Consider the following 576,716-nt stretch of genomic DNA (forward strand, 5'->3'; position numbering starts at 1 on the left):
GTCCTGATAGTCTGAAAGCATTGTTTCACACACATCAACGCGACGACTTTTTTCCAAGAAATTGAGAGTTTTCGGTACCAAACTAGATTTGACTTTCCGTAGGCCCAAAAGGTCTTTCAAAATGGTTTTCACAGATCCTTCTGATATTCCGATCATATCAGTAAGGTCTTTAACAGTCAACCGACGATTTTTGAGTACTAACTCCTTCACTTTATTGATGTGTTGGTCATCTGTTGACGTCGATGGTCGTCCGGAGCGCTCCAAGTCATCAACACGTTCTCGACCCTCTTTGAAGTCTTTATAACCCTTATAAACATTTTTCTGCGACATGGTCGAATCACCAAATGCCTTCTGCAACATGCTATTCTCTGCATGCTATACGCTTCCGCAGCCGAAATTTCATTCCGCAAACAAGATTGGATGGCACTTCTCTGCTCAATCAAATCAGACATTGTAAAAATCGAAAAATGCACTCTTGGTCGTTTGGTAAACACAAGCGTAAATGTATTACTGATAAAGACATTCACATGAAAGTTGGCCCAGATGTTTTTAACAGTGCTGCCAACTCATGAAAGGAATAACTAGAGCGAAATTTTAATCCCGCGAAGTTTGACAAATAAATTCACCTTACTTTTTGCCCACAGTAGTAAATAGTGATTTACCATGAAGAAGTAGAAAACAGCAATTAAATAGAATAGTCAAAATGCATCATTGTTCCACAAATTTGCATAGGGGCCTAGCCAGACCCGAGGTATCCAACCGAAGCTGTAACTTTTTAAATAGTTTGTTCGTCCTGTTCGAAGAGCTCCCTGGAAGTTCAAGTCGTTAGCTTTAATAGAAATATGACCCAGATCCGGTTGCCCAACGGATTAATTCGTAGCAATAAAATGTTTTCGATTATTTGGTTATTATTGACTTTTTAACTCATCCAAAACTGGTGATTCTCGCCACAAATGGGACCAGAATTGGTCATTAATTGGTATAAGGCTTACCAGTTCGTTAAATGGCAAAATGCAAGGTCATAAGCTTTAAATTAATATTTCGTAGGGCATCGTAATGCTAAAGATATCAATTTCCTGTATTAAAAAAGCAGACGAAATATTTCCGTTGCATAGTAAACTGGTATAAAGTAGTTCAGGAGTAGTAAGTTTGTATACTTACACACCTAGATGCATTAGTATGTGCCTGTGTATACAAATGAGCACACACATTTTTTCCCTCCTGGTTCACTCCTCTGGAGAGTGTAGAGCCATCGTACACGGTTCTGTGCTTTTGTTTTCGCACCGTCCAATGCGATGCCGGCATCTACTAGTTCGCGCAGCATAGACCTTTTCCAAGTGTTTTTTGGTCGATCGCGACCTCTGCTCCGTTGCGGGTTCCAGTCCCGCCACTCTCGTGATGCTATCTGGTGGTTTTCTCAAGGTGTGACCTATCCATTGCCACTTTCTGCGTTTGATTTGCTTAAGTATGGGTTCCTTATTCGTTAATCTCCACAGTGCGCCATTACTGATGGTGTTTGGCCAGAATATTCTGAACATGATGCATGAGCCGAATATTCGTAGTTTAGTGCGCCTAGAGATTTGCGAACTCCCCCATACTGTATGCATTGGCCCGAATGCCGCCCTTGTTTTGCTTAGCCTGCAGTTGACATCTTCATCTGCTCCACCATCTGCCGTGATGATGCAGCCGAGGTAGCAGAAGTTTTCGACGAACTCCACCGGGCATCCGTCAAGCAATATTTGCCTTGCGTTATTGTGGTTAACTCTCATAGCGTTGGTGTTGGCGAGGTTGACCTCCACTCCGACAGTGCGTGCCAGCGTGACTAGTTTGTCCACCTTCACTTGCATGTCAGAGAGCTTGTGAGAGGAGGCAGATGTCATCGGCGAAGTCCACGTCCTCAAGATGTCTGGTGAAACTTCATATGATGCCTTTTTTGTGCAGGTCAGTTGGCTCATGGCGTCATCAAGGATGGAGGCGAATAGAAGGAAGGGGTGACAGGGGCAACCTTGCCTTACGCCTGCGTTGGAAGTAAATGAATCGCTGATATCGCATTTGTAAAGCACTACCAGTTCGGAGTTCTCATAGAGGGCTTTGTTGAGGCGGATTATCTTGGCGGGAACTCCCTTTCTAGTCTGTTCCAGCCTTATTGCGTCTCGTTCGATAGTGTCGAATGCCTTCTTAAAGTCTACGAACAGCATGTAGAGCGGGGAGCGCCACTCAACTGATTGTTCTACTACTTCTACTAGTTCTACTTTGTATAATCCAAAGTGTGTTGTTTTGATCAGCACAGCTTAGATGTATGTGTATGTGACTGTGTATACAAATGAGTACACACTTACTTCTAACTTATTTCTAGCGCATAAAAATATGCAACCTTACATGAACTTCGCGTCATATGTGCATAGTTGGTAACTTCTTCAAGTCCTTGCAGCTGCTGCTTATTTAATCAATTTTTTACTGTCCGCTTATTGACTGCCCCATGCTCTGGCAGAAACGCCTCATACACCTTACCATTTATTGCTTTTGCCATTAATACAACCCCATGCGTCATCTGTTGTGAAAATATTGAATATCTACAAATAAAGAAAAAACTACATACACACACCTTCATACAACAAGCACACAGCGTGTGGCATGAGTAGCTATGTACAATACAGCTTTATTCTTATTTTCTCTCACCACTCCTTTCATCGACTGTTGTCACATTTCTGTATCGCCTTTGTGTTGCTGTTATGGAGACCCGTTTCATTTGACTATCTGACTTTGCATTTTTCATAGCTCCTTTGCCTCTTACATTGACCATTATTGGCATCTCTACTTGCTACCTTTGTATCGGAGCTATTACGAGTAAAGTGCAGCTTCCCCCTTCCAAGGTTTCAGTTTCAATGGAGTTCGAGTGGACAAATTGCATATTACGTACCTAACTACCAACTGCTTTGTCAGAGCCTTGTGAGGCACTGAAATCGAAGTAGGTCGATGTGCTTTCTGACGCGAGTAAATAAAGTTTTTACAGTCCACAGATTCAATGTACCGAGATAGGAAAAAGGCCTTGGCTACATATTCGATTAAACAAATGAAATGAAAAAAAAAAAAAATATTTAGATATGGATTGTGAAGTGAATGCGAGACGAATTTTATTCAAAAATAAAATTAAATTTCTTACAGTTTTAAAATCCTTATTTTTAATTAAAAACCGATTTTACAACCTTCAATTAACTTTCCGCCTGATGCAGTACAATTATGAAAATTTCTTCTTTTATTCCTAGAAACAACTTTTGAATTCGATCTCTGCAATAGTCTTCACAAGCCGCCACGTCTCGCCTTTTATCTCCGCAGTCATGTCGAAATAATGGCATCGTAGCGGCTTCTTTAGCGTATTTTAAATTTAAGATTTTACCCCCTGTGAAGATGTTAAGTATTTCAAAGCCACGCTTTTGTAGGGCAGCCATAGCTACTTATATGGGTCTTCTCACAACTCGAGTGGATTTCCGTTCTTTTTCTTTTAATAGCGCTTTTTAATTTTTTTAGAAAGACGTGGGTAATTTTCTTCAGTATTGACGCCCTCTTCTCCGTAATCAATCACTTGAAGCGATGGTCTTTGCATTCGTTTGTAATACTTGAAGTTTTTAGTCTTTCTACTTTACATAGAATCTGCGAAATCTGAAATATGAATTGCTACAACTCATATTACAGGGCAAGATCGAAGAAAGAAGAGGTTTCATGCGTAAGCAGTTTTCTTGGTTGAATAAGACAGTGGGTCGGTATACAATGTGTAGGTCACCTATTGGAAGCAACTAGAGACCACGAATTATTTTCAAATATACACTTAAAAAAATGTGTATAATCACTTACCTTTGAATACGAATTGCAAATACTAAAGATTATACTTCTTCTTCGATTCAAATTCATAGTGATTAGCCGAAGTTTTGTCTCGAATAACAATTCAGTCTATGAATTTCTGCTCTTGCTCATTCTCGGCCCGCATATCGTGCTGATATTAGGCTTATTGAGATGTTCGTGACATTTAAAATTGTTGCAGATGATACTCCAGTCATTTATATGATTTTTTTTCTTTTTCAAACATGCTTTCTTTCAGTAAAATATTTTCCACTTTTTCATTGAAGTCGCCTTAATCGGTTGGTCTGGGCACTGAACGGGTTTAATTGAAGATATATTTTGATTGAATATATTATTCTGATCGTAGGTTATTGATTTAGTTTGGCAAGAGCTCCCGTGATCATAAGATTTGTCTACTTTTTCCTTGCCTAGTGAGGACCTGAATTATGACATGAAATTCAATTTCCTCTATAGAAGATATTTTCTTCCTGATGGCTTTATTATCCAATCACTCGTATTTATCGTTGCATTAAGTCATTAAGTTCTAAATAAAAAAAACCGCATCTTCCGCCTTTAAACTCTCTTACTCCGGGAACTTTTTGACCTCCATTCGAAAATTGGTTTTAGTTTCGCTGCGAGAAGTCGTAGCCAGCTTTTGATAGTATCCTGATCTGAGCGATTACATGTCAAATGATCCAAGGATTTTAAACAATTGTCGTCGATTTTTCTGAAAATGCGTTTATTTGAATGCTAGAGAAGTAAACTATTATGTCCAGTAAACTATACTGTCAAATAATTTTGATTTTGGTATTAAACAAATAAGGGAGTTGTTAACGATTGTGCCCTGAACTGCACAATAAAATATGTAACTGTTGCCTTCAAGTTGGAGTCCCCTGGAGGTTGTCTATGTTTCTTAAAGCTCAACAGTAAGTACACTGATAGAAATATTTCATAGCACCATTATTGGCCTTCGAGACCACGGAGTGAAAGAAAAAGTCTGACATCGCCAACAAAAAAATTGTCAAAAATCAAAAGTATTTTGTAGACACTTGAAGCTTGCGCTTTCTTATTATAAAATTCATTGAGCTATAACACCGAATACCTGAAAACATTCTAAAACTTCTGATTAAACATTTGCATGTTTTAAGTTTTGAAAAATTGTTAAACAGTGTGGAATTCTGCGTTTTATGGTTTTGGTTGTAGTATGAAATATATTTTTGTAAAAAAATATTGGCGCGTATATATTTTTGCAACGGGGTATATATGAGAAGAAATTATACGGGTACGAATAAAAAGCGGTTACGACAGGCGCAATTCATAATTGGATTAATGTTCCAAGGTGGCGCAAAATTAATCATCCAATTTTGTTTTTGCATAACTTTTTTTGCTAAATCAAAATCAATCCGCGTGGGAAACTTGTGCTTATCTCTTTCAAACTGATGGCAACTTGAAAGTGATTTGCCCCCACCTATGTTGATTTTCAGAGCTGCAATCCAAGTGACTCAAACATTTGGAGAAAAGCTTCGGCAATAGCCCAGCTGATATATCGGAGGCTGTAGTAACTGATTCATTCTGTTTCATTTGCGATAGCAAGCGATTTAAAAAGAATAGTATGACACCTTGAGTACCTGACACTCACAGACGATGTAGGTAGGTAGGTAGGTGAAATGGTTGACGTGCAAGTCTGGCACTCCTCAAGCAGAGCTAAAGCGCCATTTTGATACCATTATAAGACCTCCAACAGGCAGATATCTACAGCTAGCCAGAGCTGTTGCTATAATGGAGGAGATTGATTGGATTTAGGTTGGCGCACTGGCCCAGGCCGTCGAAGAAAGGAGCGACTTCAGTCATCTAGCAGCCAAGCCCGGACATTTACAGAGAAAATTCTCTACAGTCTTTTTCTCTGAAAGGTCCCCATAGCTTTTGCAATGCGGGTTAAGTGGTAACCCTAGCTTTTCCGCGTGTGTGCCGTTCGTCCAGTGACCGGTAAACACAGCTACGAGTTGGGAAATTGAATGGTGAGGAGTCCAAAGGACTTTCTGAGTCCTTCGTATATCGTATTGGGGCCAAAGGGTTTTCAAAATAATACCTGAAGAAATGGAGCTCCATATTTTCTGCGCTTTCATGGGAAATAATTTGTGCAGTTCCCCTTTAACAACTGTCAGGGGGATGCCAATGACCGGGTAGGAGGTCTCTGAGGCTAATTTAGTTCGCTTCCTGGCAAGCTCAACAGCAACTTTATTTCTCTCTATGTTCCTATACCCTGGAACCCAGATTAGAGAAATGTTACCTGCACACCCAAGAGATTTGATCTCCTCTTTACAGGGGGATGATGTTCACAGAGCGCAAATTGTTCTCTTAGTGTGCCTATGAATTTCAGCGTACCCACCTTCACAGTCTTACTCTTACTAACCGGGTGGGTAGTGATTTGCCTCAGCTCCCGAATGTGCTTCAAGTGTACTCCTCTCTTATCTGTAAATACTGCATAGTTTCCTCAGCATTCACTTGTGGGTAGATAAATAAATTTAGGCATTGCCTACTTGCCTTTTATGTCATGACTATCAAAAAACGAAATGTGTTAACTCGCGTCAGTTTATAATTAAAAGTAAACTCATTTCCATGTCTGTGAAAATGTTCGTCATTAAGCATGCGTACATACAGACATATTTGTTGGTATTTATGTATGTATATAAACTTGTACATCCTTCATCTACTGCATATCTACTTGTCTACAGGTCACTTGAATCCTTTACTGACAACTCATTAATTACTTAAGCCTTTAAGTGGCTAATTTGAAATTTTAATAAACGACACACGGAGTGAATTTGCTCCGATGACCCTTTAACCCGTAACTTTTCAGCTAAGTTGTTGACCCGCATCTCCATTTGGGTTGCGTCGCGTGGATTTTTTGTTTTTGCTTTTTTACACTGCCTTTCATGTTTGTTCAACTACCCGCATATCCCGATGATGAGCATAGAACTGTTTGCACTGCCTATATGACGCTCAATATCCGCTTGTCCTGCCATTAGCAGCGAGTAACAAATCCTAGGTGAGTGTATCTGCAAACACAGTGAGCCAACAAAGCAACAAATTTGTGAATTGACATCGAAGGCGTGTGTTTGGCCAGCCGCCTCTGCTGATGGCGCACCGAATGCTATTGTGTGCGTGCATGTAGGGGTAAAGCGTAGGGGGACTGGGGGATGGCGCTTGTGGCTGTCGCCATCACTAATTAAGTTATACTATTAATTGTGCAAAATTGTAGGGCTGTCGAACAATTTGCGGATCACTTTGCAACAAAGCTAACACTGATTATCTATGTATGAGTGTATTTGTGCACGGATGGTTGAGTATACTTGTCCATGTGTTGGTATATATTTACTTAGGCTGAAGTATGGCAAGGTATTATTTATGCATGCATATCCCATGCAGCAACTGGCTATATACAGGGTGCTCTGAAAGCAGGTGTAATTTTGAATCATATATATTTTTAACACAGACAGCTTTTCTCCACCAAAAATCTCAACCTTCAGCGAGTCGCAAACTCCTGCGCAACAAAAAAAACTTCGAGAAGCATTATACATAAAATAACTTATTTTGTAGCGCATGGGTGTGCAGGTGAAGGAAGGAAAGGCATAACGTCTGATGACGGTAAACAGACGCAGCCCCGCAGCACCCACTTCTGCCGTTCGGCAATGCCAAGAAATTGTAGATCCCTCTATGTGTGGAACAATATCAAGACACACATTACAAAGAGGAGGAGGAGCTGGGTTAAGCACCAAACTAAAGCGCCACTTATTATTATTATTATTACTTTACAAATATCTCGACATTCCGGGATTCATGAACATAACATTTAAATTAAACATTCCCGGTATTTTTGATCACAGGGTACGTACACTTACGATAGCAGCAGACTTAGCTATAGAAAACAGTCCTCCGAGCTCTCAAATAAACTTCTACATTGATAGACAAGCAGCCATCAAAGCAATAGCAGCTGTAATGACAAACTCACACTGCGTAGGAGAATGCGAAGCAGGATGGATGAGCAAGGAACTAAGAAACCAGCCACTGGGTTCCAGCACACAAGGGAATTAAAGGCAACGAGAAAGTGCATATGCTAACCAAAGCAAGCGCTAATCTTTCTGTAGCTAGCACGGCCGGTAGACAACCACCCTCTGCAAACAACGACAATGAATCGAGAAGCGAATTCTATGTGTGAAAGAAACAGCTCACGCAGAATCATACTACGCAAGCCCAATGTCGGGTCTACAAACTATATTTATATAGTAACTTGTAGTCGGGAAACTGACGAACACTGTCTCACCCCATCGCATGCGGCCTAACTGAAGCTAGTTAAGAACCTTACATGCAAAATATGTACCGAAGTCAGCGCAGGAGGAACTCTGGAACACCTAGTCCGCCACAACTGTCGCGAGAATTTTTACTGCAGGCAACTTTCCTGGTGATTTGGATGCCTTCTTTTAACGTTTCTTCTACCCTGGACCCTACACTCCATGAGAGTATCTTCGAGCTTGCTTCACAAGAGAGTCTCTCCGATATTTAGGCCACTAATTTTTAAGGTTTTCCTACTAAAATAAAGCCAATGGCCGCTGACATCAAATTAATCACAAGTCTTTTCGGCTCGCTCAGATTAACAAATACGGAGCACGGAACTTAGGAACTGTATATCCTGTCGAATAGCTCTATTCCGGCTCTGGTTAAAAGTACAAATTGCCTAAAATTTGTATGTCCCGACATAAGTTGTTTTCAAAAAAGTAGAGCGAAATCAAAGATTCAGACATATGCGGTAGAATGTCTAGGAAATATTATTGCAGAACATTTGAACCAATCAGCTACTTGGTGCGGTTGGCTTTGCGCCGAACTCTAAAATATTGATATCAATGGGTGGTTATCTCACGACCTTTCAAGCGGAAATCCATGGCATGGAGTTCTCGACAGAGAATGCTGCAGCAAACTCGCTGAGGAATGCTTCACTGTTCGCGATACCCCGGGAACAAGAAACACTTTCTTGCTGAACTGGGTACTAAAACAAGAAGCTAATGACGGTAATGAACAGATGGACTGCCTAAGAATATTAGGCTCTACATCAAAATTCTATAAACCAAAACACTTCTGTAGTCTTATCAAAGTCCACATAAAAGAAATCGTCAGCCAATAGAAGAATACGGAATTCATACGACACTGGATAGAAAGTCCAGCACAGAGACACGCTGAACTATTTATTCTTCCTTCTTTAGGAGGATCAAGTAGGCTCTGAGATCTACATAGAGGGGGCAGTCCTTGGAAGGGGCCAGTCCATTTAAAGGGTTAGTCAAATTGAGCGTATATTCTTTTTGGCGAAAGGGCCACGAAATACCACAGCACATGCTTTGCGAATTTGAAGCTCTCGCAAGACGGAAACTCACTCAGGTAAGTGGTGAGATTTTGGGGATGTTGAAATGGCTCAAAAAGCCCTTAAAAGTGCTCGAGCTCATTGAAAGCCTTCAGCTCTAGCTTCGCGATCAAACACTATAGATTACATAAGAAGCCGCAGTGCAATATGGCTCTTCTTTTTCCTTATTATAGGATTAAATCCTATTCTTCAATAATTTTTGTACAAGAGATACAATTAGTTATCGATAGAGCTGGAAACTCAACAATCATTCTAGCGTTTGGGAGGTCGTCCAGGTGGCCTCGTAGTCATTAGCTTTCCCGTCATTTCTGATTAACCCAGCCTATTATCGGGCATGCGCAGCACGTGATCTTTCCTTTCCCTTCTTCGTTCTCAGCTCCACCTTACAATGTCTAGCTTATAGCATATCCCTCTAGTCTTGTTTTGCATACGATCTTTGCGAGTATGTTCTGTGATTGATCGCAATGTTGTCATCTCAACATTTTCCATTGTTGTGTTGATGTATGATAGTAGCTGCTCGGGTTTCAACTGCATAGGTGAGTACTGATTGAACGCATGTGTTATAAATTCGTGTTTTTAAGTTTAGATGCTTTTTTCACCATATTACATCGGGTAAGTATCCAGAGATTTGTGCTGCTTTATTTATGTGGTTTTTTACTTCGGCTGGTAGTTCTTATTGTGATTATGGTACCCAGGTAGCAGAATTCCCTAAGCTGCTCGATACTCTTTCCATATTCTGCTAGCTTACACCTGAGTGGCTATTTAGATATTGTCATGCTATTGATCGTGGCTACCAATATCTGCATAGTAAATGCAGGAGCAACTTTCTCGGAGGCATACCACATCCGGTGAAAGTCGTTTCGTTGTCCGACTGCGTATAACTTTTGCCCGTGTAGATTTTACAGCAGATATTATCTCGTCCATATTCAGCTTGAATAGGATAGGGCTGAAGCTGCCGCCTCGTCTTATTTCCGTTGCCACCGTTATTAGGGTTGATATTTCATTAATAGTCCTGACGGAAGTGGTGTTTTCGGTGTTGAGATTTCTAATTACTGCCAGAACATTGTGGTCAATATTGCGTTTTTCGCGAATTGTAATTAGAGGACGCATGCCCAGGTGGCGAATAGGGGAATGTCTTCAGTTTACGTGTGATAAGAGTGAAAAAATAGCTCTCGCGGACCAATAAGCCACACCAGAAAAGGCCGAAAAAAAATCTTCGGAAAGCAATCTACTATAGCTATATGCTATATGCTAATAGAGCAGCAATTACCTCGGGTTCAAATGACACTATGGCCCCGTAAAACTAACTAACTATTCTTCTAAATTAATTTCGAGGGAAAATACTTGCTTTTGTATCACCCTGTATAGTTGTATTTATGTATTTTGAAAATCGCTGCTTATTTAATAATTACAACAACAAAAACAAAACCAATAATAATGCCACAAATGTATGTCATATAACTGTATTTACGTATCAGCTATATAGAAATGCCAAAGGTAGTTAGGTCGGTGGTCTCACGGGAAACCAAAGCGGATATATTTAAAGGACGACCGCAGATATTCATATAAACTCGTAGTTGTTGTTGTTGTTCATATTAGTGTTATACTCGTTCATGTTGTTGGAGTTTGCATTTGATGCGATAAATTAACAACGCGTTGAAAACATACTTGCATACACGCATACACACATACAAATGCACGAGTACACGACAAGTGTTGACTTTGGTTCGTTGTGTCACAGCACTTCAATGTTTGCCTAACCAAGGAGTGTATGTGACTTGGAACCGAATCGGTTTGGCTTGACAGCGCCCAAGGCAAACAGACAATGAAAGCAAGGAACTACATAGCGACATACATAACACAACATGGCATAATAACATAAGCGTGCATCCACGCACCGCTGCATCGCTATGCCGACTTGCGCTAAACAAATACAATCAATTAAAGTACTACTCGCTACAGAATTCAGCGCACAGCAATTCAGCGTTTAATGCAAACTCAATTTGAGGTAATTTAAGTTATCCGCGACATGCTTTGTATGATTAATTTGTTGGCATCTTAGCTTCGAGATGCTTGGTCGGCGAGTTCATCCATTGCGACCTTAACTAGCACATCCACTATTCCTAAGCATCTAAAAAATTAGCCATTTTTGAACTCGTTTGCAACAGAAGCTAAAGAAGTAGTTACAACCCGGCAGTAAAAATGTGGCAGGCTAGGTTGTTCAATCAGTTTTTCGGCTCGATAAGAAACACACAATTTAGGGTTTGAAATTCACTTTATTATTCAGTACAGTCTCCCTAGACTAAACAACCAGTATCTTGCACTCTTGTCGGAAGTCAAGTAGCTTGGTGTAATACTTGACCCCAAGCTCCACTGGAAGCTGCACATAGAAAATTGACTTAAGAAGCCCAGCATAGCCTTCTACGCCTGAAAATCTATGTTCGGCAAAAAATGGGGTCTCAAGCCACGTGTCGTACTTTGGATGTACAACTTAGTGGTACCAATTTTAACATATGGTTGCATAGTTTGGTGAGTAGCTCTTCAGAAGGGCTACAATACCACTAAACTAGAGAAAGTGCAGAGAACTGCATATGTGGACATCACTGGTGCTTGTAGAACATGTCCCACTGCTGCGCTCAACGTTTTTCTGCACTTACTTCCTGTGGATCTGCAAGTTAAATCTAATGCTGCTCAGAGCGCTATTAGGTTGAAGGAGATTGGCCTCTTGAGACAATTTCCTATAGGACATAGTAACATCTTGAAGCAGATCTCGCCTTCCTTCTTTGTTCTTCGCACTGGTCTCTCCATCAGCAAACTGGGATTTAAGGGTTGTGCTAGGGGTCTGTTTCCGAACAGGCACGACTGGAAAGAGGGAAGAGTCGCCACGGACATAGGTACCTCTGTTTTCACTGACGGATCCAAGATGGAATCTAGAGTGGGAGCGGGATTGTTCTCTAAATCAGCCAACATTTCGGTCTCCTTTAAGCTGCTGGAAACGAGCAGCGTTTTTCAAGCAGAAATCTTCGCGATCCTGCAGGCATGCAAAATGCTTTTCTCCGATAGCCAAGCTGCGATCAAGACCCTGTCGTCGCCGTGTTGCAGCTCTCTTCTGGTGAACTCCTGTAAGGAGGAACTCAAACATCTCGAGCGAGCAGGAAACATTCCCTTTTCTGGGTTCCTGGGCACAGGAATATAGAGGGAAATGACATTGCTGATGAGCTTACCAGGAAGGGGTCGGCAGAACCGGTTTCAGTTGACTCCATCTCAGACATCGGTATCCCCTTGACAGTTGTTAAGAGAAGACTGCAAAATTTCTTTCCCAAAAAAGTGTAAGACAGATGGAGGACTGTATCATCATGTGCTATCTCAAAAACACTATGGCCTCAATACGACAAAAACACTTCGCTTAAGGTGTTGGGAATCCCCCGCCATTCAATTTCCAAACTCATTGCGGTGTTGACTGGTCACTGGGTGATCGGTACTCATGCGAAGAAGCTTGGACTTCCGTACAACCATTATTGCAGAAGCTGTGGGGATCCTGCAAAGAAAGATGCTGTTGAGCACTTTTTCTGCAAATATCTGGCTCTGGCGGCTAGGCGCTTGAGATTCCTTTGCGTGCCCTTTGGGGGTGACTTGAAGAAATTCTCCAGGCTAGATCAACTACATCAACAGAACTGGATGGGAGTAGAAGGTTTTCTCTTCCCAAAAATGTTTCTTTGCACAGGTAGTGAGATATCAAAACGGCACCTAAGTGCTACCTGAAGTGTGCCTGCGGTACTCTTGCCATTTTACCTACCTACCTACAGTCTCCCTGAACATCAGTAAACTTTTTCCAACTAGATTCAAATTTATGAATTCCATTCCTGAAGTGAGAATATGGATGGCTGCAAAATATGCTTCCATAACTGACCTTATCATTTCACGAAAAATGCTTTCCATGCAAGCATTTTTTTAAATCTGGAAACAGTGGCTAGAGGCCAAATCTGGTGAATTGTACGGTGGATGCTCCAACAATTCGAAATTTAATTCCCGGGCTTTACCCATTACAAAAATGCTCTTTTAGAACGGTGCAATGTTTGATGAAAAAGATTTTTTTCTTTTGCAAACTGGGTCTTTTTTGGAATGTTTTCCTTCAGCTGGTCTAAAAGGTTACAGTAAACAGTTTGCAAATAATCCACAAACAAAATTCCCTTCGCATCCCAAAAACTGAAGCTACCACGTTTTGGGTGCATGACGCAGAAGCTGGGAGGATGATAATATCACATAAAGCGTCGCTTGGAGTGTTTGAGAAAAATATTCTGCGGAAGAAATTTGGACTTTTAGCAATGGCGAATATCGCAGGCGATGGAACAATGAACTGTATGAGCTTTACGTGGATAAAGATCCAGCGGCTACTTGGCTGGGTCATGTCGTCCGAATGGATACAAACGCTGCGACTCTGAAAGTATTCGATGCGGTAACAGCTGGTGCTAGCTTGGTGTGTCCAACTGGCGCCGATAAGCACGAGAAAGAAACTTTGTTAAGCTCGACTAAAATCGAAGAAAAGAATTTAAGTTTTGTACTGCTTGGTAGGTAGTAAGAAGTATGTCATGGATTTTTTGAAATATAATATATTTTTGGATATGCTATAAATTATGTAGTCCAAGCAAATTAAACTCAAATTAATTTTAAATCCTAGGTTACTTACCACTTATTGAAATTTTATTTCCGTGCCTTACAGAATAATTGATGCCAAATCATTACGGTCGAACGCATTATGCAATGCAGATAATACCTGCTTTTGGTTTAAAGGAAGGATATTTGCTTTCGCCCAGATTGATATTATCTGAAAGGAAGCGGATAGAGCAAATTTTATTCGCTTTTTCATATATTTTGGAAAAGTTTTATTTAATTATGCTACAGCCAACAAATAAAAAAACTGGGTAAGCAGCTTTATAGTAAAATAAATTCAAGTTTAAAGTTGCTAGAAAATATCGTTGTTTTCTTATAACTTTGTTCCTCGACGGTATTGCGCATTTTCTCTGTAAAACGAATCCTTAATTTTCTTGTTTATTGCAGGAAACACCCCACACTGTCAAGAATATCGAAAATCAGCGGAATGATCTTTATTTCGTAAATTGTTATTAAAATTATCTGCATTTTGAGCCTCCTCAAATCAGCACTTATTAAGAGGGTTGCCTTTTATATTTGCGCCTTTGCTATACTGCGGGTGATGATCTGTAATTCGATATTTTTATGGCAAACTTTGTTATTTTTTAGCATAAGTTTACATTTAAAGTTTTCACTTACGAACTTTATTTGTTTTTTCGTTTTCAGTGAGTTGAAAAATTAATATCGCCCAAAAAGATGGAAATAAATCGTCACAATTTTCGTGCGAATTACGATTTTCGACGTGAATTATCGAGACAAGAATGCATTGGTCAACTCACTTCCACTTTTGGCGCTGAATCAGCACACTTATCTACTGTAGAATGCTAGTACAACGAGTTCGAACTTCGCCTTCGACCGTTTCAGAATGAATTTCGTAAAGGCCATCCCAAATCAATAGATGCTGTGGCTTAACTGATAACGCAAGATCGTTATGTCACATATCTCAAGATAGAGGTATACTTTTGCATTAGTAGGACCAGCCTACATTCAATATTCAGTGAACTTTGGGTCGTCAAGAAGATTTGTTCTCGGTGGATACCGCATAATTTGACAATTGCTAAAAAATGGACCCGTGGCGATCAGTGTAAAGAAATGTTGAAGAAATTCAACCGCTATGGCTCTCGTACCTCATATAGCATTGCAATGGTAGGTGACGAACCTTGGAGCTATGCATATGGTCCTGAAAGAAAACAACAATTGACTGTTCGGGAGTTTCAAAAATTGCCAACTCCAACAAATTTTGTTCGCTCCTCAGAGCAAATGGTCACCCATTTTTACGGAAAATTTAATCGTGACGCAACTATACCACCTGAGAAACTTACTTGTAAAACAGTCAATTCTGAGTGGTACACAACCATTTTTTTGCCAAAAGTTTTCGAAGAATTAACCAGCGAAGACGAATCGTCGTTCACCAAGCCAATGTATCACGTATCCTCTCACACAAGAGAGTGAGCACTCAAAATAATGCATCAATCGCCTTACAGCCCTGATTTCTAATTTACAGACCTAATGATTTCTCTTTGTTCCGAAACATCAAAAATAAAATGCGAGGTCAAAGTTTTTCAACGCTTGAAGAAGCTTTTGTAGCCTTTAAAAAAGCTCGTTTTGGAGGTATTCAATTCTCAGTGGCAAAAGTACTTTGAAAATTGGTTGAAGCAAATGCAGAAGTTTATTGACTTAGAGGGAGGATATTTAGAAATACAATATAGCCAATTTCTTTATTATTTTATTGTGGTTTCATTATGGAACGCAAAATGTAAAGGGCAACCCTAGTGGAAGCACAGCAAGTTTTTGTTGGTTAAAGGCTTTGAACTAATTTGAAAATTTTCAGAGAATATTGAAATTAATCTCATTAACTAGTTACCAATATTTTTTTTTTTTTTTTCAAATAAAACAGTTATTGGGTCCAACTTTTACGAACACAAATATGTATACCATAATTGGCATTTACACCCTTTTTTGGTACTTGGCCGACCTTCTCCTCTTATTTGTGGTATGTGTCTTAATGTTGTTCCACAAATGGAGGGATTTACAGCTTAAAGCCGACTCCGAACGGCAAATATTCTTTAAGAGCAACTTTTCCATGGCAGAAATATATTCGGAGGTTTGCCGTTACCTGCTGAGGGGCACCCGCTATTAGAAAAGCATTTTTCTATCATTTTGTACGGAGATTCGAACCAACGCACTTCCGAATAGTAGTCCCGCACCAACCGATTCGACTACGCCGGCTGCCGATCCTTTACGAACACAAAACCATATTTTCATAACTTATGAAGTGGTGTGCGCCCGCTTTGACTTCCTAATCTTTTTGATTACTTAAGTAGACGCACACGATACTAAATTGAGCGCTTAATAAGCGGCGCAAATATTTACGAAATTAATTTTCCAGCGATGCGTCAAAATGTCGCGCGCCATTGCAACTCAGAGAGTTCACTTTGGCTTTGTTTAATTTGATTTCACTTTTTATAATATAATATTTGCCACTCAAAGGAGTCTCTGTAGTTCGGTTGGCTTGAGCTGAGAACTTAAATTCAAATGAAATACAATACTTCTGTTTGCGCCCTCTCGCGTCCCACGCTGTCGCATTCTCGCCACACAAATATGGAGTATGTAACCCTAAACAAGAATTAGAGTGGCAAAAGTGGCGCTGGTGTACAAATATTTGTTTGACTGCGAGTGTAAATAGATGGAAGCATTGGAGCCATCGGAATGGAAAGTGGAGATGGGGGTAACAGCAGCATTGGTTGGCGGGAGAGACGCTAATTTGTTCGTACTCGTGCAAGTTAAAGCGAAATGAAATTGATATCTGCAAATATTTTGTAAAATGCCATTTGAAAAGTATGGTATGGTAAGTGTTTTGTAAACATACAAATAAACAAAACATGCACACATACAAACACACTTCATTAGTTAAATTAGTTAAAATATTAGCAAATATGTAGGTGAAATATTTTATTAGATGTTATTAAATAATTATTTTTTAGTAAAAGGTGCTTTTCACCAGCCATTGCTTTGTAATAAATGCACAGCCAAGCCCCCCAAAAGCATTAACTAATGCACTTGAATATGTAGATCGAGGGCTCTCGGCAAACACACACACACCACTTAATTCTACAGTTCTACACAAGAATGATAGAAAGAAGATTGCGCCCATCAGAGAGTGCGTGACGTCACGTTTTTCGAGTTGTGCAGTATTGCCAACCATTTGCTCTTCGCAATAAATTTGGTGCTTTTTTATACCGAAAATGCGAAGATTTTGAAGTTTCGTGTTTGTTTCTTTTTTTTAATTTAAAGATACCGAAACTTTAAGGGGGTTACATGGGTTTCGTCGGGTTAAAAACGGCCTATTTTCAATATTTCTTTTTCTATGTAAAAAATTAGTTATTTCAAACTTTCTTCTCTCTTATAGATACATATTTAAAGAATAATTTTTGAAATTTTCAGAAAAAAAAATTAAACTTCTCCATTGTGACGTCATTTCCGGTGACCCCTTCAAAAAAGGTGCGTCCGCGTTGTCAGAATAACTCCTGACAGGATCATCGAAAATGAAAAAACAAAAATAAGTGTTTTAGTTAAGACCATAAACTCGTGCTTGAACGAAGGAAAGAAAAAAAGTAAAAATTGGAATTTTGGCAGACATTTTTCCAAAAAACTGAAAATTTTGGTCAAATTTGCTTTAGATTTTGTTTTTTTTTTTTTTAAATAATATAGTTCTAATTGAAAAAAAACAATCCTTCGTTCAAGCACGAGTAAATTGTATCTCAAACACCTGTGTAAAATTTCATCAAGATCGGCTTAGTAGTTTTCGAGAACATTTGACAACCGACTTTGAAATCACGGTTCCGAGAAAAACGCGAAATTTTGAAAGTGAAAATTTAATTTTTTGCTCCTTTTAAGGTTATGCAAGAATATTAAATGTCCCTCCCTCAACTCTTCTTAATATTGAAAACCTTACTATACATTTTAAAAGGCCTTTGAATTTACTGAATGCGGATTAAAACCATAGAGGTGTAATCGTTTCTTCACGCCATCAATCCTTAGTGGGACATAGGGCATCAAGAAGTGTATTCATTGTAAAAATAACCAAAAAAAATACTAAAGAAACCATAGTGACATTTTTACAAAATGAGTACCTTATCTAGTTATGGTGCATAACCTCAAATGTAGCAAATAAGTCGTTCCCTTAACAAAAGAGTCTCGCTTTTATTAAAAAAACGCACATTCTAAAAACAATTTGTCACGCATACAAAGTTCTTTAAGTGATTCAATAAAAGATTGGTGTTTTATTTTCTTTAAATGGGCATTTTAGTGCGTTTTTATATCCAAAGCTGGGCAACACTGCAGTAGCGAGAGAGAGATTTGACTGCCGAAAGCAGAAGAACACCAACAACACCTGCAATCGTGGGCAATGCCACCAGATGTTAAAGAAAAGCAAAGCTAAATAAAACTGAGTGGATTATTTAACTAACTATTAAAAAATGTATATTTTATAAAATTATAAACATTACATTTTAATTAGAACAGGCTAGAAAAATGTCATGAAGAAAGAACTAAAACTCCGAGACAAAAAATAATAAAAATAACAAAAAAAATGATAAATCAAGTTACGAAAATGGTAATCTGGCCATACTGGAGCTAAAATCACCTAACTCGTTGTCAAATTCGCTCAGAGCAAAGTAACGGGACCACGACAGGCGCCATCTCAAAAATTGCAAAAACTTTTCAAAATTGCAAAAACTTTGAATATTGTATTTAAAACCATTTATTTGTAAAAATATTAAAAGCAACCGGAGATATTTCAATTTTAAAAATTGCAAAACACAAAGAACAAAAAATTTGGAACTACATTTTATTCTAAAAAAAAAAAAAATGAATTTATTTATAAAAATCCATACCATAATTTTTAATATGGAATGAATCTCAAAATTACTAAATTTAAAAAAATCCAGTTTTTTTGTTACTTCTGGGAAAATCTAGAAATAAGCTCTGAACGATCAAGATAAAAATTTTCAAATTAAAAAAAAAAATTCAAAAGCTTTTAATTTTGTTTTGCTCTGAGAAATTAAAATAATTTTTTTTATAAAAATATTTAAAACAATCGAAGAATTCTACACCATAATTTTAAACATTAAATAATATTGTAAATAAACCTGAAAATTATTATTTTTTTACATATTTTCAGTTTGTTTAGTATTGTAATCAAATTTAGAAACAAATGTGCTTAACCTCTTCAGGGACTAATATTTTAAAGTGAAAAAACGTTAATTTTATTTTTCATTTTATTACGAGTTATTCAACTAACATTTATAACATTTCAGTAGGATGAGAAAAAAATTGAAAATATTATTTCTAAATTAAAATTTTTTTTAATATTTTCAGTTTACTGTCTATTGCACTCAAGCCTAAAAATAAGCGCGCGATGGTCAAAACAAAACTTGAAATCGGAAAGGATGTATTTTTTCAAAAATTACAATCACAAAAAATCGCAAAAATTTTGAATTATGTTTTTAAGGCATATTATATTATATTAAAAAAAATATTATTTGTAAAAATGTTATGAAAAACCGAAGATATTTCACCTTCAAAAATTACAAAACAAACAGCAGGTATATTTTGTTCTAAAAAATTAAAAAAAAAAAAATATTTATACAAATTTTAAAGTGAACTGAAGATATTTCACATTAAAATAGTCCCTATCATCACTTTCAATATTCAATAAATCTGAGATTTTTTTTATTCAATTATTATCAATTTACTTCTTACTATACTTCAGCCTACAAATAATCCAATTCCCAAAAAACTTGAAAACGATGTTTAAACTTCAGCCTACAAATAATCCAATTTTTAAAATACTTGCATCACTTGACATGACATCGCTCATATGTTTTTCCTTTATACCCATAGAGATGTAAAATTGCATGAAAATTTAAACAAGACTGCTAAAATGTAGCTTTAAGTAAGACACCACCCCCCTGCCTCAGTTCCTACATGAAGATGCTTTTCTATGTTATTGATAGTCAAGTGTACGAAAAAAGAGATTTTTGATGTCATATTCAGCTCTTGTGTTCCTACTCTTACTTCCCACTTTCAACCGATATAATTAAAATTATATAAATCACACAAAAATGTAAATAAAATTTTTTGCATATTAACAAAATCCTCATGGCACAATAGCCCAAATAACCCAAAAATAAAATACTATCACATCAAAGTGTGCAACAAAGCGGCATCTGAAGGTAATATTAAACGAGGTGTGGTGAATACAGTTGCGATTGAAGAGCTATAAACAACTCTTTTCTAACTTTACAGTTTTCTCTTTTAATTCTAATTCACCAATTTTTATTGTACTCTATCGCTCTCGCATACACACCTACACTCACACTTGCTCTCACTCTCTTTCTCTTTCATTAGTTTGTCGTTAACTCTCGGCAGATTCGTTTTTTTCCTCTCAATACAAGGCACAGCTTCCTAAATGTATGCTGCTTCACTTGTTGTGATGGAAACAGCGCAGAGTTGCATGCAGTGTTGAATTCTCAGCAACTGTAGACGGCTATGAGTCAACTCGTCACTATAAAGGCTCTTCTAAAATTAGCATACTCATGCTCTTGGGCTGAACTGGAGAAGCGAAAGAATAGTGCCTTGTGCCGTGGTTGGTATTTCGGATATGTTGTGCCACATGGCAAACAATTGCTTCGCTGTGGAGCAAATGATTTACTGCTAAGTAGTTATTTATGTATTACCTCAATTTTAAAGAGTTTTTTTATAAAGCAGTTTAATTTAAACTTCAACGGAAATGAGGGTGCATCCTTTCATTTAATTTGATTCTTCCTGATGTTGCATTCTTTCTTTCTTTTTTTTTTTAAATGTTGCAAGCAAATACAAAACATGTCAACACAATACAAATGCACTTTACATGCGGCAGCTCAATTGCATAGAGTTAAGTTAAGTGAAGTTGAGTTAAATAAAAACATTGTAGGGAATGCAAAAAAGACGACAGCGGAAAATAGGTCAGTGGCACAGAATAATAATCGCATCGCAACGTTGGAAACAACCACAATTACATGCACACACACAACACATACAGCAGCATAGCTCTATACATACATATCCGCGTAACCTACGTTTGTGGGATTTTGTTGTTTATCTGCTGTTGACACTGACGACGGGGGCGAACAAACCGGTTGCACTGGCTCACAAGTGGTAGTAGCAGAGGCAGTAGCAGCCAAATTTGTTGTGCTGCTTGTGATGAATTGCTACATATTTTCAGGCATAAGAGCTCCTACGCTTCTCCGTATGACTTGTATGGCATGAAAGCGACTTTTTCACATCTCACTTGGCCGTTTTTTCATGTTTTCTTTTGTGCTTATACATTTTGTACACACAACAGGAATAGTATATTGAAATTTTTTATATCGTTTTCTCCATTTAGCTGCTGCGAAATAAGTAGATCTGCTACTGGGGGTGTAAGTATATTGCAAATTTCACATTCATATCTTTCATCGTACATACATACCGTCAGCGTCTAAATAAAGTGTGCGCCACATATTCATAATTTTTGACTATTTATTTACTTATTTTGTAATTTCAATAATTTTAAGGTCTAACAAAGAAATCACGATTTTTGTTTGTTCAAAATTAGCTTTATTCATGAACCTAATTTCCTTCAAGAACAACGCAATCATTCCAGTCTAGCTGTAACATTTCAATACCAATTTTGTAGAACGATTTATCCTTTGCCTCAAAATGGGTTCAGTTTCAGCGAAACATTTTTAGGTCTGCTAACAGCCAGTGGATGCTGGGAGTAGTGACAAGGGGCAGTTCAAAGTTGAATTCATGTAGTTTTGTCATTTTTCTGATTGGCTTGGGACACGGTGAGTTGATTTGATGAAATAAAATTTTTTGTATTTCCCATATGCGGACGTTTCTTGCAATTTCGGCCTTCAAACGCTTCAATATATATATATATATAATTGGCGCATACACCCTTTTTGGGTGTTTGTCCGAGCTCCTCCTATTTGTGGTGTGCATCTTGATGTTGTTCCACAAATGGAGGGACCTACAGTTTTAAGCCGACTCCGAACGGCAGATATTTTTTATGAAGAGCTTTTTTCATGGCAGAAATACACTCGGAGGTTTGCCATTGCCTAATAACGCTCCAAACGCTCCAATAGCGCCATATAATATTTAATTCTGATGGCATCTTCCTTCTCAAGAGTGTCGATGAATATTACACAATGCAAATCCCAAAATACCGAGGACATAACCTTTCCAGCCTATTGTTGTGATTTCGGGCGCTTTGGACGAGGTTCACCAGTTGCTAACCACTCAGATGACAATCTTTTTGTTTCCGGAGTGAAGTGATGGATCCACGCTTCATCCACGGTTACAAATCAATGGAAGAATCCCGGTTTATTATGTTAAAACATGGCCAAACACTGCTCAGAGTCATCAACACGTTGTTGTTTTTGGTCAACAGTGAGCAAACACGGTACACATTTTAAATAGAACTTTCTCATAGTAAATGCCCAAGCAATATAAAGCCAACATGCCCTTTTGATATATTTACGATGCCAGCTAACTCAAGCAACTTCACTTTTCGATCATTCAAAACAATTTTGTGGATTCCTTTGATATTTTCTGGTGTTGCCGCCTCATTTGGACGTCCACTGCGTTGTGCATCATCGGCGTCTCTACGACCACGTTTGAAGTGAGCAAACCATCGTCTTGGTGTTGTTTATGATGGAGCGGAGTCCTCTTAACACTTTCCAAGCTATTGCTTCCCTTGAACGTTATTTTTGCCCATCAAGAAGCAGTGTAAAGTAAAACAAGAAATTCTTTTTGATCCATTGCTTTGAAAGTAACAAAAGTAGCGTCACCCTTAGCACAAAAACTCATGAACTATTGAATATCATAAAATTTTATCAGCTATCTTTTTAAGGTTAGTACTAACTGAAAAAGAGGAGAACGCAATAAAACTGGTAGTATCTATGTATTATGCCCGGGACTTTATTTTTATTTATGTCGAGCCTAACACGAAAAGGTAAACCTAATAATAATTTCTGCTTTTACGTTGCACGAAATGGAGAAAAAAGGAATGCAGCTCAAAGTGAACCGTTGTTCGGATATTATCGAACACAATCCAAACAAAGCCAACGGCCATACCAAAGGAGATCAGGTAAGAGTTGGGCAGCAAAACCAAGAGAAAAAGGTAATATCAGGTCAGTCCATAAGTTCGTGCGTATTTTACCCATAATTTCACTTTTGTACGATTTTTGCATACAAAAAATTATTCACGAAATATAACGGAACTATGTACATTTTCTTTGATATGTTGTGTATTCAACAAGTGATTTTAATTGCGGATAGAAACACGTGTTGTTAATAAATAAAATGGAATCTTCGATCGTGTATAAGAGGCATATTTTGTATTTTTTTTATATCGTAAAAGTCGTAAAAATGCAACAACTGCTGCTGCAGAAATACACTACTCAGGAAGAGGACACTGTGAGTGTAAGGACTGCGAGAAAGTGGTTTTCAAAATTCCAAAGTGGTAACTGCGACGTGGAGGATGCCCCGCGCGCTGGTCGTCCTGAAGTCTTTAACTCCGACGCCTTGCTCGAACTTGTGGAAGCTGAGCCAAATTTGACAGTCGATATGATAGCTCGGAGGTTAAATTCATCGCATGGAACAGTTCACAGGCACCTGGTTCAGTAGGGAAAGGTTTCAAAGTTGGGAAAATGGGTTCCGCATAGACTTTTCCTCGCCAACCTTCAGCAAAGAGTGAATGTGTGTTCTCAGCTGTTGCAACGGCTTAAAAATGAAAGTTTTTTGAACTGCATCGTTACCGGTGATAAAAAATGGGTCCTTTACAATAATCCTGTTCGCAAACATTAATAGTTAGATAAAGATGAAACACCAGAACTGACCCCTAGAGGTGAAATTCACCCCAAGAAGATTCTCCTGTGTATTTGATGGGATATGACCGGTATTGTTTATTATGAACTTCTGGAACCAAACCAGACGATAACTGCTGATTATTTTTCCCATCAGATATCAAACCTGAATGAGGCACTTAAAAAAATCGACCGTCTTTAATGAATAGACGCAAAGTTTTGTTTCACCACGACAACGCAAGACCTCATACCACAAGGCATTAGGCAAGCTGCACGAGCTCGGATGGGAGCTAATGCCGCATCCACCATACTCTCCGCATATTGCACCTTGTGATTATCACCTTTTCCGTGGACTTCAATCCCATATGAGTAACAAGAACTACTCCTCAAAAGAAGCTATAAAACGGGATATCGAAGCGTATTTTGGCTGCAAGGACAAAACAATTTTTGAGTAGGGAATTAAAAATTTGGTTAAACGTTGGGAGGACATTGTTAATAATGAAGGAAAATATATTATTGATTAATAAATACTTTAAACATATTTTTTATAAATTTTAAAACCACCTTTAAAAAACGCACGAACTTATGGACTGACCTGATCTTTTGCAAAATGTTCCTGTTTATTTTTTTCCATTACAACTTTGCACTCTGATTTCGATGGCAATCGTTGTTACAAACAAGTTGCGCCTTTGGGGTACCCCAAGTTTATGTGCTTGGACCATTGCTCTGGAATATCGGGTACGAAGGTGTTCTACACCTTAATATACAATGGCGCCTTAACGGACCGCTGTCGATATCTCAGTAGTCATCACTGCTAAGAGACTAAGCATCTGCGAAAAATCTAATCAGTCTGTAGATACCGTTAACTCATGGCTGATGCAAAACGACCTTCAACTCGCCGAGCAAAAAACGGAGTCCGTTCTCATATCTAGCCGGAAAAGCTTAAAGGACGTAACTATGCAAGTTAGAAATTACACATCACAGCACTGCCAGTAGTAAAATTCCAGAAAACAATGGCAGACAGGAGGCTACCGTTCAAGATACACCTGGAGTATGCGACCGAAAATGCATCAGCGTCTGTTGCAGCATTACGCAGGTAATGCTAAACGCGCGCAGGGCAAAGCAATGGCGATGCCAACTTCTAGCAGGCGTGGTGAAGAACCAAATACAGCGCTCTTGTCTAGAATCTGGCTACACTATATTCCCGGTAAAAAGGAAGCATGTCGTTAATTTGCGCTTCGGTTATGCTTCGCCTTCAAAACTGCGTCGAAACAAGCCGCGCCAGTTATCGGTGGAGTGCATCCAGTGGACATATTGGCCAACGAAGCTGAATTGGTAGCTGGAAGCAAAACGCAAAACTAGTACCCAAACTTCAAGCAACACAAAGGGCCTGCTAGACAAATCGCTGCATTCCAAATTTGCCAAGTTGGCTAGAAAGAAAACACGGAGAAGTAGGTTTTTACCTGACTCAGCTTTTAACCGGGCGTGGATGCTTCACAGCGTACCTCCAACATGAATTGGACCTCACATATGAACACTGTGATGTCCACCACGTATTCTTCGAATGTGGGCGATTCAAGGGACCTAGATTGAAGCTTCGCAGCGTATTTGGCAAATTACGACCTTGAATCATTCGTGCAATCCATGCTACAAAACCAGGAGAAAATACAGCAGCATGCGGCGTCATAGCAGAGACAATGAAGAAACTCAGAGCTTTAGAAAGACTACTCCTTAATAGTAAAAAAGGTTAGTAGTTTTTTATATTTCTGTCCTTTACAACTAAGGGGCACAGCTAAGGGGCACACACTTTCAACAAGGCAGAGCCAAACCTTTCCCACTGCTCTTGTATAGTTACAATATTTTGTTCAACGACAACGACTTTAGAAATTGTTCAGCTGAAAACAATAATGAAAACACAGTAAAATAATAATGAGAATGATTTTATTGTTATTCAAAATATTCTCCTTCCAAGCCTGTACACTAGGCCGGGTCGATTTGTGGGGAGGCAAAAAAATCGGAATTCGTTTCAGAGGTATGGTTCCTTCGGCAAAGTTTCTTATTTTGATCCCTAGAATACAATTTTCACAGAGCAATGAGCGATTTTTTGCCTCCCCACAAAAGACACTAAAAGTTCGACCCAAATTGGGGAACATCAGAATTCGTTTTAGAGGTATGGTTCCTTCGGCAAAGTTTCGATTTTCACAGAGCAATGAGCGATTTTTAAATCGACCCGCCCTACAGCACACTTCTATATTCGCTTCAACCAATTTTCAAACCACTTTTGCCACTCAGAAGTAGATACCTCCGAAACTAGCTATTTCAAGGCTTCAATAGCTTCTTCAGGTTTTGAAACACGTTGACCTCGAATTTATTTTTGTTGTTCGGGAAGAAAATGAAATCATTAAATGCCAAATCAGGGCTGTAAGGAGGATGACCCATTATTCGATCTTTTAAGTGATCACAAACTGCCTTATGAAAATTATGATCCTCAATGATTTTTTCCCTAGTCAGTTGCTTTATTTTACAAAACTAGAAACATAGCATTAATACATCATGTTTCAACTTGACTTTAGCAAAATTTCAAGAAAAAAAATACTAATTAACTAACGCTGTTTGTGTGGAGCCCCTTCTCCAGAAGTCCCTTGCGGTGATCATCAAAAGTCCTTGGAGATTCATCTAAAATTAATCGGACAAGAAATGTTAGTTTTATTAATAGATAATCTTGTGCCTGATCGAAGCTTTCTTTTCATAATTAACAATACGGCAGCCTCAAGAAATATTTTTCAAATTTTCGAAAAAAAAGCGGCCATTAATTGTTTAAAAAAAATCGAAATTTTGAAAAAAAAAACTTCCAGTATAAAACCACCAGTTCAAAAACCATAGTTTTAAGAAAAACGCACTTAATGTTTTGATACGTGAGAGCTCGCAGTAGTTTAGTGAAAGATTATTCCTCTTCAGGAGTTGATTTTCCTTAATGCTCCGAAAACTTCTGGCAAACAAATGGTTGTCTGATACTCTGAATTGACTGTTTTATATTTCTCTATTGGAACAGATGCGACATGATTGGATTTTCTGAAAAAACAGGCGACCATTTGCTTTGAAATGCTTCTTTCGTGAACAACGGCACGGAATACATAGATTGTTTCTGGCACAACAACCGTCTTTGGACTGCCTTATCATGGTGCATGGACTGACTGATACGTTGGATCTCGTTGTATTAGCATTCTAATTCGATTTTTTACTCACTGAAAAAAGAACAATTAAATCTCGTTATTAAAAATATTATGTGTAAGTTTGTGCTAAAAATACTGAACTTTTCAATAAAAATATCAGCGCATCTCATGCAAAATGTGGAAGGCCAACCTCTTACTGATTTTCACTATTAGATTTGGCCAAAGACTTGACAAAAATAAGAACTAAACTTTTAAGAACAATGAAATAATATTCCCTTATCAAGCAGCGTATGGGATAGAATAAGGATTTTCTGTTTAAAAAGTGTACCACAGCCACACAAGGCAGCAAATAAAGGGTGTTTTTTTTAGAGGTTAGGTTTTCAAGTTGGCACTACTTTTTTCGTAGATGGTCTTTTTGACAGCTGTCACTTGATTTATGCTCAGTTTGGTTTGCCATTTCATAATGAATAGACTTACACCTGAACAACGTTTGCAAATCGTGCAAATTTATTACGAAAATAATGGTTCCGTTCGCGCGGTTCGAAAATAATGGTTTTTGTTCAGCGATGAAGCTCACTTTTGGTTGAATGGGTATGTCAATAAGCAAAATTGTCGCATTTGGAGGGAACATAATCCACAAGCCATTGCTGAGACGCCGTTACATCCTCAAAAAGTCACTGTTTGGTGTGCTCTATGGGCAGAGGGAATCATTGGTCCATATTTATTTAAAAATGAAACCGGCCATAATGTTACAGTCAATGGAAAGCGCTATAGAGCCATGATTAATGACTTTTTCGTGCCTGAATTGGACGATGTTGATGTGGACGACCTTTGGTTCCAACAAGACGGCGCTACATGCCATACAGCCAACGCAACAATCGATTTATTGAAGGAAACTTTTGGTGAGCACATTATCTCGCGCCGTGGACCTGTGGCGTGGCCTCCAAGATCGTGTGATATAACACCGCTGGACTATTTCTTGTGGGGCTATGTGAAGTCGCTTGTCTACGCAGATAAGCCCGAGACGATTGACGTCTTGGAAGAGAATATTCGGCGCGTTATTGCTGACATACGGCCCCAATTGCTGCAAAAAGTGGTCGAAAATTGGGTCTCCCGGCTGGAATTTATTCGAGCAAGCCGCGGCGGCCACTTGCCCGAAATCATTTTTAAAACATAATGGCAAACCCTTATCTTTATAATAAAGCTAAATTCTTGGCCATAACATTAAATTAATATATATACGTTTTATTTCATCTTGAAAACCTAACCTCTAAAAAAAACATCCTTTATGTGGTTCAAATTGTAAACCATACCAGATGAAAGAGTTTAAATTTAACAAAAATAATTTTAATTTAAATTTTTTTAATTATTTTTTTTTTGTTTTGGCACTTAGTGAACGATATTTTTACTTGGAAAACCCAATTGGGATCAATTAGTGCAGATATTTTCGTATTGAAAAGTAGGCGATTACCAAAATTTTAAAAATTTAAAACTGTAGAGAAAAGCTTCAAATCAAAAATTATCAAAGTAAATTCAAGTTTTTTCATTTAACATTTTTCCAATATTTTATGTCCTCACATCTACATGTGTATATATGTTTGTATGCATGTTAGTGATAAAATTCGCACAAGCCAGCTGTTCATGCTCAGCGCGGCCCCACTCATTCTGCGTTACGTATACGCACTGGCGCCTAAATCAGCACGCAGCAGTTGAATTCATGAAGGGGTTTATTTAATTCACTCAAACGCCCTCAGCGAAAGGGATAAAACTTTATACAAATATGTATATGTATGTACTTATGTGCATAAAACTACGCATGAAAAAATAGAAAACTAGTGTTGTTTGTGGTTTGAAAATTGAGAACATCAATGCTTCGCTCGCTTTTTACTGAGGCTGTGTCCAGTTGAAGCGTTAGCTAATTTGTTGCTTTAGTACCGAAAAAAAACTACACACATATTCTTTATTGTTTTTTTTTTCTGTTCATTTCCACCATTTTGTTACTATTGTTTTTGTTGCTATTTTTTTTTTTTTTTTGCGGGCGCTTTGTTATTTTTGGTTCCTGTTGATTTAACAGCACAAATGAACCGCAAACACAAAATAAGCGGCAACCAACAGTCGCACAAAAACAAAAACCAGACAAACAATAACAACAGCAACTGCAAATTTTGTTTGCAAAGTTGAACGAGCACGAGTATAAAAAAAGAAATGCAACCAATAGAAAACAATAACAATGTTGGTCGAATTGAATGCAAAAAGAACCGAATGAAAAAAGCAACAAAAAACATGAAAAATTCAGTAAACTACCAATGCAGACACAACATCAAATTCAGCATAGAGCCGAACAAACAGAAGTGCCTAAAAGGCGGCAATGCGTTTTCCACTCATTTCGGCCATTTCATTCGTTATTATTTTAGGCGGTTTCTGATGTTTCGCCATTGCCATATATTTTTTTTGTTGTTGTTGTGTGTGGGCTTAAAATACTTTAGTCTATTTTTGTTTTGGTGTTTTTTTTTGTTGCTTTGTCTGTTGTGACTCTTGTATCTGTTGTGTTGCAATATGCTCTTGTGGATTTCTGCTCTGTTTGTGTTTTGTCCATTATTATTATGTTATTGTTGGTACGTTTTTTCACCACAGTTAACATAACAATTTGTTTCTTCTTTTTTCCTCGTAACATTTTCTGAGTGCTAACCATTTGCTCTTTTACTTCCGCTTGCAACTGCAACATTTTGCTGGTCGAGTTCCCGGCGTAATTATTTTTGCATGAAATGTAAATTTTTTACGTTTGAACCCATAAATTAACATGGTTGCATGCATTCCTATGTGTGTATGTTTGTGCTCTGCATAAAAATATACAGTTTACAATATTTATTTTATTTTTATTATTTTATTTTATTTATTTTATTATTTTATTTTAATATTTACTATTTCATTTTGAAACATATGAATCAGCCTATTGCGTTGCCATAAATTTTTGGCGAACGTCGCTGAAGTGAGAGTCCATGGCCAGATACAAATTCGTATCCTTCATTTAAAGTTTGTAGAATCGACTACACTCAAATGAATGATGAATCTATTATACTTCCTCTTGATTTCATCACAATCAACTGATTGAAGGTCAAATATGTATTATTAATAATGAAATTAATTACATATTTTCCATTTTTAATACATTTGAAGTTCAGTTAAAAGCGGAAGTACTCACATTCTGTCAAAATAATTTCGTAAGGTAATGTTGACTATTGCTTTTTTTCGTTTTTTCTTATCATGCGTGCACCAAGCAACCCTCTGGCGCATAACAGATATTATAATCCGAATGTGAAAGCAAATTCGTTGGAAACAGCTCGATTTGTGGAAAAAAGGCTCATAGAATTTGTCCACGACAACGACAAAGGGCTATGAATAGCTATGTTCCAATGGTCAATGAAAGTGTTGTAGATACAAAATTTGCACGCACATGCAGCAACAACAATGTAATCCTGTAGAGATCTGGTTTAATTTATGATCAGTTTTCCTGATTTTTATTATTTTTGTTATTTACAGGTCTTACATCTTCTCTTAATGCTTCATGTTTTATGTGCCAAACAGCAAATGTTGTGCAGAATACATTCCCATTAAATTATTTCAAGGATTAAGTCCAACTTTGTAATCACCTTTAAATGAAGTAATCCTCTTAATTTGTTTTAAGTATCCCGAAAGCATTTCCGAAAACAATTCTTACGGAAATATGTGGAAAATTGTTTTTATTTCTTCTTCTTCGTACTGTCAAAAGTGAAGTTTTATATCAATGCTGCCAACACCCATAAAAATGAGCCAGATCGTTCCAGTGTGAATTGGCCGTGATACTGAGCTGATTGAACTAGCACGCGCATTGTGAAAGAATTTGTGACCCATATCTCTGCAATTCTACACCGTACACCAAAAATCAACTGTCTTGTTATCCTGAATATAATAATTTTATATGCTCGTGAAATCACAAGTTTGAGATAGCAATGCTGCTTACTTAGTTTTTAATTTTCTCATCAATTTAATTGTTTACGGAATTTTAACGCTTCAAAGTATTTTCAAAAAATAGTTTTAAATATTTATAATCACTATATTAATATTAAAATCCTAAAAAAATGTGTTGTTTACTTTTTGCCAGGATAAATATAGTACAATAATGTCTTTTGAAAAATGTAGCCTTAAAAGTTCTATCCTCGAAAGCTCTAAAGAATAGTTTAAAAAATATATATGTTAATATATGTGCATGTGTGGTGTATACATATGTAGAAGTGTGCTAATACATACTTTATCCTCTTCTTGCAGCTTTATAAAAGAGTAAAAAAAATAGTTAAACTTTCTCACTGAAATATAAAGTATACGCCGTGGATACTTCTGTTCATGTTTCACCTTTGAAACTTTAAAGTCCTTTAAAAAAATTTAATTGGTGAATAAATTAAAAATTGTCTATGCAACTTTACTACATTAAATCGCTCACTTTTACCGTCGCACGGTGTTATCCCACAACCACCGTTTTCACCTAATATGGATTTGGTAGTGTGTTTTTTTGTTTGTTTTAGAACTTACATCACCTCTTCGAGATGCCAGTTCTTGGCAGATAGAAAACATAAAAGAGAATTCGGCGGAATTCCTGAAAATGCATTTCAGAAATATTTTGATAACTAAATAAGTTAAGTTAAAGGCGCTGCAATATATTTCAAATAAACAGAAATATTTTCTACTTTATTGGCCAATTTCCATCTTCAAGATGGAGGCAGAGAAAGTCAGGGTACCCGTCCACACAACTGAGGACTTATGCACATCGAAGATGAGTTGCCCAATAACGGAAGATGTCGACATGTGAGCTTTTATTTCATGACATTATTGAAGGGGCGAAACGAATAGTAGTATTTTATATGACTCTGACATATAATGGGGTACATTAAGGGAGAGCGGAGACTGGTATTTAAAACTTCTTTTTATTTTTTTTTTATTTTTTAATAATTTTTTCAATGATTGTTTAATGTCTCATATTGTGTAAAAATTTCAAGTCAATCGGAGGAAAATCATAACTACGCCTCCGCAGTTCCAGGCAAGGTTTCTTCACTTGCTCGTTGCTCTGAAAGTAGTTATTTTTGAAATATACGCAGTAGTTCAAAGTCCAATACCAATAATTTGGAAGCTTTCGACAATTGAGCAAGTCCATAGACTTGTCGAAAAAATACAAACAGCGCTCGACCGAAAACAAATCTGTTCAGCAGTTTTCCTGGACATATCACAAGCCTTCGACCGAGTGTGGCACCAAGACCTACTCTTTAAAATAAAAAAGAAATTACCACTAAATGCCTATTTGCTCCTTAAATCATATCTAAACCAACGAATGTTCTACGTAAATTACGAAAATGAAATTTCCAATTTCCAACAAATTAAAGCTGGGGTCCCACAAGGCAGTATATTAGGTCCAATCCTATACTTAATTTTTACACACGATCTGCCAACCACAAAAGGTGTACTAACTGGCACTTTTGCCGATGACACCGCTATTATGACGACAGCAGTGGATCTCGTAGAAGCCTCTTATATGCTCCAAATAAGCATAAATAAAATCTCCAAATGGCTCCGGAGCTGGCGGTTGAAAGTAAACGAACATAAATCTCAACACGTGACCTTTACCACAAAAAGAACCACCTGCCCACAAATCAACTTAAACCGAATTCCAATTCCGCAATGTGATAGTGCTATATTAAATATCTAGGCATTCATTTGGATAAACGGCTTACGTGGAAAGCGCATATCTTTACAAAAAGGAAAGCTCTAGGTTTAATATTTCGTAATATGTACTGCCTGCTAAGCCGCAAATCCACCCTCTCAATGGACAGCAAACTTATCTTCTAGAAATCTGTGATAAAACCAGTCTGGACTTACGGAATCCAACTGTGGGGTACTGCGTCAAATTCAAACTTGGAAATCCTGCAGCGTTTCCAGTCCATGACTCTACGCACCCTAGTCAACGCTCCGTGGCACGTGACAAATGCCCAAATTCATCGGGACTTAGACATCCCTTCAATAAAAGAGGAAATACAAAATGTAACCAGTAAATACCGAAATCGACTTCAATTGCACCCAAATGAACTGGCCTCTACCCTCATGTCACCATCATGTGTCTTTTTAAGGTTGAAAAGAAAAACACCAATTCAGCTCGTCCAAGAGTCATCTATAAAATATTGAATATATTTATTAGAAAGGATATTTCACTGGAAATATTCCTTTAATACTAAAATCAAAGCCACTCTTAACCCGGCGAGCGTAAGGTTGGGTGAAATTCACCCAGCCTGTAATAAACCGTTTGATATTTTCTATTCCGTACGTCAAAATAAGTTGTGCGTCTGAGTAGCTGCGCGGGGGGAGGTAGGCATTCGTTGTGTTTCATGCCGCAGTTGACCGCCGACTGGCGAGGTGTTTAGATGTTGTCAAAGTTGCGGCCGGGTAAGTTTCACCCACCTTACGCTTCGTGTTACAAATTCGAGTAAATACTTTTTGTTTTATATTCGTTATATTTTAGTTTTTATTTTTTTTTTTCAGCTAAATAATTAATATGTCATACGAAGAAACCCAAAGAAGATTATTGAGGGTTTTCGAAGCAGCTGATCAGGATGATTCTTGTGATGATTCTGGTAGTGACTTCGAAATTGATAATGTTGGCCAAAGAAGCTCTGAAAGTGATTCGGAACAAGAGGTAGGATTACCGAATGAGGAAGAAAACGAAGCTGAGGGATCTGAAGAACGTGAAAGCAATGATAACAGACCATATTTTACTGGAAAGAATGGTACAAAGTGGTTTAGTGTACCAGAAAGGTCTAACGTGCGTACGAGATCAGAAAACATTATAAGGGAAAGGCAGGGCGTAAAAGATATTGGCAAAAATGCAAAGACAGCTGTTGAATGTTGGAAACTCTTTCTTACTGATGAGATTTTGCAAGAAATATTGTTACATACAAATAGTCAAATAAATCTGAAGAGAACTGCTTGTGAAAATAGTCACGTAAAGAAATATATCATGGCAGACTTGTCATCGTCAGAATTAAAGGCTTTTATCGGTCTCTTGTATCTTGCAGGACAGTTCAAAGCAAATAAGCTGAATTTGAAGGATCTGTGGATAAGTGATGGATCAGGGGTTGAGATTTTTAGGACAACGATGACTTTGAAGAGATTTCAATTTATTCAAAACTGTTTACGGTTTGATGATAAGAATACTCGGAGCGAAAAAAAAGCTACTGATAATTTGGCTGCCATTCGTTCTTTTTTCGAGAAGTTCGTAGCAAATTGCCAAATTGTTTATACACCATCTGAGTATACAACTATAGATGAACAACTTCCATCGTTTCGAGGCCGTTGCAGTTTTCGCCAGTATATGCCCAATAAGCCAAACAAATATGGCTTGAAAATATATGCCTTGGTTGATGCAAAGTCGTTTTACGTCATCAATCTTGAAATTTACCCAGGAAAACAACCAACAGGCCCTTACGCTCTCAGTAACAAAGCTTATGATGTTGTGGACAGACTTGTGGCTCCAATTTCCAAAACCAATCGCAATGTCACCTTTGATAACTGGTTTACCAGTTATCCGTTGATGTTACACTTATTGAAAGAACATCGTTTGACAAGCACAGGCACTGTTCGAAAAAATAAGCCCGAGATTCCAAGTCAGATGCTCCAAACGCGTAACCGAGAGATCCCCAGCACAGTGTTTGGATTTCAAAAGGATATATCTTTATTGTCCCATGTGCCAAAAAAAAACAAGGTTGTTTTGTTGATGTCAACATTACATCACGATGATAGCGTTGTTGCTGATACTAATGGCACACAAAAACCAGAAATGATTATTTTTTATAATTAGACCAAGGGAGGCGTTGATGTTGTAGATGAGCTGTGCACCAACTACGATGTTTCGCGAAATACAAAGCGCTGGCCAATGGTGATTTTCTATGCAGTTTTGAACATGGCTGGTATAAATAGCATAATAGTTTACAAGTCCAATAATAGTAGCAATTTGTCACGCCGAAATTTTCTTAGAGACCTGGGTATTGGATTGGTTTCAGAACATTTACAAAACAGAAAGGAAAATCAGCATTTACCCCGAGAGCTTCGCAAACGAATTCTGGACCAAGTGGATGAACCCTCACACTCACAACGACCTCCAAATAAAGTTCCTAAGCCTATCAGGAGATGTCAAATATGCCCTACTAAAAAAGATCGCAAGACTAAACACACTTGTTATAAATGCAATCGCTATTTATGTATGGAACATGCTGTTTTCACGTGTCAAGATTGCGCTCAAACTGAAGATGATTACGAGAACTCTGAATAACTATATAGTAAAAGTTTTGATCTCATATGTTTCCTAATTTTATAAGCTAGAAGTAAAAGCTATTCGTTTTGTTTTTTTTTAGTTTCTTTTTTTTATAAAATTATAATACTAAGTGTTACACTTTGTTTAAATGAAAGAAAATATTTTTGTTAATTTCATAAATAAAGATTTAAAAATATTTGTTTGCTTTATTTTTCCTTCCCAATCAGTTCTTGGGTTATTACATAATTGTACTAGTAAATAAAAACATATAAAAATATTATGAACACATTAAAATATCTAGCTCAATATATGGGTTTGTTACACCCAGCTTACGCTCAATGTAATAAATATTAACCTTACGCTCGCCGGGTTAAATGTAACCAAATATTTGTAAAATGTCTTCTAAGAATTGTAAGTATAAACAGAATACAAAATAAAGTTTTTAAATAAAAAAAAAAAATAATAATAATTTGGAATAAAGATTTGCACAATACTTCTTCATATAATTCAACTGGAATTTTTCGGTGCTATTTTTAATAATTTTTTATATTTATTGCAATAACAAACAAGCTGATTTTTTACCAAAAATTGGTTTCTTGGTCTCCAGTACTATGAAAATTTAAAAATCAAAAAAATTCTTAAGATATTTTCAGAGAAATATCGTCCTGAACAAATGTACTTCATGTGTTGTCTATTTGTTTCAGCTCATTCTGTTGCGAGTTATAGTGTACAACTATATTTTTTTTTTATGCCGCCGACAGCGTCCGATACTATTGTTGCATTAGTTCGCATGTTAAAATATATTGTTATGTGAACTTTTAAAAATAAAATAAAACACATTTTTTTGTCGTAACGCCTTCGTAGATGCCACACCACCAAATAGTATAACGATAATGACACTGGACTGAAACCCGCAAGGGAGCAGTGGTCGCGGCCGGCCAAAGAATACTTGGAGAAGGTCGATGCTGTGCGAGCTAGCAGATGCCGACATCATATGGGACAGCGCAAAAACCAACAGACCAGAACCGTATACGATGGAAGAGTCTTGTCGAGGCTCTATGCTCCCGAGCAGAGTGATCAAGAAAAAAACGAACTAAAAAAAGAGAAAACGTTGTGTGTACCGCTGAAAGTACCGAACTTTTCGATATGAAATATAGAATTACAACTCATTAGACACAGTGTTGCCAAGGCGAAACTGTTAAAAGGCAACCTTCATATTTACAAAAATATTTTTTTCGAATTCCTTTCACTTTGAATACGGAGTTTTTTCCCCCTACTCGCTATTTTTGTATTAATAAAAGATTACTGCTTTTAAAGTTTGGGGGCGAATGGCTCGAAATTAAATTAAGACCTATGCTTGGACTGTGACTATGGACTTTTTTATAATTTCACTTAGAATTCAAATCTGCTGTATACGATATCAAAAAACAAAACTTTCCACACAAATTAAGTGAAAATTTGGCAAATATTGCATTATTGCGCGCAATTTGACTACATTGAACTAATTCCCTCTTTGTCGCCGGGAAAATTCCCAAATACATGCCTTTATTTCACCGATTTAACATTACCCCCTTTAATGTATTGATCATTTGGGTGACAGCCTTTTATTTATATTCCTTATTTCATCCATTAACTCGGAAATTGCGTGCGATTTATCCTGCAACAACCATAGAATGCTCTCCAAGCATATCAACAATGCGCTACAGCCAACAAATTGATGGCGGCTTTAAGCTCACTGCCATGTAGAGCTTACCTAAAATGTTTACAATTTTTATAATGCTAATGGGCGAAAAGCATTTGTGTTCGCTTTCAACACCGCCCCACCACATGTAAAGTTCACATTGCTTTAGCAAAACTTTGCCGCCGCAAGCAGAGGTCTCAAGAGGTGGCACAATGTTGGTTGGCTTCATTCAACTAAATTCCCACAAAGGGATGCCGCTGTTGCAATTGCAAATCACACGGTCAACGCCTTCGGCAGAACAATCACAACAAAAGTAACTTCACATACTCGAATGCCTCGCAACGGCATTGCAATGGTGCAATACTGCGCAACATCGTAATTAACGATACTCCCACTAACCACTGCCGGCTCGTGTAATGGCAGCGTCATCATCATCATCATCCGCTGTGCTCATTAAAGTAATGGTAATGTTAATCATTACCAAATGGTGCACCGCTTTTTATTTCAGTTGTTTATTTGTAATGTGAAAAAATCCATATGGAACCACGTGTGATGCCCGACGTATACTCCTAATTAAAAATGCATACAAATGTGTACTGGTACATATCGTTTTCGGCCCACTACTCTCAAAAGTAGTCAGTCGGTTTTTTTAATCGTTCAGTTTCCTCGTAGTTGCCGGCGCAACAAAATTTTTATAAATACATGCAAAAGTAAGTGGGTACATTAGGGCGTGTCAATTTGAATGGAACCATTTTTCGATATCGTTTCTAGCAGATTTGGGTTTTACATAAAATTATAGGGATAAGGGCTTTTCCCTTTTAAAGTCGATTTCGAGCCATCGAAACTTTAAAGTCAGCTCTCTTTTATTAATTCAAAAGCAGAGAGAAAATTATGGCTATAAATATAGAAAGCGAAAAAACAACTTTTGTTGAAAGTAAAAAGGACCCAAAACCAAAATAATTGTAATACGAGATCTGTATACCTCAGTACTTTCGGTCTCCCACAGGTCCTACACTACGTGCATAATTGTCACGGATCGCTCCTTTCTACCAAAATCAAAAGTCAATCAAATTGAGACCTGTAAGAACTTCAATCAGAGTAGGATACCGAGTATATTACGTCTCGGTAACTTGTCTACTCTAGGCTTTGACAATTAAGCCAGCTCGTATTTAGACTCACATTCCTATCACATCTAATATCGATAGAAGCTGCAGTGTTGAAACATTTGCAGTTCAGTTTAGTGGACTATCTTTCAAACTGAATAAAGCGTGGTGCCCTTTTCATTGAACCTACTTTTGTACACATATGAGCATTTGATATGAATAAGAGGCCAACAATTCTTATCTTTTTTCAAGATGGTGAACATCATTACTTTAATTAAAGTTCTGAGGAATCCAAGTTTTGAGTAAAAGCTAAGAATTCCACTTCACATGAGAAGTCTAGGCACTAAAGATTCCAGTCCTGTATATATGTGAAAAAGTGCTCAACAGTCTCCTTGTCTGAAAGGTCCCCACAGCTTCTGCAATGGGGGTTAAATGGTAACCTTTGCTTTTCCGCGTGTGTACCGATCGTCCAGTGATCGTTAAATACAGCTACGAGTTTGGAAATTGAATGGCGAGGTGTCCAAAGGACTTTCTGAGTCCTTCGTATATCTTATTGGGGCCAAAGGGTTTTCCAAATAGCACATGAAGAGATGGAGCTCCATCTTTTTTGCGCTTTTCTGAGAAATTATTTGTGCAGTTCCCCTTAACAACAATCAGACGTATGCCGATGCCCGAGTAGGAGGTCTCTGAAGAAAATTCAGTACCCTTCCTGGCAAGCTCATCAGGAATTTCATTTCCCTCTATGTTTCTATGTCTTGGAACCCAGATCAGAGAAATGTTACTTGCACACCCAAGAGATTTGATCTCCTCCTTACAGGAGCTTACTAGTTCGTTCTGCACCATGGCATCGTCAGAGCCTTGATCGCGGCTTGACTATCGGAGAAAATGTAAATATATCCCTCGCTTCAGCGTTCCCTATACCTGCAGGATCACAAAAAATACTGCTTGAAAACCACCATCAGTATTCGGCAGTTTAAAGGAGTTAGATAAATTGGCTGATTTAGAGAAAACCCCTGCCCCGACTCCCGATTCCATCTTGGAACCGTCAGTGAAGACAGAGGTGCAAGCTTCGGTGTAGATTTTCCCCGCGATCCAATCCTGACTAGTTGGAAAGATTGCCCCAGCACAACCCTCAAACTCTAGTTTGCGGATAGAGAGATATTTTCGAAGTTCAGAGAAATACGGTGTTAACTGCCGAAAATGCTACCACTGTCCCTTGCGAGATTGCCTCCAGAGGCCAACCTCCTTTAATTTGATTGCACTTTGAACTGCGATGAAATTAAAATAAAAGTCGATGGGAATTAGGTGCAAAATGGCACTCAGGACAGCACTGGGGCAAGTTTACATGCTGCCCTGATGTCAATGCATGCAGCCCTTCGCACCCTCCCTAGTTTAGTGATATTATAGCCTTTCCTCAGAGCTTCCCACCAAACCAGGCATCCATACGTTAAAATTGGCAAAATCACTGCGTTGTAATTCCACGGCACGACCTGTGGCATGAGCCCCCATTTTTTACCGAACATAGATTTGCAGGAGTAGAAGGTTATACTGGCCATCTTTACTCAACTTTCAATGTGTAGCTTCCAATGGGGCTTGGGGCCAAGTATCACTCCAAGATATCTTACTTCCGATGAGAGCGGGAGAACGTGGTTGTTTCGGAATTCGAAAGGGTGGAGGTTTATATTTTTTGGTACTCGTAAATAGCACCAGCTCCGTTTTGTCAGAGTTGACTTGGAGGCCGTAAGTGGCAGCCCAGCCTACGAATAACACAATTTTCAAACAACTGTACGAACAGGCGTAAAATACTTGGATAGCTTGACATGGGATCGCTGCCATTTATAGTAGTTTCTCAAAGGCTTCGAATTGCGACTCTAGCTAAGGTGATGCCCAACCAATCAGCTTTACACAATTTCTACTTCACAACCTCGATCATGGCTTCGTCTTATGGCAAACATCTTATGGCCTCTCTTAGGATTAACCAACTGCCCAAAAATGAAAACTCATGAAACTGACTAGATGGAGAGTTTGGCACAAATAGTTGGGATTGAAAACATGGTATCTAGGGCCTAATTTTCAGAATTTCATACAGACTCGCTACAGTTATAGATTTAATACCAGCTAAAAAATTTTCAAACTGCGTTTATCAGGCCTTGTAGGTAAGAAAGTGAACTAGCCGTAGCGTGGATTATTTCCTTTTTTAGATTATACGAACTCGCTTATGATCATTTCATAGACTACAGCTTAATTGCAAAAAATTAATGTGTTTTCATACATATGTATGTATATGTGTTGGTGTTAAATAAACACCAATTAAAAATCTAAGCATATTGGCCAGCATTAGTATAAAAATTATGTACTTCTGGGTTCCCTTTTAACAGAGTTGCCTTTGCTATGCCACGTGAGATGATCTGTAATTCGATACTTATTTCACAATCTATGTTATTTTTTAGCATTAACTTACATATAACGGTTTCACTTATGAGCCTTATTTCTTATTTTTCCAGTGAGTTGAAAAATTCATCCCAAAATTCATTCAAAAGGTGGAATTAAATCGTCAAGATTTTCGTCCGATGATTTATTACGATTTTCGACGTGGATAATCAAGACAAAAGTGCATTGATCAACTTACTTTGACTTTTGGCGTTGAAGCACTGCACTTAGTCACTGTGAAATGCTGGTACAATGAGTTCCAACGTGGCCTTCGATACTTGCACGATGTACTTGGTGAAGGCCGTCCAAAAACTGTTGCTATGACAGAAACAATCCATGCTGTTCGTCAACTAAATATAGGGTGGGCCATGTAAAATTTGCTAAAAAAAAAACTAATCAATATTTTTTCAAACTTTTTATTTTATTTTGAAGATTGAGTATTGTCATTTATGAATAAAAAATAACATCGTTCAAATAACTGCCACGACTGGCTTTACAGTAGGCCATTCGATCAACCCAATTTTTAAGCACATTTTCGATTGTTTGGGCTCCAATTTCATGAATGGCAACTTCGATTTCGTGTTTTAAAGCATCAATCGTCTCTGAATGGTTCGTATATCATTTGTCTCTAACGGCTCCCCACAAAAAATAGTCCAACGGGCTTAAATCACAGCTCCGAGGCAGCCAATTGATATCGGAATTTCGCCTGATTATTCGGTTTTCAAAAACGTTAGCCAAAAGTTCGAGTGTAACTTTGGCAGTGTGACAAGTTGCACCGTCCTGTTGAAACCAAATGTCGTCCATGTCATCCTCTTCAATTTGGGGAAACAAAAACTCGTTCAGCATGTCACGGTAACGCTCGCCACTTACTGTAACCGCGGCTCCTCGCTTATTTTCGAAAAAAAATTGCCCGATGATGCCGCCAGACCAAACACCGCACCAAACAGTGACTCGTTGTGGATGCATTTGCTTCTCTACAGTAACGTGTGTATTTTCTGAGCCCCAAATCTGACAATTTTGCTTATTGACGTAGCCACCGATGTGAAAATGAGCTTAATCAGAAAAGATGATTTTTCGGTAAAAATGCTCATCTTCGGTCAAACGATTTTCTGCACATTGAGCGAACCGAAAACGCATTGGATGGTCAATAGGCTTCAGTTCTTGCACCAATTGAACTTTGTAAGCCTTCATAGCGAGGTCTTTATGCAAAATTACCCTCAAAGAAGTGCGAGAGCTCACTTTCAAAAAAAAAAAAACAAAATGAAATAGAAGAAAAAAATCAGAAAAGAAATAATTGAAGATAAAAGATGAATAGTCAACACTTTTCAATATGTGGAGCCTTTAAAATCATTTGGGCGGTGTATGTCTTTATATTTTGAGCCAATTTGCAACACCGGCAAACAAGAATGTTACTTCAACCTTTACCGATTTGCCTTGTGCCCATGCCTTTCTATTCTCTTGCTTACTGCTCTGAAGATCTAATGAACATTTGGATGTAAACCTACAACAATGCACTTTAGGGAGGTGATGCTGGAGAGATTGTTTGATGGGAATTCGAAACACGTCAGCTGTGGTCTAAGGCACTCTTGGCAAATTATGCCATTCCTTGTAGCGAGTAACTGTAATGCAAGTAACACTTAGCCAGACACGCCTGATTTCATACTTATGTATGAATGTACGTTTGTAGGCACATGTGTATGTGTAAAACGCAGGGGCAGTGCCTGCAAAATGGTCATCAGATTTTCTTTTTTTCTTATACTAATAGCAAAAAAACAAATATTATTACATGATAATACTCAGTCTAACAAATGTGGCGCAAGAGCATCAATTTTAGTATTCCTTTTTTCACTTTTTTGATGTTTTTGATCCTAATATCACTTATTTGTTGGAAAGACCTAATTCGATTTGACTGTCACACTAACAAATATTTTCTATATTTTCATCAAATCACTTTAGGTTTCCTCACTAATTTCAGCTGGCATAATTAACAGAGATGAGAAGTTGACCAAAATGTGTTCAAGATCAGGCTGTCCTGTTCTCATCCAGGATTCGATTTGCGGTCAGTGACTTCTAACGCTAAACCAAATCATCCTAAAATAATGATAGATTTTTTTTTTTCAGAAAAAATTTTTTTAATTGCTTAATATCGAATATGTATACATTAGGGTGCCGCACCAAAAAAAAAATACAACATACGAGGGGGTTCAATAAGTACCACTGTTAGAAATGAAGAAACAATTTTTCCCCCCTTTAGAAAGATATCCCCTTTTAGAAAGATACACTTCTCCCAACGCTCCGTCTATTTTTTTAACTCCTCCAAAAAATAAGATTTGCCGAACTCTCCAAAATGCGCCCCTGTCTCGGCAATGACTTCCTCGTTTGAACTAAATGGAATGGTAAAACAGCACCTTCTTTTTCGCCAAATGCGGTCGTGTCTTCTTCAATTTTTTGTGAAAGCGGTCCAATAATCACTGAAGTGGTCCAATAAACCCATGAAACCCAACCCGCTCCCATCCCATGATCTTTCCATCCGATGGGACTGCTTTCACCTTCTTTGGAGCAGATTCACCGGGATGAATCCATTGTATTGATTGTTGCTTAGTTTTTGGTGTGATGATGAGTCCAGGTTTTATCAACGGTGACAACTCGACGCAGAAATTCCTTCGGATCTCGCTTAAATTGCTCCAAACATTGCTTCGAAGTTATGAGCCGCATTCCCTTGTTGTTGCTTGTGAGCAATCTCGGCACCCATCGGGCCAATAATTTTTTCATCGCCAGCTTATCATGTAAAATATGAATTGCCGTTCCGATCGACACACCTATGACCTCTGTTATTTCGCGCACTTTCGTTCGTCGACCAGCGAGAATCATGTCGTGGACATTTTGAATGATTTCCTCGGTAACCACGTCTGCAAGGCGCCCTCGTCGCTTCTCATCCAAAACGGATGTTCACCCACATTTAAATTCGTTGAAGCAATTCTAACTGTGGTCATAGATGGCGAGCGACCCCATAGACATGATCCAACTTTGCTTTTACCTGCTCGCATTTTTTCTCATCCAAAAACAAAAAGCGAATTGCCGAGCGATACTGCTCTTTTTCCATCTTAGCGAAAATCCCGAAATTCGTTTTACTGGAATAGCTGCCAAATCCAAACTAACCCATAAATTAGTCTGAAATTTGTTTTGCCGTCGTTTGATAGATGGCAGCACACGATACTAACTCCAACTTCTCTCGGGAACGCCATCTGTCATCAAACACGGGTACTTATTGAACCGCCCTCATATTATATTATATATTAAGATTTTCGAAATAATATTTAGCAAAAATATTAAGAACTATGCGAGCTGAACCAAAAATCGATTTTTTTCTACATAAAACTAATTTTAAAAACAGATGAAAGAATTTTTTTTTCATTTGATGACATTTTTAAGAAGAACTTAAGAGCTACTATAAACAAAAACATCTTTCTGCACGTATTATTACTCCTAGTCGGAGGACGGAAACAAAGGGTCTTCAACAATTTCTGTCAGCCATTATTTGACTAATTTCGTTCCATGTGATTGTGGCAGAGCTCTCAATTTGGGTTGTACGCATCCAAGTTTGTCGTAGGCGTCCTCTGCGCCGGCTTCCTTATGGGTTCCATTGAAAAGCCATTTTGGCAACATTGTTGTGTACTCGACGGAGAGTATGTCCAATCCAGTTCCATTTTTGTCTTTTAATTTTAAGGTTGATTGGGCAGCTATCAGTGAGCGACAGAAGGTCGGCATTGCAGACTCTTCTTATGCAAAAAAAAGCGGCATGTACTTAATCCTGCTATAAGTTCTGTTACAAATTAAATCCGTTATAGATATCAAATTATAATACTTCCTTTTAATGAAGTTGGTTTTATTTAATCACGTAAGTATTAAGAAACTATATTTTAAATTTTAATTCGAAATGCATTTGCTTTTACACAAGCCTTCAAACGATTAAGCCATTAGCTATTGCAGCACGCACGGTTCCCATGGAGATTGACGTCGCTGCTCGAACCAAAGATTGTTTGAGACTCTCCCAATTTCTGTGAGATCCTCGACAGATAATGTTATCCAATTCTGACTGCAAACTATAGTCCAATGGATTCAGATCTGGACTTCTAGCCGGCCAATCTTCTGTGGCTATGGACCCAGGAATATTGTTTTTTAGCCACTGCTGGATCGGAATCTTGCTGGAAGATTCAACGCTCTCCATGGAAGAGAATACTACTCAACAACTTCACCACGCCTTCTAAGACAATCTACCTGGTACACTTTTGCCCCGGTCTTAACCCCTGAAATGAAGAGATGTATAGCCTTTAAAAGACACTCCTCACCAAACCATTACAAAGGCTGGATGGTGACCACGCTGAACCTTTGGTAAAAGATCTTTAGAAGTTTTAGCACAGATTTTTTTCTTCCTTATTAAAAAATTCTTCAACAGTGAAAATTTCTCGTCCGTGAAGAGAATAATTTCATGCCCGTTGACCGCGTGCGACCGAAGAGGCTGCTTGCAGCTGTCGAGTCTAATTTTCTTCCAGCGTGTCGAAAGAAGACCAGTTTAGCGACGGCAGGCTTTCATGTGGATCAGAATCAGATCATCTCTCAGATCAGCTCTAATTAGCCTTGATATGAATCTCGTCGATACATTCATTTCCCTGGACATGATTTTCTCCTTTCTAAAGGGATTTCTGCGAATTATTTCTCGCACGGCTTTTATGGCTGCACTGGGTCGAACCACGCGAGGAAGACCACTTCTTTTTCTGTCTGTTACTTCAGACGTTTGGGAAAACGATTGGTCGTGTGGTATACAAACATTCCCGAAATATTAAGTTTTTTCAGCAATTTGTAAATCTCAGTTGCACTTTTACCTCACTTTTGTAATGCCATCACTGCAATGCGATTTTTCTTAGCTCCCAACTCCACTGTTAACAAGCGAAACTTGCCACAAAACTGAGTATAGTTTTTTAATAAAAGCAAAAATAACGAAAATTTTTTCTGCGAATTTGTCACAGAATTTATGGTAGTACTAACTTTTAATAAAGAAATAGTTTAAGTTTAAAAGGCCTGTACAAAAATTAAAAAAATTTACGCTATTTTTGATTTTTTCTGGAAGATGGGTTTGAGCAAACTTGAATAACTTCGCCAAACCTTAGCCGATTTAAGATGTCATTGGAAAGGAATTTTCTCACCCTTTTTTAAGAAAATGAATCCATTCACGCCTACATTTTTTTAACTATCATTATTTTCATTTTGTTGAACATTTTTTTAAACATTTTTGTGCAGATCAAAGATAACACTTTTATCATCAGAGGTGATAATTTCATTTATAAAAATATATATGGTTTTGCAACACCATGCGCTTAGTTCTCTTTCGATGCCTAGTTCTCATCCATGTCTAGTTCTCAAGTTCGTACTTGTCCTAAACACTATTAATTCGATCCTGCACGATTCCTTCTCATATACACCCTGTTACAAAATTATAAGCATGTCTCTACTTTTTTTTATATATTTCGTACTATAACTAAAACCATATAATGCAAAGTTTCAAACTTTGTACAAAATTGAAGGTTTCCCTCCCAGTCATCGACATCCCCTGACTATTGTAAAGGGGAATTGCACCACTTATTTCTCGCAGGCACTGCTCCAACGTAAATTCCATCAACCTTCTCCGTTATAGTCTGGTACTTCAACCATTTCACCTACCTAACTACCAACAAAACAAAAAATTTCTTTTAAAATTTCACGCACTAAGCAAGATTTTTAAAGCTTTCAAATTTAATTTCCAAATTTAATTTTTTCAAATTTTTTTTGTCGGAGTAAAGATTTTCCCACCTGCTAGTTGGCTTGCTTTAAAATAGTGATTCTGATTATTTTATATCGAATCTAAAGATGTTACATCGAGAGAGTCGAGACCTGAGGCGCCTTCATGCACGAGCTAACTCTCATATGCCCATTGTAGTGATCACCTCCATAAATGGTGGTATCCTTAGTTTTCTTAGTTTTATGAGACTTAGCGTTAACTTTAACTTCAACTAAACACCAAACGTAATAATCAAGGCGTTTGCAATCCAAGTGTTCACAAATTCGATGAGCAGTGGCAGTGGGTGTAGAGCTAAGCCTGAATTTTCCTTGCGTTGTGAGCAAGAGGTGCGGCGTTCTGCTGAAATACTTTAGTATCATTAAAAGTACTATCTTTCACTGACTGAAAGATCGTTCTAAAGGTGAAGAACTGTTACCAAAATATAAATTGTACACTTTAGCGATACTTTGGAGGCCATGCTCAAAGACCCATCGACGAATTCAACAGATCGTTTTCGATCACGTCTCTTGTTATGACTTGCCCAATCAAAAGATACATCTTCTTATGGTGACCGATTACCGAAAAGCTTTGGCAAAATCATAAACTTATATTTTGTTTTATTTCCTTATCGCAGCACTTCTACTCTCTAGGTCAAATCACGACAAGGATGGAAGTCATGGGAAAAAATGTTTAATGTTGTGGCCAATATCAGACCGTTAGACGGTTATCAGCGAATTTGACAGAATCAACGGATGGGCTGATGTAGCAGGTGTTATGACCCGGTTTGTTTGCGAAAAAACTAAAAATGTGTTAGTGATATACGAAAAAAATTAACAAAATGTCACTTCGTTGCCACGACATATATATTTGACGAGTGTGTGAAAATGAGTGAAATTATCGTGCAGATAGACTATATTAGTGGTATATGAAAGAAAATCACCACAGTTCATCACTCATGTTGCGTTGTTGCTATCTGAAAAACGACTGATTAGAGAAATGTGCGAGAATACATGTGAAATGATCATGCAGAATACGGCTGTCGAATCCCTAAGTGACGTGGCAGCCGAAGTTCCCCCCACAATTTTCTTTTTCGCCAGAGCCAACCTTGAAATCATCCACTATGGTATAAATCAAATTGTAAGAGTAACTTCGGCTACCGCATCCAATGGAACTCGCGAGCAGAATTTCGTTCGCTCATTTCACACGTATTCCCACACTCGTTGATCAGACAGCAACGAAGAAACATGAGTAAAGGCTGCGTTAATTTTTTTTAGTATATCACCAACACAAGTTGAGTTTTTACGAACACAAGTTGAGTTTTTTCAGGGCCCATATGTCATCAGGCAATCAGCTGATTCTTTCAAAGTCGCTGACAGCGGATTAACGATGTGAGTTTGGTAAACCTCTATAAATCTCCCAATCCTATCTTTTATTTTGCGGACTAACTAAGCCATTCCTGTATTATCTGGGCCTTATAGCTGTTTTTTTTTCGTTGTTTTAAATAAGATCATGCGACGATGTGTGACTAAAACCTCGACTCATATAGTACCAAAATTAATGTATTTCGTGGAAATTCTCGTCATTCAAAGAACTAAAAGGAAAGAATAAATATATCGTAAATCGATATACGAAGACAATTTCCGAAGTCGAATTTAATGAAATGCTATTTCTAAAATTCGAACTAAAAAGACTTTGAAGGAAAATTAATTTTGTAAAATTTCTAAGCAAAGTCACCTTTGAATTTGTACACAGAGTATATTTAGTTATTTGCGAACCAGAGGACAGAGTTTGAAAAAATACCCCAGCATATAAGCGCCCACTTGCGAGTAAATTTGTTGCATTGTACTCATGTATGTGTGTATGTGAGAGTGCCCGTATGTCGTACGTACAGTGCGTTGAGCAAATACTAATTTTAATAAGTATGCCCACTCCAAAGCACTCAGTACCCAGTATGAGGCTGGAAAGTGCCAGCCGTCAGCGGCAAGAGGAAATTCTCTGTTTTGCTGATGTTTCACACGCTATTGTTGTTGTTGTTTCCTTTCTACTTGCAACTTATGTGTGTAGATATATGTACGTGTACATGTGTTGATTTTAAATGAGACAGAATATGTGTTGTTGTTGCGGTTGTTATTGTTGTTATGTTTGCTGTACAGATTGGTTGCTTGCACCTTTGGCATTCGCTCGTAATAAACATGCCACACGCTTGCCAACCGCCAAGTGCCACTGGAACGTTCAAAGACCGGCACAGCAACAGCAGCAACAACACCCACAATACCGATGGCTGAAGCAACATGGAGCACGCGAGCAAAGCATAAGCAGGCGACGTCGAAACTTACAACTACGGAGATGAACATAACCAACTACAAATGCCGTTGCGAGCAGAAAAATAGCAGTACCATAAAAATATTCGATTTCTTCAAAAAATTATAATCTATGATATGATTGGAGTGTTTTTTATTATTATTTTGAATTATTATTCTGCTCTTTAACTGAACGCATATTTAAATGAATTCTATAAAGAAATGTATAACACAAAATAGAAATTCAGGATTAACATTAAAATAGCAGTTAAGAAAAAAAATTAACGAAAAGCTGCTTTGATAAAGTTGCAAATACAAAGTTGCAACTAATATCTAGTTGGATTTCCAACGGCGGGAGATTGAGTCCCCTAATTGCTTACATCACTGCTTCGGAATATTCAGTCACGAATTTCTAACAAATTCGCAAAGTTGCTGGTTCTTACGCGGTTTTGCATCATGTACAGGTCCTTTTAAGACCGCCCCACAGATTTTCAATAGGATTGAGCTCGGGATAGTGGGTTTGCGATTCCATAAAATTAACTTTATTTGCGCGAAACCAATCCGTGACCTGCCCACTTGTGTGTTTAGGTTAATTATATTGTTGGTAGACCCATTTTATTGCCATTTCTTCCACGTAATACGGCAATATAGCGTTCTGTATTATTTCCACATAAATATGGGAGACCATTATAGGTATGATCAATTTTATGTATGGGGCTTGAGCCATAACATGAGAAACATTCCCTTAGCAATATTTTTGAGCCCCAGGTTTGATGGTTCTTAGAGCGCATTATGGCTTATTTTGGATACCAGGGAGGCGTCTAGCATATTTCGTGAGCCCGTGTTGCCGTAAAAAACTATTTTAGACTCTTCAGTCCATAAAATATTAACCCTTATGTCAGGTGTCCAGCTGGTAAGATTTTTTGCAAATACCAAACGTTTTGCCTTATATTTTGGTGTCAGGCTAGGTTAGGTATATTTTGCCTATCTGAATAGATCTCTCATAGACCACAAGCGTTCGTGTTACCAGTGTTGTTGGAGTTGTATTAAACATAGTTCATGATACATGTCATGGCGAGTTTTAATAGGCAGTTTAAACTTCTGTCAGCAATATCCTTCAGAGATGAAAAGTGTACCGATCTCAGTCAGTTGTAACGACTTCCGCTTAAAGCAGGGCAGTGGTACCCCTTTGTTGTTCGCCTAAATTACACGCGTCCTTCTGGACAATCCCATTTTAGCTGCGTGATATGTAGTGACACAATGACCCGTCAGTACTCCAAACAATATTTAACCTTCCTTCCTTGGAAGTGATCAAATAAAGTTTAAGTTCATAAAACTATTTTGACAATCCTGTGGGTGCAAGCTCGTCAACTCTCTAATCTCCCTCTTTTCCCTTGATCCCTGGTACCCATTAAGTTGTGACCTTTCTATTCATCCATTTTGGATCTCGTCTTTGGAGCTAGTCGATACAGTCATTTCTTTAATAGCACCTCTAATATCGCTGAAGATATTTGTGGGAGTGACGAAAAAAGTAAAATCCAACGCTAATTCAGCTGTTTTAGTTATAGCATAAATCTCAGCTTGAAATATGCTACAGTGATTAGGAAGTCTGAAAGACTTTTGCATGGTAATCAGATTCCAAACCATTCTGCCAGCCATTCTCTTCTATAACAAAACCAAGGTTTACTTGTGGAATAACGTAATCAGACCTTCCGTTTATGTTCTGTATATTGTTGTTCAGTCATCCTCAGTCTTAGTGCAGATCTTTTGGTTGAGTTCCTTACTACTAATTTGATTGGATGACAGTCGAGAAGTAACGAGTGATCAATTAAGAGGAGTTTTTTTCATTTGCGTTTTTTTTACAGATCGCGCGCGAGTTGTGGCAAACTGTCATCGTGGATTTGTTGAACAGCGTTTGGCATTTCATCATGGAAAGACTCACACCGCAACAACTTCTACAAATTGTTGAACTGTATTATGAAAATCAGCGTTCTGTGACAAATGTTTTTCGTGTGCTTAGACCGCATTATGGTCAACATAATCGGCCTGCCTTAAACACTATTCGACATACCATCAACAAATTTGAATCCGAATATTCATTGGTGGATAATTCTCGACCGAATAGACCACGTCAAGCAAGAAGCATTGAGAATATAGCGGCAGTAGCAGAGAGTGTACGTGAAACCGCGATGAATCGATTCGGCACCGTTCTCAGCAACTTGGACTGTCGTATGGAACAACTTGGTCAATTTTACGGAAGGATTTTCATTTAAAAGCATACAAAATACAGCTCATACAAGAACTAAAGCCAAATGACCTTCCTGCTCGTCACCGTTTTGCTGATTGGGCTCTTGAAAAGATTGAAGAAGATCCGCTGTTTTCGAGCAAAATTTTGTTCAGCGATGAGGCGCATTTCTGGCTCAATGGTTACGTCAATAAGCAAAATTGCCGTATTTGGGATGAAGAGCAACCAGAACAGGTTCAAGAGCTACCTTTACACCCAGAGAAAACAACGGTCTGGTGGAATCATCGGTCCATATTTTTTCAAAAATGATGATGGCCGCAACGTAACTGTGAATGGTGCTCGCTACCGTACCATGATATCGGACTTTTTGCTACCTGAAATTGAATCTAATGATCTCTACGACATTTGGTTTCAACAAGACGGAGCCACTTGCCATACAGCTCGTGAAACAATGACTTTATTGAGAAGTCATTTCGGAGAGCAGCTGATTTCACGTTTAGGACCTGTGAGTTGGCCACCAAGATCTTGTGATATCACACCTTTGGACTTTTTTCTTTGGGGATTCGTGAAGTCCAAGGTCTATGCTGATAAACCAGCTACGATTGAAGCTCTGGAAGCCAACATTACGCGTGTTATTCACGACATACCAATCGAAATGCTCGAACGAGTGATTGAAAATTGGACCTTCAGAATAGACCACCTTAAGCGTAGTTGCGGCCAACATTTGAATGAAGTCATATTCAAAAAGTAAATGTCAAAGAATGTCCTTTCAAATGATAAATAAAGGTTTTGAACATAATTTACATTTTTGTTTTTTTTTTAACTATTGAAAAAAGCACCTCATGATTGATCACCCGTTGTTTCTATTACTGCTGTTGTGCGAGTTCTGCTCATAGCGCCGGTTACACATATCGCTGCAATCCTTCGCACGCTTTCTAATCGATTAACGTTCATCATTTTATCAAACGTCGTCCACCATACTAGCAAACCATAGAGCATTATAGACCTAATGACCGCCAGCAATGTGTGAGTGGAGAAGATAAGCTCCAAGTCTTAACGAGTCCTTTTCCGTATGCATATAAGGCAATAGAAGCTTTTTTGCTCTTTCTTCTAAATTAAATCTTCATGAGAGTTTACTACGAGGGGTGGCTTTTATATGTCGGGATTTGGCAACCCTGGTGTTGTAATCTGGCAACTGACAGCTGTATCACGAAGTTTGACATTTTTTGGCTTTTACGCACTCAGAACGTTTTGAAATACCAGCGCTATTTGTGTTGTTTACAGTAACTTAAAATATTTATCTCGGTCCAAAAATGGAATTAAATCGTGAACATTTTCGTCCGATTATTTGTTACAACTTTCGACGTGGATTAACTCAGCAACATTGCATGGATGAACCTAATTCATTTTTTGGCGATGAAGCTCCATCAAGGATCAGTGTTTATCGATGGTATGGTGAATTCACTCCAAGACGAATTTCGTGAAGGTCGTCCAAAATCAGCTGTTGTTCCGAAAACCATTGATGCTGTGCGCGAACTGATATTGCAAGATCGTCATGTGACCTATCGTGAGATTGAGACAATCTTAGGCATTAGTGGGACCAGCATACATTCAATATTGCATAAACATTTGACTGTTAAAAAAATTTGTTCGCATTGGATCCCACACAATTTGTCAGTCGCTCAAAAAAAGGCTCGTGTCGATTGGTCGAAGGAAATGCTCAAAAAATACGATCGCGGGGCTTCGAAACACGTCTATGACATCGTGACAGGTGATGAATCATGGATTTATGCGTATGAGCCCGAAAGTAAACAGCAGTCGACTGTATGGGTGTTTCAAGATGAGCCAAATCCAACAAAAGTTGTTCGCGCACGAAGCACTTCCAAGCAAATGGTCGCCTGTTTTTGCGGAAAAACTGGACATATCGCAACCGTACCACTAGAACAAGGCAGAACAGTAAATTCTGAGTGGTACACAACCATTTGTTTGCCAGTTGTCTTCCAAGAAATTAGGAAAACCAATCGCCAAAGACGGATCACTCTTCACCAGGACAATGCGAGCTCTCACACATCGGCTCAAACAACTGCATTTTTGAGCACCCAAAACATCCGCCGTATAGTCCTGACTTTGCACCGAATGACTTCTTTTTATTCCCGTACGTAAAAAATAAACTGAGAGGTCAGCGTTTTTCGACACCTGAAGAAGTGGTTGCGGTATTCAGAATGCATGTTTTGGAGGTACCTCATTCAGAGTGGCAAAAGTGCTTCGAAAATTGGTTCAAACGAATGCAAAAGTGTATAGATCTTCATGGAGAATATTTTGAAAAACAATAAAGTGATTTTCGATGATTAAAATTTGTTTTTGTTCTCTAATTCCGATATACAATAACACCTTTCGTACAATAACACCTAGATATTTAGTCGATATTTTAACTTTATTTAATATTTCAACTTCCCCAAGTAACTTGTGTTTTCTTGTGAATAGTGCGAAGTCCGTCTTACCTGGATTTACTTCCAGTCCAACCAATTCCGTCCACTTGTAGATTTCTTTGGACGTCCTTGTGAGTATTTCACTCATCGTCTGAGGACACCTACCCGAGCTGATAACAGCCAAGTTGTCAGCATATGCCGTCACTTTTGGGCCGCTATACTCAAGTTTGATGAGAATCAGATTCATCACTAGATTGCACAGAAGTCGGCAGAGCACTACTCCCTGTGGAGTTCCTCTGTTTCCCCTTTTTAAAATTGTACTAGACCCCCATTCGGGCATCACTATCTGACAGTTAGTAGGTTACCGATCCAGTGTTGAATAGTAGGTTCTACACCAAGTGCTTTCTCTATCAATAGCACCCTATGAAAATCTGTTTCAGTGGATTTTCCCTTCGTATAAGCTTTCTGATTTGGCGACGGTAGGTTGGCTTCGGTACTTTCCTTAATGCACGAATCAATCTCTCGAGCTTCGTCAATGCGAATGATCTGAGACTAATTGGCCTTTAGTCCTTGGAATACAACTGACTGCTTTTACCCATTTTAGGTATACAATCAAGCTAACCTTCAGCTTCTAGGGGCGCAATTTAGGCTCAGCCAGTTTAGAAATATATCATTCCACCGCGACATTAGCACAGAGCTTCCTTTCTGCAAAAACGCTGGGAGGATTCCATGCTGACCTGGGGATTGAAAGGGATCAAATGGCTTCAGTGCCCAATCAAACTTAGTTGTTGATACCAGACTCTCGAAATTCTCACACCCCTTTATGTTGTGCATAGCTATGTAATTCATTACTAGCATCGCTGTAATCGGGAAAGTTAGATACCCACTTGGTGCTTCCAGTCTTTCCCTACAATCGTGTGTCCATTCCTTTATATTTTTGCAGATTATAGTTGGAGCAGCGGGAGATTTGGCAAGAATCTTCCTGAGTCTTGATGCTTCCGAAGTCTTGTCTATACTGCCACAAAAACTCTGCCAGCAGCTTATTGTGGCTCTCCCTATTTGCTTCTTGTAAAGAGGCAGTAAGTATTATATTCCCTCCAGCATTCAACACAGTCGGCGATTTTGGCTAGCGCAAAAAACTCATTAACCTCTCTTCTCCTCTTACCAACGGCCTCGTACTACCATGGAGGTTTGAGCCCAAGTTTGTTGAAAGTAGACAAGATCCATTATGACTTAAGTTCACCTCTTTTTTAATTTGTAGGGCTAACTTCATGCAATTCTGCGATTCTTTTGCAGAGAATTTTTTTCTCCTCTTTTTTCCGATTTTACTACAAATTTGATTGCATCTGAAATCATTTTTGCTGAACATAAAGTAATGTTTTGTGTTTCTATGTAAGATCCTCCATCAGCTCTGCATTTCAAAGGAGGTATTTGGTATTAAAGTTTTCTATTGTATGATTTTTAGGAAAAAAATGATTTCAAAATAATAATAATTTTTTAAGAGTACTGTTATTTTCCTGTTCACAGCTGTACAAATACAAGTATGCTACATAACGGTAAATATAAACATCTCGGCACACTCACTGGCAGACACAAATGCAGGCACAGCATATATGTAAAGAGACTGTTCCAGAACTGACGCCAGATACCTGCCGTACGCCATTCTGATGGCAAAGGTGCCTCAGCTTTCGCATTATTGTTGATGTTTCTTCGTTTTTTTTTTCTCCTGCACCAGCAATGGTAAAAAAATTGCCTAGGCACGTTTTCATTTTCATTTTCCTTGCACTCGTAATACCAATAGAATGGAACGTTGAACGCTGAACGCTGAAAGCCACACTGCCGCTGCTTTGCTCTTTCGCTTCAGTTGTTGTGGTGGCAAAGCAGATTACTTTGAAGTGCTCACACGTACCTACTCCTACTACTGCTGCTACTAAATACTATACGACATGTCTGTCAGTTTATCACCACACAACTTGCAACTCCTTTCCTCCGATGATAATGCATACAAGTACAAGTAAATACAAGTGTAAATACATGTGAGGACTCATTAAAAATATTCCATACAGAATTAAAATATTTACACTTTTTTCCACTTACCTACCTACCTGGAGGAGAAGAATGAAAAGCTTGGAAAAAAAATAAAACCAACATGGCAGGTGAGCTCAACGCACACATACACACACACTTAAGTATGAAGCGTTCACGGAAGTTGTATTTTATAAATAAAAACGCAGAGGTGCCGATGTCAGTTTCTGTTCCGTCATTGCATTGTGAGCTTAGAGATAAACCAATATATTTACACACATACTGCATACTTATTTTAATTTAAGTTTATGTACGCACATATATTAATAAGTATTTTTCAATGCATGTCTCTTATTACTTCAGTAATTTATTTAAATGCAATTAGTTTTTCATTTCTGTTTTGATGCAAACATTTCTTATTTTCTGCATGTATTGGTAATATAGTAGAGCGGTACTAATGACAACTATTTTTGTGACTACCCTGCAGAGAAAAGATAGACTAGTTAAAAAAAGTTCTGCTTCAAAACTAGTACGAATTCGGCCAATTGCGAGGCACAGCGGCGCGTATGATATTTGGTTGGAAAAAATAAAACTTTCAACCATTGAGTTTCATAAATCTGGTATCTTTCGATTAAATAAAAACATCTAACTAAAATAAAAATTGTCTGACTAAGTAAAATCCAAAATTTCTTTCCAGAAAAGTAATATTTTGTCATTATTAAAAGATAGAATTTCACATTTACATTTACATTTCAACGTCGTATATAAGCAAGACATTTTTCTTTTATTAAAATAAAGCTGTTTCTTAAAAATTTGAAAAAATATTTTTTATTTTATTTATTTATTTATTTATTAGAAATATAATTATAAATAACTATATTACATTACAAAAGGCACTAGTAGCTAGGACTATCGGCCTGAAATAATACTAATAGAGTTTTTACTTATTTATAAAAAAAAATATTAGAATAAAAATTATTATGTGTAGGGAGTTAATAAACAAAATTATAAAAGATAAATTAGTCCAATTTGATATATAAAATCATAAATATTCGACATATTTTCTCTTTCAGTAAATCGGAAGGTTTCCTGCCGTTAAAGATATTGTTTCTGCCATTGTTATACTTGGTGCAGTAGTCTATTATATGAATAATGGACAGTGGACAGTCACATGCTGAGCAAATCGGGGCAGGCATTCCTTTTAGAAGGTGTTGGTGAGTAATATTTGTATGTCCTAGCCGGAGTCGGGTAAAGATTTTTGTCTGCTGCAGTGTCGCTCCTGTTGGAATAATTGCTTTTAATCGTTCTGAAAAAATATATAATTTGTGTTTGTAAGTATCAGGACAGTCCATAAGTTCGTGCGTATTTTACCCATAACTTCACTTTTGTACGATTTTTGCATACACAAAATTATTTGGGGAATATAGCGGAACTATTTATATTTTCTTTGATATCTCGTGCATTCAAAAAGTGATTTTAATAGCGGATAGAAGCACGTGTTGTTAAAAAATAAAATGGAATCTTCGAACGCCCATAAGAGGCATATTTTGTATTTTTTTTATAAAAGTGGTAAAAATGCAACAACTGCTGCTGCAGAAATAAAAAGTGTTCACGGAGAGGATACGGTGAGTGTAAGGACTGCGGAAAAGTGGTTTTCAAAATTCCGAAGGGGTAACTGCGACGTGGAGGATGCCCCGCGCGCTGGTCGTCCTAAAGTCTTTAACTCCGACGCCTTGCTCGAACTCGTGGAAGCTGAGCCAAATTTGTCAGTCGATATGAAAGCTCAGAAGTTAAATTCATCGCATGGAATAGTTCGCAAGCACTTGGTGCAGTTGGGAAAGGTTTCAAAGCTGGGAAAATGGGTTCCGCATAGACTTTCCATCGCCAACCTTCAGCAGAGAGTGAATGTGTGTTCTCAGCTGCTGCAACGGCTTGAAAATGAAAGTTTTTTGAACCGTATCGTTACTGGTGATGAAAAATGGATCCTTTACAATAACCCTGTTCGCAAAGACCATTGGTTAGATAAAGATGAAACACCAGAACCGACCTAGAGATGACCTTCACCCCAAGAAGATTATCCTGTCTATTTGATGGGATATGGCCGGTATTGTTTATTACGAACTTCTGGAACCAAACCAGACGATAACTGCTGATTATTAGTCCCATCAGCTATCAAACCTGAATGAGGCACTGCACTATTGTTTAGTGAATAGACGCAAAGTTTTGTTTCACCACGACAACGCAAGAACTCATACCGCAAGGCAAATATTAAGCAAGCTGAACGAGGATATTGCACCTTGTGATTATCACCTTTTCCGTGGACTTCAATCCCATATGAGTAACAAGAACTACTCCTCAAAAGCAGCTATAAAAAGGGATATCGAAGCGTATTTTGGCTCCTAGGACAACAAATTTTTTGAGCAGGGAATTAAAAATTTGCCTAAACGTTGGGAAGACATTGTAAATAATGAAGAAAAATATATTAATAATTAGTAAACACTTTAAACATCTTTTTTATTAATTTTAAAACCACCTTAAAAAACACAGAGCTTATGGACTGACCTGATATTAAAATGTCCTTATAAAATAATATAAAGGTTTGCAATTTTTCTTGAAAAAAAAAGATAATTTGTCTTGGTCTTCCTTTGTCTTCCCACTACAAATAAATGTGAGGTACGAGTCTCTTGTTTCGATTTTCGTGAAAAAATTCACTGTTTATCACCGATCACCAAGGTAGGTAGGTAGCTACAGTGGCCGCCAATTGGCGCATCTAGGCCTGCTGTTGGCCCATTGTGAGACCACCACGGATGTTCCCCATATCATTCTATAAATTTCTCATTGAACCAACCTGTGGACTTAACAATCTTTGTTAGTTTGAAACTGTCTACTTATGCCAAATTATTCAAACAACTTTTTCTTAGAATATTGAACCTTCTTCAACCCAGAGCCATGTGCCCGCATAGAAAGTAATCTACAGTCTCTTCTACTTCAATGACGTTACAGCTTCCGCAATAGTCGTTGTGGAGCCCTGCCGGTGTGCTGGGATGCCTGCCTACAGGACAATGCCTTGTGGGAACCCCAAAAAGATATCTCACGCCCTCCTGTTAATTTATTATTATTAGTAGCATGCAAGTTGCTAGAGGTAAAGATATGTTAGTTTTAACTGATTGGATCGGCAATGTATATTAGTACCCAATTTCGCTAGTTCATCCGCTTTGCAGTTACCTTCTGTGTGTCTGTAACCCGGTAACCAGAGCAGATTTATGTTAAAGTATTGTGTTCGCTTGTTCTTCTTAATTGGCGCGATAACCGCTTAAGCGATTGTGGCCGAGTTTAACAAAGCGCGCCAGTCGTTTCTTTCTCATGCTAACCGACGCCAGTTGGACACACCAAGTAAAGCCACGTCCTTCCCCACCTGAACTTTCCACCGCAGAGGAGGCCTTCCTCTTCCTCTGCTATCACCAGCTGGTACCGCATCGAATACTTTCAAAACCGGAGCGTTTGTATCCGTTCGGACGACATGACCCAGCCAACGTAGTCGCTGGATTTTTATTCGCTGCGCTATGTCTGTGTCGTCGTAAAGCTCACACAGCTCATAAAGAGTGATTTTTTAAGAGCTATAGGAAAGTTTTTCAAAAAAACACTCGTAAAGTTCAGAAAATTTTTATTTAAAGCGTCCATAGTCCACATAGTCCAAAGTCCATATAATTTAATGTTTGAAGATTATGCGACTGCGGTTCAAATGGTTCATCCGCTTAGTCCAATTTTGACATACTCTTTCCAATATTTCGGCCGGTATCTCACATATAAATGCTTTAATGTTGTCTTCCAATGCGTTAACTGAAGCAGGCTTGTCTGAATAGACATGAGCTTTAACATAGCCCCACAAAAAATAATATAAAGGCGTTATATCGCACGATCTAGGTGGCCAATTGACAGGTCAGGAACGTGAAATAAAATGTTCACCGAACTCGCCTCTCAACAAGTCCATTGTTACGCGTGCTGTGTGGCATGTGGCACCGTCTTGCTGAAACCACATGTCATGCAAGTCAAGCTCTTACATTTTGGGCAAAAAAAAGTCGGATATCATTCACAGTTACGTTACAACCATCTCATTAAGAGATGTGCGGCATTTCATGGCTACCTTGGAGGTTGTCCACTGTTGGGATTTTATTACCGCCTGTCTATCAGTGATAATATAGAAGTCATTTCCTGATATCGAATCATGCTTTCATTATTGCCATCAGTTCGGCCTGAAAGATACTACTGTAGTCGGGGAGCCGAAAACTGAAGGAGATCCTCTGATGCTCGGAGTATACACCTCGGCCCACCCTGCCCTCGAGCTTTGAGCCATCTGTGTACACATGGATGGACTCGCCCTGTCTTATATCGTCCCGGTCCCACTCTTCCCTTGAGGATAGGAGGGTCGTGGTAAATGTGGACGGGAGTGCATAGTCCACCAATTCAGATCTACCAGCAGGAAGTTTAATGTCGCATATAATGCTTCTGATGGTGTGGTTGACATCGCGCCAGTTATGAGAGCAGATGCTAGTCTTTGAACCTTGACAAGTTTTTTGATGTTCACCCCTTCTCAAGGGCATTCCATCATATTACAATACAATAGTAGAGAATAGGCCTAACCACTGCTGTGTATCTTTCTGGGTTCTAATCCCCATTTCTTTCCAATTAGCCTTCGGTCAGGAGTACAATGCCATCATAGATTTGCATACTCTATCTGTGACTGTGAGCCTCCGATTTAGCTTCCTATCCAGTACAAGTCCTAGATAGTTCGCCTTTTCTGTTACTCTAACTGGTTTCCCTCCTAGGAATATGTGTTTAAGAGCAGGTGTTTTATGTTTTCTGCTAAATAGTATCAGATCCGTTTTTTCCGGATTTTCTTCAAGTCCTCGACGTTTACACCAAAGTGATAGTCTGTTGAGGGATCTTTTTTGAAGATCGCATAATGTTAGAAGGTGTTTCCCCGAGATTGCTATAACAATATCATTGGCATATGAGATTATTTTCCCTCCCATTTTTTCAAGTTCTTGAAGAGGGTTATTGACAGTTAAATTCCGCAGAAGTGGAGAGATTACCCCACCTTGGGGTGTTCCACTTATCTGGAATTTCTTGGTGGATGTGTCACCCAGATTTGCGTTTATCGTTCGCCCAGTTAGCATTCATTCTATAAACGAGACTATTTAGCGAAATAGCCTCCGGTTATAGTATATTATTGAAGGCACCCTCAATGTCTAGAAAGGCAATGGAGTGATCACTCAACCGTGTCAACTAGCGCGTGGAGCGCGCACTAATTTTTTTATATTAAAAATGAATTGTTTTTGTTTTATAAATACCTACATGTGTATGTATATGTAATATGGACTTCATTACTAATTATTTTTCACGGTTCTTTCTTTAGAGATTTTTTCATTTTACACGATTTTTTACAGTTCAGAAATCTATCCCCAAATTGACCATATGTCGCATGTATTTTTTTACATGATTTTTTTCACGCATTTCTAAGGAACATACGTATCTACTGTGTAAAAACAGAGTTGGGTGTACTCACATTCTTTCGGCGTACATGCACACCATCCAAAATGTACAAAGTTTCCAAACAAGATTGAATAAGTCCAATGCACAAATTACCATGGCATTAAAGATAGCATCAAAGCACCCACAAGCCGTAACTCAAAACTTGGCAACATTGCAATAACTGGAAATTGACAACATCTATTGAATTCACACCATATTATTATGTAATTAACAAAAGGCATCGATCAAACTAACGCCAAAAGCATTGCCACAACTTCTTCTGAGTATGGAAAGCCCAAGAGCGAGCTACACAGGGTGGTTAGGATACAAGTGTTTTTTTTGCAAAAATGAGAACTTAATAGAAAAAATCTCGAATTATTTTTTGACAGTTCTAAATTTTCAAATATAGAATGGAGTGCAAAATAGAACTATAAAGAAACTCCAGCAAATAATCGTACGCGTCAAAGAAATTCAAAATGATACCTTGGAGCCGTTATGTAAATTCTATCATAAAAATATGGGGAATTATATCAGTCAGATGTGCTCTGCAATTTTTACTATGGATAAAAATATCAAACAAAGAATATGTCTTAAATTTTTTTATTTTGAATGGAATTTCGTGTGTCGAGTCATTGAAAATATTGCAGAAAGCCTACGGCGAATGTGCTTTATCAAGAACAAGGGTTTACGAGTGGTATACGGCTTTTGCTGAGGACCGAGAAGTCGTGGAAGATTTACCCCGACCTGATCACCCATCAACGTCTTCAACGGGTGAAAACGTAGACAAAGTCAAGGACATGGTGCTGGAAAACCATCAAGCCATCACTTAAGTTTGAGGGAGGTAGGTCGTGCCTTAACGTGCAATATGCAACATTTTACACCATCAATTGGACATGAGACGTGTGGCTGCTCGAATCGTTCCAACAAATTTGAATTTCTGTAAAACAACTCATCGGAAGAAAGTGGCTAAAGACATGCTTGAGCAAGTGAATTCGGACCCAACAACGTTTATCCACCGCATCATAACAGGTGATGAGACGTGGGTATACGAGTTTGACATGCAAACCAGTCAACAGTCAACAGGCGGCTGAATGGCGTTATCCACATGAGCCGAAACCCAAAAAACCACGTCAAAGTTGGTCAAAAGTGAAAGTCATGCTACTCGTTTTCTTTGATTAGTGTTGTGAACTCAGAATTCATTCCAAAGGGTTCTACGCTAAATAAAGAATATTATGCGACGTTTTAGAGAGAATGTGCGTAGGGAACGGCACAATTTGTGGAAAGAAAACTCATAGATCTTCCATCATGGTGACGCACCGTCTCACAAGGCTTATATTGTGAACTCTTTTTTTACCAAAAACTCGACAAATATCATCGAACAACCTCCGAATTCACCGGATTTAGCCCGACGTGACGTTTTTTCTTTTCCCAAAACTTAAATTGCCACGCCAGCGCCACTTTGTGTCGAAAGAGACCATTAAGGAGAATTCGCTGACGGAGCTGATGAATATCTCTTCAAACGCGTTTGAAATGTGCTTTAATGACTGGACTAATCGTTGGCATATGTGTATTGCTTCGAATGGAGCCTATTTTGAAGGCGGCAAAATAAATTTTGATGACTAAACAGTTATTTTGCGTTTTATTGAGTTTCCCGGTACTTTTTTGACAGAATTTATACTGTAAGTGTCTGATCAAAGTGTAAGCCACATATTAAAAAAATTTGTTTATTTACTTATTTTTATTTTTGCAAATTATGATCAAGACTTTAACTTTTTTGGGTACTCAATTTTATAGTCCATTCAAGTAACTCAAAATTCGCGTTGATTTTTGTGAGTTTTTATTCGCTAAGATGTTGCGCATTTTCTCATTATAAGGAGAATCATGGCACTAGGGATGAGATATTTAGAGAAACTTTATTTGTATATAGTTAGATTTCATTCTCATCATCATCATTATTTGCTTGAATCCCTTGCAGGACATAAACATGAATAACATCTGCGCCCCATCTCGTCCGATTACTGGATAACGCTTCCAGCTTAACCCGAGATGAGCCGTCTCGCGATTCACAGTTCTTTTCCCGGTTTCCTTTGGCCTAACAGGCTTCCTCTCGCTGTGAGTGGGTTCCACTCCATTGCCTTCTTTGTTACGTTACCATTTTCCTTGCGTAAAGTGTCCATTTCTGTCCTCTAATCCAAATATATAGCGGCTCTACGTTTGCCTTTTCGAGCAATTCCATGTTTGGCATAATTCTTGTCCAGAAAATTCGGAATACATATAATCCGTAGGTAGCGGTTGACAAAAACTTGTAAGCGAGTGGTTATAGTGATGGTAATTTTCTTGTACAGCAGAATCAATAGCACATTCGACTTGAAGAGCCTAATCTTTAAACTGGAACTCAGATTGCTGTTTCGCCATACAGAGTCCCGAATGTTCCTTAAGCTTTTTCGATTCGAGAGCGTATGTCTACATCCGTGCCACCGCCCATGGCAACTTTGCTGTAGAGGTAAGTAAATTCCTCCACTATTTCGCCACCGAATATAGATAACGCGGAGCAAAATTAATCACCTATCGGAAGATTTAACATTTTTGCAAATGGCATCGTACATCAATCGTATTTAACACCTGTGAAGTAGACAGTAGCAGGTTCCAAATAGGCCAGCAATGGAGCGCGCAAAGATCAAAATAAGATCCATCAAAAAAAACCATTTTTTTTTATTTAGTAAAAAAAGTAGAAAAGTAGTAGAAAAAGTAATTCAAAAACCAAATTGGATGATTACTTTTGCGCCACCTTGTATTAGCTAACCTTCCAGATATCATTGGAGTAGATTTGTAAGAAAGCAATTGTATTGATAGTGGGGATAAATATTAACTATCTAAGAAGAAATGAAAAAATGAGCTTGGCAAATGGCACAGGTATCAAAATACTCCTAAAAAATGCTGCCTTTTCATTGCCTTTTGTTGTTTTTGGGCCACCTTCTTCGTATTTTCTGAAGTTAGTTGAGTCAATTTTATTTTTTAACACCTTGTTAAAAACTAATTTTTCAATAAATCCGCTCTCTTCGGAAATAAGTGAAATCATTCACTCCCATTTCAGCTGCATTCCAATATTTTGATGTGAAGCTGAACTGGACACTTGGTCGCAGGGGCATTGCTGCGAAATGCTTGGCTCGTGGAATTAGGCTCCTTTAGGACCTTACGGATTCAACAAAAGTTTTCCAAGTTTTTTTCTTACTTCTAGCCATAAGTCTCAGTTCATTAAACGGTTTGCCAGTTTAATTGCGAATAATCCTTTGCGAAGTCTTCAGTGGTCTGTTTTTTTTCTCGTTCCTTGCGGATTCCAAGTCAATGCGGCATGTGCTATTTTATCATAAGACTTTTGCAGAGCCCAGTCCATCCATATTTTATCTTCTTTATTTCGTTGGTGATGGCGTTTTTTGGCGTGTAAATTTCCAGAGCTCCTCGTTTGTTGTTACTCTTGGCCGTACGGATACAAAGCACGGAAGTCGCACGCGTTACAAATTTAAAGGTTTGGAGTGGGGAATACGTTCATACCGTTTTTATATTTTATTTTGTTTTATTTTACAAGGATCTGTTTGCTGTTTGGCAAAGGGTGAGTATTCATTCGACAGAACTCTTTAGGGTTTCTGAGTTATTCTTTTTTTATTAATTGTAAGGCTTAGAAATGGAATACGCAGGTGCCAAAAATCAATATTTTCGACACCTGCTCTTCTTTGCTTTTCATCGAGATCTATCATCGAGAAGCTACCGAAGCAGCCCGGGGCATTTGCAACGTATATGGAAAAAGTTTCATAGGCGATCTTACAGCATGGAAGTGGTTTGCAAAGCTCAAAAATGGCGACTTTGACGTGGATGATACGCCCGGCAGCGGAAGGCCTTCTGAATTCAAATCATTTTTGAAGGAGAACGATCGTTAAACCAGTCGTGAATTGGCGGAAGTGAACTACGATCGGAAAACGATTCTCAATCACCTTCATTCAATGAAATAACCGGAAATTGGGAACCTGAATGCCTCACGAGCTCAACGAAACAATCAAAGAAAGTCGCCTTCAAATTGCTTGTCAGCATTTCGCGCGCCATCGAGCAGCACGCGGTCTTTAACAGCGTTTTTTGTACCGTGACGGGGATGAGAAGTGGTGCGTAAACATCAATATGAAACAAAGAAAGGAGTGAGTGGCTCCAGGAGATACGCCAAAGCCGAGAGCCAAGCCGGATCTTCAGCCAAAGAAGATATGTGATATATATTTGGTGAGACTGGCAGGGCATGGCGCACTGAAAGGATTCCACGGTCAACAAGGTGCTCTACATTTCCCAGCTACGTCGCGTGAATGAGGCTATTCGACTGAAAAGACCTGATCGACATGGTCAAACCATACTCCTTCACGACGACGCCTGGCCTCGTGTCGCACAAGTCGTAAGAGCCGCATTCCAGGAGCTTGAATGGGAGATCCTTCAGCATCCACCGTATTTTCCGGACCTTGCACCAACTGACTACCATCTTTTCCGTTCCCTGTAAAGCCATATGAAGGGTGTTACCTTCAATAACAAAGAAGTCCTTAAAAACTGGTTCAACAACTTATTTGACACCAGACCAGGCGATTTTTGGCGGAACGGCATCAATAAATTGGTCGAGAGGTGGGAAGAGGTTATAAACAGCAACGGCGAATATAGTATTGATTAACTTTTTGATATAATTATTGTTTTTTATTTAAATAAACGTCTTCGGTAAAAACGCTACGAACTTATTCCCCAACCTAATAATTTAAAATAGTAATTATTCGGTTGAAAACACCACTTTTTGCGCCACCGTCTATGGAGATGATACTTCCGAAATAAGAAAAATTGTCAATGTTCTTTTAGCAATGCGCGGGTCAGAGGTGCTCGAATGAGCTTTTAAATCTCGAGAGCGGTAATTTCCTTTGTTGGCACCTAGTTACTTTTTTTTTTAAAAGAAACCCTCACTTTTTAAATAAATTTACGATACTCCCCATAGGAATTGAGGCGGATTTCATTCCATGGATATTCGTTACTGTTATACGGTATAGGTTTTTAGTAATAAAAAACTGTCAGTGCCAAAATAACCTATAATTCAAAGTAATATCGGTGCTTGGAGCACCCTGTACATATAACTGAAATGTATTTCCTTTGCCTTTTGTCGAAGCGAAATATTTTATTCGTTGGCGAATACAAAAAACAAAAATAAAAGAGCATTTACATACACACATTCATACACACAAGTGTTGCAATTTGTTTGTCTGCCCGAAAACTCGATAAAAGCAAAGAAATACTGGGTTTCTTTAAATACTGCGGGCGGATGAAATACGGAATTCCAACTGATTATTTATGATTAAAAATTAATCAGCAATTTACACTTAGCACTCGACAAACGCATTGATACTCAAAGCTGTACTATTTTGCCTCTTTTTCTTAGAAACGCTTCGCCGCCCTTAACTCCACCCGCAGGGCAAATAACATTTTATTAATAGCGCAAATATTTAAGTGCTCTGTCGTCTCCTTCCTCACTTTCCTAGCATCGGTATGTGGCAACGCTTTCTAAAGATTCTGCCCAATTGTAAAATTGTTTGCGTGCCCCACTTTTCATTTCACTGGATGGGCGGATGTGCGGAATTCTTTTGTTGTCAGAACCGGCGTCAGGCCTCGTTTGTACGTCAACATCCGCTCAATCGTACTCGTAAATTATAATTGAAATAAATAAGGAGACCAACTGATATAAAGTACACAGTACAATGTAACCAGCTTAATCTGCATAGAGCGCAATTGCACTCACACAGTCTTTGATCCTTTTTTTTTTTTTGATGAATTACATTTACACATAAAAGAAGGTACCCACCCAATCTTTAACATTTACGGTTTCAAACAATCCTTACGCACCAAAAAATATATTTTCCTTAAAAGGATGTTCAACCTTTTCTATTCCTTTTGCAAGAAAATTCGAACCGCTGCTTATTGGCATTGGCCTATTCGGGCACACGAATTCCACTACGCATAGCCATTTATACTTACTTGTTGTTGTTTGTGCTATTGTTGAGCCTTACTCAATTGCCCTAGGCGGGTATGTTGAAAAGAAAATGCCGAAGGTGTTGAGCCGTGCATTCGATAAATGGTCGTTTTTTTGAAATACAAATAACTCAATATTCGCAGTGAAGAAAAGGGCCTCTGCGTGCGTTTGGGTATGTGTGTGTGTGAAAGGGTTCCGCCAAGGAAAGGTGGCGCGAATTGTGGCATTACTGAAATGTTCATGGGGTAGCATTTTAGAGCTTCATTTGAGTAGCTGAGTGAAGACGATGTTGGAATGAAAATGACGGTAATAAAAAAAATTAGAAACAAAAATTCGAATAGAATACTAAATTTAAAATTTTTAAAATTTAAAATTTGAAGTAAGTACGCAACACAGTGTAACAAATGCGAAAAAAATTAAACACTCAAGTTGGTAAATTTAATAATACTATGATACAAGTATATACAAAATAGTCACCTATAAGGAAACAAATACATTTTCAGCAATTGCTTTCTTCCAATATCAGAAATCGCTATTGAAAACAAGACAAACAAAAACGTCCAGAAACAAAAATTTTCCATAATATATTTCAATTTCCTTTAATTTTCCTCACTTCATTATTCATTCAGCTAATCTGTATTTTTTGGTTTTTTAATTTCCTAATAGTTGCCAGTTGCGAATACCTCAGAACTCCCATTGCACACAGTCGCTGGGTCCAAATGATCCCTTCTTCATTTTCATCCCCTCAAGGGAGAAATAGGTGCGGTGCAGCACTTGGAGGCTTACCTTGGAGACCCGCTTACGGATAGCTCGAAATTAAGCGCTAAGGTTGGTAAAGGAGTTCGCTGTATGGAGCTCTCTATCAAGGTCGACTTCAGGCTGAGGTAGCTGGTATCAAAGGAGCAGTTAATTGACCGCTCACTAGTGTAACAACTGTCAGAGAAGTTCTTATTTATTCTGAGATGCAAGTGGAAATCGAAGGTTTGGGTTCACTGATGATGCTTTAGAGACTAGACGTGAATCTCTCGCTTCACTTTAAACCGCTCCGATGGCATCGATATCCAGTTCATATGGGCTCAGAGACATTGCAGGAAACTGCTGTGCTGATAAGCTTGCTAGGCAGCGAAACCAGAAGTGGAAAGAATTTGCGTTCACTAAACCACATGTGGTATTTTCCTCGAAAAGTGGGCAGGGGTTTCTATGTAGTACCTGTTTAATGTACCAGATTATGTTTTTCCAACAAAAGTCCTACCGATCCGACACGCATGTAAAATACTTGGGGATCGCTATTGGAAGAGAGACACCCACATGCTTTCCGATAGGCAAGCTGCGATCAAGGCCCTGTCATCGGCATGTTGCAGATCTCTTCTGGGCAACTCATTTAAGGAGGAGATCAAACGTCTCGAACGAAACATTTCTTTCATCTGGGTTCCAGGTCTTAGGAGCATAGAAGCAAACAAAATGTCGGTGAGTTTGCAAGGAAAAGGTTGCCAAAACCGGTTGCAGTTGTTCCCATCTCAGACATTAGTGTCTCCTTGTCCGTTGCCAAAGGGAAACTGCAAAACTGCTTTGTTACAAAAGCGCAATTTAGATGGAATACTATCTTATCGTGTGCTATCTCAAAAGCACTTTGGCTTCAGTACGACAAAAGCAGGACGCTTAAAGTGCTGCGGATCCCCCGCCATTCAAATCCACACTCAAACCGATGGTGACCGGTCATTGCGTAATCGGAACTCATGCAGAGAAACTTGGACTTCCGTAAAACCCACATTGCATTAGCTGTAGGAATCCTGCAGTGAAAGAGACTGTTGAACCCTATCTTTGCAAATGTCCGGGTCCAGCGGTTAGATGCTTCAGGTTCCTTAGTGTGTCTTTCGGGGATAGCCTGAGGCAGTTCTCCAGCCTAGATCCCGTTTCTCTCCTCCAATACATCAACATCACTGGATGGCTGTATGTTTTTCTTCATTTAAGTTTTGAAATTTTTAGCAGGTAGTGGTCTACATTAGGGTATCAAGCCGGCACTCTATTGCTATTTGTAGAGTACCCGTGGTACTCTTGCCATCTAACCTACCAGACTAACCATGTCGGACCCTATGGCACTTTTCTACACATATATATTATGCATATGTTTAATAGCCGAGCTCATTCTCCAACTGGTGTTGTCTTAATGTTGTTCCACAAATGGAGAGACCTACAGTTTTACGGCACCTCCGAATGGCAGATGGTTTTTTATGGGAAGCTTTTTCTATTCGCAGGTTTAATATTGCCTATTGAGGGGCGACCGTACAAATCTACTAATTAAATTTCCATTCAATAAAACATTTTCGATTTTTTTTTTGGTGCTCTATCCTATGTGGGTTCGTTAGACAGTTACCTATACTGCCTTGTGGATAATCCAGCAGTGTTTCTAAGTCCAAAAAAGACTAAACTCTCGTTTATGAGGATGTCATGGAGCATTGTCCGTTAGGCACTACTACCTTGAACAAAAAGGTCCCGACAAAATCTACCTCTTCAAATGAGATTGAAGTTGCAGCAACGAATTTGTATTCAATTTTGCGTTAAAAGTGGACTCAATTGTGCGAAAATGGATAGACTTAGAAATATTGGGAAACTGTTTCGGTAATAATACCTTAAAGAAAATAGTAATTTGCGAGATCCTGAGTCAATCGAGCATGACGAACGCAGTGGCAGGTCGTCGGCGTCGAATACTGATGAAAACTTCAATAAATTGAAAGAAAAGTTGATCAGTAACCGCAAACTAACCATCAAAGAGTTGGCATAGGACTGAAACATTTCTTATGGATCCATTCAGGACAATGTAGTCAATGATTTGGGCTTGCGCCTTTATGCTGCAAAGTAAGTCCCATGGGCCGACGTAGCCGAAAGGGTTGGTGCGTGTCTACTATTCAGAATTCGGAGAACGTAGGTTCGAATCTCCGTGGAAGGCCAAAATAAAAAAAGTTCTTTTTATTAGCGGTCACCCCTCGGCAGGCAATGGCAAACCTCCGGATGCATTTCTGCCATGAAAAGGCTTCTAAAAAAAATATCTGCCTTTCGGAGTCGGCTTAAAAGGTCCCTTTAATTCGTGGAACAACATCAAGACGCAGGCCACAAATAAGAGAAGGAGCACGGCCAATCACGCAGAAAGGGTGTACGCGTCAATTATATAAATATAAGTTCCAAAGGACCTGAATTTCATGCGAAAAAGAGAGTGGGTTGATATCGCCAAAGACATGATTTCCCAGGCTGAAGCCGCCCCAACATTCATCAAATGTAACATTACTGGAGACGAGTCGTAAGTTTATGAGTACTACACACGTACATCCAAGCGTGCTCGCAAGATATCGGACGAGTGAGTGAAGAGCTCCGAGTGAACCAAGACCAAAAAACCACGTCGTTTTCATGGGTACATCGGTATAGTACACTATAAATTTTTGCCAGAAGATCAGATCAGGTCAGTTAATAAGGACTATTATTTCGTTTTCGTGAAGCAGCTCGTCACAAAAAAAAAGGATTTATGGGAAAATAACTCGTGAATTTTGCACAACGATAACGCACCGCTGCACAGTACCATCATTATCCGCGAATTTTAGACCAAAAACGAAACGAATCGAATTCTCCTGATATGGCTCCCTACATTTTTTTTCAATTTCATTTCATATTTTTTCGATTCAAAGAACCACTTCGGAGAACTGATTTTAACAATCGAAAGGACGTAATGGAAAAATCGAAGACCGAATATAGAGCTCCAGAAATGTTTCGAGAGGTGGATCAAATGCTGGCATAAGTGCGTTGCAGTTGATGGGGGGTTCTTTGAATATCACTTTCTACGAATAAAATTTTATTTTGAATTTTTTGAATACATTCCGGGTATTTGATCAAGGTAGTATACGGTGAGAATGGCCAATAATTCATATCACTTTTGTGGCCGCTCTTTGGAAGATAAGGTGGAATTATGTCAGCATATTCTGCTGTACTATGCTGCTTCTGCAAGACTAAGATTTAGGCATCTGGTATCTTACAGTTTTGCTGCGCCTGGGGAAGTTTTGCTAAAGATTCGTCAGTCATTCGTTATTCGTGAATTTAGTCATCGATTTTTTTTTTTTTGTTTTTGTTATAGCGATTTTGGCAAACACGGTGCATTTAACACAAAAATAAAATTTTCAAACAAATTGTCCGAAAATTTTTGATAAAAAAACTTGTTTATACACAAATTCTAATAGATTTGAGCTCCTCGTTACAAGAGTTGACTAGTTTGGATCTGCACCATGGCGTCGTCGGAGCCTTGATCGCCGTTCGACTATCCGAAAAAACGCGTTCCCCTACCATTTTGCATGTCTGCAGGATCGTAAAGACTTCTGTCTGAAAAACACCAGCAGTATTTGGCAATTAAAAGTAGGAGACAAATTAGCTGATTTTGAGAAAATCTCTACTCCGAATCCCTATTCCATCTTGGAGCCGTCAGTGAAAACGCGCTTGAAGTCTGTCGGTAAAGATTTGAACTGAGAGGTCCTTAAATCGTTGTGTACAAGATTTTTAAGGCATTACGGTATATTTGAAGCAAAAACAATTAGCTAATTTTAGCTACATTCTGCCCTGCTCCGGGCTAAGATTCAGATATCTGGGCTCTCACTTTGGATAAAGGAGATTTAAATGTCAGACGCCTGGTTGATTTAATCAGTGGGTTGAAGCGGTTAATACAATTTTAATTACTCACCGTTGGGCGTCACCCTCCAATCCACAGCCACATCTTCCTTTTCCCCCCTGTTTGGTTATTTTCCATCTTTTTTTCTTGTACACGGCATTACAATGGACGAATTTTGTTCTTTTTTTATTATTTGTTCAAGTGGGCTCCTCGCGTGGGCTGCTATTTATCCTGTCCTGTTAAAGTGAGCAACCTCTTAACGTATTTCAAATCTACTAAAACAAATATTACCTTGAAAAATAGAAAATATGAAAACATTTCGTTGAAGTCAAAAAAGATCAAAGTGGGTTCATCCATTTCTGGTTATGTTTGCAACCAATTAGTGTAGAAGGCGAATGTATATATGTAACCCAGAACACTGCACACATGCATTCGTGGAATTTAAACATTTTTTGAAAAGGTGACCAATTACAAAACCAAAGGCCCAAGGTAACCAACCGTGACAAGCAAAAACTAGAAACGGAAAACCCTCAAACATTTTTTTTACATGCTTCGACATAAGAAAGCTTTTACAGCAGCAAAAACCGAATACGGATGCACTCACATACAAACATATGAAAAAAACACCGTTAATCCCTTTAGCTAATACAAAACAGCATGCTTGCGCCTAAAAGAGTGCCACACAAAAAACGCCGAGCAAAAGCCATTCCTACCATTGAAACCGCTGCCACCTTTGTTTGTGTGTGTTTTGTATGCATTAATGTATACATGTGTGTGTGCGCTATGTTTTGTTATTTTTCTTTTTGTATATTCCCCAATCCGCTAACTGACCCTTACGAGCGAGAATTTGTTTTGTAAACCGCACCCATACTTTGGTTTATTGAATGTGGCAAGAGCGAAAACTAGCAGCCAGCACTGAGGACAACAATAAATACATACCTTTGTACAATGAAAGGCGAGGAGGGCAAGGAGGATGGGCGGCAGCCTAAACCGCACTCATTCATTCACTCAATCTGGCGTGTGTATTTCAACACATCCTGTATGCATATCCTACATTTCCTGCCACCAATGGAAACACTGGCAATAACGCTGGCCTCACTACTGATTGCTATTTCATTTAGTGGCGCTGCTTTTTCACTACCTTTCCCTTCTTCTCAATACGCATCAGTCAGTGCGACAGCGCCACATCGGCACTCGTTCACATCAACCGAAACAGGAAACAAGACGTGTCGATTTACTGGCGAGCCACCCGTCGCTAAAACAAACCGTTTTTGTAGTACTATACATACTTGCTTTCACACTTGTACATATATATGTATGTATGTAGCCCCCTTTGTCCAGGCGTCGGACCGATTTCATTTTCTGCCATAACCCTCGAAATTGGTCATGGCCGGGAGGCAAGCTGTGAGCATTCACACAGATTTATTGAGTTAAATGGCAAAAAAGGAGCTGAGGCTCGCGATATTGCCCTAATAACTAACTGTAAGGCACTGCGCCTCTAAGTATACCTATATCTATTACATTTATTTACTAGGTGACGTTTGTGTGTGTGTAGGTGTTATTGCGTATTGCAGGGGTCTCACCGCAAATTGTTTTTTCTGTTTTTTGTTTTTGCTTTTTGAGTTACAAATGGATCCAAAAAGACCCTCAACGCCTAGACATTTTTGTAAGAAAATATTTAATAGAGGCTTATAGGTATTCAATAACAACATTTTACTGATCCAGTTATCCAGAAGTCGCACGAAGATATCTAAAAATATTAAAAATTTCAGTTTAATACCAAACTGAATGTTGCTGAAAGGAATATCAATAACAAGAAGAGAGTTTAAGGGGTCCCGGGGGCCTAGGGCTCGAAAATAAGTATATTTAGGAAAATAAGTATTCTTAAAATAAAAAATATGAAAAACGATATTTAAATTTTTTTGGCTTATTATTTAACTTATTTTACATACCAAAATGAATTTTTTTTTTTTTTTTAATTTTAATATTTTTAAAAATGGCGCTAAAGTTGATCCTCCCGAAAAATTTGACTTGGACGGTGTTCTCCATTTTGGCTCTTCTATTTATCTGAAACACAAAAATCAAAAAATGGTTAATCAGAATGACTGTAGCTACGTCTTGCAGAAGAATTAAAAAAAAAAACAAAAAAGATTTCACAAAATGGCACGGTTTTGAATTTGGCACTCTAAAAATCGGGGTTTCTTCACTTTTTAATCCAAAAAATACGAAATAATTGGCCGATAGCCATTGATGTTGTGAACAACATATTAAAATTTCAGATGATTCGGTTGAATAGTTTTTTTGACAACACCAGGGCGAAAAAAGTCGTTTCGAGATAAGTGGACCGCTCTCTACTTAGTTAATGGGCTGTAGAAGCTATAATATTGGTAATTTGCACATGAAAATTTCAGGACATATTCTTAAGATACTAAATTTCGAAATATCGGAAAACCAAAAATTAATTTTTTGAAATTTCTAAACCACCGGGTCCCCTTAATAGAGATGTTAAACCACAACCAATCCTGAGCTATGTCAAAAACTGGATCCCATACTAAGTATTATTATCTCCGCTAAGTATACTCGTATATGTATAGGCTGCATACGGTATTTGAGGACAACTTGAGAGTAAAACTAATTAGCTTTTATTTTTAACGAAACTTTACGAATTTTATTCCCAATACTAACTTATTATATTTTTATAAAATCATTCAATAAAATTTCCATTAGCCCCAATAACCTCATCAATGCGAATGTGGAAACGACTGCATGCCCGAATCAAATGTTCTTTATTCATATTTATTGTCGTTTATTATATTTTCTTTTCGCCGTCACTTAAAATGAGCTCAGCTCTTTGGGCGTCATTGAAGAAATAAAAATCTACACTAACAGTGTTTTTTTTATGATCATCACCTGATGAACATCCTGTACTTTTATCGCTCCAAATCAAGCAATACTGATTATTTACCCATCCACTTAACCAAATATGGTACCCACCACTGAAATTAATTTTCTTCACGCACGTTTGAATCGTGTATCGCCCCATGATGAAATGTAAGAATTGACTAACTGTAATTGACTGACTGTAATTATTGAAAATTATAAAATAATATTCAACATTTAAAATTTATTTACTGATCTTCCCTTGTTTGATTAAAAGTAATAATTATTTATTATTTAAAACTAACGGACCCGACAGACTTCGTTCTGTCAAATAGATTTTAAATGTGGCAGTTTATATCTCGACCTTAGGACGTTTTTACTCTGCTGACCCTCACACACCGCCCTATCATCATGGGGACGGTTCTGTTCAGGAGAATTAAAGAAAACGGCCAGCTCGGGCGACCTAAGTATCTTCGCTTCCACAAATTTGGCCACCCTTTGGGGACCCACTAAAATCCCCGAGTGGGATGTCTACCAGAGGGCTTCAAACTAAGAGGGGGACTTAAGGTTCAAACTGGATTGAAAAATAATCTAAAGGGATAGTGGGGACCTAAAGGTGACAAATATTTATAAAGTGGGTGCTTCAATGACAAAACATAGAGATAATTAATTACTTATTATTATTGTTATTAACATAGGGTTCATAACAGATTGATCATTCCGACGATGTAAAACAATATCGCGAAATTCCAAGTTTTCCCCAACTACAATGATGGAAACTTCATCAATAGGTGGTGCATTAAAACGTCTTGCATGTTGGCCAACAAGTGTTTTATCAGCTCTGTTTACAATTTTGTGATTATCAGATGGCAGCAGATCCAGTGTAGTTTTAAACAACATAATCAATTGAACGTGCTCGTGAAATAAAGTTTGTAATTGTTCTACAATAGACCTCTTTAGTGAATTCTTATGTGAACAACGCATATCAATTTCTGGTGGTGAATTGTCCATGAAATAAATTTGCAGGAATTTGTAATTGCTATCTGACACTGGTATCAGTGAATCTGGTCTATGATACTCTACATTTAGTTAGAAAATATTTGAACATTTTACAAAAAGAATTGTCAAGATTGGTTAATGCGTTGTTAAGTTATGCGCTTACCAACACATTTTGCGATTCACTTTTATATTATAGATTTTTTCTATGAATAATGATTCTGTCTTAATAATAATATTAGGAGGTTGAATTAGTTTTAAAGGTGACACACAGATGGCGCTATTTATCACTTTATCGCGTTGGCAATACTGAATATATATTCATGATAAAGCCTCATCCCTAGGCTTTGTTTATCAGTATCTGTCATTTCGCTGAAGTATAAACAACGCAGTGTTTTCGTGCTCCGAGTATGTCAACTTTCGTGCCGTCGAAACGCAATTTGCGGGAAGCTTTGCTTTTCTGCTTCAATTTGAAAAAAAATACAGCCCAAGCCCGTGAATTGCTGCAGGAGGCCTACCCAGACCATACTCCGTCGATTTCAACATGTGAGTACTGGTTTCGACGATTCAAAAGTGGTGATTTCCACACCGAAGACAAGGAGCGTCTTGGCCAGCCCAAAAAGTTCGAGGACGCGGAATTGGGGGAATTGGTAAACGAGGACTCGTGCCAAACCCAAAAAGAGCTTGCTGAATCATTGGGCGTTGATAAATCAACCGTTTGCAAGCGTCTAAAAGCGATGGGAATGATCCAAAAGCAAGGACATTGGGTCCCGTACGAGTTGAAGCTGCGCGACGTCGAACGGCGATTTTTTACGTGCGAATTGCTGATCGAGCGACAAAATCGGAAGGGTTTTTTGCATCGGGTGGTGACTGGCGACGAAAAATGGATCCACTACGATAACCCAAAACGCAAAAAATCATGGGGTTTGCCCGGCCACGCATCAACGTCGACGGCCAAGCAGAATATTCACGGCAAGAAAATCATACTCTGCATTTGGTGGGATCAAGTCGGCGTCGTATATTTTGAGCTGCTCCGACCGGGCGAAACAATCACGGGGGATCGTTACCGACTGCAATTGATGCGTTTAAGCCGGGCATTGAAAGAAAAACGGCCGGAAACGGTAAAAAGGCACGACAAGGTTATTTTGCAACATGACAACGCTCGGCCGCATGTTGCTCAACCTGTCAAAAAATACCTTGGAACGCTTGGCTGGGAAGTGTTACCCCACCCGCCGTATAGTCCAGACATAGCTCCCTCCGATTATCATTTGTTCCGGCATATGAGTCTCGATTTGGCGGACCAGCGGTTCTCCTCGTACGAGGCTACCAAAATATGGGTTGAGTCATGGATAGCCAAGCAGCGGCCAGAATTTTGGAGAAACGGCATCCGGAAATTGCCCGAAAGATGGGCGAAAGTTGTAGCTAGCGATGGCCAATGCTTCGAATAAAATATTTTGTACCGTTTTTTCACAATAAAGCCCAAAATCTTCGAAAAAAACCTTTAAAACTAATTCAACCTCCTAATATTTTTGATCCAGAGTAATGATTATGATTCGTTTTTTATATTTTCGCTCTGAAGGAATAATGATCATGTAATTCTTTTAATAAACATTTTTAGTTTTCATTTTAAAACTTAATTTTTATGTTTTCGCTCAGCAACAATAATTATCATGCGATTTTTATTTTTTATTTTTTCACTTAAAAGTAGTTTTTGCCACCTGATTTTTAATTTTTCTTTCACAACTTGAAACCCAAGATCTCATATAACTGAACTGAACTGAAATAATGTTAATATAATAATAATACACTTTGTTCCAAAAAACAAAAACAAAAAAAATATTGGCGATTAATTACACTGTGGTACAAAAAAAAAAGTTGCAAAAAAACTTTGGATCGGACATGGTGAGGGTTGTAGCTTATGAAAAACTGAAAATAATGGTATAGTTGAAATTTCCAATACACCCCCAAAATCTCATTTTATGGCCATAAAACCGTTTTTCAGTAGGTTGATATGAACAATCACTCCTAACTTCGCCAATTTCCATCCGATTTCGAATTTGCTTTTTTAGTTCGAAAGAACAAAAACAAGCCTTTTTGACAGTGTGTTAACATTTTTTCTGAAATGACAACTGACGAGACTGTAGACGGAAGTATTTGGAATTTTTTTATTTTTTCTCTATTTTTTCGACTTTGACATAATTTTTACGATATTATCCGATATTGAGGATTTTTTTTAGTGCACTACTGTTATAGTAAATTTAATTTTGCGTCAAATGAGCTATATTTGACTGTAATTGAATTAAAATTAGTAGAGTTATGCGAGTTTTAAGATTTTTTGTTTTTTTTTTTTACTAATTTGGAATGTTGGTATAGCTTACGCTAAATGGGAATAAGGACGTGTTTTGATGCGTTATTATAGATACGTAATATTTATTGGAGTATATATGTATACATAAGAGTACCTTGTACTGCATACAACAGAACTGGTTAGAACTTACGAAAATATCTGACATATTATAGCACATTTTTTTCAATAGAAATATGGAAAAGCTCCCAAGTGTGCCAAAGTTCACACTGTACATTGATTAACAAAAGAAGTTTGTTATTATAATTTAACCTTATTAAAACGTCAAAGTTTTATTGTTTGTTTCATTGAAATTCAAAAGATATAAATCAAAACGTTGCCAGAAAAGTAAAATTTCTCAATATTCTCCGATGATATGGCATCATCAGCCTTATCATAAACCAGATGATTGTTATTTTTGTAAAACGGACGTAAACGGTCATCATTATAAAACTCGAAAGCACATAAAGTATGCTGATGTTGCAACTGTTAAGAACCCCGTAGTCTTGGACGATATGATTGACTCAACTGCAGGTCATGAACTGAAGGAAGTTCAACTCATTGCTGATGATGATCAAACTGATAACAATAAACCTGATGAAGAAGAGTACTTTCCGTCTGGTTCTAAGTTTTCAGAACGAGACATTGTATCAAATTCAGATTTTCAGGATCTTTCTCGTGATTTACATACTTCTATCGGGAAGACAATCTGAAACGCTCGCTTCTCGATTTAAACAATGGAATTTAGTTGATGACGACTTCAGATGAATGATGATGATCGAATTTCTTACAGAGAAGTATTCAAAACTGATGAAGAAATGACAAATGTACCGTACCATACTAAACTCCAAAGGGCCATTTCCAATGCATTTTTAAGTTTGGAACCAGTGCCGTTGTGTACTGCACCGTACCATACCGTACAGTGCTGCACTACACAATACTCCAATAAATATTATGCGTTTATAATGACACTTGTTATTATTTTCATGCTTCGAAACGCATACCAAATCTCGTAGTAAAAAAAGAAAAAATCTTAAAACCCACACAACTCTATTAATTTTAATTCAATTACAGTCAAATATAGCTCATTCGACGCAAAATTAAATTTACTATAACAGTAGTGCACTAAAAAAAATCCTCAATATCGGATAATATCGTAAAAATTATGTCAAAGTCGAAAAAATAGAGAAAAAATAAAAAAATTCCAAATACTTCCGTCTACAGTCTCGTCAGTTGTCATTTCAGAAAAAATGTTAACACACTGTCAAAAAGGCTTGTTTTTGTTCTTTCGAACTAAAAAAGCAAATTCGAAATCGGATGGAAATTGGCGAAGTTAGGAGTGATTGTTCATATCAACCTACTGAAAAACGGTTTTATGGCCATAAAATGAGATTTTGGGGGTGTATTGGAAATTTCAACTATACCATTATTTTCAGTTTTTCATAAGCTACAACCCTCACCATGTCCGATCCAAAGTTTTTTTGCAACTTTTTTTTTTGTACCACAGTGTTATTGTATTAATTGTAAAATTAAAAATAAGGCTCAAAATCCATTTTAGAGCTATATTTCCAGGGGCTTTTTCGTTCAGAATTCTGTGGCTGCAATGACCGGAACAATGTAGAAAGAAAATTTAACGGGCCCTAATGCACATTCATAAGTAGAAACACACTGTTTTGACCCGCTTTGCCTACTTTTGTTTCGTTGAATTATTATAAATTTTTTATAAAAAATTTTTTTTTTTCATTCTACAATAAATACCATATAAATCAAGACTCCGAACTTTGCATAAGATTTATAAAAATGTGCTAAATTTAAAGCGAGATTCCCAAATTTTCAATTAGAATTTAAAAAATAGTTAATTTGGGTACATAGTTTTATGGGCCATTAAGAATAATCTAGAATAATCAAATTCAAGTTTGACGTAGTTCAAAACTCTCATTGACTTTAATCGGTGGTTTTCTGATGGTATTTTGCGTTTACTCCATACACTATCATGCATTCTTCATACCTTCAAGGTAGCCATGATATGCCGCACATCTCTTAACGAGATGTCTGAGTCATTTCACCTAATGATAACATGGGTTCCTGGCCATTGTGACTTTGAGGGGAACTGCGGAGCCGCTGAACCAGAGAAATTGGCACCAAACTAACCTTACACAATGGCATAGGCATACCCATGTACCCATGTAAACTACTTATCTTTTAAGAAATTGTAGGAGTATCGAATTAAAGATGGCGTAATGAAGCCATTTACAAAATCGCTCGACAGCTGTAGCCGACTCTCAATGCTAAACGCACGGAACTTCTACTAAGAAGCGATAAGCACAGTCTTAACACACTGACTTCAGTTATAACGGGGTACTGCCTAATCGGTAGGGACGCCCAGAGAATGGGTGTGCAAACACATGACTTCGGCTGAAGTTGTCTAGACGAGGAAAAGACGAACTCGCACCTTATGTGTCACTGTCCTGCTCTATCCAGACGTAGTGTGTTGAGAAAGAATAGTTATAATGGAAGAGTTGCACGAAAAAACCTTTTGTCAACGAGATTAACCGACACAAGAGAATAAAATTCGCAAAGCGTCATGGGGATACGGATTTCGAGTTCTGGAGGCACGTTTCATTTGCAGATGAAAGCAAGTTTAACATAAACATTTAGGTCAGATGGACAATCATACATATGTATGTGTGGAGAAAGCCTAAAGAAGAGTTACTGGAAAAAAATTTATTTAAACATGGGGGTGGGTCGGTAATGGTATGGGATTGTATGTGCGCTGCTGGTACTAGCAATTTGTGCTTCATTAACGGCAATATGGATAACAAACAATAGCTAGGTAGGTAGGTAAGTAGGTAGGTAGGGTGGCTGTCGCATTGACCTACTTAGACCTTTCGTAGGTCCATACAACTGGAGCTTATCCTTGCCCTATGGGTTCCTTTTCAAACCATCCGGTAGCTTTAATAAACGAGCAAAGCTTCGTTAGTTTTAGATGCGCTATGTCCGCTACATCAATTAAAAATGCCGTATCAAGAGTGCGGATCCTCCTTGTAGCTAAGATTTCAAACTCACATAAAAGGTGTCTGACTGTTTCCTCCTCTTCTGTATTAAGACAGCTTCTACAGAAATCGAAGTACGGGAGTCCTAACCTTCTAGCGTGGCTGCCTATTGAACAATGACCAGTTAATACCCGTTTCTTATAGCTCCTCTGTTAAATCTTAACAAGCTTTTTGATCGACCGCTGTTCCATTTCGACCACGTTTGTCTGCTTAGTTCGCATGTTGTGAGGTTTTTCCAACTTGTATTTACCTTGTTGATGGTTTCCCTATCTACAAGTAATTTACAAGTGGTTATAGGCATAGGTGTCAGCGTCTTATTCACTTCGAGGTCAAGCGTTGTACCGAGCAAGTTCATCTTCATAACAGGTGTTAACGGTGAATGAATTGCGCTATCGAGAGATGATTAACAATTTTTTATGGCCGGAATTGCATGGTATTGATCTGCATAACGTTTATTTTCAACACGACGGCGCTACGAGCCACACAAGCATCGAAACCATTGATCTTTTACTGGAAAAGTTTCCGGACCGGACGGTAAAAGTTATCTCTCGAAGAGGTGATCACAATTGGCCACCGAGATCTTGTGATTTAACACCTTGTGACTTTCTTCTTTAGAACCACGTGAAAGAGAAGGTCTACGCCAACAGCCCAGGATCGATTCAAGACCTCAAAGATGGAATTCATGAGGCTATCGAGGACATAGGGCAGCCACTTTGTAATTCGGTTATGGAAAATTTCATGAAAAGGATATTGTCCTGTAAGCGTGGTCGTGGTGCTCATTTGCCTGATGTTATTTCCCGCTATTAACGGCTTACCTTCCTCCTTATAATAAAATAAACATCCGATCATTTATATTAAAAAATAGCATTTTTCTTTGAATATCAAAATAACACCTCTTATTGGAAAACCCTGTGGCCAGGCACGCAAATAATGTGTACTTTGTATATTAGTATTTGGTCATTTAGAAGTGTAAAACTTTGTATGACTGTTTTTGATGACTGTGCTTTAGATGCTAGCGCTTTTATTGCTGCTTGACTGTCCGAGTATATGACGACTTCATTTGTGGATAATACTCTCGTTTTTATTACCGTAAGTCCCTCTTTTATGGCAGGGACTTTCGCCTGAAATGCATTGCAATGATCAGGTAGGCGAAATGATTGGCTAACTCCGAGTCTACTTTTGAGCCATCTGATGATAGAATGATAGATGTTTCTATCATTTTTCCTAACAATAAGCCCGTTATCCCATTCCTCTTTAGAAGGAAATACTGTGACGAAGGATTTATATAAGTTGATATCCTTGGTCCTACACAAATCCGTTGTACCAGGAATGTAGGGGAATTTTTCTAAAATTGAAGAGTGCCTTGGCAGCTGTTTGCTTACCGAATTGCTCTATTTGTGATAGGTTAAGTATAATATTTAGTGCCTTTGCGGGTGTAGTCCTAAGGGCCCCACAGATGCAAAGACTGGCCATTATTTGTACATGTACCATGGTATTTTTAAAACATAACTTATCTAAAGCCGGCCACCACACTAGTATACCGTATGTTAGGATTGGTCTGAGAATTGCTGTGTAAAGCCAATATACGATAGATGGGGAAAGACGCCTACTTAGTCCTATTAACTGTTTACAAGAGTAGAGTGCTATTGTCGCTCTTTTTACTCTAACTTCGACATTTGACTTCCATCTTAGTTTTCTGTCTAGTATTAGGGCGCACTGAATGACAGTGCCGTTCCACCTAGAGTCGGAGGACAATACCTAACAATTACGAAAGAATTGCTGTGTGCAAAGTGCTGAAAAGTCGGGAATTAAGGACAGCTTCCAGTACTATTAAGCCAACGATCCCAAGCATAAGACACTTTAAGTCCGTCTATGCCTTATGTACAACTATCCTAAAGTACTTGAAACACCTCCTAAATCTCAAGACATCAATGTAATTGAACATCTGTAGGCTCATTTGGAAAACCAACTTAATAAGCATGTTCTCAGGTACAAGAAAGGTCTAGAAGATAATATTAAAGTAGAGTGTTGAAAATAGACCCTTTAACATTCAAGAAGCTGGTCGAATCCATGCGAAGAAGACTGGATGCTGCGAGAAAAAATAAAGGCTTGCCGACTAAATATTAATTATATTGTTTTTGTTTTTTAATATTATTTGCCTAACTCTACTTTATTTAAATGTCCGAGCTCTTTTTTGTCATGCATTTTGTTAAGTTTTTATATTTGTATTTTCTATGTACGAATGAGTATGTTTTTTGTGTTTTTAGTTAAAAAAAAATACGCTTGAAGAACACAAATAATATAATAATAAAAATAAATATGCCTCTTATGCAAGATTTGCATTTTAACACATATTTTTTTATTCAAAACCATATCACTTGGGTGTCCGAGTTCTTCATTGAGCCACTGTAAGTAAATATTATTGTTTAAACCGTTTTTACATTCACTTAAAGATGAATAATTCGAGCAAATTTGGAGATTTTGTATGCGATTACTTTACTTTTATTCGAATTATTAACAGGAATCGATTAATGAGGAATACCACGATACAATTAAATCGCAAAATGGACGAAATAATCGGCTAATTAAAGCAAATGCTTCATCATTGCTATCCCTACTCATGGAGTACTGTCAGGATTATACCTGTATGGGTGCTTTGCAGTTTCAAAAACACTGTTGGACAATGTAATAACAAAAGTAATTTTTACAAAAATAATTATAATCAGTTTATCCCATTACATCGAAAATTTCGTTGAAATGCGTACATTAAATTTCCCTACCATTGCGCATTTGCCATTGCAGATCATTAATTTAATATTCCTTTGAGAATTATCAACATAAAAAAAAGTGTATGAATATTTTAGTGTGAATTATGCGAGCCAATCAAATTTAAATATTTTTCATTTATTTCTCCATTTGCTTTAATATTAATGGAATTCATCCCCCTCATCATTCGAAGCACTTTTAAAAGCAAATTTTCTATGAAACCCATTAAATTAAAAGCTTGAGCGTAGCCAAGCGTTAGAATAGCATATGCGATTAATTTTTTACTTGGTTATACATATATAGGTACAAACATATATACAAACTTGCGTATGTAAATGCCCAACTGGTACGAGAGTATTCCAGTTCAGATACTGGTATTTAATAGAAGAAATCATACTAGTTCCTCATTGACTAGAATAGCACAGGTAGTAAAATGATGAATTTGGCAGCGAATGAGTTAAAGTGTTCTTTTAGATAAGAAAGATTAGGAGTCATCTATGAGTACATCAGTGCATCGCGATGATTACTGGATATTGGTTTTAAAAAATTCTATGACTGGTTCGAACATGCCGGAAAACCATACTATAAAGTGTGTATTGTCATCGAGCACAAAAAAATACAGAGTTTAAAGTACTAAGTTTACCTCTGCTATAAAGAGTCTGCTTTTGCATTCTAACAGCAAAAATCTTAAAAATGTGGTGAACACCGATATAATATACAAGTGTTATATTGTGCAATACGGGAGTGCAATAAAGACAAGACCCACGGAAAAAAGCGTGCAAGGCACATTTTTGATTGGCTTGCGAAATTCACACTAAAATATTCATACACGTTTTTTTTTTGTTGATAATCCTCAAAGGAATATTAAATTAATGCTTTGCAATGGCCAATACGCAATAGTAGGGAAGTTTAATTAACGCATTTCAACGAAAATATGTTGTAATGTGATATAGCTGATTATAATTATTATATTTTTGTAAAAATTACAGCGTTTTAGGAACTGCAAAGCATTCATACACTTACAATCCTGACAGTACCCCATGAGTGGGGATGGATTTTACTTTTACATAATAAATAAGTAATTATTTTAATTAGTGAAATTTAATTCAGAGTCCAATGAACTAGAAATGCAATTAAAGAAAGCTCATTCATTAAATAAAAAAGTCCTTCAAGCTACCACAGATAAATCAACGCAGAAGCCAGACACATAAAATATGCATTCGAAATTTAACTAGCATTAACTTTATTTAAGTTCTTAAAGTGAATACCTCACTTTTTTTCTTTATTATTGGGTTTCATTCAATAGAACTCATTCTGCTCGACAAAACTACATATGTTCTTTGATTTTCATCGGGGTCAAAAAGGTGCGGAAGCAGCCCGTGACATTTGCGACGTGTATGGAGAAGGTGTCATAGGCGAGTCTATAGCACAGTAACGATTTGCAAAAATGGCGACTTTGACGTCGTTGACGCGTCTCACAGCGGAAGGCCTTCTGAATGCAATGAAGAACGTCTCAAATCACTTTTGAAGGAGAACGGTCGGTAAACCAGTCGTGAATTAGCGGAAAATGAACCGCGATCATTAAACGGCTCTCGTCACCTTCATTCAATAGGATTTACCGAAAAATTGGGAACCTTGGAGCCTTGGAGCCTAGGTGCCTCATGAGCTCAACGAAAACAATCAAGAAATCGACTTCACATTGCTTCTCAGCATTTCGCGCGCCGTCGAGCAGCACGCAGTCATTAAGTGCGTTTTTTGTACCGAATCGTCAAAGGAGATGAGAAATGGAGCCTATACATCAATATGAAGAAAAGAAAGATACGCCAAGGCCAAGAGTCAAGTCGGATGTTCAGCCAAAGAAGATCATTATATGTATATGGTGGAACTGCGAAGGCATATTGCACTGAGAAATGCTCGAAAAGAATTCCACGGTCAACGAGCAGCTCTACATTGTCCAGCGACACCGCGTCAATGTGGCTATTCGACTGAAAAGACCTGATCGCCATGGTCAAACCATACACCTTCACGATGAAGTCTGGCCTCATATTACACAAGTCGTTAAAGCCGCACTTCAAGAGCTCAAATAGAAGGTCCTTCAGCATCTGCCGTATTCTTCATCGGTGCAAGACCGATTACCATCTTTTTCGCTCCCTATCAAACCATATGTAGGGTATTACCTTCACTAACAAAGAGGTCCTTGAAAACTGGCTCAACAAATTCTTTGAACCCAGGCCAGGCAATTTTCGGCCGGCCTTGGGGCCACGTGAAAGGGAAGGTCTACGCCAACAGCCCAGGGTGGATTCAAGACCTCAAAGATGGAATCCGTGAGGCTATCGAGGGCATAGGGCAGCCACTTTGCAATTCGGTTATGGAAAGTTTTATGAAAAGAATATTGTCCTGTATGCGTGGTCGTGGTGGTCATTTGCCTGATATTATTTTCCACTTTAACGACATACAGTTTGTCAAGAATATCTTTGCATAGTGAAGAAAAATTAAATTTTTTTTTTTTGATCGAGAATTTCAACATCAAATAAAAAAGCAAAAAAAAATGTATGCACTCATTCCATTACTGTACTTGTCTACGACTATTATGTGCCAACAGTTATTAAATAAACACACACATTACAAAAATAACAAGAAAAAAGGATGTTTACTCTATTTAAAAAGTGTCAAAAAAAATATTTGCATAACTGTTGCAAACAACAAAAAATGCAGTTATTTTCCGCGAATTTCATTCATTTGTGTTTTTTTGCAAATGGTATGGAATATGAAAGGGGTAAGAAATTATTTAGTTATACATTTAGTTGTCTATCACTACAAAGGCAAATCAGCCAGAGAAATCGCCGATATGTTCTTCCTCAAAATTAGAACTGTATATAATATTGTATAATAAACCGTGGTGAAAATGAAGAAAACCTCGAGTTGAAAGGGTCTACAGGCAGACCAAAAAAAGTGACGCAGCGAATTGAACGTAAAATTATTAAAACTATTTATAATAGCCCGCAAAGCAGTACAAGAGGATTAGCTCTTCAGGTGGAGAAAGACTACGTGCTCAGAGTTTCTCATGAAACTGTTCGAAAAGTGTTGCAAAAACACAGATATTCTTCAAGAGTGGTTAGGAAAAAACCCCTGATATCAGCACAAAACACTGATAAACGATTTCGATTTGCCACCGAGCACATATCACTTCCCACAGAGTACTGGGATGCCGTAATTTTCTCAGATGAGACGAAAATGATGCTCTACTACCATCATAGACCCCTGAGAGTTTGGCGTAAGCCTCGCACAGCACTACAAAACAAAAATAGTATCTCTACCATAAAGTTTGGAAAACTGTCAGTAATGGTTTGGGGTTGTATATCTACAATTTTGGACGAAATAATGACCAAGCAAGTACATATGTATATCTTGATATTTAAAAAAAACGAATTGACTTCCAGTATTAAAAAATTCGCCTTTGTTGACCCGGAAAATTCGAACAAATTTAAATACAAATACTATCAAGATAATGAACCCAAATATAAATCTTATTTATGCAGGTCCTGGTTACTCTACAACTGCACCAAAGTTATTGATACTGCCGCCCAAAATCCCGACATTAACCCAATCGAAAATTTGTGGGTTCATTTAAAAAGAAAGGTAGGAAAAAGATCGCCAACTAATAAAACTGAATTAATAAGATTCATCAGAAAAGAGTGGGGGAAAATACCATTGGAATATGATATTCCGAAACTAATTAAATCAACTAAATAATTTCTTGCCCCTTTCACATTCCATACCATTTACAAAAAATCCCAAATGAATGAAATTCGCGGAAAATAACTGCATTTTTTGTTGTTTTCATCAGTTATGCAAATATTTTTTTGACACTTTTTAAATAGAGTAAACATCTTTTTTTGTTGTTGTTTTTGTAATGTGTGTGTTTATTTAATAACTGTTGACGCCTAATAGTAGTAGACAAGTACAGTAATGGAATGTGTGTATACATATTTTGTTTGCTTTTTTATTTGTTGTTGGAATTCTCGATCAAAGCCAAAATTTTATATTTTTCTTCACTATGCAAAGATATTCTTGACAAACTGTATCTATCTCTTTATAATGAAATAAACATCCGATCATTTATATTAAAAAATAGCATTTTTCTTTGAATATCAAAATAACACCTCTTATTAAAAAACCTCTTTCGATAAAAATAGTTTTTTAATTTTTAAACGGAGATATAAAATAGCAGCCCACTTTTATTTTAGCGCAGATTTTCCATAAATCGTAAAGCTTTTTACGGTCTTAGAAACGATATTAAAGTGAATACCCGCACATTCGTTCCATAATTCGAAGTCTCCAGTAAAGTTAAAAGCTTTCAATATAAAACAGGCTAATTCAAGATTCGTTCGAACTTGCAGAGAAAAGCTCAAATATATAAAAAGCTTTCCAAATAAAAATTATTGGTTCACAATAGACTGGAATTTTTATATATTAATATACGAATTTGAATTTAAATTTGAATTTGCTTCGGACTTTAATCATACTTAGAAGGTGGTGCAAAATTAATCACCCTATCGGAAGATTTATTTATAATTTTTCAAATGACTTCGTTCGTCAATAATATTTGACACTTGTGAACTAGACAGCTACAGACAAGCAATACAGACTTTTTTATTTTGTAAAAAAGTTATTTAAAAAATATTCAGATGATCAATTTTGCGCCCCCTAGTATTTATTTTTTCTTTAAATTTATTTCAACCATTTTTCTTTATAAAAATATGTTTTATTAATATATTTTTATGAGGAGCGTTTTCGTGGCAGTAATACACTCAAAATCTAAGTTTTTGTTTCTTTTTTTCTATCCCGTAAATAAGTTATTCAAAAACAAAAATAGATGACTAATTTATCGCCACCTTGCACAACTTCATAAATATCGTGCAGCTCAAATATGTATATACTATATTGTACTTTCCTAACAAAATGCATGCCCGAATTTATTTACATGGAAAAAGAGGCCTAGCACCATTACCAAAAAAAAAAAATATTGGTAAAAATCAAAGTCTTTTTGCACCTACATATGTACTTGAAACGTCCACTTTGTTATACGAAAATTCTGTGAGCTATAAAACTGGATATACATATGTAAGTATATACATGGCAGCCGCCGTCACCGAATGGGTTGGTGCGTGAGTACCATTCGGAATTCAAAGAGAAAACGTAGGTTCAAATATCTCTAAAACACCAAAATGAAGAAAAACATTTTTTTAATAGCGGTCGGCCTTCGGCAAGCAATAGCAAACCTCCAAGTGTATATCTGCCATGAAATGTTTCCTCATCTGGCGTTCGGAGTCGGTTTAAAACTGTAGGTCCCTCCATTTGTGGAACAACATCAAGACGCACACCACAAATAGGACGCACACCAAAACTGCATACGCAGAAAAATTCTAAAAATTCTGGTTAAAAAGAAGAAAGTTTAAGTGAAATTTTGAGATTTTTTTTTTTATTTTGTAAAAATTTTGAAGCATTAATTTGTATTCAACCATACCTACAACCTATACTACGAATTTTTCGGTTATATTTTATATGTAGCACCGCAAAAACGCTAAACAAATGCATCCAACAAAACAAAAACAGTGTCCAAATAGCAGCTATGGGAGTAGTAGCAGAGCAACAGTAGCGAAAGAAGTAGCGGTAGCTGGAGCACATATGTATGTATAATTACGCAAGTATCACTTTGGCCGATTCCAAGTTTTTTGCTACACCAACTACAAAGAGCACGAAAAAGTTTTTTTGACTATTTCTCTGAGCTACAAGCAGTAACAAAACATAACTTGAAGTGCAGCAGAATAGTTCAGCCCGCATTTTGCGCAAACTACACTACTACTCATCTGATCATGCACGAGCAAAAATGAAAACAACGAAAAAGCTGAGCAATTTCACTCCCTGTTATTTACTGACACGCAACTGTGGTCTGAATGGCCTTTTCTTTTTTTAGTCTGAATGGCCTTTTCTTTTTCTTACTTCGTCGAAGCATCCGCTGCACCGTCGCGATATTAAAATTGTTTTAAAAATTTCAAACTGGTGTGGTCCAAAAGTGCTTAACTTTATTGCGCATGACTAAATATAATGTCTGGTTTACTAGATGAACCAATGCCACACACTCAAAGCAAAGTCGATGTGCCGTGATGTAAGGTTGAAAATCCTAGTTGAACACTTTGTGATAGAGCGAAGGTATGCTCTGATCGAGACCAATTCATTGCAACGCGAGTTCCAATTGGTGTAAGAATATTACATTTACACCCTGTTTGGTGTAAGGGTGTTTGGCCGAGCTCCTCCTCCTATTTGTGGTGTGCTTCTTAATGATGTTCCACAAATGGAGGGACTTACAGTTTTAAGCCGACTCCGAACGACAGATATTTTTTGTGAGAAGCTTTTTCACGGCAGAAATACACTCGGAGATTTGCCATTACTTGCTTTTAGAAAACACTTTTTCTATTAATACTTCTGTGTGGTAGTCATGTATCAACCCGCCGTGCTTCTAGAAAACTCGCTCCAACTGAAGCTGAATGAAAAATAATTTTGCGTATGCATAATGAGGGCAAATCATGTGCAGAAATCGGTCTAACGATGAATCGAAGTCGTTTTACTATTTAAGACATAATAAAACGTTTTAAAGGGGAAACAAATCTTAAGAGTCGACCTCATACTGGAACACCTCGCAAATTTACCCTCAGTGATGAACACCAAATAATAAGAAAAATGAAAAATAATCTAAAAATTACATCAACGCAGAAGTCTTTAAGAGATTAATAAAGAAGTCCATCTGAAAACAGTTCACAGGGATTTAAAACGTGCTGGGTATAGCTCGTGAATGGCTCGAAAAAAACCACTCATCAACAAAGTCAATAAAAATAAAAGTATAGAGTCCGCAAAGGAATACATGAATAAGCCACTTGATTTCCGAAGCAACGTCATTTTTAGCGACGAGAGTGAGTTCAACATTTTTCAATCGGATGGAAAGATTGGAGTCTGGAGTAAGCTTAATATTGAATACAATAAAGCAATACAGCAAGTACAAAGGAAGCATGGTGGTAGGGGTGTAATGGTGTGGGATGTAATATATGTAAACGGCAGGCGTGGGTAATCTTGTATTTATTGATGGTATTATAGATATCTCACTTTACCTTAATATTTTAAAAGAAAACTTGCGTGAAAACGCGCAAAAACTGTGCGTTGGAAATAACTTTTATTTTCAACAAGATAATGATCTCAAGCAAACCGCCCGCGGTGTGCGTATGCGGATCATACATCACGTGCCTCACATTCTACCAACACCTCCACAGTCTGTAGACTTGAATCCCATCGAATATTTGTGGGATGAACTCGGTAGGCATGTCACTAAAATTAACATCATAACTAACAAAACCCAACATGAATGGCGAAATTTGAGTCCAAATGTGACTAAAAAATTAGTTAACTCTATGCCAAATAGACCCAGTGAAGTCATCAGGCAAAAAGGAATGACTACTAATTATTAAAATTTCATTGAACTTAATATTTTATTTGTGAAAATGAATTGTGAGAATAATTTTGTCCCTTAAAAATATGAAGAATTCTGTGATTTTTGTTAATTTTTCATTCATGGAGTAAAGTTTTGTTAAGTTTATGTTAGTTTTAAATAAACAATAAATTTGTGTATTTTTTCTGGAACAACATTTTTAATTACATTAATTTTATCTCAAGATACAGCTTATCGAATGAAAAATTGGTGGTAGTGTGAATAATTTTGTCCGTGTGTGTATGAAATTTTTAATAAAAATGTAATATATCATATATTTTTTATACTTTTTGAAAGCAATTCATTTACATATAAGAAGAACAAATATCAATCAGTGATATATTTTACGTTGTGTATGTAATATTTAAAATTATAAAATTACCCTTTATAAACTTTTGGGAAGTCCCATAATCTCCCATTCGTAGAAGAAACGGCCTTTATTAATGAAAGCAAGAACAAAGTGTTGATTTATATATTTTCTCATCTAAATGCAAAGACTTTTGAAGAGAGCGAATGATGTGGAAGTCTGGCAATGCAAGGTTAGGCTGAGTGAATTACAGCTCCAGTAGATTAGGACTTTTATAGATTAGAAATTCGTTCATCCTATACAATGGCCGACAATACGAGTACTACTTAGAATTGTTGGTTAGGTTCCTTTGTAAGAGCACAAATCCCTCCCCAACCTCAACAAACTGAGTGCTTAACCTTCCTTTGATGAAGCTTTACGTTTGAAATTGTTTAAGGCGAAACATTACGTCGGGAGTGCTTGGTTCTTTCTAGTTCTACATTGGTGTTGGTACCCCTTTTCTCATCACCAGTTATCATAATTTTGAAAAAAATTATAATTTGCCTTATACGGAAATGTCTCTACAATTAATCAGTGCTCTTGAGGAATCCAAATATCAAGCATTTAATTGTAAATCCACTGACAATTTAAATTTCCGCCCCTAAAATAAATTGTATGTGATTTAAATTATTCGCTCCACAGACGCTCTTCATTGCCAAAGGAGCTGTAAGAATAAGTGTATATGTATGCATGTTTGATTGTATGTATGTATGCTTGTGTGCATGTATGTTGAGATGTAGCTCCGCGGATTGTAAAACTTTCTTGCTCTTTGAAGGAAAATATGAAAAAAGTTACAGAATATTCTCATCTCTTGCAACAAAGTTGCTGGTACTTTCCGTTTCCTTTGCAAGCAACTTTTGTGTGGAGACCGACTACTGTTTTTTACTTCCCGCAACGCTATGACTACCGGTTTCACTGCTTCATGGTGACCAAATGCACTAAATAAATGGAAAATCTTACCATATGTATGTATGTACTCGTATAGGAGAAAATGCAAAGAGAATGGGCATGTGTATGTATGAATGTATGTATGCGCCTATTTATCCATTAGGGCGACTCAATTTGTATGAAACGATTTTTACGACATCGTTGGTATACAAAGATCATTTGAAAAAAAAAACATAAAAAAATATTCCCGTCCGACATTTTATTACTGAAAAGTCAATGTTTTTATTCACAACGAGTTTTGTGGGAGTTTTTCAAAAATCCTGCTAAAGACGTCCTTGCAGCTACTGAGCTATAGTAAGCAAACTTTTCTGAATTTAAATGAAAAGCATGAACTTGCACGATCTATGGCTTTAGTACATTAGCACTCCACGGCACATAAGCCATCAAAGAGTTAAGACACTGTAGCGCCGGAAAAGGAATATATTTTTAGAATTTTTTTTGCGGGCAATGAAATAAATAAAAATTCTGAAAACGATTCTTTATTGTACTTTACATGTACTTTTATATACATTTTTGCTGTTTTTTTAAGGCAAAAAAATTAAAAAGTAGATCCTTTAAAAAAGTATTTTGTTGGAAAACTCATAAACATAATCAAATAGAAATTCTTTCTGACTTTGAATCTTTTCCAGGATACCCTATCTATGCGGTTAGGGGTAGTCAGAATTTTCAAAAAATTTAATTTTTGTTTTGCATTTTTTTAAAGGATAATATATTAAAAATATTGGGTGAAAATTTGAAGTTAATCCGACAAATACTTTTTGAGTTATTCAACAATCAACAAAGGACGCTCGGGCGCTCCGGAGCGTAGATAGCAAAACTTTAAATGCATTTTTCTCAAAAACTATGTTTTTTTAACTGGTAATCTCTGTAACTTAAAAACCGCATGGTACATTTCAATAAAATTTATACTGCTTTTGAAAAACATAAAAAACTCGTGCCTGATCGAAGGATTTTTTTTTGTAATTTTGATTTTTTTTAAACAATTAATTGTCGGTTTTTCCTCGAAAATCTGAAAAATATTTTCTGAGGCCGCCATATTGTTAATTTTGAAAAAAGCTGCGATCAGGCATAAGATGATCTATTAATAAACCGAATTTCTCTTGTCCGATTGATTTTAGATGAATCTCCAAGGACTTGTGATGATCTCCGCAAGGGACTTCTGGAGAAACAGGCTCCACACAAACAGCGATAACTTTTACAATTATTAATTTTTTTTTGTTGAAATTTTGCTAAAGTCAAGTCAGAACATGATGTTTTAATCCTATATTTTTATTTTTGTAAAATAAAGCAATTGACTGGGGAAAAAATTATTGAAAACATAATTTTTTCGGGTCTCTGACTACCCCTAACCCCTTATGCAAATCGCATCACAAAATTTTTACTTTTTCAAACTCTTGTTTTTATTTGCCACATTCTTCTTCGAAAAAAATTGTGTGAAAAAATTTTAATATATTTTTAAGTCCATTTCCGCCAGTTTGAGTTTGACGGAGAAAAGCTCATGTACTAAATGTAATCGAAATCGAGGGTCATGTGAGAAAGCAGGATTAATTGGTTTAGAGAAAAACCTTTATTAATTTATAGAATGTAATTGTGAATATAAGAAACAAAATTCAAAATTTCAAGTCAAGTAGTCAAGATTTGTTATAATTAAAAAATAAAGGTACGGAAAAAACGAATTTCAAATTTTTAGGCGATTTAAAATACACGTTTTTTTTTTAACCCTTTATTATTGTTTCTATCTCAACTTAAAATATTTACAATTTTTCATTCTTTTTGGGTTTCAACATTATTTAGAAGCCAATACCACTATATACATTTATTTAAAAAAAAAAATTAACTCGTTATTTAATTATATATTTATTCATAAAATTGTGACACCATTTACATCTGCAGGTTAGTTGGTCGTTTGCGCTTAAGCCTCCTCGTCTCGGTTTCCTCTTTTAATACAAGTTGTCGAATTTCCCCGTTAGAATGTTCTAGTAGTCGATTTGTGTGTCTTAGGCTGTTGTTGCGTATTTCTTCATGAACTGTTTTTACTTTAAGTTCTCGATGAATATTATCATTTAGTATATACCACTCTGCCTTTGATATTATACGGAGTATCTTATTTTGCGTTTGTTGTATAATTTTTATATTTGTACTGCTCGCAGTTCCCCAAAGCTCTGAGCCATATTTCCATATTGGTGTTATAAATACTTTGTATATTAGTATCTTATTTTCTAATGAGAGCGTTGAATTTTTTCCCAAAAGCCAATGAAGTTGTTTAAACCTAGTCTTGATTTCGCGTCGTTTTTGTCCAATGTGTAACTTCCAGTTAAGTTTATTGTCTATAATCATACCCAAGTATTTTGCCCTTGTGTCGTGGTGGATTTGTTTATTCTTTATGAATATTGGATTGTATTGTTTTTTTCTCTTGTTAGTGTATGTGACGTGGGCGGTTTTATCTTCGTTTATTTTGATTCCCCATTTCTCGAGCCATTTAGTGGTGTTGTCGAGAAATTCCTGAAGTTTATAAGCAGCCGTTCTTGGATCTTTGTCTGATGCTAGCAAGACAGTGTCATCTGCAAATGTTGCTATTACAGAATTCTTAGTTGAAGGTGTAGGGATATCAGCTGTGTAAAGAAGGTAAAGAAGCGGCCCAAGGACACTAGCTTGCGGTACACCGGCTTCCATTGTTAGTGTATCAGAATACTTATCTTCGAATTTTACATAAAATTGTCTTCCAGTTATATAACTTTTCTTTAATTCGTAGTAGTCTGTTGGTAAATAAGTCAAGAGTTTTTGTAGAAGTCCTGCGTTCCATACTGTGTCAAAAGCTTTGGCTACGTCGAGATATACTGCTTCACACGTTCGTTTTTTATCGATGTCTTCAAAAATTTTGTTTGTAACTCTGTGAACTTGTTGAAAAAATAACTCCTCGTAGTTAGCCCACATTGTGGATGCTTGCATATAAGTGGGAATATACCGCAGTATTTCCTTTTGTAAATATGAAGAAAATTATCATTCATGCGCAATTCCTTTTAACTGCAATCATCAATCAACATAACAACATCAACTCGGAAATGTAAATGCGCCTTGGGGGGTAGTCCACTCGGCTGATAATAAAAATTTAAGGCCAATTATTGCATTGATTTCAAATAAGTAAGAATTATCTGATAAATAATGGATATTATTTTTTATGGTATTTACTGTACCCATTGTTGTTGTAACATTTGTTGGTTTTTCAGCTACTGTTAGCTACACTGTAATTGTTATTTTGTAATTCAAAGCAAGATTAATGATTATTTTTATATGCAAAAGTGTAACTGAATCCGAGTTATATTACAGCGATTAATGTATTTTTACCAAAGCAACCGCGAATACTTTCCTTTTCTTATTTTTCGGCTGTCATCTGGTTTATGTTCTACACAAATGCATGTATGCATACAAATATGTATGTGTTTGTATGTTAACACATACTTATAATTTTAATTTAATTTGGCTTTGGCTTTGGCGGCAGGAGATTATTTGTTTTGTACGCTTGCACTTCCCTCTTTCGAACTCATTCACTTAGTTATTGGCGGCTTATTTTGTCATTCAGCCACGACAGTGAAGCTTAGTCAAGTCACAGCTGTAAACAACGCAGAAGCCAATCAAATTTAAAAGTCATCAAGTTCGTTCACACTTGTAATTTTTTTTCTTCGAAAGAAAAAATCATTAAAACAATGCAAGTTTGTATGAATTCATTAATTGGCTGAATAAATAACAAATCGTGAAATTTTGCGAAAGGGAGTGTAAACTACACACATGCATATTTTGTGCGGATGTATGTATTTATAAGGTGTTAATGATGCTGTACGCTGATTATTTTTATTGTTTACCTCATTTGTACTTTACACCAAGTTGCATTCATTGTCATGTTAGTGGGAAAGCACGCAATGGATAGCTGAAATTCCAATACAAACATTTTGCAATCCACAAAATTAGGCAAAATAATCAAACCACAATGAAATGTAAAATAATCACACCCACTAATCCAAAAAGGATGTCCAAGTTGCGACTGAAGGCAACGTTGATCGTTTTCGTGTTTTTTTTTTCGTTACATCCGGTGTTAAACGATTGACTGGTGTTCTTCCAACCGCTCTCTCGATTTCCAGTATGCAATTGCATTGCTCTGACTCTTTATTATATGCAGCCACACTGCAGTTCTGTTGCTTTGAACTGCAGCCGTTAGTTGTTTGTCTTGTTTAGGCTTGTTGTCAAGCGATTGAGCATTTTAGTTTTAGTTCACTTTGTGAATTTAGAAGGTGAGCGTAAGCTATCCAGAGAAAGAGCACAAATGTAAGCATATTTCGATATTTCTTCACCGCAATCACTAAGCATCAGTTGATTTATTTGGAAGACGGCGCTTGATTTTCCTGCCTTCCTGATTTTCCTTATGCCCGGCATCATTCATCGTGAATATGTTCCTGCTGGACAAACAGTGACTAGATCGCCCGCGGGTAGTCGTTTTTCGTATGCGACCCGACTTCGCCGAGAACAGTCAAGATATTGTACTACGGCAGGTAAGGTACGAAGATAACGTGTAAATGATTTGGTAGAAGAAGTCAAACATCTGCTTTGTGTTTGATTAATTATTATTGAAAAAAGTATAAACTAATAGGAAATTGAGGCGGCCACCGTAGCGCAATATTCACAGATAAATCTTCTTTTTCTACGAATAATTGCATACATCGGTCCTAGTGCTCAGCTGATAATCGAATCGATAAACGAATCCTTATAGATCCAGTTAAGGTGCATGTTTGAGGACGTTTCTCCAAAAAAGAATTTGGCCGCTGATGTATTTTCATTTACGCCCAATTTGAATGCAGTTTTGAGGAATAAAATTAACCAAAAAGCATTATTACCATCAGCTCTGAAGATACTTGGAAGAACTAGCTAACGTTGGATTTTACAAGAAGGCAAGGATTCCAAGCATGGAAGCCGAAAGTATGTAGAGTGGGAACAGCAAAATGGGATTGAAATGTTGGGTTGGCCTATTCGAAATCTTTTCGCAATAACTCAAAGGAAAAGGTAAAAGTTAAGCAAAAGCTCAAAGGAAAACAAATATGAACGCAGAGTTATATAGGCAGAGCCGGTTGATTTGGAGCCGATTGCATCGAAAATAACACAAAATCTCTTCATCTCCATTTACCTATTTCAGAATAATTCCTTGACGGTACCCTTTTTATTTTATCTTTAGCATTGGCCAAGTAGACAGATGCACAATTTTACAGGACCGGAAAATGCGTATAAATGATTCAAACTTATTATGAAAATGGTTGATCTTTAAGAGCAGCATATCGCAAAATTCGTGACTTTTTTGGTAGAAATAATAGTCCGAAAGATTCGGCAATTCAAAGGTTGGCGAAAAAACTTGAAGAAACTGGTTCTGCCGAGGATAGAAAAAGGACTGGCAAACCAAAAACTGGACGTTCTGTTCAGAATATTGCTGCCGTAGCGCAAAGTGTTACTGAACAACCTTCAACATCGATATCGCGACATTCTCAACAATTAGATCGACTGCATCGTGCATCGACTGTTTGGCGGATTTTATTTAAATGAAGCTATTTTTCACATTATTTGTTAAGAGCCGTATTTTGAATAAAAACAGTGAAACCTGAAAGAATCTAAATTTGTACATCTGCGTTTTTGAAAGACCCTTTACTTGAATTCTCGTTTTTCGGAAATTATATAGGTTCTTCGCAGTCAGTAGTTCCGCTTTTTGATAGTCTTTTTCGTGTAGTGATACTTCAAAAAATAGATGGACGTACTATATATTTTAAGGAAATTTTCATACCTGTTGAATTAAAAAGTAACTCACAATGTCATTTAGAAAATACTTCTTAACCGAAATATACGCACTCATAATACCGATTGCCCCTCTATTATTTGAAAAGAGAAACAAAATACTTATACATATTTTTACGCGTAATTATATGAAAGTGTACACACACATGCATGTGTGTCCAAATGTGAGTACTTTCAGCAGTAAACGAGTCTCTTGCGGTAAAATAAACGACTCAACATAATTCCCTTATATTTATTTACCAATACTCTGATATGTATACGTATGTACAAATGTACTTTCAGATTTGTGTACATTAGCAGCAGTAGGGCACGCTCTTTTGTTATTTGCAAGTGACCAGCCCTGTTATGTGGGCGTACATGTTAATTTCTATAGGATTTTCAAAGATCTAGAGTTAAATTTTTCAGACACGTTTGAATAGCGTTTTTTTTTTTTCTTAAGACAATGAGAAGCACATTAGGAGTCTATAGATTAGATAAGATTCTTTATAAGGCTTGCACTTCGACTTCAAGGTCTTTTGTGGTCATTCAGAGTCTATAACTAAAAATTAAAAAAAGTGGTGTAGCCGTTCTCGGGCTTTGCGAACTGAAAAAACCGGGTTTCGAAATACTAGGTATGCTAGTATAGATTAACTCTAGCAACAAGCTTGAAGTTGAAAATCAATTTTATCTATAGTATTATTTTAAAACATGGCGCTTATTCTGACTAAACTACAATATGTACAGATATGAAATATATATCAAAAGAAAGGTTTTGATGAGCATATTTCCGGAAAATTATAAAAACTAAAATTGATTAATTTGTTCATGAAATATTATATTTGCGTGTAAAGTTATCAACATTTTCATATTGATAACAGCGATGTCTATGCAAAGCGGGATGACACACAAATATACGCATATATATGAGTACGTTTGCTTTGTTTAGCTCTCTTTCTAATGAGCACAGCATTATATGGGCAAAGAACTCTTTAATCTTTTGCGCGAGATTCACCAAAATGAGACGCCTTTTGGTGGGAAAATTATTATTCTGGGTGGAAAGTTTTGCCTGTGGTACCGAGAAGTACGCGAACTGGCATAGTTGGTAATTGTTTAAAGCGTTGCTCTTTGTGCAAATTTTTTAAATCATTTAAGCTCACAATCAATATGCGTAGTCAAGAACCCGACTACTGTAATTTTCTTTTGCGCATAGGACACAGCGAAGGGCAAGACAATGCATCAAGAGTAAAAATTCCTGATCAAATTCTTTTAAAAAACGGAAACCTCATTGACTGGGTTTTCCAACCAAATAATGGAATAATAGAAATCGATAATTTAAAAGACCGAGCCATATTATGTCCAAAAAATGATCAATGTGCCATCATAAACTCGAGTATAGTCGATATGCTACCTGGTCAAGAGCGCACATATCTCAGCGCAGATACGAGTGTTTCACAAGATTCACAAGATCAGGTAAGATTCCCTGTGGAATTTTTACACTCCCTCAATTTTAGTGGAATTCCGCCGCATAAGCTTCAATTGAAAATTGGGACAGTGATAATGTTGATTCGAAATTTAAGCCTAGCAGAAGGATTGGTGAATGGCACACGACTTTTCATAAAACAAATGCATCCGAATTGTTTGCACGCGGAAGTGTTATGCGGAGAGGCTCAGGGAAGGGAAGGCGATTTCTATTGCCTCGTATAAATTTGCAGCCGAGCGAAACCACACTTCCTTTTACGTTGAAGCGTAATATATAATAGCCTTCGCCATAACAATAAACAAGGCCCAGTGGCAAACATTATCAAGGGTGGGGTTTCATTTAAAGGAGGACTGCTTTGCTCACGGCCAACTTTATGTTGCGTTAAGCCGGTTTAGATCCTGGGAAAATATACGAGTTCAAATGGGCAATAACGAAAACTTAACGTGGAATGTAGTTTACAATGAAGTAGTTAAAAAAAAAAAATTACTGATTTAACTGAAAAAAATTTTAAAAATGTTATATGCATAAGTTCTTACATATTACATATGAATAAAAATATACACTTTTCTAATGATCATAACTTTTAATATATAAAAGTGTCACATATGCTGTTTACTTTCCGTGAGAAAAAAGCCCACCCGATTTTCGGGGGTTACATACTAGTATTATGTAATTTGTATTCAATTCATAATAAAATAAGTTTGAAACTATAATTTATCAATTTTTATAATATAATATTTATTTTTCAGCTCATCCCGAACTGGTTATTTTCGTCACAAATAGGACTAGCTTTTTTTTATCTTTTATAAAGTAGTTTACTAATTAATGCCGGCCTGAGTAGTTAATTATCTGGTAAAGGCACAGATGTAGAGATTGAAAAGTGACATTTCGGGAGGCATCTTGCTGTAAAAAATATCACTGAAAAAAGCAAATTTTTAGAATTCAAACTACTTCAGCTGCTAAGCAAACTAGTGTCAAAGTAGTCCATAAGTAGTAGAACTGACTGCAGGCAATAATAAAATTCACCCCAGTTATTTCTTGCACACATACATACAAAAACGCAAGTGCATACGTATGCGTACAGAGCCAAGCATGCCAGGATAAAGTCAGTGGACACAACCGCCAGTCAACCAGTGACACATTGACGCGGTCGAAAGCAAATGCATGAGCCCGGTTGGCTATTTATGTGCTCGTTTTTTTGTTTCTGTGAAAGTGAGTGCTTGCTCACCGCACATTTAACCCAAAATGATGATTCATAAGTAGGCCACGGCCACTAATACTCCACTCAAGCAAATCCTTAGGAAAACGCGCATAAAGCAAAACCAAGCTGATTTGTGTGTGGCAATTGCACAGTTGCAGAGTTGACAGTTGGCGCAGGAAGAATAAATATGCCAACAACAATGCAACAACAAAACTAACATTATTCGTGTAAGCAGCATTCAGCGGCAGCGTTGCAAAATGATAACAACATGAATGCTGGCAATTTAGTGGCAAAAACATAACAAAACTAACAATGAGAACAACAACAGTAAAGTAGAGCAACAACAGTGTTAGCGACAGTGCGCGCAATTTCAGAAGTCATCGCACAATAACGGGTAAGGATACGGTACAATGGCTGTGCGGTGGCGTGTAGCGAAATTCGCAAAGTGCCCATTGCAGCGTGTGCCACCCGGCGAGGTTAACTCTCATTCCCATTGCTAAAGTTATTACCACAGAAGCAACTATTTTATGCTTCTGGCAGCTCACACACTCGTCCTCTGTCTCCGACTCATTTTTGCCGTCTGTGGTTGTCATTGCTGTGATTGCTGTTACGTCTGTTGTTGTGGCTGTTGCAGAAATTTGTTGCTGTTCGGAGGTTGCGCATGATCGCCCACAAAAATGTTTACGCAGCTATATCGCCTAAAATTATGCAACCTCGCTTATTCATTTGCTCATAACGTGCGCCAGTGCAACGCTTGACTTGAGTAATTTGCATGTGTGTGTATACTTATATACATATGTGCGTGTGTGTATGCGAGCAGCCAAAGCTGATTATCACCACTGTGACATGTAACAATAACAATTATTTCGAATGCTTTTCACACACCCATACATACTTGCATACAATGCAAATCCCCTAACCACCTACTGAGGGTTTTGCTGTTGGTTGATGCAATTTTTCCCTCATATTCTCCTATTTCCATTTGTCATTCTTTATGTGATTGCTGTTGCAATTTTTCATCTGACATTTTTGCTCGTTTTCGCTGTTAACACAACGTTGACGTTGATGATCCTTGCCAATGCAAACTGGCATGCAAAATGAAGTGCTTTTTTCACCTTTTTTCTTCTTCTGTCACATTTGCAATTAAATTGCTGGGAAAATGTGTAAATTAGTGTTAAGCGTATAAACTGCGGCATTTAAAGTGAAAATGTTGCAATTGTGTTGAGATAATAAATACAAATTGTAAATTACCTTGTCCCGCTGTCTTTGATAAGAGCATCAATTTTAAATGGTTGAATCCCCAGTTCGTGTTTTAAATAATTGTTCACTATTATTTGAAAAGGAAATTTTTGGTTGGAAAATAGGCGTTAAATGCTTCTTTCCCCGAAGCAGCCTTAATTTAAAGAAAAATCCTTACTTTTTAGAAATAAAAATAACCAGTCAGTAGTTTCTACCAAAAGTTTTTTATGAATCAGTACAATCTCCATCTGCCTCGATATACAAATTTGCACGTCCTATTACTTCTCAGGAAAGCGCAGAAAATATGGAGCTCCATTTCTTCATGTGCTATTTCGAAAATCCTTTGGCCCCAATACGATATACGAAGGACTCAGAAAGTTCTTTGGACTCCCCGCCATTCAAATGACTAAATCTCTATTCTTCTTCACTTGTTTTCTTCCTCTTGAATACTAATAAAGGATAACACATTGAATTAAGGCTCTGGATTTCAATGCGTACTTTGAACAGATAGCCAAACGCGATTTTTTGGGTGGTGGCTCGTCTGGGGCCTTCCATTTGGCACTTTGACACTTAGTTTCAGGATCAGGTTGGTAACACCACGTTTCATCACCAGTTACAATACAATGTTGTAAAGGAAGCTTTACTCTTTTCTCGCTTCTTTAATTAGGTTTTTCGAATGTTGAATTCTAAGAGATTTTTGGTCCTCAGTTTACTTGGGCGGAATGAAACGTGCACAGTCCTTTCGTAAGCCCAAATGATCAGTTAAAATGCAATAAATCGATGTTGTGGAGATATTCAACTCCGATTCCATGAATTTGATAAATTTACGAACAATTTCGATGGAGTTTTCGGTGATTACTGATTTTGGGCGGGCCGTATGTTTATTGCCATTTATGTCCTCACAACCATCTCTAAACCACTCATTACCTCTGACACTCATCGCCATAAACTTTTTTATCAATTGAAATCGTGCGGTAAACATTTTACCGATTTTAAGTAAAATTTTATATTAGCTCTTTGTTCGAAACTCATTTTTGTACCGATAACACAAACATATTGACACTTTAGATGCAATAACTTTGCTTCCACTGAGACGAAGTCACCACGCTTTCACTCGAAGTCAGCCAGGGATCTAACTTCAAACGCATTAACTCAATAAAACGTTGGCGTCATCAAAAACATTTTTGTGACGCCAGTCTTGTTTATTTTGGACTTCACCTTATATTTCTTGTAAATAAATAATTAATTTTTGTTAGTAAGCCGATAGCCCTGGTAACTAGAGCTTCTATATTAGGTTAATCTATAATCTTAATTATATTTTAATAAATAATAATAATAATAAATAATTAAATTATTAAATTATTAAAATACTCTTTCTGATAAAAAACGTCAACTGCAAAGTATTCACACGTCTTTTATTTATAGCCGAATGAACTTCCAAATGCTGGACGGGCAAATTTACTTATAAAAGAAGGTGTGAAAACTCACACACACATTATTCTTCCCGCATTATTCTTCTGGCTTTAACAGTTAAGCATTCCAGCAGGGATGTAGATCGCCAGCAGTGCAGTGAAGTGCCACTCCACCATGGGCACTCGTTTGATTTTTGCTGCGATTTACGATTTTCATCGCCGCTATGCAGAGAATCTATTGCTTTGCACTCTTCTATGCTTCCTGAGCAGAATTCGAATATCAAATTTTAGTCTGGTAGAACTTTTCACAGCCGTCACTTTTAAGCCTTAAATTGATTTTTTAGCTATTATCTTTTTAAACAGTTGGTTTAAACAGCTGACGCACGTTTCGTGTTTTGTTTCACTGTCAAACATATTCAGTTTAGTCTATAATTTAACCACCATTTAACCAATCGTCTTACAAACGAACAACGCTTGCAAATCATTCAATTTTATTATAAGAATGCGTGTTCTGTTAAGAAAGTTTAAGATCCACTTTTTTATCGAAAAATTGTGTTCAGCGACGAAGTTCATTTTTGGATCAATGGGTATCTAAATAAGCAGAATTGTCGATTTTGAAGTGAAGATCAGCCAGAAGAATTGCAAGAGCTACCATTGTATCCAGAAAAGGTCACAGTTTGGTGCACTTTATGGGCTGGAGGTATCATTGGGCCGTACTTCTTCAAAGATGCTGCGAATCGTAACGAACTGTGAATGGGGAACGCTACCGTGAAATGATATCAAACTTTTTTTTGCCCAAAATGCAAGAGCTTGACTTGCATGACATGTGGTTTCAGCAAGACGGTGCCATATGCCACACAGCACGCGCAACGCGTAACAATGGACTTGTTGAGAGGCGAGTTCGGTGAACATTTTATTTCACGTTCGGGACCTGTCAATTGGCCACCCAGATCGTGCGATATAACGCCTTTAGATTATTTTTTGTGGGGCTATGTTAAAGCTCATGTCTATTAAGACAAGCCTGCTTCAGTTAACGCATTGGAAAACAACATTAAAGCATTTATATGTGAGATATCGGACTAAGCGGATGGACCATTTGATTATATGGACTGTACTATCGATTTAAATAAAAATTTCATGCATTTTTCTGAATTTTACGTGTGTTTTTTTAACTTTCCTATAGCTCTTAAAAATCACCCTTTATTACCACTTGCGGTAATTAGTAGATATATTTATCATCTAATTTTTAGTAGGCAAAAAAAGTATTCTAAATTCACAATTGTGTGAACACTTTGAATTCATAATATTTCTGGTTTGAAAATAGCCACTTGCAAAAATATTTGTAACCATCAACTACTACTTGAGAAATTGTTTTGGTTCATCGAACCTTATTGACGTAAAATGCCTTATGAGATTGCGAAATTGTGCGCCAAACCACTTTCGTGAAGCACTTCCCCTCGCCGCTAATCCATTTAATCAGCTTTCAACTAATCCTCCAGTCACGACATTTATTTGCAAAAGTCTATTCGTACTCCAGCCATTGACGAAAAATCAACTATCTAAGCTTTCTCCAACTGTTCTCGCACTCTGCAATGACTACTTAAAATTCTTATCTTTTAAACGCAAATATATCACCAACAATACACGACTGTCAACCAAACAAGAAGCGGTAATCCAGTTTCACAAGTTGGTTGAGCGACGAGCGGCACGACCGATAATTTTCGGAAATTAGTGTGACACATGCAATCCAAACGGCATTAGCAACAGGACCTATTATGTAGCTAAATGCCGAAAACGTCACAACCAACATTTGTCATTTTGCGCCGAGCTGTCATTCATTCATTCTACATATTACGACAGTCCAATCAACTCTGTTGACAAAACTATTTAACCCGCTGAACCGTTGGCTCAAATGCCTTCATTAAAAATCTTTCAACGCTGTCACCTACGAGCATTTCAGGCCCTTCTACCGCACGCATTGTACTCGCATTGACTGGACGCAGCATGTTTGCCAATACCAATTCTACATATCTACATACATACATACACACATACATATTTACGCACGCACGCGCCCACATAAATTCATAGACATATTCATATTCGCTTATTTACATATTCGTGTGTGCGGTGTATGGCCAAATGTGCGATGTGTGGACACTTTTTTCTTTTGTATTGAAATGTCTGCTTTGACACTTGAAATGTCACACCGGCCATGATTTGACAGCTGGCATGAGTTAGATGATGGAACGATGCGCACTTGAATTGGCTTATTTATGTGTGTGTATAGGTGTACGCGTGGATGTGTGTATTTTATTGACATTGAAATTAAAGCGAAATTAGCGCGCACTTACATGCATTTTTATTTATGTACATACACAAGTCAAAAGTAACGGCTATAGAAAAATGTAGAATAAAGCAAGAGCTGCCAACTTGCGAAAAGCATACAATTGTCTAATTATTTGTTATTATTATTGTATTTGTATGATGACTTTTTTTAAAGATTTTCCTATCATATAAAGCAATGTTCCGAAATCTTTTATACGAAAGAAAATTCTCAAAATCTTATGCAAAAAAAAAAATTGAAAAATAAACACGATTTTCTACAAACTTCAAACTTACATTTTATTGTACTTAAGCTGAGCGGCCCATAAAACGGCATGCCCGGTAGTTTTCTAAGACCGCAGATTAAAAAACTTAAAACTTTGTTAACAATTTTTTGAAATTTGTTAAATTTTTGTCAGTTTTGTACAAACTTTGGAACTTTGAATTATAAGGCTTTTGCTGCTTCAGAATTATGGATACCGATAACTATGGTTACATAGCTGAGAATGACAAACTATGTTGACATTTCTGTTCAATAAATTTTGGGCAAGTCAACATGAGTCGTTTAACGCCAGAGAAACGCTTCCAAATTGAGGAAAATTACTTTATAAAAAAAAGTAAATCTGTTAGCCAAGTTCGCACTGACGGCGTCATCGGTTCTAATTTCTTCCAAAATAAGGCAGAAGCTGCGTTACGATGGGTGGGGAGCGCTATCGAGATATGCTGACGGAATTTTTGTTTCCAAAAATTACTCAGCCAAACATCGACGAAATTTCTTTCCGACAAGACGGTGCAACTTGCCATACAGCGCGCTTAGCAATCGATTTATTTCAAAATCAGATTGAAGACAACATTATTTCCAGAAGTGGTTCTCTCTTGGCTCACTCGTTAGTGCGATTTAACGCCTCTATACTTCTTTTTATGGGGCTATGTTATTAGGTGCACCCTGTTTGACAATAGATGCCGCCAGCACTGTGTGCTAGTCAATTCTAACATAACCTAAACGTCATAAACCAAGCTTAGACATATGGAAAACAAACTGCTTCGACGCATTACTGATCTTGTTTTGGTATCATATATTTTTGGTTTTGTGAAAATGTCTGATTTTGTGTCGAATAATCGTTATTTGCGGGAAGTGTTGATTTTCTTCTTTCGTTCGAAAAAAAGACGCCGGCTGAAGCGCATCGAGAGCTACAAAAAGTTTATGGAGATGCTGCTTTAAGTGAAACAACGTGCCGAGATTGGTTCCGTCGCTTCAAAGACGGTGATTTCAATGTTGACGACCGTGAGGACGTCGTGAAAGATTTGGCCTTCTTCGAAGATGCTGAATTGGAGGCATTGCTCAATGAGGATCCGTGTCGAACGCAAGAAGAGCTTACTTCAGTATTAGGAGTTACCCGCCAATCCATTTCCAAGCGGCTTATGAGTTAAAACCAAGGGATATTGAACGTCATTGTTTCGCCTGTGAACAACTGATCCAGCGGTAAAAAAGCAATGGCTTTATTCATCGCATCGTGACGGGCGATGAAAAATAGATTCATTACAGCAATCCAAAGCAACCCGGTCATGCTTCTAAGTCGTCGCCTCAGCCGAATATTCACGCTGCGAAGGTTATGCTATGTATTTGGTGGGACCAAGTTGGTGTTATTTATTATAAACTGTTAAAACCAAGCGAAACCATCACTGGGGATCGATATGGACTTCAATTGATGCGAATGAGCCGAGCACTGCACGAGAAACGGCCGCAATACACGAAGAGGCATGAAAAACTGATTCTACAGCATGACACATTGCCTAACCCGTTAAAACCTACCTGGAAATGCTGAAATGGGAAATCCTACCCTACCCGCCATATTCTCCAGATATTGTGCTGTCCGATTATCACCTGTTCCGATCGATAGCACATGGTCTAGCTGAGCAGCAGTTCCATTCATATGAACACATCAAAATATGGTTTGATCCGTGAATAGCCTCAAAAGATGAACAGTTTTACCACGACGGTATACGAGATCTAATAGAAAGATGGGAAAAAGTAGTAGCCAGCGATGGGCAATGCTTTTAATGATTCACTTGTAACCATTTTTTCAGTATAAAGTTGTATTTTCATCAAAAAAACAGCGAAAACTTAATAAGTCATAGGTTTAAGCCGGCAAACCAGCAACTCTTGAAGCATTGCAAGCCAGTACGGCGAGATTTATGGAAAAGGTAGTAAAAAATTGGACTGATTGAATGGGCCATCTAACTCGTGGCTGCAGCCGACATATGCCAAATATCATATCCAAAAAATACATGTCATGAACCTACGTACCAAATTATATGCCAACGATTAGTCCAGTCATCAATGCACCTTTTAACCGCGTTCGAAGAGATCTTCTTCAGCTCCTTTAGCGAGTTCTACTTAATGGCCTCTGTCGACTCAAAGCTGCGCCCGCGGAGCGGCAATTTAAGTTTTGTGAAAAGGAAAAAGTTACAGTGGGCTAAATCCGGTGAATACGGTGGTTGTTCGATCCGGTTCGCGACCGGAACCGGGCAAATCTTCCACGACTCCTCGGCCCTCTGCAAAAGTGTTATACCACTCGTAGACTCGTGTTTTTGATAAAGCACACTCGCCATAGGCATTGTGCAACATTTTAAACTATTCGGCATACGAAATCCTGTTCAAAACACAAAATTTAGGACAAATTCTTTGTTCGATATTTTTATCCATAGTGAAAACGGCAGAGCACACCTACGGTTGACTGCTATAATTAAATGCCAAAAACAAGCTAATTGTGAGGTCACTCTGCGACACTATAGAGGACAGTTGTGCTAACATTTCAACAAAAAAAAAATTGATATATTTTTGTAACGCACGCTTTTTAAATGAACAATTCCCGATATTTTTTTTACAGAATGTATATTGAGTTTCATTTCAAAATCCACATTAATTTACTTTTGCTTTCTTACTTTTAAATTAAGCACTATTTCAACATATGTATTTCTTTTTCAGAAAATACCCTGTGAAAGCTCCAACAAGTCATACTCTTCTTTTGTATTTCATCAGCTTAACTGATCATAAATGTTCTGAAAAGCGTTAGCAAGTCGCATAAGGCATCTAATGCATTTTTTTCCTGAAATAAAGTATTTGTTAAAAGTTTATTTGACATGGATTTTCCTCCGATTTCTCTGTGCTTTTATTCGCGGGCGTTAGAGGCATCTTTAGACATTAATGTGACCACTAACCATTCAATATCGCAGGAAAATTTGGTCGTCATGCAGACTTGTTCTCCTTGGATACCGCATAATTTGACAATTTCTCAAAAGAAGAACTCGTATCGATTGGTGCAAAGAAATGTATGAGAAATTCCTGCACGTGGACTTAAAACACGTCTACTCGTATGACATCGCAACAGGTGACGAATCTTTGATTTACGGATATAAAAGAGCAACAAGGTAACATCTACAGTACAGATGTTCCAAGACCAGCTTGGTCCAGCAAAAGTTATTCGAGGAAGAAACATCTCAAAGCAAATGGATGCCTTTTTCAGAAGAGTTCAGAATATCGCCACTGCACCATTAGAGAAACACAAAAAAGTCAATTCTGAGTGCTACACAACCATTTTTTTGTCGGAAGTATTATGAAAAGTCAACAAATTATCCTTCGCCAAGACAGTGCGAGCTCTCACCTATCGGGTCGCAGAGGAAAGTTCTTGAGCACTCAACAGATGAAATTAAAAGTGCGTCATCAGTCTTACCTAGCGATTTCTTTTTGTTTGCATCGAAAAAAATGCGAGGTGAACGGGTTTCAATGTCTGAAGTAGCTTTTGAAGCCTTTAAATGCACGTTTTGGAGGTAGTCACTTCTGGAGGTAGTCACAGTGGAAAAAGTGTTTTGAAAGTTAGTTAAGGGGTAACACCACTGTAGAAATTTCAAAAAATTGATTTTTTTTTATAAGCTTAAAAAATTCTTTGAACCTTTTAAAATACAGAACAAAAAGTTTTATACGTTACCGAAGTCTATTTCATAAACATTTTAAGCTTTTAACCAAGCGTTAGTGACTGCTACCTAACGACTTCTCCAAATTTCCAAACTTTAAACGCGTTTTTCTCAAAATACGTTTTCTGAAATTGGCACGCAGCATAACTCAAACAATTTTAAATATTTTTAATCAGGTTTTTCACTACGTCTGTATAATAACCTTCTTAAGGGAAGAGCGTAGGGGATTTTCGATAGATTAATTTAAACGATTGTTATAATTATTTAAGTGCCGTTTTTTTAGTCCAAAATAGAGTTTTTTCCTTCAAATGCTTGCTAATTCCACAAAAATAAATATTTTTTAAATCCCCTACGTGTTTCTCTAGCTATTCTTATCTAGATTAAGAAAAAAAATGTTTCTTTGTTCCAGATCAAAATTTGCACCCTCTGTGCTGCGTGCCGCGGAGCTCCTTCAAGAGAAACCACATTACAAAAATGTCTCCAATGCCGCCATTTTGTAAAATTTTTCGATCAAACTTTGTAGTTTTGTATTTTAGTATATAAGTAATAACTTCCCAAATCAGAGTGATTGTTTCCCCTTTCCTTCTATACAAAAAAATTCTTTAAAAATCGTGTTTATTTTACGCGTGTACAGTGGTGTTACCCCTTAAAGCGAATGTAGAAGTGTATTAACTTTGGAGGAGAATATTTTGAAAAACAGTAAAGCCATTTTTATTATTATTTTACTGTTTTTCAATATTAAATGCAAACCAGAAAATACGACTCTCGTACAAGGTGGAAAGAGATCATTTTCCCTCCAATCTTTTCTGCTTTGAAAATTATTGATTTAAAGTTACTTTTTTGATTATATTTGGACCAATAGATTTTTAGCATGGCTAATATCGGCACGACTTCTTGTATCTTGTCTGTTTTAGATGCCCTCTGTTTGCTAGATTTCAGGCCGTTAGTATCTCTCTCAATCCAAAGACCACTAGCGTTGCAAAGTCCAACAAATCGAAAAATCTCACGAACGCAGTAAGTGACTATTAGCAATCCACAGAAATTTATTTACCATTTAAGAAATTTTTGATCTACTTATAAGATTTCATAAAGTGATTACTCCGAAGTTGTATTATGAGGTTTTTAATACTAAAGTGGATCAACGAAAAGACGATTGTGCTGGGATAAGAACTAAACAAGCGGAACAAAATTCTGATATTAACAGCCACTTACCAAAACCATCGTCTTTTATAAACCCAACGAACTTCGCCGAGGCAGCTAAAGAAAAAATGCAACAGCGGAATAAGAGGTTACAGGGATACAATAGAAAATAAGTTAAGGACAGTACCGATTTCTTAACGGTGAAAAGCAAGACCAACATATTAAAAGTAATGGAATGAGAGTTGAAAATCTTGGCGAGAGGACTAGAGGCTAGAAGACTGATGGACATTAGGCGACAGGAGGATCATATGCGAGTGCCGTCGAAAATCTCTTAAGGCAAAAAGTAAAAGCAAAATAGATTTCAGTTAATTTAAGAAAGTAAATTTGGTAAGACATTATTTACAATACAGGGTCCGGCACTCGAAGTGCACCCAAATAAAAAGGCCATACATTTAGTTAGGAAAATTACTTTTATTCAATTCAAAGTGAAAAATGTGAGAATATAATACAAAATTAAGAATCAATTTTCTTATGCCTTAACTCTGGCTCTGAGACGGTCTACAAACGAATCGCAAGCTGCCCGAATATAACTTGCAGACATTTTGGCCCACTCACGCTCAATGGCTTCTTTCAGCGCCTCGAGACTGGTGAATCCTTTAGTTCGGACCTTACACTCCAAAATGGCCCAAGGAAAATAATCCATCGGACTCACGTCTGGTGCATTTGAGAGCCATTGTGTGGACGTTATGAAGTTCGGAACGTTGGGTTTTAGCCATTCTGGGTTCATTTGAGCTTTGTGAGACGATGCCTAGTCCTGTTAAAAGGTCAATAGTCTGCCACAGAAATGTTTGTCTGCCCACGGCTTCAAAACAACCTCCAGAATAATTTCCCGATAATATTTCGCATTTAACTTGACGCCAGGCTCGATCAAAATGATTGGAGAGCGCCCATCTGCGGTCACAACGGCCCAAACCGTTACTGTGACAGGTGTAGGGCTTGACTTTGAGATCATGTTTCAGTATGCGGCCATTGAACCATTTCACGTGACGTTGTAGCCTTTTGATGACCACCTCCGTGACGTTTCGCGATGCTACCAGTATCATTGTAACGAGAAATGGTGCAATAAACAAAAACTGTATTTACATTAAAGTGATTGAGCTCACGAACAATTGTGATTTTCCAGCCAAATATAATGCAATCACACTATTGCGTTTGAAATCCATTACTGATTTTCTTTTTTCGCGCTTACTCTCGGCGAAATGATTCTGCGCGCTTGCAAACAATACTCTGGACTGTCATTCAGTCAACTAACAGACAGCTGATGCTCGCACGAGTGGTCCGAAGTTGGTTACACTTCAAGAGCCGCACCCTGTATATATACTTATAATTAGAACTAGCACCTATTTTGGGAGTTTGGCCGAGCTCCTCCTACCATTTGAGGCGTGCGTCTTGATGTTGTTCCACAATGGAGGGATCTACAGTTTTAAGCCGACTTTAACGGCAAATGGTTTTTTATGAGGAGCTTTTTCATGGCAGACTCAGAGATTTGCCATTGCCTGCCGAGGGGCGACCGATAATAGAAAACAGCTTCTCTTAAAATTGTATGTGTCATGCACGTTGATTTGAACCTACGCACTTCTGAATGGTAGTCATGCACCAACCCATTCGGCTACGGCGACCGACTACAGCGGAGGAATAGGACATTAGCTACGTATTATTTTTAATAAACTGTGATCTTGCTCAATAGAACTACCCTGGCGATCGTTAGTGCTGCCACACTTCTATTTGAATTGATGTCTCGCTTCATAAAGTCTAAGCCACTGAAGCCAAAAACAAGTTTTACGAACTGCATAACAATTCTTATCATTGAAGCTCTTGGAATGAGTTCAGTAAAAGCGAAGAAAAGTCACGACAGTTAAGTGTAAACAAGAAAAACTACAACAACAAAACAAAAAAATTTAAGGTACAATAAAACTACCTTTCTAAAACACTAAACATCCACTACACTTTTCCTACTACTCGCACTCCCAGACTCTCCTTTAAACTCATTCGCGGCCCAGTCAATTGATTTTGCGCGTAACGCGTCAACTTTGCCGCACGTTTTGCGCATGCGTAATTTCCCGCTATCACAAGCGTCCACAGCGAATGGCTTCTACGGTTTACAATAAGCCAATATCAAAGGTTTTAAATGTTAAAACAAAAAGTGAAAAAAAAGAAAACAAAACTGAGTGCGATGATTCCTTTGCATGCGAACAATAAGAATGACAATACCAAAACAACAATAACAATAAAAATAATAATAATATTAATAATATGCATACAACAACCAACAAAGGGGCGAACACAAAAGAGTGGGCGACAGCCAACGGGTGGCAGTTGTGGCGACACATTGTTGTACTCCCTGACCGCTGCGCCAGTCAGGTCCGATTTATACTTTATGCAACTCCAATCAGTTGAGCAAAAACACTCGAACGTTGTGCATCGGGCGCAAATTAAATACCGGAACGACAGGCTGACAACCGAACGCAACTGTTCACACAGCCGACTACTAAGAGCGCAATAAGAAGAAGAAGCATAAGTGAGTTAAGCGCAGGCGCAACGGCGCAAGTTATAGGCAACGAGATACAGCAACAAATCAGAGTGTGAACTTGAAATCGGAGTGCCTGAAGCGCCGCGCCTCGCTACAGTCAAAGCTCGTGGGCTGGCGGTTTGAGGTTCTTTTATGCTGTTGCTGTTGTTTTTCTTTTCTTTTGTTTGTTTTTTGTACTCTTGGCTTGTGCGATGATTAGAATGCGAGCAGAATTTTGTTGTTAAAGACGACGACAAGGCAATGATTTTAGCAACCAGCACGCAGAACTCGGCGATTCCGCAAGCGTGAAGCACGGCTGCGCGGAAAATTTCGTTCTTAAAATATTCTGATTCGAAAAAGGTGTAAACTCGCTAAAAATAAAGTACGTTCGGTGTGTGGTTATTTTAAGTGGTTGTACTGTGGTTGATAAAACTAATAAGTTTTTATAAAAAGAATTAATCAGATAACTAAAAAAAAATATTTTTTGTATTGTAAAAAAGGACGACAAGTTTTAATCAAAGTGCACACACATGAAAGCAAAAATTAAGAAAAACAATAACAAAAACTAAACGTTCGTTTAAGTTTAAGTCTCATCTCTCAAATAAAGTGAGCTCTACTAGGCAAGCCGACAAATTAACTCTAACTTTAAAGTGACCTTTAGTAACTTTTAGTTTTCTCAACTGCCTGCAAAAACTAAATAAATAGATTTGCGTGTGCCGTAACGAAAGCAATGCTGGAAATAAAATAATCAATTAGTTTAAGGGATAACGCCGGTGAATAAAGCCATGTATTCTCCAGCTGCATCGCCTGAATGGCCTAGGCCACTCTACTATCTGAAAATTTAAGCGTATTTTGGATATTTTTTTCAGCGAGACAATGAAATAAACAAATATTCTGAAAGAGGTCCTTTATTGCACCTGTCAGGAACTGTGGGTTAAGTTAGGTTGAAGCAGTTATCCACATTCAGGCGCAAAGCCCATTATTATGTTGCGTGGGGAACTTATCCTTATCTATCCTAAAACCAGTGGGTTTTTTCAAACATTTTTTATGATCTCTGAGATCTTCCAATTCTGTTCAAAATTACCCACTAAAAATGCTAAATCTACCTCTGAATAGAGAAGGACACTATCACAGGAGGTGCGATATCCTCGGGCATATCTACTTAGTAGAAAGTGTCTCGTTATAACGTAAATCAATGTGGTAAAACTATGCTTATTTTGGCTTAGCAGAGATTCTGTGCGTTTAGTATTGAGATTCGACGGCAATTGCCGGGCGATTCTGCATGTAGTTTCATTACACCATCTTTCGTTCGCTGCCTTAGAATTTCCCCAAAAATATGGATGTAGGTTATAAGTCTGTAAGGGTATACCTATGTCATTGTCAATGTACTCATCAGTCAACTTGGTGCCGAGCCTCGGTAGTTCATTGGCCCTACCTTTGGGTGAAATGACTTCGTCATCTCGTTAAGAGATGTGTGGCATTTCATGGCTACCTTGGGCTGCTTTGTGTGGAATTTTATCGCTGTGTGGCTATCAAATTTATGGCTATGGAAATGTAGATATGATCTTCTGGCATCGCATCACATTGTACCAGTGTCGCGGCTTTTATTTTTCCAGTTCAACTTGAAAGACACTGCAGAAAACTATAGAAGATCCCTAGATATTCGGAATATACACCTCCGCCCACACTGCCTATGAGCTTTGAACCATCTGTATATACACGATGGACTGGTCCTGTCTTACATCGTCCCGTTAACACTCTTCCACTCACTCCCTTGATGGTTGGAGGGTCGTGAACATTGTAATGGTAATAGTAGGCAGCTGTGCATAGTCCCCCAGTCTGGGAAGCTCCGAAGTGCCAGATTTTACCGTGGCCATATCCCGTGTTTGACCACTTACTTAAAGTATACAACTTTAATACCGCATTGCTAGTGATATCTTGCCTGCAGATTAATTGTAAAGAGGTTTAATGACGCATCTTATGCTTTTGGTGTCCGATCGACTGTCGCAAACCCTTCTGTCATTAGGCAGAGGGGAGTGCAGACGGCTGGTTGGACTAATGACGGGCCACTTTCTGTGGGCAAAGCACATGGAAAGGTTGGGCATCTCAGACAGTGTACTCTGCCCAGCTTGTGAAGAGGAGGATGAGACGGCGGATCACTTCCTGTGTGTCTGCCCCGCCTTCGCCCGAATCAGGTTTGAGGTCTTTGGCACTGATGTGTTAAGAAGCGACCATCTTGGCTCCTTGGCACCACAAGATCTACTCAGATTTCTTCGGAGATCGGGTAGATTTAAAGAAAATTAAAAGGGAATCCAAGTGTAGTACAATGGACTCAATTAATGTCTGAGTGCTGCACTTGCTAGTTGTCCCGAAAAAAAAAAAAAAAAAATGCTTTTGGTGGTGTGGTTGGCATTACACCGGTTATGAGAACAGATGCGAGTCTTTGAATCATGTCAACTCGTTTAATGCTCACTCCCTTGAATGAGTTGTATAAATCATTTATATTTTAAAATAAAAAAAATGGCGGCTTTACTGCTTTCACTGCTTCTTCGACGAAGTCTGTACCTGCAGTTTGTTTGGAGTTTAAGATAATTAGCGAACTTGATTAACCTTTTGATGTTCTGTGTTTTACCAAAACCCAGAATACCATGCGCGTAAGGAAACTACAAATAATTTTGCGAATCCTAGGCTAAACCTTCTAATTTTACGAGAGAAATAAATTTTGAAACTTTATAGCCGAACATTTCCATTCATGTTTTTAGCATAAGAGGGGCAATATTATATCTAGGGATAATATCTTATATATATGGACAAGATTTGACCATTTTTTTATTTTTTGGAAATTAATTTCATTATGCTGTTTTTTTTAAATCGCTCATACTGTAACAAAAACCACAAAAATCCAAGTTTTTAATTTTCAAAATGTGTAAATATTCATCGGACTTCAATAAAAATTGTACACTTTTAAATTTTTTGCTTGTTTTAGAACTAATAGAAAATTTTCATTTACTCAGTGTATTGCTTTTTTACTAAATAAAAATAAAATATTTTGAGTGGTGGAAATCCTTATTTTGACCTTTACTTGTCCGTTTGTACACTTAGTTCACAAGTGTCAAATATGATTGACGCACGACGCCATTTACAAAAATTATAAATCTTTCGATGGGATGATTAATTTTGCGCCATATTGTATATATAGTATATCGTCCCGAACTTCTAAGATTAAAGTTTAAAGTCAATCGCAGAAGATATCTTGGAGTTATGATTCCGTCCGAATTAAACGAGTTTTCCCGTACCGTATCATCGAACTAAGCAGAGCTTCGAAAAAATTAAAAAAATTTCCCCCACATAATATTGTCAGTGCGTCAATTTTAAGGTATTAGAGCAGCTTTTAAGCAAAAACTAAAAAGAAAAAACGTTTTTCGAAATACGAACAACGTCCTAACCCTTAAACTATTTTATTCAATTTAATTCTAAACACAAATCGTTAAGAAAAGTTGCAAGAATTAATGAACCAAAATGAGGTTTGCATGCAAATGTGTTAAAAAAGTATTTAATACCCGGCGTGTCTTGCTTCGCTTCATAAGCAAAGGGATTTAATGAATTTAATTTAATTTTATGAGTAAACAAACAAAGGGATTAACAAGACGAGATCATAATCTTGTCATATGGGTGCTACATTTTAAACAAATAAAGTCTAACTGGTCTAAGATGTGGCATCTTGTCATACGTGCCGTAATACTTTTTCATCTATGCCCTAGGTACTAAAAGCAGTGTCACTTTCCATTAGATTCAACTGGGCATAATTCCAACAGAATCATTTGCTTAAGGATAAAGCCGATGAGGGTTCACTCATTAAGATCATGCACTTCGAGCTCATGGCCATTTATACCCTCGACTCGACACAGCACCTCATCCAAACTCAGTTAACTTAATGAGACTAAGATAGAGCTGGGTTGGGCTGAGCGCAATAAATTATCCTTCCTCGCGCTAAAGCAAATTTACAACAACCATTTAGTTAACAACTAATACACAGTAATAGTATTGGCAGGCTTTTGAGGGAGCGAAGCTGTCGGTATGATAAATGGAGCTGTAGTCTTAGAGGTGAATTATGCAAACGACTCTTAGTGTTTCTTACCGAAGAGTAAGAGTTAAGTTAGGTTAAGGCTTTGGAGCTCTTGAAGAGCTCAAGATTAGAGCAAAACTACCAGGGTGTCTCGCAGCTGGAAATTAGGATTTTTCCACAGACACTAATAAGCAATCCAGATTGATAGTAAAGTTTTTAGTAAACCGACAAACTCATAACTTACAAACGCTTATTCCGAGCTGTAATCAAAAACTGCGTATCTTTCAAAAAACTATAAAATATTTTATGAGTTTACACCCGCCTGGTTTACGAACATATTTTGATTTTTTATACTTTTCGAAACCATTCAACATTAATTTGTTGACAATAAGTCAAAAACCTTATAAACTGTTTTATTAATAAACTCACACACACACATACACATACCCTCGATTCTGCCAAAAGCATTTGCACATGTGCACTCACTCATGTTCGGCGGCCTCCCAACCACCCCACACATCCTCAACATAAATATTTTCAAAGTCAAATACGCGCGCACTGCAACGTCAATTTCTGCTAACACGACGGCGCAGCTACGAGTACTTCCTGCGCGGAATACCAAGCAACTTCGACGTTTTGCATTGGCAACGCTGCTCTGTAACACTTTTGTATGCATGCATGTGTATGTGTGTATGTATGTATATATATGTAAGTGTATTGTGCGCGTTTATTAGAGTTATATTGCATAGCTTAGCTGACTCTTGAGTTCGAATTGCGAGCCAATGGACAGCGCGGGTGTAAAATTGTATCTACCAAGCAAAGCTTATTAAATAACAGAGGAACCAGAAAAAAATAATAATAATATTCTATAATTATTTGTGATACATGAAAAATTGTTAAGGAGTTCAAGTGCTTCTCTCCCTCTCTTGTATTTCGAAAAATTTTAGCTGAACTTTTGTACAAAAGATATAACGAAAATATTACAAAGACATACGAAATCCGAATTTTTCGAAGCAGTGATTGGTGAAAAGCAAATATTTTTGTGTGGCGATCGCGTCGGTTTGAAGGTTAAGGTGAGTAAGAACATTTTTGTATTCAAATGTAATAAAAAATGTGTTAAAAAAGTAGTTAATACCCGGCGTGCTTTGCTTCGTCTCAGAAGGAAATGAATTTAATTATTTTATGAGTAACCAAACAAAAAGATTAACAAAACGAGATCTTGATCATGTCATATGGGTGCTACACTTTAAGCACCAGTAAGACTTTAGTCTAAGATATGGCATCTTGTCATACGTGCCGTAATACTTTTTCATCTATGCCCTAGTCACAAAAAGCAGTGTCGCTTTCCATTAGATTCGACTGGGCATAATTCCAATAGAATCATTTGCCGATGAGGGTTCACTCATTAAGATCTTTTGGTTCACGCTGTGGTACCGGTATGCTCAAAATAAATATTGTATACGTACATACAAATAGTGCACGTAAACCAGATTTTTGTTGTTGCTGAGTTAAATAACTACAGTTGCGAGCCCGAAAATTGCAGTACTAAAAAGTATTCAATTTTTCAAAACATTTTAATCTATGATGTCTTTAGAAAGTTTTTATTATTATTTCGAAATATTATTCTATTCTTCAACTGAACACCTAAAAATTTATACCAATTTTATAACGAAAAACAACAATTTTTATAAAAAAAAAACGAGGTTGTCTGTAAAGTCGGTTTACTGACGATAGTTTAGCGTGACAACGTCATAAGAAAATATTGATGGAATGGTTGCATTTTTCAAAAGAAAATTTTAATTTTATATTATTTGTTTGATAGATATTTTGTATGGATATAGAGAAGGAGGTAAATGGAATCGCAATGGAATTGATCAAGTTACGTGAAAAATGACGAAACATTTTTCAAATGAAAGATATGTTCAATTTCGATTGTGCATCAGACGTTAATAAGTCAACAACACTAAGAGGCATCATCATCGATTTGACTTTTTCAAGACACATTACACTCGAAACACTCCCTTTCATTTCCTACTTTTCCTATCATCGTCCTATTCTCAACAGAGAAATGGTTCATTACCATGCACACAGGAAGAAGGCATTTGCAAATACAAATATGTGAATGTATATACACATGCATATATATACTCACTCAAGTAGGAGAGCGCCAGATGTCGAACGTTGCCGAACGCGGGAGCCGATTGTGCCTCCTTGTCGTTGCTTCCGTGCTCTCGCTTGCAGTGCAAGCAAGGTAACGGCGCATGAGCAAGATAGCGCCGCATGAGTAAGATAACGCCGCATTTTTTGGTGCGTGCAGCCGGCTACATCGAATTATAAGACGTTATCACATCAAAAATAGAAATACGAGGTTAACACAAAATAGCAGTGAGTGAAGCACTCTGACCAAGTTTATAAAACAATTTTAGAAAAACTGCATTGCCAAAGTTTGCGGATACAATACTGAAATTAATATTTAGTTGAATTTCCCAAATCTTTCATTACGGCAGCGGAACAGTGGGGCATTTAGTCCCCCGATTGCTCACATCGCTGCTTCGGAATATTCAGCAGCGCATCTTTAACAATTTTCCAAAGTTATTGATTGTTACCCGGTTTGGAAACGAAATTCCTGATGAATTGGCCAACCGTGCATTATTTCCACATAAATTTTTGTGTCCATTGGCCATCAATTTTATGTATGTGGCCGGCGTCCGTATCATTATTGTTGAGCTCCCATATTTAATAGTTTTTGCGATTTTGCGACCGTCTTGTAGGGAAATTTTTAGATATTCTTTTTTTGGTTTTTTTCACAAATTTGATTGCACTTATAATAATTTTTGCTGGAAATGAAAGAATATTTGGTATTTCTGTGTAGAATCTTCCATCTGCTCTCAATTTCGGAATCTGCTTTACTTGTTCTGTGGTGAAGTATTTTGCTCGGTCCACTACAGTCAAAACATAAAAAAATTTATGCATGGCACCAAAACAAAACTTATAAAGTAAATAAAAAAAGGCCTATTTTCATCTAAATCTGTCCCAAATTTTATTAACATTTTTTGTGAAAATTATTAAACAGAATTTCTATAAAACTTTTGTGTACGCAGTTTTATAGCCCAATAAATGTTGCTATAATAAAGTAAAAGTTTCAAGTGGCTCAAAAACCGCGCTGATTTTTGATAATTTTTCAAGCTTTCGGTGTTGGGTAGTTTTTTCCATATCAAAAAAAAATGTCGAGTATTCTATAGATTTTGATTAAAAACCCGACTCAGCTGTTATGGAGATTAGCCTGAACAAACTCACGCACAAAAAATGTAAGCCGCTTACTTAGGCTTTGGTTTGTGTAAACATGAAAGAGCATTTATTTCAACATCAAAGAGAGAAGCTCCAATACTATTTATATCTAACACAACTGGAATTTCAGAAAATATTTTCACCTTGATATACAAATATTTTTTTACTTTTATTAACAAACTGCATTGATTCAGACGCTGCGTTGTAAAAATGTAACGGGTGTGACTTTATTCGTATGCAACTTTTGGTAGGCTTTCTGATATGCGCGAAAAAGTGACAGTGAAAGCGTTTAACACTCTTCACATTGACAGCTACGCAGAAGTCTTTAGAGGGTTTTGCCATAAGGCAACTCCAGGTGATGGCATGAACTACACACAGATCCTGGGCTCGTACCTACTACCCTCCTAAAAAGCGGGTTCGATTCCTCGGTAAACTAAATAATCATAATTAAGTAATTAAGGGCGCACAATAGATCAATCTGGTCGCAGTGCATAAAGGCCTAACCCGTGCAACCATTACAACTACTGAAGCGACGGCGGTGAATCTATTGTTAACTTTGCATTATATAGGCCGCGGTTAATCTATTATTATGTATGCATTATGTAGGCCGACCTCATACAAAGTTTGCTTGAGGATAAAAGGATGCCCACATACTGGGCTGAATTGATTGATTTAAGATCAGTTCCGCTCCTGGCCAGCTCATCCGCGATGATATTTACAGGAATGTCTTTGTGTCCTGGGACTCCTTTAGCCTGCTAATTTAGAAAAGTGCTACATTCAATCGTTCCTTTGGAGGAAGTTTGTTTGCACTGTAGAGATTTTATGGTAGCTTGACTGTCAAAGTAGACAATGGTCGGTTGTGCTATTCCGGGCAAGTTCTTCTTTTGTCGTTATTAGTTCTGCTTGAAAAACACTGCAGTTGTCAGGTAGCCGCAGTACCTCCAGCACTTTTAAATTAATGCTGCTTCTGACTCTATTATTTAACCGCGTGCCATCGATAAAAATAGCCGCTGACCATTGGTCAAGGTACTTAACTTTGTCCCATTCAAATCTTTTTGGGATTCTTGTAGAAAAATTAAGGATTAGTGTAATCTAGCCCCATGTGTATTCTCGAAATTCTATAATTGTGGTAAAATGGTCGTAGCTCCTCCTGCATAAACCAAACACCGTCACAAAATGCAATACTTATCTATGTGTACTTACAGTTAAATGACTACCAAGGCATTATGATTTCGAGAATACTACATAAGCTGATCGAAGACTCACAAGTATCGTTAATACAATCTGAACGCCTACAGAATAACTAAGTTCTTCATGAAAATATCGGACAGGGGCATATCAAAATTTCTCTTTCAAACAAAAACGAAAAACTAAAAGGAACCTACGACCCCGTTGGGACTAAGCACGAAGCACAATCCATGGCATAGACACCTTATGTGTCATCGACAATCCCATATGTGTGTCACCTGCCTGAAATAGAAATACTTTTTTGTATTCGTTTGACTTTTGCTAGGCTAGGACTAGTCATTCTTGGTTCTCCTCAGGTTTATTAAAATGCCAGGAAGGGTTGGAGAAGTTTAATCAAATACAACTTCTTTCTCTCCGTTTCCACAATATTTCTTTCCTTTTCGAGGTCTTAAGTATTATATAATATGAAAACAAGCATGATAGAATAGAAATTTACAGAAAATAAAAAAAAGAAGGGTAAGAATGAGCGGAAGGGATTGGGAAGCCATAAATATATAATAAATCGTGCATACAAACATTTTGTATAATACTAATGTCATTAAATTGTCAAATTCGCCAAAAACAAAGTAGCGGTTTTCGGAAGGCGCCACCTACGATGTTCTCACTTCATGCATCCTTCTATTCATCCACATAAACTCGTATTCGCTCTAGGAAATTCACGTTGTGTAAACATACTCCAGAATAATGTTAATGAACCGCAAAATTTATTTCCAAACTCATTTTCTGGGTACCAGACTCACAGAGCTCCTTGTATCGGATGACAGCAGATCTTACATGAAATACGTCACAGAACTCTCAAGACACAAAAAGTGAGTTTTTAGAGAGTTTTACATCATTTGCTCACCATTTGTCAAAACTGAGGATGGAGGCAGCGTACTGTAAACACTACAAGCAAAAAATTTGAGGCATTTTGGTATCCATCATGTTCTGAACCATTGTTTAAGTGCTAATGGTTCCAGCAAAGCTTTGCGAAATGCCGTATAAGACAGGAAATCTTTTCGTGTAGGTACATCCAGTCACTTTTATAGGCTGATAAATGAGCTACGATTGAAGACTTGTAAGAAAACATTCTGCCTGTTTTGCTTGGAAAAATCATATGTGTGTAACCTGGAGCGGGGTGAAAGAAAGTATTTTCCACTATTTATGCGAATGTCCAGGTCTAGCTAGAGCAAGACTTTGCTCTTTCGGTAAACCTTTCTTGCGGCAAATTAATAAAATCTCAGATATAGAGATAAAAAGTTTGCTGCTATACGTGGATCTCATGAAGTGGTAGTAAAACAGCGCTAGTCGCTAGTCAGGATTATTTCAATAGAAATACTCAACCTAGTTAATGGGCTGATAGAGACCGCGCGCTCCTATACCTCAAACTCAAAATTCAAAAAAATCGAAACGACTCATCTCGAAACGACTTTTTTCGGTCTGGTGTTAACAAAAAAAAAAAAAATTATTCAACCGAAGCGTCTGAAATTTTAATATGTTCCTCACAACATCAATGGCTATCGCCCGTACTAGAATCATATTATTATTTCAATTATTTCGTTTTTTTTTTATCAAAAAACTAAAAAAAAATACCGAATTTTATAGTGTCAATTTCAAAACCGTGACATTGTGTGAAATATTTTTTTATTCTAGTAGCGGGACATAGCTACAGCCATATTGATTAATATTTTTTTGGGCTTGGTGTTTCAGATAAATAGAAGAGCCAAAATGGACAACACTCCCTAGGTCCAATTTTTCGGGAGGGTCAACTTCAGCGCCATTTATAAAATTATTAAAATTCAAAAAAAAAATTTTCCATTTTTGTATATTATGTAAAAGAGTTTAATAAAAATTCTAAAAAAATGAAATATCCGCTTTCATTTTTTATGAGAAAAAAAATTCCTGAAAATACCTCTAATTTTCGAGCTTTAGACCACCGGGACCCCTTAAGTGCTTCGAAACTAATGTAATTTTTGGTGGCTCTTTCCCAGTGCTACAAACATATACTTATTTATACGAGTTACTTCATCAATTCGCCACTCACTAACACTAGGCGAATTAAAAAAAAAATATCATATATTTGCATATATTTCACTATCTTTTATTTGATATATAACTTGTTTTGAGAGATTAATTGATTCTTCAGATAATAGAAACTATTTTGACTCACCTTTTTTCCTTCACCTCAAAACCATTATTTGTCGATATCTCGGCATGCCAGAAAAACTCAGAGACCTATTTTACATAAGAATTGGATGATCTGATTCTCTAGTTTTTTTTGTTTTTGCTGTTTACTTATATGTTACTAATGTTCTTGTTGTTGTGCCAGTGGCCATTCCACCAATTTGTTTTTTAGTATGTTATTTGACAAATACTCTTTCTATACTTGTAAAAAACACCCTTTACATGTTACTGCATGAAATTATGTTTGTATCAATGCTCTTTGCTTATTTCTCTAATTTGTATTCTTTCGTCACATTTCTTACCTACTTTGGTCTGGGCCTTTTTTGCATCGAGTGACACTTCGGCCAAAATGCATTTTCTATTCCGATTTTCTGATATGGAATGCGCACGTAGCGAAGAAAGTGTTTATAGCCAAGTAGGTAAAAGTTTTTATTCGCCGTACTACTTTTGTGGTCATAGATAAGTAGTAGCCACTTTGTGTATTGACACCAAAAAATTGCTCAACACAAAACCAAATGTCAATTATAATTAAAAACGGACGTGTTCATTATATTTTCTTTAAGAAAGCGAAAGTTATTTTTACGGAAATTCGTGTACGTAATTACATCATTTACAACTATTATGAAATTTTCCTTTTTTACGGAAATTAGAAATAAGGAATGGTTTTTAAAATATCGAAAAAAAACGTGTTCTTCGGATGCTCTAAGAATAATAATTATGTTAGATAGAGGCCTTCTCCGTGAACTTGTGGTGCGCGTGATAATTTTTTCTAGAAATCCAGTAGTGACTTATGTACTTTCCGAATTCCAGTCAATTTTTCTGTCTTTGATTTTACATCCTCCAGATTTGGTAAGCATACACAAACAACATCAGCATGAGTGAACTAACAACCGAGCAGACTCTGCTCTGGAGATCACAAATGAGCAGCATTGGTGCAAATCCGGTGTGAGAAAATTTTATCTATTTTTGGTATTAAGGGCCTTAGTATATTTAGTCACAGATCAATGATTTTCAGAAGGTAGTTCAATTTTTATATATCCCACGCTACCCTATAAAATTTTTTTTTGATAAACTCTGAAAGAGCGCGAGTAGAGCTTTAATTTTCTACCTGAACTCCTCTCCTTTAGCTGCTAGAGCTGCATGTTCGAAGTTTTGAGCTATATAAGTTTGATTTCTCGAGCTTGAACTTTTTAGCATTCAAACTGATTTCTATCCCAAACAATTTCAATTTAGATATATATATTTTTTTATTTAACTTTAATTTCATGCTTCATTCATAAAACTAAGCAAACAACAACCATTTGTTCACAAACAAACCGGGAAAGTCGACCTAGATACTAGTTTTTAAAATAATTTTCAGTATAGTCTCCTTACGGAAAGACTCAGATGGAAGAGTCCATCAGATGGCTTAAAGCTCGAGCACACAGATAGCTCAAAGCTCGAGGGCAGAGTGGACAGAGGTGTATATTCCGATCATCTGGGGATCTCCTTCAGTTTTTGGCTTCCCGACTAATGTAGTGCCTTTCAGGCTGAACTGATGAGAATAATAAAAGTCGCGACGCTGGTATAGTGTGAAGTGATACCTGGAGAGGATATATACATTTTCACTGATAGCCAAGCGGCAATAAAACCCTCACAAAACAGTCGACGGCCTCTAAGATAACCATGAAATGCCGCACACCTCTTACCGAGATGGCTGAGTCATTTCACTCAAAGGTAGGGCCGCCGAGACTCGACATCAAGTTGACTGATGAGTATACATGCAATGGCATAGGCATACCCTTCCAGACATGTAAGTTACTTATCTTTGAGGAAATCGTAAGAGCAGCGAATGACAGATGGCGTAATGAAATCACCTGCCGCATTTCTCGACAATTGTGGCTGATGCTCAATGCTAAACGCGCAAAATTTCTGCTAAGCCAAAATAAGTTCAATTTAAGCACACTGATTCCTGTTATAACGGCATACTTTCTAATAGGTAGACATGCTCAGAGGATGGGTGTGGGCATACCCTACCTCTGCAGAGGCTCTCTAGATGAGGAAGAGCCAATCTCACACCTCCTGTGCAATTCTCCTTCTCTATCCAGACGTAGGCTTACCATTTTAGGTAGACAATTTTTTCAGAATTGAAAGTTCTCAGTACTGTGAAAATCTGAGATTTTCTAAAATTTTTGAAAAGTACACACTGGTTTTAAGAGAGATAAGGACAAGTACCCCACGCGTCTTCACAATGAGTTATGAGCCCGATTGTGTCTCACAATCGTTTCAACCTAACTTAACCATAGTCTCCATTCCATTTTATTTTAATGATGCGAGATGGGAAATTCTTAGTGAAAAATCACAAATGCAAAGCTTAATCAAGCAGCCCAAAATGGGCATCCCTCACAACACGTACTGTCGCAGGTGCAAACAACCTAAGAAAAATAAACAATCTTCCACTTCCTCTGTGAATGCCCTGCCCTATGGAGGGACAGAATGTTAACCCTGGGCAAACCGCTGTTCGAGAGTTTCGAACAACTGTCTGTCTTCGATGTTTACAACCCGATACGGTTCCTGAACCACACAGACTGTATATACTCGTGCTGTAAATAACCTTTAAACAATTTGATAACGAGGATGTGGCAACAAAATGGTGCGGAAGCGCTAGTTGGATGCAGGATTCATCACCACTTAAACCAACCAACCTGCCCTTTTAAGGGTGCGTTTTTTAAAGGTGGTTTTAAAATTAATAAAAAAGATGTTTAAAGTATTTATTAATCAATAATATATTTTCCTTCATTATTTACAATGTCTTCCCAACGTAAAGGACCCATTTTTCATCACCAGTAACGATACGGCTCAAAAAACTTTCATTTTCAAGCCGTTGCAGCAGCTGAGAACACACATTCACTCTCTGCTGAAGGTTGGTGACGGAAAGTCTATGCAGAACCCATTTTTCCAGCTTTGAAACCTTTCCCGACTGAACCAGGTGCCTGTGAACTGTTTCATGCGATGAATTTAACCTTTGAGCTATCATATCGACTGTCAAATTTGGCTCAGCTTCCACGAGTTCGAGCAAGGCGTCGGAGTTAAAGACTTCAGGACGACCAGCACGCGGGGCATCCTCCACGTCGCAGTTACCACTTCGGAATTTTGAAAACCAAAACCACAAACCACGCAGTCCTTACACCAGCGATATCTTCTCCGTGAACGGTGTTTATTTCTGCAGCAGCAGTTGTTGCATTTTTACGACTTTTACGATATAAAAAAAATACAAAATATGCCTCTTATACACGATCGAAGATTCCAATTTATTTATTAACAACACGTGTTTCTATCCGCAATTAAAATCACTTGTTGAATGCACAATATATCAAAGAAAATGTACATAGTTCCGTTATATTTCGTGAATAATTTTTTGTATGCAAAAATCGTACAAAAGTGAAATTATGGGTAAAATACGCATGATCTTATGGACTGACCTGATATATAAAAAAATTACTTTATGTAAAAAGTACTTTAAAATAAAGTTGTAGCTATAGTCTGTCGAGTCTGTCGAAATTTTGCAATTTACGACATTTAAAAAAAAGTATACTTTTTACGTCATAAATGTCACACTTTAAATATGTTTGTAAATTTTTTATTAAAAATATGAAAAATTAAAACTATAGAGAAAATATTTTCGAATAATAAAAAAACAACCGCATCAAGAAATATTAAAAACTGTAGGAGTTATCATGAAGACCGTGCCAGAAAAAGTAGTTTCGAGAAAAACGAGTTTAAACTTTCAAGTGCATTTCGCTCGAGGCCGCGCGCATTCAAAGCAAGAACTTAAAACTAATTTATTAATTTATTTTTTTAACTTATGTCTAATCTCTCATTCCAGCTTCATATTGTATGCCTTCCTGATCGGTAAGCAATTGTTGTTGTTTACTTTTTAAAGTCGGCGAAATGTTCTGGCCTCCTTTTTCGCTTTCATAATCTTGATTCGTTTTCTCCGAGACAATAGAGGTACCCCTAATATCCAATTGTTATTCCAAGTAATATTTCCATTTTTAACAAACTTTCTGCTTCCTCATTAAAATTAGATGCTTTAGAATAACAGAAGAACCAACAGGCTGAAAGGCTCCGAAAGTAACGGTCAGCTGCCTCAAACGAAGGACAGCTTCCTGTGCTTCCTGTAAAATTATAAAGACTAATAATCTGTAAAAATAAAATCGTTTTGTTTTTAATTCTGGACGCATGTAACCGCTTAAAGGGGGGTCTTTAACTAAAGGCAGAAAAAAGTCGGGCCCTTGAACTAACATTTGAAGAAAAGTGCCATTTTTAAAATTAATGTCGTAGTAAAGCACTTAAAAATCTAGGACTACTTTCCAAGTAACTCTCAATAACAAAAAGATACATTCCTAAAAAATTTCAAAATGGTCAGAGGAATAGAGTCTTGGAGGAAAGGAATATCTCTGAAGTCATGATAATTTGGTCCAAAAACCTAATTGGAGAGGAAGCTCTTGTGAGACAAATACCCATTGGAGAATGAAACTTTTCCAAGTGGACTTAAAACCGAGACCATCTTTCTTAGTTAACAACTGATTGGATCCGGTTGGTTTCAACAAAAGTTAACATGAGAAAGCCAAACATGAAATGAAACCTAATAATAAGTACTTAAATAGTTATTTGCCTACTTATATTGAACGAAAATGTGGAAAAATGTGTTTTTACCTGCCCAGCTGGCTTGGCTGATCTTTCTATAGAAAATTGTAATCGTTTAAAAACACACCCCTTACTAAAGGAAAATGAAAACAGGCAGAGCTGACCAATCAGTAAAGAACAAAAGGAATGAAATGGCACTCGTTCACTTGAGTCGTAATTATTTTTAAAATAATTGCCGAAGAAGATAAGCTAATAAGCAAAAGTAATGAGGAAAGCAACAACACCAAAATGAGTAAAAGTCCTTGCAGTGCAACGACCTTGAATGAAGTCATTTTATTTGACTCGATAATAAGTGGCAATCCAAAAATATTAGCAAGGCTTCAATAACGTCAATATTTTGCAGCTAAAAAAATGTTACTCATTCAAGAGCTTATATCTGTATATATACATACATACATGCATACATACATACATACATACATACGTGCATATGTGCCATTTATATTATATTAGCTGATTAAAAAATCGTAGTCGCATTGCTGCCGAAAAAACGTTTGCCAAATTTCTTGACCGGTTAAGCAGCTTTCGATTCCCACGGATTGACTGCTATGCCAACTTAATTATTTATTTTTTAGAATTTACTTACCATAAATTCTTAATTAATTGTTTGTAATGACAATTGACCAAATTTATAAACGGATTTCGATTGCCATTACCGCAACTGTTAATGTTATATAATAAATAAGCAAATGCATTCATTCGAATTAAGCAAAAACGGGTATTTGACACACCATTTAGATTTTCTGGATAACTCCCCATCTCAACACCCAATCAATTTCAAGTGGTTCAATAGAAATGTGCTGCAAATTAGATCATTGAAAAACAGTTATAGTTTAATTATATCAAATGGAGTTCAAATGTATTGTTTTCTAGGTACACGCGATGCAAATTCTAACAACGGTTTATGTGTCAGCTCTCGAGTCTTTGTGCGTGTGCGAGTATGTCTTGTGCCGAGACTTGCATACAGAGAGCCAAAACCATTAATCACTACAGTCAATCGAATTGTTCAATTGACAATTTCTTTTGATCCAAGGCACCTCGGCAAAGCAATGAAGATTGACACATTTTTCGTGCTTTCGACTTTTTTCTTTGTTTCGCTTTATTTTTTTCTCGCTACTTCTTTTTTTTAATTCGGTTATACCCATAAAATCAATTCAATTCATTTTCGTGAATTTCGATGTGTACGTGTTGTGACCCGTTCGATTTATATATTTCGGAAATCGATTCTTATCGCTTGTCATTGGTTGCCACCAAACAATTACCCAACTATTTGTGTGTGTTGGGAATTTTTAATTGGATGGAGATGTGGTTTATTTTTTGGTATTTTTTTTACCTTTGGTTTGCAAATTGATTAAGGCCTTGAAACTGCTTCTTCTTGATTGGGGCGATAATCGCTCAAGCGAGTTGGGCCGAGTTTCACAAAGCGCGCCAGTTGTTTCTTTCTCCGACGCCAGCTGGATACACCAAATGAAGCCAAGTCCTTCTCTACTTGATCTTTACGACGCAGAAGAGACCTTCCTCTTCCTCTGCTACCACCAGCTGGTACCGCATCAAATAGTTCGAAGCCAAAGCATTTGTATCCATTCGGACTACATGACCTAGCCAACAGAGCCGCTGATCGATTCCTTGCACTGAGTCCATGTCGCCGTAAAGCTCATATAGATTATTGTTCTAGCCGTCCACGACGTGCAAGGTCGAAAAATCTTAAGCAGCCATGATGAAAAAGTCTTATAAGGTATTTGCCTTGTTCGTTGAGAGAACACTTAACTACTCAATTGCCTACTTATTCCAAAGTAAGACTTGTTGACAAAAAAACACCACGGATGGATTTCAAAGCTGACATGTTCATGTTCACTACTAAATCTATTCGCTTCGCTTATTTATCCAGCTTACAAAAGGAGAGTACTAACAGCGCGGTTGTTAAGGCCGATTATGCTTTGGTATCAAACGGCTCGGAGAGGTCCTTCCCAATTCGGACGGCGCTGCTGGTATTGAGCAACCGTATTAGTTTTGTGGGGAAACCAAATTTAAACATCGCGGCATATAGGCAACACCTTTTCGTAATGTCGAATGCAGCTTTGCTTTAAAATTAACAAAAATATTGGGTGTGTCGACTCTTTTTTTGCAAAAGAGAATAGAACAATCACAGTAAATCAAGAGCTAGTATTTACATCAAGAATATTAGAATTTTTCAAATCAATGTAACAGTTTTCAGCATAAGTACAAGGTGGTAGCAATCAAGCGGAAAGTTGTTAGTTTTCAGATCTGTGAACTAGAAAGCTGTTGTATGGCTTTTCCTGTATCAAATATTATTATTATTTTTTTTTTGTTTTGGTCAGTAAAAGAGTTATTCAAAAACAAAATTTGATGATTCATTTTGCCCCACCTTGTATTTTATATATGTTTACTAAATAATATTTCCAAACAAATTTTGCATTATTGCTTTATACGAAATTTCTAAGTAAACGACTAATTTTACATTCTATAAGCAACAAATTCTTTATACTAGTGGGCGCATCTTTTGACGAATGATGAGTCCTCAACCACGTGTGGTATTTAAAAACTGAAAATATTTTCACACCTCATACATATTTGCCTTTACGAACTCACACACGAGTGGTTTTTGGCACCTTTGTTGTACCAACTTTCATAGCCCAACTCTTCATCATTAGCAAAATTCGGTCAATTATCCAAATGACTAGAAATATTAGCACCTTTGTTCTTGCGTGCTCTTTGTGCCCATCTACTTACACTGGCGATCACATTCTCGAGACTCAGCCAAGCAGACACGGAAAATAACTTTTTTCATCACTTCTTAAATAGAATAATAAAAATATCAGAATCAAATGTAGTAGATCAAAAACAGCAAGAACAATGTATTTTATTTTTTCTTTTGCTTTTGGTCTCTACAATGTCAAGATCTATAAAGGAGATTTGATAATTTAAAGACCAAACAAATTGAAAAATAAATCAACCGTATTGCTGGCACCGGTTTAATGTGCCTTAAATATACTCCCTAAGATGACTGCCGCGAAGGCAGTGAGTGTTTTTTATAACTCTTGTGTTTTGTGGTAAAGTAAAAAGCTCACAAGGTTTTTTTTTCGAATACGATGGAATTAATATGGGGAAGAAGAAGCCTTGTGCACCAGTCCTCTGAGTAAATTTCCTGGGCAGAGGTTGTACGACTTCCATTATTTTATCAACATCTTCAACGATTAGTTTACCAGAGCGTAATCTTTGTAACCACCGCTTTATTCGATACAGTATTGGTCCACAAACATCAAACATTTTTTTCGTAGTGATAGCAAAGAGTACATCGAGGCTTCTCTTTTGTTACCTTCATTTTGGGGCCGCTAAAAACACAATTAACTTCACTAAATATATCATAAAACTGTGGAAGAAAATTTTGGAAGCATAATGTCAACTTTAAATGTGGCTCACTAAAGACCTTTTGCAAAAACCTTCAAAATTTTTTGGTTATCCTATTATTAGTATTCGCTCGGAAAGCGTTTTTTCAATAGGTACGCTCGAATTTTCACAGAAGAAAATCATCTTCAATGGCCTTGTTCACTTAGAAAAATTGGTGACAAATGCGTTAAGTACCTCTACACTACGAAAAGGTGTATGTTTGGTTTTCTTGAAGATGCACGAAGAGCTTAGAGACCAGTATTGAACGAAGATAACAAAGTTTTTGTAGCCTAGAATCGATGGTATAGATCTCCAAGACATAGGGTTTCTATAAAATAGGGCCACTTGCTATGTTGCACTGGAAACACCGAATGTATTGGGTTAGAAGTTCGAGTCTTTGGTGATCTCGTGTGACGACTGGCTACCGAGATCATGTGGCTTTATGCTTTCCGCCTATTTTCTGTGCTGCTACTTGAAATTTTAGATCCATGCTGATAAAGCACAGACGATTACCGCCCTGAAGGCCAACATAACTCGCGTTTTTAATGAGATTGAGTCCCATGCAAACGAAAATGGCATACAAGAGTGATCCACAGCAAAATTATGTTCCATCATCACCATCGTCATTAGCATTACAGTCTTGTGCCGACCATTGTTTCTACAACTACATATATAATTTACGCTCTTCCTCCTATTTGTGACGAGCGTCTTGATGTTGTGCCACAAATGGAGGGACCTATAGTTTTCAGCCGACACTGAACGCCAGATATTTTTTAAGAGCAGCTTTTTTTCTGCAACTACAGCTCTCCACTTCTATCGATCCTCCACTACGTTTAGGATTCGCAATTTCCGCAGATCAGCTGTGACCTCATCAATCCGGCGTGTACATGACCTCAGCCGTTCTCTGCGCCCAATCGGCAGTCTATGGAACGCTGTACTGGCAGCTCTGTTTGTCTGCATTCTGTACCTATGGCCTTACCATCTTATTCTTTCACTTTTAATAAAACCTATCGCATTTTCATGATGTATCAATGCATCGAACTCGTCATCATATCTGATTCGATATGTTCCGTCATCCATTCGCAAGGGACCATAGATTTTTCGTAGTGCCTTTTTTTCAAAACTCAGTGTATGGGCAGTATCTGCTAAGTTAAGTATTCAACCCTCTCTGCTGTATATTTGTTTGGGCCTCACTAGTGTTTTATCCATTTCCACCTTTTGAGCTCCTGATAGTAGTCGAGATTTGAATAGCTTTAAGTGAGCGAAGAAGGCTTTATTTACCTCATTTAATTCATTAAAAATAAATAAGTAGTTGGCGCGTACACTTCTGTTAGTTGATTTGCCGAGCTGCTCCTCCTATTTATGACGTGCGTCTTGATGTTGTTCCACAAATGGAGTGACCTACAGTTTTAAGCCACTCCGAATGGCTATTAGAAAAACTTTTTCTATCATTTTGCTATTTCATGCACGGAGACTCGATCCTAGGCACTCCCGAATGGTAGTCAAGCAACAACCCATTCGGCTACTGCTACTGCATTATGTTCTGTCAAATACATTTAAGAATATAAAAGAAAGTACGGCAACAACAATTAAGCTGTTTACTGTAAATTTTATTTTACTTCAAGCTAAACCTTATTGGTGGGGGTTCCCTGTCACTTCACTTATAACTCTAATTATTCCTGTATATCGGCTTTGAGTTCCCCATATCGCACAGTGTCCCACTGGAATCGCACAACTGAAATATTAGCTACAAATCTTTATTATGTGACACAAATTACCCACTTATTTAGGATTATATTAAATTTTTAATTTAATTCTTTACTAATTTCCAGTTTTTAAGAAGAAATATAATCGGTTGTGCTACAAACATGTGAATTAGCACCACCGTTTTGGCATTAACACAATATGTTTTAATCGCCTTAACCGTCTAGCTGTCACAAATTCTTGTCACCGTCACTGCACCTACCCCTTGCTGCCTTAATTAGGAGTCACATTTTTTATCGGTTTAAGCATTTCAGATTATTCTAATAGACGCTAATTAGAAACGAGTATCTGATTGTTTTCGGCCCTCAAGGCAGAGGTTTTATTTCGCACTTTTACAAGCATCTTCCTCACAACCGCAACTCCAGGTAATTGAGCCGTCTTGAGCTTGTCAGCAATTCGCCTATCAAGAACTCATTGGTTAAGAAGAAGACTGGCTTTGCGCTTCATTTGGCGCCGATTTCCGGTTGTAATTAGGAGAAAACTATAAGCAGCAGTACTAATAAAAACAAATGAAACAGCAAAAGCGGCCAGAGCACAATGCGGCATCAGCAAATCCCTGAAGTAGTTAGCGAAAGGCCCTCCATCTCTTTATTGCCACTTCCCTGTTTACAATGAATATCCTAGCAATCCGAGGCAAACTACAGCATAGCGGCGGTGGCAATGGTATCGATTGATGGTGGCAGATATTCCAATTACGTACGAATTTATTGTTTACCAGGTGCTTTCAAAATGCTTGTAATAGTAAGAGAAGAAGTGATAAAGTGAGAAAAGAACCATAGAAATGGAGGATAGGAGTGGAGGTGGGATGGTGGGTTAGAGAACGTGGGCGATGGGAGAGTACATAAGTCTGAAAGGAAATGCTGTGGTAGCGCTAATTTTAATTGAAATCGAAATGAATTCAAAAGCATGCAATCGTACAAAGTTACATACATACATATTAAACATACATACATAGATGTAGGCATATATGAGCAAGCAGCAGAGGATACGCGACGCTTCACCGCAGCCCACGCAGAGTAGGGAATAAAAAATGAATTGGCGCGCTTTACTCGATCACTTCAAGCAAACAAATAAATATATATGTCCTACCTATATATATATACACATCTACTTATAAATACATATAGTAGATACAGTGCATTTAAGGGGTAACACCACTGTAGAAATTTCAAAAAATTGATTTTTTTTTTATAAGCTTAAAAAATTCTTTGAACCTTTTAAAATACAGAACAAAAAGTTTTATACGTTACCGAAGTCTATTTCATAAATATTTTAAGCTTTTAACCAAGCGTTAGTGACTGCTACCTAACGACTTCTCCAAATTTCCAAACTTTAAACGCGTTTTTCTCAAAACACGTTTTCTGAAATTGGCACGCAGCATAACTCAACCAATTTTAAATATTTTTAATCAGGTTTTTCACTACGTCTGTATAATAACCTTCTTAAGAGAAGAGCGTAGGGGATTTTCGATAGATTAATTTAAACGATTGTTATAATTATTTAAGTGCCGTTTTTTTAGTCCAAAATAAAGTTTTTTCCTTCAAATGCTTGCTAATTCCACAAAAATAAATATTTTTTAAGTCCCCAACGTGTTTCTCTAGCTATTCTTATCTAGATTAAGAAAAAAAATGTTTCTTTGTTCCAGATTAAAATTTGCACCCTCTGTGCTGCGTGCCGCGGAGCTCCTTCAAGAGAAACCACATTACAAAAATGTCTCCAATGCCGCCATTTTGTAAAATTTTTCGATCAAACTTTGTAGTTTTGTATTTTAGTATATAAGTAATAACTTCCCAAATCAGAGTGATTGTTTCCCCTTTCCTTCTATACAAAAAAATTCTTTAAAAATCGTGTTTATTTTACGCGTGTACAGTGGTGTTACCCCTTAATAAATATATCACAGGGACCTATTCGGAAGTTTTGATGATTTATTTATTTCTTATTTTACATAGTATAACAATTTTTTATGAAAATAAAAAACAAATTTCCAAACTTTTTAATCAGACTTTTCGGAAAAGTTTCGTATATGCAGCCCTTTGAATTTTGATACAACGCCTTTTTCTTTGTTTTCTGCTGACTTTGTTAGGTGTTTTCTTCCACGAGCGATTTTGGAAAAAAAATTGATATGAAGTTTTTTAAAGTTTAGAATTTTTCTTTTTTATTTTCGTTTTAGGTTGAAAAAAATTTGCTTAGAGAAATTATATTCTTTTTTTTTTTAAATTTTGACAAGCATTTATTTTTTTGGTACTTTTGAGAAACACCCTTAAAACTTCTTAGAGGGACTTCCGTAGCTTTTCAAGTTATATTCAAACACGCACAGCGAACCAGTGAAAAATAAAGGCAAAGTATTGGTCCAGCGAGGAGCTAGCATGCGCAACCGTATACGAGGCGTGTTCAAAAAGTATCGCGAATTTTGAGTTTTTTTCAATATTTTTTATTAATTCATTAATATCTATTTTGACCCCTTCAAAGTAATCTCCATGAGATATAATGCACTTGTGCCAGCGTTTTTTCCAATCTTCCTTTCATGGGCCTCTTCAGTTTCGGGAACAAGAAAAAGTCACAGGGGGCCACATCTGTGTGTGTGTTGTTTTTGGCCAAAAAGTCGCGCACAAGCAACGATGTGTGAGCAGGAGCGTTATCGTGATGCAAGAGCCAATTTTTGTTCTGCTACAAATGCGGGTGTCTCTAGCGGATTGCTTTGCGCAAATTGCGCATAACTTGCAGGCCGTTGACCGTTTTAACCTGTGGCAAGAACTCATGGTGCACAACGCCCCTGCAATCGAAGAAAACGGTAAGCAAAACTTTTACATTCGACCGAACTTGGTTCGTGCGGCAGCTTCCATTGAGGTGATTGAGCTTTGGTTTCCACGTCATAACCATAAACCCATGATTCGTCACTATGACTCTCTGGAGCAAATTTGGGTAATCGCGGACAGAGTCCAACATCTGATTAGCAATATTCATGCGATGCTGCTTTTGGTCGAAATTGAGCAGTTTTGGTAGGAATTTTCCGGCGACTCATCTCATGCCCAAATCACTGAAAAAAAAACGAATGGCACGAGCCAATCGATATGTCTAGGTCATCAGCAACTTCTCCAACGGTGATTCGACCATGGTGATTGGCCAAATGGCCATTTTCTTCACTTCATCAATTTTTTCGTCTGTTATTGAAGTCCTTGGGCGTCCGGCACGCTTTTCGTCGTTCACATCTTCTCGGCCTTCTGAGAACATTTTGTACCACCGATAAGCGTTGCTTTGGTTCAAAGTAGTTTCTGCGGATGACACAATGAATATTCGAAATGCATCCGCGCACTTAATTTCGTTTTTCACACAAAATTTGATCAGGTTCCTTAATACATCTTTTTGAATAGGTAAAAATCGAAGACGAGGAGTAATCAATTAACTGAACATTCAAAATAGCCGAACTCGTCGGCATGAGTGAGAGACAGATCCCAACATATCGCCATAAAAAATCGATTTTGAATACGTAACCTGCGAAAATTCAAAATTCGCGATATTTTTTGAACACACCACGTATTGCTAACATTTGTAAATTTCCAGACCCTCTGCTTATTATAAAACTATTATTGAGTACAGTCTCAGCTATTAATGACAAAAATAAAAATGAAAAAAAAAATCTTAGGCAGGGTGTTTTTTCTCAAATGACAAAAAAAGTTCCCAAAAATATTGAAGAAAAAATTTAAAATTTTTACAAAAATCTTGTGAAGAGGGTGTTTTCTTAAAAGAATACAAAGTTCTCAACAATTTTGAACAACAAAAAAAATGTTTAAAAACATTTTTTTCTTTAAAGTCTCTCGAAAAAATAAAATAAAAAAGTTAAAACAAACCGAAGTGATTTTATATTAAAAACCTTCACACCAAAATTTTTCCCACTGAACTAATGTCAAAATTATTAATTTTTTTCAAAATTTTTGCAGTTTACTTTACACAAGCTTAGAAAAAAAACAGTTTAAAAAAAATTTAAGACCATATCCAAAATGTTGGATCACTTAACATCGGCTCCTTCCCATACAAAAGAGCTGTCGAGCTTTCGTGCCAGTAAAACAAAATTTCAAAATTCAATGGGCTCTAAAACTGCATGCTCGTTTTTTTTTTAATTTATGAAAAAACAGTTTGATATTTTGAAAAAAATGTATTAACCTTTTTTTTTGTAATTTCCACTAAGTTTAAAACTTCTTTTTCTAGGATCATGAATTCTATTTGCATAAAAAATTATTAGAGTTAAATAAGAATCAAATAAATTGTGAAAAGATGTCGTAAGCGCAGGGAATAGTTATTAAACGCAATGTACTTATACATACATACATACATACATACATACATACATACATACATACATACTTAGCTGCCACCAACAGAATGAGAAATTTTGCAATTAATTGCATTGCGTCGGCTGTATTGCGCCACGCGGCACAGTACGTCGCAGCCAAGGCGCTTGACATAATGGAGACCGCCATGGGCCAGGCAACAGCCAAATGCTGTAACGCTGTAAATGAAAATTTAATCAAGCACGCAAAATCGCAAAAACGCAAAATTTTGCAAGAAATGCAAAATTTACAATGCCGTCTTGCATTATTTTGGGTTTCATTTTATACAAAATAAGTCACAACTGAAATAAAAATAAATCGCACCACTATTTTCAGTTCATAAACTGCGTCGCGGTCGTCATTCAGTTGATAAGCGTTTCGTAGACTTCCAGCCGTCGTCTGCTCGATATGCATTTGCTATTGTTGTTGTTTTTAATGCCATTACATTCGTTGTTGACTTAACGCCTTGAATGTCCTTGTAATAATAAATGTTCCACCGCCAGCTTAACTGCAGGTCACACAAAACAAAAAGAGCCACATAAGAAGCCACACAACAACAGAACAGCAGCCACTAAAGGCGGAGGCGAAACTCGATAAACTGTGCATAAAAATTATTGCAAATCTTGAATATTACGACGCTGGCATTTAAATCGGACAGGCCTCCGTCCTCCGTTAAACTTGAACTATATAAAATACAACAGCAACAGCAACAGCAAATGAAGCAGCTATCGAAAGTAGAAGGTTTGACAAGCTGATGTGAACAAGACTACGCAAAGGTGCAAATGTACTAGTACGAGGCGTATGTAAGTTGCGCTGTGCCGCCACAGCAATAAGGAAGAGCCGATAATGTGGAAGTAGCAAAAGGGGGCTGGTATTGCGTAGCAATGGCAATACATTTAATTTAGTGCTTGCTGATATAGCGCACTCATGCAACAAGCCTCACCAAGTATCAGGCGGCGACAACTTGCTACAATTGTTGCAATAAATTGCCGCGTCGTGTAGGGCTCCATGCCTGGGCGATGTGTGTGTTAAGCCTCGCTCTTCGCATATCTGGATAACCTGACTGGTTGTCTGGTTTGTCAGCTGTGTGATTCAGTGAATGCTATCGGGCATGAAGCGAGAATGCAGCATCAACAGCGCAAACGCATAACTCGTGCATTTTACACATAGTCGCGTGCATTCCGAAAAATAATTAATCAACTAGAAATATGAGTGTAATGCCAGTAAGTGAACCACTTACAGACATTGTGGAACTCTTTCTTTTACTTTATTTAAAAATGTAGGAGAGTATGCACATTAGGTTGGGTCGGACCCAATAAAATTTTTTTTAACCACGCGAAAAAAAAAGAAATTAAAAAATATATATAAATATAAAATAAATATATATATAGACGCATGTAAAGGGTGGTAAATTTTGAGATATCGGATTTTAAATTGAAACGAAACAGCGAAAACAGAACAATTCATTACATTTATTTTTTAAATAATCCCTTTCAAATGTTGACCACAAAGCGCCATAATTTGGCCATCCGTAAGCATCAATATTGAATGACTCGCTGGAGGACCTCGGTCGGTATCTCGTGAATAACTTTAATAATGTCCAATACCTTAATCGAAGCTGGTTTATCTACAAAGCATTTAGACTTTACATACCCGAGATGTCACACGGTCTTAGTAGCCAAGAGATAAGAGATAAATTGCTTACAAAAACATTAAATGCATGGTTTCACGGGCTTTATGGCAAGTAGCGACATCTTGTTAGAACCAAATGTTGTGCAGATTACGGGCTTCAATTTCCGGTATCAAAAAGTCGTGTATCATGGCACGATAGCGTTCGGCATTCACAGTTGCGAAGAAATATGGGCTTATAATTCTACCATCCCATAAGTCATACCAACGGTAGTTTTCAATAGATGTAATGGCTGTTCTTGAATGGCGTCGGGTTGATCTTCAGCCAAAATATAGCAATTTTACTTTTTGCCGTAGCCATTAAGCTAAAAATGGGTCTCATCCCTGAACACCATAAGTTAGCCTGAGCTCGAGATGAACACTTATCACAGAGTGTCCGTTCCCGTAATGCAGTTGTGCCATGTGTTGGGGAGGCGATTGTCTTTCCATCACGAAAGGTCAATGAATAATAAAAAAATATGTATTTAATTTAACAGTAGTCACGCGTGATTTGTCCAAACAAAATCTATTGGGGAATAAGTTTCCGTCCTCACAAAAGAGGTGTCGCTGCTGATACTATTTTTGTGTTCGCTCTAGTATTATACTGATGATTTAAAGGTATGTGTATATATGTGAGGTGTCGATCGCAGTAGTTGACATTCGTTTGAAGCGTAAAGATCATTTTTTATCTGACATCAAAAATGTATTATCTATTATGAACTCCTTAAACCATCTGAAACCACCATTGGCGATCGTTACCGACTGCAGCTAATGTGTTTGAATCGAGCTCTCAAAGAAACGAGGCCGGAATTGGACGGTAGGCTTGACAAATAGATTTTGCTGCATGACAACGCCAGGCCACACGTTGCTAAATCGGCCCCGAAATATTTAGAGGGACTGAATTATGAAATCTTGCCCCACCCGACGTAATCCCCAGATATTGCACCTTCGGATTACCATCTGTTCCGATCAATGGAGTGAGCCCTTGTTGAACGGTTCACTTCTTACGAGAGCATCGAAAACTGGCTCAATGAAGGGATTAAGTCAAAAGAACTCGAATTTTTCGTCAGAGGAATCCGTATGCTGCCTGAAAGATGGAGTCAAGTTGTAGCTTCCATTGGGACACACTTCACATAATATCATGTATTATAAAGGGTCCGCCATATAACTTTACGGAATTAAAAATGCTATAAAAAAGAAACTACTCGATATTTTTCCTAACTGTTTTTTTTATTTGGAGAACAATCCTTCCGGTTAATGATGGAACACAACTTCATTCATATGGCTGCCTCGGCTAGCCATGCACCATCCCATACGATCGGTCGAATTTTTCAACACATTTTCGATTGTATGCGGCTGTATTTCAGCTATGACATCGCGTATGTTGGTCTTTCAGTGCATCAATTGTTGCTGGTTTGTTGGCATAACACTGGTCTTTGACGGCACCCCAAAGATAATAATCCAACGGCGTCAAATCGCAGCTCCGAGGCAGCCAAACGATATCAGAATTTCGGCTGATAATGCGATCTTCGAAGACAGTGCGCAAAAGATTGATCGTAGCATTCGCTGTGTGGCAAGTAGCGCCATCTTGTTGGAACCAAATGCCACCAATATCCTCCTCTTCAATTTCTCGGAACAAAAATTCGTTCAACATGGCCCGGCTCGAAGAAAAATGGACCAATGATGCCTCTCGACCAAAATCCGCACCAAACAGTGACTCGTTGTGGGTTTTCTGAGCCCCAAATGCGGCAATTTTGCTTGTTAACATACCCGCCGAGATGGAAATGAGCTTCATCCGAAAAGATGATTTTTCGGTAAAAGTCTTCATCTTCTTCAAGTCGATCCCAAGCCCATGAAGCGAAGCGAAAACGCATTGGGTGGTCGGTCTTTTGAGCGTATACACAACCATTTTCGTTCAGCGGAAGAATAAAACTAATTTTCTGTCAAATCAGATGACAGCTAAGTGTTACCATTCTTCAAATAATACCTAGTTCAAATCCGTAACGATATATGGCGGGCCCTGTATATGTATATATATATTAGGGTGCATCAATCTCCAAACAAAAGCAAATCTGTACTGTTCTCCATAGGAAATTTAAAATCTATTGCATTTGAAGACGTACGCCAACAAATTCCGGATGGATATAAACTTAATAGCTCCCATTTGAAAATACTTCGAAAAAATAGGGTTTTTTTACAAATATAATTAGTTTTTACATTTTTTCGCCCAAAAATTAATTCTGATAATTGAGATTAAGCTCCAAAGATTTGACTGACTTGATTTTATTGACTGACTTGAATTTATCAATACAATCAAAATAATGATATGCGAAAAAAAAATTGGAACTGAATGGGTTAATATTAGCAAAAATGATAAGTGTACAAATATACTTCTCCAATGATACCTTATTAATCGTAATTGAAGCTTTCCTTAAACCTTTCTTCCAAAAAAGGTTGAAAAATAACATCGAAAATTTCATTATATTGATTGCCGTGTTATCAGCTTTCAAAGAGGAGGTGTATTTTAATTTTTTTCTTTCGACCTGCTCTAATGTATTTTTACAAACATATGTATGTACTTAAAAAGCAAATTAATTGAACATGTGGCAGAAGCGCACAGATATAAATATTTACTATATCTGTAAGGAATTTAGAAACCATCTGATAAAGCAAGCTTATCGTGTGCCGCATAAGATCTTTATCTTGAAGGCGGATACCACAAATTAATACAATAACATAATAAACGAAGAGCTGAAAGCAAAGCCCGCAAAAGCACCTGCCCAATGCGAGTTAACTGAGAGAATAAATAATACTTTATAAATAATACCCTCGCGGCCGCCGTAGCCGAATGGGTTGGTGCGTGATCACCATTCGGAATTCACTGAGAGGTCGTTGGTTCGAATCTCGGTGAAAGCAAAATTAATAAAAACATTTTTCTAATAGCGGTCGCCCTCGGCAGGCAATGGCAAACCTCCGAGTGTATTTCTGCCATGAAAAAGCTCCTCATAAAAATATCTGCCGTTCGGAGTCGGCTTGAAACTGTAGGTCCCTCCATTTGTGGAACAACACCAAGACGCACACCACAAATAGGAGGAGGAGCTCGGCCAAACACCTAACAGAAGTGTACGCGCCAATTATTTATTTATTTATTTTTTTTTTTTTTTTCATATTCAGCCTACTACTACTAAATTAATCATCCAATTAGGTTTTTGAATAACTTTTTTACTAAATGAAAAAACAAATGATTTTGAGTAATGGGAATCTTTATTTTTACCTTTACGAGATCTACAAACAGACAAGCGTTTGTGTACTGCATAGGCCAAATGTGATTGACGTACGACACCATTTGCAAAAATTATAAATTTTCCGATAGGGTGATTAACTTTGCACCACCTTGTAGTTTCGGTTTCCTCTACTACTCTTTAAAATATGCCTGGTTTAGAAATAAATCTAAGTAGACAGCTCAAACGTTTATTACTCAACACACCTTGGCAATAGTATCACACTTATTGTCTTACAAATAAATACAGGTTTTTTTAATAATGTCAAGTGGATGTAGAAATAGAATAAAAAGAACTGTGCGTGAGATATTATGATTTTTTTAAATTGAAAGCCTCATATATATCATTATGTAGGGAATATGCCATCGTACGTGGCATGAATCAGATAGGTATAACCCTTTGCACTCGAGGCCGTTTACGCGCGGGCTAACCAGCAACTCGAAGCGGTTTTAGCGAATTTCTTACTTCTAAATTAAAATGAACGCTGCGATCGGGCGCAACGCGAGCCATGTGGGATCGCTACAGAGAGCTAAAAAAGGAAGAGAGACGTATTATACGAAAGAAGAAACGAGAGGCTGAAATACGAGAGTGCGAAGAGCTTGAGATGCTAGCCAAGGGGAACAACGCCCGAAAATTCTACCAGAAAGTTCGGCGGCTTACAGAAGGTTTTAAGACCGGGGCGTTTTCCTGTAAAAACAAAGACGCCGCATTGGTGACTGACATCCAGAGGAATCTTAAATTATGGAGGGAACACTTCTCGAACCTGTTAAACAGTGATGGCTGCGCATGTCACAGAGAATGTGAAGATCCCGATACCCCAATCGTTGACGACGGAATTGTCATTCCGCTACCCGATCATGACGAGGTGAGAATAGCGATAACGCGGCTAAAGAACAACAAAGCCGCGGGCGCATACCCACTGCCGGCTGAGCTATTGAAACATGGCGGTGAAGAGCTGGTAAGGATTCGATTTTAAGTGTGCTCTGCCCAATCCATAAGAAGGGCGATCCTGCAATCTGTGCCAATTACCGCGGGATTAGTCTTCTAAATATCGCCTATAAGGTTCTAGCGAGCGTATTGTGGGAAAGGCTGAAGCCCACCGTCAACCAACTGATTGGACCTTATCAGTGTGGCTTTAGAATAGACACACACCATCTTTTCGTCGATTTCAAAGATGCATTCGTCAGTACGAAGAGGAGTTATCTGTATGCCGCGATGTCTGAATTTGGTATCCCCACAAAACTAATACGGCTTTGCAAGATGACGTTGCTCAACAACAGCAGCGCCGTCAGAATTGGGAAGGACCTCTCCGAGCCGTTTGATACCAAACGAGGTTTCAGATAAGGTGACTCGCTGTCGTCTGACTTCTTTAACCTGATGTTGGAGAGCATCGTACGAGCCGCAGAACTTAATCGCTCAGGCACAACTTTTTATAAGAGCGTCCAATTGCTGGCGTATGACGATGATATTGACATCATCGGCCTTAACATCCGCGCTGTTAGTTCTGCCGATGAAGCGACGCTTGGAGTGTTTGAGAGAAAGATTCTGCGAAAGATTTTTGGACCTTTGCACGTTGGCAACGGCAAATATCGCAGACGATGGAACGATGAGCTGTATGAGCTTTACGACGACATAGACATAGCGCAGCGAATAATGATCCAGCGGCTACGTTGGCTGGGTCATGACGTCCGAATGGATACAAACGCTCCGGCTTTGAAAGTATTCGATGCGGTACCAGCTGGTGGTAGTAGAGAAAGAGGAAGGCGTTGGAAAGATCAGGTGGAGAAGGACTTGGCTTCAGTTGGTGTGTCCAAATGGCGCCGGTTAGCTCGAGAAAGAAACGACTGACGGGCTTTGTTAAACTCGGCCAAAATCGCATAAGCGGTTATCGCGCCATTTAAGAAGAAAAAATTAAAATGAATACACGCATAAAGAAGCTCATAAAATATTTATATTTTAATATTTAATGTATCTTTACGTCTTAATAACTTCTTATACATCAGTCTTTGTAATTTTCCTTTGTATGATAGTTGTATGAACATAATTAGTTTACAAAGCGCATCGAATTTGCACACCAAACAAAGTAGTGAGCGAGAGTCACCTCTCGAATGCTAAGGTATAATTTTTAATGATGCCGACGGGCCAAACCGTCAATGCATTCGTCGAATTCGCCCTGACTACCGCGAAAGAGGGAGTTGGCGTTTATTGCATGACAATGCACCATCTCATCAATCCACTTTTGTGACTGATTTTTTGACTAAAAATCGCATTTTAACCATCAATCACTCAGTGTATTTGCCTGATATGGCTCCCTGTGACTTTGACCTATTCGGAAAATTTCATTTGGCCATGAAAGAAAAACGTTTTGCGCCCGTAAACGCCATCCAAAAGGCTTGTAACGACATCCTGAAAGACATTCCGGCCAATTTTTAGCTTCGCTTAGCGCAATAATAACATTTTTACTACTGAAGTACCTTTGAAAGTGTCTTGGCAGATCTTATTAGACTGAACAAGAATTCTGTATCTCATTTAAGTTTCTGCAGAATATTCAGTTTTTCCAATTTTTTTTTAAATTCAGCTGTTAGTTTTTCTATACCCTATTTCGCTAGTAAATTAACATAAGTGGTATTGTAATTGTGGTCAAAAAAAGCTACGTGCAAACAAACTTAAAAATGGAGGGGTAGTCTTCTCACTAAAATGATAATCAGAACTTTTTTTATTTTATTTTAGAAAAGTTAGATGATAATAAATATTAGTTAAGCTGAAACAAACGCAGCGCCAACATCAGAAGCTTTCGGCTGTAATCAGAACTTAATTTTATTATTTAGATAGATGGGCATGGTCATTCTCTCATATAATTAGGACTATGAATAAGTTCGTGCGGTTTTACAACAGATGGCGTAACTTGATTATTATTCCATCGATCCACATTTCCAAACATTCATTGGAGAGCTACTGTCGTAAGCCACAAACGTCAGTATAAGTTTTTTATTTGAAGCGTAAACAACAATATTTTTACCACACTTGAAAATGTCGAATTTCGTGCCAAATAATGTGTTTTTGCGGGGAATTCTTCTTCATTATTTTAATATGAAGAAAAAAGCAGCCGAAAGTCATCGTATCTTGGTGGAAGTTTATGGTGAGCATGCTCTAGCTGAAAAGTGGTGATTTTGGCTTGGAAGACGAAGAACGCGAGGGTGCGCCGCCAAAGTTCATGGATACCGAATTGGAGGAATTGCTCGATCAAGATCCGGCTCAAACGCAAGAAGAGGTTGCAAAAACTTTGGGAGTTGATCAATCAACCATTTCCAAACGTTTAAAAGCCATGGGAATGATCCGAAAGGTAGGCCATTGGGTGCCGTATGAATTGAAGCCAAGAGACGTTGAACGCCGTTTTATGGCATGCGAACAACTGCTTCAACGGCACAAAAGAAAGGGTTTTTTGCATCGAATTGTGACTGGCGATGAAAAGTGGGTCCATTACGACAATCCAAAACGTCGGGCAACGTATGGATACCCTGGCCATGCTTCAACATCGACGTCGGCGCAGAATATTCATGGCCTGAAGGTTATGCTGTGTATCTGGTGGGACCAGCTGGGTGTTGTGTATTATGAGCTACTGAAACCGAATGAAACGATTACGGGGGATGTCTACCGACGACAATTGATGCGTTTGAGCCGAGCACTGCGAGAAAAACGGCCGCAATACGCCGATAGACACGACAAAGTTATTTTGCAACATGACAATGCTCGGCCACATGTTGCACAAGTGGTCAAAACATACTTAGAAACGCTCAAATGGGATGTCCTACCCCACCCGCCGTATAGTCCAGACCTTGCGCCATCCGATTACTATCTCTTCCGATCGATGCAACATGGCCTGGCTGACCAACACTTCCGTAATTACGATGAAGTCAAAAAATGGATCGATTCGTGGATTGCGGCAAAACCGACCGAATTTTTCACAAAGGGAATCCGTGAATTGCCAGAAAGATGGGAAAAAGTAGTAGTAAGCGATGGACAATACTTTGAATATTAAATTTGTAACCATTTTACGTCAATAAAATTTCAAAAAACCGCACGAACTTATTCATAGTCCTATTACTTTAAGATTATTTAATACAACACAAATATTAATATTTCAGTCATTTGAAGAGTTGATCATGGAACACAAAAAACTCAGTGTTCTAGTGTTGTAAACCCAAAGTGCTCTTCAGTGGTACTTTTTTGCTATATACACAAAATTAATCACCTATTGGAAAGGAAAAGTTTTTGCAAATGGTATTATACGTCCGGCATATTTGGAATTTGTGAACTAGATAGCTGCAGTATAAAAACACCCACCCAATGTAGCCCTCCAATGGTCAAAATAAATATTTTCATTACTCAAAATCATTGGTTTTTTATTTACTATACTAAGTAAGAAATTAAAATTCCCGAAATTGCTGAAAACTTTCGGGACTTAAAAAATAGTGGGTCCCGGGATTGACATCACTAATATATAGTATTTGGAATATACTCGTTTGTAGTCACTGTAGTTGTTATGCTTTCAAGAGACAAATTCAAGTCATGCCTATCATTGAAGCAGGGGCCACAATGTCGTTGCTTAAAAAGAAATTCAGAATTTAGTGAACGAGTGAAGATGGCACGAGCTTTTGAAGGGTGGAATTGTTTCTAAAACGTACGATGGAGCACGTGATATGATTAGGTGTTTTTTATGCTGATTGGGTGTCATAAAATGCATTACCGAAATTTACAGTAAATCCATCAGAATTCAAGTAGTGTACAAATGTACGAGCTTTAAAATTACAAGCCTGAACACAATCACGCCACATACATACCTGCATGCGCACATAGATACATTCACACATGCATCTAAACTCCAAATATTTCGCTCATGTCAGAATATGTCTTATCATATTTGTTTCAGCGGATTAAAGTACATTGAAAGTGCTGAATTGTTTAGGTTCATTTCATACATACATATATATAATCCCAGAGATTTTTACAATACAGTATCGACCACAATTACCTAGAACAATTAACGGTAAATAGCAATCGTATCACTTTGTCATATGCCTGCGGTATGAAATGTCTTACGCTGGTATTTCCGCCTGCCATTCACTCTTCTCTGACAAACTTCTTGCGGTTACTCAAGTTTTATGGTTATTTTATTATGCCTAAAGACAAATTCGCAATGCAAAGAAGTCAATAAAAACCGCAAACGCATTTTTGATCGATAAGATTCTAGTAACTTACGCCGTTTATGCTTAGTATCCCTAAGGAATTTCAATGACTGAATGAATAATTGTTGTATTGCGTACAGAGAAAGCGGGAACTATCAAGTATATTTACTACGCCAACTGAAATGAGTGTCAAACAGTGGCGACTACAAGGGGGGTTTCGCGTGCATGACTATTCTTCAAGGTGAAACGATAGAATTAGTAAAGTCCATTATATGGCAGGAGATATTGGAATTCAATACCTGTCAATGTCAACTAAATAAGGAGAAAGCTTTTGTGAAGTATCAGCAAAGAAGCGATTCCATGTCAAGTTATCTAAGTAGCGGAGAAATGAGAATCAAGAATCCGCGAAAGCAGGACAATTAAGAAGAAGGTGTTGAAATGATTCCACCTCATCCTCCATACAGGACTCGAAGTATTGTCGAGTCTGTCAGCATGCACAGCACAGAGAGTGTCCAGTAAGGACATCCGGAAATTCAAGAGTCAAAGCTTTGTTAACCTTAGGAAGTACCAGGAGTACCTCCGATCCACACGTGGCCAAAAGGATCACACGATCTTACAAACTTGTGTACTTGCCCGTCTCTGAGTTGATTTGATGCGAAGCCCATCTTTCCAGGAGCATACCGCATGTCTCCATAGACCAGGGATTCTCAATACCCTCATTTCGCGGGAAACTACCTCACTGGACCCCCGTCTAGCCAGCTCATCGGCCCCGCAGTTTTCTACAAGTTCACTATGACGAAGTAGCCAGATGAGCCTTATATCAAATAACTCGAATGCGATCCTAAATAAAGTCAGGTATTAATTAAGGTTAGATTAAAGTGGTTATCCACTATGAGACATCACAAAGGGCTGTGAGCCTGCGCCATTATGTTGCCGCATAGGGAAGTTATCCTTTTCCCTCCTAAAACCAGGGTGTGCCTTTCAAAAATGTTAGAAGATCCCTGATTTCCACAGTACTGAGAATTTCGCTCACAATTGTCGGGCGATTCTGCATGTGGTGTCAGGTATTCCCCGACCAGTTTCAAGTGCACCATCATCGATCTCAAAGGTCTAATTACTGCTTGTCTGACGGGATAGATATTTCCGTGACAGTTATTATACAAGCAATCAATTGGCTGCTTCTCTTATCTATATGGAACACACTTCAATGGTTTGTTAGCCAGAACCTTAGTCTAATGGAGAGTTTCTCACAAAATACTCCGCCGTCAAACCGTCTATCCAACTTTAAGCCCCCCGTGTATAGTTTCACCAGGCCCTGTCTTCAAATGCTGTGCCCCAGCCATTCCTAACTTGATGGAATGCGAGAGAAAATGTCCTTCATGGACTAAGCGAACTCAAAGATTGCGAGGATCATTGAATGTCCGTAAGTGAGGTCAAGCCTGTAGCCAAAGACTCTCAATCTGATTGCGGCACTTGCAGCGACAGTGCGCGACATTAGGAGTGGCTCGAAGCGCTCACTGAGCAGACTTTTGAACTCTCTCCAACTTCTTCACCGACGTCGTCCTCTTCAGTGAATTCCACCAGACAAGGACTACATACAACAGAATTGGCTTCTCAATAATATTATAAAGTAGTAATATAAACCAAAATGCAACTCTCCCGGAATGCCAACTGAGTCATCATTCACATTCAGCCAGTTTTGAGAAAATGTCGACAACTCCTATTTAGGTCAGAATTTACTTTGATATTTCAAGTCGTTTTATACATAATATTTTCGATGAACTATTTGCGCTTTCGCCCAAAATTTTAAAACTTTAAGCCTCCGTAAAAATCTCTGACCCTTTGGACTTTTGCTGGCTTGGTTAAGATTTTTGTTAAATTGTTGGACTGTGTTATTTTTTACCTTTTTCTATGGACTTACAGTCATTCAAATCATCAAAAAATGTGGGCATATTCAGAAGTCTTTGATATGGAAAAAATTATCATCATCGTAAGCAAGCAAAGATTATTATTAAAAAGTTGAAAATCATGGTGAAAATGCTAAATTTTTGTGCATTTTTTACTAAGTTTGGAGCTTGGATTTATAAGCTTTTTGTTATACAATGAACTATACTTGACTAACGAAAAAAATTTAGGTTGAAAAAAATCTCGAGCATTGATAAAAAGAGTAATAAGTGAGTACAACTAGACGACAAATTCAAGGCATTCTCACTCGCTCAAATCGGAATGAAAATCCGGCTCTTATACAAGTCTAATGATATTATTATACGAATCATTGCTTACAAAGCTTTCGTCTGGTATTGGAAAGGCCAACCTAGAAATAAATGCCACCAGATTATACACAAATGCTGCTGTATAAATTTCAAATCATAATCACAATAACAAAAGACGCAACAGCCGCAAAAAGCATCGTGCTCAACTAAACGGTCGATATACATGCATAAGTATGTATCATAGATATTATTCATTCTAATTTTTGGTGATCAAGATTTTAAAAATATTTACGTTTGTAGTCCGTTGAACTTTCGACGCATAAATTATTTATTTCTAATAGCAAATAAATGTCAACGAAGAGAATAATTTGCATTCGACCCATTTTATTAGAATTTCGGAATTTTTTTCTAGTTTCCCATTTGTAGCAAAAATATTTATTAAAAAATTTATTATAATTAGCCGCGTAAACAATTTGACATAAAACAAGTTAAGAAGCGTCTAAATTTGGGCGGTGACGATCCTTATACCCAGTGTATGTTTTTAGTGAACTGTTAATAGGAGAAAATTTAGAATTTGGGTTTATTTTTTTCCCCTATTTCAGGTGTGTAACGACATGAAAGTTAGACGATAGCAAGTAATTGTTTTTTCACATGTGCGAGGGTAGCTATTTATAGTTCTGCCCTAACAAGAGGAAGATGAACCTGCTGGTTGAAAACGCTTTTTATGTCTTTCAAAATATTATCCATGATTCTACAGTGAATTGATCACTTCTGCAGTCGTTTGAGCCAATTTTCGAAGCGTTTTGGTCAGTCGCGGTCCAACCGCGTTTTTAAATTTGTTTCACATCCATTGCGAACAAACCTTTTTAGCACAAAGTGATCAAGCAAAATATGATTAATGCTCGTCATACTAATGCCAAAGATGCCTCAATCTCACAGTACGTGACGTGACAACCTTGCTCGATTATTTGGCGCACAGCATTGATAGTTTCTAGCGCAACAACTGGGTTTGGCTGAACTTCCTAGAATTCGTCGGTGAACGAACAGCGACTATAAAAAAATTACCGTTTTTTACGGTACTAAAAGACGGTTCTCGCTCGCCATATAGTACAATGATTTTAGTTCATTGATGTATTTTCATTTGAAGAATTCAGAAAAATAATCGCACGAAAATGTTCACCGTTTAATTTCATTTCTTGCCGATATGAATTTTTATTTTTATCGCCACTGTAAACCTTACAAATATGGCTCACACATCAATACGCTCTGCGAGCATTTATGGAAAAAAATATCAAACTTTCCAATGGAAACGTCCGATGCGTCTACCAACACTAGAAGCTCCAAAGGCTAGAAATATAAGAGAACACCCTAGTATTACAAAATACGCAAATGTTTAAATGACGGAGATACTTGGCTTCACTTTTATGTTTGATAAATTACAAAAGTGAACAATAAATTTTTTTTTTTTTTTTTTTTTTTGAGTCTATTATTTAATATTTTCTCTATGCCTGCATCGCAAAGTAAGCAGAAACTCCATTCATAAAAAATAAATTTTGCTTTTGTACATTTTACAATAAAACATAAATATCTGAATACATATGACAACACTAGAAGGGCCAAAGGCCAGAAATACAAGGTGAAGTCCAAAATAAACAAGACTGGCGTCATACAAATTTTTTTTGATGGCGCCCTGGCTGACTTTCAGTGAAAGCTTGGTGACATTCGGTTCAGTGAGAGCAAAGTTATTTCATCTAAAGTGTCAGTATGTTTGTGTCATCGATACAAAAATGAGTTTCGAACAAAGAGCTAATATCAAATTTTGTTTTAAAATCGGTAAAACATTTGAATTGATGAAAAAGTTTATAGCGATGATTGTCTATCTCGTGCCAGAGTTCATGAGTGGTTTACACGTTTCAGAGATGGTTGTCAGGACATAAATGATAATGAAGATACGGGCCGCCCAAAGTCAGTAATCACCGAAAATTCCATTGGAATTGTTCGTAAATTTATCAAAAATTAACCGAAATCATAGTTGAAATGCATGGAATCGGAGTTTAATATTTCCAAATCATCGATTTATCGCATTCTAACTGAGCATATGGGCTTACGAAAGGTCTGTGCACGTTTCATTCCACACAAGTTAATTGAGGATCAAAAATTGCTCAGAATTCAACATTCGAAAGACCTCATTAAAGACGCGAGACGAGAACTTCCTTTACAACATTGTCACTGGGAATAAAACGTAGTGTTTCCAACATGAACCTGAAACTAAGCGTCAGAGTTCCGAATGGAAGGCCCCAGACGAGCCAAGGGAATTATCCACAAGGAGTTCGTGCCAACGGGCCAAACCGTCAATGCATTCGTCAAATTTGCCCTGACTACCGCGAAGGAGGGAGCTGGCGCTTATTGCATGATAATGCACTATCTCATCATTCTACTCTTGTGACTAATTTTTTTTACTAGAAATCGCATTTTAACCATCAATCACTCACCATATTCGGCTGATATGGCTCCCTGTGGCTTCTACCTATTCGGAAAATTGCATTTGGCCATGAAAGTAAAACCTTTTACGTCCGTTGAGGCCATTCAAAAGGTTTGTACCGACATCCTGAAGGACATTCCGATCAATGACCTGAAGCACTCTTTCGAATAGCTTTTAGATCACACAAAACAGTGTATCGAGGCCAGAGGGGACTATTTTGAATAAATGAACTCGTAGTTATCAGAACAAAGCTCCTGTCGTTTCACTTTTAGCTCAGTCTTGTTTATTTTGGACTACACCTTGTATAAGGAACTACCATAGTATTGAAAAAATGAGATTTTTTAAATAACGGTGATATTCGGAAGTTTATCCACGGAACTCTCTCCAGATTTATCAGAAACTAATGATGTATTTTTTTAAGTTTGATAAATTTTTTACAGAGTAAAGCAGCCGTTTTAACAGCAATTTAAAAATGTCTCATATTTAAAAAAAATGGGTTAAATGGCATTTATAAAATTTTTGTAAGTTAACAAATCGAAAAAAGCCTGCGTCAGGCTATGTAGAATACTTATACATTTAAGAAGATGTGTACCAATTTTTAGGAGTCAAACAGTTGAAAACTTTTAGGAAACTATTAGAAAAACTGCCTCACTGTATCTCCGGTATTTACTTTTTTTAATTTTGGTATTTTAAAGTTCATTACTTGCACTAAAAGCAAATAAATGTGAAAAAGCTATTCTACTTAGAGTTTCTTAAAAACAAAAAACTTATTTGTAATTATTTTAATTTCCTTGCCGTCAGGGTGATCTGTGCCCCTGAAGTAAGCTAACATCCAAAGTGCATTAATTCGGTTTAGTGTAATAAAGAAGTTTTTGAAAATAATTGCACTGTTAGAAAAAACTTCTTCTATCATTTTGCTGTTTCATGCACGGTTCGAACCTGAGTACTTCCGAATGGTAGTCACATACCAACGCATTAGGCTACGATAGCCGGCTATGTCTATATCTATCTCAATAATACTCCTTCCGAAGTAACATTTGAATGTAGAGCCATGAGCTAGCTAAGCAGTGCACTACGAATGTTGTCTTAATTCAGTCAATTCTGCCCAATTAGGGGGTATTCATTTATCTCAAGCAAGATAGACCAGGGAGCCCACTTGTGAGATATTTAGAGTGGTCAGACCTAGAATGAATGGAAACATAAATCAGTTTCGATCGACCTTCCATTACTATGGTGGTTGGTAACTTCATCGAGCACTGCCTAATGGGATCACATGGGAATTGTATGGTGATTCCCTTAAACTACTTCTGTCGCAGATGCAAGAACGAGAAGGAAGTGGAGGCTTGGAATCGGCAAGCCTCTGTATTTTATCGTTTATCCTAGAGACGAAATGGTCTTACCACATTGGGAATTAGAGGAAGAACTTCAGATTAAACTCGTGCTATCATTATGATCTTCCAAACCTAAGTGGCCCCTCTATATACTTTTGAAGAGTAGCTACTACCGTAACCTAGCCCAACCGGCCTATCTCAAACGGGCATCAGCTGTCTGTGAGTTAGCTAAATAACAGTCTAGAGTATTGTTTTCAAGCGCGCAGAAGCATTTCGCCGAGGGTAAAATACTGCATCGCTTTCTGACGAGAAAATTTTTCAAATTGAGCAATTCGTGAACTCCCAAAACGGTAGGGTTTATTTGACCGACCGTTCATACGAGAATTTGAGCCATCGATTGGCCACCAAAAGGCAGCACCCGCCATATGTAATATTTTGGGCCGCTGCAACCGCAGATGGGCGCTCTCTAATCGTTTTCATCGAGCCTAGCGTCAAAGTAAATGCGAAATATTATCGGGAAAGTATTCTGGAGGTTGCTTTGAATTCGTGGGCAGACAAACATTTCGATGGCAGACAATGGACGTTTCGGCAAAGTCTCACAAAGCTCGAGTGAACCAAGAATGGCTAAAAACCAACGTTCTGACCTTCATAACGTCCACACAATGGCTCTCAAATTCACCAGACGCGAACCCTATAAATTATTCTCTTTGGGCCATTTTGGAGAGCAAGGTCCAAACTAAACGATTCACCAGTCTCGGGGCGCTGAAAACCCCCATTATCCGCGAGTGGACCAAAATACCTGCAAGTCACATTCGGGCAGCTTGTGATTCGTTTCTGGGCCGTCTCAAGGCCACAGTCAAAGCAAAAGATGGTTATATCGAGCAAAAGTAAATTGATTCTTAATTTTGTATTATTTTCACATATTTTTTACTTTGAATTAAATAAAAGTAATTTTCCAAACTAAATGTATGGCCTTTTTAATTGGTTCCATTTCGAGTTAAACTAGTTTGTTAGAGTTTAACTAAACCCGAAAACCCTAAATAGTGCGCATGGCTATAACTCAAAATTTTATGGTCGACTGAATATTTTAAGGTGCAAAATGTAATTTATCGCTTTCAATATTTTTATGTTATAAACCTTTATATCTTATTTAGCACTGGTATGCGAAAATTTTCTATGACGTCAGAATGAGATTAAACAATAACCAATCAGCAATAAAAAGTTTACTACTTACGATTTACTTTATAAGATCAGTAGGATATTAAAGTGAGTATTTAAGTAATCTGCATATGCAAAAATGGGACCGCCTTCGCATGCTGAGAATCTGATATGAAACTTTAGCTATATGAAAAAATGCTTGTTTAACTAAATTAAAATGAAAAAAACTCCATCGTTTTTGATATAAAGTGGCGGACATTGAAATCCGCACGATTGTGACAAATTTATATTTAATTTTTTTTTTGTGCCACTTAGTTCACTTACTTGTTTTTTGTCATTATTTGAGTCGTGGAACGGTGGCAAAATGTCAAACCATAAAAAATAAAGCTAAAATTTTAACTTTAGATCTTTAGATCTGGTAATTTTTTCTGAAACTAATTTCGACTTCCAAGAAGCAAAAATACTCTAGGTTAGGTTAGGTTGTAATGGTTGCCCAGAGTGTGGGCCCACATGGACGAAAGAAGTTTGGTTCATCCTCTGTGATAACATTGCAAGAGGGAAAAAGAGTGAAAGAAAAAACAATAGGACGAAAAGGAGAAAGGTGGGGAGGGTTGAGTATTTGTGGACTATTAACGGTGACTAATTTGCGATTACACTAATTGAATTCTATTAAAAACTCGTTTAATAAATGAACAGAATTTCCACCAAGCCCTCTATATTTTTTGGAATTTTATATTAAAATAGCTAAGGCATTTGCATATACGTTTCCACTGTAATCGGTTCTACGTTACCGGAACGACCCCTTATATGCTTATACATATATCCGGCCAGGGAATGTCACTCCAGCAGCAATCCTTGTAATTGTATAGGGAATGTTTATGCTGCTACAAAAACAGTAACAACAAGGTGGCTCAGGAATTAATCATCCAATTTTGGTTATGAATAACTTTGTTGCTAAATAAAAACATATTTTGAGTGATGTAAATATTTATTTTGATAAAGGTCAAAAATTGCCAGTTTTCCGATAGGGTGATTAACTGTGTGCTATCTTGTATATCCATTCTTAAAATTAATTTCGACATAGGCGTGCAAAAATATACTAAGAATCATAGTCCGGGAACCAGGGGTCATTTTGACCTCATCATTTCATGCCAATGGAAACGAAACCAACCGTCAGCTGGTCCAGTAGCGGTGGGTACGTGCGTGGGATGCGAAACGTGTCGAAAAAAAATTTTTAACAACTCATTTAATACCGGCTGAAATTTTTTTTGTGTATTGTTGACATTTAGTAGAATAAAAAAAATAGTCAGCTGCGCCGTAGAGGGGGGAAAATACGTCAGCGTGAAAATACGACTTTATTCTGAAAAAAATGGTTACAAGTGAATCATTGAAAGTATTGCCCATCGCTGGGTACTACTTTTTCCCTCATCTTTCTAGTAGATCTCGTGTACCGTCGCGGTAAAACTGCCCATCTTTTGAGGCTATCCACGGATCAAACTTTTTTGATGTCTTCATATGAATGGAACTACTGGTCAACTAGACCATGTGCCATCGATCGAAACAGGTTATAATCGGACGGCGCAATGTCTGGAGAATATGGCGAGTGGGGTAGGATTTCCAATTTCAGAGTCTCCAGGTAGGTTTTAACGGGTTTGGCAGCGTGAGGCTGAGCGTTGTCATGCTGTAGAATCACTTTTTCATGCCTCTCCGCATGAATCGCATCAATTGAAGTCGATACCGATCCCCAGTGATGGTTTCGCTTGGCATAACCTCCGCAGCGTAAATATTCGGCCGAGGCGACGACGCAGAAGCATGACCGGGCGTCCCCATGACTTTCTTTTCTTTCGATTGCTGTAATTAATCCATTTTTCATCACCCGTCACGATGCGATGAAGAAAACCCTTCCTTTTTTGCCGATGGAGCAGTTGGAAGGAACCCAAGTCCCCTGTTTCTGAATCATTCTCAAAGCTTGCAATCGCTTGAAAATGGATTGGCGGATAACTCCTAATACTGAAGCAAGCTCTTCTTGCGTTTGACATGGATCCTCAATGAGCAATGCCTCCAATTCACCGTCTTTGAAGGTTTTTGGGCTTCCTTGACATGAATGGTCGTCAACATTAAAATCACCGTCTTTGAAGCGACGGAAGCAATCCCGGTACGTTGTTTCACTTAAAGCAGCATCTCCATAAACTTTTTGTAGCTCTCGATGCGCTTCAGCCGTCGTTTTCTTCGAATGAAAGAGGAAAATCAACACTTCCCGCAAATGACGATTATTCGGATCAAAATCAGGCATTTTCACATAACCAAAAATATATGATACCAAAACAAGATCACTAATGTGTCGAAGCAGTTTGTTTTCCATATGTCTAAGCTTGGTTTATGACGTTGAGGTTATGTTAGAATCGATTAGCACACATTGCTGGTGGCATCTATGGACAAACAGCGGGAACTTAGTTGCGCACCAATAATTTTTATGCATACTGAAGTTTTTAGTTATTGCTCTCATTTTATAATAATACACTTGAACCAGAATCCTTTGAATTAAAAATGCAGAAAATGTGCCATCATATACATACTTTAAATTATTCCGACTGACAACATATCAATGTTATAGTCGTACGTTCCACTACTTATAAGTCCCCATGATATATAAATATGTATACATTTATCTTTTGATTTAAGTATATTCCTTAAAAAAACACGTCAACACGATGCATTTTTCATTTTAAAATGGTTCTGAAAAAAACTATATGTTACATAATAAAAAAAAAATTTATTTAAAAAAATTTCACGTTGCATTTTTCATCTTAAAATGGTTTTAAAATGAAAAAAAAAAAAAAATATTTTATATGAAAAAAATGGATTTATTTTTTATTTCCTGTTGGGGACAACAAACCTAGTAAACATATTTATTACTTCGCACCTTTAACGCGAATCGTAAAATAACAAATCATAAGCGCAGACCCCTGCTATGCTATGAAATAGTCGTATGCAAATATATCTCTGATTAATTTATGTATTCATATTTTTTTAATTAATAATTCATAGTACAGAAAAAGCCCAACTCCGAGATAATCGGCTAGATCTGATCTTTAATATGGGCCAAAAAGAATGGTGAACCGGTTTAGTCTTAATGGAGCTGATATGCCTTTGACTTTAATAGTTAATAAAAACTAATCAATTTTTGTAGGGTTAATAATCTTTGATTTTGGATTTAAAAAAAATTGATCATTAGATATTCCTTTTATAGTTTCTGACGTATATGTATGTATGCATACTAATATACTGTCTTACTCAGTCTACATACGTGTACGCATACAAATTGATCCTTGTTGATTCCTCTGCCAATGGGAAATTGGTTAATTGACACTCATTACTACCTACTTACGTGACTACAGCAATTAGTTTATAAACAACAGATTATTATTTCACACATACATCTGCACATGCATGCACATATACAGGCATTGTATTCCTACAAAGTCGACGTCCTTCTGGCCGGCCATTTGTGCGATAATTGCCAGTACTCGCTTTACAACGACTTCTGGTCTTAATTTAACTACCTACGGTGTTTTTTATATCGAACTGCTTGGCTCTGTCGATGAGTTGAAGAGCAATGACTTGCTTTTTTTCCTTATACACTCAAAAGCACTACGCTGAAGTTTATTTAAAAAAAGAATTTAAATATATTTATAAGATTTTTAATCGACAATTTTTATGTAAATGAATTAATTTTTTCTTCTAGGCCAAACAGCTACAACACCCATAAAATAGAATGAAGTATCTTCTAGTCGCATTGGTAAGTTTTGAAAAGTTTTGTAATTTTTACATGCAATACTTTTAGCTGTGGTAATCTATTATTTGCACAACTAATTAAGACTTTGTCAATCTTAATTCGTTTTCTTATGAAAAATAGCAAAATAGTTCAAATAGACGTCGACGCGTGCAATAGAAGGATTCTCTATAATATTTTCAAAAGTTGCTACCCCTATGCCCATGTACAGGGTGTCCAGTGGCAGAATTATGTTTTAAATTTAAAGTTTCTCCCTAATCACTGAGCGTAGGAACAGAGAGAGAACCGCGTTAGCCTCGCTATTTGTCAAGGTAATCTATCAAACTCAGTTTGGCCAATCCACAATGGTGAAAAACAAAATTGTCTGAGGAATACGAGTATCACCGAGTACTCGGCAAACGAATTCTGCCCTCTCATTTCACACGCATTCACACACTTGTCCACTCCAAGGATGATAGATTTACAAGGTTTGCTCTTTAACTACGGTGATAAACAGAATTGTGTGGGAAACTTCGGCTGGCACGTCACTTGAGAGATTCGGCAGGCGAATTCTGCACGATCATTTCACATACAATCAATCACTCGTCCAATAAGCTGTTGCTCAGTTGGCAATGAAGTGTCATTGGTTGAGTTTTTTCGTATACAAGATCCCAAGTGAAGTCAGCCAATCAGCTGATTCTGTCAAATTCGCTCAGAGCGGAATAACGGATTGTTAAAGTGTACACCTCTAAAATCAGTTATGGTTCAGAAGGCAACGAAGCAACATGAGTGAACACTGTGTTGCTTTTTTTTCGTATATCACCAAAACATTCTCAGATTTTTTGTCATGACTCCGGTGAAGTCAGCCAATCAGCTGATTCTTTCAAATTCGCTGAGAACCGGTTAACGGTCTGATCTTGGCCACACCATCTGAATACTTTGCACCATAGATATTCGTGCTTGTAATGGACTTCACGGTCGAATTTTATTTCATGGCCAATGATGCGTGGGTAACTTTTCGTTATAAATTTTGTTCACGTTACAGTATTCGATGTTTACGTGCTGCCCCACTTAAAGAATTGATTCGTCATGGGTGAAGCAACACGTTCGGTGGTAAACAGCACACGGTCCGGGGCCTAGCCGGACATCGATGACAAATGAAAATATTGAAATCGTCGCTAAAAGTTTGAACGATAGTCCACGTTAGTACGCACACAAGGGAGGGGCTGCCCTTGGACTTCCAATATCTTCCAAAATTGTGCATCTTGAGGAAACAGCTTGGACTTTAGCGCTTCAAAATACAAATTGGGCAAGCTCTTAAGCCTGACGCTTACAATTAGCGTAAAAATGCGGCAAATACTCGTACTATTTTTTGAATGATGAAGCCGATTTTCATTTAAATAGAAGTTCAAATAATCTATTGGCACATTACTGACCACTAGTGACTCTACCATATGTAAGATCGCTGTTGATTGGAGTACGATTGGAAGTACATTTCTTAAAGCTTTGTATACCAGCTCTTCGCAAGAAACTTTGCCGATTTTTATCTCAAACCTACCGTTGATGATAACTGAATAATTTTGGGGTACTTTTTTCACTCGCTAAAACGATAAATTAATAGCTCTTCTGGCTTAGAGCTGTGCAGACGATCTCACTGTTGTGGAGTGTTCATGAACTAAATTTCTCAAAAGTACCATAAATCGGGTGTTTTTTAGCTGCATGAGAACTATCTATATCAAAAACTATGGTTTGATAGCTAAGAAAGAATGGCAAACTGTTTATTTCCATTCAGTAAGGCTTGGCAAGGCATCGTGAACCGTTTGACGCCTGAACAACGCTCAACAAATTGTGGAAATTTATTTCTAAATTTACTAACTAAAAATAAATCTGTTAGCGAAGTTCATAGAACACTGGCCGCATTTATCGGTTCTCATGAGGAAGGAGCCACCGTTACGGTGAATGGCGAGCACTATCGCGTATTTTTGTTTCCAAAAATTATTCAGCTACACATCGACGACATTTGGTTACAACAAGACACCGCAACTTGCCCCATAGCTCGCTTAACAATCGATTTATTACAATATCCAACCACCATTGACGGCATACAACGCCAAATTTATTGGAATAAGTTGTCAACAATTGGACTGATCGATTGGACCATGTAACTCGTAGCGGCGGCGGACATATACCGAATATCTTACCAAAAAATAAATGCCATGAAATCATCTACCAGTTTATAAAAAGAAAAAGAAAAAACAGTTTATACCAACAATGTCTTTGTTTTGTATTACCATTTCAAGTTCTCAAGCTTTTAAAAAACACCCGATACATATACCTATACATACAATATGACGTCTAAATAGCACATTGACACTTAAATAAAATAATTTCTGCTTGTCTTAGGCTGCAATTTGCAGTTTGAAGCTACATTCCGTGCACGGCCATGGACGCCTTATGGACCCGCCCGCACGAAATGCAATGTGGCGTTTCGGATTTCCAAATGCTGTGAATTACAATGACAATGAACTCTTTTGTGGTGGATATGCAGTGCAATGGGAACAGAATTCGGGCAAATGTGGAGTGTGTGGTGATGCGTATCATGTGAAGACGCCACGGCCGCATGAGGCTGGTGGTGAATTTGCGAAAGGTATCATTTCGCGGTACTATACGGCGGGGCAGGTGAGTTAATACATTTTTACTTTTATTTGTAAATTATTTCATTCAAAAGAGTAGTTAAAGCTTACAATATTTTTCCATTATATTAAGTTTTTTTATACATAATTAACATTTAATTTATATTACACTATGCAACCAGAGCCAACTTTTTTGAAATAACAACACTAGACCAATGGAATATAGGAAAGGAGTCTAAGAAATAATATCTACTATACAGTCTGTGTGAGAAGAAAATAACCATTTTTTTCTTGTAACTTCAATATACCATATATTTCGTTCTGCTTTCTGCTACGTAATAGTCCCACTCAAGGACTACGACGCCAGTGCTAACTGAGGTTAGCGTCGTTCGAAACGTTCCCGTAAACGCAATCAAACAAACATGAGTCAGAAGTACGCGAAGCGTTTTGAGGCGGTATTTTTATACACGCATTCGAAAGGGCCGAAATTATCTTACGCCGCGGCTGCAATAATGATTAAAAATCAAAAAAGTTCGTTGTGACGTGGAATCAGCGGTATAAAGTGTACAAAACTGTTCCGAGTGCAGCTTGAAGCGAGTGACGAAAAAAAGTAAGGTAAAGTGATCATCCGACTTTTTAAGCGGGACCCTTTTTTGTGACTACGCCAAGCACAGTCAGTTCTTGCTAAAAAGGGAATAGATCTGAGTATCAACACCTTCGAACGTCGACTGAAGGAGGCGAAGATCCTATCGTCCCACATGGTCAAAACCACACTGAAAATGTGTGGGGAACTATGAAAACGCATCTTGCCGGAAGGTCAGTCCATGATTTAAAGCAACTCGTACGTCAAATTCGCTAGTCCTGCCTAGCTGGTTTAAGGCATGAAGAAGATGCCAGGCAACGATGAAGACTACACGGCTTATGGAGGAATTGGGACTCGTAGTTTTGTACATACTTCCATGTAAAAAAAATATTAAATATATATCTTTTATACTTCATGAATAATCGCGATTCCTTTTTTCTGACACAGACTGTATGTCGTTTTAAAAATTCAATTTTTTTTTTGGAATGATCAAAATTTGCACCTTCTCAGTTGAAAGGGCGCTTCCTTCACATATGGGTATTTTCGTCCCTTTCAGAGAAAGATGTATAGCGAAAAAAGCTAAAGAGGTTTTTCATGAAACTTCGGCGCATAAGTCACGTAAAATACATGAAATCTGAGTTTAAAGCTTAATTGAAAACATGGATTTTTATTTTTATAAGCAATAAGTAGGTAGGTGCAGTTTAGTAGGTAGTAAATGGGTTAAGTACCACTCTGGCACTCCCCAAGAGATGTTCATGTAACAGAGAAGATTGATGCGATTTAGGTCGGTTCACTACCCCAGGCTGTCAAAGAAAGGAGCACCCAGTCAGCTTACTAGTTTAGCTGCCAAACCTGGACATTTACAGAGCAAGTGCTCAACAGCCTTATTCTCTGAAAGGTTCCCACATCTTGTGCAAAGGGGATTTCTGAGTCCTGTATATATTGTACTGGGGCAACAGGGTTTTCGAAATAGCACATGAAGAAACGGAGCTCCATCTTTTCTGCGCTTCCCTGTGAAATAAGTTATGCAATTCACCGTTAACAACAGTCCAGGGATGCCGATAACCGGATAAATGGTCTCTGAGACAAATTTAGTCCCCTTCCTGGGAAGCTCATCATCCATTTCATTTCTCTCTATGTTCCTATGTCCTGGAACCCAGATCAGAGAAATGTTACCTGCACACCCAAGAGATTTGATCTCTTCCTTACGGCTTGACTATTGACGAAATATTGATATCTCCTTTAGTCCTACATTCCCTAAGCATTCCCTGCAGGAGTGCAAGGACTTCTGCCTGAAGAGAGACTTCTGTCCGAAGTTCAGAGAATTACGGTGTTAACTGCCTAAATATACTACCATGTCCCTTGAGAGATTGTCTCCAGAGGCCAGACTCCTTTAACCTGGTTGCACTTTGAGCAGCGAGGGAAGTAATGTAAAGTCGATGGGAAGTAAGTGCAAAACGGCATTCAGGGCAGCACTGGGCAGGTTCTACAAGCTCTGCTGATACCAAGCAATGAAACTACAGAAAACTCAGGCGTAACCTTTCCGATCGATGTATTATCTATTTGACAGCTATTATTCCCTAGTCCCTTTTCCACAAATCGTGGTCGAAGCCTTGTTATATTTATTGCTTTTATTGTTGATGTTGTGCAGTACTTTATTTTTATTTATTTTTTTATTTTTTTGCTTGTTTTTTTTTACGTTGTATCCTCTATGCTTCTAGGAAATCGAAGTTGAAGTTGAGCTCACTGCCAATCATTACGGTCGTTTCGAGATGTTCCTTTGCCCCAATAACAATCCTCGTCGTGAGGCTACTCAAGCTTGTTTCGATCGTTATCCGCTCTACATTTCCGGTAGTCGGGAGCATCGTTTCCTAATACCACGCGATGCACCCAAGAAGGAGATCTTCCGCTATCGTGTACGCCTGCCACCTTACGTTACGTGTACGCAATGTGTGCTGCAATGGACCTACTATACGGCCAACATGTGGGGCACTTGCAACAATGGCACCGAGGCGGTGGGATGTGGCAAGGCAGGTAAGTGAAATTTCATTCCTCATTTTCAACAGGTCCATTTATGAGTTGAGAATCAAAAATACATTTTTTTGTTCTTTTTTTTTTGCACAGAAACTTTCCGCAATTGTGCTGATATTGCGATTGTATCCAACACGGGCGGCGGCGTACCACCGATCTTCATTAATAACAAATCTCCATATCTACTCTATTATAGAGATTATCGTGCGCCAGATGACAATAATGTGTTCCCGCTAATTGTGCGGTAAGTATTGAAGAGAAGGGGTGTGTGGATGGAAAGGTTTAAACTTTAATGATTAAAAATTGATTTTGTAGTAAGAATACGTCCAAAGTATCGCTCATAGGCGAAAAATGAAATAACTAAAGAACTGTTAAAAGGTCCATTAATTATTATTACTAATTATATTTTTTTTTTTTTTTTGTAATGCACGGTGAAATTTTAACGGCATCGTTGTATAGAGAAAATTTTGGAAATCGGTTTAACGTAACTAAAAATTATATAAGAATTTTTATTTAAATTTTTTTAATGAAAGTTTTGAAGTATTTAATAATCTGAGAAAGCCTTATTTGCTCTATAAGATATTAAAATTTTGTTAAAATATGACCAAGGACTTAAAAAATATTATATTCAAAAAAATGAGGGCAAATATTTATGTTTAAAATAATGATTATTAAAAATTTTAATGATTGACTTCAAAAAGATTATTGTTTAAAAAAAAGATTAGTATAACGTTGCACGTTGTGTGCAGCACACACAATTTTCAAACTTTGTTCAAGTTCTTTGGGAACTAAAAATCTATTATCCTGTCCTACAATTTTACCATATTACAGAAAATTCTAAAGACCTTAAGGGGTTAGGGGTAGTTAGAGACCCAAAAAAATTATGATTTTCAATATATTTTTTCCCACAGTCAATTGCTTTATTTTACAAAAATAAAAACATAGCATTAATAAATTTAAAAAAAAATTAAAAATTGTAAAAGTTATCGTTGTTTGTGTGGAACTCGTTTCTACAGAAGTCCCTTGCGGTGATCATCACAAGTCCATCTAAAGTCAATCGGACAAGAGAAATTAATTTTATTAATAGACAATATTGTGCCTGTCCGAAGCTTTTTTTTCAAAATTAACAATATGGCGGCCTCAGGAAATATTTTTCAGATTTTTGAGAAAAAAACCGACAATAAATTGTTTAAGAACAGGCATAAGTTATAAATTTTAATATATTTATTAGTATAAATTTCAAAATTTCATAATATTTCAGTACGAATTCTATTGAAATCTACCAAGCGCTACAGTGATCACCAGTTCAAAAAATATAGTTTTGAGAAAAACGCATTTAAAGTTTTGCTATCGAGCGCCCGAGCGCCCTTTGTTAATTGTTAAATAACTCGGAAAGTATTTATCGCATTCACTTCAAATTTTCACACAATAATTTTAAGATATCATACTTTAAAAAAACACAAAAAAAATTAAAATGTATGAAAATTCTTTCTACCCTTAACCACTTAAACAAATTTTAATATTTTTGACGTATTCTCACCCTCAACTGATTTTGGTTTTGCTTTCAACTGAATATTTTTATTTGCTTCGCTTTTCTAGCAACTCTACACGGCATTAAGCTGAGAGCAATAGGAACCGCACTTATTATACCTATACATACATATCTACATATGTATATTTGCTTCTAGTATGTTTGGTTGCTTTTTACTGCTTAATTTTTATTTTTATATATTTTTTTTATCACAGTGAGGTTTTAAAAACGAAATTGACAAATCCTTAGCTAGCATTCTGAGCTGTTTGCTTATCCGCTTTATTTCATTTTTTTATTTCATTTCTTTATTTTGCTTACTTTTGCAATTCTAGTACATAACTAAGAAGGCGCAGAGCAGCTAATCACTTTTAGATTTATTTTCTTTCAATTGGTTTTGGTATTACCTGGTGTGCAATATGTAAATAGATAAATTGAAAAATTGGTATAAATTAAGAAAAAGAAAATAGTACTGCACCCTACGCTTTGTATACTAAAAAGAATATAAAGCAGGAAAACTTAATTATGCAGCTAATCTAAATAACTGTTAATACTATTTGCGAAAATACAAGTAATTTACTTACACATACATAACTAGTATATTAATACACTATAATAAATTCATTGTTAAAAATATAAAAATCAATTGGCTGAGTTGTTTTATTTTAGTACTGATGATATGATAATCCTTTGGTGTTGGCTTCTATTAAAATATCGATATTTCAAAAATGAAATCGATCACCGGCAACAATTACCGACGTGAAGTAAGCGGGCACAATTGTACTGCTAAACAGTCTAATGTAGCAACCAAAATTCCTCTCACAATTTTGCTTCGGGCGGCCAAATATTGTATTTTATCATTCTTGATAGATATCGAAAATGAGGCACACTCTGGTGGCCGTCAAAATCATGGAAGACATGAAGTTTGACAGGCATGTGAGCACTTATTTCCATACGTTCAAGAATTGACAATTTATCAGAAGGCCATTTCGTACCATCTGCTTATGGTATTTCGATTCAAGGAGGGCCTCTTATCAGTGGCTTCAAAAAAAGGTGTTTTTTCTCAATTTTTTTTCGAGGCGAAAAAAGCGACACACAGGAATACTCTTTTGCATTTATTTGAAGGCATGATTGAAGAGTAATAAACAATTTTTTAACATAAATAAAAAAAAAAAATGGCGGACATATGAGGCATCTCGCACAGCTTCTCGTTGCGCGCTAGTAAAACGGCGTGTAAGATTGCGCTCGTAGTTTTCACCTGAGACACAAAAGAATACTCGTATTGTCTTATTCAGAAGGCTTTATCGCATATAATAGACTACTCTTGTATAAAAATTTAAAAAAATGAAAACAAAATTAATTATTGGAAAAAAGTGTTTTTTTTCGCATTTTTTTAGAAAATGTGTTAAATAACATTAAAAAATTATTATTTTTGTTTATTTTGTTAATTAATTAGTTGCGCATTTTAATTATCTTTATATAGATTATCGGTTTGAAACGATAACTTTCGTCGTTTTTTTTTTTTTAATCTTACACGCCTATTTCAAAAACATGGTTTTGAGAAAACGTGTTTCAAAGTTTTCAGAAGGTAGAGAGTATACTCACACGAGGGACGGTACACAGGCCTGTAACTCCGAAATCACTTTGGATTCCGTTATACAATTTTTAGGGCATATTCTCCTACAATATTTCTATCGATTGCAGTAAACAAAAATATCGATTTTTTTGAAGCCGTCTGATAACAGGCCCCCTTAATCCTCAATATAAAGCGGAAAAACGTTGAGAGCTGTTTACTTCACCAATTTTTTTTATTTCTCTGCAGAACAACTTATTTGACGTTAGCAGTTTTTATCATTAGATTCAAAGTCCGGACTCTCTATAAAAAACGGTATACATATTTCAACTCAACTGTCATTTACATAAGATCTTAAATTATAACTGTGATTGATATTTACTGCCCCTTGATTGGAATAGTCACCCTCCGAAGCTAGAACTTCACATCAAATTATTCAAGCTTTGCGGCAAAGCCGTGCCAAGAGGCGCTAATTCAAAACACCATGTTCTTTTCAACTTGCTCTTTGTAACTCAGGGAAGGGCTGAATTCAACATCTGCTTTCACCCTCAGGTGCCGCATCGAATACTTTCGAAACCGACTCGACTTAGCCAATGAAGTCGCTGGATGTTTATACGCTGCACTACGTCTATGTCGCTGTAGAACTGATAAATCTACTACTCCATCAGAATTTTTTTTTCGAACACTCCAAGAGGCACTCAGTACTCAAAATACTAGTTAAAAACTTTGGCCCTCCTTCGGATTTTCAGAATGGTTCCGAGTGTGGAAGTGGAGAAAGTTTCTGACTAGCAGGCGCTGGTTCCGAACCAGTGGATTGCACTAAGGAAGCTGACTAGTAGTGAATTCATATGCGACTCTTTTGCTCACAAGTAACTCGGTCGTGTGATGGTGGGTGTATATGGCCCTTCTACATCACAGTATTAAATAGGATCGATGAGTTCTTGGTGAGACACTTCGAATTCCTTTTTCGATAGTTCCAAACCAGTATTAAATTTTAACGATTATACGCGCAAACTTAATTATTCCATTTGGTTTTTGAGTAACTTTTTCACTAAATAAAAAAATAATTTTGAGTGATAAAAAACTTTAGTTTGCCCTTTACGCAGTCCACTGTTTGGCTGTTTGTTGTTGCGTCAAACTTGTCACAAAAAACAAATTATAAATCTTCCGATAGGGTGATTAATTTTGCGCCACCTTGTACTTATACTGGCTTAAATAACCATAGCACAACTTACTAACCAGTTTTGCAGTCGGATTCAATCCGGTAACGGGTTGTCATCCTTGATCAGATCACATAAATGTAAGTAAGTTTTGGCAGTTTATTTATTTCTAATTTAATTTTGTTAATTTTTTCGAAAATATAGTTGATTATTACACAAAAACCATATAAATATAAGTTTCAAACTTTGTGCAAATAAAAAAACTCTATAAATTTCCGGAATGCTTAGAAAAATTTTGAATATGCAGTTTAATAGCCAATTGAATTTAGGTTGTAGGAGAATGAACTATATTTGAATCATAAAAAAATATTGAAATTAAGTAGGAAACAAACACATTGTGTGATAGTTTTTTAACGCAGTATATAGAGAGTTAGCGAAAAAGTCGTCTGTACAAAATTTACCCATTTTCGAGGTATTGGGCTTATAAGATTAGGTTAGGTTATGGTGGTAGTCGGTCTGCACGACCAACTCACTTAGACCTTACAGGTCCGTTGTGATACCACTGTGCTACACGGGAACCACATTTATCTTCCTTCGTGGAACCATTTTGTGGCTCTTATGAAACGTAGTATTGATGCCAACCCCATGCCAGACAGTTCTGTAAGAGAATTAAAATATAATAGTATTTACCGAGACAACCTGCTCTGATTTTAGCTAGGGCTGGACAATTGCAAAGGAAGTGCTCGACTGTTTCTTCCTCTTCCTCATCTCTGCAACTTCTGCAATATTCATGGGAGAAAACTCCTAGTCTCGAGGAATGTCTGCCAAATAGCCAGTGACCGGTTAAACAAGCCACGACCTTCGAGATATTGTCTCTTGAGAGACTAAGCAATTCCTTTGTTCTTTTCTTGTTTATTTGCGGCCATAGTAGCCTAGCTGTTAGACACATATCTTCATTTCTCCATGACCTATTGGCCTCTTAAATAATGTGGTTTTTTATTATTAGTTTACTCGTGGCCACGGGTATGCCAATGGTACTTTTATCACTGACCAGTTGGAGCCTTTCTGGCTAGCTCATCAGCTTTATAGTTTCCCTCAATATCTTTATGTCCCAGAACCCAAATAAGGCTGGCCTTGAATACGTCACTAATATCATTTAGAGCCGCCCGGCATTCCTGTGCAACCTTCGATCTTAGTAAAGCCGCATTCATTGATTTGATGGCCGCCTGGCTATCCGAGAATATAAATATTTATAGTCGTTTTTATTACGGCGTGCGTATTTAGATATGTAGCCACTTCTTTTACAGCCTCTGCCTGATAGGCGCTGGAGTAGTCTGGTAGTCGAACGAATAGTTCCAGTCCTAATTCCTGCGAGAAAACTCCATAGCCAACTTTATTATCTAGTTTGGAACCATCTGTATAAAAATTTAATTCTCCCCTTCTCCATGGTCTTGGTGTCTGCCATTCCCTTCTTGACGGTATACTCGTCTTGAAGAGCCTTTCAAAGGTGAGTCTAGGGATAGAGTAGTCTATTTCTTGTTTGTGACTATTCAGAGAGTGCAAAATAGAAGCGTGGCGAAGCCACCGGTCTTTCTATAGCGCCATACTTTTGAGTCTAAGCGTCGAGACGGCGGTCACGTGTTTCCCTACCAGATTTAGAGCAGGTAAATTGATTAGCACTTCCAGCGAGTTGTTTGGGGTAGTCCTTAAAGCGCCAAAGATGCATAAAAAAGCTCTTCTTTGGACCTTATTCATGGTTTAAGCGCAAGTCGCCTCTTTAGCAAATGGCCACCATACAAGTATTCCATGCATTAAGATTGGCCTAACTACAGAAGTATAGAGCCAGTGCGTAATACGAGGTATTAGTCCCCATTTGATGCCGACCGCTTTTTTGCAAGTATATAATGCAACGTTGGCTTATAAAGATTATTTAAAATTTTCCCCGAAGGAGTTGGTAGAGCTAGAATAGACCACCGCACTGATGTTGTGCATACATACACACGAATTAAAAATATTCATCTCAAATCGTTTTTCAGGAATTTGCTTCATGAAATTCAAGCTAGAAGTCATTCCATTTCATCGCACAACACTGCATACTAATAACTGGTTAACTTAAAATGAATTATTATTATTTCAAGAAACGCCTTCAACGTTTTTCCATTTCCTTTGTTCCAACAATTCTTGTGAAGAAGCGTTCATAGCGATTTTCATGCAATTTATCAAACGATGTTAAAAGTATTAATTCCGCTCGTTATTTTTTGCACTGTACGTGAGCCTACAGCTATGCAATGAAAAAAATTATTAAGTAGCGACATCTTTTAGCTCAGTTAGCTATTGGTGTTCAGCAAAACTTGGGTTGTAGACTTCGCTAAAAGCAATGGCTGGAATGAACGTGAACCGGCAAAAGCACTTTACAGATGTACACATATAAAAACGTGTCAAATGCTGAATGTGTAAATGGATATTAGGGTGGACCGATTTTGAACAACTAATTTATTTATTTTTAATTTTAAATAATTGTAATAAAAATTATTGATGATAATATAATAAAAGACTTATAATAAAAATAATAAAATAATATAAGGTAGTAGTAGAAAATTATAATAACATCAATGATAATAGTATTAATTGATATAATAGAGTAAAAATAATATATCAATACATAATAATGCTTGTAATACAGTGTCTAAGCCGTGCAAGCCGAATGAAATGAGCTTGATCATCCTTTAGTGGCTCGGAGTCGATACCCACTGTGGGCATTAAAAAGTAAAAGATAGAGCAACTTTTTTCTAATAGCGGTCGCCCCTTGGCTAGCAGGGGCAAGTCTCCAAGTGCATTTCTGTTATGAAAAATCCACTTGTAAAATCATCTGTCGGCGGCCGCCGTAGCCGAATGGATTGGTGCGTGATTACCATTCGGAATTCAGATAGAACGAAGCGTCGAAACTCGGTGAAACACCAAAAATGAAGAAAAAGTTTTTTCTAATAGCGGTCGCCCCTCGGCAGGTAATGGCAAACCTCCTAGTGTATTTCTGCCATGAAAAATCTCTTCATAAAAAACTATCTACCAATCGGCTTGAAACTGTACGTCCCTCCATTTGTGGAACAACATCAAGACGCACTCAACAAATAGGAGGAGGAGCTCGGCCAAACACCCAAAAAGGTTTTTGGCCTTCTTTCACGCGGACGATCGTCAACATTAAAATCATCGTCTTTGAAATGACGGAACCAATCTCGGAACGTTGTTTCACTTAAAGCAGCATCTCCATGAACTTTTTGTAGCTTTCGATGCGAATGAAAGAGGAAAATCAACACTTCCCGCAAATGACGATTATTCGGCACAAAATCAGACATTTTCACAAAACCAAAAGTATATGATACCAAAACAAAATAACTAATGTGTCGAAGCAGTTTGTTTACCATATCGATGGTTTTCGAGAAAAGCGACACAACTCAAAATTAACTCAAATTCGGAGTTTTGCCGTTAAAAGCAAAAATCAACTACAGAGTATATATATTTTTATCTGGAAAAGCGTCATAAGCGAATCTTGAAGCAATTCTGAGAGATGGCGTTAGTGTCGTTTTGTCAGGTGATCGAATTGGCGTTTCAATTATCTAGAAAACTGACCCACCTCAGTATTTTGTATTTTTGAATTATGTCACTTTTCTCGAAAACCATGGATATGTCTAAGCTTGATTTATAACGTTTAGGTTATGTTAGAATCCTCTAGAACACACTGCTGGCGGCATCTATTGACAAACAGTGAGAACTTAGTTGCGCACCTAATATATATGTATATGATATATATAATTTCATCTGCCCCTCGATCGAGGCATAGAATCTTCTATTTACAGAACAACTTCAAAATTTTTCCTGCAAATAAATTACCACCTGATTATTAATAGTTCACAGAGCTTTACCGATCAAATGAAACAAATTATCCAAGAAAATTAGGAACTAATTGAAAATTGGACTTTTCATTAACCAATTGTTTTTTTTTTTTAATTCTTGGTTATTAAAGCAGCCAAAATATTTAGCAGCAGTAAAATTTCAGCAGTTGTAAAACTATGCTTGATTTATTGGTTGACTTGAATAGAAGCACTAACCAACTAAAAAAAAAATAATAACAAATATATGAAACTCGTTTTTTTTTACATTTATTATTCAAAGCTTAAAAAAGCGAGCACTTGTTTATAAATTATTTCACTAATATGTTGAGGATTTGTACAAATTCTCCTGATAGCCTAATGAAATTTCAGACCAGGCTGTTTTAATGACCCGAATTAAAGCACTTTTGTCTTCAAATGTTTGCCCATTCTCTTAAACCTTACGAGCAAGCCATCCCCATAGATTTTCATTAATGTTCAGATCTGGGAAATCCGGTGGACATACTAAAGTTTCAACGTTTTGGGACGCTATCCAAGGTTTGACCCCACTTTCTATGTGACCCTTTGCAAAATCGAGGCGGCGTTCTTAACAAAATTTATTCAAATGTGTTTTTATTTTGGAATTTTTTAGGTTCCAGAAGTGGGGCTTTTAGAATAGCCGTTGGATTTTCTGGCTGCAACATTTGTCATTTCCTTAATTTTTGTTGTTGGAAAAGCGGAATTTGATGCAATCACAAGGATTTTGCGGAGTTCCTTCGCTGTCAAAGCCATTGCAGTTCTGTTTTTGTAGTTCTTACCTTAGGAGGCACATTTTTTTAGGCAAAGATCCACTACGTTTGACCTACGACCAATCTTTTTGACAATTTGGCGATTCGAAAGTGTCTCTGGGATATCAATTTGTCCTTTTTCGCAATCTGTTAAACTGTTCTACTTTCCCATTTTATTAGAATAAAGAAGTTTTCGACCAAAAACAATGAATGCTTAAAAACGATACCTTTTCACAGCTTTAATGCGCCAATGATGTAGGCAAATTGAGTGAACCAATAAATCAAGTATAGTATTACAGCTGCTGAAGTTTTACTTCTGCAAAATACCGTTTGACGCAGTAATATTTCGATGCATTTTTTTTTCGAGCAAAGTACAGTCTTCACTTGAATTATCCGATACCCTTGCTTTACTCGGTAAAATACGATTGATTTAATAACCATTCCTTTAATCTTCGTCTTCCTTCAATCGAGTGAACCGGACTGTATGTATAACAGAGGGTCTACAATTTATGAATAAAAAATGATATTTTCCAATTATCTCGGGTTCACAGATGTCTATTTTTTTACAGGGTCCGGCACTCAAAGTGTAACCAATTAAAAAGGCCACAAATTTAGTTTGGAAAATTACTTTTTATTCAATTCAAAGGAAAACATGTATGAAAATAATACAAAATTAAGAATCAATTTACTTTTGCCCGATATGACCGCCTTTTGCCTTGACTATGGCCTTGAGACGACCCAGAAACGAATCGCAAGCTGCCCGAATGTGACTTGCAGGTATTTTGGACCACTCGCGTACTGGCTTGTTTCAGCGCCTCGAGACTGGTGAATCTTTCAGTTCGGACCAAAATGGCCCAAAGAAAATAATCCATCGGATTCGCGTCTGGTGAATTTGAGAGCCATTGTGTGGATGTTATGAAGTTCGGAACGTTGTTTTTTAGCCATTCTTGGATCACTCGAGCTTTGTGAGACGGTACCGAGTCTTGTTGACACGTCCAGGGTCTGCCACCAAAATGTTTGTCTGCCCACGAATTCAAAGCAACCTCCAGAATACTTTCCCGATAATATTTCGCATTTACCTTGACGCCAAGCTCGATGAAAACAATTGGAGAGCGCCCAATTGCGGTTACAGTGGCCCAAACCACTACCTGTGGCGAGTGCTGCCTCCTGGTGGCCAATCGATGACTCAAATTCTCGTATGAACGATCGGTCCCTACCATTTTGGGAGTTTACAAATTGCTCAATTTGAAAAATGTTCTCGTCAGAAAACACAATGTTCGGAAATCGGCCGCTTTCGGCTTTGGCCAAGCGAAGCAAGTCATTCGCACTCTCAAGACTGACTTGTTGCTGCTTTTGTGTGACATCATGCACCTGCTATAGTGACAGTCGTTGGCCGGGTCGCTAATGGCCGTAAGCAAACTGCCAGTCGACTCAAATATTTCGGCTATTTTTTTCGTTAAACGATTTTTGACGACTCTCTTGGACGATTTTAATGGCCGAAAATATGCAAATTTTAAGTATACCATACTTAGGAAAAAGTGCATTTTTTGCACGAAAGTTCATTCGAAATTTTCAAAGCGCTGGCGGCATTTGATAAAATACTATATGTTAGAAAAAAATATACAAGGTGAAGCCCAAAATTAACAAGACTGAGCTAAAATAGAAACTACAGGAGCTTTGTTCTGATAACTTTATTCAAAAAAGTCCTCTCTGGCGCGATCTAAAAACTTTTCGAAAGAGCATTTTAGGTCATTGACCGGAATTTTCTTCAGGATGTCGGTACAAGCCTACTGATGACAAACATACTGACACTTTAGACGCAATATCTTCGCTTCCACTGAACCGAATGTCACCAAACTTTCACTGGAAGTCAGCTAGGGATGTAAGTTCCAACGCACTAACTCACTAAAAAGATGGCGCCATTAAAAATATTTTTATGACGTCAGTCTTGTTTGTTTTGGACTTCACCTTGTATGCATACCATACTTAGGACAAAGTGCATTTTTTGCATGAAAGTTCATTAGTAATTTTAAAGCCCTAGCTGCATTTAATAAAATATTATATATTAAAAAAATTTAGGTATAGGTGTTAAATTTTTTTGGTCATAGAACAAATTCAGGGGGTAATCAAAAAAATATGTTTGGCCATCGTAATGCCCATATTTTCTAGTAACTGAAACACAGCTAAGTTGAAATCTTCACGATGTTGCTATTTATATGCTTGAAATCGCAAGCCAGTTTATATTTCATTTATAAGTTACAATTTTTTTTTATAAAAGCTCGTATCTTTAACTTCGCTAATTTCGAAAATTAAATCTATTATTTTTACAAATAGCAATGTTACACACCAGAAAATCGATGTATAAGAAGTTACAGAAATCTAAATTCTCTTTATTTACGTTATAAAAATTCCCACTTCTGTAATTTCTTGTTCAGTCAAAATTTTGAATTATTGGCCAAACCGAACCATTTGGAAGAGATAAGAATTCATTAAAGTTGCGAGTAAGTATGTGAACTTATTTGAAAAGCGAACGAATTGTCCCACTGTGACAATGCAAAAGAAGTAACAAATCACCGGGACGGCGGGAATAATAAAAAGCAAATGATAGGAACACTTAACTGATCGAATACTGACGTACACTTCAGCACCTTATGTCCGGATATGTGATGGCCATGATGAGTAGGAGAAACACAGATATTTGCACGCTACCCACTAGTATGGTCTTAAACAAATTAGTCTTTGGATCATAGTTATTATCAGGTGACAAAGGGGTATTGTGTTTTCGTATACGACGTCGCCTACGCCCACGCACCGGTGCCTCGCACAGCCGCGCTTGCTCGCTGTCCTTTGCGTCATTCGGCTTCGGCAAGTTCTTGTCCGGACTTTGCACGACAGCTTGCTCATTAAAGAGAGCATCGTTTAGCGTACTTTGTATCTCCTCGATCTTCAACGGCTCTTTCACATACTTATAAGGCACACGTGCACTCCTTGCGCTATCGCTAGCATCCTTCACGGGAATCTTCGTGGCACCCGCCTCCTCGCGGCACGAATCCTTTGACACTGATGCAGAACTCTCCATATTTCCTATCACACAGGGACTGTAGAGAAAACTATTGAAAAAACAGGGATCTTGCTCGAGCACATTGAATGGCACAAGTGTGTTCTTTGGTTTGAGGTAACGCATCAACAAGTCGGGATTCTCCTTTAAACGCTTGAACGAAGTACGCTTAAGCTCAGTCTTATCTTTGCTCGATGGCAGATAAAAGTGATGATTAATTTGTTCCTTTAGTTCAACAATGGTCTTATGTTCCATGCGGAATTCCTGTACGATATCCATACATCTGCGTACACCCTTAGGCGCAGACTCAATACTTGCATATTGCACATTGTCCGGATAGGCGTAGTACCACTTGTTGGCAAGGGGTGTGACAAATTTGGTGAGTTCGAGTAGCTGGAGATCGGCATGCGAAACGGTACGCTTTAGTGTTGCCTCTAATTTTTCACCCAAAGCTTTCAAGATGATAATCTCTTTTTCCAGTGTGGGTACATTTTTGAAAATCACATCCACTTGTTGTTTCTTACAGCCAGATTCGGGTGTGATAGGCTCATGTATTGTCAAAGTAGGGGGATGGTAGTCAGCCTCTGGTTGTTCGTTTAGATTATGCAATGCCGATTTGATAACCGTTTCCTGACGTACTATCTCTTTCAGCTGCGTTTTTAGTATCTCTTTGAACAGTACAGAGTCATTTGGCTGCAGCTGTCGATGTCGTTCGTCAGTTTTCACCACATTTTTAATCACCGATATCTCATCAGGTGCCATATTCTTCTTCCTATAATCTAATAGACAGCGAAAATTCGATGCTATATTGGCACTCATATTCAATGACTCCGTGGTAGGTACCGGCATAAGTGGTGCTATCACAAAATCATCCAATGAATCCGGCGACTCTATTTGATTATCTAATTCGAAATCATCCGACTCATAATCTTCGATACGTGGCACTAAAAATTCTTGGTTGATATTTTCGGACCTAGCCGAGGCTTTCTTCGATGCGGATTCATCTGAAGATGTCTTAGAATTGCAAATACTGCGCGCCGTCATTATCTCCTTTACAGATGTCATACGTTTGCAACCAATTGTACGCGCATCCTCCTCCAGCTCTTGCACGTGCGTTGGTTTGCACTTCATTTTGCGTACAGATTTCTTCTCTGCAACTCGCTTGTTGAGATTAGTGTTCGGTGTGAGCGGTCTTTTGACCGTTCGTTGGAGTGACGAACGTGCTAGTGATAGGCGTAGCGAACTCTTCGCCGGTATAAGCGTACGACTTTTTGAGCCAGTCAAAAAATTCCCTTCATTACTGGCGCTCTTCTTCACTCTGCTCAATCGATCCCAAACGGTTTCCTTGTTGCTGTTCAGCCCTGGTGACCGCTCTGAGAGCGAACGAAAGGTTACTGCAGTCATTTGTAATCACACTGATTTTGTTGTGCAGACGTGTTAACTCACCTTTGTGGAGGCTTTTCAACTTTCGACGCAAGTCCTTATTCTCATTTTCCTTTTCCATTTTCATCAATGGATTCGGTTTATATCTATTCACGACGTTCGGCATTGTCCATGCGTGTGGATGCTCTGCTGTTTATATATTTATATTGGAAATATTTTAATAAATAGTTATTTTTTAATAATTTTTTTTATATTTTAATTAGTTTATCCTGTTTTTGTGGCACGCGTTTTAAAAATTTTGAAATATTTTTCTTTTTTATATTATCATTCAAAATTTTTAAATAATGAGCATTTTACGAATGTCTACTTTCTTAGACAAAAATATTTGAACATGAATTTTGGAACGCATTCTGTTGCGAAACATGTTGACAAAAACGATTAATAGCCAGGAGACAAGGCGAATATTTTCAAGGTGATAGCAGTAATACAAAAACAAAATATATTACATGTAATTTGTTTTTGCTTTTGGCTTGCAGATTGTCAAAGCACGCTGAATAATTCTAGGGCATATGAATTCGCTTTCACCAAAATTATTTTTATTCCGAGCATTGTTTATTTTTTTCATAAACGCAAGTGAACATGATTCGATAATAAAAGGCTTGCTTAGTAAGCAGCTTTCTCGTTTCCTCTTTGCAAATCGGCTCTCTTAGCAGGTCACTGGGTTGCTAGCTCTAGAAATTTTGACTGAAAGTGGAGGAAAAGTTTGACACTCATCCCTCGAATGACAACTTCGACTTCATGTTTAATTGTTGAATTTTTTCTATTTACTAAAAGAATAACCTTCCAAAAGATTTTAATTGATGCAATCAATAAGATGTATGACCTTAAAGAGAGGCGTGTAGCGATGTAGCTGAAGACTTGCTCATTTCTCAAAATGCTACCTTTTACAAGGTGGCGCAAAAGTTACCTTGCGATGTTTTTTGGCTGTAATTAAAAAAAAAATGAAAAACTTTGATTCTTCTTCAAAAAAGGCGGACCAACAACTGACATACGGAACCGTATTGTATCACAATCATTGCAATCCTATACCGTTGCCTACGAAAGATAATGCGGATAATCTGGCCTGATATTATAAGCAACTATGATCTTTCGGTGACTACCGAGTAAACACCAGCTCGCATAGAAATTATGCATCGCAAGTGGAAATGGATCGAACACACATTGTGCAAACCACGGCATGACATCGCAAGGACAGCGCTAGACTGGAATCCCTAAGGAAGCCTTATGTGCGGGAGACCAACCAACACATGGATTGTCACTGGCAGCAGAGGGGGACAGCGGCGGACAGAGCAGGCCGTTCCTGGAGTCAAATTAAACATCTAGTTCTAAACAAACAAATTATAACTTATTTATTTAGGTCCTATGTTTCATCTAAGAACTATAAGAAAATATATACATATATTAGATAAGTACAATTTTTGACTACTTTTTCCAATAAACCTAAATAAGCCCAATCAGCAAAACTGCGACGCAAACGATAATCATTTGGCTTCAACTATTGCACGGGCTGTATTTTATAGACACGTAAGCCAATGTTATTTCGTACAATTTTCCACAAAGTCGAAGGATAAAGGACAATATGTTGAGAATGACGACGAATCTACATTTCGCCGCCTTCTTCATTACTTCGCTTTATGAACTTCGCGAACAGATTTATGCTTTTCAGGAAAATTTTCACAATTCCGAAGCGTTGTTCTGGCGTTAAACGATGAATGCTAATGATGAATTGCCAAACTTTACTGAACAGAAATGTTAAATGGAACTATAGCTATCGATACCGATAGTTCTCACGCAGCTAAAAAAACACCCTTTAAATGCAAAGCAATTTCATGAATTATCGGTACAAGCTTTTTTCTGAAAAAGTCCATGAATTTATTTATCCCATTAAATATTATATATTTGAGTAACTCTATTGATGCTTTTAAATTTACAATACAATTTATGCGTATATTTTATGTAAATTCATACACCACACGATCGTGTAAATATTTATGTAATAATTCATAAATCTTTCTGGCTGCTTTTTTGCTTAAAATTGAATCCACTCGCAACAAACTTTTTCCTCTTACTATTTGATAATATAAAAACCTACTTTAACTATAATCTCAATTTTTTATATTTTTGTTTTGCCTTTTATATTTACAGTGACCAAAAATGTATTGCGGCTCCAGCGTTCCGCACCATTCCCGGTATGGATAATTGGTGTGAAACGAATTGCTTGCGTTATCCACCCAACTGTCCGGAATCTGCATGTCATTGTCCGTAAGTACAGAACTGTAATTTGTGGTAAAATTAATTTAATATTTTAATTTTTTTTTTTTTTTTAATTTTTTGTTATTTCTTTTTTAGTTTTTTAAGGATATTTCAAAAGACTCGCCTAGTTTTAGTTTTTAAATAAAACATATAAAAATTTAGATGCTTCCAGGTTTCAGTATTTTTGTGCAAAATATGGCTCCTACTATTATATGTGGAAAATTACACGATTTAAATGTCCACCATAAGCACGTAAAATCCGCCAAACAGTCAATGCATGAATGCCTAATTGTTGAGAACCTCGAGATATCGATGTTGAAAGTTGTTCAGCAGCACTTTGCGCTACGGCAGCAATTCTGTGAACAGAACGTCCAGTTTTTTGTCTGCGAGTCCTTTTTCTATTCTCGACAGAACTATTTTCTTGAAATTTCACCTAACTTTTGAATTGTTGACGTATTCGGCCGATCATTTCCACCAAAAAAATCACGAATTTCGCGTTTTTGGTTCTTAAAGAACGACCATTTTCATAATAGATTTCAGTAATTTTGACGTATTGTTCTTTCTTGTAAAATAATATATCTGACTACTTGATAAATGCTAAAAATTACGTAAAAAAAGTTGCCGTGTAGGAGTTTTGCACAACTGACATTTAGGCATCACTTTTGAAATACCCTTTGTTTTCTTTTATATTTTATTATCTTTCCATTTAATTTAGTTTTATTTTTTTTTTTAAATAAATCGAATTAAATGTAATTTTTCCTTACTCCATTTTTTTCATTATATTTCACTTCGTTTTTGCTGTATATTTTTATATTTATTTTAAAAGAATTATATTTCGTAGTTTTTCCTTTTATGATATTTTATTTTCTTCCATTTTATTTTATGTTATTTTGATTACATTTTTCAACTTAATTTGTTATAGATATTTTTTATTTAACTTTTATATTTTATTTTATTTACTTTTATACTTTTTAGTTTAATTTAGTGAGTTCAATTTTTATATTGAATTTGATTTAATTTTAATTAAACTGATTTTTATTCGATTTTATTTTAATTTATCTAGAATTTATTTTATTTTATTTTATTTTATTTGAAAATAAACATTTTATATTATCTTAGTTTAATTTTTTAACTAAAGTTCTCATAGATATTTTTATTTTACCTTCGTTTTATTTTTATTTTTTTTTTTTGCTTGTATTCTTATTTTAGTTTATTTAATTTCATAAATTTTTGGTTTACCTTATTTTATTTTAGTTTATTTTATCTTATTTAATAAATTTTTTTTTACTTTTTTCATTTTATGCTATTTTAAGTTTTTTTTATCTTACTTTTAAGTTTTTCCTAGTTTAATTTAATTTTATTCCATTTTAATTTAATTTATTTAATTTTATTTTCTTTTTCACAATTTAATTTTAATAAACAATTTTTTAATTTAATTTTATTTCATTGCCTTGCAGTAAGGATTGTGTGGCAATTGGTGAATTGGAGGGACGTGAAGGTGCGGACACGTATTGTATGGATGAATGCCTGAATTACGGTTCGATATGTCCAGTGGATAGGTGCCGTTGTTTCTAAATCGACAAGTGTACGAAGACTTGGCTGTAAGGGTACCACCAGTACCAACAGCTCAGACTGCATGAACCTGGAGGCCACAAGCAGTAATGCTTACGAAAGACGGATCAAAGCTGTGCTACGAATTCTGTGCCTTTTTAATTTGATTTTATCACTTTTTTGTACGAAATAATAAAATATATACATATATGGAAGATTTTTTTTGTATTTGTTTACTTCTGAAATAATTTGGAGGCAGCTTATTTTCTTAATTGCTTTAAATCCAATTTTTTTTTTGTTTGTCTAAATTGCGAAAAATTTATAATAATTTTTTTTCTTGTGAAATGCCAAAAATATTCGTTACGACCATTTATGTATTTTGATTAAGAGAAGAACAACACGAAATATTAATCCGGAACACCTTCGTAAGGATCCATGGTTTCATAATCATCTTGAGATTGAACGCCGTTAACCACGAAATTAAAAAACCCAAGCGCTTTTTTAAATTAGATTAAGTATCGATGTCTGGAGATAGGTACCAGTGAACTAGCAGGGCGTACGTCGGTTCTAATTCTTTCCGTGCAACTTGCCGTGTGGTGTGACAATGGGTTTTTCTTTTATGAAAGGCTGGAACTCCGATGCCCATTATCTTGAAGTCTACCAGCAATTTAAACAAATATTTACCTGGATGAAACGAGGCAGAGATAGTGTAATTACCCCTGAGGCGACAGTACGTAGAAAATGCTTTTTGAATAATGTCACGTTCCCACGATAGACGGTTAGAAAAGTACCCGTGTTAGAAATGAAGACACGATTTTTTCCAAAAATTTTTTGTTTTTGTTTTTCAACATAGTCCCCTTTTAGAAAGATACACTTCTTCCACGCTCCGGCCATTTCTTTAACCCCTGCAAAAAATGGGATTTGAACGAACTCTTCCTAATACGACTCCGTCTCGGCGATGACTTCCTAGTTAGAACTAAATTTTTTTCCAGCGAGTCATTTCTTCATGTTAGAGAACATAAAAAAGTCGCAAGGAGCCAGATCGTGTGAATACGGGGTGTGCGGCAGCAATTCATAACGCAATTTATGCAGTTTGGCGGCAACAAATTCGGATAAATGTGCTGGTGCGTTATCGTGGTGAAACAGCACCTTTTTTCGCCAAATGCGGCCGTGTCTCCTCCAATTTTTTGTGAAAGTGGTCCAGTAACTCACTACAGTATTGCCGAGTGTTCACGTTTCATTAAGGGTGACAACTCGACGCAAAAATCCCTTCTGATCCCGCTCCAAACACTGCTTCGAAGTTAACAGCCGCATCTTTTTGATGCTTGTGAGCAATAGCGGCACCCATCGGGCCAACAATTTTTACATCGCCAACTTATCGTTTAAAATTTTAATTGCCGTTCCGGTGGACACATCTATGACCTCTGTTACTTCGCGCACTTTCGTTCGTCGACCAGCGAGAATCATGTCGTGGACTTTTTCAATGATTTCCTCAGTAACCACGTCTGCCGGGCGTTCTGGTCGCTCCTCATCAAAAACGGATTCTCGCCCACGATTAAATTCGTTGAACCAATATATCTAACTGTGGGCATAGATGGCGAAGCGTCCCCGTAGACAGCATCCAACTTTGCTCTTATCTCCTCGCATTTTCATCTTAGCGAAAATCACAAAAGACGTCCTAATCGAATAGCTGCCAAATCCAAATCAAACTATCAATCAGTCTGAAATTTGTTGTGCCACGATGCTAACACCAACTTCCCTCTCGAACGCCTTCTGTCATCAAACACGGGTACTTATTGAACCGCCCTCGTATATCGGGCTAACGACTGTCACAACAAAGGCATTTTCCAAACATTTATAGGAAATATTTACCTAATTCTTCGAATAAATTTTTTGAAGAAAATAAAAAAATCAATATATTTAGTCCACTTTTTATAAATTTTTATTCCAAACTAAAATTTTAGCTAACTATGCTGTGCTACAATGGATGCTAATTGGACTAAGTCTATTTGCAAAGACTAACTGCGGGTTTTTGCGCAGACTTCTTTAATATATAAATGCAAATAGCAGCAAATTCAAATAAACAAACATAGTAACTTAGCAAAACTTACTCTAAATAACTCTTCCAAACTTGAAAATGCCAGAATTATTCTTTAAAAAAATTTAAATTTTCCGTTCCTTTCACTTAGTTGAATAAACTGAATTTTGGCGTTTTCCCTAAAAAATGTGCACTGCTCATATAAATATGCACTTTAGCATTTGTTAATCAGAATAGAGACATAATTGTGAAGCGCACATCTACTCGTGGTTTTCATCAAATGAACTCGCATGAAGTATTTCATTTCCACTGCAACTCTTCTACTACTTTTACTGCTCAACACTCTGATGTTCGAAAATGCTGCGCAACTTCTCAATACCAAACTCTAAAACCTCTTTTCGCGCCACGTCGCGCACTATGGGCTCAAACATTTTCACATATTGCTGCACCTTGCGTAGCGGGTCTATTGGACTGCCACCCTTGTCGGCTCTTGGCTTTTCCGCGGCGGTGGTTTTGAGAGCCGGCAAAGATTGCATCTCCAGCGGATGGAGTGACTCGACGCTCAACAGCACCTCGCCGGGTAGTAGATCATTTTCCGAATTCGATGGTGAAGTTTTGTTTTTCAGCTGGCGCAATGTCAAATCCGTAGTATTGGAAATTTCACGCAACGTGTATTCTTCAGAGCTATCTTCTTGGTTATCTACTAATGGGTGCACATTGCGTTGACGCACAATAAGTGCGAGTTTGCGCCAATGTTGTTTCGCGCGTATTTGTGGATCTTCTTCAGTTTTCACCAACGTTTTCGATGAGTTGGATTGCGACTTTCTACGACACATATCCTCAAAGTCCTTCTGGCGCGGAACAAACATCATGACCGGCAAATCAACAGCCTCAGCATCATGCGCAAATTTGTATTGCGAGTCCTGATCGTACACTTTTGTAATTTCTGAGTCATTCAATGAGCTTATCGACGTCCCATTTGATGATTTTTGGAGATTATTTTTCTTGACTTTCTTCAGAAGATTGCGACTGGAACACGAGTTGCCAAACGAAAGTCGATTGTTTCGTTTCTCTTTTAATTCTTTGAGTTCCCTTTCTGTGGCGAGTTCCGGCTTACCAACCGGTTTGCGTGGGCTGGTCGTAAGCTTTTGTATATTCATGCGTGACCGATTGTTGCCGTAATTGATACGCTTATCGGAACGCTGTTTACGTTCCAATTCCATGCGCGAAAACATACCCCCCACGGCAGCTCCCGATGATGCAGCTTCCATACGCGATGCACAACGTTCGACTAGCGCATTCATTTTCGAATATTGTTTGCCAAGCTCTTTGGACTTGACCAGCGTCTGCGCGCGTTTCTCTTCGTTCGTTTTGGAACGCTCGGTGGCTATGCGTCGGCGTTTCCACTGCGATGATGACTCCTTGATTTCTTCTATCTCGCGAAATAGACGCTTCAAGCGCACCTGACGCATTTTCATTTCGATGGTGCGATCGTTGAACTCCTTGATGCGTTCATATTCCTCCTTCAAACGCTGCAGCTGGCCATTTTTTTTGCTGGCACTAACCATGCGTCGAAAAAACGGTGTCGATTTGATTTGATAGGACATCTTGTGCTTGCCTTCGATTGCTATCTCTTCTCGTTTCGACTCTTAGTTGAGCTTTTCTTGCTTTTTTTAGCTGCTTGCAAATATCTATGCAAACAGTTCTAAACTGATTGTTATGCTAATTTACACCTTCTTCGGAATAATTAATTTAGATTTGCAAAAATTTTAAATAAACAATGAATTTGGCGAATACTCATGAATTTAAGGCCGCTTCGGTTAGATCGTCGCTTCGTAAGAAGTTTCGGTTTCACGAAAATTTGCGCACTTTTGACACTTTTTCGTATGTTTTTCTGGTTTAAAATTATAGAGATTCTTTCCAAAATGATAAGAAAATCTATTGAAAATAAATTAATTGTCGTATTGTCAAGGCAACAATGAATTATTCGGGGTAAAGTTGAGCAGCAACAACAAGTATGGGTCTCAAAGAGTACTCCCTTGAAATTTGGCAACATTGAATGGCGAAGCACCAATGCAGAGTAATAGTACTTTTACGAGTACTAGATGGATGTACACTGATTAAATATTTTTTGGAAGTATTTTTCGTAATTAACATATTTAAAAAAAAATCGGTGTAGCTTAAATTTTGCTAAAGGTCGAGCACGGTCAAGTCTATCAAGCTCAAAAGACACTAAAACTAGATATTTATTCCTCAACCCTCCATATCTGAACAAAGAATTTTGAATATGAGAGTTGAATACAGGGTGCTCAAAATACGCATCTGTGCTCAAATTATTGCATTTCGATCACTGAAAACTATTTGCCGCTACTAAAACTAGATAAAGGGTGTTTTTTTTAGAGGTTAGGTTTTCAAGTTGGTACTACTTTTTTCGTAGATGGTCTTTTTGACAGCTGTCACTTGATTTATGCTCAGTTTGGTTTGCCATTTCATAATGAATAGACTTACACCTGAACAACGTTTGCAAATCGTGCAAATTTATTACGAAAATAATGGTTCGGTTCGCGCGACGCATCGCCCGCTGCGTCCAATATTCGGTCGACATAATCGTCCATCAGAGTCACTAATTCGATTAACCATGGATCGGTTTCGCACCACGTTTGCTCTAGTGGATAATACGCATCCTCAGAGACGTCGTACAGTGCGCACCGAAGACGCTATTGCTGCTGTGGAGCAAAGTATCGAAGAAGACCCGAATGAGTCCATCCGCCATCGCGCGCAGCAATTGGAGATGTGCCCATCCACTTTATGGAAGATTTTGCGGTGCATGAGACGCCTATACTGCAACTTCAATTCAGTCATCGTTTCAAAGCTATTCGAAAAATCGTCTGACTGGGATTGTGACGATATCATTCCACTTTCGGCGTTGCTATTACAGATAGCTGAGAATGCATTCAATATTGAATTCGTTGAAATTTTACTTTGGGGAGAAGAGCCATTAGAGCCAGTCTCCCAAATCGAGCAATGGATTGTTGAACCTCATTCGGGACCCACAGCTTTAAGTGAAGAATACAGTCGGTGAAGGGACTAACTGCTTAATACTAAATACAAATAAAATTACATCGGAGGAGGCAGTATCAGAATTTAATATATGCCTGAAATGGGCAGAGCAAAATAATGCTTGCTTAAAGGTCAGTGTGGTACTGAACAAGCGAATGCGTAGAAAACAAACCAAAATCGAACATTTCTTTAATTCAAAAAGAAACTTATCGCTTTAAAGAGTGTTTAATAAATATAATAAAAACTAATAAGCTTGAATTGCTATCAGTAAAAATCTATTTTACTTTGTATGGGGGAAAAAACCGCAGTACTTGCGACAGATTTTCATTACGTGCATGAATCGAGTTTCTATTGTATATACATAAATATATAGGTAAATACATATATTTCCCGTGGTTCCTAGAAGAAACAAAGGGTCTGACGACCAAGCATAACCTTTGACAGCTTGCCCTCCTTCTCAGCGCATGCAGCCGCTGCTATTGCAACTAAAGTACAGAATCGTACAAAGTACAAGGAAATGTTGCTGTCGACTTTTAAAGCAATAGGCCGACCGGTTCTAAACTATGCTGCGCCGGTCTAGACACCTGGAACCAGTAATTCGCAGTGGACGAAGCTTCAGACCTACCAAAACACTGCTTTAAGGACCGTGACAGGATGGCTTCTGATGTCACCTATACAACATCTGCATAATTTCTTTTTTTTTTTTAATTTCCCTTTTTAAATTATTATTGTTTAATTTTTTTTCTTTATTGTTTTGTTAAATTGTGAGTTCTGTTGGAGTTAATCGTTTTAATCTACGTTTTCCCGCTTTCTCCGATTTTGATAGTTAGCGCATTTGTTCACTTTGATGATTTGTTAGTCGTTGTATATGCTTGACGCTGTATTTTCTAATTATGTCGATATTGAGGTCGCTGTGGATCACGTCGTTTAGTATATACCAGACTGCTTTTGTTATTGTTCGAAGTATTTTAGATTGGGTCCTTTGAATTATTTTGATATTGGACTGTTTTGCTGTGCCCCAGATTTCTATCCCATATTTCCAAATGGGTGAGATTATAGATTTATATATCACTACTTTGTTGTTAAGGCTTAGTTTTGAATTTTTAGCCAACAGCCAGTATAGTTGTCTGAACTTGTTTTTGATTTCATTGCGCTTGTTTTCTATATGTCGTTTCCAATGTAGTTTTTCATCTATAGTTATGCCAAGGTACTTTGCACTAGGGTGGATTTTTATTTCATTGCTTTTTATTGTTAGTTTGTGTTTCTTAGGCATTCTATTTGTATAAATTACTTGTACCGTTTTATCTTTGTTGACCTCTATTCCCCATTTATCGAGCCATGATACAGTGTCATTTATTGTTTGTTGAAGAATGTCAGTAGCTTTTTTTCTATTTTGTCTGATGCCATTAAAACCGTGTCATCCGCGAATGTGGCTATCATGCAATTTTTCGTTGTTGGAATCGGTATATCTGCTGTAAATATCAGGTACAATAGAGGGCCTAGGACACTACCTTGGGGTACACCTGCTGTCATGTACATCATGCTTGAGGATTCGTCTTCAAACTTTATAAAAAAATGTCGGTTTTCCAGATAACTTTTGAGAGTGGTGAAGTGATTCCGTGACAATATTTCGCTTAGCTTGTGCAGTAGTCCTTTATGCCACACCCTGTCAAAAGCTTTTGCAATATCTAGGTCGACGGCTATGCAGAATCTTTTATTATCCATATCATCTTGTATTTTGTTTATAACTCTGTGGACTTGTTGCACAGTTGAATGCTGTCTTCTAAATCCAAATTGATAGCTTAGTATTCTATTTTTTTCTATCAGAATTTCGTCTAATCTGGCAAAGAATATTTTTTCAAATACTTTTGCAAGAATGGGCAAGAGACTGATGGGGCGATATGATGTCGTTTCTGATGCACTTTTCTCTGGTTTGGGGATTGCCGTTATTTGTGCAACTTTCCAGAGGCGTGGGAAGCATTGTGCCCTTAATATGCTGTTGAATTTTTGTCGTATATACCTATGTGATTGCTACATCAGGTAGTTCTTTTAGTATTTTACCATTTATTAGATCGTAGCCCGGTGCTTTTTTACTGTTCAGATTTTTCAAATGATATTTGATTTCTGCTGAGGTTGTCATTTTCATTTTCTCTTCTGGGTTACTCGTATTTACATTTTGTTCAATGTGCTGATTGTCTTTTTCGTTTGTTTTAAACTGTTCATCTACATAATGAGGCCCAAATGCTGCCTGTTAAGGGGGGAAGCTGGTCTAGAGCGCAAAAAATGGGCATATTTTATGAATTTATTTTGACTCAACAAAGGAATCAATCGAAAATCTGTGAAATAGGTTTAATAATATAGCTTTCATGGTACAAATACAAAATTTGTCGTCTGAATTAATTTCAAAATGGCCGCTGTCCAGCAGTTCTCCTAAGGCGCCTTTTTTTCTAGTGGGTCCATTGCCGAAGACGTAAACTCCTTAATTTTTGTCCTGGATCAAAAAATAAAATTTTTTTAGTTTCTATATAACAACAGAAAGAGACGTACGTAGGATTTTTTCGATATTTTGTTTTTTCGCGAAATGGTGCACGTTTGAACAAAAAGTTACAATTTTCACTATAAAGAACGACATAAAATTGTTGATTAAAAAAAAAACTATGTAATATAAATAAAAAATCCTACGTACGTCTCCGGAGAAAGGTATTTCGAATGTATTGTCAAAATTTCGTAAGAATCGGTAAAGATTTGTTCGAGTTATGTCTTCGGCCAGTTTAAAAAAAGTGATTTCGAGAAAAACGCGTTTAAAGTTGTAAATAGCGTTCGGGGCATACCTGCGAGGCACTGCCGTCGAATGAAAAATTTGGGCATTTAGACATTTTTGCTGGCATCCCTCATTTGGTATATTATTTCTAAGACCCTAAAGCACCTTTTAAGACAAAAAAAAATTTTTCGATTTTTTCAAAATTCTGGACCAGCTTCCCCCCTTAAGGAGCATAACAAACTGCTCAGTAAACAGTTTCTGCTAGGGTGTTAGCGCAGGCCCATGCAGACACTGGCTTGAGCCAGAGCCACGTCCCAGGCACATCAGGAGGCATTTCCTCAACTACGCGGACGAGATCTCAGACAAAATAAACAGACTGTTACTGGATCGGACAGTGTACAGACAGGCCGTAAACGACATTCATCGGGAGACTCTCACCACCTTCTTAACCTCCCGACCCCCGAATGCCGAAGAGCTCCAACTTCCCCGAGAGACTTAAGATTCCTTTAATTTTTTTTTTGTTTTTTGTTTTTTGTTTTTTGTTTTGTGACAGAAATTAAATTCTAATTAAAGTGCCTTTAAATTCCTGTTATTTTTTAATTTTAGAGAGTCCCGCGTAACCTTGGCACAATTACGTTCTGGGCATTGTAGCAGGTTAAACTCCTACTTATCCAGAATTGACCCCGACATACTAAACATATGTCCAGCATGTGAAGGCACCTTGCACGACACTAACCACCTTTTCACATACCCTATTAAACCCACTCATCTAACACCCCTCTCCCCCTGGACCCAACCCGTCGAAACAGCTAGTTTCCTGGACCTACCGTTGGATGAGCTAGACGAAGACGTCCGGTGATTACGCTACACTGGCAGGACAAAGGTACTGCTACAACAACAACAACAGCAACGGCCGAGCATAAGCGGTATAACCTTACGAACTGCGAGGAAGAAATGCTCTCGCCCCACATGCCAACCTGAAGGCAAAGCCGGCAACTCTAGAATTAGGCTCGCATGCGGAAGGCCCATCTTAAAATTCGTAGATTATCGACCGAAATAAGTTTATAGTTATGTGTACTTTCTCTAAATGAACTTCATCATACAGCATACCTACCACAGCACGTAGATACTAATGCAGGAAAAAACCATTTTTTTTTTATTCAGTAACATAAAATATATTGATTGGTATATTTTTACTCACGTGTAGATACATATATATATGTATGTATGTATTTCATGTAACATTGTATGTGTGTAAGTCTCCTTTGTTAAACTTTGTGTTTCTTTCTAAAAGAGTTCAACACACAAATATGCGCATATACTCTTATGTATGTACCTCCCCTAGATATCTGTAATTGACACTTCTATATGCATATACATATGTATGCGTGTATGTATGTACAAACATGTACATTGAAATTTGTTGAATGCCACCAATTCTCCATTGACGATATTACCTTAAATGCTATGAATTCGGTTTAAATTATTTGGACATCCTTTAGCGCGGCAGGGCCTTTAGAAAGCCAAGCCAAAATTGTAAAACTAATATAAAGAAAATGCAAGTAAGTGTACGTATGTATGTTTGTATGTATGTATGGTTTAATTTAACAGTATAATACATGCAAAAAATATATTTTTCGTTTACATATGCTTACATTTAACTAACATTATGCCAGTAACACTGTGTGTATATAAGTTTAAAAGTAATTTTGTTTAGTAATTCGCGTTTTTTTTTTCTTTTTGTTATTATTTTTGTTCTTTTCCTCTTTCTTTCTTTCTTTAATAACAATCAATAAAATATTATAAAGGCAGGTATGCTTAATTAACTAAATTGAAAATGCTGAGATTTCAATAGAGGAATAAAAGAAGAAAAATAACATAAAAAGCAACTTTTTTTCAACTAGATTTCTATTTTACATTTAAAGCCAATGAAATTGAAGATAAAATTAAAAAAAAAAAAACTTTTTTCCAACTAGATTTCTATTTTACATTTAAAGCCAATGAAAGTGAAATAATTTGAGAAGTTAAAGTAAAAGAAATAAAACGAGCATGGAATTATTTGATTAGACTGTATTGCAAGTCTCCACTAAGCATGCGAAATTAATGAGGAAGTGAAGAGGACGTCACATTTCGTATGCAAGCAGTTTGCAACGATCGTTTTTCAGCATGCATGCAAATTTATTTGTTTTTGTTTTTTGTTTGTCAGGAATTTTGTCATAGGATTATCACAAGACGGCTGCTGTAAGACGTCTTCTCTTCTACCACTACCAAACTACCCCGTCCGACGCCTAGAAATGCATCTCAGTCTGTTTTCTTAAAAGAGAAATTTCTTCTTTTTCTTTTTCAATTTCTGCTTGTCCATACCCAACTCGGATTCGTCAGCATCCTGTAATAGTTAAAAGACAAATATCATTAGAAACTTTCTGTAAAAACATTATTACAAGCTAACTAACCTTGTCCGCATCGATTTTCTTGCTTTTGCTCAGCTTTTTTGATTCCTTCTGTTTCTTTTTCTCCTTTTTGGAGAGCTTCGCTGTGATTTTTCTCGAATCGGTATCCTCTTCACGCTGCGCTGTATGCATTTCTAAGCGTTGTTTAATACTCTGTATAAAAAAATGTTAAATCAATTTATTCCAATTTTCACCACAAAGCATAATATTTACGAATCAAAACAAAATGGGAATTCTACATTAGCCCAAACTTACCAAATCTTCTTCGGCTTCACGCAATCGATCCATTTCTAGACACTCCACCACCTCATTCCGCAATTGTACCACCTCCACCAGACGAGCAATGAGCGTCTCTTCGCGCGCTTTATCGGAATCGGTTTTATTGCGTTCCGGCTGTGCCATTAGCACTCGTATTTCGTACTCCAAATCGGCCTGTTCTTGCTCCAAGCGATGCTGGCGACGACTGTTGGAGGGCAGATAGAGATGGTGATTTCAATTAAAACTTAATTAATTTATGCTTCTATGTGAAGGTAAGTGAAGATGCTCTACACCACTTGCCGATCTGAGAGTACAAAAAGGAAGGCCGCCTTTACCTGCATCACAAATGATTTTTTGCTAGATTGGGCAGCACGCTTGCATTTACATAAATGAATTAATATATGGCCATGGTTGAATCGGCCTGAATCAAATTTAGGCTCATTCAATATAATACAAGGTGGCGCAAAATTAATCACCCGTCACGTCAATCACATTTGACAACTATGAACTAGACAGCTGCTGTATACAAACATGCAAGCAATGGGACCTCGTAAAAGATTTCCATCACTCAAAATATTTTTTTTATTTACGAAAAAGTTATTTGAAAACTGAAATGGATGATTCATTTTGCGCCACCTTATACGAGGTGCGTTCTAAAGTAATAAAACGTAAACATATTTAGTACGGTTGTCTGTTTGGTCTGTGCCTATCCTCACTGAGGCTCAAGAGAATTGGATTTGGAAATTTCTCCTGAAAATGTTCATTTATTCCGCGACAGAACGCATGAGTGGTATAGGACTTTTAGATATGGTAATGAGATGATAGATCATCAATAACACTGTATACAATGTTACAGACAAGCCTGCTACAATTAACGCATTGGAAGACAACATTAAAGCATTTATATGTGAGATACCGGCCGAAACATTGGAAAGAGTATGCCAAAATTGGACTATTTGAAGCGCAGTCGCGGTCAACATTTGCATGAAATAATCTTCAAACATTAAATTATATAGATTTCATGCATTTTTCTGAATTACCCGTGTGTTTTTTTGAAAAACTTTCCTATAGCTCTTAAAAAATAACCCTTTATATATATAATTGGCGTTTACACCCTTTTTTGTGTGTTTGGCCGAGCTCCTTCTCCTATTGGTGGCGTGCATCTTGTTGTTGTTTCACAAATGGAGGGACCAACAGTTTTAAGCTGACTCCGAATGGCAAATATCTTTTTATGAGGAGCTTTTTCATGGCAGAAATACACTCGGAGGTTTGCCATTGCCTGCCGAGGGGAGACCGCTATTAGAAAAAACTTTTTTTTTATTTTGGTGTTTTAGTGAGATTCGAACCTACGTTCACCGAATTCCGACGATTCTGAACTATGCAGCGTTTATTTGGTTGCCGAGTAGTAGTAGCAGCACGCATTAAATGAATCTATTGGCCAGTCAGAATAGGGCACTAAGGTACACCGCAATGGGATGCGTTCTGTTGTAAAACAGTGAAGTTACTCAAGAAACAACATCGCAGAAAATTCACTGTTGCACCCGCCGGTATATCGACGAGCTTTGAGCGACATTTATCGTGAGACCATTACCATCTTCACCAAGGTTCCTCTCGTTAATCAGTCGCTATCATTAACCATTGCAGACAAAGAACTTCAGCTTATACGTTGTTGTTCTGTGTGGATTAGTTTAGAGATATTGCTGAGGCTCAAACTTCCTACCTACCAAGAATTTACCCCGATTTCACCAATATATTAGGTGCTTAAGAAAGAAATGCGCGTGACACTAATCATTTAACAAGTTGCCCCCTCAAACAAACTCATCAGAACATCCCTTTGACTTTGGTCCGCCATCATCGAAACAGCTCTTTTATTGGCCCTGCCGTAAGTAAGTTAGCACCGACATGGACGCTGAAGGCTAACATGCGTAGGGTTTGGTAATCTGGTAAAATAAATTGTTACTATTTTGATGTTTTGGCATTCATTTGGAATACCGAACGTGTCGACTTCGCGAACTCGTCGAAGTATTTATTCACAAAGTCTCGCATTTGCGCTGTCCTCATTCTTCGTTTGCGGCGGTTTTTGGATCGTATGCCTTTTGATATTCTCGTTAAAATGCGTTTATCAATGAATGTCAGGAAGGGTTTTGTGGACGTAGAACCCATTTAACAGGTTTGTACCGACCCCCGATTCCGGCTAACGATCTAAGGGAAGTGGACATAAAATAATACAACTGGTATCGCGTTATTGAGTTAAAATCGGAGATTTTTTGAATAAAATCGATTCGGTTTTTGTGTTTCTCCTTTAACAAAAAAGAGTACTGTTTACTTAGGAACGCACCTCGTTAGTTTTTTGTTAAAAAAAAAGCTATTCCATGTACTCTACGCAGTTATATATATCTACGGATGCTTTTCTCTCTATCATCGGACGCAAGGCAAAGGATCTCGTGGTGTAGGGCACAGGCATTCTATTCACTAAACAGTTAATTGATAGGAGCCAAATTTTACCAGCATTCTGAATGACTTGTTTGCACTCGTAATTTGTTTAACTCTTTTGATTGCTTGACTGATTTAATTTCATTTTGATCAAATTAACTATGGCTCTATTGATAAAAATATTGTTGGATTAGTTAATTTCAAGCATACTGATTGAAAAGTATAAAATACTTACAGATACATTAGCTCGGCTTGTCGGCGAAACAGTTCGTTCTTCTCGTTGACCAGCTCGAACAATTGCAGTATTAGATCTTCCACCTCTTTCGAATTCTGCACATTTTCCCCTCCACTAGTTGATGCTTTCCGGCCGTCCGGCGTATCCTCTGTCGAGTTATTTGCACCCAACAGCTCACCATTTTGCCCCTCGCAACGATCGCGTATCATTTTCTCCAATATAACACCCTGCTTTTCGAGACCCTGCTGTTGCACTTCAATGATCTCCAGCTCATGGCGAATCTCTTGCAATGGCAACATCTGCAACACTTTGCGCGGTGGTATCGGCAATGCCGGTGCCGGTCCTTTGCGCCGTTTCCACTTGCCGTGCGCAGATTTGTTATATGGCGTTGACGAGATGTCGCAATCTTCTGTACCGGACGATGCTGATATTTGTGATTGTCGATTGCGATTTTGCGCTTCTTTGTTGTCCTTTAACTTCTCGAGCTGCCGATCGTGTAGACTATCGAACAGTGGATTCGATTCGCGCGTCGGTGTCTCCATGCTGGGTGGCACGATGACACGCCGATACACGACATTCGACTCTTCCTGTTCACTGTAACGCAACAACTGCTGCTTTTGCTTGGCGTCATCGCACGTTCCGCTGCCGCCACCATTGGCATCAGCGCTGCCTGCATCAGCGTCATGTTCGTCTTCCAGCAGGCTAGCATCGAGCGGTATAATGCGACGTGAACTACGACGACTCGACGTTAAGTCTTCATCGTCGAAACTTGTCAACTTTATGCTGTCTACTGACAACTGCTTACCCTCCAACAAAGCTTTCTCTTCGTCGGATAACTTCGAGTCGGATGTATCGCCTTGCAGAGGGTAATTAAATGAGTTTTTTGGCGCCGTGTCATTTGTGTGATGTTGTTGTTGCTGTTGTTCCAATGCTAACAAACTAGGATCGAGTCGTGCAGGTTTTGGTGGCGCCGGTGCGGGACGTTTTTTCCGACTTAACTTTGGTGTGCCTACCGTACTCGAACTGGGTGTAGAGGCTTTCGAGCTGTCGGTTTGCCGATCAGAGTTCGCAGGTGGCGGTGTGGATGCAGGGAATAGCTCCTTGGCGAGCAGTGTAGGTGGTTGAGGTGCTTTGCGCGTTTTGCGAGAACGTATGGTGCCACCGGCAGACGAGGAAAAAGAGTTGTTGGAGCCGCGTGCATCTGTGTTGCGTTGCAGACTTTGTGGTGTGTTGTTGTAGCTGGTGTTGGTACTGCCGAGCGAATTGGCGCTGCCATAGAAATCGCTAGAATTTTGCAGAATGTACGATGAGGCGGATTTTTCAGATTTACTGCTGAGGCGAGGCGTGGGTTCCGGTGTGGGATTTTGTGATAGTGATCTAAGTTTGTGCGGTGGTATATATTTGTATTTTAGCATTTTATTTAATTGATTATTTAATTGGTGGTGCGAGAGTGCTGTGTCTATATTGCTGTCGACATTTTAAATGGATTTAAGTGTAAAAAATTATGGCTTGTATTTTGTATGAGCAGCTTTTTCCAACAACTTAATTCAATTCTTTGTTTGACAAAACTTATTTGATTTTTTCACAGTTCTTGCTTGGACTAGCCACAACGCCCTACTGACTCTTTATTGGCGCTAACGACTAAATCTAACTTTCATTCGGTTGGTCTGTGGCCAAACTTCAATGCCAATTTAATTGTACGACAAGTGAATACCAACTGCTCTCAACCCATGGCAAAAATATAAAAGAAATATAAGCGAAAGCTGAACGGGCACACATTTTTTGTTATTATCGGACTAGACTCGGTAGCTAAACTGGCTTTTGAGAGTATTGTTTTGCAAGAATCTTTTTTAAAGGAAATTTTAGTAAAGTGCTCATCGCTCAATTCTTTAGTGGCGAGCTATGCACACTTGTGTTCAAAATATTAGCAGCGCTACCAGCTGCAAAGTTTTGACTATTTGTTTATTTTCCGTTTAATTTTCTTGTTTTTAAAAAAGTTCATTTTCATCAAAACTTCAAACTTTTTAGTCAGAATTTTTAGAAGAATTTCGGATGTGTAGGTTTGTGTGTAAAAAAATTCAACAAATTTTCAGAAAAGTCTCATTTCTTTTTACTCACATTTTTTAGCGCAGTATGCAGTTGTATATCCAATTCAATTTTAGTACAATAATGTCAGTTTAAAGTGACTAATTGCAATTTTTTTTATGAACGGTATTATGAATTTTTTCCATGCACGAAAATTTGTATATGGAGAAAAAGCACAAAACCGCCAGTAAAAAAAGTTGTCAAAAATCAACGCGATTTTTGAGCCAATTTAAACTGCACTTTATTATACCGAAATTGAATTGGCTATACAACTGCATACTACGCTAAAAAATGTGAGTAAAAAGAAATGAGACTTTTCTGAAAATTTGTTGAATTTTTTTACACACAAACCTACACATCCGAAAGAAAGGAAATTTTTCTAAATATTTGTTGATTTTTTTAATTATTGTACAAAGCTTGAAACTTTGAGTCATATGGATTTTGTTGTAGTTTGAAATATCATTTAAAAAAAATTAAAATATGATATAAAAATAAATAAATATTCATTTATTTCCTCTACATCACGCTGCTATTATTGTGAGCGCAGACATATGTTTGTAATATATGTAAACAAAAAAGTAAAAAAAAAAAACTTTATGGTGGATCAAAATCAAACAGCTCTCGAACAAGAAAAGCGCGGAACTCAAAAAAGTCTACAAGTGTCTTTATTGTAACCACGGTTCGTTGACCACACGCATGCAAAAAAGAAAACAAAGCACACATATACATACATATGTGTGCACCCTGTAGGAAAAACCTGAAAAAAGTATTGAGTATTGCTGGCACAATTTCACCAATTGTGAACCAGTTATTTAATTGCTCACGTCGAAAGTGGCGACATCTGTCCTCAGAGAACAAAACCAGGCAGAAAATTACACGAAAAGAATCGACCTACTGCTTACTTATGCGAGAGTTGCAACATCTGCTTTCAGAGAGCGAGAGCGTCAAAGCAGAAAGTAGACGCAAAGAGTTGGCCAATAGGTTCGAACTATTCCAGCTGGTTCGAATCCCGTTGGAAGCTGATGCAATTTTTTCAAATTAAATAAAGTGCAAATTGGGAGTATTCGATTTTTACATTGAAGTTTACTTGGCCAATCAATAGGACTTAAGATAGAACCTCAAGAATTTTGCGTCAATGCTCTCATACTGACTTTTGTGACTAATGGGGCAGACTGCGTAAGCAATGGGCGACAAATTTATTTCTCGCAGATAGGCGTAATTTGTTGAAATTAACATTGGTTGGAGACTTAACGAAATGTATAGCGTTTCAATTAATGTTTTTGGTGTTTGACAGCTCGCACAGCTCGGTTTTGCTTCACAAATTTAGCTCATGGCTAAACAAAAATGTCAACAAATGACAAAATATCATAATACAAAATGGGCGTTTTTCCCTTAAACAAACTGACTGAAGCATACTTAATACTCGATGCGCATTTTTACGGAGAAATCATATTTTCATGTGAATCACATTTTCACTTCGACGGTTATGTCAACAAACAGAATTGTAATAATAACACTTGAAGGTTGAAAAATTCACCATGTTTTTATAGAGAGGCCGAAGTATACACGAGTGATTTCTTGGTGTTGGTTTTGAAGTAAAATTTTTTGTTTAGAAAATTGATAAGAAGGTTTAGTTACGCTCAAAACTGACCGATTTATGTTTCCCAAAAAGCAGGATGACCTAGGCGACATTTGGTTTCACACAGCTGACCTCACATTTGATCTTTTACGCACTGCCTTCGAAAAGCGAATAATCTGATGTAAGGATGATATCAATTAGCCTTCTAGAAGCTGCGATTTGACTCTATTAGACTATTTTTTGTGATCTTCTTCAGCTTCGGGCTTCCCGACTACTGTAATGTTTCTCCGGCTGAAATGACGGCAAAAATAAAAGCCGCTACACCGGGTGAAGTGTGAAGCGATACCGGGAGATGATATCTACATTTAGACTGATAGCCAGACGGCGTTAAAGTCCCTCACAAAGCAATCGACAACCACCAAGATTGCCATAAAATCCCTCACTCCTCTTAACGAGACGGCTGAGTCATTTCACTTAAACGTAACATGGGTTCCTGGCCATTGTGACAGGTAGCGCTGCTGAACTAGCGAGACTCAGCTCCAAGTTGACTGACGAGTGCGCAGACAATCACATAGACATGCCCTTACACACTTGTAAGCTACTTATTTTTGAGAAAATTGTAAGAGCAGCAAATGAAATATGGCGTAACGAAACCACTTACAGAATCGCCCGACAATTGTGGCCGACTCTCAATGCTAAACGGACAGAATCTCTGCTAAGCCAAAATAAACACAGTCTTAGCACATCGATATCCGTTATAACGGGGCACTGCCTAATAGGTAGACACGCCCAAAGAATGAGCGTGCAACCACATGACTTCAGCAGAAGTTGTCTAAATGAGGAAGAGGCGATCTCACACCTCCTGTGCCATTGACCTGCTCTATCCTGATGAATATTCCTATTATCAGGTAGGTAGATCATTTTTAATGAGTACTGTCTCAGTACTGTAGAAATCATGGATATTCTAAAAATTTTCACAGGAGCATATTGGTTTGTGCGTTCCATAGTGGACCACAGCTTCGACCTAACCCAACCTAAGTTCACTAATTAATGTTACGGCAACTATTTTAAATACAATTGAAGAGTTGCAGCACTTGAAGTAGAAGTTGCTATTCAAGAAGTCGAAGTTGCTATTCGTGAAATAAGTGCCGAAACTAGCGAAAATGTGCTGAGAAATAGAGCTGACATAATTGCCTACAGTAAAGCCAGCGATGGAAGTCATTTGAATGAAGTGGTGTACCCAATTTAATGACAAAAATTAGTCCCTTGAATAAAAAATAAAAATTTACTGAGAAATATTCCAGCTTCAGCGGCGGACAATAAAGCGTTCACGTAAAAGTCACCTGCTACTTACATATTTTTATAGATAAAAATAATGAAAGCGGTTTAATCATTTCACTAGAAGCGGCGGACAATAAAGCGTTCACGTAAAAGTCACCTGCTACTTACATATTTTTATAGATAAAAATAATGAAAGCGGCTTAATCATTTCACTAGAAGCGAACTAGTTCGACACCTCTGCATTTTCCTGCAGGGTAGATACACCCAAACAAATACTTGCACACGCATACGCATATGTAAAGTGCTGGATATGTTTTTATTTTATTTTTTATTTTTATTTTTTTTATATTAAATTCCCCATTCAATGCAGTAAAACTCACTGAATTTACTCAAACAACTCACTCATTCCTTTATGAATTCATTTGCATACAGAGTATGCATAAAAAAAGTAGACCTGCTTCAGCCAAGCCAAGTAGCAATAAATGCAACGCAAAACACGTCCATCGTCCAACGTTCAACGTCCAAGCCATCGAGGTCTCCGAGTTACATAAATGGAAAAACGTGAATAATAGCGGCACATTTCTACAGTTAGATTATGACACACATCAAGTAAAAATGGGTAAATTAAATGGCACAAAAGCTGCGCATGCGTGCTAACTACAACAAACACCATTTGATAAGTACAAAGAATATGAAAATTCATATGAGTCCATAGGAAGCAGTAGTGTGGATCACTTCTCCAGCATATGTCACTGTGAACTAATTGGGCAATTGAAGTGTTGAGTTTTTGTTTTCTTTTTTTTTGTGTTCGGTAAAAAAGTGCGAGCGCGATATTTCGACAGTGCGCGCTTAGAAGTTTGGACAGTGACAAAAACTTTTTAATTTCAACGAAAGCCAGGTGTGTGGCACAGAAAAAAATTCCCATATACTAATGTTTCATATGCATGCATATATAGATTAGGGTGAATCTTAGCTTTCAACTGGCGTAAAGTAGCCGCGTCCACTTGCCATTCGCTTCTATTACATAAATAATGAACTTGAGATTTTTTTTTTAAGATTGAGTTTAGCGACGCCACCTGTCAAAGTTTGAGAAACTAATATTAGGGGTCTTCACATCGAGTTTATGAACTGGAAACTGCAAAACAGCATTAACTAATACTAGTAATATTACGAGTAATACTACGATATCACCGCCTAATATTGGCCACCGACTAATGACCACCTAGAAATTAGTACTCTCCCATAAAAAGATAGGAATATAAAGAGCTAGGGGGTAGTATAAAATACTATCATATACAAGTTTAGTATTTTCTAACATAATCTTACATACACCGTTTTCACTTATGAACTTTATTTGTTCCTTTTTCAGTGAGTTTAAAGATTCAACTCTCTCAGTAGATGAAATTTATTCTCGTTGGGTACTCCATAAATTTACCCAATTGCCCAAAAAGGGACTGCTATCGATTGGTGTGAAGAAATATTGAAGACATTCGGCACGTTTACTCGTATGCCATCGTAATAGGTCACGAATCTTGCATCTATGCATGTGAGCCCGAAACAAAACAAAAATCGACAGTGTGGGTCTTCTAAGACGAGATTGATCCAACAAAAGTTGTTCACGGAAGAAACACTTCAAAGCAAATGGTTGCCTGTTTCAGAAGTATTCGGAAAATCTGGTCATGTCGACACTGTACCATTAGAGAAACTTACGAGTAAAACAGTCAATTGTGAGTGGTACACAACCAACAATTTGGTTGCCGGAAGTTTTCGGAGAATTAAGGGGAATCAACCGTTGAAGACGAGTTATCTCTCCACAAAACTATGCGAGCTTTCAAATCAAAAATAAAATGGAAGGTCAACGTTTTTCAATGACTGAAGCAACGACTTGAAGCCTTTATGAACAGCTCGTTTTGGAGTTATCCCCTTCTGAGTGGCAAAAGAGTTTTGAAAATTGGTTCAAGCGAATGCAGAAGTGTATTGACTTCCAAGGAAAATATTTTGAAAAACAATGAAGCCGTGTTCATTACTATTTTATTGTGTTTTCATTATTGGGTGCAAGGTTGCCTTTTATACGTTCATATTCAGATACATAACTACATATATGCACATAAAAAGAAGCAATACTCTAAAAACACTTAATAATAAAAATTAAAAAAAAAGTGAAAACCAAAAAAAAAACCCATGTTTTTAATGAACACAAATCAAATCCAAATCACAATGTAAGAAATAAAAACAAACTAAATATGATTTGGACCCGTCGCCTGTTTTCAGCAAAATTTTCTAAAATTTTTTGCATCGTGGGAACCAAGCTTCCATAGATATAAACGACGAATTAGTGTTAGCGAGTTGTACAATTAACTGCAATTTATCAAAAGTTGATCGAGCCTGGAGCAAACCTCGACGAAATTGTTTTTCAATTGGTTACTGAACTTGAACTTTAATATTGAACTTGTTTTTTTACGGCTTTAGAAAAATTAGTGATTTATTAACGTTTTGCAGTCTTAGGTCCAATTGAACTTTTGGGGTTTCTCTTTGGGAGTTTTCTAAATTTGGTACTATAAATGCGTTTAGTATTTTCAAATCATTTCAAAAATCGTAAAAATAAATGCCACAAAAAGTTTAAAGCTATCAAACTCTTGTTTTATTAGTACGGAAAAGAAACGACTTTGTTTAACTCGGCCAAAATCGCCTAAGCGGTTATCGCGCCAATCAAGAATAAGAATATCAACTATACCTATCCTGATTTCTTCTGGATCGCTCCATTACTAAAAAATCGAGCGGTAATGCAGATATGGGTTTGTATGGCCCGGTATATCTTGAGCGTACAGCTTTCTCAGAGATGTAATTTCCATAGTTCAATTACGCGTTTGTGAATTGCAAACCGCCCATTATAATGACAATGAAACCCGTACTTAGTTCGAGTAATAAATGAACTGAACTCATACGCAGTTGATGAGTTGTGGTTTGAACAACGAACTGATGCTGAATTTTGTCGATCTTCATGCGAGGATCAACAGTATATCCACTTTTATGGGCAACTGTATATGTAGGTAGGTAGGTATTCTGAATTGCCTGCTGTGTAATGAGCAGGTTACCTTTTCGAGTACTCTTTGAGTAAACTATCTTATAAGCTCTTCGTCAGAAAGTATCATACGAACCGGCTTAAGCGTCTGCTCACTATGCAAAAGTGAAGCTCACACTGACTGCTTTTGAGAATTTGAATATCGAGAATGTGACCAAGAAGCAGAAAAATCATTCAAGCGTAACTCAATTGAGACTAATCTAAACATTTTGGCCTAATTTATAGAGAAAGATATATGAGCACGGATAAAAAATTAAAAAAAATGGTTCTGTAATTCTAAACATTAAAAGGGAGTAGACGAAAAAAAAAAACAGCGGATAGGAAAGGCGCGCAAGATTGCCCAAAGTATAAAGCAAACTAGTTGATATGAGATACTTGAACTACATATTATATAAATAATCAAATAAAAAATAAAATAAAATATGTAAGATAATATTCAGTTTTCTGAAAATTTGGTGGACATTTTTTTTTTTCAAGTGTATACAAAAAGCCGTCAATGGTCGGTTGAATCATTACCTATAATCATTGCGATAATTGCTTTGTTGTGATTTTTGAATGTGAATATACATAGGAATAGACTTGCATATGTACATACATACATATGTACGGATATTGAAAATTTTTTAAAAAATTTTCGAAGCGATTAATTTGACAAGCAAAACAATTACCATTAAAGTACCAAACAATAGATGGAGGTAGCAGTAATCACCAAGCCAAACTCAGAACTGCCGGTCATGGCAAGAATGCATGTACATACATACAATATATGTATAATACAAGGTGGCATAAAATTAATAATCCAATTTTTTTTAAATAACTTTTTTAATAAAAAAAAATATTTTGAGTGATGTAAAACTTTTACGAGCTCCATTGCTTGTCTGTTATACACTGCAGTTCTCTAGTTCACAAGTGTCAAATATGATTGATGTACAAGGACATTTACAAAAATGTTAAATCTCTCGATAGGGTGATTAATTTTGGGCCACCTTGTATCATATGCACATATGAGTATGTGCACGCCCACTAAAATTCAAAAATAAACAAGTGTGTGGGTGCATATGCACACCTATTTTTATATATGTTTGAATGTGTGTATGGAATAAGTTATATTACTAAATATGCACGCCCGCAGTGATTGTTTAGAATTACATTAAATTTGTTTAAAAAAATCACAAAATTAAGTAGAAAATGCGATTTGGCTGCGGAAGCCAAGCCAATGCTTGGAAAATCGATTAAGAACATCACTTTGGCAGCCAGCTGAGTTTGACAACTGAAATGGGTGACAAGTAAAAATAACATGCACACACATATACATACATACCTACACATACATAAAGTCATGAGTTCATATAAAGTTTTGAGTGCGCCAGACAAAAAAAAGACAAAAACAAGTGTGTAAGATTGCGAAAGTGTAGTGGGCTTTCGAAAAGGTGCGAGTAAAAAACAAAACAAAACTATTACAAACGCCAAAACATCTTTACTTGCTGCGCTTAGCGGCTTAGTAGACATGTATGTATGTATGTAAGTATGTAAAAACAGAAGCAGTCTCAATGTCCGTCCACTGGTGTGTGTGTCTGTGTATGCGTGTGAAACATTGATAGCAATGAGCACAAATTGCAAGTAAGAAGCGCCTAACAGGCTTGTGCGCATGCGTTAAATACGTTGACACACTTTTGAAGTTGTCAATTCACGCGCTGGATTGACATTTTCTAGAATCACTAATTCAGTCGAAAGCGAAAAACAGAAAATGTTCAAAATCATGAAAACACACATTTATATGGGGCAATCGGAAAACTGGTCAAGTATTTTTGCCTCATTTTCACTGCTACAAACAAGTACATCTGAATGTTGTGTGTTCTTTGTTGCAAAGCCGCAAATATCAACAGGCTAAATGTACGCATATCGCATTAGGGTGTGTCACATTTCTAGATTTACGTATTTTCCTTGATAGAAATTTTGTGCTTAGATGAGAAAATGCTTTTGTTAAAATTTTGAGTGTGTGGCACATCTAGTGCAAGGGCGGCACAAACAAAAACTGGCGATTCATACAGAGGAACAAAAAAAAAACAAATTAACAGTTACATACTGTGAGCCTCAAATGAAAGTGTGCACCACATATTGATAAGTTTTGAATATTTTTTTTTGTTATTTCAGTTATTTTTTTATAAAATTAAAAAAAAAAAACATTCAAACTTCTTTTCCAGAATTTTTGGAAAAATTTCTGGTATGCAGTTTTATAGACCATTTTTGGGTATATGCTGAGCTGCTCCTCCAATTTGTGCTGTGTGCCTTCATATTTTCCCACAAATGGAGGGACTTACAGTTTTTGTTTTTTTAAATATATTCACCTTCAAACAAAAAAATGCAACATTTAAAAGGACTAAAAAATTAAAGAAATTAAAAAAAGTTAAGAAATTAAAAGTTTTGTATTTTAAATTTAAAAAATTTTTTTGAGAAATTAAAATTTTTTTTAAGAAATTAAAATTTTTTTTAAGAAATTTGAAATATTATTTTAAAATTTTGTATTTTAAATTTTACAATTTTTTTTTTTAAATATATAGTTTTTGTGGCTCATTAAATTTTAATATCATTAAATATATGGTGCAAATATTAATAGTAGAATTTTGTCTATATTGCGTCGAAATGTATTAAATTTTTTTTTTACCAAATTTTATCAATATGTAAAAATTTGAATAAGATTTTTCAGATTTATGTTTGGAAATGCAGTTTACGTACCCATGCACTTGTAATATAAGGAGTATATTTCGAAAATATCTATCAAGACTTTTAAGAGTTTTCAAAACAACAACAATTTAAAGGAAATTTTCAAAATGTTCCTTCAGTGAGACCAAAATTTAAACACAAAATTTATTTTTATTTTTTTCTGAGAAAAAAACTTTGCTGCTTGGTTTTTTCTGCTACCAATAGAAAAAAATTGAACAAATCACTGAAAATAATATTTTAAAATTATATGCATATCAGCTTCGTGTACTGAAATTATCTCCATTGAAGCACATTAATACTCGTATAGTTCATTCTAAACAAAAAATCCAAACTTTCAAAAAAAAAAAAAAATCAAAATTCAACTAATTTTCATCACAATTAAAAACTTTTCGATCAGAATTTTTTAGAAAAATTTCATGTATGTAGTTTTATAGCCCATTGAATTTTAGTATAACAAAGTGCAAGTTTGAAGTGACTATACGTTTTTTGAATTTTTTGGTGTTTCGATTTATATTGTATTTTTTAGAAGATTAATCACACAGAATTGATTTATTTTGCCAAATATTTTTTATCCACTTTATAGTAATCTCTAGAGAAAACGCATTTATGTCAATGTTCTTTCCAACTCTCGAAATTTGGTACTGGTTTGTGTAAAAACAAAACTTGGCAAAAAATTATAACCAGAAATTGAGAGCCAAATGCTTTTTGAAGGCCTTTCAAAACTCCGATAAATCTCAGAATTAACTAAAGAATAATAACAACGCGAAAAAACCACTTTTTTTTACCTTTCCAGATAGACTCGAAACAACCCCACGAACTTTTCCCAAAAAATCTATTAAATCTATTGAAACTTAAAAACGCCTCATTTTAGCAGCGCGATATTCGAATTTTCGATCTGGAAAACGATGCGCTACCCTAATGTGCACATGCTTGTATGATATGTATGCATGTTATGCGAAGTACGATTGTAAACTCTGTGCTATAAAAAGTTCTAAGCTAAACAATCTACGAACAAATGTGTGATATTTTTTAAATACACGTACACACATATTATCTACATATGTACAGGGTTTGATTGAAAAGTAATAAGCCTTATTTTTTTAAGCAGTTTTATTAAACCTTTTGGCTTATACAACTAATATTCTTCGAAATAGGACCCTTGAGCGTCAATATACCGCTGGTAGCGGTTCTTCCACTGCAGGAAACATTTTTTAAACTCATCCGCCGGAATCGCGTTCAATTCGGCTGTCACAGTTTTTTGGATCGCCTCGATGGAGTCGAAACGCCTCCCCTTCAGCTTCCTTTTCAGGCGCGGGAACAAGAAGAAGTCCGGAGGGGACCGGTCTGGGCTGTAAAGAGGGTGGGGAAGCACCGGAACCCTCATCTTGGCCAATGCAGAGGTGCAGAGGAAGGCGGTGTGCGCCGGCGCATTGTCGGGATGAAGGGTCCACCCGACTAGAATTACAGTGAGGCATGCCGAAGAATCAGTTAGGGCCGAATTAGGCAGGCCTTACTGAGGCACGCCTCACTATTACCTTACCAGGCCCACGTTAGGCAAGGCAAAGATTGGCATGCCAGAACAATACAAAATTTGGTTGTGGTCACGAAAATCTGTGGCAGTGTCTCACTTAGGCATAATTTGGAATCCCTAACTGATTTGTGGAAGGGCATCCGAAGTATTACCGAAGTTACCGAAGTTCGGTTTTTCGAACCTGCGCCTAATGAGGCAGATGTGTGGCGATACCTTTCGGGGCTTGGGCCTAGTTTGGCTGCCATATGAGGCGCAAATTTGGAATGCGGTCTGCCTTATTTGCGCCTAATCACCACCTTACCGAAATTTCTAGTCGGGCAATTGTTGACTCCTTGAGTAGCCCAATGGTTTCGGTACTCGTTTTGTTTAGCTTTACGCAAAATTTGATCGAGTAACGTTGCTCCAACGATCGCTGCATTTTCGCCACTGCAAAATCCTAACACACTTTTAAAACAGCTTTCACGCGCGGAGCGATGTTGACTGCACCGCTGCACCAGCGAACTGGGACCGGTTTCTAGTGGAAGGAGAAGGTTCAACGATCATTTTCCCCCACCAGCCGATTCGGTTGATCGCTTGGCAGACGCTTCGCGCGGGAAGGCTCATTACTTTTCAATCAAACCCTGTATGTGTGATTATAAAGGTTGTCTTTAAATTTGGTTAATATAGTTCTATAAATTTTCAATAAAAATGTAGTACATTTTTTAACAAAAGCCATATGAATTAAAGTTCTAAGTCTTGCACGAAATTCAGGAAAATTCATCGAAATTGCTTTAAAATTTCCAAATTTTGAATAAGAATTTTTAGAGCAATTTTGAGTGTGTAGTATTATAGCCCATTAAATTGTCCATTGGTTTTTCACAAAGTTTTATTGATACTATTGTGCATTTTCTTCCATATACTTTTCTTCCACACTTTTTATATGGAGGAAAAGCTCTTCATCGTAGGCAAAGAAAATTGTTCAAAATCAACGCGATTCTTAGACATTTGAAACCCTTACTTTATGATACTAAAATTGAAAGGGCATACTCAAACGTTTCCTAAAAATGTTTATTAAAAAGTTGGAGAAAACTTGATACATTTTTCTGAATTTTGTGCAAAGTTTGGCACTCGGACTCATGGCTTTTGTTAAAGAATGAACTATACTTTTATTGCAAATTAGAAAAAAAATGTTTGAAGTAATTGCCAGAACTACCAGAAGTGATCCTCATGTAACCTAAATCAATTTAAAAAAAAATTGATTTTTTCGAGCTGTCTCATAGAACACCCTATATCACATGCGTATGTTGAAAATTCTACATAGTCACACTAAAATGTTTTTAAGGTAATTGTGCCACTGCCAACAATAGCAGCAATTCCAAAAGCAAATAAAACACCAAACGTGCGTGCATACAGAAAGAAATTTTTCCAACCGTAAGTGGACAGTGACAATGAAAATATAAGACCGTTTGATGCTAAGGAAAAAAAGCAAGACCAAAAAGGAAACAGAAAACAAGGCATGACTTTGCTTTACTCCAATTGTAGGCTTGTCTCGCGAGTATACCTGTATGGATTTATCTGCGTGCGCATGAATGTAAGTATTTTTTATTGTAGGCATAATTTTTTACAGAATCATTCAAAACTGAATAGGAAGTAAATGCGGGCAATAACAAATCGCCAAACAAGTGGGTTGGTTGTTCAACGAAGTCAAGTGAATAATAGGAAAATGCTAATTAGCGGGGATAGTATGACAATAGAAAAGGTTTCGTAGGTACAACAAACTTTGAATTACGACATACTTTGGGTGGTCCTAGTCGAAGATACAAAATTTGTTCATTCAGAATATAAAAAATATGATACTTGAGCTACCAATGAGAAAGACACAGGTAAGTATTGATTTCGAGAGCCTTGCTATCAGCAGTCTCGAATAATAAATAACCAAAAAATATGCCCGCGATCAAACGATAGCGCGTTAACATTTTGAGCTGAGCTGTTTTGATTATTCTTAATTTTCTTTTTTTGAATTTTCATAATTTTTCTATAAAAATATAGCTTATTGTCTAGCAAAAAACACATAACATACCATAAATTCAATTTTGCAATTTTGTGCAAAAACTAGAAAAATTACGCACATTTTTCATACTAATTCCACGGTTTTTGACAAGAATTTCTAGAAACATTCTTGGTATGAAGTTTTATTTAAATTTTAGTGCAAGTTTGAAGTTGCTGAAAAATCTCGTTGATTTTTTATAATTTTTTTAAATGAATTTTCTCTCTCGAGCAGTATAAAAACATTTGTTATAAAATTTGGCTGAATTTATTTAAATTTCGAAACTTTCAGTTTTCTTGGAAAAATCATATATTCAGCGAGTCTTGACGAATATGAACTCTTCAATTTATGAGAGGAAAAATTATTAACTGTGCCACAAAATGTGTTCAAAAACAAAAGCAGATGATTAATTTTGTGCCACCTTATATGTTATGCACGGAGTCAATTTGCATCATATGTCATATGTAATTTATTATATGCCAATTTAAAAATGATATTACGCTTTTAAAAAAGTTCTTAACGAGTTTTGAGTTTGTTGAAGTCAGTTGTGGGTTTCAGTGTTTCCAAAGCAAAGGTAATATAAAAAAGAGGAAAATCTATCAATTCTTTGGTAGTACTACGACAAAAATGAAATATTTGTTAACAGGGTTTTCCTCGATAATTCGGGTGTTAGCTATTAGAAGCAGCCATTTTGTTAGTTTTCAATAAGCACCTTCGATTTGATATTCAGTTTAATTAGTACTGTAGCTACTAATAAACTAAAGCATTTCGTTTTGTTGATTTATTTTAGATGAACGAATCACTCAAAAGGTTTTATGGTCACCCCGAAAAGCTACTTGGAAGAGAGGCTTAAAAGAAGATTACTATAATTTCGTGCAAAATAACACTATTTTTGTTGTTTTCTTGAAAATTATTTATCTTTTATCAAAAAACAAAAACAAATTTGTTTGTTTTTTATATCAATAATAGGAACTTTCTGTTATGTGCTTAACAAAAATAATTACGTTTCGAGCAAGAGAAGTAGCAGCAGCCTCTCGAATGAGGAAAAACGATAATACTGGTGCTAACAAAACAAATTAAAATGTTTTAGAACAAAGTGGGAATACAGAAGGCGTATAAACTAAGCATATTTTCTTAAACAAATGAAACGATATTTTTTTCTTGTCATTCTTGTTTTGATATCAGGAAACAAAATGTTTAAAGCTAATATTTTTTGATAATTATTGAAACGAAATGGTTAAATTTTTTTATTTTTGACTATCAACAAAGCAGAATCTATTATCAAATTATTTCATTCGTGTAATTATTGAATTTTTTTTTTTTTTCGTTGTGCACCCCTGGTTAAAATACTACATAATAACTCCGTATTATTAGCTTATAAAATAAAATTACAGTAGAAAAAAAATTTATTAAAAATACTAGTTTTGCTATTTTTCTGGCTGCCTACAGATGTTAGTAAAAGCAACATATTCGGCTGAATGAATTCAATGAAATCATTTTGGGATTTTTTTTTTTTTTGAAAGAACGGATTTTTTTGGAATAAGAATTGAACTAAAGCATTAGTAAACCCGCCTGCTGCGACCTTAAGAAAATTATTTTGCATGTGCGGTACTTCCGCATCAAATTGTAGCACAAAAACTTGAGGTAATAAGCATTTAAAACACTCAGTTAAAAAATGTTACATTTTTTAGAAAAACTTATGATGTGAAGAGCGAAGTTGAAAAGCGAGTTGTTACAGGTATAATCAAGCGAGTTCGGGTATGGCGATCCAGAGAGTTGCAGGAGATATACCACCTTGATCAAAAAGATCCCGGAAGTTAACTGATTTCAGTTCTGTTTTTCATAAGTGCGTTGCAGTTGATGGAGAGTTCTTTGAAGGCGATAATATCACTTTTGAGGAATAAACCTGTATTTTGAATTTTCTGAATATATTCCAGGAACTTTTTGATCAAGTTGGTATGACATTTTTTTGTCAAATAAACGAGAAAAATCATTGAAATGTTTAATATTTTAGTTTGTAAATAATTTCAGCCATGTTGCTACCTCGGCAGCGTTTTATGAAAGCCACTCAGACGGCGTTCTCACGACAATCGGTTCTACGCTACGTGAACAACCCGGATTTATATACGGCCAAGGAATGTCACTTCAGCAGCACTTCCCACAATGTATGGGGGGGAAGGTTTTATTACCACAACAATCGATTTGTTTAAATTTTGTACCAATTTTTTAGTGAGGATTTCCTAGTGCACATATGAAGACGAGTCCCTTGACTTACACTTTGCAGAAGTGCCATACGTTTAAAATAAACACCCTTTATCTGATTAAAAAGAGTACTCAGTGTAGCTAAAAAAAATCTAATAAAATAATTTTATTACTAAACAAAGAAGACAAAATCAACGCAGAAATTGCTAGAAGTTCAGAGCAGACAAATGATAGCCACAACTTCTAATAATGCTGCATGAGCGAGCAGAAGCGGCCTCTTGCCCAACAAATTATCTCCACCACGCGGAATGGCCAGTTGATTTACACATGGCTGCAATTGGCACAAAAACAAACAGGTAATCGGTGTGCGCTCCATAAAACACGCGCATACTTCCGCTAACAATCATTCACATTTCTGACACTCATAACCAAGAAGTCTTCAACAATACTTTCGGCGTACTTTTGATGCTCTCAGTTATTTTATTTTCTTCTACGACTATATCTGCTTTGTTACTTCACTTAAAGCAGATGCTCACTGGAACACTATGCGCGTATTGTTGGCACTACACAAACACACAGGTGCACAAGGTACGAGTATTGCATGCACTGCTTTGGTAATGAACAACTCGCAAGACGCACGTGCACCTAAAGATGAATCACTTTGAGTCTTTGTACGAGTATTCCGTAATAAACTTAATTGTTTTGTCTTTTATTGCGTTGGTTAAAACCACTTGGACTGACTCGCATGTGTTGACTAGAATGACTGATGTACACATATCTGTGCACACCAACTGCAACCGAAATGCTTGACTCTACGTCAATTAAAAATTTGTTTACATTGAGTTGAGTGGGAATCTGTAAGGCGTTGAGTGAAGTTGGAGTTCTATGTTCAATGAATTGCTGAGTGGAGTCATTTTGCGAGTGCAGTGGGCGGTGAATTTTGAATTTTAAATATGTAGGTGTGCGTACGTACAGTAACGCACACTGAAATCCGGAAACTCAAAAATCCACTCAATTTTTATTGTATTTTTGTACAAGTGAAATCTATGTTGAAACGAATTTTATTATTAAGAATGGATATACGATATGAACATATGTACCAACTTTTTTTTTTCAATAAATTTTTTGCTAATTAAAAAAAAAATTTTTGAGTGATGGAAATTTTTGTTTTGAGGAATAGTAAGGTAAGTCTGCACATTCGAAAAATGCAAAAAAGGGTATGTGAACTAAGACGCACAATAAATTTCAAGTTTACTATGTAGATTGCATTCAAATTCAACTGTAGTTGGCCGCTGCGGTGGCTGAATGGATTGGCGTCGCGTAGCTACCATTCGGTAGTTCCCAGGTTCGAAACCGCGGGTATGAAACACCAATTGATAAAAAAAGTATTTTCTACTCAGCAGAGAATCGCAAATCCGAGTGCAATCTGTCGTAAAAAATCTCGTCATAAAAAACCATCTGCCGTTCGGAGGTAGCGTAAAACTGACGCATCAAGACGCACAACACAAATAAGAGGAAAACATCAGCCAAACACCAAAAAAGGGTGTAAGCGCCAATTATTATTATTAGTAATAACTGACCGCTTCACAAGTGGCCGGACTTCAATGTCCGCTACTATACTTAATACCAAATATGGAAAGTACTATAATTGATCGCATTAGTTATTAAATAATTTATTTCTATTTTAGCTATTAAACAAATATATAGTAAATACGAAGTGTCAGCTGCCGACCCTAATGCATTTTCAGTGCGTTCGCTTTAAAAAATTCACACAATGTAGTTGAAGTATTAATCAAGTTTCCTTATTTGGTGGATTTGAATATTAAAATGAGTAAACAAAATGTGTTAACCCTTTCAAGGACAGTGGGACGTATGCGTTCCACAGATTAAACTGGCAGAACGATATAGTTTCTGTAGAAACCAGACATCTTTATACGATTTTATGAGTCAACAGTGGAATTCAACATGGCGGATGAAAAATTAAAAAAAAAAGTAATAATAATAATAAAGAAAATAATCCTCCAGCGGATTAGGGGGCTAGAATTCGCCCACTGTAACGGATGCCTGTCGTGACAGACGAGTAAAATCCACATCTCAGCCTGTTACTTATGTGAATTAACTTAACGCTAATAGGCTGAGCGAAGCAGGTACAGAAACGGCTTGATGATTATAGGAACAGTGTCATCATAATACTAAAAAATTTATGGAGGAAGAAATACTCTGAGTCCATGAAGAGAATCGCACATTATAATAACAATTATTATAATAAAAATACAATAATAATTATAATAATAAAAATAATAATAAGAAAGGAATTAGGTTTATTCCTGTCACGTTCACGTCAGCCCTCTATGTATGTAAGATTCGTCATTTACAATTACATAGAGTGACGTAAAAAGTTCTTAATGTCCTTAGAGTCTCACGCTGTTTATACAAGGTGGCGCAAAATTAGTCACCCTTTCGGCAAATTTATAATTCTTGCAAATGGCATCGTAATCATATTTGACACTTGTGAACTCGACAGCCGATGTATACAAACAGTATACAAACAATGGAACGCGTAAAGGTTTATTTAGTAAAAAAGTTTTTTAAAAGCTAAATTGGATAATTAACTTTGCGCCACCTTGTGTATTAAGTATCGAGTCGTACTATATGGTGATTTAGAGATAATATCACGTTTTTAAAAAAGTTCTTTAACAGTTCTGTGTTTGGTGAACTCAGTTGCCCCGCAAGTGTTCCAAACTGAAATTAAAAAAAAGAGGAAAGTCGATAAATTCTTTGACACCACTACGACGAAAATGAAAAAAATTGGAGTAAGCGCCTAGAAAAATTTTCGGTGTTTATGGACCCAGTACAGTGTCGAATGCAACAGCAACGCAGAGATTCTACCGACTTCGTTATGAAAGGCGTGCATCGAAAATATTGATAAAATCATGGAAATCGCCGAGCTGGACCGGAATGTGAGCACTTATTCCATTGCCTAGTAAGTTAAGATTAGACAGAAACCTTTTTGAAGTCATTTCCATAACGAAAATTGTAACAATAGGCGCTTTCGAAATTATAAAAATACAATACCAAATATTGATAAATTTTGACTATTTATTATGAATCTTTTAAATTTCATTTTTTTTTTATAAAAATAAAAATAGTTCATTACATAAAAAATAAAATTAATGAAAGTTTCAAACAAATTTTGTAAAACTTCGACAAATTTTGTAAAAATTTGACAAATTTTCATCAAAATTACAGTTTTATAGCCCATTAAATTGTATACCAAAATTTTCTAAAAAAATGTATACTAAAATTTTCTAAAAAAATGTATACTAAAATTTTCTAAAAAAATGTATACTAAAATTTTCTAAAAAAATGTATACTACAATTTTCTAAAAAAATACTAAAATTTAATTAAAAAATAGTAATTTTGTATAATTAAATTAAAAATAATAATTTAGTATAATTTAATTAAAAATAATAATAGTTTAGTATAATAAAAAATAATAAATAAAAATTCGGGTATTCGTTATTTGGAGAAAATTAGCAACATCGTCAATGAAAAAAATTATAAAAAATCAACTCGAATTTTAAACGACTTCAAAAGTGTTCTTTAATATATTAGAATTGTATATAGACTATAAAAGCGAAGTCCCAAAAATTTTCTAAAAAATATGAATAAAAATCTTTTGAAAATTTTATAAGTTAAATTTTCATGGAAATTGGATGAATATTTAAAAATTTGTCCAAAGTTTGAAACTTGGATTTACGTGGTTTTTTGTATATAGAATGAAATAAATTTTTATAAAAAAAATAATTACACTTTTTGTTAAAGAATGAAATATGTTTTTATGTAAAAAAATTATTAAAGTTAATTTGAAAGAAGAAAAGTTATCAAAATAATTAATATGTGGTGTCAATATCACTCAGTTTATGCTCATTTTACTGTTGGTGCTTGACTTACACTCGGTAACGGTAGAAACAGCTTTTTTCTATTAGCGATCGCTTTCTGACATGCTCATGACAAGCTGCTCATAAAAAACCAACTGCCGTTCGGAGGCGACATAAAAGCTATAGGTCCGGTCTCTCCATCTGTGGAAGAACATTAACTTGCATACCACAAATCGGAGGAGGAGTTCAGCCAAACACCGAATAAAGAATGTTCAGCATTTTTTTACGTTTTAGAGATTGATATATTAAAGAAATCTTAAGTGATTGCAATATGATGATTATGGGTTAACAAGTAAGCAATTTTCGTTTTCATAAACACCAGCTGTATACCTATGAAACCGGAATGAAAATATAATAGCTGGTGCTAGCTACAAAAGGAATTTTTTATGATTTTAACCTCTGATATAAACAATCAGTTCAAAAATTTACAAGAGTCTACCAACAACTCACTTCTACTCTTCTACTCTTCTACTACAATTAATTTCAAGTGTGTTTTGTTACAAGTAAAAAAAGGGACAAAGTGATTTTCCGTCAAGGCAGATAGTGTGTCCTCTACAACCTGAAACTGTGTTATTGTTGTTGTTGTTGCAGCAGCATAAACATTCCCCAAACATGTATGAGGATGCTGCTGGAATGATAGTCCTTGGCCGAATATAAATCTGATTCGTTGCGTTAACGTAGAACCGACTGTCGTAGTAATGAACTTTTATATGTTTTGGTATCCGAAAACCTCACTTATTCGAGTAAAACAGATTTCAAAATAGAAATACAAAATGGACATCCATGACTTTTTCGCTCAGAAAATTCAAAATTTCTGCACTGATGGCATAATGGCACTACCCGAAAGATGGCAAAACATACAGCGTTTGATGGAAAAGTAATGAGCCTTCCCGCGGGGAGCATCTGCCAAGCGATCAACCGAATCGGCTGGTGGGGGGAAATTATCGTTGGACCTTCCCCTTCCACTAGAAACCGGTCCCAGTTCGCTGGCAACAACGGTGCAGTCAACATCGCTCCGCGCGTGAAAGCTGTTTTAAAAAGTGTGTTAGGATTTTGCAGTGGCGAAAATGCAGCTGAACATCTTTTTCGTCTCTCGAGGCATCGTAGACAAGGAGTTTGTACCTCCAGGAAGCACTGTAAACGCGGCATTTTACAAAGAAATGCTCCTTCGGCTGAAAAACCGCTCGCCCGGGTTCGGCCCGACCTCGTCAACAATTGGACCCTTCATCACGACAATGCGCCGGCGCACACCGCCTTCCTCTGCACCTCTGCATTGGCCAAGATGGGGGTTCCGGTGCTTCCCCACCCTCCCTACAGCCCAGACCTGTCCCCTTCGGCCTTCTTCTTGTTCCCGCGCCTGAAATGAAAGCTGAAGGGGAGGCGTTTCGACTCCATCGAGGCGATGCGAAAAACTGTGACAGCCGAATTGAACGCGATTTCGGCGGATGAGTTTAAAAAATGTTTCCTGCAGTGGAAGAACCGCTACCAGCGGTGTATTGACGCTCAAGGGCCCTATTTTGAAGAATATTAGTTGTATACGCCAAAAGGTCTAATAAAACTGCTTAAAAAAATAAGGCTCATTCCTTTACTATGACCCTGTACATAGACCATGGGTCAAAATGACGCGTACATAACATATGTATATATGATTTAATAAATTTCATTAAAAGACATGAAACAAATGAAAATTAAAAAAAAAATTCTACAAAATATTAAAATCTCAAACTTATTAGTCAGATTTTTTAGAAAAATTCTGGGTGCATATCCCATATAATTTTATCATGGTACTCTGCAACTTTGAAGTGGCTCAAAAATAGTTTTGATTTTTACAATTTTTTGGTTTTTTTTGTTAATATTATTGTGCATTTTCTCCATATAAAAAAAAACAACGCCGTCAAAAAAAAAGTATCAGAAATCTATGCGTATTTCAAGCCACTTTAAAACTCAATTTGCTACAGAACTGCATGCCCAGAATTCTTCTAATAATTCTACCTAAAAAGTAGAAATTTTGAGTTATATGATTTTTGTTCAAGTATAAACAAACCAAAGTTGTAGTAGCTTTACAGAAAAAAAAACAAAATGTATAAAAAATAAATAAAGTCAAAACTTCGCAATATGTCGCGCTGCTATTACTAATACAGGTGCAAAATATTTGCCTGCCCTTTGTATAGTACAAGAATAAAAAAAGTTATATCGCATACTATAAACAAGAATCTGCTCTCTTGCCAACCAATATTTTACATAAATATTGTGCAATGAAATATAGGAGCAATTCAAATTGCAGTCCATTCTACACCGCAATCTGGGTCATTATGCAGCCCACCAGCTGGTGCAATTGCTTAGCTGTCTCCTCTACTGTCTCTTCCACTACCTCCGCTACCAAATAAAGGTCAGACTCATCATTTCTTATAAAAGTCGTAGCTTCTAAGCAGTCGGTGGAAACTATGGAATAATTTCGCAAAACAAGTAGTAGGTTGACAGCAAAAATGGAAGTAATTTGCATATGCACGTCGTCACACAATTTAGCATTTAATTATCGACTTGCCGCTGTCGTACTATATATCGTATGTGCAACAAATTGCGGCATAGTGGGCGGCTACAATATCTAACTATGAATGAATAGCAATGTCGTTGCGGAAATGTGTAATAAAGCCGATGGAGGAGTAACACATGAACGTAGTATTTCATAACAGCGAGGAAAACGTGGTAATAACCTGTGAATGGCAAATGGAAACAACCGCAGATTCCTAATCACTTAAAATGTCGACAGCATTATAAAAACTATTGGAAATGAAAAATTTAATGATTAAAACTTATTTAAAGAGATAAATCAGCTGTACTTACATATTTGTTCTGGGTGTGGGCACTGGCGTCTTCTTTGTCAATGATGATGACAAACTGGAGCGACGTGAAAAATTTGCCACATCTTCAGCGGTCTCCTCACCAAATGGATTACGCGAGATGCGCGGTGGTGGTGGACGTGGTGGCGGCACTTTGCCACTCGAGGGCGTAGAAGCTGCCGTGGAGCTGCGCGATGTCTTCTCCAGCTCGACCTCATCATCGGAACTATCGAAAGGATTGAGATTTTGTGCTTTTACTGCAGCTTTTGCGATTGAAGTGTTGCTTGCACGCGATTGTGGTGTCCGGGATTCGGCTTGTGCTGGTTTATGGTTATTTTCTTTGTTCGAAGTTAACTCCTCATCTTCTTCATCTTCTGATTTGAAGGGATTTAAATCTTCGGGATATTCAGCGGGACTAATTATAATGGGTGTACTTGCTACCTTTTCTGGTGTTGCGTTCACGGAGGTGACGACGTCGTCGTCGTTTGTTTCGACCTCACTTATTTCTATTTTTGCTGTTTCCTTGAGCGTGCTCGACTCTTGTTCGAGTTTACTCTCTTCTACATTTAATTCTACTTTATTGTCTTTTACTATTTCCATTTCTAAAGGCACCTCACTTACGTTTTCCTTGTTTCCCTGTGTTTTAGCTTCAACTTGTTCAGACTTCTCAATTCCCATTGCTCGTAATTTTGCTTCATCTTCGAGATTTGCTTTAGTTACACTCTTAGTTACATTAGTTGCATTACTTTTTAGTGGGGATAATGACGTTAACCCGACTTCATCCCCTACATTCGCTTTTGTGGCCACTTTATGACCAGTATTCAGTACCTTCTTATCGCTAGAAGTGTTAGTTCTATCAACTTCAGAGTCACTTAACTTATTATCAATAGACGTATCATTATCGCTGCTTTTCTCATCGTCAGCATTATTATTACGTTTGTTTGAAATTACAATTACGTCGAATTGTTGCAGTCGCGCACGCACCACATTCAGTCGATCATCGACCGACAAATGTTCCAGCGACTCGAGTGCCTTTATGCCCTTGTGAGCAGGATTCTCCACGGCCGTGTCCGTATTTTCAGTCCGACTTTCCGTATCCAACTCACTGAGATTGGCTCGCAATGTTTCGAGCTTCTCAATGTTTGTAGTCTTCGGTTGCACCTGCATCTGCGGTTGTGCTGTTACTGCGTCAATTACATTTGTATCTGCAATTTGGTCTTTGGTAACATCTTCATTAGAATTAGGTTCACTTAAATCTAAATTAATTGCTGTTGTTAGGCTTGTTTGCGCTTTTTCCTCTGCTGCTTTTGTTGAGACACTCTTTAAATCAACATCCTGATGGTCATTGTTGTTGGCGTTATCTGCAGGTTGCTCGGTGTGGGTTGAAGATTCGGCTATATTTGCTGTAGCTGTATGTGATTTTGTTGCTGTTAGCGCTGTGGTCAAATTTAATTGCAACTCACTTTTATTTTTCTCATTCGATTTTTCAGTGCTGTTGCCGTTTGTCTCCTTAGCTTGATCATCCACCTGTAGTCGGTCACCAACTGCTGCTACCTTTGCTTTTTCCGTTTCCTCTAATGCTCCGGATAGCTGCAATTGTGCAGTGGTTGTAAATCTTTCCACAGGGACTTTCTCTACTTTCTTCTTCTCTATTTCGCTTGCTAACTCTTCCTTCTCTTCGTTCTTCTCCTTTATCACCGATGGTGGCTGGGTTTTGGGCAATGCAGGCGCCACGTCTTCCAAGCTTGTCTCCGTTTCTGTGTCGTTTTCCGTATCCGATGTTTCCATTTGTGTATCTGCGTCCGATTTACTCTCAACGGTCAGGCTGGTCAAACTATCCGTATCCTCGCCCGGACGATCGATGGTATTACTGAGAAAATTGCTAAGCGCGCTGTTCATCTTGTATGCCGACGTTGTGGTTGGCGCTTCCATGCGTTGCAGACTCTTGCTCTTCTCCTCATCGGAAACACTTTTCTGCAACAAAAATTTACCAGCAGACGATACTTCGCCGCTTTTTCTAGCTCCAGTGCTATTGGATTGCTCAAAGAATGCTAGTCGTTCGGCTATGGAGCTGCGCGCGGCTTTTGGCATGACAAAACTGCTGGAGGAAGGCGTTTGCTCTTCACTTGCATGACGCAATTCCACACCACCTGCTGCCAATTCAACACCAGTGGCTGAGTTCAGTAGCGTCTCCTCATCAGGACATGTTTCACAACAGTATTCGCCGTCCACTTCGGTCTCATAGAAGCTACCTGGTGTGAGTTGGGAACCACAACGTGCACATTTCAGACAAGTGCGATGATAAACTTTCTTGCCGACCAATAGGCGTTCAGCGAGAAACACCGGCAATTGACACTTCTGGCAAGGGTCGCGTTTCGGTACGCCGACAACATGGGCCATCTGCAAACAAAAAGGAGCACGATATAGTTTCGGTAAACAGTTTTTGATTCATTTAATGTGCTTCCTAATATGTTAGTGGATAATTAAGTTAGGGTTTGGATTTGCGAAGCCGAAAAGTACGCAACAGAGTTAGACTATGGCTGACTAAATCGGAGTTGGTCTGCCTGAATTCAGTTGGCCTCGTACAAATGGTTGAGGGTTTTAGTTATTGTTTTTTTTTAATATTGTATTAGGTATATAAATTAAGTGTTTAGTTCTTCACTTTTTTAATTATTTTAATTTCATTAGTGTCCAAAATCAAGATAATTAAAAAAAAAGATTTTAAATTAAAAATTAGACATCCTTAAATTGGTTCCATACTCCACATCAATAGATACAAATCCGACATGCTTCACGAGTGAAAGTTTTTAGCTGAACATAATGCCGAGTCATTCAGCTCGAATAGACTAAAACTTCGTAAGAAATATAATATAGCAGACAATTCTGGGCGGGATACAAATTCGATTCGTTTGTGTGACTGAATTTGTAAAATAAAGATTAATTCACTTAGGATAATATGGAGAAACAACAAACGCAATTTTGTGAAGATCGCAAGTGAAATCAATAGGCCACAATGTGTTGGGAAAAACTTCTTGATACTGGGTTATGAAAATTATGAGAAGGTAAACTCGTAGAATACGCTTCCCGTCATAAAACTAGCCGAACTGAGTAAAAAGTCAATTCCTGGAACCTCCTCATCAAAAGTTGTTAGTAGATTAAACTTAAGTTGCCATTCAAGTATCATAAGGCAGTAGATGAACTAAACTTAAATACGCAAAATACATTGCGAAACCGCCCCTAAGTCCACCGAAATTGCTGTCAGAAAATAGGCTACCTTCAAATATGATAAAAATGTAATCCATAATGTAATGGTCCAGCTGAGTTTCGTTACTGCTGGCAGAAAGGAAAGGCGGATCTATTATTAACAATTCCGATTTGGGTCAATTTCTAAATGCAAACTCTACAAAGAAATAATTCAATAATTTTGATATCAAAATTTTACTATAACCAGCTTTAAGCCTGGATTTGAAACCTATTGAAAGCATACGGGAAATTTTCATCAGGAAATTAGAGAATTCGGAAAAGCAGTCAATTGTCTAGTGGAAAGGGATCTCTTAAACTCTTAAAAGTCTAGTTGGCAGTTTTCCTCGGCGCTCGATTACTGCGGTCAAAAATAATAACGAACCTAGTAACCGGATTTTACAGACGCGTGCACGAAACACCAATTTACACAAAAAGTTTTTTTCAAATAAAGGTCACCCCTCGGCAGGCAATGGCAAACTTCGTTATAAAAAACCATCTGCCATTCGAAGGCGCCTAAAACTGAGGGTCCTTCCTTTTGTGGAAAAACATCAAGACACACACCACAGATTGAAGGAGGAGCTCGGTCCAACAACCAACGAAGGATTTAAGAGCCGTGTTCTTGCTTCTCGGAAGGTCTACATAGTGGTCCACATGCTATTTTGGCACCTCCTCCCCTTTGGAAATCTCAACAATTAAATATCTATGTTAACAAACCAAACTACCGCATCTGGCGATCGGAAAACGCGTACGTGATCGTCGAGGCGCCAATGCCTCCTCAAAGAGTGACAGATTGGGTCCGGCGTCACCGGTCCGGTTTGGAGCGGTGTCATCAATGATCCATTTTTCTTTAAAGATACTGCTGCAAACGCCATTTCGGTCAACAGTGAGTGCTACAGAGGGTTCTTAAACGATGTTTTGGCTGGTGCGCCACCATTTTTTTTGGCAATATAACCTTTTTCTTTTTGGGCGCCTCGAAGAATCGATGTTACGTAAATAATTCATTAACGATTCAGGCTCTTAAGGCAAATATCAAAGAAGTCATTTGTGATATAGAGCCAGACACCAGCATTAAGGTCTTGGAAAACTGCGTTAACAAAAAGCGCTACTGCGAGGCCAGCCGAAATAACCAAAATATACCGAAAAAAATTGATGCTAGTTAATTTTATTAAATTTTTACTAAAAAACCACTATATGCTACTTTTTTGTACACTTCTACGCGTTCTATCTTGGAGGAATATTTGCGAAGTTTTGGTGTTATTCCAATAATTTTCAGGTGCAACCCTTACTCTCCACCTTAAAATGATTTGAGATCTAACCAACTTTCTAATAGGATGGAGTTTATGTTCAAAATAAATTTACTTGCCAGTTTTGATGGTTTTAATCAAATTTGTTTGGAGCTCAGAGCGATTTCAATGCTTTACAGTTACAGCCTTCGTACTGAACTTACCCTCGAATGTGGTCCAATTGGACGCACATTAAAAATTTATCTGACAAATGCTGCGAAATTATTTGCGTTAAATTTAATTTCGGGTATTTCATCTTACATTACTTTAGTAGGTGGGTAATGATACTATTAGGTATTTGGAGGTTTGAAGGCTCATTCTAACTAATGTAATTGAAAATAACCTGCTTGGCTTCTAAAATAATTTGACTCTACTTAAGGCTTCTAAAATAATCTGACTCTAGGAATCCTGAATCTTCCTTAAAGGTAGTAGGACTTAAAATCAACGAGGACCATTCCAGCAAATTTTGGGGTACCTTCATTTTTGATGTTAGGGTGAAACCTAGGCCCTTAGATCTAAATTTGGGTACTTGGCGCTAATTCTGTTGGAAAATGCAGACTCAGCGCATCAAAATACTTAGGAATATCGGGTGATTTTGTTTAGCTGCATGATAACTATCGATTTTCCTAACTATGGCTTGACAGCTGAGAATAGCAAATTGTGTTGACATTTATGTTCAGTAGGGTATGCCAAGTTATCATGAATCTTCTGACGCCAGATCTACGCTTTCAAATTGTGGAAATTTACATGAAAAAATTAAATCTGTCCGCAAAGTTCATAGTGCACTGGCGGCATCATCGGCCCTTATTTTTTTCGAAAGGCGGAAGGACCTGCCGTTACGGTGAATGGCGAGCGCTATCGAGTCATGCTGACTGAATTTTTGTTGCCAAAAATTAGTCAGCTAAATATTGAGACCATTTGATTCCAAGAAGGCGACGCAACTTACCATACAGCGCGTTTAACAATCGATTTATTGCAAAATGAATTTGAAGACAACTTTCTTTCCAGAAGTGGTCCCTGGCTGCCTCGTTCGTGCGACTTAACGCCTCTGAACTAATTTTTATAGGGCTATGTTAAGTCATTGGTTTATGCCGGCTAACTAGCAACTTTTGCAGAATAGGAAGCTAGTATTCAAGCCACCATTGCATATGACCAAATTTATTGGAAAAAGTAGTCAAAAATTGGATTGATTAATATTATATTAAAAAAACTCCTTGAAATTATCTATCAGATTATAATAAACAAATTCCTTCCAATAATATTTCTGTTTTGTATTATCATCTTAAGTTTTTCTCAAGCTCTTTTTCAAACTCTTAAAAAACACCCGATATTTGGGCATTGTACCGAAATTCAAGTACTTTTTAGTATGAGGCAGCATAATTAATTGCAGATGGCAATCACCGAATTTATGCTATTTTTTAGGTGTACTCAAATTTATAAGAAATCCTTGACGTTTGGCTTCGAAAGCTACTTTTTTTCTTTTTGGTTCGGATTTGAAAGCTACTAAGGTTTTTTAAAGTAATTTTTTGTAAGCATTTCGAACAATTTTTCATTTAAATGAATTTTCTACTGAAACTATTTCAAGCATATAACTATTCACCCGCACTGTACACTTCGATTTAGTTCACCTTTTTTAACGAATAAATACAAAAAGCGGGTTATGTTTATTATAATTTACTTTTAGTGACATATCTACGTAGCTTTAGACGCCTTATCAGCACAAATGTAGTAAGTTAAGTAAATATTTTCTAGAAGAGACAGCAAAAAGTGAATTTTGAAAAGCAACAATGAGCTACAGAGATGCGTCGGCACTAATAAAAGCAGCAGCAACAGCAGCAGGAGCAAGCGGCAGCAGGAGCAAGCGGCAGCGGTAGAAGAGGCAAAAGTATATCGGATGTGAGTTTGTATGTATGTAAGAATAGGTAAGGCGCATGTAGAATGAGTACAAATGGCGACAATGACGACGCTGGTTACAGACTAGTTAGCTTAAGGTTAGTTAGTCAGATGTTAGTGAACTTATGATTTAAAACGAGAAGCACAAAGAATAGCTTAGCCTTAGAACATAAGGTGTTAAAAGCAGTTAGGCTACACTCAATTGCTCTTACCTGTAACGCAGTTGTGCGCTATTGCGCAAGCGTCTTTATGAATGGATGTGTATGTTTGTTCTTTCACAATCCGCTCTATTCCGTATTCGTACGACTGATATGCAATTGATAATGGGAATTGTTGCGCATGCGCTCACTTGCCTAACAGGTGCGTGGTGGTGTAAGTTGTTGTTATCGTGTGAGTGTTTCGTGTACGTGTGTCTGCAGTGTAGAATTTTGCTTTTCGTTCTTTAATATTAAATTATTTCTTATATTCGATTAAAATACTTTTTGAACGTCTGTTCTATATATTAGAGAATTATAGTACCATCAAGCACGAAAGATCTCTTTCTTAGTAATTAATTTAGTTTAATTTAATCTCGTATTTGCGGCGCTTCAATTAAAGAAAGCATATTTTCTCAACGACGAACGACACAACAAAAACACGAAAAAACAGCTTAAACGAATTTACAAAACCAATTTGCAAAAGCAAAAATTAAAAAAAAGAAATGATTCAATTAAATTTAAGCTTAAATGCTACTTAAATATTGCTTTATATAATATAATATTTGTTGTTGTTGTGATTTGTTTTGTATGCCACAAAACCTTGCTCGTTCATTGACGTGATGTACATACATTTATATATTACATAACACTCATCTGTTTGCTTGTATTAGTGTTTCATTGTGATTAATGTGGGTTGATGCATTTGCGTGTGTGTGTGTGTGTGAGATACTTTTATTTGCGTGCAATTATTTTCGCCGCTTAATTGCTGGTTTTTCTAATTCATAGATTAGCTTGAGCTTCTTTTTTGCAGCTTCCTTTGAAATACTTTTTTTGTCTTGCAATTTGGTACACTTTTGTTCTTTTTCTCTATATTTTTGTTGTACGTTTAGTTTTTTATTTTTGTTAAAAATTTGTTCGTGTAGAGTTTTTTATTTGTTTGTTAATTAGTGCTTCTGTTGCTCATTTCCCTTTTTTGTTTGGTGTTGTTAACTGTATATTATTTGTTCGTTAATGTGTGCACTCTTGCAATGTTGAAACTCAAAATAACAACTGAACGCTTGTTTTTTGTTTTTGGTCCTATTTGTATTTAGCAGAATATTTCAGGTTTATATTGTCCAATAATGTCCAGAGTTTTCTCGTCCTGTATAGAAAGAAATAAGTAAAAAAGAAAAAAGTCGAATATTTATAGAGATAATGTTTTAAATGATATGAGAGACCCGAAACAAGAATTTTGAAATAGAGAAACCAGCGAACCAACATACATATAACAAGAGGAAGAAGGGTAGGAAATTTGCTATTCTAAAAATTAAAAAGAAAAATTACTAATAATTTAGAGAAATAAATATTGTGCCACTGCAACTTTAGCTACTTTAAATATTTATTTAAGGGGACAGATACCTGTAAAATTTCGAAATTTTTTTTTCATAAAATGTTAATATAATCCTTTAAGAATATGTCAAAAATTTTTTAGAACGTAAATTTAAGTATTTCTTATATGATAGATCGTCAACCGTGACGACTCTATTTTTTGCGTTCGAGCGCTGGGAGAGGTATACTATAATTACGTTATATTCAAGCTTTAGACGCGTTTTTCTCAAAACTATATTTTTCAAATTGGCGTACACGATATCTCGAAAAGTTATTGACCGATCTCCCTGAAATTTTGCACATATCTTTTTTATTGCTTTCTATGTGAATTTAAAATTTTCGAGAATTTTTTGAAAAAATAATTTTTTCGAAGCAAAAAGTAGTAGGAAAATTCGCCCCAAAATTCATATTTTTTTTTTTTTGAAGCATTTTATTCCGCGAATTTTTTTTCCAATTTTGTTGAATTCATATAGAAACTATGACATTAATAAACAAAAAAAGTTTTGGGTTTTTGTATTCAGGTCACTGAGGCCGATGGTACAATGCCCGCGGATTGAGAAGCCCCGCTGCGACCTTCCTGGAAGAATTGAGTGTACATCCGCCATTTTAAATGATTAGAGTAAAAAAAAAATTGTATATTATTTTATTGTATAAATAAACTGTATGCCAATTTTGAAAAAAAAAATACTGACTTATTCATTTTAAATAATTTTAATGAAAATCAGGGAAAATATGGCCAGGTATCTGTCACCTTAAGAACATTACATAAAAAATTATGTGGCAACCCTATTTAAAAATATTTTATATATATATGCATATTGTGATGTTTTTTGCACTTTTCGAATACTTATTCGAGATAAAGATTGTGACCTTATGTAACCATATTATAATTAGCGATAACACCTGCATAGAAAACAACCTTTTTTCAACCATCCATTTCCCTGTGTTAATATTAATCACTTTTCATATTAAATAATTCACTAAACGTTGAATACTAATTAACTATAAGCTTTATAATCCAATTAGGTGGCAACTCTATTTGAGTTCAAACTCTTCATACTACTTTTCATATTACGAAACTTCTTTTTGCTTATTAAAATAGCAGCAAGACAAATGACAACCTTATGCGAATAATATCAGAGATACCAACTGCCTAGATAAAACTGTTTTTTATAATTTTCCTTTGTTTGCTGCATATATTAGTATATAAAATATACATAAATTTATTAATAAAATAAATAAACGCTCTGAATCGAAAATCAGATGGCAACCCTATTTGAAAATATTTTTGAGTTTAAGATATCTAACTACCCTTCATTTGACACCCATATTACGAAATTTATGTTTGCTCTTGAAATAATCAAAAAAAATGGCAACCTCATGCGAATAAAATAAAGGAAGGCAGCTGCATAAATAAAGCTTTACCAAAATATTACGCCACTTGTATATACTAATTAATCAAATAAATATTTTATATTGGAAATCAGGTGGCAACCCTAGTAAAAAAACTGAATTAAAGCTCTTAAATTTTACTTAATTTGATACCCGTATCACAATATTTTTTTTTATTTCCTTTTCTATAATTTGTCCAATGCGGCAACCTCATTCAAATAACCTTAGGTAGGAGACGTACTCAAAATTAACATAATTTCACATAACATCTTTTGTTCCCACATATCGTTTTATTGTATTTTAACTTATACATTTTTTTTTTGAAAATTAAATGGGAACCCTCTTCAAAAAGATATCTGAATTAACGCCAATATTGTAACTTGGATTTACTTTTTAAAAAATATAAATAAGATGGCAACATTATACAAATAATCTAAAAGATATTATCTGTTTAAATACAAAGTTGTGAGAGCCATTTTCAAGAAAGCAATGCAAATACGTTTATAAAGGGCGACCCATCCATCAAATCAATTATTGGCTCTTTGCTCTTCGAAAATAAAGACGACAATAACGTTACAGGATTATGGTAAGCAATGTTTTTGACGACACATCGAAGGTTTCAGCAAAATGGCCATACAAGTTGGCCAATGATAGATTTTTCGCTCACTGAATTCAATATCTGTGTAAGCAGCCTTTGTTAAAGTTGTTTTGGCAAGTATTTAACCGGCAGTTTTTTTTTTTTGTGAGATGCCATTTGATAGATTTTATGCCACAATGCAGAAGTAATCACGAAATTTAAACGCAATATTGCTCCTCCTCATGTTGCCTTCTCGACTCGCATTAGCAAATTACGAGTGTAGTTTTGCCATGAAAAAGCTCCTCATAAAAAACTATCTGCGGAGGCGGCATAAAAGTGTAAGTCCAAACACATTTTGGGTTATCAACGCCAATGATATTATATACGTACACTCTCTCTTAAGTGGGCACCTAAGGGACTGAAAAATGTATCCGCTTATGGGAGGTGCCCGCTTATAAGAAAATTCTAAAAAAGTAAATATGTCCGATCAAAAGAAAAAAATTAGGCGAAATTCTTAAGGGGTTGTGGTATGCACTGAAAAAAGTTTTCGCTTATGACAGATAGGTACACTGCCATACACTCTGAGATAGCGCATAAGCCATCAGAAATGCGCTACAAAAATTTAGTTGACAGAGTCAGTCAAAGTAGAGATTTGGAATAATTTTTATTCTTTTAAGAGGGTAAATCTTCCGTAGTAAAATTCCAAACTTTTTTTGTTAAAGTAAAAATCATTTAAACATATTGAACAAGATTTATCATATACAGGAATCGCTCATTCAAAGCAATAAAGGATATAATATTGAGACACATACAATCTGCACATGTTTAGACGGGGTTCCCATCCGATTTGTGACGAATTTCTCAACTTTAAACACTCATTACGAAAAATAAAATTGTGTTTTTCGAGAATTTTTTCATAGCGAAAGTGCTTGCGAGAGTTGATTATTAACTGCCGAGAAAGAACTTTTTTATCATTTTGAATTTGCATTCCTAAAATAGGGTTTATAATACGTGAATTTAGGCTGCAGCGAGTGGCAGTATCATGTAATAATTTTATTTTCGAGCCTAATATTTATTTCTACTTCAGAGACTTTGCAACAACAAGGCACAACTTTCTTTATCGGTGCCTTAGAATAAAAGAAAATGTTCATATTTTGCGAGAAATATGAAAATGAGAATATAACTGACTAAAAATTTATTTCATTCTACTGTACAACTAAGTTCTCCCTGTTTTTTGATGAAAATACAACTTTATTTTGAAAAACTGGTTACAAATGAATCATTGAAAGTATTGCCCATCGCTGGCTACTACTTTTTCCTATCTTTCTAGTAGATCTCGTATACCGTCGCGGTAAAACTGTTCATCTTTTGAGGCTATCCACCGATCAAGCCATTTTTTGATGTCTTCATATGAATGGAACTGCTGGTCAGCTAGACCATGTGCCATCGATCGGAACAGGTGATAATCGGACGGCGCAATATCTGGAGAATATGGCCGCATGAATCGCATCAATTGAAGTCGATACCGATCCCCAGTGATGGTTTCGCTTGGCATAACCTACGCAGCGTGAATATTCGGCCGAGGCGACGACGCAGAAGCATGACCGGGCAGTCCCCATGACTTTCTTTTCTTCCGATTGCTGTAATTAATCCATTTTTCATCACCCGTCACGATGCGATAAAGAAAGCCCTTGCTTTTTTACCAATGGAGCAGTTGGAAGGAACCCAAGTCCCCTGTTTCTGAATCCTTCTCAAAGCTTGCAATCGCTTGAAAATGGATTGGTGGATAACTCCTAATACTGAAGCAAGCTCTTCTTGCGTTTGACACGGATCCTCATTGACCAATGCCTCCAATTCACCGTCTTCGAAGGTTTTTGGCCTTCTTTCACGCGGACGGCCGTCAACATTAAAATCACCGTCTTTGAAGCGATGGAACCAATGTCGGCACGTTGTTTCACTTAAAGCAGCATCTCCATAAACTTTTTGTAGCTTTCGATGCGCTTCAGCCGCCGTTTTTTTCGAATGAAAGAGGAAAATCAACACTTCCCGCAAATGACGATTATTCGGCACAAAATCAGACATTTTCACAAAATCAAAAGTATATGATACCAAAACAAAATCACTAATGTGTCGAAGCAGTTTGCTTGCCATATGTCTAAGCTTGATTTATGATGTTTAGGCTATGTTAGAATCGACTAGCACACACTGCTGGCGGCATCTATTGACAAACAGCGGGAACTTAGTTGCGCATCTAATAAATGTTATAAAAATTTCCGAAATTTCGCAAAAAAAGGTACAAAAAAGGTAGTAAAAAAATGCTACATTTTAAAGAGTTTCAGTGCCCACAAAATATTTTAGTTCAAAATTATTATTTTTTAACTTTATTTTTTATTTTTTTTTATATGAAATCTTTCGATTTTGATGTAATTTGTACCCACACATCTGAAACGTTATATTACTAACATAAAACCAAAAAAAAATTACTTTCAACAATTCAGGCGCAATTTTCATTAAAGAAACTAGGTTTTTTTCTACCAACCCTTACAACTTAATTGATTTATTTATAATCTATGCGGTTCGCTGGATATAAAATTTTAACAATATGGGTTAGAAAACAAACATATTTTTCTACATTACAATGGTTATTTATGTACAAGTAATTAGAAAATATTATGACAGTCTACATGAATTATATGTTAGTGAGGTGTATGCATTTAGCTAATTGCTGTTGTTAAATATATGAAATGTGTATATGCTACATATATCCAAACATATCTAAAACTTACATACATTTAAAAATCACGTCAACACAAATTCGGCTGTTAAATAAAAAAAGCGTAAAACGATAATCGCTACAGTGCCAACCAAAAGTATACTTCAGATTCTAGATAAATTGTCAATATACACAACTGCAACTACTTATGTATGTTGGAATCACTTCGTTTATATGTGCATTAGGGTGACCGACAAAGTTAAAACACCAGCAAAGTAATAGAGAATTTGATGGAAAAAAATTGTATTATAAGACTAGCTCTTCATTGAAACTAGAGTGTTCCGTGAATTAGTTCCCATTTGGCGTAATATCAGGTGTTTCACTCACTCACACTTTCCCTGGAGGTCAAGGTGCAAGATTTGTAGTGATCTCGCAGACAATGAATATTCAACAAATGTTTTTGTTTTTTCGGCGTTTTTTGACTTATAATTTAGGTCCTCTATGTTTAAAAGAAATTTTCTTTAGCAGTGAAAAATATATAATAATAAAATTGCTGCATTGGTTTTTGGAGATTGGTTATTTCACCGAAGCTGTAATGAACAAAACATTAAGTTGGTTCAAAAAATGAATCAAACAAACCAACTGTGAAAAAATGATGCAAGTTAGCTACACCAACGGAAAACTAAGCATTGAATAAGGATTGGAAACACTGACGCACATATTGACATAAAAGGTAAATATTTAGGCGCTACAATTGAATTGAAATAGGAGGAAACGTGTTGAAATTAAAAAATCGTTGAAAAACTGACTATTAGTCAAACTCATTCAAACCAGTCACTGCAAAACAGAGTATTAGTCTAAAAAACGACAATTTCACTGATTTGGACGCATGGAATAAAAATATGGGGTACAGCATTCAAACCAAACTTAACTATGCTGCAACGAGTCCAGTCCAAAATACTTAGGACAATAAAAAAGGCCCCTTGGTATATACCAAACGCCTATATCAACAATTCTATTGACGAGGCAAGCCAAAGGCACATAGATTAACTACTAATATACCCAAATCCATCGATGAGGGATCTCCCTAATTTAGAAGACGGTCCAAGAAGGCTGAAGTAATTGCTTACCTATTAACTTAATTAAAAATGATGGAAAAATCTAGCAAATTACACTTTTGCAACACACCTTGAGAGGCACTTCCCTATTACGTGTCCATATATTTTGAGTTCTTATTAGTCAAATTACTTATTGTCTTATCGTCAGGTGTAATATGTGAAAAGATAAATATTTCACACCGACATAAATCCCAAACTGATGAATGTTTTTTTATACTAAGTAAGAAGAAAATTTAGTGCAACACTTTGGGATACCCTATACTTTTTTGTTTTACTATTTCTTCTATAAATAAAGTACTCGGTTGTACCACTTGAACTGTCTAAACGAATAAGACGATATCGCACCTTCTGTGCATCTGTCCTGCTCCATTCAGAAGAAGGTGACTTCAAATAGGCAATTTCTTAATAAGTTGGAGAATCTCAGCGCTGTAGAAATCAAGCATCTTCCAAATTTTTGAAAAATTTAAATTGGTTTTAGGGAGACCACCTTCATTTCCCCATGTGGTATCACAATGGGTTATGAGCCTGAGTCTGTCTCATAGTGGAGAGCTGTTACAACTAAACTTAACCAAGTGATAGGTTAACTTGTCATCGAACTTTGGATACCTATTCAGGATAGATGACAGCAGAATTACGAAAAAGCCATTAAACACTCTTAGTATGGGCAGTAAAAAGCGTGGAGGACCGTCAAGAAGATGAGCAGACTATGCTAATGGAGATTTACGCCTTATAAATACTAGGAGAGGTGACGCAATGAACCGAGCCGTGAGGAGCACGATTGTGCAGGAAGCAGTGGGTAATCTCGAGCTGTAAATGCTATAGGATGATGAAGATGATGTGATCGTATTTTAAGTGATGGATCTTAAGCTTTATTTATAGACATTTAGAAAGGTATACCGCATTTTAGCGCAGATCATAGGCATAGGGATGTACAATCTCCTCGATTTAGTCTTAATAAAGGCGCTTTGATGAGGTTGGGTATCAGTTTCTCCATAACACAAACAGGATGCAATGGCTGACGTTATTTTATGATAGACGTAATATATGATCCGGCATATCTTACAACAAAAAAAAGCGTATCTTGGCATGAAAGCAACGAATAAATTTGATTTTTACTCTGGGCATTCAATATACTTGCTGGAAGATATGATGTTACCTAATTACCTCAATCGATTTGACTCAAGAAAATAATTTTCATGTTGCCTATTATTATTATTATTATAAAGGAATTTAACACTGCGACTTGAAAGATCGACTGTAACTCCTTTATGTGGTCAGAATATTTCTCTGAGCCCATTTTCCTCAATAAATTTTAGTATTTGCCCCATTTTATTGAGTTTTATTTCCTCCTCTGGTAAAATATGTTTATCCAGATGTTTGTGCCGCTTATGCATTAGTGTTGGGCACGTTGTCAGCAAATAATTGCCGGTTCATCTTGGGAGTTGCCTCAACGCCTCAAGCTCGCTTTCAACAACGCCGACACAATTCAAGTGGCAGCAGTCCGACAATTACAGTGACCTCACATTCGACCACTTCATGTTACCTAAATATATCTCTTTTTAAATACATTTGCCTTAGTGCATAGAAGAGAACGCATTTTCCTCTAAATGATTCATCTCCATGCAACTAATATCAATAATGATAGGTCTATTGTTTGTATGCGAGCCTAATCGGTCTTCAAGTACGATTTTTGTACATATCTCGACTTCAGCACCACCCAGTCTTCTTTTGAAATAGAGGCATGTTTTTCTTTTATATAAGTGGTAAGACAGCCGCAGTAGCCGTATGTGTTGGCGCCTGACTGCCATTCGGTAGTGCCCGGGCTTGAAACCCCAAGCGAAAAACACCAAATAATAGAAAGGTTGTTGCTCGCAGCATTCACCCCTTGACAGGCAAATCTCCGAGTGTATTTCTCCTGTGAAAAAGCTCCTCATTAAGAACCATCTACTCTTCGGAGGCGTAGGCCCCTCCATTTGTGGAACAACATGAAGATGCGCACCACTAATTGTAGCGGAAGCTCAGCCAATCAGCCAACAAAAGGTATAAGCGCCAATTATTAATATATTATAAGTAGCACAAATCGCAGCGCCCTAGTAAACACAGCAGGTATACATTTAGGCATGCATTAATTGCTATTGACATTGGATGTCGACTTCAAAATTCAGTGGAGCGAGAAATGAGATAAATTAGTCAGCACATTTATTTTTTTAATTGGCTCAACAACTGTAATCTCTTTAGCTATCTCTTTCTCACTCTGAAGGCACTGTGTACCTATGTTCTTTCTTTGACTGGTATTCATAATAATAGGAGTTTAAAAATGGAAAAGTAAGTCCTTGTATGCTTCTTGTCATTATTAGATTGAGAATAAAGGTGTCCAGGACAGTTAAGCTCCCTAGCTATAAGATTTGCCGGCTGAATAAAGCGTTGAAAGCCATAGCGCCATGAATGCGAATCATAGAGTGATTGTTTACCTTGTAAATCATCTGACAACACCAGGAATGTTTCCCCAACATTCGGTGATATGGTACCGTTTACACTCAGCCAAGGACTGTAACTCCAGCAGCACTCCCCAAAGCTTTATGGCAAATGTTTAAGTTTTTACAATAATAACAACTAGAAGTGCCCAAGGCCAAAAATCTAAATAGCAACCTTCGTATTTCGTTACTAGTAAAGCACGAGAGAGAGGAGGAAAAAGCATAGAGGGAGATATTCGTATGGCTCCAATGGTAGGCACACACATTTAAATTAAAAAATCAACTTAATCTCAAAACATTGGCACCACAAGTACATAAATATACAAATCATTCAAAAGAGTAATGTGTGCGAGTGTGTGCATTGTATTTGTTGAGTCATACCCGTAGCTTTTGCAATAATCTTATCTTGCTCTGATTTTCAGTTTGAATTTAATTGCAGACACAAAGAGAGAAAAACAATTTTTTATAATTTTATAGGTGTGGGTGCACATTTTACACGTTAGATATTCCTCTTCATTGTACAAAACAATTTAATACCAATTAAGCATCCAGTATACAATCATATTGTACCGTGATTATCGGATGTTGAGTTGGCGTGAAGCTTCACTAACATAGATGGAAGGCCGCATTCAAATGATTGTATTCTTGATTGCAAAGTTGATTGGATTTTTTCTGGGTTATGCAAATACGCGATTTTATTTTGCAAAACAAAAAAAAATAAATAAATAAACAAAAAAAACAAAAAAATAAATAAACATAAAAAAACCAAAAAAAAATTAATAAAGATAAAAAAAAACCAAAATCAATAAAAAGCAAAACAAAAATTAAAATTAAAATTAAAAAAAAAAATGAATATACAAAAAAAATTAAAATTAAAAATAAAAAAATAAAAATAGAATTAAAAAAAAATTATAATAAAACAACAAAAAACAAAAAATAAAGAAAAAAACAAAAAATACTAATACAATAATACTAAGTAATACTAACTACTTAAAATCAACGAAAGAAAAAAACGTGAAATTCTTATACGAGGTGTGTTCAAAAAGTAAGGTAACTCTTTACTTTTCTCGAAAAATATGTAATTACTTATTCATCAATATCTGTTTTGACGCCTTTCCGTCTTTTCATTTCTCTTCAATTCTGGAATCCCCTCCGACCCAAAGGCGCTTAGGTATGTCTGTCATACACTCTTCCACCAATGCAGACCTTATCTACACAATTGCGGTAAATTGACGCCTTCTCATGGGTATTCCCTGTTTAGGGAACAAGAAAAAGTTGCAAGAGAGAGAGAGAGTGAGAGAAGAGAGAGAGGGCAGGAGTCTTGAATGTGAAGAGAGCAACCACAAGTCATGCAACCTAAACCCCAGTGGCGAGCACAACCGAATGCACGATAATTTTTTCTATATTTACAAAGGTTTTCGAGCTACATATATTTTTTGTATTTTTATTTTTTTTATTTATATTTTTATTCTTTGAACAAGATCCTATAAATCAAACTTTTAACAAATTTAAAAAAATCCAGTAGACTTCCACCTAAATTTTGAGCTTTTTAATTTGAATCTTTAGAAAATGTTCGGGTACGCAGTAACATGGCGCATGAAATTTTGCTAAATTAGTTTTAATCGGCTAAAAAATTGGCTGGATTTAAAATTTTTTTTTTGCCTGCTTTTCCCCCTTTTTTCCATATAAAAATGAATTTCTCGTGGAAAAAAATGTGGAAGACCGTTTGCAATAAAAAAAAATTAAATTAATAATTAAAATGAAATAGAATCAATTTTAGTTTTTAAGAATTGCATTTGTTATTGAAAAAAAAAAAAAACACAAGAGCCGACAATTTTTTTTTAATCAAGGTGATTTTTTAGCCGCTTAAAACATGGACTATAAGGGCTATAAAAATTAGGTGAGGTTGGCTTGGTTGACTTGCAGTCACCTATTTGGTCCATAGCAATACCAGATGGAGTTCATTAATTATGCGTTTTGAAATAGTCCACCTAATGGCTATAAAACTGCATACCTGACATTTTTCTAAAAATACAGATTAAAAAGTTGAAAATTTAAATTAAAATTTTTTGGTTTTTTTCTTAACTTTATATAAAGTTTGAAAGTTGGATTTTTGTGGTTTTGGCTAAAGAATGAAAAATATAAAAATAAAATTAAAAAAAAAAAACAAAAAAATAATAAATAAATATAAATGTACAAAAAAAAATTTAATTAAAAAAACGTATAAATACAAACTTTTGGTTTTTTTTCTAAATTTTGTAAATTTTTGAAAGTTGTAATTATACGGTTTTGGTTAAAAAATGAAAAATATTAAAAAAAAATTTCAAAAAAAAACAAATATATTAAAAAAAAGTTGAAAATATGGATAAAAATTTTTTTGGTTTTTTTTTTTTTTTAATTTGTAAAAAGTTTGTAATTTGGAATTATACGGTTTTGGTTAAAAATGAAAAATATTAAAAGAAAAATATGTCAACAAAAAAAATTTAAATATTAAAAATATTAAAGATATTAAAAAACTAAAATTAAAAAATACAATATGTAAATGAAAATTTTTTAGTTTTTTTTTTAGTTTTATAAAAAAGTTTAAATGTGGGATTTATACGGTTTTAGTTAAAAAATGAAAAATTCTAAATTTTGTAAAACAGTTTGAATGTGAGATTTATACGGTTTTGTTTAAAGAATGAGCATTATTAAAAACAAAAAAGCAATAACATTGTAACTATTCAAAAATAAAAAAAAAATCATCATGCACTCAGTTATGCTCGTCACTGTACATACATATAAGCTGAGTTTTTAAAAGTAATCAACTTTCGTTATTGTTTCCTCACTTATGAATTATAATATAAAAATATCGAAAATAATTAACAAATGAGTGCAGAGATTTTTTAGAATAATTTAAATATTTGCACGTATTTTTATGCATCATACAAAGTGAAAATCAAATTGAAGCGGCCGGCAGCTGTTGGCGAAACAAACAACAGAAACAATGAAGTCAGAGCAGCATTTTTTGCGTGTGCAAAATTTTGAATATTTCTCTCTTTCCTGTATTTGATTGCCTGATAATGCTTACTGAAATTTAAAAGTCTTAACGCGCTGTTGTTGCGAAATTTAAAAATAAAAACAGCTTCAAATTACACAGCTCGGCCTTGTTGAGTATTTCAGCAAAATGGAATTGCACGCATTTTTTCAATTTCCAATCACTTGCATTTCGATTTGCATATAGATAGACATAACAAAATTTACACTGTGCCCATAAAATGTACACAGCATTTTACGCACGCAAAAATTACTATATTTAGCTGTTGTGAAGTGCCTGTGCAATTAAATTAGCGCAGCTAAAAATGTGTAGAAAATATTTAATCGAAAGTCCTATATATGCATATGTATGTATGTATATATGTACATACATAGATATGCAGAAAATCGCATGATTTTAAGCATATAATTGGTCACATATAGGCAAGTGCATATACCAAGTCATCCACACACATACAAACATTTGTACTCAGCTGACCGCAACAATTTGTAGACTTGAATTGTTTTTAGAGTAGTGTCGCAATTATACAGCGAGTTAATCAAGCACTTACATACATATGAATGACTGTATGATAATTAGCAGCCCTGCAGAAAAACCAACTCCTCTCTTAGTGTATTAATACTATCCGATTCGGCCAATGGCGAACCACTTCGTTTCCCCTGCAGAGAGTAGCCAGAGCTGTCTACAGAGTGCAACAGTAGGTATTACAGCATAAAGTTCCACTCTCTACAACAGTGGCGCCATGTGTTAACTTGTGATACAGTAAGTTGCTGGTTCAAGTAGGGCTGGAAGGTTATGCAGTCTCATTTCCAGTTTCCATTTGAGGTTTTATAAAATTGCAAGTCAATTTTTAATATTTCCCAACGTTGTTCAAGCGTAAATCGGCTCATTTAGTAAACCGCGGATATTAATTTAACATTTTACCTTAACAATAATGTATTTTAGTTCGCAGTGAGCAATAAATTAAAAACAATCAGTAATTCAAGATTCAAACTCTATGCTTTGCGTGGGTATCTGCGGACTCCATGATGCTGTAAGAGCGAATCAATTCAATGCGTTTTCTAAAATGCATTCTCTCTAAAAATTAACAGTGCGAAATGGACACTCTAACCTCTAACTTGGTAAGGTTTGAGGCTCATCTAAAACCACTGGCTACCATGTAAATGCTTTAAGCTCTATTCACATTTAGTTCTTGAGCCACAATCACCATGAAACTTTCCGAAGAACCATTGTCAAGAACAGGTTGGAGAGCGAACTCCAAGGGCTCTTGTTCCCAGTGGCACCAAAATGAAATCTCCGATCAGAGCTCGTAGTCGTAGCTAATATCAACTGATTTGCACTATACAGCTATACGTGCTGAATTCTAACTTTTCGACTTTTCGAATGGTGGATGCCCCTCAACTCACAACATATAAGTACCATCCGTCAGTGCAACTAATTTCCATACTCCCGAGTACATTTGGCATTTACGTAAGGTCTAGTTCATCTAGTATCATCATCGGATATACGAACATCTGGAAGCAATGCCACAGAAATCTCCTTTCAAACCTGAATCCAACAGCGTTCCCGCTTAATACATAATTTTTTTTGCAATCCAAGAATCGAGCCTAATGGTGCGTTAAAGCTATACCCTAACGACTATTGCGACATCGACGACAGCAGCTTAAGATAAATTACACTATACTTGGTTTATTAATTAATTTTAATAATTTTTTTATGAAAATATATTCTTAAAAAAAAATGCATATGAATCCAAGATTCAAACTTTAATTTGAAAAATAATCATGATTTTTTTTAAAACTTGAAATTTTTTAATAGGATTTAAAAAAAAAATTTAGTCTAGAGTATGCCGTCTAAGTTTTATGATGCTAAAAAATTACGTTGATTTTTTTTTTTTTTTGTTTGCTGATCTTGTACATTTTCTCCGTATAACGAATGCTCGAAATTATTTTCATATCGAAGAAAACCTCTAACACTGTCAAAGAAAAAATTATCAAAAATCAACGCGATTTTTAAGCTACTTGAAATTTGCACTTTATTGACCTGAATGGGCTATAAAAATGCATATTTGAGATTTTTCTAAAAAAATTGATTAGAAGCGTGATACTTTGCTGAAAATTTGTGGAATTTTTTTGAATTTACACACAGTGTGAAGTTTGCTTGGATGTACTACTGTGTCCAAAAAATAAGGTGACATTTGATTTTAAACTGCGCGCTTTGAAGGATTAGGAGAATTCTTTTTTTTTTTAGGTTGGTAGTACTGTGAGTGACATCTATGTCAAATTTCATGTGAAATATTCATTTACTGTTTGAGATACGCGTCGTTTTGTGAGCTGCTAAAAGTGAGTTTCTCGTTTTTTGCAATGTCGAAATTTGTTGAGCAAAGAATTTGCATTAAATTTTGTTTGCGGAATCAATTTTCGGATACGTTGAGGATGGTGCAGAAAGCCTTTGGTGATGAGGCTATGTCTAAAAAAAATGTTTACAAGTGGTATAGTGAGTTCCAAGCCGGTCGTGAACGTGTCGAAGACGAAGAGCGTCCTGGGCGACCATCAACCTCAACTGACGAAGCTCACGTCCAACAAATCAAAGATTTGGTGTTGAAAAACCGTCGATTAACGATTAGAGACCTTGCTGATGATGTTGGCATATCGAAAAGCTCAGTCAATACCATTTTGAAGGATGTTTTGGGCCTCAAGCGCGTCAAATCTCGACTGGTACCGAAAACATTGAATTTTTTGGACTCGTAATTCGTGATCATTTCATCAAAAACTCAACCCATATCGTTCCGCAACCACCGTATTCACCTGATCTGGCACCGTGCGACTTCTGGCTGTTCAGCAGGCTCAAAAGACCGCTCCGGGGACACCGTTTTGACACGATAGAGGAGATTCAAGCCGCAACGAAGACGGAACTGAAGGCCATCCCGGAAAGTGACTATAACCAGTGTTTCGAAAATTGGAAAAAACGTTGGCATAAGTGCATTGTGTCGGGAGGGGATTACTTTGAAGGGGATGAAATTGATTTGGAAGAATAAATAAAGAATTTTCAAAATAAATACAATGTCACCTTATTTTTTGGACACAGTAGTATGTGCTTTTTGTAGTAGAATGCATTATATTTTCATTAAAAATGACTAAACGTAGAAGAAAAAAAAATTATAAAAAAAATAAAATTGCCACTGACACGGAACTAGGAAAAAAAATGGGCGGAGTGTACTAGTATTCATCTGCCGAATTTGGTACTAGTTACGAACTATCCAAAAATGCATGCAGCAGGGGTGAATTGATATTTCCTAGGATATTTCCGCATAAAATTCACCAATTGCTTATTTGGAATAGAGAGGTATCGCAAACTAGTGATGATTCACCAGTTCGAAAGTAGTGAACTTCCCTGCAGGGTAAATGCTTCCATGCATTCCATATATACATACATATTATACATACATACGTACACTTCATGCAAATATACGTGCGTTTGAAACAGAGTCCAAAGGACGTCTAGTGCACTCTTTAATTGCTTTGTTTTACTTTTGATATTTTTATTTTCGCAAAATATTGCATTTGTATTTATGTGCGTACATACATAAGCGTGACTGTGTTTGTCACTATAATTTTAAATTTTCTTGACTTATTGACTCATGCGCAGCCTACAACGTCTCAATGCAAATTCAATACAGTAGGTTCTGTTTTTATGCGGTAGATACGTTCCGCAAGAAACAGCATAAAAAAAAAACAGCATAAAAAAAGCTACTAGTTCTATAGTAAAACTATAGATACGTTTCAAATGCTAAAACCGCATAAATCTGAAATAATGTAATAAAATCGCATAAAAAAGGGCACTAGTCCCATATTATAACTATAGATACGTTCCATAGACCGCATGAATCTGAAATAATTAAATAAAATCGCATAAACAAAATATTGTATTTTTGAAAATTATATCTTTATTTAAGAAACGTCAGAATCGAAAAATAAATTTAAGTCAGAAATAGAATCAGACAATACCCACATGTTGCGTGTTCGTTTAGGATTTGGCGTAAAATCACTTTCGTCACTTTATGTACACGTCTGATCTAGATAGTTATGCAAGAGGTTCCATACTTGTAGAGTTAGCATTTCTGATGTAATCTGTGATGAGTTTTTGCTTAGCTGGTTTAGAATCTTGTTTATATGTACAATTCCCAATAGGTCGACATGCATTTTGTAATTAAAAAAAAAACCGCACTATTTCAAAACCGCATAAAAAAAAGCCGCATAAAAACAGAACCTACTGTATTTGTTTTTGTAGTACACTCCATTTGCTCAGCTCAGCCGCCTAGCAGCGGATGCGACACTTGTAATTGACGAGCTACGATGCAAAGTAATTTGCATGCATACCTACATGCATATGTGTGTGTATATTCTTATATGTACACTTATTACTACAGTATTGCGCGAAACTCTAGCAACCGTCGACTGCGACTGTAGCTCGGTTGTGGGCTATGGTGGTTGCTACTCTCCATGAGGTTGTAGAGGGACCCACTTAGGCGTGGTGGCCCATTCTGATAAAGAGCTCAATTGAAATTTAATAGATATATTAATAAATATAAAAACGCGTATATGTATAAAATAATAACTCTTTTTTTATACTAAATTATGTATACTGTTTTTTATTTTACCAATCTGAGTGTGAGCCATATTTGCCATCACTTATTTGTTGTAACCTTTTAAAAATATAACTTTTTTGTGAAAATGTAAAAAAGAAGTTTTTTGTGCGGTAATTAAACATTTTTCTATAAAAGAGAGAAAGCCACAAAGTCTCAAAAAGGAGTTAGATGGAGTTCATGGCATATTTAAAATATTATTTGCCACCGTTATATTTTTTGGAGAATGAATTTGAAGGTGGAATAATGAAGGCACGAAGAGCGAAAATGGGCAGGATGGCTGACGTCATTCAAGAGGACTTGTGGGACTTTGCATCACATCACTACATCAAAACAAACAGCCGCTGAATGAAAATTGTTCTTATAAAATTTCTCTAAATTCAAAATACATCAAGCGGATATTAAATATAAAAGAAAAGTATTTTTCTAACATCGGTCGCCCCGCCACAGAAAATGACAATCATAACAAATGCATGCTCCAACTTTTTTTATGGAATAGCCAACAAAAAAATCAAAAAAAATTGCCAAAATCAACGGTTTTTGTCACTTGAAACTTGCAGTTTGCTGAAATTCAAAATGCTATAAAAGAGATTACCCAGAATAATCATAAAAATTATGTATAAAGAGTTGAATCTTTTAATAAATATTTGGAAAATTTTGTTTGAAACTTTGCGTTATATGGTTTTTGTTGCAGTATGAACTATACTTTTATAAAAAAAATAGTGGTGTGCGTACAATTTTGCAAAATTTTTGCAGATTTTGCTTCCCAGTACCTCTGATTTTTTTTGCTATTAAAATTTTAGTTCTATCTGGGTCGATAGTCAACGCTCCTTTTTTATTTATACGTTCCTTTTTTTTGCTCAAAAATGAGCTCCCAGACATCGGAAATACAATAGTTGGGAAGCTTAAAGTTTTAGCGATATTTTCAGCTCATGTATAAAGTCATTTAGACTTTCTTACTAAAACACACTGAATTTTCTAAGCATGTAACAACAGAAATTTTATTCAAACAAATCAATTAAATTGAATAGATATTTACTTGTTGAACTTTTTGGAGGAAAACATCTTGAATAGGTTACAAGGTATACTCACGGTGAAAAGATGTTCAGAGGTGTGCTATTTAGCAGACCGTTATTGGGCTCTAGACGAATTTGACAGAATCAACTGATAGGCTGACGTCACTCGAGATGTGTTTGACGAAATTCAGCTTGACTTATTGATTTACGAAAAAAATTAACCAATGACACTTCGCTGCCATCTCAACGTCTGATTGGACGAGTATGTGAAAGCATGTGAAATGATCGTGCATAGTTCGGCTGGCGAATCTCTCATGTGACGTGGTAGTCAAAATTCTCCTCAAAATTTTATTCTTCATCATAGCTAAATAGCACCAAAAGTTGCTTATATTTTGCACAATACTGTAAAAATGAAGATTTTTACATACGTGAGTATGTATGTTTGTATATATTTATACATTTTACTTTTATTTAGTACCGACTTGAAGTCACTTTGATTTTCTATCCATATAAATGTGCATATGTAAGAGCTTGACTTGCGTCATTTCAGCGCTGATTCTGCTTCTGCCAACAATAGAAAAATATTATTGACAATAAAGCAATAAATTGAATTTTGCGAAAACATGTAGAGATGATAACAAAGTTGCAATTTGCCATTTGTAGCATATGCAGCAGCCATGAGAAATTGCATTAACTGAAGTGGAACCCTTTTAGCGGCAGTTGCAAGTGGCAAGCAAAGCAGATGCAAGCAAAGCAGACGCAAGCAAGGCGAAAAAGCCCTGCAGGGAAGAACTGACACTATTATTCGGTCAATGTGCTATTAAAGGTGAGTAGGCCGCTGGTTCAATATATATCCAGAGTAAAAATTTTAACATCGAAAATGAAGCCAGACGCCTTACTACAAATATACAACGGTTTTCACCGGTTTCGTAATGAATTATACTCTTTATAACAACCTTATCTAACACTGTATCCACTGTAGGACTACCTTTTTTTCGAGGTGTAAAAGCAATCGTAAGCCTTAGTCAGTGTGAGACTTTGACGCCACTAAAAACACTCAAGTCCGACGGTTCATCCTACAGGGATACCGATTTGATCTGGAGGCTGTCGAGAGCAATAAGCTCAATTGACAGTTACATTCGTCTGCTGTTCAACTTACTGCATTTTATTTTTCCTATAGACAACACGGTAGTTGTTCTTGCTGCTGCGTTCGTCCAGCATCAATAATTCGCCTCCAATCAATGTTGCGAAGTTCCACGATAATTCGTGCTACAAAAGCTTAAACCGCCTTCCATTTTTCATCCGACTCGAGCATTTGTGGGACTAGATTATTGGGCGTTAGAAGCACACCAGTTTTGTTTGGTAGGTCGTCGCGTTCCTGATCGAACTTGCTGTAATAAAAGACCACATGTTCGGCAGTCTCTCTTCATCCAAGCATTCTGGGAAATAAGGACTACCAGCCAAGTCTAGGCCATGCAGATATTTTTGGAAGCATCCGTGTCCGCTTAAAAGCTGCGTCAGGAAAAAATCAACGCCTCCGTGTTTTCGACGGCTGCACTCGTTAATTCATGGGATCAATCTATGCGTCCACCGGCCCTTTGGTGACTGGTCCCATTTTGAATGTCATTCAGCTAGCGAGGTAGAACTTTCTGCTTGCTTGAATTGATCTGTAGGCTTGGGACTTTTCGAGCAGTATAACCTATGACGCAGATTGCATCGTCCGACATCCTCCTATAGACAAATACGGTCCTCAGCGCACTTATTCTACTGAACTACAGTACTTCTTGCAGTGGGAGCATTTTAAATGTCATGTAAGAAAAAGTGTCGGTTTCTGCTTAGTGTGCTAGCGAAGGAGTTTTGCTTTAGGTGCTAGTAACATTCGATTGGTCCTTGCTTTGACGCACACTTTGAAAAAAATTGACAACAGTGCACGAAAAATTACTGCTCACATACGACCAGCGACCAGCGATATGTGAATAGAAATGCCGCAATTATGCTTCACGACAATCCAGACCACTTGTTTCTCTTGTTGATAGTTAAAAAATTAACTGAACTTGGGTATACATTTTTGTAGCTTGTTCATCGTGTTTCCAAAGAGCTATCACTATTAGATGCTATTGCTAGAAAATTTCAATGAAATTCACTCAGAAGTTAATTACAGATGCTGGCCGTATAACATTTTCAGTAACTTCGACAACACCATCCGTAACCAGTGCTTCCGAAGTAGCATCAATATGCCAAAATTCTTTCAAGGAGCTGTGGGTGAATCAATTTTTTTTTAATGTAAGTCGAAAATTTTCGGTATCGTCTAATTTTCGGGACTTTTTTAATTTTTATATATATATGTATAATTGGCGCGTACACCCTTTTTGGTTATTTGGCCGAGCTCCTCCTCCTATTTGTGGTGTGCGTCTTGATGTTGTTCCACAAATGGAGGGACCTACAGTTTCAAGCCGACTCCGAACGGCAGTTTTTTTTATGATGATCTTTTTCATGGCAGAAATACACTCGGAGGTTTGCTATTGCCTGCCGAGGGACGACTGCTATTAGAAAAATGTTTTTCTTAATTTTGGTGTTTCACCGAGATTCGAACCAAGGTTCTCTCTGTGAATTCCGAATGGTAATCACGCACCAAACCATTCGGCTACGGTGGCCGCCGCTTTTTAATTTTTGGAATTTTTGAATTTTCGTTTTTTTTTTTTAATTTTCCGGATTGACCAAGCTTTACAGTTTTCTGGAGTTTAGGGAGGTTTTTTTTCAATTTTAAGAAAAATTACCATGATAATTTCTAATTTTTTTTTTAATTGTAAGGAAATAACTGTAATCATTTGTATTTACTGTTTTTATTATAATTCAGAAGTGGCACAGTAACTTATATTTATTGAATAGAAAACAAAAGACATCTTCTCAAAATCCGGATAAGAAGCAACGCCTTAGCTCTTCAGAAGTCGCAGTCAACACACGAGAACTTGCAGTCGTGGCTAGTGAAGTTGGCTAGCAAAGTGTTTCACAATTTACGAAATCGTACTAGTAATAGTTTGGCTACATAGCGCACGTTTTTCCTACATGCAATTTACACATGCATGTATGTATGTATGTAAGCGTATTTACAAGTGGTTAGAACACCCCCTATGCCTTCTATGAACAATAGCAGATGCACTGCATAACAAGAAGACGCTTACTTAATGAACTTACGATTTATGTGAAACCACAAGAATAATAAAAAGGCTAGTCTTATGATACCGCCGACACTTCAAAGCGAGCACAGCCACAAATCACGAACTGTCAGTCACTCTATCCCAGTGCAGAAAATCACAAAATCGAATAGTGATTTTAACAGGCAAAGCAAAAAAAAAAAAACAAAAAACAAAGCTAACATAAAACTTGAAAGCAACGAACTGAACGGCACAAACAACCAATTTCCACTGTTGGCTAGTTAGTTGGGTTAGTAGCTGGCAGTTTCTGGATGGGAAAACGCAATCAAAATACTTTAATAACACACAACGTTGAACGATGCAAAACAGCTTTTATCCAAATGTGTTAACTATGCATATTTACTAGGGAAAGAATGAAATAAAGAAAACTGATAATAGTGAGAATTTAAAACTTTCTCAAAGCGCAAAAAAAAACAACAATTTGAGAACCTAAGAAACAGAATGTAAGTAAGCAAACTTCAAAATAAACATTTAAAACCGGTTATAAGCAAAGCTGTGCGGAGAGTAACCCATTAAATTTGTAAATTTTCCTCATCATAGATTTTCAGCCATTCACATTTCTCTTGCAGGCAATCAACATCCGCTGCTGCATCTTTTGCACAAGCATTCACACATACATACATGCATTTAAGTAGTAATCCATGTATTTATGGCACAGCTAACCTTTGGCAGTAAAGCTATGGGAAAGTAAGCACAAAAGAAACGCGGTAGTGTCTATTAGGCCCACTAACACTTACTAACTTCAATGTTGAATCAAGCCATTATCGGCAATGCCTGCCAGCTCATAAACCAGCAAAGCAGTTAACCTAAAAATGTAAGTATTTCATCCGGCAATAGAAAATGTTGATTTGCTAATAAAATCTTACTAACTCCGCGTTATACAAACGTCTCTCATACAATGAAACGCCACCCCACCAATGAGAAGAGCACAAACAATTCACTTGATTCACACATTACTTATACAAGAACAAAGGGTTAGCTGACCTGCCGTGCCTACCTGTGCGTGCAGAGAAACAATTACACACACGCTGACCCATCGCCACTCATTGAGCGACCGGCTGTTGAGACCTATGCATGTAGTGATGCTCGTGTCGTATTCACAACAACGACGCGATTTTATACATGGATGGGCAAATTAAACCACAGCCACAAACAACTTGAAGTTTAATGTGTAAATAGCGGGTGTTTTTATTTGAGAGGTACAGAACTTTCTTTCAATTAATTTCGAACTTAAGGCTACTTCGAATGCGACCTAATTTTGCACCACCTTTTCTAGTATATTAGCACTTAACGTACACCCACAAAGCAGTACAAAGGAGTCAAATCGCGTGTTGCAGGCAATCGACACATTTCTTGAGTTGAATTACTTTTGAATCAGCAAAAGCTATTATCCCAGTAGAGTGAAGGTTTCGAGCGCTGTATGGCGTATTCACTTAAGGACAAACAAATAATTTTTCTTGTTTTTTAATTTTCATTTTTTTATAAAAGTTCATAGTTCATTCTCAAATTGATTGATTTATATGGTATCAAAGTTTCAAATCTGTACAAAATTTATAAAAATTCGAGAAATGTTCATCAAAATTTCAAACTTTTTCAGATTTTCAAATTTTCATTTTTTCGCTTTGGTACGCCATTTCTTAGCCTATTCAATTTTAGTATAATCTATACTATAAAGGTGAATGTCTGTACGTTGTCCGCGCATCACTACGAAGCGACAACACCAAATGACGTAAAAATTTTTATACATTTATATGTTCACCCAATGAAGGTTATAGGCATGTTTTTATGAGAGAACTCCTTCCCACAGCCCCCAGGCCGCGTCACCACTCTCATTCGTCACTAATAATCGAATACTGGCTTAAATTTAATCTAAAAAATCTTAGTTTTTCCTATTTCCCACTATTTATAGCACACTCTAGACTTCATAATCCGCATAAGCTGTTCAACTATGACCCAAATGCAAAGTTCAAAAACGGTTTGAGATAGAAAATTAATAAAAATAATTTTGCTTGATATTTTTCTGATTGGTTGTTTTGATTTTATTCAACGAGGCATAGCAACGGATGCCGGGTATTGTAATGTTATGGTTATTAATAAAAAAATATTTCCTATGAAATTATTGTTTGTAATTCTTTTATATACATATCCTAAATCCCTCAAAACTACTACTACGCGAGCGGGGCCGCGGGTTAAAGCTAGTAAAGTATAAATTTGAAAGGGTTCTATTTCGTTTTTTTTTTTTTTTTGATAAATGTTTTCCCTGACGGAGAAGAGAAAAGTTGTCAAAACTGGTGAAAATATCGCGGTTCAATTAAATTTCGCTATTACAGTATGGCGATTCTCTTAGATTAAATTCTCTCATAGAATAATTTTTTTCTTTTTTGCGACTCTCCTCTCTCATAATTTACCACGTATACCAGGGTTTCTAGCTTTTTCTGCACTGCCACTCCTTGTACAGACTTAATTTTTTTGAGTTGCCCTTCACAATGATGCCGGATGGTGCCAATAAAGTGATGATTACAGGCGCTATATGGCGTATTACATAATTCAACACTTAAACAGGTGATGTCGTCTCTTTTCGCCCTTCTAAGAAAAATACGAATACTTGCGATCTTCTGTAGCAGACATTAAGAAGACTTGATTTATTATTTAAACAGAGTTCTCGGGACTAAAGTTAGTATAGAAACAACAACAATAGCAATAGAAACAACAGAAAGGAAGAATTTGGTTTTCTGAGCATAATTTATCTAATTATGGCTGAAGTTTTGAAATAGAAAATATTTACCAAATCTTGAAACAGATTTTTATTTATATTTTTCATCATAACAAGCCCCAATTTCAGATTGCGCCACACACGTTTGCAGGACCTCTAACCAACCGGGTCCTTCCGGTAGCGTTGAGCCGACTGTCGTGAGAACTCACCACTGCCTGATGTAAAAAAAAGTCATCAATAATTCGTCTGTTTTTTTGTTGTTGTTGAGCGCATAACGATTCTGGAGTGACAGTCCATGGTCGGATATACATATAGTCGGGTCGCTACGGTAATGCAAAACCGACTGTCATGGAAATTCATCACTGTTTGCAGCAGTCACCACTGATGGGCGTTTGTTTCATCTTCAGTTTGGAAAAAGTGTAAAACTATGAAGCCACCGGTATACAAACCATATCGAACAGTAGCTTTTTCGGATAGAAAATCTGTTTGAAAAGCATAATTTTGCTCACTCATCAAACCAGAAAGTTGCCTCACAGCTAAAGAGGACTTTGCACCAAATATCCGGTTCACCTTCCTATGGTCTCAATTTTTGCGCCAGTTGGTTTTCATGCTGTTTTAGGCTAAGCTCATTTCTCAAATTTACAATTATTATTCGAGAGTTCGGTCATATTTATTGCTTTTCTTTACTTTGCATGCCAGATTTGTCAGATTTTTCAGAAGAAAGACTCAAAGCTAAGTATGACTTTACTTAGACCTCTGGTTTAACAGCTAATCCTACCGACAATTCTACTACATATATCTAAAAAAACACCCCTTATGTCGTACTTTTAATTCGCTTGCTAAGCATTCTCTCACTGCATTCAAGTCAGAAAGGCAAGCTATTTTCACCATCTTTGCTGCCCCTATTCCGAAGCTAATAAATCATAAATATTAATTAAAGACCTTCTTAGGTCAAAAAGTAGATAACTATCTAGGCACCGCGCATAAACATTTTTTAATTTAAATTTAAAATAACAGCAAGCCACACACACATGACTATGCTCTTAATTACAAATTTCCGTCTGTAAAATGTGTCGAAATCAGTGGTATTCGCTGCAGCAAAAGTAAAAGTTGCCGTCACTGATTTTCTTTTTATATCGTTTACCACTATTATTTTTGGACTCGTTTTTTTTTGCTTTGATTTTTTTGCTTTTGCAAAAAGTAAAAGTCTGAAATGTAGCTGCTGTTGGTAAAAGTTGTCATTCATCACTTTGTGCAACAAAGGCGTTTTGTACTCATTCTCTTTTTTTCCTCCATACAGGGTCTTTCAATAGGTGAATCGCTTCGACAGCTGTGTAGTAAGTGGAATTGCCCCGATGAACTTGATTTGGCAAAAATAAAAACCCACTTTGTATAGTCATACTGAGCGAATTGAATAGCAAGCAACTTGTGGGATGGATGTTACCAGAAAATGATGAGCCTGACATAGTCTTAGCCTTTCTTGGCGAAGCCTACACGACGAAGCAGTTTTTGTGAGTTTATCTCGCCCTCGCTAAGGAAACATATGTGAGGCCTTTGGCGAATGTGCGTTACGGAGATGAGATTATAACTATTCGCATAAAGTTCGAGGTTAGGGTCGGAAGCTAAATACGTCTATCACTTGTTGAAGTGATATGTTTTAAAACAAGAGATCAAGGCGGGTTAATTGTTGTTGTTATTGTTGTAGCAGCAAAAGCATTCCCCGGGGAATACTGTTGGAGTGACAGTCCTTGGCCGGATATAAGTCCGAGTCGTTCCGGTAATATAGAATCGATTGTGCGTTCGCCGTTGGAGCTAGAAAAATTTGTTCCAACGAATATTTTTTTTAACGGCAAATCTACTATTTATTTCCAACCCACAACTCACAGGACAAAGCAAGGTCAGGTCAACGAACTAAGAGATCTGTTCCCAAATGCCGTTATCGAAGTTCAACCACCATCCATTGTATATTAGGTGAAGAGTTTCAGCTGTATTGCGAAACCCGGGCTGCTCTGGCTCAATTACGTTCTGGATATTGTAGCAGGTGAAACTCCTACTCATCGAGAATCGACCCAGACATACTCAACATATGTTCGGCATGTAAAGGTACCGCTCATGACAGTAACCACCTCTTCCCATGCGGTGGGAAACATCTAACAACTCTTTCTCGCTAGACTCCGCCCACGGAAACTGCCTGTTTACTGGTCCTACGTTAGATGTGATGCGATGAAATGAGAAGACGTCAACGGCTGATGACTTCCTTGCGCTAAACGGAGTTCGTGTGAATTCCTACAACAGCAACTAAGAGGTCTGTAGTCTATACTGGACCACAAGATTAATGAGCATTAGCCAAGGTTGATGGACTACGGTTTTTAGTCTCCACTAGAAATTACTATTCTCAGGTTTCATCGTTAAAAAACTTCAATTATGTTACGGTTTTGCCACCAAATCGATAAATCGAAAGCTTTTTAATAGGCGGCAGTCCATAATTCTAGTGATTCAGATGGTTCTGTCAGCATCCAGATTACAAATAAGCGACTCAGAAAGCCGTCGAGCCAGGAAATGCTAAATGGAAGTATTCTCTATAACTAGATAAATAAGCCTTCTCCAAAGGTTTTGAAAATAATGCAGAGAGATGTGAAAGAGAAGAGCTTACGAAGTAAAATGAAGGCCAGTTCTGATATTTTTATTAGCGCTATTTTAAGTTTCACCATCAAAAGATAAAAAATAAAATGTATAGAAAACAGTTTCATAAAAACTTAAACTAGAAGTAAACTAACCTGAACCTAAAAACATTTACCGATTTACCGTGTAAGCTTATTTTGTTTTATTTCCTCATCATAGAGAGTTGAGGCATTAAGCTTGGATACTCGTACAAGTAAGTAATTTAATTTAATTTGCATAATATATTTTTACACAAGGAAAACTTAAGAACAAAGCTCTTAATTTCGTGGAAAAATCTTGCTTCACTTATTGCTTAACCCAGTTGCTTAATTCTGAAACTACAGAAACAACGAACGACTAGACTGTGCATTAATTACTTTTGTATATGCATTAGGGTGTCGCACCAAAAAAATTGTGGTATTTCCACCAGAATTAAAAAAATTATAATTTAAGACTTCCGCCAAAATATTTCGGAAAAATATTAAAATTTGAAAATACATGCGAAAAACGATTATTTTTGGCCCAAGCCAAACCGATACCGAACTGAACATTTTGAACGAATATGGCCGAAGCTGAAGCCGAGGTTCGGTGGTTCACTACTTTTAAGCTTAAACTTTGTTATATTCTGAGGTGGTTAAACTTTTTTATATCCTGAAGTTCAAGACCGCAGCAACGGCACAATTACCGCAAGGCAATACCAATAAATCCGACGCCGGAATGGATAGCACTTTATAGTACGCACAAGCACTAGCCAGGAAACGGAAATAAGCGTCAAAAAAGTAGGCACCAAAAACAAAAAAAACGCCAAAAAAATTGGGACTAAAAATGCCCTAAACAGTAGGCATCAAGGAAATATAATGCCAAAAAGTAGGCACCAAAAATATATTTCCTACAAGTTTCGACCAACAAACAAGCGCCAAAAAGTAGGCAGTATTATTCCTCACTAGAAATTAGCAACCACAAGGAAAAACTCAGGAAATATAGCCTAAAGTGTATCTAAGATTACATAAAATATAGCTCTCTCTCCTTTTCCTCTACGTTATATCTTTTTTCTCTCTCGCGGAACGAAAATGCCCAAAACGTTGCATGGTCTTGAAATTTTACTCTCCATTCTCGCTCGTCCATCGACGCCTAAGAAGTTTCACTTTTATAAATATTTTATTTAAGAAAAAAATCGAGTTTTGGAGATTTTTTACATCGGTCCAACTGAAGTAAATTTTTCGGTGGTTCACTACTTTTCTATATTCTGAGGTGGTATTTTGAAAAAAAAATCAATTTTCGTAGATTTTTTCACATCGATCGATTCTAGTAAATCTTTTAATTTTTTCTATGGTTCACTACTTTTAAGCTGAAACTCTTTTATAATCTGAGGTGATTTTTTGGAAAAAATATTAAAAAAAAACAATTTTATATAAAAAAAATCGATTTTTGGAGATTTTTTCACAGCTCAAGTAAATCTTATAATTTTTTCTTTTTATAATCTGAAGTGATTTGTTGGAAAAAATATTTTAATAAGCTAATTTTATTAAAAAAAAAAATCGATTTTCGGAGATTTTTTTACATCGTAAATCTTAATTTTTTTCGAAATATTTTGGTGGAAGCTACCTTGAAACTTTTTCTTTATTATACAGACAAAAATAAGGAACGTTTACACCCATGTGAGTTTTTTACTGGTTTTTTTGTTTGCTGATGACCGAAGATTTCGGATATGAAGCCGCTTAAGGCCAATGTAGCTCTATAAATGAAGCGACCTACGGTTTCTTGTCGGCTTTGAGTCGCAATTAGAAAAAATGTATCATTTGATGCTTCATGCCCACATTGGGCTCCCTACGGTGGGCACACGGCTCTGGCCACATTTTCTCGACTTTGGACGTGAATTAAACATATTTCCATTATAGCTAACTTGAGTTTCCAGGTAGCTTCCCAAGATTTAATTTTCTGTCGATTTGTGGATATAACCTTTTAAAACGGACAAAACAATACCAGATCCGGGTGCCCAAAAAGATGTCCAACGGAGGGTTAATAACATTATATTTTAATATTTGACTAAAGTCCGCACCTTAGCCTGTTTATTGTGAGCATTAACTCATCGCCAATAGGCTGGGCGAAACAGTTACAGAAACGGCTTAGTGACGATTGTCGTCATTGTACCAAAATTTATTGAGGAAGTTGTTTTCAGAGAAATACTTTGAGGAATCCATGCAGGCCCAATTGTCACAGTGCTAAATCTATTCATAATAAAAATCAAAAATTTTTTTCGGGCTTTTCCAAGTATGACCGAGTGGATGAGCGGACATACAGGCACAGACATAAAAAAATGTATAGATCGTTCACCCGACAGTTGGTTCCACATTACCGGGAGGACCCGGATTTTTATCCGGCCAAAGACTATTACTCCAGAAACATTCGCAGTACATTTATGGGAAAAGTTTATGCTGCTACAACAACAACAACAAATTAATTGACATAATTTTAAATTTGGGTTTCACAGTCTCGTGAAGCTGCTACCAACACAAAACATCTTATGACCAAAATTTTATTCCAACAATAGGCCTCAATATGGGAAAAATATTTTCTCACGCCCCGCTTACCTAGAAAAACTTTTAATAATGGCCGTAATCTCATAACATCCTGAAGGAAATATTTAGGTCACGCCACCGTCTTTCAATGAGCCTTGAAACTCAAAAACACAACGAAATATTCAAAATTATAACTAAGTATGTATGTATATGTGTATGTAAGTATATATGCATGTAAGTATGTACGTACTTATGTGCATACTAATGAACAAGTTTTCGTAATTGAAGTACACGAAATTGCGTGCCGCATGGAGCCATAACAAAAGAAACGCGTTACTGGTGACCCAATGACTTCATTTGTATGCAAAAGAAAACAAAAACTAAAAAACAATAACAAAAAACCAAAAGCAAAACCAAAAACATAACATAAACCACCAAAACAAGAAAAAATTTGTGAGAAGTACACACGAAATGAAGTATGCAAAAGCTAACCGTTAGTACTTTTGATAAGCCCGCTATGAAAAATCGAAAGTTAAAATGCGGATAAACGAATCAGTAAAAGAGAAAGAAAAAAATTAAAACGCAATGCAATTTCTAGTGCTTTGGACTCAAAACCAGAACTTTTGCTGGTACACACGTACATACAATACTCACACATGAGAGCGCAGTAATAGCAGCGCGACGTATTTCAAAGTTTTGACTATTTATTTTTTATTTTATTTTATTTTTTTTTTTTCACTTTTCATTAAATTTTTTTTTTATTTAAATTTTTCATTCAATTTTTTCTTATTTTTTTTATTTGATTTTTTATTTATTTATTTTTTTTTTATTTTTTTTCCATTTTTTTTTATTTTTTATTTAATTGTTTTATTTTTTATTTAATTTTTGTTTTACTTTTATTTAATTTTTTTCGTTTATTATTTAATTTTTATTTGATTTTTTACTTATTTCTTTTTATATTTTTTATTTAATGTATATTTTATTTTTTATTTAATGTTTTATTATTTTTTTTTAATTTAATTTTTTATTTTTTTTAATTTAGTTTTTTTATTTAATTTTTTTTATTTAATAATTTCTTTTTTATTTAATTTTTTATTTTATATTTAATTTTTTTATTTTTACCTTTTTTTTTTATTTTTACAAACTATATCTGATACTACTGCGAAAACCTTATAACTTAAAGTTTCAAACTTTCTACAAAATTAAAAAAAAAATCAACAAATTATTATCAAAAACCCAAACTTTTAAAAAGAATTTCTAGAAAATTTTCGAGTATGCAGTTTTATAGCCCATTAAAATATGCTATAACAAAGTGCAAATTTGAGGAGACTCGAAAATTGTGTTAATTTTCAAAAAAATATTTTGTTTTTGCGGCGGTCATATAAAAAAATTTCGAGTATGTGGAAAAACAAGCATGACACCGATGAATAATTAGCCATTTTGAATTGGCACATTTTAATCCCAAACAGAATAAGTTGTAACTTAGAATTTTAGAATTTTTGAAAAATTCTGACTAAAAAGTTTGCATTTTTTTTTTTTGAATTTTGTACAATGTTTGATTATATTATATAGTTTTTATTGTAGTATGAACTATATTTTAATAAGAAAAAATAATCAAAAATAAATAAAAAGTTAAAGCTTTGAAATATGTAGAGCTGCTATTATTAAGAACACAGGTATACATACATATAACTCGTTTGCTGGAAGAACGGCAAAACTCAAGAAACTAAATTGCATTTACCTTTTCAGGATCATTTACAGTGTCTCTATAGCGCTTTGGCGAAAACTGATTTTTTAAAGGACAAAATGTCTGCTTGGATTTAACTTATCGACTCTACCAGGGTCCTCAAAGGGGTTATAACGACTGACCTGTTGCACTATTGGCACCCTAGCCAATAGAATAGGTGTACCTCACAATGACTACTGCAGGAGTTGTGGAGATGAAGAAGAAATTGAGTCGGTACAACACCTCCTCTGTGAAAGCCCTGCACTTCAAAGAAGCCTTGCCAAATATCTTGTCGATTATTTCTTTGAAGACCAGGGAAATTAGCAAAATGTCTCACTGGAGGGGACTAGTTGCCTTCTAAAAAAGATCTAAGTGGTTTAAGCAACTTAGTTAGAGGATGGAAATCAAATGCAGGTATCACCATGGGGCTTAGGACCACCGAGTGTCTTGCCTTGGACAAGCAACCTGGCTAACCTAACCTAACCTGTTACTCTTAGAAGCTTCCTGAAACATTTATGGAAAGTAATAATACAATTGGCGGCCGTCGAGCCGAATGTGTTGGTGCGTGTCTACCTTTCGGAAGACGTAGGTTCGAATTTTCATGACACACCGAAATGAATAACATTTTTTTTCTAATAGCGGTCGCCTCTCGGCAGGCAATGGCAAACCTTCGAGTGTATTTCTGCCATGAAAGAAATTCTCAAAAAAAATATCTGCCGTTCAAAGTCGGCTTAAAACTGTAGGGCCCACCATTTGTGGAACAATATCAAGACACGCGCCATAAATAGCATAATAATACATCTACAACAACAAGAATTAATACTAATTTCTTGTGACGTTATTTCAGAGAGAGAGAGCGATACACAAGGTGGCGCAAAATTAATCATCCAATTTTGTTTGATAGGAAAATTTTTAATGGTAGGAAGCTGTCTAGTTCCCAACTGTAAAATATGATTGATGGGTACGTCGAAATTTGCAAAAATTATAAATCTTCCGAAAAGGTAATTAATTGTGCGCCACCTTGTTTATTTGTACCGCATAAAATTAAGGGCATACAAATTTCAGTTTTACTGTAAAGTATAAATGCTAAGCCATTCCTTTTACTAACCAAACAAATATTAATCGCATTACCAAAAGATTGCCACAGCCAATGAAAAATGTCAAAGCAAAATTTTTGTGGTGAGTCATGCCACGAGAGTGCCCCTACAGCGTAAAAAAATCCTACACCGGCGTCATTACACCGCAGCTTAGCGCCAACAGCAGTTTGCCAGTACAAGTATACGCTTTCAGGCAACTGAGCAGTAAATTAAAAAAAAAAAAAACAAAAAAAAAAAAGAATTGCATCGATTGGTACAAAAGCAGGCCAACAGGGCAACAAACCGACGGACGGCAAAGCTATCGAAAGAGGCAGAGCGTAAGATTGGCATGTTTGTGGTACATTAACGAAATAGAATTTATAGCCACATGCCGAAGCACACCTTCGCTGCAGCGCTCATACATACACATTTATACGTATGTATGTATGTTTGTATGGATATAATCACTTCCCCACCACCCACACTCCAGAGTTACGGGTTGCGTTATGAGCAGCTCAACACGCAATACTTTTAATAAAATGGTAATGCGCCACATTTATGCAAAAATTTAATTCCAATCAAAAATAACTACACATTTTATCACTGAAAAGCCGAAACTAGCGCCACAAGCCACTCCCCAATTGCGGCCTAGACACGACGAGTATGGCGGTCATGCGTGTCGAGGTGGCCAACAAACAGCTAATGAGCGAGTCAACGAATCCATACAAATAAAATGGTACTTTTTATATTTTTCATTTTCTTTGCTTTTAATTCATCTGGCTTTACTATTTTTTTTTTTTTTTGCAAATGTTCAGCAAAAATGAAGAACTAGAAAATGCCACAAAGTCAAACTTCAGTGAGCAGCGAGTTTGCGGAAATTTTTAGAGCGATGAAATGTGAAAAATGTGCACGGCACTTTTAAGTGCGAATGCTAATTGTGAAACTGCTATAAGAAATTATATCTATAGTAGCAGTTTGCGGAATGAAAAGGGGAATAGTAATTAAGAAAAACTTCCTTTCTACGAGAGGCGGTTTTACGTTAGCCGAACTGCAAGGATATAACCACTTAAGGAGTGTCACTTCAGCAGCATTCGCCAAAAATTTTGGAGAATGCTTTATGATGCCACAATAATAACTACTATCAAATAGTTTACAATTAATGAAGTGAGCTTGGCGATGAAATATTTTTAACATTTCTCAAGGTCGAGGTTAGTTAACCGTCGGTTAGCTTGTAATGACAATTAGGTTTTCACCAAGGCCTGGGTAGCTGACGACGGACCACTTCGAAAATATAAATTCAGATGCTAGAAGAGTTACACTACAGTTTTATTTAGAATTATTTTATGTAATTTATCCTTGGTTGCAACACACTTCGTTTATTTAGGAACCCGCACTAACACCGATAACAATGCCAGCCTGGAAATCCAACGCAGAATCTCTCTTGCCAACAAGTGCTACTTTGGATTAAGTAGGCAAATGAGTAGTAAAGTCTTCTCTTGACGAACAAAACTAACACTCTATAAGGCTCTCATCATGCCCGTCTTAACGTATGGCGCAGAAGCGTGGGCGATGACAACATCCGATGAAGCGACGCTTGGAGTGTTTGAGAGAAAGATTCTGCACAAGATTTTTGGACCTTTGCACGTTGGCAATGGCGAATATCTCAGGCGATCGATGCGGTACCAGCTGGTGGTAGCACAGGAAGAGGAAGGCCTTGACGTCACTGTCGCCGGTTAGCACGAGAAAGAAACGACTGGCGCGTTTTGTTAAACTTGGTCAAAATCGCTGAAGCAGTTATCGCGCCAATTAAGAAGAAGAAGAGAATTCATCCGTTCCTGTCGTTTTGCATGTGCCATCTGTGTTTTGTTTATTTTCTCGAGCCCCGAAGGGGTTTAATTATTAGCATTGGCCAAATGACACGCCAGTGTTAGCGAAAATAAAAGGATGGTCTCAGTTTCCTGGGTAGAGAAGCAAACACATTTGTTGTTGTTGTTTTGTACCATTATAAAATATTCTCAATACATTTTATGTGAATACTATTGAAGGGACGGTCCTTGACCAGATATAAATCAGAGTCTTTCCGATAGCGTATAACCCACTGTCACCTCTCTTTTTTGGCATTTTCTTAAAGTATAATATCTTAAAAATATTGTGTGCAAATTTTAAGTGAATCCAACAAATACTTTTGGAGTTATTCAGGGCGCTCGGGCGTTCGATAGCAAAACTTTAAATGCATTTTCCTCAAAACTATGTTTTTTGAACTGGTGATCACTGTAACTTAAAAACCGCTTCGTAGATTTCAATAAAATGTACACTGCTTTTGAAAAACATAAAAAACTCGTGCCTCATCGAAGAATTTTTTTTTTAATTTCGATTATTTGTCGGTTTTTTCTCGAAAATATTGTTAATTTTGAAAAAAAGCTTCGATAAGGCACAAGATTATCTATTAATAAAACTAATTTCTCTTGTCCGATTGATTTCAGATGAATCTCCAAGGACTTGTGATGATTACCGCAAGTGACTTCTTGAGAAACGGGCTCCACACAATCTGCGATAACTTTTAAAATTATTATTATTATTTTTTTTTTTTAATTTTGCTAAAGTCAAGTCGAAATAAGATTTATTAATGCTATGTTTTTATTTTTCTGAAATAAAGTACATAATTGACTAGCAGAAACAAATTACAGTAGGTTCTGTTTTTATGCGGCTTTTTTTTATGCGGTTTTGAAATAGTGCGGTTTTTTTTTAAATTACAAAATGCATGTCGACCTATGGGGAATTGTACATATAAACAAGATTCTAAACCAGCTAAGCAAAAACTCATCACAGATTTCATCAGAAATGCTAACCCTACAAGTATGGAAGATATATAAAGATATAATTTTCAAAGATACAATATTTTGTTTATGCGATTTTATTTAATTATTTCAGATTCATGCGGTCTATGGAACGTATCTATAGTAATAATATGGGACTAGTGCCCTTTTTTATGCGATTATTTCAGATTTATGCGGTTTTAGCATTTGAAACGTATCTATAGTTTTACTATAGAACTAGTAGCTTTTTTTATGCTGTTTTTTCTTTATGCTGTTTCTTGCGGAACGTATCTACCGCATAAAAACAGAACCTACTGTATTTAAAATCATCATTTTTTCGGGCCTCTGATCACCTCTAACCAGAGTTGTTGTTGTGGTAGCAGCATAAACATTTCCCATACTTATGTACTCACGGGGAATGCTGCTGGAGTGACAGTCCTTGGCTGGATATAAATCCGGATCGTTTCGGTAACGTAAAACCAACTTTCGGCGAAACACATAAATCAGAGTCTTTCCGGTAGCATAGAGCTGCCTGTAGCCTCTGACGTAACCTCGATAGAAGATGTATTCGGTGAAATGTTGAAAAAAAATTGTTACAAATTTTCAAAATGTTAGTTTTGTTGTTGTTGTTGTAAACCATAAACATTCCCACAAATGTTTGGGCAATGCTGCTAAAGTGGCAGTCCTTGGCCACATGTAAATCCTAGCCGTTCCAACTGTCGTGAGAACACAGGCTGATTTTAAACTAGGCGGTTTCGATCGCCGAAAACTAGTGGCAGGTAGTGTATGGCCTGGCCTTTCAAAGCACAATGCATATGACACCATTTCTGAGTTAATCATTTAAAAGTTAATTGTTTAAAGTTTATTGAAACTTAGTAAGTTATATTCTTCTAACGAGGATAAGAAACATTATTTAACCGAATTTTATTAATTTTTTTCTGCATGCAATATAATTAAAAACTCAGCGAATTTAAACAGGAATAAAAATTAAAAAAACTAACCCTCTGTTGGACACCTTTTTTAAAATCTGCGGTTAGGCACCCGGGTTTGGCCTTTTTTCGTGTTGTTTGAGGATTCTTTTTAAAAGGTTATATCCATAAATCGATAGAAAATTAAGTTTTAGGAAGCTATCTGGAAGCTCAAGTCGTTAGCTATAATAGGTTAGGTTAGGTTTGGCAGCCGCATCGCACATAGAGACAACGATGCCACTTAGACCACGAAATAGGTCCGTTATGAGCCGCGGTGGCTGGGCCACATTACCCTCTTCATATTAAACCAACCTGAGCTTTTGACAAAGCGTAAAAGGTTGTTGATACCTAAAGTGTATAGATTATCTATATTCGTTAAGAAGTAGGATTTTAAAAATTTGGTTCCTACTTCTGGCTAGAGCTGGGCATGTGGAAAAAAGGTGCTGAACTGTTTCCAACTCCTCCTCATTTCTGCAGCTACGACATGCGTGTAAACGCCTAATCTCTTTGCATGATTTCCTATGAGACAATGTCCTGTGAGGGCCCCTACTAAGGTCCTGATTTGAAGTCTATTCAGTTTTGTAATACTCTTGGACATACGTAAATTTAGCCTTGGCCATGTTTGCCTAGCAATTTCACAGGTGTTAACGCCAATCCATCTTTGATTTGCAGAACTGATTAATGCCTGCTTAATGAGAAGCTTACAAGTTGCGAGAGGTATCTACATAAAATTACTTATGTCTGGCATACAGGTACCTTCTCTTGCAAGTTGGTCTGCCCTGCAGTTCCCTGGTATATCTCTGTGGCCTGGTATATCTCTGTAACCCAGCATAAGATTATACGATATTGTTTGGCTATCTCATTTAGAGATTGGCGACAACGCAAGACACGCCTTGATGTTGTTTGGAATGCATGCAGGGCTCGTAGGGCAGCTTAGCTGTTTGATAGAATGCAGATATCCGTTGATGATATTCTGTTTATCTTTAACCATTTGAAGGCTTCATGAATAGCGTTTATTTTCGCTTGAAAAACACTACAGTGATCCGGTAGTTTAAAGGATTCACTAATAGAAAGCTCTTCGCAAAATAACTCTGATCCTATACAGGTGTCCATTTAGCTATAATAGAAATATGCTATAATAGGAATATGTTAAATTCATATCTGGCCAGACCCGGCAGCCCAACCGAGGTTTAAAATTATCTTATTTATTTGGACAAGTCTACAAATTATTTTAGGTTCTTGTTATGCGAGGTGTAAAATTTCATGTCGAGGTGAGTTGTTTGTTGTTTTTAAGTCTCAAGTGAAATCCATTCCATTCTAATCACAACTTGGCATACTCACTTAAGGGGTTATATACCTTGTGTTTTTCAAAAAAATCAAAATAAATTTTATTTCTTTATCGTAAAGTACAATCCCTTGAGAACATTTTCCAAAAATTTCATAGAGATCTGAGCAATAGATCGAAAGTTACAGCGTTTTAAATTGTGCGTCGTCACGTCCTGAGCGTACGGCCTCATGCAGCGCTTGAAACTTTAAACGCGATTATCTCAAAAACGTGTTTTTCCAAAAATGCTTTTGCGGTGGACGCGATTGCAAAAAAAGTATTCAACCGATTTTTATACTTTTTTTTTTAAATTGTTCGTAATTGATGTCGCCTCTTAGTGAACGATCAACTTTTTATGTGTAAATTTTTATTTTGCAGATATGAATTTTTTAATGCCAATTTTAGGACTGTAGAAGTGGAGTTTTTTAAAAACATGTTCCTATTTTCACAAAAATCAAAATATTTAATATGTTGATCGTTCACTAAGAAGATATAACCCTATACTAATGAAATCTTTTCGATTTTTTGATTTCGGTTGACTTGGTGGACTTGAATCGCGTCCACCGCAAGCCTCTTCCAAAAAAAGGGTCTTGGGGGAAAACGCCATAACTCCGCCATTTTTAAATATTTTTACACAAACAAAGCCTTTTTTTTCTTTAAACATTGTAATATCCAATAATAAAAACTTTTATACAATAAAATTATTGCTACATATCTTTAAAAAAAACCCAACTTTCGCTAATTTCACCGGACCACAAGGTATATAACCCCTTAAATCAACTAAAATAACACTACTTTTCTGACACCATCAAGGCAGCTCAATTCCCACCGTTACATGACTGCGATGACAGCATAAATCCGTCTCAGGTAGCGCTTAAAATTGGTGCTGCTGTAGTGAAAACAACACCGACAATAATAAAACGTAATATTTTTTTCTGGTATTCCATACTTAATAGCCTATTTTGCTAAAATACGCACTGAAGCACCAAAATTAGCATACGAACATAACAAATATGATCCGCGAAAAGTTCTTAATAATAACTGCTTTGTTTTATAAGCACAAAAACACCTGAGAAACTAGCACTGAACACACAAACGCACACTTCTTTTACATATGTATGTATGTATGTACATGGGCAAACCTGCTTTCATAGCATCCTTTTTCAAGATAAACTAAGTATATGATTAAAATTTTTCTAAACTTCAGCTTATTAACAAACAGCATCAACTATGAATACTGGCTGTCGTCACCTTTAGCGCAGAAATATTAAAAATATATGAAAAAACAAGAAATCATTAAGTGTTTAACTGTTTTAGCCGCTTTGAACAGTTACGTGCATTAGCATAATCATACAAATTCAGCATTCCGACAAACAACAGTAAAAACACATCACTTTGGAGAATTGGCAAAAGTAAATAAATAATTTTCATATTCGCTTTTGACATTCTTATGCGGTTTTACGTTCTCTGGTTTTACATTAACACCTCTCAACCCTGTCGCGCTGCTTGACCACAAGCGAGCACAATGACTAAGCTGAGAAAATGTTCATGTGTAATGCAACCGACAGTTGGAAAAGACGACTTAGCTGCACACTCAACGTATTGAGATTTTATTAAATTATAGTTAAAATTTGTCAACTCGTTCCAAAGCACATTATGTTTCATATCAAATCATGAATGTCCCAGCTTTTTAACAACTTGGGGAAAACGGCCTTGTCATAGCTTATTCGCTATGAGCGCCAGCTGAGCACATACATACATACATACTTTTCCAATCAGTCACCATGGCTGGTGGTGGCGTCATTTCTTATCACTAGTAAACAACCATGATTGCTGTTTGTTGCGATAGGCGTTTATTGCCATTGCCATTGCGACATGTACGTACATATGTACTAACACATGCACAAACATACATATGTAAATTTCTGTTGCTTTGAGAAATTAGCAACCTTTCCATATGCATACCTGCTTTTATGATAATTACGAAATGAATCTTCCATTTGAAATATTTGCATGTATTTTTTGATTGTTTTCAAGTGAAGAGAATGTGCCGATAAATGTCTTGCTAATGAGTCACTACTGTTGGCGATCACATTCGAAACAGTCACAAAAGCTGCTCACCCCGCAGCGGAATGAACATAATTTCATATTTTTATTCCACATGCACATAAATTTAACAGAATAATTAGAAACGTCGATGAATAAGATGATTTCAACGTTGTTTACCTTCTTCAAGTTTTGTTGCCATGCAAAGCCGGCTAGTCGATTTGCACCAACTCCACCAATGCCACGTACCAATTAAATGTGAAAGGCTTCCAAGCGCAAGCAATAAAGCAATCTACTGTTACAGTTTTATCGAATTTTCATGTGCACTAAAATATATTACACTTTGTTTACCTACACTTCAGGCTGTTCCACCGCAGCCGACGCAGCTAGCGGATGCACTTTTTTAGGCAAGCCCAATTCGTTTAGCTTTTCCGTTTTTCTGCACAACCCTCCGATCGATCTTTCTTTCTTATTTTGCTCACTAACAAATTGCAATTGAGTTTTAGAATTTTCACTTTTTTTGTGCTTTTATATTTTTTTCACACTTTTTCTAAAAAATTATGATTTTTCTTCATTTAATTGTACTTTTTGCACTAAAATTTTTGTTTTGTATAAAATCAAAATAAGGAATGTCAGTGCGAAGAAGGTGGCAAATGCACCCACCCAGCAAATCACTTTCAAATGGACTGCTGGACAGATTGGAAATGAGAAAAGAGAATCAAAATTGAGAGTGCCATTTTGGCAAACGTATTTGACAGCTTCACATTACAGTTGTTGCTCGACTGAAGGTGACGCTGCCAGCTGGCTGTCAGTTAAGAAAGGTAGCTGCGACATCTACGGTGTATTGGGGTAACTTGTTTTCTTTATGTGGTGTGAAACTATGCTAAACTAGTTGTACTAACGCTCACCAGGTGGCGCATGTACATGTTTTATACATTGAAAGAGAGTCACTATCCACAGAGCGTTATTGAAAAAGAGATAATTAAAGCACTGTCAATGAAAAGAACTCTCTTGTTTTTAATGCGAAATTTACAAACCATTTTGTTGGTGTTTAGTAAGGCAATTAAATACCCCATTTACATTCATAGGTAATGATGCAGTGGAGCAAATGTGTAATCGGATAGCTGAAATTGGATTCCTTAGTGCTTAACTGAAGAAATCTGCATAAAAACTATATTTTCATGAGGTGAGGACAAAAAATCGCTTACCCCAAGCATTTAAGAATTAAAAAAAAAGTAGGAAGCGTTTCAATAATTTTCCAGCTAGTAAACTTTTGCAAACCCATACATGCACATGCATGCAGGAACATGTATGTATGTGTTATATGTACAACTGTATGTACACAAATCAGTTCAAATGAAATGCAATAACAACAAAAGCGGAAACTCTACTCAACTGCACGGCGGACGAAGGCCTCGTTCAAATGATGCCTTAAAAGGTCTTATGCCATAAAAACCAAACGCTGGAAAACTAGCACAGAAACTATGCAGGAAGAATAATATGAGAAAAATAACCATATCCAGCAAAGCGACAACAACAACAAAAATGTGCAACATGCGTGCGCAAGCACAGCAGAGATGCACGAGCCGATCGACAATGCAGCCGGCCGAAATATTTATGTGTGTTTGTATGTATGTATGTATGTATGTATGTATGTATGTATGTATGTATGTATGTATGTATGTATGTGTACATATCTACATCTATGTGACTTCTTGGCACGATCGCTAACAACAACAATCACTTGCATACCTACTTAGTTGCCGCCAGCAATGCACATGTTCTAGCCATTCGCCGCTGCTGCAGCCAACAACAGTTCGATGAGTTCTTGAGACTTTGGTTAAAATTCTGCGCATTTTATGGGGTTTATTGGCAAGAAGTTACAAGTATTTTGTTGCAACTAAACAGCTGAGAGGTAGGTTTTTGTGGTTGTTGTTGTTGTTGCTATTATTGTTGTTGAAGTTGCTTAAATGTTGTTATTGTACAAATTGTAGTGTGTGCTTGTATTGTGATTTCCTTTCGCTATGCAGTCAAGCGCTTCATTGAAACGCTTTGCCTACATTTTCTATGGCCTTAGCAATTTTTGTTGTTGCGTGTTTTTCTACACGCTGCTTTCTCAAAGAACTTTTTCAGCATTTTTTTGTTTGCGATTTTTTTTTGTGTTTGTTGGGATTGCAAACTGGGGAATTGTGCCAATGTGTTAGCAGGAATTGACTGCAGAACGCACAAGTCAAGGTAAGTCTAGATAAGGTATGGATGGATGCAGTGAATATATGCACTAATACATACATACATACATACACACACTTATTGCCACATATAAGCAATATATAGAGCGAGCAAGCCTTTAGATGGGTGAATTAGAATCTGGCCAAGTGTTCTATGATTTACAAAATTTTCAGCAGATAGTTAATTGGTTGCATAAAATACTAATAATAATACTTGCAAATAAATGTATGAGCTAAACTGAAAGAGAGTGGTTGCTCCCAACTACCGAATGCCGTAATTGGAGTCCAACCACGACCTACAGCAGATGAAGATCACCAGCATCCCCGTGAGACCCGCATAACACTGACACAATTACGTTCTGGATATTGTAGCAAGTTAAATTCACACTTATCCAAAATTGACCCCGACATTCTAAACATATGCCCTGCATGAGAAGGCAGCCCGCAAGACACTAGCCACCTTTTCACATGCCTTACTAAACCTACTCATTTAACACCCTTCTCCCTCTGGACCCAACCTGACAAAACAGCAACTTTCCTGCGTCTACCTTTCGATGAGTTCGACGAAGACGACCGGTGACCAGAAGGCACGGTGACGTAGGTCACTATTTAACCAAAATATTGAGCGGTCACGGATGTTTCTCGTTTTCACACGGAGCACACTTCGTTTTGTCCAAGCTGCAACAATGCAATAGAAAGCGTGGAGCACGTGTTCTCCTACTGTGATCGTTTCAACGAAGAACGCCGAACGGTTGAGTTAGTCTTTGCTGAAGAACTGAGCCCAGACAGGTTAATCGATAAAATGTGTGCATCACATGACTGTTGAAACGCAGTTAAAAGTTTTGCAAAGAGGATAATGCTACACGTACAATGCGCGGACTGGCAGCGCAAAACGCAGAGCAAAAAACAAATCAACCCTCGATAGGAGGTGGACTGTTTACGAACTGACAGCATAAGACGGTATAATATTACCGCAACATCTTCTTTGCTGCAGATGCAAAAGAAACCTCGATAGCGTATAACATCCATACGCCCACGCGAGAGGAAGCTGAGAGCATGCCACACATACCACTGGTATGACGGCACTGAGTCATTAGAAGTCGAGCCTATAGCATGAAGCTGGCTACAAATATGGTGGACCCAGACGTGGGTGAATAGTACTGGTCCATTTAATGGACACCGTTCTGGGAGATTTCCAAACCGCTTTCATAATACTGACTTTGGAGTTTTGGAAAATTATGGGCTACAGTGGTTCACTTGGCCAAAAAATAATTAAATAAGCTTAATACAGGGTTGCCCATATTCGACGGACCCATGTGTTTTTTTGGCTCTTTCCAATCGACGAGGCTTGTCCGCAGGCTTTACGTCAATTGAATCTTATACGGGAATAAATGCAAATCAATGCGGATAATTAGTTGTAAAGTGGTCCGAGCAATGCCCAACTGCTGAGAACGGCGATTTTGGGATGTCCTTGGCGACGCCTTGGTCGGTTTTGATTTGGCCTCTTTGGATTAGAAAGAGCATCACCAGTCGAAAACCTTTCGTGCAAACGTTTAATGGTGTTCTTAGAAGGCACACTTGTCACATTATTTAATTTTTTATACGCACGTTGAGTTTTCACAATTGACTTCTTTTGTTGAATGTAAATTTCAACAATTTGGGAGCGCTCGCGTGGCGTGTACTGCTCCATGGTAAAAATCTGCTTGGACTGACGCTTCCAACACGGTATGTCATTAAACGATCTGACTTCTCTGTCAAAAGATACAGGGTTCCCAGATGGGTCCGTCGAATATTGGCTACCCTGTATATGGGCTAAAGTAAAGCTTCTAGGCATGGAGTTTATAAATATTTAGAAAATTAAAGAGGAATTAAGAGAATGCCTGCTCTGCACCCTACAGATCTTTTGTGCTAACCTTTAAAAATACGTAAGATCACTCAAAAATCTTGGGCTATCAGACAAATAAGCAGGTTGGTTATCGTTGTTGTTGTAACAGCATAAACCTTCCCCATAAATATTTGAGGAATGCTGCTGAAGTGACAGTCCTTGGCGGGATAAACATCGGGGTTGTTCCGCTGATGTAGAACAGACTGTCGAGGGAACGACAGCGCTTTGGAGGGAGTCATGTTTCAAAAATCCTAGAGAATTTATTGAAACTAAATTTAAATTTAGCGTTCAAGCGTAGATAATATTACGTCAGTTTGGCTTTTTTCGGCTAGGGAAGATTGCTTACTAAACACAGCGAATTCTCGAAGATATAGGATTGAAACTGGCATGCCTCTACTCAAGGGTAGATTATTTGTGCGAGAACTCGAGCGCCTTCCAGGCAGGATTTCTGCAACAGAGAAGGCAGCAGTTTTTCTATATCCTGCATCTGGCTGTCATGCTTCACTGAAGGTCAAATGTTTCAGATTAGTGAAATGAAAAATTGTTAGAAATAACGTAAGACTCTGGGTCAACTCAACTGGATAGAATTTTAAGGAAATTAAATAGCGACTGTTATGGCGAAGCAGGACTTGGTATAACGAATCAGCGATATCTCTTTACACATATTTTTTGGTGATCTACTGAGGAAAATCAATGAATACTCGTATATCAGTGCCGTATTAAATGCCATAGATCAAACTAGGAATTTTTGCAGGGAATTGTATAGTCAGATGGCTAAGAAAGGTATTCCGCAAATCAGCGAAGCAGATGTGTCTACACAATCACTTTTTTGTGATACCTTAAACTTAACAAAAGATCGATATTTTCAAAATCGTTTAAAGGCTTGGCACTGGATGAACTCTGCGGAAATGGGCAGGCCACTTTTTACTGCGTAGAAGGAATCGAGAGGGGACCGATGACCTCGCTAATGCAGGTATTCATACGGTTTCTTCTTTCTGTAAACGGAACTGAATGCGGAACTAGCTCTGGAAACGTAGTCGATAGGGAAACACTCCACCTCTTACAAAACTGCCAAAGCTCTGCTAAGAACTTGGAATGCGAAAACTACTTTATTACTTATTTTGTCACTCTCTAGAAAAGACTGCAAAATATTGGTTGGAGTACTAACGAGTACAACGACATCACCGGAAATGCAATTGAGTGGAACGCGCAGGGCATCCGTCGCAGAGAAAGACCGTCAACACATGGAGACAGATGATAGAGATGGAGATGGCGAAGACGAATACACGAAATTAAATTACTGGCGCAAAATCGGGACCAGTGGAAAAATTTTGTTGAGGCCTATAAAAGGATAAAATATATACTGACGGGGGACACTGTCTTACCCCACATCACGCAGCCAAATTGGGGTTAGTGCAGATGCGTGCAACCCATGGAACGAAGCGAATGCTACTTTGGAACACATCGACAAATGTGCTGAGGATCAAGATATTTCTCATGCTTGAAGGATATTGCTGACCAAAGGCTGAAAAGCTTAATAAAACTCGCGAAGACATGCATTAAGAATTACATAAAATAATAATTGGCAACACAATTTTTTATAGATCATATTTTTACAGATCATCCAGCACTACCTAACCTAACCTGGCACTGAGTTATTAGACCAATTTTTGAAAATAATGGTTTATTTCACCTAAAATTTCTCCCTATAGAATTTATTAAGATGTAGAAGAGATGGAATGGATTCATTACCGGCTATGGTGATGTTACAAAGTGCACTACAGCTGACTTAGAATAATTTTGGTGCAGAAGTGTGGTCTGATAGAGTGAGCGTAGAAGGAATTAATGAATGTTAGAAAGCGAACTTAAAAAATTAAAAAACAAAATTCTCAAATAATATTTTCAAAAATAAAATTAAAAAAAAAACAAAAATAAAAAAATTAAAATTATAAAAAAAAATTAAAAAACTTAAATTTTTTTATAAATAAAATAAAAAAAGTTATGACAATAAAAATATTATTTTTGAAGCACATAGCCTCTTGCTTGCCAAAAAATAATTAAAACAATCACGAACGCGACTACTTCTAAAATTAAAAAGACTAAAATTTTTTAATAAAATTTTTTTTTTATAAAATTTTGAAAACGCACTTCATATTTTTATTGAAGGATATATTTTTTTTGAGGGGTATGATGATCTTTTTCTTTCAAAATTACATTTTAAAGCTGTTTATATATTTTGTTTGTTTATAATTTGAGTTTGGAGGATAAAAAGCTTCTTATTACGGATGATTTTCTTAAAATGTGAACAAAATTAATTTAATTTAAATATTTTTTTAACCTTTGTTGAATAATTTTTTTTATTTATAGTTAAAACTTTTCTTTGTAATTTGTTTTGTGTATTTTTTTTTTTGTTTTTTGTTGTTATTTATTTATTTATTGTATATTTTTTTTTGTTTTTTGGTTTTCAAAATAGCCCTATATAAATTTCTTAGGAGGATAAAAGCCTTCTTATATCCGGTGATTTTCTTAAAATGTGAACAAAATTAAATTAAATTAAAATATTTTTTTAACCTTTGCTCTAATATTTTTTTTATTTGTACTTAAAAATTTTCTTTATAATTTGTTTTTTGCCATTTTTTTTTGTAACTTTTTGTTTTTTTTTTTGGTTTTCAAAAAAGCCCTTTTAATAAAAATTTTTTTTATAAAATTTTGCAAATGCACTTCATATTTTTATTAAAGGATATATTTTTTTTTGAGGGGTATGATGATCTTTTTCTTTCAAAATTACATTTTAAAGCTGTTTATATATTTTGTTTGTTTATAATTTGAGTTTGGAGGATAAAAAGCTTCTTCGGATGGTTTTCTTAAAATGTGAACAAAATTAATTTAATTTAAATATTTTTTTAACCTTTGTTTAATAATTTTTTTTATTTATAGTTAAAGCTTTTCTTTGTAATTTGTTTTGTGTATTTTTTTTTTTGTTATTTATTTATTTCTTATTTTTTTATTTGTAGTTAAACATTTTCTTTGTAATTTGTTTTTTATAATTTTTTTTTTTTTATTTGATTTTGAATTTTCTTTTTTAAGAGTTTTATTAAGCTGCAATCACAAAATCGTTATTCAGTTGCAAATTGCGACCTTTAAAATGTTTGAGCTTTAATTATCAGATTTGTCTCACTGTGTTTAGTCCACATTTTGAATTATTATGTAATTTTAAATCTGAAAAACCTTGGAAAATAATGAGTAAACCGCTTCACTTCTTGAAAATTTAGTCACTCGACTCTAATGAAAATTCAAATAAATTTATAATGGTGGTGTGAAAACTCTATAAATTGTTTTATGCGATCTACTCAGCAAAGTGTTTGACCAATTAGTTGACTGTTAAAAAATCATTTTATTTCATAAAAAAAATCAGCTGCAATTGCGTCTAACCTAACCCCGAAAAAACGTTTTCTGCATATGCACATCCAAGCCCTTTATAAAGAGTTTTAATAAGCAGAATTTAGTTCCGCAGCTAACTTTCACAAATAATAACTGATTATAAAAAGAAAATGCAGTATGAACTTTTGGTGGTGGCCCTTAGCTATTAGCTATTATAAGAAAACATATATTTGAAACTTTCCAAAATTTTAAAAACTATTTACATACATACATATAAGATGGCACAAAATTAATCAACCTATCGGAACATTAACAATTTTTGCAAATGGCGTCGTACATCAGTCATTATTTGATATTTCTGAACTAGACAACTGCAGTATACAAACATACCTAAAATGAAGCGCGTAAAGGTCAACATAAAGATTTTCATCACTCAATATATATATTATTTTAATTTTTTTTTTTTTATTTAATAAAAAAGTTATTCAAAAACAAAATTGGATGATTAATTTTGCGCCACCTAAACAAATATTTTATTAAAGTCATTAAAATAATGTGAACTTTAAATTATGTAAACCAAGCAAAAATATGATACTTATAATACTGACATGAGACAGTTAACAAAAACAAATATATATGTATACATAAAAAATAGAAATATTAATGAAAACAGTGAATTGTTAGTGCGCGGAATGCATAAAAAATTTTCAAAACTAAAAATCGACTACATGAAAAACATACACAAATTGTTACAATGAGCAAATAACGAAAGCAGTAACTACTACAGGCACACAGCTATTAGTTATAAGTTTCTCATACGAGGTTATTTGTGCAACAAGTCGCAATTAAAAAATAAAATTAAATATTATTTTATACCTACAAATGTGCGATTATTCCTAATTTTGCTTTAAATGAAATTAAAATTTCTATGCTCAGTGCATTAAAGGAGTTCACACACACACCAAAAGAATGTGTATGCGGAGAGATTCTTGCATTATAGTAAATGGAGAGTTAGAAAGAAATCAAAATAGTGACAAAAGAGAAACTCACCTTCGGTGGTGGTCCGGCTGCTTTCGTGATTTGCGTCTTTTCCGCGGACGCTGTGGGTGAGGGGCGTTTCAGTCTGTTGGGTGAATCTGTAACGAAAAGAAAGAAGTAATAATTAGTAACAAGTCAGGGAATTAGTATTTAAATTTGACATATTTATAAAAGTAATTGAGATAACCAAAAGAATAACACAAATTCACACCTAATTGACAAACTCGTAAATTAATAAATTTTTTGTTGTTAAATTTTTAAGCATATCAGGATCAGGAAGAACCTCCACGGCCACCTCGAAATCAAAAGAGGCAACGCCAGTCTTGAAAGCAGATGAGAAATAGCTCTTGAAGACAGATGTTATTACAAAAGCATCTCGATAAGCCTCTCTCATATATAGCATATTGACACACATCTGGTCTCATTCGACGAGAAAGGGCTTTTCTTTACATAATAACTTATTTGGTGTGCGCCTTGAGTTTGTCCCAATTAAAGTAGGATATACACAAGTACATACATACACATAGAATGCATTATTGCTGGAAATTTGCCGAACAAAGTTTCGTATGTGCAACCAACTCAGTCACTTATACTCTCTACCTATTCTCCTACATGCCGAAGTAGAAATTACCCCATCTTAAAGTTGTGCAAATACGAATAATCCGCATACGCACCTGAACTCTAACTTCTCCTAACTCCATACATTCAATCGAGCGATTCATTCATTTCATTAATCAACTTTCCAAAACACGCACACAGCCACATACACACTCAGAAACAATTTCGCTACTTGTTAAATGAAATTTAATTCATTTGGCTACTTGCAATCAAAGCGAATATGCCAGGCATATGTGTAGGTATGTTTGTATGTGTTTATGTGCATGTCATATGATAGGATGATCGGTTATTCTTCATTTCTCATGGCACGAGCAATGGAGTGCTCAAAAAAATTATTTTTTGGAAAAAAAAGATGGGAGAGATCTGTTTTCCCCGGAGATATGCAGTGACTCACAGCTTATTTGATGCATGTACCTAGTACTTTTTTAGAAAAAAGAAAATGACTCGGTGTTTATTAAATTTAATAAAAAACAAAGTAGACGACTTGTAATGAGATATGTATGTACTGTTTACCTCTGCAGAAAGAACAATAACCAATAACAAAAACAAAGCCTGCTGAAAAAATTTAGGAACAAATAGTTTTCTCATCAAAATATGCTCACAGCTTAAATGATGCAGTGTATTTTATATTTTCTCTGAGAATGCAATAACGGTGAAATGTATTTTTATCAGTTTAGATTAGCGTCTTAAGTCATTCTTAAAAAATTGTTGTACAGAAAAGTTGAAAAAATTAAAATTTTTTAAAATGGGAAAACGGACCTCATTGGAAAGGGAAGACGATATTCGTCAGTATAAAGAGGGCAAAAGCCAACGAAAAATTGCAGAAATTGTTGCTATTAGTTCCTCAACTGTCGAGCACATTATAGAAAAGATTCGCCACGAAAACAGGATAGAAAATAAGGGCAGAACTGCACCAAATAAAACATTTAATGATGCAGATAAGAGGTGGATTGTTCGCAAAGTTAAAGAAAAATTCGATTTAAGTGCTCCAAAATTAACGAACGTAGTCGAAAAATACTTAGGCAAGATCTGTAACCCTGAAACTGTTCGTAGAGTTCTGCGCGAAGAAAATTTTCATTCAAGGACTGCCCGAAATAAGCCGCTGAGTCATGTTCGTAATAGAAAAGAAAGAATAGAGTTTTGCAGACAACATTTGAACACAGACATATTTCGTTCTGGGAGTACGTTGTTTTTGCGGATGAAAGCAAATTTTACCTCTTCAGGTCTGATTGGAAACCCTGCGCTTGGAGAAAACCAAACACCGCGCTTCAACCATGTAATTTATGCTCTACAGTTAAACACAGCGGGGGCAGTGTGATGGTATGGGATTGCATGTCCTATTCAGGCGTCGGAAATTTAACATTTATCGAAGGAAGCATGAATAAAGGATCTGCTGAAAGATACTTTAGTACAAAGTGCGGCTAAAATGGGCATTAGGGATTCGTTTAGGTTCTACCAAGACAACGATCCCAAGCAAACGTCTGGTATTGTAAAAACTTGGCTTATCTGGAACTGCCCACATGTAGTACAAACACCTGCACAGAGTCCAAATCTCAACGTTATTGAGAATTTGTGGTCACTGCTGGAAAATAAAATAAGAAACCACAATATTTGTAATGCTTCTGATCTGAAACGGGCACTACAGAAAGAATGGGATAAAATTAGTACCGATTAAAACTTATAGAATATATGAAAAGCTGTTCTGAATCAAAAAGGATACCTCACTAAGTATTAGAAAGTATTGAAATAGAAATTTTAATGTGTTTATGTTTTTTGAATACTTTTAATTTAGTGCATCATTTAAGCTGTGACCTCAAAACTGTAACTGAATTATTATAATTTGCCATATCTTTCTTGTGAAGAAACATTTTTTGTTATTAAATAAAACATGATATTTAAAAATAAAAATATATAGGATTCTTTTCTGTAATGGAAATACCATAAAATATATTTGATATTTTAATATTTTGCAGTACACATTTTCGGTTTCTACCTATTTCTGGCGATTAATTTGAGTTTTAAACCTTGGTGTATTAAGAAACTTACAGTAGAATTTTATTAAAAATGTTTTTGTGATACATTTGAAATCGTTATATCCCTCGATTACGAGTATTTTCTGGTCTTCCCTTGAAAAGAGGCGAAAAGACACATTTACTGAGGAGTGAGGGGGTTAAAATGCTCATCGAAAATGTTCCTCTTTGTTCTTTACATAGAACTGCTAAACACAATATATATCTAAAATCGAAAAAGGATCGCATAGTTACCGATGCCGAGGAGAATGCGAAAAAGTGTGACAACTTTAATCTCACCTATACATGTACTATATATTTTTATTTGCCCTCTCTAGCAAAATCAACTGTTCAAATCTTGTTATTTTAGTTGTTGTATAAAAGTGCTAGTATTTTTTGAAGTCAATTTTATACACAAACAAAAAAATGATTGATCTTAAGAACCATAGCGGAAAGAGTTGCGAAAATGTGGCCAACATCAGACCATTAATCGACTCTTAGCTACTTTGAAGGCATCAAATGGTTTGCTTATTTAACGGGGTTATGACGCCCGGGTTTGTTTACAACAGAGGCTTGCTTGCAACAGTCTTCACTTATAGTGCTGCGCTGCTATTTGAACAACGATTGATTGGACGAGTGTTTGAATATGAGTACATATGAAATGATCGTGCAGATGATCGTGCTTTGTTTCCCAAGTTGGAGATACCACTTCGTGGAAGGAGATTTCAGTCGCTAGAGGATATCAAAGAGAATGCGACGAAGCAGCTGAAGGCTGGAGGGTCTTAGCCACGTTGTTTGGCTAACCTAACCTAACCTAAGTGCACAATTAAATATACGTTTTTTCATAATCTGCTTGAGTGACATTTATTTGTAACAACAATAAGTTTTCAATATCATCATAAAAGCGCTACTAATCAAAAGTATAAGAAACGAATTCGATTAACTAAGTCGATCACCCTAAGCGCTCACTGTAGTCGCCTCGTCAGGTGCCATTTTCTTATGATCGCTGCAGTGGAGCAACTATTCATATATTTTTTTTTCCAACGAATATACTTCTACACACATTCATACACATAACTGTACATATATAAAAATATTGAAAAGTGTATAATTATTTTATTACGCTTCGCTTTGTGCAGCTATTTGCTTTTGTTGTGTGCGTACAACTGAACGATCCGTCAATTTATGTTAGCATGAAAAACAAAAAGAAATTGAAGTTTGAATGGGAAGTGTCAATTGGCTTTCCTCTTCCCCTGCAGGCTCATCTCTTTGAAGTAATATGTATTTTGTTTACATATATTATTAAAATCAAATTAATATCCAAATTACATCCGTTGATGGCGGCTTGATATGACTTTCACATAGAAAGATTAGCATGCAATGCTCGAAGTATAAAGGGTGATCCATGTACGACTATACGACCCAAACTAATATAAGTAAATTAAAAAGTTTTTTGGAAATTTAAATGTTTTTATTGTAATAAAATCTTGTTATAAACAATTTTTTACATTTGAGTTTTAAAACTTTTCGGAATCGCGTAATTTTCGAGACCTAAAAAATATAGGAAATTTGTATTCCCCGGAATTAGTACCCCCAGTACACACTACATAGCAACGGCGAACGTGAACGTGGTCTCCTAGTAGGCTATGAGGCCTCATCAACTCTTTGCAAAATAACCGATAATTCCAAAATTAACTGTCAAAATAACCGATAATTCAAAAATTAACTTGAGTTTGGCGCACCCTGTATAATTATCAATGCGTTTTTGGCCGTATGCATGTAACATCCATGAATTATGTGTGTATGTATGTATGCAAATGTATTCATATGCATATGATATGCTCACACTCATATCGAACTACACGTATTTGAAGCTTTTCACTCGGTTTCAAAGTTTGTAATTATAGTAATTTTTCAAAATATTTTTTATACTACTTTATGATGCTAACATTTTTACACTGTCATTTGTTGTATCTGGCCTGTTGTGTGTATGCGCATGTAAATTAATTTGCCTCGCTTCATTCTATACCCTCAACAACGCACCATCGCCTCATCTACTACGTAGGTATATGTGTGTGCGTGTGTGTATGCATGCATACCTGCCCCTAACGCCCTTTCAGTTTAACCTTCCCAATCGTATTATCGCTACCAATTCGTTATACACACACATACTCCTTTGTATATTTATGTCTGTCTGTATGTAGTCAAATGCATTTTTAATTTTTTTCCACTGTCGGTCTCAATTTTACATACTTTGCTGGTTTATTTTTTTGCTTTTATTCTATTATACTTTTTTAGGTTTGTTCGTTATTTTCGGCTTGGCTTATTATCTTTTGCTTTTGTGCCTGTTGTACGATTTATAGGCGTTTATTAGTGATTTGATTATCGCTCATTCATTACTCGCTGCGGGCTCATGAATACATACATACTCGTATATTTGTAGCTGTTGATGTTACTTGTATGTATTGTACTTCTTTTTTTCTTTTACGTAATTTTTATTATTAGAAATTAAATTGCATTCGTTATACCATTCATTATTATTAATCAAGCTCACCGAACCTACATAAGCATTCATGTATGCCTGAGTGTTTGTGCGCAAGCTGTCATAACAGCAACAAATCTGGGAAGGCGTACCCAAAATTAGCTTCTTTGATTTGGGGTTTCGAAAGCCGACCGTGATTGAAAATGAAAGTATTTTTCGTAGTTTGTATATACCTACTTTAGTTTTTGCATTCGCTGTTTTTTATTTTGTTAATCTAATTTTGAAATTTACCAAATTTATAATTTTTTTTAATTTCCAGTGCTTTTCGCTGGACGTTTCGCGTACAATAGACCACTAAAAAAATTCAAGAAAATTTCATTTTTTATTACAAAGTTTAATGACGCCTCAGGTGGCTTTGGAAATGCTTTGCGACGTTCAATTTATATCTACACATACGAGTACATACATACTGGCATATTGATAACTCAGAGCTGCGAACAGACTGCGGGTAAAGAATGAATGCCGTCTCTCTGTATTGAACATAATGGAGTTCGCACAACGGATAGCGGCTCTCAGATCGCCTCCTCTCATGGAAGGATCAGAGAGGAGTAGAAATGAAGATCCGGTATATTATTTTCATTAACTCTCAAAGAGAGTCAGTCAAGAGATAACTGTCAAGCTGTAATCAAAGCTGTTTGATGGACTGCTATGACTAACTTTCTTCTTTTAACAAATGCAAAGGTTCTGCAACAACAAAATGAAATGTGTGTTATGGGGGAGACATTGCGGCATTGCGGTAAACGAAGAGCTTACAAATGTGCCAAATAAAATACCTGCGACTGCACAAGTCTTGTTTATTAGAACAGATTCAAGCGTTTGTCGAAAAAGCCTTTACCACTGCAAAAAGTCTCTCCTGCCAGATTTTACAGTTTATGTGTAATTTTTCAGGCAGCTATGGGCATGTTAGCTTTATTTAATTTATTGTTTAAGATATTTGTTTAAGCGAGTTGCGTTTAATATTCTAATTTTTCACTTCATTCGTCTAGTAAATCTCTGTACTTCTCCGATGTTTTATGAGATGAAATTTACTACCGTCATGTATTATGTTACGCTCTTCTTCATAAGAGCAAGACCATTTCCGAGAGTCACCTTAGCCGCAAGGCTGACAAAAAATTTTTTAAACACTCATACCCAAATTCAAGACTTGATTAGTATTCTGTTGGGGACTAAGAGCTTAACACGTTCCCTGTCCCAATCAGTGATGGTAAATGTAGGGAAAATACCCTACATGTAGGGATTTTTGTCGAAAAATGTGGGTGTAGGGAAAAGAAGGACAGATGTTTTTAAATTCTGTAAATGTAGGGAATTTTCAAGAAGGATAGAAAAAAATTTAAAACAGCGGGGTAAAATTAAAAAAGTTCATCGAAAATAAAAATCCGCAGTAAGATTTCATGCCAGACTTCTTTTCCTTATGGCAGCATACTTTTAAAAGCGTTAATACGGCAACATTGCCCTTTTTTGTCTTCGTTAACGCTAGCACGATTTTTTCTGTGCGCGAAAATTGTTAGTTGTCCCACGTTTTCTGGTGCTTTTCACTTTTGAAGTAAGTTTGCAATTATTTTAGTTTTAGCTTTTTTTATATTTAAAATGCATATATTTTACAGAAATGAGCTCCTCCTCTTCAATTGACTCTTTGGAGGAACACCAGGAAAAACAATGTAGGTATCGGAAACAAAAGTTCGATAACAAGTGGCTTGACGACGACAATTTTAGTGACTAGTTTGAAGCTGTGGCTAACGATCCATTCAAATGCAGATGCACTGCCGAAACAAAAATGCACCAAAAAATATGAAGGCAATTAAAAAAACATCTAAAATAAACAGCTTTTTTTAGAAAAAGCGAGTAAACCAAATGGTTCCAGAAATTTCGAAATAAGACGTAGCTTGTTCTTCGCTGAGCATAATGTTGCGCTGCAAGTGGTGGACCATTTAATCCCACTCTTAAAAGAAATCGTATTCGATTCTGAAATAATAAAAGACTCTGAGCTCGGAAGAAAGAAGTGCACCAGCATAATAAAAAATGAATTGGCAAAAGAGGAAAAAGACAATTTAGTTAAAAAATTAAAAGTAAACAAATTTTCCATAATGATCGATGAGAGCACAGTCATCGGACTCAATAAGCATATGTGTCTCATGGTGAGATTTTTCCACGAGGCAAGCGAGCGGCTTGTGGTTAAGCTGCTGAATCTAATTCCAATAAGAACTGATTGCACTGCAGAAGCTCTGTACCGAAAATCTTAAGCAAATAATTCAATTTTGACGTGGTAATTGCCTCATTATAGTGTAAACACAGGAGAAACATATGTAGGGAATTTCGTAGGGAAAATTTGTTGTAAGCGTAGGGAAAAGTAGGGAATTTTTTTGGGCTGTGTAGGGATTTTTCAAAAAACCATTTACCATCACTGGTCCCAATACAAAAATGCAAAATTGACCGACAAGTCCAACAGGGTTTTTTTAATAATTTGTTTTTCTGTAGTCGAGTATCCTATAGCTTTAGTAATAATAATAATATCCTATAGCTTTAGTAATAATTGCTTCTGCACGTTCATGAAACACATGTGGTTCATATACCCCCTGACGCACATATGGTTCAGGAACGTATCAGTGCTTATCAGGCGCACGTTTACTGAACCATATGTGGCTCAGCGGACAGGGAACGTGTTAAAATAATATTATATAAATTACTTTAAGTTAAGCTAATAAAAACAAAAAATATATATATATTTTTTTCAAATTTTTTTATATTGACATAAGTCAGCTTTCCTAGCCGTGTAACTAGTAAACTCAAGCAGCCACTTCCCGAATTTCCAATTCACCACCTAGGTGTGCTATACATTCACAGAAGCAAAGCGGCCAGCTCTAGTTTCCTGAAATAACTGCGAAGGCGACAGTAAGTTAAGTATGCAGGTTTAGTAGCCTACTAAGCGTGTCTGTGTTTCTCAGTTGCTAATAAATTTTTTTTTGGGATGTTGGCGCAGCCCTAATTTCGTAAGGCAGTTCGCCTATACTCAGTTATGATTTCGAGATTTTAACAGACTTCGCTTATCTAGGAACTGTTAATGCTGGTTCCTAGATAAGCGAAGTCTGTTAAAAGCTGGAAATCATAACTGAGTATAGGCGATAACAATTTCAGCCTGGAAATAAAACGTAGAATCTCTTTTGCCAACGAGTGTAACTTTGGACTACGTAGGCAACAAAACTAGCACTTTATAAGGCTCTCATCATGCCCGTCATTCCTCAAACTCAAAAAACTTATCCTTTCCATCCTTACTCCCGCACAATAGTCAGTGCATTATTTGCATTGTGGCTGCTAAAACAAGCAACAACAAAGAAAAACACACAGTTACACATTGCATCAGTGGCGCCAGCAAGAAGAAGTGGGCAGCCGCGGTAACAGCGCAGACACACCACTTCAGCGAAGTCCTCAATCATCTGTGCGATCCTTCTGCTAGAAAAATGTGGCACACAGATGGCGCTCCAAGCAGTAAAAAGGCATTGTTCCTAAGCAAAGGCAGGTGGGCATTCCCACTACTAAGGACTGATAGCGGCAGGCTCATCACCTACCCTGCCAGAAATCAAATAGATTAACGACACCAATGCAAGACAAGTCTTGTCGAGGCCCTATGCTCCCGAATGGAGTGAACAAGGACAAAAAAAATATTATTTTTTTAAATCAGCCGCACTACCATGAAGCGGATTGAATCAGCTGTTGTAATGCAAGCTAACATTGACTGAGCCCAGAAACCAGAAGCGATATAAGTGAATCGTTAAACAATGAAAAGTTAATGTTGAGACCCCGCTTTCTTGGAAAAATTACCATTTTTGGTTTACTTGCTTCTATAGCAAACGTTTGCTGCCCCCATTATCAATCCAAAGTTATGAGTGCGTTACTCATTGCACCCAAACTTCCATCAAATGACAAAAGCAAGCACCTACTAAATATAAAAGTCACATCATCGATACAGCCAGAAAGTAAACATTAACATCAAAAACTTACATACATACACACACACCTATGGAGGAAACTTAGATGGCTGAGAAATTACAGAAATATTATAAACAAATATACATAAATGTAAATAGGCGACGAAAGCCACATAAATGCTCTATAAAAAACAGGCGCATATCGTCTAAAATTTCAAAACTTTTTCGTTGGCGCAAAAACTGGGGCAAAACATTGTATACAAATATGAGTATGTGCCAATGGCTGAGCTGATATACACATGCTTGTGTGTGTAATTGCGTATGTGTATGAGTGCTCATTGATTAATATGCTGATCGATCAATTCATTTGTGCTTCAACGCTGATGAAAGCTGATTGCAGTGAAATGCAACAAAAGTTCATACGGATGTGCGGAGGTATGTATTTAAGTCTATATATGCGCATGTATGCAGTTATATGGATACGAGTAGGTATGGTTTCCCATTGACAACATATCCATTGAAATCGTATACAGCACAGTAACCACAGCTCAGTTACGGAAAAGCTAAATATGGGCGTTGAGTAGAAATCGAAATGCATTGAAATTGAAATTGTCCACCATGAAAAATTTATTGACAGCATAGACAAGTATGAAATCTTCAATTCACTGGAAATCTATTATGCCCAGAAGAGGCGTGCAGAGGGTGCAAATCATATAATAAGTGGAATTGGGGAATATACCTACAGATATTTAGATATTTAGACATAAAAAAGGCGCTGCATCATCATTAAGATCAGATTGGGAAAATGTGTGTATGAGTGTGCGTGTGTGTTTAATTCAGCTAACAACAATTGGATTGCAGGAGCAGCGAACGCAGCTATCATATATGTATGTACGAAGGATGTTAGTCCCGCGATCCCGATCTGTTTTAAGTCACAAAAACACGGGATTTGTAATTTTTTTACGAAGCATAAGAAATGGGGACCGAAAAATCACCTTCAATAGAGAATGAGCAACACTGACTTTAACATTTTACCAAATATGGATATGTTTTAACGATTTTTTTAATAGTTTAATATAAAAGTAATTGCAAAAACACCAATGCGCCAGCTGCTAGTCACCTTATTCCCGTTATGCAGTTATTTGTAATTATAGTTCATATAAATGAATAAAACCCGCAGCGACTTAATTGAATTTTTGATGTTTGCTCGGAGTTGTACAACGATCAGCGGGGAGACCCGGGAACGAGTCTACCTCATGATCTGGGAATGAGTGAATACGTGGGATTCCAGGAAAAAATAGGCCACCACAAACGCCGCGGAACGCAGATGCTAAACCATACTGCGTTGGCAAAGCTGATGGGACGCTGAATCGAGTGGCAGATGGACGGCTATGCTGATTCCTGCAATAGGCAAACGGGTTCAACAGAACTTCGGAAATACTTCCTGAAATACCTATACCACATGGTAAGCGACTCCAGGTGCCTACACTGTGAAGCACCGAGCGATGACACCGAACACATGTTCTTTAGTTGCGACAGATGGCTCGTAGAAAGAGATGCTCTGAGGGAGCAGATTGACGACATCGCGCCTACGAAGGTGATCGGCAAGTTGTTCGAACGCGTGGGTAACTGGAGTGCGGTTAAAAGATACGTTGAAGGCGTATTACGAAGAAAAGTGTAGACCTCGACAACAGAGCGGAGCCTCACAGACAGAGACTTAAGAAGACGAGGAAGACGAGGAAGACAAGCCTATAGCATGAAGCTGGCTACTAGCATGGTGGACATGGTGGACATCATAGAACTTTTAATGGATGTTGTTCTGGACCTTCCCGAAATAATGCAGAAAGTAGTCCCGGGAAGGGAATCTCCTTAGAAGAGAAGAAGGTATTGTTTAGGTGGTCACACCACTCGACGCAGTAGATGACGGTCGCTGTAGGTGCAAAGGCATTCCGAACTCTACCTGATCCACATAACAAAAACGGCTTATTCCGCTTAAATTGTACGAAATTAAAAAATAAATTGTTCAATATGTTTTCCGTTTCGATAAGAAAGGGCATTGCTACTAGCCTACATTTTGTGTATTATGTTGGCACACTCTCCATACGCACGTATGTGAAGTTTCACGCCAATCTGTCAATTCATTCTTTGCTTACAAGCCATTTAGTATCGGCGTGCAATAGAATTTTCTGCAACTAACTATGAAACGAAAACACATTCGCATGCGACTTCTCAGCAATATTTTTAGCATTTTCGACAGAATAAAGTAGATTTGGTGCTTCAATTCATTACTATGGCGGATACTTGGGTCTAGGACGATATCTTTAAGTCAAAACAAGAGGCTAAAGAGTGGTGTGAAACTGGTTTTTCGGCTACAAAACGAGTTCGTGCCTAGAAATCGCCCAAGAAGTTTTTATAATCAGTTTTTTGGGATTCTAAAGGATTTTTGTTTGTGGATTACTTGCAAACTGGTAAAATAACCATTTCTAAATATTATTTTAACCTTTTACACCAGCTGAAGGTAAAAATTCGTGAAAAAAGACCCAGTTTGCAACAACAAAAAAACTCTTTTCCATCAGGACAGTCCGCCGAGTCACATGAGCATTTTGACAATAGCTAAAATCCATGAATTAAAGTTCGAATTGTTGCAGCATCCACCGTATTCAGCAGATTTGGCTTCTGGCGACTTCCATTTGTTTCCAGACCTGAAAAAAATCATGCATGGAAAGCGTTTTTCATCAAATGATGAGGTCATAACAGCTGTGGAAGCGTGTTTTGCAGCCCGTCCAGATTCTCACTTCAGGAAGGGAATTCATAAATTGGAATCTCGTTGGAACAAGTGTATTGATGCTCAGGGAGACTGAATAATAAAGTTTATGTCAAACCACAAAATTGTGATTTTCTTATCGAACCGCAAAACTTAGTGAACAACCTAGTATATGAACCTTCAGTCACAAAATACATTTGATTACTTTTTAAGTGTATTTGCTTTTTTCCGATGTACACACGCTTAAGTATTATTAAACGCGTACAAAATTTAAAATTTCGCTTGTGTTTTGTTGATAATGAAATAATTTTCGCTTTAAATAAAAAAGTGTATTTAAAACCCATTTATTTATTATTTATTCATATGCTAGGCGGGGTTCTTAAACATTATTGGAGTAATTTTTGACGTGATAACGTCTTATAATTCAATTTAGCCGGCTGCACGCACGAAAAAATGTGTCGTTATCTTGCTCAATGGTGGTTTTCTTGCTCATTCGTCGTTATCTTGCTCATTGGTCGTTACTTTGCTTGAACTGCAAGCGAAACGAACGACAAAGAGCACACTCGGCCCCGCAATCGGCAACGTTCGACATCTGGCTCTCTCCTACTTGTATGTATATGTATGTATATGCGCATATGTATATAAATTCACATATTTGTATTTGCATATGCCTTCTTCCTGTGTGCATGGTAATGAACCATTTCTCTGTTGAGAATAGGACGATGATAGGAAAAGTAGGAAATGAAAGCGAGTGTTTCGAGTGTAATGTGTCTTGAAAAAGGCAAATCGATGATGTTGCCTCTTAGTGTTGTTGACTTATTAACGTCCGAATCGAAATTGAACATATCTTTAATGAATTTGATAAATGTTTCGTCATTTTTAACGTTTGTGTAAATGTAACTTGACCTATTCCATTGCGATTCCATTTACCTCCTTCTCTATATCCATACAAAATATCTATCAAACAAATAACATTAAAATTCAGTATTTTCTTATGACGTTGTCACGTTAAACTATCGTCAGTAAACCGACTTTACAGACAACCTCTTTTTCAAGTTAAAGGGTTGCAAAATAATGGATATCTAAACCCCGAGTACAGTCCCGACAATTTTGGGATCGTAAAAATCGAAGTAAGTTACATACCGCGTATGTATAAGTAAATATCATCTCTGTGTCGCCACAATGCAACATTACAAAAATTACACATAAAAGATCACTTAAGTGGATCGTCAACATGGTTTTTGTTGCAAATGGCTATATGCAGAGGCACCATATGGGTGTGCGTTGTTAAGTGAGCAGATCAATTTCACTTTTGAAGTTGTAATGATACACATACACGCACATATACGTAGGTATGTATGTGTGTGATTGCTAGTAGAAAAATCAATTGAAAACATTTCATTCATATCCCATCGATTTATGTGGAATTGTGTTGATTGAAATGTAGGTACTTACTCACTTACACAATATAGACACACACACACACACTTGACAAAACAAAAGCATTGGAAGAAAGCTTCATTGTGCGAACAAGGCAGTCGGTGAGAGCGGGCGCGTCATTGATGCCAGTATTGATAGGCCATATCAAGTGCGCGCCGATCACCCATTAAGGCACAGACGCCGATTATTTTCGATTTTATTTATTTTCTTTGCTGTCTCTTTTTTTACTTTGGAAGTTTCATGTTTATTGTGAGCATTAAGTTACAAGTGGCAAGTGGCAAGTGGTAAGTGGGAAGTGGTAGGTGGGAGGTAAAATAAATTTGACGAATGTGCAGTATCACTGAGAGTTTCTATGTGTGTGTATGTATGTATGTTACCATTTTTATTTGCTTCTTTGCTTTTTATTTTTAATACAATTTTCTCAGCACTGCTGACCGAGTTTCGTTTGGAGAATAGTGAAATTATTGAATAGTGACGTCTCAAAGTATTTAATGCGATCAATTTTCAATTTTTCAAATCAAAAACAGAAAAGCTTTAATGCAATAAAAGTAAAAGCGGAAAGTTTGGAGAAAGTCATGCAAGAGGGATCTTAAAAAAGCATGGAAGATTCAAGAGAAACAAAGGCAAATGGAGCAGAGGGGGAAGAAAGCTAAATAGAAAAGTGAAGTTGAGTGAACAAATGTTGTGTTTTTTTGATCGCGCATTTATTTGTGTCATAGGTATATACCTATGAAATGAGACTTTCAGCTATTAGTCCCTAGATGTCGCTAGGAGTATTTTTATACCTTCTTAAATGTCTTATTTTTTTTCGTCTGTCATCTGTCAACAATATTCAGTTCATTGTTTGTTACATTTCATACAACAATGCATTTTTGTCGCTCTTAAAATTGTCGAATCTCGTGCCTTCAAACTACGATTTGCGGACATAGTTGATTTTCTGTTATCAATTGAAGAAAAACGCTTCTCAAGCTAATCAAATGCTTAAAGAAGCTTATGGTGGATATGCTCTAAGTACTATAGAGCACAGTGCTTCAGGTGGTTTGAAAAATTCCGAAGTGTTGATTTTAGCGTGGAGAACGAGGACCGTAGCCGGCCACCGAAAAAGTTTGAGGACGCTGAATTGCAAGCATTGTCGGATGAAGATGATGGTCAAACGCAAGAAATGATGGCAGAGAAGTTGGGAGTGACCCAACCATTTCCCAACGTTTTAAAGACATTGGCATGATTTTAAGGGTCACAAGATGGGTCCCGCATGAACTGAGAATGTGACAATGCACCGCCACATCGAAAAAGAGCGACCCGGGAATTGGTGGAGACGTACAATTGGAAACCGCTGGTGCATGCGGCTTATTCACCAGACTTGGCGCCTTCCGATTATCATTTGTTTGCATCGATGGGCCACGCACTTTCCGAGCAGCGCTTCAATTCTCACGACGAAGCCAAAAAATGGCTCGATGATTGGTTTGCGGCCAAAGACGGCCAATTTTTTTGGCACGACATCCGCAAATTGCCTGAGAGATAGAAAAAATGTCTCGTCAGCGATGGCTATTATTTTGAAGATTAAATTTGTAACCATTTTTTATGAATAAACGTTTGAAATTGAAAAAAGTCTCGTTTCATAGGTATATATCATATGATACAATAGGTAAGGCTAGGCTACAATCACAAGGGACCTCCAGACCTAAGTGGGCTCCTCTACACTCTCATCGAGAGTTGCAACCACCGTTACTTAATCTTGGGAATTAAAAAAGTTCACTCGCTGCCGACAAGGGACCAACGCTGCCACCCTTTGGGGGCGGAGCCGCTCGACGGGCGAGCGTCGCTGAGAACGAGAGGTATTCGAATGCGCAGTAAAGAAAATAAATACGTTGAACTTTATAAAAACTAAGGCTTTATTTAACACAAGAAAATATTTTCATAAAATTAAAAAATAATTATAAACAAACTGCAATCACTGCTAATGTTCAAACGCCTGATTGGATTCCTTATTGCACGGATTTCACTTCCACTTGACGATGTAATACCGTCATCTTTCGTTCGATCAGATTGAAAGTAATATTCGTCAGAACTGTCGCGCTTAGGATAAAATATAAAATATATAAAAAGCCTGCGGGTTCCTCTGACAGTAGCACTGAGAGACTGGCACTCGAAGAACTGAAATTCGTGCTGACTTTACCGCCGTCTCACATCGTAAGTTTACATTATAAGGAATATAAGACTTCATCGCTAATGGCCCCTAATGTCTTTGAATGGCCCCTAATGTCTTTTACTATACCTATGCGTATCTCATCGCTCAAAACGACAGACAGGCTCACGACAGCCTTGTAGCTATGAACTAATTTCGGCGGCTATATGCCGACACGCGTCTGGAACGTTAAATCGGCTTGGGTGGATATATGCCGACACTCGTCCCCAAAGGGTTAACCCAACTCGATTTTATATTCTTGAACTATTTTTGTCACTGAACTGTTGGAAAAGCATCTCCAGAGGTTTTCATGATACTATTCCAAAAAAAAATGTATATATGGTACCAAAGAAATTCATTTCACTTTCAAATTTGTACCTCGAACCATGGCGCCAACTTTCCTTTGGAGTCACTAAAAGCTCCGCCTGGTAAGGAGTTTACACTAACCAGCAGTGACAGATGGAACAATTCTCAACTACCCTACTCTAGCTACCAAGATCACACTGGAGTAGATGATCCACTTATAGATATTAGGTTAGGTTAGGTAGTGATGGTCGCCCAGAGAGTGGGCCCACTTGGACGAAAGAAGTTTGGTTCATCCTTTGTGATACCATTGCAAGAGGGGAAAAAGAGGTGAAGGAAAAAAGGACGAAAGGGAAAGGGATGGGGAGGGTTGAGTATTTGTGGACTATGAACTGCGGTTGTGTTAACCTCTTTATGCTGCTGATGAAGTTCATCAGATTTTTGTTATCAAGATCTGCTATATCAGTAGGCGCAAAAAAAAATTGGGAACCAAGATGCTTGAATATTAGTCCTGCGAGAGCTGGGCAGCTGAGGAGCAGGTGCTGAGATGAGTCCACCTCATCCTCCATACAACTGACGCAAAACGGACGTAATTCCGAGTCTCACGGCATGTATACCCCGCGGACAGTGCCTCGTGAAGATGCCCACGAAATTTGAGAGATGAGATTTTGTCATCCTCAAAATATCCCTTAAACGCCTAATATCCAAACGTGACCAGAAGGACTTCGCGACCTTACACGTTCGTGTGCTTGCCCAGCCCTCGCTGAGTTGGTGTAAAGCCCATCCTTTTCTGATTCAATCGAGAGAGAGACCAGGCATTCCCTGACCAGTTTCGAATGCACCATAACAGAGGCCCTAGGGCCCTAATTGCCGCTTGGCTATCGGAGTAAATATTTACCTTCTTAACAGTTATTACGCAAGTAAGTAGCCAGTCAGCTGCTTCTTTAATTGCGGCCTCCCCTGCTTGGAACGCACTGCAGTGATCCAGTAGCCTGAATTTTAGTTTGATGGGAAGCTCTTTGCAGAATACTCCTCTTCCAATCCTACCGTCCAGCATCGAGCCATCCGTGAGAAGGTTAACTGTCCCCAAGTGCTGCCCCCAGTCCACTCCTCCCTTGGTGGAATATGGGTGGAGAAAGTTCCGCTTGGCCTAAGCGAGGACACACACTGATCCGTCGACGATGGGATGAACTCAAAGTTTCTGCGGATGCTTGAGTGCCCATATGTGAGATTGAGCTTATAGCCCAAGCCCCTCAGTCTGATTGCGGTACGTACAGCGGCAATTCTGCCTCCGATGTCTATTGGTACCACATTAAACATTACATTAAGCGCCAGAGTAGGAGTAGTTCGAAGCGCCCCACTGATTCCAATGAGTGCAGACCTCTGAACTCTCTCTAGCTTTTAACGCATGTCGTCCTCTCCAGTGAGTTCTACCAGACAACGACTCCATATAACAAGATTGGCTTTATTATGGTATTATAGAGCCAAAATACAACTCTAGCGATAGATATTACTCTAATATCACTCCAACATTCTTCTTTAAGCCAAAATATTCATGAACCAACCAGTACCGCTTTCTTGTTCAGACTTAAAATACGTACGTTTATAGTTTTAAGGTTTCTAATACCCCACAGAGGAAAAAGAAATCCATTACTTTCTCGGTGATCGATATGTCGTAAAGTGTCGATCAAACAATTTAAAGTTTATGCTCGTTGCCAAGATGATATTTCACACTAAAACAGTTCGTCTGCTGTTTTTTGGTTGTTTCATTTAGTTGTGAGTTACTGGGTGTTAACAATGGAAGTCAAGAAATAGAAAATTCGCAATTTGGATTTTACAGTTTTTCTTTGATAAAGGCGAATATTCAAGGCAGGCCGCTGAAATTGTGAATGGTGTTTATGGTGCCGATACTGTAACAGACAATTACATGCAATTTTGGTTTCATCGATACCGTTCATGTATTTTTGATATTAAGGAAAATGTCGATAAAATCACAGAAATAATCAAGTTTACCGGCATTTTAGTAGTTGTAGCATCGCACAGGAGTTCAAGATCAACCATGAAACAGTTATAAGCCATTTGCGCAAAAAATAGTGAATTTCTTTTTCCCCAAACTAATATTATCAAAGAAAAAAAAAATTGATAGTGCAGTAGCACTCAATTCATAGTTAGTCAATCGAACTTTTCGCTAAGAAGAGAAAATATTAATACCTCACCACTATTGAGTTCAAGTGGGCAGACGCTGCAACACTCGGAAATTCAATACTCATCCCATACTCGGTTATGTAAAATAACCTAAATTGTTGACAAATATCACACTTTCCTCACCACAAATGAACAAAGCAACATAAAACACGGCGCAGCTTCCTCGAACAGGTTAATATTGACTGTTAATTTTGAACAATAAAAAATAGTAATAAATAATTGTCTAAACTTCTAAAATGCCTGCTTGCCTATATACTCGTACATACATACTTACAAATATACTTATTAGGCATTCAAATGGTAGTCAACCGTCAGCTGACGTATATGCAGTTAATGCTTTCATACTTAGTTCCAACAAAAAAACAAAAAAAAACGCACACCAACCAATAAAAATCTTGAAAAATGACAGTGCAATTACATTAGTGCACAAGCTTCCTATTACTTGCCTAGTGTGTAAGCGCATATATGGTAAGTGGCATATGGTTAGTATTTTTGTTGTTGGCTAGTAATAATGGCAAAAGACTAGGCGGCTTTATAAGCCATAAAAGTCGCATAACAGCAGCTATGACCTACAATTTATGAACATTTAAGTAATTGTAAAAGATTTGCTTTAATTAGGCACGAGTAGGTATGAGTATATGTACATATGTATAAGTGACCATGTAGCATCCATGTATGTATGTAGGTATGTTTGGGTTAATAAATAAGCATTTATGATGGTGCGAGTGGTACTGGTAACTGAAGTTGACTGACGTTTGACTAATGGAAATCAAAATGTGTCATAAGAAAATTGTTATACTCCACTACATGTACAGGTTAGGGTTATGTTATGTACTCACATATACACATACTAATATTCTCTGCAATGGCATTTATGGTACTGCTATTGTAATTTTTTAATATAAAACAAATGTCATGTACTTTTCTAATGCCAGCTAGTAAATGTATTGAACACACACAGGACTTTAGTGTTAATATGTATGCATTAGGAAAATTATAAGAAAAAAAAAAACACTGGGCTGGAAATGATTCGAAACAAATAATATTTAAGGTTATTTTTTATGTAAGTAGCAAAACTGGGGTTAAGAGGATACAGAAGTTGGGTGTTCTTACTATTGTTGTACAACTCCTTGATTAGTGCGTTAGAACCACCAGTTTACCCCCCTATATCCGTTCTCTCTCTTCATTTATGAGTACTTTTGACCCCGTTCTAACTTAATACAACAGCCACCAGCCAGCTACAAAATACCCTTACTGTTCAACTTCTATATATCGAAGATCCCTCAGTCACCAGAGAGAGTCTTCCGGTTCTCAAACGCTGACGATTGACGGATAATGGCGTCGGGCAATGACATTGATGGCCTATGCACCAAAGTGCACCCCCTACATCCTTAATCTCTCTGCGTTTATGAGTATTTTTCAGGCCATCCTAACTTCCTACAAAAACCACAAAAAGTACCCTTGCTGTTCAACTTCTATATATCGAAGATACCCCAGCCACCAGAGGGAGTCTTCCGGTTCTCAAACGCTGACGATTGCACGATAATGGTGACGGGCAATGACATAGATGGCCTATGCGCCAAAGTGAACGTCTACCTCACCGATCTTTCTCGCCTTTTCACTGCGAGGAATCTCCAACTTTCCCCCACAAAGTCCACGGCGACCCTCTTTAGATAAAAGTCGACACACCAATTCTGACTGTTAAAAATCACAAAATTTTGGGTGTAACCTTTGAAAGTTTTCTCTCCTTCTAAGTTTTCTCTCCACTAAAGTGCAAAAGTAGGTCTTCAAATCGCTTGCCGGCAGCACTTGGGGCAAAGGCAAAGAAATCTTGCTATCGACCTTTAAAGCAATTGGCCGGCCGGTTCTAATTACACGTCGCCTGTCTGGTCGTCTGGAACTAGTGACACGCAGTGGATGAAGCTCCACACTTGTCAAAAGACTGATATTCGGACAAAAAAATATAAGGTTTTTACGCCGATTTATCAAAAGAAAGTGCAAAAGAGGGAACACTTCATGGCCAATTTTGAACAAGAAAAAAGGACATAGAAGTCGGGAATAAGTACGAAAAATCATAATCAGCAGAGAACTACCTTGATACAAGACTCCTTGATGACCGCGCATAGGGTTCTATTAATCAAGTTACGCGGGTCTCACGAGGCTGGTGAAGCCCTTCGTCTGCAGTAGGTGATAGTTGGACTCCCTTAACGACATTTGGGAGTTAGGAATTTAGGAAGGTCTCCCTAAGAGTCTCCCTATAAATGTCGTTTAGTGTTTGTCTATTTACGGTATCTCATCGATGTAGTCGAAAATATGTCTTCTGACTCGTCTGGGAGGTAACTCAGCCCCCAGAAAATGCCTGCAGTGGTGATTTCTCGGACGTACCAGAGCAGAAACTGCTTGCTGATCATTTTGTTGTGCTCCTCAACCGGGAGCATGGAAGCCTCATTATGACGGTGTTGTAGAGGAGACATCACGAGGCACTCTGTGGCTGTCCTAATAGAAGTATTTTGGCAGGTCTGGAACTTTGTCTAAAGCGAACCACTAGTGCCAGGCGTCCAGATGCAGGGCGCAGCGTAAGGCAGAGATTTAAGTTTTGGATAGCAGAAGCAGCAGATAATATTAACGAAATTAGTCTCAAAAACGCACACTAAGAGAATAATTCAGCTGGTTGTGAATGAAGTTAGGATGAAATACCTATAAAAGTGCAGCTTCGTGATTGTTTGTGTGGTCGAAATTTGCCCGATTCGCCCGAATTTGCCCGAATTATATGCTGAGTTCTTTTTAAAAATTCCCTATAGTCTTAAATAGTATTTACAATACATCAAAGACTCTTTAAGAGCATTAAAAGTAATATCAGAAGTCGAGAACCATTCAAAAATTGCTCTTATCAATAAGCGTCAAAAACCAAAAATTTGGACTGAGTATAACCCTCTTTCGACGAAAAAAACATGTTGATATCTCTCCTATTTTATCCAGCAAGGTCATGCTCGAAGAAATCATAGATAATGAATCCAAAACTTAAGGCTATGCCTACATATACTTCATACATACAAGGTGGCGCAAAATTATTCATCCAATTTTGATTTAGAATAACTTTTTTACTCAATAAAAAAGTGTTTTGTATTTGTAAAAATTATAAATTATGCGATAGGGTGATTAGTTGCCCTAATTTGTATAATTGTCGCATACGAGGATGGCTCAAAAAAAGAGGCTTTTTAATAACAGGAACTCACTTGGAGGCTTATTATTGCCTACCAAGGGACGACAGCTATTAGAAAAAGCATTCCCTCTCATTTTTATGCCTCGTGCCTACTGTGGGTTTCACTGCCTGAGCTACAGCGACCTTCTGAGTATAGTCTTAAATACTAATAAAAGAAATAAGAAAAAATCGTTTTTCCTATATAACAAAAAAAAAAAAAAATTCCCAAATACTTTGACCAAAAATATATAATTTTTACCCCAAAACAAAAAAATTTTTTTTTTAATTATCCTAAAAAATTAAAGTTTATCCTAAAAAATCTAATTTTTTTTCGAAAATGTTCAAAGAGCCTACCTATTTCAATAAAAAAAATTCTATACCAAAATTTCAACATTGCATACATCTCAAATTATTCAATTTTTTTCAGCTTACTTCTTAATATACTCAAAATTACAAATAAATCCATTTTTATAAGAATCGACCAAATACCCAAAATAAGTGGATCACTGAGCATGGAATCACTCAGCTCTCACAGGATTAGGATTACAAGGGGGTGCAAAATTAATCAACCAATTTTGTTTTTGACCAACTTTTTTACTATATAAAAAAATTAATGTGAGTGAAATCTTTATTTTGACCTACACACACTCCATTGCTTATCCGTTTCTATACTGCAGCTGTCTTGTTCACAAGTGTCATATATGATTGAATTTATAAATTGAATTATAAATCTTTCAATAAGGTGATTAATTTTGCGCCACCTTATATATTCTTGACAATACCTGAAAGCACAGCCGAGAAAATTACTTGAACCATCATATCGAACGAATAAACTTAAATGGCTTCTGTCCTGAAGGATGCCAAAAGGATAAGCGCTGATTGTGGCAGAGATAAGAGAACTAATCAGATTTAAAGATAATTCAATTTTGGTATAATAAAGTGAAAGTTTCAAGTAGATCAAACATCATATTGATTTTTGAGAGTTTTTCGCGCACGCAATCTTGTGCATTTTCTCCATTTAACACCCACTGCATATTTTTTTTTTACATGAAAGAAAACACCCAACATCGTCAGCAGAAAAAATTGTCAAAAATCAACGCGATTTTTTAACTATTTCAAACTTGCACTTTATTGACTAAAATTTAATGGTCGATAAAACTGCATACCCGAAATTTTTCTAGAAATTCTGAGTAAAAGGTTTGAAAATTGGATAAAAATTTCCCAGCTTTTTACAAATTTTATACAAAGTTCAAAACTTTGCACTAGATGGTTTTTGTTGAAATATGAACTATATTTTTCTAAACAAATAATAGAAATTATAAAATAAATAAATAAAAGGTTAAAACTTATCAATATGTTTGGGTGCACTTTATTTGACTGACTGTATATAAAACAATTTAACATGAAATACGTGTAGCAGTTAGGGCAACACTAATAACGAAAGAAAAAAATGTATGTACGTATGGAAGCTCCTTGAAGACTCAAATAATAATGATGTTAAACAACCGAAAATGAAATCATCAAAATAGAGCAAAATAAGATTTTAAATGTGGCAAGCAGAATACAACATAAAACTCGCACATTTTGAGGGGAACCGCGAAGCGTGACATGGTGATGATTAGACGTTGAGTTGGTGAAGGCGATTATGTCATATGGTAGGTTTTAGATTTTCTGAGCCAAAATACTTTTTGTATCGTTCACACTTTTTTTGTTATTTTTTTGCATTTGCTCTCATGCGTGAATTAATGCGGAAAAAGAGTAAAATATGTTCGTACGCATGAAAAAATGTCGATAAAATATTACGTGCAGTAAAAGCTCCAGCTGCGCGCGGCAATGACAAAACCTACACATGAGTTTGTTTATCTGCATATGGGCTTGTATAAAAGTGTATGTGTGTATGCAAGTGGACGACTTGAATGCCAAGTCACATACGAATGTTCGAGCTGATAAAATGTTCTGATCTGGGAGCAGCAGCAGCAGCAGCAACAGAAACAGAGACAGTAACAACAATCAACCCAAATACGATGAAATATTACTCACCAAATGGGGGACTAAAGAGATGCCTGAGAAAAGGGTGTGTGAGTAAAAAAAAGAAAAAAAGGCAGCAAAATTAAAAGTAAAAAAAAATGATAAAAAAACATATTTTAATGGAATACAAAACTTTAAAGCGTAAAAATAATCACAATTTTTTGAAACACAACTTACGCACACCCCGTTTTTCGGTTTTTAAGAGCTGGCAGCAAACAACCAAGTCACTTTGTCTCGAAAGGTCAATCACATTGGTGGCCAGACTGGCCGCCGCGTACCAACGACAAGGCAGACAAGATTGAATCTTCGTAATGGTAAGCGCAAAAGATCAAAAACCCTAAATTTATGCGCAAACCAAAAATTGAACTACAAAAACAAAAAACCTAAAATTTGAGACAGAAACAGGAAACATGCGAGAAGTGTAGACGAGTTATTGTGGAAAAAACAGCGCCGAAAGAGCACAGACATCCATGTAGCAAAGTGAAGGTAACGTTTGTGAGCTGCAACATCAAGCAGCATCGATGATTGCATCAATTTTATGCTCAAATTACGCAATAAATACAATGAAAATATCCGAAGGAAAAAATAAATAAATAACCAAAAAGAACGGAAAGCCTGACTGGCTGAAAGCAAACGATGACGCCGCCGCCGCCGCCAAAACGCAATCGATACATTCGAGTAGGGTCCTCAACTGACCGAAAATAAGTTTTAAAACAACAAAACAATGCTAAAATGGCCTACAATAAAAATAAAAAAAAATAAAAATCGCACACACCGCAGACAGACAAACAGACAGACGGATTTGCGAGAAATGAAAGGAAGGAGGTCCCAAGCCTGTAAGTACCTGTGGAATATAAAACAAAAAAAAAGAAAAAAATATCCACATTATTGCTCAGAAACATCTTCCGAAAAAAGGAATTATAAAATGCGCCGAAATTCGTGGAAGTCTACCTACCACTGGGCAGTGATTTTTAATTTGCCGAAAGTCGCGAAAAAAATTGTATCAACTTTTTTCGTTGCACAAATTGCCCTGCAATATCCCTGTAAACCGGATTTTTGTTTTTGCGCATTACGACTGCTTCAGCTTAAACTGCATTCATTAAGGCTACTCAACCAAAGCCGCTTCGCTTTATTTGTTAAACGCATTGCTGCTTATTTTTGAGGCTGCAGCTAAGAAGTTCTGGTGCAGACCGATTGAACTATGCGAAGCATGATTGTGCCACACTGTTATCCTTGACGCAGGAATTAAGCAATTTCGACTCTTCAAAAGAAAATAAAGACTTTTTGAAAGAAAAAAATTGGGATTGTGTGCTTAAAGGTATGAAAAAAGTGCGATGCAGAACTTGGCTTAAGAAATATTTATGTTGACGGACGATAATGAATTGACAGGACAATAATGAATTGTGCATGCCCTAGTAAAAGAAGTAGTCGGAAAGAGATGAAGTTCCTCGGGGATATATATATATGTATATCGCACGCCTAATAGAAGAACGTCAGAAGCCCAAAAGGGATGCATGGCGACGTCTACTAACAGCATCTCATTGGCTAAAAAATTGTATTTAATTTTACTTAGCATAAAGTGGGCAGAATAAAATAGATACTCACTTTCAGCTACAACTACACGTGCAAGAAAATCATCACGAAAACAAGTTAGAAGAAGACCGCTGCAGAACTGCAAAGTGTTTTGAGGCAGGCCCGAACAGAAAACTGTCGAACTTTCTTCCAGAACTTGGTACAAAAGACGTTCGGTTGTATTATAACAGGACATGGGGTCAACAGAGGATATTTTTAAATTTGGCAAGGAACTTGGACAAGCTATCTCTGCCTTCGTCTCTATTCTATTCAATCTCTTTCTTTCTGTTACTTCTCTCTTACTCTTCTTGACTATCTATCCTTTTACTTGCCAGAACTTTGAATACAATGGGCTCTTTAGCTGAGTGTTTTGGGAGTTACCCATCTCTGGGTGCTTCTTGGCTTGCCCTTTTCAAATTTCAAATTTTAAAGGTTATCATTCAATCGAAGTTTGTTTTACTTGGTACTGAGACAATTGAAAGAAATTAGCGCCAAAATTGTGCAATCCTAGCATCCATCACTATAACATATGGTGCTTCTACCCCTCTCGAGCTAAACATGGCATTCCCTCATACTACCCAAAACCCATCAATTATCATCGAACAGGCTGAGTTAAGTGAGCTACTTTTTGCTCCATCTCTGGCAGCCAAATTAGAACTGGCGCAAAAAAAATCTTTACTGCTTTGGGCACGCGAGACTCCATTCTGCGAACAGTGCACACCAGCAGTTGAAGAAGATGCAAAACATGTGCTTTTTGTGTGTCACCGCTTAGGAAGTCTAACGGCAAAACTGGAAGATAGCCTTGGCTGCAGCGGCGCGCCCGAGAATCTAGTACCACTTTGATGAGTCAGGATACATGGAACAAAGTACAACACATGGCTGCCGATATTATGAAGCAACTTCAGTACAGCGAGCAGGCAAGGCGGATGCGCGAACGCCAAGTTAGTACATAAACCAGCAAACCTACTCAGAGGTTAAAATGCAGGTAAACCGACGATACCACTCTTAGATGACATGGGCGGAGACATGGTGGTAGGCGGCGTACAGGTCCGACAAGGGTGGCTCTCTCCACAAATCACTTTACGGTGAGTCGTAACAGGTAGATAGTAACTGACATCGGGGGTAATGCTCAACTTAACGTATGAGAAATCATTGTTAGGTACTAGATTTATAAATTTTTTAAGTTATGATAATAAATAAAATGTATATAAGCCCACTGAGAGGGGATCAAAAAAATTCGCAAACATGATACAAAAGTTTAGACTCCCAATATCATTGCATAATAGTAATAATCTAGTAATTTTAAGGATATCTCAATAGGTTTCTGTTATAGTTCACTCATATACTATTCACACGGTTAGTTCTATCATTACTAAATTTTACAAGATGGCATACGAAAAAGTTCAGCGCAGTCGCATTTTGTCATCCGCTGTGCGTTATTGGAAGTTATAATTTCGATGAAGTGCTGTGCTTTGCTTACTTCAGAATCAAGCGTTAACCTCAATCATCAGTAAGCCGTGAAATACAACCTAGTATCAATATTACTTAAGGGGTTAGGGGTAGTCAGAATTTTCAAAAAATCGATTTTTTTTTTGCATTTTCTTAAAGTGTAATGTTTTAAAAATATTGTGTAAAAATTTGAAGTGAATCCGACAAATACTTTTCAAGTTATTCAACAATTAACAAAGGGCGCTCGGCCGCTCCGGAGCCGATAGCAAAACTTTAAATGCGTTTTTCTCAAAACTATGTTTTTCAAACTGGTGAACACTGTAACTTAAAAACCGCTACGTAGATTTCAATAAAATTTATACAGCTTTTGAAAAACATAAAAAACTTGTGCCTGACCGAAGGATTTTTTTTTTTCAAAAATTTCGATTTTTTTTAACAATTAACTGTTGGTTTTTTTTTCTAAAATCTGGAAAAAATTTTCTGAGGCCGCCATTTTGTTCATTTTGAAAAAAAAAGCTTCGATCAGGCACAAGATTATCTATTAATAAAACTAATTTTTCTTGTCCGATTGGTTTTAGATGAATCTGCAAGGACTTGTGATGTTCACCGCAAGGGACTTCTGGAGAAACGGGCTTCACACAAACAGCGATAACTTTTGCAATTATTAATTTTTTTTTTTTTGAAATTTTGGTGAAGTCAAGCTAAAACATGATGTTTTTATGCTATGTTTTTATTTTTGTTAAATAAATTAATTAAGTAGCAAAAAAAAATTCGTGAAAATCATAATTTTTTCGGGCCTCTGACTACCCCTAACCCCTTAAGAATAAAGAAGAGTGAACAACCCCTTTCCACGCACAAAATCCGCACCTTAAAATTTTCTCATTTTTCACGTCGAACCAGGGGAACGAAATAGTAGATGAGATAGCAAAAAGTGCTGTATATGAGCAAGAGAATGACATACCAAAACCGCTAAACACAATATACAACGAAATGGACGTCCACATGAAAAGGCAAGTGGAAGCTAGGTGGACTAACCTGACCACATGCAAAACAGCAAAACTCATGTGTAGAGCTAACGACAAAAAACTGACTCAATTCGTACTTACACTCTCGCGAAAGGAATGCACAACTATCATAGGTATGCTAACAGGTCATAATCTATTGGCTGCACATGCGTACAAGATAGGGATTGCTAACACGGACAAATGCAGAGAGGATGTTGAGGAAACTTTAGAACTCCTTCTGTGCGTCGGACCAATGGGGCAACTTTTGGAGTGTTCGAGAGAAAGACTCTGCTGAATATTTATAAACCTTTGCGGGTAAGCGACGATGAATGACGCAGGCAGTAGAATTATTAAATATGTGAGTCCACTTCTTGAATATATGTACATAGGTATGAAAAATTAGTTTTATTAGACAACTCAGGCGTTGTTTTACGTCTCTGAAACACCATAAGAAACAGATCGGCAATTACTTCTTCGTATGCACAAATACTGCTAACATCGAGCAAAAGCTCATAGAAACACAGTTAGGTGGAAAAATTGAGTAGTTACCAAAGAGATTCTGATACTTTCTGATGAATTTTGTAAGGATCCTTTATATAGACAAATTTTTAATATTTACGTGTTCGACTATAAAGCTGTCAATATGTCTCAATAACAGATCAAACCGGTATACCGGGAATGTTTAATTTAAACCAACCGGTTCATATTTTTTTTTTTTTGTTGATAGGACTGTAAGACACACATCAGTCATTTTTTAGCGCCAACGGATCGTTTGAGAGATACTGTACGTCGCAAACGGCCACAAGTCTGGGCAAACAATTCTTGGATTTTGCATGATGGTAACGCGCCATCGCACCGAGCCCAAATTGTGCTGGATTATTTGAACACACACCAAGTAAATACCATCGTGCAAGCACCGTATTCACCTGATATGGCCCCGTGCGACTTCTTTTTGTCTCCCAAGTTGAAGTTACCACTTCGTAGAAGGAGATTTCAATCGATAGAGGAGATCAAAGAGAATGCGATGAAGGAGCTGAAGGCCATACCTTTGTCGGCCTACCAGGGGTGCATGAAGGACTGGGTTAAACGTTGGCACATGTGTGTTGCTTCAGACGGGTCATATTTCGAAGGAGATAAAATAAATTTACCTGAAATTTAACTCAGTTTTGTTTTATTTAAACATTCTCGGTACTCTCTGATCATAGGGTATGAAAAAACGCAGCACTACCTGACGACTTAATGTCTGTCCGCCCTTCGGGTAACCGATTGGTATGGGAGTATAACTAAGCTAGACATACGCAGCAGGCTATGTGAGAATATGTATTTTAAAAAGGGCCTTGGTGCCGAATTTCAATATATGAGACTTATGTTTTCAAAATTATGGCTCAATAAAAATTTCACGTGCATAGGCGCTCCTTACCTAAGGATACTTTTGATTACTTTACTGTGGAATTGGTTGCCATGACAGTATCGTCTATCAGTATATTTAACTGATGAATTAAGACTAAGGCCTCAGTGCCTTATATTTTGTATTTTATAGGTAAACAAATCTATTGCGAGATTAACTAGAATAAGCCTACGTTGTCAATTTTCAACTCTTGAGTTTCGGATCAGCATACAATGTTTTGAAGGCACATTTTTTCACCTGGTCACTCTAAAGTACAACTTGGTCTCGGTTTTATAAGCCAATAACACACACCTTCCATATTAGAACTAATGTTTGAAAAAAGTGATATTTTAATTACTCAAAAAAACAAAAAAAAACAAATAATTTAAATATTTTCTATAAAAGAAAAGAATAGTATAGGTTCACTCATTGATCAATCCAATTCCGTACCGTTATTGTAAGAAAAAAATTTGATCATCACTGATCAATTCACTTAAGTTTCGTTATATTGCGTAGTCGAAAAAGTCTTTTCGTATTTCTAATCAAACTTCAACTCATTTTTTTTTATATTTATAATGAACTTTATTAAACCAAATATGACCATTTTGGTCGACCACCTTTTGCTATTTTTCTTTTAGAGACATTATTCCATTCCATTCACAGGCTTCTCTTGAAACCAACTTTACTCCATTAAGGGAGTTCTGCATTGACCGGTCAATCTTTTCCATAATTTCATCGACTTTTTCAACGATAGGTCGACCGGAGCGAGGTGCATCTTTCACATCGAAATTTCCAGAACGGAAGCGAGCGAACCATTGTTGTGCTACACGAACGGATACAGCATCGTCTCCGTAAACTTCACAAATTTCATTGGTGGCTTGCGTGGCATTCTTCCCTTTTTTATACAAAAATTTGAAAGTATAGCGAATTTCTTCATTATTTTCACTCATTTTTGAACAGCTATAACTTTTTTTCAACTTCTCCGAATTTTATTTTGGTTAAATGAAGCTTAAAATGTCACCTTTCTAACACCATATGATATGATACAATGTGATTGGTAGCACTGGAGATAGATGACTCCAACGACATCTATTGACAAAATACGAAACGACTTTTTCGACTACCAATAATTACAAAAATCAAAAACTAGGAATAATAATAAACTGATAGTTACGCCCTTTCTAAGTAATCAAATTAAAAAATTCATACAATTAATTATCTGATTTTTCCATCGGATTCGCAAGCATCGATTTCGTGAAATTAAAAAAAATTCAATATTTGCTACAATGTTATTTATTTTCAAATATTTAATAATATTTTTAATTAATTATTTTTCTTTTTATTTTGGCTTTAAAATTTTAGCTGCTGTCAGCGCGCAAAATGCATTTCATATCTTATATTCGTATATTTTTTAATATTTGCATTTTTATTTTTCCTTTTCTTTTTATTTGTGTATTTCATAAGAATTGCTGTTGGTCTCATGTTGTTACTGGCATAATTGTGTTGAGAGTTTGTTATCGCCTTTTCGGTAATAAATCGATGTGTCAATTTCAAAATTTATGTCTGCATGAAATTGATTTATTGGTGCGCTTTGCTTTGTCGCTTTTTTATTGCAAGCTCTATACACTAGCACTTTAGCAGCCAACAGATTTTCCACATAAGAGATTAAACATTTCAGATTTACTATTTACACCGTACAGTCTACATAATTTTAAAATTTCAATCAGGTCGTCTGGTACTGGCGATTTGCATTTACCCTGACTAATTTTGTACGGCATGCAATTTGCAAACAGTTTTAAAATAATTAAAAAAAACAATATTCAAGTACTTAGTTATCAGGAATGTTGTGCGGTATCAGTGTCTGTCAAGTTCGTGGTATTTCTTTAGCAGCTGTGGTCAAATAAGCAGTGCAAAAAAATAGTCAAACACCTTTATTTAGTGATAGTTTAAGCCAACGGTTGACTCATCATGGTGTTTAGTACCATAATACTTATCGAACCCCTACAATTTTTCCTTCTTGTTATTAGCTTCACAGTCTGTGGTGGGCCATAGCTTAATCAACAATCATCCTCCAGTTCACTCTCCCTCTCTCTCTCTTTCTCTTGCTACATTTTTCCAATTATGAATATTCATCACTTTCAAGTCTGCTTCGCGTCATCAAGCCATCTCTTTCTTGGCCTTAAAGCAAGAGCCCTTAAACTACCATGATCTTTTGGCGGTTGCAAACTGCTTTTCGAGCACTATTTTGTATTTTCAAAGAAATCGTAAAATTTTTCATTTTTCTCTTGTAAGGGAAAATTAGACAGGTGAACGAAGAGATTCCCAAAGATTAACCATAGCCTTTTTTGAACTGCGCATTACAAAATAAAAAAAGTTCTGTTAAAAAAATTGTATATAGGGGTTTTTAATAGGTGCGTTCAAACTTTGATAGTGTTTAGCACCCATCGTGGAAAAGTTATAACTGTAAAATTTTTAGTATATTTATTTCAACATTTAACCATAGAAGACTGCATCCTTCGCATATAACTGGCGCTTACCCCCTTTATTGGGTGTTTCGCCGAGCTCTTCTTCCAGTTTGTGGCGTACGTCTTGAGGTTGTGCCACAAATCGAGTGACCTACAGTTTTAAGTTGAAGCCGAACGGCAAATGGTTTTTTGTGAGGAACTTTTTCATGGCAGAAATAAACTCGACCGCTTTGGAAAAAACTTCTATCATTTTGTGTTTCATGCGCAGAGACTCGAATCTGTGCACTTCCGAATGGGAGTCATACCAAACCATTCGGCAACGCAGTTCTATAATTCGTGAAAATTTATAAAATTTGCTATCGATCTCAATACCTATTTGCGTTCAATGAAAAAATAATATCCAATGATAAGTAGGATTTCTCGTAAAAAGAACTCGTAAACCAGCAAAATTGCTGGATTTAGCGCACCGAAAATGTACAGGAGACTCTACAGATGACTAGAAGCTGCGCTCACAGTCAATGGCGACCGATATCGGGCAAGGATAATAAACTTTTTGTGACCTAAAATGGATGATAGGGACCTCAAAATGATGTAGTTTCAATAGCATGTCCCCCATTTACAATACTGGGCGGGAAATATTGAAATAATTCGAGGAAAAATTCGAAGACGTCGTCGCGGTGACATTCGCTGGTGAATATTTCAGATCCTCCTCGAAACATTTTAAAGTTTGCTATTTAAATAACCTGCTTAATGCACTACTTTTTCTTTCAAGCCTATTTCCTATTGCCTTCTTTGGCATTGTTAACTTAACCTAACTTTTCATATGGGCTTACAAAATCTGACTATTTGGAGACTCTCTTTCTAGTTGTCTCATATGTCTCATCTAAATTTCTTTCACTTCAAACTCTATCCCACAACTTTTGGGTTTTCACAACCCCACGTGCAGCTTCGATGCGTAGGGCTCCCCTCATCGCGTGCCATGTCATTTTCTACTATATAACAAAGGATGGAATTTTCTTATATAAGAAAAGTAATTATCAAAAATCAAAAAGAATTCTGAGTCACTTCAAACTAGCACTTTTTTGTACTAGAATTTAATGGGCTATAATAAATAATAAATGAACAAAAGAAATATGGTCAAAATAGGTCAAAATATTCTGGCTTAAATAGTGGACACGACGTATATGACGGGCACCTTCATAAATATTTTACTAAAATAATAATTAAAAGCAATTAATGCCATTTGCTTTCTTCAAAATTAAATCGCCTTTTTTTTTATAAGCATCCACAACTTTCTATGTTTCTTGCTGCATGAATCATAACTACTCCACTTCCCAGTTCGCTTTCGAAAAATCAAAATTTCATACAGAAAAATAGGTGCAATGAGAAATCGAATGAATAAATTCTCTCTTATAATTTGCGAATTTCAATCACGTTTTCCCCTATCATTTATTACAAAATTACACACAATTTGAAATCACCTTCCATTAACTGCAACTTGAATAACACGGCGAACAGTTCAATGCCTTCTCGCTACCTTTTTAAACAGCCTTGCCAAAAGCAGCCAATAATCGTGCCGATCCTATACAATCGACAAGAATTTCAGTTGTAATTTAGCTGATTGTAGATCTGCAAAGCAAACGGAAGAAAAAACTTGTAGAAAGCAACCCCACCAAGCAAAACCAAAAAAAAAAAAAACCAAGTGAACTGTGAAATCTCACAACGATTCCAAATCAGTTACTATTATTACTATAGCCAAGCAAGAAGTGAAAGTAAAATTGTAACTTCTGCCAGCCGATCGTGTCGCCTCACTTTAGTAAGTAAAGTATTACAGCATCACGATCGCATTTGAGACGAATGGCGGATGGCGGGATGCTCACTTGTTGCATTTATGTTGAGTTCATAGCGTTTCTGTTGTTGTATTCGTAGCTTTTCATTTTTATTTGGCAATCATTTCTGACTAAGGCCGACGACATCGGCAAAAGCGCGCCTGAACGGCCACCAACCCTAGTGCACTACAAAAACAATAAACAATTGCGCTTTATAGAAGGCAAGAGGTGAGCGAATTTCTAGGAATTTTTTTTATGTCTGTGGTCGTAAACAGACATTTTACTTTCTTTGCTTTTTTCACTCATTTGGCTGTGAGTCTAGAGAGAGAGTAGATGTGAGACTGTGAGCGCTTTGCAAGAGCCCAAAGGTCTTCAATAATTATTATTGTAAATTTAAAGTACGATCGCTTTCGTTTTCCAACATTCAATAAATATTTCTAGGTAAGCGAATAAGTTAAGGAATAAGGTTTATTAGTAGTATAAGTATTTAATAAATCCTGAATATTCAGCTCCGTACTCTCAAGTGCATTTATATTCCGCGCAAGCAATTTTTTGCTCGACCACTGATAGGCTGTGAGCTTCTGCGAAAGTCGACTACTAGGCACGCAAATAAGCATAAGAAATATTTTGAGCGACTTTAAGCAACTATTCAAGATACATTCCATGTCATTTTTATGAAAAAGGGTTTATTTCAAGTCAAATTAAAGGTGGTGCCGGCAAATCAGCTGATTTGTTTTTTTCTTTCGCCGTGCCCATGTGAATGTCAGCCCAGAATGAAACAAAGCTAATTAATTTTTTGTTTTTTACTTTGCCAATACTGCCAATACTTTGACAATCAAACGTACAAAACACAGTTGTTGGTCTAGTGCCACCACCTTTAATGAATACACCTTGGTTTATTTATACATATAATAAGGAGACGGAAATAAGTTAATAATTTTGAGATTTAAGCAATATTGCAAAATTTGGGGTACAATTTTTTAAAGTGTCTTCTGTATATTTTGTTTTGTTTATTTTTTTTTGGAATTTTTTATGACAAATCATGCTTTAAAAAAATTTTTTTTTTGGGAAAATAAAATATAAATCGAATAAAAGATGTACAGCGTGCCAGTGAAAGTTTTGGAAAAAGATAAAGATTTGTAGAAAAAATTTTGAAAAGCTACACTCATATTTGTTTCATATTTTTGTCATTACGATAATAGCTAAGACTATGCTTAGTAATCCCTGAAAGTTTCATAGCAGTGTTCCCAAGTTATACACATAGAAAAGCGTAATAATAACGAGCCAGTGAATAATCAGTGCAAACTAACACTAATTTGGTTGCCGGGACATGTCAACATGACCAGAAATGAATTAGGTGGCGAATTACTTATACTTATACCGTTAAACAAGCACCTCACGCATCAGTACTAAAGACAGAACGCTTCAAAAAAAGCTGACATATAAGAAAATATTTCTACACCAAACTACACCTTCATGGAGCTCAACTAATGACTGCTACCAACAAATAAACCCTACAAAAACCAGATTTTATAAAAGAAAATAAAAATAAAGAGACGTAGAAGACAAACCTTCAACTCAGCTTCAAATCTTCAAGAGGAAACCCAATGGTCCACTTACCCCGACGACAAATACCGCTGGCCCTAACCATAGAAAAAGAGATCTATGCAGTAGAGTAGCCAGTTTCGTCCTCTTGTTTGTCGCACCGATTTGGGCTGATGCATTGAATGTAAATATCTGTCTAACGGCTAAGCGCTCTTTAGGACTATCTGCGGTTTCAGTACAATTTCTGATGACGATTCCTTCGTTAGTGCTGGACTAATACCGATAGATATTTTCGCTAATAAAATGGAAAGATTATTTTCAGTAGTGAATAATTCCTAGACGTTACCTTTTTTATGTCATCTTTGACATTTGCCAAGTAGACAGATGTACAATTTTACATAATTTAACAACGCGTTAAAATTATTGAAACTTATAAACTGGTCGTCCTGAAGTCTTTAACTCCGACGCCTTGCTCGAACTCGTGGAAGCTGAGCCAAATTTGACAGTCGATATGATAGCTCAGAGGTTAAATTCATCGCATGGAACAGTTCACAGGCACCTGGTTCAGTTGGGAAAGGTTTCAAAGCTGAGAAAATGGCTTCCGCATAGACTTTCCGTCGCCAACCTTCAACAGAGAGTGAATGTGTGTTCTGAGCTGCTGCAACGGCTTGAAAATGAAAGTTTTTTAAACCGTATCCTTACTGGTGATGAAAAATGGGTCCTTTACAATAATCCTGTTCGCAAACGCCAATGGTTAGATAAAGATGAAATACCAGAACCGACCCCTAGAGATGGCCTTCACCCCAAGAAGATTCTCCTGTCTATTTGATGGGATATGGCCATTATTGTGAATTTATGAACTTCTGAAACCAAACCAGATGATAACTGCTGATTATTATTCCCATCAGCTATCAAACCTGAATGAGGCACTTAAAAAAATCGACCGTCTTTAATGAATAGACGCAAAGTTTTGTTTCACCACGACAACGCAAGACCTCATACTGCAAGGCAAATATTATATTAGACAAGCTGAACGAGCTCGGATGAGAGCTAATGCATCCACCATACTCTCAGGATATTGCACCTTGTGATTATCCCCTTTTCCGTGGACTTCAATCCCATATTAGTAACAAGGACTACTCCTCAAAAAAAGCTATAAAAAGGGATATCTAAGCGTATTTTGGCTCAACGGACAAAAACAAAACAACAACAGGGATTTAAAAATTTGCCTAAACCTTGGAAAGACATTGTAAATAATGAAGGAAAATATATTATTGATTAATAAATACTTTAAATATCTTTTTTATTAATTTTAAAACCACCTTTAAAAAACGAACGAAATTATGGACTGCCCTCATACAAATTTTCGATCTTTAAGAAGAACATATCGCAAAATTATTGATTTTTGTGGTAGAAATAATCATCGGTTTGAGTCGACAATTCAAAGGTTAGTGAAAAAAAGTTCTGTCGAGTATAGGAAAAGAGTGGCAGACCAAATACTGAACATTTTTTGCGAATATTTCTGCTGTAGCGCTAAGTGTTGCTGAACGGCCTTGAACATCAAAAATTTGACGTTCTCAACAATTAGGCATTAACGAATCGAATTAAAGATTTAGAAAATAAAGATTTCCATCACTCAAAATAATTTTTGTTTAATAAAAAATAAAAAAATTATAAATTAAATTAGATTAAGGCGAAGGAAGAATTTAAAAATAACATCCATTTGTCAATTTTTATTTCAATTTTGAACTCATTTTATACGGGTGATTTTGGTCATATATTACATTATGTAGCGCTCTTTTGTCCATTATGGAGTAGTTCTTGACTGGTATAAGGCTGCTGTAGAGGCTGACAACTGACATTTCGCTAGCATGGAGGAACTAAAGCAAAAGAACTACTTCAACTGCAAAGCAAAATGATGATATTTAGTACAGTTCAGAACCAATAGGTTTGACTACAGGGCAATTGGAAGTTTTTAGGTCAACTAAAGAAGTGCAAGAAGACTAAAGAGTTGTTTAAGAATAAAAATAATTTTCATAGTATTTCGATAAATTGTAAACGAATGCAGCAACTATTGTTTTATTAATGCATGTATGTATGTGTGTGTGCAATATTTAATTTTTTTGAGAAACAGCATTTTCTGCATTACAATTTTCTGTAAGCATTGCATAATTCTAATTTTTTTCGATTACAATCAGCAGAAGCTGCAGTTGAAATGCTAGCAGCGAAGCCAAGGTGCAAAATTGCAACATCTCATGTTGCAAGCGTTGCAAACTAAGTGTAGTCACAAGTCAAACGAAATCGTGATATATCAAAAGTCGCGTTTAATCAATTGTTAAATGCCAAAATCGATGGCTGTTTTGAATGCGAAGCGCGGAGATGGGACAACCAGTGGCAAACTATTGTTAAAAGTATGGCAAAAATAAACAAGAAAAAACACAATATACGAACAGTTCTTCATTGTAGGTATGTATGTATGTGCATATGCATAGGTACATATGTACCACTACGTACATATTTTTTTCTTCTTTGACTACTCAGTCCCCAAATCAAAAGTGTGTCATCTTCGGCTGCGAGGCGCGCAAAGCATGGAACGTCTCCATTGACACTGTGTGTGTTGTTGTTTCTTTTTGTTGACTTCTTATTTATTTATTAACATCTTAAAAATAAAAATACATAAAACCACCAGCATTGCCAACGTGTAAGTTGGTGGCGGCAAACAGCAGTTTGCGCAGCTGGAAAATCTTAAAACAATAAGCAAACTAGCAAAAGTTTTAGTTTTTCTGCGTCTTTTGCAACGAACAACATGGAACTGTCCGTATGTGTGCATGTATGTAGGTGGATTGTGTGCTCTTCTTGTCGTATTTTTTCATTTCTTTTCTTCATCTACATCATTGTTTTGGTGATATGTGTGTTTTTTTCTCATTTCTGGCGCTGCCATTGCATAATCGCTAAAATGACATTGTTCCCACAGCGCTTAGCTGCACTGGTCGCTACTGTGTCTGTGAGGAAGATTGCAATATTTACAACTTAACACAACTGCTGCACCCTTTATTCCAAAAAAACCCTACTGTTTTTTTATCAGTAATAAAATGTATGGCGCCATTGCTCAGTCGTACGAACAGTGCCCAGAAGCTGGACAAAGGTCGTCGGTGAATTTCGGAAGTTTTTATTATTGAAACTGACAAACGAATATAATAATTTGTTTGCCTTAATCCTTCTGGGAAAGTGCGTTAAAAATTTCATATTGTGGTCTTGTTGCGATCTTAGACACCATTGCATTTAGTAATATTACCATTAGTTTATATTAGTCATATACCTGCAAGCCCAAGATAAGTACCATTTATTTTCTATGTGATCTGGTATTTACCAATTATTATTATTCTGGAGGTAATGTCAAAATCTTGAACTTCCAAGTTTAGCTTTTGTAGCAACTTAGATTTATTAGTGTAAAAGTTGTACCGCCCCATCTTCCCACAGTCTAATTTTTAAATTTTTTTTAGATTATTTTTACTCAACATCGGAAGGAGTATTCTTTGAAGAATAACTGAAATATGGAGAGAATTACAAATCTTAGTTTTTATCTTCCAAATATGTTTTTTCAGGGATGAACGAAGAACCAGTGAAAGGATCAAAACATGCTTTCAAAAAGATTTAGTTAAAAATTTCGTGGAAAACGGAAGAAAAGCGGCAAAACAAGAAGCAATTATTTAAAATAATAAGTAATAAATGGCAGAGATTTAGTTTGCAATGTCTTCCTTCATCAAGTTCAGTCTCGAAAGAAGCTCGATCACTCGAGTGAAATTCAGGCCATTCAAGCGGCTGTAATCACTACACTCAACAACATTTTCGAGGGTGCTAACAAAAGATCCGTAACTTGCGAGGAAAAAAACGTAAAAAAATGTTTAATATTTTTATACTCGAATATTTTATAAAAAAATTTCATATTTTTAGGCTTTATCATTTCTTATTTTTTCCCACAAAATGATTATTATTAGAATACATTTTTATAATTTGTAGATCAATTGTGGAAAACAGTCCGCAACATCACGCATACCACGCAGAGGAGCCGGATCTCGGCCAATTAAGGCTGTAAGAACCAATTTATTGCTACCGACAACTTTTCCCCTCAAATTTATCTTTATTTTTGCAAATACCCAGAAATCACACGGTGCCAGATCTGACGAATATGGTGACGGGCGAATTTCTTAGATGTCAGAAAATCCAATAAAGTTACTAGTCATCTGAGCAGTGTGTGCTGGCGGCGCAGTTCCTCTTTTTTTCTATTTCCCAATAAAATTTCAAACACTTTTGGTAGGCAGTTTTCAATATACCATTTGACAGATACTAATTGAAAAATATCGAAAGGAAGAACAGCTATAATTTTTGCTCTGATGAAGTAAACCAAGATCATCATCACTTTCTTTACTAGCCTTTGTTGTCTTAACAGGTGGATTTGCCCCTAGTGGGCTTCATACCATTGACAGCTCCTTGGTTTTCGGCTCGTACTTATAAAAACAAGTTAAGTCATCTGTTATGATTATATTAAAGTTGATAGACCCTCCGTTAGTGAACATTTTTAGGAAATATTGTAAAAAACTAACTCAAGCTTCTTTAAGATTCTCATTAAAAATTCGTGGAAACCATTGAGCAAATTTCTTCGTGTAATTATCATTTCTTTTATCGCTTGTCGAAGACCCTTTAGAAAATGCATGCCTTTTCCCATGGCCACACTTATCTCGTCGGTCGAAGATGTCAGCCGTTCTTCACGAGGCTAGTCTTCCACGAAAAAATGTTTGGTCTGAAATCTTTGGCACCACTTATAAATGACCTTAAGAGATACCGCGTTGGTTTTATGTACAGTTTGTAGCTCATTGGAAATTTCTACGGACTTGAATTAACGTCGAGAGCCGGAAAGAGTCTCGTGCGGAACTTCTTACTGCGTTGTTAGCGGAATTTCGACCAGCCATTCATCAATAAGCTTATGTTTTGTCGTCTTCATTCTTACTGATTTTTTTTTTAGATTTAGATTGAAACGTCATCAGATTACTACAAAATTAATACCATTGCTGGATTTTGCAAAAACATATAAAATATCACAAATTTAGCAAACTTTTCTTAATTCCCTCGTATTTGTTTTTTATTATGGCGCAGTGCAAATGAACATTTTACATTACGAGGAATGATTAAAACCAAAATAAATGAAATCAAATACATTATGACGACGAGGTAGTAGATCAAAAGAAATTTACAAGTACGTATTAAAATATATAAAAACTTATAAAACCATAAAACTGATATCAATAAATAACATTTACCAAATATCTAGATTTTTAAAATTAAAGAACAGCTTTCTTTTAAAAAGTCCTATCCTTGAAGATCGTTGTTTTGAAGCATTTTTTTTTTTAATATTTTTCGCAAAATATATAAAGAAATCGCTAATATTTGCAAAAAGTTCGGCATTTTTTTAAATAGAGGGTATATAAATCAAACATTGCTGTGGAGGGCTGCCGCGCTCCGTTGGTGGCATTGTGTGGTATGTTGCAAGCAACCGATCATAAGACAAGCAAGTTTTGCTGCCGACGTTGACGTTAATAAGCGCAGTGGCGTTAATGAGTTTTTCTTGGTACTTAATTGGCGCTTCAATTGTTGCTGGCACTTCTCCTATAGATGCTCATGTAGGTGTGTATGTGTATGAGTGCACTTTTGCACGAAAAGAATTAATTAGCTCAGCGCACATCCGAGTCCATTTGACGGCAATTCCTCTAAGGCTGTGGCATATTAACGCAATTATTGCACAACTCTCTTTAAAGTTTATTTGTGGTTGATTTTCCCAGCACAAAAAATGCTTAAAGTTCACTAATCAACGGCAATCGTGCATTATTTAATAATAACTATAATAAAGCATAAGGCCAAATTTACAAATGGAAAAGTTAAATGTGGGAAATGGAACTCATACATATATGTGTATGCGTGGCAAGTTTATCGAAAGTGACATTGGATTATCACACCGACAGTACGGCTTCAGAAAGCAAAGTTCGACCACAGCGCCGATGGATGGGTGGTGAAAGACTATATTGAGCAATGGTAAGTTTGGATGTGAAAAACCGTGGGGAAAAGATTTTAAAGGTGAGCCTGCTTAAGACCGTTATTTGGCTCCAAGCGAATTTTACAAAATCAGCTGATGGATTGACGTCACTTCGGGCGTGTTTACAAAAAACTGAGAGTGTGCTAGTGATATAGTTAAGAGCGATAGTTAAAGAGCAAACCTCGTAAATCAATCATCCTTGGCGAAGAGCAATGGTGAGTTTGGATGTGGTAAACGTCTTCAGTTCAGCAGATTGGTATATTTTAAGTATAATGGGTAAGAAATTACTTGCTTAACAGAGTCGTGGATTATTATACAGAGGAAGGAGTAAAAAATTATCCTATAACAGCAGGAGTGCTACAGAGTTCAAAGTGTGGTGGAGAGAATTCAGAAACTGTGTCCAACACTAGGCTTTTAACCGGAATCAGCTGATTTGCTGATGTATAAGCAGTTGTGACAGCGATTTGTTTACAATAGAGTTCAGCAGAAACTGGGATTTCGTTGGTAATATAAGAAAAATCAACGCCGCCAATGCTACCGTGTTTTACTCGTTGTCGCCTGATCAACTATTGATTGGAAAAGCATGAGAATACATGTGAAATGAGCGGGTAGAATTCTGCTGCCGTGTTACGTATGACGTAGCTGACGAAGTTACTCTCACAAGTTCGCTTCGGATGGTCAAAACTTATTATCTATTATCCATGGGCTCAGAGCTGAACCGAAAGACGTTAAATATCAGGTATGGTGATGTGGTTCGATTACCCCTGTCTGCAGTAGTAGGAATTATAGGATTTGCAAGTGATTTTGCGCTGATACTGGTGGCTGGATTATTAACAGACAAAATATAGATAAAAGTAAACTTCCCAATCGAAACAGCAACAAACTAGCAGAGAAAAGATGGGCGGTTCAAGTCAGCACTGGTAAGAAATCAGAGGTAGCCTCCTTTAAAATAGGCAATCACACAGTTAAAACCTTCCGTCAGCTTCAATATCTGGCAGTGATACTTGACGAAAAACTCAGTTTTGGCGCATTTCTTAAATATATATATATATATTAGGCCGGGTCGATTTGTGGGGAGGCAAAAAAATCGCCCATTGCTCTGTGAAAATCATATTCTAGGGATCAAAATAAGAAACTTTGCCGAAGGAACCATACCTCTAAAACGAATTCTGATGTCCCCCAACTTTTTAGTTTCTTTTCTCATGTAAATGCCAAAAATGGTGATATTTTGAAATTATTGTATGGGGAACGCTGGAGGAGTTCAAAGGGATGTGCCACTGGCATGGGTGGATCGGCCGTCCAAAGTTAGTGGGGGTCGGTCATACATTTGGACTCGATTGGAGCACTCTAAATGGGTCAAAGTGGGATTTTTCGTTCGACCCAAATTGGGGGACCTCAGAATTCGTTTTAGAGGTATGGTTCCTTCGGCAAAGTTTCTTATTTTGATCCCTAGAATACGATTTTCACAGAGCAATGAGCGATTTTAAAATCGACCCGCCCTAATATATATATATTTTTTTTCACAAATGACAAAAAAATGCTTTCCAAAATAGTTGAATAAAAATAAAAATGTAAGAAAATTCAAATATAAAATTTTCCACATTGAATAAATCTCGTTTGTTTTTATTGCTCCACAAATGGATAGACCTACAGTTTTAGGATGGCTTTGAAAGATAGGTGATTTGGGATGATATAAGGAGCTTTTTCGTGGCAGAAATATACTCATGGGTTTACCATTACCTGCCGAGGGGCGACTGCTATTCGAAAAACTATTTTCTATTCTTTTGGTGTTTCGTGACCACAGCTACTTCCAAACCTGTGCATTTCCGAATGGTAGTCACGCATCAACTCATTTGGCTACGGTGGCCACCTATTCTGAATATGCACCCGAAAAGCGTCTAAAAAGTACGATGCGCTCATATGATGCCAACCCCAGTTATGATCTCAAACATTACTCTTCCCAGAAGTGGCGGAAATCTGAGCGAAATTAATGAAGGTAAAATATTATAAAAAGAATAAATATAAAATATATACTATAAAATACCATATGAGATACTTTTTCACTGAGAATGATACCATTCGCATACAAAACCACTTCGGAGTCGGAGCAACGGTTGTAGCAGGCATGATGCCCCTCGATATCTTGGCCCTAGAAAAGAGCGATTTGATAGTCTGTTAAATGTTTCCGAAAATTGGTAGGTTTATTTTGAAAATAAAATAATAATCTTGAGATTTATTTCATGTTTGAAATTTTGGTATTTAAATTTTTAAAGCCAAATATCTTCGGTTCTTTTTAACATTTTCATAAATTGTATTTTTTTATGTTTTCAGCATAAACCAATTTTTAGCAAAAACAAATTTTACAATATTTTTATTTAAAATTTTTGGAAATCATTTTTTGTCATTTGTGTCACATTTTTTTCTTCTATAGTTTTTATTTTGAGCTGAGGCTGTGCTGAGTATTCACTAAAAATTTCATAGTGGAATTCCACTAACTTTTCAAGTTTTAGTCAAATACGTACAGGGAACCAAATGGGTACGGTTGCTACCGTAGCCAAGTAAATGCAACCTCCCTCTGGTGGACAGTATTTGAATGGTAAATGGCAACGGTAGTACCGGGAAGGGATCGGCATTCGCAAGGTGTAGGAGGTAGGAGGTTTAGTTAGGTGAAAGCCTCACACGGACGGGGTACCAGGGAAGATTTAATGGCATGATTTGTATTATTATGGGAGTCATGACCTAAAAGTGGGAATAAGAGACATATGCGCTAGGTGCGGCAAATTTCAAACCAAATTTTCATCAAAACTTCATAACTTTTAATCCGAATTTTTCAGAAAAATTTTGGATATGCAGACTTATAGCCCATTGAATTTTTAGATTTATAATGAAGTGTATGGAATTTAGTGCTTCTAAAATCGTGTTGATTTAAGACAATTTTTTTTCTAACTTTGTTGGGTATTTTCTTCCATATGCAAAGAAATGTTGAGCATTCGAGAATGTTGAGCATTTGAGAAAACTACAAGCTTGCCAGCAAAAAAAGTTTTGTACCTCTTGAGAGCTGCCCTTTAAGGGGCTACATGGGTTTCGTTGATCAAAAAATCGATTTATTTTTTTTTTCTTATTAATTTCTACAACTTCTCAGGAATATTATCCAACATTTTCAAGTCGATCCGAATAATAAATTCGGAGATACAGCCTTTGGAATGTGTGCGGTCCAAGCCACTTTTATTGTTACTCAAAACTTTAAACGCGTTTTTCTCGGAACCGTGTTTTCAAAGTCGGTTGTCAAATGTTCTCGAAAACTATTCAACCGATTTTGATGAAATTTTACACAGTTGTTCGAAATACAATTTACTCGTGCTTGAACGAAGGATTTTTTTTTTTTTTTCAATTACAACTATTTAAAAAAACAAAATGTCAAGAAAATTTGACCGAAATTTTCATTTTTTTGCAAAAATGTCTGCCAAAATTCCAATTTTTACTTTTTTTCTATCCTGCGTTCAAGCTCTTTTTCATTTTGGATGAGCCTGTCAGGAGTTATGCTGACAACGCGGACGCACCTTTTTTTCGAGGGGTCACCGGAAATGACGTCAAAATGGAGGAGTTTTAATTTTTTTTTTTTTTAATTTCAGAAATTATTCTTTAAATATGTATCTATAAGAAAGAAAAAAGTTTGAATTAAATAAATAATGTTTTACATAGAAAAAAAATATTGAAAATAGGCCTTTTTTTACCCGACGAAACCCATGTAACCCCTTAATGCACCAAAATTCAGTAGCCTATAAAACTGCAAGACCAAACTTTTTTATAAACTCTGATAAAATGGTTTAAAAATTTGTAGACTTTTTTTTAATTTTTCACAATATTTTTAACTTTAAGTTATATGGTTTCTGTGTAGTATGTCACAAAAAAACAATAAAAAATAAATAAGACATCAAAATTTCGGAATGCACACCAGTGCTGTAAAATATTTTCTTACACGGTGCGTAAAGCACTGATTTTTAAACGAAATTTGTTTACGAGCTTTAGTACTTGAATTTACAAAATTTCATGTCAAGGGAATCGAACTAAGCTTAGTGATTCGAACTTGTTCTAAATCTAGAAGCATTTACATGTGTGCGAATGTATGTATGTGCACATAACAGCAAAAGCATTGCTTACAAGTTTAACAGTTTGCATGCCTCTATGTATGTAGTAGGTTTTTATGTATGGCTGCTTGTTTTCCATCCCCTTCGTTGTTCAATTAAAAACTTCTCACTTTACCCCACTAACCACGAATGTTCCATTTGCCATACAGGCTTGCCTAGGCCAACGACCATTAGCCATCAAAGCCAACTCTTTTCTGTACAAATGTTTGTGCACGTATGTATGGATGTATGCGTGTATGTATGTATGTATAAAATTTGTGTGAAAAAAACAACTTTATAGAAATAAAATTAATCAAACGCTTCAGCGCATGCGCAGGCAGCGTAACTGACTGCAACTGTAAATCGTTAATTGCTTGCACCAGTAGAAACAACAGCACCAACAAGAAGAAAAATCATCAAACCACGAAAACAAAAACAAAAAAAAAACACAAAAAGCAAAGAGGCAGCAAAGGCAAACTCTTCGCGTTACAATAAAAGTGGATTAGCACAAAATCATAATAAAAGTGCCTGCGTTACACTTTCCCCACCTTCGCCGTCAGCCTTATTTGATTGGCCCCTTTTGTAGTGGCTGAAAAATGCATTTTCTCTGCACACAATATTTGCTGCCTTTGTGCCATTATTCGCCTTTTTTGTTTTATTTTATTGCATTTCCTTTACCCATTCAGCGCACGGTTACTCCGTATCGAAATCGTGTGGAGCGAAAGGGGTGCGGAGTTAAGTGCTGGCAAATGGGCTCTGTGAGGTACTCGAGCGGAACTTTAACTTTTAACCAACCAACAATTTATATTTAGTTCAAAATTAACAATTTAAATAAATATTGTACGAAAAATAGGGTGGCGTTGCTTTGCGACTGCAGCAGATTATTTGTGAATAACAGTATTTTAGCGTAAAGCGGAAACGAAGCATTGTTATTAATGATGGGCATATTTGTTTTTCCTTTTTTCTTTTGGTTTTTTTTATTGTGTTTTACTGAAGTCAACTGACGGTGGGATGTGGATGGTTGGTTTTGAAATAAGTGCCACGTTTAGAAAATTTTCGCACATTGAAATTTATTCACTTAAAAATTTTTTCATAAAATACCAAATGTCACTTGCTAGTGTATTGTAATACTAGGGTATTTAATGTTGTAATTGCGTACATATTTGCCTCATTGGATTTATTATTTCGCAACAATATAATTTTCGAGAATCTATTTTATTAAAAATTAAGGCTGCGTACAAACAATTAAAGTAAGTTGTTAGGCGACGTTCAAAATTTATGAAATGTGCTTTTATCTTTTTACTCAAAAGATACCTTAATATCATGAAAATTATATGCTCCAAAAATTTGAGTTGAGAAAGTTTCTAAATATTGCGTGAAATATACAGTTATCAGAGTTTATCAAACAATTATCAAATTCGCTTTATCTCAATTATCATAGTAAAAAGCAGCCTCAGAGCAAATTTCTTAGATTCCAAATACTTTTCTGACTAATCTCCAAGCCTTAAGTAAAATAATAGAAGTTCAGATACAGGTCTGGCTGGTAGATTTCCATGAGTTTTTCAACATCTTCAATGATTAGCTTACAAGGGCGTGTCTCATATTACAAATTGTAATCGTTGGATTTATCGTTTTGCTATGCCATTCAATACTGTATTGCGTCCTTAGACAGCAAACATTTTTCTAGCCACCTGCTCCACTTTTTCTGCTTGGTAGTGGTGGCAACGAAAAATTGATCGAATTTTCTCATTTCTAACCTTAAGTCCTGATGCCATGTATGCCTCGAAAGATATGGCTCACTAAAGATATCTCCTTCATATTTTAATCAAGATTTATAAAATTAGACAAATGATTTATAATAGTAAAATGTGATCTTTTTTTTTGATACAATTCCATTTTCCTAGCGACCCCCAAATTTAATTTAAACAATTTTATAAACATCAAAATAATTTCTCAGGGTAAAAAACCGAATGGAAATTTGTAGATTTTTAATAAGCAATTCTCTAATGATTTTTTTTTTTAATTTTGAGTTTTTTAATTGCCAAAAATCAAAAAACAAAAAAAAAACCAAAAATCTACGAACTGTTTATTATAAAATTTTTTGGTTTTGTTTCACCATACATTGAAAAATTGAAAGCGCAGTTGGCGCAATACCGTGCATACCCTCAATAAAATTTGCTGCGTAGAAGAAAAGCTGTGCAGCCCCCATTTACTTGTATGTATATTAATTAAGAAATATTAACTTATACAGTCTACAATAAAAGACTTTTTTCAAAATTTTGATTTAACTATTACTTCATTGACCCATTGAAAAAATTTCGAAAATATGCTTATTTTTTCCGCCGCTCCAATTGCGTAACCTTTTAAGCGGTTAACTTTTATGTGGAGGCTTATTGTTATTCCACTTTATTTGAATGCTTTGCATTCCGACTTCTGTCATTTTTTTGATTGTAATTATAATTTTCCACTTACCTTGTGCGGCAAATACTTGGTAGAATTGTGATAGATAAGTGAGTATTGATAATCTGTCTGGTACTTCGTAGGTGGCCATATCGACTGCATCCAATAAAGCGGGTATTCCCAGATATTTCTCAGCGGTGGTGAATGCCAACTCATTATTGTAGTACACATCGGCTTTGTTTAGTTTATCGAACTCACTGGAAATGTATGAGAAAAAAAGTATGTTGTTAATGAAAAAGTAGAAAAACAAAAAATATTTCATAATACATTTCTTGTATTTGACTTTATTTTTCTAGGAATGTAATAACCTGTTTCCACCAAAGACTTCACCCGTATCAATTTCACAATATTTGCCAAATAGGTAGTAGAGGAAATTTGTTAAGGTTAAGCGAAGTCTCATAAAATTTGCTCTTATTTATAGTTTAAATTCAAAAAGCATCGTTAGATCTAAATTGTTCAAAATCACTTAGAAGTAAAAATGCACACATTTACAATTCAATAATAGCGAAAGATATGCCTGGATATGAATTTCTTGACGCTCAGAAATCAAGCTTTTTAATATGAATAAAAATAAAAATTGTACTAAAATTACTTCACTATCCATTGGCGTAATTTTTCGCTTTCACAACTTTAATATTTTTTGCAGCAGATAAATAAAAAATAGGCATGAGGCTTTCAAAGAGGGGGCACTGAAAATGACGCAAATAAAAGATGTAGGCTGCATTCTTTTGGATTCTAGCACGACGTTCGGAATTGTGGGCACAGGAAGTTGTTTTGGCACCTTGTGACGTACTAATACCTGGAGTATCCTTTGGAAGAAATGATGTGTTTAGCTTTCCCACAAGAGAGTAGTGAAGAGATCCAGAAATGCTATTGGGAAGCTTACAAATAGCACTGAAACGTGATGGTATTTGGACAGTAACTTCATATGCCTTACTGCTTTAATTATATGGCAACAGTCTCTCAAACGAAAGTCTTCGAAGTACTTAAAGCAGTGTACTGAATAATTGGCTAAAGGTGGCGATGACAAAAAATCAAAGTCTGCAGTGACAGCCAAGCTGCTCTTAAGACTTAAAAAGATACTCGCATCTCTTCAAAAATAGTCCAGGAATGTAAGATGGGACTGAACTCAGTTGCAAGATGAAATGAGCTTGACATTATGATACTCAGGGCAAAGAACTACCCACTGAATTTTTTGGAGTGTCCAATTGAGCAGTACCCAACTTTACGGTCAAGTATTGAGAAAATAGTCAATTAGTCATGAGCGCCGTTGGTGCAATACTGACAACCGCAAAATAACCAAATGACCAAATATTTAATCAACTGACATGTTGGTAGCAAAATTTGTTCTCAGACAGAGAAAAAGAGAGAGAGAAAGAGAGCTACGAGCACCGATACGATTAATTACTGGGAACAACATATGGTCGGCATCATCGACAATCCACTGTGTACATATTTTTCGGAGAATGAGAATGATACCCGATATTTTCTCTGCTGTCGTCCGGCTTTCGCCAGACTTAAATGGGTCATTTACGTGACATTATTGGGACCATTTGGGTGTACTGAGATTGTACGAGCATCATTTTCTTTGTTTCTACAAACTGTCAAGATTCTTGAAAAAATCTGAGAGCTTTGCAGGGGAGTAATTAGTTCACACCTCTCCATGCTCTCTCCGTATCTTTTAAATTCCCTCTCTAGGCCTTAAGTACAGTCGGAAACATTATTTGGATGTTGGAGAAAAGTTCCGTCCTTCCACATTTCCATTTCAAGCATTAGCCAAAGTCTCTATGATTATCTTAGCAACGAAAATAATTTATATATTATACTTTGCAAACAAAAACAAAATATTTGTATGTTTTCGTTCCCCTTCAAGTTAAAGCTTCACATGCAGTTTTATAGCCCATTTAATTTGATTAATTTTTCGTTGATTTTTGAGCAGAAGTTTTCTACAAATTATTATTAAAAATTCTCAGTTCAAAGCTTTGATTATAAGTTTGTGAAATTTGCGAAAAAGTTTTGACCCTCAACTTATACGGTTCCTGTTATACAATGAACTATAATTTTATAGAAAATTAAAAAAAAATGTTTGCATGACAAATATTCCGAATATTGTAAAAAAATTAAGTGACTTCATTACGTGGCCACAAGCGTACTTATATTTATTTTCATCCACTTAATTAAGCGTCTGCAACTTTTTTTGCCAGAAATAAGTGTTCGGCTGCTTTGAAGCTTATTTAATTATATATTAATTTTTGTTTTTTGCTTTGAGAATAAATGTCGGGCAATAAATTTTGGACCATGAAATATAAAATTCGCAAAAAAAATATGGGCATTGAAAACAAATTATTTCGGCGCGAAGTGGATGCCATTGCTAGTTGTTAATTATGAGCAGAGGTACCTATCCCACTGTCTGTAAACACATTTTGTCATAAGTCAAGAAAAATATATGTAAATTTAATGCAAAATACCAATGCACACATGTTCACTAGTACATACACACATCAATGGTATTTAGCTGCAATTTTCGGCACCTTTCAAATTAATAATTTTTCTGTTTGTTTTTGCCACCGAATGCAATTCATTTCAATTGACAACTTAAAATTTGTAGCAAATTTAATTTGTTTGTAAAAAATTTATCGTCACCTGCGGGACGCACAAAATTTCAACAAATTACCCGCGTTTCTAATATATATGTGTGTGTATGCATGTAGGTATGTTCATTTAAAAGCCGCGCCAAAGTATCAAATCGATTGCAGCTGCCAGCCAAATACCCAAACGATCGACTAACCGGTAAAAGCTAGAACCGTAAAATACGCCAACTCGCAGGCGCAGCTGGTCGAACTGCTTTTTGATTAATCAAATAAAAAATGTGAATTCAATATGGAAATATTAGCAAAAAGAAAAATTACCTCAGCTAAATCAAAAATGTCAGAGATCAGCGATTTGCTTGTACACGCACACACACATACACACACGTGCGTACCTACATAGGCATAGCTGAATTCAAAAAGACCTTGACAAGGCTGTTTGCTATACGAATTTGTGGCTTTAACTTTTGGAATAACACTCGTAAATACCAGTACAGCCGACGTCTAACCATTACTGATCAGCGCTGCTAGTCATCAATTGGAGTGGTGGTTGCCGAAAATGGATATTCGGGCATAAAATTAAATTTTTATTTGAGAGTTGCTGTGCTTTTGAAGTTTAAAACAAATCAGCGAACTATGCGGGGAATATGAATGGGCAAGCAGTTTTTCAGTAGTAAGTCAATTGATTAGTATAGGCAAACTCTAATCTGTTTGATACATTTTAAGTAGTCGAAGTGTTGTAACCCTCCACAATAGGCGTTATCCGCAAATGAAATGATTAATTTCCTCTCGATTTAAAGTTGCACCGTTTCGATTATTATATTTTGTTTTTCTTTGTTTTACTTGCAGTGCTTTATAATTACAACTAACCGGAAATAATAACTCAAACACAATAGAGTTCGCTGGCGAATGAGAGAAATAAACACCCGAAATGGTGAAGCCGGTTGTACGTTCGATGAAACTCACACAAATTACAAGGTGATTTTGGAGTGCTTACATACCAAATGTACCTTGTGTGCAAAAAGTAACCGATCTGAATTCTACTAATACAACCACGACGATGCGATTGTACCGACAACACGAGGGGCGCAGAGAGTTCAAAGCGGGCCGCACTCGGGTTGATGATTTGTCTGGTTTCGTTCATCAAGACACAATCCTGGGACTAACGAAAGCGTGGAGAATGCTGAGGATGCTGAGGAAATTCTACATGAAGAACGTATGGGTAGGAGAGAGATAGCATGCAATATTGCTAGCTCGCTCGCACCATTGATAAGCGTTTTGTGTTACGTTTTGGGAATGAGCTGGATGAAGGAATGAACAGAATTCGATCTCTTAAGTTTATCGCTGAAATAGGATCACTTAAAGCCTAGGCTAGCAGACAACTGAGCATTTGGGCCAGCGTCGTGCTCCAAAAAGAATCGTGGAGGGACACTAAAGCTTTAAATTTTTTGGAAAATTAAGCACTTTGGATGGGTGTCAGTTTCAAATTTTGTATGGAGTCGTTAGCTGCTTTTTTTGCTTATGATTTTTTGACTTAGTATAGGTGGGCAATCATATACGATATGTTTTGGTTCATTCTCAGCCGAACCTCAAAATTTGCCGTTGCTTCCCTAGTTCCGCCTTACCAATATAGTGTAATATCTTAACCAGGACTAACTTGTCAGGCAGCTCAATCGGTTGGTTGTAGAAGTCGTCCAATAGATTTTCGAGTAGAGTTGACAGCACCCTTTTGCATGCCTCTTTCGCTTGACTTGCACCAGAGGGAGAGCCAAACAGAGATTTCTCCCCTCTTCTTAATGGTTCTGAAGTATAAATCCCAGTTAAGCTATAGAAGTTACTTACATTACCATCGCCCACGAGCCATGAATTCATCTGCTTGCATTTTTCCCGGTGGCATTCGCCAGTGTGTGACAAACTGAGATTCCTATTAGTCCCATCTTCTTAATAATTCTGAAGTATAACTCTTGAGTGCTCGTTCGAAGGGCTCTGGACTACATAAGCACCATTGGGACTCACGTTTTGTAATACTGTCAGCTCTTTCGCTGCTGTCAATTCCTTCTTGTCTCGTGTTATGCCGAAAATGTGCATTAATGTTGATAAAAAAAATATTTCTTTGGTCCAAAATGTTGTCGAAGGTATTATTGTCGGTAGATAGTCATTTATGATTATATAAATATGTATATAATTGGCACGTACACCCTATTTGTGGTGTGCGTCTTGACGTTGTTCCACAAATGGAGGGACCTACAGTTTGAAGCCGACTCCGAGCGGCAGATATTTTTTATGAGGAGCTTTTTCATGGCAGAAATACACTCGGAGGTTTGCCATTGCTTGCCGAGGGGCGACCGCTATTAGAAAAAACTTTTATCTTAATTTTGGTCTTTCACCGAGATTCGAACCTACGTTCTCTCTGTGAACTCCGAATGGTAGTCACTCACCAACCCATTCGGCTACAACAATCATTTGAATAGTGTTTCTCAAATGAGCCAAAATCATAAACCAAAAAACCTATGAAAAAGTCCATCAAAAATCAAGGGTCGGTCGACATTTTTTTTGCGTTTTTTTGTAGTCAACTCTGAAGTACTTACACTAAGGTAAACAATAAATTATACGCACTCAATAAGCATTGTTTTTATTGCTGCAGAAGAATGTATGAGTACATAGGAAGTGGCCGGGTTTGGAGAACCAGCGCTTACACAGTCAATGCACCGACTCACAAATCTGGTCTTGGAAGTGACTATTTGACCCCGTGTGGCTTTCTTTTGTTCCCACAACTCCTCGTTTCTCCTTTTGGTAAAACGTTTTGATATTGGTTTGTTTGAAGCTATAAAGGGGAAAAACTCGGAAAAGCAGCTAAAGTTCAAAGATAAACTCCAAAATCGATTTTTGGGAAATGTTCTGAAGATTAGAAGAAGTTTAGAATAAAATTACTGGCCACAATGGAGATTACTTTAAAGGCAGTAAAATAAATTTCCATGAATAATTGAATCATTTCCGTTTTATAGGCAAATCCGTGGTACTTTTTAAACATACGCTTCGTATGGCATATATGTAAAAATAATCAGCGCCAAGCGAACGTAATGACTATAATAGTAAACAGCAGCTAAAACAATACTTATAAGTAAAATAACGAAAAATTAATTCGAAATTTTATGACAGATAATGACAAGCAATGCGAACAAAGGTAAATTATTCTTAATTGCAGTATAAAATGACGCAATGGAGAATATTTTGTCACACGATTTGGTTTAGTGTCAGCAGGTTTTGTATTCTCAAATAGCACACCGGAGTTTGGCGATTAGTGTGGGAGAATTGCTTATGATTATTTCGAAAGTCAAGTAAAGATAGTCATAAGCAACAAAAAAGTTGTTACACTGAAGGAAAACAAATTTTTAATAAATATACAAAAAGTAGGCTTATTTTTTAGATCTTAATAGAGGCCCCAGCTACAAAGTGATTTTAGTTAACATAAAACAAACGAACCTAAAGCATTTTTTGTCTTACAAAAACGTTTCTCTTATTCCTAAACAAAATGGATTCAAACCGTACTTGGTCTTCGTCAATAATCTGATCTGTGTCAATAATTTTCTTGCTAAACTTTGTATAAGTGAGGTATTTTTATCTGGTTTGATTATTTAAAATTTATTAAAACTATTTTTTGAATACAATATACATCAAGTGGCCACCTTTATTAGCAATCACAAACTACGATCTTTTTTCTGCGTTTGTCATCACCTTGTCAAGCATTTCGGGTTTTATAGCGTCGATTTCGCACGAATGTTTGCCTTAAGCTGGTCAATAGTCTGCGGCTTGTTGGCGTAAACCTTACTTTTCAGATAATCCCACAAAAAGAGGCCTGAGGGGGTTAAGTCAGGTGATCTGGGGGCCAGTCGATGTTGCCTCTTTTTGACACTAGACGTCCTGAGAATTTTCGTTGCAGAAATTCAATTTTTGGCTCCTGGGCGACGCTATGCCTCACTGCTCAACAAGTTCATTGGAACGTCTTGGTCGTTGATGAACGACATGTTGGCGTTCTCTTACTGTCCCGTGCTCAAAAAAACTCGACACCAAACGACGAATAGTATTGTCAGACGGTGTCTGTTTGCCGCGATACTTTTTGCGATATAGTTCGAACAATAGAACGACTATTTTCGATGCATAGCGTCACTATTACAGCGCGTTGTTTCGGTGTACAGCGATCCATGGTTGAAATTGTACTGAATTGACGTATCGAAAACATGCATCGTTTGGTAAATGAAAAAGTTATTCAGCGTTTACATACCGACATAAAAGATGGCGCACCCTTCAAATATTTTAAAAGCTTAAATTTTTTTTTATATACTTGCACCAATTGCAATTTTTTTATAAGTTTTTCAATATTTAAAATGTCCATTTTGTGCTATATTTATTCCTTTTTCAAATTTTTAAAACATTTTTTTAGAAAAAATTTGTTTTAATTTAAACGCATTTCTTTACAAACTCTTTTTTCAGTGTTTTTAAATAAAAAAAAAATGTTTCATAGAAGTTTTCAATGTTTAATGTTCTTAAGAATATTTTTTTCATAGAATGTTTGTAAATAAATGGTTTTGGAGAAAAAGAGCATTTAATAATCATAGTTTTGAATATTTGAATTTTTTTATATGAATGATCCTTTTGGTATTACCATTTATTTTTTATTTCAATTTTTAAAAATATTTCTAAATTTCGTAGTAATTTTGTTTTAGAATTTTGCAATATTCAAAGCATTCTTTATCTATATTGCACTATAAATGTCGGTGTATACATCTCTTTTTTAATTTTTTAAATGTTTTTTTTCATCAAATTTTTCTACTCTGTTTTTTAAGAAAAGGAGCATTTAAAAATTAAATTTTCAATATTAAAATTTTTTTAAGAATGGGCCTTTTGGCAATATAGTTATTTCTTATTTAAATTTTTTAAAATTTTTCTATAAATTTTGTAAAATTTATTTTTCAGAAATTTTCAATATTCAAAAGATTCTTTATCTATATTGCACTATACTATATATGCATATATATATATACCTTCTTTTTTTTAATTGTTTTAAATATTAAAAAGAGCATTTAAAAGTCGAATTTTTTAATATTTAATTTTTTATACAGTTTTTCTAAATTTTGTACTGATTTATTTAAGAATTTTTTAATTTTTAAAATGTACTTTATCTATATTGCCCTATACGAGTATACATCTCTATATCCCTTGTTTTAGAATTTTAAAATCGTGGAGGTACCCATTTTATAGTTGAGCCAATGGGTACTGAATATTCGGGCACACACTTCATAGGCATTTAAATTCCCAAAAGACAGCAAAGACAGTTTCCTACTTTTTTGTTTGTTTTGTATGCAATTTGTATGATGTGACCTAGAGAAGAACATGTTCTTGAGCTATAATCCTAAGCAGTAAAACAAAAACGTTCAAAAAGTTACACCCGACTTTCAACTCGTATGTACGTACGTACGTGTGTGTGTATGCCGTACAAAAACCCAAACAAAACTCGACTTTTTGTATTTTTATGACAGTTGGAAAATGCCGCTACAAAACAAAAAAACGGCAAAATAAGGAGTCTTTGTAATAAAAACTGGTACCAGTGTTGTTATTATAATTATTATTGTTTTGGATATAGCTGCCGGCAACTCGTCTACCGGCTTTTGTTGTCAAATCACATACAAATAGACAAATAGTGGAATTAAACAACTAAAGCTTCTGCTACTCCTATCTTGATGCGACACTCATAAGGCCGCTCGTACGGCTATTAAAAAAAAAGCAAAAAAAAAACAAACACTACTACTTTTTCCCCACATGTGGGCTCACACATAGTGATTTTTATTTCAAAAGCCTTTCTAACCACTAATTTCGTATGCATTGCGTGCTGTCAACTCGGTTGTGATTGCGTGAGTGCATGTTTATGCGCGTGTTTGTTCTTTAGCGAACAGGGGTTCTTTGACCTTTAGACAAATTTTGTCACTGCTGGAAGTAGGTTTATATTTTTTTACAATTTTATGCATGCAAATAGAGGTACCCTGCAGACAAAATCTGATCTTTTCAGAAATAAAACTTATTTCCGCTATTTGGAACATTTTTTATTGTGAAGTGAATTTGGAGAGAGACTAGAATCCATTTGTCAATCCAACAACTGTACCTTGTGAAAAGTGTTGAGATGATACAATAATAGATGATATCTTGAATACTAACTCCTCACTCAGTAGAAGCTATGAGCTGGTGCTGTGGAAACGCAATAAGAACTAGCAATTCAATAATCGAAGTGAAACGAAGTGTGCAACTGAATATAGAAAAGCTTTGAACGAGCTGGCCACGCTTATACCATAAGCGATCTATAGGCTACTGGTTACAGGAGTTTACAAGAGCGCAAGAGTTTGCAAGGAAAGGGACCGAAAAATACCCGATAAACTCAGCTCGGCTGAGTTCCACATTCCTCTCGCAAGTACTGGTTTGGACTGACTCTCATTAAAAGGGCGAATTAAAGTTGAGTCATGAAACCTGCTTGTAAAGTATCTAAGCAAATCAAAATATATTTAAGTCGCTAATACTCCTCGATAGTTTTTCCATATCGCCAATGCTTGGAGTTAGAAGTGAATACTGTGTAATAAGGATGTACAAAAATAAAATGGGATTGCCCTTAAACAATTTTTATCCTAACTGCAGTGAGGAGGTGGAAATAGAAATTGTATGCGCTGTCTAACTCTTCCCTGTTTCTATTTTTGACGTAACTACTACTTATTTCTTCATATACTTGACGAATTTGAACTCGGCAAACATAAGGCGCTTCATTGAGTGCTTTCGGGGACATTAACCTGCACGAGAAGCTAAGAAAAAGGCGAAGTTAAGGAAAGTACGAAGTTAAGCAACATACCAAAAGTGAGTCTCTACAACATTGTGGCGTACGGCAGCCACCTTAATTTGACCTATAATTAGTTAACCTAACCAGCTGGGTATAGAAGATTTTAATCTATACAGGTACAATCACACTTTCCTCCGGATACCTCAAAGTACGTGAGATAGCTCGCAAAGCTACATCACCGTATTTTTCCTCCGCTCTCTGCAGCTTACGCCAATGGGTAGCTCCTTAAATAAGAGCCGGCAGAGACTATTAACAAGATGTAAGAACATTATTTTTTTTATTTTTTCTTAAGCCTTCCAAAAGCAAGAAAAAATAGCTTAGAAGGAAATTCGGTAGCGAGACGACATCGGGACACAATAAGCAGCTTATTAAAGCCACATTGTTGCAAACGCAATTGTGCTAGAGAGAATGCAAGAGATCGCTCTTAGGAACTAGTTTTCCAGTTGCCGTAACACGTTCCCGCCGGCATGTACCACTTGTGGCACATTGAGGCCTGTCCCATTGGACGGCTTGTACCATTGTGGTACATACGCAATTGTCTCATCGGACGGTTTTCTGAGAGTGTTGGTAACTGTTTTCTGAGCAAAAAGGAGAGAAATAGTTTACATCTAACGCAGGCATAGTCGGCATCTCTCACTGAGCGTCCGATAAAACAATCTTGGAGTTACAGAGCCGCCAGTTGCCGAGAACAATAAATTCGGTCGCCGGCGGGAACGGGGTAAACCGGTAGTCGAAGAGTCGATAATAATCCGATAATTCAACATTAATCTAAGAAAACTATCACATTTGGATCCGATCCGATGTGCAGGCAATTTTAACAAGGGAATTGAGCTCAGAGTTGTGTTATTGAACTGTATAAGTAGATGCAGCTCATTTTGCGGAGACTATTTTAGAGAGCAACTCGGACAATCTGCAGCTCGAGCATCTGCAATACGCGGTAATTATGAGCATAGAAAACTACAAGAGTGTATTGGCATATTCTATAATACCGCAGAGCATCTAAGATTTATGAAACGAATTCATGGAAGGAATTAAAAGTTCGAAATTTTTAGTAAAGATTTCAAGTCCATTAGTAGTCTGTCACATCGTCTTTAGGCGATTTCTTGCTGGGTAAATATTTGTAGTTCGCTTGTATAGTTTATTGTCTGCTGATGTGTTTAAGTATACTAATATATGCTAAATATTATATACGAGGGTTGCCCTTTATATTTTGAGCCTCAGCAACACTACGTGTGTTGAGCTGTAGTTCGGTATTTTTATCGAAAAGTTTGGTATTTTTTAGCATAAATTTACATATAAGGATTTTATTTTTTCGTTTTATTATTGCAGTGAGTTGAAAAATTCACCTCGCCCAAAAATTGGAATTAACTCGCAGGAATTTTCGTGCGATGAATTATTACGATTTTCGAGGCGAAATATGGAGAGAGAAGCTCATCGTTCATCTTACTTCGACTTGGCGTTGAAGCACGACACCTATCTTTTGATATCGAGGTGTGTCCTCAAAGAAGGACTCGTGTCAATTGGCGTTAAGAAGTTTTGAGGAAATTGAGCCGCGATGGTTCAAAGCACGTCGTTACAGGTGATGAATCTTGGATCTATGCATAACAGCCGTGCATAAAACAGCAATTTACATTATAGGTTTTTCAAGACGAGCTTCATCCAACAAAAATTGTTTGCGGAAGAAGCACCTCAAAGCAAATGACAGCAATTTTTTCGGTAAATCTGCTCATATTTCTATCATATCAACTCTAAGACTAGAGAAACTTAAAACTTAATTATGTGTGGTACACAACCTAAACCCACCGCCGAAGAGGAATCATCTTTCACCAATACAATTAGAACTCTCACGTATCGGCTCACACAAGAGAGACTATTTGAGCACTCAAAAGATCGAATTAATGGGTCATCTGCCTTACAGTCCTCATTTAACGCCTAAATAAAATGCGAGGCCAACGTTACTCAACACCTGAAGAAGCTGTTTGTTTTGGGGTTACTGTGTTTTCATTATCGGGCGCAAACATAAAAGACAACCCACGTGTTTGCTATACTATTGTAAACTACTGACTGCCCGTTATTATTTTGTCAATACCTAATCTTATTAAGCCAATTCAAACCGGGACAAAGTTTGTATCTTTGATACCTTTCTAACTTCAATACTCTAATCGTTCAGTCGTTAAATTGGAGCTGACATGAGTTTTAAATTATAGATTTTATGTATTTTAAACGCAATTTGTTTAACTATTTATAAGCTGAAACTCTTTAATAACTTACTCTAGTTTCAAAGGAACTGCTCAAAATAAAAATAAAAATCAATAATTCTTCTCTTTGTAAGAATACAGGTTTTCGTATTTATTTTTCCATGTATTTTTATTCAGAAAATGTAAAGCAAGTTGCTTTGTTGCTATGAAAAAAAATCACAAAATCTCAGAAGCTTGAAGCGAATTGCTAAACTACGATGTCTGCGTACGAGGATGGGTCTAAACATACTCCCCTACAAAATTATGGAACCAGCACATATTAGGCCTCTTTTTTTCGCCAAGCGTTAACTAGCGGCGAATAGATGAATCAACTGGTATTAAGAAACATATCTTGGCAGCGCCAGAATTACATTTGTTTGTACGACAGTGAGTTATACGAGTTGAATGAGGTATAACCATGCTCGCGAGCGGCGAATTTTGCTCGATAATTTTGTTGTTGCTTTCACATGCAAATTTTTCGTGATATAATGGCAGATATTTGACTGTTCAATCAAGCGCTAAACCATAAAATTTTGTGTTTTATTTATTATATTAAAATGTGTTTGCATTAAACTTACATTAGATCTGGGCGGAAATGATGTATCATAGCGCAAAATGCCAAACCATCTCGCCATGATGTGGTCATATTATCGATTTTGACACCCGGGTAACCCTCCGTCATACGTCGGCACCATAACTCCAAAGCTTTTGTACCACGTCGTTCGGCCATTTCCGCTGTGTTTTTACAGAAGTTTTTTATATGAGTTTATATTGGTTTTAAAGTTAATTTTTTTTTTAATTCAGTTAAAGATTTTGCGCACCGTGTCAGCACTTTCGGAGAAACTGCAATTAAAGATAAAATATGGAAATTGATATTTAGTGCGGTTGTAATAATTCTCTACTATTTTAATAGATAGGTATTTAAGGTATACACAAATTGCCAGGGGGAAGTACAAAATAAAAATACATACATATTATATTATAAGTACTCAACTGCAAATGCAAATATCATAAATATTGATGAAATAGAGAGTTAGTTATTGTATGCAAAACCTTTTAGGTTGCTCAATATGAAATGCCCATTTTTCACATCATTTAATAGCGATGCCTAAACTTAACTCCGTATTTGTCTTTTGTACTATTAACCCTTTGGGGTTGAGTGCCGGCACTTAGCCGCCCAAATTAGTTCGTAGTTGTAAGGCTCGCGACGCCTGTCGTTCTGAGCGATAAGATATGCATAGGGATAGTAAAGGAGTCACGTTTTCATTCAAAGACATTAGGGGCCATTAGCGATGAAGTCCTATCTTCCTTATAATGTGAGACGACGGTAGAGTAATTTCTTCGATTCAGTCTCTCAGGGTCTCTGCCAGAGGAACCAGCAGGCTTTTTATATATTATACATATATTATATTTTATCCTACGCACGATGGCTAAGCGATCTTGAGATGATACGTTAGATAGTGACAGTTCTGACGAATATTGCTTTGAATCTGATAAGACGGAAGATGGCGACATTACTTTGTCAATTTGAACGATACCACATAATGCCGGAATATAAAACGTTTACATAAATCCAAAACCAAACTTCTTTTTTTTCAATTTGTCTGTTTATAATTAATGTTTAATTTTATGAAAAATGTTCCTTGTATTAAATAAAGCCTTAGGTTTTATAACATTCAACGTATTTATTTTCATTACGCACACTCCAATACCCCTAGTCCTCCGCGACGCTTGCCCGTCGACCGGCTCCGTCCTCAAAGGGTTCAAATTTGTGGGTACTTCCCTTGTTTCAATTTAAAAAAAATGTTTTCGTAACAGAAGCAAGTAGAGAAATTATGGGTTCTTTGGATTATGAAAGGGCAGATTACGCTGTTGGTTAAATAAGATTCAGAGCTAATTTCGGAAATTATAATCTTCAAAAGGAGCCTGGACAACGAAGCGTGAACTTCAGATTCATAGAAAAATGTTCGACAGTTTAAGGGAAATTACCGTACCATCCGATGGTACGACAAAGCCAAATCGATTCACCATTTCAAAGTTAATTGAACTTGACGGTGAATATTTCGCAAAATCGACCCGAAGTACTTAATTCAGTTCCACCTTTTCAAGACTTTCGGCAACACCATCCAGCAACAAGTGCTTTCGAAATGGAGAGAATATGGCCTCAATGCATGATCGAAGATTTGTAGTGAAATACTTGAAAAAGTTTGTTCACTGGTGGCATTCGACTTTTGACACTCCCTTACAAAAGGTTGTATGTAAGAAGGTGAATAAAGTGGAACAAATTAAATCTTTTTTTGGTAAAAATGGAAGCAAATAAGTATTTTCTTGCTTAAATGGAAACAAACTGCGAACGGCTTAAAAAATAAATTTTAAATAATATTTTAATGTGAATAATGATACAAAAGAAGTTATTAGCGGAAATTGCCAAGTCTAATATTAAAACAAGACAATATTTCACCTAATCGCAGATTTTATTTTGTGAATTAATTATTAAATTTAAAACCGATCGCGAAGTTGCGAAGCTTCGCCAATATGAAAGTATTTTGTTAAGAAGAAATAAATAATTGGCACGTACAATTCTGTTAGGTGTTTGGCCGAGATCCTCCTCCTATTTTTAGCACGCGTCTTGTTATTGTTCCACAAATGGAAGTACTCAAAGTTTTAAGCCGTTTTCGGCAGATGGTTTTTTATGAGGAGCTTTTTCATGCTGGTACTGCGTTTTGCTAAACCTCCTCTGGACACTTCATCCATCCAAGGGAAGGTGGGCTCATTGGAAACAAGTTCCGTCAACCCCAACTTTTTTATAATGAAGTATGCAATGTTACCGATCACGTCGCGACTCCTTAATTAGTCCCCTTGTTGTAACTCTTTGGGAAATGCTAGCGCTTTGCAAAATATGAATTCCGTCTAAATCACCACATCATAAGAAATAAAGCTTTGTAAATTCTCTACTCATCGCTCTCGAATCGCGTCAAGTACTCTATTATGTTCTCACTTAAGCGGTATGTATTTTATGTCATACCGTTGAAAACTCCTTAGCGAGTTGTTGCTCGTATAATGGTCTGATTCTAAAACTGAAATGTTTTTTCAACAAATTTTACTTTTCCTCCACTTTTACTCAAAATTTCTAGAGCTAGCAACCCAGTGCCTTGCTAAGGGAGCCGATTTGTCAAGAAAGAACGAGAAAGCTGCTTACTGAGCAAACGTTCTATCATTGAATCATGATGGATATGGAAGTACATTTTTTTTTTAAATAAATATTTCTTCATATCATTCCTTAGCATTTTACTTCGGAACGGGCAAATCAACCATTTCATATTGAACGGCTAGAATATGATAGAATTGAACAAACAATTGAACCAAATACTTGTCTTGAACTTGTCCAACCCCCCACTAATCTAATATAATCAGGGTTTGCATTAACTACTTCGTAGAAGCAATGCCAATGAAATCTTTACCCTACTCTCGCTACTACTCCGAACTTGAACAGATGAGTAGTGGAGCAGGTAGCGCAAAATGCGGAATCAGCTGTTTCGCCCCGCTACAAGCTACGTTTCGTTACTGATAGTAGCTCAGAGGAGTAGTAAAAAATGTTCAGTGCTCTCTGTAGTTTTAGTAGTAGCAAAACACTTGGAGTCGGTCAGAGCGCTACTTGAAAAATTATTCATCCGCACTCCAGCTACCGCTACTATTCTCATTTCTGTTGCGCTACCACTACTCCCATAGGTGCTATATACTTGAGCAGTGTTCGTTTTTGTTTTGTTAGATGCATTTTGTATGCGAATAAAATTTGAAATTATATTTTTTTATAGCTCCTGAACCCAAAGATTTGCTTCAGAGTTTTATCTGAATATTGTTTTTTAATATTGAGCTAGTAGCTCTAGCATTATACATATCGGAAGATTTATAATTTTTGCAAATGGCGTCGTACGTCAGTCATATTTGACGCTTATGAACTAGACAGCTGTAGTATAGAAACGAATAAGCAATGGAGGGTGGCCAAGTCAAAATAAAGAATTCCGTCAACCAAATTCTTTTTTTTTTCTTTATTTATTTATTTAGTAAAGAGTTATTTGAAAACAAAATTGAATATGATTGATGATTAATTTTGCGCCATAATGATAGAGCACGTGACAGACGAAATGACTGTATATCTAAACCCGAAACTCAGCGGATACTCTTATTTGAAGAAATGACCAAAGAGGAATTTGCCAGGATTGAGTACCTACGAATGCGAATATGGATACTGGTTTAAATCTAGTTGATACTATAATTAACTTAAATAATCTTTTTCAAAAGTTATATTTAACTGATACTCGTATCGAATATTCAAGGGCGAAGGTTACGGTTAAGGAGATGTAGACATGACACAAAGTCGCAGCTACTAAGTGCGGCTGTTTTGACGTTCAGCCGCGATTTTGCATATTGCGGGAACTCTGTATTTGCCTTGAGATGTGAGAAAGGTTCGCGGAATATCGTACGCTGAGAGGCTTCTCCATAAGAAACTGTTCGCAAAGTGTTACATATTCGTATGAAAATATACTCGAGCCAAACAACAGTCGGAGTTATCAGAATGGCGATCCCTTATATCTGTCCAATTGGCTGCCACAAAAATTTACGGGATTCTTTTATGCATTACAATGAAAATAACAACAATAACAAGGCGAAGGTGTCGGTAAACGATCGTCTACGGTGAAGCCAGACGACAGGCGACAAGGCAGTTAACTGGAAAGCGATTAATGCAGATGAGCATTTTTACAACTTGAATTTTTATTTAAGTACTTAAAGTAAATGAAAATGACAAGTATGTAACTAAATACACACACATGCATACATACATAAGTGCCAATATAGGTGTTAGCTACAGAGGTAAAATCGGTATTTACTTAAGTGCTTATGTAAGTGTGTATTAAGTGCCTATGGAAAGCTATGTACGCGAAGCTGTCTTCAATAAATTTATGCATTCACCAAAGAAATCGTATAAATGCCAATGCGGTGGAATGAGTCAATGATCTCATCTCAGCGCATCATTATTCTCGAAAAAAGAACAATTTTCTATGGTAACCTTTTGCAGTTAAACTATTTTCATCACAGAGGTATTGAATTGCAAAAGTACTTTTTTCTATTTTATATTTATTGTAATTAACACTGTAAAAATAAGGGATTTGAAGAGCGGATTTCATTATAAAAAATACTTTTAAGCTAAAGTTAAGATCATTTCACATTCACTCAAGGCATGGCGAAGGGTCGAAACTTATAAGAGCAGTCCGTTTCATTGCTAAGGTGGATCTAGAGAAAATTGCTAGGTAGATTTAGAGAAAAAAATTCGAGGCTACAGGCCATGAAATGCCGCACATCTCTCAACGAGATGGCTGAGTCATTTCGTCTAATGGTAACATGGGTTCCTGGCCATTGCGACATTGAGGGTAACTGCATAGCCGATGAACTATCGAGACCCAGCACCAAATTGGCCGATGAGTACACAGGCAATGCCATATACATATCCTTACAAACATGTAAACTACTTACCTTTGAGGAAATCGTAAGAGCAGCGAATGCAAGATGGCATAGCAAACCCACCTGCAGAATCTCCCGACAATTGTGGTCGATTCTCAAGGATAAACGCACAGAATCTTTGCTAAGGCAAAATAAGCAAAGTTTGAGAACATTGATTTCAGTTAGAAAGTGGTCACTGCCTAATGGGCAGACACGCTCAGAGGATGGGCGTGCAAACACATGACTTTTGCAGAAGCTGTCTAGATGAGGAAGAGGAAGCGACGATCACGCAGCTTCTGCGCCCATGTCCTACTCTATCCAGACGTAGGTTTACTATTTTAGGTAGACACTTTTTTCATGAATGGAAGATCTCTGTTCTACAAAAATTTGGGATATTCAGGAATTTGTGAAAAGCACACAATGGTTTTGGGGAGAGATAAGGAGAAGTTCCCCACGCGGCATCACAATGGGCTATGAGCTTTAGTGTGTCCCTCAAGATAGCCGCTTCAATCTAACCTAGACTTGCGTAACCTTATAGGATCAAGGATCAAATCTTTCACGGTAGAAATACACTCGAAGGTTTGTCATTTACTGCCGCCCCGCTATTAAAAAAAACTTTTTCTATCATTTATTATTTCGAATGGTAATGGCGCAATATCTAATTTCGATGCGGCGGCCGAATAAGATGTTAAAATAGTTAAGTTAGTTCAAACCTCCTCATTTAATAGAGTTCTTAATAAGACTTTTCATTTTTTTAATATTTTTCATTTGGAAAGCACCCTGAAGCCGTTAGCTATATTTGCTAACTTAAATTATTATCAAAATTTTTTCACAGTGTATTGAGAATTGAACTTGACAATAAAGCAACCGCAATATAGCAGCCATACGCATAATCATATTTGCATACACACACACACACCCAGCCACACATACACTCATACATACATATACAAGGGCAATCAAACGAGGCAAGTATTACTCATAAAATATTGCCATTCTAGGGAATGACCCTTGAAATTAAACTGAAAGCAATTTACAATTGAAAATGTGGGTAAGTGACACTCTTTTTACGTATTACTAATGACAACAACAAACATGCAACAAATTCAAATCATTTTTGATAAAAAATAAGACCGACTGTGAAGTGGGTTTACATATAATTGAAAAAATAAACTTTATCTTTCCGAGCAATAAAACTACGGAGCAGTTTACAAAAAATCGTATCTGTATCAAATATGCTGTGAGTGACTGTATGCAGAAGTAGTGCGCCAAATTTCGAAACGAATCGTCAAGCTCTTGAGTAGAGGCGTACACGGACTTCAAAAATAAAAGGTTTTAGAAAAACGCCTTAAAGTTTTGAACACTAAAAAATTCAAAGGAGCAATAGACGCTGAAGTACTTCGCGGGTCGACTTAACATTTTGCCAAAATTTTCTTGATATATTAAGCAAAATCAAAATAGAAAAATGTAAGAAAAAAGTTCAAATACCTATCGTATACACCGGACGAAAAAATTATGAGACCAAGACGATTAGGAAAATATCTACTAAAGCAATAATAGAAAGATGTCCCACGTTTCGTTCTTTGTATGGCATGGATTGTTCGGCATCTCATGGGGGAAATTATTCCCCTTTTATCGCTGGTATTTTAGTTACACGCAAATTCTGGTTATGTGCAAAACGAAATAAAATATAATATAAAAGCAAAAGCGTTTCCCTTTAATTTAAATGTGTGCAATGTACTTATAAGTTATTACGTTAAAATTATTACATTATACGAGTTTTTGATCGGTTCATCTCGTTCTCATATTTATGTAGTTGTTTTGGTATAGAAATAAAAATAAGCCGCGCGGGAAAGATTTGTCTCAATTTGAGCAGGGACAAATTTTAGCATGGGGAGGAGGAGACCTTAATATGCGAGAGAAAACTTCAAAATTAAAAAGAGGCAAAGCTGTGGTTTTGCCTTACTTTCATACGAAAGAAAAAAGACGGATGCACCAAGAGAAGTGGCAGAAAACCAAAACTGCGCTAGAGATATTCGAGAAATGAAACGTTTAGCTGTAAATAAATCAAGTAGCCCTGCTGATATTAAACACATTCTTGAGCAACAAATTTTACAATCGGTTTCAAGTCTGGAATGTGTAAAACGAGTATCTAAACCTAAGTTAGCCACACGACTAAGTGTCAATTCTGCATCGCTTCAACTATAGATTGACGACTTCATGAAGTCTACCCATAGAGGACGTTGGTTTGGGTTGAACTCGTGCAGAGTAGCCAAATGCTTTATGACAAACAGGAAAATAGTGATCGTTCCCCTAAAACTCAGCAGAAAGGACCTGAGACTACTGGTGGGTGTAATCATGCATATAGCTACCATGGGGGTCGTCGACAGCCCGATATGAATATCCTGTCTTGAGGATGACGCCACTGCAGAGCTCTTTCTCTGTAGCTGTCGGGCGTTTTCCAGAATCAGACTTAGGATATTGGGTTGCGATATACTGAGTATGGATAAAGTTCATACTCTTCCTCTTCCGGATCTATTAAGCTTCATCAATGAATGCGAGAGATATGTGGAAGAGTGACGGCAAAATATTTTTTCCGTCTTACCACCCACATTTTATCTTTCCTATTCTTTCTACTGAATTCTATCCGGGTGTATTACTACATTTGTACTAATGGTCTCCTGACTGAGTGCTTGGGCTTGTCCAACCCCCCACAAATCTAATCTAATCCAACCACACGTACAAACAGGCCAGAAAAATACCGATTTTGGGAAGATAATCAATCTGGACGAACCAGATGATTCCCATATGTATTGGCATGATAAACGGAAGAAAAAGTAGAAGTGAAATGCTCGTCATTTCGGAGTGGGTTCTGTCATGGCTTGTGAAGCCATTAGCGTCAAAGGCCAAACGCCTATACGTTTCATATCCACAAAAATGAATAGTGTCAAGTATATAGAATTTCTCATTACTTTGTTTGAAGATAGTCTCGATGAGGAGTGGATTTTCTAGCATGACAGCGCAGTCGTTCATGTTTCCAGAACAACAAAAGAGTTTTCCACAGCAGAAAAATACCAATTTCAGTTTGGCCTGGATGCAGCCTTGACCTCAGCACAATCGAAAATATATGGGCTTGATAGTGCTAAAATCCCTAGAAAAGCGATGTCGAATTCTCAAAAATTCATCAAAAATTAAAAAAAAAAAACTTAGTCAAATCGATGTCATATCAACAAGTTACAATGAAAGGAGGATCCAACACAAATTACAAATTTTATTTTAAATATAACAACATTGGTCTTATATCTTTTTCGTTCAATTTTTCTTTTCTTAATAATTAACTTAAGTTTCATGAAAATCAGGAAATTTTTAAACCATTTATCATGAAGTGTTTAATTACTAAAAATATAAATTGTTAGGCCTAAACTGAATATAAAAATATAAGAAATTTAGCTGATCTTATAATTTTTTCCTGTGGTGTATATTTTGTTTTGTGTGCATACTCGTAAGGTTCTAGTTGCGTTTCAAATCACTTGCAAAAAATATTTACATATGTAGACGGCTATTACTGCTAAAATAACATTGATTTTAGGCTAACATAGACTGTTTGACTGCTTTTAAAATATATTATAAAGCGTTTTTCAGTAAGAGCGCTTCAACTTTTTTTTTTTGAATGAAACACAAACGGTTTGACTTTTTTAACTAACTTTTTTTTATTATCGAGTTTGAACATATACATTTAAGTATGAAATTCGATTTCTTTTGCATGACCACCGCGTGCACGTTTTACGAAGTCCAATCGTTGAATCCAATTTTCGATCACTCTTTTGCATAAATCGGCCGAAATTCCAGCAATTTCGCGTTCAATATTGGATCTGAGCTCACAAATCGTCCCCGGTTTGTTACTGTAGACCAATGACTTCACATAACCCCAAAGAAAATAGTCTAGAGGCGTCAAATCACACGAGCGCGGCGGCCATTCGACCGGTCCATTTCTGGAAATAATGCGCTCATCGAACTTACTCTTCAACAAATCAATTGTAGCGTGTGCTGTGTGGCTTGTGGCCCGTCTTGTTGAAACCACTTGTCGTCTAAGTCCATACCATTCAATTGTGGCCAAAAATAATCGTTTATCGTGTCGCGGTATCGATTTCCATTCACAGTAACGTGGCGATCGTTCTCGTCAACGAAAAAATATTGGCCAATTACGCCGCCGGCTTGTAAACCGCACCAAACAGTGATTTTTTCGGGATGCAACGGTGCCTCATGAATCACGTGTGGATTGCTTTCTGCCCAGGAACGCATATTTTGCTTGTTGACAAAGCCATTGAGCCAAAAGAGAGCTTCATCACTGAAGATGATTTTTCGACTTTAAACTTTCTTAACAGAACACGCATTTTTGTAATAAAATTCAATGATTTGCAAACGTTGCTCAAGTGTGTAGGGTTCCATGATGAAATGTATACTAATGAAGTTTACAAATGACAAGCGAAAAATAAAAAATATTGCGTCGTTCGCCCTCCCTATTGGAAAAAAGTTGAAGCGCACCTATTGAAATATGGCGCACCATTTGTAATATGTCTACCACTGTTCACTTAACATTTCTGTTAGGCCAGCAGTAGATGAGTTAACATAAATCTGAATGCGAGTTAACGCACTTTGAGGGCACAACGATTTCATGCATGTACATGTATATTAGGTCGGGTCGATTTGTGGGGAGGCAAAAAATCGCCCATTGCTCTGTGAAAATCATATTCTAGGGATCAAAATAAGAAACTTTGCCGAAGGAACCATACCTCTAAAACGAATTCTGATGTCCCCCAATTTGGGTCGAACTTTTTAGTTTGTTTTCTCATGTAAAGGCCAAAAATGGTGATATTTTGAAATGATTGTATGGGGAACCCCCCAGGGGAGTTCCAGGGGGTGTGCCACTGGCATGGGGGATCGGGCGTCCAAAGTTAGTGGGGGTCGGTCATACATTTGGACTCGATTGGAGCACTCTAAATGGGTCAAAGTGGGATTTTTCGTTTGACCCAAATTGGGGCAAAGTTCTTATTTTGATCCCTAGAATACGATTTTCACAGAGCAATGAGCTATTTTTAGATCGACCCGCCCTAATGTACATATATGTATATCTGCGCATTTAAATGTGCTGCATTACGGTAGTCAAATGTGAACTGCAAATGCTAGATGAAAATAGACTATTACTCATTATCGCTAATATTTTTTCTATGCCAAGTCATTTCAATTACCCTAAGCTGTTGTAACGATTGCTAAAATCAAATAAAATTTCAACCGGTCAGTTACTTATTTATTTAGCGTAAAAAAATTGTTTCCACTTATAAAAGCACTTTCTTGATAAACTGTATGCCGAAATGATAACCCTCAGCTTTTGAAGTGAGTACAAAATTAACAAGCATGCAATTAAGTATAATTTGTAGTATTCATATGCGCATATACACATACACACGTACGTGGTTACATACACAAGTATGTGCAAACAATTATTACATATTGTGCAAAAAAGTATACGAATAAACACAAAACAGATTAGTAGTTGAGGTTCGAGATAACGAGATTTAAAGGGGCAAACAAAAAAACTGCCTGGGAAGATTACTGACGGTTGAGGTCAAAATGAAATATAAACCTTTTGCATGAAGCAACTATGATTATGATGGCTTTAATGATTATGGGAATTCGCAGTTGTTAAATGCCATGCTATTTATGCATGCATTCGTAATTATGATTTATCAATATTCACCACTTTGTTGCAACATGAGCTTTTTTTTCAGCATACTTACATACATGCATGTATTGTTCATGTACATACATACATACATGTACATATGTATACTTGTACGAATATCTCCTCTTTGCGGTAAAAACTTGTCAATAAGCACACATTGGCCTGCCCTCCCATAACCTTGACTAAAGGCTTTAAATTTCACAGTGGATTAATTTTACAAACATCCACACATATTTGGGTACTTTTTTTGTTTGTGCAAACATATAAATACATATGTATGTAAGTAGTCATCTGCACTCTTAGATGATATTGTTATGTTGCCACAACGGTGCCATGGCAAACATGAAGTGCTTACCGCAGTCAAGTTCAGGCTCTTAAGCAAATGCACGCCTGTTGCAGGTGTCTGCCACAGATAATTTGGCATTGATTGTGATAATGACATTCAAATGCTGCTGTGACGTATTTATGTGTATATTTATGTATGTGTGTGCCTGTACATACATACATATGTATATCGGCATCAAACACAATTGCTGATTACAAACAAAAGGATAGCAAACAGACTCAATGTCAATGCCAATGGATTAGCAACATGACTGAAGGCAGCACTTAGCGACTCACACATGCATACATACATGTAGAAGTATATATATCTTTTTTTATGTTTTTGTATTTTTTTGTTGTTGCATATATGTGTATTTGTATGTAAATATCTGCCAGAAGAAACTTTCTTTTCCAAAAAAATGTATGAAACTAAGTAGCTTACGAGCGTGCACGAGACAAGTTTCACAGTGTGGCAGCATTGCCACTTTTACTTGTCACTTGTAATTGCATATTTACTTCTGAAAGCCTTATATTTGCATATGCGCTTACATATGCGTATCTATATAAGCTTGTAATCGCTTTGTCGACTATCAGCAATATGTTAAAAATTAGTTAAACGAATATTTGTACAAGCTAAAATAACCAGTGACAAAAATCACAACAACAAAAGCATATGCCATGCCACTTTACGCAAACATACAGGGTTTTTCAAGTTCGCGTTTGATGCTATTTTTTAGCTGTCCTATTCGCAACTGAGTTGAAAAAAAAATGGTTTAAATAAAACCACTGAAAACTAGTCCAAGATTTTCGAAAATTTCGAATTTTCGCAGATCCACTTTTTCTTAGTGGATTTTAATGACAAATTTTTATACGCTTCTCGCGCGAAGTCTCACTAATTTTTGTAAATTGCAAGCCGCCATTGGAATGTGAAAAGAAACTCAACCTTGAAGAACCCTGTTTATTTAATTACATATTTACATACATGTGCGTTTATGCACGCATATGCTGCTATGTATGTTATGTTGCTGAAAAACAAACAGCCTGTCTGTAACAGAATAAAAATCACTTAGTGAGCTGTAATGTTGCTGTTGTTGTTGCTTTGTTTTCATATCACACCTTTAATACAGTCGCTGAAGTATTTGCTTGGTTGAGGTCTATACAAAGCTTAAGCCTTAAATACTCACTTGACACACATACCGAGCCGCCAGCGTGCAGCAATTGACTGACTGACTGCCTATCAGGCTGCCAGTCTAGTTGCCTTTCATAGTGAACTACCCGCATGAGCCTTCACATCTGCGTTGTAGTTTAGGCGCGAGCTACACCGGCTGGAATGTATCGTAGCGACTATTCGCACAGAAAAATTCTTTACATGACTTTTGTAATAAAAATTACATACTTTGATGAAAGCGAGTATGGCGGCGTGTTTTTGCATAATTTTGACTATTTCGGCTGCCTCATATGTATATCTACTTACAAATTTTAGCCAAAGCATTTTAAACAAAAATGGTCACTAAAGATTTACAAAATTTGTAAAGAAAATACTCAGGAATATGATTCTTAAGAACAAAACTAAGCTAAGCTAATAGATAATTCGTGCTCGGAGTAAAAAGTGTGGAGTAACTCCTCACAAATATTTTTCTAATATTTCTGAAATTTTTAATATTTTATTGCTTATCAAAAGTTGTTTTGTTTAGGTTTTTATTGTTTAATAATAATAATAATTTTGTATCTGTAGTTTGTCCAATAACCGACACATCCACTTAAAATATATTTTTATTTATCCCACTATATGTTTTAGAAGTAGTTAATAAAGAGTGATCAGATTGGTTGGATAGGGTTTTTTTGACAGATCACGCCACCAAGATCGTGTGATACCAGACCTTTGGACTTTTATTTGTGAGGGTATGTAAGGTCTAAAAGTTTTGTGGATAAACCAGTTTCCATTGTAACATTGGAAGCCAACATTAGTAAAGTTATTCACGAGATACCGACCGAAGTCCTCCAGCGAGTTATTCAAAATTGGTGTTTAGGGATGTCCGAATTAAAAAGCAGTTGCGGCCAACATTTGAAAGGGATTATATTTATGTAATTAATAAATGTCATGAATGGTTCTACACAAATGTAATAAAGATTGCCCAATCAATTTGGATTTTCGTTGCTTTATGCCTTAGAAGTTCCCTCGACTGCTCCCGATCTACCTGAAGGATGTCGCGACTTTGCAAGTTTGCGCACTAGCACAGCCCTCGCTGAGTTGACGCGAGTCCCATCTTTCCTGTAACAGCCCACCGGTTCTCAAGCGAACCCCAATCTCTCCTTTTTTCAATGAAACCATCTTCAGCGTCCCCTGTCTAGCCAGGGGGAAGAACTAGAACGAATTCAAATAATGATGGGCAGAAAAATTGCAGGTACAAAGAAAAAATTATGCGGAAACCAGCACTCTTTATCATAGCCCATAAAATTATCAGCAATGTAATACTTTCTCTTGAGTCAAAAGCTGGCTCATTCCACAAAGTCCTGTATCAAGACTTACAACCCTGACCGAGGTCATTAGAGGAGAATTTAAATCGGACCGCCGAATGTCCACCCATTTTATAGAATTACAGCACTTATCTGTCTGATCGGCATTGAAGTATTTGAGAGTGTAGCCGTGGGTTCTCAGATGTCGGCTCAATTGAGTAAGAGCGTCGCGGTTCAGTTCGACTAAAGGAAGAGATCGTAGGTGGCGGAAACTTGACTATTAAGCAGAAATCCACGGTTGCCAGGGGTGTGCTTATGTGGTTTAGCGAAGTAGATAAACAGGCAAGCTTTTTTGCAGTAGAAGTCCCAGATCTTAGCAAAAATTGGCGCCGATATTTTCAGAGAAGAATGGAAGTTCTTCTCTTCTTCTTAATTTGCGTGTCCAATTGGACATACCTGATCACACCTTCTCCACCTGATCTTTCCAATGCAGAGAAGGCCTTCCTCTTCCTCTGCTACCACCAGCTGGTACCGCATCGAATACTTTCAAAGCCGGAGCGTTTCTATACATTCGGACGACATGACCAAGCCAATGTAGCCGCTGGATCTTTATTCGCTGCGCTATGTCTATGTCGTCGTAAAGCTCATACAGCTCATCGTTCCATCGCCTGCGATATTCGCCGTTGCCAACGTGCAAAGCTCCAAAAATCTTACGCAGAATCTTTCTCTCAAACACTCCAAGCATCGCTTCATCGGATGATGTCATCGTCCAAGCTGCTGCGCCATACGTTAGGACGGGCATGATGAGAGCCTTGTAGAGTATTAATTTTGTTCGTTATACGAGTAGTAGTAAAGAATGGAAGTTCACATCCCTACAAATTTTAAATGCCGATGACGCGAAAACCCTAAGCAGCGCAGCGTTCATAAGCACAGGAACATATTTTTTTAAAATCTAAAATGAATTAAGTTGACAGCGGCAATAGATATACACTGGCCAAGGCTTACTCTCAATTGGTAAAAAAAAAGGTTTATCTTTATTTTGAAAATCCGAAGCTCAAATTGACCTTTATGATGAACACACAAATTAGATTTGAACGCTACAGAAACACGCAAGTGTAATTCCCCATATGCCTATTATTTAACTGATAGCTTTTTTTCGACAATCTTCTGCCATAGCTAAAAGAGCTAATTTGTGTAATCCAGATTTCAATGCTAAAAAATTTATCAAGCTTTAATTAATGAACTGACCGGCTTGCAATCAATCTTTATTCTAATTAACCACCTCAAACTAATAATTATTAATACTAGTCGACTTTATTAAAAGAAAAAAACCTACATATGACGAAACTAGCCAATTTATTAGTGGTAGTGAAAAAAAAATACATATTCAAAGAAAAATACCTTCAAATACACGAGTATGCACGAAAATTGCGGCCACTTGGCCAACTGGTTTTGAAAGTTGCATGCAATGAAATAAAGTAAAAAAAGAAATAACAAATCTAAAGAGCCAGTAACACGCAATTCTACGCACAATTTAGCGCAGCGCAGACAAAATGAACTTTACACGCTCCATTTCATGCCCAATAAACCAAAAATTATGACTTCGTAAAAATTTCTTATGGGGCATTACTGTTCTTGGCTTAGGCAGTAGTTGAGAATCCTAGTAACAATGTACAATTGGTTTATTAAAAGAAAAAAAATTAGAAAAAAATCGATTGCTGTGCCGCTATAACCGGCTGGTATGAGGATGCCATCTGGACTTCAAGCAGCGGTGTGTTGAAGTAGCTTGCCAAAAACATCATTAAACTCCACCATTGCCCCTTCGAAGGCTCCTGAAATTTTGTTCCGTCAAGAGACGAACTCTGAACAAACTGGAGTTCAATGTTGATTATCCGCAAGAGTACACACTTTTTATATATGCCATAACTTCTTGGTAAAACTTGGTCGTTCAATATGGTATTAAGCTGGGAATTTCATGAGGAGCGCTGGCATGCTGTCTCAAAGCTAAGTAGCAAAATTCCGGTAACATTTTGGTTAAACTCTATAAAACTTTTGAGTTTGCGTTGTGAAGCTGTTAGAGAAGCAATGCCGTAGTTGCCTAACTGCTGCTCTAAGCCAAAACAAGACGAAACAAGACGCAAGAATCCTTGGAAATTTCGTGAAAAAACTAATAGTTTTTCGAAAACTCCTTTAAATAAATAAATAAATAATTAGCGTGTACACTTCTGCTAGGTTTTTGACCGATCCCTCCTCCTATTTGTAGCGTGCGTTTTGATGTTGTTCAACAAATGAAGGGTCCTACAGTTTTAAGCCGACTCCGAACGACAAATGGTTTTTTGTGAGGAGCTTTAGAAAAAACGAAGCTACGCACTTCCGAATCATAGTCACGCACCATCCATTCGGTTATGGGAGGCACCGGGAAATCCTTTACCCATAGTAAAATTCATATTAAATTATAAAGGGAGAAGTTACGTTCTTAATCACGGAATAGAGTCTATAGAGGCCACATATGACCAACAAATATCTCACCGAACACTAATAGTAATGAAATGTAATGGTAATAAAAATATTCACGCTAGCAACCATTCCGTACCAAGTTCGATCGGGCTCAAACAAAAATTCCTGGATTCAATACCCTTGAACTCGCTCAAAATTACCGTAGTGATCGTAATTGACTGCAAAACTCATCTGATCCAATTGGGAACTCATTGTAGTTAGTTCTGTGGAATGAGGGGCTTGAACACAACGAAAGGTCTGATTGCGACAACCACCCAAAATCTTTCTGTGGGTGCACTTAAGGCATGTAAAACGTTGATGAAGTTGGGAGCTTTCGCTGTGCACCGTCCACTGGCTTAAGTTAAAGAGGAAAATCGATCCAAGAGGTTTGCTACCCCTTCTTGCAGAGTTTATGAAGAATTTCTAAAATCTAAACAGTTGAGGTAATCTGGAGTCAGTAAGAGCACTGTTTAACTAACCGGATACTACGAGTTAGGATACCTTCTCGTTAAGATGGGACTAGGTGCAAAATGGGTTGCAGATTTTGGGAACTCGCTGAGGAAAGATAGAAATTCGACATAAGCCAACTCTTTGTCGACTTCAGAGCTGCCTGCGATAGCAGGAAAATTAGTTACCTATATGCCGCGATGTCTGTATTCGTCCCTGCAAAACTAATACAGCTGAGCAAAATTACTTTGAGCACCAGCCCCATCAGAATTGGAAACAACCTCTCTGAGCTGCTTGATACCCAACGAGGTTTCAGACATGGCGAGGACAAAGCAAAGAATATCTTGTCATCACACAAGAATTCAACGTATGCTCCCTTTGGTGACCTCATCACTGTTGGCAGTTATAAATTTGGAAAAATTGAAAACTTCTTTTACTCAGGAACCATTGTCAACAACGATAACAACCTCGGTCTTGAAATCCAACGGATGATCGCTTTTACCAACAAGTGCTATTTTGCACTAATTCTGCAATTGAGAAGTAAAGTCCTCTCTCGACGAACCGAAATCACAGTTTCTAAGTATCTTCTTGTGTACTCCTGATCGTATGACGCAGAAGCATAGACGATAGCAACGCCTGTTGCGACAGCCCTTCGAGTGTTCGAGAGGAAGATTCTGCGGAGGATCTTTGCGCCTTGGCGACGGAGGATATCGAAGCTGGTAGAAGATGAAATGATAAACCCCATAAGATGTACGCAAAAATGAGTACAGAAAAGAGAGTTAAGATTCAGCGGCTCCGCTGCATATGTTATTTTGTGCGAATGGATACAAACGCTACAGCTTTGTAAATATTCGATACGATGTTTGAGGATGATAACACAGAAAGAGGAAGGCTTTCTTCTCCTTGAAAGAACCAAGCGGAGACAGACTTAGCTTCACTTGGTTTTAACGCCGGTTAGCACGTGAAAGTAACGACTGACGCGATTTGGTGAATTCATCTAAACTCGCTTAGGCGACTACTGCGCCAAAAAGCAAGAGGGAGTTTGTTCTTGTGCTATAAGTCATAGAATCATACACCTTGGAGAGCGAACAACCACTCTATGCAAAATTTGGAAAATTAGAAAATTGAAAGCGCTTCATTTTCTAATGAACTGAAAGTCTATGTTTTGACTGATCTTATTTTGAAGGAGCGGCATAATTTTTAAATTTGTACGCCTTGGAATCCCAGCGCGAGTATTCCCCAGGACATAATATTAAAAACAAGATGGATTTTAGCAAGCGTGGTTAGCCGTGAAGCGACTAGAAATCGAAATATAGAAAAATCCAACAAATTTATATGTATTATTTATTATTATACAAGTTTTAAATAATTTCAATTATATTACACTGCGGCCGCCGTAGCCGAATGGGTTGGTGTGTGATTACCATTCGGAATTCACAGAGAGGTCGTTGGTTCGAATCTCGTTGAAAGCAAAATTAATAAAAAATATTTTTCTAATAGCGGTTGCCCCTCGGCAGGCAATGGCAAACCTCCGAGTGTATTTCTGCCATGAAAAAGCTCCTCATAAAAATATCTGCCGTTCGGAGTCGGTTTGAAACTGTAGGTCCCTCCATTTGTGGAACAACATCAAGACGCACACCACAAATAGGAGGAGGAGCTCGGCCAAACACCTAACAGAAGTGTACGCGCCAATTATTTATTTTTTGTTTACATTACAATTTTTGAAAATTTTGAGTAAAAAGTCGATTTGAAAATGGAATCTATCCGTCGCTCAATATTATGTAAAAATCGGCAGCTACGTTGGAGAAGAAGCGACACCATCTTAATCTGGCTCCGAATTCACTAGAAGGCCATCGACTGGGTTTGAAGAAATTCTCTGCAGGGATTCGACTAGCAAAGATTGCATATGTACTTAAATACGCATATATATATGTACATATACATATGTATGTGTATTTGTAAGTAATTTAGCAGCGAAGACCTTCACTAAAAAAACCTGAATGTCTGCAACAAATCACTGCAGCGTTCGCATGAGTCATGACTCACCAGACAACAAACGAGCCCACATATACCACACATATGCATATACATACGTTTACCGAACATATGTACACACACATACATACGAACTTACACCCATCCATACATACGAACACACATACATACATACATAAGCAAATCTACATTCGCATGCAGAATTTTGTATTGCATAGTCTCTCATTTGCGGTTTAACATACCCACACACACATACATATACACACAAAAAACTGTTATTTTATAGAGCATCCAGTTATATAGAAAAGTCTTATTGTGCTAAGCGCGGCTTTAGTGGGATGTCAATAAAAATCCACGCAGCCTCACAAAGAAAACCAAGACATTCAGGCAGATACATTGGCGTCAGAAAGTCAGCAGCCACCAAAGAGTTGCAAACCCAAGTTCAAATTCATCAAATGCAATCAACTGTTGCGTGGAGTGAAGGCACTGGCGAACAATGTACCATGTGGCATGAGTACAATGCAACACACTTGGAAATCGGTTGCAAAATACGAATATCTATTGTAAGTTTATTAGCGTTTCAACAAAAAAAAAGAAACAAAAAGAAAGAGAAAAAAAAAATACACGAAAAGAAGAAAAAATAAAAAAGTTATGCGTTGCTGATGTCTGATTGTGGCATTAACAAACCAATTCTTTTGTATTGCATTTAATTTTCTGTGCAAAGTCTGTTGTCAATTCGAACAATACCGGCAACTTTCTATGGACATTATTGCAGAGTGTTTTTATGTGGTGTCTTTAACACCATTTGAGGTTTTTATGAACTAATTTTCAGTAAAAAGCAATCTCGCACAACACAGCAACAAGTATTTTTAATGTAATATATTTTTTTTTATTATAAAATGGAGGGTGCGTTTCAAAGTAAACAGGACTTTTTCAGAACCACCACAAATTACTGGATCCTTCACTGAAGCTGTTAAATTTTCGCCACTAAAGAAAATATCTTCAAGAAAATCTTATTTTTTATAACCGCTTTTAATAGTAAATAGCGCGGAGGGACTATTTATTTATTAAATATTTCGTAGCTCGAGACACATAGAGGTAATTTGGTTCTTGATAAGCTGAACTATCCGGTCTTTCAGCGAGGGACTTGAGCGTAATCGCGGAAACCAATAGAAGGTGGTATCTGACTACTAACTGCAGGCTCTCCAAAGCGCTCTGGCCAAAACTGTATCTTGAACGGGCAAAATTTCTGCTTGGATTCAACAGTGGTGTTATAGCGGGCCACTGCACTATTGGCACCCTAGTCAGTGGAAAGGGGTTTACCTCACAATGACTTATGCAAGAGTTGTGGAGATGAAAAAGAAATTGAGTCGGTACAACACCTCCTCTGTAAATGTCCTGCCCTTCAAAGAAGCCTTGCCAAATATCTTGTCGATTATTTCTTTGGAGATCTGCGAAATTAGCAAAATGTCTCACTGGAGGGACTAGTTGCCTTCTTTAAAAGATCTAAGTGGTTTAAGCAACTTAGAGGATGGAAATTAAATGCAGGTATCACAATGAGCCTTAGGGCCAACGAGTGTCTTCTCTTAGACAAGAAACTTGGCTAACCTCAAGCTCAACTACTACATTGCGTCAAATTTGTTCATTTAACTTGGAAAATCGTTTTGTATCAAGTATCATCATCATCATCAGTGTTGGTTGGACAACCCTGGTTGGGTTTTCACCTGCTGCAGTAAATGCCTCCAATTGCCTCAGTTTCATGGTTGCGTCCTCTACATCTGAAATCCCAAAAACATGCGTCCCCATCTATACCGCCAATCCATCTGACTAGCGGTCGGGCCCTTTCCCTCTGTATGTAGCACTTTTCCAAGTATTTGTTGGGGTCGGCAACCGACATTAGCCCGAAATATGTGACTTGACCATCTCAATCTGTTGATCATTATTGAGATTATTACAGACGGGTGCATATACAGTTTTTCGAGCTCATGATTGTAGCGCTTCCGCCATTCGCCTTTATAATATACCACACCAAAGATTTTTCGCAGAACTCTACTACCAAAGATTAGTAACTTCTGTTTACCTGAAAAATCGATATTTCTTTGACAAACAAGGCGAAAAACAGTCCAAACTACTTGAAAGTTCAGCTGGTGTACACCAAGGCAACATTATGGGCCCCATCCTATACTTGCTATACTTATACGAGCTACCAGCTTCTGAAGAAACAATAGTCGACAAAAATGACAAACAATAGGCGGACGACACTGCAGTACACGCAACTAACGCCCACCCACATGTGGCCTTCCAACAACTACAGAAGGGACTTGATAAAATAAATCATTGGTTGAAAGAATGGCGCATTAACCCAAACGAGACAAAACCTTCCCAAGTCACTTTTACAATAAATCGGCAGACTTGCCTACTCGTTAAGCTCAATAATCAAAAAATCATACCCCAAACTAACGTCACAAAATATACCGGCATGCCTCTTGATAGCAAACTTACATGGAAACCCCATATTTTCTCCAACTGGCAGACTCTAGGAATAAAATTTAGAGACCTAAATTGGTTTTACAGCGAAATTCTCATGTTTCTCTCGAAAGTAAGCTCTCACTTTACTCTGCCTTCAAACCGATATGGACACATTGCATTCAACTTTGGAGCACTGCAGCTAACTCAAATATCGATATACTTCAAAGATTCCAGTCAAAAACCCTCATCACACGCCCCTTATTGTATCACAAATTTACAAATTCGTCGTGATCTCAAAGTACCCACAACAATTGAAGAAATAAGAAAATATGCCACATCACACAACACACGACTAATCGCACTCAAACCCTTTTGTTACAGGAATAATTGTAAATCCTATAACCTTTACCAGACTCAAGAGAAAATCTACAAAAGACCTCATGTGATAATAAATTAGTCTAAATTCTTATGTATCTTAAAATTAGTAAATGGTTGCATCACAGGAAATGGATTACATTATTTTTTCTTTGGATAATCATATCGATCGTATAGTGTCTAAATCTTATTCAACTTTGGGCTTCGTTAAGCGCAACTTCCATAAAATTCTACTATTCCACCATATACAGTAGTAGTCGTTTACTTTTAATTAATCTCAAATCGTTAGAATCTTAAAGAGCTGTGCTCCTTTGTATTTGATTTTAACATTACTAGCGGGGACAAAGATTGCCCGTTTCCAATGGAATAAATTAATTTCAATATCCCGCAAAGAAATCTAAGTTTCGTTTCCCTTTCTATGTGGGAATTTGTAAGACTGATTATGAACCAAATGTGCCTATTGATCGTGCAATTTAATTTCGAATTTTATGTTAGTCGACTTTTCTTATTAAAAAAATGCGTTTATAAATCGTTTGCACTCTCACTTTTAGCTTAGCCTCGTAATTTAAGTTTTCACTTTCTTAACTTACTGCTATCATCTTCTCCCAGTGGTGCATAGACCTCATTTCACTTTCTTAATTAGTCTGTAAGAAACTGTTTCATAGATTGAATAAATAATTATGTAAAATTAAAGTATAAATAAATATATTTAAAATAAATGTTATAATAAGCAATTTTTTTCAGCAGCAGTTGTTAATTTTGATACCAAAGGCTAGTATTAACTTCACAGCGGTGGGTTTGGTTTGCCATGAAATGTTGCTAGCAACATTGATTGTCAAATGAGAAAATGAGAATTTATGGGCTTCAGAAGCAGTTAGCAAATTTTGGTAAGAAAAGTGTTTTTAATCAAATTAATTATTATTATTATTATGAATTATTGAAGCAAAAAATATAAAGAATTTTTGCTTATACTCTCTGCAAACTTAGTCTTAGTCGAACGCCATGTCTTCAGAGTATTTGAGCTCAGGCGATCCACTCGCAAACGAACTCTCAGTTTTCGTTCAATTTTAAATGACATGCACATTTTAAATAGTGTGAACAAATGTTGCTGGCATCATGTTGCTGACATGTTGCGCGGTGTTTTCACGGCGTGAACTTTGCCGTAAGATACATACGAAAGTCTACCCAATTTGTATGGATTTTGACAGCCAAATTCATCTTATAAAAAAATCTTACTAAAAGCTTATGAAATTGTTAACCAAAAAAAATTTTAAAAATATTCGGCCAAATTTTGGCTCGCTTTTTAGCCGTAGTCGAAGCTGATGATGGAGTTCGGCAGTTCTCTACACTTTATTATACTAAAATTCAATGGGTTATAAAGCAGAGTACGAAGAATTTTTCTAGAAATTCTAATTAAAACCCGTTGAATGGTAATGAAAAGTTTGTGGAATTTCTGTAATTTTTGTATAATATTTTAAACTTAGATGTATAAGTTTTTCTGTTAGACAATAAGCTATACTTTTATAAAAAATATAGTGAAAATTAAAAAAAAAAAACAAGGAAAATAGTCAAATTCGGTCAAAATATTACGTGACATTGCTGCTGTACACTTTTAAGTAACTCTACACATCTTTCTCGTGAAGCTTTTTCTGAATTCTAAAGGCTGTCTATAATCAATCAATTTATTTTAATATTCGCCTAATCCACTCCAGGGTATTTTACTTGTACTTTATCAAAAGAATGTCGTAGTCAAGCATTTCAATATTTCGATGGCTATATCATTTTAACGCTTAAGCGGTTATCGCTCAAATTAAGATGAAGATATAATTTTAACTTAATGCTACACAAATTTTACAATTATTGATAAAAATTTATAAAACTTACAACCTTTCTATTCTTCGATTTTTGCTTCATTCAACAGCTTTAATCGCAGATTTTTCTCATTGAAAAAGCAATAATTCGGGCATCGATCAACAATTTTGATTTTCATCAATCGAGTCATCAACGATTGTCTGTGATGAATACAGAAAAAATTTCACTAAAATATGCAAATCACTTATGATGTCAAGCATTTAAACGTGTAAAGTTCGTTTTCGACTATTAATGTCCCAATTAAATGGAATTAAAATTCATCAGCGATGCATTTGTGTGTAAACAATCCAGCAGTGTATGGAAGCGCATATATCCATGCACAAAAGCTTCATTTGAACGCGTGAACTAAAAACCCCATAAAAAGCCACTAACTTCTCATATTCCCAGACGTGAATATTTGTCAGGTCAGCAAAAGAATTAAGCGAATATTTGCATTTGAGTATCCAAATCTAAGACTTCAACGCGAGTGTTGTTGATAAAAAAACAAATAGCAACAAAGCTCTTAGCGGCAAATATTGCAATACACAAGAAGCGTATATTTTTGTACATGCGAGTGTGTGTTCTGTCGGTACTAACCGGCGGCAATTGAAGCCCGTGCAGATGTATGAATGAATGTAGCGCACGTAGATATGGAAGTGTTTATGTATGCCGATCATATCGATCGAAATTTGCTGCAGCCGCCGAAAAGTACAAATACGAGTAGTTGTACATGTGTATTTATGTGCGCGCATGTGTCCAAGAGAAAGTGTACATAATTAGACTTGACCAAGATATTGTAACAAGCAAAAACAACAACAACAACAACAACAATAGCAGTAACAGTAGCAGCAGCATCAGCTTATGAGCAAACATCTAGCAAGCTTCAAAGAAGTCGAAATATATATTGACAAATATACATGCATGTATACATATAAATACACACATATGCACAGCTTTTGCCTCTATATACATACATACATATGTAAATATGTACATACACATGCTTGTGTACTCGCGCGCCAATGTACCTGAGCTCGATTTCAATATGTAAACCCATCAATTGTAAATATACCGCATGTATGAATGTATGTTTGCATGTATGCTTACAAAAGTGGGCATGTGCGCTTGCAATTTGTTGTTGCTTATGGAATATTGGAGGGGCGGTAGATTGCATTGCTTGAGATCAATGATCGTTGTTGGATAAATGAGCGCGTGCTTGTAAATTAAAGACGCCGCTGCCGCCGCTACTCTACTCACTTGCGCACTCAGCCAAACACGTACACTACTAACGCTCCAGCAACCGCACACCGGGCGCTCTCCGCCACCTACTTGTGAGCTTAAATTGTTACGATGTACAACACGGTTTGCGGCGGAAGCGATTATAGATGTTAGGCAGAAAACTAAATATACAACAACAACTACAACTCAATAACATTGGCAAACTCTCGCTGCTTGCCAAACAAGCAAAGAGGAAAATAAATAAATAAAATAATAGCAAAAAAAAAATAAAAATAAAAAATAAGTGGCAAATATAATGGAAACACGCAAAAGCATATATTATATTAAAGTACATACATATGCATACATTAGGGTGCCACACCAAAGAAAAGATTGCTATTTTCCACTGGAATTATAAAATTTATATATTTAAGACTTCTACTAAAATATTAGGTTTTTCGTGAGATGAATCGATTCGAAAATATTTAAAAAACTGTATTTTTTTTTAGTTTTAGTTTTTAAAAGTATTTTTTTAAATAAATCATCTTAATGCTGGAAAAATGTATGCTTGAAGGGTTGTACACAATTTTGTTCAATCTTATCAACAATCAAAATAATTGTATTTTTGGAGTACCTACTTTCAAATCGCTCCAGCTCACGTAAGTGTCATATATCCCGAAATATTTGGCAGAAGTCATAAAATAAAATATAATAAATTTTAGAATTGCAATGGTAAAACACTACAGCGTTTTTTTCTATTTTTTCTGTTTATGTTTTTTTTTTGTGGAGGGTGATGCACCCTAATATACATACATACTCCACATACTCGTACAACAGTACAACACAAGAAGCGGCAACTCGAAAATTGATTTTTGTGCAGACAGCCAAGCAGATAGTAACTGGTCGTTCCAAGTGGAATAGTTCATCGAATCGTTGGTTGGATGCACTGTTGTGAGTTAAAGCTTAAAGAATACCTACAGCTAATCCTCGATATAACAAAGTTAAACAAGTTTGATAAATACACATTATTATTTTAATCAACGAGTTTGTACCAGAGTCTTCTTCATCTTAAGGGGGTATTCTAGTCTAGAGGCCCGAACTTCGAGCATTTTTTTACGGTGAATAAAAAAAAAAGCTATTGATATTTTTACTATCCGTTTTTTATTTTCATTTATTTATTTATATATTAGGAGCACACAAAATGAATTAAAAAAAAAAATCAATTTTCATAGATATATGCGTCCTTGAAATGGAAGGGGAAAACAAAAGGCAGTGTCCTCGTCATTTCGATTTCTACCCCTGTGGTCATTTGAAAAAAAATATGACAAATTCTTAATTAATATGAATGTAATTATCGTATGTCCTAGAAAAAAAGGGAAAACAATTTTTTTTATAAAATAGCGGCTACTCGAAAATTTAGGTCGATTTTTCCCTAATTTTTAAGATTTCTCGAATTGTTTACAAATATTAAAAAATTAAAATTTTCAGTTTTTCGTCCGTCATCCGATAGAAAATATCCAATTAAAGAATATCCATGACAAACTTCAAGCAAATCGGTTGATTAGAACTTGAGATATCGTGCCGACCATATCGAAAGAAGTAGTTTCGAGAAAAACACGTTTAAAGTTCGCCGTCCGCTTAAACCAGTCTAGCTGTCGATAGATTTCGATGTCGATTTTTTCAAGTTTCTAGACTAGAATGCCCCCTTAAGATTATCTTCAAAGTTTAAAGATATCAAAATTTTAAAACTTTTAAACGCATGCATAATTCGTTATTTAGAGGTTCTCGAAAGATTACTTCGTGATGTGGTGGCTTTTAACAAAGGAACTCTAACGAATATATATTGTAACATATCGATACCTATTGGCCGCCGCCGAAGAAGAAATTGCATTTCCACAAACACGGAAATAAAAACTGATACGACGAGAGATTCTTGGTGCAATAAAAAAGTCGCTACCTAAAGAGCTTCGCTGCGATCGAATGTACCATATAAGATCGCAACCTGGAGTTAAGGAAAAAATAAACTTTTTATGGGCAGGAAGAGAGATATGGAATAACGTGAGTGCAAAACGCTTGAGATTTTCGTATAAAAGAAAAATAAAAACAAATTTTACTAAAAATTCGACCGGACCGATTTCATACGAATATAAGAATAAAGACGGCATTCGTGCGGCTGATCTCTAGTTATGGAAGGAGCATTCATCCTGTGACAGCAGCAGAAGTCGTAGAAAATAAAAAGACTTCGACCTCAGATGACACCTGGAGTGTTTGAGGGAAAGATTCCACGGAAGATTTATGAACTTGATGATGTATATATACATATATATGCGTATAAATAACCGGCGCTATAACAATGAGCAATAAGGGCTTTACAGAGCTAAGAATGGACCCAAACGCTTTAGGCAAGAGTCTACTCGACCCGTAGGTAGCAGAGAAAGAGGAAGCACTTGGTGATGTTAATTGGCGCCAATTATGAGGTAGAAACGAATGGCGTAGTCCGTTGAACTTGGCCAATAGCTCCTGATATTTCAAAATTTTTATAAAAATGTATTTATATTAATATATAGGATAGATAGAGTATACAGGAGGTCTGCCTGTTCGTCTCCATATATCGATCAAGGTTATATTAGGTTAAATTGTAGCGGTTGTCCACTGTAGGACACACTCAGGCTCATAGTCCCGATGTGTCTAAAACCAGTAGGAACTTTTCAAAAACTTAAGAAGATTCTGATTTCCAAAGTGCTGAGATCTTCTAAGTCCTTAAATAATTATCTACCAAAAAAAGTGCCATGTGGCCCCTGAGACACACATTGAGAAAACTACCAGATATCATCACGAGAATGGCACTGGACTGGAACCCGCAAGAGAGCAAAGATCGCGGTTGACCAAAAAACACATGGAGAAGGTCGATGTTGCGCGAACTAGCAGATGCCGACATCTCATGGGACGGTGCAAAAACAACAGCAAAGAACAGTGTACGATGGAAGAGTCTTGTCGAGGCCCTATGCTCCTGAAAGGGGTGAACAAGAGGAAATAAAGAAGTGAATCTGCGTCTAGTGGCGCAGAAAGCGTACAAACTTCTCTTCCTCTTCTTCATCGACAGAGCTGCTGGTGAAATAATGCGGCTGCGTGCCTCGCTCAATCGGTTATGTAATTACAATACATTACTTTTCGAACTATCTCGCTTGAAAGTATACATTGAAATTTTTGGTTTTCGCTTCGCGTTTTGTTCTAGGCGATATAATGCGCACTTGACTTAGAATATTTTTTCTGCCACAAATTCGGAGTTTCGTCTGGAGCATGGGTGTCAATTCAGTAATTTCGGTGGAAGTTTTTGCTCAAAATTGATTGATTATTTCAAGGAAAACTGTTTTTTATTTATTCTGTTTTTACTTTTTGGTTTTTGGTTTCTGGTTTTTTTTTTTTGTGTTTCAAGTGGAAAAGCAAATTTTCCATCAAATAGTATTTTTCCTAATAATAAGTTCCTTCTATCGAGGTTTCATGGTAGTTGCAAATTAAAAAAAAGCAATTAAACAGAAGCGTAGCGCTAACAGCAAAGGAAAATCTTTGGCGGTGTACCGCGCAAATATTCACACTCGGCCAAATGCAGCGCGATAACATCTGCTGGCCGCAAAACCCACCTGTGTTATAGCAAATTTGCCGCAAACTTCAGCTCAAGCAGCATACATACATACATACGTATGTGCATGAGTGCATACGCCGAATGCTGCCGATAAACTTCGTGATTAATTAAGTGAGAAATTAATTAAAGTTGAGGTTTTTATGGACACATATTTTTGTATCAATTTTTTCTGCACAACAACATTTTACGACGCTGACCTTCAAAACAGCAGCCGATCTAGAAGCGTTCAAGGAAGAATTGAGTTGCATTATTTTTTCCTTCGAAAAGTTTCTTTGCCACTAAGGTAACAAAACAAAAAAAAATAAAATAATAAAAAAAATTCTGATGAACATCGTTTCACCAAAAAATGACTCACATCACTCACTGGCCTCCGCAGCCAACTATCATACTTCATGGTATTTTATTGGCAACGACTTGACTACCAATTTTAGTAGTGTGCTACCCCACAATTGCTACAACGACTTCACAAAAAGCGACAGCCAACTCAACTCTCTACCGACTTGTCAGTGGTAATGACACCTTTCAACTTGCGCTAGCTGGTACTGCAGCTGCCCGTACGAAAACAAAAATGAAGTAAGTAAGAGAAAAACAAAAACAAAAACAAAAAAACCAAATTGGTATGCACGCCAATGTCAGTCATTTGTCTCTTGCACTTCAGCGACAACTAAAATTAGCATAAATACGTGCATAGCTTCTGCAAACATGCATAGATACATGAATACAAACATTCAAACATACACCTACTAGTAAAGTTCATATGAAATGTACAAAATGGAAAACATACATACATACATACATACATACATACATACATACATACATACATACATATTTATAGATATGTGGATAAAAGCCAAATGTATAGAAAGAAGCAAATATTCCAAGTGCTAATACGGAAATTTCAATGCAAATATACACATACATACATACATACACACATGTACATATTTTGGTACGAGTATGCTTGTATGTTTGTATAATCATACTTATGTATGTATGCATGCATGATATTTATTTTTGGTTTAACTGCAGATCTGCTAAGTGGAGAAAGTAAAGAAATGCAAGAAGTCAAAAACAAAAATAAAAAAACAGTACGGAAATTGACAATGGCTGCATTCAGGAAATGTAAATTTCACGCAACTAAGGTTTATGCTGCACTTAAGCTAATCAAATTTATTTAAAATTAAAATGCAAAGTATTAACTTTTATTTCGTATCTCAATTTATTTAAGTGGCAGCCCGGCATTCATTCCACCATCAAATTTCCCCTATTTAGTGGATTATAAAAGAGTAGAAAATGGAGTGAATGAACATATAGAAAATGGTTTGAAAAGTTGATTTTTCCTATGATTTTTATAAAAACTAAAAAGAAAAATGAAGTAAAAAATATCTGAGCCTATAATTCTCGAAGATTCACAGATGAAAAACAACATAATTCAACAAAAACAAAATGTGAAGAACTAAGGGTGAAATTCTAATAATTATTTTTCTCAATACCGGAGAGCAGCACTGGACTCGGAAACTTGCCACATAAATCTGTGCTGTAGCAAACACATGGGGAAAAGATTTATAGAAATGTGGCAAAGATCAAAACGTTAACCGGCTTTCAGCGAATTTGAATGAATCAGCTGATCGGCCGACGTCACATAGGCCAAGGCAGCGGTTTATTAGCGAAAGAACTGATATTGTAAGCAACGCAGCCACTACTCATGCTACTTTGTTGGTCAGAAGAATTCAGAAGGTGTGGCCAATATCAGAGCGCTAACCGGTTTTCAGCGATTTTGAAGTAATCAGCTGATTTTCTGACGTAACTAGGGTTATGACAGCTGTTTTTTTACGATAGAGGTCGTCAAACACTGAGACTGTGTTAGTAATAGAAGAAAAACCAACAAAGCCTTCACCTACCTTGCTTCGTTGCGCTCTGAAAAACGATTCTGAGGCCGAGCAATAATTCATGCAATAAGCGGGCAAAATTCTGTAAATACTACGTTTTTTTTCTTTAATCCGTGCCCTTGAACTCGTCTTATCATCTCAGGCCAACTTCTTTGCACCAAAGGCCACTCTCCTCCGCAGCCATCAAAGCCACGGTTAGCAAACGGGTTACTTAAACTCACAAGTGAGCAGACTGAGAGAGGCTGTAGATGGGCAAAGCTGATGTTAACTGTCATGTTCGACCGACTGACGCAGATCCTCCTGTCATTAGGCAGAAGGGACTGTAGGCAGCTGGTGGGACTGATGACGGGCCACTTTCTATGGCCGAAGCACATGGAAAAGGTAGACATCTCAGCCCATCATGTGGGGAGGAAGATGAGACGACGTACCTCTTTCTGTGCGTCTGTCCGGCTTTCGCTCGAATCAGGCTTGAGGTCTTTAGCCCTGATGTATTAAGAAGCGACCACCTTGACTCCTCGGCACCAAGAGATCTACTCAATTTTCTTCGAAGGTCGGGTAGATTTAAAGAAATTCAAAAGGAACGATAGTGCAGTACAATGGACTTAATGTGAGTACTTCACTTGCTAGTATGTCCTGACAAAAAAAAACATGTCAAATAAGTGCTCACTGGTCCTTGAGTGTATCGAGAAACTGAATCTGGTAGGTACGCATAATCTCATCCGGCTAATTTCCCAGGTTCCAGGATACAGGGGTAAACTAGGAGCGAAGTAGCGGACGCATTAGCAAGATAGGTGGCGGTCTCGTTATTAAAAGAACCCGAGCACTTTCTTGCTATGGAACAACACACCATCTATGAGTGAAGAACTAAAGCTAAGGGAGGTTGGCTGGCACCAAACTATGGGGCTACGCCCGGCGAAATTCTTACTGGGGGGTTTAAAAATCTCATAAACTGAAAATACTAACGGGCATTCTCACAGGCCACAGCAGACTGCGTAGTCATCTGCACATGATCGGGATATAGTCCGCTGATCCTTGTTGCTTCTGCAACCAAGCAATCCAATGCAGCGTTGAATGCAGCGGCTATGGCGCGGAGAAGGTGGCCATTTGCAACCGGAAGAAAGGCACTTACGCTCAGTCCAATCCAAATCTATCTTCAATTCAATAAGGGAACTGGGTCAGGTTAAGGTAGTGTGATGAGTAGAGGGCACAAAAGACCATAATATCGAAGTGTAAACCTTTAAAGCTTTTTAGGAGATGGGATAAAAATCGTTGAAAATAAATGAAACAAAGCTATTTAGCGTGAAACGTTCTATTCTTTTTGCAGTACCCTCTTCCCTAGCCTGCGCAGGTATTCGAATTAATTTTTTTTTATTTTTGCTTGCCCTGATTGGGTATAAAAATAAAGCAACGAGTTATTGTAAAAAGTGACTTGAAACTGTAAAAGACTGCTACTGAAACTTGTAGTTTATTGGAGGAAGTGTAAGGCAATGCAATTCGTATAGCTTAAGCTTCCTTAAAGTGGCCAAGAAGACGTTGCGCAAGTAACAAATAAAAATTCCACGTTTTTTCGATATGCATGGGATAGTTTACCTTCATTGGAATGGAGAAACTATTAATTAGCATTGCTTCGTTTACGTTCTTACTGAACTTTGCTAGAACATAAGGTTAGAGCGGTTCTAACCGTAAAAGGGCAAGTCATCGGTTTTACAACAAGGATGGATCTTTCCGCATTTCTGCATGTCTCTTCCTTTCTTGTGTTTAGTTGTAGTCTTGTGTGTCTTCTCTGAGAAAGAGCAAAAGCAACATAATGGTTTCGGGAAGTTATAGCCACATATATACATGTCCGTATGCACACCTCATTTCAAGTGGTTTCTAACCAAATATAGTGTCCTAATAGCGTCCATTATCTTTATTTGTCAGACCATTAGACATGCGATTCTATGGATCTGCTTTCTTAGGTAAAATCTGTCTTAAAATGTACAAGGTTTGCATCTGTTAAAAAAAGAAAGCAGAAGCAACTGACAGAGGAAGGCTTTTACTGCTGTAGCACTGAATGAAAGGCTCACATGGATTTAGTATAGGAATAAAAGAGTGGTACTTAAGAAATACATACAGATAAGCGTTAAAAATAAAGTATTCTACAGCGTTAGTTTCGCACCTCCTATATTTATAAATGCTGCTTTTGTAACCTTTCCACCTTCTTTTTTTTCTTTCAAATACTGTTACGTTGTGAACGGGGTTTTAAGTATTTACATATATTTTCGTTTAATTTATTATGCCAAATCAATTATAATCGAAATCTCTGCTACAACGGCAACTTTAGCAGATTCAACACATAATATGAAAGGTGTTATCTAATAGAAAAAATGGAGCGTAAAAAAATGTGCTTCATTAAAAAAAATCCCACAGCGTTTCGTAATCATTTCTTTGCTAAAATCATGCTATAAATTCAACATTTGCATTCGCTTGATTTTTAATTTATAATTTTAAAAGTTTATGTAAATTAATTTTTATGTATATTTTGCTACCAAACGATAAGTGTGCATAAAAAATATAACTATTAACCAAGCAAACTGAAATGATTCGCGTCTGTGGTTATCGGGTTGAATGGCATTTTTTGCAGCTATTTTTGTAACACACAGTTCCTTTGTGATTTTTGGTTTTTATATGCCATACAGTTTAATTTTATAACTCTATTAGATATTTATGAGGGAAGATACTATTTGAAAGCAGTCAGCTGTAAAAGACAAACGGAAGCGTAAAGGTAAATTAAAATCTGGATGATAAATGGTGTAAAATGAATATTAAATTATCAATTCTCTCAAACACAAAACCCAGTTGTTTCTTAATAATACACCCAAAATATATCCTATGGTGAAGAAAATTATTATTATTAGAAGGCCATTACGCACTGCGACCAGAGCTGATCTCTTGTGAAAGGCCTATTTTTGTAACCCCAGAGTTGTAGGCTTTTTAAAAATTTTAGCACAATTTTAGGTTTGTTGTTCCAAAGATTGCATGGAGATACTACGATACCACCAAGGTGATGAAGTCGCTGTCCGCCCAACGCAGGACATTCACAAAGCACAGGTTCTGAGCTTTCTATGTCCATTTCGCAAAAGCGGCAGACATTGGTCTCAGATAGACCAATATTATTTAGATGATACCTCAGGCTGCAGTGACCTGTAAGATATCCTGTTAAAAGACGCAGATCTACTCTGTTTAGTGAGAGAAGCTTGTCAGATATTCCTTTGTTGGGACTGAGGAATAGTTTGGCTTGATGCTGTCCGGCACAGTTTAGTCAGTGTGCAGCAAGTTTTCTTTCTTCCCATTTTCTAAGGAATTCATTAATGTGGCCTTTTGTGAGTCCACAGAAAGGCTCAGGACCAGTAAGTTGCATATTTGCTTCTTGTTTTGCAAGGTCATCAGCCATTTCATTTCCCTCATGTCCTTCATGTCCCGGAATCCAGCCTAGTGTTACTATGTTGAGGTTTCCTAACGTGTTGAGAAGGTTTACGCAATCATTTACCAATTTAGAGGTGATAGTTGTTGATAGAAGGGCTTTTAGAGCCGCTTGGCTATCTGAAAGTATGTAGATGTGAGTACCTCTCATTTTCCTGCTAAGGCATTCTCGCCACACATATTTCAATGGCATGTATTTCTGCCTGGAATATTGTTGGGTAGAATCTCATCGGAATCGATTTTTTGAATTTAGGCCCATTGATTCCTGCCCCTGCTCTACCATTTTCCATGGTGAAGAAAATAAAATAATTCTTGTTTTTTTTTGCTTGGTTGTTTGCCTTTTGTTTTCAATAATATTTAAAATTTACCAGCGCCTCCAATTCTTTGAAAATTACTCTTGAATAAGAAAAGTGCATTGTTCAGTAAATTTGGTATAAAAGATTTACAGATCGATATCACTTAACATTTTCTTGTAATCCTTTCTCACAAATATCCCAAAAATGTCTTTTTTTAAGACAAAAAGTGTAAACCATTTTTATAAGGGCTTTGACTGCACCAAAAATAAAAATAAAAAATTGTAAAAAAGAAAAAACACATCCCCACATTTACTTGCCTTAACCACTCGTAATTCATTTCCCTACGATTTCTGCTTATATAGACCCCGTTGCAAAATATTAGACACACCACCCTTTTTCAATACCAAATAAAGTTCAGACTACAACAAAAACCATATAACGCAAAGTTTCAAATCTTATTCAAAATTTAATTTTTTTTTTTTAATTTCTTTAAAACTTGAAACTGTGGTTAACCAGTATTTCTAAAATTTTTCTGGAAATGCAGTACAAGTTTCAACTGATTAGAAAATGCCGCTGACTTTTGGCAGGTTTTTTTTGTTGACGGAGCTAGATTTTTTTCCCATATACAAAAAAATATCGAACATGCGCTTTTACTTTATGACTCATTAATTTTCTTCTCATTAGGGGTTCATGGAATCACTGCCGCATATTTGGGAATATAAATAGAAATAAAAGAAAAAATAAAAGTTCAAAGTTCACCGCATATTTGCTACAAAACTGACATGAACAAATATAATAATTTTAATAATTTTTTCTGGCGCTTTGTAATTGGAAGTTTACTGACGATGACCTCTGATGACGAAGGGATACAAGAGCAAATATCTCCTGTCTGCAAGCGAGCACTCAAGATATCGCACCTCACCAATGCATATTTGCTGTAATAATCAAAGCAATTGAAGCGAATGGCCCTGAAGTTGAATGAAGGGAACTAAGAGTCAATCCCTTGTGGTACCATTAAACGAAAAATGATGAAACCTTGCGGACTTGTGGAAGAAACAACGCTTTTTTCCAGTGTTTATTTTCTGATCTATTGTCAAAAAAAAATTATTTTGGCCATACGAGGTTCGTTCAAAAAGTTGTGAGCCTTCATAAAATGGTATTCACATGGACAATGGACACAGATACAGCCGGTTCTACTGAACCGATTTTGGTGAAATAAAATTTAAATGACGTCGAATTGATGTCGTTATCGTGTGAACTACGATCATTTGGAAAAACAAATTTTATTTTGTTTTTTACCTTTAAAGTAAAAAAAGAGCATTTTTTGTAAAATTTTTTCTTTTAAGATCGTAGTTCACACGACAACGACATTCATATTCAACATGAACTTTTGTATCTTTCAGACACCTGTGAGGCACGGATCCGTGGCGCCAACGACATACCTTTTTTTGGAGGACCATGAAGGCTGACAACTTTTTGAGCGAACTTCGTATGGACTTTTAGTTTTTTAACAATGGATCAATATTTTTTCGTTTCCATTTTACACGCTTTTAAAGAAACACCCAAAAAACACCATTTCAAATGAGGCGCGAGCCTTAAAAAAGAGTCTTGCGATGTCTTATTCGAAACCCCGGAAAAGCAAAACATGTGAGTAGTAGATGCTGAGATCTTTCCACCTCTTTATGCCACATACAGCCCACAACAAACATTGTGGCATTCTTCTTCTGGATTGGGGTGATAACTACTTACGCGAATTTGGTCGAGCTTACTAAAACGCACCCGTCGTTTCTTACTCGTTACACAATTAATATGATTAGTTTTGAAATTCAACAGAGTGTTTATCATGTGAAGAAGTGATACTTTAGACTAAGTTTGCAATCGAGAAACAAAGTCCTCTCACGACGAAAAGGAACCACAGTTTTTAAACTCCTAATGATTTTCATCCGATTGCAAGGCACAAAAGCTTCGATTACGTCTTACATCTGATGCGACGCTCCTTAATGTGTGAGAGTTAAAGATTCTGCGGAAAATTTATGGATCTATCTGTGTGAGCCGATGCGAATAAGGCGCACCATAGAACGACATGCTGTATTAGCCTCGCTATGAAGACGAATAAGTACAGTAAGTAAAGACTCAGCATCTGTGCTGGTTAGGATGTGCCCTATCTATGGATATAAAGGTTACAACTCTCAAAGTATTCGATATAATACCCGCTGGTATTATAAAGGCAAGAAAACTTGGTTTCATTTTTTCTTCTCAGATTGGTGCCAATTACACCGAGAACTCTCCCAAACTCGCTTAGGCAGTCAATCAAGAATAAGAAAAAAAGAAGAAGTAGACGAACGCTATTTACCCATTTGTTTAATGTTGCAAATACTTACATATGTGTGCATAGGTAATGCTCTTTGCTATCAGTGATTTCAGTATGGCACTTATTTCAGCTCCAATTCCTTCAGCTTCGTACGAGGTGCATCACATCTGTTAGCCCTTCAATTAATTGTAGCCGTAATTCACCAATCTTGAATCGCCACTACTTATTTCTACCTACTCTACTTCTTTCGTCTACACAGGAAACACTTATAAACAACAACAACAACTTACTAACAATCATTGAATGTGTTGGAGTGGAACAACTCATGTAAATACTCATACATATTTCCCTACTCAAGAGGCGATCGAGGTGCAATGCCGTGTAAGTACGTACATATGCACTTGAATGCCTTGTAAACCCAACAAGAATATCACGAAAAAGTTGCCTACTCTCCCATAGCGGCGGCGGCCTCCTTTTTAGTAAATAAAAGCTTTGGCAGATCAGCTTATCTGTGGGTTTGACCAGTTGCAACAATGTTGCTAGTAAAGTGTAGCCTGCTTAAATGAAACTTGAAGCTCAGCTAGAAAATGCTCTGAGATGCTGATGTTGATGAGAAAGATTTTTTGGTATTTTCATATTTATAAATATTCTTGTACGAATATATTTAAGTCACCTAATATTTTTAAATGTTTTTGTTTTTTAATTTGTTTCTAGAATTCTTAGTCACCATTTATTTTCTTTATACCCATCGTATGCCAAAAAAAAAAAATCCTCAAAACTCTATGCAATTTTTAGCGGCCCTAACATCTACTTTATTGTACTAAAATTGAATGGACTATAAAACTGCATACCCAGAAAATTTCTCCAAACCCTTAGAAAACTTTGAATCATAATTTTTTGATATTTTTAAAATTTTCCTGAATTTTGGGAATCTGATTTATAAGATTTTTGCTGTACAATGAACGATTTTTGTTAAAAAAAAAAAAGTTAGGAAAAAAAACTTTCCATGAAAAATATTGCGAATTTTGTAAAAAGACGAAGTGCCTTAATTATGTGAGCACAAGATAAATAAATATAATTCGAAAATACCAAAAAATCTCTCTCATTAGAGACTTTTGCTTTTCAGAGAAATTCTCGAGCTGAGCTGAACGAAGTTCCAATTAAGTAGGCAACACTTTAGCAACATTGTTGCAACTGGACAAACCCACAGATAAGCTGACCTGCCAAAGCTAAAATTTACTTAAAGAAAATGGGAGTAGGCATGTCATTTGTGCCTTTCGTGTGGTGGTATTCTATATTTACGTATATGTATATACAGTCACTCACATGCGTGATTTTTCTGTATGTTTCTTTTTTATTTCTTTATTTTGTATTTTATGTTGAGAAATGAAATAAAAGAAAATAATTAAAATATCTGCGTACTCTGTTTTCCATTTTCGCAAAATATTATGAAAAATAGAACACTTTACAAAAAAAAGGACTTGCATCAAATAAGGCGTGAGTGACTGTGTGTTAAAGTAGTTTTATTTTATAAAATTGAAAAGAAGATATCAATGGCTACCTTTTATATGCCTAGTAAAAGGAGAATTCTCTTAAATCTTCTTCCAGAACAACGACACAGTCTATCACAATTTTTTCTGGCCACTAAGTTGTTACTAAATCTCTAAAATACAACCAGTCCCTTCCTGAATGACATGGTGACCGGGAGCGTATTGTAGTTTATGTTACAAGAACAGCCCGATAGATTACAGCGGGAATGAAGCGGTAAAGAATTTGACCAATTCACTCTTAGTGAATTCCGTACAAAATGCGGCTAGATTAGTTTTCAAGCAAAAGATATGGGGCAGATAGGCTATAAAATCGGCAGGTGGGGTGACGACAGCAATTTGGCTAAAGTTCGATGAAAAATTGTTTAAAAAGCTTATGAGGTTTTTACGACCACGCATCAATTATTCATCATTTGTGGTCGCTCATATCGTCCAGCAGTAGGCCCACGAAACGAGTTGCTTTGACAGGGTACGAACAAAGAGAAAGAAGTGTTGAATGAGTTGATTCGTGAGGGCAAGTAAAAAGATGTGTAATGCCACGCAATGTTCCTTACCAAAGGAATATATGGGAATATATTGAGTATGCAGCGATAAATTGTGGGTAAGTAGGAGTTTAACCCACAACAACATCCAGAATGTATGTAATTTGCAATTCTAATGCGGGTCGCATGAGACAGCTGAAGCTCCTCGCCTGCAATAGGAGGTGATCGGTCTTCGATCATGTCTTTAGCTCTTTGCCTTGAAGCAAGCGTCACCTACTTTCGTGCCTAAAATAAGAATTTCGTGTGATGACTTTTTCTGGCTAAAAGGAAAAGCTCGTATTAAATACGAGATTGTTTCTACGCACGAGAAAAGCTTTAATCGAATGATCGAATTGAATCACAATCGTCGCTAGATTCATAAGTCAAGGGGTTAATGCGACGATAGTTGTTCCGGTTTCGTGTGCAGGTGTGACTCGGATTTTCTTAGCTAGGGGCTGCGTTTTCAGCGATGCAGCTCTATTTACATCTCTGAACTTAATTTTTTGTTAAAGTCGGACGCTGTAAAGTAATACATTTTTTACATATCAGACTTTTAGAAATGTTTTTTAGCAAGTAAAAGTGGTTCAGAATTTTTTTTGTTCATTTTGTTATATTTTTTTAAGTTATTTGTGAAATATTGAATGAAGTTTTTTTTATTTTCCAATTTAGCCGAATCTATGCAGACGATTATATACAATCGGGCGTCTTGAGTAATCTGGCGTTTTTTACACAATTTTGTCGACAAAAGCATCGAAAGGAGATCTTTATAGGAATGAATTCTCTGATTTCTCGAGCTTCTAAAGCTGATTGCCAAATTAAGCGCCTCTTTACTAGTGATGCGTCTTAGTATTACAAGCTTGATTTGCAAAGGTCTTCTGGTGGACGCTTTGCAAGTGAGCCGAAGCTCAAAAAACATTCTGAGTCCGCTCTACAGTTCATAACTGTTGGCATAGTATAGTCAAGACTATGCTGATTGGTTTAAATGGTGAAAAGACTTTTAGATGCGTGCTCTTTAGCAGACCGTTATCCGGCTCAGGGCGAATGTGACAGAATCAGCTGATGGGCTGACATCACTTTGGATATGTTTAGAAAAAAAATGAGTTTGTGTTGATGATGTACGAAAATAAGTCATCACATTGTCACTTCGTTGCCATCTGAACAACGATTGATTGGACGAGTGTCTGAAAACATGTGAAATGATCGGGAAGAACACGTCACTTGTGAGACTCGGCATGCGAAAATTCGCACACAAAATTCTTGCTTACCATAGGGCAAAACTTGTAAGTCTATTGTACTTGGATTGGTTTTTTATTGTTTTTGTTTTGTTACTGGAAGGTGAGGTGTATAGCAAATTTATTTCTTTCTGAGAGGAAAAAAGAAACGGAGAGGGTGGTTAAATTTCAAGGGCCGATGTTGAATGTGAACCACACCTAAACGTCAACGACACCGTTGGACTTCTTACTTTGGGGTTATTTGAAAGAAAAGGAATACGTCCATAAGCCAGCAACAATTCAAGAGCTAAAGGATGAGATAATTCGGCACATTAACGGCATAGAACCTTAATTATGCCTCAGCGTCATCGAAAATTTGGACCATCGGATGGAGGTATGTCGCCGAAGCCGCGGCGGCCATTTGGCCAATATTTTTTCTTATACGTAATTGAACCATACCAATATTATCATAATAAAAAGAAATAATAATTATTTTTTAAAAAATTGTATTTTATTCAAAATCAATACCGGCCCTTGAAACTTAACCACCCTTTAGATAAGGAACTATTTGCATTTGGTGGTTTTTGGAGGTGTGCCGCCGAGGTCATTTATTCCATATGTAATTCAGCCATACCAGTATTATCATAATAAAGAGAAAGTACTATTATTTCCTAAAAAAAATTGTATTTTATTCAAAATCAACACCGGCCCTTGAAACTTAACCACCCTTTATTTAGGTATCATTGAGTGTTAGAGTCAGAATATCTGCTGTAAACTGTCAGATTTGTGGAATATCAACTAATGGTCCAACTTGTGCTGGCTTCTTTTCTTTCTGCAATTTTTGTCATCACAGCTGTAATAAAGTATGCGAGTACATTTTTAAACTCACATGAGCCATTTAATTTAATTTCATTTTTATTAAAAAGATAATTGTAAAGATTATTTTTATTTGACATTTAACATGTTGAGTGGTTTTTAATTGAATTTTCTAACGCTAAGTAAATATATGTACTCGCACATACGCATGTGTGCGTGAGAAAGTGTGACACACAAAGCGCTGGCAATGACAACGCATGTCACGATTATGAAGATGACAACGTTATATGAGGCTGTTAACCGTGAGCAGACCAGCTTAGCTTACCAAAGTGAGTTTGCCTTTTCCAGCTGACATACTAATCATCAGCTGACTGAGCGTAGAGGTGGGTAGAGGTAGAAGATATTATTGTGTTAAATTTGCTTGCTTGCTTACGCTACTTTCACTGGTGCCTTTGTTGCTTCTTTCCTATATCCGATTGTTTTCGTTTTACTTTATACGTAGTTACATACAAATATCCGATTACGGTTTCTGTTTTGATTTCGAATTTTTATTTAAAAGCGTGTATTGTGTGTGTGCGTGTATTTGTAGCATTTGTTATTTGTAATTTCTGGCACGGCAATAAAAATTTATGAAAAAGGTTGAGCTGTATGCACAACAGCTGGGTAGCCGCGCCTGCGTGGTTTGATATATGTGCATATAAAATATATAATAAAACGTACACATACATGCATATGTATGCATGCCTGTGTAATAGTGTGTGCGTAGGTCTTAACGAAAGTGAAATTGAATAGAAAATGTCTAATGAGTCAAACCAGCACTCAATCAATAGTCAAAAAAATGCATTGACAAGAAAGCTGTCTAGCTGGGAAAAGATAGCAAGAATTTATAGCTTAAGAGGCTACAATGCAGTAAAGGCCTAAACATTTTTGTTTCTTATTTTTATTGCTTCGAAAGTGAAATTATGTATTAAAAGAATTAAAGTGAGAAAAAAATATGAAAACTTATATTTTGAATTTAGGCGCGCCTCTCTCTGCTATGCGTACCTCACCGAAAACTTTAAACGCGACTTTCTTGAAATCATATTTTTGAAGTTGCCAAGTCTACTCGTCCAACTCGCAGAAATCTTGACCGATTGGCTTGAAATTGTAACATACACTCAGCAGCAAAACTGTGCGTACAAGCTATTTTCCTTAGCATTTATGCTCAAATATGTATGTATGTCAAAAAAATAAAAAAAAAAATTACAAAAATTTAATTTTAACTGCTGCTTTTGGCTCTGAGCTATCGATAAGGCGTACCATCTATTGTATAGCAAAAGTACGCGTACAAACAATAATTTGGTACTTTCCCGTAGTTGCGTTGGTGCGCCATTTGTATGTGTTTTAGCATGTGTTTGTCCAAATTTGTAATAGATAATCAATTTGAATTGCATCTATAGACTTTTCAGGATTATGGAGACCAAAAGAAGAGAAATTGAGGTTGGTGAAAGAAAAGTTATTATAAGGTTGTGGAAGTAGGGAAAACTTATCGCGAAATAGGCGCAACCGTCGCGAGAACGCATTCCTCAGTCCAGAGGATTAGGATTCATCAGCAACAAGAGATACAGATGGAGCTCCCACATCGATCATCTAAACCCTTCTCTGGTCACACAATTAAGCATTGTGAAATGTGCAGGTACCCTAAAATTTCACTGCGACACTCAATCTACATATCTTATCAAGTGTTAGAACATTAATTATATCCAAATTAAGTTACGAGGGGTGCCTTTTATATTTCGGGATTTGGCAACGCTGGTGTTGCAATCTGGCAACTGACAGCTGTATCGCAAAGTTTGAAATTTTTTGGTTTATACGTACTCAGAACGTTTTGAAATACCAGCGCTATTTGTGTTGTTTACAATAACTTAAAAGATTTATCTCGGTCCAAAAATGGAATTAAATCGTGAACATTTTCGAGCGACTATTTTTTACAACTTTCGACGTGGATTAACTCAGAAACATTGCATGGATGAACTTAATTCAATTTTTGGCGATGAAGCTCCATCAAGGACCAGTGTTTATCGATGGTATGGTGAATTCAATCGTGGTCGTAGTTCACTCCAAGACGAATTTCGTGAAGGTCGTCCAAAATCAGTTGTTGTTCCGAAAACCATTGATGCAGTGCGCGAACTGATATTGCAAGATCGTCATGTGACCTATCGTGAAATTGAGACAATCTTAGACATTAGTGGGACCAGCATACATTCAATATTGCATAAACATTTGACTATCAAAAAAATTTGTTCGCGTTGGATCCCACACAATTTGTCAATCGCTCAAAAAATACGATCGCGGGGCTTCGAAACACGTCTATGACATCGTGACAGGTGATGAATTATGGATTTACGCGTATGAGCCCGAAAGTAAACAGCAGTCGACTGTTTGGGTGTTTCAAGATGAGCCAAATCCAACGAAAATGGTTCGCGCACGAAGCACTTCCAAGCAAATGGTCGCCTGTTTTTTCGGAAAAACTGGACATGTCTTCTTCTTTTTATTCCCGTACGTAAAAAACAAACTGAGAGGTCAACGTTTTTCGACACCTGAAGAAGCGGTTGCGGCATTCAGAATGCATGTTTTGGAGGTACCTCACTCAGAGTGGCAAAAGTGCTTCGACAATTGGTTCAAACGCATGCAAAAGTATATAGATCTTCATGGAGAATATTTTGAAAAACAATAAAGTGATTTTCGATGATTAAAATTTTTTTTTGTTCTCTAATCCCGACATATAAAAGGCACTCCTCGTATGACATTTTTTTACGGCTGCACTGCTAAATGTCTCGTATAGGCAAAAATTGATCTACGATCATGAACAATAAAATAAGTGTGCATTATTTTGATCAAATTTGGCTATTTTGCTTGTGCAAAAATTATAATATTGAGCTTTACGCACTCCACTGCTTGTTTGTTTGTATACTGCAGCTGACTAGTTCCCAAACGTCAAAAATGACTGACGTACGACACCATTTACCAAAATTTTAAATCTTCCGGTAGGATGATTAATTTTGTATGCCCGGCACATTGGCCAATACTCGACGAACGAAGAAAGTAACACCGGAAACGAATATACATAGTACTTCTCAGGGGATTATTGCTGAACCACTTGACTATTGGCTTATCGCCTACTAACTGCCGCCAGGTTCGTAACTCTGTATGACAATTTTTTGTAGAGTTGAGGTAGTCCATCAGTACTTCAAATGGGAATACCACAATCTTCGAAGATTTTCAATAATATGGATATGATAAAAGCATAAAGTTGGTGAAAAGATGTGTTGCAATAGAGCTGAAAAAATCTCTCCTGAGCACCACAATGGATTTGTGTGGTCAATGAGTGAGTATTCTTTTTACGAGCAGCCCGTGCAACCTGACCTACTCTCGTGTAATTACAATTTTAATATTTATTTTTAATAATAGTTTTTGTGACAAAAATTATAACAGCCAACAAATGGACTCTAGAAAGTTTAAACCAGCTGCAGTACGAAGCGGTAGAAAACAGAAATTCACACAAATGTATAAAAGTGGAAACAATAACTGTTGGGAGGAAAAACGAAGCGAACTAAATCAAGCAAAGTAACACAAAACAAAATAACAGGAAAAGCATTGTGCATAAAGTATATATAAAAAAAAATGCATGCTAAACGAACTGTAAAAAATGACAATTTAACTGTTGACAGCTACATGTTTACGGCGCCACACAATGTATCCCCTGTGCTATGCATATCTCTACACATACCTGCATACTTACACCAGAGGTATACACAAATGAACACGTACCGACCTACCTACCTGCCTACCTACCTTCTTCTTCCTCTTTTCACATAACGTTATTACGTACTTTTTGTGAGCTCACAAAATTTTTAACATTTTAATGCACGCTTTAAATTTACTTGTCAATTTAGAAAGTGCTCAACTGACAGTCGAGGGTTTGTCGGTTACTTGGTTCCTCGGTTTCTCAGCTGTCTCATTGCATGCCGAAATTCACCACCACCAAGCTTGCGCCTTGCTTTACCGTCCTCCTACTTTGGCTGACAGCTTGAAGCTTGACTCAGTTTATTTGATGGCTTGTCACTTTAATGTGAAAAAGAAGTACTTACGGTTTTCATACAATTACTTTGCTTTGTTGTTGCTGAAAATGAACTAAAAAGTTATTTGCGGCTATTTTACATCTCTATGAAAATGTCCGACTTTTTTTTCTCCACAAATAAGTTTTGCGCTTTCACACATAAAGCTGGTGTTAATGTAGAAGGTAGTAATCTATTTTTATTTGTACAGGGTGGTCCATCTAGCGTTTGGAATTTGAATTACGATTTTTATCCACTTTGACTGCTAAAATAACTTTCATGATGTGTCAGAAATTTTGATTATGGTTACACATAAACAAGCAGACGACGCGCTGGTGCATTTGCGGTGCCCATTGAAGAAGGTTTGGTTGAAGATCAGCATTTATATTGGCTAATTTTCAGCTCGACGGCTATATTAACAAATAGAAATGTCGTATTTCAAGTTCAAAAAATCTACATTTCATCCTGGAGAAGCCGACGTATCTACAACGAATAACTATTTGAGGCGCAGATTTTGGACGGGCGGCATAGGTCCACCAGTTATTCTTTTTTGGTTTGAAAATTAACTAGCAGACGCTATTAAAGACAATAGCGAGCGTTATTTCGCGGTATTAAAAAATTTTTTATCTTCCCAAACTTCGAATGCGACTTTCTCAGCAACATTCAGAGCGTTTTCGAAAGGATAAAAAGGATTTTGGTCGCCGACTCATCACTTTGGATGAGACTTGGGTCTATCGCTATGATTCTAACAAAAGGCTAAAAAGTTGTTCGGCTCCAAAACGAGTTCGCGTCTAGAAGGTAAGTTTTTTGGAATGCGAAAGGAATTTTATTTGTTGATTACTTGCAAACTGATAAAACAATAAATTATCAATATGAAAAAAGACACAGCTTGCAAAGCGAAATAATTCTTTTTCATCAGGACAATCCGCCGTGTCACAAGAGCATTTTGACAATAGCTAAAGTCCATGAATTAAAGTTCGAATTGTTGAAGCATCCACCGTATTCAGCAGATTTGGCTCCTGGCGACTTCCAGGCCTAACAAAATTTAAGTGTGGAATGCGTTTTTCATCAAGCGATGAAGTCATAATAGCTGTGGAAGCGTATTTTGCAGCCCGTTCAGATTCTTACTTCAGGAATAGAATTTATAAATTGACACAAGTATATTGATTTTCGGAGAGACTATACTGAATAATAAAGTACATTTCGAACCATAAAATTGTATTTTCTTATCAAGCCACAAAACTTATTGAACAACCTAGTACAATAAATTAAAAAAAATTATAATTTTGAGATTTATTCAATGTAGGAAATTTTGTTATGAAGTTTTGTAAAGTGAAACATCTTCGGTGCATTTTAATATTAATTTTTTTTTATTTAAAAAACATATTTTTTGGGAAAAAATTAAATTGTTCTGTTAACAGTTTTCCGGAAATAATGCTTTCTTGCCATTTTTAAAGAGCACACCTCACACCTCTCAAATTTGTATACATATTTTTTTTATTAATAGCTGAGATTATTTATCATAGTCAAAGTATTTATTTCTTCTTGACTACAATAAGAGGTAAATTAAAAAACAATAATAATTATTTTAAGATTTATTCAATGTTGAAAATTTAGTTATGAAGTTTTCTAACGTACAAGTGTTATTTAAAAGTATTTTTTTTTTATTTAAATTGTAATCACTTTTGTGAAAACAAATTTTTTTTGTTAAACACTTTTCGGAAAGAATGTTTTCTTGCCATTAAAAAAAATCACACCCCTAATTTTAGTAGTCTAGCGTAACTGCACTAGCCTGCCATTCCAGAGGTTGTGGGTCCGAATCCCATGTAAAGCACGGTCCTCGCACTTTTCCAAATTTACCTACTTTCCCTGCTTCTAAAAAAACAAAAATCTCGTTCTCAAACTCAAAACAAAAACTTATTCTTTCCATCCTTACTACCGCACAATAGTCAGCGGATTATTTGCATTGTGGCTGCTAAAATAAGCAAACAACAGTGGCACCAGCAAGAGGAAGCGGGCAACCGCGGTAATAGCGCAGACACGCCAAATTTAGCGAAGTCCTCAACCATCTGTGCGCTCCTTCTGGTAAAAATATGTGAAACACAGATGGCGCTCCAAGCAGTAAGAAGGTGTTGTTCCTAGGCTACGACAGGTGGGTATTCCCACTACTTAGGACTGGTAGCGGCAGGCTAATCACCAACCCTGTCAGATATGAAATAGATTAACAAAACCAACACAAAATAAGTCTTGTCGAGGCCTTATGCTCCCGAGCGGAGTGAACAACAAAAAAATTTATTTACTTTTGAGAGAAAGATTCTACGAAAGCTTTTTGGACCTTTGCACGTTGACAACGGCGAATATCGCAGGCGATGGAACGATGAGCTGTATGAGCTTTACGGCGGCATAGACATAGTGCAGCGAATGGGGTCATGGCTGAGTCATGTCATCCGAATGGATACAAGCGCTCCGGCTACTGTCAAAGCCGAGTACTTATTCGATGCTGTACCAGCTGGTGCTAGCAAAGGAAGAGGAAGGGCCCCTCTGCGTTGAAGGATATGGCTTCACTTAAGGTATCCAACTGGCGCCGGTTAGCACAAGAAAGCAACGACTGGCGCGCTTTGTTAAACTCGGCCAAAATCGCGTAAGCGGTTATCGCGCCAATTAAGAAGAAATGTTACACAAAAATGGTCCCGTTGTTTTTTCCATATGTAAAATAGCTGAACTTATCACATCTCTAAAATACAAGGATCACATAACATAGTTTCCTATGCCGATTTGCCACAAAAATATGGAAATTGGGGAAACTTTGGCGATCACTAAAATAAAGTGCGGACGTACATTTTTATATCGCCATTACAGGTATATTTTTGTTGCTCTCCTATAACAGAACACGCGCTTCTAATGCCGATTTATCTTAACGATTGTTAGTTCACACGAGGAGGATCTTTAAAAAAATTGTGACGCATATTTTAAAATTATTCTAAAGGTACATTTTTTGTTGGGTATTTTCACCACAACGCTTTGATTTTTTTGTCATTTCTTTGTCTTGTACAGTGTAATATAATTTTTTTATCTGGTTGGGTGGTCATGAGTACCTCTCAAGGTGCACTAAATATCTCATTAAATAAACGCCCAATGAAATATGTTAACACGCAAAATTATTTAATGAACTTGAGCACTTCCGGTTTTTATTTTTCGATTTGAACAGAAAATATGCGCATATCTATATCGCAGTTTATATCTATGTACTTATAAAATCGCTCATATCTGTTATCTCTCTCAAAGGAGTTTAGGCGCCAAGGTGTACGTGCACAAAAATATTCGTGCAGGTAATTCACCTATAATTTACTTATGTATGTATGCGTGTAAGTAGTTGTTTATGATAGGCCTACAAAATCTAACTCTACCTTTGTTTATTTACTGATAAATCATAAAAAAAAGAATGAGCAATTTGATTTATATAACGAAAATGAGTAAGATTTTTATGAGGACAAAGCACACACGATGCACTATAGATAACATCAACCACTTGGCATCTCAAACTAATTATAGTCGTAAAATGTGTCAGTACTCACCCAAATCTACTGCAGATAGCGATTGCGGCGTTCACAGATCACTAAAGACATTTAAATACTGAAAAGAAAAGGAAAGAAAAATATGTTGTTAATTACGAGGCAAAATTTTTTTATTTAATGAGTTATTCAGAAAATTTTATTTAATAAAACTGATAACTAAAAGTTAGTCGAGTATTTTATCGTTTACATCATTCATTTATCAGGGACCTAGTCTTTCTAAGGACCACGTGATTGGTGGGTTTAGGGTATTCGATCAATATTATTATATTTTTGCACTTGCCTACACATTAGAGGGATTTCCAACAGGTGCGCTCCAACTTCTTAGGTTAGCTCGTAGCGGTTGTATGGGTCAATGGTTCTACGGGACACACTCAAGCTTAGAGCGTATTGTGATGCCACGAGGGAAACTTGTTCTTATCTTTCTAAACCCAGTGTGCACTTTTCAAAAATCTTAGAAGATCTACGATCTTCGAACAGTACTGATTACTATCACCCATATTCTGGGTACAATGTCTGCCTATTAGGCAGTACCCCGTTCTAACGAAATTGAGTTTGGAATCTCTATATTAAGGTAAATTGAGCTATTACCGACCGCCTCGATCGAGATTTAGTTAAGGAGATTTAGCGTGGTAGAAAATTTTTCTTGATACAAAAAAAAATTTCCATAGGCATTTCTTTTTTATGCACAACTTTCTGTATATAACAAACTGTATATACAGGGTGAACGATATGAAGTGTTACCAACTTTACACTGCTTGTATCTGTGAAACAGCTCATGACATCAACGTCAAAATTGTTCTAATGACAGTTCAGTATATTGTTTATAAGCCATCAAAAGCATTTGCGTCTCAGTTTTGTTGAATTTTTTTTTTCTGTGATGGAGTTCAAACGTAATAGAGTGATTGCGTTATATTTGGCTGGAAAATCACAACCAGCCATTGTTCGTGAGCTCAGTCACCTCAAAGTGAATAAAATGTTTGTGTATCGCACTATAAAACGTTACAATGATACTGGTAGCATTGCAAAACGCTATGGCGGTGGACCAAAAAAAAACCGCAACAACACCAGAAACAGTTCGGAAAGTGAAGGCTCAACTTGAACGAAATCCACGTCGAAGTGGAAGAAAAATGGCCAAAGAACTGAAAATATCGCAAGACAGCATTCGACACATATTGAAAAATGCGCTCAAGGTCAAGGCTTACAAATTCCAAAAAGCACACGATCTTTCACACCAGCAAAAAGAAGCTCGGTGCGAAAGCGCAAAGGAGTTGTTGCGCTTGCACGGACGTGGCGAATTTCCTAACATTGTGTTTTCTGATGAAAAAAATTTCCCAATTGAGCAGTTCCTAAACACTCAAAACGATCGTGTTTACTTGACCGAACGCTCATACGAGAATTTGAGCCTACGTATGGCCACTCTAAGCAATTTCCCATCGCAAGTAATGGTTTGGGCCGCAGTGACCGCTGATGGACGCTCTCCAATCGTTTTTATCGAGCCTGGTGCCAAAGTGAATGCGAATTATTATCGGGAAAATGTTTTAGAAGCTACTTTAGAGCCGTGGACACGCAAACATTTCGGTCGTAGACCATGGACGTTCCAATAGGCCTCGGCAGCGTCTCATAAAGCTCGTGTGAACCAAGAATGGTTAAAAACTCATGTTCCACACTTCATTTCGTCCATACAATGGCTTTCGAATACGCCAGACGCAAATCCGATGGGCTATTCCATCTAGTCCATTTTGGAGTGCAAGGTGAGGACTAAAAAATATGCCAGTATGGATGCGCTGAAAAAAGCAATTATACGAGAATGGGCCAAAATAACTCAAGATCACATTCGTGCAGCATGCAACTCATTTTTTGACCGTTTGAAGGCTGTAGTCCAGGCAAAAGGTGGTCATATCGAGCTAAAGTGAATATATAAGGTTGTCAAAAAAGTCTTGCGGTATTTCCGCAAGCTTGTCTTTGCAAGCGCGTAGTTCTAGTTGTATTCGTCGCATCGGTTCACGCTAGAGCTTTTTGGAAAACTCTTTTCACGTGCTAACACGTGTTTGATTAATTGTTGTTTGCTTTTAGTCGTTCGTGAGTTATAGCGTCGCAAACATGGAGCAAAATAAAGAGAAAATACGGCATATTTTACAGTACTACTACGATAAAGGCAAAAATGCATCTCATGCTGCCAATAAAATTTGTGCAGTTTATGGACCCGATACAGTTTCCATTTCCACCGCACAACGATGGTTTCAACGTTTTCGTTCTGGTGCAGAGGTGATCGAAGATGCGCCACGGTCCGGAAGGCCTGTCGTCGAAAATTGCGATAAAATCGTTGAATCGATCGAAAGAGACCGGCATAGTAGCAGTCGTAGCATCGGCCAAGAGCTGGGCATAAGTCATCAAACCGTTATAAACCATTTGAAGAAGCTTGGATTCAAAAAGAAGCTCGATATATGGGTGACACACGACTTGACGCAAAAAAAACATTTTTGCCCGTATGGATGCATGCGAATCGCTTCTGAATCGCAACAAAATCGACCCGTTTTTGAAGCGCATGGTGACTGGCGATGAAAAGTAGGTCACTTACGACAACGTGAAGCGCAAACGGTCGTGGTCGAAAAGCGGTGAAGCTGTCCAGACGGTGGCCAAGCCTGGATTGACGGCCAGTAAGGTTCTTCTGTGTGTTTGGTGGGATTGGCAGGGAATCATCCACTATTAGCTGCTCCTCTATGGCCAAACGCTCAATTCGGACCTGTACTGCTAACAACTGGACCGCTTGAATGCAGCACTCATGCAGAAGAGGCCATTTTTGATCAAGAGAGGCCGAATTGTCTTCCATCAGGACAACGCCAGGCCACACACATCTTTGGTGACGCGCCAGAAGCTCCGGGAGCTCGGATGGGAGGTTCTTTTGCATCCACCGTATAGTCCGGATCTCGCACCAAGTGATTACCACCTATTTCTGTCCATGGCGAACGAGCTTGGTAGTCGGAAGTTGTCCTCAAGAGAGTCCTGTCCCCTTCTATAAGAGGGGCATTATGAAGTTGGCATCTCGTTGGGAACTCATCATCGAACAAAACGGCGCATATTTGACTTAAATCGCATTATTATAACCAATTTTATGAACAATTGAAAATTCAATAAAAATACCGCAAGACTTTTTTGACAACCTTATATATTAAAATTGTAATCATTTTTAAACAATTTTGTCTTTGAAATCAATAAAAACTAGTTTCACACAAAAAAGTTCTGGTGTTTTGAATATTGTTCACCCTGTATATAACTAACTGTATATAACTTCTGAAACCCTTAACTAAAACTTGAGTTATATGTACATTTGCCGCTTGCTCTCTAGTAGGAACTCAAAAAAATCTTTTTTTTCCGTTTTGCACAACATAAAAAAACCTCTATAATTCCAACTTTTTTTTATGTTTATGTGCATCTTAGAACAAAATTGTTTGCCTTACGCCAACCACACAGAATTTTTTTTGTTTTAGTGGCGGTAACATTTTTTCCGATAGTCAAACCGCGACCTAGTCTCTCGTTCCGCCATGGTGCAGATCCAAACTAGTCCACACTTGTAAGGAGGAGATCAAATCTTTTGGGTATGCAAATAAAATTTCTCTGATCTGGCTTCCAGGACATAGGCACGTAGAGGAAAATGAAATGGATAATGAGCTTGCCTGGAAGGGAACTGAATGGGTCATCGGCATCCTCCTGACTGTTGTTAAAGAGAAATTGCACTACTTATTTCTCAGGAAAGCGCAGAAAAGTTGGAGCTCCATTTCTTCAAGTGCTATTTCGAAAATCCAGCTGGACCCAGTACAATTGACGGTGGACTCAGAAAGTCCTGGGGACTCCACGCCATTAAATTTCCAAACTCGTAGGTGTGTTTATCGGTCATTATACTATCGGCACGCACGCGGAAAAGCTAGGTTTACCAGTTAACCCCCATTGCAGAAGCTCTGGTGACGTTTCAGAGAGGGAGCACTTGAGGACTTTCTCTGTGGCTTGGCAGCCAGATTATTAAGGTCACTGGGTGCTCCTTTCATTGATATGCTCCATCAACTTCTCCTTTACATCAAAAGCTCTAATTGGCTGTAGATATCTGCCTGTTGGAAGTCTCATAATGGTATCAAAACGGCGCTTATCAAAGACCGCCAGTAAAAAAGTTGTCAAAAATCAACGCGATTTTTGAGCCACTTCAAACTTGCACTTCATTGCATCAAAATTCATGCGGCTATAAAGTTGTTTACTCAAAAATGATCTAAAAATTCGGATTACAAAGTTGGAATTTTTTTTCAATTTTTACAAAATTCAAAACTTGGATTTATATGGTTTTTGTAGGAGAATGAACTGTACTTTTATAAGAAAACTGTCAAATTTAAATAAGAAAGAAATAACTTGTCAGTGAATAAAACATAAACTTCTGTGAATGCGACTTTTTTCCTACCCCAGTTTTATATTAAAAAATATGAATAAATAAATAACAAGAATACCAAGTAATTTAATGCTGGTTAATCCAAAATATCCACATACTCGTACACTGAATTTGTGATGTTCTTAGAATATCATAAGTGATTCTTTGAACTTCTGTTGCTTAAAAATCAGCATGAAAGTGAAAAAAATGGATTTGCATAATTACTTTTTATTATAAATTCGCCTAAGCACTTCAATATGTAAATAACTAAGAAACTCAGAGTCTTGCAAGAGATTCACTGTATGCCCGTGTATGTGTGTATTTACTTATATATTTGTGTATAAACACCCAGTGATGGGTTGATTTGTTTGCTTAAGCCACGAAAGCCAGTAATTATTGAACGGATATTCCCTTCAGAACTGCGAGAACTAATTAGAATGCTAAGAGCAACTTTTGCGATAGCAAAAATATTCTTAAATATATTTAGTATTTATATGTATATATGTATGTGTAAACATATTTTGCTAAATGCTTGCACACTTCGACAAACACACCTATATACGAGTATGTATGTATGCACGTGCTAGCATAATTTTTAAAATACAGTCCCGCGGGTTCTCCCAACAGTGCAGACAGTCCCACAATCAACTGCCAGTTTGCTTGTCATGCTTCACCGGTGATTGATAGCGCCTAAGTCAAGTCGTATGAAAATTGCGAAAATAAGCAATAACGTTTCTACGAAAGACTATGACACCGTGAAGTACATCGGTGTACCGAAGTGTGTTAAGTATTGCTAAAACTCAAGCTGCGTCTTTAGCTTGCGTTAACTTTAAAGAGTGCAGAATTATTTTGTATTCAAGACGAGACTTGCAAAGCAATGTGATAGCAATGCTGTTGTATTGTTAGAGTTCGATAGATATCGAATTGGCAGATACATTTTTTTTCCAGTTCTGGAAGATTGTATGAAGACGTAATAATTTGGCAGATTTCAAGTGAAAAGTGTTAAATGATTTTGCTCCCTTTCTCAACTTAAGAGAAGGTTTAAGAGGAAAGTTGTGTTTTTGCTTACAGTGTTTATATGATTTTCATGTCTAAATAGATATTGATTTTTACAAAATGAAGAATGAGTGTGTGCGCACGTTGTTGGTAGTTTATTGCGGATGTGAACTAATATTTATAGTAACTTGTTGTTGTTGTTGAAGTGGTTGAATATTTCGACTGAAATAAACCTAATTAGTCACCAGCACTCTTTTACTACCACTGTCTCGTGTGATGATGTCTTTTTTTCTCTTTTTTTTTTTTTGTTTCCAAGTCAGATCCATTCAGTGAGGTCCAAGTATAACAGCTAATCCTTTAGCTCGATGTCTGAGATCTCATTAATTTGCTGTAAGAAAGGATTACCGAAGGAGCGAAGTCGTGCCCTAGCTAGCCCCGGACATTCACATAAGTAGTGGAAAAGACTTTCCTTCGCCCCTTCCGCTTGACAGCTTCTGCAGATGGGATTGAAGGGCAGGTTGAGTCTGGCTACATGCTCCCCTACTTTCCAATGACCTGTAAGGGTTGCAGTGATGCGTGCGATGTTTGGTCGAGAACATCCTAAAAGGTGACTCGTCCTTTGGATTTTATATGACGGCCATGTGTTTTTTGTTGTAATACATGTAGTTAGTTACTTTCATCTTCCTTCGGCTAAAGCATGATAGTGTGAAGCAATGGATGCTTTTATTGTGTTCAGTGGAGTGGAGACTGCCACCGCCCCTGCTAAGTCTAGTGTCGAACCTGTTCTTGCAACTCATCCGCTATCTCATTACCCCGTATGTTCCTACGACCGGGAACCCATATCAGAGTGATTTCAAGCCAATGACTAAGCAATTCCAACTCCTCTCTACTCTGTAAAACTAGTTTGGATGAAATGGAGTTGGAGTCTAAGGCCTTTATAGCTGGTTGGCTGTCTGAGAAGATAGCTACTCTTGCACCAACTTCCTTGTAGAGTTTTAGTGATTTGTATGCTTCTCTGATCGCTAACAGTTCTGCCTGGAACACGCTGGAATAGTCAGGAAGGCGAATTGACTGAGATAGGTTGAGTGCCTCCGAATGGAAGCCAGCTCCCACACCACAGTTCATCTTAGAACCATCGTTATAAATTTCGATATCGTATCTTCCAATCACCTTCCCTCTGATCCATTTGGCTCTCGGTGGAAAACGTACCGTAAAGCCTTTCTTGAAGTTAAGGTCATTGACTGTGTAGTCTAATCTGTTTTTGAGCAGCGAGGGTCTCTGTAGGAGGATCTTACTGTGACCGTACGACCTTGTTGTCCAACTTCCTGTGTCTCTTAGTCTCACCGCGCTGCAAGTAGCTATTGTTTTAATGTGTAAATCTAATGGTAGCAGTTGAGTTAGTATATTGAGCGCCTCAGTAGGACTGGTGCTAAGCGCTCCAGTAGTTAAGATTCACGCTGTTCTTTGTATCTTGTTCAGCTTAGTTTTGTTGTATTTCTTTTCTGTAGCAGGCCACCAAGCGCCACTAGCGCCGCATATGTTAGTATTGGCCTTACAATGGCTGTATAGGGCCCATTGGATAGTTTTGGTTCGAGACCCGATTTTTTACCTAACATTCTCTTACACGTGTAAAGTGGTATATTCGCTTTCCTTACCCTGTACTCTACGTTGAACTTCCAGCTGGGTTTGAGGTCTAGGATAACACCGACTTAGGTATTTTGCCTGTTGTGTTAGCGTGAGACTAACACCGTTTAGTTTTGGGGGATTAAAGTTTGGTACTTTGGTTTTCTTGGTGAATAGCATCAGTTCAGTTTTTCTCGGGTTTACACTTAAACCACACTCGGTGCCCCAATTGCTGAGTAATACCAGAGCTCCTTCCATAATCTCACTGATTGTGGTTGGAAACATTCCTGAGACCATAAGCACTATGTCGTCCGCGTATGCCACTACTTTAATTCCCTTTCGGTTGAATTTGATAAGGACATTGTTGATAACTAGTGACCACAGCAGAGGGGATAAGACTCCTCCCTGAGGGGTTCCCCTGTACAGAGTTTGGAAAAAACTTAACTACACAGTCAACGACATGCACAATGCAAATAAAAAATTGCTTTTGTATTTTTTTTTTGTTGAGCCCCAGGTGTTCAATTCAATTCTATCTTCCTAATAGCTTTGTAACGTCACACTGCTCTTTGTATCTATTTCCCCCTCTGGCTCGTTTGTAATTTTTAGCGCCAATTAAGGAGAAAAAATATGTAGATTTAAGGAGAAAAAGTTTGAGTTATTAACGTAAATTAGCGAATAATTGTGATTTATTGCTTTTCATATTTCATCATTAGAACTCCTTGCTATTTGCTGCCTAATTTGTTTTAGACACCTTTTGCTTTTGTTTTGCATAAATTTCTCATTAATAATTGGCAAAATGATGTAATATGGCACAAACACACATGCATACATACATACGTGCGTATAAATCGATGGCTAGACGGTGTAGAAAGCAGTCCATATATCCGACAGGCTTAACGAATTTCGAATGAATGATTAGCTGCTGTTTTGCATAAAACCCTACACACTTACATACATACATATGTATGTCATACTAATAAGAGAATTTTAACCCAAAAGCAAAAACAAAACGAGCCACAAATAAATCAATAAAATAGAATGGAGGAACAATAAATGAGTCGCATGTACAAATCCAACTAATCTTCAAAGTCTTTGGTGAAAAAACATTTGGGTGAAATTTCACCTTTATCGTGCCTCATTAGAACGTACGAAGGTGGGTCAAGAGTCACTGAAATTTAGAACGGATGGCGTTACCACATGAAATTCAACATTTTGCTGGTGAAGGAGTGCCTTTCAAAAGAATCTGTCCCAATTTTTTTTTTTACTAAACTGTCCTATTGCTTTATTGTACCTTACGTCATATTTTGCGTGAAGAAATGATGATGCAAGCCAAATATGAGGTTGACAAATTTTACGAGCACGCTTTCCTATCGATTGGAACCATCTACCATTGGTTTACTCATTTGCGTTGCGGTGTAACAGCAGAAGTGACACCCATTTGAAATCACCAAAAACTGTCCATAAACTTCCGGTTATTCTATTGGAATAACAGCATGTGAAGAGTCTCAGTCTTTGAGCGGCTACAGGCTTATCATGCGGGACAGTGATTTTAGTGTTGCAAATACATCCGGCTATGAAATAAATAATCGAGAGATAGGCACTTTCGCTCAATTAACAACAAACTCAGTTGTTTGGTTAGTTCAAATGAGTGTTTGGCGATAATCAGTCACCAAGTAAAAGAGTTTTCACCCATCTTCGTAAGCAATAAATTCAATAGCAATCAATCCATCACAATACACCAGAGACCCAGGATTTGTCGAGAAATTGGATTTCCCGTGGTAAAACGAAGCCGAATAAGACCAATGTAAGTCTACAGGCCAAAACGGATATGGCGAAAATGTATTTGCTTTGACGCTGATTTGAAATAAAAATAGAAACAAGATGCTCTAAGCGAAATTGTTCTCTTCGAAATTTAATCCAATCAGCAATTCCATATCAAGAGATTGAAGTATTTTCGAAATTTGATTTATTTGTAGGCTTGAATATAATAAAAAATAAACGGAAAAAAGTTTAGAAAACCCTTATAATTTTGAGGTTGAAAATTTGGTTACAGAGTTTTACAATTTATGTCTTTTCGATTTTTTTTACAATAACTTTTTTATAATTTTTTTTTTTTTTAGGATAAAATATACTTTTTAACAAATAAAAGTTATTTTTCAAAAGCCGTTTTTTTTTAAGTTTTAAAAAAAAATTTTGTTAGCATTTTAAGATTAAATATACCTTTTAAGAAATAAAATTTTTAATAATTTCATTTGCTGTATTTAGGAAATTCCTTTTATTAATAGGCGAAACTCTTCTAAGCAATCCCAAAAAGTTGAATACTGAGACTCCTATAGCTTTTCGAAATATATTCAAATAATTGCAGCGAACCAGTACAAAATATTTTACTGGCGAAGCGCGTACGGGTACTGAGACCCAGTAATGTTGAACAAAAAAAAGGTTTTTTTCAAACAAAAAAATGGAAAAAATAAAATTTTTCCAAAAAAAAATAAGATTTTTTTTAATTATATTTTATCCTTGAATAAAACTCACAATTATTACATTTTTTTCAAACTTTATGCACTTTATGCACTTTATTTTTTGTTATATTTAAGCCTACAAACTTACCAAAAAAAATTGAGTTTTTTTGGTCAAGATTTTGGGATTTTTTTTCTTTTCTATTTTGTAAAAATTTGTTTTTTTCTTATCATATTTTATTGTTTTTGTTAAACATTTTCGGGAACACTTTTTTTTATAAAACATATTTAAATTTAATACAAATTTTTGGGAAAAATATTTTTCTTTTAATTTTTAAAAAATTACTGTTTTTCTTACATTTTATCTTAAAAGTTTAACAAAAACAAAACAAACTTGAAATGTTCTTACCAAAATTTTCGAATTGAATAAAATTCATAACTATAAATTTCTTTCAAAAATTATTCACCTTAATTTTTGTTCGCGTACAAACACACATACAAAGTTTAACTTTTTTGTGAATTTTTATTTTTTTTAACAAATTTTAATTCCAAAAAATTTTTTTTATATTCAATCCTAAAAAATACAAAAATAAAAAAACAAATTTTACACCCTCATCCAAAAATTTTCGACATTGAATAAAAATCACAATTATACAATTTTTTTTTCAAAATTTATTCACTTTACTTTTTGTCATATCTGAGCCTACGAACAAACAAAAATTTAATTTTTTTGTTAAACATTTTTGAGATAGCTTTTTGTTGTTGTCAAACAAGCTTTGTAAAAAATTTTATTTCCCAAGAAAATTTTTTTTGTGTTCAATCCTAAACCATAAAAAAATAAAAAATTTTAAAACGTTCAATTTTTCAACATTGAATAAAACTCATAATTATACAATTTTTTTTGTTTCAAAATCTATTCACTTTACTTTTTGTTATATTTGAGCCTACAAACAAACAAAAAATTAATTTTAATTTTAATTAATTTTTTGTTTTTTTTTTTTGTTTTTTGTTCAACATTTTGGAGATAACTTGCTTTTCCCAAAGAAAATTTCATAATTATTTTTGAAATTTTATTGTTAATAACATTTTATGCACAGTTTTTCAATATTGAATAAAATCCAAGTTATTAAATTTTTTTCAAATTTTGATTTTACTTTTTGTTACATTTAAACCCTTTAGGAGGGATAAAGGCAAGAACCCCACGCGGCATCACAATGGGCCATGAGCTTGAGTGTGTCCCACAGTGGACAACCTAACCTAACCTACATATATTTAAGCCGACAAATAAAAAAATTTCCAAAAAATGTACGACAATGTCCGAAATATTTCCTTTACTTAACATGGAATTACTCCCATACGACTGTTTCCTGCTTCCAAATATGAATAAATCACGGGGCGATAAAATATTTGGTTCGAATAAATATTTTAGATAACAGAAAAAATTTATAATTTGGTGAGCTTGAAAAGATTGGCGAACATTTGGATGAAATGAAACCAATTACGAGTATAGGACACCCTTTTGAATTTTTATTTTAAATTGCCGAATGCAATTTTCATTGACATATTGACCCACACCCACGTATGTAGATAGTTGTTCATTCACAGAGCATTTTTATCAATTTCGGTTTTTAACTTGAAAAAAAAGTAGATTTTGTCATCATCAGCGGTTGCGAAATTAATGTGTTGCCTCTTGCAGGATTATGAAGAAGCTGCTGAATTCCTACGAAATGCTTTTTGTTTTTGTTTTATTCAAATCATTCAATTATTTTTAATGCAATTGGCTACTTCTTATAGCGCAGCTACATTTTAATTAAATTCTTGGCATTCGTGTGTATGTATGTATGAGTTCATATTTGATCGTTTCATTTCACTTGGCACACATTTAGTTTTCGCAATTTGAAGCAACTAGAAATGTCGTTCATCCAATTTCGTAAATTGACATGCAACAATTAATGTCAATTGAAATTTTTAACAGCATAGTTTTGAATTCAATTGGATAATTTATGTGGCGCGCGTTTCTTTGAGTTTTCAGTATTCATTTGGAAGCCGCTGGAAGAAAACTATGGAGAACTTCAGACAAACTCGCAAGTTTACTTTTGGTATTTTTATTTATTATTTTTTAATTGTTCAACATCATAAAGAGCAATAAAAATGACTGTATGCGAATGTAGAATTATAATTTATATGAAACTACATCTGTATGAATGAGAAGCTTCACTTGAACTCGTACACTTATACATAGTTGTTGCATATAAATTTCAAGCTCTTTTACAACCAAATTTGTATAGGATGTTAAAATTTAGTATTTTTCTTTTTTATTTACATAACTTTTCAATTTTGTTAGATGGCGAAATTCGGTTTTAAATACAAGGCTCTATTCTTAGATTTTTTAATCGTTCCGTTGAATCAGTTGAATCCAATTGGCCAACTTATGGGTGAACTAGAATTTTTTAGTTGTATTAAGAGGCAGTATTGTTTATAAAAAATAATAAATAGTGAATCAAAACTTAAAATTTTTACACCATTTTTTTATTTCCTGTTCATGTCATGAGAAATGGTCAGATAGATGGGAATTATGCTCGAAGAAATTACATTTTTTTTTCATAATTCATAGCTTCAAGATTATTTTAGATATAATTCAATACATTCATTATGAAACTTTGCTATTTGAAATTTTAACTATCTAATAAATTTAAAATTAACTGATGAAACTGGGCATACTAGGTTGTCAAATAATTTTTTCGGTTCGATAAGAGAAGCTTTGCTACGAGCCTAAATTTTTTTGTATGTTGGCACACTCTTCAGATGAATATATTTGAAGTTTTATTTCAGTCTGTTAATTCATTCTTTGTTTACAAACCATTTAGTATCGATGTTTCAAGAATCGAGCACCGATTGAACTTTTATTTTTGCAAGCTTTAGAAACAAAGGAAATTTATGAACGAATGTTGAAAAAGTATAAGGGTTTTCGCCAACAATAAGTACAGCAGAAAGATGGATTTCTGAACTTAGACGTGGTCGTATAAGTCTTGAAGGCGATCCACGTCAAGAATGTCCAAAATAAGCAAAAACACCAGAAATCGTAAAAAAATTTATGATATCGTATTGGAAAATCGTCGAGTGACCGAAAGAGATTTAGTAGAAGGCCTAAGCATCTCATTGGACAGTGTAAGCACTATTTTGCCTGAAGTATTTTGTTTCAGAAAGCTGTGTGCACAATAGGTGACGCATTCGCTAACAATAGAACAAAAACTCATTCGAATGCGACTTTTTCAGGGTGTTTTCAAATGGATAAAGTGGATTTTGTGCGCCGATTCAGCACTTTGAGACTTGAGACTGTGGTCTATCTCCATGATTCTAACAAAAGGCTGAAAAGTTGTTCGGCTCCAAAACGAGTTCGCGGAAATTGGCCGAGAAGGTCAGTTTTTTGGGATGCGAAAGGAATTTAGTTCTTGATTTACTCATAAGCTTATAAAACAATAAATTCTGAATATTATTGTAACCTTTTAGACCAGCTGAGGGGAAAAATCCGTGAAAAAAACCTGTTGCCAAAAGAAAAAAATTATTCTTTATCACAAGAGCATTTTGATAATGGCAAAAATTCATGAATTAAAGTTCGAATTGTTGAAGCATCCTAAGAAACAGACCTAAAAAACGCACGCGTGGAAAACGTTTTTCAGCTACTCAGTACTTTGCAGTCCTCCCAAATTCTGACTTCAGGGATGGAGTTCATAAATTAGAATCTCGTTGGAAAGAGTCTATTGAAGTTCAGGGAGACTACACTGAATTGTAAAGTTTATTTCAAACCACAAAATTGTGTTTTTCTTATAGAAGCGCAAGACTTGTTAATAAACCTAATATACGAAATATCTATTTGTATACTAAAATTGGGCCGGGCAGCCGCCGGAGCAGGATGGCTAGGTGTGTGACTACCATTCAGAATTCGGAGAGAGGTTCGAATCTTCGTGAAACACCAAAACGAAGGAAAAGATTTTTCTAATAGCGATCGCCTCTCGACAGCCAATGGCAAATCTCTGAGTGTATTTCCGCCATGAAAAAGATCCTCATAAAAACAATTTGCCGTTCGGAGTCGACTTAAAACTGTAGGTCCCTCCATTTTTTAAATACATCAAGACGCACGCTATAAATAGGAGAAGGAGCACGGCCAAAAACCCTAAAAGTTCCACCCGCCTATTTTATATTTATATATATACTAAAATTCTCGTTGGTTTTGTATTGAACTTTAAAGTCTGCAAAATTTTGGTCTAGATTGGATTTCTATTGTTTCAAATATGGTGTTAAATTGAATTTTATGCTATTTCTGCACGACGAATGGTTTGTCTGAGGCGAATTCGCAAGTCACCATTAAAAGAAAAGTATCGAACGATTACTAGTCAATATGCTACTCACAAGCATACCTATATTCAAACGCGGATGCTGCTTAGTAAGCAATATTTATGAAAGTTCAGGAAAACTGAATACAAGATAAAATTCACAGGCATACATACAAGGTAACAAAAAATAACTGTATACAAACTTCTCTGTGCAATTAGAAGAATGTACAATTTTTTTAGCGAATGCTCTTATTTTGTGATTGTTGTGGGTGTTCTGAAGTACAAAAAAAGTATTCGTTTCTGTTCCAGCTCTTTTTGAATACTTTGTGTAACGATGTCATGTAGCGGCTCAGCTATTATAGCCCTGCATCAGCTAGGAGCGCGCAACTGTGAGATGGCACGGAAGCTTGGAATTGCACGTTCATTGGTTTCTCGTGCAATCAAACAATTTAAGGAGTGTGGTAATGAAGGTGACCGTCCTAGAAGAGGAAGAAAACGAACTGTTAACGCTTACAACAACCGAAAACTCATCAAAAAAAAAAAAGAATTCAACGAAATTCTGTGGTCTCGTTGAGGAAAATTGCTCGTGAGGCAGGCATCAATCGTGAATCAGTTCGCTTTATAGCAAAAAAAAAAGAACTTGGACTTAAGCCTTATAAACTACAAAAATGCCAGCTGCTCACGGATGAAAAAAAGAAAGTAAGACTCGAAACTTGTCGCTCGCTCCAACGTCGGGCCGCAGAGACGAGCTGGGAAAAAATCGTCTTTACGAATGAGAAACTGTTTACCATTGAACAAGCTCACAATTATCAAAACGACAGCAATTGGTCTACAGAAGCGCCTGGACCTTCGTCCATTGTTTCAACAGGATTCGGCACCAGCCCACAGAGCAAAAATAGCCCAAGAGTGGTGCAAAGTCAATTTCCCCTCTTTCATTACTTCCAAAGAATGAATTGAATCCGCTACATTACAGCGTATGGTCAATTTTGGAAGCAAGGGCCTGTGCAAAACGCCACAAAACTTTGGAGTCCCTGAAGCAAGCGTTGCATCGAGAGTGGGATCGCATAACGGTTGACGAACTACAGCCTTAGCCCAAAATTTTTTGAAACTTCTGAGCTTGTGTATTCGTGCTAGAGGTGGCTACTTTGAAACTGGCTGAATATAATGTTACTCAAACATTGTCTATTAAAATTTCACAATTTGTTTTGAGCTACTATCAATGACAAATTTTTTTCATTAAAAAATGTTGGATATACTTATTTTTTGTCACCCTGTATTTATGTAGTTACTTATGGATGAAAATGTTTTCAAAAATACGTCTATAGTGAAAAAAACAAAGGTTAAGCTAACTCGGTTTGGGAACGAAAATAAGCTCAAAGGAATAACTGGAATCGGGGTTGACTATTTTGAGCCGAGCTCATCTCTAAATTAAACTAAAGATCAACGGATAATTCAAACACTCTCAAAGGCAGTGCCCAACACTCACTGAAAAACAGCAGAAGTTAGCTGTTATTCGCAGCTTCATATACGTATATTTGCATGTATGTATGTATATGTATATATTTGTCACAAAACAGCTTATTTGACTTTAGCATTTTTTGCGGTTAGCTCAATAAATTCTAATCTTCCATGGCGAAATTTAATATTATTGAACTTTTATTACGCTGCTGTATTTCAGCTACGGCTGTAGAGATTCCGTTAATTAAATATTGCATTAGAACCAAGAAATTAGCGCTTGACCGGAAAAAAGCGCTAAGTCAACTTAACTTGTTTTATAAATAGCTTATATATATGTACATATGTATGCATATGTATGTGTGCACATAAGCTCGTCGGGTTTAGCTTGGTGCCAACTTCAGCATCAGGCGCATTGCAATATACACATAAATAAGTTTGTAATCCGTTCCAGACATTCGCACTGCATTGTCGGCAAGCCTGCATCAAATTATACTTTGCTTTGCATTGCTTTGAGTCAAGTTTTTATTTCGCTTTATTCATATTTTGTTTTACTTGCATTTTTCATTGTTACAATTTCAATTGTTCAACGACGATTTCCCTTTCACTATGGAAACAAAGAAAACAAACAGCGAGAAGCTTATAGCGTACACCGGCCAGGGGTAGAGGGGCAGTCAACAGATACTCCAAATGAAATCGAAATCAAGTGGAAGCGAAAACAAAAAGAAAATATCAAATACACTATACGGGCATACTCACATACAAGCACACATATGTATGCGCATACATATATACACACAAACAGATATAGTACAATTTAACGAAGACTGCTGATGGAAGAGATTAGTAGAACACAGTGGGACACAACAACACGACGACTTAACGACTAAGTGGCCCATTGGCGGGCTGACAGCGACGCAAAGCCAATGTAATGTGTGCAGCGACAAATGTGGCAAGAAGCATCCGGATTGCCGAGGGGAGTGGGACATTTATTTACAATAAACTAACTGCTGGCCAGGGCAGTCGCACAATGACCGCAGCGCTAAATTGAAAATAGATTAGTAAATACGAAAAGTCATCGTCCGCTTGGTGAACGTGCAGTGCGAAATATTATCGTGGCATATGTAGGTATTTTCATGCACACAAACATACACACATATACGCACATATATAGATTTAAAAACACAGCCAAGCATAAATAGAATATATGGGTGGAGTACAGAGCAAGGAGATTGTGATATGCTGTGGCAGAGTGACCAGCAAGTGCGACAACTCGGCCGTTGGGTTATTTTTGAAAATGTGCACAGCGCTAGATGGCCGCATGACCGGGTGAATGTAGGCCAAATTCGTTACCTCATAGTCAAGAGGTAGCGAAAAAAATAACTAGTCACAGTCAGATGGAAAGCAAAAAACTCACAAATATAAATAATAACTGGATAAAGAAAACAACTATTGAAAATTTGCAAAAAAAAATTTATCGCATGCGATTTTGGTAACCAAATTGCCATGGCTGGTAGAGACACAATGAAAATTTTACTATATTAGCGTTGGTAAGTAAAATGTGGCGAGGAAAAAAAATAACGGGACGTATGTACTATACATTCAAATACAAGTACGTAGCAATGCGATGAGGTAAGAAAATGTGGTTAGCGCCAAGCAAATGTGGTTGTATTAGTAGCCACACGCCGATGGCTGATTTCGCAAAAGGAAAGAGGAGTGAAGGGCCTGCACTAGCGAAAAGCTAGGGAAAATTGCAAAAGTATTATTTGAAAACAAAAAAACATACACAGAGACGCATCTAACATGGAAGATATATCTGATATTTAAACGGAGATATGAGACGAATTTCATTGTTAGGACGTAAGACTATATTTTAAGCTATTATACTCGTACATCTGAGCGATTCCATGTCAAGTGATCCAAGTATTCTGAACAACGTAGTAAATTTTTCTGAAAATTTGTGTATTTGTAGGTTTGAATATAATAAACGGAAACATTTAAAAAAAAAAAAATGATAGGGAGTGCTAAGTTCATGTGGAAATATTTGTTATAGAGTTTTTTACAGCTAAATATCTTCAGTTTCCTTTAACACTATAAAAATTGTGTTTGAAGTTTTTGGAATAAATTGGCACTAGAATTTTCTCCCACGAATATGGGACTTCTAGTTGTAGAGATGAGAAAGAGGAAGAGCAGGTTTTCTGGGCAGATACTTTTACAATTTTATTACGGAGCTGTCTTGCGTGGGGTGAGGACCAATCCCCCGCTTCATAAGAGCAACAAAATGGTTCCACAAAGAAAATAAATACGGTTCCCGTGTCGCACAGTGGTATCTCGACGGACCTGTAAGGTCGAAGTGAGTTGGTCGTACAGACCTAACTTAATCTAGATGTACTTCAAAAAATTTTTTTCTTAAATTTTAAACATTTTTTTTTTAAGTTTTGGGGAAATTTTAAAAACAAATTTTTTATTAAAAATTTTTGGAGAAATTTTTATTAAAAATTTTTGAGGAAATTTTTTTTTGTCATTTGTGAAAAAGAGCCCTCCTCCTTTTCTTGTTTTTATTCATATCTAAAACTATGCTCGGTAATCCCTGAAAGTTTCATAGTGGGATTCTCATAACTTTTCGATTTATATTCAAATACGCACAGCGAAGAAGTGCAACATTTTTTATAAATTATTTTTAACATTTACAAGATATTTAACTTTAAAATCTCTATACCAAAATTTTCAACATTGAATAAATCTCAAAATTATTAAACTTAAAATTTAATATATTATATATGTATATATTTTTAACAAAATTCAGATGTAAAAACAAAAAGTTTCTAGAAGTATGTTTTATTAAAAAGAAAAAATCAAAAAAGTTTATAAAAATATTTAAATTAACTTGAAATATTTCATTTTAGAAAAGTATATAGCAAAATTTTCAACACTGAATAAACCTCAAAATTATAATTTTTTTTTTTCAAATTCACTTCTTATTATACTCTAACCTACAAATAAATCAAATTTCAAAAAAAAAATTTTAAAGTATATTTTATAAAAAAAAATTTAAAAAGTTTATAAAAATATTTAAAATAACTCAAAATAACAAAATTCAGATTAAAAAAAAAGTTTCTAGAAGTATGTTTTATTAAAAAGAAAAAATCAAAAAAGTTTATAAAAATATCTAAATTAACTCAAAATATTTCATTTTAGAAAAGTCTATAGCAAAATTTTCAACACTGAATCAATCTCAAAACAATACTTTTTTTTAATTTTTTTTTTCAAATTTTCTTCTTATTGCACTCAAGCCTACAAATAAACCAAATTTCAGAAAATTTTTAAATTATTATAATAATTTTAATTATTTTCGCAATGTTTCACATGAAATTGTTCAACATCTTTTGATTTCATATGCCGCTCCATCCTAAAAAGTGTTAAACATTTCCATTAAAAGCTAGGAACAATCAGGATTTTCTATCTTCACTCTAAGTGTTTGTACGTTTTCATTTATTCATTCATGAAAATTAACAAACCTGGAGAGCCACTTCTTTCCTATAGTCCACGCTGTATGTTAATTAGTTTAATAAGACTTGACAGCAGCAGAATAAACCAGTCTCGTATGTTTGTTTTTGACGTAATCAGTGGTTCCATTGACTGTTCTGAGTTTCTCGATCTGATTAGTTTTAATATACCCAGGTAAGCTTTTTGTGTACAAAAGCCATGCAATTTCCATGTGTTAACAGCTCTTTCCCATGCAACTATAATCAGAGCACTTTTGATTAAGATTTCAAAAAACAAAAAAAAAATACAAAAAAAACAAAAATAAATATTGATTTTTCGTTTCCGACATCTGCTTTTAAATATTACATTGTCGCTCCTACTGTTAGTTTGCCTTGTTAGTCGCCCTGTTAGCTGCCCTTTTATGGGAGTTATTATTTACATTCACATTAATTTTAAGCAAAATTTTATACTTCTAGTCTGTAAGATATACCTGTCATATCATAGACCAAATTAATCGAAATAAACATGCAATGGATAACTTTTTTTGGTTTTGAACTTCCATACATCGTGTACAAAGTGTGAAATTTACATTTATGAAGTTTTGGTTGTAGAATAAAAGATGTTTTTATAAAAATAATAATAATTTAAATTAAATTGAAAGAGAACAGAATTTATTACAATTTGATAACCATTATGCCATTCATATTCATATACACGTTCAAGTGAATAGGAAGATTTACATTTTTTCCTAGCTCTCTGAAATTTCGTAATTTTTTCTAACAGAGCACCACCAGTATCTACACTACTGTACTCTCTAACAAATATTTGTCATAAAATATACTCTGAAAATACTCTTTCTACTGTAAAACGTGTTGTTTTTTTTTTCTTCGGGTGTATTTCAATATACCTGCGAGTATGTTTCGTGGCTACGCAGTGAATATCAATCAGAAATGCTGCTTTGAAATATATTTCATTTTACCCTAATCTGGCATAAAATGAGATTTACCAGCAGGGGACTAGTTATATGGTATGTAATAGTATCGCCAACGATCACAACCAACCCTACAACCACAATACCTTAATATAACTGTGTAGATAGATATTGCAGTTATACAATTACATTTACATATGAGTATATACATATGTATGCACATTCTTAGTACCATATACAAAGGTGAAAAAGGGACTGATGTTCGACCTGCATGATTTGTGGGCATGCATTTATCTACGATGTTATATCATAATAGTGCACGAATGTTGGAATGTTGCATTAAGATGATTAATTGTATATAATGCGCTCGTGCTTTTTGTGTTATTGTTTCCCATAGATTGTATTATTGGAAAGATCAAAACAAAAGAAATATCTATATCGCATTTTTTATACATAGATGTTAGAAGTTTGAGCCTACATATTTATTTATTTATCTATTGGTGGCAAGGTCAATCGCACAAAAGTTACGAAACACAAAATCAATGTAAACGAGACCAACTGGAAAATTAAATGCACTGCAGGTGATTAAAAGCTTGGGAATTTCTGTTGCATGAGATGACGTGCTGAGTTTGAGGTGAAAACAAAAAAGAAAGAACTACCGCATAAGAAACCATAAACCAGCATATGTCTTACGTAAGATTGGAAAGCAGTGATTACAGGAGGGAAATTATTAGTTGTTACACTCATTATTAAAATTTATTTTAATATTTTTATTTATTTATTTATTTACGTGAAATACAATTATAAATAAATATTTATATGACACAATTAAGGCAATTAGCAGCAGCGGCTATCGAACTGTTATTTAACTATAGAATACTAATGTTAGCCGATTCGGCACTGTTTTTCTCTCACTTTACCGAACTCTTTCATGGATCGTGTAATCTCAATAGCCGATGTTATCTTGGATGCTTTCCATTTCAATTCAAAAGGGCTACTCGGGTCATGTTCTTCGATTTCGATGTAACTTAAATATGTTGCTCTCTGGTCAAAATAATGAGACACGTATTTTTTTGTTCGCCCGAAAAAAATTTTTTTCAAGAGTTATCGGCAATTTTGTTTTTTGCCTCAAACTCGATTTTTTTTAATTATATAAGAAAAAAATTTTTTGAAATGCCCATAACTTAGTCAAAAATGAACCGATTTTAATAATTCTGGGTTCAAAATGATCGTAATTACTTACACAAGCGACTTCATGTAGAAACAATTGCAAAAAAGTAGTTGAAAATTTTTTATTTAGTAAAAAAGAAAAAAAATTTAAATTTTTTCAAAATTCAATATTTCAAAAAGTGCATTTTTTTTTTTTATAACTTTTTCCAAATCAAAAAAACATCTCAAACTTTAATTGAGCTGCATGCCTAGTAGCTAAAATGCGTTGTTTTTGAGTAATGAATTTTTAAGTAAACACCCTGTTTCGCACTTTTTGTTTTTTGCAAAATAAAAAATTTTCAACTACTTTTTTGCAACTATTTCTACATGAAATCGCTCGTGTAAGTAATAACGATCATTTTGAACCCAAAACTATTAAAATCGGTTCATTTTTGACTAAGTTATGAGCAATTAAAAAAAATTTTCTTATATAGATTATTTCCATTTCAATTCAAAAGGGCTATTCGGGACATGTTCTTCGATTTCGATGTAACTCAAATATGTTGCTCTCTGGTCAAAATAATGAGACACGTACTTTTTTGTTCGCCCGAAAAAAATTTTTTTCAAGAGTTATCGGCAATTTTGTTTTTTGCCTCAAACTCGATTTTTTTTAATTATATAAGAAAAAAATTTTTTGAAATGCCCATAACTTAGTCAAAAATGAACCGATTTTAATAATTCTGGGTTCAAAATGATCGTAATTACTTACACAAGCGACTTCATGTAGAAACAATTGCAAAAAAGTAGTTGAAAATTTTTTATTTAGTAAAAAAGAAAAAAAATTTAAATTTTTTCAAAATTCAATATTTCAAAAAGTGCATTTTTTTTTTTTTATAACTTTTTCCAAATCAAAAAAACATCTCAAACTTTAATTGAGCTGCATGCCTAGTAGCTAAAATGCGTTGTTTTTGAGTAATGAATTTTTAAGTAAACACCCTGTTTCGCACTTTTTGTTTTTTGCAAAATAAAAAATTTTCAACTACTTTTTTGCAACTATTTCTACATGAAATCGCTCGTGTAAGTAATAACGATCATTTTGAACCCAAAACTATTAAAATCGGTTCATTTTTGACTAAGTTATGAGCAATTAAAAAAAATTTTCTTATATAGATTATTTCCATTTCAATTCAAAAGGGCTATTCGGGACATGTTCTTCGATTTCGATGTAACTCAAATATGTTGCTCTCTGGTCAAAATAATGAGACACGTACTTTTTTGTTCGCCCGAAAAAATTTTTTTTCAAGAGTTATCGGCAATTTTGTTTTTCGGCTCAAAATCGATTTTTTTTAATTATATAAGAAAAAAATTTTTTGAAATGCCCATAACTTAGTCAAAAATGAACCGATTTTAATAATTCTGGGTTCAAAATGATCGTAATTACTTACACAAGCGACTTCATGTAGAAACAATTGCAAAAAAGTAGTTGAAAATTTTTTATTTAGTAAAAAAGAAAAAAAATTTAAATTTTTTCAAAATTCAATATTTCAAAAAGTGCATTTTTTTTTTTTTATAACTTTTTCCAAATCAAAAAAACATCTCAAACTTTAATTGAGCTGCATGCCTAGTAGCTAAAATGCGTTGTTTTTGAGTAATGAATTTTTAAGTAAACACCCTGTTTCGCACTTTTTGTTTTTTGCAAAATAAAAAATTTTCAACTACTTTTTTGCAACTATTTCTACATGAAATCGCTCGTGTAAGTAATAACGATCATTTTGAACCCAAAATTATTAAAATCGGTTCATTTTTGACTAAGTTATGAGTATTTCAAAAAATTTTTTTCTTATATAATTAAAAAAAATCGATTTTGAGCCGAAAAACAAAATTGCCGATAACTCTTGAAAAAAAATTTTTTCGGGCGAACAAAAAAGTACGTGTCTCATTATTTTGACCAGAGAGCAACATATTTGAGTTACATCGAAATCGAAGAACATGTCCCGAATAGCCCTTTTGAATTGAAATGGAAATAATCTATATAAGAAAATTTTTTTTAATTGCTCATAACTTAGTCAAAAATGAACCGATTTTAATAGTTTTGGGTTCAAAATGATCGTTATTACTTACACGAGCGATTTCATGTAGAAATAGTTGCAAAAAAGTAGTTGAAAATTTTTTATTTTGCAAAAAACAAAAAGTGCGAAACAGGGTGTTTACTTAAAAATTCATTACTCAAAAACAACGCATTTTAGCTACTAGGCATGCAGCTCAATTAAAGTTTGAGATGTTTTTTTGATTTGGAAAAAGTTATAAAAAAAAAAAAATGCACTTTTTGAAATATTGAATTTTGAAAAAATTTAAATTTTTTTTCTTTTTTACTAAATAAAAAATTTTCAACTACTTTTTTGCAATTGTTTCTACATGAAGTCGCTTGTGTAAGTAATTACGATCATTTTGAACCCAGAATTATTAAAATCGGTTCATTTTTGACTAAGTTATGGGCATTTCAAAAAATTTTTTTCTTATATAATTAAAAAAAATCGAGTTTGAGGCAAAAAACAAAATTGCCGATAACTCTTGAAAAAAATTTTTTTCGGGCGAACAAAAAAATACGTGTCTCATTATTTTGACCAGAGAGCAACATATTTAAGTTACATCGAAATCGAAGAACATGACCCGAGTAGCCCGGTTGAATTGAAATGGAAAGCATCAGGTATGTACTTTCAGACTCCTTTTTAGCAACATTTTGTTCTCAAATTAGAGGCAAAGAGCATGAGTTGTTGTGCTGTTGCTGTTTCACCATGGAAAAATGAGTTTCAAACAATTTTATAAAAACAGAGCGCGAAACGACCAAGTCTGCATGTGCGAAGTGCAATTAGAGCATATGCGGAGAGCACAAAGTTGAAGTTTGCAACAATTGCTCTCCAAACGAAAAACGTATTATTTTTAAGCGCTATATTTTAGTTTGGGGAAAAAAGAAATCCATTATTTTTGCGTAATATTTTTGAAGAAATTTCAATGTTGGGGTTTAGGTTTCATGTTTCTATCCAGAATGAAGTAGCTACAGGAAATATCACTCTTGAAAACTCCATCACGAAATCAACAGAGGATTGAGGTATTGCAACGGCGCCAGACGCTAATTAAGTGCCTCTCAGTTCAGGAAGCACAGCCACTCAAATAACAGCAACAACATGTTCCATGTAACTTGACAGATAACATATTTACTTGTTTGCCTTTAAAATCCATGTGACCCCTTAATTACCAAATTCTATAAATTTTTCACATTTCTCACTACCTCTACAATCCACTTTTCATGATCTCAATCGCGCAAAATGCGCTTCAAAACATTAAAGTATCAAGTAAAAGCATTCTCAAATGTCAATATATTGTCTGATCCAGCACTTCAAATACGACTTTTGCACCAAAAACAAATAAGCAAATAAAAATATCAGCAAGCAAAATGTCCCCTTTTTAGCCAGAGTTGCATATTTATTTATGCAATGAAAGAAGAGCCGCAAATGTATCGCCTTTTATGGCATGGAAATAAAATAATGAAATTTTAGTAGACCGCAAAGTATTGTCACACTTTTGTAGTCAGCAAATTTGCATTGACTGGGGTTAAGCAAATGCATTCTTTAAAATATAGGAAGATTAACAAATGAAAAAAATAACAATAACAAAACAATATTTGCATTAGCCTCCTTGAGTGTAAACGCCCCGAAACCAGGCGAGCGAGAGAAGTACGAAATTTTTCACGGTCAATCGACTGAAAGAAGTGATTTTGAAGATAAAAGAAGTGCAATGAGTAAAAAAAAGAGTACATCAGTAAATAGCAATGTGAAGTGCATATTATACAAAAACAACTCCATTGAATATACATACACACATACTCATACATTCCACGTCCCTTGCTGACTCTCGTGAGGAAACGATTTTAAATTTTATCTTAATGCGAGTGGATGAACGTGATATGTATGAAGGTGTGTGTAAAATGTCATCAGAACTAGCGAAAATTTTAGTTTCATTTTCTTTTATTATTTATACACCTTTTAAATACAAATACAAGGTGTGCTCCGAAGTAGGAGGATAGCCAATCAAAATTTTGCCCAATTTCCAAAAATTTTTTTGTTCTGTTTTTCAGCTTGTTTTGAAATTTCTTTTTTTTTTAACTATAGCTCTATGTCTAACAAAAATCATTTTTAAATAATTTTAAAATTGTATGCAAAAATTAGAGAAAATCCTCAAACTTTTCAACACAATTCCACGATTTCTAATTAGAATTTCTGCGACGATTTTTAGTATTCAGTTTTATATATTAGCATAATCAATTTTAATATAATAAAGTGCAAATTTGAAGTTCCTAAAAAATCTCTTTGTTTTTCTAATTTGTTTTTCATGACAGTGCTGTGCATTTTCTTCATAAAATAAATGCCCGAAAAGTTTTTTATCATATGTAGAAAATGACGCTGATTTTTATGAGAAGCTTTTTCTCGCAGGCTTGCCAAGAACCAACCGATAGGTGTAACGTTGATGCAACTTTAACTTAAAGTTGAAAAGAATACAAAATACGGATCAAATTCCTACGCACACTTGGTACGAAAAACCAATGCACTATGAGTGGATTGGGCAAATATTGTTTTCTTTATATTCATACATAAATACATCTACAACACACTTTTTATATACTCGTATTTCAAAAAATACTATTCGCAGTTTGTTTTTTTTTTGTTTTTGTTATTTCAGTTATTAATATTATAATTTTAATAATTTTTGCTTTTAGACCAACGAACTAGTTTCTTCATACCAAATTTGCATACCTTTCGCAAAACTGGCCATTTCAGTTGATATAGAAGCGAAAATACTGTGATGTTATAATATTCTGAAAATAAATCCGATGTGTTAATTTTTAACTATAATACGTGAGTATGATTTGAGTTGGGTTTAGGAAGTATTATTTCGTAGCACTTTTATGGAAAATCAACATTGCCGCCAAATATGTGGGCGCTGCAGAAACGGGGCTCATTCAAATTTAACTTTTTGCTGCAATTACAAACAGCGTTATAAGCCACCAGTTAATTAAATACGACAAGTTCAACATTTGCGTAGGAGACCGAAAATTGAACTGTTTTTTTAAATATTAACTTAAATAAAGTTCAAGTACTTTTTTCAAGTATTATTTGCTTGAACGAATACTAGTACCATCTTTTGGAGATTTGATTAAATTCCCAGCCTATAATCATTTTCCAGTTGATATGGCGGTTGGCGTAACCGAATAGGTTGGTGCGAGACTCACTTTCGGATATGTACAGGTCTGAAATCTCGTGCATGAAACACCACTTAATAGAATTTTTTTCTAGCGGCTGCTCAGCATACAATAGGAAACCTCCAAGTGTATTTCTACCAAATCTATCTGCCGATCGGAAGCAACATAAAACTGTGGGAAAAGCTTTGTGAAAAAGCATCAAGGCGCACACTACAAATAGGAGAGGAAGCTCGCCCAAATACCCAATTAAGGTTAGAACTTTCCCTTTTTCGCCAAGTATTTCTGTGCTCGTCAGTTAAAATAGCCTACGACAAATAATGATTTTTTGAAAGAAAGAAGATTTTTTTGTTTGTTTTGTAAATATCAAAATTATTGGAGCCATATGAATTTACCCATAGGTTTACAATGGCTAAGTACATACTGTTGGAATATGAATACATGTGAGTAGGGAAGCATTAAATACTTTTTTTTTTGACACAATTTATTTATTTACTGAATTTGAGTTTTGATAATTTGCGCATAGCCCAGTAGCCCCAACCGATTCTCAATTATGTTGACATAATATGCTGTTGTAGATTTTGAATTCTTGAAAGGCAACAAAGTGCCGCGTCGCCTAGAAGCTATTTCCCGCTTGTAAGCAAGAATGATATACTGATATTCTCTCCATCGTGGTTTGTAAGAGGTTTTATGAAAAAAAATATACTGCTTATTCAACGCTTTGCTGCATTCGAGAGGGTCTATGAAATATTGAGCAATGTTTAAGGAACTGAGGAAGGTATAAATATACAAATAGTTGGCACATGTACATTTGGGAGTCAAAATTTCGTTTCGAAATCGTTCCTAGAAGATTCGGATTCTACATAAAAAAGTTTAAATTGTCTAAAAAATTACAAAAAGCTTCCCTAGTGCAAAACTTTAAAGTCAATTTCGAGCCGCTCTGATTTCAAAAGAAGCTACCTTTAATTAATACGAAGTCCATGTGAATTGATTTTGACCAAAATATCGTATTATAAATGCTAGTTTTAGTGATTAGTGATATTTTTTGATATGAAAAATTTGTTTTTGGTATCTATTTTTTATTTAAAGAACCCCATGGTGGCGCAATAGAGCAAATTATCTGTATTTTTTTAATATTATTATAGAAAGTTTGACTGGATTTATTGTTTATATGAAAATCAAAGTAAACCTTTCTAAAAGCCAAAAACTATTGAATTTTGCGATACTTAAAATATTTTTAGCATTCTTTTTTTGTAATAATAAATAATTTAGTTTTTTTGTTACAACGAACTTACAATTTTTTTGGTTTTAGATTATCTTTACTTTCTAATTTCTATTTTCATTGTCATAACTCCGTCTCAATTTTCGTATTAACTAAAGAAAGTTTGTTTCAAAATTTTAGGGGACTGAAACTTGGCTTCAGAGCTATGCTCTACTGGACTTTTCTTCTTAGAATTTCATGTAGAATCTGAATCTGCTAGGAATGATATCAAAAAATCGTTCCCTACAAATTGACCCACCCTAAAGACTTAGAAGCTTAAGAAACACTAGGGAAATATAGGGCACACTCAATATAGAGCGGAGATACTATGGATGTATGTGTACACATATGAGAGTTTTTTGAAGAATTTGTTTTTGTGCTAAGCAGCACAATAGCGACAACTGTTGAGCAAGATAAACATTACATTTTATAGTACAGAAGGGAAGGGTAAATCAAAATGGGTGTCAACAAGAAGTAAAAGAGCAACCATAGCAGGCAAGAGTTAGCAAGAGAAGAGGGCTTACTTATCAGAAGCCAACTCAGCTGAACTAAAGGTAAGCACAAACAAACGCAAACAAGACATACAAAAAACAAAAAAAAATAATTTTAAGCAGACAATATTCACAAAAATAACGCAATAAAAGCAAAGACACTGCATTAAATAGCGAGGAAGGTTATTTTCGAGTAATCATTTGGCGCTTATCAATATCAACTGCGGCAACGAAGCGACAGAGGCGCTTATATGGGTATGAATTCGAGTGCGAGAGTAATTTTATGAAGAGAGTAACGAGCATATGAGGCTATATATGTATGCCCTCTCCTGTTCATAGTAATAGCAGTGCGATATATTGCAAATATTTGACTGTTTAGTGATTTTTTATTTAATTTTTTTTTTAAATTTTTATAAAATAATTTTTTTTATACTGTAACAAAAACTATATAACCTAAAGTTTGTATACTCGTTTTGTGCAAAGTTTAAAAAAATTTTAAATTTCAAACTTTTTAGTCAGATTATTTAGAAAAATTTCGAAAATACAGTTATAGTCCACTATTTTTTGGTACAAAAAAGTGTTAGTCTCAAGTGGCTTAAAATTCGCGTTATTTTTTGTAGCCATTGCTCCCTCGCGGAGCCAGAGGAAATTACAGAAATTACATTACACTTTGATTTTAGTCATAAGGCCGAGAAGCGATATATATTATATTATATATTATATTATATATATATATTATATATTCTTCCTCGAGACACGTGTAACACTGGCACAATTACGTTCTGGATATTGTAGCAGGTTAAACTTCTACTTATCCAGAATCAACCCCGACATACCGAACATATGTCCGGCATGTGAAGGCACCCCGCACGACACTAACTACCTTTTCACATGCCCCCTAAAACCGATTCATCTAACACCCTTCTCCCTCTGGACCCATCCCGTTGAAACAGCATGTTTCCTGGGCCTACCCCTAGATGAGCTAGACGAAGACGACCGGTGATATGCCCGACACTGGTGGGGCTACTATTACTGAACACTATTACAAACAAAACAAACAGAATATTTTATGATTAAAAGGTTTGAAATCTTGATGAAAATTTCTTGATTTTTTTATTTAATTTGCGCAAGTTTGAGATTCACGTTTATATGTTTTTTGGGTTTTAGGTTTTTATAAATAAAATTTATAAATAAAAAGAAAAATTACATAAAAAATTACTAAACAGTCCAAACTTTGCATAATGATGCGCCGCTATTATTGTGAACACAGGTGTACATATGTATATACATATATTTATATGGCGAAATGCTTGCCAAACTGTCACTGCAGCGAGTATCTACGTGAGACTATGAACGAAGAATTCTAACAGCGCCAAGTCGCTTCGAACTGCACTGAGTCATTGTTGGGAGTTTTGTAGAGCAATTACGCACACATACATATGCAATCTGCGTACTGTGTACCAACAAACAGACGGGTTAACTGACAAACAAACTCGTTTCAGTCAATCGTCCAGCACCAGAGCCAGACCGGAGTCAGAGACCGCAGCCAACACGCATGCGACGAACAAATGTCAATCATTGTTGACATGCCACATGACACTTAAGTAATATGTATGAATTTACGGACATATGCACGTGTGAGTGAATACACATTGAGGAGAGGTGAAGGAAGAAGTTGGAGTAGCAAAAATTTCATAAGTAAAAAAATTATGAAAAAAGCAAAACAAATAAGAACACAAAGTTGCGGCAGCAGTTTGAGCCAGACTTGGAAAATGTGCCAAAAGCGAGTGTACAGTGTGGCAAAAAAGTAAGCATCCAACTACAAATATATAGCTAAAAGATGTACTTATGTTTTTATGCAAGCGTTTATGTTCTCACTGTGCGATGTTCTACGCGCACACATACATAAAAACATATACATATACACGTAAATAGGTGCATATGTGATCGTATTTGGCAGTGTGATTGTTTAGAAAAATTACAAACAAACCTACTTATTGGCGAAAGAATGGTAAAAAGATGGAAAACTACATTCTTAGTGGAACAACAAACGGCACTTGTTGCATGATGTTGCCTCAGTGCCGTCATTGCCGTCATTGGCGTCATTGCCAGTTTCGCCAACAGTCAGCAGCGCGGTTAATAGCAGGGCGACACGACTGCGGACGGCGGACTGAGTAATCAGTGGGGCACTGTGTGGCAAGAGTTGACGAGCCGCCGACAATACATACACGATGTGGCTGTAATTTGTGGCACAAGCAGCAAAAGCAAACAAAAACCACAACAACAAAAAAAAAACAAGAAAAATAGCAACAAGTTGATGTCCATAGAATTGTGCGCAAATAAGAATATGTTGCATGCAACAAGCGAACGTACGACTATAACACAACAACAATACACAAGGCCATTATCACAAGCACAATTGCAATAACAATAAAATTCATGCGTCCATTCCGGGCTTAAGTGCATGCAACCTGGTGTGCAACGACAGTGATTTCCCATTGCAATTGTAGCATGATCGTATACGCATGCGTGAGTGTGTGTATGTGTGAATATGAACAGATGTATGTATGTGCGTATGTGTGCGCATACATATATGAATGCACATTCACGAATTTTATTGCCACTCGCATCACTTCACATCGCACATCTTTGTGATTCGCTCAGCCGTTCATAGTTGCACCAATTCCTTGATGGTTGGGCAAATAATAAAATTACAAAGTTGGAAATTATACTGCTTCATATTCTGGCAATAATTATATGAATATCCGCAACGTATGCTTGTTTGTATGTATATGTAGATGCTTACACCTATACATACGAATAATATATATAAACTTTTATACATTACAGTCTGCTGGAAATTCTTCAAAATTCTTCTAAAAGAACTGACACGGAAATTATGAGAGGGAAGAAGTCTCTTAGTCCCTGTAGCCCAAAAATGTATCTACTATAACATTTTAACGGCTACAAATTTTCACAGAGCCGCATAAATATGACTAAGGAACCTGGCAAGATCTCTTGGCGAGATACCACTTCGGTTGCTTGCTTCTAGTTGCGTTGTTCGCAGGAAACGAAGTCTGGTTCAACACCAATTGCTTCTTCCCTTCTCTGCAGGCGCCATTAAGATGGCCTATTTGACTACTCTAAAGTCATGTCCGCTAGCTGAGAGTTGTGTTTGAAGGCTGCTTCCGAAAACTTTCGGCTCCCTTCCACCAAGACATCGCACTCGCACTCAAATACTTTAGCCAAAATATTCTCTAGACCTAGTCCTCTTCGACTATTTACTCTTTATATATGAAGAAAAGTCTCGCTGGTAAACAAATATCTATTTTGAGGACCTCAAAATGTTGTATTATTTGGGCATAAAACAATTTTAGTATATCGAGCAGAAGGCAACAATGCTGAGAAATAAAAGTAGTTTTCTTTACTAAACAGAGTGATAGTTAGGTTAGGTTACGTGAAGTGGCTGTCCTACGACGTGTCTAAGTCAGTTAGAGGTTCTTTGTGAAAGCACTAGAACCAGCCTATTCTTAGTCTACTTGGTCCATTGTGTGACCTTTAAAAAGCTTCGCAACATTCGCAAAGTTGTCCAGAAAAGTGAGACTGAGCAATCCCAACTCTCTTCTACACAGAGCCATGCACCCGCATATAAGATGTTCGTATGTCTCTTCCTCTTCTATATCTGACAGCCTCTACAATAGTCATTGGGGGGATTCCATTAGACAGCATAGAAGATGTTCGTATTTCTCTTCCTCTTCTACATATATCCTGACAGTCTCTACAATACTCATTGGGTAGTTCCTATTAGACAGTGTACAGATAGGACACCTACTACGATTCTTAGATGCCTTCTACTTAATTTAAATAGACTCTTAGTGCGACCCATGTTTCATTCGGGCCACGTTTGCCTACTGATAGTGAAGGTTTACAGTTGGAATTAGCAACAGTAATGGTGTGTCTGCCTATTGCGAGTTTACATGTTGCCAAGGGCGTGGATATATCATAGAATGGAAATATAATCAGAAAATATATTCAGGTTAGCTCCGCCGAATTTCTAGAAGGAACAGTAATAGAGAAATATATTTTTTAGGATTCTTAACTTTAAAGCCTTTCGAAAAATGTCTGGAACCTATCCACTCAAACATTTTTAAATTGTATGTTATATATAAAAAAAATACACATAATTCGCGCTTCCACCCTTTTTGGGTTTTTGACCGAACTCATCTTTCTATTTTTGGTGTGCGTACAGATGTCTTATGCCGCCTCCCAACGGCAGATGGTTTTTAAAGCAGAAATTCACATTACTTGTCCGCCTACTAGCGACCGCCATTAGAAGAAACTTTTTCTACCAATTGGTGCCTGGGGTTTCGCAGCTGTACATTTACGAATTGTACATTAGGATGGAATATTTTTTTTTTAACTCTCTAAATTTATTCTATGACTATTATTATTTTTTTTTTTCAAGAGAGATTTTATTTTTTGAAAATTATCATTGAACTCGAATGGAAATAATTCACTTTTCCGTAAATTTGGCATAAAATGTTTACAGGTCGATATTATTTAATCTTCTTTTATGATTTTCCTTCACAAATGATACCCTTTGTTTTACTTAAAAAAATAAAAACGAGATAAAAATTTTTGTTTATAAAAAAGAATATTTGAAATCATTGTTTTTGCTTTTAATATAGCATTGGGGCATTTTTTTTTTTTTTTGTTTTTGATAATTGTGAAGGGAAATTACGAAATATATTGAAAAACATGCATTTTTCAGTGGTAATTTTGAAAACGTTGGCTGCACAGGGAAATGTTATGCATAAAAAAATAAAAAACAGAAAAAGTTGTACTTTATAGAACATTAGTAAAGTGGTACAAAACTTTTAAAATGTTAAAAAAATTTAAAAATATGAAATATTCTTGAGACAATGTTTTTATCGATTTTTTTAAAAGATTTTGATTATTTATTTTTTTTTATTTCGACTCAAATTTTGCAAAATGAAAAAATAAGGTCTCCTGTTTTTTTATATTTTTATAAGAAATTAGAAATTTTTTACTATCAACTGCACACCATTTTTCTTAGTAATAACGAAATTTGGCTTTCGTCATTCAAAGATTTTACTTGAAGAGAGATTTTTTAATGTACATATATACATACATACCTAAATACAGTTAAAAACAGGGTGTTATTGAGAAGTTTTGACAATTTCCTTATTTCGTATTTACTTTTAATAATTTGAAATTTATGAAAATATCATTCAGTCTGCTACAAAAGCCATATAAATCCAAATTTGCACGAATAAAAAAATAAATAAATAGTTGAAGCGTACACTTCTTTTAGGTGTTTGATCTTTATATTGTTGGGCCGAACGGCAGGTGGTATTTATGAGGAGCTTTTTCATGGTAGAAAAACACTCGGGGGTTTGCTATTTTCTGCCTTGAAGTGACCGCTATTAGATTCGAACCTACGTACTCCCGAATGATAGTCACGTATCACCCATTCGGCCGCGAGTTTCATATATGGAAGAAAACACCCAACAAGGATAAACAAAAAAATTGCCTAAAAACCAGTACCATTTTGAGCCTCTCTGAACTTGCATCAAAATTCAATGGGCTGCAAAACAACATATCTTAATTTTTCTAAAAATTTGGATAGCTAATGAATTATTTTTTAATTTGCACTAAGCTTGAAACTTTGATTTAAAAAATAATAATTATTATTAAACTTAAATATAATATGTTCCAGTGGTATAGTTATTTAACGCACTGTAGTATGTGCAAATAATTTAGAATTGAAGAGACTTGGAAAATTCTTGAAAGACTTTGAAAAATGTGTAATGATATGGAGCCAACTACTTAGTCTGAATGCCTGCGGGTAGAACTGACTATTTGTCTTATCCTATACTATGCAGACTAAAACCCAAATAATAAAATTAATCAAGAGAGCAGTGATGAGGAGTACGTGAACGCAAAAAACTATTTTCTATCCATGAAATAAATGCAAAAATAGTTATTTACAAAATAAAAATGTTTTTGAATATTCGTCTTACTTCTTAAGACATAATGCAATGTGCACACGTCCTAATCTGTTGACCAACAAGTTGGATGTAGAGCTGCTACTCGTGGTGCAACAGCCAAGTCGGCCCACCAAAAATCAAAATGTTTTCATTTTCAACCATTCGTTGAACCAAGTTAAAAGTCGATTGGACAAGCATGTCTCACACGTTTCCCCTATTTGTCCAACGTGCTCATCTCATGATGATCGAATGGTTCGTACGTGTGTGCCTTTCACAAAACTCTAGATACACGTGCGCCCTACGTGCCTCTGCAGATGAACTAAAATCTTGTGTACCACTTTTTATGTAAACCAAAAAAGAAAGTAGTTTTATTAAAAACGCAAGCAAGTAAGAAGAATTAATTATACCATTACAAATGTTACTACTACAGTCAATAGATCGTCCAGTAGCTGTGATGCGATCTCATTAGGCCATTTTTTTCCAACGCCTTTATGAATAAATATTACGCCAACTATTCAGAAATGATTTAAGTGTGGAGATATGAAAATGAATCGGGCTAAATAAAATCTATATATGGGAGTTTTTTGAATGTTGAATAGGAGTGGTTCCGTGTCAAGTGAGTGATCCAAGTATTCTGGTCATTATAAATTTTTATGAAAATATGTTTATTTGTAGGCTTGGGTTTGATTGTAGGCTTAAGTATAATCTTTTTAGAAATATTTTATTTTTTTTTGCTAAAAATTTGTCGGTAAATTTTTTTTAATTGCTACAATTTCGTGAGAACATTTTTTTTGTATTTGTATTCATAAGAATTAAACTGATTAAAAAAATATATAGTACGTGTAACTATCAGATTTTTTCAAAGTTCAAAATTTTTGTGTAGAGATCTTTAAAATAAAACTTCTGCTCCTTTTAAATTTTTTTTCAGTTTTAGGATAAAACATACTTTTGAAAAAATATTTGTTGGAAAGTTTTTTTTAAATTTTGGGCCAAAATATATATTTTTTTCTGGAAATTTGGAAAAATAAAACGAATTATGATATTGAGATTTTTTCAATGTTGAAAGTTTTGGTATAGAAAGCTTTGAAGAAAAAATCTGTTTTTAACTTTTTAGAATAAAATAATGCATACTTAAACAATTTTTTGTTGGAATATTTTTTGTTTTTGTAGGCTTGAATTCATTAAGAAGAAAACTGAAAACTTAAAAAAAATTTTATAATTTTCAGCCTTCATCAATGTTGAACATTTTGGTATAGAGATTTTTAAAATAAAACTTCTGGTATTTTTAATATTTTTATAATTGTTTTTTAGTTTTACTATACAACATACTTTTGAAAAAAATATTTTTGGAAATTTGTTAATTTTTTACGAAAATTTTGTGCAAAAAAAATTTTTTTTAATTTTTTAATTTTTTTTTTTTATTTTTTTAATCTTTTTTGTTGAAATTTTGTTCGAAAAAAATTTTTCTTTTGCCATTATTGTAAAACATTTCCGTTTTCCACTGCGCTCCGTACACAGAAGTTTCATAATGAGTTTCTCTTTATAACCTTGCGAGCAGCATTCAGATGCATATCAATGAAAAATACTACAAATAAACAAATTTTCAGAAAAATTGAAGGCAAAATTCACAATACTTCCACTCGACATGGAATCGCTCATAGCCAAGATCTTCTCTTTCTAAAAAAAATAAAAATTCATTGAAAAATACTAAATACTAAAAATTTACAGCCTAACTAAATAATAATAACTGATACTCTGAATACGATGCCCTAATTTATGTGTAATTGTTAATTAGTTTGCTTAAATTAATGTTTCACAGACTGAATATGCAAATAAATAAATAAATAAATATTTCAAATGCCAGATTGACCACCCTGTGCTTGCACTTGCCTATTTCCCCTAGTACCTATATTATCTTATTTATACTTATAGTGAACTAGTATGCACAGAGCGACTCCATTTGAAATTTAAATTTTAATATTCGTTGAGATTTTCATATTGTGTATTAAATTAATAAATTTTAAAGTAAATATGGGAAATTCAATACATTGAATCTGCATAAATACTAAAAACTATGAAATATGAGGCATTCGGGCAACGCAGCAGCGAGAAGAATTATAAAACAAACTCGTAAGACCGGAACGATGAATAAAAATTGACTTTGCGAGCGATAACAGAATCGAGAGAACAACCAAAACAACAAGTGCAAGTAGATAGTAAAACGCAATCGATTGCCTTTCAGCGCTCTATAATACTATGCAATGATATACAGTTTGTATGTATGTATGTTAGTATGCAAGTTTGATACCCAGAAGTAAAGATGAGCGACAGCCTTGCCAAGCGCTAGTGCCGAACAACACATGCATAACAAGACAGTAGCCGAACTAGTGCAATACGAATGCAAAGTGAGACAGTTGGTACTCTGTTCGGTTTAAGAAGTGTTGCGGGCTATATCACTATATCGCTCTTGATTCGATTGTGTAGGTATGTCAATTATATATTAATAAAGAAATAAAATATAAACAAAGGTAAATCCATCACTCCATTTGTTAAAATTTCAAGATATTTGTATGAATAGAAGAGACAGTAATTTGCCCCTTCAGTGCAAAAATCAATATCAGAGAGAGAGGGAAAGGGAGCCCCATTTGAAGAGACAGTAATTTGCCCCTTCAGTGCAAAAATAAATATCAGAGAGAGAGGGAAAGGGAGCGCTAATATTAACATTTTTTTTAACTTGGTAAAATTTTCATAAAAACGTTTCAGTAGTCAAACCAAGTTTGTGATAATGATTGCTTATTCTTTAACACAGGTCATGCGAGATATACGAGCATTGAAAATGATCGAGATCACGTAAATAAGTGAGTAGGACCAACATAGAGGCCAACCGAAATCCGAGATTATCACAGGTTCTATGGCAATTGTGGTAAAATAATTAAAAATCAACCACATTCGTTAATAAAATTCATGAAATTGGTATGATCCATCCCGAAAATATAAATTTCTCGCACTTTCATGAAACATTCGGGCTACCGAAAAATGCGTGCATGGTTTGGTCAGCACAAGTTTTTCATTATTACTATTTCTGGGGTTATAGCACGGCGACCTGAAAGATCTACTGTGCCCGCTTCATGGATTCACAGTTTTTCTTTGAGCTCGACTTCAACAATAAATTTGAGTATTCTTTCCAACTTTATTGAGTTTTATTTGCTCCTCTGATAAAATATGTTTACTAGGCCGGGTCGATTTGTGGGGAGGCAAAAAAATCGCCCATTCCTCTGTGAAAATCATATTCTAGGGATCAAAATAAGAAACTTTGCCGAAGGAGCCATACCTCTAAAACGAATTCTGATGTCCCCAATTTGGGTCGAACTTTTTAGTTTCTTTTCTCATGTAAAGACCAAAAATGGTGATATTTTGAAATGATTGTATGGGGAACCCCCAGGAGAGTTCCAGGGGGTGTGCCACTGGCATGGGTGGATCAGCCGTCCAAAGTTAGTGGGGGTCGGTCATACATTTGGACTCAATTGGAGCACTCTAAATGGGTCAAAGTGGGATTTTTCGTTCGACCCAAATTGGGGGACATCAGAATTCGTTTTAGAGGTATGGTTCCTTCGGCAAAGTTTCTTATTTTGATCCCTAGAATAAGATTTTTTTCACAGAGCAATGAGCGATTTTTAAATCGACCCGCTTTAATGTTTACCCAGATGTTTATCCCGAGAGATCCTCCTCCAAGTAGTAGTGTGCGTCTTGACGGTGTTCCACAAACGGAGGAACCTACAGAAACTGTAGTACCAAAATGGCTACCAAATAAATGCCAAACGTAACCAGAATTGTATTTAGAAAATAAACTATATTTTTAGAAACCACTCTGCAACTAGTAATATTCGGACCAGCATTTTTTTATATTTTTTTTCGGGTTATTCAGAACAAAATATAACAATATTGATTCAGTCCCAATCCAGCCCGCTCAAAATTATCTATTTATAAACCATCACAACAACACCCAAAATGGGCCCGATTCAGAACGCGCTCCATATATTTACAGATAATGCCATTTGACTTAGCAATTCAAAGTTTTATGTGCTGATAGCTTGAAAACCACTATTGTTCACTACAGAAGTAGTCCTGCACTAGTTTTAAACTATGCACCTCGTTCAAATGCTGGGTGCATACAATTCTTCATATCCACACATACATTTAAGTTAGCATCGTCTTTAGGACTCAAACGCCTCAAGCATCTTCAATGACTCTGCTCTTCTTGTTGTTCAACTGTCCTGTTTTGTTGATGTGAATGTTGCTGCCATTTGGACGATGATGAATGGAATGTGAAGTCAGAGCGACCTATTGCCAGCAATTAGCGAGTGCAACGAATTTTATGCCAAAACGGCAACATGGACACGAACGGGCAGCAACATGCAATACGTACACACATACATACAAACGTACGTTTAAAGCCTGCCGCAACAGTAGTGACGGTGGAAGAAATCGAACGAGTTGTTGCTAATATTCTACATACATACGTACGAGTATATGCCACATATAAGTAAAAATGTGGCGACTTTGTTGAATTACAATAACAGTGCCGTAGCGAGGCGAGGCAAGCCGCAGCAGCAACGGTGATAAAATTGCACTTGCAACACAGCCGCACACGCGTAGTTCTATTAAATAAACTGAAAATTACTGAAAATGCTAACAAGACCTGAAAAGTCGCTGCTGTAGCAATAGTTGATCAACACCACCGTAACAACAACGACAACAACAGCGCAAGTAGTAAAATCAAAAGCAGTCATAGAGTTGAGTCGAAGCAGCTGTTCGCTATTTACTAGTCGCATTTAATGTTGTTGTTTTGCGCCAAACTGGTAGCAGCAAAGTGTCTGGCAAAGTTGGTAGCCTGACTGGCTGACTCGCTGACTGCCAGGCGAACCGTACGACGGTAGGATAAATGGGCGGTCAGGCGTTAGCCAGGCCGATTCGCTTGTTAGTAGGCTGCATGTTGCATTGGGGGCAAGCCTGCTTGGCTGGTTCATTTGGCAAATCGATTTTTTTTTCGCCAGCCTGACTTCAAAAAACAAGCGTGGAAAAAAAGTTGCAAAAGTTATAAAGCAGCTAATAAATCAAAAATCGTTTATTTTTCTTAATATTTTCCCAATGAATTTAATTGTAATGTTACAGGTTTTTTTAAATTACTAAAGGAAACAGTGATTAAATTTAAAGCAAATTTTTTGCTTTTGTAATATTGTTGCGTTGCACTATTAGACTATCTCACATACAATATGCAGCACATACAAACATGCATATAAACGATGTGTGGCTATTAAATAAATAATGCGGCTGATGTTGCTGACACCAAACGTCAGCGACGGGCAGCTGTTGAGCAGAAGCCGTCTCTTTCGAATGCAGTACTTCTCGCTTTTGTAAATAAATCAGTACAAATGCAGTCTTCACTTATATTAGAGTGGTTATTTTTGTTTTTGTTGACATTTCCTGAGGAGAATTATAAACTTCAGAAGATAAGAGTTCAAGAGGTTTCTAGCCATGTAAAGCATGCCGGAGTGGAAACATCCGCCTTATTCAACGGACCCTGTGCCTTTTTTCTTATTGCCTAAGGTGAAATTTCAATAAAAAATAAGCGGAATTTGTGTCCACTGCAGTTGTGAAAGAGAGACCGGAACGGGTGCTCCAGGGCCTGGCAGGAGAGTAATTTCGGTATAGCTTCTAGCAACGGAAGATTCCCATAGGGCATTGTAAGAAAAAATAGAAGGGGTGTATATTGAAGAAAGAAATAAATGTTGAGAAAGTAAAAAAAAATAAATAAATAAAAGTTGAATATATAAAAAAATTAAAGCTGAAAATATTGAAAAAAGAACAAAAGTAATAAGTTGTATAGCGTCATTATTCACTAATTTTAATTGCGACATCTCGCCTACTATACTTTGGTAATATCACTACATGTAAAGAAATATCAGACTGATATACTCTGCATTCTACTCAGAGGTTCCTTGTCAAGTGATTCCACTATTTTTCATGTTGTCCTAAATTTTTTCAAAATTGGTTGTTTGCAGCCTTGGGTATAATAAAAAGTAAAATGAAACAATTTTTAACAGAAAAACAAATTATTTTACGGATAAAGTTTCAGGACCGTGATATCTCTCGAAGAGGTGATCACAATTGGCCACCGAGATCTTGTGATTTAACACCTTGTGATTTTTTTCTTTGGGAACACATGAAAGAGAAGGTCTACGCCAACAGCTCAGGGTCGATTTAAGACATCAAAGATGGAATTCGTGAGGCTATCGGGGACATAGGGCAGCCACTTTGCAATTCGGTTATGGAAATTTCACTCAGTTAAAACCGTACATTGGGCAATTACTTTGACTACTATGAAATAAAATATCAAACGTTCTACTGAATGAAAAAAGCTTTTGATATAAATGCGTCCGCATTTTTAATAGAAATAACTTATGGCTATCTACTGAAAAATGTTTAAACTTACAGTCTGATTTGGAAACTGGCATACTTCGATATAATATGTGTGAAATTGGCCTCTATGAAAACCAATGAAGTGGAATTTTCGACTCCGCAAGCAACTTTATAAGGTTTTTTGACTGAGGCTTCAGGCTTTCTTTGCCCAATTCACGATTTGCACCACTTAAGCTGACAGAGGACCAAAAATTGATAATACACCATCTCATCGACCAATAATTGTGAGTGAATTTCTGGCAAAAGAAGAAAGGATTTCGCTGCACTAATCACTTTGTTCACCGGTTTGGCCCTTTATCTACTCTTGAAACTGCATTTGACGTTGAAAGGAAAGCGGCTTGAATCGATTGAAACCGCTCAAGCCACTCAAGCCGCTGTAGCCACAATTATTCCAAATAAGATTCCTAAATAGACATGTGTCCTTGTTTGATGACTAGAAAAAACGTGTAAAATGGTGTGATGAAAGAGAAGTTGACTACCATATTCGGTCTACTCTCTCTCCAGCGGATACCTAAGGAACCCGCTTATGGGAGGTGTCCGCTTAGGAGGAAAGTATGAAAAAAGTTAATATCATTTTATAGGAGGGTTGGCTGCTCAAGAGAAGAAAATTTTTAAGGGTTTGTAGTATTTTGAACTGAAAAAAAATTAAAAACCGCTTCTGGGTGGTGTCCGCTTGAGAGGCGAGAGTACACGGTTTTTTCTTTTTGTTTTTTTATTTATTTTTTGTTGAATATAGGGGGTAATTGTTATAATATTACATCTACCGAGTTGACAAAGGTCACAGATATACTCGGCACAATTTTCATATGTCACTACGCGACTCAACAACAGATTTTGATATAAAATTTAGGTATTTCTCATATCACAAAAAAGTTAGTTTTGTTTGAGTTGTGTTTCTAAAACTTTGAAATTTTTTTATTTTGCTATAAATTTAAAGCTTCGAATTTCATAATGAATACTTAATAATGAATGTGTAATAAAAAAATATAGCATAAATCTGAAGCCACATCGAACCAAAACTAAGCTAACTTCTGAATGAACAATTCATATGCAATAAAATAGAGCAAGTCTGAAGCGTGGCCTTTACAACTCAAGGGCGTAAAAATATCTACACAAACATATAAGCGCATACTTACAGTGTGCGGCGCTGAAAATCGTACACGTTTTTTTGTTTTAGATTTTGAAATATATTTAAATTTTTCGTATTGTGTGTGCATGTATAATTAAATGAATATATTATTTTATTATAAAAATGTCGAAGCTATGAAATTTTTCGCAAGAGTTTTGCACATTTTATGTAGAAAGTCGTTACATCGTTTAATATAATGTCCAAGATCGTTCTTTAGAGCAGGAAGGCAGTAGATGGGTTGGCAGTGAATTGGAAGCTAATTTTCTCTTGGGTTTCAGGCTATATAAAGCCATTGAAAGGAACGAGAAAATATACGATACAGCAAAAAACTGTAGTTCAACTCCTTTGCGGATGTCCTGCGTTATTCAAAATAAGCTTAAAATATTTGGGAGAACCACAGCTTGACGAATTGGGACACATCTCAGCAGTGGGTTGGAAATGTCTCTGTAAATTCGTAATAGAAAAAAGCACCATACCTTTGGACTATTTTAAAACGCATAACTAATGAACTACATCTGGTGTCGCTATGGACCCGTCTACCCCCTGACTGCAAGTCAACCAGTTCTACCTAACCAAACCAGTGTGCATTTTAGGCAATATTTTAAGCAAATAGCCTAAAAACCTGCAAAACAGAAGAAGAGCGAAAAATTCATATTCGAAATTTTGAAGTATGTTAAAGCCTTTATTTTTTTTTAATATGATTTTCGGCATGCATTGATTTCCTTAGAATATGAACTTCCAGATTTTCGATTTGTTTTTTTTTTTTTAATTTGTATAAAATTATAGTTCATATTCCCACAAAAATTATAAACGTAGATAGAACATTTAAAAAGCTTGCAAAAAAATTTATAAATGATATAGTTGTCGAAAAATTTTACAGATAGGTAGTTTTTCGCAAGAGTTTTTTGCATTTTCGGCGAAAGGTCTCAATAACTTGTGAATTTCAAATTGAAATAAAATTGACTACGAAACTTCATAAGAGGGAGTGATAAAATTAAATGACAAGGTCATCAATTATTCATAAATTTTTTTAATGAATTTCAATAGTTTTTTTTTAATTAGTTCATTCTATAACAAAGACCATATTAATCCAAGTTAACAACTTAAAACAGCTTTTACAACAGTACGACAAATTTTCATCAAAATTTCATGCTTTACAACGGAATTAAAACAAAAAAAATGTGTATGCAGTCTTATAGCCTGTTCAGTCCTAGGGTAATCAAGTGCAAGCTCGAAGTGCCTTAAGGTACTTGTTGATTTTTCATAACTTTTTTCCCAGATGGTGTTGATATCTCAGTGTTTATTTTCTAGGTGAAAACAAAAATGTTGTGCATTTTTTATTATCGTATGAAGAAAATGTGCAAATCCGTCACGGAATAAAATTACCAAAATTCCACGCGAATTTTCAGCCACTTCACACTCGCAATTATTACCCTAGAATTTAAAAGGCATAAACAAATGAACTGCAGGCACTAAAAAATATCTGAAAATTCTGTAAATTCTGCTTAAAAAATGAGATTTTGTCACATTTTTGTAAAACTTGTATTAAATTTTAAATTTGATTTAATTGTTATAAGACGGACAATATTTTTATATAATATTTATACAAAAAAAAATATTAAATTTATTGTAATTATTTATGTTTATTTATAACATTTTTTTTAATTTATTGTAATTATTTATATTTATTTATTACAAAAATATTAAAATTAGTTTAAAAAACAAATATAATATAATTAAGACATAACAATACCCATTTAAGAAAAAATTCAAAATTTTTTTAAAAACTTTTGCCAGTTTTATAACAATTTTGTTTTAATTTTTCAAATTTTTTAAACATTTTTGTTCTTTTATTTATACCACCATTTTTATTTATTTAATTATTTGGTTTGTTTTATTTTATTTTATTTTTTTTTTTAATTTTTGTTTTTAATTTTTTTTTGTTTTATTTTATTTTTTTTATTGTATTTTATTATATATTATGTTTTTTTTATTGCATGCCAAGAAAGGAGTGATTTACATTAATTGGAGACAGCTTTGCTGCAAGCCAATAATTTATAACAGGTACAAAGATTACAATTAAATTAATGTCTATAAATATTACATAAAATAGTTTACAATTTTACAAACAAGAAAAACGTTTACTGTAAAAAGTTTCGGACTATATGACAAGAATTGAGTAAACCTGCTTTCTGCATGTCGAAAATTAAATATTCTGGGATTTGAAGAGTTTTCACGTTGTCTGCTAAGTTCTTATGCACTAGTTCGTATTTTATTTTAGTTTATTTATTTTATTTTATTTTATTTTATTTTATTTTATTTTATTTTATTTTTTCTTTTATTTTATTTATTTATTTAATTAATTTATTTTTTATTAAAATATTATTTTATTTCGTTAAAACTTATCAAAATGTGTTTACTCACATACGAAAAAAGATTTTTTTTAGAACTTTTGAGATTTTGTAGACATTTTTTATTACTTATTCATTTTCATATCTTTAAAAAAAATTTCTACCTCGATTTACGACTTTTTTTATTTAGTTTTTTATATTTTATGTTACATCTTTTTATGCTTTATGTATTTTTTATTTATTTTTTTATATTTTAGACACATTTGAAAATTGAAAACAATGCTAATATGTATTTCAAAAAATAGCTGTACGATTTTCAGTGTCACTCACTGTACTCGTATTTGTGCCCTTATTTCAACTACCAACTAAAAGTCACTCTTTTGTTCATATTTTTAATTAACTTCTTAGCTCTTCTGGTTTGTTTTTTACATATCGTAGTGTGTTTGCTTCTCTTTTGTTGTTGTTGTTTTTGCTGATTTAGCTGCACACTTTTGCGCCGATTAGCATGAGAATGGCGCGCGCTGTTGAGATTCTGTGAAGCGAGTTTTAAACAATTATTTGTATTTACGTGCATTTACATGCATATATTTATATACATATGTATGTATGTGTATATACATACATACACGCATATATGCACATATATGTACATACCTACAAATACTTTTATTTAACCAAGGTTTTCATAATAATAAAAAAAACACAGCAACATTTGTGACAAAATAAATAAAAGGTGATTGTTGTTTTTGTTGCTACTTTTAAGCATCACCTGCGAAAAGCAAACTCAACAACTTTGAATTTGCGTACATGCAAAACTTTACCTTTTTTATTATCAACTAAATTTTCACTACATTTTGCTAGGCCACTTCATTTTTGCTTACCAATTTATCTGCCTTGAATTTGAGTTTCACCTGAAGTATTTGTTTTTCTTTGACGCAGTGGGTTAAATTAGAATTTTTATCAAAATATATATGTAGTTGTGTTGTTATTTTTTATATGTATTTGTTTTTTATTAAATTTTTTTGTTGTTGTTAATTTTCTTAAATTATATTATCTATGTATACATAAACATACATGCAAAACGAAAACTTTCTTGTTTTTACCTTTGTGGTTTTTATGCGTTATTTCCCCTCGATTAGAAATTTTCCCAACTATGCCTTAGGCTTATTTTCGAATTAAGTCGCTAATTTATTATTATGCAAACACAATACGAAACACGCGCACTTCAGATACATACATACAGACGTATACACAAACGTTGCTACTCGTATTCGCCGACTTTGCGATAAACAAACTTTTTTGCGATAAAATCAACTTCACACAAGCGCGCGTTTTATTTGCAAATGCTAGACTAAGCACCGTTAAAATCGAGTTTTAGAAAATCTTTGTAATATTTATTGAAAATAATTTCTTTGCTTCTGCTTTAGAGCAATTTGATTTTTTTTTTAATATTCAAAAATATATTTTTTGCTTCTTTATTTGGTTTTTAATGCAATTTTATTTTTTTCCACCTTCTCGTACACTTTTTATTCACTTCTTTTTTGTGTTTACTTAAATTTTGCGTTTCGTTGACGCTTCGAAATCACAATCACTTCCTACGCACACAATTGCAAAATAACACTCGCTAAATGATGTCACGTCTTCGACCGGCTTCAAGCGTTTGACTGAAAACCGACTGCGTCCACTGGAGTTAACCAAAATGCACCGCGCTCAACACAGCACCAAAAGTGGGCAACACCAAAGCAGAGAAATACAAACACAAAAAACAAACAGCAAAAATGAATAAAAAACAGCAACACCACTCTAAAGTCACTCGGTTAATGTTCTCCATTTAGTCTATCAGCTGGTTGTTTACCAATACTCTGTCATACTGCTCGCAACTGTTCGAGCTCTCGAGAGTTGTTGGCGCTCTCTAATGCATTTGCGCTCACACAAATTTATCTGAAAGTTACTTTTTCCTTATCTATGTGTGCTCAGTTGGCTAGAGTTTTACGGGTGTAGTGATGTTAAGTCACTCTGAGAAGATGCATCCCAATAGGCAAGCGTTCTCCGCCACGCACTCACTCACTTACTCACTCACTCATGGCCTAGTAGTTTAGGTTTGTTCAACAGGTGTTTTGCAACGGCACTCCTGAGTGATTGAGCACAAACTATTGAGCCGAAAGTAAAATCTACGCATGGGATTTTAAATAAAGGCAAAAGTAAACAAATAGTTTTTTTTCTTAGCATGAGTCTGGCTGCAGACTGTATGCTCCAATAATAAAAACAAATTATTTATTTTGGCGACGTTAAACAGTTACAAATTCTGAAATTCTGAAAAGCAAACGCCTAAAAACTTCTAAAAGCCATGTCAAGTGATCCAAGTGATTTGGATATTGTCGTAAATTTCTTTTGCAAATTGGTTTATTTGTAGGCTTGAATGTAATAAAAAAATAATTTGAAAAAAAATAATAATTTTTAGGTTTGTTCAAGTTGACATTTTTGTATAGATTTTTTACAGTGAAATAACTTCGGTACTTCTTAAGCGGATAGGGGTAGTCAGAGGCCCGAAAAAATGATGATTTACAATAATTTTTTTTGCTAGTCAATTGCTTTATTTTACAAAAATACAAACATAGCATCACATACATCATGTTTCTACTTGACTTTAGCAAAATTTCAAAAAAAAAAAATTTATAATTGTAAAAGATATCACTGTTTATGTGGAGCCCGTTTCTCCAAAAATCCCTTGTGGTGATCATCACAAGTCCTTAGAGATGCATCTAAAATCAATCGGGCAAGATAAATTAGATTAATAATAATAGATAATAGAAATAGATAGAAATAATAGATAATCTTATACCTAATCGAAGCTTTTTTTCAAAATTAACAATGTGGTGGCCTCAGGAAATATTTTTCAGATTTTCGGTTTTTCAGATTTTCGAGAAAAAACCTTGAATTAATTGTTTAAAAAAATCGAAATTTAAAAAAAAAAATCCTTCGATCAGGCACTATTTTTTTAAGTTTTTCAAAAGTAGTATACATTTTGTTGAATCTACCCAGTGGCTTTTAAGTTATAGTGATCACCAGTTCCAAAAACATAGTTTTGTGAAAAACCCTTTTAAATTTTTTCCGAACGCTCCGGAGCCCCCGAGCGTCATTTGTTAATTGGTGAATAACTGGAAAAGTATTTGTCGCATTCACTTCAAATTTCCACACAATATTTTTAAGATATTATACTTTAAGACGATTTTGACTACCCCTAAAGACATGGCCTGAAAAGTCCCGGGCCTAACACATAGATGACACAATTTTATTGCATTCACCTCTTTTTCAGTTAGTACTAACCCTAAAGAGACAGCTGTTAAAATTTTGTGAATGTGGTGTTTTAATCTTACGCTGCTTCTTGATGGGAAAACATGCTTGACAGTGTTATGGGGACTCCACGCCATCCGAAATAACAATAAAACGATGGTTCGCTGACTTCAATGGAGGTCGTAGAGACACCGATGACGCACAACGCAGTGGACGTCCAAATGAGGCGGGGACACCAGAAAACATAAAAAAAATCACAAAATCATTTTGAATGATCGAAAAGTGAAGTTGCGTGAGTTAGTTGACATCGTAAAGATATTAAAAGCGTTGCATGAGCATTTGACTATGAGAAAGCTCTGTTTAAAGTGGGAGCCGCGTTTGCTCACTGTTGACCAAAAACATGAATGTATTGATGATTCTGAGTAATGGCAATTCATGTAGTTGAATTGAACTTCGAATTGCTTCCACGTCTACCGTCATCATCATCATCTTGGCATTACATTCCGGGGTGGACCATTGCCTCCTCTACAAAATGCCTCCATTCTTCTCGACAGTCCGCTTTCGCTCTATGTTGTGAGATTTTCATCTTTCGTATATCGTCTTCTACGTCTTGCAACCATTGTCTCCTTGGCCGGAAAGGGTTTGCTCCATCAGGGTTGGCTTCAAATACTTTTTTTGTCATTCTTTCGCTGCTCATTCTGTCCATACGACCGTCATCTTTGGGACTTTATAAATCGCGTTATATTTCCTCCTGCGATACCGTACACGGTATGTACCGTCTTCTAATCGTATAGAGCCGAACATTCTTCTAAGAAATTTTCTTTCAAATCACATCAGTAAATTCACGTCATTCGCTTTAAGGAATCGAAAAGGATCGTGTCATGTGCTTCGCCTCTTCTTCATTTATATTGAGACCCGCTGGTCTTGTAGCTTGCACTAAGCGCATAAAAACGTTCTGAAGAGCCTCCCAATTTCTCGCAAGTATCACAATGTTGTCAGCGTATGCGCATATTTGTGTCGATTTATAAAATATTGTGCCACCTTGAGCTATTTCGTTTATTGATGAATGCAGTGTTAAATTAAATAAAAGCGTTGACCATGACTTACTATTTTGCCTCACGCCGGATTTCATTTCGAATTCGTCAGATATTTCCCCATTCATTATTACTTTAGCGTTTGAGTGTATGAGAGTCATATTGATAAAATTTATATATTTTTGTGATATACCCAGTACTTTTAGGGGATTGCCGATATATTTCCAGTTGAGTTTATCAAACGCTTGCTAAAAGTCTATAAAGAGACAGTGTAGATTAATGTTGAACTCGTAACGTTTTTCGAATATCTGCGGCATGATAAAGCATTGATCTGTTGTCGAGCATCCGATTCTAAAACCGCATTGATAATCGCCCACGATCTCTTCCTTATACAGAATGTTTGAAAGAATTTTGTAGCTCCCTTTATAATTTACACAATTTAATTTTCCCCCTTTTTTATAAATTGGGACTATTAGGTTTGCATAGCATTCTACAGGCATGTTTTCTGTTCTCCAAATTTGAAGTATTATTTCATATATCTGTCTTATCAACTCTTCTCCGCCATATTTATGAGATCTGCATTTATACAGTCTTCACCACCTAACTTGTAGTTTTTCACCATATCCCCCGTATTCGCCAGATTTAGCTCCCAGCAACTACTGGCTGTTCGCACACTTAAAAAAAATGCTCGCCGGTAAGAAATTTCGCTCGAATGAAGAGGTCTATTTTGAGGCAAAAAATAAATCATTCTACAAAAGTGGTATTGAAATGTTAGAGCGGTGCTGGAATGATTTCGTTTTTCTTGATGAAAATTACGTTGATGAATAGAGCTAATTTTCCAGACAAAAAATACTAGATGCAGTCAACTATATGACAAACTTAAAAGCGCCTGAAGAAGGCAATATAACAGCTGGACTCCTAAAAAACGCAAGTACTAGTTACATTGAAAGATTGCATCAGCTGACCACATTGATCTGGAACAATGAAACACTGCCAGGTGACTGGAACACTGCAATAATACTCCCCATTCACAAGAAAGGCGATAAATTAAACTGCAAAAACTATCGCGGGATTTCCCTACTCAACACAACGTATAAAATCTTTACAAGAATTGTTAACAAAAGACTTATAGGCCATTCGGAAAGAGTACTTCCAGAGTATCGATACGGATTTCGACCTGGAAGGTCAACAACAGACCAAATTTTTCTCTCAAACAGTCCATGGAGAAATGTTTTGAGCATAACATTAGGCTGCACATGCTGTTTGTTGATTTCAAGCAAGCTTTCGATAGCATCAACAGGAGGGCTATCCCCACAATATTTCATAAATGCAAAAACCCAGACAAACTAACCAGAATAGTGATTATGACTCTGAAAGAAACTGTATCCAAAGTAATGATACAAGATAAAAAATCCGACCCCTTCAGAATTAAAACTGGAGTAAGACAAGGGGATACGCTCTCATCAACAATCTTAAACCTTATGCTATGCTGGGCCATCGATGAAGTAAGTGACGCAAAAAGGACTGGACATACTTATTTTAAACAGAACTACCCAATTATTCCCATACGCAGATGACATAGCAATTGTCAGCAAAAATATCCACGCCCTAACCAAAACCTTCGCTGATATTGAAATTGCTGCTAGTAAAATTGGTCTTAAAATCAACGAAGATAAGACGAAATATATGATGACGTCCAGACAAAATAAACCAACATCAGGCAAACTGAAAATTGGCGATTTTTCTTTTGAAATCGTTGAATCCTTTACCTTTTAACGAAACTCTTCAAATCAAAACTGCTAAACAGACAATGCAAATTGACTCTGTATAAAACCATCATTAGACCAGTATTGTGCTATGCAGCTGAATCGTGGACGCTAATTGAGGCAGATAAAACAAAACTGCAAGCCTTCGAACGAAAAGTGCTCAGAAGAATTTTCGGAGCAATCAAAGATCACGGCGAGTGGCGGATAAGATGGAACGACGAGTTAGATCAACTGATAAAGGGCGAAAATGTTATACGTTTCATCAAAGCGTAGCGGTTAAGATGGCTGGGTCACATTACAAGAATGGACGGTACGAGGGCGCAGAAGAAAATCGTAGAAGCCAGACCGTTCAACACTAGAGCAAGAGGAAGGCCGAGAACAAGATGGGCCGACGAACCAGAGGACGACATCAAGAAACTTAGGATAACGAACTGGAAAAAGTCGCAAGCGTTCGAGACGTAGGGAGGTCCCACGTGCAGCAGGCCAAAGTTCACAAAGAGCTGTAGAGCCAAAAGATGAAATTTTTATAAATTTATATACATTTTTTAATGGGAATTATGAGTTTGTTATACATTTTTAGAGAGCGCAAGCCTTGAGGTAATGACAAAAAGTAAAATAATAATTTTATATATTTTAAGTAAGAAGATATTCTCGTTTTCAATTGCTTTTCCTTTGAGTAGATGTCTTTGTATTCACTAAGACTTTCGAAGTTTAGCGCTGTCAACCGCTTGCTTTGTTACTTATCTTATTCAAATGTTTGATTACTCTAATTTACAAGCAAACAAAATGTGTTTGCTTCTGTTTTGCCTCTTTTTTGTGAGACACAAAAATATGTGTTCAAAATATATATAAGCGATTCCAATGCGACTCTGTAGTAAGAAGAGAATACAAATTGTTTGTAAACATACACACTGACATACGCATATGCATAGGTATATTTAATTTTTCTTAAGTTTGACTTGAATAAAGCGATTAGAAAAATATATCTCAAAGTAAAACTTCAAACTCTTTTCGTTCCAGTATTTTCTTCAATAGCCGCAAAATTCGTAAAAACTTAGTACTCTGCACCTCGACCTGAATCATATATGTAAGTTGAAGTTGAAAGAGTTATGAAGAGTCCACTACTGAAATAGTCTTCGTGACTTCTAAAATAGTCAACTATTAATGAAAAAAAAAATAATAATAAAAAATCTGAGATGCGTTATTTTTCAAAAATGGAAAAAATATGTTTTAAAAATGAAAAAATATATGTTTCAAAAATGAAAAAAAAAAAATATGTTTCAAAAAATTTTAACCAAAAAAATTACAGTTTGCTCCACAATTTTTCCAAAAAACGAAAAAATATTTTTTGTTAAAGAATTAAAGAAAATTCTTTCCCAAAAATTTTTAACAAAAAAACTAATTTTGTTTCCAAAATTATTTAACAAATAAACTAAACCTTTTAGAAAAGAATAAAATTTTCAAATTATAAAAATTGCATTTTTCAAACAAAAAAATTAAATTCTTTTCCCTAACAGTTAACTGTCTGCTAGGAATTGTATATTGCAAACTTACGTTATTCAAGTTACCAGTAAGGTCTCGCAGGCACAACAGTTTCATTGTTCCAACATTTTTACCGAGCATTTTACAATTACCGAGCTAGATGATTTTCGAGTTTTAGATGATTATTTTTCATTAACGCTGTCAGAGTTTGGAACTCAGTACCCCACACTGTGAAGACTGGACTTGACAGTACAAGGCACAAGTCTATGACTGCTTTAAAAGTGTTTGATTGCAGTGAATTAGGGGATTACATTTTTCTCTGTATGCTCGAATAACTATTTTTTTAAATCTTTCTTTTCTTTTCTACTATCAAAGCCTCATCTTATTATTGTTTAAGTACTATTAAAAGACCATAGGCTTACTCTGTAATATTGATATAAATAAACAAAAATAAAAATGAAAATGAAAAAATAATTTGTATTTCACGAAACGTCTTTGTATTCACATTGTGGATTAGCGCTTTCCGAGTCTCAACTTTATACACTATTTTAAATTCAAATTCCCACACAACCCAATTGAGACAGGGAACTACTTAAATCCCAGAGGAGTAGTCATATATAGTATACTGATGGTTCCAAGCCTGATCCTAGCGACGCATCACGGGTCCATGGTACACAACGTAGAAATCTTCTATGAATTTATTTACCTGCCTTTAGCTTTGATACCCGCGTACATTTTAGTAAAATTTAATATGATCTGGCTTTTAATTTTTGAAATCAAGCAAATGCAAAGAGTTAAAGCTTATAGCATCAGATGGACGGAAGGAAATTTAGTTTTCACATAAAAATTGTGGGTGTGCTTTTTGGCCTATCTCCATAATATTTAATTCGAATTTGACTGAGCCGAAGGGCACTATGAGTACCAAGTTAAGGGAGCCCGAAAAAAATATGATTTAAAATTTTTTTTTTTGTTTTGCTAGTCAATGGCTTTATTTTACAGAAATAAAAACTTATTTATTTTACAAAAACTCAACTTAACTTTAGCAAAATTTCTAAAAAAAAAATTAATAATTGTAAAAGTTATCGCTGTTTGGGTGGAGCCCGTTTCTCCAGAAGTCCCTTGCGCGTTGGTGCGTGATTACCATTCGGAATTCACAGAGAGATCGTTGGTTCGAATCTCGGTGAAAGCAAAATTAATAAAAACATTTTTCTAATAGCGGTCGCCCCTCGGCAGGCAATGGCAAACCTTCGAGTGTATTTCTGCCATGAAAAAGCTCCTCATAAAAATCTCTGCCGTTCGGAGTCGGCTTGAAACTGTAGGTCCCTCCATTTGTGGAACAACATCAAGACGCACACCACAAATAGGAGGAGGAGCTCGGCCAAACACCTAACAGAAGTGTACGCGCCAATTATTTATTTATTTTTTTAAAAGTTATCGCTGTTTGTGTGGAGCCCGTTTCTCCAGAAGTCCCTTGCGGTGATCAAGGCTTGGAAATTTATCTAAAATCAATCGGACAAGAGAAAATTAGTTTAATTACTAGATAATCTTGTGCCTGATTGAATCCTTTTTTTCAAAATTAACAAAATGGTGGCCGCAGGAAATATTTTCCAGATGTTGGAGAAAAAACGGACTATTAATTATTAAAAAAAACACGTAATATTTGAAAAAAAAAATTTCGATCAGGCACGAGTTTTTTATGTTTTTCAAAAGCAGTGAAATTTTATGGAATTTACCAAGCGGTTTTTAAGTTATAGTGATCACCAGTTCAAAAAACATAGTTTTAAGAAAAACGCATTTAAAGTTTTGCTATAGATTTATGTAGAGTTATACGAATTATTTAATTACTTACTCTGTGCCATCCATTTCTGGGCCATATAATAGTTTTTCAGCCGTCATAGTAGCTCCCAAAATATCTATTTGATGTTGCCTACGTGGTAGTCTACCTTCTTGAGTGTTATCGTTAGCGCCCTTATCTGCTACTTTCATATGTGCAGCATCCACCTACTTGCTCTCGAATGCTCCGGAGCACCCGAGCGCCCTTTGTTATTTGTTATATAACTCGAAAAGTATATGTCGGATTTAAATTTTCACACAATATTTTTAAAATATTATACTTTAAGAAAATGCAAAAAAAAGATCGAAATTTGTTAAAATTCTGACTACCCTTAACCCCTTAAGTGAGTTTCTTGAAGTCGTTACCGAGACACGTGCAATTACCCATGCAGCTGTGGCACCGTCCATTTTTTTTAATTACTTGCGTCGTTTTTATTTTCTTGGGCTCTTTATTTGTACCGAATTTCAGTAATTTTGCTTCATTTATAACAGAAATCTCACTTCTTTATTTTCTTTTTTGAAAACTTCCGATATATGGCTGGAGTTATGCTTGAGCTATCGTGCGCATGGAGGTAGGGACTGATAGATAGACAGACAAATCTAGATAGACAGCTGAACGGACGAACATGGCTAAATCGACTCCTATTCATTCACTCATTCTGAACATTTTGGTTGTCAATATATAAGGTTGTCAAAAAAGTCTTGCGGTATTTTTATTGAATTTTCAATTGTTCATAAAATTGGTTATAATAATGCGATTTAAGTCAAATATGCGCCGTTTTGTTCGATGACGAGTTCCCAACGAGATGCCAACTTCATAATGCCCCTCTTATAGAATCTCGCTTCCCTATTGTCAAAAAACTCAGAGAGCCAATTTTCACAGGACTCTCTTGAGGACAACTTCCGACTACCAAGCTCGTTCGCCCTGGACAGAAATAGGTGGTAATCACTTCGTGCGAAATCCGGACTATACGGTGGATGCAGAAGAATCTCCCATCCGAGCTCCCGGAGCTTCTGGCGCGTCACCAAAGATGTGTGTGGCCTGGCGTTGTCCTGATGGAAGACAATTCGGCCTCTGTTGTTCAAAGATGGCCTCTTCTGCATGAGTGCTGCGTTCAAGCGGTCCAGTTGTTGGCAGTACAGGTCCGAATTGAGCGTTTGGCCATAGGGGAGCAGCTCATAGTGGATGATTCGCTGCCAATCCCACCAAACACACAGAAGAACCTTCCTGGCCGTCAATCCAGGCTTGGTCACCGTCTGGGCAGCTTCACCGCTTTTCGACCACAACCGTTTGCGCGTCACGTTGTCGTAAGTGACCCACTTTTCATCGCCAGTCACCATCCGCTTCAAAAACGGGTCGATTTTGTTGCGATTCAGAAGCGATTCGCATGCATCCATACGGGCAAAAATGTTTTTTTGCGTCAAGTCGTGTGGCACCCATACATCGAGCTTCTTTTTGAAGCTTCTTCAAATGGTTTATAACGGTTTGATGACTCATGCCCAGCTCTTGGCCGATGCTACGGCTGCTACTATGCCGATCTTTTTCGATCAATTCAGCGATTTTATCGCAATTTTCGACGACAGGCCTTCCGGACCGTGGCGCATCTTCGATCACCTCTGCACCAGAACGAAAACGTTGAAACCATCGTTGTGCGGTGGAAATGGAAACTGTATCGGGTCCATAAACTGCACAAATTTTATTGGCAGCATGAGATGCATTTTTGCCTTTATCGTAGTAGTACTGTAAAATATGCCGTATTTTCTCTTTTGCTCCATGTTTGCGATGCTATAACTCACGAACGACTAAAAGCAAACAACAATTAATCAAACACGTGTTAGCATGTGAAAAGAGCTTTCCAAAAAGCTCTAGCGTGAACCGATGCGACGAATACAACTAGAACTACGCGCTTGCAAAGACAAGCTTGCGGAAATACCGCAAGACTTTTTTGCCAACCTTATATATACACAGCATTGGCCGACGCTAATGCACTACCCTTACGGGATTTCAAATAATTAAAAGTGATTAGTGAAGCAGTTTATCACGACACAAATTTCGCGACTTATTAAAAAATTTCGCCGAACGGGTTGTGTTACTACAACGCATAATAAAGGAAGACGATGAAAAATTTCAAGACAAGATGACTCTCTAATTAAAAGAAGAATTTAAATCTATCCCACAGTTCCTTCTAATCAAGTAGAAAGTGAATTAAATTTGTCAGTTAGTGCTAGCACCATAAGAAGACGAACAATAAATTCTGGACTGTTCAGCTGGAAGCGAGAAAGTCGTTTATATCGCCCAAAAATAAGAAAGCAAGACTTGAGCTTGCTAAATCCCATCTTAAGTGGACAGTTCAGAAATGGAAAAGTGTATTCAAACGGTATAATGGGAGTTAGCAGACCAAAACAACCACGATTAACTAGGTATTGTGCCGTTTCTATTAAGTACAGCGGAGGAAATATTTTGTCTGGGGACTCTTCTCTGCATAGGGAATCGGTCCTACTCACCGAATAGAGGGATCGCTTTATCTATACGGAGATTTTGTAAGATGTAACGTTGCCGTATGCTGAAGAAGAAATGCCACTAAACATACCTCTAGGCACTGCAAAATGTGGTGAAAGCAGAATGCTATAGAGGTCTTCAATTCAACCGCCCAATCTCCCTATTTCAATCCGCTTAAAAAGCTCTACTTGAAGCTTTTAAAGAAGCCGGAAGTTATTAATCACTTAATTTATTCTATTATTGAAATCATGGCATTATTAGAAATCATGTAAGGGGAGTGCTTTAATTTTGGCCAATACTGTATAAACAAATCAAATAATAAAACAAATCAGCGTTAAATTTCAGGCAAATTTATGTTATCTTCTTCAAAATTTTACCCGTCTGAAGCAACACATATGTGCCAACATTTAACCCAGTTCTCCATGCCACCCTGGTAGGCCGACGAAGGGATGGTCTTCAGCTCCCTCGTCGCATTCTCTTTGATCTCCTCTACCGACTGAAATCTCCTTCCTCGAAGTGGTAACTTAAACTTAGGAAACAAAAAGAAGTCGCACGGGGCCATATCAGGTAAATACGGTGCTTGCACGATGGTATTTACTTGGTGTTTGGTCAAATATTCCAGCACAATTTGGACTCGGTGCGATGGCTCGTTATCATCATGCAAAATCCAAGAATGGTTTGTCCACATTTTCGGCCGTTTGCGACGTACAGCATCTCTCGAACGATCCGATGGCGCTAAAAAGTGACTGATGTGTGTTTTACAGTTTTACCAACTCAAGAAAAACATATGGATCGGTTCCCACGTGCACGGTTCGATTAAATTAAACATTCCCGGTACTTTTTGATCATAGGGTATGTACTGTGGGCAAAAAGTAAGGTGAATTTATTTGTCAAACTTCGCGGGATTAAAATTTCGCTCTAGTTATTTTTTTCATGAGTTGGCAGCACTGTTAATAACATCTGGGCCAACTTTCATTTGAATGTTATTATCAGTAATATATTTACGCTTGTGTTTACCAAACGACCAAGAGTGCATTTTTCGATTTTTACAATGTCTGATTTGGTTGAGCAGAGAAGTGCCATCAAATTTTGTTTGCGGAATGAAATTTCGGCTGCGGAAACGATTAGCATGTTGCAGAAGGCATTTGGTGATTCGACCATGTCGCAGAAAAATGTTTATAAGTGGTACAAAGACTTCAAAGAGGGTCGAGAACGTGTTGATGACTTGGAGCGCTCCGGACGACCATCGACGTCAACAGATGACCAACACGTCAATAAAGTGAAGGAGTTAGTGCTCAAAAATCGTCGGTTGACTGTTAAAGACCTTACTGATATGATCGGAATATCAGAAGGATCTGTGAAAACCGGTGCATTTTGAAAGACCATTTGGGCCTACGAAAAGTCAAATCTCGTTTGGTACCGAAAACTCTCAATTTCTTGGAAAAAAGTCGTCGCGTTGATGTGTGTGAAACAATGCTTTCAGACTATCGGGACAAGCTCAAATATATTATATTATTACGGGAGATGAGACTTGGATTTATGCTTACGACCCTGGAACAACCGACCAATCAAGCGAATATCCTGCTAAAGGCGAGGCCAGACCGAAAAGAGCACGTCAAAGTCGTTCAAAAATAAAGGTCATGATGACAGTTTTTTTCGATTTTCGTGGTGTTAATAAGGAATATTATTTGAGCGTTATGCTTCGTTTACGTGAAGCAATTCGTCTAAAAAGACCAGAATTAATAATGCACCGTCTCACACTGCACTCGTTCTTCGTGACCATTTCGCCAAAAATTCCACGCATATCGTTCCGCAATCACCGTATTCGCCTGATTTGGCTCCGTGTGACTTCTGGCTATTCCCAAAACTCAAGAGACCACTCCGGGGAACGCGTTTCGAGTCGATTGAGGAGATAAAAGCTGAATCGAAGAAGGTGCTGATGGTTATACCGGAAATGGACTATTTGACATGTTTCGGGGATTGGAAAAATCGTTGGCATAAGTATATTTCATCGAGAGGGGATTATTTTGAAGGGTATGAAATTGATTTACAAGAATAAATAAAGATTTTTCATTTTACAACCAAATTCCCCTTACATTTTGCCCACAGTATATGTAATCAGCGCTTGTATCCTTTGTTGGTTGTTTGGCTGAGATATTCCTCCAATTTATGGTGTACATCTTGATGATTTTTCTTACGCTGCCTTCGAACGGCAGATGGTTTTTTATAATGCATTTTTTCATGACAGAAATACGCTCGGAGGTTTGTCATTACCAGCCGAACGGTGACCACTATTAGAAAAAAATGTTTCGGTATTTAATGCTTCATGCACGGGATTTCGAAGCTGTACACATCCAGATGGGAGTCAGTGGGAGTCAGGAGTAATGCGGCTACTAAAGCAATCGCTCCTCCTTTTCTGGGGAGGATTCTTTTGCGGTACTTCGGGAGGGCCCAGAACGGCTTCTATGAAAAGGACCAGTTATATTCAACCATGTCTGGGTCCCCCATATTTATCGCCAGCTTTATGGGACAGACTCGCCTTCTTATGTTTATTTCTATGAGGCCTCACTTTGTTATACTGCGTCGGTGTCTATCTTTCCTTTCCGTAATACGTCTCCAACGTATCTTTTAATCGCACTGCAACTGTCCTTGCGTTCAAGTATTTGCTGAATGTATATACCCAATGTCAATCACTGTATGCTGTTATATATATATAACCGTTATGTGAATAAAAGCATAGCACAGGGTTTAGAAGTCATAATAAAAAGCTTATCATTTCGTGATAATGAAGGAGGTGATGAGGCAACAACGGAGAGCAGATTCTGTAATAAATGCAAATAATAAATATTCAATTACACAATTACATATATTTTAAGTAGCTACTTGCTCCACGCTTGCTGGTATTTGGTTAAATGAACCCATGGCGAGAGAAATCACGAGAGTCAATCATTAAAAACAAATAAACAATAAAGCATAGATTAATTCACTGGATTGATGTAAACAAAACGAGGTGCCAATTGATGGCACAAAACTCGACGCGTAAACACACACATTCATGCAACCAATGCGGCGGCGTGCACATTCATCTCACGCATTGTTTCTTCAGGAGAAGATTCGTACGGACGTAATTGGCCAACTCAAATTTTCTCCGCATTTATTTATTTGTCTGTTTACTTTAAATCTGATCTCATAAATATACCACATACAAGTGCAAGTAGATGTGAGCACATACATACATACATACAAACATACACGTACATATGTTTACAATCAAAATGATATTAATATTTAACGCGTATTTAAATAGCAGCGTCAAGCCGCCGCGTCTTCAGCCAGCAGCAGCCAACCACTAACAGTCAAATAACCAGCAGCCCGCCACAATGCCGCAAATATACGAGTGTACAATACCAAACCTAGCGTTAATCACCTGCGTCGGCTACGAATCTAATGGCTGCATACTTGGCACTCCAAGTACCAGTAGAGCGAATCCATGACCCAAGCAGAGTTGTCGCCATTCGTTGTCGTCAATAAGCTAAAATCCATAAATTTCTCTGCAGGTGATGTGTTACCTGTGCGCCTTTTGTGCCAGAAGCAGCGTCTAATCCGGAGTTTGAGCATTTAAAAGAAAGAGAAACCAATTGGCGGCGTTCGGTCAAATGGTAGACTTCGGACAGTAAGGAAAAGTAGAAGTCTGTCCATATATGTATGTGTGTATGTGGTAGATATATATCTATATTTAAAAACGCATAAAGGAGGCTCTTACTGACACCTGAACTGCTGCTGAAACGTACTCCTGCTGCTCCTTAATTAGCAGGTACATCAGAGGTACAACGTGACGGCAATCGGGGGTCAAGTGTTGTCTGGCGAACACAATGCGGAACGGCCATTTGACTGGCGCGATCAATTCATTAATATAAAATATATTAGGGTGGATTCAGACATTGCGAGACAAGTGCTGCTAAAAGTATTCAAAATCCATGTCAACGTACGACAGAGTTCACATATGAACTCTACAGCAATCAATTTGGAAAGGGAAGTTTGTATACGAGGTGTGCTCAAAAAATAAGGTGAATTTTCATTTTTCTCCAAAAATATTTATTTATTCATAAATTTCTATTTTAACTTCCCCTCAGATGTAATACACTTATGCCGGCATTTTTCCCCATCCTGAAGGAAGTTCTGATATGCACTTTTTGGTATGTCCTTGAGCTCTCTAAGCGATTCGGTTTTTATCTCCTGAATCGTCGCAAAACGCCTTCCTTTCATAAGTCTCTTCAATCTTGGGAACAGGAAAAAGTCATAGGGAGTCAAATCTGGTGAATACGGTGACTGAGGCACGATAACGGTGTGGTTTTTGGCCAAATAATCTCTGGCAAGCAAAGATGAGTGAGCAGCTGCATTATAATGACGAAATTTTTTTTCCACAATTCCGGGTATTTTTTTTGTATTGCTTCACGCAAACGGAGCATAACTTCAAGGTAATACTCCTTATTTACCGTATGACCTAATGTTTAGAACTCCTGATGCACTCCGCCATGGTAATCGAAGAAAACAGTAAGCAAAACCTTGACATTTCATCGAAGTTGGCGTGCTTTTTTTGGGCCTTGGCTCTCCTGGGCTCTTCAATTGAGACAATTGGGCTTTGGTTTCGATTTGATAAACCTATACCCATGATTCGTCACCAGTTATGAACCTTTTAAGCAAATCTGGATGATCGTCGACGTTACTCAACAATTCCTGAGCGATACTCATGCGACGTTGTTATTCATGAAAATTCAGCAATTTTGGTCCGAACACGCAGCGACACACGCTTCATGCCTAAAATTTCTGAAAAGACGGCAAGTCATGACCCAACCGATATTCCGACGTCTTTATAATTTATAATTGTGATTCGACGACTGTTCCCAAAGAATTTTCTTCACTTTCTCGAAATTTTCGTTGGTTGTTCAGGTGCCGGGGCGTCCAGAGCGAACATCGTCATTCACATCTTCTCGACCTTCTGTGAAAAGCTTGTACCACATGTAAACATTTTTTTGACTCAAAGTACACTCACCGTAAGCCACTGGCAATACTTCAAGTGTTTTTGAGCACTTAGTTCCTTTTTTTTATACAAAATTGTAAGCAACTTCCTGTTCCATTTTTTCAATAGCAGAAAATCGCCGAACACGAAAAACACTTGTAGTATTTATGCCTCCCATAATCAAACTAAACCTGCTATATTGCTAAAACCGTAAACATATCTTCGAAGTGAATGTACCAACATAAAAAATAATAATCGAAAGTCGAATGTACGTGGTCCGCGAAATTTCAAATGTCATCAGAGAGGAGCTCTCACGGTTTACCGAACTATTCTTAGCTGAGAAAGCTGATTTTAAAGAAATATTTGACTGACCACCGAATGGGTTGTGGCGTGATTACCATTCGGAAGCGCGCGTATGTAAAACCCTAAATTAAAAAAAAAAAGTTGTTTCTAATAGCGGTCTCCCGTCGCACAGTGTGGCCGAATCCCAAAAAGCTGGCCAAAAGTCGAAAAAAAAGTTTCTAGATAGAGTTTTTTTGTCTTACAGAAGCCCCCCAAATTCTGAAGCACATCGAAGAAAACTGCTGCTCTCATTATCACACATTGAAAATGGACTTGCATGGGCTAAGGCAAATTCAGAACAGAATTATGCAAACGGAAAAATCATCCTTTTGGGTGAATGTTACATGCTTCGGTTCTACTGCAATGCTGATAATAGAAAGCTTAAATGAACCATTAAGCATCCAGTTAAGGTTCGTGTTAGGGGCTACATTTACCGAAGAAAGATTTGGCTATTTATTTATGTTTGCCGTCAATTTTAATAGAGTTTTGATAAAAAAAAAAAATCTACCAAAAAATTGATAAGATGTTTGGACGGACTAGCCAACCTTGGATTTTACCAGAAGGCAACTATCCCAAGCATCGAAGCAGAAAGTGGGTAGAGAACAAACAGCAAAATGGGATTGAACTGTTGGATTGGCCTTCACAAACGTCTGATGTTATTGGAAAATGATCTGATCTGAAAATTGTTGGCCAATAGTTAAGCAAAGATTCATAGGAAAACAAATTTGGGAGATCAAACAGTTATTAAGACAAGACGCAGAAATTAACACAAAGTATGACTCGAACATATGAAGCCATTATAGCTAAGATGTGGCGGTCACGCTTCTAATATATTAGACAGACTATATATTCAGAATATTAAAAATTTTATACAATAAGTTTAAAAAAATTACTGCACAGTCCCATTGTATTAAGTATCCGATTGAAAAAATTGAAATGCCTGATAAGTTTCTTTATATAAACTAAATCTTCAGTGCAGAATCGAATATATAATCTACTCCAAAAAAATTCTGGCAATGCATTAAATCAACCAAATCTAGCGCAGGGGTTCCTCGGCGGTTGGTTGTGGGGAAAAACTTGCTAGCTAAAATCGAATTTTTCTAATGATGATGTTAGAGATCCGCTCTCCTCTTTTCACAATAATCAACTTCCATCATTAATCTTTGACTCCTCAAGGGGGCAAGTACCTTTAGAGGGCCGAAAAAAACCAGTTTTTCGTGATTTATTTTTGGGAAAATGAAAACAGTGCACATGAAATTAATATGATATATATTTAGGGCAATGCTCCAAGAAGAAAAAAGCGTATTTAACATTATTATAAATAAGCAATTAATTGAGTTATGGCGGTTCACGTAAATCGTGTCGCCGTTGACATCGAATTCGGCGAAAGCGATCCTGACCGCACCTTTCATCTGAAATCATAAAATCAAACATTATTTTACTCAGGAGGGTTTTTTATCCTAGCAAATTCGAAGATTAACCATTAAAATGAGGCTTCAAAAAAAACTTTTGGTTTTTTTTTGCAAAAATTTTCAAACATTTTTGTGTTAAAAAGTATCTAAAAATTATTTTTTCTTTTCGTCCGTAGTCTACCTAGAGTAGCTTTTTATGCCCTTTAAAATGAAACCTTGATGAAGAAAATTGGTTCAATACTTTTTCCGTAATCACTTACGCCAATTTGAAAAACATGGTTTCGAGAAAACGCCGTTTAAAGTTCGCGGTCAAGCTCGGTCGGCTCGGCGCGCGCCACTTTCAAGTGGCATATCTCCCATAATTTTCAAGATCGGCTTTTGAAATTTTGCAATAATATTCTTAGAGCATATTAGAGCATATACCTATCGGTTAAGACAATAAAAAAAAATCGATTTTTTGAAACGTCTGAAGGTACTTCCCCCTCAAGTCTTACTGATGTCGCTGATGACATAATTCGGGACAATAACACGTTAAAACTCTCTCTATGCAGACTTACATTGATGGTCTTTGTCCAGCTCCTCTAAAAAATGCTAGCGCTAATATCACCGCTGCAATTAATTTCGCTAAGTACGGGAGTTTTTTGGATACATGGAAATTAACATCAATTACCCTAATTTTCAAAAGTGACAAAAAGAATGATGTTACTAGCTATAGACCAATCTCCAAACTGCCTACAATTTATAAACTGTTCGAGAGTACAGAGAAAGAGAAAACAGAGAAAGAGAAAATGTATTTGGCCGTTAAGAATTTAATCTCACCTCACCAGCATGGCTTTGTCGCTGGACGGTCTGATATAGGCATCTGCTTTTCGTTTTCTAGATACTTACATTAAGCGGACGACCTACAAATTTTCTCTTCGATTGGGAGTTCTGAAGATGCTTCAGAATTCAATTAGAGACCAATAGATTACACTTATGGTGTTGTCGGTCTCACTAACATCTCTATATAATAGGTGTTGTTCCGTTACGTTTTCCAACCCTTAAGTCTGTTGGTGTGACCTTTAATGTCTCGTTTTTATGCAGCAACCGCATTAATTTTATCATATCTACATCATATGCTGTGCCGGGATTTGTTCGTCAAAATACTCCCAATTTCACAGATTTCCACACTCTGATGTTACTCTATGCATCTTTTATTTGTAAAAAACTTGAATATGATGCATTCATCTGGCGACCTCATCCCAAATTTGCTATCGATAGAACTGAGCGTATTCAAAAGGTTTTTCTTTAATATTCCCTTTCTTCCTTAAATTTCTCCACTCACATCACTCCGTACAATTATCGCCTACTTTTGATTAACTTTAAGTCTCTCGAAAAAGAAGAGAGATAAAAGTTAAAGATCAAATAATAGAAAAAGTTTTTTCTGAAAGGGTCGAGCCTCGGCAGGCAATGGCAAAACCTCGGATTGTATTCTACCATGAAAAAAGTTGTTCACAAAAAACCATTTGCCGTATCCAAATAAGAGGAGGAGCTCGCCCAAACACTCAATAAAGAGTGTAAGCACCAATTATATATAAAAGGTGATCAGGGAAAAGGTACCAGCCAGATTACGCGTGCTTACTGTCATACTAATTAATTGGCATTTCATCACGGAAAGATTTATGCTTCAACAAATTTTACAAATCGTAAAATTGTATTACGAAAATCGACGGTCTGTGAAAAGTGCGATGGTTCAGGTCATCTTAGCGATGTTCAACGCTGAGGCCCATTTTTGACTTAATGGCTACGTTAATAAGCAAAATTCCCATGTATGGGCTGAAGAACAACCCCAAGCCATTCTAGAACGGCTCTACTTGCCATACAGCCCGTGAAGCAATGGATTTACTGTATCGTCCTTTTGGTGAGCAATTCATATCTCGTCTCGGACCAGTGGATTAGCCACCAAGAACGTGTGGTACCAAATCTTTGGACTTTTATTTGTGGGGGTATGTAAAGTCTAAATGCTTTGCGGATAAACCAGCTTCGATTGAGGCTTTGGAAGCCAACATCACTAAAGTTATTCATTGCATAACGATGAACTCCTGCAGTCATTCAAATTTGACCAAATTGTGGCACAGTTGCGAATATCATTTGATAGGGATTATCATTAAAAATGAATGTCATTAATGGTTCTACACAAAAATAATAAATATTGCCCAATTAGGTTGAATCTTCGTTGTTTTATTTCAATTTGAAGCCCGATACCTCTAAATTGATCGCTCTTTATATCCATACTTATATATAAGACCTTCGAAAGTAGAAAAATTTTCTTTTCTTGTCTTTTGTTCATAGTCTGATAAGTGGTGTAATTGGTTGCAAGGCTTTACTGCTGCCAATTTCCTATTCCTGCGAAAATACTTCGTTTTAATTTTCCTTTTTATGTCACGACCCTTTGTATGAATTGTGCAAGAAATGCCCCATTAACGAGTTCACTACAAGAACTTAACGAAATTTCGAATTACATTATGCTTGATTTTACTTTGCCTATTTTTTGAAACTTTTCGCTGGTCTCAGAAATGAAGTCTTCAGACGTCTCCCGCGGGTACCGAACCTATTTCGAATGCACACACACAAGCATGTGTAGGTTTGATCTAATCTCACCTGTTTAGTTTGGTTCCCATGTTTGCTTCCCATACTTTCATATATACATATATGCAACAACAACAAAATAATTACACATGAACAATATGTTTTTTGTGCGCATTTTCCAAGAAAAACCAAAACTATTGTTCCTACAAGATCAACGTTGTTGTAAGTTTGTTTGTTCTTTGTTTTCTTTTTTTCAGTCTTTACTCTTCTTTAATACAAGTCCCGAAAAAAAGACCACTGCACCATTGCATGCCAGTTGTTTTTTATTCCTTAAACAACATCTAAAGATGTGTATGAATTATTAGGAAGCGTTTAGAATTAGAGTTATTATGAATTGTTGTTTCTTTGTTTTTGTTTTTTTCTTTTTTTCCCCTTTTGGCGGCTCGCTTGATTTCACTTTGCCCATTGCGGCAGCTGCCTATTGTTAAATAAATTCTGGCCACTGCTTCTTGCTGGTGCTGCTTGAAACACAAAAACACCAAGAAAAAAGATACGTAATCTTAATCATTTTCATCCCACGCAATAATTTCTCGGCTGATTTTAGACAGATAGGCTGAGCGTGTAGGAACAACCTTTTTCTAATATTTGTTAAATGAACAGCGCACACTCACACATGTACATATGTATGCACTCTAACACACAAACAATTGTATGAGCTTTGCTTTTGTGAACTACTTGCGCGCTTTATTTAGAACAAAAGTAGCGCTACTCTTTTTTGGAAGTTGTACACACTTCACAAGCTCACTTAAACAAATACACAAAACAAAAAAAAATATATATATAAAAAAAATAGGAAAAAATCATTGAGATGAAACGGCTTTCACACGATTTGTCAGACGCTGAGACTTACGCACACATCACAACCCATCATACGATACCATCAAATAGACTGACAAGCAGTCAACCTACGCGGAAATTAATACGCCAGATCAGTGTTACTCAAACTTTCCTAAACGGGGACTAAAAAGCAATGATAGTAAAGCCACACAGACCAAAAAAAAACTTTTTCCATGACGGAATCGGGGTCTGACTACGTATTTTGTATTTTTTTTTTTTTTTTGAGTATTTTAGATGTACGCACGATCCGAGGATCCAACCTCGACTCGGACCATTGACTTGTTGCAGTCTAAAAAACGTTCCTCTAACTAAGAAAGAAAGACTCTGCGAAGAGCGCAATGCGAGCCATGTGGGATTGCTACCTGGAGCTGAAAAAGGAAAGGAGATATGTATTATCAGAATGAAGAAACAAGAGGCCGAAATGCGTGAGTGCGAGGAGCTTGAGATGCTGGCCAATGGAAAAAATGCCCGAAAATTTTAACAGAATGTTTGGCGGCTTACAGAAGATTTCGAGACCGCGTCGTTTTCCTGTAAGAACAAAGAAGGCGACCTGGGGCCTGACATTTAGAGCGATAGCCCAATCGTTGAAAATAGCGATAACGAGCATAAAGAACAACAAAGCCACGGTAGCCAACGGGCTGCCGGCCGAGCTATTCAAATATGGCCGCGAGGAGCTGGTAAAGGGCGTGCATCCGTTCCTTTGCTAAATATGGTTGGATGAATGCATGCCTCTCATTTGGAATTTAAGTGTGCTCTGCAGAATCCATAATAAAGATTACCTGTAGCAACGCGCGACAGCTACCGCGGAATTCTTCTGAATTGGCGCGATAACCGCTTACGCGATTTTGGAAGCGAGGCAGTCCTTTACACCAAGTGAAGCCAAATGCTTCTCCACCTGATCTGTCCAACGCAGAGGAGGCCTTCCTCTTTCTCTGCTACCACCAGCTGGTAACGCATCGAATACTTTCAGAGCCGGAGCGTTTATATTCATTCGGACGACATAACCCAGCCAGCGTAGCCGCTGGAACTTTATTCGCTGCGCTATGTCTATGTCGTCGTAAAGCTCATTGTTCTATCGCCAGCGATATTCGCCGTTGCCAACGTGCAAAGGTAAAAAATCTTGCGCAGAATCGGCGGAATTAGTTTTCTAAATGTCGCGTACAAGGTTCTATCACAATACGCCAAGTCTTGGAAAACACCCATGAAAGAATCGCATCGAGCCGAAGAATCGACACACACCGAAACAATACGAAAAGGCTGTTGCTAGTACTAATTCTGAAGTAGTAAGACGATTCATTTATTTAAGAACCAGCTTTTATACCGATAATAATGTTGTTCTTGAAATCCAACGGACTGAATAGGCAACTGAGTAGTAAAATTATGTATCGACATGGCGATCCTAACGTATGAGTTTCATGTTCATCCCCTGGAACGTTTCTTCGCATGTCCCCCCACAATATATTCGGATTTTGAATTAGAAATTCACGAAACCGGAGTTTTTATAAATCGAAATGCGAAAAGGTTTCCTAAAATACAACACAATGTGGATAAACTGTACATAAAATCTAAAAACTCTGAAAATATATATAAGTTTTTGTATAAAATTCAGCCACCCTTTATTTCGTTCGTCGTCTTTACCCACTGACGTTCCTACCACCTTCGTATACCTGTCAAGGCATTGGTGATACGCATACATAGTTTGAGACGCGCTGCTCTGACAATTGGAAAGTTCATACAGTTGATCAAATAACGAGCAAGTAATAAAGAGAATAAGATTATTTGATAGGGAAGTATAACTTAAATATTTGAAATCCTTAGATGAAAAGTGTAGATGTTTAAATTGAAACGATTTTTTCAGAAAAGCTATTTAGTTGCATTTATTATGAATTGAAAAAAATTTGTGTGGGTAGTACCTTACACTACCCTTGTTTATTGCTTGATATGAGCTATAATTTTATAGGAATCAACAGATTCGCTTGACTGTATATTTCTATCGGCATCTGTAGGAATTGAAATGATCTACTTTATATAGCCCTGCATATTAGTAAGGTGCCATATTTTGCCATGTTCGCCCCTCTCTATCAGTTCGTTGTTACTGATTTAAGTCAATCAACCACTCATACTTGTTTAAGCAATCGGAGGTCCAACACCCTCCCTCAAAGCTTCAAGTATGTGGCTCGCATGAAGGCACCGCACTCGCTTAGCTGATATGTTCGTCGTGAACCCAAGGATGATGGATTACACGGTTTTGCCACTCAAAGTAAAACTGTGAGAATTACTCCGTCTGACACGTCACCGTCATTTCACACGTATTCACACCTCGTCCATTCAATCGTTGATTTTCTTCATATATCACCAATACAATCACAGTTTTTTCGTAAACGAACCGCTTCCATGACCCCGACTACGTCAGCTAATCAGGTGATTGCTTCAAAATCGCTGAGAGCTGATTAACGGTCTAATGTTGGCCATACCGCTGAATCAAAAATTGTGAAAGTATAAGTTACAAAGTATTCACCAAAACAATACATTGACTGATTTCCCGTAGTCTGAAAAGAGGTTTTAAGTCCGTCCATTTTATTTATCGGATCTTGCGCCGTGCGACTTCTTTATGCTTCCTAAGTTAAAATCTGCTTTAAAAAGTTTGAGGCTGCGCAAAATTAATCACCCTGTTGGAATATCTAAAATTTTTACAGATGGGGTCATATATCGATCACTTTGGCACTTGTGGACTAGACAGCTACGGTATACAAACAGACACGCAGGGGATCCCGGAAAAGTAAAAATAAAGATTTCCTCAAAATTTTCAACTTTTAACCAGAATTTTTAGAAAATGTATGTCGAACTGTTTGAAAGTCTCCCGGGAATTTTTTCACCAAAAGTTGGAAACATGTAATCATCATGTGGAGATATGTTCATGTACCGAAATCATTCATGGTTTCGGTTGTAATACGTAGTGAAAGGCATGTCATGCCACCTCATTTTTTTGCCCAAGTACCTCGAGCGAATGCAGACACTTATATTGAGATTTTAGAAACAGTTCATACGCCTCATATAGAGAGCGTAAGTTATGGGAGTTCATATGTATTTCAAGAGGATTCTGCTCTCTCATATAAAGCTACGAGGTTGCCAGACTACATGTCTGAGAATCCGTGTGAGTACATTTTCCCATACTTTTGGCCTCCTAGCTCGCCCGATCACAATCCTTTGGATTATAACATATTATGTGTTGCTGAAAGGGAGACTAACAAATATCCTTCTTTTTCTTTCCTTAATAGGCGCGAAGCCGCTTACGAGATTTTGGCCCAGTTTAACAAAGAGCGCCAGTCGTTTCTTTCTCGTGCTAACCGGTGCCAGTTGGAAAAGCCAAGTGCAGTCAAGTCCTTCTCCACCTGATCTTTCCAACGCAGAGGAGGTCTTCCTCTTCATTTACTACCACCAGCTGGTACCGCATCGAATACTTTCAGAGCCGGTGTGCTTGTTTCCATTCGGATGACCTACCCAGCGGAGCCACTGGAGTTTTACTCGCTGCGCAATGTCTTTTGTCGTCGTAAAGCTCATATAGCTCATAGTTTAATGGCCTGAGATACTCGCCGTTGCTAATGTTCAAAGGTCCAAAAATCTTCCGCAGAATCTTTCTCTTACGCAATCCAAGGGACACTTCATCAGATGTTGTCATCGTCCAACCTTTTGAGCCATACGATAGGACGGGCTGATGATGAGAGCCTTTGTCGATGTTAAGTTTGGCGGTCAAAGGAGGACTTTACTAGTGAGGAAAGTTCCTGATTGCTATTCACTTGGGAGTGTCAAGGACGACTCTTCTGCATACGGTCCAGGCAGATCACAATTTCCGCGCCTTCCCCAAAGTTATACTCTGGGTAGCTCCCGAACATCCGTTTGAGAGCGAACTAATTTGAGAAGACGAAGCATCCCAGGATATCTGGTAACGATCTGATATCTGATAAACGAAACTTAATAATATCATAGCTGCAGCTATAGCCACAGCAGTGACAAACATGAACGAGAACCACTTAATTCAGGCATGCAGACGTTTCTAGCATAGAATTGAAGCCATTATTGATACAGGTTCAGGTTTTATTGAACAGATCTTAGGAGATCGTTTAGAGTTAATTTGTCCAATAAATATTATTTCGCTCCAATATTATAATTAATTTAGGAGTTAGACATGATAAAATGGTGAAATCAATAGGTATTCATTTAACTTGCTTGCGTATAGCTATTTTATAATTGGCCATTTATTTGGTATTCACTGAGCTCCTCCTCCTTTTGGTGGCGAGCGATTTGATGTTGTTCCACAAATGGAAGGACCTACAGTGTTAAGCCGTTTACGAACGGCATATGGTTTTTATGAGAAGATTTTTCATGCCAGAAATACACTCGGAGAAGATTCGAACCCGGGCGCTATCGAGTTCTTATCACTCACCAACCCATTTGGCTACGGCGGTCGTTACTTCAATTTATAATTTATTTATCTTCTTCTGGATAGGCGCAGTAGACTCTCAACGGATTTCTCAATCTAACTGGCGCCAATTAGAAACACCTGAAGCGACACGCCATCCTTCCCCGTTGCTTCTTCCCTCGTTAAAAACACCTCTTACATACCGAAGTACATATGAACCAGAAAGCTGCGTTAGACTCTATTGTTCACTTAATTAATTTGAAAAAAGTTTGGTGAACATTTTATGTCTTGTTTTATGTCTTGGAAAGGTTTATCTGTGAGATAGTTGTATTTTATAAATTTACATTTTGTTTCACTACAAGTCACTGAAGTTGCCAGCAAAATAAATAAAATAATTTGTTTACTGCTCTTCTCTTGTAACATTTTCCACAGAATTTGTTAGATTCTTTTCATCTCCCTCCTTTGTATTGTATATACTTGTAAAGATTTACGATTAAACTCATTAAAAGTTTTGCGCTAACTAATTATTTTGTTCGTAGGTAGAAGACGCTTCAAAATACTAAAAAGTTCAGCTGTCATGTTTTTGGTGAATAAATAAAGGTGTTGCGGTGGGAAATGAATGGCCAAATGAGCTAAGGTGTTCAGGGCTTATCAAGCACATCTAACATCGTAATTCAGGGCTCATTCTCCTTTATTCATAAATTATGCTCGAATTAACTAATTTTGTCTTACATACATAAATAAATAAAAAAATATGTCATTTATACTAAATCAAAAATCAAAGCAAGAATAAATGGCAAACTAGTATTCTGGGGAGGATCACTGGATTGAAAATGGGGGTGATTTCCGATTCAGTGACTAAGGAGGACAACTTTGATTCGAAATTTATAAGATTCGGACCGATCAAGTTAGAGAAATGGGTCCTCAACTTCAAGCTTAGGCATCTAGTTATACGGAGAGAACGGACGCAGTTATATACGTACTCAATACTAAACTCTTCATTGTGAAGAGGAAATGACTGGCAGTGTTCTAGGCAAAGGTTCGAGGAATCTCTACCAACGCCAGCATAAACATTACACATGATTTGAAAGCCGTGTGCATTGTCTTATTTTCAGATAACCATCGACTTATCTAATCGGACTTTCGCTTCTAAGCTAATAGGAACACTATGAAACCCTTCATCTGACATCACGGCAGGCTACCGGACGGGCACCTGCGACTGCAGATGGTGAAGGACATCTCGATATAGAGTTGAGCCGAAGAATGAGTTAGTAATAACAAATAAATAATCCCGGGAAAGCAGCGGGTGCTTTATTAGTTCATAGTGTAGATGGCTAGTGGGCCATCCGATTAAATGCTACAAGGACGTAAACAGCACCGACAAGGCGAGAAGATGCCGCCTTCAAATAAGCATCAAGCCCAAAACACAAACTCCGCAGCGTCTGTTCTATAGTGGGCGACAGCAAACAGGGTCTGATTTGTAGCAAGCTGCTGAATTGGAAATGCTGCTGCCTCCAGCTAAACCAAAGATGCTAGCTCCATCATGTGGATTGAAACCATAGGCTAACAATCTATCGTTCCGGAAATATACTTCTTATCGATATCGAAACGAATAACAGAAAATAGAATCGGTTTTTAGCAAAGAATTTTGGAATAAAAAAACGGAATCGGCACCTTGCGCCCCCAGTCAGCGCGGTAAGAAATAATATAATGACACCCCTAAGCTTCTAACAAAAAAGGATTGTAATGCTATGTTGGCTACCTGACCAATGTGGGATTATCGCACGCCAACGAGCAGGCAAGAAAACTTTCAACTGCTGTTCATCCGAAACCAGAAGGTTCGGTTAGGTTATAAGTTTGCCCATGTGAGGTCCCCCTTGGGGAGAAATTAAATACAACTAGTCGACTAATATACGAGTTTGTGCATTATCATCAATCGGTTGCCGAGGGTTCGAAACTCATTGTGAGTATGAAAAAGCAAATGATATAAAACGATTTTTTCTACAAACGTTCACTACTCAACTGAAAATGGCTAGCTTCCGAATGTATTTCTGACATGAAAAAGCTTCTCTTGAAAACCATGTGCCATTTAGAGGTGGCACATACTTGTAGGTATCCTCATTTCTGGGATAATATAAGCACTTACACCACAAACTGGAAGAGAAGCTCGGCCAAACACCTAGTGATAAATAGTGGAGTTTATTGCAATGCCTCCGACACGCAAACATTTTAGAGTATCCCTGTAGCTTGCCAAGAAGGAGTCGACTGAATTAGTTTCAGAGGCTTCCTACCCGGTCATCGCCACTTACTTCTCAGCAAAGCACAGGTCAGATGGAGCTTCATTTCTTCGTGTGGTATTTCGAAAACCCTTGGCCCCAGAACGCAGATAGTTCTGGGGACTCCTTGCCATCTCTACTTACCGGTTATTGAATGATCGGCAAACGTGCGGAAAAGCTAAGTTTACCATTTGCAAAAGCCGTGGGAACGTTTCAGAGAAGGAGACTTTTGAGCATTTTCTCTGTGAATATCCGAGTTTGGCAGCTAGCTCACTGGATGCTCCTTTCTTCAAAAGCTCTGGTTAGCTGTAGATATATGCTCCTTTGAGGTCTCTAAATGGTATCAAAACGGCACATTAGTGCTACTTGGGGAGTGCCAGAGTGGTACTTCAATCATTTCACCAACCTGCCCTTAGTAAGAATAACATAAACTGATTGAATAAAACCCAGTTAAGGACACGCACAGGTGACCTCAGCGGTGATAATCATCTGTGTTTATTTCCACACCGAATAGGTCTGACTACTGAAATCTGATTGTTGAAATAGATTTCGGACTACGTCTGGAGAGCGTTGAGACACATTTTACGTGAATGTACAGGCTCAGCTGAAACTATATTAGCATTCTTTAAGGATAGTTTGGCTGATGCAATGGATTTAAAATATTTATCTTGTTATGATATATTAAAAGTCTTTAGGAAATATGATTTAGGTATTGTGGGGTTAATGTGACGTCGAGATACAGATAAACTTAAAGTCACTTAGAGAGTCGTCTATATTTCTGGGATTTCAGTTTTCATAGTGTATCAATCTCTATCGCATAAAGTTTATGTGTAATTGACACCTCATCAAATCTCAGTTTGATTTTCATATACATATACATAATTGGCGCGTACACCCCTTTTGGGGGTTTGACCGAGCTCCTCTTCCTATTTGTGGTGCGCGTCTTGATGTTGTTCCACAGTTTCAAGCCAACTCCAAACGGCAGATATTTTTTATGAGGAGCCTTTTCATGGCCAAAAAAAAACTCGGATGTTTGTCACTGCCTGCCGAGGAGCGACCGCTATTAGAGAAAACGTCTCTGAATTTTTAATGGTAGTCACGCATCAACCCATTCGGCTACGGCGGCCAATTTTCATGTAAACTGCTTTAAATTTCATTACATGAGTCTACTGTGGACATTTTTGTGATACCCAAATAGAAAATTCTATATCTTAAAAACTGGTAAGCGGATAAATTACACTGTGTGGCAAAAAAAAAAAATTAAATATACTTTTATGGAGACCTAGCACAACTTATGGCCATAGAAACACTAAACAAAATGGTGTAGGAGAAATTTCCAATACACCCCCAAAATCTCATTTTATGGCCATAAAACCGTTTTTCAATAGGTTGATGTGAAGAATCACTCCTAACTTCGCCAATTTCCATCTGATTTCGAATTTGTTTTTTTAGTTCGAAAGAACAAAAACAAGCCTTTTTGACAGTGTGTTGACAATTTTTCTGAAATGACAACTGACGAGAGTGTAGGCGGAAGTATGTGGACTTTTTTTTTTCTCTATTTTTTCAACTTTGACGTAATTTTTACGGTATTATCCGATATTGAGGATTTTTTTTAGTACACTACTGTTATAGTAAATTTAATTTTGCGTCGAATGAGCTATATTTGACTGTAATTGAATTAAAATTAAAAGAGTTGTGTGAGTTTTAAGATTTTAATTTATTTTTTTACTAATTTGGTATGTAGGCATCGAAGCATGAAAATTAAAACAAATGTCATTATAAACACATAATATTTATTAGAGTATTGTGCAGTGCAGCATTGTACGGTATGGTACGGTGCGGTACGGTGCAGTACACAACGGAACTGGTTCCAAACTTAAAAATGCATTGGAAACGGCCCTTTGGAGTTTAGTATGGTACAGTACATTTGTCATTCTCTTCATCAGTTTTGAATACTTCTCTGTAAGAAATTCGATCATCATCATTCATCTGAAGTCGTCATCAACTAAATTCCATTGTTTAAATCGAGAAGCGAGCGTTTCAGATTGTCTTCCCGATAGAAGTAAATCACGAGAAAGATCCTGAAAATCTGAATTTGATACAATGTGTCGTTCTGAAGACTTAGAACCAGACGGAAAGTACTCTTCATCATCAGGTTTATTGTTATCTGTTTGATCATCATCAGCAATGAGTTGAACTTCCTTCAGTTCCTGCAGTTGAGTCAATCATATCGTCCAAGACTACGGGGTTCTTAACAGTTGCAACATCAGCATACTTTATGTGCTTTCAAGTTTTATAATGATGACCGTTTATGTCCGTTTTATAAAAATAACAATCATCTGGTTTATGATAAGGCTGATGATGCCACATCATCGGAGAATATTGAGAAATTCGACTTTTCTGGCAACGTTTTGATTTATATCTCTTGAATTTCAATGAAACAAACAATACAACTTTGACGTTTTAATAAGGTTAAATTATAATAACAAACTTCTTTTGTTAATCAATGTACAGTGTGAAATTTGGTACACTTGGGAGCTTTTCCATATTTCCATTGAAAAAAAAGTGCTATAATATGTCAGATATTTTCGTAAGCTCTAACCAGCTCTGTTGTATGCAGTACAGTGTACTGTGATGTATACATATATACTCCAATAAATATTACGTATCTATAATAACGCATCAAAACACCCTCATTCCCATTTAGCGTAAGTTATACCTGCATACCAAATTAGAAAAAAAAAAAAATAAAATCTTAAAACTCACACAACTCTTTTAATTTTAATTCAATTACAGTCAAATATAACTCATTCGATGCAAAATTAAATTTACTATAGCAGTAGTGTACTAAAAAAAATCCTCAATAACGGATAATATCGTAAAAATTATGTCAAAGTTGAAAAAATAGAGAAAAAATAAAAAAATTCCAAATACTTCCGTCTACAGTCTCGTCAGTTATCATTTCAGAAAAATTGTCAACACACTGTCAAAAAGGCTTGTTTTTGTTCTTTCGAATTAAAAAACAAATTCGAAATCGGATGGAAATTGGCGAAGTTAGGAGTGATTCTTCACATCAACCTATTGAAAAACGGTTTTATGGCCATAAAATGAGATTTTGGGGGTGCATTGGAAATTTCTCCTACACCACTTTTCTTAGTTTTACTATACCTACAAGTTGTACTAGGTCTCCATAAAAGTATAAAATCACTGTCGCACAGTGTTATCATTTTGTGGCCACACGCCACTCTACAAATCTCCGGTATCTTGGATACTTCTGATACTCCTTATAAAACTAGAAGGGAAAATTCCGAATTCAAGCTTCGCAGGTAACTTATTTCGGTTGGCAATGCTGTCATTCACGTTTGTACCTATCAAATTTGTTGTTAATCACTACATTACAGGAAAATGGAATTTAGAGAATTGAAAGGTTAAATGAAGAGTGCAAAATTTATAAACAAAATAACAGTTCAATTACTTAACCCCTATATATGTACGTGCTATATTAAACTTTTCTTTCAAACGCCGGTTTACCTCTCTTCTGTGCATTTAACACACTCATGATTTTTCCAAAGTGACTCATCAATAAGAAGTTGATTGAACCGAAGAAGCTCCAACAAAGCAATGAAAGCCCAGGCGCCAGATTGTTAATGCTTTTAACTCAAATTTCAACTTAGCTAATTTAAATATCTTCAAATAAAACATACAATGAACAAAAGTAGTTCATTAACATTTTGGGGCGTACGAAGTGGAGCTAAAAATACCAACACAGATGCTTACAAACGAGTATGGATGTACCGGCTAGATATGACAATTCAAGTATTTAGTGTTTGTTGCTCCCGGTATTTCGGGATATTTTCAATGTAATCCCGGGATTATGGGGACCGGTTCAGCTTGCCACGTATTCAAGATATTCCAACTTAAACGTGCGAAAAACAGGATTTTTGGAGACTTGTCTCAGAGACAAATAAAGATTTTTTTATGTAGAAAAATGTGCTTAGAAGTCGAATTCCTGCACTTTAAAGTACTGTTATCACGTAAAATATATTGTAGTAATACAAAAATAGTTTTTAAAAACCATTTTATGCTGTTGGCTGCTCTGATTTTGGGGTCGGATTTAGTACGGATGAAAATGTATTTCTGCCAGTGAAATTTAACGGAATAAGGTTTCGACTATTGCTTTTTTAGTAGAGTAATAAATTTCTAAACACGTATTTAATTAAGCTTAAGTTTAGGAAAATCGGTGACAAAAAAATTGTAAGGTATTTTCTTTTTTAATAGCCTTGGAATAAAATATTTTTGATTTGAAATTTTATACTCTATTAATTACTACAAGATCCCGCACTCGAAGCGTTTTTTTTCCTTGTTCACTCCTCTTGGGAGCATAGGGCCGACAAGACTCTTCCATGGTACACGGTTCTGTGCTATTGTTTTTGCACTGTCCCATGAAATTTCGGCATCTGCTAGTTCGCGCAGCATCGACTTTCTCCAAGTGTTTTTGGTTGACTGCGACCTCTGCTCCCTTATGGGTTCCAGTCCAGTGCCATTCTAGTGATGCTATCTGGTGGTTTTCTCAATGTGTGGCCTATCCATCGCCACTTTCTGCGTTTGATTTGCCTAAGGATGGGTTCCTCGTTCGTTAATCTCCACAGTGCGTCGTTACTGATGGTCTTGGCCAGAATATTCTACAGATGATGCGAAGGCATTTGTTGATGAAGGATTGTAGCCTCTGTGTGATGGTGTTAGAGACCAGCCATGCTTCGCGTCCGTACAACAATACTGCCTTTACGCATGAGTCGAATACTCGTAATTTAGTGCGATGATGCACTCGAAGTGTAACCAATTAAAAGGCAATAAATTTAGTTTAAAAAATTACTTTTATTCAATTCAAAGTAAAAAATGTGTGAAAATAATACAAAATTAAGAATCAATTTACTTTTGCTCGATATGACCATTTTTTGCCTTGACTATGGCGTTGAGACGTTCCAGAAACAAATCGTAAGCTGCCCGAATGTGCCGATTACTCAAATTCTCGTATGAACGGTCGGTCAAATACACAATATCATTTTGGGAGTTTGCGAATTGCGCAGTTTGAAAAATTTTCTCGCCAGAAAGTCTGATTTGTTTCTGATTTGGTGTGAGATCATGCGCCTTTGGAGTAATGTAAGGCTTGACTTTCAGATCATTTTTCAGTATGCGGCGGATACTACGGTCAGATGTTTTCAGTTCTTTCGCCATTTGATTGGCACTTCGTCGGGGATTCCGCTCAAGTTGCTTCTTCACTTTTTGAACCATTTCACATGACGCTGCAATCCTTTGATGACCACCTTCATGACGTTTCGCGATGCTACCCGTATCATTGTAACGAGAAATGGTGCGATAAAAAAAAAACTTTATTTACTTTAAGGTGATTGAGCTCACGAACAATCGCTGGTTGGGATTTTCCAGCCAAATATAATGCAATCACATAATTACGTTTGAAATCCATTACTGATTTTCTTTTTTCGCGTCTACTCTTGGCCAAATGCTTTCGCGTGCTTGTAAACAACACTCTGGACTGTCATTTAGCCAACAAACAGACAGCTGATGAGCGTGCATAAGCTGCGCGGGGAGTCTGAACTTCGTCACACTTCGAGTGACGGACCCTGTATGTACGTTGCACATTGAGGGGCGTAAAAAGGGGAGCAATAGTAGCGCTTTAACCTACTCACATCAGTCCCTGCTTCCTGCTGGCTATTGGCAAAGTAGAAAACAAATTCGCCTTGTATCATTCTGTGCTGACAGTCACATGGACGCGGCGAAGGAAAAGAAAAAATCAGCTGATTTACCGGTACCACCTTTCATAGATTCGCCTAGGGCGAAACTATTTAATAAACAAATCAGCTAATTACTAATCTACGTTACAACCGTCTGTCACGCTGTAATTTTCATCAGAATTAGTCGCAACGGTAATCCCGGTTAACGCCGCCGTCTGTGTCGGCTATTGGAGTGATGAATTTTGCGTCCCTTTGTAAAAAATTCTCTCCCATTCCTTTTAATGTAGGAGTCTGTAAAACAAGAAAGTTTCCTTAAATTGGTTTTTGGCTCAAATATAAGCGAACATTTTTTCATTTGAATTAAATGGAGTTTTATTTGCATAAGATTATATTTCTAATTTTTCCCAAACTTTATCTTAAAAAAAAAAAACAAAAAAGTTATCACAGACTTCCAAGATTTCAGTAACTGAAAAAATACCTGGACCGCGGGATTCTCATCTCTAGTACCAATGCAACACCATACCTGTACAGCTCTACTCATATCATCAGCGCTAATACAACTTCATACCAACCTTTACTATTTTGTAGCTTATCTTCCCCACTCCACCATTGTGTACACGTTATTGCTCATTAATCACAACTTCCGCCCCAAAAGTCCAGCTAAACGATACTCTTAACATAAAAAACTCTTAACCAAATAGCCTGGTGGTGAATGTAGTGAAGAACTGACCAGCCGCATAGCCAACCCAACTGCGCACTCAAGCCGCGTCCAAATTTAAGCCTTTTTAATGGCTTCACTTATTTTTACCAAAAACTAAATCACTTCAGTTAAAGCCCGATATTTTACGAAAACCTTCATGTGCGTGTGCTTGTCTGTACTCCTGTAACGCAATAATCACTTTAATGTGAATTCATAAAATAGTTTTACGAGTATGTCTAAGATGGAGGTAGCCAGAAATTGTTCAAAAAACTTGTCTAGAAAAGCGAAAGCCATAAAGCAAAGAAAAGTGTTAAATTGTAATGAGATAAGCCGCAATTATTGGTATTAAAATTGTGCATTACCCAGTCCAACAAAGGAAAACACACACAAATAGAAAAAGAAAAAATAAATAAAAATTATGTAAGTGCGCAAGGTTAAAGTGTAAAAGCGTTATTGTGTTTTTACCTTTTGTATATAAATTTGTCTTCCACAAATGTTTTAAAAAAATTTGAGCAGCAATGAATTTGGCTATGAACACAAAGAAATGAAAATTTACATTAAATATTTTTGAGAAAATTGTTCAGTTACAACGCTGTGAAGTGTTTGAAAAAGATATCGCTTTGTATAATTCCCAGTAAGACCTTTCCATTAACCAAGAAGCTAACGATAATTGTAAATATAAAAGTTGAATAATTTGAGAACACCGTTGTTGATCTTTACAAACACTCCTAACGCCCTATTGGCCACTTTAAAGGCTGGAGCATTTGTGTTTACTTACTGACTTACTTATGTGGCGCTACAATCGGGTTCTCGTTTTGACCGCATCCAAAATAGCATGCAAGCTTACAGGTCCTGCAGTACTTTGTTCCTCCAACGAAGATATGGCCTTCCGTTTCTTCGTTTTCCTCTTTGGTTACCGTGTCATAGATTGACCTTGCTGGAGCATCGTCGTTCATACGGATGACATATCGAAGCCAGCATAGCCGCTGTATTTTTCCGCTTAGCTTTAACCATGCCCCTAACTATCTATACCTCCCCCTGTTCCACCGTACACGATACTCCTTACCAAAGATCTTACGGAAAATTGTTATGTCGAAAGTTCCCAAAAGTTTCACAACGTCCATGTTTCTGCACCATACAGCAGGACAGGAATGATGAGTCTTTTGTAGAGTGTCAGTTTGATTTTCGAGAGGGAGCTTTACTTCGAATTCGCCTACTGAGCCCAAAGTACCATCTGTTGGCAAGAGTTAGTCTCCGCTTGATCTCCAGGCTGATGTCGTTTTAGTTGTTGATGCTGCTTCCAAGGTAGACAAAGTTCTACCACAGTCAATTTGGATTTACTTAGAGTCTATTCACTGTTAGGTTCGGTGAGGTTAGATGCACTTCTCTAAAAAAGCATCGCTGAGAGTAAGAAAGGATTTCTTCAGTCGTATACTAGCATGCACTTAAGCCCTCAACATTTTTAACGAATTCCATTAGCATTTTGCATGCCCAGATTTTCGAAGAGGCATTGGTTGAAATGAGACACTGTACTTGTATTTAAAACTTTAAGTTTCAGTTAACGTAAAAGCGGTATGACTCATTACCCACAAAATTGAGATTCCAAACGTGATATGCCAATATGTATTATGACGTGATAAGTATATATGTATGTATGTGTTTATGTATATGTACATATGTAATCGTACTTTATCTACAGTGGGTAGTCAATCAATTAGTACACTGCATATGATAAGCCTGAGAGTCGAATTTGGTTGACATTCCTATACTTTTTAGCAGAGGTTTTTTTTCTGAATTTGAACTAAAATAATCTAAAAATATGATTTTTTTTTTTTTAATTTTAAAGGGTACCACATAACCAACCAAGAAGAAGCATTTGTTTTTGTTTTGCTTTCATAAATAGGATTTTTAAAAATATGTCGAAACCAGCGATACATGCAGTGAGATATTTTCAAAATAAAACGTAGCTTAAAACCTTTGTAGAATGTTGCATGGCCTTTTAGCCGTCAAATTCGGTTCATATGTTCCAAAAATTGGCTCGCTCATGGAGAAAAGAAGTCAAAGTTATTAAAAATCGTTATTATACGTTTTCATACTCTCCACAGTAAACAAATATTTTTTGTTTTGTTTTGTTGATAAAGATCTCAAAATTCAAACACGACGCACAGTGTGATATTTCGGCAATGTAGTTCTATGAACGCTTTGGCTCTGAAAGTATTCGATGCGGCACCAGCTGGTGGTAGCAGAAGAGGAGGAAAGCCTCTTTTATGTTGGAAAGATCAGGTGACGAAGGACAAGGCTTCACTTGGTGTATCCAAGAGGCGCCGGTTAGGACGAGAAAGAAACGACTGACGAGCTTTGTTAAACTTGGCCAAAATCACGTAAGCAGTTATCGCACCAATCAAAAAGGAATAAGAGGTAGACAAATTTATTTCCTTAATTATAAATAAAGCAAAGATATTTAATTTGTGTGTTTTCATTACTTTTTAGAAAAATATTGGTACTCAAGGCATTTCAGTTTGAGAAGAAAGTCTACTACCACCTTACGAAGAACCAGCTAACCAGCGATAATTTGCAGCCCTGTTTTTGATTTGAATTACAAGCGTCAAAACTTTTTTTGCGCTCTAAATCAAACACTATTTGAGGTGTAAGATTGTGCTAAAGGTTTTCCTAAAGCAAATTGCCATTATCGATTCATTCCACTTGGCTTGCACTCTGAAGCAAAACAGTATAAATTCTTACTTTGATTGAGAGTGGGACTCGGTCTGATAATTCAAAGTAATTTACTGCTTTAAGTGCTAACAATGAATCAAACCTAGTCGAAGTTAGGGTCTTAGCCCGTATATCAAATAGAGTCCAGTTTGATGTTTGTGGAGCCATATCTATATAAGCATAAATATTTTCAAAGCGAAGAGTTTTTTCTTCAATTTATATAGTAGATGTACCAAATTTTTCACAAATATAATTTTAAAGTTCAATAATGCTAAATATCTTTTCAGAGTTAAAGTTTTTCATAACAACAATAATATTTTACTCATATTTGAAGTATTTTATCTGCTAATCTGATAAATGTTAATATTTTTTTTTTTTGTTGTGTGTAAATTTTCATAAAGGTGGATTACTTTTACCTCTTAAATGTAAAAATAAAAAACAATTTAAGACATATTTTCATAATTTCATCCACCTAGATTGTTGTAAAAATCGAAAATCGTGGAACTTTGATTTTTAGTATAATTTGAAAGCTAAAACTCCAATTACGGAAATTTTCGAAGTTATTTTGTGATAAAATGGACCGTAAGCATTATACTTCGCCTCAAATCAGAAATAATTTGACCTCACCATTTCACTTCCACGCTTGGCACATAAAAGTAGATGTGTTAAAAAATTTGTTAAAAATATTGTACAAAAAAAATGTATAGACACAAAAAAACCCCCTAAAACCCTCATGGCAATTTGAACTCTCTATTACTTGGGGAAATAATATTTTCTCCACCTCCGCGAAAATATTTCATTTTGAAAAAGTGCCTACCTGTACATGCACTTTTTCGTATTTATTTTAGGTTATCAACAGTCTGTGTCAGAAAAAAGGAACCGTGATTATTCATTCGGTAAAAAAGATATATGTATATTTAAATTAAAAAAAAAAAAAACAAAACTACGAGTCCCAATTAGTCAACAAGTCGTGTAGTCTCCATCGTTGACGAGTATAGACTGGCATCTTCTTCACGCTTTGAACCTGCTTTTCTGCGTAGCTCGTCGACAAATAGGACTAGATTTTGTGAACTTGACGCACGAGTTTCTTTAAATGATGGACTGGCCTTCCGACAAGATGCGTTTTCATAGTTTCCCACACATTCCACGTTCACTTTATCCTCCTTTTTTGTCGTCACTCGATTCAAGCAGCGCTCCGAAAAGTCATCAACAGTTTTGTACAATTTATACCGCTGATTCCACATCCCAACAAACATTTTTGATTTTTTAATCAATTTTTCAGCCATCGAGTAAGATAATTTTTGCCCTTTCGAATGCGTGCATAAAAATACCGCCTCAAAACGCTTAGCGTACTTCTCACTAATTTTTATGTGGTTGCGTTTACGGGGAAGTTTCCAGTTAGCCTTGGCGTCGTAGCCCTTGAGTGGGACTATTATGCAGCAAAAAGGAGAACGAAATATATCTTGAAGAAAAACCGGTTCTCTTCTTCTGACACAGACTGTATATTTATAATACGCGAGAGCATTTTTTGTTACTGTTAGGTAGGTAAAATGGTTGAAGTACACCTGGCACTCCTCAAGTAGCACTAAAGCGCCGTTTTGATACCATTATGAGACCTCTAATAGTTAGATATCTACAGCCAGCCAGAGCTGTTGATATAATGGAGAAGATTGATTGGATTTAGGTTGGCGCACTGCCCCAGACTGTCGAAGAAAGGAGCTTCCAGTGACCTTAGTCGTCTCTACAGTCGTGCTCTACAGTCTCCTCCCCCAGAGCTTTTGCAATGGGGGTTAAATGGTAACCCTAGCTTTTCCGCGCTTGTATGGATAGTCCAGTGACCAGTAAACACAGCTACGAGTTTGGAAATTGAATGGCGAGGAGTCCAAAGAAGTTATGAATGTTATCAGGCCTGCATTGCTTATTCGATTTTCAAAAATGAGCTGTCGAATTAAAGAGCTGGCCCAGAGGTGTGTGATAAAGTTTTATTTTTGGAAATTAGAACCCGATTTAGCGATACAGGGTTATTTGAAATTTTACGAAATGAAAAAGTGACACCATGAGAGATTTATCTTCACTCCGTAAAGGATGAAATTTGGCACACAGATCGCTTATAATTCTGACTAGCATTTGCAGTATTAAGGCCTCTTCTCTTTAGGTGGATTTCGGATTTTTTTTAATATTTTGAGGTTTGGATTATCCATTGACAAAAGCGTAAACATTTCGGAAGGGCTTAAACTAATTTTATTGAATTACTATTGTAAAAAATATGATGCATTTTATTGACCGATCCCCGTTGCATTTTTTGACTAAATGCAATTCAAATACAGAGCATTAGATAACTACAGCTACTATTTTTTTTAAACAAATTACAAAAATCAATGCACTTTGTGAGCTTGTTGAAGTTGCTTTTTATTGGACCAAATTTCAATGGGTTATAAAACTGCGTACCGAAAAATTCTGATTAAAAGTGTAAATTTTTTGATTTTTTTTTTAATTTGGGCAATGTTAGGAACTTGGTTTTATATGTTTTCTAGGAGAAATATTAAAATTAAATAAGAAACAATTAAATTGCAGAAACTTGTCAATAGGTCTGGGTGCTTTAGTTATTTAATGCAGTTAATAAGCAAAAATGCATAAAATCTGCTAATAATTAAAATCACAAATAGCCAAAAAGCATATACTATATGCATATTCGTGTTTGTTTTAATTCTACCCGCAAATATTGTTTAAAAAATAATTCAGGCAAAGCATTTTAGTGGGCTATGGCTTTCTATAAAAAACTCTTTATCATCAATGTGTACATAGTTAACGAAATATTGTTAACCATAATACCACTGATAAGGCTGGGAGCTTTCGATACATTCCCATCTGTTAAATGTATCGGCCAATTCAGTTCTAAGTTGTTAACACACAATAGTGCACGTATTGCCATTACGGATTAGTTGGCTATAAAATTTCATACTTACTTCAGTATTCATTCAATAATAGTATTTAGGACTTAAAACATGACATTTTGGGAAGATCGACCACAAACGGTCGCCGTAATTCCAGGTAAGTGGCACAACCAGTAGCCCAGCAGGAAATCTACGGGCACGGAACGGGTGCGCTTGAAGTGAATTCATTACCAAAAGTAATGCGGGTTCTTCTATCTATGATCTAAAAGCAATTCATAAATTTTGATAATAGTGATGACGTAGATAAAATTAGCATAAAAGCTTGCCACGTTGCTAAGTCATATAATCATAATTTTGTAATCGTAATTTAAAGCACTTGCCGATTGAGCCCAAGCTAAAACTTATAAGAAAATAATAAGAAAAAATTATGATTACGAATAATGAAAACGAATTGCGGTGCGTGGGACTTACTTTTATTAATTGAGAACAGCCTGGGATTAAGGAAAGTCTGCCGTTCGTCCAGGTCTTTGGCTTCATTAATTTTAAGTCGAGCGCTAGTTGGCTCGATAAACATAAGACAAGTTATTGAAAAAAGTATTTATAAGCGAAAAAGTATAAGTGAAAAAAGTGTTCCATCAATGTCGTTAAACATGATTTAGAAGCGATAACAATTCGAGTGGTTAAACATAAGAATCTATTAAAACAGCAATACCACTCTAGTGGTTATAATTTTTCAAATTATCTGCTTTTTACTATTCATTTTGGGAGTTCCGAAAGCAAACTATATAAAATGGCGATAAAAGGGGTAATCTTTTCATTAGCATTTTTTGTAACTTCTACAAGTATGTGCATAAAACGTTCGATTCTTCCCAAAGTGTAAAAATGAACTAATACAAGAAAAATGTCTTAATCTATGCAGATTAAAAAAATGTATGTATAGATTAGTAAATTCCTTCAAATGAGGTAATTTTGTTTGGCTCAGTTGCGAAATGAATTGGGTAGCCCAGTCTTAGAGCCAATCGAGAAACCTGAAGAAGTGGAAATAACGCTCGCTATCAACATAATTAGAAACAACAAAAACTGTGGACCCGATCAAATACCGGCAGAAGTGTGAAAGCATTGTGGTATGGATCTGTTTATCAGAATATCAGATATAAACAAAAATGTGAAAACTATCGAGAGGTCAAACTTAGATCTTTAGATATGGGAAAGGGTTGTAAGAGAGCGCATTGAAAACAAGGCAAAAATAACACCAAGCCAATGCGAATTCGGTGCTGGAAAGTCAACAACAGATGTGATACAAACAATTAGAGTACTAAAGGAGAAATACCGCAGTAGGAAGAATAATATGCATTTAGTTTTTCTAGATCTGCAGAAGGTCTTCGATAGGGTTCCTAGTATGGCTGTCTTTAAGGGCCAAATTAATGCCAGAACAATACATCAACCAGATTCAAGACAAGTACCATAAAACCACCACGCAAGTATGTACATCTGGCGGACTAACACAAGAGCTCCCAGTGATGGCTGGGGTGCACCAAGGTCAGCTCTCCGCCTGTTGATTTTTAACATTGTTTTCATCATCTGGACCATTTGACACTTAAAGTTCAAGACAGACTACCATAGAATATACTTCACGCAGGCGATATAGTCTTAATCAATGAGGACCTCGCTCACCTAGAGCGAAAACTGAACACTTGGAATTGGTAAACAACGGGATGCGCATAAATGTGAAGAAAACCGAATACCTGCCGGTACCGGTTGGCGAAGAGGAAACAGACCAACGAAAGGCCACCATAGCAGCCACTAACAGTAGCAACAAGTTTCAAGTAACTAGGATCGATCCTGAGCGAAAATGGAAACATAGACGAAAATGTGACACAAAGAGTTAATGCAGCGTGGTTAAAGTGGCGCAGCCTGACGGGCGCCTTATGTGACAGGAAAATGTCATTAACAATTAAAGGAAAGGTGTAAAAAACCAGCAACCAGTAATGCTGTACAGAGTAAGCTATACGGATCAGAATATTAGGCAAAGTACGCTAACCACAACCACACAAGATGCACGTGGCGGAAATGAAAATGCTTCGGTAAGCAACAGGAATAACGCGTGTGGACAAAGTGAAAAATATCAAAATTTGAAAATTGTCTCAATCTCGAAGAAAATGAGAGGAGGTGCGGTAAGAGAAGAGGTAAGATAATATCGTGCGGACACGTAATGCGTAGAGACGAAGACCACATCGTCAAACTCGCCATGAACATAACTAACAAGAACTACAGGAAGGCCACAATCGACCTGTCTAAATACGATACAAAGATGTCAACACCTTGATGGTGTGACGGCGCATGGCAGAAAAACCTGGCGCGTGAGGACAAGAAGGGCCGACAGCAAATAGGGACAAGGTAAAGAGAGAGAGAGAAAGAGAGAGAGAGAGATTAGTAGATAGAATCAAAGTCTAGAGACGTGATGTCCGATCGTTGGTGATTTCAGGTCTGCACATCGGCATTTAACAGAACCACATACGGTCATCTGTGCCTACCGCCAATACCTGGCTTTAGATATATTGTAATATATAATATAATGGGTGATTTTTTTGCTAAACAGCTGACGTACGTTTCGTGTTTTGTTTCACTGTCAAACATCTTCAGTTTGGTCTATAATTTAACCATGCATCGTCTTACAAACGAACAACGCTTGCAAATCAATTAATTTTATTATAAAAATGCGTGTTTTGTTAAGAAAGTTTAAGATCCACTTTTTTATCGAAAAATTGTGTTCAGCGACGAAGCTCATTTTTGGATCAGTGGGTACGTAAATAAGCAGAATTGTCGATTTTGGAGTGAAGATCAGCCAGAAGAATTGCAAGAGCTACCAATGTATCCAGAAAAGGTCACAGTTTGGTGCGGTTTATGGGCTGGAGGTATCATTGCACCGTACTTCTTCAAAGATGCTGCGAATCGTAACGTAACTGTGAATGGTGAGCGCTACCGTGAAATGATATCCAACTTTTTTTTTGCCCAAAATGCAAGAGCTTGACTTGCATGACATGTGGTTTCAGCAGGATGGTGCCACATGCCACGCAGCGCGCGTAACACGGGACTTGTTGAGGGGCGAGTTCGGTGAACATTTTATTTCACGTTCGGGACCTGTCAATTGGCCACCCAGATCGTGCGATATACCGCCTTTAGATTATTTTTTGTGAGGCTATGTTAAAGCTCATGTCTATTCAGACAAGCCTGCTTCAGTTAATGCATTGGAAGACAACATTAAAGCATTTATATGTGAGATACCGGCCGAAACATTGGAAAGAGTATGCCAAAATTGGACTAAGCGGATGGACCATTTGAAGCGCAGTCGTGGTCAACATTTGCATGAAATAATCTTCAAACATTAAATTATTTGGAGAGTACTATCGATGTAAATAAAAATTTCATGCATTTTTCTGCATTTTACGTGTGTTTTTTTGAAAAACTTTCCTATAGCTCTTAAAAAATCACCCTTTACTTGGAAGCACTGGCCTAACCATATAGCTTATGAGCTTACTTACTTACTGCTTTAATGATCTGCTCGTGGAGCATAGGACCTTATGAGCTAAGCAGCTATCAACAACGTCGCTTGATCGTCGCAAGATTGTTGTTGTTTACTCTTGCCGAGCAGCGGAATTCTCTAGCACTTCTCTCAGAGAAGTGGTAAATCGAAAGCCGCGGAATAGCATACGAGACCACCCCTGTTCGCGAGTTAAGTGAAATTTCTTGAGTTGAAAGCTTTTATTTTATTTACTTTCATTATTATGCTGGGAATCCTTCTAACTCATCTGGTAGGTAAATAAGTATGTTTTTATTATCTATTTTTCGAATACTTTCATAAATTCAGAAAGAGTTTTTGATTACACAGACCAACACAAATTTTATGCCAATAATTTCACTACACTTTTTAGAAGATCTTTGATGTGCAATCTGAACTCAGAATATTACCCGTAAGTCAAGCTTCTCGAAATATATTTATGGAATATCTCACCTATACTATTCACCTTCTAAACCAATTTTGATATGTAAACATATTTATTTGGCTCTGTGATACCGGCTGCGGAATTCACAGTATTAGATCCCTACCAAATGTACCACAAAAGTATTAATGCATGAGCAAGTGTAGAGAAGTAAAACCCCGAGACAAATAAAAATGGATTTAAAAGGGATACAATTTTTCTGCCATGACTTTTAAAAAAACTTGTTCTCAGTCTCGATTTCATCAATAATCTTCGGAAAATTTTAGAACTGTTCCTGGTTTTGGTTGGTTGGTATTTGTTTAAAACCACTTAAGGAGCATTAGGAAGACGGTGTTCGTACAGGGAAACTTCTGTTGCTTCAACTTTGCAAATTCTCTTTTGCATGCCGAGTCCACACAGCCTACAGCCAATAACCAAGGATGATAGATTTCAAGGTTAGCTCCTTAACTATGGGAATTCGGCAGCCGAATTCTGCACGATAATTTCACATGTATTCACACACTCATCCAATCCGTCGTTGTTCAGACATCAACGAAGTGTCATTGGTTGATTTTTTGAGTATTTCAATCATAATCTTAGTTCTACAAGTGACACCAGCTCATCCCCTGATTCTGTCAAATTTGCTGAGAGCCGAATAATTGTCTGTAAAGAGCTCACCTTTAAAATCTTTTCACCATGACCAACAACGGCATTGAGATACGATTGAGAACACGATAACTTTGTTGTTACTTTCACATTTTTTAGTCAGAAGAGCAAAGTCCAAATATAGCAAGCAGAGAGGCGGCGAATCGGAGACGTCTTCTCATTTACTTTTATATGGAATACTACTATTAGCAAGAGTACAATTTATTTTTAATATAGGGTGTATGTATATGTAGACTCTCCATATCAGGTGCTTATTATTATTATTATTATTATTTTTTTAAACTTAAAATTATAAACACCATTGAACCCAATATGTCTTTTTCTTCCACGTAGATGCTTTCATTTTTCTGACATCTGGCATGAACTTGGCACTTGGCTTAGGCTATAACTATTACTCCGTCACAACTCACTTCCAGTTCTCTTGGTTCATTGGTGTAGTAATTGGCGCCCTCTTGTCTGCGCCTCTTGTTCACATTTTAATCAAACGCTATTTTGTGGTAAGTGAAACTATTTAAGGAGTAATCAAATAGCAATAAAATTTAGTATTACTTTTTTTTAATCACTTAGCTGCTCAGCAGTTTCCTGGTTGTGGTGGCTGGAATTTTGTACACTGTTTGTCCAGATGATCCCACAGCATTAATCGCAGCGCGTTATATAAACGGCATCGGCACAGGATTCATCACGGTTCCCTTTATCGTACATTGCAGTGAAATCAGCGCCACCAGGAAGCGCGGCTTCTGTCTGGGAATCGAACAATTTTGCACCGCTGTGGGCATCTTTATACAGGCTACTTACATAGCACTTTGGAATGAGTCTAACGACATTTCACCGACATGCGTACACGGCATTTTTTGTCTCAGTTTCGGCTTGATCGCATTGGGTTTAGCTTTCGTTGTGATCGAATCGCCTATTTTCTTTATACGTCGCGCAAATGACGCAGCAGCGATGCAGTGTTTGACATATCTGCAATTGCCCGCTGTGCTGTCGGACGAAAAAAAATTGTTGTTGGACGAACATAAAAACTATGTCTTAAAGAACGAATATTTGGGCACCAGTGGTAGTTTTGTGCGTGCTTTGGGACCACTTTTGAGAATGATTCTATTTTCCAGCGTAATTCCATTTACATTTTCGTTGCCCTATACCAGACAACTGATAATTGGAACTGTTTTTGGCATGAACACTACTCGTCAATGGACATCGGTTGTTTGCACTGCACTACGTGTTTTGGGTGCACTCGGTGCCATATCAATGCTGGACATTATCGGGCGCAAAATCGTCAATTTAATTGGGTTGTTGGTGATGGCTGGTCTCGGGATTGGTGTAGCTGTTTTGTTTGCTTACATCGGCAATTGGCAAAACGAATATCAGATGAGCATGACTTGTGTGTTCCTGATAATTATTCAGTTTTTCGGAGGCTTGTGCGCACCCACAAGCACTGTTTATTTGGGTGAGGCCTTTCCCATGCTGTTGAAACCATATTTCATAGCATTCTGCATTTGTGTGCAATGTGCGGTGCATATTATTGTAATCTGTACATTCAGCATGAATCTTAACTCAATTTGCGTGTACGACACATTTACCTACGCCTTTTTATTTGTATGCTTCCTTCTGTTCATATTCACAATACCCGAGACGAAATTAACGACACTGAGCGAGGCTCAGGAACGTTTTCATGCCTGGAATCACCTGCGCTCTTGGTGAAGTGAAAACACAATCCATATCGAGTGCAAAAAAATTGTATAAACCGTAGCAAGATTTTGTATTTTTATTGTATCTATAACATATTTACATGATATTGAAATAAAATTATTGCGAATAATACTCAAAATATCCGAGATTCCATAACTTAGTTCAGTTGTCAGTGAAGATATTAGTGACACAGGCGCGCGATCAGAATTTTTTTCGGGGGCGGATTTGTATAAAATCCTCTCATAAATATAAATATATGAAATAAGTAAACATTTATAGGTTTTCTTACACATAAAAGGAAATAAAAAACACGCTCAATGTTCGAAAATAATGTTTCATTAAACAAAAAAACATTTTTTTAATAAAAAAAATTAAACCTAAATCCCAATGAAACAAATAAATTGTTTAGTCGCAATAAGCAAAAAATAAAAAATTATAATTTGATGTCGACTTGTCGCTTGTTTTCAGCAAATATATTTCTAAACTGCTTTCCACTGTGGAAGTTAATGGTTTTTTATGAGGAGTTTTTTCATGGCAGAAATGCACTCGGCAGTTTGCCATTGTCTTCCAAGGGACGAGCGCTATTAGAAAAAACTGTTTTTTCATTTTGGTGTTTCACGGAGATTCGAGTCTACCTTCTCCGAATTTCGAATGGTAGTCACGCCTACGGCAGCCCTTTCAACCGCTCGCGCGGCTTATATACAGGGTTGCCAATATTCGACGGTCCCATCTGGCAACCCTGTGTCTTTTGACAGAGACGCTTAAGGGGTTAGGTGGGTTTGAAAATTTCAAAAAATCGATTTTTTTTTTTTTGTCTTATTAAATAGTATAATATGTTTAAAATATTCTCCTAAAATTTCAAATTGATCCGAGTAAAATTCTACGAGATAGACCCTTCAGAAGTTCCGCCCATCAGGCCATGTCAGTGCAGTGTTTCGCAGGTATACGCGTTTATCTCAAAACTCGATTTTTTAAGTCGGTGGACACGATTTCTCGAAAAGTTATGAAGCGATTTTGTTCAAATTTTGCACACATCTTTGGAATAACATTATCAAGTTAGTGAACGAAGGATTTTTTTTATTTTTATTACAACTAATTTTTTCGAGCCAACACATGACGAAAATTTGACCAAAAAATGTGTTTTTTTGTTCAAAGTCTGTCAAAAATTCAAATTAAATTTTATTTTTTTTTCCTTCGTCCAGTAACGAGATTTATCCATGTACTAACGAAATATTTTTGGTTTTTTGATTTTAAATGAACCAATAATGAGTTATGCTGTCCACGGCAAGAGCATTTTTTTGTGAGACGTTAATGGAGATGAGGTACCAACGGCTGAGTTTTCGGAATTTTTAAATAAAAATTTCACAAAATACTGTTTAAATATGTATCTTGGATATGCTGAATTGTTTAAATAAAATATATGATTGTATATATTAAAAAAAAAATAGTAAAAATACCCTTTTTTTGAACCTCTGTAACCCACCTAACCCCTTAATGACATACCGCGTTAGAAGCATCAGTCCAAGCAGATGGAACAGTACACGCCACGCGAGCGCTCCCAAATTGTTGAAATTTACATTCAACAAAAGAAGTCAATTGTGAAAACTCAACGAACGTATCAAAAATTAAATTATGTGAAAAGTGCGCCTTCTAAGAACAAAATTAAACGTTTGTACGAAAGGTTTTCGACTGGTGATGCTCTTTCTAATCCAAAGAGGCCAAATCAAAACCGACTAAGGCGATCGGATGAGAATATTGCTCTTGTATGGGCCAGTGTTGAGACGTCGCCAAGGACATCCCAAAATCGCCGTTCTCAGCAGTTGGGCATTGCTCGCACACTTTACAACGAATTATCCGCATTGATTTGCATTTATTCCCATATAATTGGCGAAAAGATTTTTGTCAGCGGGGATTGGAATGGGTCCAAAGAGTCATCGAAATCCGTCGGGTCCGTCGAATATGGGCAACCCTGTATCGGCAGTGTATCCTTTTAGCACACATTAATGGCTTTGCAAATTATTCTTGGCCTTACCTCGCACCTCACATTCCAAATTGAATGAATGAATTAAAGTGATGTTTGAACTTCGACTTCGGGCACGGTGTTTTGCGACATCTACTTAATATAGTACCTCATCCAAACCCAATCATCTTAATAAACCTAAGATAGAGCTTAATTGGGACGAGCGCATTTGCCTTTCTTCCGGCCGAAATATCTTATCCTTCTTCGCGCTAGTGTCACATTCCAGAAGAAGGTGTGCTGGAGTCTCAAGGGACTGGAACCAGTGAACCGTATCCCAGTCCTTATCAGTTGGCAACACAATCTGCAGTGATCTGTGGGTATGCCCGTGAGCATTCTTAGTTTGTCTTTAGGGAGGGTTATGAGTTGTCGGAACCTCCTTTGATTATATTCCTGGCCCAATCACATATTTTTGTGGCAGGCTCTTAGTCTTGACTCTTCGTTTCTAAGCTCCTACTTGATGGTTCGTTGTTTCATGGTAAGACAGAGCTCGAAGCCTCTTTAGCCAATACTGCCGCTATTTCGCTCCCAATTATACTTCTAAGTCCTGAGACCTATATGAGCCGAACGCAATTTGCCTTCCTAGCAAATACACTTCCTCGATACACTTAAGAACTAATGAGGACTTAACATCAAGTGATCACAACGCCTTGAGTGCCACCTGACTGTCGCCCAGAATAGCAATTTTCCCATTCAGGTGGTTTATGTCAAAGTTTCTGTATCTGCGCAGAAACAGATTGCATACACTTCCGCTTGGACGATGCTAGAAAAACCATACATCAAAATTATTCTACATAATTTTATACCAAAGATTTAATTTCATCTGAATTTCCTCAAAATCTGGTTTTTTCGGTTCTGCAATCACCTCCTCGTTTGAATAAAATATTTTTCCCGTCAGCATTTTCTTCCCAGCCCACTCTAGAGAATTGGGGTGATAAAAAACGGGTTGAAACCTCTCCTCCAATAATTTTGCGACTAAAACTAGTGCTAATGCGTTGTGATGGTAAAATAGATTTTCTAGTGAGCCAGTTGTGGGCGCTTTTCTTACAGCTCGGTTTTCAAATGGTCCAATAACGATGAATACTCGTAATATGCACCTGTAAGTTTTACTCTTTTCCAGATAGTCGATGGATATTATTCCTTGCGAATCTCAAAAGACAGCCGCCATAATCTTTTCGGCTGAAGGAACAGTCTTCGCCTTTTTTGGCTCAGTTTGGTAAGCCCTTGGTAAGCCATTATTTAGATTGTTCTTTGGTCTCAGGAGTGAAATGATCTATTCGAGTTTCGTCCAGAGTGACCAAATGGTGCTTAAAGTCCGGCAGATTATTCTGGCAGAGTAACCATAATGTTTATCAAGCTTCTTTTGACTCTGACCCTTGTCTATATACAAGGTGAAATCCAAAATAGTTGTGACGTCATAAATGACAATTAAATTCTCCGTAAATTTATCAAAAATGAACCGAAATCATCGTTAAAATTCATGGAATCGGAGTTGAATATCTCCAAAACATCGATTTATCGCATTTCATATGACCTTTGGTCTTACAAAAGGTCTGTGCACGTGTCATTCCGCACAAGTTAACTAAGGATCAAAAATTGCTCGGAATTCAACATTCGAAAGACCTCATTAAAGAGGCGAGAAAAGACGAGAACTTCCCTTACAACATTGCAACTGGTGATGAAAAGAGGTGTTTCCAGCATGAATCTGAAACTAAGCGTCAAAGTGCCAAATGGAGGGCCCCAAACAAGCCACCACCCCATAGATCGTCTAAAATCAAGTCGATGCTTATTTTTTCTTAGGATTCCAAAGGAATTGTCCACAAGAAGTTTGTGACAACGGACCAAACCGTCAATGCAATTTTCTATCTTCGCGTTATGAAGCGCTTGTTGCATCGCATTCGTCGAATTCGCCCAGAATACCGCGAAGGATGAAGCCGGCGCTGGCATGATAATACACCATCTCATCGATCCACTCTTGTGACTAATTTTTTGACTAGAAATCGTATTTTAACCATCAATCACTCACCGTATTCGCCTGATATGACTCCCTGTGACTTCTACCTATTCGGAAAATTGCATTTAGCCATGAAAGGAAAATGTTTTGGCTTGGCAAAAGGCTTGTACCGACATCCTAAGGGCATTCTGGTCAATGACCAGAAAGCTTTTAGATCGAAAAGCTTTTAGATCGCGCAAAATAATGTATCGAGGCCAGAGGGGACTATTTTGAATAAATGAACTCGAAGTTATCAGAACAAAGCTCCTGTCGTTTCAATTTTAGCTCAGTCTTGTTTATTTTGGACTTCACCTTGTATTAACGACTGTATGGAAATTGACTGAATACACCAAACCTGTCTCTAACGACAAAAAAAATTTAGGATCATGCCCTTTTTCACCAAACTAATCTTCCCCCAACTCCGCACCCTCCTTAAGTGTTATACGGAATCCCCTGCCGAAGCCAGAAATTGTATTAGGATTCTAAATGAAACTATGCTTTCAGAGACATTAGAAAATAACCAGGGAATGACCTGATTTGAATATATGAATGGAACGTAGTTCTGGATGACATAATACTATCAGAGGCATAAGAGAATAACTTAGCTATTCAACGTCGTTTGCAAGCCCTGTTGAGAAAGAAGGAGAGCATCTTGTTGCAACATTCAGCACAAATGCGTTCCGGTAAGTGAAATGATAAAACAAACAAAACTCCGTTGACTGTAGGAAGCAATTACAGTTCCCTTTACGGGAAAGGTGGACGGAAAGATCTGGGTACTTAAAGTAGCATGTTACAGCTAAAAATAAATCGAATAAAAAATGTGTGTAAGTTATTAGCGTAGTCATTTTTTCATTTAAAACCGCCTTTTAATAATTTAACTTAATAAATACATAGTGAAACAGTGGGCATATACTCGAGTTTCCGAAAACTCCACAGGAAAAAGTCTAGCGTATGCTTATTAGCAAACTCTAAACAAAGATTGGTCCGTCTGTTGATCATAAAATCAATAAGAAATAATTAAATTGCGACGCTGGAGTTTCTCCTCTAATGGATTTCTCTTCCCGTCTGGAAGAGGCATGCCGGAGCTTATCACTGTGTTGAAAAAATGCAGGATTGCGGACTGTATGGCCAGGGAAATACGCTTCGGCAAAAAAAATCCACTGTTGAAGTTCTCAATCGCACCTTGATTCTAGAAACGGAAATGGAAGAAACAAAAACACAAATTAGGAAAAGGATTTGAATAACGCCTTCGTAGGTATCTTTTGAGGCAGCTAAGCTGGCATTGAGATCCTTTCCAGTCGAATTTTTAAGCGTCAATTTCAAGCGTGTTAAAGCTGTTATTCCATGCTACAGCTTAACCCTCCATTGGACACCTTTTGGAAAACCTGCGGTTGGGTACCCGGGTCGGTCTTTTTTCGTCCTGGTCGAAAACCGTTTTTAAAAGGTTATATCCATAAATCGATAGGAAATTAAATTTTAGGAAGCTACCTGGAAGGTGAAGTTGTTAATTAAGTGCTAACGAACACAAAGAGGTCTCAAACAAGCGATTTCATAGTTATGTGTTTTCACAGTGTCAGTTTTTCTCCTCTCACCGATTTTAAGGTGGCTAACATGATTGGTTACAATATTCTGAATCTCTGTTACGTCCCTTTAAAGTGAGTTACCTTGAGTATGCAGCAGATGCAAGAAGAATACAAGAACAAAAAGTTATTAAGAGCGATATCGGGACTACAAAGTGTACTTAGAAACCTTGTGATGCCTTTCTTCGTCAAAAATTTTTGTAGAATAAACGAGGAAAGGGCTGGCGTGTTTTCATGATGGACGGCCTTCGCGGTTATCAGTGAGACACATATAGAAAATTAGTGTACAAAGCCGATCCATGGCGCCAGCATAGAACTGTCCAATCAATGATTGTTCGGTAAGAATATATTCTCGATAAATGACGCCGCAAATTTTGAAAAAACGTCGCAATTGCCTTCAATCGCGCCTTAGAAATTCGAGCTTACGTTTTCCGCTCCTCGATGTTTTCCACCCACTGCTCACTTTTATTACGCGACCTGGGGTAACACTCAAATATCCAGGCCTCTTCTACAGTCACTACTTGAATCATCCCATCTCTGTCGCTCATTTCATTCATTTTCACTATGCTTCTGAAAAAGTTAATTGGTGAAAATACAAAGCGAACGTACTATCGACTTCAAACTTCAGCCGGAATTAAAGGAAGCTCCACTCATAACAGACACATGTATGTTATGTGAACTCCGCAGTGTTTTGGATTCTAAAGCCTCAACTTAATACACACCTATCAACTGTGTACTTGAGGCAACACGTAAATGCCGAATATTGTAACGTGATAAACATCTACACGAATCCTTGACCTTGAAATACGTTTTGGTTACGAGCGCACGTTATCCACCCGTCCGACATCGTGACTAAATACCCCGCACAAATAACGAAGGTAACGCGGTCCCCTCAATGATCATATACTTAACGGTTAGGGATAAACTTTGAAAACCTAAAACCTTAAAACATAATTCCGCCACCAGACAGCCTTTATGTTAGTTACAAACTCTTATAATAATCCAATAGGTACGTCCACCCAAATAAACTGTCGGCTTTCTCAAAGAATGATAAAAAATCCGGATATATTTTTGGCGAATGATCGACCTTCACCAGACAGAGATTGAAATACCTCAACTTCGGTCAACTATTTGGTCAGTCAGGCCTAAATGCTTTGCGGTGATACATAGACTAGATAGCAGTACTCCCTCGTTTCCCCCAATGTTCTTTCCAACATTCTATCTAACCGGGCTTCATTTTTTAAAATTTCGGTAAATATTTTATAGCAGGCCTTAAATTTCAAGCGCAGAAGCTTGGACGATGACAACATTCGATGAAGCGTCTCTTAAAGTGTTTGAGAGATAGATTCTGCGGAAGATTTTTAGACCTTTGCAAGTTAGCGATGAGCAATGAGCTATATGAGCTTTACGATGGCATAGGCATAACGGAGTGATTGAAGATCCAGCAGTTTCCTTGGCTCGGTCATCTCTTCCGAATGGAAACAAACCCCCCGGCTTTGAAAATATGATATTTGATGCAGTACCAGCTGGTGGTAGCAAAGGAAGATAAAGGTCTCCTCTACGTAAGAAAGTTCAGGAAGAGAAGTACTTGGCTTCACTTGGGGTGTCCAACTGGTGCCGGTTAGCACGAGAAAGAAACAACAGACGTGCTTTGTTAAACTCAGCGGTCATACTGCCAATCAAGAAGAAGAAGAAGATGATGCCGAATGTAACCGTTTAGAAAAAATCTTATGTGAACTTAATTAAAGTTTAATATTTTACTTTATATTAATTTATTTTACTTTGATTTCAACCACACTGTTTGGCTCAGTGTACATTCCCCGAAATTAATATAGTTTAGTGCTTCCTATCAATTTTCAATTAGAGTCTTATGCAAAATACATTTCTTGTTGGCAGACGTGCAGAAAAGTCACTAGGATTCAGTGTTCAGCTTAAATGTAATCAGTAAAAAGGATTTAAGGTATTTAGCATAAAATCAGAACTACAATGAACTCTGACGTTTGCTGCATTCTTTAACCAATGTTGTTAACTATCAAAATATTGGCAGGCGTTTCCATGTGTCGCTATACTTTTTGTACTTACACAGATAAACGAACAAAAAAAAAATAAAAAGGCATTTATATAAGAAGACTACCGAACTGACTATCAGTTCTTTTTTCACGCTTGCGGTGGTAGCAACTAGCTAAGCTGCCCTTACCAGCTCGCTAACGGGTGGCATAACAGTTTTTATAGTAGAGACTTTCTTCCTTGCCCATAAAGATGACCGTAGAAAACGTGAATAGTTACAGCCGCTTGTGGGTGGATCGCCCACAAACGTTAGCGGTCATATCGGGTACGTAGTTGTTGTTACGTTTCGTTGTTGTCAAGTGAAGTGAAGTAATGCGATAATTTTTTGTACAGATTTCTTCATCTTCATGACTGGTGGCATGAATCTGGCTGTCAGCGTCGGTTGGTCAAAAAGTGAATACACTCAACAGTTCCGTATCTGTTGGTATATTGGCGTAGCGATTGGTGCCTTCATTGCTCCGCCACTTGTCCAGTGGAAGCGCAAGCGGTTGTTTATTGTAAGTTATACGAATTTTTAGGTTATTGAGTTTAAATTTTTTAAAAAAGATGGGTTTTCCAAAAGGTTACATATACTTAGGGATTGTATTGTGTAGGAAGACCAGAACTTAATTCGGTAATACTACTAGTTAAAAGTGTACCATCTAAAGAAAGAAAAAGGGAAAGAGAGTGACCACAATTATTAAATGATTAATCATCAAATGCTTAATACCGAGCTTTGGAAAATTATCTCAAGTATAAAGGAAGTGAATAGTGAAACTGTAGAGGTCTTAGATAATTTGAAAAGATCGTTTCGGCATCCAAAGAGCTATAAGATGATATCAAATCTTACCTCTTAGACTTTTATCTGAAATTGTTCTATTAAGAATGAAAGAAAACTGCGACTTGGTTCATGTGAGCCTCCAACCGAACCCTGGTCAAAGGATTACCATGACTTTTCTGGTTGGGTTCAGCTCTTGCTAAAAGTTTACCTGAGCGCAAGCAAAGGAAAGTAATCCTCATGTGCCATTTGCTATAAATAAAATCATTCCAAGGCTGCTGAGTCCACTTGGGATTGCTTACAGGTCAAATATACTGCACCAATCTGGTTGCTAGATGTTACTATTAGTAGCGCTCCTCGTAAAATAAATCTTCAATTCTGCCATGCCAATTCAAGTGATTTGCGCCTAGATTCCCTTTACCTTTATTCAAAATATTCCACCTCACCGAAACGGAAGTTAAAAGAGTGATTGTGGTCAAAAAACGGATTGAGAAAGACGCTGGTGCAATCTGGTACATTTTCGCTGTGAAGAAGTTGAAGCTTCATGGGATTGCTGAAAGCCACCACGTAGACCTATTGTCCTTAGTGTTACCAGATAGAGCTAGACCTCTACGTTTCTCTATAGCAGACATCTTGCAATAAGGCTGCTTTTGTGAATCTAAGTAAACTCTCAAGCTCTAAACCTGAGACGCATTTAATTGTTGCTCTATCATTTGACATTTTATCGCAACAAGTTGTCATATCCACAGGTTACGTAAAGTGCCAGAGTAGTGAGAGTGCAGCGAGGAAAACCGAAAACTATTCAGGCATTATAACGGTCAAAAATTATTTTCCTAGAGAGGTTTGCTTTCATTTAAAGATCGTTTCCTTTAAATTTTATTTTACAGCCTGGAAATCTGTTTTGAATAAAAGACCGATTTATTGGGTCTCTCTCTCGCAGTAAAAGTTTCCCATTCAAGTCAAGTTGGTTTCTTGGCCCTCTCTCTCTCTGTCTCTCTGTCTGACTTAACGTGCATATTTCGCCACTGAAAGTTAAGTGTGCTCGCCTAAGAACTTTATCACTCAAATTTTGTTGAAATTTGATGAAGATGCTCTTCTACACTGCGTTAAATAACTACAGCATAGGAGCCTATGAAAAGTTTGGACATTTATTTCTTATTTTATTTATTTTATTTTGTTGTTTCTCTTTTAATTCCAATAATTTTCTTATGAAAATATATGTAGCTCGTTCTAGTAAAAAAAATATAAAATTTTCATCAAAATTTCACACTTCTAAATCAAAGTTTTAAAAAATATTTCGTAAAAACAGTTTTATAGTCCATTAAATTTTAGCATAATAAAGTACAGATTCTAAGTAACTAATAAATTGCGTAAATGTTTGACATTTTTTTTTTTGCTGACAATGTTGGGTGTTTTCTTCCATGCACAAAAAACAGTCGAGCATTCGCTGTATGTAGAAAATGCACAAAAGCGCAAAAAAAAAAAAAAAATTGTCAAAAATAAACTCGATTTTGAGCGACTTAAAATTCGCCTTTTATTGTATCAAAATTCAATGGGCCATAATATTCCATAATTGAAATTTATTTTTAAATTCTGATTAAAATATGTGAAATCTCGAATGGTATCCGTGATACATATAGGGATTAAAATTTCTGAATTTCTGAACTGTTAAAATCTTTTAATTTGAAGTAAAATTCTTGTCATTTTGAGAGATCACAAAGATAAATGTGTCTATAGAATTTTTTTTCGTACTTTCGGATAAAAAATTTAAAACGAAATCTGGAACATTAATACAAATAATAAAATAAAAAAAAAACTTTTTAAACAAAATTTAACAAAATTGGGAAAATGAAAAAAAAAAATTAAAAATAAAAATTAGAAACAAAAAATTAAAGAAACTAAAAAAAAATGTAAATTAAAATAATAAAATGAAAACAAAAAAAAATTAAAAATAAAAATTAAACAAATACAAAAAATTTGTTTTTTATTCCGACAAAAAATTTAAAACAAAATTGAAAGAATTAAAAAAAAAAACAAATATCAAATAAGAAACCAAAAATTTATTTTTTTAATAAAAAAATTATTTTTTTATTCCTAACGTTTTTTTATTTTATTTTGTTATTTTTAGTTTTAATTTTTTTTTTCTTCATTCTCCCCATTTTGTTTTAGAAGTTTTATAGGAAAGTACGAACAAATTTTTTTTTTTCATTTTTTTAATTATGTTCAAATAAACGCTTGCCGTTTTCCCATAAAAGCAGAACAATCAAGGCAAATTGAACAGGTAGTAGCAGTAGAGCAATCGTGGGATGCCACTTTAATAGCATGACTGTCTTAGCTGGTCTTGCAATAGACCATCCAGTGAAATAAATTTTATTACTTCAACGCGGATAATATGTAATAAAGGTGCCTAAATCATTTAAAAATTGTCGGTAAAGCATCGACCTTTAGGGACACCCTACAAAAAATGTCCAACGTTTTAAAATCACAGATCTACAGAGGACAACAAACATCACCAAACGTACCAATTAATAGATTAACAAACTTAGCGAGCGAAGGATCGATTGTTGGATGACTTGTGTGGCATGTAGCGACATCTATGAGGACAGAGCTCATCTACAGCTAATGTTGCAAAGCGCTGACAAAATAAAAATAAAAATTAGTATGTAGTGCTTTCAGCTGAGTAAAACGGCCATCTTCATTTGCGAAAAATTCCGCCGCTCTAAGACCAAATCAAGCAGTCAGGCGCTCAGAATTCAACGTATTTTCTACTTCAAATACTACCATATGCGTGACTTTACCAAATCTGGCTGGCTTAGCAGCCGCAGTCATCTACAATATTTTATCTTTTATCAGAGAGACGAAGTGGTTTCACCACATTGGGAATTAAAGGGAGAGCTTGAAGTAAAACTAGAGGTATCATGATGGACCTTTTATCCCATACAAGGAAATGAACTCAAAGTAAATAGTAACCCATCTTGAGGCCTATATGCAGACTTCTCCTCAGGCTGGTGCGGCTAATGTTGAGTAGCGAAATTTTATGATGAGTTGGTGCTCTCGTGCTTAGACGCAGACTATTGGAAATACCAGCAGAATTCCTGGTTTATCGAACCGGACAATAAACCGACGGGATAGCTCACGTGCCTATTCGCTGACTTCACTCAGTAATTTAGCTCTCTAAATTTCCCATTCTTGTGTGAACACTACGCCCACTATGACAGAAAGTTTCAATTATTTCCAGTTTCACCACCAGTTTCAAGCGAATGATTTTGATTCGAAATAAAAGTTTTAGCTAAATTTCAGTAAGCATGCGATTTAAATATTTCGACTTTTTTCTTGGGTACAACTGCAGCGAAAACAAAAATGCACACAAAAACGTTTGTTTTGAAAGTTACGTCAATTAATTTAATTATGTTTTAATTTTTAATAATCCTATTTTTTATACCTAACTCCTTTGCAGATACTTCCCAACATCCTAGTCGCCGCTTCGGCCATTATCGCAGTCTCAGGCTACCAGTATCTGGGCGTACTAATCGCATCTCGTTATATTGACGGCATTTGTATTGGACTTGCCACAGTATCCTTTATAACGCACGTCAGTGAAATTTCCTCTGAACACCGTCGTGGTTTCTGTTTAGCTTTCGAACAAATCGGCCTCGCTATTGGTGTCTACATTCAAATGCTCTACACCGCACTCTGGATAACTGGGACTAACTTTAGCCCAAATCTTCTCATGGGCCTGTGCAATCTATTCTTCGGCTGTGTTGCTGCCTTTATGACATATACCCAAGTCGACTCGCCCGTTTTCCATATGCGAAAAGCTGATGAACCTAACGCTGTAGCCTGTGTAAATATTCTTTACCAGCCACCAATCATGACCGAAAACAAACAAGATATAATCACCGAAATCAAAATGTATGTGGCCATGAACACTACGATGTCAGTGGGCAAAAGTATATTGAAGGGATTGATGCCACTGATCAAAATGATAATCTATCGCAGCATGCTCTCGTTCATCATAGCGCTGCCGATTATGTTGGCGCTAAATAATGGTGGATTGGTGAGTGCACCAAACGTTATCAATTGGCATCCGATACTGTACGGATTTCTCGGCCTGCTCGGCCCCGTTGTGGGATCGACGACACTGGGTGGCATAGGACGCAAATGGTTGAGCTTGGGAGCTTTGGCAGTCGCAGGAGGCATGTTTCTCGGCGTGGGTATAATCTATCATGAAAAGTCAAATATGACAAATGACGTAAAAATGTCAATGGTTTGTGCCCTGCTGATGATCGCTCAATTTCTTGGCGGCATTTTCGCGCCCAGTACGACAGTTTACCTCGGCGAGGCATTCCCACTCAAGGTGAAACCCTATTTCATTGGAATTTGTGTGATTGTGCAAAATATTGTTGGATTGATTATAGTTGTCACATTCAACTACGATTCGTACAACGAGTTTGTTTTCTGCATCACCGTGGGCGTAATTATGATTTTTTTCGCTATTGTTTTCTGCTTCACGCTGCCAGAAACCAGAAAAACGAAACTGCGTGAGGCACAAGAACAATTCGCGTATTTCTTTAATTTTAAGATATCGTAATTCATAAGTTGTGAGCGGTCAGAACAGCTTTTTTAGAGGAATTTTGTAATTTTATAAAGCTTTCGTAGCAATAAAACTGTGCTTAGCATTCGTCTGACTAATTTTGAAAAGCCTTTTAACAGTGTTTTTGCCACTGCGAAATAGAACTGTGCATTCGCGTAAACGATTTCTAAAAACTTTTGTTGAGTGTTTTTATCATTTAATAATAATAATTTCATAACCATAAAACTGTGCTCAGCACTCGCTTAACTGATTATTTAAAGCTCGGCGAAAATATTGCTGTTGCGAAAGCTTTATTCAACATATATTCAAAGCTTTCTCTATTGCTCTGCGAAAGTATTACTATTGTGAAAGCTTTATTTAATTTAAATTAAAGCTTTTACTTCAGCGACATTATAGAAAAATTAAAAAGAGCGATTATTTGTTATATTTAACTTAAAGTTTTATATTTCATTATTTTACTCGATTTAAAATTATAGCAATTTTCGTATATATTAAGTTTATATAAATATTATTTTATAAGCATCACGAAGCATATCTATTGTTATTTTTAGAGTATTGTATTTTTATGAAAAACTATTCCATAAGTTCGAATTATGAGTATAACAAAAAAAAAAATATTAAAATAAAATACGAAAATAATATATAAAAAAATATTAAATCTTAGTCAGCTTGTGAATGAAAGATATAATTGTCCTTAGTCATAATTTCATGATAATATGTCGGCTCTATGGCGGAAGTTTGCCAAATGACCTTTAATTTTACAGCTCATTTTGCAATGCCCAGAAACTCATTTTCGTTCCCCAAAAACTTTCTAAGCCCCAGAATCAATATATTCAAAGTTTAGCTAAAGTGACCTTTAAATTTGAAGTTAGGATTAAAGTAAAGTAAAGCGAGGTGAAGTAAATTCAACTAATGTACATATAATATGTACATGAATAAAAGGTGTCCGCCAAACCTGAATGGTGTGAGACTATTATTCGCAGGTGTACGGCTTCGAAACCCCATGCAATGGCAAAGACAATGGCTAACCTCTGGGTGTATTTCTGCCATGAGAAAGCTCCTCATAAAGGATCCATCTGCCGTTTGGAGGGGGAATAGAACTGTAGGTCCCTCCGATTGTGAAAAACAAATCATAGACGCATACCTCAAAAAGGAGGAGGAGGAACTCAGCCAAGCAGCCACAAAGGATGTAAAGGTTTGATCTTTTGAAAAAAATGATCTGTTCGCTCGATTAGTGATTCAATGAGAAAAGTGGTCCAGGCTCACCACATTACCGGAGGTAGTAAATTTATCTAGTCAGACAGTTGGAAAAGTGAAAAAAGTTTAAGTTCACTTAAAGTTTAAGAAAAGTTTATCGGCTCGCTTAGTAAAGCGAACTTTACTGGTTCGAAAAGAAAACTCGCCCAGACTCACAAAATTCCCTCAGCGAGTAAATATATCTGTGTAACAGTTAAAAAAGAGAAAAAAAGTTTGGAAGAGTCTATCTGCTCACTAAGTAAAGCTCACTTTAAGAAGAGAAAATTGTCTCGCCTTGTCGTCGCTCCGGAACTGGTAAATTTACCTAGTCAGGCAGTTGAAAAAACGTAAAGAGTTAAAGGACACCTTTTAGTTAGTTATTGGCCCACATCGACAAAAGCTCATTTTACTGAGTAGAAAAAAAAAACAGCCATACAACTAAATATCTTTGCTCCCAATACATTTTTCGAAAACTTTTTAAACCAGCCTGCATACGTAGTTTAAATCAAAAACAAGAAGTTTAAATCAAAAACAAGAAGATCTAAAGAATTTCCTCTCGTTGTTCTTGTTGCGAATGTAGCAAATGTAGCAGCAATCCTCAATATAACCGCGGAGTTTCGCCAAGTGTCACCCTCTTCACAGTTTGGCTCGATATTTCTAAAGATCAAAAAGCATGAAATGTCGATAGGCACCCTCCTGTGTGCTTTCAGGGACCACCAGGTTACAAGGCTACTACAAAGATGATGATAAGCGTGCCTGTTGTTGAGTCTACTGCACCATCTCGCACAGAGTTAAGATGTCGCTGAGTGATACGCATTTGACTGAAAGCATGCTGAGGACCGGTCTAACCACATCATTTCGTTATAGTGCGCGCCTGAATTTTATAAACATGACTCATTTTGCTCTATGATGGGTAGCTGCTACTGCATTCACTTCTTCTTATCAAATAATGGGTTCTACTTCTATCAGTGGCATTAAAAACTCGCTCAACTTAATTTGCTGCATTTAAAATGTCTCCGCTTATCAGCGTGTGACAGCGCCTAATTCCACGCTTCATTTGCATTTGATCGCTCAGTGTGTGTGTGACTATTTTTTAATACAATTACTTTAAATTTCAAAATGACAAATATTTTATCAAAAAGGTGTGCTAGTACATAAATATATATGCATATATTTACATATAAAATATCATATGGCCTTTTATTTATACCGACAAAAGCGAATTTTTCTTTAAGCCATATATTTTAGCGGCTAGTAAGGCTTAATAAAAATGTTTATGCTGAAAAGCTCATATAATTCTCAATATTATCCTTTAAAGTAATTTTGTTTTTGCTTATACTTTTGAAGTTGCAAAAGCATTTGCCAACTGACGCCAACCTATCTTATCAACGAACTGATATGTAACCCATGATACGCTTTCTAAATTTAAATGTATGGGTATAGTCTACGATGTACAGAACTCAGAGGTGTGCCAAACATCACACCTTTAACCGGCTCTCAGCGATTTTGAAGGAATCAGCAGATTTGCTGAGATTGGTGATACACGAAAAAAGTCAACGCAGCCATTACTTATGATTGGGCGAGTGTGTGGATGCGTGTGAAACGAGCCGGCGTATGAAATACCGTATCCCTGTCTGAAATGCCGTATCCCCGATGACGTAGCAGCCCAAGTTACACTAGTAATTAACCTTGTAATGCATCATTTTTGGGTAAACACGATGTAGAGAATACAGAAGATAGTTTCTACCGAAAACTGCTACTTTATTTTTAGCGAGTTTGACAATTGACTGACGTCCGTTTAGAAAAAAAAAACGTTTGTGTGTAAATCTATGCAAGTGCATATATATGTGTGTACGATGCATCGATTATTCTTGACATTCTACTCACTTTCGATTATTCTTTCTATTCTTTTTCTTCGCTTATTTTGTGTACTGACGTCACGGCTCATGTGAGCGCGCAATCTTGTGTTCTATCATTCCTCATAGGTATGCGATATACACACAAAATTGGCTACGTTATTAACAGCTATAAAAAAGCTTGCGGGCTAAAGCTTTTTCCCTTCTGCACGATCGTAAATAATACAACTTTATAATTGTCAATAATAAAAACGCACTCAATGTCCGTAAATATGTATTTGTAGAAGATAAATACACTCAAAGCGCCGCAACCAAGTTTATGAGCAGCAGGTGCCTTCTGATACTAGTAGCCAATATTAGTTCTGACGATTCAAGGTTTATATTCGAGCTACTGCACACTAAAGTCTTTTTATCGGCCGATAGTTAAGTTGAGTTGAACTGCAAATGCGTACACTGGCCTGGTTTGTCATGATAGTCCGTAAGCCAGCGACAGATTTTCACGACCAATTTCCTCTCAGTCGATAATTCGTAAAATGACTCGGATAGTTGCATTATGAAGCATTGTGAACGTCAGCTGCGGCTCCGAGGGTGGGTTGAGCAGTTATAGCCACCCTCGCACGTAAAAAAAAAAATTATTTTTAGTCATTTCCTCCCGATTAAAACATTGATCAAATTAAAGTTAGACTAATATTTTGAAGAAATAAAATTGTCAGCTGATTATAAAGTGGTGGATTATACGTCAGCTGGTCACACAAATATGAAAAAAAAAAATATTTTTTCAGTGATTTCCTCCCAAACGAAAATTTATCAGATGATAGTTTATGTATTGTTTTTAATAAATAAATAAGTCAGCTGGCTATATGTAGGTGGAATGTGCGTCAGCTGATGCCCTGAAGGTGTAACGTAGGAGCTAGTCGGAAACATTTACAGCATTACAGCCAGTAAATGTATCAGCTGACGAGTTTTCCCCCAACATACTGCCAGCTGATTTGTTTTATTACTTACAGGATTATTTCAACAATCCGTACAAACATTTTTTTTCGGGAGGAAATGACGTGTTTGAAGTTATTCAACATTACATTTAATGTGCAAGCTGAAATGTATAATTTTATGGCAATGTTTCGATTCAATCAATTTTTTTATGGGAACTTTCCGATTCTTAAGAATAGAAATATTATAAATAAATATTTTGTTAAGCAAATCAACTAATTTATAATTTTTCAGTACTTAAATTAATAATGTTTAAGATTTAATACAAAAAGTTATTTAATTATATTTGGTAATTTAATCATTTTCATTTTCGCTTCTGCTCATCTCACTTTCTTCTCTTTCTGACTCACTGTCAGAGTCGCTGTCAGAGCTGTTTTCCACCATGTCTTCATTATCGTCATCTGTTTAAAAATACAAAAAATAATTTAGGATACATGTTTAAAAAAAAATAAAATTAAAAAAAAATTCTTACCTTCTTCTGATTGAGTTATTTGATCAATAGATGTTGGTAACTGAGTACCAGAAAACCACATGAATTCATATCTGTTATTTATTTCTACCCAGCCATAGTCAGAAGGCTCATTGACAGTTGGTACTTTCAGGTGTGCTTGAGACCAAATTTCCGAAATATAACACGTCCTTAGAAAATGATTATATAATTCCGTTTTGCACGGCGGAAGAGATGAGCCATCAATACCTTTCTTAGGTAATCGAAACGAATTGTCATTATCAAGAAATTTGTATGTCTTTTGAAACAATGCTACTCTCGCCTCATTTATAAATTTTAATCGTTTCAAACCATATACATTATATACAAACTCTTGTATATAGTCAAAAAAGTCAAGTTTCTTCTCAGATAGTTGTGACAATTGAATGAAACATTCAGTGAATTCTTCAGATTTTGACATTATTGAAAATGCGTGGAAAATTATTTTTGTTTCGGCTTCTTCGTGAGCTGGACACGAAAGTGTTTTTTCTACCGTTTTTACCACTTTAGAATCTGTAACTACGTACTTAAAACAATCGTCAGCATTGACATAAATTATTTTATTATTAATATATGGTGCCACATAATTTTCTTCCCAATTTTCAATAAAAAACTGTACAAGTGCTTTTTTAAAGTTGGTATTTTTTAACTCAATTGAAAAATCTTTTTTTCGCACTTGATCTGGACCATCGATACGGAAGTTTACTTGTTCCATACCTCGGAGTTTATGCTCAGTGTCTTTAATCGATGGGAAAATGTATCTATCAAAGGCAATGATAATGACTTTTGCTCTGTTTGCACTAATCATTTGCAATAGTTTTTTTGAAATGTTTCCAATTTTTGCCTTCTGACTATGGCTGGGTAGAAAGAAGAATTTTTTTTTAATTTTATTTTTTTTTAACATGTATCCTAAATTATTTTTTGTATTTTTAAACAGATGACGATAATGAAGACATGGTGGAAAACAGCTCTGACAGCGACTCTGACAGTGAGTCAGAAAGAGAAGAAAGTGAGATGAGCAGAAGCGAAAATGAAAATGATTAAATTACCAAATATAATTAAATAACTTTTTGTATTAAATCTTAAACATTATTAATTTAAGTACTGAAAAATTATAAATTAGTTGATTTGCTTAACAAAATATTTATTTATAATATTTCTATTCTTAAGAATCGGAAAGTTCCCATAAAAAAATTGATTGAATCGAAACATTGCCATAAAATTATACATTTCAGCTTGCACATTAAATGTAATGTTGAATAACTTCAAACACGTCATTTCCTCCCGAAAAAAAATGTTTGTACGGATTGTTGAAATAATCCTGTAAGTAATAAAACAAATCAGCTGGCAGTATGTTGGGGGAAAACTCGTCAGCTGATACATTTACTGGCTGTAATGCTGTAAATGTTTCCGACTAGCTCCTACGTTACACCTTCAGGGCATCAGCTGACGCACATTCCACCTACATATAGCCAGCTGACTTATTTATTTATTAAAAACAATACATAAACTATCATCTGATAAATTTTCGTTTGGGAGGAAATCACTGAAAAAATATTTTTTTTTTCATATTTGTGTGACCAGCTGACGTATAATCCACCACTTTATAATCAGCTGACAATTTTATTTCTTCAAAATATTAGTCTAACTTTAATTTGATCAATGTTTTAATCGGGAGGAAATGACTAAAAATAATTTTTTTTTTTACGTGCGAGGGTGGCTATAACTGCTCAACCCACCCTCGGAGCCGCAGCTGACGTTCACAATGCTTCATAATGCAACTATCCGAGTCATTTTACGAATTATCGACTGAGAGGAAATGACTGACAAAAATTAGCACCTGGCTCACGGACTATGAGTACGCCCACTACCTGACTAACAGCCGTTCGATGATGATGAGGAATGCCACTTTTAATTTATAAGTAAATGTTGCCGTGAAAAGTTATCACTGCTCTTATTCGGCGAAGAAAAATCATTAAAAAGACAAGGAATACCTTAGTATTGCATGTATTCCACCAATTTTCAATTTTATTCCAACTATTTGGTTTCAATGTCGAATTTACGTAACATTTTTACAAAATATTCTGATATATACAGAGCTTTCCGCAAATGTAAACTATCGTTCGACTAAAATAAAAAGTGTCAAATTGGAGGTACTTTTTTCAATATGGGTTTTTTGACAGATGACTTGGGACTGCTGTAAAACTAAATACATATTTTTTTCAGTATTCATTGACATTTCATCATGGAAAGACTTACGCCTCGACAACCTTTGCAACTCGTTACATTTAATTGCATTACAAAAATCAATGCTCTGTGAAAAGTGTTCATCGCGCGCTCAGGACAGCGTATGGTGTTTAGTGATGAAGTCCATTTTTGGCTTGTTGACTGTGTCAATAAGCAAAATTGCTGTATTTGGGCTGAAAAGCAACCCGCAGACATTCAAGAACAGTCATTACATCCATTAAAAACAGCCGTTTGGTGCGGCCTATGGGCAAAGACAAGGCTGGCGCCAATGTAACAGTAAATGGCGACCTCTATCGCGCCATTATAAACGACTTTTTAATGCCGGAAAGCGAAGCCCGTGATCTTGGTTTCAACAAGACGGCGCTACTTGCCATGCATATCGTGAAACAATGGATTTACTGCGTCGGGTAGCAATTTATAACTCGTCTCGGACCAGTGGATTGGTCGATTGCCCAACCAGATCGTGTGATGTCACACCTTTGGACTTTTTTTGTGTAGTATATAAGTTCTTAATGCTTTGTGGATAAACCAGCTTCGGTTGAGGTATTGGAAGCCAACATTACTAAAGTTATTCACGAGAGACCGACCAAAGTCTTTGAGAGAGTCACTCAATATTGGTGTTTACGGTTGGCCGAATTACGGCGCAGTTGCGGTCAACACTTGAATGGGATTATCTTTAAAAATTAAATGTCATGAATGGTTCTACACAAAAATAATAAAGATTGTCCAATCAATTCAAATTTTCGTTCTTTTATTTCAATTTAAAATCCGATACCTTTAAATTGATCACCCTTTATTATATTAGGGAAATCAGCACCATTGAACCGCATCAGATTGCACTTCAAACATTTTAGTCGGCCGATAGTGAGTAGTTACATTGCGCGCTCTACATTAAGCTTCTAGCGATTTAACACGCCGACTATTCTATTGACTGAGACAATCTCTGTAGCAGTGGTATCACTTACACCCTTAAGCTCGGAAACATTCAAACACGTCATTCATAAAGTTCAAGCCTTTATCAGCCTTCTTTTTCCCCAAGAAATTTTGAGTAAGTGCCACAAATCCCTTCTACACGCGCTTTTCGAATCGACTCTTACGTGGCGTGGCAAGTTAAGTTTTTTAAATTTAGTTATAACTGGGGAACCGAAATTGGTTTGCATAGCATACTCATATGTGTGCTAGCAAAGAGGGATCCTTACTTTAGTTCCCGTTGCTTTTGTTTTCCTTTGTAATGGCATCACAGAGGACGAATTTGATTTTTCGCCTCTTTTTTGGGCAACCATTTAACCTGACCTAGTTTCCGTCAATGTTTGAAGTCGATTGCAAGTTTGATTTGTATTTTATGCTTGTTTTTCCAGACTATCTTTCTCACTGGCATTCCGCTATTAAAAGCGGTCACCACTCTGCAGGCAATGGTAAGCCTCCGAGTGTATTGCTGCTATGAAAATAGCTCCTAATAAACCCATCTCCCGTTCAGAGGTGGGTTGAAACTGTTTTTTTTTTTCATAGGCATTTTGGTACCTCGCACCCTCAAGTGGCTATCCTGTTTATTTTCATTACCTCTCGTCGCGGGACTACCGTAAAATATTACATCGCGGAGAGGGAAGGCGATTAGCCATCGCTGCTGTGGCTCAGACTTTCTAGATGCCTCGTCTCTTTCATAGTCTCGGCAACTAAGTTGCATGGCCAAATCCACTATTCCTTCGAGCGCAGCATATGTTACACGAATGTTTCCAGCGAAGGAAGTTCTCCAAAAGCTCTATGGAATTTTTCTTTTTTTTCTTCTATAACGTTTTCGTCGCAGTAATCTCAATAGGGATAGTCGGCGTGGTTGAACCAGTGCATATAAGCTTTTAAGCAGCCATGTCCACTCAATAACTGGGTCAAATAAAAGTTCACTTCTTCATGTGGCCTCGTTAGGCAAAGTTTTAGGTTGGGCAGCTTCCATTGCTAGTATATCCAGCGGGTATATGTGTATGTCAGAATTTACTACGGTTGCATCGTCGGACACCGAAAATATCGAAAGTATGATACATGCTGCATTTTGTTCGCCTAAACAGGTGCACCATAGAAAACGATATTAGCCAGGAGCTGGCGGCGATTTTGTTTTAGTCCTCCTACGCTTACCATCAGCGCTGTTACAGTTGTGGATGCTCTTTTGTTGGCATACTCGAGGTGTACTTTGACAGAACATCGAAGTCGCGACTGAGAACAATGGTTATCATGGTTTTGGCGGCATTATTCACCGAGAACTACAGGGAAAAGAGATCGGAAGAGAGGCGTCTCTTCAGACGCAAGAAGCGAGAACAGGAGAAGCGTGAGCGTGAGCTGCTAGAGGAGTACAACAAGTCAAGCGTCTGACACAAGGTTTCAAGACCGGAGCATCAGCCTGCAGAGATAAAAACGGAAATCTGGTTATGGATACACAGTCCACACCGGGCATATGGAGGGAACACTTCTGCTATTTACTTGCTGGCGATGACGCACACAATTCCGACCCAGTAGAAGATGACCCGATACCGCCAATCGACGATAATTTGGACGTTCCACCACCTAGCCATGCCGAAGTCAGAGTTGCCATTCAGCGGCTCAAGAATAACAAAGCGGCTGGCGCTGACGGCTTGCCCGCTGAATTGTTCAAGACTGGCGGCGATGTGCTGATAGGGAGCATGCATCAGCTCATTTGCAAAATATGGCTAGCAGAAAGCATGCCCGACGATTGGAGTCTCAGTGTCCTTTGTCCTGTACTGAAGAAGGGTGACCCGACGATCTGCACCAACTACCGGTCCTGTCTAGCGTCCTATGTGGAAGACTTAAGCCGTTTGCCAACACACTGATCGGGCCTTATCAGTGCGGCTTCAGAAGTGGTAAGTCCACCATCGACCAGATTTTCACATTACGCCAAATCCTGGAAAAGACCCATGAAAAGCAAGTCGACACCCATCATCTTTTTGTCGACTATAAAGCTGCATTCGATAGCCCGATAAGGGATTGCCTGTACGCCACCATGTCTGAGTTCGGTATACCAGCGAAGCTCATACGGCTTTGCAGAATGACGTTGAGCAACACAACCAGCTCCGTCAAGGTAGGAAATAACCTCTCCGAGCCGTTCAGTACCGTTCGAGGTTTCAGACAAGGCGGTCCACTGTCATGCAACCTCTTCAACTTCGTGATGGAAGGGGTGCTCCGAAAAGCAGGTGTGCATCGTAATGGCACTATTTTCTACAAATGTGTCCAGCTCCTTGCGTACGCCGATGATATTGACATTATCGGCCGCTTTAAGCGAGATGTCACGGCTGCGTTTTCTGCTATCGAGAAGGAATCATCCCGAGTGGGTCTGGCGGTGAACGAGGGTAAAACGAAGTATATACTGTCTACAACGCGGAACACACGGTGTGTAGGAACGCACGTCATTGCGGACAACTATACTTTCGAAGTTGTGCCAGAATTTATTTATCTTGGCACCGCCGTGAACAGGAACAACGATGTCAGCCTGGAGATCAAACGGAGAATCACTCTTGCTAATAGGTGTTACTATGGGCTAAGTAAGCAATTGAGTAGTCAAGCCCTCTCTCGCATGACCAAACTGACACTTTACAAGACGCTCATCATACCCGTGCTGCTTTATGGCGCAGAGGCATGGGTAGTGTCACAAAGCGATGCAGCTGCTCTTGGGGTGTTCGAGAGAAAAGTTCTTCGTAAGATCTTCGGTCCTGTGCGCGTTGGCGAAGACTACCGTTCAAGAATGAACCACGAGCTGTATGAGCTCTACGCCCACATTGACGTAGTTCAACGCATCGCCATCCAACGCCTGCGTTGGCTAGGGCATGTCGTGCGTATGGATGAAGAAGCTCCAGCAAAGAAGGTGTTAGAGGGCGAAGTCCAAGGGAGCCGACGCAGAGGAAGACCATTGCTCCGGTGGAAAGACCAGGTGGAGGAAACCCTATGCTCGCTTGGTATACAGAATTCGAGAAGGCGCGCGCGGAGCAGAGGCGCCTGGAGAGAGCTAGTGAGGTCGGCCGTAACTCGGTAACGGGTTGTTATGGCCACCTAAGTAAGTAAGTAAGTATTAACCGAGAATATGTGTTTAGCAGGAGGACCAAACAATTCTTAGTTGACATGCTGGAGTAGTTGAGTGACGCAAAAAAAAAAAAGAATTTATGCATTGATCACAGCGGTGAGTCAGCTTTTAGAGGTGAGTTTTCTTGATGTACGCTGCTCACTATAGTAGTTGGTGGTTAAGCAATTTTACCTATTACACCCACTAGTTTATTTATTTTGCTACTTGAGGAGTGGTCTCTACCAACACATAAATGTATAAGGTTGTCAAAAAAGTCTTGCGGTATTTTTATTGAATTTTCAATTGTTCATAAAATTGGTTATAATAATGCAATTTAAGTCAAATATGCGCCGTTTTGTTCGATGACGAGTTCCCAACGAGATGCCAACTTCATAATGCCCCTCTTATAGAAGCTCGCTTCCCTATTGTCAAAAAACTCGGAGAGCCAATTTTCATAGGACTCTCTTGTGGACAACTTCCGACTACCAAGCTCGTTCGCCATGGACAGAAATAGGTGGTAATCACTTGGTGCGAGATCCGGACTATACGGTGGATCCAAAAGAACCTCCCATCCGAGCTCCCGGAGCTTCTGGCGCGTCACCAAAGATGTGTGTGGCGTGGTCCTGATGGAAGACAATTCGGCCTCTGTTGATCAAAGATGGCCTCTTCGGCATGAGTGCTGCATTCAAGCGGTCCAGTTGTTGGCAGTACAGGTCCGGATGGAGCGTTTGGCCAAAGGGGAGCAGCTCATAGTGGATGATTCCCTGCCAATCCCACCAAACACACAGAAGAACCTTCCTGGCCGTCAATCCAGGCTTGGCCACCGTCTGGGCAGCTTCACCGCTTTTCGACCACGACCGTTTGCGCTTCACGTTGTCGTAAGTGACCCACTTTTCATCGCCAGTCACCATCCGCTTCAAAAACGGGTCGATTTTGTTGCGATTCAGAAGCGATTCGCATGCATCCATACGGGCAAAAATGTTTTTTGCGTCAAGTCGTGTGGCACCCATACATCGAGCTTCTTTTTGAATCCAAGCTTCTTCAAATGGTTTATAACGGTTTGATGACTCATGCCCAGCTCTTGGCCAATGCTACGGCTGCTACTATGCCGGTCTCTTTCGATCAATTCAATTTTAGCGCAATTTTCGACGACAGGCCTTCCGGACCGTGGCGCATCTTCGATCACCTCTGCACCAGAACGAAAACGTTGAAACCATCGTTGTGCGGTGGAAATGGAAACTGTATCGGGTCCATAAACTGCACAAATTTTATTGGCAGCATGAGATGCATTTTTGCCTTTATCGTAGTAGTACTGTAAAATATGCCGTATTTTCTCCATATTTTGCTCCATGTTTGCGTCGCTATAACTCACGAACGACTAAAAGCAAACAACAATTATTCAAACACGTGTTAGCACGTGAAAAGAGCTTTCCAAAAAGCTCTAGCGTGAACCGATGCGACGAATACAACTAGAACTACGCGCTTGCAAAGACAAGCTTGCGGAAATACCGCAAGACTTTTTTGACAACCTTATATATACAAAGTACAGTCCTCAACTGTCGTAAAATTTTATTTTAAATTTAGTAGTGGTTTTCTTTAAACTCTTCTTACAAATCGCACTTCTGCCCGAATAGAATCTCCAAAAATTGGTTCATTCACGTTTCTGATTCATACACGAAAAAAGTACCGAAATATGGATTTAGTTACCTCTTCTTTTGAGAAATCCCCACGAAAATATCACAAATTTACTTATCTTGGTACTTTTTGTATTTAAGCATTTGAGCTTATGTACGTACACCTGCGTTCAAAATTTTAACAGCATGACGGAGTTTAATTATTTTTGTGTATACTTTGTTTACTATTATAAAGGGTTTTTCAATAAGGGGGGGTAGATGTTGAAATGGAATAAAATGGCGCTTGCTGTGTGGCACGTAGCACCGTCCTGCTGGAACCACATGTCGTCTAGGTCCATATGGTTCAATATGGGCCATAAGAAATTGGAAGGGCCACCACGTCTACCGACAAATGGGCGCAATGCGCGCAACGTTTGCGTTAATGAACACTCATTTTGATAATAAAGTTTTATCATTTGAACGTGCTGTTCAATAGTGTAACTTGCCATGATGATTTGGCATAAACAACTGAATAATAAACAAAAGATTTGACAGATGTCACCAAAACAAAATGGCTGGCACAGGGCGCCAAAATCGAACTGCGAAGAACAGTTATTTAAAATAATAAGCGAACAAACAAAGCAAATGGCTTGAAAATTCGTTAGAACGCTACTAAAGTACTCATCAAATGCTATTTAAACATATCGAGGAGTTCGGCGGGTTTTGAATTTCATACGGCAGAGGAGCTCGGAGTTCCCGGCCCCAAACACATGAAAATTGTTTCACACCACTTTTATACGTTCTTACCTTGAGTATGCCACTATTATTTGGTGATTGTGTCATCAGTTCCCAATAAATATAATGGGCAACATTAAAAAAAGTATTTCTTAAGTATGCTTTGCGGTCGTAAAGACTAACTGAAACTCTTTCTTCTCGAGCTTGATTTGTCTTTCTCTAATGTTGTTTTCATTAACCTTGTGAAATCTTGTATACAATTTTATTTAATTTGTGTAGAAGAAGGAGCTCGGACAAACACCAAGGGTTTACTTGTAAGTATTAGAAGAAGAAGAAACAAGTAGAGAAGATTGTCCCATAAAAATGTTCTATCAAAATGATCGGAACGACGATCTTAGTCGATTTAGCCGTGTCTGTTTATCAGTCCATCTCACTTTATGATTATTTATATTTGAGATATTGAATAGGCTTACTTCTAACCACCTCACTTTCCTTTTTGCGGGATAAATTTACCGCAAATAAAATATGTCTAAATGAAACCTTTGAGGATTGAAATGTTCTACAAAAATCTTTTTCAGAAACTATCAATAAAAGCTAAATTCGTTCTACTGTGTAATGTGTGAATTCCCAGTGGTATACAGGTAGTGCAATATTTTTGATTTTTATCAATAATTTATATAATATAATTCCGGGAACTTCATGTTGGCCCGTTTACGATAATAATAATGAATCAAAGAGAAGATTATGTGCATACATACATATAGGTATATGATACATGATACCGTGTTGACAGAAGAGCATTCCATATCATTACAAAAACAATTTCCCAATCAGATATGCGGTGTACTATCAGTGGAATTAGTTCAATTTTTGATAAAGAAAAAACCCCTTTCACAGAAAAAGTAGCACCACAATTTTAGTGCAATAAAAAGTGGTAAGAGTAAACAATTTATGTGCCGCAAAATATTTTGTTTTTGATTTCCTTATTATGCTACATAATTTTTTAAACAAGCCCAGTCCAACTGCGGGTGATGGGATTAATTAATGAGTAAATGAATGAGATTTGACATTAGTTTCATTAAAATCAATAGAAAAACAATTTTCTTATAATACAAGTCAACTTACAAATGGCAACGAGCCGCTGTGCCCTGTTACTCGGTTCCTTTTTTGATACCTAAGTGAATGTCTCTGATTTCACCTTAAACTGCATTTCATTTCTCACTCCTAAAATGGTTTGAGTTTCACTTATCAGCTAGGCGTTGTGTGATTACTACTCTTGGTGTGCTGTCAAACCATTTTATTGTCACATCACGTGAATAATATCCATCTATGGTGTTTAAAGGGACGGCTCTTTTTAAAAACAAAGATGGCTCTTCTTAAACTTTAAAATAACCTTTGAGGCTCCTTTTTTATCTCACGATTCTCGGGTTTTGTTAATTAGTTTGAGTTCTTTGGAAAATAGACAAATTGTCCTTTCCTTGAGACTTATCTACAACGTAGTTAATGGCATCACTGATTGCCATGCTTGACTTTTGACTGATAAGATTTAGGAGAAACTTATAAAACCATTTATATAGTACAAGCAATAAACTTAGTTGCTCGCGCGAAAAGAACGAACTGGCAACTTACAGATCTAGTACTATTTTGTGGCCTAGGAAGAGAAGCTTCGCTATTAAAAACTTTTTTAGAGCAGAGATCAATTGGTGATTTTGCATGGCTTGTCAAGGGATGACTGCTACTAGAACTAAGTTTTTCCGCCAATTAATCTTTTATTGTTTCCCGTGGAACTTGATAACTACTGAAAAAAGTCGCACATAAATCACTCGGTTCAGGGAGATGACAATAAGCTACTTTTTCAAATATTGTAGAGGAACGCGCATACTCAGCAAGGGCACAAAAGACCATTGGGTCAAAGTGCAAACCTCATACATTCATTCATAATCGGCAAAGTGCTAGTACTCCGTAAGCATGACACTGACACCCTTCATTGAGTGTTTCGCCGAGCTCATCCTACAATTTGAGGGATGCGCTTGATATCATTCCACAAATAGTGGGACCTACGCCATCTCCGAAGGGCAGATAGTTTTTTATGAGGATCCTTCTCATGAAAGAACTACACTCGGAGGTTTGCAATTGCCTGCCGAGCGGCGTCCGCTATTACAAAAAGTTGTTTCTATCCTTTTGTATTTCATACTCGGATATTCCCGCCTAGGCACTATCGAATGGTAGTAACGCAACATCCCATTCGACTATGATGGTAGGCTCATGGCAATTACTGTGAATATAATCCATCTAACCTTCTCAGAAGGTCATTAATTTTTAACTCGGCGTACTTGATGCCAGTTCTCTGCACCGAATGTGCATTACATTCACACTCGTCCAATCAGTCCCAGTTCTGACGAAAACGAAGTGTCATTGGTTGATCTTTTTCGAATATCTCGGACACAATCCCATTTTTTTGTAACACACCACAAGTGACGTCAGGCCATCAGCTGATTCTGTCAAATTCGCAGTGAGCCGGCTAAAGGTATGATATTGGCCGCAACATTAAAAAATCATTTCACCATGAATTTTGTGTTTATTCTGACAGTTCTCGGCTGTGCTGAAAGCCACATTGAAAGAGTAGCCCAATATCAGACCGTTAACCGACTCTCAGAGAATTGCTAAGAATCAGCCGGTTGGCTGCCATGACACCTGTTTGTTTCCGAAAAACTGAGATTCACGCTCCTGCTACTTCGTTGAGAAAGTTGTCCAGGTAACATGTGAAATGTTTTGTTTAAGAAGAGGAGGAATTAAAATTAAGAATAGACAACACTAACTAATAACTTTGGCTTTTTTTCGGGCGTGAAATGGTGTTTTTTGTGTGTTCACTGCTTCTGGGCATGGCCGTTCACCACGTGCCACCGAAGAAGCTGCTTGCATCTGTCGAGTCTAATTTTCATCAAGCGCGTTGTCAAACAATGACCAGTTGAACGACAGAAGGCTTTCATGTCGAGATCATCTCTTGACATGGATCTGGTCGATAACATGGACATGATTCTCCTCTTTCTAAGGGATTTTTGAGAATTCTTTCTCGAACGACTTTTATGGCTGCACTGGTTTCAACCATGCGAGGACGACCGCTTCTTTTTTTGTCTGTCACTTAAGACATTTGGGAAAAATGTTTGATCGTAACTGATCGGCAAACAAACATTCTTGAAATATTAAGTTTTTTTCAGCAATTCGTAAATATCACTGATGCTTTCCATTTCAATTCAACCGGGCTATTCGGGTCATGTTCTTCGATTTCGATGTAACTGAAATATGTTGCTCTCTGGTCAAAATAATGAGACACGTATTTTTTTGTTCGCCCGAAAAAATTTTTTTTCAAGCTTTATCGGCAATTTTGTTTTTCGACTCAAAATCGATGTTTTTTAATAATATAAGAAAATTTTGTTTTTAAATGCTCATAACTTAGTCAAAAATGAACCGATTTTAATAATTCTGGGTTCAAAAGGATCGTCATTACTTACACGAGCGATTTCAAGTAGAAACAGTTGCAAAAAAGTAGTTGAACATGTTTTATTTTGCAAAAAACAAAAAGTGCGAAACAGTGTTTTTACTCAAAAATTCATTACTCAAAAACAACTCATTTTAGCTACTGGGCATTCAGATTAATTGAAGTTTGAGGTGTCCTCTTGATTTGGAAAAAGTTATAAAAAAAACAAAAATACACTTTTTGAAATATTGAATTTCGAAAAAATTTCAATTTTTTTTCTTTTTTGCTAAATAAAAAATTATCAACTACTTTTTTGCAATTGTTTCTATATGAAGTCGCTCGTGTAAGTATATTAATTACGATCATTTTGAACCCAGAATTATTAAAATCGGTTCATTTTTGACTAAGTTATGGGCATTTAAAAAAAATTGTTTCTTATATAATTAAAAAAAATCGAGTTTGAGCCGAAAAACAAAATTGCCGATAACTCTTGAAAAAAAATTTTTTCGGGCGAACAAAAAAATACGTGTCTCATTATTTTGACCAGAGAGCAACATATTTCAGTTACATCGAAATCGAAGAACATGACCCGAATAGCCCGGTTGAATTGAAATGGAAAGCATCCACTTACACTTTTACCCTACTTGCAATGCGATATCTCGTAAAATATCGATCAAACAATTTAAAGTTTATGCCCGTTGTCAAGGTAACATTTCACACTAAAAAACTTCTTTTGCTGTTTCTTATTTGTTAATTCCAGTTGTGAGTTGCGGGGTGTTAACAATGGAAGTCAACAAATAGGAAATTCGGTGTTTTGGATTTTACAGTTTTACTTTGATAAAGGTGAAAATGCAAGCCAGCCGCTGAAATTATGAATGGTGTAACAGCCAATTACGTGCAATTTTGGTTTCGTCGATATCGTTCAGGCATTTTTGATGTTAAAGAAAATGTCGATATGGTCGAAAATGTTGATAAAATCACAGCTTACCGGCATTTTAGTAGTCATAGCTAAAGATCGACCAGAAATCAGTTCTAAAAAGGCAAAATTTTATGCAAAAATAATGAACTTCTTTTTCCACAAATTAATATTTTCGTTAAGTACTCGGCTAAATCTATGACCACTTCTAAAAAAATAAAATAAATACTTGGCGCGTACACTTCTGTTAAGAGTTTCGTGGAGCTCCTGCTCCTATTTGTCTCGTGCGTTTTGATGTTGCTCCACAAATGGATTACAGATGGAATGGAATACAGATTTGAACCGACTCCGAATGGACAAGTGGGCTTTTCTGAGGAGTTTTTTCATGGCAGAAATAAACTCGTAGATTTAGCATTGCCTGTCGAGGAGCGACCGCTTTTAGATTGTTTCTAAATATTATTTGATGTTAATGCACGGAGATTCGAGCCTAGGCACTCCCGAATAGTTGTCATGCACCAACGAATTTCGCTACGGCGGCCTCTCCATGTCACTTAAAAAATTCGTTTTCAGTGTAACGTCGTGTAGTTAAAGAAAATGTATGCCGAATTGATTACCTCCTTTTTTTTGCTTGGTGAAGAAAAAGCAAAAAATCAACTAGCCTAGCGCAAATAAAAAAGCTTCTCTACTCAGTACTTTCGAACCCTCTTACGAGGCAGAACCACAAATGTGGTAAAAGAAAAGGTTTTTTGGCGTATTTTTTTTTCTTTTTGTTTTTTGCTTAGAGTTTATTTCACATTATGACCACAATTAACTATATAGACAGCCCTGGACAATTCTGGACAAATCAGCCGCAGTCGAATTCTTTGGTATCAGGTCAGCTATTGAATTCTTAGCAAAAAGTTACTAAAAGTTACGATTTCTTCACAGATGTTTTCGTTTTCTTAACTGGCGGCTTTCACTTAGCTGTTAGTGTGGGATGGAGCTTCTACGCATATGATTTACACTTCAAAATTTGCTGGTTTATTGGTATCGCAATTGGTTGTGTACTCGCTGCACTGCTTATCAATTGGACGCGTAGACGCTGGTTTATCGTAAGTACAATTACAGTTACAAGTCACTTGGAAAAAAATCAATACAACAACAAACACTCAAACAAGCATTCATATTCTGTCTTCTCTACAGGTCTCGCCAACATTGCTGGTCAATGTTTCAGCCATTGTGACGATCTCTGCTTGTGAGAATACGATAGCACTGATAGCTGCGCGTTATTTGAATGGCATTGCCATCGGTCTCACCACCGTCTCGTTCATCACACATGCCAGCGAAATTGCCTCAGAGTATCATCGCGGTTTTTGTTTATCTTTGGAGCAGTTTGGTCTAATAGCCGGCGCCTACGTTCAAATCTTATATACAGCGCTATGGAGTGAAGAGCTCGATTTTAACCCTTATTGCCTTCAGGGTATATTTTGCATAGTCTTCGGCGTGGTTGCATTGGCTCTGTCGTACACTTCGATCGAATCACCAGTTCTTCACTTACGCCAAGGTGATGAACCTGAGGCTCTGAATTGTGTAGTTCGTCTATACCGGCCAAAAATAATGTCGAATAGCAAACAAGTCATTTTTGACAAACTCAAAGAGTATGTGACTATCAACGAATCCATATCACCCAAAATGAGTTTGCTTTGGAGTTTAAGCCCCTTGCTGAGGGTTTTGGTATATCGTTCAATGCTTTCATTTATCGTAGCACTGCCGATAACTCAAGCCTTAATATTGTCTGAAAAAATTAGCAATGTAAGCTCAATTGTCAATTGGCCGCCTATACTCTATGGGCTGCTTGCAGTGATTGGTGCTTTGGTGGGTTGGGCAACAATGGATGCAATTGGTCGCAAGGCGGTGAGCCTATTCGCATTGTTGTGTGTTGCCGGCATGACCATTGGTGTTGGTATTATCTTTCATAATCCTATGTGGGTGATAGATAGCACCAAAATGGCAATTGCGTGCGCGCTGCTTATGATTGCCCAAATTTTCGGTGGTATATTTGCGCCAAGTACAACTGTTTATCTTGGAGAGGCGTTCCCGTTACAATGGAAACGCTTTTTCATTGCTCTCACAGTCATCGTTCAGTATATGGTGGATCTTATCATTGTATGCACTTTCACATTTACTACGCATAACGAATTTGTCTTCTGCATCAGTGCGGGTGTGATAATGTTTGTTGGAGTTGTGGTCTTCTCATTCACTATGCCAGAAACACGGAAGACCACACTGAAGGAGGCACAGGAACAATTCTCGTATGAGCTTCATTTGGAATTTCATTGAGTATTTATTTGGAACTAAAAAAAAAAACGTTTTGAATAAATATTAAAAATAAAAAAAATAAAAATAATTGGCGCGTACATTTCTGCTAGTTGTTCGGCCGAGGAGCTCCTATTTGAGGCGTGCGTCTTGATGTTGTTCTACAAATGGAGGTACCTACAGTTTCAAGCCGACTCCGAACGGTAGATATTTTTATGAGGAGCTTTTTCATGGCAGAAATACACTCGGATGTTTGCCATTGCCCGCCGAGGGGCGACCGCTATTAGGAAAAACTTTTTCTTAATTTTGGTGTTTCAACGTCATTCGAACCTACGTTCGCTCTTGATTCCGAATGATAGTCACGCACCAACCCATTCGGCTACGGCGGCCGAATTTTTTTTGAATAAATATTAGGTGAAGTAAAAAGTTCTTTCCGTGAATGGGTGAGTTTAAGAAATGACTGGATGATACGCCTTGAGGCAGCATCGAAAGTCTTCATGTTTTTGGAAATACGAGCACAAATAAGAAGGTGTTCATATATTTGAGCCATGTTGCATTACTAGCATTTTTTGGAGTCTTAAATTTTTAAGCTCACGTGATTTTTATATAATAATTTGAAATGTAACAGTATCTGTATTCATTTACAATTTCCACGTGCTCATCCTCATATATCGAACTATAGCAACCAGGTGTTCTATTGGGTTGGGGAATAAATTCATAGCGTTTTTATATTTTCTTTTATTTTGCAACGATTTGTTTGCTCTTTTGCAAAGGGAAAGTATTCATTTGATAGAACTCATTCTGCTCAACAAAGCTATGTTAATTGTATTTTTGAGTTATTTTATCTTTTATTGATTTTGAGGTTTAGAAATGGAATACCCAGGAGGCAAAAGTCAATATTTTCGATACCTGCTCTTCTTGCTTTTCATCGAGGCCAAAAACCTGCCGAAGCAGCCCGGGACATTTGCGGTGTCATAGGCGAGTCTAAAGCACAGAATTGGTTTTCAAAGTTCAAAAATGGCGACTTTGACGTCGATGACACATCGGGCAGAGGGAGGCCTTTAGAACTCGATGAAGAACGTCTCAAATCACTTTTGAAGGCGAACGGTCGCCAAATCAGTCGTGAATTGACGGAAAAATGAACTGCGATCATCTTCATTCAATGGGATTTACCGTGAAATTGGGAGCCTGGGTGCTTCACGAGCTCAACGAAAAAACAAAGAAAGTCGCCTTCAAATTGCTTCTCAGCATGTCGCCCGCCATCGAGCAACATGCCATCATAAACAGAGCCTTTTGTACCTATACATCAATATGAAGCAAAGAAAGGAGTGGGTGGTGCCACTAGATACGCCAAAGCCGCGAGTCAAGCTGGATCTCCATCCAAAAAAGATCATGATATGTGTTTGACGCGACTGGGAGGGCATGGTGCACTGGAAAATGCTCGAAAAGAATGCCACGGTCAATAATGAGCTCTACATTGCCCAGCTACACCGCGTTAATGACCGGTGAACCATACTCCTTCACGACAACGCCAGGCGCCATGTTCCACAAGTCGTGAAAGCCGCACTCCAAGAGCTCGAATGGAAGGTCCTTCAGCATCCGTCGTATTCTCCGGATCTTGCAACGGCCGATTACCATATTTTCCACTCCCTGTGAAGAGCGCTGCCTTCGATAACAAAGAGGTACTTAAAAACTGGCTCAACAACTTCTTTGACACCAGATCAGGCGAATTTTGGCGAAACGGTGTCAACAAATTGGTCGAGAGTGGGAAGAGGTTGTAAACAGCAATGGCGAATATATAATAGATTAACTTATTGATATAGGGTGAGCCATGCTTTTCGAATCGGCTATAAAAAAAAAACTGTTCAATATTTTTTCAAATTTTTTTTTCTATTTTGAAGATTGAGCATTGTCATTTATGAATAAAAAATAATATCGTTCAAATAACTGCCACGACTGGCTTTACAGTAAGCCATTCGATCAACCCAATTTTTAAGCACATTTTCGATTGTTTGGGCTCCAATTTCATGAATGGCAACTTCGATTTCGTGTTTTAAAGCATCAATCGTCTCTGGATGGTTCGCATAGCATTTTTCCTTAACGGCTCCCCACTAAAAATAGTCCAACGGGCTTAAATCACAGCTCCGAGGCGGCCAATTGATATCGGAATTTCAGCTGATTATTCGGTTTTCAAAAACGGTAGCCAAAAGTTCGAATGTAACTTTGGCAGTGTGACAAGTTGCACCGTCCTGTTGAAACCAAATGTTGTCCATGTCATCCTCTTCAATTTTTGGAAACAACTCGTTGAGCATGTCATGGTAACGCTCGCCATTTACTGTAACCGCGGCTCTTCGCTCTTTTTCGAAAAAAAAAAATGGCCCGATGATGCCGCCAGACCAAAAACCGCACCAAACAGTAACTCGTTGTGGATGCATTTGCTTCTCTACAGTAACGTGTGGATTTTCTGAGCCACCGATGTGAAAATCAGAAAAGAAGAAGAAGACTCACCACTTTGGAAATAGGTTTTCAACATTTCCCAATTTTGTTCAAGCGTATAGCGTCCCATTTCGTAAATGTCAAACCTTTAAGTAAATTATGAACACGTTTGACATTTCATTTGTATTACCATTCTCAAAAAAATAGGTGGTTCAAAAAGCAAACGCTATGTGGCCCACCCTGTATAAATATTATTTTTTGTTTAAATAAAAGACTTCGGCGAAAACGCTATGAACTTATTCCCCGCCCTATTATCTATTACAGTTTCTGAAAACTGCGACTTTTGGTTTGGTTAGATTAACTTTCAAACCTTATTTTAAACTGTCATATCGCATTGCGTTAATCGCGAGTTTTGCAATATGCAATATAGTGTTCTAAAATATCGACCATTTTTACAATAAGTTTCAATAATTTTAACGCGCTGTTCTGTGGTATAAATTCTACATCTGCTTCCCGTCTGGGTATTATTAACTATTGTCATCTGGCGTCACTTTTGAAAGACTCCTTATTTTAACTTATCTAATCACGATTTGCATACTTATCATAACGGACAGCAAACACTTGTTTGTTCACATTTGGAGCTTTGACTGTAAATGCTTACTTTGTTTTACGCTTTCGATACAGATGCCAGTTGTTGCCTCTCAAAATAGTATTACCAGAAACGCAAATAGAGTGAAAAATCAAACGAATATCAAAAACTAACAAACATACATATATACACACTATACTTGCATATATGTATTTATCCAAACGCGTTGCAGCACCACCAAAGTGTGTCATCTTGAAAGCACCACTCGCTGTGACACTGCTGTTGCAGCAATTTTGTGCACACATAGCGATGCAGTTAGACAAATAATATCTTTTGCAGCACTTTGCAATTTTCATTTGTATTGAGTTGAGTTGAGAGTGAATAAAGTTTTATTATATGAATTGGTTTTTTGTTTTCTTGCACAAAAATTGTGTAACCATGCCAATATGCTGCTTGACAAAAACGAAGAGGTTGACGATGATTGTGGTGACGTATGTACATATCTGACGTACAAAAAGTACGTTTTGAGTAAGCTTGTGATTTTGCTTGTACATATGTATGAATGCACACATATCGATAAATAAACATTTGTACCTGCACTTAAGAGCGGTAGCATATTGAATTGTGGCTAGTACCTGGCTAAGAGGCACTACGAGCGTTTAGCGTTCAGGGCTCAGCGTTGGCTGTGGCTGCTGCTGTTACTAAGTATGTATACATCAGTATATGTTTGTACAGTGGGCATGTGCACACATTCATATAAGCTAGTAAGTACCAACAATAAGTGCTACCTTACACTGGCACTACATATGTATACACACATACAACTGTACTTATACTTATATGAGTCTAAAGCGAATTTATTAAATTTTCTCCAGCCACAATTTTATTGGAGTGCCACAAAAGGTTAACTTAACTGTGCATAACAACAGCCTCATGATTATGATGTGTAGATTGTTAAATACCAATTGTTTATGCAATAACAAGAAGCATGCAACATGTTGCAACATCAACGGCAGCTGTACACCATTGTTACGTAACGAGGTTTAATAAACTTATTACACTCATTTTAATAGCAACTGGCCTTTTCTTTATTGTTGCACACACACACACACACATGCAAGCATGTATCCCATTGTTTTAAGTTGAAATTCTTCTCTTCTTGTTTTGATTTCTTGAATGGTCTCCTGCCAAGCAATTATTTTTTATTAAATATCTGTTAGCTTATGCGCTATATTTTTATGTCTTAATTCGCTGATGAACTGGTTCGATAAATCAGCTGCTTTAGTGCATGTCCAACTTACGGAACGGATATAATATAACAATATAACAACAAAAACAACACGAACAACAGTAATAAACTTCCATTTTAATCATAAATATTTTATTTACTCTACCAGAAGTTGAAGGTAAATTGCAATAAATCAACGGATGTTATATGGAGATGTAAGAACAAATGTGAGTGCACTGTCAAGATATTGGTGTGTAGCGGCATATTGCATATTGTATAGGTATCCCATAAATAGCCATTTTCATATTCGTATTCATATTGGTACGCCCATTCGTACTCGTTTTTTATGCGTATTAGTATTCATATTCATGTTAATACTCATAATTACACTCCAATTAATACGGATACTTATACTCATACTCATACTCATATTCATATTCATACTCATAATGATGCTCATATTCATACTCAAACTCATACTTTTATTCATAATCATATTTATACTCATACTCACACTAATATTCATACCCATATTCATACTCATACTCATACTCATACTCATATTCATACTCATAATGATGCTCATATTCATACTCATACTCATACTTTTATTCATAATCATATTTATACTCATACTCACACTAATAATCATACCCATATTCATACTCATACTCATACTCATACTCATATTCATACTCATAATGATGCTCATATTCATACTCATACTCATACTTTTATTCATAATCATATTTATACTCATACTCACACTAATAATCATACCCATATTCATACTCATACTCATAATCATACTCATACGTTTACTCATAATCATATTCATATTCATACTTATACTCATACTCATACTCGTACTCATACTCATAATCATGCTCATGCTCATACTCATACGGCGGCCTGCCATTCGGAATTCACAGAGAGAACGTAGGTTCGAATCTCGGTGAAACACCAAATTAAGAAAAACATTTTTCTAATACCGGTCGCCCCTCGGCAAGCAATGACAAACCTCCGAGTGTATTTCTGCCATAAAAAAGCTCCTCATAAAAATATCTGCCGTTCGGAGTCGGCTTGAAACTGTAGGCCCCCATTTGTGGAACAACATTAAGACGCACACCACAAATAGGAGGAGGAGCTCGGCTAAACACCCAAAAATGGTGTACACGCCAATTATATATACTCTTACTCATACTCATACTCTTACTCATACTCATTCTCATACTCGCACGCATTCGTATTCACATAATTATTCTCACTTGTTTAGACTCGTATTCGTATTCACTGGACAGCAAGCAGCTACAGTGCTTCGAAGTTGTTAAATAAAGGGTTTTCCAATAACAGGTGTTAGGTGTTAAACAAGAGAGATGATTAACGATTTTTTATGGCCGGAATTGGATGATATTGATCTGGACAACGTTTATTTTCAACAAAACGGCAGTACGTGCATTACAAGAACAAAACCATTGATCTTTTACGGGAAAAGTTTCCGGACCGTGTTATCTCTCGAACAGGTGAACACAATTGGCCACCGAGATCTTGTGATTGAACACCTTGTGACTTTTTTCTTTGGGGCCACGTGAAATAGAAGGTGTACGCCAACAGCTCAGGGTCGATTCAAGATGGAATTCGTGAGGATATCGAGGACATAGGCCAGCCACTTTGCAATTCGATTACGGAAAATTTCATGAAAAGGATATTGTCCTGTAAGCGTGGTCGTGGTGGTCATTTGCCTGATGATATTACTACTAACGGCATACGTTCCCCTTTATAATGAAATAAACATCCGATCATTTATATTAAAAAATAGCATTTTTCTTTGAATATCAAAATAACACCTCTTATTGGAAAACCCTTTAAAATGTAGTTATATAAAAAATGGGCATGAAAAATATTGGACGGGCGAAAATCATTTAACCTAAAATTTGTATAAGCTATCGAAATATATTAATTTTGCTTTTTTTTCTTCTCTTAAGCTCACTATGTTAAACAAAAAATTATATAAATTCTCTTTGCTATAAACAAAATGGCGCAATTTAGATTTGGCTCCTGTCATTAGTTGATAGGCAGAATAGTTTTTGTTACGGTATCTGCCACTCTCTGCCAATTCATTTTAAACTGTTGCTCATTTTTAATTTCTTTTTTTGTTTTTAGGAATTTTCTTTTAGCAATTGCTCAACAATTTTCCAATGGCTTGTAATTGTGGACAGTTTGGTGAGTGGTGTATTTGAGCAATATTTACCCCGTGGTTTTCATACCAGTTCATAGTAAGACGGCTATAATGACACGATGCTAAATCGGGTCATAATAGAACTGAGTCTGTATGTTGCTTTATGAATGACAGCAAACGTTTTTGCAAACACTTCTTCAAATAAATTTCTAGATTTATAGTGCCCGTGGTGAGGAACATTTTGCTTTTCATACATACCACTCATGGCTCACTAAGCCAAATATTTTTTAGAGAGCTTGTCTAACATTTTTAGCTTAAAGACACTTGAGACTCCGCCTCTCTTTGTTGCAGTATAAAACTCAGCGCCTTGAATCTGCTTTGACGTATGTTTCTCCGTCCATAACCACACAGAAATATTTATTGGATGTTTGGGGCTGTATAATTTTTACGCACATGCTTTAGCACTCTTATTTGGTTTATTGGTCGATTGGGTTTTTCAATCTTTTAACATGACCGTAAACCTTCACCTTTGCGCACTTCTTGGGCGTAATCTCTCGACCCGTTTTGCAGCATCTCAAAGTGAATGGCAAGTTTTTATTCGAAATAATGACATCACTTCTTTGGCTTGTGACTGCGAAACAAGTCTTTTTCTTCTTTCACTTTTAGGCCTTTGTTCAACCGAAAAGGTTTCATTCAACTTTTGTAAGACATAAGTTACCGTACTTTTCTCACTATTTAGGTTTATTTACTATGCGTTTTTGCTATGGCATTGTGTGACAAATTACCATTTCCTTGCTTTTTGCGCACAATTTGCTCCGAAAGCTCACGCTTAACCGAAAAAATTTTGAAGAATAGGTAGAAGTTCCGAGACGTGAGATCCTAGTTAATAATGACAACAAACAATACAAATAGTTATACTAATTTTTTATTTACAGTTAGTTTTACGCAAGTGACAATCGATATTCATCGAGAACTATTTAGTATTCAATCGTCACAAATATGCGCATACGCTGACGACATTGTGATTCTTGCAAGAACTGGGAGGCTCTTCAGAAGGTTTTCATGTGCTTAGTGCAAGTTGCAAGACCAGCGGGCCTCAATATAAATGAAGAAAAGACAAAGTACATGGCACGATCATGATAGTCACATCAGAATCGGAAGTTATGTTTTTGAGTTCATGGAAGAGTTCAAATATGTCCTTACAACACCGTATTCAGGCAGCTAACAGAACATATTTTGGCCTTATCAAACTTATGAAGTCTTCATTGATATCAAAGAGTCAAAAACTACAGATGTACAAAACTATAATAAGACCGGTTTTCACCTACGGCTGTGAAACATGGGTTCTTAAAGTTAATGACGTGAATTTACTGATGCGATTTGAAAGAAAAATTCATAGAAGAATATTCGGCCTTATACGATTAGAAGACGGTACATACCGCATACGGTATAACCACGAGGTCAGTGTTTTAATCGCAGGAGGAAATGTAACGAGGTTTATAAAGTCCCAAAGATGTCGGTAGTAAGGACACATTTTAATAATGAGCAGCGAAAGAACGACCAAAAAAGTATTTGAAGCAAGCCCTGAAGGAGCAAGAAGGGGAGGCAGGCCAAGGAGACGTTGTTGCATCACCTAGAAGACGATATACGAAATGATGAAAATCTCACAACATAGAGCGAAAGCAGACTGGCCTTTTTTCGTCCTGTTCGAACATCCTTTCTAAAAGGTCATATTCATAAATCAATTAAAAATTAAATTTTAGGAAGCTCCTGGAAGCTCAAGTAGTTAACTATAATAGAAATATGTTAAATTCACGCCCAAAGGCAAAAGAGTTCTGGACCTAGGTGCCCAACGGAGGGCTAACGGTTTTCACAAACATTAGTTTCTGATACTAATACCCTTTTTTGCCTCCACTGTATATACTAATAATATACACATCATATGTAAGTCCATATTTCACTAGTAAGTATAAAATATACCACTGGGCCAAATTATAAGCACATAAAAGTTATGTTTACTTTTTTTGTTTATTTTTGTGTTTTTTTCACGAGGGGCCGCAGTATCTCGCCGAAAAAGCAGATTTTCATCTTGATACTGGTTAAGAAACAACAACAGTTTCTCATATCACTCTTTTGAAGTCATACATACGTAGTTTTAGCTTTCCGAAAGTGGTTTGGTAAATACTATGGTTGCTGTGATAAATTTCTTAAATCGGTTTTAAAGCTATCCCTCGTATTTTATTTTATTTTCTGCGATGAGTCTAGAACTGGTTCATTTTTGAAAGCCTAATACAATCCGAAATCTAAAATGCAGTTTATTGTGTTCCAAAAATCATTAAGATCCCATTTGGTCTGTTGAGCTACCCGAATTACATTCCGCACTTCGCAGTTACCTAAAATTTTTTTCGTTAACGCTGATAGTTTTTAAAATAGTGATCGAACAAATGACAGTCAGGCAGAAACCACCTTAACTTCTTCATAATTCTTCTGCTAAAAAGTTTCGTATTAATTAACATACGAGGGGGGTTCAATAAGAACCCCTGTTAGAAATGAAGACACCATTTTTTAAATTTTTTTTTTTTCAACATAGTCTCCTTTTACAAAGAAAATAGGATTTGTCCAACTCTCCAAATCGCCTATATCTCGGTGATGACTTTAGTTTCAACTAATTTTTTTTCGCGCGAGCCATTTCTTCATGTTAGGCAACAAGAAAACGTCTCAGGGGGTGCGGCAGCAATTCATCAACGCAATTCATGCAGTTTGGCGGCGATAACTCCGAATGAATGTACTGGTGCGTGGGGAAACATCACCTTTTTTCACCAAATGCAGCCGTGTCTCCTTCAATTTTTTGTGAAATCGGTCCAATAATTACCTGTAGTACTGTCCAGTGATCGTTCTTTCTTTTTCTTAAAAAATCCATGAAGGTGACGCCGTTTGCAACACAAAAAATCGTCCTTATGACCTTTCTGGCTGATGGAACTGTCATCGCCTTCTTTGGAGCTGATTCTTCTTCTTCTTCTTAATTGGCGCGATAACCGCTTACGCGATTTTGGCCGAGTTTAACAAAGCGCGCCAGTTGTTTCTTTCTCATGCTAACCGGCGCCAATTGGACACACCAAGTGAAGCCAAGTCCCTCTCCACCTGATCTGTCCAACGCAGAGGAGGCCTTCCTCTTCCTCTGCTACCACCAGCTGGTACCGCATCGAATACTTTCAAAGCCGGAGCGTTTGTATCCATTCGCCAGCAAATGTACGCTCTTATAAGCTGATTCACCTGTAGAAATTCATTGTTTTGATTGTTGCTTAGTTTCTGGTGTGTAATGATGCCTCCAGGTTTCATCAACGGGAACAACTCGACGCAAAAATTCCTTCGGATCTCGCTCCAAACACTGCTTCGAAGTTAACAGCCACATCCACTTGTTGTTGATTGTGACCAAGCGCAGCGTCCACCGGGCCGACAATTTTTTCATCGCCAACTTCACATGTAAAATATTAATTGCCGTTCCGGTCGACACACCTATGTTACTTCTCGCACTTTCGTTCGTCGATGAGCGATAATCAAGTCGTGAACTTTTTGAATGATTTCCTCAGTAACCACGTCTGCCGGGCGTCCTGGTCGCTCCTCATTAAAAACGGATGTTCGCCCACGTTTAAATTCGTTGAACCAATATCTAACTGTTTTTATTTTTTCTCAGGAACGCCCTCTGTCATCAAACACGGATACTTTTTCAACCGTCCTCGTACATACATAAGAGACGTAAATGATTTCTTTAATTAATGAAAATATCAAAAGAACGCATTTTTAAAGCAATACTTCAATTCAAGGCTGTAAAATTGAATTAATTCATTAGTTGCAACAAACACCTGTATATTTTTAAATACATATTTTATGTTATACCATTAAAAGCACAAAGAATCAGATAAAGCGTGACTTGATTAATACGTAGCATACACACACTTTTTTGTTGTTTTTTCTTTTCAACTGTGGCTCAAAATAAATTTTATTGACGCACAACTCGAACCACTTCGAATTTAGTCACCTGAGCTGTGCGGCGTGTAGAGAAAATTTGTATACACCCCTGTGTGTTTGTGCAGTAATGCAACTCATATCACGTCACGACGTATCGAATTGTCCAAAGCAATCACTGCTTTGCTGGTATTGCACTTGTCAAATAACAACTAAGAACGTCGCGTTCTTGCGTGGAATCGAAATTTGATTTTCTCTGCATTAAAAATCTCAAAAAAATGGTATTTTCTTAATCTTAACAAATATTTGTCAGTTCTATAATCTCCAACCTCCATTAGCATTGTTTTAGATTAACGAATTGGAACGACTGGCATTTATGGCCGCTGTTCTATAAAAAGCCGATTTTTATGACTTTTATCCTCTAAGAATATTTGTGCCAAGATACAAAACCTGCCATCTAAACCATCGCTCTGCCATTTTGAAAATTAAAGTATGTATATGAGTCAGTCTCAACGCCTTGAAAAAAGGAATAGATATTTCTATGATTTATGGAATATCATTTCATTCCCGTGGCTATTTTCTTAGTAAACTATCGTGTGACCCACGACACTAACTATTTCACGAAGGCCTTAGATGGAAAGCTTTAAAGGTCATGATTACTTCTAGATTATCCGCATAATATCGAACTTTAATGATATCCACACAAAAAGACTAACGGAGTCAATTGGCAGCGCCAAGGTGTGCAAATTACATCGCTAAGGCTGATGGTGTGATTACCGAGCTTGGTTCGAAAAAATATTTATTATTTGACAATATGTATAAGCATCGTCCAGCTGTAACCAAAAATCGTCCAAGCTCAAAGTCAGTCATCAAGAAGATGTCGCATTTCCACAAAAAAACTGTCCAATGATGTCACCGGTGCAAAATCCACACCAAAGATCACTCTCTGGGATGGAATCGACTCTTCATAATCACGTGCAGTGTTTCTTATACTCAGGTGTGTAAATTTTGTTTATTGACAGAACTGCGGCGGAGATGAAAAAGTATTTTGTCAGAAAATATTTAATTTTTCGGTCATATTCGAGGTTCGTGAAGTTCAAACCTAGAAACGATAACGAAGTGAATAGTAATTTCTTTGGCCTTTATTATCGACCCTGATGAGTTGGCCAAATCGTTAACTAATCGATGTTCTTGGACTACGTAGCAAACTCTCTCTCATGGCAGTCACATTCCCTTCGTTGTGGCAATATACAATGAACGAGACCTTAAATATTATCCACTGGTAAGTGAGTTACGCAAACTTGCGTACGGCGTGCACGATGCCAAAATATGCAAAGTTAGAATAATACGGCACTCAATTCTGAAACACATCTGGAACATTTCCTATAGTTAATACAATCGAATTGCTCTTTTTGCTACTACCTACTAGGAAATTCAGGACTTTTTCGAATAGCTCCTGCCGTCAACTATCGATGGATTTTAGTTGTGTTTCTTGTCACCGAAACGTTCGCGGAAATGTGGTCGGCAGAAAAAGGTTCACTGATGGTCTGCAATGAAAATTGCAGCCCAATTTCAATGAGATTGGTAAAGAGGAGTAATCGATTCATAAATGTAAAAAGTGGGTATTCAAACAAAGATTTCCAATATGTCCTACGCAGCCATTGTAAGACCAATACTAACATATACGGCACTAGCCTTGTGGCCCGCAATAGAAAAGAAATGCAACCAAATCAAGCTGAACAAGATACAAAGAACAGTATGTATCTTAACCACAGGAACCACGTGCTAGCAGGTCCATTACAATAAGGCTTACATATAAAAACAATCGCTACATGCAATGGGGTGAGACTCAGAGCTCGACAACAAGATCGTTCGGTCACAGCAAGATCCTCCTACAGAGATCTTCACTGCTAAAAAAATCATAGAAAAATCAATCTCCGACCGTATCTTACCTTCAAGAAAGATTTTACGATACGTTTTCCACCAAGAGCCGAATGGAAGAAAGGGAAGGTAATTGGTAGATTCTTTATTGAAATCTACTAGACGGTGTGGGACCTGGTCTCTATTCGGAGCCGCTCAACTTATATTAATCAAATCGACATTCAGACTATGCCAGCGTGTTCCAGGCAGAACTATTAGCAATATGAGAGGCATGCCTAAAACACTACAAAGGAATTTCTTGCAAGAGTAGCTATCTTTTCAGACAGTCAAGCAGCTACCAAGGCCTTAGATCCCAATTCCATTTGATCCAACTAATTTTACAGTGAAGAGAGGACCTAGAATTGATTGGTAATTGGCTTCAAATCACTCTGATATGGGTTCTCGATCATAGGATATAGAGGATAATGAGATAGCGGATGAGCTAGCAAAAAAAAATTCGATATTACACATAACAGAAGCGCTGGCAGTTGCTACTCCATTCAACACAATAAAAAACATCCATTGCTTCACACTACTATGATTTAGCCGAAAGAAGATGGAAGCAATTAAGAACATGCACTACAACAACAAAAACATGACCGTCGTACAACATCCAGAAGGCGAATTACCTGTTAAGACGCCATCGCCTAAGCATCTCACGTATAACTGCAATGCTCACAGATCACTAGAAAGTAGTCAGACTTAACCTTTCTTTCAGTCCCATCTGCAGAAGCTGTCAGGCGGAGGGGATGAAAGAAAGTTTTTTCCACTATTTATGCGAATATCCTGGTCTAGCTGAAGCAAGACTTCGCTCTTTCGGTAAGCCATTCTTATAGCTAATTACTGAAATCTCAGACATAGAGATAAAAAATGTGCTGCTATATTTGGATCTCACGAAATGAGTCTGACTTAAGTACAACGGCGCAAGTCGCTAATTAGGATTATTTCAGTAGAAATGTTGAACTACCCCAACAACAACAACAACATAGGAAGCGCTTGGTGTTCAGTTGTAGAACTACCAAACTCAAATGGCTTGACATGGCATTGCGATTTTTAACGGACTACTGGAATTAAAATAGACGAAAGGCATTTGGGTAATCTCTGTGTAGATGTTCGGCTTCATAAAGGAAACAAAGAACCAATCTAAGAGCGTTTTAGCAAAATTCTATGTTAGATTTGTTTAACCACAACCTCGTTAGCATTCTAAACTTTATCAACTGCTCTCTTTGGTTTTGCACAATCAATCTTCGGCGTCATCTTGACCTAGTCTAATCTTTACTACATTAAACTGTACTGATTTTGAAAGGGAAAAACTATTAGAGTTCAAATAAAGGAATTCAATATGATTTAATAAATACCTTTTGACCACCGAGTGCATCAGCAGAAGGCTGTAGTCAAAAATTTAGCCCAAAAGCTTGAAAATAGTACTTTTAATTTGCGTTGAAATAGATGAACCCGCTGAGTTCGTATTTATTGTAAATAGTCATTCTAGCTACCTTTACATTCAATTTCCATTGCCATTCTTCATTCAATCATACCATTCATGCTGAGAAATGGCATATAAAACAATTTAATTTACACATGCGAAGCATATTGATTGGCAACAATTTTGTATTAATCAGATAGGTAAGTGTTCGAAATTATTGCAGTAAATCAAAGTTAATGGTTTTTTTTTTTGTGATACTGTGACTGCAAAACAACTCAGCAGCCAGCAGCCTTGACAAGGCCGTTTTTGCATTTTAACGCCTTTCAGCTGTGTAACAGACAGTTTGGCAATTTTGGGTTAGTTTTGAGAGTTAATTATTGATTTAATAAAGCACAATGTGATAAGTGAAATATTTTTAATAACCATTTTAGAGCCGGTTCGAATGTGATCGGCTTCTAATAAATAGTTTTTGATATTTTTATGAGAACGTACAAATTTGGCATGCCTACAAATTGGATCTATTAGAAAGGAACTTGGATTGTGAAATAAAGCAATTTGTGGCGTGCATATTAAATAGATCGTACGACGCCAGCCAACGAAGATTTAGTGTTAACTTTTCAAGAGCAACTGATAATAGGAAAAATTGGAAAGATGCAGTTCAAGTTGGCGCTCTAGATAAAATATGTAGATAAAATCTGGCCTATAGCTTTCGACATACCAATAATAGATTTTGAACAAATTTGAAAAAAATACGACTATTTCGTTTAAAATCTCAAGCTAGGGTCAATTATTAAAAGTCCAGCCTTATTATAGTACCAATATCTTTCGATATAACATCGATAACTTTCGATTAAATAAAAAAATTATGTTTCGGCCAAAATCTAGGCCTAATCTATCATTACAATCTGCATTTATTATAGTGACTGATATCTTTGGATATAATATCGATAATTTGCGATAGATTTAACAAAAAATGAATGTATCTTTGGGAATCTAGCTCCCTGATCTATCACTATAATTTTTACTTATTTCAGTGACTGATATTATTCGAAACAATATTGATAATTCTCGATAGATTTAACATAGAATGATTGCTTCTGCCAAAAATTAGATCCATGATTTATCATTACAATTCAGATTTATTATAATGATTGATATCTTTGGATATAATATCGATAATTTGATAAAAAATAAATGTATCTTCGGAAATCTAGATCCCTAATCTATCATTACAATATGGATTTATCATAGTGGCTGCTATCTTTCGATTCAATATCGATGATTCGCGATAGATTTAACCAATAATGATTGCTTCAGCCAAAATCTAGATCGCTAATCTATCATTACAATCTAGTCTAATACCGATACTTTTCGATGAAGTTAGCAAAAAATGAATGTTTCTACCGAAATCTAGGGCATAATCTATCATTACAATCTGCATTTATTATAGTGAGTAATATCTTTCGATATAATACCGATAATTTTCGATGGAGTTAGCACAAAATGAATGTTCCTACCGAAATCTAGGGCATAATCTATCATTACAATCTGCATTTATTATAGAGACTGATATCTTTCGATATAATATCGATAATTCTCGATAGATAACAAAAAATTGTTGCTTCTGCCAAAATCTAGATCCCTGATCTATCATTACAATTTGGATTTTTTATAGTGGCCAATATCTTTCAATATGACATCGATAAATTTCGATAGATTTAATAAAAAAGGACTATTTCGGCCAAAATCTAGATCCACTAATCATCATTACATGCCTAGATTTATTAAAGTGACCAATATATTTCAAAATTTCTATATTTCGAAAAAAAGTGCAAGTTTTAAGTGGCCCAAAAAATCCATTATTTTTTAACATTTTTTTTTTTCAAGGCCGTCGAATGTTTTCTTCCGCATAAAAAAATCGAGCATTCGTTAAATGGGAAAATCCACAAGACCGGCAGTAAAAAAATGTATCTAAAATCAACTCGATTTTTGAGCTAATTAAAAATTTCACCACATTACTTAATTTCACCAAATTACACCAAATTTAAGTGAGATATTACTTACTGGCGTCCGCCGTAGCCGAATGGGTTGGTGCGTGACTACCATTCAGAATTCACGGAGAGAACGTTTTTTCAAATCTGGGTGAAACACCAAAATTCAGGAAAAACATTTTTCTAATAGCGGTCCCCCTCGGCAGGCAATGGCAAACCTCCGAGTGTATTTCTGCCATGAAAAAAAGCTCCTCATAAAAATATCTGCCGTTCGGAGTCGGCTTAAAACTGGAGGGACCCATTTGTGGAACAACATCAAGACGCACGCCACAAATAGGAGGAGGAGCTCGGCGAAACACCCAAAAAGGGTGTACGCGCCAATTATATATATATATATTACTAACTTGAAATTCCTCCAAAAATTTTTCATTAAAAATTTAAATTATAATAAAAGTTTGTTGAATTTTGTTTTCTGGTTTGTACAAAGTTTGAAACCTTGAATTATATAGTTTTTGTAATAGAATCAACTATATTTACTTTAAAAAATTATTCAAATTAAATAAAAAATAAATCTATACTATAAAGGTGAATGTCTGTACGTTGTCCGCGCATCACTACGAAACGACAACACCAAATGACGTAAAACTTTTTATACATTCATATTTTCACTCAATGAAGCTTATAGGCATGTTTTTATGATGGAACTCCCTTTCCACAGCCCCCAGGCCACGCCACCACTCTCATTCGTCCCTAATAATCGAATATTTGCTTCAATTTAATCTATAAAATCTTAGTTTTTCCTATTTCCCACTATTTATAGCATACTGTAGACTTCATAATCCGCATAAGTTGTTAAACTATAACCCAAATGCAAAGTTCAAAAACGGTTTGAGATAGAAAATTAATAAAAATAATTTTGCTTGATATTTTCCTGATTGGTTGTTTTCATTTTATTCAACGAGGCATAGCATATCCTAAATCCCTCAAAACTACTCCTACGCGAGCGTGGCCGCGGGTTAAAGCTAGTAAGTAATAAGGTGGCTTGGGGTGAGGTGAGTTGAGTTTGGGTGATTTGTGACGTCTTGAGTTTTTCGATCTGGCAAAAAAAAGTACAAATCAAAAACTTTTCTTTATTTCTGAGGGGAAAATAGCACACAAAAAATTAGTTTTAGTTTCGATCTAAAAAAATAATCATTATTTTTGTTGAAAAATTTAAAACTCTAAAAATAACAATTTTTACAGATCATAAAAATAACAACCCTGAAAATAATCACAATCAACAGATAATCATTCAAATCAGCGCGAAGAATAACACTCGAAAAATGATATTTTTATCAGAAAAATATAACTCGATATATGATTTTATTTTCTGAGCACAACAAGTAAATATAGAAATTTATTATAATATTTTTCTGATCACGAATTTTTGAGTCCCGAAAAAAGTATTAAATATAAAGTAGTTGGACAGGCCGATAGCCCCTGCTGCTACTTGCCTTGATTTTGTGGTATGGCTATTTATAATTACATTACAAGTAAATAAATAAATAAATAAATAAAATTGTTCGATGAAACTCATCGTAATTAAAGTCCCTGATATGTAAATTTCAAAATCAAAATAGCGTCAAAAATTTTTGCTTGGCTAAGAATTGAGCTTAGTGTGAAATCTTCAGTTTCGCCCAAATTTGTTCTTTATTTGTTTACATTTTCTGTTGATTATCAGCCGCCAGCCACACGTCAGCTGTTGTATTGTTAGTTTTGTTTGTTTGACGTGAGTAACACAGGAAACACGTTTTCTCGATTTTGTGTTTTTTTTATTCATTTTACAAAATTTCCATTTTTCTTTGCCTTATTTCGCCTTCATATTCATTCAACTCGATGCGCCTCTAACCGCTGACTGCAGCTACTGTTCGTCCTCATGTTCGGTGGAGTCATTGCACTCTTCTTATTCTCACCCGCATAATTTTAAATTGTATTGTATTGGCCGTTCGTGTGGATACCCATCTGCTTGCGGTTTCACTGGTCACTGCGCTGTGTTGTGCCCCTTTGCTGTAAGTAGTTGTCGACACCGTCAGAACTTCTGATTACTACGAGTGCAGAAGTTCGTATATGTGTATGTATGTATGTATGTATTTACGAATGTATGTGTATGTACATAGCTATTACGTCAAACAAATTAATGCACGTTCACTCGATTTCGATTTCCCCTTTGGTAGTTGTGACGGCGGCACCATGTCGGTTTATTATTGCACGTTGAGGAGGTATCATGACGTGATTTTAATTTCCAAGCCACGCTCTCTTTTCTTAAGAGCTTTGAGCTTGCCGCATGGTTAGAGTAGCATTTATTTGCCTATTTCAGTTTAGTTGTCTCGAATACTCTTAGTCCATTCAAATTTATTCTCCTTTCCGATTGCCACATGGTTCAATTGCCGAAATGCAGAAACTTCAATATTGTGTGGTTTGCAAAAGCTTTTGGTAAGGGGGCGTCCATAAATTACGTGAGATGTTTAAGGGGGGGAGGGGGTCGAGTCAAATCTCATCTAATCTTACGTTGGAGAGAGGGGGGGTCTCGGCAAATATCACGAAATTTTTTTTCTGATTGAAACAAAAAAAATTATACTATTTTGGTCCATTATCCAGATTGAACATGCTTAAGATTTAATCTTAAGCGTAATCGTAGTATGATTAAGATCATTCACTAATTCGTTCGAAAAAAAATAATTTCATTCATACTTCGACGTTATATGCACATTACTGCTGTCAAACCACCATATTTGTTTTATACCAAATAACTCAATTTAATCTGAATTTACGGTACAGTGTAGCCCGTCGTTTGTTTTCGCGCCACTATCAGCCGAACGCGCGACTCAATGAACAAGAGCGTACGAGCTGAGTGACAGCGACACACGGACAGGTTCCAACCTTCTTTGTTTATTATTGTAAATGTTTTACTCGACTCAGTTCATGCTCTTACTAATTTAAAATGAGTTATCAAGATTTTTATAACGCATACGTCAAAAGATACGTCTATAAGGCGAAGAAGTCCTGCCACGACAATTTGATAAAATTATGAAATACCTCGAAGCAAAAATTCCCGAAGAAAGAAGAGTTAATACATCACATTAAACATGAGATTGAACGGCTTCTCAGGGAATCCACTGAGAGAAAAGTTCGGTCTACTTTAGCATTCCTTCAAAAGGTAGGTTAAATATATGTATATGTTTTTAGGAAAATACTTTTTTTATATAAAGTTTATTGTTAATTACATTTAATAGCATAAAAAAAAACTGAAACAGTGAAATTCTTGATAAGATATGCTAAAATCATAACTACAAAATATTAGCGCGGTCATTTCCTTCACTGTTTTCACATAATTCAAAATCAGCTTCATGTGATCAGCGATGATGTGGATGAAGCTATGTCGAGCACTACACCATCTAACGTACGTCCCACTCCAGCACAAGATACTATGAAGAAACAGATTGCTAAGCTGCATATGGAGCTTGACCTAAGTGCTGCAGCGCACGCCGGAGTGATCTGCATATGATTCTTCACGACCGTTTTCTGCCACCTCAATACCCTATCACTCAGGTTGATGGACGTTTGACAATTTCGGACTTTAAAGAACATGACGAGCTAAGCAAGCGCGTATGTTCCGCAAAGTGCGACCCTCACGGATTGTCACAAGACGACCTAATGAGTTAGAATTAGAGTAGATATTTTTTTTTTAATCGCAGTAGTTACGATTTAAGTCTTCTATTGTTAAATTTTTATTCCACTTATAACTCTCAGCAATATTGATTACTAGTCTTTAATAGTCGTAAATAAAAGCACGGAGCAATTTTTTTTTTCTTTTTACAATAACAATCCAACGCGTTTACATAAGAAACCCACATTTTTAAAAATCTCACGTGAGATTGGGGGATGGGGGAGGGGGTTGAATAAAATCTCACGACATCTCACCAGAGGGGGAGGGAGGGACAGAAAATATAAAAAAACACCTCACGTAATTTATGGACGCCCCCTAAGGTTATTTGAAGTAGGCTATAAGGTATAACGGTACAGGTACATGTAAAGATACGGATTTGTACCTTTAAGGTCTTCATTATATCACCAGGAACTGATTTTGAAGTTTTATGTAATATTAAATTGTACCCGTATGCCTGCAGATCTCTGAGAATGAGCAGCTACCGAAAGAGCCTTAGTTATCCAATGGGAAAGCAAAGATAAAAAACGTAAATACCAAAGTAAAAGGCAAATAAGCAGGCTTATGCATGACTTCCATTCGGAGAGTCCGGTTTCGAAGCCCACTGTCAACGAGAAACATAATTGGTCCTGAGCCTTTCTGAATTTCTCAGGAGGTAGGAGGAGACGAAGTTCGTTGAACACTGGTCAGCATTAAGCGAAACAATGTCTAACGCCGCACAGAGGAATTTCTAATAAGCTACTTTCACTCAGCAAAGTAGACTTAAGACTTCTAACTGATTACTTTAGAGGCCACAGTAACCTAAGATACCACTTAACCCTTTTTAAGGCAGAGGCGATATATTTACACCAACAAAAACTTTGTTTATCTTTTTATGTAAGTTATCAAAGGAGTCCTAATTTGTTGCACTGGCAACTAAGGAGGTCTGGTTTATTATAATATTATAAAAAAAATGACGTTTGTGTGACATATTTTTTCTTGGCGCAACTAGCTGTCAAAAATTGCGGTAATTTTGAAAGAAAGTATAGGATTGCTCCCTGGATCATCATCTGCCGGTTCGATGAAATGGACACTGAAAATTCAGTGTAAATGCTCTGCACTAGGCAAAAAACGACTATACCACATTGATGGTATTGTCGTGCCTCCATATAAATTACGGAGCAATAAGCCGCAAAATGTGCTAAAATTTTTAAAAAGCTGTAAAATATATGGTACTTCAGCAAGTTTTGCCCAATATATCTCTTTTGGTTACAGTGCGCAGTAGCCTAATAATAATACTAATAACATTAAATCATGGAAAAAGTTATTTCCTTTAGCGTTCACCATTCGTCGGGCAATGGTAAACTTCCAAAGCCTTTCTACTATGCATGACGTCAGAATTCTCTAAGTAAGTTGGCCTCTGCGCACTCATGTTTTCCCTTGGAAAGCAGACTCAGAAATCGTACGTCACCTCATGTGATGACCATTATAAAACATATTTACAATTATCTATTCAACATAAATTTTAACCTCTCCTAACGGGCACCCCTATTAGATGAACACTCCCCTTGGGAGAATATTTTTTTCCTAAAGCAATTCTGAAGTATTATTCTTAAGTAATAAATTATACTTTCTTGAGCGGACACCTGTATACGATGGATGAAAGTTGACTGGTTGTGTGTGTACCCCCATAGGAAGCTTTACTGTACCTTTCACGGATTCACGGCTTCGATCCTAAGACATTTAGGTAGTTCGCTATCTAATGAAAAATTACTTTAAGACAAGCACCTGATAAGTTATTTTGGTTAATTAACCGGCACCTTCAGCGGAAAGGAAAACTCTGCAAAAATCATATCCGACAGAAAACTCCATTCTGTTCCTTGAGTGCCAACAGCAGGCACCATAGGGCTGCAGTGTTTGAATCTATTTGGACGACATGACCTAGCCATCAGAGACGCTGGATCTTTCTTCGCTGCACTATGTGCTTATCGCCGTAAGCCTCATACTGGTTCCTGTTCCATCGCCTGCGATACTCACTGTCGCCAACTTACAACGTTCGAAACACCTACCGCATCATCTTTCTCTGAAACGCTCCAAGAGACGTCTCGTCGGATGTTGTCATCGTCCAAGCTTCTGCGCCCTACAATAGAACGGATATGATGAGAGACTTATAAAATGTGGTTGATTTTCATCGAGAAAGAAATTTACCTCTCAATTACCTGCTTAGTCCAAAGTAGTTTTTGTTTGCAAGAGATATTTTTCGCTGAGTTTCAAGGCTGACAGTATTAACGGAATGGTGATTCCCACGTAAGCGAAGATCTCTAATACTTCAAATTATATCTGGCAACAGAGAAGTAGCAGCCAAGTTGCAGAAGCGCTGATTGCTTATTTGATGACTGGAGATACTTCGTTGTTGCGTACTCTTTGTTTCTATGTACATCCAGTTTTCAAATGGCAGAACTAACAAATTGCTCTGCAACTCCTGTGCAGAAGTAGACGCAAGTGGGAAAAGTTTTGAGTGTAATTTAGTTGGAAGTGGCCCATTAATGCCCACTTCGGTCCAATATTCGCTGTGTAACAATTAAGCACTCGCTTGGCGGTGTGAAGGCGAATTAAGGTGATGCAAAGCGCACTTTGGTGGGACCACATCGATTTATTCAGTTTCAGATCTCAGTAATGTTGCAGTGACTCTTCAATAGTAGGTGCGATTACTTGAGGGTGCCCTTGAAATGTCCTTACAATAAATCATGAATATATTGGCTCGGCTTGAGATGCGCTACGTAAAACCAATTTACAATAAAAACAAAATCTTTAATATCAAAAAAATCGATACTAAACTGATGCTCCAGGTAACGTACTTATTTGCATACTTTCATAGGGTGGCTATATGCGATATACGTTTTCATTAATATGAGTTTTTTATTACAATTTATAACTCCTCGCCTTGTTTATATAGGGTGATTCAATGGTAGTTAAAATTTTTAAAATGTTTTTATTATCTTCTTTCAGACAATTGGTATTACAGGCATTGGTAAACTTTGTCATGGAGCGATATTCAGTTGAACAACACTCAAAAGTGAACCAATAATTTTATAAAAATGGGTAAATGAACGACGGCAAACATTTTTTCTTAAACGGACACGTTAATACGTAAAACTGATACTTTTGGAGTACTAAAAATCCACATGCAAATGAAGAAAAAACTATGCACCCACAATGAGCTACTATTTGATGGGTTTGGGCTGGCGGATTCAACGAGTCGTACTTCTTCTACGAGTCGTAGAAAAAATTAAGGATATCGGGTTGGAAAATAGTCAAGTGACCAAAAGTGTTGGGTTTCAGAAAGCTGTGTGCACAATGGGTGCTGTATTCGCTAACAAAAGAACAAAAACACAGAACAAAAGCACATTGCTGAGAAACAGCAAGCGTTTGGAGCATTTTCGAAGGGATAAAGTGAATTTTGTTCGTTCATTCATCACTTTTGAGACTTGGGCCTATCACCGTGATGCTAAATCAAAACAGGATCCTAAAGAGTGGTGTGAACCTGGTTCTGCAGGTGCGAAACGAGTCATGTCCATTTTTTTGGGGTGCGAAAAGAATTTTGTCTATGAGTTACTTGCAAACTGGTAAAACAATAAATTTATATTATTATTGTAACTTTTTAGACGAGCTGAAGGAAAAAAAAAATTGTGAATAAATACTTAGTTGCAAAAGAAAAAAATTCTTTTTCGTCAGGACGATGCACCGAGTTGTTAGTGCCTCCATTCAACAAATTGGAGTCTACAGACTTCCATCTGTTTTCAGACCTAAAAAAATTCATGCGTGGAAAGCTTTTTTCATAAAATGATGAGGTCATAACAGCTGGGGAAGCGTACTTTGCAGCCCTTTCAGATTCTCACTTCAGGGATGGAATTCATAAATACAAATATCGTTGAAAGAAGTGTGTTGTTGTTCAGGGAAACAATTTTTTTTTCTTTCTTCACTCCACTCGGGAGCATAGGGCCCGCCAAGACTCAGTCTTGTGTGGGTTTCATTAATCTATTTTGCTTTCTGGCAGGGTAGGTGATTAACCTGCCGCTACCAGTCCTAAATAGTAGACATGCCCACCTGTCGTTGCTTAGCAACAACGCCTTCTAACTGTTTAGAGCGCCCTCTGTGTTTCATATTTTCCTGCCAGAAGAATCACACAAATGGTCGATGAATTCGCTAAATTTTGGTATGTCTGCGCTATTACCGCGATTGCCCGCTTCCTTTTGGTGGCGCCACTGATGCAATGAGTAACTGTGTCTTGGTCTTTGTTTTTTGCTTGTTTAAGCAGCCACAAGGCAAGTAATGTGCTGACTTTTATGCGGGAATTGGAAGGATAAGGTTTTTGGGGTTGAGGAATTTTGTTTTTTAGAAACTAGGAAAGTAGGTAAGTTTGGAAAAGTGCCAGGACCGTGCTTTACGTGTCATTCGAACCCACAACCTACCTCTGGGATGGCAGGCTAGTGCCCTAAAGCTAGACTACCAAGGTCGGTAGAGAAACTATACTGAATAATAAAGTGTTTTTGGAACCATAAATTGTGTTTATCTTATCGAACCGCAAAACTTATTAAACAACCTAGTATTTTGTTGCATACATAAATGTCAAAACATAAAGAAATAAAGAAAATTGGCATGCTTATTTATTAGAAAAATAAAATTACAATAAAAAAAATATATAAATATAAAATTTGCGGCCTTGCTCTATCACCCTGTACTAGGAAAAAACTCGCAGCTCTGAACATCCTGGCATTTCCTGGCAGAGTAATATATCATTTATATTTAAAACGTATAATTGAAATGTCATTTCCCATCAACTTTGCTGTGCGTCACTATTCGCATCATTATCTGCCGGCGAAGCAGACACTTGGCATTCGACACCACCTGTAAATCTTCACTTTACCTGGACACTATTCTATATGCATATGTATGTGTGTCTGCAAACTATTGCACTTATTGTATTACAAAGACTAATTTTGCAGTTATAAATTGAAATGTCATGGTAAGAATTTATGGCAATATTTATGTTTTGGGCTTACAATAACACACAGGGAAAATTAAAAAAAAATAACGATTCTCATAGTTGAGAATTATTTGCCTGCGGTCTTTACAGCAACAAAGGATGGCTGTGACTTCGAATAGAATTCATTGCGTTATAGAAAATGACTAATACAATATTCCGATCCCTTTTCCTGCCTTGCCTTCCTTTCGCCTAACTCAGCTTCCAAGTAAAAGCAGCCAATTTGCTTTCGCGCATTAAAAATTTCATTGCAATTTCTTGTTGCCACTGTTAATGTGAATGTGACTGTGAGAAATAATTAATTTCCTTTTCATTAAAAACTCATTAGCTGCAATGCAGGCAGTGAATTGGCAAAATGCAGCTGCAAGAGGGAAAATGCTATTGGCAAATCACAGAATAGTACCGGCCAAAGAAGTTTTATTATTTAAGATACCAGGCCGAGCAAGCTGTGTAATTAGATTTTCGTGCTGCCCGCTCCTCAAGGAAGAATAAGACCAGCTAACAGAAAACAACAAAGATTAGAATGCAAAAATAGTACCAACTGTGTACGAGCGCTAATTATAGTTAGGCTTAGTTAGAAAAATATATAGAAAAGTACGAGATTTAAAAAAAATAACAGTGCCCACGTATGCTCTGAGGGGCGAGGGTGGGTGAGTGTAGTGAATTTGTAAGTAGTTAGGCAAGCGCATGCAGCAAAAGCTATAAAAGTGGTGATAATCAAATGAAAATGAAGAGAACTTAAATGTTGGCAGGCATATTGAAAAGTGTTGGAAGCAAAGTCATTACCCTTTGGGGTAAACTACTCGATGGTTTGGTATTATGGGCATAGGTACAACCGAAGACTTCAAATTTTATTTCTATACCGCGCGGTTAGAAGCAGTGTCCCTCTCTCTCTCACATTCTCTTACACAAACTTAGTGCAGGGCGTGCGCTAGCAGAATTAGGATTTAAAGCTATTTTAAAGCAGAATTACTAATGAAATTTATTTTTTTCAATAACTGTTACAAAAATTAATTACGGGCGGCCTCTGTAGCAGAGACCTGCATGGCTCACTGTTTTCTTGAGTTATTCATACGCTAAATTTCTTGCTCACATTCAGTCAATTGAACCAAAATATTTGGTCAAGTGCAGTCAGCTCATGCAGGCGAACGCGTAGTTTAGCTCAGTCAACACGTATGATCGAATGTCTTCGGCTCAAATCTGATCATTGAAAAAAAAGCAGCATTGAATGAAATTAGCATCGGCCTTTGCGTTCAAACGATCAAACTTGTTCAAAGAAGTAATTGTCATTATTGTAAATAGCACATGTTCGAGTAAACGAGCATTGGCGTACAATGTACGCTGTAAATTGCGTTTCGTATTTGAAAGGATTAGTCGGTTTCAGCCGTTGTAAAATAATGGCAAATGATTATTATAAGTTTTAAGAAAAAAAAACAAATATGAAAATATAGTGTTTTTGCTTTAAAATTTTGCTTTTACTTTGCTATCGTTGCATGCAAAAACTCATGCGGGATCATACGTGTTCAAGCCGGCTCATTTGGCTCTATAGCCCTTTTATTCTTGCTCAAAAAAATGAATGTACAGCCGAACGAGCAAATACCCGAAACGGCTGCTATGAAGACGATTAGTGATAACATCGGAGAGCTAAAACGCAGCACATGATTTGATTGAGCTGAAATAAACAATGACAATAACTTATTTGAACAAGTTCGATCCTTTGAACGCAAAGGCCTGCTTTTTTGTTCAAGCGAAGCGTATGAATGTTTTACACTCGACCGATGCAGTTCTCTGCTCTGTAGCCGAGTGGGTTGCTGCCTGACTAGCATTCGGGAGTTCGTTGGTTCCATGCGTGGCACAGCAAAATGATAGGAAAGGTTTTTTTCTAATAGCGGTCGCCCCTCGGCAGGTAGTGGCAAACCTCCGAGCGTATTTCTGTCATGAAAAAGCTCCTCATAAAAAATATCTGTCGTTCGGAGTCGGCTTGAAACTGTAGATCCATTTGTGCAACAACATTAAGACGCATGCCACAAATAGGAGGAGGAGTCCGACCAAACACCTAACAAATGTGTACGTGGCAATTAGTGATTTTATATTTTTATTACAAAAAAGGCAAGTGTGGATTTTATTTTTGCTTTTTTAAATTTTTTTTCGGCGGTGAGGTTGTGTTAAAAATGCCCTCGCAGAATATAGTAACCGTCGCTACTACGTGAGTGGTGATTCCACTATAAATATCCCTCCTCTTCTCTTGGATTTTTGCTTCCACCCCACAACTGCTTCCGCATTGCTTCGAGGTAATGGGCCAAGACGGCGTCCTAAGAAGGGCATTTACTTACTCACTCAGAGTCCAGGGTCGCCTGGCTTGAGAAAACTATGCTCAATGCTCTTCAGCCTAACTTTCCATTTCACGCTTCTTGTTTCGGATAATATCCTCCACGAAATTTGCGACGGCATTCGTCTATCATCATTTTCTCGATAATTTCTTTAGGTGTAAATACACAAATAGCTCGTTCCAGACCTGTTCTCTCTATATTCCACCTCTCGCATTTAAAGAAGGTGTGCTCCGTATTATCATACTCAGTATATCCATATATGCAGTTAGGCTCACTTTTACTTGCGAAAGGACCCATGTCCGGACAAAAACTGTGCGAGGTAACAGTTAACATACATTTTTTTCTACCCACTTTCTTAGATCGGTTATTAGTCTCGCTATCCATCTACCGTGCCGTTCAGAGTTCCTCTTGCCTGCCAAAGTGTGAGCGTTTGAAGCCTAGTATCGCAGAAGCGTGGTACTGGGATTCCTGTGATTTTTGCCTCCCATCTCCATTTGCGCTCTTGTGCAAGAATCTCCATCCCTGTTCCGCTGATAACTAAAACCGCTGCTTCAGATACTGTTCTGTATGACGAAGCTACTCTGAAAGCGCAGGAGAGCATCCTTTAGTTCGAATGGTGATGCGAAAGGGTTAGGTGGCTAATAACCGCAATTTTGCTATATTACACTTCCATTCAAATGAAAATGGGTTGCAACATTTTTTTTTTGCCTTGTTAACACCTCTCGGGAGCATAGGGCCTCGACAAGACCCTTCCATCGTGCACTGTTCTGTGCTGTTGTTTTTGCACCGTCCTATGAGATGTCGGTATCTGCTAGTTCGCGCAACATCGACCTCTTCTCCAAGTGTCTTTTGGTAGACCGCGACCTCTGCTCCCTTTCGGGTTCCAGTACAGTACCATTCTTATGAATTTCGCTGCAACATTGACTCGCAGAAATGTTTACGCAAATTGTAGTCCTTAGGCTTCAGCGCTTGCACGTTTAAAATTTTTAAGGGGCGAAGTCAAAGATCGTTCCTCAATAGCCGGAGGACAGCCCCTCTCTTGCGCCCGTACTGAGCTCGTACGCTCAGCGGTTAGGGAGAGATTTTAAATTTAACACCTAATTGTGCCACCAGACACCCGATACATTTACCAAGAAATGCTGCCTACGGATTTGAATGTAGCACTAATAATACCTTTCCATAAGAAAGGTGAAAAAAGGAATTGTAAAACTGTCCCGGTATCTCGCTTATCAACAAAATTTTAGCGCGTATTATAAACAATAGACTTAATAAATACGCTGAAACCAATGTGGTTCCCTCAATCCAAATATTCACGCTTGAACCGTCAATGGAAAAATGCAATGAACACAACATTGATCTTCATATGCTTTTCATTGACTTCAAACAAGTATTTAACACCGTCAACGGAATGACCATGTAAACAATATTCAAAACATGCAAAATCCCAGAAAAACTTATCAGGCTATTAGTAATGACCCCACGAAGCACTGAATCCAAAATCATGATACAGGATAATAAATCAGAAGCCTTTCACTTACAGAGTGGCAGAAGACAGGACGACACACTTTCCTCAACAATTAATGCTCTCTATACTGAAAAACAAACAGCCACCAAAAGAGGTTGATATTGGGAAACACAAATTTGAATTAGTAAGGCTGCAAACTGACCACAGATAATTCGATGAGTCTTATAATTACGCAGCTAATAGAGCGTACGCATAACTTACAAAACTTTTCCAAAATCAAAAATCCTTAACAGACCTTGCAAGCTGTCACTATCTAAAACCACAGTTTGACCGATGCTATGGAGCTGAAACATGGACGGTGAATAAAAAAGATAAGAAAAACCCGTAAACATTTGAAAGGAGAGTGTTCTGAAAAATATTTGGCGCAGTCAGAATTGCACAAGACGAATGGCGCATACAATGAAATGAATACGATGGCTAGGCCACGTTATGAAAATAGAGAGTTCAAGATCCTAAGAGTTCAATGGAAAATTCTGGAGACGAATGCATACACAAATAAAAAAGAGGAAGACCAAAATGGAGATGGATAGATGAAGTGTAAGAAAACCTGGAACAGCTTAATCTAAAGAACTGGAAGGAAGGGGCAACCGATAGAGCAGCAGGCCAAAGCTCACAGAAGTTGTAGCACCAAAGGATGATGATGAAAATTTTATCTCCAACCGAACTTACTTCCTACTTTGCTATTCTTATAGTTGTTTTTTGTTTTTTTTTCTAAAGGTGAAGTTCAATGCTAACATATTCACCGCTAGGGTAAATAAATATGAAACTCCCATTAGTGTTAGCTACACTTTCAATGCAATAATCTAAGATCAAAGCAGAACCAGGAGAAATCGGGAATACTGCTGCAGAAGTGACATAATGGCGCTCACTCCCTGTGCTTGTGTCAACGACACCGTCGAGCGGTTACCGCATTTGCATTCATAGCGTTCTACCATGTATGGATATGTGTGTGTGTATTTATACCTGTATGCTTGTATGTATGCAAGTAGAAGTATTGTAAAATCAATAACCGATAATGCAACTTCACGGTAATAACACGCCCATGTCTGTCTTTCCACACTAGCGGCTAGGCAGTCTAGGCTAATTATGAGTCAATGGGATGGGTGAGGGCGTGTTGTATTTTCATTGTGGAGTTTTGAGGAGTGAGAGAATGAGTGCATTGACTTTGCCACTGTTCAATGTGTTTAGTATTGGCCGGTAGACGCGCTACAGTTCAATGAATTTCTTTTATTATGGGTATACATACATACTTGTATATGTGCATGTGAACGTATATATGTTAATAGGTCTATGAATAAGTTCGTGCGGTTTTTTTCGAAATTTGAATTTCGGATCATTCCCATGGCTTTTAAACGTTTGGAAATGGTTGATTGATCAACTCCCAAAGTTTTTGCAACCTCTTCTTGCGTTTGAGCCGGATCTTGATCGAGCAATTCCTCCAATTCGATATCCATGAACTTTGGCGGCGCGGCCAAAATCACCACTTTTAAAGCGTGCAAACCACTTCTGGCACGTTCGCTCAGCTAGAGCATGCTCACCATAAACTTCCACCAAGATACGATGACTTTCGGCTGCTTTTTTCTTCATATTAAAATAATGAAGAAGAATTCCCCGCAAAAACACATTATTTGGCACGAAATTCGACATTTTCAAGTGTGGTAAAAATATTGTTGTTTACGCTTCAAATAAAAAACTTATACTGACGTTTGTGCCTTACGACAGTAGCTCTCCAATGAATGTTTGGAAATGTGGATCGATGGAATAATAATCAAGTTACGCCATCTGTTGTAAAACCGCACGAACTTATTACATATATCATATACCCGCAGACAAGGTGGCGCAAAACAATCTAATTTTGTTTTTGAAGACCTGTTTTTACTAACTTAAAAAGAAATTATTTATAGTTTGACCTTAACGCCCTTTATAGTTAGTCTGTTTGTATACTCCAGCTGTCTACTTCACAAGTCTCAAATATGAATGGTGTACGATGCCATTTACGGAAATTATGAATCTTCCAATAGGATAGTTAATTTTGCGCCACCTAGTATTGTATATAGGAGTGTAGTGTAATTGCGCTTACTTTTATGCTTTACTAAAAGTCAGTCACTCGTATATTAATTCATTTACTACAATCAAAAGAGCAACAGGTCATGAAATAACTATTAATGCCCCCGATTTGATAGAAAGCGAAAAAGGGAACGAGATTTAGTGAAAAGGACATGAAAGCACTTTTTATATTCAAATGCAATTTTTTTATTACACCAGATAAGTTATTATATTTTTATTCAAGGCCTTTTATTGTGAATTTAACAAAAACAAAAATCTACATTCGTGAGCGAGGCAATAATGCGGGCCGACAAAATTTGATTGACTTTCAGACTCGCAAACTAGACGATCTTTTTCCGAAATTTCTTGATGCGCTGACTCCAAATGCAATAGACAATATCTCAGAGATTTATGCTTTTTTCTTCATTTCGCAATGGGTTATGAATAGCGCAAGATTTTTTTTATTGTAACCTCAAATAAAACAAAAAAAAAGAATTTTTGCACCTTTAAGCCGAAATTTCTCAAAAGTAAGTGTAAATGGGAATTTAATACTTCAACATTCGGAAATGTCTTGTCTGTTTTTAGTGCAAAATTTATGCTGTATTTTCTAAACAATAAATATATTCAGCTATAATTTCTGACTGCTTGTTCTTTTTTTATTTTACTTTTTTCTTTTTCAACTGGAATAATTATTAATAATTGGTATATTTTTCAATAAACAAATAAAACGTGTTTGTTTAGTGCAGGTATTTCTCAAAATCTTTGGACACAAGTGGACTTGAAAAAATACACAGAAAGCTCACTTTCGAATCAGAAAAAATTCTGAATTAAAACTATTTCTGAAGTAAAAATCAAAGTGTTTCTTTGGAAAGTATCTCATACATATATATATATGCGTTTATATTTTTGAAGTATTTTTCATTGAAGTCTAGTGAGTACTTACAAGAAAGTCGTAACAACAATAATCAGCAAAATACTTACATGTACCTATATATTTCAAAGGCACGAGCGTACGCTGCAATTAACTGTATAGGAAAACTGTGTTTGTCAGCATTTCCATACACTTTAAAGGCACAAATTCAAGTCAACAAAAAAGCAGACGAACATCACTGCTTAAATAATTTATTAGCATTAATTTTCTATGGCTTGTTATTGGTGTTTTTCTTTGAGGTGTATGCATACACAATACAAACAGACGCACCCTAAACTTAATTGCAGTATAAATTTTTGAATTACTACTTGGCACACCTCCAAAACTTAAGCAGAAACGTAAACAGACAAAAGAGTAATAAAAGACAAATAACAAAAAAAAACTTAAATAAACAACAACTTTATATTCTTGCAGTTTAATGCACTGGCGCGTATGTTGCTTAAGTCTTTTGTTTATCTACTTCAATATGTACACCAACAAATATAGTAGGGTGATCGCGTTAGATTAGGTTGGGTTAGAGGGATGCCCATGCAAGAATCCACTTGGACGAAAAATCAAACTACTCGTCATTTGTGATGACATACAGTGGAAAACAGAGGGAAAATAACTGAATAGAGTGGAAAAGGGTGGCTGGCTTTGGGTGGGAGGAGGATGTCGAGCGGTGGCTAATTACACTTGATTAGGAATAGTTAGAGGCCCGATTTTGATAACGATAATCATTTTCAATAATTTTTTTTTTGCTAGTCAATTGCTTTATTGTACGTAAATAAAAACACAGCATTAATAATACATCATGTTTCGACTTCACTTTAACTAAATTTCCAAAAAAAATTAATAATTGTAAAAGTTATTCCTGTTTGTTTGGAGCCCGTTTCTCCAGAAGTCCCTTGCGGGGATCATCACAATTCCTTGGATATTTATCTAAAATCAATCGGACAAGAGGAATTATTAATAGATAATCTTGGGTCTGATCGAAGTTTTTTTTTTGTTTTTCAAAATTAACAATATTGCGGCCTGAGAAAATCGTTTTCAGATTTTCGAGGAAAAACCCGACAATTAATTGTTAAAACAAAATCGAAATTTTTGAAAATAAAAAAATTCTTCGATCAGGCACGAGTGTTTTATGTTTTTCAAAAGCAGTATAAATTTTATCGAAATCTACCGAGCGGTTTTTAAGTTACAGTGCTGTTATATCAGCAGGTGTACCAAAAAAGTTAGAGCCAACATCCCTGAATCGTAGTCCGGTGAGAGCAGAACAGCTGAGGATAAGCTGCAGAAAGTACTCGATGCAAGTCTCCCCACATGGATACCTAACGAAGTCCGGTAAGGGTGATTGGATATGTTTTCTTTTTTCAAAAAACCGACTTTGGATTATACGACGAGTGGCAATTTGACTAAAAAACGTTCTTAAGCTAGCAAAAGCCACTTAGACCAGTTATTTTTAAAAAGTTTCCATGAAGTGATAACACACATACAAGTATGCTAGAAATATTGGGCAGCCGTCAGCAGCAGAATAAATTAAAAAAAAAAAAATGTCGAAAAAATTCATTTGAAACACAGGTTAAAAGAAAACACACGAAACAATTTCAGACCGAAAAAGACGAATATTATACCAAGTAACAAAATTAAAAACATAAATTCAACTGAAGCTGCCTCTATTTTTCTCATTTGTAGTTCTATCTCCAAAACATGAAGATCAACAAAAAAAATTTAGTGTTGATTATTTTTCTTCTCTTTCTTTACTTTATTTAATTTAGTATATATAATATTTTATGGGCAGCTTAATATAATAATGTAAATACCCATATTTTAATTCATCTTTAAGCGATTACGTTCTCTTACAGAAAATCGATAGGGGTAATAGTAGAATGCCCTAAACACTTTTCATGCCTTAAACACTAGATTTTCTAACAACAGAAAAAGACTATTCATGCCTGAAGCAACTCTTCCTCCAGAGTAATAGTTTGAGGGGGCAGATACCTGTAAACGGCCATTATTCCCCTGAGTTTCATTAAAATTATTTAAAATGAAGAAGTCAATATATATTTTTTCAAAATTGGCGTACAATTTATTTATACATTGAAATAATATAATTTTGTTTTTTATTTTAATCATTTAAAATGGCGGATGTACACTCAATTCTTCCAGGAAGGTCGCGGCGGGGCTTCTCAATTGGCGGGCATTGTAGCGTCGGCGTCAGTGACCTGAATACATCCTAAATTTTTTTATTTATTAATGTCATAATTTCTATATGAATTAAAAACAAATCAAAAAAAAATCGCGGTATAAAATGCTTAAAAAAATGAATTTTGGGGTGAATTTTAATACTAGTTATTTTTTTGAAAAATGTTCGAAAGCTTTGAATTCACATAGAAAGTAATATCATAAAAAATATGTGTGCAAAATTTCTGGGAGATCGGTCAATAACTTGTCGAGTTATCGTGTACGCCATTTCGAAAAATATATTATAGTTTTGAAAAAAAAAAAACGCGTCTAAAGTTTGAATACATAAAAATTCAACTTTTCCCAGCGGTCGAGCGCAAAGAATAGAGTCGTCACGGTTGACGGCCTATAATATAAGAAATACTTAAATGTATGTTCTAAAAATTTGTTGACACATTCTTAAAGGAATATATTAACATTTTATGAAAAAAAAACAAAAAAATTTTTTTTCGAAATTTTGCCCCCTTAAGTACAATAAGTTAAAGTTTCTTGATTAAAATTCCAAATTCTTATTAAATCTAACTTAACTTAGGTTAGGTTAGGTTGGACTTGCCTGTAGACCGCATATATACCGGAAATTTATCCATAGTAATACAACTGTTTGTACGGGCTGAACTTACTGAAAATAATATTTATATTAATATAAAAAATTTTTTTTTTTTCGAAAATAAATATATATATGTATATATATATATATATTTTTTTTTGAATATACAATTTTTTATAATAGATAACTTTTAAGCCCTGATTTATCTTATAAGTTTCAGATAACCCTTCTCAAACCTTTTTATCGTCCAGTTAAGTTCCCATAAGATTTCCAACAGTGAAACAAATGTTGGACTCGGGGTGATGGTTTCCTGACTGATGCTCTTTCGCAGAAATTTTCTACGTTTTCATACTTTCGAGTGTGTGGAGATTAAAAAATGTGTTTTCAGTCGATAGAAGACTTAAAAGGGAATTCGCGCGGGAAATAAAATTTAAAAAATATGTTTGGGGGAAAATAAATGCATTATTTTTGCGTAAAATTTGTGGGCAAATAGCTTAAAACTTTTTTTGGTTAATCTCTGGCTCCTGGGCGTACTACTACTACTAACATGCCGGTCAATTTTGTGGTTTTATCGACATTTTCGATATTATCGACATTTCCTTTAACATCAAAAATGCCTGAACGGAATTGAGACGAACAAAATTGCATTTAATTAGCTGTTACAGTATCGGCATCGGCACCATTCACAATTTCATCGGCCTGGCGGTCTGCTTGCATTTTCGCCTCTATCAAAGAAAAGCTGTAAAATGTACCGAATTTTCTCTTTAAGAGGTATCGATAACTGTACCGAGAAAATAATGGATTTGTTTTTCTCCAAACTAATATGTTGATGGTTGACTTATTCGTTGGCATTTGGATTTTATTTCGAATGTAACATCAATTGCCTGAATAAAAGCGACGAATCCCACTTTAAAAACAACCGATGCGATCACCCTATTGAGTGCCTACAGCCGTATGTTTGGAAATGGTATGAACTTGCCTCACTGTTTGGCGACAACAATTTTCCTTATAAATGCACTAACTGTTTATTACACCACTACTACTACATGTGTACATACAATACACAATACAATAATATAAAGTACATATTTACCTCGTCTGCTATGAAGTGTTGGTTGTTTCCCTTCAATGCTTGCTGTCTTTACAGTGAATTAAATTATTGTGCTACGTTGGGGGACGTAATTACACGTTTTGAAATTTAGAAAGCATAGCAGTTAATTACAGCAAATTGTATCTTCCCTATTTCAGCATTGACAATGGCAAGAGGGTTACAAACAAAAGAAACGAATAAAAATTACAACGAAACCCTAAAATCCACATGTACAGGTATACGCACACAAGTGGTAATATGAGCACATTTATAAATGCTTTTATTAATTACTACAGATTTATGTATGTGATGAAGAGTTTATTGTTCCAAACTAACCTATTATCATGGCAACCCAAAGTGTTTGCACGATGCATTTGGGCAAAGGGTCAAAATCTACATTGGGCATAAAGCCGAAAAACGACAAATTGTGGCAGATAGTGGCAAATCTGCGACTGGAAGTAATGGCGCAATCTTATCCTTCTAAATAATAATTTTATTATGATTACACAATGAAGTAATATCCAGCAAGGAAATTCACTAGTACTGAAGTGGGAAGCAAACCAGCACCAACTGGTTCCCGTTTCTTTTATTTTTGCCTGAAAGTAAATCTTAAGTTGCCTAAAACTCAGACGAGACAACGTTCCAGGAAATATTAATTACTTTTTCTGTTTCTTTTTTGATATTTCGACAGATCTGAGCAAGCGTGAAACTGGTTAACAAAATTGTCAATAGGGTAGACGCTACTTAAAAAGCGATTGGAGCACCTTTCATCGGGTTGCTGATCCGACTGGTTGAGTGAGAAAAAAGAGTTTTTATTCCTTCTTTTATACTTTGTTTAATTATTCTGCTTCTCTTTACTTAAGACGACCCGGTGGTCTAGAAATTTCAAAAAATCGATTTTTTGCTTTTTCGATATTTCGAAAGAATAGTATCTTAAGGGGTTAGGGGTAGTCAGAATCCTGAAAAAAATGGATTTTTTTTGCATTTTCTTAAATTAAACACTTTTCTTAAACTATTTATAATATGTATCTTAAAAATATTGTGTGAAAATTTTAAATGAATCCGACAAATACTTTTCAAGCTATTCAACAATTAACAAAGGGGCTCGGGCAAATCGGCAATTGATAGCAAAACTTTAAATGCGGTTTTTTGAAAGCTATGTTTTTTGATCTGGGGATCACTGTAACTTAAAAACCGCTTGATAGATTTCAATAAAATTTATACTGCTTTTGGAAAACATAAAAAACTCGTGCCTGATCGAAGATTTTTTTTCCAAAATTTCAATTTTTTTTAACAATTAATTGTCGGTGTTTTTCTCGAAAATCTGAAATTTGTTTCCTGAGGCCGCCATATTGTTAGTTTTGAAAAAAAAAGAAAAGCTTCCATCAGGCATAAGATTATCTATTAATAAAACTAATTTCTCTTGTCCGATTGAATTTAGATGAATCTCCAAGGACTTGTAGTGATCATCGCAAAGAACTTCTGGAGAAACGGACTCCACACAAATAGCGATAACTTTTGCAATTATATATATATATTTTTTTTTGAAATTTGGTAAAGTCTAGTCGAAACATGATGTATTAATGCTATGTTTTTATTTTTGTAAAATAAAGCAACTGACTAGCTAAAAACATGATTGAAAACCATCATCTTTTCGCGCCTCTGTCCTCTAACCCCAAAAGAATATACTGTGAAATTTTCATGCGGAAATTCCCAATATTATAGCTTCTACAGCCCTTTAAATAGGTAGAGAGCGGTCCGCGCGCTCCTGTACCTCAAACTTTAAACTTCTTCATCTCGAAACGTCTTTTTTCGGCCTGGTGTTGTAAAAAAAAAAACTAGTAAACCGAATCGTCTGAAATTTAAATACGTTGTTCACAGCATCAATGGCTATCGCCTGTGTTAGAATCATATTATTATTTCAATTATTTCGTTTTTTTTTATTATTGATTAAAAAACTGAAAAAACCCCGATTTTTAAAGTATCAAATTCAAAACCGTTCTATTTTGTAAATTTTTTTTTTTGTTTCTTATTCTAGTAGCGGGACTTATGTTTCAGAGCCAAAGAAGAAGAGCCAAAATGGACAATACCGTCCAGGTCCAATTTTTTGGGAGGGTCAACCTTAGCGCCATTTTTGAAATTATTAAAATTAAAAAAAATTTCATTTTTGTATATACAATAAGTTAAATAAAAAGCCTAAAACATTTAAATATCGGCTTAAATTTTTTTTATTGCAAAAAAAAATCCTGAAAATACCATAAATTTGAGAGCAATAGACCAGGGGTCCCCCCTTAAATAATACCACAAATTGGCTTGTGTTGCTGAGTCACTAAAGATTTTTTTTAAATATTTTTATACATGTGATTTTATATGATATTATACTAACTATGTATCTTGTCCTATCGGGTAAGCACACCCTATTTTCTTTTATTCTATCACGTAGCCAAAAAAAATACGCTGGGGAGAAGGTGGTAAGAAATTCTGTGTGCAGTGCCAGTTTAAAATAAATTTTATATCAACGCATTAATATTTGCTCTGATATTTCCTATTGATTCCAATGACTGGAATATTGAGAATGTTAATGGTAGCCTCCGATGCTCGGCATGTCAAAACAAGCACTAGTTCCGCTCGTCCATCCATCTGACTAAAACATCGAAACAGTTGCAAAAAGTAGCTGAACATTACATCTGATTTCTTCTAAGAAATACGAGCAGTTGCATTATTGATGATTTAATAAGTAAAAAAAAAGCTTGGGATAAGCTTATTGTGAAACAAGTTTTAATGGGTCTTACGGTAAACGAGGGTAAGACAAAGTACATTGTGTCAACAACCAACAAGTCTACATGAATTTGAGCGCAGTTTGCGATTGGCAATTAGGAGTTTGGCGTAGTTAAGGACTTTGTCTACCTGGGATCCACCAACAACAACGTCAGTTAAGAGATCCAGGAAGAATAGCTCTTACCAACAGGTGTTACTTTGGAATGTGTGGGTAATTGAAAAGCAGAGCCCTCTTCCGACGCACGAAAAAAACGCTCTATCAATCACTGATTCTCCCGGTATTATTGTATGACGCCGAGTCCTAAACACTGACGAACACTGATGGGCGGTTATTAGGAGCTTTCGAGAGAAAAATTCTTCTCAAGATCTATGGTCCAATTTGCGTGAATGATGCATACCGAATAAAACGGAAACACCAGCTGTACGCTGACATCGACGTAGTAAAGCACATTAAAATTCACCGGCTGCGCGGACTAGGTCTCGTTGAGCGAGTGGAAAGTAACGTTCAAGCAAAGAAGGTGCTCTTTCCGAAATGTACTGGTGGAACTCGCAAAAAAGAACGTCCTCATCTATGTTCGAAAGACTAAGTTAACGATGACCTGCCCGCCCTTGGTGTTTCTAACTGACGTAAACGCGCGCAAAGCAGAGGCGATTAGGGCAATATTTTGGAAGCGGCCAAGACCGACCATCGGTTGTAGTTGTCTGACCAAAATCAAACCATATTCGCCGTAATCCAAGTATGATAGATTACAAGGTTTTGCATTCAGCTATGGGCGACCTTAGATTCGTCATAACCTTAGATTCGTCAGCCAATCAGTTGTTCGTTCTCATTCGCTGAGAGCCGGTTAGCGGTTTGATATTGGCCACACCTTCGAAACTTTTTTTCTCCAATAAAGGTTTTAGTTCATGAACTGGTATTTGATAAAAGAAATCATACTAGTTCGAGAGTGACTGTAGTTTTACTGGTTTCGGAATAACCAATTAGAGGTGCTTGCAAAACAAATATTCTTATATTAAACAAATGCCAAAAATGGAAATGAAAAAAACGTATTGCGACAAACTCTGTTCACTTCGAGGCGCACTGATTATATTGTCCCAAAGGTGACACTCGGAAGTATTGGCAATAGAGGATGCTTGTAAGCTACTAATCGCAGACTTCTCTTTTAAGAGCAATATCTCTATTCTTTCGGATATCCAAGCAGCTTTCCAAACACTGGATTCGGCCGCAACAACCTCGAAACTGGTGTAACAAAGCAGGAATAGCCTCACCATCTTGAGTGAAAAACATAACGTTACCTTAATTTGGATCCCGAGACATCGAAACATTGGAGGTAAGGAAAAAACGGACGAACTGGCAAGAGGGAGATCTGAATAACGTTCTTGCAGAATCGGTATTCACACCACTGGATGCAATCAAGAAGCCAATAAATCGCGGATTGTAGATGGATAGTCCGGACAACATGCAAAGTAAGTAGAACTTTATGGCCCACCTACAACCAAAACCAAACGTCAATATTGACAAGTATAAAACGAAGAGATGCTTGCAGACTCACGGCAGTGATAACTGGCTTCAGGTTTATAGGAGAGCAGGCAGTCAAAATGGACAACCCTTACAATTCATACCACCATAGTTGTAAACAACGGCAGAAAAATTAAATTATCTTCCACTTTCTTTGTGAATGCCTTGCCCTTTGGAGGGCGAGGATATTAACTCTTGGCAAACCACTTTTTAAAAACCTCGAAGTGCTGGCCGGTATAGACGTAAACAATCTTTTAAAGTTTCTCAATCGCACAGACTGGATATGATGGTGAAGAAAGAATCGTATAACTTGTTGGTAGCGAGGATGGTGTAACAAAATTGTGCGGAAGCACTATTTGGATTCCTGGTGAATCACCACTTCATAATAAATACTCTATGTATTTAAATAAAAGGAAAATTTTTATTATTTGCATTAAAAAAAAGCATAGTAAATCGAACAGAAAAGTTAAAATATATTTTTATTTAATGTTTTAATTCATAATATATTACAATGCACAACAAATATAAAAAACAAGATTCCGATAGCAGATTTGGTAGAGCGGAGCCTACCATTTTCTTATGGTAAATCGTCACAGGAAACCACGTGAACGGTCAATGCATTCTGGTAGAGTGTAGCAAAAAAAAAAAGAATTACTATATCAGTAGTTTACACCAGAACTTTACTTTAAGAGGCTTTGAATGTTTTCACCCATTTTGACATTCTTATGGTAAATCGGCATGGGAAACTAAGTGATCTGAACATTTTAGATGCATATTGTGTTCAGCAGTTCTATGGAAAAAATAATGGAAAATATTTTTGTGGAACAATTTTAATCCTCTAACTCCTCAATCGATGCGTCTTTTTTGTCTCTTTTCCGGGAAAGGTGCAAAAATATACATAACAGACAACAGGATGTAGCGGATTAAAAGTACCACTAGAATATTTGCCATAAAATTCTACTATAAGTTTCTTAATACACCAAAGCTAAAAACTGTACTTGAGCGCCAGAAAGAAGTCAAAACGTGAAAAATGTAAGGGTTAATGTTGTTAGTGTATTTTCAATATATGTAAGTATGTAAGTTATAGAAATAAATGCACGTGCGTCTGTATGTACATACATACATACATGCACACAGTTATCTAAGTTGAGGCCCAACTGTGTCTTGCCATACTTGAAATAGAGCAATGCCAAAAATAGCGCCAACAATTGTATAAATTCTAAACATTTTCAACATTTCCTTGCCCAGAAACCCGTTGACACAATTCCCTACATATAAAGCAGATTCAAGTAAGCATACACACATACATACGAGAACAATAATAGCGTACAAGCAACTGAACTTACACTTACGTAAATATTGCGCAGAGTACAAATAAAAATAAAATAAAAACAGCCAACGGAATACTAGCAATTTGTAGCCGGTTGACAATCAAGGCGCGAGTACAAACCCATTACGAAGCTATAAGAAATACTTAAGAGTGTGCAACATGCCACTGCTGCATGGAAGTTACTATCATACACACATGCACATGCATACGTACATACACATGTATGTGTATGCACATATTCTCACAAAGATGGCAGTGCCACCATCAGCGGTGATGCCATTAATCCGCAACACTCCCTTTTTTACCAGCTGATGGCAGCCAAGAACACTATGACAACGCTGCGGCAGTTATTTAGTAGATGCTGTTGTTATTTAGTGGATACTTGCAAGTTGCCACAATTGTTGTTGTAGCACCGAAACTGATCGCATACACATCCATTCGAACGTAGAAAAAGGCCTTACAATGTAACTATCGGAGCACTGTTGGAGTATTCCTTTCCCAATATGGCAAGTAGGCGAACTGTGCCGCATAAGCGGGTGAGGGGCTATAGAGCAGGAGATGCTGCTAAATGTTGTCTGGTTGGCCAAGGTGAACAAGTAACTGAGCACGTCAGCAGTGGCAGATGCGATGCGATTCCTGGCTGCAGGCAGTTACGAGACGACTTGCATATGGCTAAGTACGTAAGTATGTATGTTTGTGTGTATGCATGTATGTATGGTGTAAACACATCGTCAAGAACAACAATAACAACAATAGCAAAAATTATCTGCGCATAAAAGCAGAACAGCGGATTTTTAAATGCTTTTCAGCAGCTTCCTTTACCGCCACCTTGCGCTCCGCCTGATGGCCAGAATGTGGCATATCAGCTGAAGCTGTTACCATACAATCCGTTGTATTTTTCCATATCTGGACATACTACCGTTTAGAAGCCTTGATTTTTGTTGCCTCGGTCAAGTTTTTTTCTATTGTATGTTTGTGTGTATTTTTACAGTTTTTTACTACTTTTTGCCGTCTCACTGTATCGCATTGCCTTTAAGTGAGCAACATTCCGGCCATTCTCGCTGAACGCTCATTCCAGCGGATACTGGTTTTCATGAAAATGTGGTTCCTGTGAGGACGTTGGAGGTTCTGGCTGAATGTCATTTGGTAGGTTATGGCGCAGAATATCTTTGATGTACAGTTACAGTTAAACGGCCTTGTAATAAGTTGCATATTGTACATGGCACGTAATTCCATTACAACAAAAGGTTTGCTAGCAAAGCTTCAAATTAAATTTAGAATACATGAAGATAAATTTAAATTGAGCTGTTAAAGCCTCGCATTGTTCTTGCTGCCGCGGACCTGTCAGTTTAAAGAATTGACATTTTTGAAATTTGAAAAAAATCGAGCCAAAAAGCACCGAGAGATTTGCTAACTCCTAAAACACTCAGACTAAAACGCCCATTTCATTTAAAGCTATGGAAAGTAAAGGGGCAGATAGTCAAGGAGGAGGAGGAGAGCAGTAACAGAAAGAAAGAGATAGGATAGAATAGAGGCAAAGAGGCATAGAGGTGGGAAAATATCCTCCATTTTGAGAAAAGGAAAACTAAACATAAAACCGGAGCCCAAAATTCGTAGCCTTGCTCTAGCAATTGCAGGACACTCACGAATGATTCTCCAGACGTTGACGGAAAAGTGTCATTCAACATTTGAGGTTCCTTAGCCTTTTCCTTTTCAGGTAAAGATTTATATGTCCCTCATGAGGTCAAGGAAGCTGGCATTTCCGACTTCAGTCTCGCGACTTTTCTCTTCTTTGCCTCTTCGGTCTTCCTGGCCGTTGTCACAGATTCCGTTTCGACTCCGGAAGATTGCAACATTGTAAAAGAATCATCTATTCTGTCGCCGTTAGAGTTGTCGCAGTTGACGGAGCTTGAGTACTTTCCTTAGCTAATACTTCGGATTTCTTCGCCTTTGTCTTCTCCGGGTGATCTGCCTTTCGGATATACCGGCACCTGCATTCGAACGTCCACTAACTTCTGCCTTTTTACTGGAACCCTACTGATCTTCCTATATTATTAGGTATCAATTAGCAGTTAGGTATCTATTGCATTTTTCTGCATTGAGACAGACACTTCAATCAATAACATAAAAAATCCTCCATTTACTAAATTTCAAAGGTCAATTACCACTGTTCTATATACATTGTGGTACCAACTCTTAATACCCGACGAGGTTGTTGTTGTTATTGTAGCAGCATAAATATTCCCATACATGTACGGGAAGTACTGCGGAAGTGTCAGTCCCTTGCCGGATATAAATCCGGGACGTTCCGATAACGTAGAACAGACTTAAAGGTAGCTTGCAGGCTTAAAAGAATCTTCAAAGGCAAGGTAAAAAGCAGGGGCTGAAAGTTATGGAATCGCTTAAGCAGTAACTAAGCCAATCAAAAGAGCACTAATGCATTTTCAATTTCTCAGGTAGAGAAACTACCTTCCCTTTACTGAAGAGACAGTAAACTCTGACGCATGTGTTTCATGCGGAGCTGAATGCTATTCAAGAAGCAATGACCTTTGTTGTGAAAAACAGATGGAGAAATAGATCTGTATATGGCTGCGTGACAGCAAAGCTGCGCTCGTGGCCTTAGACAGCCACACCACTTCAAGGGTAGTTGAGGCCTGTAAATCCAGGCTGAATTATGTCGATAGACAAAATATCCTGATGCTAACATGGGTCCGGGGACACGTGGGTATCGCGGGTAACGAGATTTCTGATTCTTTAGCTGGAACACCCTTCTACAGCCATCAAAGCCATGGCTAGCAAACGGGTTTCTTCAACACACCAACGAGTTTGGCAGCCTGAGAGAGGCTTCAGCTGAACAAAATTGATGTTGTCTGTCGTGTCCGACCGACTGTCGCAGATCCTCCTGTCATTAAGAGGAAGGATTGTAGGCAGCTGGTTAGATTGATGACGGGCTATTTTCTATGGGCAAAACACCAAAAAAGCACTCAGACAGTGCACTCTGTCCAGCATGTGGAGAAGAGGATGAGACGGCAGACCACTTTCTGTGTATCTGGCCGGATTTCGGTCGGATCAGACTTGAGGTCTTTGGTTTTTGGGACTGCTGTGTTAAGAATCGACGAACTTGGCTCCTTGGCACCACAAGATCTACCCAAGTAGATTTAAAGAAAGTTAAAAACGGAACCCGAGTGCAGTACAATGGACTTAATGTTGTCTGAGCGCTGTACTCGCTAGTTTGTTCCGGGAAAACAACAACAAATTCTAAAGGATACTCCTTGCAAAAGTTTGGACTTTTTTATTCTCATTTTTTTATAAAAGCTTAACTAATTCTACAATAAAGATCATCGAAGTTTTCAATGTTTGCACGAGATTTATAAAATTTTGGAAAGCGATCATAAAAACGTCAAAAACATACATTGCATTATCTACACGGTTTAAAGCCCAAGTGGTGGTTAAAAGTTCTCGTATATGCGTAATCCCAATACCTAGCCCTGACTTACGCATTAGAGAATCTTTATAGATGGCTCGAAAACCTTTCCTCTATGATGAAAACGACTTCAGATAAATTTCTCTTGTCTCCTTAGGAATATAAGGAAATATAATAATATAACGAAATAAATAAAGGCATGGACATGTGAAGAAATAAAAATTAACATGATGATTCCCGTACATTGACTAGGCCTCCAGAAATTTCAAAAGGTATCTGGGTTGGTTGGTTGGTTTAAGAGGTGATTCTTCCAGTATCCAACTAGCGCTTCCGCACCATTTTGTTGCCACATCCTCGTTTCCAACTTGTTTAAAGGTTATTTCCGGCATGATTATATCCGGTCTGTCCAGTTCAGGAACCCTATCAGGTTGTAGACATCTAAGGCAGACAGCTGTTCCAAACTCTCGAACAGCGGATTACCCAGGGTTAACATTTTGACCTTCCATAGGGCAGGGCATTCGCACAGGAAATGGAAGATTGTTTCCTTTTTCTCCGGTTGCTTACAACTTTGACAGTATGTGTTATGAGGGATGCCCATTTAGGCTGCTTGTTCTCCCACAGAAAAAAGACAGTTATGACTGCCGTTAGTCTCCAGGCGTCCCGTCGTTTTATGTTTATCAATGTTGACGATTGCTTAAGGTCGTAGGTGGGCCATAACGTTCTGCAAATTTTGCATTTCGTCTGGTATCTCCATCTACAATTCATGCAATTCGGAGGTATTTTAGGGAAATTGCACTCTTCACTGCACCTAGTGGTGTGAATACCGATTCTGCAAGATCCCCTTCTTGCCAGTTCATCTGCTTTTTCATCACCTTCGATGCTCCAACGGTTCGGGACCCAGATTAAGGCAACTTTATGGTTTTCGCTCAAGGTGGTAAGGCTAGTCCTGCTTTGCTCCACGACTTTAGAGGTTTTTGTAGCTGAACCCAGCGCCTGGATTGCAGCTTGGCTATCCGAAAGAATAGCGATACTACCCTTAAAAGAGGGATCTGCGATTAGTAGCCTACAAGCTTCCCCAATTGCCAGTACTTCCGCCTGAAAGACACTACAAGCATTAGGGAGATGCACAGATCTTTAAATTTTAAGTCTATGAGAATATATACCAGCTCCAACACCACAATCCATTTTACTGTATAGACTGTAGTGTCGAACTTGTTTAGTCAGAATCCCTTATTCCATTCTTTATGGGGTATGGGACATGTAATCTTTTGGTAGTAGTTTGCTCCGACTTTCCTTTCATTGGCATTCCACCAATTATAACAGTTCCTTTTTCATCCATCAGATTCACCTCCAGAAAATGATTAAATATTTCACTTAGAGACAACCAGGAGGGCACAGAAGGGCTGCAGGTAGGCAAACCTTATCATTCAGTTAAGCTCAGAAGATGAAACTAGATATCTGCTCTAACTGACCAGGTTTCACTACAACTTTTGAGATTGCCAACTAGTCACTTTTTATCGATGCATTTTCCGTTAAGTTAATAAGATCCTTCATTGTTGATCAGAGTTAACTACGGGACGCCGTCTCTAAGTAAGTCTCAAGCATTGCTACTATACTTGCAGTTTCCCTTTCCTCGATAGCTCTCTTCGAGGTGGTGCCGATTTATTGTAGATATTTCACTCATTCGTTCTAGAATGAGAATTCCGCCCTCTTAAAGCTATTTATTTTCAAGTAACATATAACAGGAAAAGATAGACCAGTAGGGTTTTCATCCACTGCAAGTGTATGTCTCAGAACTCACAAGTAAAAAAAGCTTAAGCTGTTTAAAGTGTGTCTTATTGTTTTTGAAATTATTTGGCAAATATTTTTTGAAACTGGAAATAACCTTTACCCAAAGGCCCATTACACTCTTCGCAAATGATATTTCTTTTTATTTGAAATTCCCCTTACGCTCAACGAGTACATTTAAGGTACCGCCTACGGCAAGATATAATGCGGAACCCAAGAGCTTTCCTTTACTTGGAAAAAGGAAAAGGCTTGTGTTAAACTTTCGCTAGATGAAGAAGCTTTGAGCTACACTGAGAGTTACCATGCGGTAAAAATTTACTCTTTGCTAGGATAATTTAAAGTGTTCCAGCTTGATATGAACGAGGGCTTGACTATTAGGGTAAATGATTGTAGGCCACTTGATAGCGGTAGAGGTAATGAGGCAAAAAGCGATTCTTTTTATTGCTATAGGGCAAAGTAACCTAGAGCCATCTATCGCATAAAAAGCGTAGACCCCGGCATATAATGTAGTTCAATGAAATTGAGGAGCAAACTTCGCCCTTATCATAATACCTTATCCAGACCCAGTTTCATTAACAAACTAAGGCTGGAGCTGAGTTGAACTGAGCTTTTGAGCCATTCTTTAGATGATATTAGGTTGAGGTATTTACTTCTACTCCTCGCTCGAAATGGCATTTAAAAACTAGGTGTAGTAATATTCTGGAAATGGATGGCAGAATTGAAGGAGTCTTTCGACCATATCCCGAGCTTATGTAGATAAATGCTCAGTCTGCAATGACCAGTGAGAATGTCAGTAAACACTCCCAATTTTTTTTAGGGAGAGTTATGAGATTTTTAAGATTCTTCTCATTGTGCCATCACTAGGATGTAAGTACTTTGCCTACCGTAGGTTCATAGTTTGGTGCCAGCTTACATTCCGCAGCCTTAGCCTCTGAGTTTTCCCATTTCCAGGAAGGGCTTAGGTTCTGTTGGTTTCAAGGTAGCAACCTCTCTAGCCTGTATGAGCCGAGACCCAAATGAACCTAATAACAATGCGCGTTCTTAATAAGGTAAATCTCTCAATGCGTATAAAAACTATTGGAATCTCGAATTCAAAGGATGACAATGCCCTGAGTGTTGCCTGACAAGCACTTAAAATGGTAATCGGACAATTTTTTTTAAATTGACAGATGGGTAGCACCAGCAGTTTCAGTTTTTGACTTAATTGTATGTGTTCCCCAATAATTTCCCCGCTCACACCCAACCGGCTGGGGGGCACAGTACATATGACTTACGGAACTTTTTTGTTTCGGCGGTGGTCCAAGAAAGTCAGGACTTTCTTCAACGTCAAGGTCTAAAACTGTTCAGTTACTGAAAAAATGCACCAGTTGAATCAAAATTAAAAATTGTACGATCGTCAAGTCCTGGGGTCTTTACGTCATTCAATTTCCAAACTCGTAGCTGTATTTACCGGTTATTGAACGAATGACACACATGCGAAAAAGCTGGGTTTACCATTTAATACCCATTGCAGAAGTTGTGCAGTCCTTTCAGAGAGGGAGACTGTTATACACTTCATCTGTAAATGACCGGGCTTAGCAGCTAGACGATTAAGGTCACTGGGTGCGCCTCGCTTCGACAGCCTGGAGCCAGTGCTTCAACCTAAATCTTAGCAATCTTCTCACTTCAACAACTCTGGCTAGCTGTAGATATCTGCCTGTTAGAGGTCTCATAATGGTACCGAAACGGCGCTGGAGTGCTACTTGGGAAGCGCCATACTTCAACCATTTCATCTACCTACGATCGTTAATAATTTATTGAAGGAGGAGAATGAGAAAAAATACGTCGCTTAAAGCTGAAAAGCGTATCCGATATAACGGAAGTGTTGGAATCAGAGCTAAGATCTTGGCAAACGGTGGTTCTTGTTATTCCTAATTTTTGTTTTACACTATTTTAAAAAAGAGACCTAAAGTACCTTGATACTCGAGAGAGATCATCAATATTTATATATATATATTTATTAGGCCATAGTGCACTGCGACCTCTGTTGTTGTATATTGTGCTTGAGCTAGTAAGTGGAGAGTCTACTTAATGACTTAAGCCCCAGGAGGAATGGGGAAACTGATCGTGTGAACAGTGAGACTTTAAAAATCATTCCTATTCAGTGATGAGCTTTGCACGACTATTAACAGAGGTAAGATCATATAGCGAGTGCCATCGAACATTTCTTAAGGTATAAAGTAAAAATTATTTTTGAATATATTCCAATCTACATATGTATCTGTATGTGAGTACATAAGCACCTGTTTCTCAGGTTCAAGATGCTGCTGTTTTCTGAGGGAAATTATGCTATTGTTCTCAAAAGTAACAACATCTACATATTTAAAGTCATACAATTTTCCAGTCAATTTTAATCATACAATAAATAATTAAATCATTTTTCTCATTACTTTCAATTAGGCTTACATACTTACATAAATAATCATCGCATCTTCGTGTTGCACTTGAAGAACATGGAATGGCATCTCAGCGCTATGCCCCCACCACAGGGCCATTGACTGACTCGCATTGCAATGCAGTTTTCACACGTGCAACAAAGTCAAAGTGGATATTGACAACCAGAAGTGCCTGGAGTGTCTGCGGTGGTTGAAGTACTTAAGTGCTATTTGTTAAAGACTTCGCAGGCATCCACACATCAAGTCATGCTCGCATGCATGTACAAATATTACCTTGCATATAATTGGAAAATTACTTCCCAGTGCAATTATGTCATGCCATACTAAATACAACAACAATTAACGGCCTAACCAACTAACTTACGACAACAATTTTGTTGGAGTTGTAAACCAACTAAACTGCTAATAACAACTAAAATGGGTGAAGTAGGAAGCGCTTTGCAACTTGTTTATGCCACAAACTAGTAGGATATGAGGTATATATGGCCAAAGAGGGCCGACGGCGGCAGTTCAAGAAATGTGACAATTGTGCAACAATTTCCACTTAAAGTCAGGCATTTTGCCATGATATGTCAGCGAGCAGTCAGTTGATAACACTCTGTACCGGTGGGAGCACAAAAAAGCAAAACGTAATAACTCAAATCATATCAGCAGGAACATAGAAATGGTTAGTTTAGGTTTGGTAATATGGTGCCAACGGAGCACCAGTAGCGGGGCTCATTTGGAGAAGAGTAGCGGGAAGAGGAAGAAATAACGGAAATATGCGAACGATACCGATTAGAGATTATGGATAGAAAAACGATGCATGTTAAGCAGAAAATTCCGCAAGCGGCTAATGGCTAATATCGCAAAGCTGACAGCTTCTTAGGTGAAGTTAAAGAGTTAAAGTCAACAGAGCTGAATCGCAGGCACGCAAAAACAAAATAGATGAGGAATATCATTATCATCATCTATTAGCGTTACAGCCTAGGGTGGGCTGCAGCTACCTGAGCAATCTTCTTCCATTCAACACGAACCAGCGCTAGAGATTTCCAGTTTTTAAAGCCTAATTTTTTCAGGTCCTCTGTGACGTTATGCAGCCAAGTAGTTTTGGTCTGTCACGGGGTCTTAAGCATCAAGGACTGTAGTCCATAGAAGTTCTTGAGGCCTACGATCATCCATGCAAAGACTTAGCAACTCCTTATTGTGCCTGATTCTGTACTCGCCATCTTCTTCGCGTATTAGGCCACCAAATATTTTACGCTCAAATATTCTTAGGCGCTCCTCGTCTGCAAGATTCATGCCCCAAATTTCTGCGCCGAGGTCAGCACGGGTCGAATGAGTAATTTATAAATAGCGAGTTTGTATCTATGTACGTGGAAGAGGTCAGGACTTAGGAAAGATTTATGTTAGCGCAGTATGCACGATTCGCCGTCATTATCCTCTCAGATATACAGCCCTGCTTGCTGTTGTTGTTACTTATTAGTACGCCGAGGTAAGTAAATTTGGACACACACTCAAAACTTAAGTCTTCGATGTCAAAAACGCAAGATCGCTTTTGAAATCCTCATATATTTGGTTTTGTTTATGTTAATAGCCAGTCCTACCAATCTCGCATTTTTTCTATTACTAGAATGATACCGCCTAGATAGCGTTTACTATGGGCGACAATGGCTATATCGTCCGCGTATGCTATAGTCATATAATTCAACTATTCGTACAACCCTCTAAGAAACTTAAGTTAAAGGAGCCCGAAGTTATGTTGAGTCTCACCTCAAGACTCTCATCATATAATATCCTATCTAAAACTTCGTCACTTTGTAAGTCTAGCTTCCTCGATTGCCTCCGATCTTCCCGTGGCCAGGAAAACTTTGTAACCTTGTATTTTAATGATGTCGTTCAGCATTCTCTTTACACGGCGAAATAGGCGCACGTATCTAACTCATCAGCCGTACAGTTTTCCGCAACCTGGTACACATATAAATTGACCTGATAAGGAATCAGCTAATTTGCTCACGATGTACAGAATGCAGAGGTGTGGTAAATGTCAGACTGTTACCAGCTTTTAGCGATTTTGAAGGAATCAGCTGATTTGCTGACGTCATGGGGATTTGTTTCTTTTGTTTTGCAGAGAAGGCACAAAGCAGTAAAAACCAAAATGTGGGATGTGTTTTTCGGTTCACTGTACTAAAATCTTATCCTTGCTCCATTTCCCTTTATCCGTGGAACTACCCTTAAGTATTGCTTCGCAGAGGTGAAGCGGCCTATTGCTTTTCTACTAAAATGTACAGAGACGCTCTGTGATTGTGATGATTTTCTTTGTTATTTTGCAAACAGCGTACCAGTTTTCTTCTTACTCAAACATAAAACCCATCAGGTTGTTAACCTTGAGTGGCTTTTCTACCTTATTGCTCAAGTCAACCCTCTCGCCTTCAAACTGCGAACAGCAAAAGAACAATGTTCTGCGTCTTCAATAACGTCATTTGCACAGAAGGTGCAGTAAGGGTAGTCTTCATGTCTGAGTTTATGTACATAAATAAAATTTAAAGCTTCCGTGTCCGGTTAATATTTGGGTAAGGTGGAAATCCACTTCCCCAAGTCATCTGTCTAGCCAACATCGTACAGAAGGAATTAGGCGACAGGAGTTATCATAGGGGTTGCAACCGTGGTTTGTTTACGTTTGGTGATATACGAAAAAAAATCAATGCAGTCTACGCTCACGTTGCTTCATTGCCATCTGAACAACACTTGATTGGAGGGGTGTGTGCATATGAAATGAGTGGGCAGAATTCTGTTGTCGAGTCCCTCTCATAATTTTGGTAATCTGTCATCATTATTACTTAATATCCCCTTTCAAATGTTTTTCCATAAATGTTAGGGTTTTCTTTCAGCACTTTTTCGAAAAGTTTTGCGCAGGAAGTATGTTTTGATTGGATCTGGAAATTGTCACATCATTCTTTTAAACAGATTTGGAAATTGGAGCTATTGAAGTAGTCTTCCAAAGGCCAATGAAAACACCTGACGACAGTAAATGACTGAAGATGGAACTACATTTCGTAAATAAAAGTGAAGGAAGACGGTTTCACATTTCATCGAATGTTTCAGGGAAGATATGCCATTCATTATATCTAACTTAGAAACACACAATGACCCAAAGTCTATGTCTTGTGGTAAGCTATCATAACTCGCATTGAACATGCTTTCGGCATCTGGGTCAAAATTAAATTTACAAAATCAGCAAGAAGATTTACAGAGTCCTGCAAACTCTCGCGTTGCTCATTTAGAGTCTCACCAATTCCAATAATTGGGCAATCCCTCTTTGACCGAACAAAGTTGAATAACAAATAAAATATTTAAGTACACATTTTTAAATACATACACACGAACTATTTACTGTCTGGCCTGGTTAGCTTCAAAAGAATTATCATCATCATCAGGCAGCTTTACAGGTAGAGATGAGCTTTATCTTCGTTAACGATTCGTTTCCATGCATCTCGAACATCGGTAACAGTTCTCCATTTTCTAACACCCAGTCCTCAGGACCATTAGAACTTGTTCAAACCATGTTAGTCTTGGAAGTCCTTGAGCTTTAGGCGCAACGGGGTTGTATGACACGTTTGATTTCGGGGGGCGGTCATCTATCATGCACGTAATATGACCCAAGCATCGCAGTATTTGGGACTTGATGTATTTCACGATGTCCTCGCCATTACATAGCTACAGAAATTCTTCATTGTAGCGTATCCGGTAGATACCATATTGCATTCGTAGCGGAGCAAACACCCTTCGCAGTACTTTTCGCTCACATACTCTTAGACACGATTCTTGATTAGAAGTAATTGTCCTGCATTCACAGCCGTATGCAAGAACTGGCCGTATTATTGGCTGGTATAGACGTAGTTTGAAATTTCTCGTAAGAAGTTTAGATTTTAATAATTTGGTATGCGCGAAATATGCTCTGTTTCCTGGCGCAATCCTGCTTTGAATTGTGTCATGTGAGCTACTGTTGGTTTTTATAGTGACGCCCAGATATTTAAATGATTGTACGCCCTCGCAACGGTAAGTGCCATTTACCATGACTTCTGACTCTCTTCTCTCCACCTTGCGTGAAATCTTCAGATATTTCGTTTTTTCTGCATTTGTTTTGTTTTTGAGTCCTACGATTTTAGAACCTTTCTCGATGTTGAGAAAAAGTTCGGCCCTGGGCGGTTAAAGAGATTGCCAAATTTCACCTCACCTCTAATTTCATAATGTAGTAGCAAGTTGAAAATGGTTATAGAGAGTAAATCTAGCGAATTATACCATTATTATTATTGGGTATCGGAATAAGTAAAAGAAGTGTTGATACTACTTTTGTATTCGCTCTAGTAATATACTGGTGATTTCAAGGTGTATATGTGAGGTCTCGATCGCAGTAGCTGACAATCGTTTGAAGCGTAAAGATCCTTTTTATCTGACGTCAAAAAAGTCATGCTTCAATATTACCATTTAAAGAAAAGTGCAGCTCAAACGGGTCGTATATTGATCAATTACGCTCTACGCTCCAAAATATCACGTTCCATCAAATACAACTTGTAAAGAGTGGTTTCGACGCTTCCAAAATGGCAATTTCGACGTGAGTGATAAAGATCTCGAAGGGACACCGAAAAAATTCGAAGATACTCAACTACACCAATTATTGGATGACGACACATGTCCAACCCTTGAGGATATGTCTAAAGAGTTGGATGTTGACAGATCAACAGTCGCTGACATTTGCACATGATGGGAATGGTCCAGAAAGCAAGTAACTGGATGCCACATCTATTGAAGGAGAGGGATATCGAGAGACGTTTGGTGACGTGTGAGATGCTTCTTGTACGGCAGAAAAGAAATTGTTTTATGCAGATCGTCACTGACGATGGAAAATGGATCTACTATGATAACCCTAAACGTCGAAAATGTTGGAGCATGCCAGGGGAATCAGGTACATCGACAGCGAAAAATAATATGCATGCTTCAAAGGTTATGTTGTGCATCTGGTGGGATCATCTATTATGAACTCCTTCAACCATCTAAAACGATCACTAGCGATCGTTGCAGACTGCAGCTAGTGCGTTTGAATCGAGCTCTCAAAGAAAAGTGGCCGGAATGGGACGGTAGGCATGACAAACTGATTTTGCTGCATGACAACGCCAAGACACACGTTGCTAAATCGGTCCAGAAATATTTAGAGGGACTGAATTGGGAAATCTTGCCCCGCCCGCCGTATTCCCCAGACATTGCACCTTCGGACTACCATCTGTTCCGAGCAATGCGCTCAGCCCTCATTGAAGAGCGGTTCACTTCTTACGACAGCATCGCCAACTGGCTAAATGAATGAATCAAGTCAAAAGAACTCAAATTTTTCGTCAGAGGAATCCATATGCCGTATAAGTTGGAGCAAAGTTGTAGCTTCCAATGGCACATACTTCACATAAAATATCATGTGTTATTTAATTGTTTATATAATTCGGAACATTGGCTAAGAAAGATGTGTGTGCCGCTGAAGCATCAGTGCTGGGCTCGACGTTAATAGGGGTTTGGTGGTTTCATCATCTTCCCTACAGAACTTGCAACTTCCATTGGAGTGTATTCCTAGATTAGTAAGATGATAATTCAACCTACAATATCCTACTATAATTCCTGTGATGATTCTGAATTTTTTATTATTTAATTCCATACAATCTTTAAATCAGCTTAAGTTCAAGTTTCCCATCATTGATTTCGATTGCGATAAACTCGATAGATTATCCCTGAATAAGAATGTATAAGTTACCCTTTAGTACGCCACAAAATGGCACTGGGTCTATAAAAGAGGAGACCCAGTACATTCTGTATTCCCAGTTGTGTTGAAACCAAGAAAGATATGAGAGGCTATTAATACTATAAAATATTATTATTATATCATTAACCTTAAAAAATTTTCTACGCACGCAGACTCATCATATTTTGCACACAAATTGATTAATTAAGAATAACAAAAAATATTACAAATCCCAAGTGCACCGCTAAAATGTACAGCAGATGTCTTTTGAATTCGTGAGTACATTTAACACACACACAAGCCCACAAATGCTTATACTGCCTACTTATAAGGTATTGAATATTCGTTGGATTCGTTTGGCTTGCGGCAAAGCAGCAGGATGAGATTTGCGCGCTTGACCCACTTTGATGGATGCGCAACAAGTTTGTTGCAAGTTGGCATACAAGTACACATTTACACAAGTACATAAGTACATGCATATGTACATTCATACACAGATTTTATGAATGCACAAACTCCATATGGATGAGTGGTTCACGCTTAAGAACAATGCAGTGAAGTAGCGTTTGAAAATGCCAACTTAGGTGGCATTTACAAGCAATTAGTGTAATAAAGTTGCAAAAGTACGTGAAGAAGAAGAAGGCAAATCCAAGTTCGCATAGCAGCAAACTTTTGGCCCACGCATATTTTTACTAGTTACTTTGTTGGTTATAATTTTTTTACAAATAACGTACAGACATACATACAGTAGGTGGCAAAATGACGTAAACGCCAAAGATAAAATTAATCTACTATTCGCTACGTCTTGAAGACATAGTTTATTTTTACATACTTTCAAATCGTAAAGGTCGGAGGAAGCAAGTATGCAAAGTTTGATGCGTTTTTATTGACAAATGTGTTATTGGGGTTTTGTTTAACTGAAGCACTCTCATAAAAACTGGCTTTTCTAAAATTATGAGCGGATCGACTCAGATTTATAAATTGGCTACTTTTTACGAAATTGGCGACGGATTTTCTTTACCATAATTTGAGCATTTCAGTATCACGTTCAAGGAACCAATTTCCGAAATTTCCGCGTTGATAATGATCGATTGGCCTCAATTCCTGTGTTAGTTGAATTTCATAAGGATGCAAATGCAAATCCTTATTCAGTCGATTCATGAATGCCTAATTGTTGAGAACGTCGAGATAGCGATATCGAAAGTTATTCAGCAACACTTTGCGCTATCAAAAAAATCATGAATTTTGCGATACGGGATATGTTGTCTGTAAAGACTCTTAGGGTTATTTCCTGAACAAACATCCAACACTATTTTTATTGCAATCTGTTTTAAATTTAAATATTAAGCTATTTATATTTATAACTTAGGCTAACGGAGCAATCTTAAAGAGCGCGAAATAGGTAAAGTCCAAGTTCACCTAATGAATTTGCTCACCACTTGCTCTCGATAGAAATAACTTGCTGAAAATGAAGTGAGGGCCGTGATGCTTGAGGCTGATATTTTTTTTATAATATTTTTTTAAATTTTGTTGTACAATATATATTTTATATGGGTCGAAGAGGTGTACCTGATGCTTGACTGAATTATTGGCCATGGTTACCCAGCTCTAATGACCAGTTTTTAGTGATGGGAACCGTATTTTTGTTCTCAAAGCGCTTTTCAACTCTCGAATGGTTATATTTACTACTATATTGATAAGTCGAGAAAAAGACCCTAAAGATACATAAGTTTCTGAGACAAAATTACTATCAAAAATCGAATTTTAACTAAATTTTACTAACTTTAGAAATCCTCCTGCATAGTCCTAAATCTCGCTTGCCTACTTCAACTATTCTCTATCTCGAAAACAGTTGTTGAAATCGACTTCCGGATTGGTCTTCCATACCCGCTGCGATCCGGTTTTCATTTCCTCAATCGTGTCGAAACAGTGCCCGCGGACGAACCAGCAGTGTTCGGTCAGAAAAATACGGTGGATGATGATGTGGGTGTTTCAGTAATGGGTTTAAATTTCGGCAGTATATAGCATTCTTCTCAATAAAGTGAGGATATCATAAAATGATGCACAATTCAACAGTGCTTTCAAATCGTTAACAATTTGTAATACTCGTATTTTATTATTATAGATTTTTTCAATCTTTTTCTTGAGTGCTTTGTTTATCAGTCGATTTTGATGATAGACCGCAGAAATTTAATTTTGTAAACAAAATTTAATTCAAGGAAATCAGAATTTTTTTAAATTTGTTTATTTCGCTTTGTATTCTTCACAAAGCACGCGCTCAGTTTCGAACGGATGCTAATATTGACATGAAATTTGCACAGATGTCAATGACAGAATTGCCAATATTTGACCGAAAATTTGAAATAAATACAACGTGCAAAATGGAAAATTATTTTTAACTTAAAAATATGAAGGTTTACTAATGTATCTGCATACATACATTAATGCGCGTATTAGGGTGGACAAAAAAAAAATTTTTTTTCTTTATTATGTCAGCTAATTTTTTCCTATGGCCGAAAAAAGAGTATCCTAAATTTTTATAATATTATATATTTCAAAATTATCATTGAATTTACATAGAACAAAATGCACATTTCTGTGAATTTGGTATAAAATGTTTACAGATCAATATTATTTAACCTCCTCTTTTAGGTAATCTTCGCAAACGTTCAAAAAATGATGCCCAACTTATTTGAAAAAAGAAAAAAAATTACAAATTTTTATAGTGAAAATTAAAAAACGTTAAACATTGCAAAAAAATTGAACTTAGTTTTTTTTGCGTACGTTTTTGTGGGAATTTAGGAAAAACCTAAAATAAAATGAAAATATAGGTGGAGAAAGAATTTAGCAGGTAGCATCAAGAAAAACTTGTTTTTTGGCCATTCTACAGTTCTGTGTATGTATAAGTATATCCACCGCAAATGATTAAAAACAAATTCAGTAGAATTTTAGTACCCCTTCCCATTTATACAGTGGGTATAAAATTTATCCAATAAGAACAACTAACCGAAAAGGCGCACCTTAGAATTTGCATTGTGGCGAAATTGGTGTTGTTACAGCAAAAGCGATTTTGTATTTTTTATTGGTTTCATGCAACGGATGCGATTATTTAATTATTCAATTATTTTTTTTATATACTGATTTCGTTCTGAGTTTTTCTTCACCCAACTTGTAGTTAGTAATTTTTTTTAAGAAAAATATTTATAGTATTAAGTTTGCGCACTTCTGCACACGTGTTGCCAATGCGCAGTAAACAAAAATTAGTGATTTTTTTATTTTTGTTGTTTTTTACTTGGTACTATCAGGTGTTCAATGAGTATTGGTCACTTGCTGCTGCGGTTGTCAGATATTTCTCAACATAAAAATATCAACTATGTTTATTACAGCAATTGCACTGCAGTTGATTGTCAGTACGTGAGTTTGTATGAGGTTGCATGTAATTACAAGCCCATTACCCGGTGTAATTTCGAGCCACAGGTAATTAATTTAGCCGATTGAAAACCAATAGCTGCCAAGAGAAGCCACCAAGCCACCACTGGAGCGAAGAATGACTAAGGCCTTAAACGTGCGAACAAGAAACCAACAACAACAACAACAATAAATCATAAATAAATATTGAATGTAAATAAATAGTTAAGAGCCATTGAGTATTCAAGCCACCGAACGTAAGTATGCCGCTGTAATTTAATATTATTGAACAGGCGATTTCTTTCTTTTTTTTGTTTTTGTTATGAAAGGCGTAGAAAATGTGTTGTAACACTCATGACAGCAGCGATGCACAATTTATCGCCCCATCAGAATCATTTAATTTATCTAATGGAAAGAGAATAGAAAAAATCCAAACTAAAAAATCTCCCATTCGATGCTTCATTGCGTCATCGTTCATTTGTTAAATGATATTTTGCTTTTTTTTGTTTTTATTTTCACAATTAAAATTGAATGGCAGCCAAAGTGTCTCTGAAAGAATTAAACAGGCTGCCGAATTGACATTTCGTATTTGTTTGAACTATATTTAATTTATATATAATTTAAAAAAATATATAATAATATTAAAGGCAGTATAGTGCAGAAAAATAGGTGATTAAATGCCAAGTGATGCAAGTATTTTGGACGTTGTTCTAAAAATTGACTTATTTGTACAGTTGTGAACACGAAAATAGCAGTACCAGAAAATATTAGATTTTTTCCAGAAATATTAATCAATGAAGTGACTAGAAAGTTTTATTTATTTACAAAAAAATATTCTATATTTTAACTGCCCATATATTTAAATCAATTCTATAATGAAAAGCAAACATTTTCATAACAAAAATAGAAATTCAGGGTTACAACTAAAACACCAGTGGTCATATAAGTTACGCATTCTAACCAAGTTTATAAAAAAGCCTGTATTTAAATAACTGCAGTGATAAATTTTATGGATTCAAAGTTGTAACAAATATTTAGTTGAATTTCCAAAAGTTTTTATTACGGCAGCACAACGGTGGAGTATTGGGTCCACCAATTGCTGACATCGCTACTCCGGAAACTTCAGCTACGAATCTTTAATAATTTCCCAAAGTGGTTGATTTTTATTCGGTTTGGCATTGTGCACAGCTCTTTTTAAGTGCCCCCATGGATTTTCTATATGATTGAATTGAGGTCGGGGGACTGAGCAAACCATTCCAACACCTCAATTTTATTTGCGCGAAACTAATCTTAGGCGTATTCTGGATCATTATTAATTGGTATACCAAATTTAGTGACATGTTCTCTCTTCAATACGGCAATATAATATTCTGCGTGTCCATTCCGCCCCAAACATACCCACATCATTACTCTTGAGCCCCCATGCTTAATGGTTTTCAAAGGGTATTGTGGCTGATTCTCGGTGCCATAGAAGTCTGCCAGGGAAGTTTTTCGTTTCCCCCCCTCTTTTTCCGGCTTATCCGTAAATTTGGAAATAATACTAAATTAATACAAGATCTTCCATCTGCTCTCAATTTGAGAATCTACTTTCGTTGTTCTCTAATGCAATGTTACAGTGGAAGAAATATAGGCATTTAATTTTTTAGTATTTTTTTATATTGCACAAATATTCTTGACAATGAAAGTTTTCAATCAATACATTCCAAACAATTGTCAAATATTAATTTTTTGTATTGCCTACTTGGCTCACTGTATGCATTGGGCCCAAAATATTTCGCAGGCTTGGGCACTTTGCACTAACACTAATTTTTTAGTGGTAGTTAAAATAAGGGTTTCATTATCGCCAAATCTTCAGTTTTTCAGTGTTCTAACTATCAGCTTTTTGTATTAAATATTTGGTGCACTATGCCCAACTTTGGTATTTCACTTTAAAAAACTGTACCAAAATTTTCAATGCTGCATAAAAAATTCAAAATGAATATATTTAATTTGTTTTTTTTTTTCAGTTTAGTTATTATTATACTCAAACATACAAATAAACCAAATTTTAGAAAAATTTTCAACAACGCTGAAATTACTTGGATCACTTGACATGGAATCACTAAATTGTGATGTGATAGGGGCCAGATTTTTAAGCACCAAAAACTGAAAAATATGCTACAAATATCCAAAACAACAAAACCAAAAATTCTAACGTGGCCGTCGAGACTTGCAGGGAGAATTGCGTGAAGGTCATCCTTGGGCATTAATGGCACCAGCATACAACAAAAAGTGGAAAGAGGTAATGTCGCAACTGTACCATTAAAGAAACTAAAAACAGTCAAGCATTTGTTTGCCAGAAGTTTTCGGAGAATTAAGGAAAACCAACCGTCGAAGCCGAATCATCCTTCACTAAGTTTTTAATTAATTCTAATTTTTTTGAAGTGAAACTTTTTAGGCGTCGATGGACGAACGAGAATGGAGAGTAAAATTTCCAGGTCATGCAATGTATTGGGCATTTTCGTTCCGCGAGAGAGAAAAAAGATATAACGTAGAGATTTTCCTTGTGGTTGCTAATTTCTAGGGAGAAATAACATTGCCTACTTTTGGCGCTTGTTTGTTTGTGCAAACTTGTAGGTGCTTACTTTTTGGCGTTATAAAGGGTGGTTAAGTTTCAAGGGCCGGTATTGATTTTGAATAAAATACAATTTTTTTTAAGAAATTATTTTCATTTCTCTTTATTATGATAATGTTGGTGTGGCTCAATTAAGCATGCAACAAAATATCGGCCAAATGGCCACCCCTGCCTCGGCGGCACACCTCCATCCCATGGTCCAAATTTTCGATGACGCTGAGGCATAATTGAGGTTCTATGCCGTTAATGTGCCGAATTATCTCATCTTTAGCTCTTGAATTGTTGCTAGCTTATCGACGAACACCTTTTCTTTCAAATAACCCCAAACAAAGAACTCCAACGGTGTCAAATCACATGATCTTGGTGGCCAATTGACATCGCCGCGCCGTGAGATTATTCAGCCAACAAATTTTTCGCGCAAAAGAGTCATTGTTTCGTTAGCTTTGTGACAAGTAGCACCGTCCTGTTGAAACCACATATCGTCCACATCCATATCTTCCAATTCGGGCCATAAAAAGTTCGTTATCATCTCACGATAGCGAACACTATTCACAGTAACTGCCTGACTGGCCTCATTTTGGAAAAAATACGGCCCAATGATGTCGCCGGCCCATAAACCGCACCAAACAGTCACTCTTTGTGGGTGCATTGGTTTTTCGGCAATCACTCTTGGATTATCATTCGCCCAAATTCGGCAATTCTGCTTATTGACGAATCCACTGAGGTGAAAATGTGCCTCATCACTGAAGATGATTTTCTTCGAAAATTGGTCATTCACTGTTGTCATTTCCTGCCACCATTCTGACCATTGACAACGCTTGAAATGGTCAAGAGGCTTTAGTTCTTGAGTCAATTGCACCTTGTAAGCGTGTAAATGCAAATCTTTATGCATAATGTTCATCAACGACGAGCGTGAGATGTGCAATTGTTGGGTACAACGACGAGTTGAGGTGGACGGCTCTTCAACCACACTATCGCGAACGCAGCAATATTTTCTGCATTACGAGCTGTATGAGCATGCACCGGTGTTTTCACATCTCCTACAGACCCGGTTTGCTCAAACCTTTGGACAATTTTTCCGTTTGTACGCACATTTGGACGATTAAATTGAACGTCCGTTTTCAAAATAAGCCTGAAAAACTTTAACGCGTTGCTCGATGGTGTATCTTTCCATGATTGAAATTGAGTTAGTCTGAAATGGAAAAATGTCAAATGAAATTTAGAAAGAAACTTGACGTTTAAGTGTGGTTCACATTCAACATCGGGCCTTAAAATTTAACTACCCTTTATTTCATTGGTGCCTACGGTTTGGGGCGTTTTTTAGTCCCAATTTTTTTGGCGTTGTTTTTTTTTTTGGTGCTTACTTTTTGGCGCTTATTTCCGTTTCCTGGCTAGTGCTTATGCGTACTATAAAGTGTTATCCATTCCGGCGTCGGATTTATTGGTATTGCCTTGCGGTAATTTGTGCCGTTGCTGCGGTCCTAGAATCGCTGCGTTTGTGCGGGTGATAAATGCTCGGAGTAGTAACCGTTGTTGCCACGGTTTGTGTACACCGGTCGACCTTTCTCCGTTTTTTGTAAATTTTGTCTATTTGTATTCTCTGCAAATATTGGTCTCTCTCTCTCTCATTCTCTCTCGTGTCCCTCTCTCTTTCTTTGCCTGCCTTGAAAGTTTCACTTCTGCTATATGTACTACGCTATACGCACTTTTTTATAAAATTATCATCAAACAAAGATATATAGTAGTTTTTAGGGACACGAAAAACGCAAATTTATTAAAACATAGATCTAAAATCAAAATATGAATTAAAAAATATTAGCGGCTGAAGCAGAAAGTAAACAAAATTAATTCATTTACAATATTGTAAATTAAAAATACATATTTGGCTGGCCTTTACGAAATTCATCCTGTAAGGGTCGACAGCCATATTGGAACTCTTTGTCCCAAATCGAAAATCCCAATAAATAATCGCACGAAATTCTCCCCCACTTAATTCCATATTCTTCAGCTCACTAAAAAAATAACAAATAAAACTCGTAAGTTGAAATATTACAATAAATGTAAGTATCATAGAAACTAAAAAAACCTACCAAAAATTTCTATAAAAAATCTAATTACAGCTCATCCAATGCAGTGTTGCAGAAGCGACCCTCTTAAAAGGCAATACCTATTATTTGCTATAAACTAGTAATTAAAAATTGAAATTAGCACTGCGCGAATATTAATACTATATTGACCTTCGTTTCACACAAGCCATTCTTCTACTCTAACAAAAGCCATCGTTCGGGTGTGGAGTTGCGTATAATTTTTTTTTAACATTTACATCAATTTTTATAGTGAAACGCTTTGTGAGATAATTGAAAGTGTTAAAAGCTTTTAACTTATAGTAATAATGGTAAGTAGCAAATAAAAATGAAAGTTTCAAGCAAATTCATGCTTAACAAATAGATTTCAATGGAAAATGAAAATTTTCAAAGCGAAATTTTGTCTCTTAGCCGCTACGCCATATACGCCATAATGGAAACACTTTAGGGTAGGTGGATTTTTTTCCTGCCTAAGACCAGAAAGTCATTTGTTCAAAAATTGTTATGAAATTTGAACTTGTGGATTTTTACAACTACAGAATTGACGCACTACACTAAGCGAAATAGCTAAATGTGACAAACCACGTCATAATTTTCAAAAATCCTGATAGATATGGAAGAATTAAAAGAAGCCTGAGTTTGACGACAAGTGTAACAGAAATAAATGTTGTAGTAATCACGGGCTTCAATTTTCGGCATCAAAAAGTCGTTTACCATGGTGTGGTTGCGTTCGACATTCACTGTTACATTGGCCCCAGCCTCGCCTTTGAAGAAATATGGGCCGATAATTCCTCTGGCCCATACGTCGCATCAAACGATTGTTTTCAACGGATGTAATGGCTGTTCTTGAATAGCTTCCAGTTGCTCTTCAGCCTAAATACGGTAATTTTGCTTTTTGACGTAGCCATTAAGTCAAAAATGGGCCTCATCGCCCATCACCATAAGTTGGGCTGAACGTGCGATGAACAGTTTTCACAGAGCGTCGATTTTCATAATACAATTTAACGATTTGTAAACGTTGTTGAGGCGTAAAACTTTCTATGATGAAATTTCAATGAATACTGAAAAAATTAGGTACAGGGTGGCTGATGAAAGCCGCTACCAAAAAAAAATTGAATAACTTTTTTTCTTTTTAAGTTATCTGTTCCATTTTTGTTTTAATTTGCAGATTGATCTTTAAAATTTATTAAAATGGATAACTGGGACACGCAAACAAGAATTTGGATAGTCCGCCGCTATCACGCACTGGAGTCCGTAGTTTTGGTACAGAGAGAGTACAGGCGGATGTTTGGCGGCGATCCCCCGAGCAGATGGACCATAATGAGACTGGTGAATAATTTTGCTGAGCAAGGAACAGTCGCAAGAAGGCCTTGTCATCGAAACCCACCAGTTCGGACGGAGGAAACGATCGCTGCTGTAGCTGCAGCTATACAAAGCAATCCAAGGGTTTCAACAAGAAGCTTATCTGCTCAACTTGGTGTCAGCCGACAGTCTTTGCAAACAATAATGCACAAAGATTTAGACTTATTTCCCTACAAAATTCAAATGGTTAACAAACTGAATGCAGCAGACTTGCCGATTCGCTTGGAATTTTGCCAGAAGATCCTGCAAATGGTGGAAGAAGACCAAAACATGTTAAACTGCCTTTTCATGTCTGATGAGGCCCATTTCGATTTAAACGGCAATGTGAACAAACAAAATTGTCGAATATGGAGTACTTCTAACCCACAGATACTCCACGAGACGGAATTGCATCCTCTTCGCGTGACAGTGTGGTGTGCGGTTTCTTCACGCTGTATTGTCGGGCCTTATTTTTTTGAAGAAAATGGTCGCACCGTTACGGTTACTGGAGACCGTTATTTGAAAATGCTGAAAGAATTTTTCTATCCAGAACTACGCCGAAAGAGAATTCCTTTCAACTCTGTGTGGTTTCAACAAGATGGGGCAACGTCTCACATAGCCCAGACTGTTATGACAGAGTTGCGACGAAAATTTCCCAATAAACTGATTTCAAGAAACTCCGAATTTCGTTGGCCCCCCAGGTCGCCTGACCTTACTGCATCTGACTTTTTCTTGTGGGGTTTATGTAAACAAGAAGTTTATAAAACAAAGCCAACAAATTTGGATGAACTAAAACAATCCATTCGGGCAACAATTGCGGCTATTCCTGTCGCAACTCTCAAAGCAGCAATGAACAACTTTTTACTAAGATGCCGCACTTGTGTCAACGAGCATGGGGGGCATTTAAATTCAATTATTTTTAAAACTAGTTAAGCTACATTTAATAAAATTTAATGAGCTTCAACTTGAAAAAAAAAAAATAAATGAATTCCATATACTAAAAAAAAAGTTATTTGAGTTTCTTAATGTAGCAAAATTCATCAGCCACCCTGTATTTAGTTTGACAATAGTCCGGCGTGATCTATCAGAAAGCCTCTATTGGAAAAAGTACCTCCAATCTGATCACCCTTTAATAATTTAAATTTAATAGCCCAATTTTTGACCCACTTGAAACTGTGACTTTATTGTACCAAAATTGTATGGGCTGTAAAACTGTGTACTCGAATTTTGATGAAAATTTGTTGAATTTCTTTTTAATTTGCACATAGTTCAAACTTGGAATTATATAGTTTCCGTAGGGGAATAATTATATTTTCATAAAAAAATTATTCAAAGCTACTATTCCAGTCTCCTCCACTGCTTTACTATTATACGATATAAGACTAATTTTCGCACATAAACTCAACCGCCCTAATGCATGCGTACGTATATAAGTACATATTTGACATTTTTTTCACTCACTTTTTCTGTGCATTTCCAACATAAATCGAAACGGATATCAATAACAATGGCCAGAGGCAGGCTGGTTGTGTAGACGAGCTGACAAATCGACAAGCAATGGATAGACGGACAGACGGACGGACGGATGTGCAATCACATTGAATGGCAAATCGAAAATTGCTCAATTACGAGTGAAAGAAACAAAAAACAAAGCTGAGTGCTGTACACATTGCATTTTTTATTTATTTTCGATTGTTGCTATTTATGCATAAATTTCCAAAACAAAGCTTTCACAGCTTCTTTTTTACTTTTCACACTTTTGTTTGCAATTTTACATGACGAAATAAACGCGCCTAGAAATAAAACTAAATTTACCTATCCATGTTCAGTTGTAGAGGAATAAAAAACTCTGCAAACACTCATACATACGTGGATATTTACTTATAAAAAACATTTACTATATGCACGTCAGCTCAATCGTAATCCCGCCGATATGCGAAAGCATAAGAAAACGTTCACTTTCCATTTCAAATGCCACATGCAACCGGCCATCGCCGCCACTATGTGCTGCAACAGCATCAACAGCAGCCGGGCATTAGTCTCTGCACCGCATGTTGCAAATGGTCAGCCAGTCAACAGTACCCGGCTACATGTCGGTGTTAGCTCGCGAAGCATAAGCACCCAAGCCTTGGGCGATTTATCGCCAAGCGCTGCATTTCAACTGCAGTTGGCCAGAGACCTTTGCGCTTTAGCCATTTCTCGGTTTGTCGGTTTATTGGTCTATGCATCCGTCTGTCTGCATGTCATTTAGCATTTTTTATGTTATTTTATTTTTTATTTATTTGCCGTTGGTGTTCGCAGCGTCTGTAGTTCCATCGATTTATGGCGTCTGCTTTGCGAATTTCGTGCATTGACTGGCTAACGGTGGGCGTCTACCCAAGTCGACTATCAACATTTAGCAGGGAGGTGTAAACTGCACTGACACGACCGGATTTGAATTATGTACGCCGCTGGTTGCGCTGTTGCTGTGGGGAATCTGAGTCTAAATGTTTTGCATAAATTTCGTAGAATGAAAGCAAATTCGAAGGCAAAGTACGGATGAGTTAAAGGGGTGTAGTAAATTCGAAGTAGTGTTGCCAGATATTTCAAAAGCAACTAAAGATAAATAAAAGTCACAAAAAATTACAGTTGCACAAAATGTTTAAAACAATATTAGCCTGCACTGTGCGTCGCAATATTTTGTAGCCGGCGCTAAAGACCATCGTGATATGCTTAGCACGGATTGCTTACAAGTAATTCAAACTATCGGTCTTTTGATTTTGACACCGTGCTACGTCAGAATTTTCATTCATGGTGATACATTTACAAACACATGACCATCCGATACGTTTTCAGTTCGCCTAATCGATTTGAAACTATTTGACTGAAGCTAAACAGTTCAACCGACAAATCTAATTTTCAAACCGAGAAATGAAATTTTCAGAGTTGATTTGACTATTATTTATTACCTTTAAATCAATGAGTCCATATTATTTGAGATACAAAGACTTGTGTACATGCAAAGATAAAAACTGATAAATTGTGCAATTTCTAAAGTTCCTATTCCATACGAATTTGAAATTCGAAGCTCTTCAAAAAATGGCTATTAAAAAATTGAGTGCTTTAGTTGAACTATGTTGTCCCCCAAAATACGACCCACCCACTCCTGAACGCCGTACCTCACAGTGGATGGAGTAGATATAATGGCTCTCCGTGCATCACACGCCGATTTTCAGTGCCCCAAAAAGGAAGATTTTGCTTATTGTCTTAATCGCTTAAGGGGAAATGCGCATCATAGCACATGATGACTTTCGACACCAAATCGTTAACTTCATTATTGAGATTGAGGATGGCTTTACAGTAATTCCACGTGACTGATGGTCAACAGGTATTAACTGATGCACTGTTTACATTTTGTATGGAAACATGTGAAAGTATTTCACTAAAATTTGTAGGGTCGGTCTGATGATATCAAATTGCGTGACCTATCATCTGATTGATGTCTCTTCGTACTCAGCAACATCCGAAGTCTTGTGTGGTCCCAGTCTGTTCGAGTCGAGCAGGTAATCGGCGGAATATTTGCGCAGTTGTCGTGAAACGATCGAAATCGATATTGACGCTGCGCCAAAAACAACGTCCGATTATAAGTCAAACAAATTGACACAATTATTCCATGCTCTTGTAGGGCAAAGCTATCTCTTAGATTTAACTCAAAGAGCTTTTTTACTTATCAAGGCTTCCGGCACCAGAGCTGTCGGTGTTTTTATATACAGATGGTCGCTGCGGTAAATTTTGTGTAGTTGGCTTGCTTTTTCAGCATTCACCATTTTTAAGTATTGGGAGTACGAAGTGTGTTCAAAAAGTATCGCGAATTTTGTGTTTTTTCAAAAATTATTTATTTATTCATTAATATCCATTTTGTCCTCTATCAAAGTAGTCCCTATGAGATATTATACACTTGTGCCAACGTTTTTTCCAATCTTCGGAGCACTTCAAAAAATCATTTTTTTTATCTTGTTCAGCTCCTTCTTCGATGCCGATTTTATCTCATCAATCGTAGCGTAGCGTCGTCCTTTCACGGGCCTCTCCTTTAGCAGGGGCGTTATCGTGATGCAAGAGCCAATTTTTGTTCTTCCATAAATCTGGGCGTTTCTGGCGGATTGCTTCGCGCAAATTGCGCATAACTTGCAAGTAATATTCCTTATTGATCGTTTTATCCTGTGGTAAGAACTCATGTTGCCCAACGCCCCTGTAATCGAAGAAAACGGTAAGCAAAACTTTTACATTCGACCGAGTTTGGCGTGCTTTTTTCAGTCTTGGTTCGTGCGGCAGCTTCCATTGAGATTATTGAGCTTTGGTTTTCACGTCATAACCATAAATCCACTATTCGTCTCCAGTTATGACCCTCTGGAGCAAATTTGGGTCGTCGCGGATAGAGTCCAACTTCTCATTAGAAATGTTCATGCGATGTTGCTTTTGGTCGGAATTGAACAGTTTTGGTACGAATTTGGCGGCGACCCGTCTCATACCCAAATCATTGAAAGAAATCGAATAGCACGAGCCAATCGATATGTCTAGGTCCTAAGCAACTTCTCTAACGGTAATTTGACGATTGGCCAATACCATTTTCTTCACATCATCAATTTTTTCGTCTGCTGTTGAAGAGCTCGGGCGTCCGGCACGCCGACACGCTTTTCGACGTTCACATCTTCTTGGCCTTCTGAGAAGATTTTGTACCACCGATAAACGTTACTTTGGTGCAAAGTAGCTTCTCCGTATGACACAGTCAACATTCGGAATGCATCCGCGCGACGAAATGAATTGACTAAATTGAAATGACATTTTTTCCGCTTGCCAAGCTGCGATCAAGGCTCTGACGACGCCATGGGGCAGATCCAAGTTGGCCAACCCCTGAAAGGAGGAGATCAAAAGTAACATTTTCCTGATCTGCGTTCCACGACATCGAAACATAGAGGGAAATGGAATTGCTGATGAACTTGTCAGTAATGGGACTGAATTGATCTTATAGACATCCTACCCGGTCATCGGTGTCCCTCTGACTTTTATCATTGAGAATCGCAGACTTTTTGTGTAGCTGTGTTGAAAGCTGTAGAAAAGCTAGGTTTACCATTTAATCCCCATTGCAGAAGCTGTGCGCACCTTTTAGAGAAGGAGACTGTTGAACACTTTCTCTGTTAATTTCCAGCTTTGCAAGCTTGACGTGTGCTGCTTTCTCCGAGAGCCTGGGGTAGTACTCCAGCCTAATTTCATCAACCTTTTCCATTACTTCTACATGTCTGGCTGGCTGTAGTTATATGCATGTTGGAGGTCTCATAATGGTATCAAAACGGCGCTTTAGAGCTACTTGGGGAGTATCCGACTGGTGCTTCAACCATTTCACCTACCAACCTACGAGTGCATACGGTAGCTGAGGACATGCATGCATGTGACTATAAATTCCAGATACCATTATCGTTTTTTTTTTTTTGCTATTTTTCAGATAAGGCATGGGCAATTACCACTTAATTCAAGGAATGACATGCAGTTAACGTCACTATATGTGCAAACCACACCGATTTAGAAATCTCTAATTTTCTTAAGTGTGCCCATTCATTCGCTCATAAGCTTCGCCGTAAATTGGAAACATTGGACAGCGATGCAGAATCTGTTACAAAATGCAAAAAAACACGAGGAACATTCTGATACTGTCCTTAAGTTGTCCCTAAATACTGTACGTACCCCTTACCTGTGCCGGTGATGCTTTGAAAATTACCATTGAAGTTACATAGCAAAAATTACACTTTTCCGTAAACATAGTAAAATAATAATAATAAATATAGTAAAAATTTATAAACCAATTTTAAATATTGTATACGAGTAAGTGAAACATTTACTACCCAATATCAATAACCAATCATTGGAAGAGTTAAACATTTTATTTTTGCTACTGTGAGACATTAGATGCCCTGGCATTTCCTCTTCTCGAAACGTTAAATGTGGACAATATTTATTTATTATTTTTGTTTTTTCGGCTTCAGCTTCGTCTTATAGATTTAGTCCTAATTCCTCCAAAAGTAGTTCAAATGCGACTAGTTAGTATGCACTTAGCAGCTTTGCCACAACTGAAAGCGCCGATTTCAACACTCGTTCATAAAACTGTGCCAAGCTTCCCAAGCGCCAAACCACGTCTTCTTAAATTGGGTTACGACATTTATTTAAATAGATTTGCCTTCTTAAGAAGGCAGCCAAAGAACATGAAAGGTGCGTTTACGCATATTTTTTTCTATATCGGCCGCTTCGCAGCCAAAATTGCCTTAGCTTAACTGGAGAAATGCAAATAAAAAACACACAATGCGAAACAAATGGATAACTACGTATGTATGTGCGTATGTATTATACGTGGAGTTTAAATATTTTCCAACAATCTGAAATTAGCAATAAAAGTGGGTCAACACCGCGCTGAATTCTATACATACACACATACATAAACTCTTCAGAGAAATATACAAATTTGAATGCTGCCAGAAACAGCCGCGGGAGCCTTACCTGCTAAAAAACAAAACAACGAAGTAATTTTAAGAGTAAACAATAAATACTTTACAACAAAAACCCCATTTTTTTCAGCTAAGTGTGCAGCCAATAATAAGAACATTGCCAATAAGAGGAGAAGAAGAACAAAAATATTAAGCTTTCGATAAATGTTCTTCAGATTTGTTTGCTGTTTTGCTCCTTTGTTGCTGCTGCTTCTGATTCGCCCATTATCGCATAACGAGCGCTCAATACCCTGCAGGAAGAATCACTGCCGTAGTGAAATCAATTGAAGGTTCAGTGCTCGCGTTGATACTAGTTGGACACTACTTCATTCTCTGCTCTCTGGCATGGATACATCTGTGAAGAACTGAACGGAACCATGACGCGCTGGTGCATCTCCAACGGGTCTCCTTTATCACTCATTTTATAAATAAAATAAAAAAACTTAACACTTACATCTTGACTGATTAATCAAAGCGGCGACTTCCTAAATATTGCATGAATATCAATGCTTTATCCACTGACTACCCGGAACGCAGCATTAACATTCCCACTGCAATCGGGTTTGCATTACCGGAAAGACCCGGACTTATATACGGCCAACTGTCACTCCGACATCACAGAAACATTTTCTGTGGAGTCCACACTGCAGGCTAGCAGACCGATCACAGATTGAGGTAGTGAAAGACCTCTAGATATAGAGGTAAGCTGCGAATAAGTTAGAAATAACAAATAAAGAGTTTCGGGCAAACAACGGCTACTGTATCAAATTGTAAAGGAGGTGTGAAATGGGATCTACACTCTCCTGATTTGATAACTGCAAGGTCGTAGACAGCATCGACAAGGCGAAAAGATGCCGCCCTCAAATAAGTATGAAGCCTAAAAACCTCGCGCAGGGTCTGACTTGCGGCTAGCGTCTGAAATGCTGCTCCCTCCAGCTAAATGTAAGATAGCAGCCCCATCGATTGGATTGAAACCCTTGGTTTAAAACATATCGCTAATGAAATACAATTGTTACTGAATAGAATGTTTATGCTCCTACAACAACAGCTTAGTTTTGTTACGATACGTCAAATTAAACCCAACATCGAAACCAATTAGATCTGTCGAATTTAGTGCTAGTTCCGAAAAATCAATAAAGCAATTTAGAGGAACAATTAAAATTCTTTCAAAAGATCACCACATAAAATTCACCAGTTGTTTTTACGGAAAAAAAGCAGAAGCACGAACTTGGATCAGGTTAGGCGAGCTTGGCAAGTTGAGAGAGGTTGCAGATGGACAAAACTGATGTTACCTGTCATGTCCGGCCGACTGTCGTAGATGCTCCTGTCATTAAGTAAAAGGGACTGTAAGCAGCTGGTTGGACTAGTTGGACTAACTGGGTGGGCCACTTTCTATGAGCGAAGCACTCTACACAGCATGTGAAGAAGAGGATAAGACGCCGGCCCACTTTTTGTACATCGGCCCGGATTTCGCTCGAATCAGGTTTGAGGTCTTTGGCACTAACGTGTTAAGAAGCGACCACCTTGGCTGCTTGATTCCACAAGATCTACGCAGATTTCCTCGAAGGTCGGGTAAACTTAGAGAAAGTTAAGAAGGGAACCCGAGTTCAGTACAATGGACTTAATGTTGTCTAAGTGCGTACTCGCTAGTTTGTCCCGAGAAAGAAAAAAGGTTGTCTATAGTCTAACTAACACCCATTTGGTTGATACCGAAGGGAGAGGTCTCATGTGAACGATGACTGGAGAGCCGTACATTGTAGTACGACAACATGGAAAAGATTGAAAAAAAAGGGCGAAGAGTAAGGGAAATGTTATAATGATAAATCTATTTATCCGATAAACGATGTGCGGTAATGGTTGAGGATGAATATTCTGTACCTTTCATTCCATCTTCAGGAATGTCACAAAGGCCTCTACAGTTCGCTCTATTTATTAATGATATTAGTACCGGGTTTCGTTTACCAATTTCGTTTTTTATTCTGGTGCAGCAACTCTGGGATCTCTCTAAATATCAAGAAATGTTTTCATGTTACTTTCGCCAAAAATTCAAATTGTTTTTCAATCACTTTCATTATCATCATTAATTCCTAGAGTTCCAGTGTGTACCATAGGACCAGAACGAATTTCTTCCATTCGGGTCTGCTGCATAGTGCGGGTTTCTAACTCCATCAGTCGTCTCCAGATATTCGCTGGTCTTCCTCGACCGCAGCTTCCTTCTATTTTCTCTTTCGGATCTCTAATAGTATTGGCTTCTGCTGGGTTTCTGGGGCATATCATTTCAAATTAATAATTGTATAGTATTACTAATACTTTACTTCAATATGTTCATGAGATCTAGGCGTGATCT

General features: G+C 36.7%; 8 protein-coding genes across 17 annotated transcripts; 5 read left to right on the top strand and 3 right to left on the bottom strand.

The window, feature by feature from the left end:
* The first annotated feature begins 118,606 nt into the window (after window positions 1–118,606).
* On the top strand, window positions 118,607–182,206 carry LOC129239148 (uncharacterized). Its single transcript, XM_054874475.1, has 7 exons — window positions 118,607–118,698; window positions 159,578–159,631; window positions 162,008–162,283; window positions 164,542–164,854; window positions 164,945–165,095; window positions 180,413–180,529; window positions 181,978–182,206. The coding sequence occupies exons 2-7, from the start codon at window positions 159,608–159,610 to the stop codon at window positions 182,093–182,095; spliced, it is 999 nt and encodes a 332-aa protein (XP_054730450.1). The 5' UTR covers window positions 118,607–118,698; window positions 159,578–159,607; the 3' UTR covers window positions 182,096–182,206.
* Window positions 175,972–178,534, bottom strand: LOC129239147 (uncharacterized). 2 transcript variants are annotated; one of them, XM_054874474.1, is made up of 2 exons: window positions 178,271–178,534; window positions 175,972–178,197 (listed from the first exon to the last, which is right to left on the bottom strand). In XM_054874474.1, exons 1-2 carry the CDS (start codon window positions 178,371–178,373, stop codon window positions 176,408–176,410), a joined length of 1,893 nt encoding a protein of 630 aa, XP_054730449.1. In that variant the 5' UTR covers window positions 178,374–178,534; the 3' UTR covers window positions 175,972–176,407. The 2 variants fall into 2 exon arrangements, with proteins under 2 accessions (XP_054730449.1, XP_054730448.1); XM_054874473.1 differs by having other exon boundaries at window positions 175,972–178,218.
* A 1,782-nt stretch (window positions 182,207–183,988) lies between the features above and the next one.
* On the bottom strand, window positions 183,989–186,060 carry LOC129239335 (uncharacterized). The gene has a single exon (XM_054874772.1). The coding sequence runs from the start codon at window positions 185,714–185,716 to the stop codon at window positions 184,439–184,441; it is 1,278 nt and encodes a 425-aa protein (XP_054730747.1). The 5' UTR covers window positions 185,717–186,060; the 3' UTR covers window positions 183,989–184,438.
* A 5,447-nt stretch (window positions 186,061–191,507) lies between these two features.
* LOC129239531 (MICAL-like protein 1) lies at window positions 191,508–425,706 on the bottom strand. Of its 9 annotated transcripts, XM_054875078.1 has the most exons (11): window positions 425,164–425,706; window positions 380,243–380,300; window positions 332,576–332,840; window positions 320,308–320,492; window positions 273,163–273,248; window positions 220,062–220,998; window positions 218,603–220,007; window positions 195,307–196,683; window positions 192,636–192,843; window positions 192,384–192,533; window positions 191,508–192,316 (listed from the first exon to the last, which is right to left on the bottom strand). In XM_054875078.1, the coding sequence occupies exons 3-11, from the start codon at window positions 332,725–332,727 to the stop codon at window positions 192,245–192,247; spliced, it is 4,572 nt and encodes a 1,523-aa protein (XP_054731053.1). In that variant the 5' UTR covers window positions 332,728–332,840; window positions 380,243–380,300; window positions 425,164–425,706; the 3' UTR covers window positions 191,508–192,244. The 9 variants fall into 9 exon arrangements, with proteins under 9 accessions (XP_054731053.1, XP_054731052.1, XP_054731056.1 ...); XM_054875077.1 differs by having other exon boundaries at window positions 218,603–220,998; XM_054875079.1 differs by lacking the exons at window positions 191,508–192,316; window positions 192,384–192,533 and adding an exon at window positions 195,144–195,238 and having other exon boundaries at window positions 192,728–192,843; window positions 218,603–220,998.
* Window positions 425,707–465,008: 39,302 nt separating this feature from the next.
* Window positions 465,009–471,310, top strand: LOC129239224 (uncharacterized). Its single transcript, XM_054874573.1, has 3 exons — window positions 465,009–465,120; window positions 469,943–470,106; window positions 470,177–471,310. Exons 1-3 carry the CDS (start codon window positions 465,075–465,077, stop codon window positions 471,308–471,310), a joined length of 1,344 nt encoding a protein of 447 aa, XP_054730548.1. The 5' UTR covers window positions 465,009–465,074.
* A 7,784-nt stretch (window positions 471,311–479,094) lies between these two features.
* On the top strand, window positions 479,095–484,415 carry LOC129239438 (uncharacterized). The gene is made up of 3 exons (XM_054874918.1): window positions 479,095–479,220; window positions 479,289–479,452; window positions 483,170–484,415. The coding sequence occupies exons 1-3, from the start codon at window positions 479,148–479,150 to the stop codon at window positions 484,301–484,303; spliced, it is 1,371 nt and encodes a 456-aa protein (XP_054730893.1). The 5' UTR covers window positions 479,095–479,147; the 3' UTR covers window positions 484,304–484,415.
* An 8,921-nt stretch (window positions 484,416–493,336) lies between these two features.
* LOC129238175 (uncharacterized) lies at window positions 493,337–493,770 on the top strand (the record flags this gene model as incomplete). Its single annotated transcript, XM_054873209.1, has 2 exons — window positions 493,337–493,445; window positions 493,490–493,770. Coding segments are annotated over exons 1-2 (390 nt in total), but the record flags the coding sequence as incomplete, so codon positions are not given.
* An 8,951-nt stretch (window positions 493,771–502,721) lies between these two features.
* LOC129239637 (arabinose-proton symporter-like) lies at window positions 502,722–504,243 on the top strand. The gene is made up of 3 exons (XM_054875300.1): window positions 502,722–502,797; window positions 502,852–503,015; window positions 503,107–504,243. Exons 1-3 carry the CDS (start codon window positions 502,722–502,724, stop codon window positions 504,241–504,243), a joined length of 1,377 nt encoding a protein of 458 aa, XP_054731275.1.
* Window positions 504,244–576,716: the final 72,473 nt, after the last annotated feature.

Source organism: Anastrepha obliqua, chromosome 2 (assembly GCF_027943255.1).
Source record: "Anastrepha obliqua isolate idAnaObli1 chromosome 2, idAnaObli1_1.0, whole genome shotgun sequence".
Taxonomy (NCBI): Eukaryota; Metazoa; Arthropoda; class Insecta; order Diptera; family Tephritidae; genus Anastrepha; species Anastrepha obliqua.

What these genes read in the sequence shown, in the direction of transcription:
- LOC129239148 (XM_054874475.1), top strand. Translation starts at nt 159,608, where the DNA reads ATGAAGTATCTTCTAGTCGCATTG. An exon ending in AGTATCTTCTAGTCGCATTG is followed by an intron (nt 159,632 to 162,007) that starts GTAAGTTTTGAA and finishes TGCTTGTCTTAG; the next exon opens with GCTGCAATTTGCAGTTTGAA. An exon ending in GAATCTGCATGTCATTGTCC is followed by an intron (nt 180,530 to 181,977) that starts GTAAGTACAGAA and finishes ATTGCCTTGCAG; the next exon opens with TAAGGATTGTGTGGCAATTG.
- LOC129239147 (XM_054874473.1), bottom strand. Translation starts at nt 178,373, where the DNA reads ATGCCGAACGTCGTGAATAGATATAAACCGAATCCATTGATGAAAATG. An exon ending in GTTGAAAAGCCTCCACAAAG is followed by an intron (nt 178,219 to 178,270) that starts GTGAGTTAACAC and finishes AAATGACTGCAG; the next exon opens with TAACCTTTCGTTCGCTCTCA.
- LOC129239335 (XM_054874772.1), bottom strand. Translation starts at nt 185,716, where the DNA reads ATGTCCTATCAAATCAAATCGACACCGTTTTTTCGACGCATGGTTAGT.
- LOC129239531 (XM_054875077.1), bottom strand. Translation starts at nt 332,727, where the DNA reads ATGGCCGAACGACGTGGTACAAAAGCTTTGGAGTTATGGTGCCGACGT. An exon ending in CAGCCGGACCACCACCGAAG is followed by an intron (nt 220,999 to 273,162) that starts GTGAGTTTCTCT and finishes TTTTGTTTGCAG; the next exon opens with ATGGCCCATGTTGTCGGCGT. An exon ending in CCCACACCCAGAACAAATAT is followed by an intron (nt 196,684 to 218,602) that starts GTAAGTACAGCT and finishes GCACAAACTTAG; the next exon opens with ATCACTATCACAAAATCCCA.
- LOC129239224 (XM_054874573.1), top strand. Translation starts at nt 465,075, where the DNA reads ATGACATTTTGGGAAGATCGACCACAAACGGTCGCCGTAATTCCAG. An exon ending in AACGGTCGCCGTAATTCCAG is followed by an intron (nt 465,121 to 469,942) that starts GTAAGTGGCACA and finishes TCTTCCACGTAG; the next exon opens with ATGCTTTCATTTTTCTGACA. An exon ending in TAATCAAACGCTATTTTGTG is followed by an intron (nt 470,107 to 470,176) that starts GTAAGTGAAACT and finishes TTAATCACTTAG; the next exon opens with CTGCTCAGCAGTTTCCTGGT.
- LOC129239438 (XM_054874918.1), top strand. Translation starts at nt 479,148, where the DNA reads ATGACCGTAGAAAACGTGAATAGTTACAGCCGCTTGTGGGTGGATCGC. An exon ending in AACGTTAGCGGTCATATCGG is followed by an intron (nt 479,221 to 479,288) that starts GTACGTAGTTGT and finishes TTTTTTGTACAG; the next exon opens with ATTTCTTCATCTTCATGACT. An exon ending in AGCGCAAGCGGTTGTTTATT is followed by an intron (nt 479,453 to 483,169) that starts GTAAGTTATACG and finishes ACTCCTTTGCAG; the next exon opens with ATACTTCCCAACATCCTAGT.
- LOC129239637 (XM_054875300.1), top strand. Translation starts at nt 502,722, where the DNA reads ATGACCACAATTAACTATATAGACAGCCCTGGACAATTCTGGACAAAT. An exon ending in GTCGAATTCTTTGGTATCAG is followed by an intron (nt 502,798 to 502,851) that starts GTCAGCTATTGA and finishes ATTTCTTCACAG; the next exon opens with ATGTTTTCGTTTTCTTAACT. An exon ending in CGCGTAGACGCTGGTTTATC is followed by an intron (nt 503,016 to 503,106) that starts GTAAGTACAATT and finishes TCTTCTCTACAG; the next exon opens with GTCTCGCCAACATTGCTGGT.